At 37.7% G+C, this 576716-nt stretch overlaps 3 protein-coding genes across 4 annotated transcripts; 1 reads left to right on the top strand and 2 right to left on the bottom strand.

Moving 5' to 3' along the window:
• Positions 1-155909: 155909 nt before the first annotated feature.
• On the bottom strand, positions 155910-417627 carry KDM4C (lysine demethylase 4C). The gene is made up of 23 exons (XM_074166872.1): positions 417452-417627; positions 398366-398530; positions 392256-392431; positions 389269-389383; positions 380246-380439; positions 371438-371487; positions 361474-361577; positions 355847-355984; positions 281890-282083; positions 278859-279097; positions 276409-276770; positions 274021-274132; positions 254399-254580; positions 253309-253525; positions 252301-252377; positions 233845-233900; positions 230618-230726; positions 198150-198209; positions 187330-187515; positions 179860-180030; positions 162793-162912; positions 158823-158915; positions 155910-156086 (listed from the first exon to the last, which is right to left on the bottom strand). Exons 2-23 carry the CDS (start codon positions 398507-398509, stop codon positions 155910-155912), a joined length of 3276 nt encoding a protein of 1091 aa, XP_074022973.1. The 5' UTR covers positions 398510-398530; positions 417452-417627.
• Positions 417628-441789: 24162 nt separating this feature from the next.
• Positions 441790-485604, top strand: GLDC (glycine decarboxylase). The gene is made up of 25 exons (XM_074166295.1): positions 441790-442135; positions 442278-442356; positions 451812-451947; positions 459295-459459; positions 460722-460799; positions 461482-461629; positions 461895-462091; positions 463989-464085; positions 465108-465213; positions 466279-466418; positions 467185-467265; positions 467815-467912; positions 468436-468520; positions 468612-468653; positions 469651-469793; positions 470521-470596; positions 476240-476365; positions 477250-477399; positions 477853-477965; positions 478589-478730; positions 480398-480509; positions 481737-481832; positions 483521-483693; positions 484385-484465; positions 485461-485604. The coding sequence occupies exons 1-25, from the start codon at positions 441905-441907 to the stop codon at positions 485602-485604; spliced, it is 3039 nt and encodes a 1012-aa protein (XP_074022396.1). The 5' UTR covers positions 441790-441904.
• Positions 485605-486933: 1329 nt separating this feature from the next.
• UHRF2 (ubiquitin like with PHD and ring finger domains 2) lies at positions 486934-574320 on the bottom strand. Of its 2 annotated transcripts, none has more exons than XM_074166101.1 (16): positions 574168-574320; positions 561303-561545; positions 555774-556036; positions 540385-540603; positions 517717-517826; positions 510024-510210; positions 505944-506067; positions 505450-505557; positions 501965-502069; positions 495849-495955; positions 493628-493790; positions 492950-493087; positions 492022-492145; positions 491452-491612; positions 489409-489507; positions 486934-488049 (listed from the first exon to the last, which is right to left on the bottom strand). In XM_074166101.1, exons 1-16 carry the CDS (start codon positions 574318-574320, stop codon positions 487903-487905), a joined length of 2451 nt encoding a protein of 816 aa, XP_074022202.1. In that variant the 3' UTR covers positions 486934-487902. The 2 variants fall into 2 exon arrangements, with proteins under 2 accessions (XP_074022202.1, XP_074022203.1); XM_074166102.1 differs by having other exon boundaries at positions 491452-491606.
• Between the last annotated feature and the right edge of the window lie 2396 nt (positions 574321-576716).

Genomic DNA, 576716 nt, shown 5'->3' with positions numbered 1-576716 from the left:
CCTCTCAGCCTTCTCTTCTCTAGACTAAAAAGACCCAAGTCCCTCAGCCTCTCCTGGTAAGGGAGATGCTCCAGGCTCCTAATCATCTTTGTAGCCCTCTGCTGTACCCTCTCCAGCAGTTGCCTGTCCTTCTTGAACTGGGGAGCCCAGAACTGGACACAGTACTCCAGATGGGGCCTCACCAGGGCAGAGTAGAGGGGCAGGATAACCTCTCTTGACCTGCTGGTCACACTCTTGATGCACCCCAGGATGCCATTGGCCTTCTTGGCCACAAGGGCACATTGCTGGCTCATGGTCATTCTATTATCCACCAGGACTCCTAGGTCTTTCTCCTCAGAGGTTCTCTCCAGCAAGTCAGTCCCCAACCTGTACTGGTGCATGGGTTTTTTTCTCCCCAGGTGCAGTACCCTACGCTTATCTCTTTTGAAGTTCATCAGGTTCCTCTCTGCCCAGATCTTCAGCTTGTCCTGGTCTCTCTGTATGGCAGCACAGCCCTCCACTGTGTCAATGGCCCTTCCCAGTTTCGGATCGTCAGCAAACTTGCCGAGGGTACACTCCATCCCCTCATCCAGGTCATTGACGAATATATTGAAGAGGACTGGACCCAGAACTGGCCCCTGGGGGACTCCACTTCTTACAGACCTCCAATGAGATTCTATGCCCCTAATAACAACCCTCTGAGCTCTGTTTTTCAGTCAGTTTTCAATCCACCTTACTGTCCATTCCTCTAATTCACACTTCCTAAGCTTACCTATGAGGATACTGTGGGAGACTGTGTCAAAAGCCTTGCTGAAGTCAAGGCAGACAATATCCACTGCCCTCCCCTCATCTATCCATATTAAAGAGGTTTTCTAAATAAGTATTTTTGACATCTCAAAAAAATAATAAACTTGCTCCACATTTTGATCTATTCTCACTCTGTAAAGTATTGTCATAAACTAACTGAATTGTGAGGATGTAGAAGTCTTGTAAAGAAAAATGTAAATATAAAATATAATAATATGGTTTAGTCTTCTACGTAAGTAAAGAAAGGATTGTGTTCACTTCTTTTTCTTCTCTGAAGACTTACTTGTGGGAATTCAAAATCCACTGATGAACTGACAATAAAAATTAGAAATATCTAATAAAATGGTCTTTGTGAGCACAGACCAGCTGCTGGAGCTCTGTAATATAGTCAGAATCAGCAAGGATGTGGAATAAAGCAGCTGTGCCTTTCAGTCGTTTTACTCAGTTATCGCTGTTATCTATAGGAGAGGAAACAAGCACAGGCATCATCTATTTTCTACAATACAACTGTTTACTTGATTCTCTCTTCCTTCTCTCTGAAACTGATCCATGTATCTCAAGGAAAGATGGGGGTAGGGCATGTTCTAGGGGGTAGGGCATGTTCTAGGGGGTAGGGCTGTTGGACCAAGTCCAGTGGAGAGCCAAGAAGATGACCAGAGGGCTGCAGCACCTCTCCTATGAAGGCAGGCTGAGAGAGTTGGGGTTGTTCAGCCTGGAGAAGAGAAGGCTCCAGGGAGACCTTGTAGCAGCCTTCCAGTACCTAAAGGGGGCCTATAGGAGAGATGGGGAGGGACTCTTTATCACGGATTGCAGCAATAGGATGAGGGGTAACAGTTTTAAATGGAAAGAGGGTAGATTTGGAATAGATATTAGGAAGAAATTCTTCACTGTGAAAATGGTGAGGCACTGGAACAGGTTGCCCAGAGACGTTGTGGATGCCCTGTCCCTGGAAGTATGCAAAGTCAGGTTGGACGGGGCTTTGAAAAACCTGGTCTAGAGGAACAGCCTCTGGCAGCGGGGTTAGAATTAGATGGTCTTTAAAGTCCCTTTCAACCCAAACCATTCTACTATTCCATGATTCTATGATTTTATTTTGTTGCTTCTATTCTACACTTAGCTTCCTTTCTCCGTTCCACAGAAATGGAGAAAACATCAATTTTTTTTTTTTTTTTTTTTTTTTTTTGTAATAACTAGGGAAAATGGACTGGTTTTTAACATTCAGTCACTCTGTGTGCATTTCTGAGTTGCACAGGGAGCTGTTTCAGATCCCAGAGACACAGTTCTACCTCAAAGTTAAAATGAGATACCAAAAAAGAAAGAATAATGCTATTTTTTTAAAATCTAAAAATCCTATCTACAGTTAAGCAAACTAGAAATAAATGTTTCATAAACAGGGAGTCTATACTTGATAAAAAATTTTGAAGACCCCCTTTGTAAGGACACTATTCATTCCTAGTGATAAAAAGAGCTATCTGAGATAAAGCACTGGAAAGGCTGTCCATGCAATGGTCCTGAATGCTAATGAGCATTGCTTTATGTAAAGGACAGGGCCGAACTTCAGAAATGAAGCAAATGATTCCTCTCCATTGCTGCTGACAAATATTTCAGCCATAAGACCTGATTAAGTACTAATTGCTGCTAGGCAGTGAGTGCTTTCTGTGGCATCTTGAAATGAAAATGAGGATGTGTAACCAACCAAGAAATTCACTAGCTTGGCAATGACCTGTTCAGAGAATCTGATGGACATTTAGTGATACTTTTAACTGTTTTCATGCTGTGGTGTTTGTTAAATTCTCATCACCTGAAAGGAAAGATTCTGTAACAGAAAAACCTTTCTCAGACTGGTTTGTTTAGAATTTCCATAGAGTAAATGTCATTCCAATTTAGTCTATTGTTTAGAAGAATATTTTGACATATGTAACACAATATTAATCAGTATGGCTTGAAGAGAAAACATTAATAAACCACTTTTTTGAAGTTGTACTTATTAAAAATTCCATCATACAAGTGGACCCAAATAACATTTAAACTCAAAATAGGAGACCTTTAACAAGTAGGTCAAATTACCTAGTGTAGATAATTCTTCTGACAGGTGCGGTTCACTTCTTTGTTCATAAATCATTCATGAATCCACCCCAATTATATATATATAAGTTGGGAAAGATTCATGGGTGATTATAAATAGAAATTAACCATCCACAGGCATATCCTGAACAGATTATGCAAACAAATTTTGGCTGCTGAGGCGATCACATAATGGTAGCTCCATCTGTTCCAGGCATTTCAGTTAGTTACATGGAACATGGGGCTATTGTTTCTGCTTTCCCAGAAGAGGACAGGAAACCAATGCAAGCCAATAAAAGAACAGAGAGAACAGCAAATATATTTGTCCATTGCAAAATAATCTGCTTCCACTGACTTTAATGTAAGAAGCTGTAGTTCTCTGAGCACTTCAGTGTGCATTTCTAAAATTAGCAGAGAAAAAAATTCCTGTATTTAAACATTATGGAAGCATGACAATGCTTATGTAGAGAAATTTAAAACTCTGAATCCATTCTATAACACAAGTAGGTATATAATCTGTCCAAACTAACAAATTACAATGCAGTTAATTTTCATTACATCCTCTTCACCCTTGATAACAGTTCTAAATTTCCCTGTTTGCTCATCCCTTTCCTTATTGTTGTGAAGAACAGTATTTCATGACACTCTGTTATGTGTCCTTTGGTTATCATCCTGCCTTTCAGATTTGGAAAAAAGCAGACATAACAAAAAGTACATGGCTAAAGCAGATACGTCTCTCTGTCTTTAATTTCTCAGGAAAGTGTGTAGAATAGTGTATTTCTTACTTCTCTAAAGCTGATTATTCTCTGGGGTCTAGTAGTTTACCATTAATCAGTTTCAGTTTGCAATTCCTATTTTAAGTGTTTCTGAAGCTAGAAGGTCTTCCCGAGAAAGTCCTGTGTTTGTTGAACTAGTGTAGCATTTTCCTCCCACCCTGACCTTGGCTTCCTATCTAAAATTTGGACTTCCATGGAGAAAGAAATCAGATATTTTTCCTGGAAAGCTAAAAAAATCCTGCACCTATTCTGTCAAAATCACTCTGAAAAGGACATGAAAATTTGGAAAATTTCTATGCTGAAGAAAACTCTGACAATGAGTTGCCTGTCAAATGCTGACATTGCAGGTGGTCACTTTTATCTAACATAAACTAGAGAGACTATATGGAGAGATGACTTTAGTTTTAAAGCAAGTAAGCAACTACAGAATACCTGCTCACAAATTTTTGTGAGCAGGTATTATTACAATTATAATTTCTCAAATTCATGTACTTTCATTGATATGTAATGATAAACAGAAATGTGTCTGAAACTAAACAGACAGCCACATAATGTTGTAAAATCTCTGAATGTTTTCCAGCCTTGGCAAGGTACAGTTGTGGATGACTTGATCTTGGGTGGACTACCATCCCACCTGCAGGGGAGGCTGGAGGAGGTGGTTTCCCTAAATTCCTCCAGTTCTGTGATGTTGTCCGCTACATGCTATCACTACTGTCCAACAATTTGTAACCATCCCTTCAGGTCAGTGATAATAATTAATTGTGGATATGCATTTCAGTATGAAGTAAAACAGACCCACGTAAAGTCCTGTTAAGACTAGTTTAAGCAAACCTGTTTCACTTTTCTCTGAAATGGACTAGCAATTCTCATGTCATCAGTTATCAGTCCCCGTAGCTGAGATTCCAACAATTTTAAACAACTGAAGGGTATTAATGAATAGCCAGAGGGAAATGACATCTTAAATTGTTACATCTATTTCAAAAATGAATGTACAACTGTGCCCTAAGGTTCTCAATTTCAAAAGGATAGATTATGAGAAATTAAAAGTACTGGTTGGTAAAGACAGCTGCACTGACAAAAGTACAAAAACAATCTAAAATTTATACCCCAGCCAAGGGGAAAAACTTCTGTGGAGGGTTTTCAGATCTAATTAGCTAAATAATCACTTCAAAAAGGATATTAAATGCAAGTAGAAAGACTACAAAGATTGACATAAAGAATTGTTCAACAAAGAAACACTACATTTTAGTCATCAGAAAGCAGAGGGAATAGCTAAAAGTCAAGTTGAAACAGTCTAAGAGGGAGATTAAAACAGAAAAAGATTGTTTATTGAGAAGGCATAGAACATTCAAGTAAGAGGTTAAAATTAAGGGTAATTTAGAAAAGCTTCAAAAGCTAAACTAACAGTTTACCTCCGTTTCAGCTAGGATAAACACCTGAGTGTGGTATGAAAGACAGGAGAAATAATAACAATTAAGAATAATAATCGGTAAACTATAAAGTGGAAAGCTATTTTAGATAAAATACAATGCTGCTAGAAGACTTTAACATAAACAGGGCATTTAAGAATCAGTCCTCTACTAGGGACACATCAGAGATTCAATAACCAGTTCCAAAGAACACAAAATCCCTCAAACGTACATTTGTTAGAAAACTTAAGGATTTTAGGATATTAACACAGTTTCTTGTGGTTCATGTGTATTTTTCAATATTTGTGTAGGTAAAACCGCAGCTCTCCACCCATAATACAGACTGATCTTCATTTTCAGTTTCAGGTACTTCTTTTCTTTGTAGAAGACCCTGCTGTGAAAAGAGAAGGGAAGGGAAGGGAAGGGAAGGGAAGGGAAGGGAAGGGAAGGGAAGGGAAGGGAAGGGAAGGGAAGGGAAGGGAAGGGAAGGGAAGGGAAGGGAAGGGAAGGGAAGGGAAGGGAAGGGAAGGGAAGGGAAGGGAAGGGAAGGGAAGGGAAGGGAAGGGAAGGGAAGGGAAGGGAAGGGAAGGGAAGGGAAGGGAAGGGAAGGGAAGGGAAGGGAAGGGAAGGGAAGGGAAGGGAAGGGAAGGGAAGGGAAGGGAAGGGAAGGGAAGGGAAGGGAAGGGAAGGGAAGGGAAGGGAAGGGAAGGGAAGGGAAGGGAAGGGAAGGGAAGGGAATTGGCACCTGTATGTAAACACATGTTCACAGAATATTTGCTTAAGGAACAACTGTTCTGAGCAACATGAACCACGACAAACACATCATACTATTCATAGTTTTATGGAGAAAGAGTGGTTAACCCCAGAAATAATGAGTGTTGTGTTGAAGGTATTCCTGTTAACTATAGTTATCCTAAGATATGGATTTTAGGGCAAAATGCAATATCAAACTTGCCGAAAAATACAATTGAATTAAGAAAAGTAATGGTCAAAGGACTACTAAAGAATTAATATCTTGTTATGTCCATGGACTCATACATGCACACATGGATGGGTAGCTCTGGCAAGTTCTTTTGGGGGATATCAGTATCATAAATTGGCAGGTTTAGTACATAAATGAAGCTTTATTTTATTTTAGTGTATGCAATCACTTTGACAATGTAGTTGACATAAATAATGGCATACCTTAGTTAGAGAGCAGTAATATATAGAGCTCTATGCAAATAAAACTAAGTTCTGGAGAATATTTAATACTGTCTCTAAGATTCCACACTATAAAGTTGTGTATAAAGACTATGTAGCCTAATTAAGAGACAGTATGTGAAGCTCTGGACAAAAGTTTTACATATGGGTAGTTTACATACCAAAGTTTAATGGAAAGACTATAAACAAATAAATTAAAAAACTGAAAGCTATTAGCAGAAACATGTAGAAAGTGTGCATTTCAGCACAAAATCAAATTAATACTGCTAGAACTGTGGATGTTTGTGGACCAGTTAGACAATGAAAATTTTCTCGAACCTTCTTTTCCCACAATCCAGTTTAGAGAAGTTCTATAAATGGAGATCTTTTGGCTAAAGTATTGTATGATTCACATTTAAGAGTTGGACCAGGCTGTTGTGATTTAACTGCACATGCTGTTATTTCTTAAAATAAGGAATGATTTGGAGGTAGTCGATTAGTGACTACACTGTCTTCTTAAAAGCAGTAAGTCTAGTAACAGCAAAAAGCTAAGTTTACCTTTCACAGATGTTCTAGTCAATATGAAGTTTAAGAAGCAGCAAAACATGCACTAGTCTCATTAATGCACTAAATCTGAGAAGTACTTTTGCACTTAACACTGCTGACTGGTTCTAGATTACTTAATTTGTAAGTGTTAATATTACTTTGCAAGTGTACTAAGGAAAAGAAAATAAAACCAGACTGTTATGACTAAGCCAGATCAAAACATTAATGCATACCTGCAATTTTGATATCAGGGACATAAAGCTGATGGAAATAGATAGCTGAAAGGGCTGGAAATGAGTTCATATCCCTTACTGTGAGTATTGGCACTCCAAATGCAACACTAAAGATCAAAATGCATTACCATCTGAATACTATTCAGTAGACTGTATGAAATGAGCCAGTGGCTCTCAGTCTGGTTTTGAACGTTTTGTATCACCACTGCAAAAAATTTCAGAGACATGAAGGATGAACAGCCTTGAAAATAATATTATGCTGTAGGCATAAGAGGCAATGTTTCCACCATATCAGTGACTGAAATGTGTCTGAGTTGTGCACACTGCACGTCCTGCTGTCCAGTCAGTATTTTACTCTATGAGCAAATTTATTTTCATGCGAACCATTCCTGTAGCTGCTTCCCAAATGGAGTATGTTTACACTCTTGGAGATGACACACTGGTTTTGCATAATAAAAATGGCATCATAAGTCTCTCAAGCAGAGGTAATAGATTTCTTATTTCAGAGGTTAGATAAAGCACTAACCAATATTACAGTGTTCTGTTGCATTTTCAACATCTTTAACCAAGTATTCCAGTAGAAGCCATTCCCTCAAGTGAATGAGCCTTGCATGATCACAAAGTGCACTAGAGGTCTTCTATGGCAACACACATAGGAAGAACTTGCTGGAAATGAAATGTGACAATAGGGGGAACAGCAGCTCCAAAAACACTTCCAAACATAGAAGAACAATGGAAATAAATAGATGAGCCAAAGACCAGGAGAAACAAAAGGTTCTTTCTGTCCTTTACATTATTGTGTGATAATTACATAATGATTGTTGTGTGGGAGTATTTGTAATCAGAAGGTTCTGTCAGCCTGGAGGATGAGCTGGGGTTCAAGGCTGTGATTTCTAGAGACCAATTGCTAAATTTCTGACTCAGGTCATATAAGTGGAGATAAGTTTGTTGACCTCCATGCTAATGGCTATTTGTGCACGTCAGAAAGCACATCTAGCTGACAAAAATGACAGTCACCGGCCAAGGGAAAATTAGCAACTATATAGGCCAAATCTGAATGGCACGAAAGAGATGAAAGCTTGTACTTTATTAACTCATATTATAGCAGAATCTCACAAATATGCCTTTCGATGATGTTTAAATTCATTCAGAGCTATTTATAAGGAAATTTCATAGGAGCACATAGGTATGGATTAATTCTTAATATTTTAGAATAAAGGTATATAAAACTGCATTTTTATGAAGGCATACTGAATATTTTAATCACCAAACACATACACATATGACAAGCCCCAAAGAGCTATATAGTAACTTTTTAAAGAATACATGTTCAAAGAAGGGTGTAAATATAACTGTTTCTGTGTGTACATGAATTGTCAACATGTGAACATCCAGACTGAGAAAGTCAACAGGAATGATAGACCACTGTACACACATGGTTATGCAAAGATAACAGGAACACATGCTTAGCAAAATGTGTGTCCTCTAAAGTGTCTGGGACATCCACATTGTTGTGCAAGATATGGCTTGTCATTTATGGCAGATCCGCAACATCCTGAAGCGCCAGCTGTAACCAGTGACACACCCTGATGCATCTGAAATCTCCACAGACACCTACATTTAGGCAACTGAATCATGTTCATTGAAGCAATGGCACTTGATGGATATGTTAAGCTAAAGTTTTGCCAACAGCCTTTCAGCACGGTTTTAGAAAATTCTCCACTTATCAAAAAAAGTTAGTAAAAGACTATACTTCACATGATATTTATAATAACTGATCCCTTCATCTGCATGAGGATTTTCAGACATTTTAATTAAGAACAATTCCAAAAGCCTATGAACAAGTCTATCTGTTTGCAACACTGGAGCCTACAAGACAATAACATAGCAAACTGCTATAATAAATGTTTAAACATAGCAAACTGCTTCTTAATAATGGTTTCACAGTGGTTTAATACTATTCTAAGAGTGAGGATAAGTAGTTGTGTTACACAGTCTAATTATAGTAGAACCGTTCCCACAGGAAGGAAGACTTGAATGGCCTGCAGAATAATTATTAAAATATTTGTGACTAATAGACTAAATTCATTTTATGAGACTTTTTATTTTATGAAAATTTTGATAAATGCTTGATATTCACAATGATATTTGTGAATCCAGCATAAACCCTCTCTAGAATGACAGCTTCATTATCACCACTGTTACAGTCTTTCTGAAGACAAAAAAAATCATGTTAGAATACATTAGAGTTGCAGGCGAGTAGCCCTTCGACTAGGACCCGGCATGAGATTGCACTAACTGAAAACACCAAAAACTACAGGGTGTGACATGAGAAAATACTGAACCTAACAGGTAGCAGTGTGAGAAGCTGACAAAAGTTACAGACAGTGCCATGAAGGATAGCAAGATATCACAGGTGGTTAATGGGAAGTTCACCCACCAAACTCCAGAGATATCTGGAGGGGAGCACTGGTGACTTTTTAGTGGTTACCATCTTGAAAGACCAACAACACCAGTATAACTAAATCAGTAATAACATAAAAAACTAAGATTGCCCGGATGATCGTAAAAATAACAAATTTGGATAAAGATGTATCTTAACTGTGACCAATTGAGAAAAGTAATTCGGGAATGTTTACTTTGAAGGAGACTGGTGTGGGAAAGGAAGGTACAAGGGAGGTCCAAGGAACTCAAAGATAAAGGAAAAGGGAGAATAAAGTATGCAAATCATGAAATCCTGGATTTACTTATCAGGAAGCACTGAGCTTGGTCACTGCAACTGGAGGAAGACAATAAACCAAACCCACTTCTCTGACTATAACCTGACAATCAATCCACTTCCATGTTCAGGAGGACCAGAGTAGTGGTGGTCAGGGTAATTTTCCTGTCCAGCAAGGGAGCACCCAGAAAGACACATCAAGCATCCTGGTATCACCATGTTGATGCCCTTCTCATCAGAAGTTCTCCACCACTCAGAACAACTATTTGCTTGTCACTATTTAAAAGACTTCAGTTCTCTAATAGGAAAGCCCAAACAAATGATGTCAGAGGTAGACTATATAGGCATACAGGGTGTAGAAGAAACAGTAAGAACCAAAGTTCACAAAATGAATCTAAAAAGTTACTCATCATCGAATTACTTCCTAAAACAAACCAGGTTGCCTCCTGTAAACTGTGTTATTCTACATGTGACTAATTTTGGCATCATTGTTACTATTTGAAATGAATATTCAACTCCAGTTGATTAACATTAGTGATCCACATTAGTGTAGGATTCAGAATAGGCAGAACAGTCTACCCAGTTGCATAAAGACTTGACCCAGGATCTACTGGAACAGAGGTTTACTATAATTCTTACACAAATATACCTGCCTTACTCCAGATTTACATGCCTGTAAAACGAAGAATGTCTGAAACATAGTGGTCTAGTTTTTATAAGCATAATGTTGCACTTTTCTACTTTAGCATTAAGAAAGTAGAAATAATACAAAGGAACGGTAAACCCTATATACTGCTAAGGAAGTGTGTCCATACTGGAAAAGGATAAAGTTAATGTTCATCCTGACAAAGAGGCAACTGTATTCTTTCAAACTGTCACCATTCGCGAAGGTTTAACATCCACCCCACTTACAAGAAGCTCTGCTGAAACTGTGTTCCATCCTGATTGCAATGTAATTGTCCCTGTCTGGAAAACAAAGCGGATATGCAACTCCAGTGAGAATATCAGGGTAGAGCATAGGGAGAGGGGAAAGAGTGGGAAATAATTTAGGCTGGCACTGAAACTTCAAAGTTACTTAAAGGCAAGACAAAGAAATGAGCTCTTGGGAGAAGAAAGTGACTAGTATTTCAAGTCTGCATTCAAACATCTGAGGGAGGGTCCCATTTTCCACCACTCCACCTCTCTCTTTTGCATTCTAAGACCATGCTAATGCTTCTTGAGACAGTTGAACATATTTCTATTTTTTTTGTACCCAAACAACACCCTTCAGCTTGGAAAGTTGCAGGTAGTATTATTGGAAAGCATGGGCCATATCTAACCTTAAGGTATCCCTCTGTAGGTCTCAAGGGAAGGGCTGTAGCAAGAGTAACAACAACAAAGAGCTAAATTTGTCTTCCAAAGAGAGAAGCAGTGACAGACTAGATAGAGGAAGGATTGCCATGGCTGGGGCTCTCTGTGCTTGGTAGAATGCATAAAAAACAGAAAAAAAGCAGATGCAACAAAGCCCTACCAGCTGTCCAGAAAGATGATAATCTGCTAGCACAATATTGTGACAAAAGCAGTTGGAAAGTATGGAGAACTGTTTGACTCACACCTATAATAATGGTATTACTTAGCATTTATATAGTACATCTCAGCTGCACAGCTAAAGCTCTTTACAAAAGATAGGGATCATTATCCTAATTTTGTATTTGGGAAATGAGTATGTAGAGTTTAAGCCAAAATTTTAAGAGTTGGCTCATCTGGGGGTTCTGAAAAAAAACAGGGGATCTGATTTTACAGAGGCTCCAGGCATCTGCAACTTCAATTAGAATGGCTGGTAGCTGCAGGTGCGGTGCTCATCAACAAAAAAATCATTTTGCAAATGCATCTGGTTGAAGCCTTCAGACCCCTGTATCCCGAAGTAGTGGGTGCTTTTATGAAAGGTAAACTGGCTAACCTGGCAAAGGTTACTTGTAAAATGGAGTAACAGAAACAGAATCGAGGTTTCTAGACTCGCATCCTATATAGTGTTATATAGATTGAACTACAGCATCTTCACTAAAATAAACTCACTAAAACTTAAAAAAAATAATAATAAATAAAACAAAAAAGACAACTAAAATAGAAGTTGCAGCCAAAACTTACAGAAATATGTTTTGGGGCAGTTTTTTGCATACCTAATAGTACCAAGAGCCAGGGATTAAGCGTGAAGCATAAAGGAGACAGAAGACTTAATTCAGGATGGAGGTTTTTCTCTACAATTTTTAACAGGAAAGATGGTAAACTGTAAGAACATAGTAATAGTATGGTCAGAATATCCAGGCTGAATGACTTAATATAGCTCCCAAGGGCACAACAGCCACAATAGCAAGGGATTAGCAAGACCCAAAACACAGCCTAACTCAGGTAAAGGACCAAATTAGTGTGACTAGTTTGGCTCCAATGCTCAAGTCAGTTTGATAAGAGTTGGATGGAAGTTAGATGAATGTCACACATTGTGGCATATAGGTATCGCTTAATGTTTACAACAATTACATCACTATCACCAGATAAAGAGAGAAAGAAAAGGCAACATTTGCTGAAAATTAATGAAGCTGAGTTCACTAATCCCCTCTTAGATTAGAGACTTCCAAGTATCTAAGGGTTCTGGAAAAAAAGATGCAATTATTATATAGAAGGCTGGGTCCCAACAAAATTTCCAGCCCTCTCCCTATAATAATAACTACTAATGCCCTTGCTACAGTTTGCATCTGTTCCAGTGTGCAGCTCACTACAGAAAAAGCTTCCTCTTGAGAACAATATCATAAGGCAGAAGCAGCTGCTCTTGTTCCTCCTGCTCTCCCTCTTCAATTCTTTGGAGTTGTGTCACTAAATTTCAAACGATAAGTTTGCTTTATTACTTTAGCTTTCAGTGGAGTTTAGGGACAAGTTGGTAGCAAGACTTAGACTTCATACTGTAATGCATGAGAGGACAGCCCTGGAGCCAAGGCCCGGCTCTGCTTCCTTCCCATCTTAGAGTTGTTTAACTAATAAAATCAATTTGCCGTTTTAAAATTTAAAATAAAGACAAGATGTTTTATTTTTTTCAGTAATCTACACTGGCAAAAATGAAGGGATGTTATTTGTATGCTGATTTGTCTGGTGAAAAGCCAAACTGCAGATAGTTTGGCCTGGTGCCAGTCTGAGTTGCTTCATTTCTTCTTTTCCCTGAGCTCAATACCAGCAAGATAGCTACTGTGCACCGGTGGCTGGGCCAGAAATTTAAAGAACTGGAAGTATAAGAAAGAAAGTCAAGAAGGGACAGACAGCAACAGCAAAACAGCCATCTTGCCACAGTTGCCACACCAGGCCTGACCTTAAAGTATATTGTTAATATCCTAACACACCAATAATTACCATCATTTTTGTAGTTTTATGACTTCCTTTTTTTACACCTAGAAAGATTTCACATTTATGTCTGCTACCATTTTTTCCAGCTACTTCTCAGCAAGGAAAGTGCAGACTTAATAAATCTATGTGTCCACAAAATAGCTAACACAAAACAGATTAATCCTGTAGCACACCATCAATTCTCAACTTTACAAATCAATAACTGGACTGCAAAACACAGCATCTATTGCAAAAACCAATGCCATAACTACAAAGTCCTAATATGCATTTCTAGGAGAACATGTTTAGGTGTCCTCACAGCTTCGAGGCAGATGTGCCTGGACATGGTCTTAAGTGAGTCTCTCAAGAGGCTGAAGGGCTTCAAAGCCAAAAAGTTATGATGTATTTGAATAAAAACCTGAAATCTAACCTTATGAGGAAGATTACAAGATACAGAAAAGAAGAATAGTTCTTCTTTCCAGCTCAGCCACTTCAAGTTGAAGCAAGTCCTGCATGATGCATGGGTTGGTGCTACCTCTCCTGCAGCCTAACTAGGCCACTCCTTGCAGCATTTGACTGTTTCTTCAGCTCTGTGTTTGAGTTGCAGGCTTTTATCTCCTGCTGTAACTTTCTTATTTCCTTTTGCCTATTGCATCCAGAGTTCTCCAAAATCTTCTCTTCCTGAACAGGTGAAATAATTTTTTGATGAAAAGACTTCTTCTTTTCCTTTCATGACCCAGTGTTATTAAAGGAACGTAACAAAGAAAACTGAAAAAAATACTCCAAAATAATTAATGCAGGCATTATGTACCCCAAAAAGACAAACCATAGAGGAGAGATACAAGGTTTAACAGTTTTAGACACAGCCTTTGGCCACAGTGTGTAGGGTGTGCCTGCATTATTGTCTGGTCTGCGGCACAAAGAGAGAAGGACTGTGATTTGATTTACTGCAGTCTGCATTATTTCCGTGACTGCATGTTTAAAGAGCTTCTTAACCAGCAATTAAGTTTGCACCAGTATCCAGTCCTCTGTGCATACCATGCAAGCATATAGGTTAACTGCAAACCCTGTGTCCACATTACAAGTGAGGTGCTCTTGGCAGTTCCCTGTTTTCAACTTAGTTCCCACGAGGGTGGCTTCTGTGAGAAGCTTCTAGAAGCTTCCCCCATGTCCAATAGAGTAAATACTAGCCAGCTCCACTGGCCAAGGCCAAGTCCATCAGTGATGGTAGCACCTCTGCGATAAAATATTTAAGGGGAAAAACTGCTGTGTAACAGCAACTGGAGGAGCAGAGCAAGAATATGCAAGAGAAACAGCTCTGCAGACACCAAGGTCAGTGAAGAAGGAGGGGAAGGAGGTATTCTGGGTACTGGGTACAGAGATTCCCCTGCCGCCCATGGTGAAGACCATGGTGAGGCAGACTGTTGTCCTGCAGCCCGTGGAGCTTAACAGTGGAGTAGATTTCCACCTGCAGCTCATGGAGGATCCAACTCCGGAGCAGATGTATGTACCCAAAGGAGGCTGTGAACCAGTGGGAAGCCTGTGCTAGAGCACAATCTTGGCAGGACCTGTGACCTTGTGGAGAGAGGACCCCAGACTAGAGGAGGTTTGCTGGCAGGACTTGTGAACCTGTGGTGGACCCACACTGGAGCAGTCTGTTCCTGAAGCACTGCACCCCGTGGGAAGGATCCACACTGGAGAAGTCTGTGGAGGACTGTCTCCCATGGGAGGGACCCCATGCTGGAGCAGGGAAAGAGTGTGTGGAGGAAGGTGCAGCAAAGACAACGTGATGAACTAACTGCAACCCCCATTTTCTGTCAACTTGTGCCACTCAGCAGGAGCAGATAGAGAAATCGGGAGTGAAGCTGAGCCTGTGAAGAAGGGATGGTGGGCAGAAAGTGTTTTAAGATCTGGTTTTATTTCTCATTATCCTACTCTGATTTGATTGGCAATAAATTAAAATTATTTCCCCTACTCAAGTGTGTTTTGCCCTTGACAGTAATTGCTGAGTGACCTCCCTGCCCTTATCTTGACCCATCATGCTTTGTCTTTCCCGTCCAGCTGAGGAGGGGGAGCTATAGAGCAGCTTGGCAGGCATTTAGCATCCAGCCAAGGTCAACCCACCATAGGCTGACAAAACAGGTCACATTCATGTTCTTATGTAGTAACGAACACAGTCTGATAGGAATTCCACAAAGAAATGTGATCTTTGCAAATCTAAAGCTAGACAATAGGCCTTTTTGTTGTGACAGTCCAACTGGTTCAGCCCCATGTGCCATCTGCTCAAAATTAAAACCCCACACTCGGAAATAAATTTATCAAAACTCTCTGCTGATTCACTCAAGTATTTGGGTAAAGTTCACCCATTGCCTTCCTTCAGAAGAGAAACAGATCTAAGGCACACACAGTATTCACATGAGCTCTTATGACAGTTTCTCGGCAGATTTTCACCCTCAGTATTTCTAGATCAGAATCTGATTTCCCTGTATAAAACAGAAGACTATTTGTTTGCTCTCTGGAAAGTGTTCAAGCAAGATACATTTACCAAACTGCTTTGTTCTAGCAAATCTCAGAAAAGATTTTGAAGAACGGATGGTTCAGCATCCTGTGGAGAGCAACAGCTGCTCCATGGTGCAACCTCACAAGGGAGCAAGGAGATTCCAGCCAGCTACGGATGGAAGTTCAACATGGCCAAAATGAGATATCTCAAACAATAATTAAGACACTTATCCCTCAAACAGTATTAGGATCTTTAATGACTCTAAGTTGCTAAGATACTAAGTCTGGACGTAAACTATCATCCAAAAAACATTATTTGCAAAACCAGATGCCTTGTAAAGCCCTGCTGGGTGGGGTACAATGTTACAGAGACAGAAGTAGTGCAGTTAAATTACAGAGACTAGTTAGCCTTTGGAAGCTTTAATAACTAAGCAGCTATTAATTGTGACCTGGTGCACCGTATATTTGTAATGATGTGTTACTACATAATATAAATCACTTACTTTTTCCTTATGTTTCCTAAGAATTACTTATAATTTATCAAGTAACTGCCACAAGTATTTATTATTTTTAATTACGGGACCAACATATTTCCAGGGAAAGATGTCATCCATAAATATAAAACTAAATATATTGCTGAGTACAGGAAATGAAATAGTATTTAATTACCAGCAATTGCTATATTTAATTGTCAAATGCTAACCACAACTACTACAAATCTCATGTAAAATGGAAAAATTCATGTGTTGCTGCTAATAATTTAATTTACTAAAGCTACATTTTGCACTCTGCTTAGAAGAGAGGATCAAATAAATATAATAATTCCTTCACACAATGGAAGCTGGGTGAATACAGTATCTCCAGGCTGCAAAATTAGAATAACACTGCAGCTGAGAATAATAATTCATATAAACCTTGAATATGTGCAGTTGAAATTAATATAGATCTTCGATCAATTTCACTGATCATTTGAACAGTTAAACTCATCCTACAGAAACCATCGTAAGTTAGTACTTATGACAATAGTAATAACTGTTACTAGTTCAACATCAAAAATAACAACAACAGCAGCCTTTGATTGTTTTAATTTTGTTACGTCATTTCAGCTCAGACACCGAAAGTCTATAAGTCTATATGAACTTACTGATTTCTTACTGATATTTCTGCTGGAGTTTGAAAGAGTACCCCTTAAGTTCTGTGAGCAAATCTTCCATGGGCCATGTCACTAGAAATACTAAATATACCAAGCTGTGCCATTGATGTGAGAGAAAGGAGATGGGTAATAACAATGAGATTTCACTCAATTTTAGAAGTTCAATTATGTATGTTTTCAAAATCCTAGCATTCAATTACTCCGTCAGGTAATGGATTACATTGTTACAGGAAGGCCTGCATTTGTGTCCTCCCAGTCAAACATGTTTTTCACGTATGTCATGATGGACAGGAGAAACTGGATGGAAATGAGGAGGTAAAGGGAAGGTTGTTCACTCTATTATAAATGCTATGACACAAAGGACTTCATCTGGAATTTAGGAGAGTGCAAAAGACAGAAACCAGATGGAAAGCAGTGATGAAATGTAAGGCATTTTTACCTTTATGTCATTGATTCAAAGGCAGCCGCTCAGTACTAGTGACTCATGAAGGTAAAAGCAATGACTCATCTTTATTTACACCATCTCAGGAATGCCTATGAAATTATCTCACATTCTGAATGTCATGACTGGATCCCTCTTAGGAATTTCAAACTGCAAAGGTTTGTAGGAACCGTGGGGATCAAACTACTTTTCTTCTACAGATAATACTTCCAAGCCATCACTGAGGCCACCAATCTTCTGATATATATATACATACACTATAATACATGGTCTTTAAGACAATTTTTCCCTTAATGTCCTTATTTACATGATTTTTTAAAGACATTCATAAAAGAATTTTTCTAGTTATGCTTCTATGGAGGTTTTATGCACTTACAGACATGTAGCATCTGGCTAGATGCTAAGGCAAATTCTTTTTCCACAGAGCCAAGGCAGTTTACAGAACTTAGTCTGAACATTCAACTTCACCAGCCCTGCAGTCCTATCTGCACAATTTTTGAGCTTGGTGACAGAATTTACTAAGCATATTCAATATCCATTTTCCCAAAATACCCAAACAGGTCAAAGAAAAATCAGTTTTCACATACATAAGCACGGGCACAAGCTGGAACATAGGAAGTTCCATTCAAATATGAGGAAAAACTTCTTTGCAATGAGGGTGACAGAGCACTGGAACAGGTTGCCCAGGGAGGCTGTGGAGTCCCCCTCTCTGGAGATCTTCAAGACCTGCCTGGATGCAGTCCTGAATAATGTGCTCTAGGCAATACTTCTTTAGCGATGAGTTGGACTAGATGATCTCTAGAGGTCCTTTCCAACTCTGACAATTCCATGATTCCATGTTTCCGTGAATATCTGCCTGTTCAGGGTACTTTCCAAACCAAATTATTATTTACTAGAATGAATAGCACAGGTGTTTTTTGGAGGGAAAAGTCTTCCATATATTTACATACAAGTATTTTTCTAGCCTTTCCTTGAGTGAAATGGAATACTTATTTATACTCAAGCAAACAAACAAAATTGATCAGCAAGAAGAAGTTAAATAATTTGAAAAAAAATCCTTACACCTACAACACTTAGGAAAGAGTATAAAAATGAATGGTTTAAATGGAAACATTGTATGTTTTTACTTTTCCTGAAATAAAGGAAATTCAGTTTATGAATAAAGCTCAGTGTCTGTTATGCCTCCATCGTGGCTTCAGCTGGGACAGAGTTAATTTTCTTTATAGGGGTTGCTATATTTCAGATTTGTTATGAAAGGAATGTTAATAATGCGTATTGTTTTATTTGTTGCCAAGTGATGCTTATATATTTCAAGGACTTTTTACAGCTTCCCATAGAAGTTGAGAAGGAGCCTAGACAGAACAATGGAATGGCTGATAGAATATTCCATACCATAGACATCATGCTCGGTATACAAATGGGTGTTGGCCAGGGGGCAGATACTCGTGATTGCTGCTCGGGAAGGTACCAATTCACCAAGTGTGAGAGTGACTTATGTCATTAGTATTAGTATTGTTGTTATTTTCCTTTTCTCTTATTGATCTATCAAACTGACTTTATCTCAACCTAAAGCTTTTTTTCTTTTCTCTTTCCCCTACTCTTCTCTCTCTTCTCCCTGCCCTTCTAGGGCAAGGGCGAGTGAGAAGCAGCTGTGTGGTCCTAGCTGTTGGCTGGGATTAAACCACAACAGCCTCTCAAAGAGCAACGTCCAAATGTCAAACATAAGTTTCTTCCACTTCCAAGCAAAAGCCAAGATACTGTGTGAAACAATATGTCATTACTAACAGTATTTGCTGTGATGGTACAAAACATCCAACCAACTTATGCTGTTTAAATCAGTCATAGACCACTCTTCAGATGTGCTTCCCAGGCATACTAGGAAATGCAAACACAAAATACTTTGTCTCTTTTCTTCTGAGGTGCTGTAAAGTTCATACACTGCAGTCATCTTTCCAGACTCTCCCATGTCCCTTGTTCTCCTCTTGAAGAGAAGCAAGAGGGAAGAGTAGCCTGATTTCCTAAACTTAGATAATCATGTTGTATCATTCCTAACTCTCTCTTCCCCATAAATTTCAATCCAGAGGCCAATTTCATTTAAAATTTGCAGAAGTAGGGATCTCAGATATTAAACCTCTGTGAATTTCATGAAAATGGGATAACTAGAAAAGACAGACACATATATTGCCATCATCAAGGGAAAGAACACAGCATGTTTTTTAACCTTTTTCAACATCAAATAAATCTACCCAGGAGACATCACAATCAGTAGTACCTGGGTCTCTGATGTGTTTGTATCTCATGGAGAACTGACACTCTGGTCAATGTTACTGAGGGTTATGACAGGAGCTCAGCTCTTATTAGCCACAGGAGAATCCACAGTGGAGAGCACCACTGAGTATTCTTTGACTGTGGCAAAACCTTCAGTGAGTTTACGCCATTTATCATACACCAGAGAATATGTGTTCAAGATGTGCTCATGCTGGCAGCACTCACTGTTGTGGAGTCTCTAGCATTTAATAAAGTGGCAATGCAGACTGAAGCTTGTTTTCCACAGAGTATTCATAACCTCTCTCTCTCATTCTGACACTCTTTCCCTCCTTTCTTCCTGGTGGAGTATCAGATGTTTAATAAAGCATGAGCTCATCTTGCAATCATACTATACTTGAGGTAAATTTGTCCTTCATCTAGGAGAGAAATCTACAAGAAACTTTATCAATTATGGTTGGTTTTTTAGGGAAGTAGATGTTTTCAGGAGCTGAGCATCAAAAGTACTCAAATTACTATGTATTAAATAATTTATAACATCGTAATGTTTATAAGGGTTGGAATGCTACACTCAGAAATCAGAAAGACCTGTGTACAAAAATCCAGTGATTTCTTCTTTAAAAAAAAAATGTAATTCCTATGTTAAATGAAGACCCAAAAAATTTCGGAGGAACTACACTTTCACCCTAAAAATACAGCCTGCAAAAAAATTCATCCAGTTTATTAAGTCTATTAATATCTTTGTAATTTGAAATACATAGGCGATATATGGCCTGAATTTCTTCTCACCTCTGCACTGTGTTTTTTATCAGCATAAAACCACACACTACAATGAAATCATCCAATTAGAATTAGGGGAGAATAAGGTACATGTGTTCCTATATTGATTTGATAGAACACATTATTCATCCACTAATAATCTGATTAAGAGTTTGAGAATCCTAGTGTTTTACTATGAATTCAGCTATGTTGACTATAGTCATTCTGCTTAAGACATGTATCTTCATTTTTTTCAGTTGCATGTTATGAAATTAATACATTTTCTATTTAGGTATGATGAACACATTCTCTTGCCAAGCTAACTCTAACTTCTGATAGATGTGACAGTTCAAGCAAAACATTCTGAAACTCTGCCAAAACCCTGAATTGCAAAGAATGCAACTTTATGCTTAGAAGAATTCCATTAACTTTTGTCTGGCTTGCTTTTTCCCCATTTGTTTTCAACAGTCGCTAATAGCAAAAATTACAAAACAGAACAGGAAAGACTATTTCTAAATATGTTTGAATTGATTTAGAGCTGGAAAGCACTAAAAACCTTCCAAAAACCCTGAAATTTCCCTAGAAGACTATGTTTTTATATAGATAAGCAACTTACAGAAAATTCTGTATCAGATTTCTGCCTAATTTCAACTGCCATTGGAAAAACACATAAACTTGCAAAACAATTAAGAGCAAAAGAGATATTTCAACAATTTGGTGAACCACTTTACACATCCTGAGGCAATTTACAAACTTACTTATCTAGTACAAGTCACATCTGTCCATCATAAGAGGAAAATACTTGCCAATTACTTCTATTGCACTTTTACAACACACAGAGATAAATTGACAGAGTACTGATGTATAGTTAGCTTCATTTTTTAATTTCTTTCTGGAAGACTGAAATCAAGAGGATAGTTAAGATCCCCTCTGCAAAGTTAGTGGCTGTTGGACAAGTAGTTTGGAATTAGGATTTAAAAAATAAAATAATAAAATAAAATGGAAGGTAAATAGACTAACTGAAATTGCAAATTGTTTTCTTATGTAATGTGTTTCCCAACACATTGTTGTGACATTCTATCACAATACTATGTAGTAAGTTGTAGAGTTTCTGCTGCCTCTAAGCCAAAGGACTCAATACTTTAGCACAAGCCACAGGATTTCACAACTTAAGTCAAGATATTCACAGGATCAGTTCCTAAGGGAAAATTTTGCGCTTCTTCCACTTTTGTGTCAGTAGAAGACATTGATTACTAAATCCCTGTACAAATCCTAGCTAGGCAGTAATGCAGGGGTAGGTCTCACAGTGCATATCTCCTACATTATTGTAAAATTAAAACAGATTTTAAGTCAAAAAGGTTTGTCTTCAATCTTGGTAATCCACTACAGAAAGTAAATCCTAGCACTCTATGTCTTTGCTGTGAAAATGCTTGGGATAAACACATTTTTGAGTGAGAAGTGTTTCTCTTGTGGAATAAATTTAATGGATATATCCTCCACCAAAGTACATTGGTTTAAGCTACAGCACTGGACAGTCAACTTCTGTACTGGATGTAAGAGCACCAAAGGCAGGGGGAAAAGCAATAAATTCCTACAGTGTGTGTATAGTCACATGGTATCATATAAGTCCGCCTTTCCTACCAGCTAATAGCAGTCATCTCACATAAGCAAGGGCCCAAGGAGATCTTTTAAGTCTTCTGGGTCTGAGGAGGTTGCAGCTATGATTTATAAACAGCCCAGGACTGAGAAAATTTTCAGAGAAACTCAGGACACTTTTATGTAGCATAGTGAATCAAGGTGAGCTCTTTGTCTTACCCATACCTGGACCCACTTAAGTAATAGGACTTCAGTGACATCAGGTATAAGTGGCTTAGACTGCTCTGGACGGCAACAATACCCTTCTGTATGGTGATTCCTGTTATATACTCACTCATGAGAGCAGTGGGGCTGTATCAGGGAAAGAAACTGTAAGGATTCCAACACAAACGTGGCCATCTTTTTGGACAGGGCAAGGGGCAGCCTGATCATCTGGCACCCACACTGCCAAATCATGGCGAGGAGCCATCTGTGTCAAACAGCTGACTGTATGGTAATAACAATTCCAAATCTAAGATGTACATTCTCCAGTTTTAAACTAGAATTTTCAGGACCCTATCTCCTTCCATGCACAAAACCACAGGAAACCAGCCTTCAGAGTTTGCTGCCTTACATTACAGAAAAATCAACACACCTCTCATTTAGCCAGCCAACATTTGTACATGACATCAACTTCCTTTGCCCTGGTTAAAAGAGACCTCCTACCATGATACTCACAATTCATACCCAGCAGTATATAAGCACTCCAATTTCTGGATACCTTCACTATTTTTTTTTCCTCTGTTTCCTGCTGTTTTCAGTTGGTATTTTGTGCTGACACAGCTATATCTATACAACAAATTGTATACATCTATATACATGTAAACATGTATACATGTTTATATCTAGAATAGTATTTTGTGTACATATAAACACATATACAAAAGCCCAAGATTAGAAAGGACAGATTTAGCAGTGTTTGCACGCAAACCATCCAAAACTCTCTCTCTACAAAATGAGAATATATACATTCTGATTGACATAAGTTTGATGGATTTCCACCATTACATCTTATGTACTGAAAATGCCCAGGCTTTCAGCTATTGGTAATCAAACTAAATCAGATTGAATGAATCTAATCAAATTGAAACATGCTAAGATCTCCTGATCCATTGATAACAGGATGCATCTGTCTGATAATATGACTGTACAGATGCCACTCAGTAAAAGTTTTTGTTTCTATTGATGCAAGAAAGACAAAGGATCCCCACAGGCATCCTGGATGGTGCAGGACTTTCTTGGAAGAATGTGGCTGAATTATCATATGCTATGATTTTGAAATCAATAAGTAAATAAAGAATGATTAATCGTGCTGGCAAATCACTAGTCTACACTTAATTACAGGCAAGGTTGCAATGTCAGATAAAACTAAGGACATATGAAACCCATGTACCGGAACTGCTGGCATGGCTTTATGAAACCCATATACACTTACACTAGAAAGTTTCTTTCTATATCATTTGACTGTGGATTATAAATAACACAGAAGAAAGAGAAAAGCCATGAATAAATCTCTTAATGTGTTTCCACAGGGTTGATGACTCTTTCCGGTATCAAGAACAGCTGTGAGGCTATCCTGCAAAAATTACGTGCAAAATAAATTTTAATCATTCAAACTCAACATTTTTTTTACAATATAAAAAAAGGAGCTTAACATACCACATATGGGCTTTTCCCACTCTTGTTTAACATACAATTCAAATAGGCAGATTGTCTAGTGGAATAACAACAGAAGATTTTTGTCTAGTCTACTCTGCTTGACACTATAGTCAAATCTTAACTGGAAAAAAGTAGTAATTTCCATATTTTACTAAGCTGATATTTACTGTATTCATTTTTGCTGAAAACATTTGATATGGTTAAAACTTATTTCATCTTGCAGCGTACTCTCTGATGGAAACCTTCAAGTTTTGGTTTCTGCTAATAACAAATCTCAGTGCGTTTTCTTTTGCTGTCCTAGCCTTTCTTTCTTCCCAAGTACTCTGATCCTTGGAATGCATTTTCCAGCAAAGAGTTTATATGAACAGAAACTAAATCAAGCTTTCAAATCCTGTGTGGCTTCAGAAATCTCTATGGATTTTTGTGGTTCCAATATGATAAAAAGGAATTCATTCTATTCTGAAATAAAAAGGTTTTGAGGAGACTTTGAAAGGAACAGCTACAATAACTGATGTAAAAGTTTTACTCAGTCTCAAAGAATAGAATATCAGCTTTGGCTCTTGCATTTTATAGTCTCCAGATAGCTTTTATGTGTTATTATGTTACCTTGTACCCATATTGTAGTAATTGTAGCAGTGCTGTAATTTACTGTCTTACCATGCTTAACATTTTAACAAATTGCAAGTGGTCATTAAAACTCAGTGGTTTTAGAATAGTCTAGGTTTTAGAAGGTGCCCTGTATTAGCCTGAGCAGCAAAAAGTCCCTGACCAAGACCAGGAATGAATTTAATGTCTACTTTTATCCATCTTTATTCCCCATATGTGCTCTGGGTTTGAAGGTGGAGGCATACTGCACTGGAAAATGCACTTCTGCAGGACTGTAAGTAATACCACTCTAAGTAACTGCCCACGCAAAGATGGACAGAAGCACATTTTACAGTGACTGGTAAAGACAAGGCTGGTGTATTTTGCAAAAGCTTTTCATTTTTAATGAGCTATTCACTTTCTGTACTCATTTTATTTAATAGCTTAGCCTCCTAACTCTCTCTTCTCTCTGGTAGTGAATTACTTTACAGAAATAATAGGAAATTTTAAGCATCATCATGTTGCTGGTATTGTCACTTGAAAATGTGGGTCGCCATCACCTCATCACCCCATCCTGGTTTGCTCATTAGTGGCACTCTGTATGGAAAACCTCTGAAGATCATTACCACTGTAGTCTAAAGCCAATGTGCCAGCATAATGAAAAACAATTCAGCAGTTCCCTATGCTCTGTTAGTTGTGTTTGTCATAAATGAGTTGTGGAGATTTGGAGTGAATGATCCATATCATATTGAACTGTCCTTTTTATCGCTGACAATTGAAGGTGACTGAAAAGCTGGGTCAGTGTCAGACTGTATCTAATTGGAAACCTTTCCTCATTAACGTTCAATGTTGACTTGTATTAGTTGATGAAATTAGGACCACAGTGGAATGGATTTTATTACACAGAATGAGCTGGTTGAGCTCTCTTCCATTTCAATGTTTTTTTAACCCCACCCCTGGCTGCTGAGAAAGGAATCCAGAAGCAAGGGAATTGTGAGTGACACAGGATTAAGAGGAAATTGAGTAAAAATGCCAGTGCTGCTCAGGAAATTGAAACCATGTGTATATTTATGCCACATTTACTTCAGCAAATCTTTTGTGAAAATACTTCCTTATAGATCATCTGGGTTTGTTTTGTGGATTTGAATCAGGAGAGAAATATTTCCCAGGTAAAAGGGAAATGGCAAATGGGCGGGGGGGGGCGGGGCACGGGGAGGGAAGAAGCGGGGAAAGGAAGGGGGAAGGGGGAGCAGCAGGAGAGAAGGAAACATTTTTTTTTCTGAAAAGCAGAAATAAGGATTTTTTTTTTCATAGTTCAGATAGTCAGTTTTGCAATAAGAGAAATGTAGCATTCTTCAAAAGTATCTGCAACCCTGAATAACCCATTTTCTTGTTTATTAGTTCCTGCAAAAAGCTATTAATTTAATGAAACCAAGACAAATCTGTAACAAGAAAAATGTTAAATATAACTGCATAAAGAAAATACTCAGTGGGCATGCTATAAAGATAGACAACACACAACCTACTAAATTTTTCACAGATATTTGATGATTTTAAAAAAGCAGTAATATCTACAAATTCATTTTAGGAGCAAATTATTACAGCTAAATTGATCGTGGGACAGTCTGATACAGGATCATGACGCCTATAGACTGTCAGATTGAGGTAAATTCTGTTATTACAGAAGAATAGGGTGGCAAGGGATAATTACCACACAGTGCCTAGCTATCACAAAAACTCTGTTAAACAATCTTGTCCTCAAACTCACAACTCCTCTTAAATATAGGGTTTTTTTTCTTTTTAATTTCAGCAGAAATTCATTAAATTTGAATACATAAGCGATATCCTGCTCTCAGCTCCTTATAGCATATCCTTAAAGCCCATAAGTCACTGCTAATTATGGACAGAACCTCAGAATATACTGGAACTGAGAATTTCAGATCTAAAAAGAGCAAGGGCTTTCTTTCCAAGCCACTTGTATGAATCTCTTAGAGGTTTTTCACTTCCATTAAATTCATGACTCATGACATTTTGCCTCAGAAATCTTTCCAAAAGTCAAAAATGTGTAAGTGGACCCAAAATTTCACATACTTCTGTAGCTCAAAAGCATGCCAAAACCACTATGCAAATAGCTTCAAGTCTGTGATCTCAGAAATTCTGCTTCCAAACAGTACCACAAACAAACCACAAAAACAAAGTTTTCAACTCTCAAAAATTGCTCAGTCAGATTCAGACAGGAGTCTGAGTTGTTTTGTCAATGTCTCCTCTTTTTGCATTTAGTCAGAGATTGATCCATCCTCACTAGATTTTATAGCTATGCTAATTAGTAACCATAAACACCATATTGTAATCATAAATGCCATATTATAAGAAGATACAGAAAACTGACAGTGTAAATTGAGAAAGAGAGAAATAAGTCAATAATAGAGCAATATCAAATGTTCTTTTAATAATATCTCAGTAACAGATTATCTTGGTATGCTGTTGAAATGTTTATCCTGGTCACATTTTCCTTGTGCTTATTTAAAATATAAAAAATAAAAAATGAAGTTAATAAGTTTTGGTACATCTTTTAGCACAGTTATGTGTTTATATTCTATAAATGTATGGTTTGGGATTTTAGACAAAACTTTTATTGGTGTTACTGGAGAAAAAATAATAGGCATTTTTCATCTGTCTCAGCTAAGAAGAAAACCCAGAAACTTGCCCAGTGTTATGAGAAACCCACATAATAAATCAAAAAAATTATCTCACATATTGAAATGACAGTCTCATAGGTTATACCTAGCTACCAGTAGACAGAATCATTTCCACTTCTTTTGAATCAAATACATTTTGATTTACATAATACAATCACTTTGAACTCTCTTTTCCTACTCACACACCATGAGAGTAGACTTAGTTGCTAGTTTGCTTCTAATTCTGGTGCTACTGGGCTTAAATGGCTTGTTAGATTCACATTTTAATGTCACAAATTTTCCTCTGATGTTATAAGAAAGCTTTGTCCGAGCTTATAGAAGACTTCTTTGGCTCAACATAAAAAGACAGAATAAGCAATCACACAACTTTAATCTATCCCCCCACAGCCAACATCTGAAGTGTGATGAATATCTTGAAATACCAAGACAGTGTTTGGAATTAACCTTTTTACAAAAAAATTTTTTTAAATCTCTCAACTTCCACAAGGTATTTAAAACAACTGTGGTGACAGAAACAGGGGGAAAAGGAAGCAAGAGAAAATAAAATCTTAAAAATAAAAACTAATGTAACATGATTGTGTGATAGAAAGATCTGAAATTTCCACAAGTAGGTGAAAATAAACAACTGGCACAAAAGTAGGAAAGAGAATTCTATGCTTACAAAATGGAGTGATGTCCAAAGCTGAAACACTGGCTTTACTAAGAACACCAATGTTTAATTAAATTATTTAAAAACATTGCTTTGGAAATCACAGGTACAGACACATCTGTGTTGATTCTTTCTGCCTTTCAAATTATTCCAGCCTTCATTTGCATATGACTGTATCTGATGTTTACACACACAGGGTCAACATGCTTGGCTTGCTCAAATCCATTAATAATCTCTCCCTGTTTTACCTCTACTGTATTTACAAACTCTAATTACTAAGAAGTCAGAAACCCAGTGAAATCCAGACACGAGCAGTTACTGGTTAAACTCACATGTCTTTCTTTCCAAGCTGTCTGTCAATGACCTTTCTTTTGAGTTTTCAAACACTGTTTAAGAAGAGCTGTATACATTTTGTTGGCATCTGTTGTTTCACCAGATTTGAAATTCATAATGGGCACATTATTTGGCCACATTATAAAACAGCATCATCCATCTAACAAATGAAAGATTTTTAATGGGTGCACTCTTCATTATAATAATTTGGAAAAGAAAGACACCAGCTGAAACCGGATTGAGAAGGTCATTCAATGAGATTTGTTACTTTGGAGTCCCTTTTCAAGTTGTATAGCAAATTGGACTTGATGATCTTAACCGTCCTTTCCAACCTAAATGATTCTAGAACTCTAGTTCCTGTCTACAGTTCCTGTTTTACTGGGAGTTTATGGCAGATTTTCATAGATTCATAGATTCATAGATTGGTCCAGGCCGGAAGGGACCTCCAAATGTCATCTAGTCCAACCTCCCTGCAGTCAGCAGGGACACCCCCAACTAGACGAGGTTGCCCAGGGCCTCATCGAGCTTCTCCTTGAATATCTCAAGGGAAGGGACCTCAACCACCTCCCTGAGCAACCTGTTCCAGTGTTCCACCACCCTCATGGTAAAGAACTTTTTCCTAATATCCAATCTAAATCTCCCCTTCTCCAACTTAAAACCATTGCCCCTCGTCCTGTCACTGCAGGCCTTTGTAAACAAATCCTCCCCAGCCTTCCTGTAGGCCCCCCTCAGGTACTGGAAGGCCGCTATGAGGTCTCCCCGGAGCCTCCTTTTCTCCAAGCTAAACAACCCCAGCTCCCTCAGTTTGTCCTCATAGGAGAGGTGCTCCAGCCCCCTGATCATTTTGGTGGCCCTCCTCTGGACCCGCTCCATCAGGTCCATGTTCTTTCTATATTGAGGGCTCCAGACCTGCACACAGTACTCCAGGTGAGGTCTCACCAGAGCAGAGTAAAGTGGCAGAATCACCTCTCTGGATCTGCTGGCAACACTTCTTTTGATGCAGCCCAGGATGTGATTGACCTTCTGGGCTGCGAGAGAACATTGCCTGCTCATGTCCAGCTTCTCGTCCATCAGCACCCCCAAGTCCCTTTCCTCAGGGCTGCTTTCTAATACCTCATCCCCCAGTCTGTATTTATACTGAGGATTGTTTCTTCCCAGGTGCAGAATCCTGCACTTGCTTTTGTTGAACCTCATGAGGTTCAACTGGGCCCACCTCTCCAGCCTGTCCAGGTCCCTCTGAATGACATCCCGTCCCTCTGGTGTATCGACAACACCACACAGCTTGGTGTCATCTGCAAACTTGCTGATGATGCTCTCAATCCCTCTGTCTATGTCTTTGATAAAAATGTTAAACAGTACTGGTCCCAGCAAGGACCCTTGAGGGACACCACTTGTCACTGCTCTCCATCTGGACTTCAAGCCATTGAGTACCACCCTCTGGGTGCAACCATTCAGCCAATTCCTTATCCACCGAACCGTCCACCCATCAAATCCGTATCCCTCCAATTTGGCAAGCAGGATGTTGTGAGGAACTGTGTCAAAGGCCTTACAGAAGTCCAGATAGATCACATCCATAGGTCGCCCCTTGTCTACTGACCTAGTCACTTCATCATAGAAGGCCACTAGGTTAGTCAGGCAGGACTTGCCCCTAGTAAAGCCATGTTGGCTGTCCTGAATCATCCCCCTATCCTCCATGTGCCCAAGCATGGCATTCAGAAGGATCTGCTCCATGATCTTCCCAGGCACAGAGGTGAGGCTGACAGGTCGGTAGTTCCCAGGGTCCTCCTTTCTACCCTTTTTAAAAATGGGTGTGATGTTTCCTTTCTTCCAGTCTGCAGGGACTTCACCTGACCGCCATGACTTTTCAAATATCATGGAAAGTGGCTTTGCAACTTCATCAGCCAGTTCCTTCAGGACTCTGGGGTGTATTTCATCAGGTCCCATGGACTTGTATATCTTTAGATTCCTTAGGTGATCACGTACCATGCCTTCAGTTATAGTGGGATGGACTTTGTCACCTGGATCCTCAACTTGTGGGCCATCAACACAAGAGCTAGCAGGAGAGGGGTTGCCAGTGAAGACTGAGGCAAAAAAATTATTGAGAACTTCTGCCTTCTCTTCCTCCATTGATACAAGTTCCCCACTGCTGCTCATTAGGGGGGGTACATTTTCTTTAACCTTCCTTTTCTGATTAATGTACCTGTAGAAGCCTTTCTTGTTTTTCTTTATGTCCCTTGCCAAGTCCAATTCTAGCTGTGCCTTGGCCTCCCTGACCTCATCCCTACACAGCCGGGCAACATCCCTATACTCTTCCCAGGTTGCCTGTCCCTTCTTCCATTTCCTGTGTAGCCCCATCTTGCCCCTTAGTTTGACCAGCAGGTCCTGGCTCAACCATGGTGGTTTCTTGCCTTCCTTACCCAATTTCCTACATGTTGGGATTGAGATCTTTTGTGCTCTATGGAGAGCATCCTTAAAGATCTGCCAGCTTTGTTCTGCTCCCTTGTCCCTAAGGGCAGTTTCCCATGGGGTCCTATTTACTAACTCCTTGAAGAGTTGGAAGTTCGCCTTCTTAAAATTTAGCGTCCTATATTTTCTTTTTTTCTGGTATGTAGGCAAAAGCAAGAACATGAGTACTTGATGCTTTAGTTGTGATTAGATTTTTTTAGTGGCACAACAGTTTCTAATATTTTACACTTAGAAGTAAAGCATTTCTGAGTCACTAAAGGTCAGGGGAAAGGAGACACACACATCAAAGCCCTACCAATGGATGTTTGCACCTAATCAAAGTGGAAGGCAGAAAGGACACGGAGAAAGAACAGAAATTGAAATAACTCTTTCCAATCTCAAAATACCTGTGTGTCAGAAAAACACTTCACGTGCATCTCTACCAAGCTGTTACATTCATAACTCTCTCTATTGCACAGATTCCAGTAAAGTTCAGAATAAAATGTGTATTGAACTGACATATTGTTGTTTTCAACACAGGATGCACCATGGATGGTCTTTTATTACTTTCTCCCTGTAGGTACTTTTTTCTCCTTTTCTCATAAGAAAGTTTTGTGCCTTCTTTCCAAAAACCAGTTCTTAAACCAGTTCTTGCCCAGGAACCACTAGCGCCCCAGCTGCTGTGCTTTCCCTCCCCTCTGCAAAACCACGTAAGCGGCAATGCAAGAGACAGAAAAAGTACATATAATAGATATAACACCTGTGTGCCACACATTTGGATGTCATAGATAGAAGACACAACAGCCAGGGTGGTGGAACACTAACCACCTTCTTCACTCATTAAGTTACTTGCACCTCAGGCATGTTTGATAGGTCAGACTTTAGGAAAATGGAAGTAAATGCATCTATTGCCAGAATCTTCTTTATATCAAAGTTATTGCCACTCCCTTTTAATACATATATTTGATTAAGTCTAAACATAAGTCCCATTTTAGGCAGGGAGTCTGACCAGCTCTTTGCTGTATGAGAAACAGGATAAACAAATATTTTGTCTCAGCAAAGACAACCTTGTAAGAAAATAGTCCTTTATTACGAATACATATGTGTGACCCTAAAACAAAACTGTCTGTAGGAAAAAGCAACCCTTTGACACCCAGGAACACCAAAGAACAGGCTGCCCAAAGGTGAATGGTGGACAAAGGATGTGAGATCAAAATGTAAAGGTACCATGATGGTGACTGGGAAACTATTTGCTCAACACAATTAAGTCACTATTTAAGCAGTAGAGAAAGCACTCTGAGTTTCGACTTCAAGGGTAACATTGTTAACAATATTGGTAACACGCTAACAATAACTTAAAATTTTACGAAGTTCTTTATGTAACCTGGTTTTCTGGAGCAACGTACTGACAAGTCTGACCTGGTCGGATGTGGTTACACAGTGTCTGATGGGTAACTTCAGAAAAATGTTATAACAGTAATGTTCCTGTGTTGGAAATTAATTTTTAAAATGTTGCTTTTTTTTTTTTTTTTCCCAACTGAAATCTTTATTGGACAAAGATAAGCTGTTGCAATGTTATTGAAATGGAATGTGGCTTTCTGATATTTCACTCAGAAATACATATTATGCCCTCACCTGATTGTCTTAATTTTGCAGGAAACAGGACTCTCTCTGTACGGCCCTTCTATGGCACACAAGGGTGCAGCTGCTATAAATCAAAGAAATGGTAACATTACTGAAGGGAGAGAGATCCATATGTAGCATTTTCCCTGACCTCTTTGCAAGAGAGTCAAGTCTAGAGTTTAATGAAATGAAATCTCTTTCAAGGGAATCTGAATGAGGCAGCCTCTGGAGCACTGTTCTGGGGAAATTATTTCAGCTGGCCTCTGAGAAGATTTACACCTAGGTCTCCAGTGTCAGAAGCTAAGGCACACTGCATTCACTACCTGGAGACCTTCTTATCACTTCTTATCCTAAAGCCAGGAGCTGCCTCTGAAATTGCTTGAAGTAAAAATGTTTTAAAGACAGAAAAATATATAAACAAATTAGAATCCAAGATCACTATGACTTTCCTATCAATAAAAATGTTAGCCTACCTAGGAATTTCCTGACCATAACAGGGAAAGAGATTAAAGTTGTTACTCACTCAAAAAAGATCAAAGGATGCAGTAAGTTATTTTCTTCTTATTAATACTAATGATTACTGTTTGTATTGTAACATTTCTTATACTAGACATAACCTTTTGTCAGAAAACTGTAGTAAACTTAGATAGCAATTGAAATTTATTTTTCTGATAGTTTTCCTTATGAATTTTGAATTTTTCTTTAAACTACTAACTCCATTGATAAGAGAACAGAATTCAGTAAATAATTTGGTTATTGCTTAACATCATTCAGTACAGAAATTATACTCAAGTGATTTAATTATTCAACCACTAAGCTGTTAAAAATGGGGTTAACAGGAGTTTTATATAAATAAACCACTACCCTTTCAGCAAGATAAAGGCACAGGTTCTTTTGTCAGATCTTAGCAAATGGTAATATTATGCCTAAATTGAATGTTTTGATGTATGTCCCACTCTGCTTAATATTAAAGAATTGCAACATCACACAGCTGTGTAAACATTTATTTCGTTAGTCAATCTTTAAAATCATACATTTTCACAGTTTAATTGGAGCTAAAACAAAAACAAAAACAAAAAAAAAAAAAAAAAAAAAAGGTATATATATATATAGGCTATTCAGACTTCTGAATACAGTGATTTAAAAGGAAACTACCAAAACCTCCTGATCTCTGTTAGACAGAATCACCTATTCTTCTGCAGTGCTGTAAATGGTCTGAATTCCTCACCAGAGAATATAGGCAGAAAGGTCAACAATTATGCAAAATAAATAATGGGTTTAGAATAATCACCATATCCAGCTGCTGCAAAGTAAGCAGACTCTCTAAGTCTGCCTGCCAGGTGCAGGCCTCTTTTCCCTGTGGGGATGACCAGGACCTTTCAGAAAATGATGCAGTAAACAACACTGCTAGAAACCCAAGGAAAATATCTACAAATATGTTTAAAACCTAGGGGCCATAGATTCAAATAACGGAAAAGACAGTTATTTATTTTGGCAGATAAATTTTATTAACAAATAACTTATTTTTATAAAATACAACAAAAACTGTGATCTAAAAATAATTGTCTGAAAAAATTTAAGATTTCTTTTTGTTGGATGAATTACGTTCTGCCCTGATTTACCTCCACTATTCAAATGCTCCAGTTTCTGGTCACTGTTTGAAAGAATTTAGTTGTATAATTAGAAGTACACATATTGAGAGAATTAAACTCAAACTACCACCACAGTAGAAATAGTATTCTCCTCTTTGAAGTGACAAAACCAGCATTTTGTGACTTATGTGTTCAATTTCTTTGTATTTGGAATGATCATTTTCACAGAGAGCTCTTCATACTGCATCTGCTGCTTTTAAAAATTGACAGAAAACTTTATCAAATACTTTTGAAGAGTGGTTCAATTAGGAATTCATATAAACAGAAGATTTTACTGAGGTTATTGGTTAAATCCTATCTCCTATAATCTCTGTATAGCAACAGAGTGCACCCTAGAATCTGGACCTAGTCTCCCTCCTAACAAATAACTCCCTAAACAATCCTGCCCTCCTTTACTTGATTTTTTTACCTTTCTGTACTCAGAAAAATGAGGAACCATGGGCAGAGCCTAACATATGGTACATGGAGCTCTGCCAGTGCTTCTCTTTTCTAATTTGAAATATCCTTCCTGCTGTTTAAATCTTCAGTCGACCTTAACAGTCCTCAGCAATCCTTAAGAATCAGCTATAGTGCATTAGGAAATGAGTCCTTAAGTACAGTATAAAGTAGTGTAGAAACTCACCAGATACATTATTATTTCTATTTACTTATTGATATCAAGAACCTAAAGGCAGGAACTACAAAAGAATAAAGCATGCCAAGGCCCTTCTTGAACCAGGAATACAACTTGAACTGTCTATACAGTTCAAGATGCACAGAATTACAACAAAGCAGGTTTGAAAGGGGTGCTTTTCTCTTTTTGCAGATGCCAAGCATTATTGGAAATGGGAGGTGAAGCTAGAGAAGAGGGGAGAATGATTAGAAAATGCTTTCCTGATGTTTCAAGGCCTCTCATGTCAATGGCTGAACAATGAACAGTGAATGAAAAACCTGTAGAAAACCAGAGCTATATATATCTAGTGTGCCTGAAAATTCAACTTTCTCTGGAATTATGAGACTGAGCTCTTATACGGCAAAAGGAGGAAGCCTTGTTAAAGATTAAATACTGGGCAATACAGATACAGAATAACCGTAGAGAATCATCCTATTATCATCTTAAAAAATTAAATTAAAAAAAAAAAAATTAGAAAGGGGAAGCAGCACAGACTTAGGCATAGATCTGAGGTCTGTGTTGGATTACCACCTAGATGCAAACAGATGTAACAAGTTACCCAAAGTAGAAAGTTACCTAAAATGTTAATACAACTTTTTAACTGAGAAGTCAGTGCTTTTACGTGGTTTGGTTGCAAGCAAAAGCAAGTTTCTGGTATTGCCTGAGCCTGCAGTATAAGCACTAGCAACACACCAGCATGATAATATACCATCAGTCAGACTGTCCTGGGATAGCAAGACCCAGTATGGCAAGGAATCACTGTGGTGGATATAGAGGTGCTGAAGGAATGTAACAAGGACCTCACATGGTTTCTTTGGTTCTTAAGTATTTCTGTATTAATCTGTAGCATTTCTTTGTGGACCAAACTTACTGTGACAGTCACTGAAAGTAGTGGCTTGTAGGATTTCCATGAACCAGGAGGAACAGGCATAGCATTTTCCTGAGGTGAAAGACTAATCAAGGGTAACCCTGGCTTGATTTTAGAGTCAAAGAACTATAAAATAAGCCCTAGAAATACAATGGGAGGGGAAAAAAGAAAGAAAAAAAACCCAAACAAACAAACACCAAAAAAACCCCCACAAAACTCTCAGATGATATTTTGGCTGTGTGACTTTCCCCTGGCTTCAGGATGATGAAAACAAGCTTAAATGTAGCCAGGTCTATTTTTCCCCTAGCCAGAAAATAAAGGTCTCAGAGCTAAAATGTCACAATGCTTCTTATTTTCAATTTTCATGTTGTAGTCAAAAGCTGAGGTTGACATTTTATCTTGAACTCTCATAGTTGCAAGAAAACAAAGGAAAAGCACATAGGTGTGAGGAATTAAGGACAAAATGTCCCTCAGACTTACCTCCACAGTTCCTGGATTTTGGTTGCTCATGACTGTTACTGGGCCTTGTGCCACTAGAGCCTTTGGAGTACGCAAGGCCCATGCTGGCTGCAGCTAGCCTCTTTTGCAGTGCTATCCAGGTAAGGAGCACTGTGGGTTCCTGGCCTTTGACCACATGCACAGATGCTTCTAGCTGCTGTGTCAGCTTCTTCTACCATCAAAGTTAAATATTTTCCCAACAGAAAGCACTAACATTCCCCTCTAAGTGTCCCCAGGTTATATACTGGGTGTTTCATTAAATTAAATTAAATGCATCTTAGACACTGTGATTATAATAATTTTCCCCATCAGTTTTAGAATATTGCATACAGTGAAGATCTTGATTAGACACTAGTTTGTATCACTGAAATAAACAAATACATGTTAAGATTTCTTAAAGGTCTGACTTTCTCTCATAGAGAACAATACCGGGGACCATTTTTTCATAAGCAATTACAATTTTCATCAGTATAGGTATTACTTGCCTTTTTCAGCCCAAATACGTTGAATCTCACTCCAGTCTTTCATATTTCTGTCATTTTCTGATAGTGGGAATGAAGGAGAAAGCTAACTCGTGAATTCAAGACGCCGGAGCAAGCACAGTGGTAAGTGCTACACTCATGCTGATAATCCAGGAAGTAAGCACAAGCAATTTAGAAAGGGTCAAAAGCATTATTCTTTAATGTTAACATCCTTCACTCTGAGACTGAGATGAGACGTCATGACAACTATTACTATTGCTGACTTACATATTTCTGGTGTAAGGATTTTAAACAAGCCAAAATATTACAATACTACAGATTTGTTTATTACTTTTGCATTTATGTAGATTATTTGCACTAATATTACATATGTTATTTACACCACTGTAGTAGACACAAAAAAATCTTTGTGTGATTTTAGCTGGTTAGGCTCTTCATGTACCAGCTTTAGCTCTCCGTTCTTTTGTATAAGACATCCTTCTGTCCATTAGACCCTATTTAGACCCAGCTGATGTTACAGGTTGAATAGAAAATCAGGCCCTTATGTTAACAGTAAAAGTTTTCTGTAAAATCATTTCCAATACCAATTTTCATTTTTTGAAAAGTTTCTCACTTAAAATACAAAGATTTTAGAGTAGATAGCATGAGAAAAAGGGAAGAAAAGGAAAAAAGAAGCTGCTAAAGTTCTGATAGATCAAGATACAAGTGGACATATGAGGATAAACAGAAAGATAGAGATATTTGCTCATCACTAAGCATAGGCTTTTCACAAGGATGATTAACTAGCTGTTAGCCATATCGCGTGTTCCCAACCCCTTTTCCCATTTCCTCCCTACCTCAGTGGAACACACCACATGCAATTTTTCCATTACTCTTCCTTTCTTTTCTTTGTTTTTTCATTTCCCCAAGCCAGGTTTTCCAGGATATTATGTAAATCTGAGTACATAACCTTAGAGCAACGCTCAGAACAGAAATGAATGTAGTAAAAGTGATGCATACCACAAAGCAGTCTTCTATTATTTGTTTGCCATTTTGCTTCGTTATGGAAAAAAAGGAGGATAAAAACAAGGAATGGAAACTGTTGTCAAGGTCACTAACATTTCTCTGGTACAGGATTTCCCCAGGTGAAATTATTTTAATTTACAAATTTGCAGAGATAAAAAAGGCCCTGCTGTGAAAACCACAATATTCACTGTAGCGTGTGGTGCTGATGAGCTCCACCAGATGATAAAGCAAATTGAAATCTCACATTTCTAAGACCTTTTGTTAGTGGGGGGACAAAATAATGTGAAGAGTTATAATGTAGAAAATGGTATTGCAGAGCTGATCTCACTAATTTTACAATTCTGTTATGTGCATAGGTTATCATACTAATTAGCTTCATCTGGAATATTAGTCATCTTAATAGAGGGCTTTCATGTTTCCTTTAACTTCAGTTTTAAAGCTTGCAGTTTGATGGTTTCAGACTGCAATAAAACTCAAATCTCACAAAACAGATCAAAAACAGGTAATTGGATTTTTAAACAAACCACTCTGCTGTAGGCATGCCACCAAAGGGAAAATAGCACAAGAGAACTATACAGTAGTTCTCAAATCCAAGTAAATGGGAGGTACATCCCAAGAGTCAGAAGAAAATCTAACATGTGCCAGATACTCTTTTCTATTTGCTTTTTCTCAGATTCATGCTGCAGGGTGCTGTGATAACCTATATCTTTAAACACATAACTAGAGTTAAACAGAGTTGTTTTCCCAAGCCATGCCACCAGCAGTGAGTGGCTCTGACAGCAGAAGTCAATCATGAGATTTATTTCTTAGTATTATGGCATGAATGTAGCAACTACTCAACAATGAAAACATGTAACGCCTCCACATGTGAAAAACAGATTCCTGAGAAAAACCTCACCCTGCCAACTAAAAAAAAGATCCCTTTCATATTTTTAATGACTTTGCTTCTTTTTGGTGTTGTTCCCAAGAATGTTCTAGCAGATATACCTAGCAGCAAGCAAAAATCTCACCACTTTAAAAAAATACTGCAAAGATCATTCTAAAATTCAGAGTGTTTTTATGGTTTAATGTTAAATCAAAAATATGAAACAAAATCTTATGATATGCTTGTGTTCAGTTAGAAGAAAGCTGTCTTGAATACTTACGTTGACCCATTCGTGGATCATCTGGTTCCAAATTATCGGTGTAAGCAACACATGACAGTTCCAGAGAGAAGTTATTCTTAATTTCTAAACACCCCATCACCATTTGGGAACTCCCTCTTTCTCAAACTTTACATTTGGTCTTAGGCCAACACTTAAAAACCAGAAACAGAAAGGTAACATTAAATGGCAAACACTTCATAAGTGATTTTGTTACAATTATGTAGACTTTACTGACAAGAAGAACAATTAAAAAAACAAACAAACTCAAACCTCTACACAGATAGACAAGATAGGAGCTAGTCGTTTTTATGAAGTCTTTCATTTGATAGAGGATTATCTTTTGTTTTGAAAGGCTCACGTTTCACGGACACCAAAGAGTTTAGAAATGCCTCAGCTTCAAGGCAACTTACTTGCTGAGTTAAATTCTTTATTGAATACAAAAATAGAAAGAAGATAGTTTTGATTTATTGGGCAATCAAAAATATGGTAGAAGCACTTGTCAGAGCAAATAATTTCTAGTTCACCAGAAGTTTGGAGGAGATCTGGAAAATCCTTTTCTATTTCTATTACTTTACAAAGGCCATCATGAGATATGTTTGAGGGCAAAGGATCCCCAAGGTGTTGTAACCTGAATTATTTTTGTTAATGCTGATACTTTCTCCTAATTATTTTTCCAGGGCAGGAAATGGTGATTTTTCAAATCTATTTTTTTATATTGTCTTCAGAAAAAGTGATGACTTTAGGATCAATTTGACTCTTCCAAAAGTAGAGTAATTTATGCAGGTAAGAAGGCAATTCTTCTTTTTGAAGGCAATTTCAAACAATGAAAATGTACACTTAATGCTTTAAAACAGTTTAAGAAAACCTCAGCAACTTTCTGCAGGTTTGCAGCTATTTTTGTAGTCAATGTCCACTTATTTTACAGCTATACAAATACAGCTATACTAGAGAAAACACTGAAACAACCAAAACCTCTCTGGTGAATCCCAGTGATCACTCTTTGAGAACTGAAAGGTGCACATGCCAAATAATGTCTTAAAAACCATTTTTAGCTGTATCACTGTAAAATAAAGGATGAGGCAAGGGAAAAATCACAAGCATTTGTTTTGATCTTTGAGAGTATTAAATCTCTGTAAAGGACAGAAAACAGCCAGCCATTTCAAAACAAAATTTTCCAGTTGGACTTATGGTATTCTTAATTTGTATGATTTTATACACAGGGAAAAGAATAAAAAACAGTGTTTAGTTTGATCTGTCAATGGAGGCTCATAACTGAGCATGCTTATACTGCTTTTGGATCTCTGATGCAGTCAGTAAGACACTCACTATTTCATGTCACTCATAGGAATCATGACATTAAAAGAAAGGTCTGCTGTTGTGTTTTGTATTAAATGGATATAGTCGTTCTTTTCATCACTGGAAGGTCTTCATAAAAAATGTGTCTGAAGGACACAAAGATATTTAGCTATGCTACTATAAGATGATTTAAACTTCTTCCAGACTTCGGAGATCACAAACTTTGTATTCTCTTCAGAGTAAGGTATTTGGTCATGTTTAAGCCACAGGATGAAATATTACTCCAAAAAAAAAGAGATCTAAAATGGTGGTTGTCCGAAGTTAATAGTTTTTTTCTGAACATACTGTATGCCATGTAAAGGGCTGGTATTTGTCAGCTGGATTGTGGAAATAAAACTGTGGACTTTATTATCTACACATCATATGGAAGTAAGTCAATGAAAACAGGAACAAAGGAGTTAGAAGTAAGAACAAGTCAGTGGCAGTTGTCTGCTTAAATGACCTCTGAGTTTTCAGCTGTCTATCAATCCCTACTTCAGGAGGTTTTGCACAGTTTCCTGTGAATACAATAGAGTGAAGAAAAATGTATAGCTCTGACTTGTGGAAGTCCTAGGTATTTCTCAGCTGTGTTTAGAACTGAGAATGCAAAGTTCAGACTTAAAAAGGAAAAAAAAGAAAGAAAAAAAAAAGAGCTTCAGTAAGTTAATAAATCTTTCCTTGTTAAGGTTTGTGAAAGTGGGAAGGGAGGCTGAGGATCCAAATATTTTTACAGAGTGGGAAAATGGGAAATATTTATAAAAGCTGGACAGTTAACCTTCTTTCTCAACCCCATGAAAGAAGATTCTGCTTGAATGACGGGTAAGACACGCTTGGTATAGTCACACTAGTTAAATGTGATGAAGCGTAGGAAGATTATCCTTGTAACTGAAGAGAAGGAAACTGAAAAGTTAGTTTGCTTTTAGTTCAAAAGGCCTAACCTAAAAAGGTACTCAGTGTCCTTCACCCTCAAGGGACTGACTTAGCACTCTGCTGAACCAGCTACTAATTGCTTTGTTAGATTATTTAATTAACTCTGAACAAACTCTCTTAGGGGATGCAGCAAGGGACTATTAACCAATCTCTCCACATGAAGACCTTGACTGGTGAAAACTGAGAAGGGAGAAAAAATGGCCCCACATGAAATTACACTGATGACATTTTGCAGAGTGAGACATACTCAACATAGTATTTAATTAGCACAAATGTCATTTCACCCACCTATTTTTAGATGAATTTTAAAAACTTGGGAGTAAAATCTGTTTTCCTTGGGATCCACTTTGGAAAGTGACATTGCTTTCCTGTCTCTTATTAGGCCATCTATTTCTTACATAAGTTGTTGCCAGCAAGAGGGGTAACAGCTGAAGGAGAGAAGATGCTACAAATGTTAGCAGGATACAAGTCTATTCGTTTCAAGTGACTTATCAGGACAGCAATAGCTGGCATTGCAACTGGCAGAAATCCACTCAACAGTCTCTGAAAATGTGATGCAGAATGAGGTGGTATGACAATTAAAGTGATTCCAGTTCTGACACATAGCAAAGGAAAATAAAGCCCAATTGAAGTCTATCATGCATAAGGTATTTTCAGGCTCTGTTAAACAACTGCTTTAACTGCAAACTTCAGCAAACACAGCATATACTTAAGCACACTTCAGTACTGAGTCTTAATAGAAACTACCACCAAAAAGCTTAGATTCAAGACTTGGAGAAAAAGATAAAAAAAAAATCCAGGCTAAGAAATGTGGTGTGTAATTTACGTCATCTGAGCGGCCTCATATTTTTTTGAGGAAAAATGAAGTGTTCTAAGACTTTCAGTCTAACCTTCGGTGTTTTTGGCAAGGACTTTGGAAACCATTTCTTAATTTAAGAATGAATAAAACAAATATGATATCATACTACCCATGAAAGCTACTGTAGGATATTTTATTGGACATGGTTGGTCCAGCTGAGGTGAATGGTTACCAAAAACTGACATCCATGCAGGAATTAAGCCCTGTGTAATCTGAAAGTTTGCACAGCTGCATCTTTTTGGTAGTTCATGACATATCTGGTAAATTGCAACATCCAGAATATGCGTCTTATGTCCCTGCCCATGGCAGGGGGGTTGGAACTCAATGATCTTTAAGGTCCCTTCCAACTGTAACCATTCTATGATTCTGTGATTCTATGATTTTTATTAAGATATTAAGTATACCCACAAATGGCCAAGGAAACCATGTGGTGTGCACTTTGAAATCTGAGGTCAAACACCCTTTTACTGGTTCCTTCTCTGGATTCTCTTTTCCTTCATGTTTCACTGCAGAAGCCAAAAATGACAGTATCCCACAGACAGGGAATGTACTCACTGTCATGTGATTTTGAAAGGGATGTTTTCATAACTGTATTTTTTAAAGATTTTATAGCACTGTGAATAACACCTTCAAAATCTGTTAACCTGAAAACACTAGGAAGTTTAGGGGTAAATCTCACATTATTGAAAAAACCCTTCCTTCAATTGATTGCCAAGGTATGAAAAAACTTGAAAGAAGTATTTCCACAGGAGATTCAACCCAACCAATGACATAGACGGAAATCAAATATTTTGGGCAATACTGAAATATCAGGTCAAGGGCCCTGATCTTAGCATTGTTTTCTGTTTAAGTGGAAAGGACGTCAACAAGAGTACCTCAGTTAACCTCAGTTCTAATGACATCTCTCAGACAAATCTGCTGCTATTAAAATATAACCACTTTAGGGTTTCAGTGGTCAAAATTACTATCTTAATTGTCTTCCAAAAATCTGTTGGAAACCAATTTTGATAACTAGGTGGAATCCAACAGACTGATCATACCATCCATTGCAAAATATGTTTATCCTTGCATGAAAATCCTCTTACTGTTGGACTCAGAAGTTGGTGCTGCCAACAAGAATGGAAGCAGTTGAATTGTACCTGTGCCAATCAGTAGATGACTGGGCATTGTGATGAATGCCATTCCCTTGTGCATGAAAAAAGGAAAGAAAAACAAACATGCTGTTGGAGTTTTTCTGATGTCCAGCCATGGCTACAGGCTCAAATAGGCCACCATGAGAAGTGTTTGTGAGGAAATCAGATATGCCAATTCAGCATCAAACCCTATCTGTATTTTGCCAAGGCACACAAATTAAAGCAGCCTAAAGGTTGCCTTCAATTCTACTGGCAGACAAGCTATAGACACAAAGGCCTTTAAGGACCTTTTTATTCTCCCTTTCCCAGCATACGTTGTGCTTTCCAGCCAAGCCCTGGTATCCAACTTATTAAATGTGGAAATGGTGGTAGGTAATGGAAATATTTTTTTTTGTAGCTTGGAATGAGATTTGACAACCTATTCCCTCATTGGAAGATTTTTGGCACACTGCAGTTTACAAGAAAGTTTGTATTATAAAATAAAATGCTGCTGTGGTATTTGACTGTAGTGTAAATATAATTTCCTAATGTATTCCATGTTTCTGCCAACCTTATTTTTCTGGCTGGTCTTGTACTTTATTGGCCATTAGAACAGAGTATGGAGAGTGTCCTTTATTACTTCAAGCAGAAGGATATTTCAAATTTTGCAGTATAAATCCTGTACTGCTTCTCAGCCGCAGCTCAGTCATCTGAATAAGAAATAAGCTTATGCCAGTGTTAGGGTTCAACTAGCAATGAATTTCACTTTATTGTGATATTTATGAAAGCTTTTAAAAATGTGGTTAAGCAGAAACCTTCCATGTGGCTTCAGTCAATATTTCTTGAGGAGGAGGACTTTAAAAAGCTGTGGATTTTTATGTTCTTTCCTGATACCTCACCTTCCTCTGTCTTTCTTCTCTTCAGCTATTTCACTGGGTCCTATCTTAGCATCACAATTGCTATGGAAAGTTGTTTCTGTTCATTCAGTTGCTTTTCAGCAAAGATGTCTCCATGTTGCCTATAAGATAAGCAAGAAGCTTGGAAACCAGGAGCAAGAACCCTCAGGCACAACTTCCAGACTGTTGCAAGTATAACAATTATTAGCAGTGGTATAATAGCTGAGAAAGTTGTTATTTGACTTTATCTAGTTGCAGCTAGAGCTCTTAAGAACCAGTTTGTAAACACTTCCTTTGCTGAGGAAAGTTTCTTGTGATTGACATGAAACTGTGGATCTTCAGCAGAGTTTTCCAAGCCACATCCCCCCCTTTTCACAGGGGAAACTGAGCATAAGAAGAAGACAAAAAACATTAGCATGGAAGGTAAATAAGCTGTGGTTGATTCATGACCTATAAAGGCAGTAGAGGCTGCTGGTCTGGGGCATCTTCTGAACTGTCTTGCACAGGCTAAGAACTCCTAAGTAGACAGTACGACTAAAAGATGTCTTCCAGTGCAAGATCATCCAAAGTTCAAATTATTTTTGGAGAGGAAAAGTTCTGATAATCTAATATCTGAGGAAAAAATGAAATTTTAGGCACAGTCTGGATTAAGTAAAGGTTTTCTTCTCTCCCAGTAGCTCTCTTCATTCTAACCCGCCTAGACAGCTCTGAAAAACAAGAACTGTTTTCCTGATCTCTGTCTTCCAAGGGACTTATCCTCATCTCTGAATTTTCCATCCTGCTCACTTTTATCTGTTCTCTCTGTGCCCCACACATATTGTACTTCTGCCTGCAGCTGAAGAGGGCTAGAAAGCACCATCCTTGTCTTCTCAGGACCTGCATGATTAGGAAGCTGTCCTGTGAACTGTGAGCTGTGAATGAGAACCCCTTTGTTCTGACGTGTCTATACAGGATCTCAGTATTTAGCCTGTGGAGGGAATAGCTTAGCCATCTGATTTATATGCAGGTATGAAATCCTTTCCTAGTTTTGTATGAAAACTCAGTGGCTGTTTTGTTTTGTACCTAACTTGGCAGAATCCACTTTATGAAATGTGCAGCCTGTAGATGTCTATCACAGCAGGACTCTCAGAGGAGTTCAATTTAGAGACTCCTAACACACCAAATTCCAAGCAGACTTTGTTGTGACATGTTAATCTAACCTGTGAGCTTGTGCTGTAAGAAAACTTCAGGTGCTACATAGCTTCTAAGAGCTACGCAGACTGCAAGACAGATCACAGGGCAAAGCAGTCACATCAGCAGGTTGGTGTGCGCCACTAAATGCACTGATGCAGTCCTTCTTTCAAGGAACAATGTAGTTCCTTGAAACCATTTCAAGTACTGAGATCTCTTCATTGCATTGCACTGTAACTTGTAGACTGAACATGACAGATCAGATCAGTTTCAGCTCAGCTGTGTCTGCACCACATGTTCCACAGTCTAAGATATACCACAACTTTATAGATAGAGAGTTGCTATATGTTTTGGTCTAGGCTCTTCTAAATACAAGTTCAAGAAATGAAATTTCACTCTTGCTCCTTTATCACTAGAAGGCAACTAAAAGCCTAGGAAATTGTTTTTTTTTTCAGCTAACACACACTTTCATTGTACCAAGAATAAATCATTTAGATTAGAAGGGACCTCCAGAGGTCCTCTGGACCAACCATCTTCTCCTAATGAGATTAGGTTTCTCAAGGACTTGATCAGCCCAGGACCAGTCTGCTGACCATCTTGTCTTGGTTTGAGATAGAGCAAAACCAATTTTCTTTTCAATAATTTCAATTTTTAGTTAAGTCTCTTCTAACTGACTGCACTCTCTGAAATTAATGGTATGTTTTGCAGACAGTGTCAGCTTTTAGCAGTGATAAGGTCTGATGTTTATAGTTAATACCAAAGAATGGTATGTAGAGAGGGTCTTGCTTATACTTACTGCTGTAACAACCAAGGTCAGCTAACTTCAATATGTCCTACATTGGAGAGTCAGAAGGGATCGCACCAGAGGGCAGGAGCATACAGGACAGGTGACCCAAAGCTGACCAACAGCATATTCCATTCCGTCTGCATCATGCTTAGTATGAAAGCTGAGGAATCAAAGGGTCAACCTCTTTCTTCGGTGTCTGGCATCCGAGGAGGACTCTCTCTGTTCATCTGCCTTTGATCCTGATCCATGTGTTCCTGAACCCAGTCCCGAACCCAGTTCCTGTCTGCCGCTGAGTCCAGTCCCAGTGCTTGCCAGGAACGTGATCATCATCTTGAGAGCTCAATATTCGTTTTGTATATATTTGTATATATTTCATTATTTTTTATTAATATTATTATCTTTTCTTTTTATTGTTAATATTTCATTATAGCTGGTTTAGGGTTTTTTTCCAAACCCTAAGTCTCCCTCTCTTCTGGAAAGGGAGAGGGGCTATTAGAGAGCATCTGTCATTCATTTAGTGGCCAGCCCAGCCTAAATCTTGACACATCAATAGAGACAGACTGTGTACCACTACAATATTTAAATGTGGTTGTCTTGATGATGGGGGAAAAAACTAACAGAATTTAGAATTCACTTCAGTTTAGCTTTGTTATATTTGCAATGCTAATAAGGGTTAAAAGCATGTAGCTGAAAGTCATATATAGGTCTAGATGTAACTTTGAACTCATGCTACACACCCAAAATCTTTGGAGTGCTTTAGAAAACCTTATGCATTTCCAAGAGGAAGCATATAAAGTGATATAACCATAAACTGATAACTGCAGAATATGAGACAGGAGACAATAGGTAGAAAGGACCCACAACAACCTGCAACTCTCTTCTTACAGAATGTTCAAAATGACAGTTCAAAATGACAAGTTCAAAATGACAGTGATCAAAACAGCTGTAAAATACGGAAACAACAACTACAATAACTAAAAATTTCAGTCATGTCAGGAAGGTGCAGTGTCAGGGCTAATAATCTTTGAGGAACAACTTGTCTTCTGAGTTGTCTCTTGCAAACTCAGTCTTCTCCATAAGCATAGTATCAAGACCAGTGATAGCTCCACGTCAAAGGATTTCACTGCAGAGAGTTAGTAATGTCAAAGAAATCTTCTGCAATCTTATGTAAAAGGTACCTGAGCATGTGCAGTAAGTAATTTTCTGGACTATAAAACAACACAAAACAAATATCAAGAGAGCAGCTACCACCAGCTGATTATTAGGACAAAGCACTGAAACTGCAATTTTACATACATGCTTTGCTGTCTTCCCCGAATCCTCTGGGATGCATTGCAGCAAGATGGAAAAAATTTGTCTATTACGACAATATGTTCCCCAAAGAGTGATGATCCTATGTATTTTAAAAGCTGTTTTATTCAAAAACACTAAAACACATTCCAGCTTTTCCTGCTTTAAGAACACAGATTAAATACCAGTAACATTTAAAAATAAAAGCATCCAAGGGTTCAGTTTGCTTCCATGGTGTGCATTTGTTTTTCAGTTATTATCAACAGATTTTGGATTGAGCTTTTTCTCATTCTAAATGCTCCTAAATGGGAGAAATACCCTAACTGCAGACGAAGGTGAGGAAACCACCCATAGCTTGTATTTCATTTTGTATGCTTTCTACAATGTTTATAAAACAAACAGAAATAGAAATCTCAACTGGAAGTGCAATTAAATGGAAACGGAACAGATACATGTTAATGAGCATTTAAACTATCCGGAATGCCAGTGATGGTGCAAGTATTACAGATAACAGTAAGGAATGAGATAATTACATAGCTGAGAAGATAGTTGCTATCTCATATAATATTATAAAAGATGCTTCTGTCTCTCTTTCTTTCCCAAAGGAATATGCATAAAAAATGGAACTCATCAGGTTAAGGACCAAATCAAAGGAACTAACTGCTGTTTATAGCATCTCCCCCTTGTGGTAAACATCATGACTTCATTTGCTAATCCAGTGGGCAATTACCATTATACCAGAACAGCACGTACTTTAAAAGAAGTCATTGTTCAAGTGATTTTAGTTTAATGCTACTAACAATTCCTAACCATATCCTTGGATGTAGCCCTTTACTAATGTACTCCTTTCCAAATATGGCTGCAACTTAACTGCAACTGTTATTCTCAAGTTTCCTTGGTGCGTTTTTCTTTTAATGAATTACGCAATTAGTTCATTTTAAAACAGGCAGTAGGTAGGGCAAGGCAGTTAGAGTCAAATAGTTTGTTATTTAAACATTGCTTTCCAAAAATCTGTGCCTGCAGGCACTTGTTGTAACATTACAGTACACTGGAGCCTAATTGAAGAGTACCTGTTGAAGCCACGGGCCTCTTAAAACAATTTATTACTGTATTCCTGACTAAAATACAGTCATAAACACAAGGAGATTCTGCCTCTCATTTAACTAGCCTATAAAGACACATGTAACCTGAAAGACAAAACCACCAATGGATCTCAAGCTGTAACAGCATAAAAACTTCTGAATGGATACACTTCTGTACACAGACCAGAAGTGGTATTACATATGTGTTATGGGTATAGCCAGAAGAAAAAAGACGTTTAAGAAAAAAAATATTGTTGAAATATGATTTTATAAATGGTATTTCAAAAAATACCATTTTTATGATCTAGAATGTTAAGTATTCAACAGATGTGCATTGAACAAATAATAGAGAAGTAGAGCAGTATCTTACAGGAGTAGGTTCTACAATGCAATAGGCTTAAGAAGGTCTGCAAAACATAATTCTGAAGGGTACAGTGTTTCTTTATCTGTTGAAAGTAAGAATATCATATTAAAATGTTAAATAGACAAAGATGACTTCTTAGTGAAAGACTATCATGGTGAGACAGTAAAAACAATATTTTTGTACCTCTTTCTTATACAATGGTGGAGGGAGTCAAGCAATTGTGAAAAATGTAGGAAGCTACATTTAAAACTCATCCTAAAGCTACATCTTGTCCCTAAGTATATATGCTTGCAACAAACACAAAAATAGTAGAGTGAAGATACTGAGAAGAACGTATGATAACACGAATAGAGTGTGAGCAGGGAGCAAAATTCGTGTTTGGTGGGCACAGTTTCCTACGTTTTAAAGTGTGTTGTGTATAAAATCTGTTGCATCTGAGAGGCACTTGTGCACATCCATAAGGTTTTCTTCACAGTATTTTTTGTTTGCAAATTACTTTTATCTAGTAAATTCAATAAAGAAATAAGGGTAAAAATTTCCCCTTGAGAACTAGATTAGCTCTTCCTGCAGCTCAAGGGTTGTCTTTTATATTTTTATTTTCTTTGAGGCCTGGATGAAGAGTGCCAATGGCAAGAACTTTACTGAAAAAATAACTTCTGAAGCAAGAGGTTTCAACAAAACAGAACATTTAATAAATAGTAAGAAATGTGTTCTATGAAAACTCTCCATCTTTTTTTTTTTTCTTTGAGTAAAGGAGAATGAGAATCCTCCTTCCTGTTGGCTAAGGCCCTGATTTTTCACTAAGCACAAGTATGCTTAGGCTCTAACGAAGAAGAGAGACTGCCAGAAAAAGTCTTTGTGGCTTTCCAGATGAGACATACACTGTGAAAGGTAATTTAAGAAGGGACAACTTTACTTTAGAGCTGCAGAGGATAAGGTCTCCAGAGCTTTGTTAAACTTCTCTCTCACTGACTCACTCACGTCCATGCCCCAGACATGTCATTTCTGCTACTGATATTCAGGAATGCTGAAAAGGCAGCGTTACCTTCCTCAGATGTGCATCTTCAGAGCATATCCACAGACAAGGGTACTCTGTTGCCAAATTAAAGAATGAGTTGTACCCTTTAATAGTTTAAAAAAGCAGTCTTAAGCAAAGCAAGGAACTTCTCTGTTATACACTTGTAGTAGAACAGAGCTGTCCATCTTGTGAACGTGGATTAACTACTGGTTTTTATATCTCCCGTTTTATGTTGTGTCCTTCCTTTTTCTTTTTGGATTCAGAAAATTCCTGCGTTCCCCGTAATTTTTCATACTTGAATGAAGTACTTTTGTCATGGATCACAAAATATTTCTAAACAGTAATTTCTAAATAGTACATTCTCAATAGCACATATTTGACTTCTAAATTCTTTTTCAGAGAGAGGAATTGAGGGGATCCTAGTTCTGTCTTTGCTTCCATCTAATTCCTCTTTCCAGTTCCTGCATTTTACCAAAAAGATGGAGATGGCTCTCAATAGTCATGTTCAGTCATGTTCTGCATTTACCAGGAGAGATTTGTTACAGAAAATTACAGAAAAATTTGTTACAGCTACAGAAAATGCACACATGAGCACACAGAGAGGAGAAACTAAGAACATCTCAACAACCTTAATAATGAAAAGGAACTTCTGTACATTTCTGCCTCAGCATTTAGTAGTTGATATTGCATTTTAGGACTCTCAAAATATCTATCAGGGCGTAAATATTTGCCAGGCATGCAGAAACAAGTCTTTTCTTCAGCTGTAAAATTTCTTGTTTGGGCACTGTTTCTTACGTCGTGTAATTCAGTTGTTTTGATATTGTTTTAATTATTAGGCTTGGCAAGGAAATGATCCTGTTAATTATTTAGACAATTATTTAATTTTCTGTTTACTGCTAGTTCTTTTTTTTTTCTGCTAAAATGGAAAAAAATCAAGCTAACATTATAGAGCCATTTAGTCTGCATGATAAAGAATGCCTGAAAAACTGAATGATATAATTGGCTAGAGTAAACCAGCAGAATTCACGAGTCAGAGCTTATTAGCCTGTTCATTTAATTAAGATTATGTAAATTCTTGGACAAAAAGTAACATTTTATAATAAAATTGCATTCTCCTATTCAGACATTCCACTCTTTGAATTGTACTAGAGGATGTTCATTTAGGACAAGCAGCTTTGATCATAAATATGCACTTATTCACGCCCTGCCATGTCTTATTGATTAAACAGGATATTTTCCCTCTTGTTAGAATGAAGTTGCAGTTCAAAGGTTTTAGAAAAACATTCACTATAAGAAATTGGCAAAGCAAGTGTGTAGTGCACTACAACCTCCTGAGAATTGCATAGCGTTCCTTCTTCCCAAGCTTGTGTGGGGGTTATTGTTGAAAAAAGTCTGTGCAGTACGTGCTGTTGTTGAAATTTAATAAATATTTTTTTTAAAAAGTCTGCTAGAAGACAAACATGCACTATGTCAAATGCCATGAAATCAGCAGGCAGGTCTCCATCTGTTTATTTATTTAAACATATCATGATGTATTTCATCCACAATTTGCAACTTACAAGTGAAAGCTTTGGCTCACATCTCCTAACAGGACTATTAAACCTTACACTATATTAAAGAAAAGCAATCCCAAAATGTAGTAAAAAACCCTGAATCCCAGAGACTTGTTATATGAAGTAGTGATCTCTCTCATGGTTTTTGTGTATAAATTTCAGTAAATTTTTCTGTGGGCTTTTTGCAGAAGTAAAGTATACTAAATTTTTTTCTGATGAGATGAAATGTTTAGGTTCGAGGAGGTTCTTCCCCCTTCACCTCCCACCCCCCACCCTCATATTTTTTATTTTTTCCTAGAAGTTCTGTGTGATTTAATAGTTCTCTGGAGCTCTCAGTAATAATTCCTCCTATGGCAAGTTCCAAAATGGAAACCAAATGTCTCCTGAGCTTCAGATAGAATGCACTGAATAATAAAATAAAACAAGGTTTTGCACTCACACAGGAGTCTCCGAGGTTCCCTATGCATTTCAAAAATAAATAAATTCTCATAGCATCTTAGCAAGGTAAGAAAAGGAGATAGTAATAAGATTATTATCCCCATTTTGCTAATATAGATACCAAGATAAGGAAGTCAAATAACTTGCCAAGCTTGTGGTACATAGCCAAGAGAAAGCAGATCTCCTCACTCCTGGCTCTAAATATTAATGTAGTGCATTGCCAATGGTTAGCCAAAGTTTTCTAACTTCCAAACCTTATAAAATCTCTCCTATATCATATAACAACCAGAAAGCTAAGGCATTAACATTAGTGGGAATTTTTCTACTAGAATAAACACACTTCTGGAGATTTTTCTGAGCGTTAATCAATCCTAATGCTGCAAAACTGAAACGGGTTTTGCCACTTCCTGCCACACTGCCAGAAAGTAATCTAATAATTGTCTCTCTTGCAGGGTTTTGGAATTATTTTTCTAAGCACTGGCCAGAACAAAATAACAGAGTTCTCAAGAACATTCATGTGCTTGTGCCTGGCATGGCCAGCTCCACTCTGGGTGCTGTGGGTAGGTAGTTGTTACTCTAGGAGGCTGCAGACCATGAGAGATTTTTTTTCTGTATTGTCTTTGAATACAAAGAGGACCATTATTCATAGTGTTAGTCATAGATGCATTCATATGTTTTATGCTGGCTTCTCACTTATAAAACGGTCACTGAATAACATGTTTCATGAGAGCTAAGAGTGTCACAAATGAAGAGAAAACAGCAGCTAATTTCAGAAATGGATCAACCTTGCTCTACACCATTCACTTTTTAATATCTACCTCTTTTTTGTTTGGGTTTTTTTTGTATTCTCTCTCTCTGTGCATAACAATGTTACATGAGTCCAGCTCAGAGGTAAGAAAGACTGCCACCTATTGAGTCCCTGACAGTATTTGTCATCATCTACGGTGGAAACAAAAGCTTACACACCATTTCTTATCATGCATCTGCATATAACAAAAAGACAAGCAAAGTCTTCCCATCTGAACCCAAGACTGTTATGTATTCAGAGCAAAAAAATCCATGATAAAGATTATAAAAAATAGTGTCTCTGTAACAAATACACCTTCAAATACTTTTATTTCTTTAGAAAATACGGAAAAGGAAAAAAATCAAGATACAGATAAAGGTCAAGTACTTATGGTAAAAAACTGTGCTTCTGATAAAAGAGCAGTTTGCTTAAAACAGTTCAGTTATAGTTCAGGGTAAGTTTGTCTCCTGATTTGACCCAGAGAGAATTTTTTCCCCTCATCATACTGACTAGTCATTATACTAATTAAATACTTTACTAAGCCAGGGTGTGCTATATGTCACCTTGGAAATGTTTCAAACATTATTGAGTAATATAAAAGCTGAATATAACACTGCCACATTACAGGGTTATATTACAGGATGAACTAGTTTTTCTTTTTTGGCAGCAAAATTGCAAAGACAGTGCATATTTTTAAAAATTGCTGGAATCTCTAGAAAGTAAGGAAAACCAAAAAGACTTACAAGAACAGTGATGTTTTTTCCACTTTATTACACTTGCATATGAATCGCATTTTCCTGGCACCCTGAGCAATGATCACATATGAGAAACACATATATTTTTAGAAGAGTTGTATTATTGTTGACTTGGGTGTATATACTGAGTTTAATCAAGAGAAATCCTATCCATATTATACGCTTCACTTAATGGGCACTAGCTAGACAAATGAACCATTTCCTGAAATGTGCAGAAAAAGAATCAGATGAGAAAATTATCAGAAATTCCATCAGTACAAGAATACTTATCTCCCCAGACCAGGGAATAAATGTGTGTAATTCATTTTAACTTTCACTGAAAGAGTCCTTTGTTTTCTTACCTTTTCTGAGCCATGGCGCAATATTAACTTACCGCTGCTCCAAAGCAGAGTTTGTGGACATTCTCTTTGTTGGTCACCTGAGAGAAATCTCCCATGATTAGGAAATGCATGCTTGAGGATTTGCATTCAATTTAACTGTAAACAACACCCTGAAGTAACCAAATCCTGATCACTTTTCAGGATCAGTCTCTCTCTAAGAATGATGTGAGAGAAATGACAAAGGGTGAATTCTGGTAGCGTTATTACAGTGTTGCTGTAAGCATTGCTTCCGTGAAACAAATGCAGAGGAGGAAAAAAAATGCTCTGAGGAAGCCCGGATGGAGAGAAGGGAGTAAATGTGCCTGTAATTATTGCCCCCAAATGACTTCTGTGATGATTTGATAACCCCACAGTAAGCAGGCAAACATGAACAGCTGTCACAAACTCCGGAATCTGAAATATTATGATAGAGGGGTGGTTTCTTCCTCGGTATGCAAATATATGTCTGCACAGGGCAGACAGCTGCATTTCCCCAATCCAGAGGTGTCTTTTTCTCAATGTTACTTAAGCTAGTCTGCTAGCACTCCTAGAAGAGCTGCGAATCTGGCCAGTGAGCTGTGCAGACAGAAAAGACTAATCAATAAACCTTTTCTACATATGCTTACTTTATTCCATACCCATCAGGAGCCAGACTGCCCCAAACTCCCTAGCAGTACAAGGAAATAGCCATTTCTTGTGCTGTTTTAAAATCAGCACAGCAATTCCTTCTGTGGATTGATGAGTGAATAAGAAAGTTTAATTCCCACAGTTTTATTTACTTCTCAAACAGATCTCCTATACATAGGCAAGAAAATCTGACTTCATAGGAATTTCTGAAATCACTGTGAGGAATCTTCATCTAACAGAGGCATGACGACGTCCCACAGCTCCCACTGGAATGATGTACCTAAAGATTTGAACCCATAGTACATTCAGGATGGCCAGATCCTGCCTTTCTACGCATTTCTAGTTTCTCTTCATCTATCGGTGACATACCTCTGAATGTAAAATGTGTTTGTCACTTTGCACACAACAAAGATTATTCCTAGTCATCCTCACTTCCTGAACATCATGCAATTTATAAACTGGATGTTGATATTAACAGGATGGATTGAAGAAAGGTAAGGAATATTTGTTGCACAGGAGTGTAAGCTGCCTGCAATGCTGCTGAATATCTCCCTTTTTGAATTTTAAGGTTGGGTTTTGGCAGCAATCATGGCAAGGTAAAAATCACTCCAAGTAAGGATGTAAGAAATAAAGGAAAGAAAAGGAACATGTCAAACAAAACAGGCTGTTTTAATTTAACATAAAAGTCCTTTTAAGGGCTCAGGGTAAAAATCACTCTAAGTAAGGATATAAGGTTAAAAAAAAAAAAAAAAAAAAAAAAAAAAAAGGAAAAATGTCAAACAAAATAGGCTGGTTTATTTTAAACGAACGCTCTTTTGAGGGCTCAAGGCCTGAGCCTCTGTTACGACTGCTACACAGGCTGGATGACTGCCAATATATCAGGTTGCAATAGGCCATTAGAAAGGGCTGAATATGGATAATCTTCCCTAAGGGCTGAGCAAAGTCATACTGCCTTGATTACTTTTTTTAATTTAGATTAAAAATCCTTATAATAGTTGCAGACTAATTGGAAAAAGACTTTAAAGGAGCTTTTGGAAATTAGGTAAGAATAGTTTTTATTATTGTAGTGCAGAGCAATTGCTGCAAACCTCTTCCTCCTAAAGGATGAGGAGTCAATCACAAAAAACTCTTTATCATAACAGAAAACCAAACCTTGTCTTTTACAGGTTTTCATCTTTTGAAAGCTTGTTTTACTGTGACCATTTTATTTCAAGACAATAAACAAGTGTTGGAAAGGCCAGTCTCTCAGCAGTCCACAAACGTGCACAGACTTGTTAAAGAAACAAATTAACTCACATGTAGGTGACTAACCATTGTAATCATAGGCCCAACGTTATGATTTGCTAAACTTTGACAAAAATATTAGTATAGATATTTAATTTAAAATAGTGAATGTTTCTGATTTAGTTTGAGCATTCTCCCACAGTGTTGTGGTACAAATCCCAGCATTCCTGGCTCTTTATCACTCCTGATTAGTAATCAGTGAACCATAGAAATTGCAATGTTGATCTGAGCTCTGGAACTCAAAGGTGAGGTATAGTATTAAAGACCTGAACCATAATCTAATTTCTAGAAAAAAATCATAAATATAACAATCATGTACAACAGCAGCAGCATGCTAATGCTCAAAAACCAGGGTATAAAACTGAGAAGAAATGAGAGGAAATCTCATCGCCAAAAATCGTTAAAGACCGAAGTGTAACCAAAATTCGCAGATATGAGAAAAAAATCAAACACTGATACGGAAAGAATGGTGGCAGAGGCTTCCACCCACTTCTTTCCAAGTCAATTTACACCTGAGTTTTATGAGAGCAGTGCCTCTGTGATCATTCTCAGTCTCAAGGAGTTACAAGATTTAGGCTCCAACCTATATTGCTTTCATTCACAACCTTAATGAAAAGTTTGCAGAGGTAGCCGCAGCATCCATGTGATTCATTCAGATATGCAATGAGATCACTTTGTTTTCAGGGAAATGTTATTTGGGGAAACAGATTGATATATTGTGATTTGTATATTCTTGACTTCTAGGGTAGATTTGCAAGTCCTCAGCTCCCACAGCTGAGGTTACATTTTCAAAAGTGCTGAGAGTTCATTAGTTCTACTGTCATTTCTTTGATCAGATTTTTATACAAATATGTATGTATGTATCCTGAATACCACTTGGTTTAAGAACCTGGACATACCTCTGTGTGTTCAGTTTGTGAACATCACTCATATCTATCACTTAAAGGTTCTCCAGAACTTCCTCTCAACCCAGTATGCTCATCTTGTCTTTATTTTTATTGTGTGGTACAGAAAAACATAAGCTAACACCCTTGCATTCCCAAAGAAAATCTAAAGCACCTAGAGCCGTATTCTAAGGAGAGAGGCTGAGAAAAAATAGAGAGCTCTGTGTATGTATCAAGATTGATTCTGAAATAATATAAAGGCTGTAAAGGGATTTACTGAGCAAATCAAATGAAGAAGGCAAATTCTTTTGACTTACTAGAATTTCAGAGCAACTTGGTCCCTGACCCAACATAGCTATTTACAATTCTTGGCCCTTGCTGGAGGTGAATGTGTCTCAGCAAATGCTGCTCAGAGTGTCCCCTATAGCTAAGCATCTGGCTCTACTGTAGACTCGTCTACTAAAAAACAAACAAACAAATGTTCACAAATCTGGAACACATATTCAAACAAACTCCAGCTAGCTTTAAAATTAAGAAATCTTCTCATAATATATACTGAGCATATTTGGGACAATGCTGTGTGTCATGACAAATATTGACTATGTCATTTGACTAAATTCAGCAATGTAGTCCCTTTGTATATTTTAGGTCACTTTCACATCACAGTGTCTCATACCTTAAAGCAACAAAAATAAATTCACCTATTTGAATATTAAAATTACAACCAATTTATAGATTTTTTGGCTTCTCTGTTGTGAACTCCTTCATAACAAACCAATTTTTGAATTGCCCTTGCTACTGAATACATAGAATGATAGACAGAAAGGTCATCCTGTTGAAATAGTGGGGCTTAATATTGACTAGAGATGTTTTCTAAATAAACTTTTCCCTTTCTGTTTCTGTCTTACAGTTCAGTCATACTGTAAGGAAAAGACTAAGGCTGGTGGAAAGTATCAGCACATTTTGAGTCTGTAATGCCATTATAGTGATATAATGGGAGAGGTTACTGAGAGTTGTTGTTTTTTAAACCTATACATTCAAGATAGTCTCAGTTAAGTAAAATGGAATTGCTGCATTTCAGGACTCTTGGCAAGCCAGAAACATAATTCTCATTTTTATTCTGCTTTGGAAGCATAACAGACTGTCAAAAAAAAGACATAAATTAGTATGACTTGACACTGGACCTTAGACATTTCTCACCTTTTGGTATTAGATTTCAATTCTGATGCCTAACCCACAGCCAACTGATTTTAGATATGAAAAGAAAGGTGGTATAAGCTTTTAAAAAAATAACAATTGAAATGAGAATATTCTAGAGGTAAAAATGATACAGAAGTATAAATGATACTGAGCTATGTATCATAGAGCTTTGCAGTCCAAAATCATTCTCAGTGGCTAGCCTCCTTGACAAGGAAGGATTAATACATGAAAAATATTCCTCAAAAGCCAGTAACACCATCCTTCCATGTTGCTCTTCTATAGATACCTCCTCTAAGAGATCAAAAGCCACAAGGTCTCCAAAAACAAAGGGAGGGAGGTTTCTACCGCTAGCATCTTTTAAGCCCACTTTAATTCTATCTAGAGAGTTGTGACAAACAGAAGAATCCAGAAATTCCAGCAGGTTATGACTCTCAGTTGCTTTGTCCACAGTGCTGATTAGGGCAAATGTTTCCCAAGGCAGTTGTACTGAGAGGCTTTGACAGTGTCTACAAAGCAGCCTCCAAAGTTGGTTGACTTTATTGCACCATGATCTGATGTCTTTTGGGCACATTTCTGTCTCCTTCTGTATCTGCTAACACACCCTATACCTCACCATTCTCTTCAGTGGTAAAATAGCTCTCCATATTTTACTTCTTCCTTGTTCCTGCACAGAGGAAGAGTTTGGTTACCTGAGTAACAGAAACACAAAATCAGACATAAAATTAGAATTTGTTAGGCTCCCTGATTAGGCTATTGAAAACCAAGAGATGTCTGGCACATAAACAGGTTTCTGCACAAAAGTCAAAAATTGCAGATTAACGTGTACACAGCTAGCTACATATATAAAAACAGAAAGCAGAAGAGAACATACAAGTAGCCATGTAGGATCAAATCACAGGACGTGTTCATAAGTTCGTAGGATAATTCAGTCTTAGCTTGAACCTGAGGAGGTTTCCTAGCCCCAGGTCATCTCACTAGCCAACAAGGCCTGGTTCCATCTCCCCACAGCTGCTCCCCATCCCTGTTGTCCTAGCCTGCATCCCTGCAGGACTCTAGTTTCCTGAGGCAGAGGTTGGCCTCTGGCCATTCTGAATTGTATGGCATCTCTGTCAACCCATTTCTCCCCCTGCTCAGCTCCCTCTGAATAGCAGGCTAACCCTTGAGTGAATCAACTGATTCCCCTTGGTGTCATCTGCAACCTTGATGTGTGTGTCCTCTGTCCCCTCCTCTGGATCACTGATAGAAATGTCAAACAGAACAGCTCCCAGGACAGACCTGGCAGGACTCTAGTTGTTACGCATCTCCAGGTAGGACATGGTCCATTAGCCACGACCCTTTGAACCTTACCATTTCAACTGGATTCTTCATGGTTTTCTGGCCCATACAACACAGTATCCTCTTTCAAAATGGTGCCAGTTTGGAGGTGGTAGTTAAAGCAAATTATTAAGGGGCAAAAACAACACAACACTTCCACTAGCGTGTTTTCTTAGCTTTTAGCATCTAGAAACCAAGTAGTTTCCATACTTGAAATTAAGAGTGCTTGGTGGACTTTTATTTTTTTAACATTTTCGGTTACTTTCTGAACACATCTCTCCTGACAATAAATCCTATAGTGCCATTATGTATTGTGTAGGGAAGAAAAAACCTCATTTGTTGTAAACATACTGCCAAATAATGTCATTGTCTCCATCTTCATTCTATTGCAGGAAAGTGTGACTAATCAGTCCCTGTTCAATTTCTCCTCATCATTCTTGGATTTATCTAGTACCTCCAGTCATTTTTCTTCCCAGACTAAAGAAGCCTAGTCTGTTTAATCTATCCTCATGTGGAAACGAATAGAACATCGTTGTCATCTTTCTCCCCTTCCAGTTTTATTGTGTCCTGTTTGAGATGCTATAACAAGAGCTGTGCTTAGTATTAATGATACAAGCACATCTTGGACTTGGGGCATAATAATGTTTTCTGGTTTGCTCTAATTTTCTTTCATAGTAATTCCCATGAGTTGATTTTCCTTTTTAACTGTCTCTGGGTATTAAGCTGATATTTTCATAGAAATAGCCACAATGCCTCTACAATCTTCCTTCTGAATAGTAATAGTTCATTTAAAGCCTGTCACTGGGTATATATACACAATGTGTACATAAAGATAGTGGTTTTTTCCCAGATGCATTGCTTTCACAGCTCTGAATTTATCTTTCACTTTATTGCCAAGTCACTCAGTATTGTGACATCCTCCTGCAGCACTTTGCAGTCAGCTTTCATTTAGCTGATCTGAATAATTTTATATTATCAGCAAACCTTTTTACCTTTCTATATACCTATCTGTTTTCCCAGGATTTTGCTGAATAGGTGGATGAACACACATCTCAACCTGGACACCTGATGGACTCCACGAGTGACCATTGTGACATCTGACACTTATTTACTCTTTTTGGTTTTTATGGTAGCGAGTAACAGCTGTGCTTCTCCTTTTTCTCCCACATCAGTTTAGGATACTTAGAGTCTTTGGTAAGAGATCATCAAAAGCGCTCTGAAAGCTTAAGCATAAAAGAGTCACAGGGTCTTGTTCATCCATATAATCACTGGCACCTGTAAGGAATTGTAGTAACACTTTCAGGCCATGGTTTCATTCGCAGAAGGCAAACTAAATGTTTCCCACTATGTCATAATTATTCAGATTTATATTACTGTCTCTGTATTACAGCTTCCTCCACTTTGTCCATTACGGAAGTCAAACATACTCACCTGCTGCACCCAGACCTGCTGTGAAACCCTTTCTACAAACAAGTTTCAAATTTTCCAAATTTGACCCTTCTAGTCTCAGGAGCATTTTAACCAGTAAGTTGTACACCACAGTTTATAGGTCAGGAATTTTGTGCTGATTGTATTTACAACGCTTTGTGAAATATAATCTTACATGTCTTGCCCATCATCTGCTCTTCACATAAAAGGCTGAGGAAATGGCCTGCAACCACAACACATTCCTGATGTACCTCACTTGAAAATGTTTGGTATATTGATGGACAGCCATCAATAACCACTCACACCATCACAATCGTGACTGGGTATCTTTATTCACTTGCTTCAGAAACTCAGTCAGTTGTCTTCTCTGGTTTTCAGTCTTTAAGGATTTGACAATAGCAGTAAAACCTACCCAGAAGAATATAGTATAATTTATTCTGGCTTCTCTGTTGTGACTCTTAGACTCTTGTTACTGAAGGGGAAAGAGCTGGAGGAGCAGAGTTGCATGTTTGACTGCACTCAGTGACATTTGCTGCATATACACATTTAAGAGAATATCCAGGCACAGATTCAGTGTTCTAAATATCTGCCTGTCCTTGTTAGCTCTTCTTTCAGCCTCTGTGGTATTTCTGATGCTCAGTAAACGACTGCCTTCAAATGCCTGCCTTGACAACTGAGCTCTATAAACCAACCGCCAGCAAAACTCAAGTTGAATCAAGGGGATGCTTGAATAATTTATACAAGTGTTACTTTTACAACTTCAACACATTTACAACTAAATCCAATACACATGAACTACTGTGTAACAGTCTATTCATGGCAAATTGGGCCAGAGAGAGCCTACGCACTCCTGAGATGAAAAAAAAAAAAAAAAAAAACCCCACAAAAAAAAAAACAACAAAGCATGAAGCATGAAAGGGCAGCAACTGAATTCCACTGAGCTGATTATATGTTTTGCTCTGATATATAGCTTCCAACAAAATATCTAAAAAACACAAATGGTTTATCAAAACAGAAGCAGCATAGGTTTGTCCAGATGCAAGCCTTTAGCCTGCCTCCATTCATATATTTTTCCTGGAATAAGCAGTCTACACAGATTACACAGTGTAAGAATATGCATTGACTAAATAACTGCTAGATTTGGCCTTTTTTTTAAGTGGAAATAAAAAATATTATGCTTACACTGACATCAGCTGGTTCCAGTTAAACCATTCACACATAAAAGGAGTTAAGCACACCATTAGTTTACATATGCAATTTTCCAGTGAGCACATTCTTTTGAGGGCATCCTAACAGTGTAACACTAATAATAAACAAAATATAGTAACATAATTAAATTAAAATGCTATTGTTTAATTGATCTCGTTTCATAGATACAAGGTGGGAATCTGATCTTTTGATTCAACGTACATGATCCAGACAGATCATAATTAAAATAAAAGTGTTAATGCATTCTATTTATGCTCTTACACCATTATTCATATGTAAGAGGATTTTAAAACGAGGAGAAGGGAAGGGACGGGAAGGGAAAGGAATTAGGGAGAAAGGGAGAGAGAGAGGGAAAGAGGGAGGGAGGGAAGGAAGGAAGGAAGGAAGGAAGGAAGGAAGGAAGGAAGGAAGGAAGGAAGGGTGAGAAACACGTTCACAGTATCAGATTTTAGTCAAGGACAAATTCTGTGGAACAAAGAATATTTATTACAGCGCTGGGAGCCACACAGGGGATTTCTCCTCCAGTGGCTCGGCTCTCTTCTTATAAATGCGTGTTTTTATATCTCATTATTCATACATATTCATGGTTTTTCCTGTAAAATGATTTACATAGTCAATGAGTTCTTGGAACGCAACCCACCCCCGAACACGCCCCCTCCCTTCTAGCAGCGCAGGCGCAACGCTTCCTCAGGGTTCTTCCTGGTGGTTGTTGGAGGAAGGCTCGAGGTTTTCATCACCATGTTCTTCTATGGCCTCGCCATCTTTTATATAGCTGCACTCCTTGTGCATCCTCTGCGGTTATTTTAGTTAACCACACCACCCTTAGTTTTGCAACGGTTCGGTACTGTCCACTGTTGCTTCCTTCTGATATTCTCCGTTATCTGACACTATCAACTGTCGACTGCATAGCAAGTATATATATATTTTAGCTGAAGCAAAATTTTCTTTCTAAATTACTTATTACAGAAGGAAGGAAGGAAGGAAAGAACTAGGTAGAATTGATTGGGATGGACTAGGAGAAAGGAACTGGAAGAAAGGAACAGGAAAGAAGGGAAAGCTGCGATTTTGAAAAACAAAGCATTCTGTAGAAAAGAACAAAATGAGAGTGTACACACAAACATGTCCTAGTCTATTTGTCTGTGTCATCTCAACTGTTTTTCTGAATTTGCTTACAGAGGAAAGTGTATCCTGGATATTGAAATGCAATTGAGCAGGACATAATATACCACTTACCTTGAGGGCTGCATTTTCCTTAATGTAGCAAGAGCATAAATATGTGAGTGGGGGTTATCTTTTTAACCATAATTTAAGGTGTTATGAGTTGTGTAAATTGCTAGCTATTTGTATGATAAAGTGTGGTTTAGGCTGAACCATAATGTGTAACTATACAATCAAAAGAAAAATGACCTACTAGTTTTACTGTGTGAACCCCTTACAAAATCACTGAAGACTTGTGTCACTTTAAACCTTCCCTTTTCTGAATGAAATGTTGCCATTTATAACAGTCACATTACCCCTTACTGATTATTTTAATTGCATCAATAATATAGTTAAAAGTACAGTTTGTCTCCCTTATTACAAAATGTACAGTCACAAAGATGAAAGACACACAGTACCTACTGAGTAGTCACTGTCAAATCACCATACCCCCAACAATAAGCAATACACAACCAAATTATTCACTGTATTTCCTTATGACCAGAGTGACATGTAGCTAAGGAGCATGTCTCAAGTTCAGTCTGATACATACAGACCTGGAGAGCCACACAGTCACAGATGCAACCACAGATCCATCCACATATCCAGCTGTGGGGTATTTCCTCCTCACTGTACTCAGTCAGTGTGGTTTTTAAAGGGGCTGCAGCACAGGGTGTCTGAGACAGAAGCTTTTTACTATGGGAGTTTGGGCAACATGTTTTTCTCATCTTTGCAACCTTTAAGCAGCAGAAGCATCGAAAATGTCTCAAATCAAAGAGACTAAGGCTACATAAAAGGCATTGGGGAAGAGTAGTTTTATTAGTGATTTGTTCAGAATCTAGAAAGGAGCGTAACACAATTCACAAATATTTTCCCAAGATACAACTACTATCTTTGAAGATAAACACTATATGTAATAGTGCCACCTGGTGACTGAATGATATTAAGCACTCAAATTAATGAAATAACTTTATTAACTTGATAAACTATTCATAAATGGGGTCCAGCACCCCTGGAGTGAGTGACATAAGCCCAAACAATAAGCAGTCTATTGCCAATGTGCTACAGTTCAAAACTTGCTTTTAAATTTGACAAATGTCAAGATCCAAGCTCTTTCTTAAAGGTGAAAATACATGCAATGCTCAATAACTCAGTGAAGCTGAGGGTACTTATAATGTTCAAGATTTGTCACCTAAGTGAGTCAGCAAGGTTTTAACTTGACAGGATTAGTTTATGGTTGAGATGTAAGTGTAAAGTGCAACTGCTAGTACTTGCTCCAGAGTAAATACGGAGTAATTCATTTTGAGATCAGAAGCATTGATTTGGACCTGTCCATACTTTAAGTGACAATCCATCTTTTCCACAGTGGAAACAACCAGAATTTGCTTAGAAATCTTTAGTAAAAAAAATTAGCTTCATCCAACTCTCTGTTCTATTTTAAGTATTGCATTTTCAGTTAAGGAGCTTGGAAGCAACCATCCACCAAAGTCTTAGTAATAATTGTTCCTGATTAACACAAGAACATCAATAAGAAAGAGAATTGAACACTTTTTTTTTAATTAAAATAATCAAGTCAAGGAAAACAGCCTACGTGACAGATAGCTTGTATAAAAATAATTGACTCATTAATCTTAACCATATGAACATGTTCACATTAGCAGGGTCAGCTGCTAGAAAGGATGCAGCCATAGTTACATATTCACAGAGGTGTAAAGTTGAAGTTAGCCTAATTGCACAAAAACTGTCCTTAGGTACTGAATGGAGGCTTTAGTCAAGATAGCTATTCAGCACCAAAAGCAGAGAAAGTTTCAGTGGGACTCTCAAATCATAACATATGGATTATAAATTATTTAGGCAAAGCAATGTCCTTTCATCATACTAAATAGAACAGCTAGCACAAAGATGTTTGGATCACTGACTGGGGTTTCTAACAGTATGTACAAAAATACCTCCCTAACCTCAGTGCAAAGGTATCTGTTATAAGTTGTTCTTGGTGGTAAGGCAACTAGACCTTTTAAGCTAAATATCTTCAGAGTTGAATGGGGTTAATGCAAAAGGCTTCACACTTGCAGAAAACATTGATGCCAGTACATGGGAATATATACATATTCAGGAATAGATTTCAGCAATGTGGGTATAGCTGTTGGAAAAAAAAAAAATCAGAAATTTATCACTCTGTTGATTACACATTATACAGGGTAAAATAAAACTTTGTAGCCATGTAACCCCATAATGATGTGTTGCCACTGCCTATAACAGTCCATAGGCTTTGCCGTAAAGTGACTATTTAGGGCTCGGTACCTGACAAGGTTTCTCTGAATTTCACTTGGCCTCTCTGGAGATTCATTTCAGTTTATCAGTAACCACAATTGTCTAAAGACCAGGTAATTATTGTTTTATGTTTTGTTCAGCTTTAAAAGTAAACTGTATTAAAATAGTTACCACTCTAGAGATACACATTTAGGAGCTAAAAGCAGCAATAACAAGTAATTAGTCTATGTGGAATGAGGTAGCTGTGACATAGGAAGAAGGGCAGCATGGATAAGCAGAGGAATCAGATGGCGACAGGGGCCTTCCAAGCCCAAGCAGAGAGCAATACCAGAGACTCTGGGCTACACGCAGCTAAACAGTCATTCCTGGTTACTGAAGGAGTACAACCCTGGGAGATGGGTAAAACCAGTCTTAGCGGTAGTAAAGAAAATAAAGAACAAGCATCCAAACAAGAGCAAAACGCACTTTATATAGTTTAACGTGGACTTGCGCTCCAGTGAAGAAAGAACAAGGTGCAGAGCATATTGCCAAGCACAAAAAATTAGCCACTGGTATATTCTGGGTGGAAAAAAAAGAAACCATTAACATAAACTCATCTTTCTCCCTGAAAATGGCTGGGTATGCTGGTGATGGGCCATACTCCACAGTCCTTTGAGTGAAGCTACCATCAATCATAGGCCCAAAGGGGTAGTGCAAGGCCCTGCACATCACCAGAGAAAAGGGTAGACTTTAGGAAGTTTGTGCCTATACCCTTTTAACTGTATGTGATTTGATCTGTAAACATTGATATCATGTTAGTATCAGTGCAACTGAACTACTAAAATTCTTCAATTAAACTGTTAAGATTTTAATTACGCTAACAATGGATTATTAGCTTTGTGTGTGAGGTGTGTGCTTTTTTCCCATAAAAAGATTTTCAGTGTAACAAGCTGTCAGGAGTTAAAGCAATCTGTTTTGTAATGTAGGTACAACAGATTGGGAGTACTTTACATAAGCTATGTTATTCAGCACATAGGCTGGCAGAAGACGGTAGGGTGTTTGTCACAAGATGCTGTTGCATAGAGCATGTACCATTATGAAGCACCTTAATTCTTTCACTCCTGGGATTTCAGAAGAGAGCATAGAAGTTGCAGCTAGGCGGTTCCAAGTTGCTGCTGATTGGACTCATGTGAGGCATATTTGATTGTCTCCTATGTTACTTGACCATGAGATTTCTACACATGAAAGTCATCTTTGTGATTGCATTGTCTATAATAATATAGACTATAATAAAATGGGATGCAAATAAGTGCTTGGAGCCCAGCCAGCTACTGTAAATCTCAGCTAAGCTGTGAGGGCAGCTCCTTGAAACTATCCAGGCTAAAACAATTGATGGCAGTTGAAGATCTGGGTCAGCATGTTACAGAACAAGGAACTGTCTCCACTTTGATTATTTTAAGAATAATTGTTGAGATAAGCTTATTACCTCTGATCTTCTCAAACATCTGCTTTTTCAATGTCTGCGATTGCCATCTCTTAATTCTCTTTTAATTTTTTAGTTCAGAGAGCACGTTAGCTCATTAAAGCCTACATTATTTTCTTAATATACTGCAGGGTTTCTCTTGGAATCAATATTGGCTGTCAGGTAGCATGTCTTTCATTAGGATTTGTAAGTCAAAAGGCGAATCTTAGCTACCCAAGCCTATCTCCTCTAGAGCAAAGTAAACAGTTATTCTTCTCTTTACAGAAGCACAAATAAAATTGGATTGTAGCTTATGTCTTAATCAATGCAAGTTATTAGGTATTTTCATGCCTCCCCGCTAAAAAATTATTCTATAAATTACAGCTGTGACTAGTGTTTGTATATGACTGTAACATTTTTAAATACTATTAAATATACTTCTTATTTGGATGAGGTCTTCATAAAAATCCTTTAAATGTGCCTTCTCAGATGCTTTTAAAATGCTTAGTAGTTATTTTTAATACTCCATGTCCCAGGCCCAATGCAAAAACTGAAAATGTCCAGGCTTTGGAAAACATGGAATTTAATCACACCAATTGACAATTTGGTGTCAAAATAGATTTAAAAATAATTAACTAGGATTTTTCTTTCCTTCTGTTTCTCATACCCTCCTCCAAATTAAGAAAAGCAATTTAGTTCACCATTTTAAACTATCTACAGTCATTAGACAGATTAATCAATCACCTACAACTTTTTATATGGAAATAAAAAAAATTAGCTTTGAGAAATAGACTGAAGGAAAACAAGACCACAAAACTAATTTATGGGGATGATGGGACAGTTACAGTTCAAATACAAACATCAAACACCACAAAAAAAAAAAAAAGAGATTCACTTTTAACTTACATTCAGAAGAAAAAATAAAAATAAAAATAAAAATAAAATAAAATAAAATAAAGTAAAAAAACCTGAGCTCAGACCAAAAAGCAGTACACTTGCCAGTGACTGAGAGACCTATGGGATGAAGACACCTTGTCTGATTTTGAATAGGGCTTGCAAGGGTTTTTTCAGTGTTGGGTAATAACTTAACAAAGCAGACTTTAACCATAATAATTCTGTAAGAAAGAAATACTACAAGTATGGGAGAGACATTTTTTATATTTGTCTTGAAGGAAGGCATTAAGCAAAGCAAAACAAAACAAAACAACAGCAAAAAAAATGCCTTCTAATGTGAATTACTAATAGTTTTGTTTATCCAGAATGAAGTATTTTTGTAACACTTCAATCACATACACATTTTCCTCAGTTTTTTTCACACATTTTAATGAAATTCAATTTTTTCATGTGCTACAGTCGTCTTCAGTTCTTTTTCAAATCCACTGACATCTGAATACAACCAGTGTCCTCTTAACAAGAAAACAGTGGAGAGCTAGCTGACAGAGAAGGAACCGTGAGATTGACAGATGCATTAACCAAACCTGTGAGAAGTTCCCAGAAAATGGAAGTATTACCTTGAAAGCTAAATGGAAGGTTAAAAACAGATATTCAATGTACCATCTTCTGTGAAGATACAGTTGTATCACTAATAAGATTAAGATGAGTCTATCACTAATGAGTGTAAAGTAAAGTCTACAGAGGAAAGTCTGAAAAGTAAAAGATGTGTTTGGTTTTGGGATTTTTTGTGTGTCACGGAAACAGTGTCTAGGCGTCTATTTAAACTTGTCTTTGAGAAGTCCCTCTAGGACTTCATCTCCATTCACTAACATTCCCAAATGTAGAGCTGTTTCCTACAGCTCTGGTAATTTCTTCCAGACTTTTTATAAAAATAAGCATTCTTGAGGCTATTTTTCCCCAAAGCCGTTTTTCATTGTTAAGCAAATCAGATTTGCACTCAGCAGAGAGAACTCTAAAACTACTTTGACTTGCCAAGACACAGGCCTAGTAACCCCTACCTGCCCTCCACGGCCCAGAGCTCACAGTGGGCTGCCTTGTTTCATAGAAAGTCTTGAATTGATATGACATAATTTCTTTTTATTCTTGTATTCTCTGAGTTCTAGATACATCAGGTTGTGGCTGTGGCATAGACTTAAAAAAAAGAAACCTGGAGCTTCAGTCAATATTCTCATTTTTTCCCTGGTAAAAAGAAAGAATAAATTAAAATTATTTTCCTTGAACTCCCTGTGGTGTTTGATTTGATCAAATGCCTTCCAGTTCTTAGGCATTTTTACAACAAACTCAGAAAACATCAATATAAACATAATTCATATTACTATATAAATAAATTCACTCCTTTTTTTTGTGTGTCTTCAGGCCACCCTTTTACTCTTCCTTCCAAAGTCTGTGTAAAACTGATTCTCACTAAATTCAGAAGAGATAGTAATGAAAAGAAAATATGTTTTGACTGAAGTCCTTTTACATTTTGTTTCTGTTACAGTTTTCATGTTGCATCTTTCTCTTAATACTCCAGGTGACTTCTAAAAACTGTTATCCTCCAGAACAGATATATCTGGAGTCAAAAGAGAAGAAGCAAAAAGAAAGGAAGGAGGGAATACTCAGTATCTCATAATAGACCTCTTTCCCCTTCTGACATTTCATGCTACTGTAACATTATGCCGTTACAAAGGAGCACAAGAATTCAATTCTGACCTGTTTTTATAAACTTTTCAGGTTATCAATAGAGTGATAACAGAAATTGTTAACAGGAATTCCCAACCAAACAGCCTCAGTGTTCACCACGTTTAATTTGTTTATGCATGTAATTAAAACTGATGATGAAGAAGCTGCATGGGCCAGGGAAAAACTAGAAGGCAAGTTCCCTACAAATTTCTGGAAAATTTAAAGGAAGTTAATTCCCATATAAGTATGTCTCAGAAGCATTTTCCTTCTATTTTCAGGAAAATTTCTATTTTCTAGCAGTTTCATGTTAGTACTACCTCTTCTTTCAAGTCTCTGAAATCCCTCATAAACTCATTCAGAAATAAAATATGAGAAGCAATTGATAAAACTAATAGAAGAGAAGGTTAGAACTGATGAAAGAATGCACTTTCACAAGCAGTGAACCTCTGGAACTTGTAGCCAAAGAACAAGGCAGAGACAGGTACAACAGCAAGTTCAGAAGGATGGCAAACTCACTCATGGACAACAGCTTTAAGAACAGAGTAAAGGGAGTAAATAAGTAGGTGTCTCACAGAACTTCCGCTGTAGCTTTTGAAGATGCTGAGGTAATATGAGTGACTAATGTATCAAAATAAAGTGATTTTATTTAAAACCTTTGTTAAACCTTTCCAGCCTCCCTTCCTCCTCCTCCAAAGTAAAGAAAATTAAAAATAAATTAAGAAAAAAGAGAGCAGAATTTAGAATGGACAGATAATTCAGGCAACAGCAGATCTGCTAGTTTGACCTCAAGGAGGTCAAATATTTAGATAGTCCTTTGAAAAGGATTTCTACCCATGAGAGCAAAGAAACAACTCTCTAAAATGGTGGAAAGAGGCTAATTAACCACTTTGAAATGATTGTTGACCATTTAATGAAGAGGACTATGTAGCAAGTTTACCTGTAGTGCCAGGAGCCTGGACCTCATGACCCAGGAAGATTTTCAAAATGGAAAGTGACACTTTTGAGAAGTCTTTCCAAACTATCTGATTTCCCTGTCCTCCTCCTCTCATTTTTTCTACCTCACAGATCCTCCTGCTTTTCTAGAGAAGAAAGTCGACATCTGTATTTGGCAACATTTATGCAACACATTCAGTGCTGAGTAAGTGCTTAGTCCCACCGAAGTCAAAATAACATAAAATCTCAGAAGGGCATACATATTTTCAGGCTCAAGGCTACAGTGATTGTTTTTCCTTGTATGCGGCTATGCAAATTTCTATTTATAATGGGAGTCTTAAATTGCTATCTGAATTACTGCATTATTAAAAGCAAACTAACAGTTCAGTCTGAAAGTCAGCACTCCTACATTGTTCTGAGATTACTTTAAACCTCTGACTCGCAACAGATTGCGACAAAGGGGAATGAGAGAACAACTGGTCCTTATTGTCAACACTTCCGGCAAAGAAGAACTCCTCACATAAATGCTCACCCTAGCAGAATCATTTGGGCTATTATGGGTTTAATTGGGGCTAACTTGAAAACATTGTTAATTTGTGGAAAAAACAAAGCAAAAGAGACAACTTACTCATTGCTGATTGTTTAGAACTGAAGCCTATGTAACCTTATTAACTGGGTAAAAAAAATGCAGATATTTCTTTTCCCCCTTTAGGAAAGTAAAAACACAGGCATTTAATGACACATTCTTTATTGTGATTCCCTGTTGTACCTATAGAATTAGATGTGGTGATACCTCTAAGAAAAAAATAAACACTCTCATTAACAACCACAGACAGCTGCTAAATAGTCTGTTTTTTTCCTCAAGTAAAGAGTCATTTCAACAGTGCTGGGCCTGCACTATGGCTGAACTCTGATAGCAGGGGAGAAATTTGGCTGTAAACTGCCAGGCCGTGTCTTCATCGCGAACACTGAGGCAGTGGCAGGCAAACTCAAGAGGAGAGCTTAGGTACTGCCTGCAGCACAGCTGTGACAACACGGACCATTGTGGACACTGCAGAACCCACCTGAGAAGCTGATGAAATGGTGTTTACAAGCCAAACACATCAAACTGCTCAGTACATTTTGCAAAGGGTGGCAAGCTCCAAGGAGCAGTAATCAATGAGATCATTGTCCTCAAAACTGAAGGCAGAGCAGTAGCCTTTTCTGCTGCCTTTTCTGCGCAGTGCTGCAGGGAGTGCCAATGCTGAGCCAGTAAGTATCACTACGCCTGTCAAGAAGGTCTGTACATCTCCTGATGTCCTTTTTAGGGAACAGTCCAAAAGCATCCAGCAAAATGCAACATCTTAACTTTGTCATTAGAAGTAAACAGCTCCTGGCCACCAGCACTGGTGATACTGTTTAATACCTTAAATGAAAACCCCTAATTCAGTTTTTCAAACACAGTACTGACTTTCTGGAGATGGATAAAGCCTTAAAAATCACATTTATGACCCCCTAAAGTACCAAATTCAAGGAATAGTTTTTGCTTCTGGTTTTTTATCATGTAAGGAATAAATTGTACCTAGGAGGTTTGTAACTGTTTTTAATTCCAGCAAGTGCTTAGCAATGGGTGTACAAAGAAACACTAGCATAGAAAACTCTTGACGTTGTCTGAGGGTGGCTCCTTAAATTCCTAGAAAAGCTGGAAGATAAATAACCTTGATTATAATACCTCACATGCACTTAATTTTGTGGTTAGGATGTGCATGATTAAGCCGAAGAAGTTGCATTTGTCATTATAACCTCAAAGGTAAAAAGCAGTCTTCTTTTAAATTACATTAGAATGTTTAAACTCAATCTAATGTTGGGGTTAAAGGGAAATGGGGGGTGGAGGTAGGAATGACTATTACCTAACAGCCAGGCATTTAAGAAGATTTCTTAACTGGTCTCTAACGAGTACTCTCAAAGCGGGAATTACTTGTTTCAGATATTCAACTGGCAATGAACGCACTAGGCATTGATACAAATGGTGAATAACTAATAGTCCCTCTCTGTCAGCATCTTAGTTTAAATCAAGAATCCTTTTGTGAAGTGACCTCAGGTTGTTCCCACTTACCATACTTCACTTGACATCTCAGTACATTCTGCAAGCACATGAACAAGATTTCTTCTGGATGAAACTGAAACTAGAAGAGGGGTTCCGTGATCTAATCTAACATTAATTTGATTATATAAAGTCAAGGGTAATTTGACCCCACTTCATTTTTATCCATAATTTCATTTTACAAATTTAATTTTAAATATGTGTTTTGTATGTTTTGGGGTACAAGACTTCTTAACTAAGGGACTGCAAGCTGTAGGACTTCATAGTTTACAGATCAAAACCCAGAGTCATTCTAGCCACAAATCTCAGGGTGGGCTGCTCGTAAGGTAAATTACAACATAAAAGGTTGTCCTAACTGTCAGCCACTTCCATTGATACCAGAAATAAAGAAAGGTCTTTGCCAGGATTGAGACAGAGTGAAGTCCTACCTACAGCCCAATTTCTCCACTTTTTATACCTTTCTACCCTTTCCCTTTGCCAGCACTTGCACGGCTGCAGAAAATGTTTCTGTGCCCAAAGCCTACCAGTCCACTGTCCTCAGAACGCTCTGTTTCACAGGGGATTCTGGCAACCTTGTGTGCAGCTATTTCAGAAGGGCCCACAGCCATAAGCCTGCTTCTGATGCGCTAAGGATCTGTGCAGCCACCTGAGCTGCCAGCAAGGCTTGAGGTGCAGCTTCAGCAGCAGAGCATGTGAAGGGAGCAGCTGCTTGTTCAGCAGCAGCTGCAGAAGCAATAGATATGGAAGGAGCCAGTCAAGCTGCAAAAGAAGCTTCTGTTGTTTTAGCAGAAATTTGCAAGCTGATCTTTTCCTGTTTAGTGAGATACATGAGTAGTGGTATGGAAAAAGAATATAGAGGGCATGGGAAAGAAGTCACTTGAAAATCTCAAGACATATTCCATATTCTGTATGTCTATATAATCTAAAAACCTTCATCTTTTTAAACCTGACTCCTAAATAAAGAGTACAGACTGTGTTTCCCTTTCTGAGCTGAGAAAACAATGCTTTACAGTAAGAGCTACAGACATTATCCAGAAAGATAAGACAACTTTAAGTGTAGCATCTTCAGACATATTCTTCCATTTCCTAAACTCGAAGACCCCCCAGTAAACCCAGAAATTTAAGTAGTCTGGAAGTTTTAATTATCTCTGTAGAACAACTGAAGTACTGTTATCCTTCGGTTCCTTTTATTTACAAAAAAAAAACCAACAACAATAAAAAAAAAACACAACAACAACAACCAAAAAAAAAACTACAACAAAACCAGCCCAACCAACAACACAAAGGGCAGTTTAGAGTTACAAGAAAAATTCATCATTCCAAAATGTGTTGTAGCTTTGTTTCCAGTTTCAGTCCACTCCTCTCAGGAAACAAAATCAAAGCCAGATGACTACGTTAGCAGAAGATTTTATATCAGTTGACATAGCATTTTTATTTATTTATTTTTAATTAATGTCCTGGTTTGAAGTAAAACCAAACCAATTTTCTGTTCTGTAATTTTACATCTTAGCTAGGCCTCTTCTGACTCTCTGAAATTAACGGTACATTGTGGAGAAAACTGTTTGTTCTCAGAATGATAAGACCAATGTTTGTGCTCCATGCCAAGGAACAGTATGCAGAGAAGCCCTTGCTTATACTTATTGCTATAACAACCAAGGTCAGCCAATTTCATTATTTGCCCCCTTAGAGGGTCGGAAACGGAAAAAAGTAGAGGGGTCACATCTGTAGGGAGGAGCGGACAAGACAGGTGACCCAAACCTGACCAACTGGGGTATTCCATCCCATCTGCCCCATGCTCAGTATAAAAGCTGAGGGATCAAAGGGTCAACTCTCTTCGATGGCTGATGTCCAAAGAGGACTCTGTCTGTTCATCTGCCTTTTATCCTGATCCGTGTGTTCCTGACTCCAGAGCTGGAATCCAGTTCCCATTCATCACTGGGTCCAGTCTGGGACTTCCCCAGTGCCTGCCAGTAAGGTGACTGTCATCCTAGGAGCTTGATACAGTTTTGTATATATTGTATCTATTTCATTATTTTCTTCTTTTTGATTTTAAGATTAATTCTTCGTTAAAGTAGTTTAGTTCATTTTAAACTTCTAAATCTCCTCATCTTTTCCTCTCCTCTCTTTTTTTTTTTTTTTTTTTTGTGGGGGGGGTAGAGTGGTGGGGGGTAAGGAGGACCATCTGTCAGTCTGGTTTTGGTAAATTTGGCCGACACCACTACAATTAAAAAGATAGAACATTTTTCTTCATTATCATCCTTACAAAAAAACTTCTGTCCATTGGGACAGATTAATGTGTAATCTTGGTTTAAAGATATTTCTAGATTACATTGTTGTACAGTTTAACTCTGAATGAATAATTCAAATCACTAATTTACCCAAACATGCAGTCAAATCAAAATCCACAAATAAATTTTCCTCATTCCCTCAGTATCCTGTTTATTTTATTCTTTACTTCTTGTTGAGACACTTTTTCTTCAAAGCCAAAAGATATTTATGTATCAGTCATATTACAATGTGTTCAAGTTAACCAAACAACACAACCAAACCTCACATGTCAGTAATTCAGGGGCAAATGAAATCTGTTGGATTCCCAGTGGCAATTCAGAGTATAACGATCTCATCCAAATTTATCACCCTTACTAGGGAATAAACAGATGACCAAGCACAGCCAGAATACACCAAAGGTGACATTTTTATATGTGGAAGGGCAATTTAATTTGTCTTCCCTTTTTATGAATTGCAAGCATAGATGTATTTGCACAAAAATATGTGGACATTTTAAAACAATTAATTAAGCATGCAATTTATATGAAAAGAATTTATTGGTGGACATTATCTAGGCATCCAAAATGCACATGCAATTTCTGTGCCTTCTAATTTGTGGACATTATTTACTTTGATTGTGCAATTAGGAAAGTAGATTAATTAATTTCTGTCTTACTACAAGAAGCAAGGCAAATTCAGCAGCCAAGATGTCAAAGCTATCAAGAAAGAAGAAAAAGCAGCACACAACACTGGAAAGAAAACCTCCAGGCAAATAAAGCTTCTACATACCAAAATAGAGAAAATAAGAATCCTGCATTTAGGGAGCAAAAGCTAGGCTAAAACGTGTCACTTAAATTCTCACTATGGGAGAAAATACAGCTAATGCCAAATCTCAGAAACATGAATGTAAAAATAAAGAAGGAAAGATTATCTAGCTCAGAGCAACCTAATGGTCTCCCTGGTTCAGAAATGTTTTATGTGGTTCTCATTAGAGCTCATTGGAACATTTACAGCTAAATACATTTTCATTAAAATAGGTATTTCACAGAAGCTGGAACATTTTACAGAGGTATATTGATTTCAACACAGTTTTCAGCTAAAGAAACAAAGAGTAACACACCACCAAAATAAAAACCATAACCTTCTCAGTCAAAAGATAAACTTTTCAGTGCAGCACTATATAGGAAAAAAAAATGTAAAAGTCTTGGTTTAGCCCCAGTCCATAAATTAAAAATAACTGGAAGCTCTAAAAGTTGCTGAAAACAAAAAAGTAATCCTTCAACCTACTCTGATATCCCCCTTGATTCTTTTCCCTGCCATGAAAACCATCTGCATTGCAGCTCAGCTGATGAGGCACACACCTATACCCAGCAGCACTGCTGACAATCTCTGGGATTTATCTTCAATTCCCCTTTTATAGACCTGCTGCAAGGATTGTGTCAGACTTATGAACCATAGGAAAACACATATTTGCATGAATTGCATAGTCAATTTTGAAAGAACTTATCACATTGTTCAAAAAATGTAGCTGAAGAGTGAATGAGTACAAGCTACATATCCTGGAGTCCTAAAATATGCAGATTCTTCAACCAGAAAAGACCTAGGCACATGCTTTGACAAGACTATTCACTTTCCCAAGTTCATGTACATATTTCAGTCAACAGGTCACAGTTACTCACAGCACTGGTAGCTTGTATAGTAAAGATTCAGAAGGGATAAGGTGGTGTTTTGAAACTCTTAAAGATGAAGATCTTTAAGAAAATATTCTCTATACTGATTCAGTGTGAATAGATGACCCCTGCATAGACATGTCCTGTAAGAGTTGCACAGAAAGCTTGCCTCCTTCCATTCTAACCCCTAGTGCCCTTTTGCCAAAGTGATTTTCTTTCATGCTTCACTGTTAACTCTTCTGGCAGTACCTCCTGCATGGTAATCCCTCATAGCCTTTGGAGGCTGAATAACATCCTCTCTTAAACGCAAGGATTGCTACTTGGGAATGATAGTGTCTGCAGCAATCATTAAGGCTACCAAGGAATGCCTCTGAGCCTCATGTCCAATAGTGTATGTTGTTTAAGTTATAATATTATAACATTATAAACTGCTTTTGTTAATGGCATCATTTCTATCTTGAAAGTTCTGTGTTGACATGTAAAAAACACATCCAAACTGGATTTACACTTTTTTTAAAAAGGAAGGTTTTTTCAGGTGCTTGTTCACTCATGACAAGGACTAAATACACTGCAATGTCTTCTTATTAAAACCCTCATTCAAGTCATCTAAAGAAAAGGTTCCAGCTTACTATAGTGTGATAAAAGTGCCCAAGACTACAACTGTAAATAATTGACTTCTTTTTTTAAAAAAAGAGGTGTAACATATAAGCTTGAGCTAGAAGTCCTCTACTTGAGAATCCTGTTCCAAAAAGAAAAAATTCATACAGCAGAAGAAGAAAAGGTTCAGGTGCCTCAGGTGTCACTCGCTAGCTGCTTTCTGGAGCAAAGGGTCATACTTTCTGACTTTGGCCACAGGGGATAGGAGCATAAGCTATTGCATTAGATTCCTAAATAGACTTCTTTTTGGGAACCTCATTTCTGTGTGTTCAGACCGGGAGTCAAACAAGCTATCTGTGTTTTATGGATTATTTGGTTGAACAGTGTTTCATTGCTTTTCTTGGGTTTGTACAACCTGAAATTTTGTGAAAAAAGTAAATTTCTTTAAAGAATTTTAGATGAGTTTGAGGGGGGCATTTCGTATGTTTAAAAGTGGTTAACTTAGAGATATTTTAAAAGTCCTTACCATAAACTTCTGCACACTTACATTTAGATCAAGAGTTCCTACACTTCAATATTGTGGCTTTAGCACATGTAGTGGCACAATATTATAAAAGGTAATAAGAAAAAATGAAATGTCATGTCATAATAAAGGGTGCTGTTGTTATACGTGTTATGCTAAAAAATGTATTTTAAGTGGCTGGTTTTGACATTAAATAACCTGGCAAGGAAAAATATCTCACAACAAGAATAGAATTTTGCTAATTTGTATATCATTATGCTTAAATTGAGATGTGTCCCCTCCCTAGTATCAGTATTGAAAAGAAACAAAACCTGCCTATTCACGACTAGTCAAACAGCTTGTCTTCCTGAGCACTAAGCAGGAGATAAACAGCTAAATAAAGATTTTAGGGTCTTTGGAAATACCTGGGACAGTCTTTGACATAGACAACCTTTTTTAGGGTTTATAGAAGTACAGAGGGACACAAAAATGGCTCAGAGCTGCCCTGCCTGCCCTGCCTGTGATGACCAAACACAAGGCAGCCTGAGTTCAGAAGTTGTATCTCTGCACTAGCTATATACTGTAATCAGACCAATTCATCCTGTTCTGAGCAAGTTTTATTAGCTGCCAAGCACGGAACTTCCCTAATATAATGATAGGACTTCCACATCAGGGATATCTGAGGTGCAGCTTGTTCGTATCATAGGGAACTGGGTAATGCACCTGCCTGCACACCCACACGACCAGAGCTTTCTATACACTATTGCAGCTCAAGTGAGTCATATGCATGTTTTGCAACTCAGAAGGCAAATGTACCTTGAATCTGTTTTAGTATAATCATATCTCTTATTTTCTATGAGAAATATTAATTTCTCAAGTAATTTAATTTCTGCAAGTAATCCTGTCAGTGTGGTCAGCACTTCAGAAAGTCTTAACAGTACCTTAAATAGCATGGCCCTCAGTGCTGGCACTATCTGTTTTCCTTATGTTTAGAACAGCTCCTTTCTCAAAGCCCACTCTGCGTGCTGACTAATGACTAAAACCCACATTGCTTGGAAAAATTGGCCTTTACAGGAAGATTCAACAACTACAACAGGAGATTTAATCTGAAAACCTAGACAGTTGACAATGGACAGACTTTATATGGGTTGCTTTGCCTTCAGCTGTTAGCTGGATCTTGGCAAATGTTTAACAGCATACAGTATGCCCATAAACAAAGATAAACCCAATATCTATATAAAATTAAAGGAGTAACTGACAGGCAGGGTGATTCAAACTGGCATGTGCCCAAGATGGTGGGTTTGTCATCCCTATGCTGAATACTGCCAAGCGATCTTTAGTGGTTTATGGTAGGACAGTTTGGGTTCTGCTGCTAGAGTAGTGCAGTACAGCACTCCCCCATTCCCTATTCCATGACAAGATTTGAGTTCAGTGCTGGATAAAATAGAAAGGTGCCAAATACCAAATCGAACTCTGAAATGCTCTGGTAGTGAGTGGGCCAATGTTAGCCTTTCAGGACCACAACATGAGCGAATTGTCTAATTTGGAGCATCTATGATAGGAGTGACTCATAAAGTCACCCTCTTCTTCCAAAAGTATCTGGTCCTATAAACTGCATGTAGGTCTATCCCAGTGGAAACCATCAACACAGTTGCTCAGTTCTCTTCTGTCCTCTTCCTGTCCTTTTATCAGCACAATGAAGATGTGGCTTTGAAACATAAGCACAGGACATACTCAATGCAAAGAAGAAACCAAAGTTTTCCTTCTGCTCCTTGTGAATCTTGCACAGTCATCTAGGCATTTAGCATACAGATCTTATTTGTTAAGCTAAATATACTGACTATATTTTCAAGTTAATTCCAGCTCCACTGATTTAATCTTAGCACTGCAAATGAACCTTAGTTGAAGACCTGTCTAACTATTTGTACCGTTCTTTTGCATCCTTCAGGCGCTACGAAATAGCTTTGCTTTTCAGATTAGATTTTGTAACTGATCCTGATTTATGCCCAGTAACAGGAATCACAACACTCTTACTTATCATGTGAAATGTGTATCTGGCTCCTTACAGGCCTATAACGTTTTGTGGGACAAACACTGCTTGGTCCAATAAACCTGGAGTTCCCCCACCCACATGCTGAAGAAAACTAACACTCAGAATCCAGTAAGTTAGTAAAATCCAAACTGAATTAGAGAGAGGAAAGGAATACTTGAGAGATAATGTTACCATTTGAACTTCAAAATTGAAATCCAATGTGTGGCCTAAATTAAACATCAGAATTGGCATTCCAGCTTGTATGTGCAAGTGAGCTAAAAAGATGCTATGGAAGTGTTCAACAAAAAGAAAAGCCATGTTCATATTTCACCGGAGACAAGTTTGTCAATAAGGAAAGCAAATTTTAGTGCAGAGAAATAGTGTTCGTGTCTTTCTGCTGAAAAGAGAAAGGAGGAGGAGTGGAGGTGAATAAATATAAGAAGCAGAAAATTTAGCATAGCACAACCATGAAAATTAATACTGGAAGCAAAAAGAGGGACAAAAAGGATCTGAAGAAATACTGATAAGGCTCAAGAGGAAGAGTTATAATAATGTACATGGTGGAGGAGAAAACGAGGGCAGTAACTATAATATAGAGAGAGCAAAGCTGGTAAATCCTACAACCTTTGTTTGCCACACGACCAAGGAATAGATCATTTAGGATTCCCCCCAGCCCTAGCAAAGCAATATCAAATGACAATCATTGTATTTCACCTAGGAGAATACTGACATTAAAAGACACACATAGACAGAAAAGCAATCTGTAGGAAGTTACATGGGTTTTCAACATGAAAGGAATTCTTTGTATGAGATTTTGTGCGTGACACGGGGCAATTTCACAGGGAAAAAAATTAAGTGCAAAAATGGTAACTTAAATTGTTCATTAACTACAAATCTAAAGTTGGTGTGGAAGAAGAATGAATTGTGGGCTTGTACCCCTGCAGTATGTTATCTAAAACCTGAATAATGTCACAATTATCCAGGGCTGACAGAAAGGAAGTCTCTTTTCCAAGACTGCAGAGAAACAAGGGAAAGATACAAAGTGGGTTCTGCAGTTCCAGGAAATGCAAAATAAGGTCTGGTTTCTCTACCAGCATGGGACCAGTTTGGCTGGCTAGGGTAATGTAGTGCCAGCCATCCATGGGGAATTAAAAAGATTTCACTCCAAGACACCCCACATTTCTCACAGTAGAGAGATATCCCTGGTGACCCAAAACTTCTCTGTGTACCATCTGTACCTATGTTGAGAACTTTTATTACCAAATAAATAATTTATTTGGCATCAGGTTGTTATTGCTGGGTGGAGGGAGATTTTCTTCTACAAAGTCTAAAAATTATCAACTCCCAATGAACTTTACTTAAGTATAAGACTGCTGTGTTAATTATGTTTATAAATACTAGTTCTCTGATTATGAATGAATGGGTACCACTATGTTCAAAGTCAAAACTATTCTGCAGTTGTGGAGATGGAATGGGGAAATTTATAAATCATAGGCAGCTGACTGTTGACACTGCTTTTCTGTGGAGAGTAGAAGGAAGGAAGTGCTATCTGGAGTCCATACACTTCAGAGGTAGAAAATTTCAAAAGTCCATTTCTACAGTAATGCAGAAGTACTATCATCTCAACTGTGAAGACATAGAGATGAACACTCAGCACACTATCGTGTTCAATTGTAAGGAAGAGACCAAGATCAGTGAGGCAATTTGCAGTCAGAATTGGAGAACAACTACAAAATAGCAAAAAAATCAAATGCACAATAAGGGCACCTTATATTTTTTGTACACTTTTACAGGAAAGTAAAACATGAATGCAGTAGGGCCAGAGAAGGAAGATGTGGAGAGTGGATGCTGGCCTCAGAAAATGCAGCTTCCTAACGCTATGTATTTGAGTCATTTTCTTTCATGATTTTTACTAGACAGGAACAAAATCCAGTTTCTCAGATGGGCTCAGACACAAATTCATTCAATTCATTAAATCCTGCTGCATTGCAGGAAAAAAAAAAAAAGTTACTTTATTGTATTACATTTTCTCCAACATGGAGTAATGGAAATATTAATAGCATACTCAAAAATACTTAAATTGCTTTTCTACAAGAAAGACTATAGTTCATCCTATGTAATTTTAATATATTTATTTATAATATATTCTTATTAGAGTTTAGACATAGGAATTATGGCTCATGATCAATAACTAGTTAATGGTACATTTCTGTGTTTAAAATGGATAGTGCTAGGCACGTATACTCAGCTCATAATTGGTGCTTCCCACATACAGCTCTCTATACAACCTTTCTTGCCTATTTTTCATCACTCTGCTATTCAGTTTCTTGCTTGCATACATTATCATGTGCACGCATGGAAACAGGTTCAGCTGGTTAGAAGGCTTCTAAACATGAACATTTTCAAACTACTTCAAAATGATAGCATTTTAAAATATTACCAAGATGTCAGGAGAGGCATTTATGTTCTTTATTAAATATGTTTCCTTTCTATTTTATTATACGATATCTTAGCATAGTGATCAAAGGCAGTTGTGATGGGCTCTAGCAAGTCAGAGTATGAGCGACTTGCCAAAATTCTACAGTTCTTAAAAGTGTGGATTAATTGCTCAATTTTTCCATTGTGGTCTCATTTTATAGATGGGAATCTGAAACAGACACAGGGAAATTAACTTGCCCAGAACCACACAAGAAGTGTGTGATGGAACCAAGGACTGAACACATTGACTGTTCCTTCTTCTGCCCCATTGTGTTACTGTCTTCCTCTACTTTGACATGTCCATTAGAAGTAACAAGCTGGAAAGGTCTCTGCTACACAGATTAGGCTTTTCCCTCCTTCCTAAATTGAGGATCTTGTATATACTACTTATTGGATCAGGTCTTTGGTGGAGAAAGTCAGGGATCAGCTCCTCTGTAACAGATATCTAGGGAACTTCTTTGAGTCTCAGAAATTCTTTATTTTTCTTTCACTTTGTCTGTTTATAAGTTGTTTATAAGACGTTTATGACTTAAATCCATAAAAACCTATAAATCCTTTCAAAATGAACAGGGTCAAAGGAATGTAACTAGTATTTGGTTTGTTTTTTTTCTTTTTTTGTCATATCTTTCATTCATACATAAAGTCTCCAGTGTTTTTTCAGTGTCAGATTCTAAGTAAATAAGTAAGCCCAAAAGAAGACATTTTCTTGGTTATTTCCTTGAGAAGTCATGACTCACCACTTCCCTGGCAATGTTCACCAGAGATTTCAAGAGGGCAGATTACTTTACCTTGGTAGATGGCTTAACAGTGAAGCAGACAAGAGACAGGTCTTAACAGGACTAAACTGGAGATTAAATGACATAGTCACACAAAAATGGTTTCCTCCTTTTATGCCCAATTGCAGTAGGCAACCATGACGTGAACTGCAGTAACTGCAATCTTCATCCTCAGACACGACACTTTCAAATAATCAATGGTCTCCTCTCTTCATGAGGCAGTTAGAGTGCCAGGATATGTTTCTCCACACTTATCAATGAAAGAACTAAATCACACTGACCTATTCTTATATACTCCAGTTCTTTCACAGCTACTTACAGAAAGTTTGTTTTTTCTCATCCACACTCAAAATAATTTTAAGTAATCAGCTGAGAAGAAAACAATAAAGGTTTGTCTTCTCCCTTTGCTTCACATGAAGGACAAACCTTTCCTGGGTGAGGAGATGAACTTTTCAGCTGAGTGGACCAATTACATTTTGAGTAAACATTCTGTCATGAAATACAGATGATGTAAACACGTTAAAGGAAGTCTCCTGGATTCAGAGGCCTGATAGGAAGACTTGTGGTATGTTTTCTAGGGGCATATGAATATTCATGTTTGACTTCCAAGGTAATTCACATTGGGAAGAATGTCAGTGGTGGGGGAAGAGCAAAGAAGGTCTTTTCAGCATTTAATTTTTTCCTTATTCTTTTTTTTTAATTACACAATTCACAAGGAATACAGAAATTGAGCCTTGCTTTGGATGAAAATTATATTTGCAAACTTGTTTTTAATTATCTAACTACACACAGAAGTGAAATAGTTTACTGCATTTAACCTGGTGCTACACTGCAAAGGAAATTTTGGCATGGTCTTTGCCCACATGTTAATGTTGCTACAGTGGCAGGTATGGGCAGTGCCATTATACTAAGTCTGTGAGGGTGGGGTTTTTTATTTTATTTAATAAGTGAAGAACAGTATTTTATGCTTTTAATCGCTATGCTTTGCTCTTCGCAGGGAAGAACTTTTGCAACAGGTGAGCTTGTTTTCTGCCTTTTTTTTTCACCAGTCATTTTGAGCACAGCAACACCCTTGAAGGCAGACACAAATGTTGAGATGAATTCTTTGGAAAGGGCATAATGCCTGTTCACCATTTTCAGCCACTGCTATTTGTGAGCAGCTGACCATACTGCTGAACAAACAAGGTATTCTAGGAAAATAATCTGCTCCGACAGTATTTTTCCTTTTCTACTCAATGTTTATTTGAGTCTATTTATGCTTCTGAAAGACAAGAGAATTTGTCAACTTGGCTTGTTAGACAAAAGATTTAATTTCATTCTATAAATAATATCCTTTTCACCAGGAACTCAATCCTAAAAACTGATCCTAAAAAGTATTTGGAACCCCATCCAAGGTAGCAAACAAAAGAGAATGGGGAGGAAGCAACTGTTTTTCAGTCTATGGCTAGCCCACAGCAGTAACGAACTAGCTTAAACCTCTGCCTGGCAGCAGTTCCTGTCTTTGAGGTCCTCCATAAAATATATCTAGAAGATGGTTTCCAATTTCCTTTTATTTGAGTCTGTATATCAAAGGCCACACCTGAATGACTTTTATAATTAAGATCTCTGAAACTCTGATTCATGTTGATCTTTCAGCCTCAGACCTTTCATGCTCCATAATTTCTTTCCTAAAATATGGCTCCTAGAATTGAACATGTAGGTTCCAGCTATGTTACCCCTAATGCTCAGCATTAACCAATTTATAATCTCAACTCCTCTGAGTCTCTTTTTACTCCTGCCAAAGATTATTCAAATAGCTTTGGTGTATTATTTATGATTAACCCTGCTTCCCAAGGTGATTTTTTTTTCTCCCTACAATTCATGCATTTTTTAGGGTCTTTATTCTTAAGTCTACCAGTATAACTTTTGTCTTCAGTCAAGTTTATGACCCAAATCAGTTCAGATTTATCTTTTTTGCTGTTTTATTCCTATCTTTTTTGCAACCAATCTGACTTTCTGGTTAGTATAAAGTATTTTTACTTCTTCACTGAGCTATTAGTAAGATTAATTTTCATACTGTATATGTTGCATGTTTATATCAGCAATGACACTAGTCAGATTCACTTTGCAGAATTTGCAAAAAATATTTTTGTCAAATAAAAGTTTGTGAAGCTAAAAAAAAATACAATCTGATGTAGTCTTGCCCTAAGAGAAGAAACTGTTTACACAAGGCAACACATATACTTGGCCAAAAAGGGATCAGTGGCCAAACATCATGTGAAAATGGATATTCAAAAGTTATAAGAACTTTTAAAAAAAATTGAAGGCAGATAAATAGCAGTGAAGTTAGAGGACACTGCCTCTACAGAACTCCCAAAGAAAGCAAGAGAAGAAGGACGTGTTTTTTCAGCAAGATCATGAACTGAAATAGCAGAAAATCCCCCTTGATATGTCTTTTACGATATAGGAAATGAGACAGAAATCAAACAAACATACACTCATCCAAGCCACTGCTACACATTTCACATTCAGGCACTAATGGTTTAAAATACTGCTCTAAAGCATGTGAAACATTTGTAGCTCTTCATCTTATAAATGGCAAATTGGCTTTGGAAGGGATCACACAAAGTCAGACAAAGTTTGAGGTTGAGGTAGACCTCTGGAGATTATCTGGTTACCCTCCTGCTTGAACTAAGAGTCAGCTGCCCAGGACTGTGTCCAGAGGACTTTTCAGTGTGTCCAGGATGGAAACTCCACAATCGCTCTGGGAAACCTGTGCCAGGGCTCAGTCACCCTCACGGTGAAAACATGTTTCCTGATGTTCAGGAGGAACACCTTGTACTTCAGTTTGTGCCCATTACCTGTTGTCCTGCCACTGGGCACCACTGAAAAGATCCTGGATCCATGCTCTTTGCACCCTCCCTTCAGGTAATTATAGACATTGATAAGATCCTCCTTGAGCCTTCTCTTCTCCAGGCTTATCACTCCCAGTTCTCTCTCAGTCTTTCCTCATATTAGAGATGTTTCAGTTCCTTAATCATCTGTGTGGCCCTTTGCTGGGTTCTCTCCAGTATGTCTATGTCTCTCTTATACCAGGGAGCCCAGAACTGGACAAAATACTCCAAATGTGGCCTGGAGTAGTCAGAACAATTCAGAAACAGACTCTTCTGAGTAGTTAACCCAGATGTGTTCCGCTTTAGACACTCCTATGACCCATCTTTCTTGGGATCTCTAGGTTTCTAATACTTCTTAAAGCTTCACTGGCATTTATTTAAATTATCTTGACAGCAAACTACAGAGCTCACTGTTTCTCTGAAAAGATCAAAAGAGCATATGTTATGCAATCTTTATCTCAAAATGATTCAGAAGAGAAAATATCCTCAATTAATTTAAAATCATTAACATGGTCTCTTTTGCTCTATCACAGCTGTGAGATAAAGACCAGATGAGATACAGATTTCGGATACAAAGCTTGGGAAGAAAGAAAGTTTAAGAATGTTCAGTAAAGGAGTCAGTATAAAATCAGTCTTCAAAGAATGTAGAGCCTGGGAAGAAGTGAGTAGCTATGGTAGCTATGTTTCAAAATTTATTGAAGATCCTTTCCTTTTTTTTTTCCCTTCTTCATTTTAAAAGACTAAATTATTTTAATAACTTAAAATGTGTTTTCATACCAAAAGCACTCAGATCACATAGTTTGAAATTGTTTAATTACAAGTAATACAAGTACAGTTGAGTTACATTATATTAAGGTCAAAGGCTTTGATTATGCCAAAGCATTTCAGACCACTTCAGGTTTTAGCTATGTGCCTCAAGATGTAAAAAAAGAAGTCAACATGCCACTTATGCTTGAGGTGTCTGTAATGTAATGTAATAAAAGAGCAGGTCAAAGATGTCCAAGGTTCCCTGTTGGCATAGTTTAAATCACAACAGAAGAAAAACAGGTTTGTTACTCTGACTGGGGAAAATCTCACATCAACATCTAGTAATCTGTATGATCTTTGGTGCATATGTCAGACCTGCTCACCAAGTATCTGGAGAAGAATTGTTTCTGGCACATGACAGCACAGGAACAGAGTGCGAGAGATCATCCAGGAGATATGACTCCAAGGGTACTCTTGTGTCCTTGCAGACAGCCATTTCATCATAAACACTCCCTGCAGCACTTCACAAAATAGGCTAAAAATGCTCCTGTATGGGAAAGAGAGAGTATCAGACGGCAGCAAACCGAGGCATGACTGCTTCTTTGCCTCTCTAGAGTGTATTGATGAGACCACAATAGTACACTATTAAGCCCAGTTCTCAACTGCAAGAACGATGTGGAAACCCTTGGGAGAGAAACATAAGAGAAGCTGAATACCACAAATAAGCCTTGAAGGAAACTTGTTCTTTGTGCTGTAAGCTGTCATTTTATTAGTGAGCATTTACATGAAAGGAGTGAATGGGTATATAACGACTGCACTAAAATGTCATGAAAACATGACAGTCAGGCAAAAATAGGAACAAAACTGTAGTTTACCTTGACAGTGACTATAATCAGATTGAGTCACTCTGAATCGGATCAAAATTCCTTCTAGTCTAGAATCCTGTCTCTGACAACGTTGTTAGGAAACACTTTGAAAAAGACTACAATAACAGGGGAAGAGTATGGTATACTTCCCCAGAAAACTTTTCCAGGTGCCAGTGACTCTGTGCAACTTCAAAGACATGACCAGCATTTTTTATGTAAGGTAAAGAGGATGAATAGACACTGTTCTACAGTACCATAATGATATGTCCACCAGGACATGGAGAATGCTGATGTATAACGTTAGAGAGAAATCTTTGGTTGGAAGAAGTGTGAAATTTTTGCATGGTTTATTAAAAAAAAAAAATTCCCCCTAATTCTGATCTTATAGCGCCTGGGGAAATAACTAATGTAGATTTTTATATGCATAAAATCAGTTTAAAGTTTAGGTAGAAGTTGCTGCTTGTTTTTCCCAGCAGAACACAGCTAGGAATACCAGTGTGCATCATGTTGTAAATCATATTAACAGTCAAGTTAACACTTTTCTGCATCCCATTTAGAAAATAATACCTGCTTCTTATAAAATGGAGAATTCTTTTTAATTTGTAGAGTGGTCCTATATACACCTCATTGTGCTAAACGTCATCATATATCATCATTTATTATGATGCATACCCAATACTCTGCAATAACGTAAGGCAACGATATTACTATGGTGCGGCATACATCTGGGGAGAGAAAGAGGGAGATGCTGGTTTTGATGTGAATAAAATGTCATATGTTGTTTAGGAGAGCATAGGCTTGGGTGTTACACAAAAATACAGTTACTATATGATCTGAAAAATCTCTTTTGTGCCATGACACCTTCAGACCTTTCAATTCCGATTCAACTAATGCTCATAAATTAGGGAAAGAATATTACAAAATTTGGAAATCTTTCAAGTAAACATTAAATCCAAGTCCATAATCTTCATTATATTAATAAATCGGAATTACCTGCTAGTGTGTCAAAAGTATCTATCAGAAAAAATGTTACTCATTTGAGTTTTACTGTAAATACAGAAAAAAAAAATTCCTGAAAAGATTTTGTAAAAGTACACTTTATATACTGCACATTAGATAGAGATAGCAACATGCAGAAACAGAAACCAGCTTATTTTTCCTCAAAGTTTTCAGTTGTTAAGTTTCCAGTGATTAGAATCAATCTCTGTTGTCAGCAGGAAAATAAAATTCATTAGGCTTGTGCCCTCCATGCTATCAAGAGGAAGCAAACTCTTGAAAGAACAAAATATCTTTTGCTTGATTCTGGCATCTCCTTCACTGGTACCAACAACACTGATTTCAGAGAGCATTAATTTATACTGGTGTACTCCAGAGGGGAATTTGGGCTTCCAGCTTTATCTTTCATTCACGAATAAGAGACGCTGAGGACAAAATCTGAGGTAGTTTAAACATAGGTTCCTAAATATAGCACCCTAACTTGCTGAGAGCACACATACTTCCTGTTGAAGTCAATCAACTCGATTTAGTCTCTCACTTGCACAGATTTTGTGCCATTGTAATACAAATGGCATTACTCTAGAGTGTCTTCTGTGAATAGAGAGGAAAGTTGTGTTCATTTGTTTTCAATACTAATTCACTTAAAAAAAAAATTTCATTTAGACACCCCAGCATAGATTTCAGCTCTTAATTCCAGAACATGAAGCAGATTTTCAGGTATTTATAACCATATATTTGTACACAGCAGGATAGGTAATCCTATCTGCACAGTGCAACCTTGGAAGTTTATGAACAATGTGTATATATAGCTTTTTCAGAAAAGTGTGGGGTTTCGTTTGTATTTTATAAAGACACAAGGAGACAAGGAACACATTAAACTTTGTAGTTAGTCAGCCTGCCTGTTGTGTTCTTCTGTTCACACTAAACTAAATGCCACTGTAAGGATTTTCCACAGTGAGGAATCTCTTGGATTCAGAGTTGGTTTAAGTTTTGTTCACACTACAAATGAATGAGCCCCAACAGAAATACTTTTCTTACCTGGTCACTGATATATATATTATTTTCAAAATGAAGTAAAGCAACATTGCAAAATGAAGCACAGGGAGGTCAGATTTACATTTGATGAACCGCCTATAATGTACCCATATAGAACCGTAAAATTGATCACAGGTTTTATGTTATCTCAGCCGCTGCTCAAAAAAGAAAAAAAAAGAAAGGGACCACATGTTCAACCATTGATGCCTTTGATCATGCATGCAGGCACTCCTTCCATGCAGCCTTTCAGGTAACTAACTTACTCCTACATTAAAATATTGTGGGTACAGGTTCCCTTGGTGATGCTTCAAAAGTATCACCCTAAATTCCATTAAATACTATAGGCTTTTGTACAGACACTGATAACAAAGGCTCACTGCATTTTTAACAAGATACAGGTCTTCAGCATAGAAGGTTTTAATTTGAATAAGTAAGTTTGGAGGTACCAGGTAAAAATCATCACAAATTAATTAAAATGTCTTCCTTTGTTTGGGGTGATTAATAATACATAAGGAAACCAGGTTTTACATAATTCATCAATCTGACGCAAACTGGCACTGTCCAGTTCCACCAAGTGGAAACCCAGCTACTCTGTGGCACTTGAAAAACAGCTCTGAATTGATGCACTTCATCCGTCTGCCACAGGACTTAAAGTCATATGGATCCAGTTTGTCACATACTAATGAACTTTCTAGGACTGAGGTGGTAAGAAATAAAAAAAAAAACAAAAACACCAATATGCTGAGTTTAAAACAGGGCGGGTTTTTTCCTTTTTTAAGCACCAAACTGACAAAACCGAAAAGTAACATACTAGCAATTGAAGATGGAGAAGGACTCAGGTAAGATAATGTAGCTTATGTTCACATAGCTAAAGGATTATTTCCTAAGGATCTTGTAATTTCGAAGTATGTTGTTCACAAGGAAATCTAGCACCAAGCAGATATAACACAAAGTTCAATCTGAAGCAGCAGGGTGCCAACACTGGAATTGAAACAAAGCGGCAGCAGATCCAGAGGTACATGGTCATAGCAGGGAGCCTTTTCCAGTAGGAAACAGGCAGTGAAATACTTCCTTAGCAGCATTCGTCTTCCCTGCATGGACAGACTTTGCTGGAGAGTCCAAAAGGAACAAGGAAAACTGTACTGAGCTCCCTTCAGTTCTTAGCCTTGATCAAGCTGTGTACTTTTACCTTCTTTAATCTTCTTTCATTATCCTCTTAACCCACTGCCTGATTGTGTGGCACTTATAAACCATTTTTACTCAAAATCTTTCTAAGCACTCCGGTTCTTTCAGTTGTTTCCTCTCCGTGATTTGAATTTCTTTGTGGTTTCTAGAGTTCACATTTTTGCTTCTTTTTTCACACCATGACAGAAAATCTGTCTCCTCTGCTTGATGTGTAATGACAACCCTTCATTTGCATCTGTGCACAGTACTGTAACACAATCAAAGACACTTGCACAAGGCAGAGCTCTGGTACCTTAGACTGCCTCTGGGCTGTGCACAGCGACACCAGCACTGCCTGCCAGCACCAGCTTGCTCAGCTGCCTGTGGCAGTTTAAGGAGTACACCTTCCTACTTAGCTTTAGATTTCTGTGTCTGGTATCTCTAGCATAGGTACAAAACACTTTTTTTAGTGTCCAGTGAAACCTGAAGTATGCAGGCCAAACCGAAACCATCTGGCAAGATATCAGCTGATGAGCATTATTTTCAAAAGAAATATTTAAAAATAATCATCAAAGTAATGATCAAATGCTTAAATCATGATCAAATACTTTATTTACAGTGTATATGGAAAATATATTATATTTATCTCGATTAATTCCCTACCTTAAAACTCCCAAGTATTTTCTGGTGAGAGTTGTTCTGTTACTAAGTGTAATTCAGCTATTCTCTCTCTTGTGATATGTTTACTACTTGTACTGCTGCTCATAGAATGGTTTAGGTTGGAAGGGACCTTAAAGATCACCTAGTTCCAACCCCCCTGACATGGGCAGGGACACCTCCCACTAGACCAGGTTGCTCAAAGTCTCACCCAGCCTGGCCTTAAACACTTCCAGGGATGTGGCCTCCACAACTTCCCTGGCCAACCTGTTTCAGTGTCTCACCACCCTCACAGTAAAGAATTTCTTTCTAATATCTAACTTAAACCTACCCTCTTCCTTGTTGAAGGGTTCATCTTGGAACATAAATAATTTGATTGACATCAAGACCTGGCTGGATGGTCTAGTGGGATGTGTCACTGCCTGTGGCAGGGTGGTTGGAACTCGATGATCTTTAAAATCCCTTCCTCCCCTATGATTCTATGACATTTTTGGAGTTAAGTGCATAACATTTACTTTTCTTCCAGTTTTCCAAACACATGGTTTAGTAAAGATATGCCATAGAGTAAAGTCTGGCAATTAATTCTCTTAACATCTTGAATGTTTAGAATTCTTGTGTTGGTCTTTCTTTTAAGGCAGATACATTAATATTATTTCTATTTAAGTATTGCATCAAAAATCAATAGCAGATTCTATTTGAGTGTGATCTAAAGCCCCACCTTTTAAAAAGGAGTTTGCTTACATGAGCACCTCTTCTTCTTCCTTTATTTAATAATAAATACTCCCCACATTGCTGTAGCTGGCTCATTTATTTATGCTTACATACATTATTTTTTCTGTGTGGCATTTTATATGTAATTACAGTTTGACCAGAGCTGTTTTTCTTGCAAAAGGCAAATGTTCAGCACCTCAGTTAATTGAGTCATCAGTTTAGGCCTTCTGTTGCTTAACAGATTGATTTTTTATTGTGTGGTACAACATTTCTGAATTTTTTCTCCAAGTCAATAGCTTTTTTTCTGGGATGTTCATTATAACAAAAGTACTGCTTGGTTACAAAAAAAAAAAAAAAAAAAAAAAAAAAAAAAAAAACAAAGCAAAAAAAAGTAAAATTAGAATAACGTTTTAAAATATTGCTAAACACATGCACTATTCTGCTTCAGGTTTTATCATGGACCAGTGGCCAACTTAACTGCATATAAACCAAACTCTTAGAGTTGCTACAGCAAAATGCAATATTATGACAGGACAACCAAGAGTTACACTGTTACTATGGTAAATACCTGTGCAAAGCACGTGGAAAGATCCTGGTAACTATCAGCGAGATACAGATCTATGCATGAATACTCCCTTTGTCCTTTGGTACATTTGCTTAAAACAGAGAAATACACTTCAAAGTCCTGTAGTTGTTTTCATCTCGCCATATCATTCCCTAGTTTCCTCCCACAGAAAAGATAATGGAGTGATTCTGTAAACTTTAGAGCACCTTATATAAGTTCCCTCTTTTCCAAAGGCCTATTAGTCTGTTGAAAGATTTGAAACACATGGACCACAGCTATTAATTAACAAATATATTGTTTTTTCAATATACATCCATATCTTCAATCCTCAGGTCTAGCACAGAATTATGCATCCACCTGAAACTGTACTGAAAACAGGAAATAATTTCGAAGTAGACAAGAAAATACAATGAGATGTTTTTTCTTCTCTTCTTTTTAAGATAGCAGTGTTTGTAGTTAGAATGTTTTACATTCTGCTACTTATGTTTTCCACATAATGCCTTCAGCCTCACTATTAAATACTGAGTTCTGAAGGCATGTTGTTGGTCTTTATTTAAGACTTTTTGCAATAAATAATCAATATTTGCCTTAAGGATATCCTACAGCAGTTTTGGAAAAACAAAGTCTCCTGTCTCAAAACAGCTGGATGGTGAAACAAGCTTTCTTGACCCTTAAAGAGATAACCACTTCTAGTTTTCTTAGTGAAAAAGGAAAATGCTTTATTGACTTCCATTCATGGTAGAGGGTGGGTTCATACATTAACTTGAAACATTTCTTTTTAATTTCTAAAACAATTAGAAAGTCTCCAATTTATTGCTCCTATTGCCTCTCTTCCAGAAAATACTCCAGTCATGCAATGTATCTGTTATCCTCAAAGTCCTCTAGGCAACAAGAGACTTTTAAGATAAAATGGCAGAATCCAAGTTAAAATTTGCTAACAAATCAGTTTTTTCATTTTCATTGATTTAGCTCCATACTGATGGTGATCAGTCCTTTCTGTGAATACAAAATGGTGATGTGGAAAGAACTCCAGGGTAAAGGCATAACCTGATATATAGAAAGCTTTAGCAACTTCAGTTGACATTTACCAAAGTTGGGCACTTTTTCCCCTTTTCTTTGATTTTGGCTCCAACAGGCAGTGTCAGAATACAGAATATGAAGCTTATTGCATTTCTCTGATTAGAGTGGCAGAAACTGCTTCTAATCTTCCATCATCCTCAAACTGACTGCTGTCTGACGTTGTCAGTGCTGAGCACTGCATGTACCTGCAAACACTGGAGACTGAAAAAATATTTCATTCTAATCCAAAAGAAATATAACTGGAACTGCACAGACATTGCCTGTATCTTCTCAGAGAAGATACAGAGAAAGGGAAATTAGCTAAAAATCTATATTAATTGAAAAATAGGAGATGTTTAGAGAATGTTTTCCTGTGCTATACATTTCTGAGACAATATTTTATGTAGTATTTTATAGTAGTATTTTTTATGTATTACATAAACGTTTTTTATGAATTACATTTTATATGTAGTATTTCATACTATCGTGCAGTAGAGATGCATGTTCATTAGACAGGCAACATCTGCATATTCAAAGTAAAAAAGATGGGTCCAAGCCAGGACTCTGGATCCAAACAGATGGCAGGTAACAAAGGCTAGTTCAGACAAGAGTGTTGATGGCAAAAGACAAAAGCTTTACTGACAGGGTGATACATAAAAAATTTCCAAGCTTATGCTGAGGTTGTATTACAAGCTAAGAGATTCTGCCTATCAGCCTGCTCTTAAGCTGCCAAATCCTGCCCCGAGGAGCTATCCAGTGCAGTACATTATTTTATCAACCCCGAGTGCTCACAATTTGCAAAAGAACAAAGCACCTACACCTCTGAAAATACCACATATTTGGAAAGCCTTTTAAAGCATAGATTCTCCCATCTGTTCTACCAGACAATAACCACTTACATTCCTAGTTTTAAATACATTCATCTTTTAAGGAGTTCCTAGAAAACCCAGGCAGTGTCGATCCAGGACTTCTTGGGTTTAAACTATGCCCTGACTAACAAAACACTGTAAATAATTGGTGGTCCTCTTTTCTGAAAAGTCAAAATATCCATCAGAAAAGCGGCTTTTACATACTTCTTCTAGAGGCCTGTTGTCATGAGGGAATTCAGGAGAGAGGTAACTGCAAGAACAGAATCACATCAACCAGAGACATAGATTTTATTTTCTAAACAGGTAATCAGCAGGTGTATCTTTACATAAGGAATGGCAAGAGGAGGTTAACTTTACCATTGTGTTGGGAAATTGCTCACTGAATAAAAAGAGAAAGCTGTCACATTGACACTTATTACACATGTTTTCTGCTAGTCTTCAAAGCATTACATGTTTCAGTTATGGCAATGAATTAGGCTAGAGATTTGTCTAGTAATGCTGTAATTTGTATTGTTCAACAAGATGACCAGAGAAGGAGAAACATTAATAGTAATAAATACAGAAAAGGAGATGTTCTCATTAGTCCACTCTGAAAAATTCATACCTAGTCAATAATAAACTGACTGTTGGCATTAGTCCTCTAGATAACCAGCCAATATATAGTCATTGCTGTCTGTACACTTTATTTCTAAATTAGAGAAAAGATCCTACAGCACTACAGAGAAAGACTAGCCATAGATTAATTTGCAGAGGCTTCTCCTGCATTTCAGAGTCTTGGGTACATATTTAGCACTAAACCAGAGGCAAGTTATAAGCTAACCCTTCATCAGTCTTTTAATCTCTCATTTCTTTTCAGTCTCACTGTAGACTTTGGAAAAGGTAACAAGGGGATTTATGGGAGGTTTCTGACAGGAAAAAGGTACAGAATGTAAGGTTCTTAAGACCAGGACTCTGTCACCTCTGAGCTCTGCTTCAGATTTACTCATGGCTAATGATGATCCATGAAGTCATCTGAAATGGGCTAACGGGCTGTTTCTCCAATAGTTGCTTGCAGAAATTACACAACAAACGCCACCCCAACATCTACTATCCAGGAAATTGAAGCTCAAAAGACACTAGGTCTGAGTAATGAATCCAAATGACTATTTCATACTACCTTTGCAATTCTACAGTCCTTTTAAGGGAGGAGGTGATGGCTTTTTTCTTAGTTTGGGGTTTTGGAGACAAAAGAATCTTAGTGAACAAATGGTGTGACCAAAACCAAATATGCTGTAGCACATGGCCATGATCTGCATAAGCCAAGTGTGCTTTTTAAAAGGAGGGATCTAGGAATATAGGAGATGGAGATTGTAACTTCACTGAAGTCTCTAGGTGATTTTCACTAGGCAATGACACAACTGCTAACAAAACAAGCAAATAAGCAAACAAAAGTCAAGACTTTCTTTTCAGCAAATCCTAGATTTTGCAAAAATCATATGAATACTGTTCTCCAAAAGGACTCCACTGAAAAATATGCATTAAAAACTCTAGTTTTTAAGGACAAAAGACATTATTGATGCTTTACTGTTTTACCCTTAAATAAGACTTACTTAGACAAAACCTGAAGGGTTAATAGTAGCAAAAATTACAAATAAATAAAAGAACAACTGTGTTCTAAACCCATCTCTTGTGTGACCTCAAAGAGGTAACTGTTTGAATGATTCTTTTACCAAATCTGTTTTCTGCTGAAAACATTTACATTTCTTAGTTTTCAGGATGTACATGTAGTTTTCTTTGGCAATTGCTCCACCTATTTATTGAGATGCATGGAGATCTTCCAGTAACAAAATTTGTAATACAAAAAAGTGCATGGGGAATCAAATTAGTAAAAACAAAACTTGTATCATATATACTGAAAAAAACACATATAATTTATCGGAATCACATTCCATAGGAGAGCAGGAAATCTGCAGACAGTACATGTAAACATAAGATTAAGTTGTCATATTACCATGCCTGAGACTAAGCAGATATGAAAAGAAATCTTAGCTACGCATTTTTTTCTCTATTAAATAGGCATTTTAAAGCTGTGCGAAAAAGATCTCAAGAACACTAAAACACAGTCACACACACAAATGTACTAGACATATAATAAACTAGGCATATAATAAATATAATAACATCTTTAATCCTTTGAAATATCAGCTATGGCATTGGCAAAAAAAGTCATGGCTTTGTACCATGGCACAAAGATATATGCTGACAGAAACAGCTGTCAGAGGAAAAATGAGTGAATATATGTCCAAACAGAATTAGTATCTTGATGTGAGATTCCACTTCTCATCCATATTTAATTGATGTTTAAAGTTTAAATTTTAAAGATAAAACACCTTTTGCCACTACCATCAATGAGCTATTGAAGATGGCATTGTAAAGGATGGGTTCAGGGACTGGCAGGTTCAGCAATTCGCAATTTCAGAGCCTGGGCCTCCATGCTGGAGGTTCTGGGTTACCAGAGCATTTTTCAAGCACAGCTTGCACTTCATTACACATCATTCCTCTACTCTGCTCTGGTGAGACCCCACCTGGAATACTGCATCCAGATCTGGAGTCCTCAGCACAGGAAGGACATGGACCTGTTGGAACCGGTCCAGAGGAGGGCCACAAAGATGATCAGAGGGATGAAGCACCTCTCCTATGAAGACAGGCTGAGAGAGTTGTGGTTGTTCAGCCTGAAGAAGAGTAGGTTCTGGGGAGATCTTGTAACAGCATTCCAGTACCGAAAGGGAGCCTACAGGAGAGATGGGGAGGGACTCTTTATCAGGGAGTGTAGCAATAGGACGAGAGGTAACAGTTTCAAACTCAGAGACAGGAGATTTAGATTAGATGTTAGGAAGAAATTCCTTACTGTGAGGGTAGTGAGACACTGGAACAGGTTACCAAGGGAAGCTGTGAATGCCCCATCTCTGGAAGCGTTCAAGACCAGGCTGGATGGGTCTTTGAGCAACCTGGTCTATTGGAAAGTGTCCCTGTCCATGGGAGGGGGGTTGGAACTCGATGATCTTTAAGGTCCCTCCCAACTCAAACCATTCTATGATTCATTAATCCCATGTGTTTCAACAGCAGGGCACTCCATGTGAAAAATTGAAGGATTTCCCTAGTGTTCTCTGGTGGGGACAGAGAAGAAAATGAACAATATTTTTCTTTTGAAGTGAAAGGAGTTTGTTGAGCTTTTCTGTTTCCTTTTAGATACTTATTTCCTTCTCTGGGAAGAGACTGCACACACAGAAAAATGTGTCTCTACACACTGTGGCAAACAAGATAATCTGACATTATCTATTCATATAAGCATAACAAGAAATACCACTGAGTAGCATTAGAACATAGTCTTTAATCACATAGGGGGAGTAGTGTGTCCCCTAAGAGAGGAGAAATTCATAGACTTCAAAGAATTATGAACATCTGACCTCCTGCATAGTAGAAACCATAAATGTCATCCAGCACTTCCTGCATCAACCTCATAATTTCTGCTTCAGTTGCAACATTTGCTTTATAAAGACATCTGAGTCTTGATTTAGAGATCTCTTGAGCAATGTCAGAATGCCTGGTAACAAGGACTTAATCAGAACTGAACAGTCAGTGAATACTCACTATTGGCTCAGGAAGAGCCAAAATAAAACGTTCATGATCTCAAGCTCTCAAGTATGGCTCACCACAGTCAAAAGGGGAAAGGCTACCCAGTACATCGGCATCTGTTGTCCAACTGCTTTGAAAGAACACTATAACGGAAAAACCTTTCAAATCCAATATTCAATGTCTTTTATCAGCGAGGAATAAAGAGCTAGCTTTCCTAATTATGTTTTTTTTAAATTTCTGCCTCTCTTTAGAACAAACAAAATAGAAAGTCCCCCACAGTTAGCAGTAACTTAAACTTCTTGGTCTTCCACTTTATCTTGGATTTTATTAAACCATTTATTAAAAAAATTAATAGTCATTTCAGCATAGCTTCCATATTTAAATATCTCAGCTATCCTCCTTGCTAACATTTAGCAATGGAAGAAATAACATAATTCACTTGATAAAGAGTGCACATATTTTCAGCAGGCCGCAAGATACTTTCCACTGAAGGTTAATACACTGTTAGGGAAAATACAATTACAATAAGAGAGAGAAAATATCTGCATCAGCTATTCCCCTCTATAACCTTTAATCACTGAAATTTCTTCAAAATATCTTGTAGTTCAAGGGCTAATTCACAACTCCAAAAATTCAGAACTCTAATACACCTAAACATGTCATATACAGATGGCTGCTCCACTATACAGGAAATTTTCCTCTTTGTTTTGAATGTGAGCTATTGGAAAAAAGGGTCATGGGAAAGACAGTTAAACCAGTTCTTCAGCTTCTATAATGCAGATTGAAAACAGGAAAGATAAAATAACTTTAAGGAAGAATTGCCTTGTAAAAATCCGTAATATTACTGAAGTGCCATGTGAGTTACTGCACAATATAGCTGAAGTGGCACTTCCGTTTCGAGATCCTGCTTTCAAATACTTGTAATTTTCATAGAAGGAGGTAGAAAATATGGCTGAAAATTCTATATATGTTTTCAATTTGTGTGCAATTTTTTAAGGCTTTGTTCTACTTTCTGGTCTAAGAACACCTATTACAAATTAATCTGTAGTTTAAAATGCCACAAACACACTAAGACATATTATATTACAGGAATGTGAAACTACTATTCAAATAATAACAGGTGAAAATAATACCTACTTTCTTCCATTCACTTATAAACCACAATCCTGCCAAGTGTCCCTCCTGAGAAGACAGGAGAGAAGAATTTTTCTTCTGAAACCAGTCAAAATTCATGTTGTCACCTTTCCTGAGTTTTCCTGAAATTGTTTGCAAACTGTGACCATAAGCAAAGCTTTTGTAACACAGTGGGGAAAACTTTGCATAGCTCTATGCAAGTGGTCTAGTGCAGTGGGTGGGGAACTGGCTGACAGGCTGCACCCAGAGGGTGGTGATGAATAGCTCTTTTTCGAACAGTCAACTTGTCACAAGGGGGAGTCCCTCAGGGATCGATATGGGCCCAACACTGTCTAATATCCTCATAAATGGTCTGGATGATGGGATCAAGTGTACCTTGACGATGTCTGCCCATGCTACCAAACTGAGTGGGGAACAGTTTGGGAGAGCCACCCTGGAGGAAGACCTGGATAGTCTGGAAGAGTGGGTTAACAAGAACCTTATGAAGTTCAACAAGGACAAGTATAAGGTCTTGCACCTGGGCAAACATATTCCAGGAGTGGAGCACAGAATGGGATCTACCTGTCTGGGGATTAGCTTTGTGGAAAGGGCCTGGGTGTCCTGGTGGACAACAAGCTCAATATGAGTAAACATTGTACTGCTGCGGCAAAGAAAGCCAACAGGATGCTGGGTTGCATCAACAAGGGCATCACCAGCAGAGATAAAGAAGTCATTATCCCATTCTACTTGGCACTCCTCAGGTCACACTGGGAATACTGTGTTCAATTTTGGTCCCTGTTACACAAAAAAGATCAGGACAGGCTGGAGAGGGTCCAGAGAAGAGTCACAAAGATGATCAAAGGCCTGGGAAAGCTGCTATATGAGGGAAGGTTGAGAGAATTGGGTTGTCTAGGCTTGAGAAAAAAAGGCTTAGGTGAGACCTTATCACCTTGTTCCAGTATTTAAAGGGTGGCTACTGAGAAGATGGAGACTGCCTTTTTACAAGGAAAGAGAAGGGGTAACGGGTACAAGTTACTCCTGGGGATATTCCAACTGGACACAGGAGGAAAATTTTTCACAATGAGAACAATCAACACTTGGAATAATCTCCCCAGGGAACTGGTGAATTTCCCATCACTGGACACCCTCAAGTTTCAGCTGGACAGGATGCTGAGCCATCTTTTCTAGACCATGTTTTTGTCAAGAAAGGTTGGACCAGATGATCCTTGAGGTCCCTCCAACCTGGGATTCTATAATTCTATGATCCTGTGATTCTCTGTCTTTAATGTCATGATTCCCCAACCGTCTAAATCCTACTGATCTGAACAAGTGACCATATGACAGAGGGACAAGCAGAATGGTTTTCTTTATGCTTTTAGAAAGATGCAATGGATGTATTGGGTTTGCATGGCAATGTTTTTTAGCAGGGGTCTACAGCCAAAAGCTACCCCCATGTCAGTCAGAGCCAGTTCCAACTGTCTCCACAATGACCATGCTGCTGGCCAAAGCTGAGCCAACCAACAACAGTGGTAGTGCCTCCTTGATAAAATATTTAAGAAGGGGACAAAACTGCTGTGCGACTGCAGCTGAGAAAGGAGTGAGAATGTGAGAGAAATAACACTGCAGACACCGAGGTCAGTGAAGAAGGAGGAGGAGGAGCACTGGGCACTGGAACAGAGATTTCCTTGCAGTCTGTGGTGAAGACCATGGTGAGGCAGGTTGTCCCCCTGCAGTCCATGGAGGTCCACAGTGGAGCAGATGTCCACCTGCAGCCCATATACACATGCAGTACATGAAGGACCCTATCTCAGAGCAGATGGATGCACCCAAAGGAAGTTGTGACACTGTAGAGAGCCTGTGCTGAAGCAGACTCCCCTGGCTGGACCTGGGGTCCGGTGGAAAGAAGCCCACACTGGATAAGGTTTTCTGGCAGGGCCTGTGATCCTGTGTGGCCCCCACACTGGAACAGTCTGTTCCTGAAGGACTGTACCCCATGGAAAGGATTCCTGCTGAAATAGTTCATTAAGATCTTCAGCCCATGGGAAGGACCCACATTAGAAATGTTCATGGAGGACTGTCTGCCATAGGTGGGACCCCATGCTGGAGCAGGTGAAGAGCATGAGGATGAAGGACCAACTGAGATAGCACGTAATGAGCTGACCACAACCCCCATTCTCCATCCCCTATTGTAGTAAAATTGATATAAACTAGAAAAATGAAGTGTAACATGTAATCAAAGCAACAAAAAGAACATGCCATAGTTGCTAAAAGTCCTTCATATAGTCCTAATGTCATTTATAGAGAAATAGTGACTAGACATGATTTATCTAAGATCTAACTATTAGGCAAGGTAGCTTTGTTGATAAGCAGGATACTCCTGTAAAGATAGTGATGAACTGTAGGCCTGGTCAGCAAACTGAAAAAACCACCTGGAACTGCCAAGATTAGAGGAGAAGTAGGTAAAAGGTAATTGTGGCAGGGGGAGATCACAACCACCAACTTACTGACCACCTACCCAAATGATACCACCTACTCAAAGGAGAACAATGGAAGAAGAAAATAGAGTCTGTGCACTACTTTACATCGGAAGAAAAGAAATCTTGACCAATCATTAAAGAGAATAACAATGAATATGTATTATTTGTTAGAACATGTAATAATTAGTGTATAAAAAGGGAAATTTTTGAAACTAAGGTGAGCTCCCTTGGGACAAGCACCCCATTTCTGCTCATTAATGGAATAAACTTGGAATTTGCTCTCTGTGCTATTGGCTTGCACACTAGGTAAAGAGCCCAGATTTGGGACAACACCCCTGTGCCACTCTAGGGGAGAAGGTAGAGAATTTGGGAGTGAAGTTGAGCTGGGAAGAAGGGTGAGGTGGGAGGAAGGTTTTTGAAGATTTGTTTTCATTTCTCATTGTCCTACTATTGGAAGTAAATTAAATTAATTTCCCCAAGTCATGTCTGTTTTGCCTGTGATAGTAATTGTTGAGTGAGCACTCTATCTTTATCTTGACTCCCAAGCCTTTTGACAATTTTTGTCCCCCTGTCCAGTTGAGGAGGGGGAGTAATAGACTAGCTTGGTGGACACCTGGTGTCCAGCCGAGGTCAACACATCACAGCACACTGCAGCACTTGTAAAGTATAAGAACATGTACAGCTTTCATTCAGCAGTCAAGGGCTATAGCTAGCATTTTCAAGTGTATTAACTCAGGGTTGGACACCAAACTTCCTACATGAGACATAAGCTAGTGCTGCAAGATGGAAAGCATCTGCAGCTCGTGATGTATCTCCCTGGCACTGCTGAACCTCTATAGCCCCATCATGGTTAATGGTAATGTTAATCTGGAAGCCTGGGAGCTTAACATGCAAGAGCCTGGACTGTGAAGTCACAAAGTTGCTTTTAACATCCACTTTGAAAATGAGTTTGTACAAACTAAAAGTGTACAGTAGAGAACTGACTATGAGGAAATATTACGCTATCAATCCGTCTTTCACAATTTACTTTACACAAAGTTCTGTAAAGGGGATTTAAATACCTAAATGAACACTTTGGTCTATATTTCCTAGCCAAACATCAACAAGCCTAAGCAACTCTAAGCACCTTAAGCAACACTCCCCAACTATGAGTGACGGAATAGCAGTAGAGACATTTCACCCTTGTGAATTATGTATGCATAGTAAAAGTGAAGCTTATTCATTTAGGCTGCCTAAGAGAAAATAAGTACAAGCCTCCATATTTGTGCTAGCAGAATTCTTTTTTCTACATTCACAGGGTAAAACCATTTGGATTTTCACTTCTCTTCCTTCATAACTCATTCAGTCTATTTTAATTTACGTTTTAAGTGACCTGAGCCCTGAAGTAAAGGATTCAAATAGAAATTCAAAGAGGGAAAGAGCATGCAGGAGGCATGTTGTATTTTTAACAGTACATTCACAAATATCACCAAGTAGGTCACCCACCTTTTTGCGTGGCAATCTAAAAATACACACGTGCTCACAAACCTGATCAAATAAGGACACAACTAATGTTATTGCTTCTTCTTTTACCCAGGCACTTTTCAACACAGCAGTCCCCAAACTCCAGCCATGCCAAAAGCAGTCCCAAATTTCACTGGTATCTCTCTTTAGCAATAAAACAGAGATTTATGTGGTTAAACCCACAGAAGAAAAAGAAATAAAATCACCCCAGATGACTAAATCACAGTTTCTGGTGGGTAGCTTAGTAACTGAACTCTTTATCCCCTGAAGGACTACTCAAACCATTTGTTTTCATTTTCTTGACATCCTGTCAGTGTAACATAACTGGATGTGCTGTTCTGCTTGTTATTTTCTGGGGTGAAAATGACTGGCTTTGCTGAGGAATCTTAAGAGGTAATGAATAATAAGTTAGAGGAATAGACCCAGTTGTGTGATCTCTCAGGAAACAGCATTTGCTCATAAGCCCACTTACAAACCACAGAAGTCAGCGGAGATCTCAGGAGCCAGGCCATTCATGTGGGAGGAACTTTGACATGTTCTCTTTATCCTTCCTGAAAAAAAAGATGCATTTAATGAAATTTGAGCACTTTTTTGAGGCTGGTCCCTTCAGGAAAGGTGCCTTTTTCATACACAGAATAGCAGCTCAACTGTTTAATGCTTTGTTACTTTTATGCTTTCATTCTCCCTGCACTGCCAAGGAGGTGGCAGTCATTGTGATGGTATTACAGACTTAAGGAGAAAGCAATAATAACTGGGATATTGGCAGTGCAGTGGGTGAAAATATTAAGTAACCCAGACCTTTTAATTCAGGCACACTGAGCTAGAATTTTGGCTTAGGGAACAAGTGAACACAGGTTCAATGATCTCACACGAGGCTCTAGTGGACATTAGTCCACATCACAAAACCATCAGGTAATTTGTCGGAGAAGTTATACACTCTTCAAAAGATAATCCAAGACTAGTGAGTTCTGACAGTGGTGCTGGACAGGAATCGCTGTTTCTTTTCACATAGCGTTTGCACTGTGTTTAATGTCAACATCACTTTCTCCAGGTATTGTTACTAGATACTCATTTTCATTCACATATCTGCCTCTAAAAGTGCTAGGAGAATTTCAAAGGGGAATATTGGGAAATTTATGTACATACACAGCAAACCAGGACTGCATGTAACAAGGGCAGAGATGCACCCTGTAGCAGCATAATATTAGAGATACAGTCTCTCAGAGACATTATGCACCTGAGAAACCTGCTGGAAACAAATTTCTCCTCTGCTTCCTCCCTGCTCCCAGGGGGTGGTAAGTTACTGCTAGCCTAAGAGTGCTCAATTCCACACTTACACCTTCAACAGTAGTTCTACTGCAAGGATCAATAGAAAAGTGGCTGTACAGAGAGCATTTCCTCATCCATTTCCTAGCCCCTACTCTGGTAAGGGAGTAACTGAGTGAAATCCCAGCTTCCTCCAAAGTGATAAGACCAAATGACTTCTCAAAAGATGAAAGGTGGCTGTCACATCACATTATGTCTTTGAAAAGACTGAACAGCTCAAACAAGAGTCTAGGATTTAACCTTTTCTTTCTGTGTAGTTCTCGCCTATGAGAAAAGGACTGGGGAAAAATTACCTTCTTATTCTGTTAATTTTAAATAGCACACCCCACACACACACACTTTTTTTTTTTTCAAATGTAATAATGGGAGAAAATGAAACAAAACAAAGCCAAACACAAACTTTATGGCAACCTTATGCATTATTACTTGGCAATTTTATTCCTAAATTCAAATCAGTTCTATCTCTCAGGAATGGTGTAGAAAATCCTTGAAAGAGGAATGAATACCTATATAATCAGATTTCCAATTAGAATTCTATTCATTTACTAGTTTATAATCTGTTACTGTACCACAAATTCAGATTTAGGGAGTCATTTAACCAGACGAATGTCTATACTTAGCTACAGTTATTTTTAAAAGGAACAATACTATTTCTCTAAACTCCAAATCCCCATTTTGTATAGTTCCTTTTAAAAATATACTTTGCACTTTTGTAAGTTTTAAGAGCAAAAACCAAAAGTTCTTAATCAAATCCTTCTATTTCTTTATCATGTTACAAAATATTTTCAACTGATATGACCCTCAGTAACGCCTGCCAGAACACCACAAGAAGTGTAAAATAAACACTGAAATAGCAGTTATGTTAATGCACATTCATCAAGATCAACAGGGCAGACTCAATGTCACATATCTACTCCTGCAATTTGTGCATCACTTTGAATCTGGCTTCTCTTCCAGGCATTTACATCCATGTTGTACCACACCATGTTTTATTATACAGAACACCCAAGACATTGTTTTTTTCTGTCTTCACCATCACAGCCAAAGATCTTCTGTATGTTCTCCATATTTCACATGTTGGCTTTTGTGAACCATCTTAAAAAAGGCTGTGTTGACAGTCTCACAGTAAGTTAAACATGTCCCTTTTTATGTGTCATTGTAACTCTGCACTTGCACACTGTCATCCTTTTTTGCCTTTTTTTCATAGCATCAATCAACAAGCCCTGCCTTCAAATACCATTAACTATCCTCACCTTTCTAAGTTCATAAGATACACAGTGAAATTGTTGGCTTCAATGTCTAATCTGAGACTATCATCACCTTGACCAGCTATCTGTCAGATTTTGCACTACCTCCTCTCTCAGCACAGGAAATATTACTGTATCTGTCCATCTTTAAAATCCTCCACTTCCATGATAACCATAATCTTTTCTACTGCAATTAAATAGAGGTTTGTTTTAAAAGATGCTTTTCACTCTCTCCATACATGTTTCATTACTGTCTATTTCATCCACCTGGTGTCATTCACCCTAGCTGAGAGAAAATCTTCACTTATGTGCTTCAAATATTTCTACCTATCCAGCAGGCATTCCTGGCCCTCTTTGATCACAAATATGAAATAAGTGTTGCTAAGTCTGGGATTTATGCTGAGAACTCTTTATGCAATTTTTCTACGACTACTCCACTTACTCATCCTGGAGTACAACAAATAAAGTTCAGGAATTGCGTAGGGTTGTTAAACACTCAAAGGAGCAAAGCTGTAGCCCATTCCAACACCACAGTTGTGATTGGATTGCTTTTAAGATCAAGAAGTTACAAAATATTACCTGTGCCTGTATAAATTAGCACACCCATAGACATTTTTAAGCCCAAACTTGTGAAGTCCCAGTAACCTGAGACTTAACCTGTCTATAGCAATGACCTGTCAGAGACACAGCAGGGTTCCCTGAGAGCACAGGCTGGCAGAGGTCTGGAAAGGAACAGGATGGTACTAGGAGCCCCAGAGCCAGTCACACAAACGTCCAGGTGCTGACATACAGCTGTATAGCAACCTAGTGAAGTTGCACACAATTAATAACACAGGTGGATCTTCCTTAAAAATGTATAGAATACAACAAAAACAATCAGTTGTGCTGGTGCCACTCCTCAGAAATAAATATACAGAGTTAATCACCCTAGCACCCTGTACTGCATGGCCACTTTTGTAAGTATTATCTTTTCATTGTTCAGGTGAAATTCTATTTTAGTATTTTGTAGAATGCGTTGCTGATTCTACTTAGTAGGCTTGGCTAGCTACTCTTTTGGACTAGTTGTTAAACATAAATACAACAGGGTGCCTCCATTAGGCCATCTGACCTAAAGGAAGCATTGCATTTCCAGAAGTACTGTATGTACAGCATTGCAAACACTTGCTACCACCAACATTTACATCATTATTGTTTGATGGGAGGATGTTTGCAGTTTTCGTTCTAGGCACTGTGAGGTCTGGCAGGAAAGCTCCTAATATCCTACCATTCCTGAGAAAGATGGGGAGCATGGCGGAAACTCTCAGAGAGGCACTTGGATGTCAGGCTTGAAACATGGAGAAGATGGCTGCTGCAGGCAAACCAAAGTGCAGGAAGTGCTGACAAGCAGAGAAAGCATCAGCACATAAAAATCAGTGCAAACTAAACATTTAAATCAAAACTGATATAGACGGGGTAGAATAAGGAGAGCTAGAGGTACCCATGTGATTAGTTACTGGGTGGCATATTCCATGGTTGTGATCTGTAAAGGTCCTAGGAGCATGAATTTTAGACTTTCACTACTTCACCCAAAAAGCTTCCATATTGGTGCATCTGCGGGATGATGGTCTATTAAACAGTGCAAACCAAGGTAGCACAATTAATGACCTGAACAGTGAAATGGCTGCCAGCCTCCAGAAGAAAATGAGAAGCGGCAAACTGACCCCAAATTGAATTAGACTGCTTCAGGAATTTGTAAGTAGTTTTGTTAAAAATAAGAATGTGCCTAGTGTAAAAGAGCAGAAGCTTAGTGATACTGTCCATTAATCTTAAGTAAAAACCTACTGAGGAATACAATGAGACGTTTCAGCTCAAAAGTGCCTTCATTTCCATTATTTGGCTATGGCCAGATAAAAGAATCAACAGAATAAAACACGGGAAATCAGATCTTTTAAAACATTATATAAGGCTAGCCTTGTGCTTTGCACAGTACTTGAGAAATGCTGTTAAGTGGTAATGCATATAATCTATCTAGCCAGCTAACTAGTTTAATCCATCACACTGTGTGTGAAAACATAAAAGCAATCCAGCTGTGACAAGTTAATAGTAGGGTTAGGCAGTAAAATGGTAACAAAAACACACTTTGATTAATGATCCCGAATTGTCCAGCTCTAGTACAGATGGCTTTTGTCTAGGTTTATTTAGTGGCCAATCAATGCAAAATAGATCTGGTAATTTAAAACATTATACCAGATCAGAAGTGTTGCCCCATACTGATAAAAGCTGGAGAAAATACCACATTTTCACAGGCAGTAAAAGTAACAATTTATGTAACTAGACCTGCTTCAGAGAAAGAGGGAGAATTTAGATACACCAAACTCAGGGGTCATTCCAGTACTACCTGCAGTGGAAGACATGCTATAATTTGAATAAAATAAGAACCATGCCAAACTATTACTCAAAGAGTGAAGCAAAACCTTTTTTGCCCTCTAAAACATGAGGTATTTCCCTTTCCATGTATCTTAGTTTCCATTTCCATAACCATACTCAAGCAGTTTCCAAACAGTACCAAAAAAAAAAACCTTGATGAAATGTAAGAAGGAAACTTGCTTTGTTGGCATCTCTCAAATCTGTGGTGGTTTGGATGCTCCAGTTTTAAATAGGCACATGTCCATTGGGATACATTAGTACACTAAACAGTCAGCCTTAGCCTTCTTTCTCCTTTAGTGCATAGAACCTTTTCTGTTAAAAACATCACGACACAGTCCCTGTGATCTCGGAATCTGGAAAGCTTGGGATAAAGCTCCCAACCTCAGAGATTCAGGCATTTGTTACCTCAGAGTGCTGTAAGCATCAAGCTGTACTTACCTCCTCTTGACATTTTTCCTCCCAAATACGTGTCCTTTCACTCTGCTCTACCCAACATGTTATAGATTATTCCTAATTATGTCTCCTGTTGGAACTGTTTGGAGATTAAATTTGTAACAATAAGAAGGGCAATAAAATAAGATAATAAGCTACCTGTAGGACCTTTTATATTTGCTGAGAAGTATGAATGATCCAATAAGAAGTCTTCTACATACCAGATAAGTTAGAATAAAAACTAGAACCAGCCTGGAGGAAGTGAAAAGAAGTCTTTTTTTCTGTACAGCAAATAACTACATGGATTCCACTGCTGTATGACAACATAGTGAATGACTTGGGCAAAACGCTTTCCTAGCCTGGAAGATCAGATTAACAGTGCAGTCTGTCTTTCTTGTTTGTGCACAGTGCCCAAGATAGCAAGTTTTCAATTTAAGATGTTTGATAGTGCTAACCCTTCTGACCTGCATAGCCAGTCAGAGTGTGGGATTCCATGAGCAGGTTGCAGTAGAAAGTGAAAATGATGAATGTGTCTTGCCACTGAGGAACAACCGCAGTTATCTGCAAAGAACACAACATCCTGTTTCCCTGAACACTGAAGGAATCTAGCAATTGGAATTGGTTACTTCAATAAAAACTTCAAAATCCTTCTAGCCATTACATGGCACACTGAGCATTTCCTTTACTGTAACACCATGTGTTGTTTCTGCAGTTGCTTACAGCTTACTTCTGTATTGCCTGTATTGCCACCTTCTCCATTTTCTGTCATATAGAACTCTATCCAAACATAATTAAATAAGTTGCATTTCACTCTCCACTGCTTAAGTTTTTAATAGAGTCCATTCTTATCTTGGTATGAGTTGTGGTAAAGTGTACAATGACTTCCTAAAAGGAACTTTACACTTCATAAGCAATGTGATAGCTAACACTGACTGATGCATGAAACAGTTCAAAACAAGTCTGTAACAAAAGAAAATGCATTGATGAATGTATCAGTGTTCACTTCTGATGTCACAGGGTCTAATTCAAATACATTGTATTGGTCCTACTGCAGTAGCCTGTAACAGGAGTTGCAGGTAAGAAACCAGAATTTGTTTCTTAGCCAGTTGTAGATTTATGGATTTTTGTTGTTGTTGTATTGATGATGCCTTTAAGGCAAACTAATAACAAAAGTCTGTGCATAAAAAGTGAAAAATTGGAATACCTGGCAAATTTTTAGCAGAATAGTACCACAGCTTAATTGTCAATATAGCAACTAGCAACATGGAAAGGCTATCATGTAAAGTGACAATGTGACATGCTCTTAAGTAACACAGTACTCCTAAAGTGAACTAAATCGGCCTGCCTGTTTATAGCTGTCCATGAGAAACTGCCTACTGTAGTACTCTATCAGTGGTGGCTGATAGCACGGTATTTCCATCTATCACTTTTGAATGGAAGCATACCTGTCATCTCATCTAACACAAGTAGACATCTAACTATGTTTAGAAATGAACAAGGAACTTGCCATGTTAGGAACTGACAGTAAGTTGGAGTCAAATGTTTTCAAAAAGGCTATGGTAGAGAAGGTTATAACCAATATGGTGTTGGATCTACAGAGAAGAGAAGGAATAATTCATCAGTGACTATATCTGATAGTTGATAGTTCAAGACTCCTGTTACCTGACAGTGTACACTGGGCAGCGACATTCATATTGAGTTACATACTGAGATACCCATGTCCTATCATGTCTAAAGGATAATGCTAGCCTACACCTGCTGCTAATCCTTCAAGCACATTTTAGAGATAAAAAAGTTCAGTGGGTTAAGCTAACCTAGCCAGCTGTCTATAAACAAACACTTAGAAAGTCCTTTGAGATGTGTCCGATTACAAGCAGTGATTTGGAGCATCGTCTGCGCCAAGTGCCTGTAAGTGTTACTGGCAACGTCCAATTACATGCTGACACAGACTCACAAAACACCACAACCCTGATGTGATAAACCAGCTTGCAAACCCATATCTCCCAGTAGAACACTGTTGAATATTTTCACTAATGAAAACAAGCTTATACTTCACAACTAAGTGGATGCAACTTAGATTGGCTGTTTCTTTATCTTTTTTAGAGTTAGTTTTCTATTTTGGCTGCTATGTGGAGTGGCTAGTCCTCATGGGAAAGGCATGGTTTCAGTGACATTCAACAAGGAATTCAAAGTAGCCTCAAGGACTGTGGAGAGGAGTTGCTAGGAGGACTTCTCCATTTTTTTGGCAGGATATTTTAGTCTGGGCCCAATATCATATATGGCCACTCAGGAGGGAACAAAAAACATAATGATTATTGTAAGGGGAGTATGGTATATGCCTAGCTACCACAGTTCCTCTCAGGCTTTACCTACTAAATCAGAGTACCCTTCCAGTGAAAGCTTCACAGTAAGCACACGGCCAATGTTTAAGATATGAATTCAGTTTCCGAGGAAAAATTACCACACAGAGTGCCATAAAATGCAATTATAATCCCTAAAGAAATTAGTTCAACGGGACACATGTCCAAGGGAATTTCAGTGATGTTGAAAGCAATGAATAGATTTTTTAAAAACATAGATGTATCTTTAGAACAGGAGTGCATTCTAGAAAATATCTGTTCTCGTAACTGCTTTAATTATAATCTTACTTTTAAAATATTATAATTAAAAAGATAAAGGAGAAGACTGCTTTCTTTCCAGACAAAGCTCTAGGTGAAGAAACATGTTGCTTCTAATTTTCCTTTGAGTAAGTGGGAATTATTGGAAATATGCTAGGAAGTGTGCTGCAGCTGCAAAAGTCAGCTCTAAAACTTTAAGGAGAATCCTTGCCTGACTAAAAGAAAGGAAAATTTCCTCAAAAGACAGGAAGAGGACATGAATGAGAGAAAATAAAAACTTTAAGAAAAACAAATTCTTTTGTTTAAGAAAAATTTAAGATTGAGATTTTATGAGGTAACCTCTCCCTAGAAAGCTTTTGTCCTTTCCTTACACTAAACAGGATTCTAACATAATGGTTTGCTGGAGTAATACCCATTCTTTTCAGAGAAAAAGGGGGCTTTAATGCAGAGTAAAAATGTAACTGATTAGTGGAAAAGAACTTGTGATGTCGTTTTCCCGCATTATACCTAGTAACCAGCAATGAGATTTATTAAATATATTGGTTTTATGACAAAGAATACTCTTAACTACAAGCTCTTCTTAAATTCACAGATCACTGAAAACAAACAGACATAAGGCATATGAAAGATGATCAGAGAACATCTCTGTGAGTGATTATTTTCACAAGGAGAATGAGAATCTAAGCACTGAGGTGAAGAAAACTGGCAAGAAATGAACAGAAGCAAGCAAAAAGAACATCCTTGTATTCGATCAAGCAATGTGGAAAGGGAAAGAGAAGGGCAAGGGAAAAATAAAGGAAATATACCTACCTGAGAGAAAGGGCTGGCACTGCTGAGATGTATAATTTTGCATACAGAATTTGCCAAGAAACAACAAATCTCAAGCTTCTATAGATTAAAAGCCTGCTATAAGGGAGGGGGAGGGCAATGGGAGCTGAGGAATTGGCAGCAATATGCTTACTAAAACAGAGTATTTGTATTATGCCTGAGGAATAAGAATTCCATATTACAATATCTTTCAGTACCTGAGATTGCCTGAAGCTTTCAATCAGTATATTTATTGTTTGTGGTTTAGTGGCCAAGGACACCTACCACGCATTCACAGGATTGCAAAGGACTGAAAGGAGCACAGCCTTTCTCTGCTTTCCAGTTACAGAAGCAGCCGATATCCTGCCTGTGTCAATGAGACTTTACTTCTGCTGTCAACACCTTTCATTCATGTTGTCCTGAATGATCCTTAGTTATGATCCTTAGTTAGAATGATCCTTGGGCAGGAATACAGAAGTGAACTAGGTCGGAGATTTAAGACAAACTTGAGATGGTCTAACATGTTCCCATTCTTCTTACTGATGACAAGATAGATTATAAGTCTAAAATACAGATTTTGTCCACTTGCCAGAAAGGAAGTAGATATATTGTTCAGAGGGAAGGAATGAACGGACTGATTCAAACTGGTACCCTGTTTTGGTTCATCTAACAATACAAGAAATCCATGTAGAGCCAAACAGTTCAGTCTAAATGGCACTTTATCCAGAAATGGTTTGAAAAACAGAGAGAAATTTCTAAATTCAAGATCAACGAATGTGGTTAATCTTAGGGCTGTTCAGTACCCCTAAATTACTATAGACTGCTGTTATACACTATAATAGCTTGCTGAGCATTTGTTAACTCCAGCAGAGTATATGTACAATTATTTCTAATGAACTCCCCAGCCCCTTAGGAAAAAATAAAAGTCCTTTTGAATTGGTTCTACCTGTTGGCTGCATTAAATTTGGAAACAAAAGCCATACATTTTCAAATCTCCCCATACAATGGGGCTCGGAGCGAGATTGGTATGTTTATTTTCAGAAAACCTCCCAAAGCATTTTAGGCATGGCCAAACTAATACATCTCTCCTTGACAGTTGCAGAACTTTTATTTCCTTAGCTAGAGTGTAACAGATTGCTTGCAGTTTAAGTCTTGATGTTTGGGTTGCACTGCAAAATCTGACTGCCTGCTGGGGCTGTAAAGAGGTCCCATGCAGAGAGGGGAATTCTGGGAACATCTGCCCACATAAACATTATGCAACCAAGGAGTCAAGGGAAGGAACAGCAATTTGTGGGAAGGTGAGAGAAAATAATTTTCCCCTCACATATCAGCAGACTTTCTACCAATACACTAAGCTTTAAAAATTCTGCCCTTGAAATTCTTGATGGTATTGCTGGCAGAACAATTAAAAGAGAAAAACAGGACCCCATCCTAATGAAGACACTGGTTTTTTTCCGTTTCAGAACTTCCTTTATTCTTGTGTGTTTTCAGGTTTGTTTTTTTTTTTTTTACTTTCCTCAATATTGCAGTGCAATTGGAAAAAATAGCTTCACATGAGAGGATTTTCATTTTCATGGCAGATTTACATGAGATTGCCTTTATCTAGGAGATTCTTGATCACCAGTCAAAGCAACAGCTGGTGCACTCTGCTTCAGCTGTATTTGGACATTGGGGAATGTCATGTTATCAAATTGTTTTAAGTGTACCCATCAAAGCTGACATAAAGTGGAACCTGAGACATTAGCCAAGCAGACTGCAGGTTTATTGCATGGTTTCACATCACTCTGCAGAAAGTAAATTGTGCACAGGAAGTGAAACATAGACATTATTCTAATGCTACACTGACTTCACTTTCAACTTTCCTGGACAATATAACTCAATTTAGGTCCCAGGACTTCCCATGTTGTTTCTGGAGTTTTAAATGTTTACTGTTCAACAGCCTGTGAATATCTTTCCAAGATCAGCTTTTAAAAAATTATGAGGCCTTAAACCACTTGTTCCCCCAATATTTCTTTCACACTCATGAACTTAGGTAAACAAAACACGCTATAGGAGTGCAAGGATTCTGCAAGTGTTAAATGATGCGTTTTACTGAATTTGCTTAAGAATACTTTTTTCTGTGGATAGCATTGATGCCCACATAAAAAACTTTATGTGGTGTTAGATCAAGAACGGTTATTGATACAGAGCTGCAGTCAAGTCATAGCAGTGATCTTTGGTAGATAAAACAAAGTTTTTCCTCATAAGCTCTTAATTGCACACACTGCATGCTAGATGCATGCAGTACCTCAGTAGCTTTAATAATTTCCCATTGCTTTAGCCAATGTTGATTTCAATTGTTTATTTCATAATACCTAGATTGACACTATTATTTTCATGACACATTATTGCATTCTGGAAGAATAAACCACACACTTCACCTAATGGCCTACAATGTATAGGATGCGCACACACTAAGTATTCTTTTCACAGTGGATTTCCAAAATGCTTTACAACTCCCATTTTGGCACAAAATTAGGCCATAAATTGCCTGAGCACAGCTCTCTGAGACTGAGCTAGAGTTCTGCAGCCCAAATTTCTGGTTGCCAATCAGGGAGGCAGAAAGAACTTTAAGTGCAAACAGCTCAGGTGTGCAGGAACAGATTATCAGCACCAGGTAGGAAGCAATGAATTCATACAAATCTGATGTTGCAATGATGAAGACGTTGCTGTGCAGCTGCCAACTGATTCCCAAAGAGGAAAGGACATAACTGAACACTTCAGTAACTCAATGCTCTCAAGCGTATGTCTTTTCATGATTTGCCCCAAGTACATCCCTCTTTATTCTCTATTCTTGGAGGTAAGAATGCATACTTACAAAAGGTCTTGAAACATACAATAGCAACAACTAAAAAGCAGCCTTACATTTAATGTTCCCACTTGTGGCTCATACACAGCTCGGTGAAGGTGAAACAATCACAGCCTTGGGAAAAAACAGAGAAGGCTGAATATACTGTTGTGTGTCTTGTGACCTTTTCAAGTACCCTAGAATAGAAATCATTTAGAACTTATAAATAGAGATCCCAGATGATGTTTGCTCTGAGTAACTCTACTGCATCCTCCGCTACAGCACACAGCAGGTGTCAAAAGCAAATTTTACTGAAACTCACATGGTTATGGCAGAAGTTTGGAATCTCACCCTAGCTGACAGTATGTTCACCCTTGGTAAGGCAAATAGAATAACTTATTGTAATCGTTGGTATGTATGGGGAAGCTCAGTTCTAAAATAAGGTTTGTGATATGCACCCATATAATGTTACTGCTGCTTTTTAAGAGAGTACTAAATTTACTACTTCTTGATAAAATCTGTGCTGTCTATTCAGACATCTTTGATAAACACATACTGGTAGTACTGAAAAGGAAAGGACTTTCATGTTTTTACACCCGAAGGTCTCTAGCAGTGTTTTGTTAATTTTTCAGCTTACTCCAGGTATGTGCACTGCTTTGAAGAAACAATTCACCGTTCCTGAGTTGATGCCTGGTTGGGCATCAGCCTACCCATGGGAGGAGGTAAGTAATTGCCTTTGCATCACTTTTTTTTTTTTCTGTTTTCTTTCTCTCTTCTTCCACATCTTCTTAGCTTATTAAACAATTTTTATCTCAATCCACAAGCTTTCTTGCTTTTACTCTTCCTTTCACTCTTTCTTTCCTCTTCCCCTATCCTACTGGTGGTGGGGAGGGTGGAGGGAGTGAGAAAGTGGTGAGGAGCAGGGAGTTGGGCTCGATGATCTTTATGGGTCCCTTCCAACTTGAGATATTCTATGATCCTATATATTGGCAAATGGTTATATATGAGCATCAGAGCAGTATTCATTGAAGGGACTAATAGTGGCACACCTCATAGCTTTTCCCTCTGTGAGTCACTCTATTTGTCTGTCCTCTCTGAGCACATGTAAAAAACCATGAGAAACAGAGAAACAATTCAGTTGGCAGCATTCAGTGTTAACCTGCACCCGCACTGAAGTGTGGCAAGCTTATCTGTTTCAGCCTGCACTTTCTCTTCATTTAGCCAACTCAATTTACGAAACACTATGGACCAAGGAGCCAGGTAGCTCTGCAACATACATTCCAGGGTTCACCATTCCCTTGCTGCTACAGAACTCAAGTATGTGTTTCTTAGGCGATATTCATGACAAAATAGTTCTCAGTTCATCCCTTTGCCTCATCAAAGGACTGATAATCCTGTACGACATACAGTGTTGCCTGCAGTTTCTCAAACTGGCTAAATTCAAAGATAAAAAGGCAGCTAGTCCTTCACTTCAGGTTCACTTCACTGTTATTTGTTTTCTTACCCTGGGTGCCTGACATGTAGGAACAAAAGAAAAAAAAACCCAAAGGAAGGTCTTTCTGAAGCCACTGAGCTCCCTCACCCAGTACTACCTCTGCCTTTGACAGGTACCCACCTTCTTCACCAAAGTTAATCTGACAGATGGGCTGAAAGCCAAGCCCAGAGGCAGACCTAGGCAATACCAAACATCTGGAACCTTTTGTCAGGTGGCTTCTGCTTTGGCACTTCAGGGCAAATTTGTTTAAAATATTTTAGTATCTGATAAAGAAAAAAAAATACCAAAAAAACCCACCCCAGAAACTTTACAAAAGCCTGACTTCTTAAACTGAGCTTTGGAATGTGAATAAATCTTCACCTCTAATATTATCATGGAAGTAAAAAAGGCAGAATTCATGAGGGGAAATACCTCAGAGAATAGAAAGTCAGACGTAACATGAAATATCAAGGGTGAAACAAAGGCAGTTATTACTCTGGCTTCTTACAGTTAAAACTGCCAGTACATTTATTTTAAATGCAGAGCTCCATTACATTGTAATCCCCCTGTCACCATGGAGCTGTGCTACTAATGATGTTGTTGTTTCTCAAGTCAGACCCAAACGTTTCAGTTTTGGAAAAAGAAAGTCATAATTAAAATCTATGCTCCCTATTAAAGTGTTTGTGCTAAATACAGGCAGTGGTACCTAAAAGGGGAAAAAATGATATCCTCTTCCACTCTTCAGTGTCACTGTCTTTTACATCATTTGCCTCAATAGCATATGTGCTAAGATCAACCTTCCCTAACATTTCATGCCACAGTCTGAGAACTCAGTTTTTTCTTTGCACTCATCAAGCCTAAGCCTGGAAAACAGGAAATTAGTTCTGAAGATATAAAATGCACTGGAACTGCAGACCAGAGTTGCAGCAGGAACCTTATCTCAGACAAATAGTGAGCAGTCAACAATTAACTGATACTATGCTGTCCATGTAAGGCACTTATGTTACACAAATGGAGAAATACTGTGAATGCAAATCAATTGTCCAAGGACACAAAAGCAAAAGTTTTGGGCTACTGTCTGAAAACCTCCTGTTGTGTCCCATGCTTCATTTACTACCTCATCCTGCCATCTGTATATACCTCTTAAATACCAGAGTAACTTATTTCCATAACCTAAACTACAAAAGGTCATGACCAAAAGAACATTATGATTGTGGGTGATTTGACTGCATTCATTTCTATAACCACTTGTCTCAGCAGCATTTTTTGCAACTGTGGAGAGGTCAAAGAACCTCAAGCCAAAAAGTTTTGAAATCCAAGCAGCTACAAAAACAGATTCAACTTCTATTTTGTTCTGCTGCATAAAGCCTGTTTTGTTCCCTCAGTACTGTATTTACAGGCCAGATTATGTTTTCACAATCCAGACTTTTCAGACAGAAATTAACACTGTAAGAGTATGATTGTGATATGAGACACGTAATCTCATATCCATGATGAGCATCTAGGGTGCTTAAACGACCATCACAATTATGCTGTATAGCTGTTTAAAGGTGCACTGGAGAAGCAGTTTGGATTGTTAGAGAACTCGTATGAAATGGAATGAAACTGTAATCCACAATGGAACTGTAAAGTGACACGGACTTAAAAGGAGAAAAATATGTAGATGGCTCCAGCTTTTTTTCTTAGTTCTTTCTTGAATAATTATGTGGCAGGTTTTCTATACCCTAATCTGTTTACAGAAATATTGAGTATTCATTACACATCAAAATAAATAATTCCTCCATATCTTTGTAGTCCAAAATTTGCAGTTAATTAAACTAATTTGTCAGTTTTTGTAACTTGGAAACTCTTCCTGTCATCCTCTCCAATCACTACTTATTTAAATTTCATCCTTGGCCAGTTTCATGATAATGTTTATCTGCTCCAGAGGATTGGAAATGAGAGTAATACACTGCCATACCATTTAATTTCTTTCTTAAAGCTGGAAAAAGCAAAGCATCAACTGGCCAGTTAGATAACACAATTTCCCATGTAAGTTATTTGCTTACGATAGCTGGGGGCTAATTTAATTCCTGAGCTGCTTATTTAATGGTTCTGAGAGGGATTCCCTACAGTTAAGAATGAACTGTGCATAAAGTTTCTATGAAAATTGCATGAAAATTTTCTCACATCAGGGCAGGTTACATATATTGCTGCAGCACATGTTTAACATATTTCATTATCTGAACAGAAAAATAGTTCTCTACTATTTGTATATATTGTTTTTATAGTATTTATCTTGCCGAATGTAGACAGAAAAAAAACGTGATGTTTAATATAAAATGCATATTTTAAAAAGACATGGGAGGTTTTTTTTGGAGATGGCTCACTTTAACCTTAATTCTGATTTCTTTTTTAACTGTTCCTGAAAACTCTAGCAGGCAATGAATATACATTAACCTAAGTCATATGAAGAAATTTTTACATTTACTTTCATGGTCAGTGTGCTTTATAAACATTTAGTTAATTCCAACACCGTTTTTGTTGGATGGTGAGTGTGCATTTCTGATTTTGGCACTCTAGGAAAATTGAGGCTCATATATGAAAGAGCATTTTTTAAAGCTCCTTCTGCCTATAAAACTCTCCAGATCAGCGAAAATACTAAGGACCATTTGTCTGTAGACAGAGTAAGGATGATCGCATGTAATATCTTTGCCTTGGAGAGCATGCTACTCAGCCAAAATACTGTACCAGGTAAAACTTCCAGTGTTTTATCGCACTGCTTCCCTTGTTATAGTGTTCCCTACTGTGTACCAAATATATCTTAAATACAGAGCAGAGCCATTAAGTTGTTCTTCCTTCTTCTTCTTCTTTGAGCTTACACTCAACTTTGCTACCAAAAACAGAGACGTGTTCCAAGCATTTCCATTGCTCCCACTTCCTTCCTACATGTATTTTTACTTACATTGGATCTGTTTGGCAAAGCAAAAAAAGACTAAGAAGACTCAGCTCAAGAGAAAGGGACAGCAAGAAGTATTCCACAGCATATAGCACACATGCAACAAAAACTCATCTGTTCATGATAAGGCAGGAAACAGAAAAGACAGTGGAATATGAAGGACTTTACATACCAAATAGCAGTAGCTTCTGATCAACAGTCATAATTCTATAGTAGAACTGGAAAAGCTGGACTTCCTAGTCTCTGATAGCAGAAGTATGTTTTAATCCTCTTCTGCAGTGACTTTAGGCCATTGTTGTTGTCCCTTTACCTATAAGAACCTTTACTTTGACTCTTTTTGTCTTCCTTAATCTCTTTTTCCACTGAGAATTTAGGCTGGGATATCAAAGGACCCAAAGTAACCACTACAATTTCAGTTCAAGAGGATTTGAGTTACTTCCTCTCTGGGCATTTACCTGAGGATTTCAGTCTTGACATTGTTTTCACTCAGCACTTGTATGATAATAAGCAACACCTGGTACCATTTTAATAAGACGATTGTCACAGAAAGCACTTTTCCTTAGACCTAAACCAAATCTTTATTGCAATGGTGCTGTTCTTTTTAAGATTCTTGTGGACACCCTTGTAATCAGCCTTCTGGAAGTTGTCTTGCTGCTATCCTGATATATATTGTTCCACATTTGTATTTTGTATGCGTCTTCCACTCTTCCAAGTCATCTGACTAGGTGTCATCTCTCCATTTGAATGCTGGAGGTCTCATTAGTGCAGGTCTTCTCATTAGTGACATCATGTCAAATTGTCCTTACAGTATTATGATCCAAAACAAGCAACTAATTTACACTCTTCAAAATTGTTAGCAGCTGACTGGGTCTTGCTGAAATGGAGCTAATTTTCTTCATGGGAATTTGTATGCCACAGTGCTTTGGATTTGGGACTAAAAGAGTGTTTAAAACACACCAGTATTTTGTCTATTGCTGAACAACACTTGCACAACATTGACCTTTTCTCTTTTTTCTACTCTGCCCTGCCCAGTGAGTAGGCTGGGTGTAGGCAAGAGGTTGGGAGGGGAAACAGCCAGGACCGTTGACCTAAACTGACTAAAGGGATATACCATACCATATGACGTCATGGTCAGCAATAAAACTGGGGGAAAGGAGCAGGAACTCTGGACATTCATGGTTGTGGCATTTGTTTTTCCATGTAACCATTTTGGTTTGCTGAGGTCCTGCTCTTCAGGAAGAAGCTAAACGTCTGCCTATCAATGGGAAGAAAAATTTATTTTGCTTTCCTGTGTTTTTCCTACTAAACTCACTGTCTCTCAAACCATACACCTTCTTGCTTTTGCTCTTTCTATTCTCTCCTCTATGCCACCAGAATCGGGGAACTGGTCAAGAGGCTTTATGGTGCTTGGCTACCAGACAGGGTCAACTCATCGCAAGTGTGGAAAGCTTCCAGATGGCTGTAGCAAGGGTCATATTACCTGCTAAACTGTGTCTTATATTACTATTTTGCCAGTGAAAACTGCAGTATTTTATAGCAACATGTTAAATTTTGTCAAACAGCTTTTCATTTTAGTTCTTTGTCACTGACCTGTTTCTTAGCTACAGTTGAGTTCAGAAATGGCAATCAACAGAAAGAAGATATTGCTTACTTTACTGCTAACATTAAACAGTAGTTTCCTGTATAAACACATGACCTTACCACTCAGCAACACTAGGTAACTATCAAATGATAATGGTTATGTTAGTGGTTTCCTTGTGAAAAGCAAAAGCTTCTTAGCTTCATCCTTCGAATCTCAAAATTCCTGTACTTGTTGTTAGACTACTGGCAGGGTGTTCACAAAGTCAAACCTTAATATTTGGCCTACGTCAGGGAAAGAATCTGCTGGCTGTCATGAAGAACAACTAGAAAAATTTGGGGGACATCAACAGTCATGAAATCAACATGTTGGTTTATGAAGTCAGCTTTATGACTATCACATAGTTTCAGATCACCCTAAAGACTGATACCATGAAAGTGGGACAAGTGTGACAGATTTTTTTCTTTTATTTAGATATTTATACATCGTGTCTCAATATTACACTAAACTTTTCCACTGTGCTCACCCTGACCTACAAGGATATGAATTGTGCACAGCTTCATAGCTATGTGTTTTAAAGATCAAATCCCATTGTACCAAGGAGTCATCTAAAAAATAGCACAGGATTTGTTTCTAGTCAGAGTAAATAGAATAAGGACTTAAAAAGTGTGAATTTGAATTAGCAGTTAACAGCAGTACAATACATTTTTTTTCTTCTTAGCATATCACAAGCTCAAAAGCTCTCTATTTTCTTCACTGTTATACAGAAAACTTATGCATCTGTAATTTGAGTAAACTATCATCTAATTAAACAATTTAGATTGAATATGCTAATGTAAAGGATCATAAAAAAAGAATAATTACAAAGGGACTTCAAGAAGATAATTACAAATGGAGAACGTTGGATCCAAATAAAATTCTTATGTTCTTTAATTACTAAAAACCCATCTAAACAAAGGATTGAGAATATCTTATTTAAGCATTGTGAACAATGAATGTCTCTTCAGATCCTTGAAAAATATTAATTTAATCATGTATTTCTTAGATATCACCTAAAAACTTTCAAAGCCTATGGGATTCGGGGTGGGGGAGGAGGGCAGGGAGAAAGATCCAGCAATGCTCCTTTTCTATAGGTCTGTTGGTAGCATGTCAACAGTGTTTCTCATCCCAACAGTATGGCAGCTCACACCTTGGTCGGCATCACATTCCCGAAGCTGTCAGAGAGGGAGTTCAACATACCCAAAGTAATTACACAGCACTATCAAAAAGATTCAAGATGCCTGGGAAGAAGAAACAAAACCAAACAGATGCACACATACATATACAGAGTACTGCACCGCAAACAGGTCTAAGAGTAGGCTCTGTTCCTCTGATACCCCCTTTCTGCAATTAGTGGGTTTGAGTAACTCTCATATGTTTTGCCTCGAACGTTCACTTTCTCATGCAGTGAACTCTTTGCCAAGCCAATACATACAAAGATTGTTGCTTGTTTTCCTTTATACTTCAATATGTAGATTTTGTGGGGTTTCCACAGGTTAGGTGCACATTTTAAAATATTTTCACAATCCCACCTACCACTGTAATTTCATCAATATCAACAGCAGGTTTTAAGAATATTGTCATTCAGCCTTTGGTCAAAAAAGGCTTAATGATTTGCAAGGTCATATGGTTTAACCACACTAGTAAGGAGGGCCGTTTAGCAGGAGAAATTACAGTATCGATATGAGCTGCAACCCTATAGCAGCCTCAGATCCCATTTACATAAACAGCCCCTGAAATTTTTATTTAAAATGCCAGAGAAAGTACCAAACATAGGAGAAGCAACAGCTTATAACCATACTATGTCCTCAATTTGTGATTGGTTTTGTTAAGATGACTCAAGTATTTCACAAATATTCTAGAAGCATTCAGATCCATCTTAAAAAGATGAGAAAGCAGTTGCTTCCTTTCTCCAAAGAGGTTTGCAAGAAATAATTTGCAAGAAAAAGAATATTTGATGCACTATTTTTCCAAAGGAAAATTAGAAAATATTATTTACTTACAAGCTTTGGTTATATCTATTCATTAGGTAGAAAGTATTCACTAGATGGAAAGTAAAAAAGACATAAAACCTTTCCTTTCTTTCCTTTTAATTTTTTTAACCCATTAGGATCACCCTGAAGCACAGCTGAATGAGAAGTGTATTTCTGAGCAATTTCAGTCTAAAAGAAACGCAGCAATTTGAGAAAGAAAACCTGAAAAATGTCTGTTCATCACACCATCAGAATATTCAGCCAACTACAAAGAGGTTACAAAGCACCCAGGTTGATGCCAAGAACAGTCTAGTCATAGATAGTATTAGACTGTAAAAGAAACTGAAAAACATCTTGAAAAGTCAAAAAATTGAACTCTGGAACTTGTTTTGTACTCTGGTATGATTTCAGGATAGTAAGAATTAAGCCTTTCCTGACAGACAGAAACTAAAATAAGTGTATAAGTAAATATGGGAATTTTGCATATTGCATTACAAAGGAAAATATCTTGATTGAGCACAGTTTTGGTTTATATTTCCTTTCAGTGTTTCATTACATACACGTTATTTCCAACCAACATATTTCAAGTTTAAGGTGAAGAGTTGATTGTTCTGAAATAATGCTACTGAAAAGTAATAAGATTTGTGTAGCCATAAGGGAAACCATCAAAGAAATAATGGCTCCGAATACTTTACTTAGTAGCCAACTCATCTTGCTGTACTTGGGTTATATGGGATAAATAGTTTGTCTTGCTGTTGGAATACTTCAGTAGAGGCACACTGAATAGATCACTGTTGTAAAAACATTTTTACACAGAGACAATACAATCCACAAATGCAAAAATATCTGATGTCCTGGTTTTGGACCATAAAGTGAAGTCTATGTTCCACTGCATATTGTACTTGTGAAAAATCAAGAGATGCAAACTTACGTAAACTTCAGTATCTCTGTACACAGCCACAAACACAATGCAGATGGGCTGCAGTCCTGAACAAGAGGAACAAAAGATTAGGCAAAACATTAGAAATCTGCAAACCTACTTATAACCTAAGTACAGACAAGTAAGGTAGAATAGTTAAGAAATTTCTTTGATGGTTATTTCTGAGCTATCATAACTTGTAGGACCTGAGATAAAAGAGAACTTACCACCTAGAATTGAGGAGAAAGTGTGTAAACTTCATTCTTAGGAAGTAAGCTATTTCACTCAGATATCTTAAAATTCTCCAGTTCTATTTTACTTTATTTACCTCAGTTTTGTAGCTGTTAGATAGAACATTTCCCCATAGAGATTCTTTACCCCTTAAGAAATGCAGGATTATTAAAAATTGAGTCAATCTTTAAGGCAATTTTGTTGTGTTATAATCCTAAGTGAGCTGGTGAACAAAGGTTTAGAATGACTCAGATGCACCTTCATTTGATGGCAACATACTGTTTTCACCTGCCCAATTATCCAGCACTCAAGGGACAGGCACTGCAGCTCCCTAATTGGTAGAATTTATGGCAACTTTTTTCCCTTTGAGGAAAGCTGCCCTCTGAGACAGTGACTGAAATAGGCTCTTTAGAAGCAGCAACAGTACAACCCAATGTAGCCATACTGATTTTGCAAACCATAGATACAATATATGTTCTTAATAGATTAGGCAAATCTTCTGTCTAGGAATTTCAATAACTTAGTAAAAAATATTTTAAAAATATTTTCACTAGACAGTTAGTAATATCAGCTACCATTCTATTCTGTATTCCTGGCACACAGCTGCTTCATGAATCTACGTTGCCCTAATTGCCACAGCTGGATCTACAAAGTTTTGTTAACATTTTGTGAACTAAGAATTTCTGCTGCGGTTTTCACAGGAGAAGTCACAGAAACTGCCTTTGAAATATCAAGAGAAGTATGAATATCTTTTCTAGCAAACCCAGGAAATATTCAATGCTGTAATTAGTAAGCTGAGAAGGGGAAAGTCTAATTAAATTGAAAGCTCTTTGAACCCAGTGTCTTCTGCCAAAGTTCATCCTGACCTTTGACACATAGACAAACTATAACATTAAGGAGATGAACAATACCTGAGACATGATCCAACAGACTAGAGCTGGATAAAGGACCAAGAGTCACAAATGTAGAAGTTCATTGACTGAAACAACAAGTGGTTTGGAACTTCATAAAAGCAGATTGTCAAACCGGCCTTTTTTCAGCCCAGCCTGAAGTAAAGAAATTAGAATCTGAAGAAACATGACTCTTTGCAGTCTAGCTGAAATCCATTACAAATAGAGGTTACCTACTTTGAGCTGCAAAGTAGGTCCTGACCTTCAATACCACCAACATGATCTTCATAATGTGCAGTGGCTATGATCCTCAAGAAAGTGCAGGTATCTAATTCCTTTAGAAATGAGAAAACTAGATATCTTTGAGGGTCTGGGCTATATTATTTGTATGGCTAACGATTACTTAATTCACCACAATCAGATATTTTTTTTTACCAAACCAATCCTCATTCAAAACCATATGGGCATTAACCTGAATTCCAAGGGAATAAAAATATAATTAGATGAAGAAGCAAACACAGACACACAATCTTCCACTTCTAGAAATCCAGCTGAGATAAAATTACAGATTCCAAATATTTACTCCAGCATAAACAGTATACCGCCTACCAGCAGCACCCTGTATACCAGTTTCTGGACAGGGACTCCACTTCTACATTCCACCTACGCACTCCCCTCCACTTTCAAAACCTTACCTAAAACAAATAAAACATAATCTAGGCGTCTTGGAATATATTTTGCTGTCTTGTCTTAAAAACCAATGTTTTAATATAATGAAAGATCAAATTTTGATATTAAATCAGACTGATTTGGAGAAAAGTGATGTGGGATATTCGGATAGTTTGCTCTTCAAGAAATGTGGCAAGTTAAAGTTATTAACTTCCGTGCTGTATACCAATTTTTAAAATATTTTCAAAAACCTATGGGAATGTTAAAATTGTTAATTTATCTGCACATTTGTTGCTATTGCTTTTCTTTAGTATCTGTACAGTGGACAATTTGTTATTTTGTGATCTCTGGACTTGCTGAAATTTTGATACAAGACACCAAAGATATCTAAAATAGCATAATAAAGCTGTGAGTTTATGGCATGCCAAAATCACAGGTATTTTGTATTTGAAGGTGTTGTATTCGTAGTATCTGAAGTCAAACAACCACACATTCCACTGAGCATAATTACATTATATCTAACTACAAGTTGTTGCACCAGAATAAAGAATTTTGCTCTTCTGCTTTTGAATGCATTCAGAATGTATTGAACTGAGGAGCTTAAGATGGTAGGGTACAGTTACAGTACTTTGAGAAAACTAGAACTACTTTCCAGACTAACAGCAGAGATGTCACAGGTGAAAGGTCTTCAGAATGGGTTTTGCAAACCAGCCTGTGATCATTGTTATCACCATGCAGCTTTGCCAGGTGCATTAGATAAGATACATCAGTAGATCCTATGATCTTGTTCTGCAGGTATATCCAGAAACTAGGCTCTGCTTGATTCCCAGTTGAGCCTGACAACTTACACCCACTGCCATCCAAATACTCTAATTTTTCACCTCATAGACAAATTTTATATGGATTGACAAACTGGGCCTGCAGTGTCAGGTAATAGAGATTTTACATATAATAGAAAATGGATATGATTGGTTTTCAGTGTGTAAGTGCAGAGTACCCTGTTTGCCCTCTGTTCAGGGAAATACCAATATGTCTTCGATCATTTTTACAGACTGTGTTTGTCAGAAACAAATTTGAATCTAAAGTTCTTTTTGCCATTTCCAGTGTCCAGCTCTCCCCAAACCACATCCAAATTTTCCTTCTTGGTGCTATCCCTTAGTCATGTTCTGTGTTGTACTGCATCTCCTTAGATCTCAAGCTAACCTCAACTTTGACAAAACCGAGTACTTTCATTTCCTCAGGATCATTTCTATTTTGCTGAGCCTGCTATGAAGATGGTGAAACAAATTGCCAACTCTGGCCAAACTGGCCTTTCCAGAGAAAAACAGTCCCTCAAGGTCTGTTCTCACTGACAATCAGCACAAATACGCACCTTCCCTAGGTGGGGCTTTTTCTACTGTTTCATTTAATTGGTTTCTACTCAGGGTTTCCAGCTGCGGTGGGAACAGGTCTCGTACAGGTTCTCTGAAGACAGTCCTGCCAGCATTCAGTACCACACACACTTCTCAACTCTGCACAGCCTCCTCCCCCCTCGCCCCCCACAACTGTCTTTTGGGCAACAAAGGCCATCAAAGCTAATAGCAAGGTGTAAATCACATAATCTACAAAACCAACCCTCAGAACCTTGTCACTCTTTAAGAAAAAAGCACCAAGAAGGAGTTAAAATAAACTCAGTAATGTGTGCTGAGTTAGATCTCAGAAGCCTCCTGCTATTGAGGGGTGGATCGGGTGCTGAGGGGGGAGGCTCCTGACTGAGCAGGCAGTATAATAGAGCCTGTATCTCCGGTTCCATTGCGGGCATCTACAGTCTGCTCCACCTTGGATCAGCTGTTGTTTTGCAATTTCTTTAGGCCACCTGCTGTCTGTACTAATTTTGTAGCCAGCAAAACACTCAGAGGATAGGTGGGGCACAAATACTGTATTTCAGTTGGAGTAGGAAAGGATCAGACTAATGCAATTATTAAAGTTAGATTCCGTGTGTACCACTCATTCCTAGGCATTAAGTACAATAAATGCAGACTTTGCAAACTATTGAGTTCAATGCACTACAAACAACTAGCAAATACGATCTTCCAGAGATGATTCCCTCAGTGTCCTTTCCTTCCAAATATTCCTTAAGTTTAGTAGCACAATTCAGCATCTCTCACATCATGCTATTCTTCTCCTTTCTTAGTAATGCGTGGATGGTTGGTAATGACACTGGAAGAAATCTTGCTCTTAGATTAGCACTGCAGGAGTGCCTATCTGCAATGCAGATCCCTGCTGCTTTCAGTACATGATATCCACAAATGTCAGTAATCTTAGAACAGGGAGGGGGGAGAAAAAAAAGAGGAAAAAAAAAAAGGCTTTGCCAATTAGGTCCTACTTTTTTTATCCACAGATCTCAACTATTTCAAAAACCTTACCCATCTAATCAGATTCTGTAAATATAAACTCACATTAAAAAACAATTTTTGCATCACGTATCACATATAGTGAGAGTGAAGAGTACATAGCACAGAAATATTGTAGCTCAGTTGATGGGTGGTAATTCATTAAATCATGGTAACTCCTACACTCCTAGGCATTTGCCTGTGCCCAGAGCATCTAGAGGCTTAATTCTGCTCCTAGTTCTTCTACAAACTCTGCCATTTAACTTCAGGCAGGTTACTTCATCTTCTTGGCTCGCTTTATCATTATCTGAGTCCCTAGGGCTTTACCTATCAAATCTCTTTAGATTGCAAATACATCAGGGCAGAGGTGGGGTTAAGACTGTAGGCTGTTTTTTTAAAGACAGCACAAAGCACCTATATCTATTTGGAGCTTTTATTACATAAACTATAATTTCATTTTTTTTTCTTTCACTAAGAAAAGGGACATAAAGAAGAGTAAATGAATCTAAGGTAATCCTGGCAGTAAAATCAACTCCTGACTTTCAGTTTTATGTGCTGTCCTGTCATTAGTATGTCCTGAAGCCTTAGCTTCAACCTGTTGTTTTTCATCTCTAGAGGGACTCTGATATTCTTGAGGGTAGACTTGATAACAATGTAAGAAAAATTGTCCAGAGGGTTATTTATAATTGTTTTTAAAATGACTGTTGTCTAGAGTTTAATACTAAGTTCCATGTTAAAGCATGGAAATAGAAGTAATAAATCCATACTGATTTAGACTCTTCTTCTTTGCCCAACATAATTTTCTCCAACATTGCTTTCTCCATTCAGGAATCCAAGCTGGGAAGGACACTGAGGTATTTACACTTCCTACAGTATCACAGTAACATGGCACCAGCAGGAAAAATGTTCTCTCTTGCTGTCTTCTTCTGTGAAGCAAAACAAAAATTGTATTGCATTCACACGTGCCACCAAGATTTTCCTGTGGTTTAATAGAATACGGCCAGAAGGGAACAGTGTGACCTTTTTTTTTATAACACAGAGCACAGAATTAATTACTGTACGAGCTGGAGCATGTCGGTTACAAACACAACCAACTGTGATGAAACAATTGCCACAGTTAGGAAATTCAGCACCACTGTCAGTAAACTGTCTCAATAGCTAATTATCTTTGCTTAATACTTACACCCCTAAATGGTAAAATGGTAAATTTAAAAAGAAACAAAAACTGCTACTTACATGATTAACCTGTTAAAGCAGGCCAGTTCTGAGACCTAAAATGCCGGAAGCTGTTTCTTTTTATTTGCTGAAGTTCTGTTTTAAGGAAAACTGTTAAAGTACTGCAAATACCTATATGTTGTGGGAAAGTGCAATGCAATAACATAAGAAAGATCCTTGATAATGGTAACAATTAAAACTTTAGTACAAACTAATGAAAAAGTTAAATTTATGTTCTATTTCTAGAGGCCGTACTCAAAGATACCTTTCCAGTAGGTGAAGACCACAAAGGGGCCATGATGATACTTCCTGGGATGAGAGGAGTGAGATCTCACAGCCTGAGGGGAGATTCCACGTTGGAGCACGGGAGAAGTCTGAGGAGAAAGGAGCGGCAGAGAGGAGCTATTCTGGGCTGACCACAACCCCTCATTCCCCATCCCCTTGCACTGCTCGGTGTTGGGAGTAGAGGAGTTGGGAGTGAAGAGTGAAGTTGAGCCTTGGAAGATGGGAGTAAGGTGCTGTTTTAATTTTGTCTTTTTTCTCACTACACAAATCTATGCTAATTGGCAACAAATTAAATTCATCTTCCCCAATTCAAGCCTGTTTTGCCAATGATAGTAATGTCTTTATCTCAACCCGTGAGATTTTTAATCCTGTTTCCCGCCTTTTCCTGTTAAGGCAGGGGAGTTCATCAGCAGCTGGGTGCTGCATTTGTCCAGAGTTAGTTAACACACCACAACATGCCATAGCAGTGGAGGACAGCAGAGCTTTAGGGAGATTTTTGTCATGGAAATAAATTGACATTACATAGGTAGGAAATAGCAAGGCATTAATTGCATGTGAACCTGCTTACTTGTGGCAGATTGACTCTGGCCAGCAGCTAAGCAGCACACAGCCACCCTTCACTCCCCTTCCACCTCCAGTGGGACAGCAAAGAGACTAGAAGAGCAAAAGCAGGAAATTCATGGGTTGAGATAGAGATTGTTTAATAAGTGAAGGAAAGAGGAAGAAAATAAAAACAAAAAAAGTGATGTAAAGGCAATCATTCACCATCTCCCACAAGCAGGTCAATGCCCAGCCAGTCTCTGAGCAATGTCTACCCCGCCCCTTCCCCTTCCCCCCCCACAAAAAACCCACCCTCCTCTCTGTTTTTATTGCCAAGCATGACATTACATTGACTGGAGTATCCCTTTGATCAGTTCAAGTCAGGTACCCTGGCTGTGCCCCAACTCAATTTCTTGACCAACCTCTGTCTACCCCTTGGGGGTAGAGTGGGAAAAAGAGAAAGCTTTGATGTTGTGTAAGCACTGCTGAGCCATAACCAAAATACTGGTATGTTATCAACAATGTTTTAGTGACAAATCCAAAACATAGTACCATTTGGACTGCTATGAAGAAAATTAATACCAGCCCAGCCCAGACCCAGCACATTACAGCAGTGTTCACATTGAACGATTCATCAGAGGTGCAGATACAGTGTTTAAGGAAGTAAAAATGAACCCTTTTAGATTTGTATTCGCCAGAGTGGTCACCCATGAGGTCATGAAGAACTGGGAAGATAGTAGTTATCTGTGCTGGGACAGGACAAGAGACAAAGCAGAAAGATTTTGATGCTATCAAGCTAGGTTCCTATGTCCTGCAGAGAAATAGATTCCTCTATTTGAATGGAGAAATGCTGATATAGAGAAAGTGTCATGAAACTGCTATTGTAATCTTTTCCACAGAGGATCAGGCAGACACGGTGGAGCTTTTACCTCTCCCTTCATTAAATCCCTGCTCTGCAGACAATATAATTTCACTAGATAGCCCGAACTGTCTGATTTCTAGACCTCAGCCTTTCACAGTCTTCCACCTCCACACTCTTACTTCCAAATGCACTCTGTGGAACAGGTCACCTGGGAAAATAAAGCATATAACACAAGGCTGTGTTGACACCTTGACAGTAACAACACCTAATTATATTTGTATAATTTGGCCTTATATTCATTCTGATTTTCAGCATTGCGGAAGTGGGATGATTCTCATCATGACTGTAGATACATGTGAAATCAATTATAAAGATTCAAAAATTTTATGGTTTTGGCCTAGGTGAATATGCATGCAAACAGGCAGTAAAATACCCCTGAAGACAATGTAGATATTGTTCTGTTTGCTATTTTATTAAATTTCATGAAATCAAGTTGTTAGGTTGCGATAATGTATGGATTGGATATATAATGCTACGTAATGTAAGCAGGCTGTACAGCAGTGAAACTGGTTGTGGTAGTGGTTAGGTTTCACAGTACACCACAAGCATGTTCACACTGCAAGGTCAGTTATTGTCAAAGGAAGGGAATGAGAAAAAAACCCACAAATTTGTCATCTTGAACATGCAGAAGAACAGAGATACATTGACCAAGAAGAAGCTAGCAAGAAAATTGAAAAAAGAAAAGTGATGGGAACAGGGAAACAAGAGTTGGAGATTCATGACAGGCAGATGGTCACAGAGCTTGTAATCCCTTCAGAAACATTTCCTTCTTCCTTAGTGCAATTGCTGTTTTGAATAAACAGGGTTGGGGAAGAGAACCGCTCAGAAAAACTCCTAGCTGGGTTGTATACTTTGTTGCCCAAACTATCTGAAGAGAGCACGCAGTAGGTATAGTATAATTGTTTTCTATTTCTTGCTTAGAATAAAAGAAGGGGGAGAAAGTAGGGTCAGTGTGGGTGCTTCCATCACCTTCCACTAGGGTCACCTAGTGCCCAACCCAGATCTCTGTGTTGTGAGGCACAGTTTGAGTCAGGCTCTCAAACAAAAGATCCGCTTTATCAGCCCCATGCTGTGTCTTACCCGTGGCAGCTGGTGAACAAAATCCTGCCCAGCTGCTGAAATGGCAAAGGTAGGTGGCACAAGCTCTGCCACAGGAGCCATAGCTCCCCTTGATTACTTCTAAGCTGATTTCAGTTTCTTGCTTTTGACTGTGCTTTGCAGCTGGGGTTTGAACATCTTCCCGGCTTCTTTAGTAGTAGTTTTATGGCTATGCCTTTCCTGATATTTCATTAAGAGCATTAATTCAGCAAAGGATGTCAGCACTGCTCCAGGTAGGTGCAAAAAAGGTGGACATGAGCAGACGTACTATCCTACAACATGATGATTTTGGCTGCAGGAGAATGACTCGAGTTTTGCTGCAACCAAACATTTGAGCAAGGAGATGACGTCCAGCAGCCTGGCAGAAAAACAATTGAGGCACATTGACAAATTGATCAGTTAGTCCTAGCAGGATGCAAAGCACTGTGGGATACCAATTGGAAGTTGGTCAATTTAATGTGAGGTAGAGATGTGTCCAAGTGAATGTTAGGCCCCATTAACTTAATATGCTGTGAAGTTCACACCCTTTGCACTAAAATATAGGAAACACATTATCTGGCCAGTTAATTCACCTAAAGAGCTGCAGCAAGTAGAAGCAGGTATTTTCAACACAAATAAATTGTTTGGTGTGGATTAACCCCTGATCCCCACTGAGATATTTATTTACATGTACCCATTCTCCAAAACAGATAAGCTCATTTTGAAATAGATGGAAAAGTATATTACTAGTCCCTTTTTTTCTGACTACTGCATTTTCAAATTGTGATAAACATAATAATTAGATTGCAAATTGGCATCAATGGAAAAATGTAGTGAGACTGACTTTTTATGATGTTTTTCCCAAATACTTTTTCCTTTCTTCTTCTTTACAATCAGTTTCAAAGATAATTGTGCCTCCCTTCACTGAAAATGATGACTGTACTTACGTATTGCCCTGTAGAAAGCGAAACTGCATGCCTCAGTGAATTCTATCATCATTTCACCCCCTAATGAGAGAGATTGTTTGCAGGCAGATGAAATTAAATTGTAAGCTCTATTGACTTCAAGAACAGGTGCCATTTGTGCAAACCCAAAGGGAACCATTGAATTGTCAAAAAGATTTAACTCTTCCTGACACAGTGGCATCAGATAATGTCTTCTTGGTACCTGCACCTTACATAGTTCCAGCACTCACAATATATGATCTCGTCTATAACATCACTGGCAAAATTACTAAAAAGAGCTGAATTAACTGCAAATGAAACAGCTACACTTCCTGACTGCTGGGTTGTATCAAGTCTGCATAAAGTAAAATGAGGAAGAAAGAAAGAAATTAAGCTGGAAAAAAAAAAATAGAATCTGCAAAGCAGTAAGGATTTCAGAAACTTACCAGTTTTTTAAAAAAATCTGTCTTGGTTAAAACAAACTCAACACTGTACATGGCAAATTTCAGTAGGAAGAATTTCATTTACAAAAGTGCCATGCTTCCCCCATCGCCCCAGGCTGTGAAAGGTTGCCAATTACTTGATCTGCATTTGCAATTAAATCGAGATGATCACTGATAAGCTATGCAAAAGAAATCCATGCAGAAGCAGGGCCTGTGTCTTTTTTGAAGAAGCATAGCACAGTTGTGATCTGACAGATTAAATTAGTATTTGCTCCATGATTGGTTTTTGTGCAAGTGTAAAACATTGGCATTCTTAGTTCCAAACAGAGAGAATGCCCAAATCCCAGTGTTGAACAAAATAAGAGCTGGTGCTCTTTGAGTTACTTCCTTAATGCTGTTTCTTTCCCTGACATATGAATTCTGTTCTTGTCAGATAGAGTCAATCAGTGCTATCTAGCAATAGAATCCTCTCTGTTTCTGGATATAATTTGATATTTCAATGATGTGAAGAACAATTAAATACTTAAGCATTACATAACTTCAAAAGTCTCTTTTGAGATGAAAAATATGCAAATGATAATGTCTAATATGGTTATGGTAAAATTCTTTAATTTTGACTTGAAAGCAAAGAGATTTCAAGACAGCATGATATATTTGATCCAATGAAATAATCAAACCAACTTTGTATCACTTTGGTGGCAATTTATCTTCTCTGCCTGAAGCAGAAAGATATTCCTGCTGCAATAATGGATTTATGTAGTTTCTCCCATATCTGCTTCTTTCAGTTTAAGTATTCAAAAATGTGAAGTCCTTTAGTGGGTAATGGCTTCGGGCATGTAACAGATAGGAGACTTCCAGGAGACGAAGGTTAGAACATTCCCTTGTTGAATATGGTTACAGGGCTACAAGTCAGCACTCTTGCTCTGCTAACAGGCCCTCACATTCACTCCCTTATTATACCAGTGGAAAAAGGGAAAGAAAGGCTCAGGAAACTAATGGCCTGCAATTGTAGAAGCAGCACAGAATGCCAGTTTAAATAGTCAGCCAGCAGGATCCCAGCATTAACAACCGCTGTCCCAGGTTTGCAGCAGCAGCAGCAAAAAATCTGTGCATGAGCCACAGCCGTATCTGTGCGAGTTCCTCACCCAGGTCCTCACCGCTGTGCACATTGCAATCACCGCCTGCTGCCTTCTGGGCACAGTCACCCCAACTAAAGACAGGGAACAGCAAGTAAGTCCTGCAAGCACCTGGTGAGATAATGCCTGTTTTATTCTGGTAAGAAGTAAAATATGCTGATAACTTCTTTGACATTTAATGATGTTGCTTTCATTTTGAACACATCATTGAACAGATATTGAATCCATTCATTTTGGTAATAGACTCAGAGGTGCCGAGTTTCTGTTTTAATAAATAAATAAATACACTAAAAATCCCAGACATTTTTCTGTGTGAGGTGGAGAGTAGGAACAGTCATAACCCCCCATATTATATGTATTAGCATTTCATGAGTTTTGCTTTTCTGTGTGCATCTGCATACATCTCTTTGAAAAACTAATTTCATTTTCCTATTCTTGTTTGCAGCTTTTCCAATTTTGAGATCAAGCTGCATACTATTCCTCGTCAGACTGTCAATTCAAAAAAAAAATGCTAAAATCTAAATATATAACCCATGCTTTCCAATTTGGCTGGAGAAGGCTTGGTTTAGATATTATTTTTCAGACAAAATTGTAGCATTTTTTCTTATCACACCAATTACATTTTGTAATTATATTTCCCCAGCTTGTAAGAAAAAGAGAATGTTAGAAATTAAATCAAATTTTTTGTAAAAACTGCATGGAAATTTTCAGGTTTTGTTATGGCTTCTTTATAATCGGCAGAACACTGTCATTACCATTGCCACATTTATTTCCCCAAATTCAATTATTTGTGCTTTCATGCAAAGTATCTCATTTAACAGCATTTGGGCAAAACTAGGTATGGCACATTAAAAGCTGAGGATCCCTGTGAGGCTAAGCAAGCCAAAACATATACAAAAATCCAAGTCTGGATTTTCCTCTTATGTTAAGTGGATATATTTGGCCAGTGCATCTCCACCTACTTTTGTGACGTGGCACCATATTTATACCACAACAATTGAGATGAAAATCTGCTCTCATACGAAGATTTAGACGTTTGCAAAAAAAGAAGTTTGATCTGTTAATGAAAATTACTATTTAGACATGAAAATAATTACAGATGCCTAACTCATTATATGTTTAGTCAACTTAGAAAAATGTACAACTTATTTAGAAACACGGGTCCCTCTTCATATATAAATGGTAAAAACAATGAAAATAAGATCAAGCCCACATGCTTTTGAAGTATATCCAGAGAGTCACTGTCTCCAGGTCATATAGAATCACATGTAAACTGTGCACCCATGTTACCTAATGAAATCATACTGTACCAGTTACAGACATCATCCTAAACTCTGCTTACAATATTAGCCGATTCAAAACTCCCACCAATATTTTCTCAGTCTTATCCTGCTAACCAACTTCAGAGACCAAAATTAGGTCGGTGTTTCATGGTTTGTTTCACTGTTCCGGGGAGCTCAGACTTCTCAGGGAAACAGAAATGAGAGACGTTGGAATAGGCAGTACATCATATCTGCTCAACAATCTTTAAAAATATGCAACCTGCACAGGGGGACTGACATTTTAGATATTTATTTTTTTAAATTGGACATAACAGGAACTCCATGTGTCTTCCTATAGAAATATGGCTCTGTATGAAAGAAAAAGATTGTTCCTTCTCCTTCTGTGGCTGTGACCACTTGCAATATGTTCTGATATTTATCTGTGTAGCTACTGGTTTCCTTCATATTTCCTGTCAACATCCAACTTCTTTCCTGTCTTATTACATTTTCTTTTGCTGAGCTCTGTGCCCCTTTGGAGAACTACATGGTCTCTCATAAAAACGCTATAATGAAATCACAAAAAAATGTATTGCCTTACTGGGCTTTTTCCAAATTTTGCCCCTGTCTTTCCCTCTTTCCTTTTTTTTTTTTTTTTTTTTTTTTTTTTGAGGAAGAAGTAAGATGTGGAAACAGCACTGTGGATGGTGCAACAGTGTTTTCCTTGGTCATAGCGTAAAACTGTTTCTGCAGGAAGGTAATAAGCCGTTAATGAAGAGGTTTGAAGAAAACATGCTCATAAGATGAATAAAAGGAGCCTATTGAGTGATACAGATGAAAAGGTGGGTAGAGGTCAACCATGTAATGACACCAGGTTGGCTATTTTGTGTCCCATAAGTTGATGTGACTCCATTTAGCTTCACATATTAAGAGGAAAGGGCACACTGCTGTGATTTGCTATTGCAAATCCACAAAAAAAAGACACACTGCAGTCAGTGTTCTGCTTCCATTCTCAGGTTTGAAAAATCTGAGCTGTAGGGCAGTAAGGAATAAAGTCGTACACCCTTTTAAGACAGAGAAGTTGGAGAATACTCCGATTTGTTTTATATGCAGGCAACCAGCCTACTCCCTGCTGCTAATTCTACCAGTGGATCGCACAAGAGAGTATTTCTACAGCCTTCTTTTTCTTCTAAAGAAACCTTAACATACAACAACGCACAAAATAATCTAACTTAAAGTCACTAGGTAAACACCAATGTGGATGTTTATTTATGCAAATATCTCTCATTAAGTCCCACAAGAACTTTCCTGGTGATTTAATAATTGCTTACCCACATTTTTCAGGAAGCTCCAGGGCAAAGCAGCGGCTACTGATTGCACTATGACCTTTCTTGCCTATAGTCTCTCCATTTTTCAGTTTCATGATCTACACAATGGAAGAATGGGTTCCTACATCAGTTTTCTGAGAGAATAGATAGGTTAGAGATTAAAAACTGCTCAGGTAATCCATCAGCACATGAATACCATTGAGATGTCAGAAACAATGGAAATTTCTTGACCAAAGAGATTTTTCATAAATCTGAACTACAAGTCATTTCACATCTTTTCCCAGCGCCTGAAGCCAGCAGTTCAGGAGAGTCTGTGAGCTGTAGGCATAGAATTTTGCTGTAAGTTTCATACGAATTTTGACTTGGGGCTAGTGAGTGATACCTCTAATGGAACCGTTTCTCTTTTTCACTGACTTCCATGACTAGCAATCAAGAATCTAGTAAAATTAACATGGGCAACATGTGAACATCATGTTGATTTGTCTCCACGTTTCCACCCATTCTAGTTGTGGAGTTCCTGTTCTGAATCACAGATAAAGCTCAAAAATAAAAGGACAGCTGACTCCATAAAGAAAGCACAGACCATGCAATAACGCAGTGGTAATAGCATGTTTCATGAAAACCTGGCTTACAAGAAGGAGAAGACCTTTCTAATGGACTGGTAGAAATGAAATGTATTGTCTTAGTATACCAGCTGTATTTCAAGTAGTACAATCCCTTTGGGTGCATAAAAAAGAGTGAAATATCTTGTAAACGTTATTAATTTCAGACAATTCAGGTAGCTTTCTCAGTCAAATTCAGTCTGACAAAGAAAGATAAAACTTGTGGGTTTTTTTTTTCTCACTCATTACATGAAAGGGCTAGCACAATAACAATGAACTTCGTGTCTGAACCGAACCATTTGCTCAGCGTGCTACCCTTCAATATTCCTAGGTGGCTTCTTTAAAGAACTGACATGCTATTCATGGATTTTCTCTGAGATGGGGTGAATAAGCTAGACTTTCTTTAAATAAGCTATGGGATCCTGTAGTTTCTTTCTTAGAGGATTTAACCTACCTAACTCATTATACACAGACAAATATACTCCTTCCCATTCATTGACCTGAATCATACACTGTGGCACTACGTGAACTTTAATGATGTGATTTTATCAAAGCCACAAGACATTCAGCATTCAGACTTTTTGGAATATCTCCTAACTTCATGTCCACGTACAAAAAAAGATAACACCAGACCTTTTTGCCCATGTCTCTGGTGACAAGCTGCCAGCATTATGAAAAGAAAGAATTACTTCTGATTTCGTGAAACCTCCTTTATGATAAATCCTCTTCTGCAAACTAGTGAATCTTTTTCCTGACATGAATAGTAGGCAGAGGTGGATAGGTTAACAAACTCATAGGTGTATTGCTAAATGGCTGAGTTAAATCTTTCAAGCAGGAATTCTACTTACCATGGATGCTATAGCAAGTATGCTATTTTTCCAAACAAACAGATGCAATTGCTCTGTCTTGGGAAAAGAAGTAAAATCCTGTTTAATTCCAGAACAAAATATACTTTATGGTTATGTTTAATTATAATGGGAGAGTTCCAGAGCCCATAGAAATCAATGGAACTATTTCAACGCGCTTTTGATCAGGTCCATAAATAGAATGGCTTTGTGAATCATTGTAGCAAAACAATTCAGTACAAAGTGTTTCAGAGGATTTACTTACATTCCAGAGTGGGAATGCTGGAATTTCACAGGAAATAAATGAAAACTCCCACATGTAATTTACATTCTTGCAGAATGTCCTATTTAGAATGCAAGAGAAAGAAAAAATATGCTTGATACTGTTGTAGGGATTAATTATATGTCATTCCTTTTAAGTAACTCTACTTCCCCACTACCAGGAGCCATTGGCTAGAAAGGTATGGTTTTTTTTTCTTAAGAGCCATACTGGCTCAGGTGAAATCACATCAGTCCTACGTGGGGAGCCTAGCTAAAACCTTCTGTGCTTACAGATTCTTTGCAATTTAGATGGATGGCAACTGGCAATTATTTACTTGGGATTTCAGGACCTGTGTTCTGGGTGCTGAACCAAGTGGCAGTTTACCCTGGCAGTCATGGCAGATCTCAGGTGTAAAGCCCCTCTTCTGCTTTTCATGTCTCACTCTTCCTGTTTGCATCACAGAGCAAAGCCTTCTAGCAATAAATCAAACTTGATGACAGAATAAGCTTAGAAATGAGCAGCCAGAATGGGGCATCTTCTCCTTGCCAATAATTCATAATCTTCCTGAAGACTGAGTATGGAGGACAGAGAGAGTAGAGACATCTAGGTGTCAGTACACTATGAGTTCTTTGCTCTATCAACTTTGACAAAGTGTGTAACTTCTCTGCCTACTCCAACACAAGCCTTACCCTCAGCTCTCTGCCTACAGAATAGGTCTGGCTACGGGAAATTCGAGTCTATAGTATTTCTTTTTCATCTGCATGCATATTCTATTTATGCATACCTATTCCAGGAAACAGATACTCAAAAATCAACATAACCAGTCTTTTTTTCCCATTTTCTTAAGTTTTATCCCCTGTGCATCTGGTTATTCTATTGTATAGTCCCTTTATGCCAGGACCCTTGGTCCTGTGCAACACCTCTGAGCACCAGAAAACAGCTAGGATGGGAGCCTTTCCTCCTTTTCATTGTATTTGCAGCTTAGGTTTGATAGTATCTGGATGGGTCCCATCATATTAGCTGGCCATGCTACAGATCCTAGTCTCCACGCTGTAGCATGTCAGTGACCAGTGACACAGGACAAGGAAATGTGTGTTCCCCTTTTTTTACATTGCTACCCAGACATACTCAGGAATCTCGATTGGTTTTCTTCATCTTCCCCATTCCCATTTCATGTATGAATTATCAGACAAAAAAGTGAGTGACTTCCCTGCCCAAAGTCAATACATGGCAGTCCTTCATCTGGGCTAGGGCAAGAAACAGCAAAGGAAAAGCAAAGGGTAGTCATTAAAATCAGATACACAAAAAGGGAAAAAAATCTCAGTCCATTGGTCAGGTACTAGAAAGGTGTCAGAATTATTCATGAAAACAACTGAAAGAAGGGCAACCTATTATTATTGAATGCTTACTTTTTAACATGTCATATAACAACTATTTCCAAAGTCTAGCCAGCAACACACTACAACAACAATAAAATGGAATAGCAATGAGAGGAAGGTTTCTCTGAAACAACACTGTTCTGCTCCTCATAGCTAACAAGTTGCATGATTGCAAAAAGACTTAGTAACTTCTATCTAAAATAAACAAGCCAGCACAGCTAGAGGTTATGTGTATACCAGGAAATTCAGCGGTGGAAGACAAGAAACTTTAATGGCCTGCCTTTCAGATGTGAATAGAAGTTACTTAACTGCAAAATTTCTTTATTACTTCTCCCAAGTATGTTCATTGATACTGCATAGACAACAAAACAAAGAACATTACTTCATTCTCCTTATCCTGTTCTGACAGTCAGTGTATGTTTAGGAATTCCCTGTTGGGTGTCTCCACTGCATGATATATCCAGCTTTCAGATATCCGACTTCCTCAAGATTGAAATTGGAAAACTTTCTGGCTGCTAACATACAGTCCGAGGTCTAGTGCACCCTTCCAATGAATCAGTAAGGAGGCTTAATGAAGTGATTTCACTGCATGTGCAAGAATAGAGCAAAGCTCTCTGGTAGCCAGCAAATCAAATATCAAACCAGTCTGAGGCAGGGCATGCAGTTGCATAGCACTGGTCTTGTTGGAGGCTGGTTTTAAAAAGGTTCTCATGAATAAGGAAAAAGATACAGAGGCTGTATGATGTGCCAAAGTAGAAATAGAGTGTGAAAGAATAGGAGACTTACAGCAGAGTTCAAAAGTATCTTTCCCTTTATGATTTCCTCTAGATAGCTTTCCCATGCATTTCTCAGATTTGCAGGCTCTGGGTGTGGCAGGGGAGACCTGTTCCTTCCTGAGTTTTTTGTAATTATTAAATAATGAGAAGGTAACATTTGAAAACTTCAGAAATCATATGGCATCAAACATATATTCCCACTCCAAAGACTGATCTTCATTAAACGCAGTGGGGTCATGGCCCTAAATAAGGAAGAAGATTGGAATTCTTACTTTGCTACTACTAAGCTGGAAAATCTAAATCATGTTACAATGAGAGTGATGAAACACTGGAACAGGTTGCCTGGGGAGGAGGTAGATGCCCCACCCCTGGAAACATTTAAGGTCAGGCTGGACGGGGCTTTGAGCAACCTGATCCAGTTGAGGGTGTCCCTGCTCATTGCAGGGGGGTTGGACTGGATGACCTTTAAAGGTCTCTTCCAAACCAAATTATCCAATGATTCTATTTTCGATGTGAAAAATAAATCACAAAGATACTCTCCACAAAGATTACCAGGACTGCTCTCTGGGCTCATACATTTATTTCACAAGCAGTGTTGTGAAGGTTCACAAACGAATCATATTGCCACTGCTTTTATTTATAGTGTTAAGAGGTATTCAGCATTGTACAATTACTAACACTGACTTTTCTCCATCCTCTCTCCATTGACAGGTTAGTTTCTTCAGTCTTTCATTTCACTAACTCTGCAATTTGTCCTGCAGTGAGACTGCTTCGGTAAGCAGCAGTAAAGAGCAGCTCCAGCACCCACTTTCTGGGGTCACTGACCATCTTTCCATGGGGAGAGGGAAAGAGACAGAGGCAGCTGAGAAACTCGAGTTGCAGAAAGATCAAGTCAGCCATAATTACCATTGCATTCATTTACTAAACCATTCAACTGAGATTCTAATTACACTAGGACAACCGATTTTTTTCATTAGAGCTCAATTAAATTAATCTGAAATTCAAGATAGTAGCATTGTTGTAGTACAAACATACTAAAGATGAAATATAATCACTCCTCATTGTTTTCCTCTAACAAAATAAAGTTTTCTTCACATGGAATTAAGTTACAGGCATCTTCTTTAGCAGGACAATGAAACTTTACAAACAAAAGATTGGATATTTTTAATCAGTCTCATCATAAACAGACTTCATTTGAAGACAAAAAGAAAGTCTTTGTGTTTGCAAAAAAAGAATTACCTGGTAAATGTTTCCTTAATGCTATTATAGTGAGTATTATTTCCCTTGATTGACCACAGAAAACTTATTTTAGAGTACCTGTCCTATAATCAAAGCTTGCACTTCACTAGCCTCAGCTTATTCAGTTTAAGGTCTTTGAAGAACTCATACCTTTTACATCACAAAATTGGGGCAGAAAGAATCACATCCAATTACTGCCACAATGACTATTTAAGCTAGAATTCTGCTCAAAAATTAGTTTTTTATTATTGGTTAAAAGCTTTCATATAAGGCTATGTTCCTTGTACTTGAAGAATACATCCAACCTTATTAAATCCCAATGAGATTACGGGATATCTTGTGCATGTCAGCAATCAACAATCAACTCACAAGAACAGAGAGCAGAGTGATGACACAGCACTGGAGGGAAACCACCTTCCAGTTCATCACCAGTACCAGCCACCATGACATAAGCCTTAAAACCTCTGCCAAGGGAACAGGTTTAACTTTCTCTTCTTAGAGTTTTAATGGGATATTTTCATTCCATTTTAACTAAAGATATTGTCAACATTTCATCTGACGCAACTAATCATTTCAATTGTGTGTTTGCATATTGTCTGGAAAACAGAAAACAGGAAAGGGGTTGTATTCAAAATTACGGATTTCTGTGTACATTCAGATCTGTCACAAGACAACTGTTTAAATTATTTTCTTTTTTAAGTAGGTGGTTTAAATACAGTCTTTGGGGCTTAATTGAGATTACTCTCATTTTCTCATTTATAGATTTTTGGACTAAATTTATGTGACTAAAAAGTGATGATCGCATCTGCCAGCTAATCTAAAAGGTGAGAACTATCAAGAATTACTTTGTCTTATGCTTTCTTTTCTAGAATGTGTCTTTTCAGTCATATAAGAAAAAACTACTTTGCATTTATGCACTTGAAATGCCCCGTTCTACCCTATAAAAACATGATTAGAAGAGGTAGGCCTAAGAAGTATACGTATTCCCTTATTTTACTTACCTTCATAAGCAGATAATCAGGATTAATTTTGCTGCAGGAAAGAGAGGGTTTACGAGTCTGTAAATTCTAAGTAAAATCCTGTAAACATTCACTCTGAATACTTTGGTTCCCTTCTTTCCCTTCTCTGATCTATACATTATTTTATTTCTTCAGGAATGTATGCTTGAGTACAGCCTGTGCTATGCTATAAGCTCACCTCCTGGTTTCCTGTTTCAACTGCTCTCAGAGCTTGAGAGCAAACGTAAATACCCTATTTTGCAGAAATCCATCATCACTTTATTTCCAAATAGTTTTCTTAATTTCTGCAGCAGCCTGCTCCTTTCCTATTAAAATAAAACAAAACAAAACACAACCCCCCCAAAAGCAGTACTTAGTTGCCTCACCTTTTTAGAGAAGTATGTAGGTTCCTGTTGGAGCATGTGTTACATTACAGAATATGTCTGATTATAAATTCAACTACATAATACGCTGAGTCAAACATATTAGTCATTTACTGCATATCACATGTGAAGACAAAGGCAAAAATTAGAAATAGTAGTTAAATTGTTGTTTTGTTTCCTGCAAAAGTGACCATTAGTCACTAAGTATACTTTCTTATCTTTAGGGACTGCTAATCACTATCAAGTGGAATACCTTCACGGCTTTTCATTAGCTTTATGTGGAATCTGCTAAAAGACCCCCAGTTCAAAAGATTGCACTACTGATGAGTTACTGAAGTCTAGGGTTGATCTGAAAATACACACTTAGAAGTATATTTTACATTCCAAGGCTGCTGCTCCAAATGTCCAGATACAGCATTTGGGCTTTGTGCTGTCACTCTTTTCTTAACAAAATTGTATTTTAAAATGAGGTCCTTTTATAGTTATGTGGGAATAAATTTGGTAAGATTCAGCTCATGAAGTATGGTGATACAAAGTAACACGGAAAACCTTGCTTTTTTTGGATGTATTTTCATATCAAGCTGGAAAAATCCATGCTGAAAAATGATATTTTAATTATACATGCTATTTACAAAATGTTGCAGAAATATGTTTTTGATATAAAAATCACCAAGCAATTAGTTCTAATGCATTTATGGATATAAAATAATAAAAAGGTAAAAAGTAGATCAAGAAGGATATTCATGTAGTTTATTGATTTAGCAAGAATCCCTGAGATCTTTCCACTCTGGCCTGAACTGCACTGTAAAAAAAAAAAAAAAAGATTCAGAGCAAAGAATAGAGCTTTAACTGCACACTTAACATCTTAACTCATTCTGCAACAAGACAGGAGAAAATCAAGCTCTTGATGGAAACTAAGTGTTAGTATATCACTGACACTACAGGAGTATGTACAGCACTGTATAGAAGATAAGAATATTTTCAGTCCTACATATTACCTGGCCCTTCACACGTTAAAAACTGCTGGTGAAGGGAGCACCAGACAGAAAGGGAGAGATCCTAGTAAGGAAATTATATTGGCTAAGGGCTATATGCAAAGCATAAAAAACAAAATCCAGATAGAAAGAAATGTAGCAAAATGCAAAGCAGTGTTTCTGCCATAGGGAATACCACATAATTCACTAGAGAAAATGGATTACATGGCCTGACAACAGTAAGGGGATGCCAGAGACTGTTCTCATAGCAGAACTAAGCTATAATTTCTGTATTGTTATAATTTTCATTGCGCCAAAACTTGCAGCTTTCACTTGGCCAGCTCTCACCTTAGTGCTATGTGATGTTTAGCAAGGGATTTGGGCTCCCATCCTGCATTTGAAAAACTTGGTGTTGCTCTATGTGGAAAAAATGAAACTCTTCATTTAGAGTACTGTCAGACAAGTCAAAAAAATTTCTGCAATAGTATTCGCTATGAAGTCAGATCCACACTCTCACTATGTCACCATGAGAGGAGTAGAGATGTGCATGTCTCAAACCTGAACTGTCATTTCACCTTTGGCTGCTAAAGTACAAGACCGGCTGAGGCAAGGAAGGGGAGAAGACAAGCCAGAGAAGTTGTGAAACTAGTGAAAACACCTGTAACATGTCCCAGCACATCTGGTAAGGTGTACCAAGCCTTTTTGTCACTGCTTCCCCAGCAATCATAGTGATATAGGACTCTCCTCTGGCCCAGAGATAACATCTCTTTTTCATCTGCAGACTTCTTGACTTGTCATTAAGATCACTTTGCTTTTAATCACTGAGAAATCAATTGTGCTGACGTACCAGTATTGTTTTCCTCCAGGGCCTCCATCAGTGGCTTCTGTGTCCTTTCTTTTAAAACGCAACATGAAATTAATAATTCTGATGGCAAGTGATTACCCTCCTGGGGTTTCTCAACTGGTTTCCTTTGTCTTTTTAAAACATTACTAATTGACATTAATTTTCTCACTACTACCCCAGCAGTTAATTTGATGGACACTTCACAATGCGAGTGTCTACAATAGTGTTTTCTGTTTATTTTTCATAAAGTACTGTTGTGGTTTCGGCTGAATTTACCAAAACCGGAACGGCAGATGGCCCTTCCCCCCTCTTCCCCCCCCCTAAAAGAGGAGAGAGGAGGAGAAAAAGATAAGGAGATTCAGAAGTTTACGATGAACTAAACTACTTTAATGAAGAATTAATCTTAAAATAAAAAAGAAAGAAGAAAATAATGAAATAGATACAATATATACAAAACCGTATCAAGCTCCTAGGATGACAGTCACCTTACTGGCAGGCACTGGGGAAGTCCCAGACTGGACTCAGTGACGAATGGGAACTGGATTCCAGCTCTGGAGTCAGGAACACACGGATCGGGATCAAAGGCAGATGAACAGACAGAGTCCTCTCTGGACGTTGGCCATCGCAGGAAGGGGGTTGACCCTTTGATCCCTCAGCCTTTATACTGAGCATGGGGCAGATGGGATGGAATACCCCAGTTGGTCAGGTTTGGGTCACCTGTCCTGTCCACTCCTCCCCACCGATGTGACCCCTCTACGTTTTTTCCGTTTCCGACCCTCTAAGGGGGCAAATAACGAAATTGGCTGACCTTGGTTGTTATAGCAATAAGTATAAGCAAGGGCCTCCCTGCATACCATTCCTTGGCATGGAGCACAAACATTGGTCTTATCATTCTGAGAACGAGCAGTTTTCTCCACGATATGCCGTTAATTTCAGAGAGTTAGAGGAGGCCTAGCTAGGGTGTAAAGTTACAGAACAGAAAATTGGTTCGGTTTTACTTCAAACCGGGACAAGTACTTATTGTTACATAGCTTTGAGGGACTGCCACAAAACAAAGCATTGAAACTTGAGAGTGATGCATACTGATCACTTTTATGGGTAAGGGTTGTGGTCTATGTGCACCCCTATAGTACTTGTCAGTATCCCCAGCCATGCAAGCCCAGGCAAATAGCAGGTGAGTTTTCCAGAGTCACAGGCTCTTCTTTGATTATTCCAAAGTCTTAAGGTGCTGTAGCCCAACACTGTTACTGTGTCTCAGGCATCCACCTTCTTTTGGGGACAAAGACCTCGGAGAGCTCAACAGTTGCTTTAAATCACCTGTTTTACCCAGTGTTTCAAAAGGTGAGGGAAGAACTTCTTCATGCATGGTCTTGTCTTGGTCCTGCTTGTTCTCTAAGCACATGGTGCTACACCACTGTCTGAGTGGTATCCTACAGCTCAAAGTTCTTTATTTACTTCCACTTATAGCAACTCTTATGTAGGCTCTGATCGAAGGTTCTGCCAAGCCTCTCCCTTGGCAGAAAGGAGCTACTGAAGAGTTTTATTCATGTAGCTCTTTGTGTGATATGAACATACCGTCTATCAGACCTTTCATTTTTAAAATATACTTACTGAACCAGCTTACACAGTATCACATTCACTAACTTGTCCAAGCAGAGAAAAGACAGGTTGTCTGAAGACCTGCCCAAAATCACACAGGAAGGTGGTGTCAAAGTTGTGAGGTCTTAACACAATGTGCTATGCCATGTTGTTCTGTTTCAGCTGTGACTGACAAGGGTAAAAATGAGACAGAATACTGAAACACTCATGGTTTTTGCTTTTATTTTATGGCAGTACTCACTACTGCTTCCTGTAGCTACGTCTTTATCCAGTAGTCAGTCTCCAAACATGCTGTACGGACAACACCCACTTCGTTCACTGGAATAGCACTGCTCCCCATCTACAGACCATACAGGCATTGCACTTGAACAAGTGAAGCTGAACGTACTCAGCCTGTCTCAAGACAAGCCTTATGTTAACAGGTAAATAAAATCCACAGGTGGAGCATGGAGACACAAGAGTGACAAGTTATCTTACAGATAATAGAGAAGTAGAAGCTAGAAGTAGACCTCATCAGATATTTGAGACTATTCCTAGCCAGTCCATCCTGAACTCCAAAATTGGCACAAATTCATAGGGGAAATACTCCAGGGAAAAGCAACGATGCTTCCCCAGGAATTCTGGAAGTCCAGAACTGACTGCTTGGATACCTAGTTCACGTCTCACCTGTGAGAGGTCCTGCCCACCCTGTATAAATATTTAAATTCACTTCTAGCTTTATTTCAGGTATCTTATTATTCTTCAGAAGTCAAATCCTCTTCCATTTATGCAAATGTATTTTCTGTTACAAAGATGCACTATCAAGTAGTTTTAATCACTAGACAAATGGTAGGAAAGAGTCATTACATGTTTCTGTGGAGTACGTGACAGAATAGAAAGAAGAGAGAGGATGTGGATCCTAGGATTCCATAGGATGTGGAACTGTGGCTCTTTACTTGCAGGTCCTGAGATGCCTGGTCTGTGAAAATGAACCTATGCATCTCACACTACTGCCAGAGCTTTGTACATAGCCTAGGTCCTCATAATAATTTCCATGAAAATCTAGTTTGCCTTATTTACCCCCTGCCATTTCCAAGCCAGCTTTGTTGGTCTTCTCTTTATTGAATCAAAGACATTTTATGCATAAATGAGATCTTAAAAATGCTTAATCGTGAATAAACCTACAACTCTATTTCTTCTTATTTCAACAAATCAGTGGAGTAGGTTGCTATCTTATGCATGCTAGTCATTTATTCATTTCTGACAGATACTATTTTCTATTCAGGAATATACTGTTTCATTAAAAGCAAAACATGTTATTCTTCTAGTTTTTGCGATTGTAAATATTGTCCTTAAATTAAGATCAAGGATTGAAAATCCATGATCAAGGAGGAACTTATTGATTTCAGTGGAACTGAGACTTCAGTCCAGATGTTATTGACAAAGATAATTCAGTCATGAAAGATGCTTTCAGCAGAGAATTTCAAATCTGGGGCATGTAAATATCTAACTACTCGGTCAAAGTGCTGAGCAAGAGACTGGCTTTCAGCGCATGGATACTAACTCAGTCAGATACACATACTAAAATAACACCCAAAAAAACGCAAGGTCTTTATTATACATCAAAGTCATATGCAGAACTGGATATATTGAACTGCTTCCCTCACCAGAGACCTCTGTCCTTTCCATCCTAGCTCCAAATAGTCATCAAAGGGAGACAGGAAATTGTCCCTTTTTCTACTTGTGTACTTGGAGTTGGAAGAAAAATTTTAGGTCATTTTCCTCTGCCTTTTAGTGGGAGACTTTGAAGTGGGAGCTGAAAAAGTGGATAGGCAGAGAACAGAATGCCTCCAGCCCTTCCTTTGAGAGGACTTAATACCTGAAATGACAAAAAGGAGAGGTTCAGCACAGAAATCTATCTTACTGCTATTTCAAAATGTCAATAGGAAAAGGAAAAATAATACCTTGGTTTTGGCTCCTCCTTCTTTCCAGCTAAAAAAAGTACATATATCAAATTCTCCTGTTCCTGCTTTCACTCACCTAATGGAACTCTAAGGGAAACAACAAGGTCACGCAAGTCACTCAATCTTTGTTGCCGCGTGAGGACTGGACTGAGGTAACAGCTTAGTTTATTACTCATGTCCACTGCGCATGCTCTCAAAGGGCAAGATGTGGATTGTGGTAGACTACTTTTAGATACGGAAACTTTTCAAAGATAATTTTGTTCCATTACATTGTTCCTTGAGCCTTTTCTCCTCAATAATGCAGCATGACATTGCCATCAACTGTTAGTACTGTGTCAAGAAATGCCCTTTGGGAATGCAGTGCCTCATCTCTATTCTTCCTTGCTTTAACTCCTGTACATCCCAGAGAGACATTATGGTGAGTCCTTCCCACAGTTCCTCTAGTGACTGAATCTCTCATATGCGGAAGCTTCAGACTTTATGTTTCTTCTGGGAAAATTATTGCATTGGCTGTATACCTCATTTTGCAATCTTAACTCTAGCATAAAAATTTAAATGCACACAAACACAAAACTATTTTTTTCTAGTGACCAATCTGAAAAAAAAAAAAAGAAAAAAATTTTTTAAAGTCATCACAACTGACTGAATTTGTACAGCAGGACCCGGTCCCTGGGAGAACAAAAAAGACTGCTCCCTGAGTTCATGCAGTAGCTGGTGTCAGGAATACCTTTTCCTAAAGCCAACTGGTTAGCAATTTGCTAGTACATTTCACAGCCATTTGCTTATACCAGAAGAAATGGGGATGGATAAGGAGTTGACGCAGAGCTTATGGATCAGAATTAAAGGGAGGGTAGGGACAGGTGACGTTACAGTGGGGGTCTGCTACAAGCCACCCCACCAGGAAGATGGAGCGGGGGAGGCTCTATAGACAAATAGGAGCTGCCTCACATTCACAAGCTCTGGTCCTCGTGGTGGACTTCAACCATCCCAACATCTGTTGAAGTGACAGCACAGCAGGCCATAAGCAATCCAGGAGGTTCCTGGAATGCATCGATGATAACTTCCTTCTCCAAGTGACAAAGGAGCCAATGAGGAGAAGTGCTGTGCTGGACCTGGTTCTCACCAACAAAGAGGGGCTGGTAAGCAATGAGAAGCTCAAGGGCTGCCTGGGCTGCAGCAACCATGAGATGACGAAGTTCAAGCCCCTTAGAGCCACAACAAGGTCACACAGCAAGCTCACTTCCCTGGACTTCAGGAGAGCAGACTTTGGCCTCTTCAGGGATCTGCTTGATAGAGTATCACAAGACAAAGCCCTGGAGGGAAGAGGGGCCCAAAAAAAGCTGGTTAATATTCAACGATCACCTGCTCCAAGCTCAGGAGTAATGCATCCCAACAGAGGAAGCCAGGCAAAAATGCTAGGAGCCCTGCAAGGATGAACAAGGAGCTCCTGGACAAACTCAAACACAAAAAGGAAGCCTACAGAAGTTGGCAGCAAGGACAGGTAGCCTGGGAGGAATACAGAAAAATTGTCCAAGCAGCCAAGGATTAGGTTAGGAAATTAAAGCCCAGATAGAGTTAAAGCTGGTCAGGGACATCAAGGGCAACAGGAGAAGCTTCTACCAATATGTCAATGATAAAAGGAAGACTAGGGAAAATGCAGGTCCTCTCCGAAGAAACAGAAGACCTGGTTACCTGAGGTATGGAGAAGACTGAGGTACTCTGTGACTTTTTTGCCTCTGTCTTCACAAGCAAGTGCTCTAGCCACACTGCCCAAGTCACGGAAGGCAAAGGCAAGCACTGGGAGAATGAGGTACTTTCCACTGTAGGAGAAGGTCAGGTTTGACACCATCTGAGGAACCTGAAGGGGCACCAGTCCGTGGGATCTGGTGAGATACATCCACGGGTCCTGAGGGAAATGGCATATGAAGTTGCTAAGCCACTATCCATATCTGAGAAGTTGTGGCAGTCCAGTGAAGTTCCCATTGATTGCAAAAGGGGAACAGAACCCTAGTCTTTAAAAGGAAAAAAAGGAAAACCTAGGGAATTACAGGCAAGTCAGTCTCACCTCTGTGCCTGGCAAGATCATGGAGCAGATCCTCCTGGAAACTATCCTAAGGAACATGGAAAATAAGGAGGCAGTCAGTGACAGCTAACATGGCTTCACTAAAGGCAAATTGTGTCTGAGAAATTTGGTGTCCTTCTACGGTGGGGTTACAGCACCGGCAGATAAGAGAAGAGAAAAGACCAATCATCTGCCTGGACCTGTGCAAAGCATTTGACACTCTACCACACCACATCCTTGTCTCTAAATTGGAGAGACATGGATTTGACAGATGGATCACTCAATGGATAAGGAATTGGCTGGATGGTCACACTCAAAGGGTTGTGGTCAACGGCTTGATGTCCAAATGGATGACAAGTGGCGCTCCTCAGAGTTCGGTACTGGGACAGGTATTGTTTAACATCTTTACCAGCAACATGGACAGTGTTGTGAGCGCAACACTGAGTGTTGCAAGTTTGCCAACAGCAAGCTGTGTGGAGTGGTTGACACGCTGGAGGGAAGGGATGCGATCTGGAGGGACCTGGACAGGCTTGACAGGTGGGCCCATGCGAATCTTGTGAAGTTCATCAAGGCCAAGTGGAAGGTCCTGCACCTGGGGTGGGGCAGCTCCAAGCACAAATGTAGGCTGGGTGGAGAAGGGATTGTAAGCAACCCTGAGGAGAAGGACTTATTTGTTGATGAGAAGCTCAACTTGACCCAGCAATGTGCACTCGCAACCCAGAAGGTCGACTGTATCCTGGGCTGTATTAAAAGAGACATGAGTAGCAGGTCAAGGGAGGTGATTCTGCCCCTCTACTCCGCTCTGGTGAGATCCCACCTGGAGTACTGCATCCAGCTTTGGGGCCCCCAACATAAGAAGGACATGAACCTGTTAGAGTGAGTCCAGAGGAGGGCCACGAAGACGGTCAGGGGGCTGGAGCATCTCTCCTATGAAGACAGGCTGAAGGAGTTGGGATTGTTCAGTGTGGAGAAGAGAAGGCTTTGGAGAGACCTTATAGCAGCTTTTCAGTATCTGAAGGGGCCCTACAAGAAAGCTGGAGAGGAACTTTTTTCAAGGGCTTGTAGGGATAGGATGAGGGGTAATGGCTTCAAACTGGAAGAGGCTAGATTTAGATTAGACATTAGGAAGAAATTTTTCACTCTGAGGGTGGTGATGCACTGGAACAGATTGCCCAGGGAAGTTGTGGAGACCCCATCCCTGGAAGTGTTCAGGGCCAGGCTGGATGGGGCTTTGAGCAACACGATCTCGTGGGAAGTGTCCCCTGCCCAAGGCAGGGGGTTTGTAACTAGATGATTTTTAAGGTCCCTTGCACCCTAAACCATTCTATGATTCACCAGCAAAAAGACTGGTAGAACTGGAGCAGTCCATCTGTTTTGCATATTCCGCATTTACCTGCCTTCAACTCTTTACACTGTTGTACTGAAGTTGCATTTTTTTTTTTTCCTCCTCTTTCTATACTACTGCAGTAACATTAGCAGGGAATTGAAATCAAAAGAGAGCCTGTCTTCTTCCTCCGTTTAAGTAACTAGAGTGAACAACAAAAGGCCCTCCTAGTTTGCAAGCCTGGCAAGGTCAGTGCTCAGCTGACTGTGGTGGCAATACATGCACAGTCCCTTCCATCAACACAGAAAGGTACTGGGGTGCGACAAGCACTGCAAGAGGTACAGGCTCTTCCAAGGTATTATGTCAGAGCCTCATCCACAGACCACTCAGTTTATGATAGCTCAGTCAAATGACAGCACACTTATGGCAATGCTAACAAACCTATTTCTAATACTTAATGGGAATCACCCCTTTCCCCATCTACCTAAGTCCCTGTTCCACTGTATAAAGGAACCACAGAGGTTCTCAAATAAATGGCTGGGAAACTTCAGGGCAGAAAGAATGAAGTTTTTTTTCCTTAATCCTCCTCTTCCAAATGACCAAACTGCTTACAGTGGAGATGCCTGGCTTTTTTTCAGGCACAAACCGACACATAAAAATTTCAGCTGTTAGATATTTAAATTTCCAAAGTTTTTAGTAACTCAAAACAAGCCTTTACAGAAGAAAGTTTTGGCAGCTACCAGCTCTTTCTACAAATCTAGATATAGAGGAAATACATTAAAGTATTGAGAATAACATCTCAGCAGCATGGCTGCAGGACAATTCAGTCTGATAGTAACAGTGAAGCCGTAACGAAGTAGACAGTATATACAACAGGTCAGTTGAACTCCAGTAAAATCTTTATGCCCTACCATATCATCACTCATTTTCTTTTCCTAGATGTGTCACAGAAAAACCCTATCTAAGGCATTGGGAATTGAAGACTAGAAGCCTCAGAGATGGCTTTTGAATTTCAAAATGGCTTTTGAATTTTCAAAGGTGTTTGATAAATTTATCAGATGGTGCTGCAACTTTTAAAAAAGATTGGCAAGCCTCTTATGCATATGTGCAGGAAAGATTCCTCTTTCCCACCATACATAAGCTTTCTCCTGCTAATATGCAGTTTGGACACTGGCATGAAATACTTAAGTTGGTTAACAAGAAACAGAAATACCACTACAAAATTTAGAGACTGAAGAAAAAGCAGCATTTCATAATGGCAAGTGAAACTATCATTTTGCCTTCATCTATTATCAAAGTTATCAGTTGTGATTGTGCCACTAAATAGAGATGGTTAAATCAAGCAGAACAGGTAGCGAATACAACTATTTGTTATTTAGGTAGATGATCATTCAAGCAGTATTTAGCTTATCACAAACTTTTCCTATTATGTCTTTTACGTCGGAGAACATCTCAGAAAATCAGAAAGGATGGAACTGCATAAATAGAGGCAGCTTTTATCCTGCTATATTTATTTCATAAGTATTGGGGTATCATATTAACTTCTCTGTTGCAAAAAAATTGCTGTTACTTTACATCACAGCTGGAAAGTATAAAAAAGCTTCAAAGCAAATATATTTTGCAGGAATTTATCTATTACTCCTTTTAATTGAAAAAATTTAACCACTCTAGCAGAATGCGGCTCCTATTAAGCATCAACAAAATTGCTTTGCTACAGTAATACAAGAGCAAATAGGATTCAAGAGAAGTAATCTAATTTTTATCTAATTCTAGTAATTTGATTTTATCAGAACTTAGCTATAGCTGTGGAAATCATAGTGATAGTGCCAAAGCATTCTACTTCACAAGCCAGCATAAATTCAAGTATTTCAGACTCTTCCTTGATATTTTTCATCTGATGAGTGTGAACATCCTGAAAAAAACCCCAAACTTTAATGTATCCTGGTCAAACCACCACTTTGTGTGTGTACGCTCACAAGCACAGCCACAGCCTGCAAGATTTTTGACTATGTAAAACAATTATTTTGCTCTTGTATGAATAAGATAATAGAAAGAACATGGCTCTTCTTGTCCTGAGGTACGTAGTGCTCTCTTGCTATGGACGTTCAATTTTTGTGTTTTGGGGTTTTGGGGGGTTTTGGTGGTTTTGGTTTTTTGTTGGTGGTTTTTTGGGGGATTTTTTGTTGCTTGTTTGTTTTTAATCCTAGGAAAACAACCACTGATTTAATTAGCCCATCTTTAAAGGTAGCACTTCACTCTTCCTACCTACTTCACTCTTCCTCACACAAAGACTGTACGGAAAATGGTCATGAATGCCTATTCATCAGAAGAGACGTATCCATCCCTAACATCAGGAGAAAAATAACACATAAGCATTTTGCTGAAGCAAGAACCTGGCTACTGAGAACTGCTTACACAGGCAGCAAACAACCCTGTTTTGATGTCCCATCTACCCAGTTCAGACAGTGGCAAGCTCCTGGTTTCCCAGAGCATAGCACACCAAACACTGCATGTGAATCTGCTTCCTCACATACTTGAAAGGTCCATATCACTACCTGATATGGAACCAAAAAATGTGTCTCTTCAGGAGTTGTAAAGGAACAGGAAAGCTCTTTCTAGGCCAGTTGTTTAGCCAGTCCAGCTTGCAAAGGCCATGAGGTCTTGAGACAGGAGGCATGAAGCTGCTATCACGACAATGACAATGCTTTCCATTTACATAGCAGGTATTTTATAGCACCTTACGTGGGTAAGAGATCATTTCAAAGCCTTCCAGAACTTCCAAAGTAAAGATTTTTTTTTGCTGAAGGTAGAAGGGGAAACAAGTCAAATGATGGTTTTAAATTAATGTTTTAAAAATTTTTTGCAGCACTTCAATCAGCAAATTCCAATGAACTTTATGAGGAAGATGCTGGATCCATTTTATAGAGATGAGGCAGTTTATTCAGGCGTCATAACAGGTCATATCAGATCCAGGCAAAAAACACACATCCGATTTCTAGCCTCTGTAGTGCCACCCTAGCATAATTTATTTAATTAGAAAATATATTTATATGCATGTAACCAATTAATGTCATAGCTCTTTTGAATCTTCATGGTGAATTATAAAAGCACTCTTATCCTAGAACAGTATTTTGAAACTAAGCATCAATAACTACATTATCAGCTGCATTTAACTCTAGAAGGCAGCAGCTATCTTGCATTTTGCAAATGTATCACTATTTTTTATTTTTCCTTTACAATAATAGAAAGAACTCTGATATTCAAAAATATGCCAGACAGTACGCACCACAACCCACTACCTCTAGAGAAAGCGTTGTCAATTGGAAATACATTCCAATCGTCACAGCTAAGCAATTTCTTAGAGTAAAGGGATTCTGAGTGATTTCATGGTACAAGGAAAGGTAGTTAATGTAACACAGAAAAATTAGATTGTTAATTGAGGTGTCACATAGTAAATGAAAAATTTCACTATCCACTGGAAAAAATAAAAATAATCATGTAAGGGCTATAGTGAAACAAAGATCTGTGTGCCTCAGCATATAAAGGACTGGGTTTGTCACGAAAATTTTTTCGGGTCCATATATTCAGGATTTTTGCAAGCAGAACCCTAGAAACAGCAGTGCTGAGATTTAAATTGGATTTTGAAAGGGCTCTTTTTCCTGTGGCAGACAGTCAGAAATCCTGCTGACGGTCCAATTTACAAGAAACAGATGATGTCATTTTGATAAAGCTCTCTTCTAGTTTCACATACCCAAGTGTTTCAGAAAAATTCAGACTTTCTGCTTTCTGGGAAACATCCAAAAAGGCCAAGATCCCAAGGACTGAAGGGAAATAGAAAGACAAGAAATGGAAGTACATTATTTATCAAGTTCATTATTTATCAAGTGCGCGTTTTAACACCAAGCCTTGTATGTCTGTGTGTACATTCTGGTGTGTTCAGGAAACTACATGCATACTGCATACAGTGAAGTTTCTTGACTCCTATAGATATAAAATAATATGATTGAAAATAACATGAACAGACAAAATGCTGCAAGTAAAAGGATAGTATTTATTTGTTTGGTTTTTTTTAAAACATTATTACATTGATAGACTATTATTTTAAAAGGAAGACCATAATATATTCATTCAAAACTAGTCTGTTAAGCATATATATTTAAACTCTAATTTTTCATACACATAATGAAAGAACATTATATTTTACAAATAGCTATTTTTAATAGACCTTATCAAAAACATGTTTAAAAATAACTGCCAAAATCTCTCTTTAAATGTACAAAACACCTTTGCTGGCGCTGAAGATACCTTTCTTAAAAGCCAGAAATATCTAAGTCAACAGTTCAGTCCACATCAAACCCTACTGAAAGCAGTAGTGACATAAAAATGTATAAGCACTGTACAGAGTAAGTACAGCCTTTGTCTCAATACTGTACATATCTGTATTTGTTTAAAAATGTTTTATAAAAACTCTCATTATTGAACTTAACACCCTTTCCTGTCTGCAGAAAAATAGAGTCACTGAAATTATCTCTGTTTACTAAAATGTCTCCTCTGTCTCTGAATGTGAATCTTCCCTCGTAATTCGAAGGGAAATTTACCACTTATTTCAACGCGAGCAGGACTGGAAGTTTTCTTCAGCATACCGCTGTGTAATTCCTCTTACTTTCACTTGGTTTCCCCCTTAGTTTCATAACACAAAACATCATAAAATCTCTTATACATTAACTGAAGAAATCAGAACTCAAGTACTTCAGCTTACGAGGCTGGTGTATGGATTAGTTCACTATAAAATCGAGTGTTCAATTAAACAGAAACCAATTGCAAATAACATCGCATGCTTTTTAATCAACACTCCTTTCTCTCCCTTGCTTCCTTTATAGTGCCTTCTGGCATTTCTTCTGGAATGAGCTTTTTAAGAAGGTGCGGTATCCTGGATCATCCACATATTCATTCCTAAAGCGGGAACTCAATACTCTCTGCCTCTTCTTCTCTCCCAAGATGATATCTGCTCCATAAAATGTGTCTTCAAATCTCATGTCAGAGGCTGTAGACTAAAATCAGACAATAATTACACATACAGCTTCACACAGGTCATTATATTCTGACATATTTTAGACAAGTTACATGGAAACTCAGATATATTTCACTAGATCATACGAAGCTAGGCTAAATATCTGATTATGCAGTTACAACTGTTTTCAGGAAAATGTCTAAATATTAAATATACATTTTAAATACACATTTAAAGTACAATTTTTAGCTTTCCATATTTTGCATGTACTACTCATCATTTAATTCTCTATGTCTTAATATTCCTTAGAAATATGTGACTAACACCAGTTATTAGTTTTGATTTTCTCCAGAGGTCACACAATCACTCTAATTCAAGCTGAAAAACAGCAACATGGAAGTGATGCAATTGTTGGTCAGGTTTGATCCTTGCAGCATCAAGCATTATCTACCACTTTGGATTCAGGGAACTTTTAAGTGCAACCTACTATGTCATGGACCTCTGAAAAGAAACCTGCACACTGCCTAATTTGCAAAGAACTGGAGTCACAAGTTCAGTTGTTCATCAGCAAACTTAAAACAGTTGGGAATCAACTGAAACAAAGCAGTGGGACAGCAAATAGCAAGCCATTTGGGAAAAAGCAGTAGCAGAAAATATTGGACCAACTTTCACTACTGGAGTCATGGTGAAGTTCCCACAATTGGGAAAAGCATCTTTTGGAAGGAATTGGTCTCATTTATTTTAAGAGGTGGACACAATACTGTAAGCTGCCTTTAACTTGCACTGTCTTCAACATGAGGAGGGGAAGGAGGTGCTGATCATAACCTGAAGACTAAGCTACATATTTATAGAATTTGAGGCAATAGTAGGAAATCATGCAAAGGTCTGAGCACAGGCCATGATTTGTTTTATTTAGTTGACCAAATGTAGATGTGATGTTTTTACCCTATACTTAACTCCCCAATTAAGTTAATGGTGTCAAACACACAAAAAAAACCCCAAACAAAAAACAACAAACTATAAAAGCTCCATTTTAAAAAGAGTAGAATAAACCCAACTACATTTGTATTGTTATCCTTTGTGAAATGCAATAGTTTACATTCTACAGAACAGGCACTTAATTATAAATACTTTTTACACGTAGTCTCTAAAACAAAAAACAGTAATGGAATGCCTTCTGAGTACAATGCAAAATCCCATTGAACATAACCAGATGGTTCATTAACATTTTTCAAGACATCTATCTTAACCCAAGGTGGTCAGGACACTGAAAGATGTGTGCATTTATCCCAAATACATTGACAAAAAGGCGTCTAGCCAAGAATACCGGATCACTGCACCTCCCATTAGAAAGAGCTGTCCTAATCTTACTCTATTCCTTCAGTAAAACAGGACGTACTGCTGGTGAACACCCCCTCAGCAGGCTGACAGCCTCACGTTTCTATGTCTCTGTTTCATTCCCAGCTTTACTGTTCCTGTCTCACATGATGCCCACCCTTTCCTTCGACACACCTCTAGCTTCTGAAATATACAGCATCCGTGTTGGATTGGCTGCTGAGAACTGGATGAAAGGAAATGATGATAATAATGATGAAGCCAGCTGCGTGTGGCAAGAAGCATAGAAAAGGAAAGCCAGGCTGAAACCTTCTTCAGCTGCCTCTCCATGCAATGCTACATTAGTCCACCAATCTCATCTAATCTGATGTATGCCTGCAGAATCAACTCTACACATCATTCCCCTACAACTCCTCACACACAGCTCTCAAGAATCAGCTAATTAATGCCACATAACAGATGTGTGAACAGGTTACGTGTATGTGCCCACCACCCTGCAGCAATGAAAAATATACTGTACGCTGCTCTCTTCAAAGCTTCACTGAAACTATTATTCAAATAAGAGGGAAAATTTTATTCAGATCAGTGAATTATTGTTTGTGCTCAATTATGGTAAGATTTTTGCATCTTTATGCTTTGGTTTTACATGTTAGGGAACCTAACTTTTAGCTTGCAATGCAGTTTTAAACAAACAGTTTTAGAATAGGACATGGACATGAGAAGTATATGGTGCTCTTAGTTGACACAATATTTAGCATTAATGACTAAGACAGGTAACGGCAGTCACCTTGTCTCCTCTGACAACTGTATAGCATAACTTTCCTTTTTCAAACTTTGTCATGCTCTTTATGAACCTCAACACGTTTCCACACGGCATACATATAAACGACTACCTGGTGGATGTTGTTTGAAACTGCAGGAAACCAAAAAAATACAGTAAAGATTTAAACCAAAGACTAGCGAAATGCTGATGAGTCCTGCCAGTGACATTAGTGAGCTCTGATCAGCTACTTTGTTTCTTAGAAAAAGCTAATTGCATTTTTATTAAATTCAGGGCTTTTAAAATCACAAAGCTCTGAGAACTTGGAAAGTTTTTAATAACATATACATGTTATAAGCATACTGAAAGAACAGATGACTGGCAATTTAAAAATTTTACTAACTTGATAATTAATGATCTGACAGATGATCTACCAAGATGTCCCTTTTAGGAGAAAAGAATTATGGTTGACATCAGCATTTACCTGTACTGGAAGAACTAACCATTCTCACTAGCAAATGGACACTTGTGCTAATTGTGTTGATTTAGCTAGTCATACTAGTACAGGCTTCAGAAAATATTTGTCCAGTTTAAATTGAAAATCCGGAATAAAGGTAAGGATAGTGTTATTGGCATTTTGGGCATATATATACTATAAAGTTATCATCAGCAAATACTCACAAAACGTGCTTTTACTCTCTTAGGAAGCTCTTCATCTAGTGTATAGATCTCTTCTCTCTTCATTACTATTTGGGAACCATCTTCAAATTCAACCTAATTGAAAAAATGGGTATTTAAAAATAAGATAATAATTTAATTCTTGCAGGAAGTTTCGGGGAATGTCTCCAAACAAAAACATATGTGCAAACACAGAAGACTTATATACAAATATTTTACTAGCTATTTTAGGAACATAAAATTAGGATAAAACATAAAAACTGTTATTTCTTAGGAACTGCAACACATAGATAAGTTGAAAATAATATCTAAGCAAAGAGCTTTCAAAATCAACACTGACACATAAAGTAAGATTTATTAGATTAGGAATGCCAAACAGTAACAACACAGAAAACATTATTTTGTAGGACTGACATATTAAAATGTCTTCATGTCATTTTTATTTGCCTCTAATTTTTTTTTTACTTGCTTCTAATAAATAAAAAATTAATTTTAACATACTGTACTTCAAGGTTGAGGAAGACCATGTCAAAAGAAAGTATGAGTGACAACTAAGGAAATACCAGTTAACAGAATTTTATTGAATCTGATGGAATTTCTTTAAAATGCTCTGTTCAGAAGATGAAAAGCTTTATCATGCTTAGGTTTAGATTTAATCCAACATGAACCCCGTTAGCAGAAAATGAGAAAGGAAATGTAACTAGGTGTTGGGAATGTTAAAATGCTGAGGCTTTGAAGCATTTAAGTCTTTTCAGTAGCTGCTGCTATTTTTTTTAATACTTCATCTAACAATTGTGAATTTCAGCTATTATCTACGATTGCAGTTTTAGTTCCACAGAAACTGTACTTTAAAGTTTGGTATAAACTTAAAAGAAGTCCCATTCCACATTCTTAGGTGACTTAATGAGACCTTATAAATGACAACAACCAACTTAGGTTGGAAGAATAAGCCCAAATACATACATAGGAAAACATTAACTGATCAGAAGTATTATCACAGATAAAACTGAAAAAACATGTATTTGAAACAGTAAACCCAGACTGGGTTTTGTATGTTCGAATTGAAACCTTGCCATGACTATGTCAGATTAATTGTGAACAGCTGAAAAATCTGATATAGTATACCCATTCTCAAAAGTCAGGCTACAGATCTATAAACTATTAACTTCTTTAAAAGAATTTTTACAGTGACTTAACAGGGATGCACAGATCTGGGATGCATTTAAAATAAGCAGAGCACAGATGGAAAGTAAAGTCACAAAAATCATCCTTGCTCCTCTCTGTTGCTGTCACTAACCCTATAAGTATAGTCTGCTAGTACTATGTTAGAGGAACTTAAAAGTTAATTTTGCTTAAGCTTGTTTAATAAAATTACATAAATTTATGTATTTTTCCCTAGGATGCAGGAACAGTCTTTCTGCTATTCTTGATCCTTATTGCACAACAAATTTGATAATATGTTTTTGCATAATAGAGTTGGTAATAATGTTTTTTGCACCACTGGTGAAAGAACTGGGCAAGGAATGAGCTCTGCCAGCTCCATGAGATCAGAAAACCACCTCCTGAAAGGGCAATCTTTTTGTTTTTACTGGTAGTGTACAGCAGAAAGCAACTGCATTAAACCACAGAATCTGGCACGTTTGCAGTATGAAATATATTGAACATTTACAATGAAGAGTAACTGGAAGTTCTTCAGCTATAATTCAGCATACCACACTGGAAACAAATTCGCTGTGCTGTACTGTACTGCAAACACAACAACAGCTTCTCTAAGTCTTTCAATGGTATCATGATTCATACAAAATATAACCTCACCATCTCTAATAGCTCCAAGTTAATCCAGACTTCAGATACTACTTTTCAAATCATCAATTTTATCCAGCAAGTTATTTTATTTGGACTTCCACTACTGTATTGTGTCTGTGTAGTATGTTATTCTCTCCATGAAATTTTCTTTTATTGGGACATCACAAATTAAAGGGTCAGCTGAATTTGTTAGAAGGCCATTGATAGGGTGAACACATAATTTAATAATCTCAAATGAAGCTCAAAAATAAATAGTGAACATCAATTTCAAAAATTATTAAGACATTAAACATAGATGACATTAACAATTTAACTTGAACACCTGCTGCATTTGGCATGTATAACTCTGCTTAGGGATTGTGTAGGGTACTGGGTTGCGAATGTCGAACTGGATGACATGAATTCTGGTGTGTTGTGTCATAGCTCCTGCATACATAAGTACTGTGATATTTGGTACAAATGTCTCATGAACCTGAGGAAAATTCAGGTAGAACAGATGCACCTTATTAGATCACAATACGTCTTTTTCAGTCCTTCCTTCTGTCATACCGATCATAGCAGATTTGGTAAGAGAATCTCAAGACTGCAACAGAGACCTCACAACCCAGAAGAATGGAGTATATTTATGCATGGGTCCTAGAAGCTATCAAACAGGTTGTGTAGAAAGACCAGAGGAAGAACTACTAATGTGTTTTGAAGTTAGCCCTGCCCCCTCCATGTAATAGACTTTCTGTAATCTGTGGCCACGTTGTGGCAGCCTCCTCTCCCGTCCTTCAGACTTAAACACTTGTTTGTCTCCAAAGTCCTACGAAGTGCAATCTGGAATACCTCTAATCTTTAATTTTTGCTGCTTGCCCTGTGATAGGGGTTGTTACAAGGCAGTTTACTGTAATCTCTCATGGCTGTTATGCTGAGGAACTCCAAACCTTACTGAACCTCCGCATACCATTTTCCTTAAACTAAACTGGTTTCATCATATTGTCCAAGAGGTCCAAAATAAGACACACAAGTTTGTTTGACTATGTCAGATTCCTTCAAATATGAAAGATAACAACATTCATCTAATCTACCTCACAGTATTCCTCAGAAGACCAGCTGCTTAGAAGATTAAATGATTTGAAGATTAATGTTACTACAGAACAATAATCTTTATATTTTATAAAGAACTTTTCACCTTCACAATAAAATACAGCTGCTAAACATAAGGGAAGAGGTAAGATTTAGAGACTAGCTCAAGGGATCAGGCATTTGAGGACTTGAGTTCGATCGCAAGTCATTGGCAAAGTGAGAAGGTCAATGCAGCAAGTCATTTAGCCTCCCTGTGCCTTAATTTATCTACAGATATAACAGTAAATTTGCCATTTTTGTAGAGTAATGTGAGGCCCTCGGATGAAAAGAGTTACATAAGTGAAAATGATTATATATATATAAATGAAATGTACCTAGATTCTCATTCTTTCAGAAGTGCTATTATTATTGTGATTGTTTTATTGCAGTTTCTACCATTCACTTGGGTACTCAAAGCTGCTGACTGATTTTTCTCAAAGGCAAGCACATAAAAAAACAATTACCTTGTCTCTGAAATCAGAAGTCAGCTTTTTAGCCTTGCCTGCAGTGTTCATGTTCAGTTCCCTTTTGCCTTTGCTAAGTATAAAACACTCCTTAGATTATGTGTTAATTAATTCAGAGGTGCCTCAGACAAGTGAAAGTAGGGCTATTTATGCTCTTCTTTTTACTGTCCCCCCCTTCCATCCTTTTACAAAATGCCTAGGGTTCATTGTAGTCACACACCAATACTTAATTTTATATCATTAATTGTATAATTACCTGACATCAAATAAAAGCAAATAACCTGAGAAAATAACAAATGTTATATTTCGGTCTTAATGTTCCACCTGTTCACCTGAGTTCTTGTGAAATAACCCATTTTCTTGATTTTATAAGAACAGGTGAAACCTCAACTCCTAAAGAGTGCACAGCACTTGTTAACAGTTTAGATAGCTTCATTTATTAGTTTAAATGCATTAGCAGTTACAATAAGAGTCAACCCTCCAGCCTTTTCCAGCTTTGAAGCTGCAGCTGGCCAGTCTGATGCTAGAGTTGAATGAGCCATTTGCAATAAAGACATCTGAAAAACAAGCACATGGTAATAAATACAGACACCCACCTGATACATGTGAGCTGTGTTTGTTCCCAGATACTTTGCACCATACAGTTTTCCATCAGGCCACTTCACTTGGACAACCTCTCCCTCTGCAGGTGGGCCCAGCCTTAGGCAATCTCTGCTCTATTTACAAAGAAGGATGGATTCTCAAATCAGTGAGTGAGCCACCACACTTTGAAATTACCAGTAAGCTGCTTTTTACAACTTGGTAATTGGAGGAGTTTTATTACCTTGTGTGTTTCAAGTTTTATAATCCTGCTAATGGGCTAACAGATGATACTGTTAGCCTTTATGAAAATGAAATACTGACCAAAGAAACATTCTCTTTACAGCTTGACGCTGCATTGGTAAGGCAACATATGCAAAAATCAGACAGCTACCAGCAACTGTGATACATTTCCCCCAAAATGAATTTGCATCACACATTGAAAATAAAGATCACTAAAGTGCAATTGCGTATCTGCAACATTTTCTCTTTTACATATTCAAGTAATTCATGTTTTGTTAACCACAGCATATTTTTGCTAGTTGCTAACTTTGCTGACTGAAACATACTCTGATGGATCAAACTATAAATGGCGAGAATGCCAATGAGTTCTTTACTTAGCTGACGGAGAAACACTGAAAGAATCCAAATGCTTACAAAGAAGAACCAGGTGGGATTTTTCTATTCAGAGGATATGAAGCAGTTTTTTTTCCTGTGTTTTGCCCAAATTTTGTGTGTGACTTTTTGAGCATGTCAGAGCAGCACAGTTTATGCTAGTTGCAACATACCCTTGTTATGGATCCTTTTGCCCCATCCGACTCAGTATGACCTAAATGACTCATTTGCAGAGCACACTGACTACACACCCATAACAACAGCTGTCCACATGAGGAAATACATGAAGGATCGTGTCAGGTCTGTGCTCACCAGTTTTTGGAAATACTCACCCCAACAAAGGCATCTATACTTTGTACTGACTACATCACAAGATTTATCTTGTAAATGAGCACTAATTTGTGCTCATTGGTATTTGTGCTCAAATGGTATGAGTTTCAACAAGGGCAAGTGCCAGGTTCTGCACTTGGGCCACAATAACCCCAAGCAGTGCTACAGGCTTGGGGAAGTGTGGCTGGAAAGCTGCCTGGAAGAAAGAGACCTGGAGGTTCTAATTGACAAGAGGCTGAATATGAGCCAGCAGTGTGCCCAGGTGGCCAAGAAAGCCAACGGCATCCTGGCTTGTATTAGAAATAGCGTGACCAGCAGAAGTAGGGAGGTGATTGTGCCCCTGTACTCAGCACTGGTGAGGCCACACCTCGAGTCTTGTGTCCAGTTTTGGGCACCTCAATACAAGAGAGATATCGAGGTGCTGGAGCGAGTGCAGAGGAGGGCAACGAAGCTGGTGAAGGGCCTGGAAAATAAATCATATGAAGAGCGGTTGAAGGAGCTGGGACTCTTTCGTATGAGGAAGAGGAGGCTGAGGGGAGACCTCATCACTCTCTACAACTACTTGAAAGGACACTGTAGAGAGGTTGGTGCTGGTCTCTTCGCACAGGTAATTAATGACAGAACAAGAGGGAATGGCTTCAAGCTCCAACAGGGTAGGTTTAGACTGAACATTAGGAAAGAATTTTTCACAGAAAGAGTGGTCGGACATTGGAATAGGCTGCCCAGGGAGGTGGTTGGGTCACCATCCCTGGATGTGTTTAGGAGCCATTTAGATGTGGTGTTGGGGGATATGGTATAGGAGAGAACTTTGTAGTGTAGGGTAGATGGTTGGACTCGATGATCCCAAAGGTCTCTTCCAACCTGGACGATTCTATGATTCTATAATTTAGTGGTATATTTCTTAGGTGACCATGCTACCTGAGCTACTGCTAAGAGGTCTAGACTGGGAAGAGAAAAGATAATGCCAAGGACCCAGGTGCAAGGGCTCAGTGACAAGGTCCTGCAGGACTTGGTATTATCTCGGGTTGCTGCAGTACTATTACTGTTTTCAAAGTTTGCATAGAATAATTTACAAAAATATTTTATTTTTTACTTCAACAGTTCACTTCCAACAGAGGCCAAAGATCATCATGACAAAGAACTCAAAATGTGGGAGCTAAAATGCACTACGGTGATCCTTACTGGGACATTATCATGTTATAACATCATGCTAGCCAAATCCAGGCTTTATAAACGGTTTTTAATCACACGTATCTTAATCCATGAATTTGATTTGATGCATGAGAAAAGAAGTGAAAAGCTGGATTTTCACAGAAATACATTTTCCTGCATGACAACACTGTCTCTGTCATCCCTCAGGTGCTGTGCCAAGGGGACAGCTCTAAAATATGCCCTGCGTGTTTGCCTGGCAAAGGTTGTTGTGACAGACACATAAAGATGTATCTTTTCAACTTCACCATATATCTGGGGTAGTAGGTGGCATTAGTGTATTGTCTTTCCTGATATTTCCAGGAGAGGAAGGGAGAGAGGGGAAAGGGCAGAGCATGGCTGCTGCCTGCTTTCCAACAGTGGAATAATTATGACTTCTCAGGGGACAGGGACTGCTAAATACTATCATAGCTCTGAGTATAAATTAAATGAGACCATATTTTTAATGCTCTCTTCTCAGTGAAGACTGTCAAGATGCTTATTGTCATTATCATACTTCTGCTATTTATCTGAAATACAAAAGTGTTTTGAATGAACTTGTAAAATATATCACTGAAGATAGCAAATTTCCTGAAAATAAAAAAATCTATCAACAATGTCAAGCCAAACATTACTTTTCCAAGAACAAAAGCCCATCATGAATTGTTCCCTTTGCACCTTGCACAAGAAAAACATCTCACAGGTTCTCTAGACTAGCTAAAGGAATTGATCATATGGAAAATTAGAGGTCTCATGCAAATATGTAGACAAATAACAATCCCATTCTTCATTTATCCCAACGTCTTAGTCTTCGGAACAATGTTTGGAAAACCTGTACTAAATAGTTTTTGCTGATTTCTGCCAGAGTTCCTCTCTTTTATTTTCATATTACATAACCGTTTTAGAGACTGTCTTTTTACAGCAAAAATAATTCTCACCAATTTCTCCTGCAGAATGATTTCTTAGGCTGATAAAATTACAAAAATGCAACCTCACTTTTTCTCAGTCATATCATAAAAAGTCAGACATCAAGATATGGCAATCCTTCAACATTCCCACACACCAGCAGTAAATAACATATAGTGTGGGCTCAGTCTACATTCAGCGTATAAACCACGTAAATTTCCTGTACAATTACAGAGTATATCTTCTTCTGCATACAAATAGACAAAATCATGCCTATCTGCACTGAAAAACCTATTCACTTAAGTGTCCGGTTTCACATTCCAGCTGTTTCACAGCTCAGAGTCCCAGCTCCAAGCATGGTCAGCTACAGCAGGTTGCTCAGGGATATGCCCAGTTGGGTTTGAGTATCTCCAAGGGTGAACACTTCACCATCTCCCTGGGGAACTAGTCCAGCATTTGATAAGCTTCACAGCAAAAAAGTCTTAAGTGAAGAAAAATTCCATGTTAAGGAATTTCCTGTATTTCAGTTGGTACCCTTTGTCTTTCATCCTGTAACTTTGTACCACTGAGAAGCATGTGGCTCCATCTTCTTTACTTCCCCCATCAGGTATTTATACATTTGCCTAAGATCCCCCTGAGTCTACTATTCTCTAGGCTGAACAGTTCTGGCTTTCTCAGCCTCTCCTCATATGACAGATGCTCCAGTTCCTTCATCACCTTCATATCCTTTCACTGTATTTGCTCCTGTATGTCCATGGCCTTCCTGTAGAGGTGAGCCTGTAACCGGACATAGCACTCCAGATATAGTCACACCAGTGCTAGCTTTACAGCCATTCAAAAAAGTTTCTCTATGAGAAAAAAACTGTAAATAACAATAATTCTAAAGCCTTTTTTGTTTATTACAGGTGGTATTTTCTGGTTTTAGAAACATCTATTTTGGAATTCATTATATGAACTAAAATAGTAAGTAATCCATTTGCAATAGATGTTGGAAAAATATGCTAAAATACTGGGTTTGTTTCCTATACTGCCACTAAGGAATTCTTGTGTACAGCACTACAGATAAAGCAGACATTTTTGCTATTTTTCTCTTCTGATATTCCTCTGTTTTCACCACAGAGGCTGAACAATACTTAGGTTCATTAAGACTGGACAGAGCATTTTCAAGTAACAAATCCTGTTGCGGTGGCAGGGTGGTGATGGTTGACACAGACTAGGAACAAATGTGGAGCCACACTAAGAAAAAAGAGGAAGTCTGCACCTGAAGCATGTAGTTGAATCCAGGAACTGTCAAATGTTGCGAGATTCACATCATTTGAATATAGCCACTGACATCTGAAGAAAATACCTTTATTTTTAAAAAGTTTTAAAAAATATGCTGAAGGGCTTTCTTAAATCAAGGCTGAAACATATAGATATTCTGGTCTAAGACGAACTTATGAACTATTGAGACTATTATCCAGAACTGTCAGAACAGAGACCCATAATTTTATTTTGACAATTTTTTGCATGGCAATTGTGTTACTAATTCAGCTACTACAAATTCAACAATTGTTTTGGAAATGACAAGAATATAAGAGCCTTTGACTTCTTCTAGGTTTGATGCAAAGGAGCCACATTGAAAACAAATATCTTCAGAGGAAAGAGAAAAACTGTGGTGTAATCCTTGAAGTCAACATGGCTAAATTGGCTCATATCTTCAGGCACTGGCTAAAAGAAGTCTGCAAGTTAAATTGGTAATAGAAAGGATACTGTAGTCTTTCATGTCAATATTGTAGTAGGAAAGGATGAAATTATTCTGTGAGTACAAATATGAGCCAATGGTAATGTACAGTGTCTCTGGTCTGACAGAAATCTAGATAGAGAGAAAATCTTACAAAGGAAAATATTGGCAGGGCCAAAGTAGAATATTTGAGAATTTACTGAAAAACAAAAAGTTTTCAGTTTTAGAGATTTTTCCTCAGTGAGGAAGGCAGCAGTTGAACAAAAAAGACCTGGAGACTACAATACATCATTTAATAACACTTAAAAAAAAATCTTTTCAGGTTAAATACATGAAAAGAAAAAAGCTCTCAAAAACATTACTGAATATTCTGAACACACAAAACCCCCACCACTTCTTTCCTCCTGAATCTAGCAGCAGGAAAAGCTTTTCATTAGCTTCTGCCTTTCAACAGTCAGCTTACAGCTCAATGTTTGATCTTTAAGGAGCTTAAATGGAATCATATTCTTACAAATCTGATTCAGCCTTTGGTGAATGTGGAACGTGACTGGTGAAGAAGGGACCAATTAACTCCTTTAACTTAAAGTAATGGTCATAAAGGTTAAAATTGTATTTAATATCATAGCAATAACTTCTGTCATTTTATCTCAAGAATTTGTTTGAAAAGAGGAAAATGTGGCCCATATGGCATCTCTTAGAGGAGGTATAAAACCAACGGTTGCTAGAAAACAATTCAAATGGAAAAATGCCAATACTTGTCTACTTAAATCGGGGATCAACTTCATCAGATCACCTGGCTCTTGATAACTGTTTTAATGAAGTGGTCCTACCCTGACTCTAGAGAAGATATAACAGTTGTGATGATGAAGGTCCCCGATTCCGTCCCACAATTGATAACCTAGTCTAGTATGTTTTGTTTTGAAAGCTGCTTTTGCCTCCCACTCATACTTTTGCAGGAGCATTCTGTGGAACTTCTCTTATTAGGATGAAGAAAATCAATCTCCATCTTGATCAGATCAGAATATTTTCTGTGGGAGATTACTAAACTCAGTTCTCATAGCTGTGCTCCTACAGTGGGCTTAATAAGGAAGAGGAGAATGAAACACTGTGAGGTATAAGACATTTGCAATCCATTAAGTAACAGTCTGAAGACCCTCCTCTACAGCTGATGAATATTACTGGAGACCAGATTTCCCTGAACATAGCCCTAAACCAAAAACATTCGTAAGTATCTCTCTGTGTGTATATATATATAACAATACAATGAGAATGGAGATTTCTTTTTCCATGTATAAAAAAGTAAGGCCAAAAACTTGGAAGGATATTGAAGAAAAATGAGTCTACAGTATACAGTACTAACGGGGAATATTGTCTGCAAGTGGTTCATTTTTGAAGTTTACTCTTATTCACTGCTAATCCATCTGATTAAGCAGAATTTTTTCCCTTATAGCTGTGCTGTTTTACAAACCTGAGGTTTACATTCATAAACTTGCATTGTTTAAAGTAATTTGTTGGACATGCAGAGTAGCCTCTTTCTTTTCTGAACCATTTCATTCTTCTGGAACTTATTAAATAATTTTCAAATCTTGTTTCATACACACAACATTCGTCTACCCATTTCCCATAAGGGTGTCTCTATAAAATCCACAACATGGAGTATCAAACTGTCATAAAGCATTAACCAAGACAGCAAACATAATCAGGCTGGCACCTCTTTCTTCAGGACAGTGTCTAACTGAGCAGTCCCTATCCCATGAACAATCTCAGAAACTCCTATTTTGTTTTTCTCAACACCAATAGAATTGTTTAATCAGCAGACACAGTGCTGAGCTCTGTTATTTTTCAAATCACTATGGTTTAGACTGTATTCAAAATAAAATATTTTTGTTTATTTAAATTGTATTCAAATTACAGTATTTTTCTCATTGTTACTTAGCAAAAATTTCTGCATCTCCTTGACACTCCTGGGTTTTACTTGGTGATTTGCTTTGTTTCCAAAACAAAGTGCAAAATGCCTCATTGTTTATTCAAATTGTTGTCAAATACCATTGATGGTATAATTGACATAAACAATACAGGGCTAAAGTGGTCAAGTGTGGCTCTTGCAACAGGTTTTGTCAAACAGCACAGACTTCTAATCCTATTTTTGCTGGATGGCTCTGTAACACAGCGACAGAATGAAATACACATAAATTATATAAATGATTTTACTTAATAGTAAAGGAATAGTATAAATATACACAGAAGCCAACTGTCATTATTTAGTGATATCAGTTATTAGGTATCAACAGTTATTTAATGATATCATTATAGGGATTATATCAGTTTAAAGACAATTTAAATGTAAGCTCAAAACTAGTATTTGTAACATTTAGTTTAGCTGAAGATATTTTTCATCCTTTGAAGTTACTCATTATTTCTGTACCATATGACAGCAAAACCCTCTAGGAAGACATATTCCAATCAATCAACCAACAGCAGTCTTGCAGGAATACTATGTACGAATCCATTTCGTTGTGCTGCTGCAGCTTTCTCTATCGGAGAATTCTTGTGAATCCCACTATGCTGTTGTCATGCAGCTTGGCATGAAGGAACGGCATAAGGCAGAGGTAAGCAGCAGCCTGGCTTCAGCCCCGCAATATGCTCGTTGATACAGATCCTTTCCATATTGTTCCATCCCTGATACACAGGGGCCATGGCACAATATTGTAATTCTCCTGGCAGACTGAAAACTGATAATCTAGCCCTGAGGTTTCAAAGATCAAAGAGAAACAGATACCGAAAAGAGGAACTAGAGCTAAATCAGACCCTATAATTGCAATAAAACTGGCCTTGCTATCAACATATTTTTTTACTATCACTCATCTTGTGTTTGGTTGTGAATTTAAATATGTTAAAATCGAACAGTGACATAGAATCTGTCTATTTTCTGTCACCCCCTGCATTGTTTAGATCCATAAGAATGCCTCAGACCTTAGTATTAGTGTATCTAACCACAATTTGCATGGAGCAAGCCATAGTATTGACTCATTTGGGCTTTTATGCTAGAAATTCCATGGTTTCTGAAAAATAAGTTAAAATTCATGCATGTTCTCCAAAACTGAATAAGCAACACCTCTAGCCTCCTATTTTGGAGGAACCAAAAATTCATAGAACATAGAACGTTCATTTCAATTTATAGCAAATAAGCATTCTGGTATTAATCACATAATTAACAGTTACTTGTCACAACACAGACAAACACGCTAGCTATATCTGATTTTCATTTATAAGACTTCAAGCGGATTACTAGTCCCCAGAATCACAACACAAAGAAGTCAGAAAAATCCCAGTCTGATTATCGGGCTTTTCCATAGAAATTGTCCTCTTGCCGATTCTAGTTGAACTGCACCAATCATTTCTAAATTTTCCCCTTAAACTAGGACCTAAGTTAAATTTACTATCCTACCTCATTGCTACTAGGGTACCTAGCATGAGAGAGTGCTCTCTGTACTGACAGGGACCAGCTGAAGGTGGCTTGAAAGGGAAGGAGTACAGAACTAAGCTCAGGGTGACCACGCTGTCAGGAAGAGTTGGCTCTTGCTGTACAGACCCAGGAGCGAAAAAGGGTCCTGTGGCAGAGCAGGAGAGGTACCTCTAAACAGTCCTGAGGATGGAGCTTCAATGTCCCCAAGGCCATTCTGTGAAGGCACTTCATGCAAGTCCTCTGTCCGAGTTACTTCAGCTAATGTTAACTTTCAATGTGAGCGCTAGTGATTAAGCTTCCACAGTCACGCTCACCAGTGATTGTTTCATGAGAGGCATGACTAATGTGTTCACAACTAACACCTGATCTAGAAAAGCTTGTCACATCGATAAATAACATACCACAGCTGCAAACAGTGAATATATCTACCAACACCATTAAAGCGGAAGTGGAGAAACAAATTGTGGAAACTCTCTGAAAACAACCGCTGATCTCAACAGACTGTCAAACTGTTTTTCTTTTGGGAGCTGATAGTATACAGTACTTAACGCAAATTTTTAGAAACACAGAATTAGGCTTCATATGTTCCAAGACAATTTGAATGAAAAGGAGAGTGGTAGCTAATTTGCCACAGTCAGAATTTTATCTAAACAGGAACAGCAATTTTCACAGTGCATTAGCATTTGAAAGAGCAGGCCTGATTCCCAGGAGCGCAATTCTGGTTTTGAATTGGTATAAATTCAGTGAAATCACCAGATTAACAGAATAGTTACTGTAATTCAACAAATTTAGCCTTGGATCACAGAATGCATAGTATAAAAATACTTTGAATTTATGTAAAATATGTTGTCCTTAAAAATGTTACTGAATCTTCTCTTACAAAGTGAATATATACTTTCACCAAAGGGAAACTGGAAGACAAATTGGATCATGCATTCCTGAATATATCTAAAAATTTCTTACTTTCCATTCAGCTTCGAAAGTTAATATTTCAACTGTTACATTGCCTTTCAGCAAAGTATTAATAACAAATACATGCATAACATTAATTGACAGAATCTGGGCAGTTCTGTGGGATTCAAACCCACATTGTGGAATGTGGCTTAGGATGTCCAGCCTGGCACTGGAGATCACAATAAGGTGCAGGACAGAGGACACTGAGGAAGCCTTAACTGGGGGTATGATATACTCTTATGGGACAAAACTCGGTGTCAGCATTAGGAAGGTAAAGTCGGCAAAGGTACCGGGACATCTGATTCGCTGTGCCTGACTGAAGTACAAGGCTCCTTTAGTGCAGAGGAGAACCCTTGCTTATGCTTACATTAAAGTTAGATGACACTCTGAATCCTGTGGTACAGCCTTATGGGCCTTCACCAACCTATATCTTGGTAAAAGCCTAAAGGTTTAAAGTTCCCAGTAAATCAATTGCGGTCAGACGAGTGCAAAGAGCAGATCACATTCTGCTCCTGCCCCTGCCTCAGGTTGTAACACACATGAAGGAAAATGCTCCTTCTTCCCCCTTACTTCCCCCCCCGAACATACAAGGCAAGTCTGGAAATAATCTACTTCTGAAACACACAACAAATAAGAGTAAATTGCCAGATCTGAAAATCCTGGGGTTTTTGTCAGAAAAAGGGTGGGAGGGAAAATAATGCTCCTCCCCCACTCCTCATCTCAATGGTTCCTCTGCGATTCCAGGGATTTAACTATGCTCCACACGCTCATCACGGCTGTACTTGTGCTCATAGACATGGACGCACACTCACTTTGCAAGCACAAGAAGCACTGAAATATATTTCTGTCTCCCACCTGCTTCACTGCAAAGTCAGCCATCTTATCGTAAACTGAAAAGTAACGGATTATCTTCCATTTTGTTTTTCCTGCTGAGCTGTGGGGGCATTACCTTCAACTCATCTAAAATCAGTATTGATAAGGATCCATAAAGCATTCCATTATAAAGTGGAAAGGACATTATACACAGGAAACTATGTAAAGATAATACTCATATTTGAAGCTTTAATTTGGCTTAAGCTATCCTATATTGATTTTTATGCTTATCTATTGTTGCCTGTCTTTCTACTGTAACAGGAAACAAAGAAAAAGCAAGACCCACAGAAAAATCACTTCTGTTCTGCATAAGGGAGTAAAGTGAAAGCAACTCACTTCAATCAATATGGTTATAGTACTATACAAATTTCAGATTAGAATCAGACTATTGCATCTTTTGATGTTTTGAAGCTTCAAGAGTTAAACAACGGAATAAAAGCCTCCAGTCTGAAGCCTTAGAACTTAGTCTTTGTTTTCAAAAAGTTTGATTTTAACTCAATAAGACCACAGTTTTAAAAACAGGAATTCATTTGTGTTAGAAGATGCAAACAATGATTTGCATGTGTATCAGCACTTGCAAATCCAGTGCAAAAGTTTACAGTTGCAAAAATGTGTTAAAATAAATTTCTCAGCTCACACAAACTTGAAGAAAATTCTTCAAAACATATATATACATATTTAAATTCTTGGAGTATTTCTTAGAACAAGAATGCAAAATCCTACACAATTTTTACAAATCTATCTAACCAAGAAAAGAAACCCAAGTTTTCTCCTCAGAGACATGTCATGCAGCTCTCAAACTTGCTTTCCAGAATTTTTCACAATTGTCTGTCAATGGTCACACCATACAAAATGCTGAGTAGTAAGTTCAACTACATAGCAAGTAATTTAATAATGCTGCAAAAAAAGTTGTGCCAGCCCAACATGAGTAGTGCATTATTCAGCTCAGAGACTCAATGTTGTCTCAGTTAAGAAATAATTAAAAAAAAAAGGTTGCTAAACCTATTATAATTCATTAGGTCTATTTTCCCACAGCACACAACTAGTTCTGAGGACTTTTTGACTAAGTTTATACCAAATACTATCTATCCTCTTGTTACCTTCAGAAATGCATTGCTTGCTTTTCTATTTCACTTTCTCAGAAATCACTGGTGATGGTGACACTGGAGTGCATCCAAACTATCTATAGATTGCCCAGAAAGCATGAATTCAACAGTTCTAATTTCCTTAGCCATTCTTTATAGATTTACATGCCAGTATAATAAAACTGAACAATAAGCTATTATTGTCTGTCAGAAGCCTAATGGATCTTTCACAGATACAAGAAGGCAGGTAAGCACTACTATTTAAAGTTTTGATTTTAACAGGTAGACAAGCAGAAAACAGTTGTCAGAAGAGGTAAAGGGAGAAAGGCATACAGAAGAGAAACCACTAGAAAAAATGCTGGAAACTAGTCAGGAGTTTAGTCATTTATAATGCCAGACAAGGTTGAAGGAGGAAAAGTTGCATGCATCTCGTTTGTAGGACAGATTTTCAAAAAAAACCCAGCATCCTTTGGAAATTACTAGGTCTGGAATCAAACCTTCTATTTTTTATATCCAGGTGGACATTAGTGGACTGTCAAGACTTACGTGCTAGCCCAGTATTTCCGAATGTCTATTGTTCAAGCAGTATGGTTTTTCAAAAGCATAGCAAAAGTATTAATGTATACAGGAACTGAGAAGCTGATTGAATGTCCACATAGACATATGCAGACACATATTTATTGTACCACTGAAAGTCAGTAGTCCAGAAAAAGTCATTAGGGAGAAGTTCTTGCAAAGAAGTAAGACTTTGTTCTTGAACGTACATCCCAAGCATTGACACTCACAGCCCCCAAAAGTGGTACCTTTTCTAACCTGCACAAGCAAAAAGTCCCACCTACATAATGGCACATTATGGTTTGAAACTCATGTTCCCTTTTGCATATGGAGGAGATAATTTTTGAAGAACCGTTCAGCTAAATCTGATTTGTTCTACATCTCAAAGGAGGATGAAGTAAATCCATTCTGTGTGTCTCTAGTCTAATAATACTATCCTTGGGACAATCTGTATCCAGCCTGACTCCTTTCCCTGTACTTTACCCCAATTAGCTCACCTTGTCTTGAGCAACTTCTAAGATTATAAACGCCTATGCAACTTCAAACCCCTGCGAGTTATCTAGGCCAGGAAGGATCATTCAGAATCTCAGCAAGTCCACAACCATCAAGAATTGGCAAGGCTATGCACACAATATGTGTGGACATTAGAGTGTGGGTCATGAGATGTCGAAGCTTTAATTTCATAATTTTGTAGGGGTGTGAAGTGAGCATTTGCGGGTCAGGACAGAATTAGAGGATTGCAAAGAAGATCCCTGGCAGACAAAAATTGGGTTGTTTGGCTTTTTTTTTTTTTAATAGCTTCTCAAATTACATTGCTATCATTCTGGCAGGTTTTCCTTCAAATACTGGCAACTAAAATGTGCTCCATTTTATTACAAAGAAAGCAGAGGATAATAATTTTGGGCTTTGTGAAATTTAGATGCACACTATAAGAAGTTGTAGCCTTCATGATAATTTCAGTGAAGTACTTTGGCTGTCAGAGTTCTCAATAGCCCTGTTCCTCCCTCCCCTGCCAGTGGTAAATTTAAAGTACTGATAGACACAGAAAGATAGAGCTTAATCTTCTCCATTCTCTTCACACTGAAGGCTCTCTTGGGTCCACTACTGAAAGAAGGTACTTGCATAAGTATCAGCATCAGTCTGTCAAGGATTCCAGGTATCACTGTTGGTATGTTAGAAAATCCACTATTTGGTATGGGTTTTTTCATGCTTGACTTTTTTTCAGGTGATGTGGCATCTACTTCAAAAAACAGTGGTAGATAAAAAAAAAAATCAAGCAAGATGCTGAATGGACAAACTTGACACATGCAAAAATAATTTGTTTCTGCTTTTGACAGCTGCAGTCTGAATGTCTTAACCTGAACTAATATACACCTTTTCAAGAGTATGCTTTTTGGATTTTATTGAGACCTCAGAAAATTACCATAATGTGTTTGTGCAAAAAAACCTCATGAACTCCTGAATACAGCATCCAAGTATCCTTCTAAACATATATCACTTCCTCAGCTCTTAAGATGCTCTTGCTTATAAGGAACACTTACAGCAGCATTCTGTAAGCTATAATAACCCTTAGGATGGTATTCAATTTATATATTTTAATAAGTAAAGTCCATGTTGGGGTTTGGGCATGATAACCCACAGATCAGCTTTACCTTCTCAATGGAGAAACTCTACATTTATACACTTAATAGTAAACTAAAACACAATGTAGGTAAAACATGGCAGTAAGCCACGCTATACGTGCACTCATTTTTTTCAACTTGTTTGCTTGATAACCACGAGGTGAAATCATGACAATAATTATGTGTAAACTGGTCACTGGAGGACAAGGGTACTTACTGGGGCAAGTGGCCTGGAAAGATGTCTACCATTTCAGGAGGGGTGTGTTCAGCCCTCCTGTAATCAGACCCCTCCACAGACTCGAACCATGCTTGACTCCACAATCTAGTTTTTTAATTCCTCTCTTTCTTGCAATCAATATATTTTGGTGGGATCTGTCAGCTCCTGAGCAAGTATGCTACAAGCTCTCCCTGTTTAGCTAAGATTTTAGTAAGGTAATATGGGAACAACTTCATCGTTAGCTCTAATTTCAGAATACATATATACGTATATATTTTTTAATTATACTTGCTGTTAATGCATTATTGGCAGCCACAATATATAGAGAAACAAATAAAACTCCTAGCTAAATATCCAGAATACTAGTTTCTAGCAAACTGCCAAGATATGATAGTGAAGATAGATCCGTCAGGTACTAACAAAAAAAACCCAACAAAAACCAACACCCAAAAAAACCCCAACTGTGGGACACCCTCCCCAACTGAGCAGGCTAAAGAACTGAGACATTTCCTAAAGCCTATCATATGAGAAGCAGCTGAAGGAACTGGGGTTGTTCAGCCTGGAGAAAAGGAGGCTGAGGGGAGACCTTATCGCTCTCTACAGCTACCTGAAAGGAGGTGGTAGACAGGTGGGGGTCGGTCTCTTCTCCCAAGTAACAGGCGATAGGACAAGAGGAGATGGCCTCAAGTTGTGCCAGGGGAGCTTTAGATTGGATATTAGGAAAAATATCTTCACCAAAAGGGTTACAGAACATTGGAACAGGCTGCCCAGGGAGGTGGTTAAGTCTCCATCCCTGGAGGTATTTAAAAGACATGTACGTGTGGTGCTGAGGGACATGGTTTAGTGGTAACTTGATAGCGTTAGGTTAATGGTTGGACTTGATGATCTTAAAGGTCCCTTCCAACCAAAACAATTCTGTGATTCTATGATTCTATAATCTGTAAACTGACATCTAGCCTATTGGGCAGGACAATACTCCTCCTGGTGCTGAGCTAGGCCCTGTGTGACAAGTTACAGAGCATTAATCCTTCGAGAAGTGGCAAGTGGCAGGCATATATGCTGCCTGTTTGTAGCAGATACTCAGAAGTGCAGCATATGCACTCCCCACTTGTGTGCACGCATCATTAAACTAACTGCTAAAACTGTCGTCTCACCTCCTTTAAGATATCACATACTATCACCCTCACTGCAGTCTTTCCATGACTTACAGGGGAAGTTGTCCTGCTGTGTCTTCCAGCAAAAGATTGTACCCTTATACTTCTTTGCCACCTCTTACATCTGCTGGGTTAAGGGAAAGCTGACTGGTTAGCACATCAACAAGCTATCTAATGGGTTTAAACATTGTAATCGAGGAGTAAGTGTTCTAAGAAATTCTGACAAGGTAGAAATCAGGTAGCGTACCCAAGAAATAGCTTGAAATAAAAAAAATCTATATAGCTATGCCTATATCTAACACCTACACTTAAAAAAAGGCCATGCTATATTTAGCAAATACTAATACAAACCAAGAAAAATACATATGAGAAGAGAACAATAAATACCCTGCTTTGGTAGTTACTGAATGCTTACAAGCAAACAGAGTTTCAAAAAGCTTTGAGACTGAAATTTCCCTGCTCCCTATTTTCCTCCTTGAAAATAAATCACTGTGTCTGAACATTGGAATTGTGGTCTATTGTGAGCTGAGCTGAAATTATGTAGTGGATTCAGCACATCCTGGAAACGCAGAAAGCTCCTGCTATCTTTGTGAGCTAGTTGAAAAGTGAAAACAGATTAGAAAAATAAGTTCTTCAATAGGCAGCAACATTGCTTTCACACCAGATTTGATGAATAAGTCCTCCCAGCGGCACTAACACCTGATACGCACATTGCATGGATTAGCAAGTTTTAGTCCAGGCAGAAGAAAAAACATTTTTTTTTCCTTTCCAGTAACTGCTGCAGGTATATTATCTAATGAAAACACAACAAGATTTCTCTAAGGAATGTGAAATTTGTTTGGTGTTTCCATCAAACAATTATATGTTGTTCATCCACTATCTGAGAAGCACTGAGGCATATCCAGACTTGATTACATTTATTCTTAGCTCCAGATCAGACTATCCCACTAGGGTGGCAAGCAGTTTCTCATCTCTGCCTTACCAGATCCTTGATGCAAACAGACACAAAAGCAGAGTTTCTAATAACAATACAGCCACATTTGCTTAATATCTTGATCATCCTAAATCAGAATGTCTTTGATCATTAATGGAGCCTTTCGGAGTGTTTCGAATTAAAGGATAAATTTTCAAAGACATATAACAGGGATTTGCTGGCTGCCTTCTGTTAAGACCAGTGGGAGGTAAACAGCTCAATCCCCATACAGTGCTCTGAAATGTACCCTTTCAAATACAGTATTTTCAAAAAGCATTAGACTTTTCAGTAACTAAGAGGCTTCTAAGAAAAGCAGTATCGTTTCCACTGACGTATCTGTCAGCTAATGCTACTTCCAGGAAAACATTAGGCATGCAGAAAACAGAACAGTTCAAAGACTTTCACAGGAGAAGAACACGGAGTACTCCTACAAGTTGTGCCCCTTGAGCTGCAAAGTGTGTTTTCTTACACGCTGCTGCATATGCCAGATCTCCTCCTCTACATACAGAACAGGACACAGGGCTAAGTGAAGAGTGGTCTTGCAACAAACAGCACTTTTGCATACCAGTGTTCACTGAAGACTCTAACTTTTAGAAATTATTAGCAGGAGGTACACCCAAAAATACTAGTTCAGCACAAAAAAAAGACTCGGACGAGCAGGAAGATTAACAAGGATTAGAGTCATATTGTGAAAAGATGTCAAGCCACACCTGATGAACACAATGAAGGTTAATATCCAATGTATTCATTGCAAATGAGGAGGGAAACAGACTCTTTCCCCAATTATCTGCAAATTTTGTTCATACGTGCTAAGTGCACAATGTGGTCCCTAGCAATTCTGAAAATCATGGCAGTTTATGTAAGTGCACAAGGGAAATCAAAATCTCAATTGCTTTTTGGAAATGCAATGAACTACACATTCTTCTCCCTGACGATTTTTATCATTAATAATGTAATCTCACAAACTAAATATCAGAAGGTGTAAACAAGTGGTTAGAACAGATTCGTGAGAGCTATTCTTCCCATTACAGAAGGATTTTTCTATTCAGCAAGGAATTTTTACAAGTTATCTCTGAGAGACAGATAAGGATATATGGAATTCCCTTTCTCATACCCTTTATTAAATACATCTTTCTTATTTAATTAAAAGACTTTGTAAGATTACTTTTGATTCATTTGGTCAAATGACAAAGACTAATTAGAACAACCAAGTTTTGGAAGCCCATTAGAAAATAATCATTCTCAGCAAGCAAAAGTAACAAACATGAATATTAACACATTACCTCCTCAAGGTCAAAAGAAGTAGTTCAAGAGGTTCTAACTCTCGAATTTAAAAAAAAAATAATCCCAAACCCACAAAACCAAACCAAACAAAACGCACAAAAACAAACCAGAAAGAACAGGTATCTGAGAAAGTACTTACCACGATGTCTTCAGGAAAAGTATCCAGACTGAAAGAGCCATCATCAAACATGACTTCATAGAAAAGTTGAGATGTAACTCGTATGACTCTGCAACTATAGTATCGTGTGTTTCTATGTTTGGCGATGACCGTCTGCCCAACTGTAATGGCCTTCTCACATGCTTTAGCTCTCTTGAGAAAAATGAAGAATTTAAAAGAAAAAGTCTTTTTAAAATACCATCTTACTCATCAGAAATTTATCAGTGTCAAAACAGAACTGATAGCAGTTCACCACTCAATATAAAAACTTCAAATGCAAAATCTTTCCTTCCAATCATGATCACACAAATTTGTTTTATATACAAAGTGCCTGCATTTTAGGAGAAAATAAATGGCATTTGAAGAATAACAGATCACTCAAAAATATTTTTGCAACTGGATGTCTTCTAACTATTCTGCATTAGATCAAAAAACACAAATAGCAATATTTGTAAATTTTATTTGTAAAATAATTTGTAGAATTTGCTTGAAGAGATAGGATGTGATGAACCCAGACTATGGTCTTGCATTGTTTTAAATGATGGGATTTTTAAGTACTGAATCTCAATATGATTCTACATAACTGCTTAATGTTTTGCTGAATGGGATGCAATAACTAGATGCATAGCCAATTCTTGTCAGAGTTGTCTACAGCAGTGTATCTGAGCAACTTCTTAACCCATACTGTGCAAAAAATTTGCATTAAAGCTTCAGAGAGCATTGATCACTCTTCATCAGTTATTTATGTAGTAAATCAGTAACAATATTTTTTTTTCATTTCTCACTTTTAATTCCCCAAAGTTAGTTATGTCAATCAGAAGAGTAGCAGGGTTGTTGAACTATACAAAAATTCTACATGAATCTGCTTGATGGGTTCTATAAATACAAAAAAGAATGGAACCTTGTAAGCGAGCAAATGCTCAGATGCTCAGGTGATGCAGACAGCTGTTACATATCAACTCCCAACTAATTTATCCCCATGAACCTTCCACTTAAGAAGGATCCTTCTTCACCAGGAAAAATAAAATCAAGAGTTTCTCATTCTAATAGCACAAGGAAGGCACTTCTTTCTTATGATCCTGACTGTCTATTTGTTACCCCCAAAGCTTCATTTGATTATGCATAAGTGAGTTATTATGACTTTCGCTATATCTGAACAGTTGAACTTTTCTTATAATGGAAGATGCTACTACATAGGGCAACTACACTGGTATGTACTAAGCATATTTTTTTTTATTATTTTTAGAAATGTTTAGATAAACAGCATGAAAATATTACATAAACTAACGTAATTACTCAGTTTCCTAGTACGGCTTTTCAAACCTTCAAAGGCAGTGAATTCTTCAATCAGCATAATAATCTTAAAAGGTGCCTATGAAAATCTGGAAAATGCTACAGCTGTAGAATTTTTAGCACTAATATCAAAGGGAGAACCAAGGACATCAGCTCTTTTTGTTAGGCTCCAAGCATTAATAGTAACGTCAGTGCTTTTGGGGATGAGGAAAAACTCATCCTAAACTTGAACACTTCTGTTTTTGCGGAGACTGTAGTCAGTATCATGCCTCTTTCTTGGACCAACTTCTGGGATTTAGAATTTTTAAACCTCTCTGCTCCTGCAAAATAAGGGCAAACCAAGTACAAATATTCTGTACCGTTTCTGGAGACAGTGCACTCAGTCTCTGTGTGTCAGAGCTCTGCCTGACATACACATTTGGAGGATTTAGTTGAGGTCACCTCAGATAGTAAAACCCAATGATGTTTTTAAAGCAATTTCAAGTTTACTTAGAAATAATGTTCTGAGCATACTCACAAATTATTTAACCATTTACATGTATAAAAAATTCTTTCTTCCTCATTTTACCTGTATTTACCATAACTTTTTTTATTATCTCATACAAGTAAATCAATTAATACTCTCTAGTTTACTTCTGATTTCTCCCTGCATCCTTCCCCCCAATACCTGAATAGACTAAAGTCAAGAATTAAAAGGTAAATTAACATTTGTTTACACATCTTTCAAGATCAGGTAAAAAGTGCTAATTGACATGTTATCACTCCTGTGAAAATACCAGTAAATTCTTATTTTCTTATTTGTGTAGTTAATTCTGCTACTTAGTCTAGAGAGTATTAATTGATTTACTCGTATGAGATAATAGAAAAAGGTTGATATTATATAATACAGGAGCCCAAGGAGAAATAGCTCTATTAAAAGGTTTAAATGTTTTTAAAGCCTGAAGTTGGAACTCTTCAGAGAAGATGGAAGGCAAAATGTAATATTTTAAGAGAAAATATAGGCTCATTTAATAAATTTTTCAGATAAGAAATGCCACTGCTCATTAGAACAAATAATAAAAAACAGAAAGGCATCCTAGCTCAAGGAGAAGATTATTTTTTAGTATGTTATCTTGGTAGGATTCTTGATTTATTTCTCAGAAAATATATTGACAAGCACACTCTGTAATTGATTGCATGTCCCAGAAAACATTTCCTGCCAGAAAATCTTAAGAATTTATTGATGTTAAGAATGTCATTTTTGATCAGAAAGGACAGTTGTTATGTAAGGGACTCTATCAGATTAAAGAAACAGCTGTGGTAGTTACCAGATTATTGAGAAAGCTATGGTTTAGAAAGCATGACTTTCTTTAACAGTACCTAAGCCAAGGATGAACTAAAATAGTCACAAAAATACAGAAAACAACCAGATAGGAAGAAAAAAGTTAACACCCCCTTCTGTGTGCAAACTTCAAAAAGATGAGAGGAAAAATTACTTTCTCCTTCATTTTCTGTATGGTAGGATGCAAAAATCTTGTTAAATAAAATACATAAACTCTATTTATATGAAATCATACTAACTATCATGTAATAGGCATCTGATGTATATCCAAGTCCAGAAACTTTCTCTGACTACAATTTTTAATGGGGGATTCTCAAAATTCTGAGGCCTATTTGACACAGGAACATAACTCTCATTTCATCATTTTAAGCTTACTCCTCAGAATTGCAATTTAGGCACAGAAATGATGCATGACATTTCAAAAATATGCCGGCTCATGATTTTTGAATAATATGTCCTTCCTAAGGCATGCCTTAGTCCCTCTGAAATGTTAAGGGACTGGCAGTAGTTAGCAGACAGTGGCAAACGATGACACTGCATCACTCAGGTATTCAACAGAAAAAAGATCTACAGCTTCCATTTGACAGCATCCCTTCATTCCCCGTGTGCTACAGAGGTAAGAACTAGCCAACAATAGTAGTAGAAGATAATTTGAAATAGCTCAAAAAGCAGCAATAGTAGGTTTTTGCAACTCCTATCTTTGCTCCTTCTAAATACAGTTAGTCTTCCAAAATGGACACAACTGGGGCTGCCTAGATGGCCTCTTCTAGGCAGGGCTGAGGGACTTGGGTCTTTTTAGTCTGGAGAAGAGAAGGTTCAGGGGCGATATGATCAACATCTATAAATACTTAAAGGGTGGGTGTCAAGAAGATGGGGCCAGTCTTTTTTTCAGTGGTGCCCAGTGACAGGACAAGAGGAAATGGGCACAAACTTGTACCTAGAAAGTTCCATCTAAACATGAGGAGGAACTTCTTTACTTTGAGGGTGGCAGAGCACTGGAACAGGCTGCCCAGAGAGGTGGTAGAGTCTCTGTCTCTGGAGACATTCAAAACCCGCCTGGACAAGTTCCCATGCAACCTGCTCTAGGAAGACCTGCTTTGGCAGGGGGGTTGGACTAGATGATCTCCAGAGGTCCCTTCCAACCCCATATCACTCTGTGATTCTGATCACACTTTCCAAATGAAACATCACCTGTGAGTATGTGTTTGCCTCCAGCTGGCTTTCTCTGACTCTCAGTGCTGGTTTTGCTAATCTTGTATGGATCCCTTATGGATTTTTTTCCCTGTTAATACAGTTGCATACAACTTCTTTTTCTCATCTCCTTGTGTATGAAAGAGTTCTTTTAACCAGAACAAATGTATCTGCAGCACCTATTCTCAACTGCACTTCCAAGTGTTCTTGCAGTTTGATGACAAAAAGGTGTGAGGGATATGTTTCATGCCCACAGACAAATACAGTTGAAGAGGAAAAATGACAAAAACATGATCTACTGTCTGTAACTAGTAAATCACAGAGCCTCCCTTGCATATTGACACTCCAATTCACATTACAAATTAATATAGGCTGCAACAGGAATTTTCTAAAACATTCTGTATACAACTTTTCTGCTATCATATTTTATGTTATTTCTAAAGCTGTACCTTCAGCAAATACAAGTGGCATGCTTAGTTTTGAGTTCATGCACCTCCAAAGAACACGTTTTTGAAAAGTCATATCAACATTTAAAAACTCCAGTTATTAGTATTTATATATTTACTTCATTTGGCAGCACCATAAGGACGCAAGGATTATGCTTTCCCTTTTGATTGTCTTTATGATGAATTTTCACCTGAACACTCACCAGTGTTTTCTATAGTTGACATTCAAATAGAAGAAATCCTGAATACAATACAAAATCTGATACCCAGTGAAAAAGACTTGTGAAAGCATATTGATGAATAATTTGGACAAAATTTGCTTGAGATTACAGCCACAAATAATTTGGATGCATGCTCAACCTCATCATTGCAATAAGCCCTTGCCTGAGGTGAAGAGATATACTAGTAATAATACATAATTATCTGTGGATAGGTAGGTTTTTCATTGAGCACCCTCATTGATTTACATATTACAGTACCACTATAGTCATGATTTTTCCAAGTGCCCAGAAGCCATCCTTTGATTGTTGAGTTTTGGGTTGTTTGGCTTTTATTTTAAAAAAAAACTGAAGAAAGTAACAATCACAGGTATTCACTGAGCATTTAGGCACAATATCTAGAGGCTATATTAGTGAAAAAACAGAAAATTTAAATGTTGTTTCCTTGAAATAGGGAAAAAGAACAGTGTCCTTGCTTTATGTACATTGTTTTCAACTGCTAAATACCAGAAGATTTTTTTCTTGCTGACAAGACAATCTATTTGATTACTGTAAAAATCTGCAAAGTGAATATATTTCAGTCTGCATGATACCCTTGTTCTGCTTTCAAGCAACGAAGTTAAAATAACAGACAAGCAAAAGAAGTTCATTAGAAGTAAGATACATTGCTATGCCTAATGGTGAAGAGCAATGTAATTTCTGCATGAAGGAATAGCTAATAGCTAAGAAAAGCATAACAAGAAAACCAATGGTGAAAAAACTTCCAAAGGCTTAAGATGTGATTAGATTAATTATCCAAAAGACAGATTATAAAACCAAGCATATACAAACATATGGCAATCTCTTTTATCTCAGGAAGAAGTTAAGAATCTCACAGAAAAAGATTCTTTAATAAAATATCTGATGTTTTAAAATTTTGGCCTAATGAAAAATACAAAAGCATAATTTTTTTTTTTTCTCTTCTGCAAATCTGATTTTTATTTGGGCCACAGGAAATAAGTTAATAATATGGATTTTTTTCCAAAAGGTTGGTGCTGTGTTTCAGGAAAAGAGGCAATAATCTCATTCCAAGCCACTTTGAACATCATTTACACATCTCTTAAATAGCAGCCATACAAAACCCTATTTCTCCATAGTTGGTGAGTTTGCGTTTTTTTGACACTACCTAATACAGGTAAAGAAAATCACTAAGAAAAAATGGATTTTATAGGATTCCATGTCACTTTATTACTATTGTGGCTTTTTTCAGATGAGCATGTGGTTTTTTTCTTACCGTTCAAAATAATAGCTATTTAATAACTTCTGTTCCACAGAAAGTGTACACTAAGAAAGTTAAGTGCTAAAGTCTGCACTGGTTTATGTTAGATCAAAAGTATAAATTCTCCTTAAACAACCTACCTGGTCTTTATTAATATTTTTTAAGTATTTCTATTAATAACTAACACGAAATGCCAGAAAAAAGTCTGTTTAGGACAGATTACCACTATATTAAGTGCTATATAAACATAGCAGAAAATCTAAAACTTCTGCACATTTATTTGCTATTATAAAGGGGAGTAAGGTGAAGAAAATCACATACATTATTTAACAGCATAAGGGGACTCCAGCACCAGAGACAGATATATTAGTGGAAGCTGGAAAAGTTAAGGGGCTGAGGAAGTGGCCGCAATATACATAAGAAGTGGAAATAGGAAAAAGTATTATGCAGAAAATACTATTTGATCAGAGAATGATTTCCCAGCTACTGATGTAAATCCTATTGCCTAAAGACTTGTCCCAAAAAAATACTAGAAAATATTTGGGAAGGACAGCCCTACTTTTACCAGCCATGATTTTAACCCAGTAATTTTCAACTAATAATGTCTTCCAAGAAACAAACTAATTTTCAAACCAAACTAATTTTCTTGAAAAATGTTTGACAAAAACTAAAACCACACAAATAGTACTGGTTTCATATGCTAATTCATTTTGGAAAACAAAAATCTTTAAAAGGCTTAACAATTATGTGGAAGTTTTAAATAGGGACACACAACTGGTTTCCCTTTTTAAGAACCACCAGATTGAACATTCAGGACTGACTGATTACTGTAGCTGGAAGGTATTACATTTTACTACACTTGAAAGAAAATCTTACTCTTCAGTAGTCTTGTCATTAAGACCAAAGATTCACTGACAACCTCGCGAAAGAAAGACATATATTATACAGACATTACCTGGGTTTTTTTCTTTCATTTCTAATGTACAAAGGAGATAAAGTTTGCAACTTATGAATTCTCAACCTGACTAACTTACCAAGCTCTTTCCTTAATAAGACTATGTTAAGTCCTTCTAGTTTGCTAGAAAACTAAATACAGATTTAAAAGCCCAAGATAAATGGGAAGAGTTCTTTCTTAAGTGAGATACTAACAATTCATTTGAATAAAAGCCATTAAAACCTACAAGTCAATAATAACAAATTCTTCATGTGTCTCATCTAAAATTAAGGGTTCCTCCTCAGCACAGGCTAGAAATAAAAAGGCACAGTAATAACATGAATTTTCATGACATACCAGCGTTACCTTGCCAGATGACAGAACAATTATAATTGGATATTTGCAAGACACTGTTTGGCTGCAGAACAAAGAACTTACATATATACCATGTCCTTTATCTCACAGTATCTGTGTGTATTTGCAATATACTGTGATCTGGACATTTGTAATGCACTCCAGGTTAACAAAACAGAGAACTCGAAGACTTGTTCTGGCTGTCAAAACAATACATTCAACAATGACACTAATGCAAAAATGTGTTAGGTGTATCAAGTATCATTTCTCCCAGGTAACGGCATAAGAAAAAGCCTTCAATATGTAATAGTTTGCTATGTATGGAAATACGATAGATGGAGCTATACATGGTGTGGATCCTTTCTTCCATTTTCTCTGGAAACATACATTAATTCTGCAATTCCATTTTTTAATAAATAAGGAAACAAACTCCTTACCACATTTTGGTTGACCTTGTGCCTGAAACATGTGATGTAGACAACATATGGCCAGTCATCAGGTTCCATCAGCACTCCTGCAGCATGGGCACAGGTAACATGGAAAGAGGCTGGGCAGCATCCATATGAACACTGAATGCAGGCACCAGAGATTTTCTTAATTCTCTGCCAGCAGAACATACATTTCTGTAGAAGCAAAATAAGCAGAATATTTACCATACTACCCCAACTCCATTGACTTCTGCAAGTATCTCAAGGACCGAAAAGTTATTTTTGCTTCACTAATTACATTTTATACCTTGCAATATGCATGGCAAAAGAACCAGCATTTATGAATTACAAGGCAACTTCATAATATGGTAATTATTATATAGCATTTTTGCCTTTTTTATGTTAATGTGAAGATGATCTATTCTGGTGCTATAGTGAGAAAACTGATATATAGATAGCTATTTAAAAGTTTAATTTCAAATTCCATACACTCCTCTGAAAATTAACCTGCTCCTCCTGAAATGGATAAATTGAAAAACCTATACATAATTCTGCAAAAAGAGCAATATTCAAAAATAAAGAGAATAGGCTCACAGAGATGTAGGGCTAGACAGGACTTCCACATACCATTTAACCTAGCCCCCTACTTTGAAGCTGGACTACATATATACTTAGGCAGTCTTTGGGAGATGGTTAATCTAACATGTTTATGAAGTGGTTTCTACAACATCCTCAGATAAACTGTTACAGTGGATAAATCGCACAGTTAGAAATGTTTTCTTTTTACCAATCCTTTGTGAAATTCAACACCTGAAGACTGTTCCTAAGCCTCTTTTCTTTTTTTCCAGTCTGGTGTTCATTGGTTGTGTACTTTATATAATGGTGATTGAATAGGCTGTATTTCCCCACTTCATATCTTAAAACATCATGTCAACAGCCTTACAAATGTCAAGACATACCACTTTTTTCCTTTTGACAAAATGGAGACCACATCAAAATATTGTCACTATTTTGTAAGTGACTAAGTAACTGGCCCATATGAAACAAATGAAAGGACATGAGCTGGGTTAACTAAGTCCAGGAAATAAGCTCTGCCATACTAAAAAAGAGAAAGCGCAAGATGACTGGTACCTTTGCAGCAAAAGACAAACACGCTAGATAGAATAATTTCTTTAGTAACTTCTATGGACAACTGTGTTACATCACATATGGGAGCTATCCTCTGATAACTTTCATCATGGCTAACAAAACTGCAAATGTTATTGACAATCATAAAATTATCTCAGTTATTTTAAATACAGATATTTTATTTAATGACACAAAACAGTGAATTCAATAATTTCAAAACATACTGCTGAAATAGTAATTACTTCTATTTGTTCTAAATTTGCTAGCCACTGATTTTGTAAAACACCCTCTTATCTGCCTATGCTGAGAACACAAGTAAGAATAATTTTGATTTATTTTTACTTTATGGTTAATAATTCAAAGTATTTCAAATTAACTTACATCAAATTCTTCTTATCAGGTTACCAGATAATTTTGTTCTACTGTTTATTAATTTCCACATTCTGAAGAAAATCTACAGAAATTTTATTGTATAATTCAGCACTTACATAGTTTCAATGGCTTCTCACACTCAGTTTGTGACTGAAACAATGCTTTTTGCACACGCTAGCCCTGTCAAGTTCATCAGTCATGCAGGGTTCTAGTTCACACACCATTCTGAACATGAAAAACTCGTCCAGTTCTGCCTTCATATCCACCCTCTGAAAGCCAACAGCCTTTGCACAAGCAGAAGCAAGAGTAGCACCTGGCGTCTGGAACTTTGTTAAAAATTTTACCTATCATTCACTAAAAGGACCAGAACTCAACTGAGTCACTGTAGCAGCATCAGGTCTGAAAGACTAGTAACAGGTAAAGATGATTTCACCATCCAAAGAGAAGTTCCAGAGACTTCAGTGATATGCTTATATCTCATTGCGTATTTGCATCCACATGCATGAAGCCATTTTCAGATAAGTCTGAACTTTCAGTAACTGTTTCTCGAGGGAGCTTAAGGACTTTTTAATATATACATATTCCAAACCCAGTAAAATGGGAATTCCAGAAAGAAAACACAATTGAAATCTATTACATGTAATGTCTAGGCACTGAGTTCATGCAAACAAACGGCTCCTTTCGAAAGCTTTTTCACACAGCTATACACACAAATTCACCAGCCAATTTAATGAAAAAGACTGAAGTATTAAACACATGTGAGTATTAAAAAGACACACTCTACACACACCCCAAACAAAGGCTGTGTGTTCTGACTAGAACACTCCAAAAAACTCCTCAGTTTTACCATGAGTCCCAAACTTAGGCATGAATTTTGAAAAGTACACATATGCAAAAATAAAAGTCCAGTGTACACGAAAATTCAGATTACATAACTGTATGGCCCCATCCAGAGATATGAGAAAAAGCTCCTTCATCTTTGAAAATATAAGTCAAACAGTTAATCTACCATATTTGATTAATAAATTCAGAATACACAGAATAAAAGCAGAACAAACTATAAAAATCTGCTTTGCATAGACTTCTGGAACCTTAGCTGAGCTACATACCAAGCTGTAGATTAGCTATGAGCAGTAAATTGAACTGTGCCGTCTCTGACCCATACTGGCAATTCTTTCCCTCCCTAGCTTCTAACTAATAATGTATTTCTCGTACTCTCACTTGGGGCTTTAAAGCATATGAATTTAAATTATTTTTTCACCCCTTTTTTTGCCACATTATTATTATTTTTTATAGTAAGGCAATAGATGGGGAAAAAAAAAAAAAAAAGGATGATATAAATGTTTTGTTCTCCTTTAAAAAAAAAAATTAAAAAAAAAAATCACTGAAAGTGACCAAAGGAAAAAAGCATCAAAATTATGAGAAGAGAGTGGATCACCAGTGTGAAGACTGAGGTTTCATTCTCCCTCCCACCCTTGCCAGAAGTCTGATTTTTGTAAGTTTGTAAAATGAAGGAATTGTATAGAATCGAAGCAGTCTTGAACCACTCCTGCCGAGGATAGAATATAAACACCTCTTTGTCTGGGCAAATCTTGTATTTAGGTATGTAAGCTTGCCACGTGTGAAATTAAACAAGCTTGACATAATATGAACACATTTACTGAAATAGAATCAAGCTAATTCAATACCCAACTGACAGCTTTTCAGTAGCCTGAAACTACAGCTGTTCCTAACAGCTAAAGCAAATTCAACATTGGGGATAGCTAGGAAGAATGTCATTTTGACTTAATGCTTGCTAGATACTAGCGCAAAGCAGAGACAATGGGTAAAGTAGCCAAGGATCAATTTTAATCACTGATTCTGATGCAAAATGAATTCGAGAATAAATAAAATTGTTTATATAACTGGAGATTAAAAATATAGGACAGAACAACGTACTGCAATTTTCTTGATGGTGAAATGACCTCTTTTTGCCTCCATAATTGAAAATATTCTGCTGCAGATGGATTTCATAATCATGGAATAGCTCTTTAATATTAATAGATTGCAAATATATAAACAGAATGGATTTTAAAGAATGAGTCTGAGAAAACTGGATGCCAGTACTTTGCAGAAGAAAGCCCACTGATAGCTTTCATAATAACTTTCGTGCATCCTCACATAAAGAATTTCATATTGCTTCTCTCAAAGAGACTACTACTTACAAAAACAAATTCCAGTCCCTAATAGGATCATGAATTAAAAACAGTTTCTGACACAAGGATTTATTAAAATAAGCACAGGTTGAGGTTGTGGCAGAAAGCAGGGGCTAGATTTTAGGAAATGATTTGGAGTACTGATTTCTCTCAAAAGTATTTCTATACCTCAGCAAGAAGAATGACTTATGTGAAGAAGCTCACTATAGTAAGGCATTAAATTCTACAAAAAGAAGGTAGTTCAAGAGAGCCTCTAAAAATGACTAAATTTCCTAATATTACTAAAAATCAACCCTTAAGAGCTTTTCTTTTACTGCTGCAGATGGTTATTAACTACTACTCAGTAACTAAATTGTATATTCTCATCCTCTTCTATATATTTTGCATTTTTGGCCTTCTAAGTATCTTCAGAAGTAAACACTAAGACAGCGATAACACTGTAACATTTAGGAAATTAATGACAAATCATGAGGAGGGTTTTTTTTCCTATCAGATCTGCTTTAGCATCCCCTGCATTTTGTGATGAATCTGCTTTGCTTCAGAATTTATATTACCAGACAAGCAATATTGCTGTTGTGTATGATTACACTCTAGATATGAAATGTTGGTCCTACTGTAACCAATAGTAAAATACCCATTAATTTTAACAGAGCAAAGATTTCACAGAGAATATTGACAGAAGGAGCTTCACCAGCTTATCAACTGTTATAACTTGAGACATACAGTATAAAATGCACAGTGAAACTAATCTTTTCTTTCTCCAGTCCAAAGCCATAACATGGATTAGGAGTCAGAAAAGATTACAGTCTAGTCATACTGCAAGAGTTGGTAGCAAGGTACTGGCACAAAGATTTGTTAACGATGCACAACGCAATCAGAAGATACATACTACAAAGACATTTGACACATTATCTGCAGATCAGTGAGTGCATGTTGTCTGCACAACCTTTCAGAATACAAAGTCAGCACTTAATTTTGTCAGAGAGCATAGTGTGTTTCTATGGAAACAAGCTCATTACTTTTTTTCATTTTATGTTTCGTTTTATTCATGATTAATCTAAACCAAGCTGAATATTTCAGCTATGAAACTGATAGAGCTTAGAATCAGAACATGTCAAGAAGAGTTTCTTAGATCATCTATTCCCCTTCTTTGTTCAGTATGTTCAGACAATTATATAAAATTAACCAATAATGTTGTTAGATAAAGTATCAGGAGACTACTTTGCATCCCTCTGGTATTTCAGACGTAACAACCAGTACCTCAGGGGGAGAAAAAACCCCAATGCTTCTAGAAAATTATTTGCAATTTCCTGCTACTCAGTAAGTCTGCCTACAGCATGGGGCTATGGCAAATTAAAGATGGCAGACGTTATCTAGATGTAAGTGAAATACCGTTAGTCATATATTCCAGTAGAGAAGTAAACATAAAACTTATGCATCAGTAGCAATTTGAAACAGTAATCTTATTTTCTAGTAACTCTGAAATAATGTAGTTTTGGATCTACTCTCAAAGAGTGAACTCACAAGTCATGTTTAATTCTGATTTAAACATGGAAACATCTTGAAACAGCACTAAATATACATATTGGTTTGAGATACAATTTTAAGAGCTGATAAAATATTATGGGAATTACCAAAATTATGTATAAATACAGTATACATCTACTATTTCACTGAAACTGCTAAGGTACCAATCGCTTTTTACTTCACAGGAAAAGAAAGACAAACATACAGTGTAGAGTTAAAAAAAAACACCTTGGCTCTTCTGAAGAACAGATTGTGTGATTGTAATGAAAGAGTCCTTACACTGCAGGTTGAAAGAGAAAGAAAAACAATCAAAGAAAACAAAACACTTGGTGAAGAAGTTTGTATTTTAGAAAGTGCCTGAAAAGGTTTATGTTCCTGTTATACACTATGTAATCTCCTTAACTGGTAAAAGATGAGTGTTGTGAGGCAAAAAGGAAGAAATAAAAGACCTTGTTAGAGCTCCAACTGTTGCCTGCACAGTGGTACTCACCACCACAACGCCTATGACTATGCCATATCTAGGGAAGTAAACTGCTGCGTATTTATTTTCAGTGTTCTTAAGTCCTCAATACTTGTAATGAGATTTCAACACCAAGCACTGCAAGTAAGTCCCTACTCTTTTTTTTTTCAGGCTATGGCAGTACCGTTAGTGTTCGATGCTGTCAGAGATATCCAGGAAGTACCTGAGGGGTCTGTATTCCTACCCTAGAGATCTACTGATAAAAATACCATCCACACATACCTCTCCTACCTCATCAAATCTTATTATCAATAAATACTAAGAGGAAAATACCCAATCATTGACATCTTTAAAAAGAAGAATCAGTACATATATAAGAAATATGCTGCTAAGCACACAGGCATTGAACACAAGAATATCCCCCACTTCCTTCCAGATTCATATACACCATGTGATGCCCTGAGAATTTAGGCATCCTATCTCTTCTTTTGCCCACTCATATCTACCTCCTTTCTGAAATACCAATATGTGGCTGTGAGCCTTCACTTTATGAGGAGGCTCTCATGATTTCAGCTTAACTCTAGCTTTTATGTATTCATATATACTTTTTCCAAACTTTTTGCTAGGCAATGCTTTTTCCTCTGTTGCTTTGAAATGTTACATGTCTTCTTTTGTTTTATTTTCCACTTAATTTTCACCTTTTAGATTCTACATTGCACCATATAAACAATTAAACACACAGCCTTAAAAAGTGTAATTTTATAAAAGCATCATGCCTGTATTCAGTGCATTTCAGGTATCCTGAAATAAATAAGAAGAAATGGTTGATCTGAGTATTGGAAGAGCAAAATATGGGAGGTTGGAAAGAATCTTCTTTTCTTTGTTCTCCAGGAAGAAAGCATATTTATTAAAACTTTGCTTTGGATTTTCATAGACCAGTTTGAATAGATTTGCCATTTACACAAAGGCTAAAATACCTGACAAGCTGTGAAAGGCCATTTAGGCTGAAAAGGTGATGAGGCATCAATTCACTGCCTCGCTGCTCTGGCCTCCACCAGATATGGTGGTTAGGGCTCCCAGTAACTGGAATGAAATTTAACAAGTCAAAATGCTGTACTCTGCACCTGGCACAGATTAATACTGGGCACAAGCATAAATTGGGAGAGGAGCGGCTGGAGAGCAGCCCTGCAGAGAGGGATCTGAGGGTGCTGGCTGACAGCAGGCTCCACAAGGGCCAGCAGTGTGTCCTGGCAGCCAAGAGGGCAAACTGCCTCCTGGGGTGCATCAAACACAGCATCACCTGTGTCAAAAGGTCAAAAGAGGTGTTTGTCCTGATGTACTCAGTGTTGGTGTGGCCTCACCTGCAGTACTCTGTGCCGTTCTGGGCCCCACAGTTTAAGAAGGATGTGAAGGTATTTGAATGCACCCAGAGGAGGGCAACAAAGCTGGTGAAAGGGCTGGAAGGCACGTCCCCTGAGTTTGTCTAGTTCGGAGAAAAGGAGGCAACCTCGTTGCTCTCTGCAGCTTCCTGAGGGGGCGATGTGGAGAGGGAGGTGCTGGTCTCTGCTTCCTGGGATCCAGTGACAGGACAAGTGGGAATGGTTCAAAGCTGCACCAGGGGAGGTTTAGACGGGACATGAGGAAGCATTCCTTTACTGAGAGGGTGGTCAAACACTGGAACAGGCTTTCTTGAGAGGTGGTCAATGCTCCAAGCCTGTCAGCGTTTACAAGATATTTGGACAATGCCCATCTTCCCATTTGTGTTCTTCGCCCCTCAAGCTATCACCATGCACCTCCAGAAAGCATTTGGCTCCCATCTTCCCTTTATCCTGATTACCTAGTTATAAATGGCAGGGATATCTCTGCAAGGAGTCGTCTCTTTCCAAGGCTGAAAACACCTACTTTCTCCAGTCTCTCCACACACATCCTGTGCTCCAGCCCTGAACATCTCAGCAGCCTTTCATTGGACCTGCTCCCGTATGTTAGTATCTTTCTTGTAATGGAGAGACCAGGTGCAGTTTTACAAATGCCAAATAAAAGCAACGGATGGATCAATTCCCTGGGTCTACTGGCTGTGGTCTGACAAATCAAGTCCAGGATGCAGTTGGCCCTCTGCTGCAAGGGCATACTGCTGATTCATGTTTAACTTCTCCATCATAATCCCCAAGTCGTTTTCTGCAAAGCCAATCAAGATAAATTCAAGTGGCAGACTTTGTATTATTCGGATTTCAAAAGAGACAGATCTTCAACTAAAACAAATCATGAAGTCACAAACTAGTTAGCAAATTCTCGATGTATTCTCTAACTCAGAATAGTCTTTAACAGACAATGAATAGAGAACTTTCAGACACTGCATGGCTGTTTCAGGCTCCACTCCTTCATGAGTTGTCATTTAATGCAAAGCATTGCTTTGAAAAGTAATAACATTATTTATACTTAGTATAGAGGGATCATGGGGATCACTGTTTCTGTATAATTTCTTTTATAATAATTGTGTTATAATACTTCATATGAATACATACAAATACATAGAGAGAATTTAATAAGAGAGCAGTTGAAATTAGAACATTGAGATGAAGCGCTGGAAGGATTATATTCTTAGCAATATCCTGCAAGCAATTTAGTGAAATAAAAAAATGCAAAGACATTCTTTATCAAGTAAAGGTACTACCACCTCCTATCTAATAAACTCTCTATTCTTCTGAGAATGCCTAGTTGTTAAGATGATACTAACAAACTAAAACGGTACTTCTACACGCAGAGCCTAAGAAAACAAAATTACTAAAGAGACAATCATATAGCATTTAAGACATGCATGTTCAAATGTTTAGAAACAAGAATCTTGTCAAGCCCAAACAGAAACCTCTGATGACAACACGAGAAACCTCTGATGACAATATGAGCACACATATCAAAATTTCATCTACTTACTAGCATGACAGTAACGTGCTGCTTTGTGTCTTAAAGGATTAGAAAACGGGAATGGACTTCAGTATATGTCCTCTGGGCAAGAAAGGGACATGGCCAATTATGTAGGTGAATGCACTTTGCCTCTGGGAAGGAAAATATTGTGCTTGTGAAGTACACTGAATGAGAACACAGCTGCTTGTCAAGTTGTTCTCTGTTGAAGGGAAGCTATTATGGACAGAATACACTATTAGAAAAGAAGGATAAGTTAAAACCATTTAGTGTGGTTATGCCGCTGGCCAGGAACCACCTGGCACCCCTACAGTAAATTGAGCAAATGTGAGTCATGCTATTTCCAGGTGCTAACAATAGCATATAAACAACTGAGTAAGTCAAAACTGGAAATAAAGGGCTATTCCAGGGTGGATGGGTATGGGGTACTTTTTTGTTTGTTTTGGGGTTGGCTTTTTGGTTGTGGTTTTTTTGGTGGTGGTGGTTTGTTGTTTTTTTTTAATTTTAGGAAAAGGTCAAAGCACACAGAATTTAAACATGCTCTGCATTACAGAAAGCTTTGTGTCAGTTCTGAAAAGCGTGGGGGACTGCATAGCTTACAAAGAAAAGATTATTTCTGAAGCTTTCAGCCAAAAGCCAAAATCTATTTTTCAGCAGAGCTGATGTTAACATTATACCTAACCAGAAAATAGTGTCATTTGAACAGGCAAAGGTGATAAGGCAGTGTAGAAAATTTATTACATTCTTTAAGACATATTAAAATGCATTAAATATAAGAAGTTTAAAAAAATTCTACAATCTAAAACGAATCAGTTTGTAGTATCTCAGAAACAGTAAATTATTTCTAGATGTTTCCCTCATTTCTAAGTCCTGTACTAACTTTGCTAAGTAAATATTTAGAATAATCTGATCCCAATGCAGAAGAGGGTAAGCAGTGTTTTGCACTAGTTAGCTGTTATAAAAATTTGCCAAACCATTGCTTCCTCTAAATTGAAACATATTAGCTATTAATATACTTACTGCTTAAAATGGTTGTTGGCAACAATGCAGAAGCAAAAATTGAAATTATAACATCTTTTATAAGAGTTGGTTTTTTCTCCATCTTTTTTTTTCCCTGTTGCTTTCCCTCAAAAGGTGAAAAAAATAAAAGAACAGTATGACGGCTTTATCTTGGGCAGGTAGGCAAATGACCTCTTGCTTGAAAAAATCTCACAAAGTATCATCTTTCTTGCATAAACCCAAAAGTATGTTGATGTCAGCACAGTTGCAAAGCGTTCCAAGTTTGCCATGGAAACAACATTCTTATTTCAAAATAATACAACTGCTCACTGTGGACTATTGGCATGAAAGCTCCCAATCCAAGCTCATTGACAGCTTGTGGAGTGGACAGATGAGGCATGGAAAATATTTTAAATTAGTTCATTTATCTTGCTGAGACATGGGAAGAGACTGAGAATTTTTCATGTTTATAGAAAAAAGCAGAGGGAGAGAGAGAAAGAGAGAGGAGAAGGGGGAAAAGGGGGGCAGTAAAGGCAGGTAAAAAAGGAGAGGAAAGAAAGAAAAAGGGGAAATGAGGGGTAGAAGTAGGGAAAATGGGGAAGTGTGTAGAGGGGAAAGGAGGAGAGGGAGGGAGAGGGGAGGAAAGTTTTGGAAAGGGAAAAGACAGAGGCTTTTTATATAAAGTATTACCAGTTAAGCTAAATTTCACACACAATGCTTTTTTTTTCCATTAGAAAACATACACCCCAACGCTAGCTAAACTTGCAAATGTTTTTATCTGGTTTTGACTTTATCTTCATAGTTTTCAGAAAATAAACACTGTTTTTATTACTGTATTAAACACATGCAGTTTAAATTTTTTTGTCCTATGGACTAAGATTATAGATATTTTTCAAACATGAGGCATAATTCCCCTCACACACCTCAGAAATTATGCCATACACATCCAAGATGAAGAATATACTAGATTAAGTATTTAGTTAATGCAGATTGTCTTATTTTCATGGATGTCATCGGACCCCAACACACAGCAAGGGAGATGGCTCAAAGGGCAAAGTAATGTACTGCAAGTCATTGTTCCTGAGATTCCAACAGCTCCTAAGAATTAGATTCTGACAAATTTAAACCAGAGATACGTTTCAAATTACAAAGGTCTGTAATTACTGATTGTTTCTGCAGTATCAGTTTTAATTCCATATATAGAGAGGCTTTGAATCCTGTTTACTTACTGGAATGTAAGATATTCTAAAAGCAAATGGAAAAATGAAACAATGCAGTTCAAAGAGAATCTGAATAAAAAGAAATACGTGTCTTAGTTATTTTCAACAGAATTACCACCTATAGATAACATACAACTAAGTTTTGTACAGCTACTTCCTGTATGCAACTAAAATTTTGCATAACATGGAAATATATGCTTAATTTTTATATTTTTAATGTATTCAGTATGTCTTCCTCTACCCAGCTTTTCAGGCACAGTGATTAGACTTGAAGGAGGTTAGACTTTTCCTCACATCTTTATCTTTGACATTTTTCATTTTCTAATTTCCCACTCTGGGAAATGCTTCACATCCTTGATGGACATGTAACTGATTTGTTTAGTGTTAGTATTTAGCAGGGACTGCTACTGAAGGACAAGCTGTACTCTCTCCCACTGTGATGCCCAGTTCAATAAAAACAAAAAGAAAGAAACAAAAAGAAAAATTTTAAAAGTCTATTTTACCTGTCCAGTGTGTGGACTGACCTATCTATTTGGTCTAAGTGGACCCATTTAGCATAAAAACTATTTTTTTTCAATTTTAAAATATCGTTTTCAGCATCTCTGCCATCTGGCTGCATACTTTCCTCTCCCAGAAAGCATCATCTCTCACTGTAACCAGAACTTCATTAAATTATGAAGGCTTGGCCTCTCAGCCTTTGGGCCCAGTTGTACATTATAATTTTATGAGCTTTTTCTCTTCTGTATTTGTATCAAAATACTTTTGCTTAATATGGGACTCATTACAGAGAAATAAACTGCTAATTACAGATTTATTTTTAAAGTCAATTTTTTAAATTTCCCTACCAAACACTGTTATCAGCAAGGAAATGTAGTAAAGTACAAAAGCCCAATATTTAAAAAGTCACAGAAAAGGAAGAACACCTAGCATATAGTTTGACTTTTGATACCAATTTTCAAAACTTCTTTTCGACTAGTTAGACTTCTGGAAGATATTATTTCTCTCCACACAGTGCATCCAACTCTTGTGTTAATGGACCATTAAAAGATGCTTCATTGTGTCTTAATGGCATAATACATTATAAAAGTCAGGTGAAGAAAGGAATTACACCTCTCAATCTAAAGACATGTCATATAAAAGGCCATTGCTGATATTTCCAGAAAGAAATATAACAACAACTTGCTAACATAGCACTGCCAAGTAATCGGTGATTTTTTGAAAGCTTGTCTATCACAGAAAAGATTTTTCAAAACTTGTCCAGAATTCAATTAAACCATTTATTAAACTATAATCTGACTTGAACTTCTGACACTGATTTGAGCATGTCATTCATATGTCTAAGCATCTTGATAAATTATTGGAGCAGACAAGTATAATATTTCAAAGTATAATTTAGTTGCTTTAGCTCCTAAATACCCTTTTAATGACCCAGTAGATCTATGCGTGATCTCTAAAATAATTTCTAAATACTTATGCAGGAACTGAGATAACACACAAAGGATACTCCATACACTGTCCGTTTATTATACGCAACATAGCATCTCAGCATCAGAGAAAGACTGAATACTTGGATCTGCGAAGTGTCACAATACAGTATGGCTAATAGAGAGATATGAAGACACTTGTGATATCCGAGCTTTCTGGCTAACTGTGAATCATTAATATACTTATTTGCACAGGTCTTTGCTACATTAAGACTAATAAACCCCTGTGATTTCTGTCTGTTGTGGGCATACATAGTACAAATCTTCCTATACAGTGTACTTTGCTTGGCACCCCCAGGATAGTACCCTGTGAGCTCACCATAGCCTGAGATCACACAGGAGGTAGCGCTGAGCATCTGTGTCCCACAGAAAAGAAAAAAAAAATATCACTGGAAGCAAAAGAGAAGAGAGCCTCTCTGATTCTTGGGAATTGCTGTAGTTCAGTGAAGTCTGCAGATGACATAATTGTTACTTCCCCACACCACACTGATGGGGTAGACATAGGTCTCCATAAAGATGGTTCACCTTTCATTTATAGCCTCATTACAAATACCAGCCTCAACAGTGAGGAGGTGAGGAGGATTTACATTAGTAAATCACAATTTTAAAAACTTTGGTTTTAACTTTTTACAGAACTATTTCTAGCATAACAAAGGAAAGAATCATAGAATCACAGAATGGTTGGGTTGAAAGGGACCTTAAAGATCATCTAGTTCCACCCCCCCTGCCATGGGCAGGGACACCTCCCACTAGACCTGGTTGCTCAAAGCCCCATCCAGCCTGGCCTTGAACACCTCCAGGGATGGGGCATCCACAACTTCTCTGGGCAACCTGTTCCAGTGCCTCACCACCCTCACAGTAAAGAATTTCTTCCTAATATCTAATCTAAATCTAGAAGTTGAAAAAGGGAAAGGACATAGAATCTTTGTTATATTTAGGATTCAAAGTATAGGTTTTATTGCTTTCACTGCTTTGCTTAGAAATACTCATTTCTTTACTTCATTACTTTACTAATTTTTTTACTTATGGCTAATAACCGTGTTTTAAGCTTTCAGGAAGTTTGCCTGGAGAAACAGATAGTGGAAAATCACATTAAGTTCTCAGAGATATTTATCAGTAAGTCAGAAAAAGGCTAAGACCAAAGACAATTAAAAAGGATAAGGAAATCTATTTTCTCTTAAAGTGAATTTTTTACAAATGTTATTATATTCATATTCATTCATTCTTTAAAATAGTAATCCGTTGTTCTTTGATGCAAATTCTCAGTAAAAGTGGAAACTTTTGTCAATTCCCTCCTCGTCCTTTTGCCCTAGAGATACTGGGTATAAAGCACTGTGTGACCTAGAGCCGAAAATGAATGACAAGTAAGTGGTGATGAGTTTAGCTGTCAGCAATCACACAAACATCTGGTTTGAACAAAATTACTTCACTGAAAATTTTTGTGGAGTCCTAGAAAGTGCATTCTGGGATCACGGTGATATGCTGCACAAAACCACTTGAGATTTCCTGGAAACCTCAACTGCCACGGCTATCGACACATTTCCACTGCCAGAAATCATGACTCTATACGAACTACCTACGAGACTTTCTGAGACTAGTCTGTGTCAGTTTGATTAGCTTTGTTTTATTGCACTGAAAACAGATTAAAGAAATCTAATCCATCCAAATAGCACTTTCCCACGCTATTTACATATATTTACTACAGCACACTTTGCGCAATGAACGGATGGAGTTTACAAAGTAGTTTGCAAATGAGTTCCAGAGACTTCTTTCATTTTGTTTAACATACTTCTGAAAGAAATATGTAAGGTCACAATGCTCACTGTGATAATTTCCAGATGTGTTCCTTGGCTAATTTTTAGCTGTTATCTACCATTTTCATTAACTGAGGTCATCTCAACCTGAATCTGTTTCACTTTATCTATGAGCAGAGACCTAACACCTTTTAACCTTGGGAGGATCTTTCCTTTCATCGAAGATTCCTCTCTTGACCATTAATTTTCCATCAACTATTAGCAGTAATATGAGAAAAACCAGTAATGTTCTTTTGATGTAATGATTTGACTCTGTAATTTGTCAGAGACACAAAAACCTCACAAGTATGGGTTGAAGAAAAAGTGCAAATCTAAGTAAAGCATCTCTAGGAACTTCTAAATTCAAAATAAGTGATACTTTTCTATGTTACATGATCGTATTTTTAAATAACCAATGTGGTCCTCAGCAGTGGTACTATAGATAAGTAAAGTACTATAAATATCACTGCATACATGCAGCAATCTCTTACCTATCATCTATGTAAAAGTTAACAGTTTGAGCAACTTCTTTGTCCTTAGCTGTATTTTTCATAACTGACCTTCTATTGTTTCCTTCAAATATACTCCCCTAAAATCTATCAAAAGACTGTAGGATGCATAATAGAAGGAATGAAAGTATAATTTATTGAAGCTGTGACTCAATGACTACCATCAAGACTAGTAAAGTAGCTGTAAATATCCAATCAGGTATTCTCATTTGAACTGGTATACCACATGGTAACAAAAAGCAAGTAATTAAAGCCTGTTTGGTACAAGAAGCAGGCAGTAGTAAGAAAATACTGGAGGGGAGGGGGGCGGATACGTATGCTCTGTGTTTGTTTATGCAATGTTCAGTATAATTTAATAAAGTCTGTTCGCAGTGTTTAGGTAATTTCTATGCATGGTCAAGTTAGTTCATAAGTCTAATGGTCTTCCCATGCTGTGTGGATTTTGCAGTATTAACTACCAGCAGACCGAGGACAGAGACTCAAAAGGTGTAATAAAGAGATTATTGTGGTTCTTAATAGTGAAAAGAAGACAGCATGTATTTCAGTGCTTTCACTAAAGCCATTTAAATTTAAATACTGTAGAAATTTCGAGTTTAGAATAAATATAGTTCATCATGCATTGGCTGAGCATTATTTCTGTTCCTTGCTGTATGCTGGAGAAAAATGATACTGCTTTTCCATGATTAGGTATAATTTCTCCATATTAATTTTTGCTGATTTTTCGGTTCAGCAAATATGAGGAAAAACTAACATGTAGGAAATACATCCAGTACAACTGTATTTAATTTTTATAGCAGGAATTAAGAAAGAAGGCTTTCTCACTGCAAAAACCAGAAGTGATCAACACTATTGATTTTAAATACATTTCAGGGTGCTTATCCTCTTATTTTTCCAGGCTGCACGAGGAACGTAGTGCACTGAATTACACGCCACTAAGTCTTCACTCAGTATGGAGAAACTTTTCATACTTAGTTTAGCATTCAGGCACATTTACTGCAGTGGAATCAGAGTGGTCACTTGGTGGGAGAAGAGGATTTGTTCAAAAAAAGGAATATGTTTTAGCAAATACTTTCAGAAGGTGTAGTAGGCAGAAGAGAAGCCCCTAAATGCAACTTGGAGAGTTCTTAGTTGCTTACTGGCTCCATCTCAGACAAAGCACATGGCACAGGAACCCTGCCTGGACGTTCCAACAAGAGACAAAACAGCAGCTGCCTTTTAGCAGTCTGGCAAGCGTTAGAGCAGGCATGTGAACTGTGAGTCTTGACACATGACTTTGTGCACCTGCAGTGCCTCCTGCCTTTTCCAATAAGAGTTTTTCAAGAAATTAACCCAACCCATCTAAAACCTGACCCAGGACACTTGAGTTTGGCACAACCCAAAGATCTTCATCAGGGCAGGGTGTCAACCACAATATATATTATTTCACTGCTAAGATCTCAGAGGTTTCTTTTGCTTGTGGTGACACTGCCTTAGCACTAATAATTAATTTGTAAGAAAAATTACTTAGACCATCATGTAATCAGCACATACAATCTGAAATACTTGGTTTTGCCACAACGTTTGCTTTAAATCACATAGCAGAACAAAAGATTTAAAGAACAAAAATAAACCACACAGAAAACCACCTCAAGCTCATTTGAAGTGTGGAGTTTCAAACACGAGCAACCACAATTATTATTTTCAAGTAATTGTCAATATGCAGAAACAACAATATGATAACGGATGATAAATATGACTATGAGTGTGGTAATGAATAACCCTACCTGTGTTTTAAGCTTAGGGCAAAGTGAAAGACAAGATCAAAATTATCAGATAAAAAAAGGATAACAATGTCAAATTCCTTCCTTGCAGATGCTTGATACAAGTGGTACAGATTCCAGAGGTCTTCAGGAAGACTTCTAAGATAAAAATTCAGTTTTTGGGTCCCTACAGAATTGTGCATTGAAACAAAAAGAATCTCTATGTTTTAACCAGTAACTCAAGAGAATGTAAAGAGCCACCTACTCATATCACCAAAAGTTTGTTAATTAGAGAATCAAAAATGCACACTAGCCTACTTTCTACCTATCTGTTTTCATCTGCAATATTTCCGTATTCTCTGCAAGTCTAATGTAGAACCCCAGGTGTCCATCTTTAACGCAGTGAGCCAGTGCATCTGCTCAAATGCATAATGCTGTTTTCTGCCACAGTTAATTTCTAGCAAAACAGCTTTTTGTGAAGACAGAATGCTTTGAACAGAATATTGAAATAAAAGATGATGCTTTTGCTTTAGTAGGACTAGGAATATTTTAAGTAAGTATTATGTGTTTTCATATGTCTCTCTTAATTCGTTGTCTTCATTAGTAAGTGCAAATTTCATAGCCATTTTTTTCCATACTAGAAAAATATTTTCAAACTTCAACTAATGAAATGTTCCTTTAAATCTCCACTGAAAATCAAAAAAGAGAATTAAAAGTTCCTACATTTGGTAAATCAGTAGGTTTTTTAGATATAAATTCTGTAAATTTTCTATTCTACAGAAAGCAACTGACTGATTTCACTGATTGATAGGCATAGCTTACTCAAATAGAATACAATGTCATAGAAATGAATTAATGTAACCATATTTTAAAAGTATGGTACAGCTATACCAGAATAATTTTTATAATATAAAATGAACTCTACAAATTATCTTTTGGTCTTGTCAACAATTTAAAAAGGCAAGTGTGCAGATATCCAGCTGTTCATTAACAGCTGAGTGAATAGGTAAGGCCTGCAGTGGGACAACATACTTCTTGATAAAATTTTCTGAAGCGTGCATTAGTGGGATATTACTTCAGAAAATAGCAATGTCTGCTTCAGGTTCAGCCATGCTTTTTGCATACCCAAGCATATGAAAAAAATTCACAAGACCCAAAAGATGTTTAGTACTTTGCAATATCTTTCCATTCATTAGAACAAAATTAACCCTGTGTTGGGTTTTACTACACTCACACAATCACATTAAGTGCTGTTACTGTTAGTTGGGCTGTAGCTATCTGGGACATATGTAACAGGGACACTTCACATTTTTGTATTTGTGTTCTAGAAGAACTGCTGTCTCTTTAGTGTGTTTAGGAATACATCAAGATTACTAGTTATGAAATATGAATTTGTACTGTTGCTCAGCCCAGAAATCAAGATAATTCCTCCATACTCCTCTTAGGAGGATATACAACAACAGAAGAACACACCTTTTATTTGCAAAGAATGCTCCATGCTATTATTTCCAGTGAAAGCAATTAACACCTAAAGCAATTATGAATAGTAATCTAGAAAACCTTCAGTAGTGATTTGTAAAGATAAAGGAATATCTTTGCATTCAGTGGCAACCAATGAGCCCACCCACATACATAATAGCTACACATTTATTCAGGTACAAACATTAAGATGTGTCAATTCAAGGGTCAATGCGTGGAAGAGTAAGAGGCTTTTTTATTTTCAGTACTGCTCACAGAAAGCATCAGTAAGGGAAAAATATTAAATTACTCCTACATGTTGATCTGGTGTAGCATACACAAAAACAGGGAAGGTGGTCTGGCTTAGGCAGGGAACCATTGTCCTACCTCCCTTGAGAGAGACTTTCTAAGTTGCATTTGAGGTCTTGTACATGCTTCAACTCTGCTAGGGTTAAGGCATTTCCTCCCACTGGTAAGCATACCACCAAGCTGAACAGCAGAACAAGGTAAGTTAACACTTACCTCAGGTTCACTACCTGAAGAGAAAAGGAAAAGGACCGAGAAACTGCACCTCACTGAAAGAATTGAGAAATGTGTCAGCAGATGTTTGTACAGGAAATAGAGAGAAAAGGACAGGGTGGGCTCCTCAAAGGAGCAAGAGTGCTGCAGCCAGCATGCCAGCAAAGAGATGCTAGGCTAAGAACACTCTATCTGCTACAATGGAGGGAGCTTCAAGTGTTTACGCTACAGGGAGTACAGTTATCAGTTTTATGCTGTTTCCTGCAGATTAGGCCCGCGAATTCTGGATGCATCCCTGCAGTAACATCTGCCAAAACTTAACCTCCCTAGCTTTCTCACAAAATTGGTGCTCAGTCCTCTGCTTCTGCTATTATTAGATAACAGCAGTATAAAACCCAACCCAGGGAAGGGAAATTTGCCTTCAAGGACGCAGCTAGATAGCGTTACTGAAAAGTCCACAAAGAACTTGGGGCAGAAAGGTCTGAGAATCAAGCAACTGGACGCTACCAATAAGCATAAATAGATGCCAACACCCAAGTCTTAATTTATAGACTGCTTTGACTGGGTTATTGGCTGGAACCCAAACAAATTTAATATGCATTCTTCTATTTTAGAGGCAGCTACTTCAGCTTCAATTTCAAGATCAGAGCTAGGATACTCTTATTCTAGTCATCCCTGTAAGACTAGATATCTTATTTCCCACCCTATGACAAGCTATTCCAGCACAACTCCTTCCTGCTTCCACAGTGGTTCCTCCCCTTCTCTTTTTCTTCCCTCCAAGAGATGAAAGAGGAGATTTACCTACAGTAAGTTATAATTTGCAAGAGGCATTAAGTATTAGACACAACACAAGGCAGTTGTGATATTGACATAACAGATCTCTGATAAAATGCAAATCACTCCCCTACTTGAATGTGCTCCAATGTGAGAAGCAATGTTATTAAAAATTGGCTCTTCATTGATTTGAAGTTTATGCTACTGACTTATAATTTGAACTTGAGCAAAGCAGACTTTTACGCCATTGTGTCCCCTCATGGGCCACAATAACCCCAAGCAGTGCTAAAGGCTTGGGGAAGTGTGGCTGGAAAGCTGCCTGGAAGAAAGAGACCTGGAGGTTCTAATTGACAAGAGGCTGAATATGAGCCAGCAGTGTGCCCAGGTGGCCAAGAAAGCCAACGGCATCCTGGCTTGTATTAGAAATAGCGTGACCAGCAGAAGTAGGGAGGTGATTGTGCCCCTGTACTCAGCACTGGTGAGGCCACACCTCGAGTCTTGTGTCCAGTTTTGGGCACCTCAATACAAGAGAGATATCGAGGTGCTGGAGCGAGTGCAGAGGAGGGCAACGAAGATGGTGAAGGGCCTGGAAAACAAATCATATGAAGAGCAGTTGAAGGAGCTGGGACTGTTTAGTATGAGGAAGAGGAGGCTGAGGGGAGACCTCATCACTCTCTACAACTACTTGAAAGGACACTGTAGAGAGGTTGGTGCTGGTCTCTTCGCACAGGTAATTAATGACAGAACGAGAGGGAATGGCTTCAGGCTCCAACAGGGTAGGTTTAGACGGAACATTAGGAAAGAATTTTTCACAGAAAGAGTGGTTGGGCATTGGAATGGGCTGCCCAGGGAGGTGGTTGGGTCACCATCCCTGGATGTGTTTAAGAGACATTTAGATGTGGTGTTGGGGGATACAGTATAGGGGAGAACTTTGTAGAGTACGGTAGATGGTTGGACTCGATGATCCCAAGGGCCTCTTCCAACCTAGACGATTTTATGATTCTATGATTCTCATAAGTTTATTTTTCATGTTTGAATGGCCAGATACTAGCAAAGCCGTTCCTAAGAATTTGTGCAATAGGCAAAAACAGAGGATTTTTCTGCTTTATAATTATAAAATCTATAGAATATATTTAACTTAAATGGACATACAATTCTTAAAGAAATTCAATGGTATTTTCTCACAGGCCTATCTTTAAAAACATTGTCTTAATTCCATTCTGAAATCATGCTAATGTACCACCCAATAGGACATGAAATCCATGTGGCTTAAGAGATCTCAGATTTATTAAATGAGGAAGTTTTTATGACTAGTGATTTTGACTTCATGTTCAAGTCCCTAATTAACACACTGCAACAGCACTGAGAGCTGTATTTTCAATAACATCTTGATAATGAACAAAAGCAAAATTTATCCGTCAATATAATCTATTTTTAAAGGATAGCTGTATTTTATGGCTTGAAAAACCAATCTATCTTTTTATTTTCTTACCACAAATATGAAATTCAAAAGCTTCTTAAAATAAAGGAAGCATTTCACTATGGACAGTTTTGAAAAAAAGCTCAAAGGCAACTGTTAGGAACAACAGCATAATAAAAATTCAGTAAGTGTGTGAATGGAATATAAACCACATATAAAGGGGTTCATGATCTCTGAAGTGCTAAATGCTATTGTTTCAAAGACCAGGGCTCCTACAAATTTTCGATAATACATTTCTACTATCTGCATACAGAAATAGAGACTGAACAACTCTGAAAGAGAAAAGAAGATATGAGATTGAGCAAGTAGAATAAATGCAATATAGGGTGGATAGAAGACATCAACAAATAAATAGAACAGAAGGGAAAAAAAGCAAGAAAACTAAAAGATGCTATGGATAAAATGGAACATATCAGTACTGCTGAATGAATGAAGAAGAAATATTGAAACTGAGTAACTGATATTTAATATTGAAAGCATTCATCTTTAAAATGCTATAAAAACATGGACAGACAACATTTAGAAGTGATGATATGCTATATATTCAGGAATTGACTAGCAACTTGTCTGTGTTGTGGGATACAACTCATTGCAAGTTGGTTCTGCAAGACTTTTCAGGCTCTATGGCATCAAGTTTCCTGCTGCCTTTGTGTCATTTTGGCTGGAGTCCTTGTTTGTGCTGTAATACCAAAAGTATAAAAAATTCATCAAAGTTTAAATGAGTAATTGTTCTTTATGCCTTCCGCCACTCCAGACATGGCAACTAAGCCTTTCATAGGGAACACTTAAACTCTCTTCTCCAGTATCTGGAATTCCTAATGATGGGCTAATGCTAGTGCTCATCCAGACTTTTAAACTCTATACAGGAAATATGATTCAGACAAAGGTCTTTTAGCAGTGCTTACTTCACATCCACCCAGTTTTTTGGTATTTTGAGCTTCCAGGGTGTGCCTGTCTGGTATGCTCATCATGAGGAGGTCTGCAAGCTAAGAATATGATCTCCCTTGAGATCAAAATTTAAAAAGGTTATTCCTAACTGAAGCCAGACTAAATTGTTAGTATAAAAAATAATATTTCTTCAAAATAACATTTTCAGAATAATTTTGGTAATGTTCACAGGGCAGAGTGTTACAAAGTGTATTTTGTGAAGCCTTTTGAAGGTGAATGCTCTGTGAGTAGTGTCAGTATTTTCAGTAACACCAATATTGAAATCTGTTCTGTGTTTTATCCATGTTATGTTCTTTCTTTCTTCTATGATACTATTATTTTGCTGATTCTATTCTGTTTGGTTATTTTACAAATATAAACACCCTCAGCAAGTTTGCCAATGACACCAAGCTGTGTGGAGCAGTTCACATGCTGGAGGGAAGGGATGCCATCCAGAGGGACCTGGACAGGCTTGACAGGTGGGCCCGTGCAAACCTCACGATGTTCATCAAGGCCAAGTGTAAGGTCTGCACCTGGGTTGGAGCAGTTCCAAGCACAAAAACAGGCTGGGTGGAGAAGGGATTGCAAGCAGCCCTGAGGAGAAGGATTTGTTCGTTGATGAGAAGCTCAACATGACCCGGCAATGTGCACTTACAGCCCAGAAAGCCAACCATATCCTGGGCTGGATCAAAAGAAGTGTGGCGAGCCAATCAAGGGAGGTGATTCTGCCCCTCTACTCTGCTCTGATGAGACCCCACCTGGAGTACTGTGTCCAGCTTTGGGGCCCCCAACATGAGAAGGACATGGATCTGTTGGAGCAAGTACAGAGGAGGGCCACAACGATGATCAGAGGGCTGGAGTACCTCTCCTATGAAGACAGGCTGAGAGAGCTGGGATTGTTCAATTTGGAGATGAGAAGGTTCTAGGGACAGCTCACAGTGGCCTTCCAGTACTTAAGGGGGGCCTTACAGGAAAGGGAGTGTAGCAATAGGACGTGGGGTAACGGTTTTAAATTGAAAAAGGGGAGATTTAAATGAGATATTAGGAAGAAATTCTTTACTGTGAGGGTGGTGAGACACTGGAACAGGTTACCCAGGGAAGCTGTGGATGCCCCATCCCTGGAAGTGTTCAAGACCAGGTTGGATGGGGCTTTGAGCAACCTGGTCTAGTGGGAGGTGTCCCTGCCTGTGGCAGCGGGGTTAGAGATAGATGATCTTTAAGGTCCCTTTGAACCCAATCCATTCTATGGTATAGTCATGATCATCTATGCATATAAGCAACAGATGTTTTAGAATCCTTTTTTCTCCAATAGAGCAGCATGCCTACTTAATTTTTAATAGTGCACATTAAATATAATATTGTATGAACACTATATCACAGTGTTAGCTGAACTACAAAAATGAATTAGTTTTTCAAGTTTTTTACTGGTAATTTTCAGTCATTTTATTATCATTTGCTAAATGAAAAAATGGTATTGACATAAACGAAATGTAATGCATATATGTCACTTGTTGTATAACTTCCAGTCCTTTTTTTTAATTGTCTTGAGATATTTCATTTGTAATAAAAACCTAACTTCTCTCTTAGAAGACTACAAAGTACTCAGTTTTAATCTCTCAGGCATGCATATTACACCTTTAATTTGCTGAACTGTAAGTACAGATGATACCCCTATAAGTATACTCCTGCTGTAAAGAAGCAATGTGCTCTATATCCTTCAGTCCCAAACAAGAATGAATTAATAGAGTTTCTCAGAAAACAAGCATTTTCAGATACTGCAGAAAAGCTACAAAAAGAATTAATATTTTTAAAAAAACCAAACCTGCTTTTACTAAGTATCAGGTCTCTCCAGAAAAGGTTTCATGAAAAGTAGGGTAAAACTCCTTTGCCCCGACATATCTAACAAACTACCACTGCAGCTTTTGAGATGAGAGACAACTGCAAATATGTTATGTGTTGATATAAGAAAAAATAATAATGGCAGACTCAGTATATTTCAGAACATTTAGAGGTTTTGGCATTAAATATGGGTCAAAAATCACTAAACATATCAATAAGTGACAGTCATTAAAATAAATCACACAAAATGGCACTTGTATGATAACACGTTGTGACAGTACTACTGCTTTCATAAATAAAGAATTAAAATTAAACTTTCATAGTAAAATATTTCACTAGGCTAGATTGCAAAGTTTGACATGGTCAATTCATCATGGCACAGAAATCAGACAAAGCTCAGTCTGCTATAGTCAGGAAGCTCATTATTTCATTAAAATTGCACTGTATCTAGGACTCCAACATTCCTTTTATTAAAAATAATCACCAAGAAGTTGAAAGGTAATTGTCAACCTCCTACACTGCAATTTTGTCTCACATTTAAATGGAGGCTGAAAAGCAAAAAGTAGTCATTGTCAATAAAACTGCATTGGACTTATTTTGTACAGAAAGCAGATGGATAGATTCAAAGAGTAGTTTATAATTTGTTCAGTAATTCAGAGAGATACAAATGCTCTAGAAAAACCTAAACAACATTTTTTAACAGACTTTTTACAATCAAAACTAAAACTACAGTAAGGGTCAATTTTAATTAATGTTCTGAACTAAAAATGGGGTGGAAAGTAACTTCCCAGGTTTTTAAGCCCAGTCCTTCATTCTGAGAAGCAAACAGCATGACAGGATCACTTTCACAAACCGTATAAGCTCTAGCATAACATCACTGGGCTTCTCAGCACATTTTATTCCCATGGGAAGATTGCTTAAGAACTTAATTAAATAGATGGGTAGAAATCTCCTTGTCCTTTAAAGCCTAAATTTCCTTGTAGTATATTTATACTGTCATAGTTGCAGCATTGCTCTTCAGCATCAACAATTTAGAGTTTTTATATAGCTAAATTTTATTTTACTATTTTGTAAACTTTTCTTTGCATTGAAAAGTTACACTGTCTACTGAAACATTACATTGTATTAAAAAAGCTTAAAGAGAAGGCTCAAAATTTAAATAAGTAATTTCCAAATTACTACAATACAGATTTTGATCTTGCTGATAAGAGATAAATTCAAATTATCGGTTTATTCTTTGGGTTTCAACTTGTGTCAATTTCAGACAAGACAGGTTTTTGGAATCTTGAAAATACTTAAGACTCAAAAAAATTGCTTTCCATATTCTTTTAGTGCGAACACCTCTGAAATAATACATTAAATCCCACTACAATAAAAATAGGATCATGGAATAGTAGAAGTATGGGGAAAAAATAGAAGCACGTAGAGATTTTTTTTCCTGATCTAGGTAGTGTGTCCTGCATTCAATCCAGTCTATATTCCACTGCAAATCTGAATCCGAGGTTTTCTCTTGGCTGGCTGAAGGCTTCCACAGAGATCAAATGAAATTGCACAGAGAGACTGAACAGCATATGAAAGTAACACTCAGAGAACCAGCACGAGGCTCAGAGATTCTTATGAACTTTATGCCATTAGAAATTGGCCACAAAGGAGCTGTCATACCAGGTACTTTTGCTTCATCTAAGCCAAAAGCTCCTACCCTGTACTGGGGATTACCCCAACTCAGGTGCAAGACCCTTCACTTGGCCTTGTTGAACCTCATGAGGTTCACATGGGCCCACTTCTTGGGCTTGTCCATGTCCCCCTACTAAATGGCATCCCAGCCATATGCTTTGTTAACTGCACCACTCAGCTTGGTGTCAACTGCAAATCTACTGAGAGCGCACTCGATCCATCTATCTCTGTCATTGATGAAGATATTAAATAGTACTGCTCCCAATACGGACCCCTGAGAGACACCACTTGTCACCTATCTCCATCTGGACATTGAGCCATTGATCACTACCCTCTGGATGTGAACATCCAGCCTATTCCTCATCCACCAAGCAGTCCACCCATCAAATCCATAACTCTGCAATTGAGAGAGAAGGATGTTGGGGGGGACTATGTCAAAAGCCTTTCATAAGTCCTGACAGATGGCATCTGTAGCTCTTCCCTTGTCCACTGATGTAATGATTCCATCATAGAAGGCCACTAGGTTGGTCAGGCAAGACTTGCCCTTGGTGAAGCCATGCTGGCTGTCTCAAGTCACCTCTCTGTCCTCTGTGTGCCTTAGCATAGTTTCTAGGAGGATCCATTCCATGATCTTCGCAGGCAAAGAGGGGAGGCTGACAGACTGGTGGTTCCTGAGGTCCTCCTTTCCACCCTTTTTAAAAATGGGTGCAATGTTTCCCTTTTTCCTGTCACTAGGGACTTCACCGGACTGCCATGACTTTTCAAATACCATGGAGAGTGGCTTGGCAACTACATCAGCCAATTCCCTTAGAACTCCAGGATGCATCTTGTCAGGTTCCTTAGACTTAGGTATGTTCAGGTTCCTCAGGTGGTCTCCAACCTGATCTTCTCTTACAGTGGGAGGGACTTTGCTTCCCCAGTCCTTGCCTTGAGGTCCATCCACTCAAGAAGTGTGGGAAGAGAGGTGGCCAGTGAAGACTGAGACAAAAAAGTTGTTGAATACCTCAGCCTTCTCATTGTTCGTTGTTACTGGTTTGCCAGTCTTGCTCCTCAAGGTGGGGCACACCTTCTTTGACCTTCTTTTTCTGGCTGACATACCTGTAGAAGCCCTTCTTAGTATTCTTTGCATCCCTTACCAAGTTCAGCTCCAGCTGTGCCTTGGCCTTCCTGACCCCATCCCTACACAACCTGGCAACACCCCTATACTTTTCCCAGGATACCTGACCCTGCTTCCACTGCCTGTGCATCTCATTCTTGCCCTTCAGTTTGACCAGCAAGTCTCAACTCAGCCATGCTGGTCTCTTGCCTTCCTCTCCTGATTTCTTACACCTGGGCGTCAAGAGATCTTTTGTTCTATGTAAAGTGTCCTTAAAGATCTGCTAGTTCTGTTCTGCTCCCTTGTCCCTGAGGGTAGTTTCCCAGGGGTTCCTATTGACTAACTCCTTGAACAGCTGGAAGTTTGCTTTCCTAGAATTCAGGCACCTGACTTTACTCTTCGCCTGACCCATATCCCTCAGGACTGTGAACTCCACCAGTGTATGATCACTGCAGTGCCAGCTGCCTCCAATCCTGATGTAACCAATCAGATCACCTGTGACGGTGACCATCAGGTCCAACATCACATCCCCTCTGGTAGGTCTTTCTACTACTTGGCTTAAGAATTTATCCTTGATGCATTCCAGGAGTTTCCTGGATTGCCTACAGCTTGCCATGCTACTTTTCCAGCAAGATGTCAGGGTGGTTGAAGTCCCCCAGCAGGATGAGAGCCTGCGAGCACGATGCCTCCTGTAGCTGGAGTAAGCAGGCTTCATCAATAGGCTCTCGTTGATCACATGGCCTGTAGTAAACACCCACCACAAAGTTCCCTTTGTTGCCTTGGTCTCTTAGTCTTATCCATAAGCTTTCAACCTGCTTGTGGCTATTCTTCAGAGATAGCTCTTCATGCTCTATCCATTTCTTGATGTAGAGGGCAACCATTCCATCCGTCCTTCCTCGCCTGTCCCTCCTGAACAGAGTGTAGCCATTGATAGCAGCACTTCAGTCATGGGATCCATCCAACCGAGTTTCAGTAATAGCAACTAGGTCATAGCTTTCTAGCAGCACTGTGGCATCCAACTACTCCCGTTTTTTGCCCATGCTGCATGCATTGGTGTGGAGGTACTTCAGCTGGGCTGTCAGCCGTGTCACCTTTTTAGAGGAGCACACCTTAATTCCCTTTGAGGTATTTCACCAATGTTTTTCTGTTGGCTCCTATTACCTCAGGAGCCCCTGGCTTATCTCCGTAAGACTTCAAGTGTGCTCCAATGTACACAGCATGTCTCAGAGAAACAGGCTGATGGCCCTCACTAGCACCCTGTCCCTCTAACCTTGATGTGTCATCCCATAGCTTGTCATGGGCAGGCCTGACAGCCCAAAGGCAGCCCTTTCCCCTTCAAGTCTAGTTTAAAACTCTGTGAATCACCTCTGCTAGCTCATGAGCAAAGACCTTCCTCCCTCTTTGAGAAATCCCATCTGATGCCAGCAAGCCTGCTGCCTTGTAGACCATCCCATATCAAAAAACTCCAAAGCTGTGACACCAGCCACAGAGCCATGTATTAATAGACTGGGTCCATCCTGTTTCTTCCAGTATCACTGCCCGCAACTGTGAGGAGAAAGGAAAAAATTACTGGTGCTCCAGATTCCCTTATCATCCGTGTCCCAAGGCTCTGAAGTCTCTTTTTGACTGCTCTTGGACTACATGTTGCAGTTTCATTGCCACCCCCATGAAAGAGCAGTAATGGGTAACAGCCCAATGGCTGTACCAGGCTAGGAATTTTCCCAGTGATGTCCTTAACCTGGACCCCAGTGAGGCAATGGACACCCCTAACAGGAGGGTCTGTCCAGCACATTGGACACACCTACAACTATAACCCATCTTTTCTTCCTTGTGGAGGTGGTTGTGATACAGCGGGTAGGCCTTTCTGACTTTGGCAACACCTCTGGTGTAGACAAACTATCATCTACATCATCAATTGACTGACCTTCCACATCCAGAGTCTCATACCTGTTGTACAGAGGGACCTGGGAAGGCTGGGCGGGCAAGAAGAGGGTTCACCTGCCACCCCAAGTGTAGACTTGCCTCCATTCACTCCTTTCCTTTAAGTTACTGTCTTCTGCCTGGTGGGGGAAGGATACAGGATCCCCTTGATCTTGTGTTTTTCCTGGCGGTTGTTACTCTTTCTATATCAGGGAGGGCAAAGCATGGTTCCACCAGTCTCTCTCTTTCTCGGACACCCTGATGCTCCTTAGCCTTTCTACTTCCTCTTGTAGCTCTACCACCATGCTGAGCAGATCACCAGCCATCACAGCTTTCCTAACTACTGCCTTTCATTACCAGTGAAAGGCTCAGGCACTCCCTGCAGCCTGAGACCTGGACGGCTGCATGTTTTTGTTGGAGCTCTGGCTGGCTGGTCACATCCATTCTGGTGAGTGCACAGGACATAGCTTTCCGCCAGGTGCATACCATAGCTAAGCTTCTTCTGGGACGGTGACGATCACCAGTGGAACTGACCTTTTGAACTGGCAGGGTGATGATGCCCTTCCACACAAACTGCCATGGAAACTGATCCACCAGACCCTGGTTGCTCACACTCCCCAGGCTGCTTTGTATAGGTGTGGAGGTGGCCACGGTTCCTCTGGCAACACCTAGGCCTCATCAGCATCTCCTATGAGAGCTGCTGGCTCCTGGCAGGTCTCTCTGCTGCCCTGGCATTTCCCTGCCTCAGGAAACCCCACTGTGCACCAAGATCTGCTGCTCCCCTGCGGAGCCGGCCAGCTCCAGAGCAGCTCGCTTCAACAACTGACTTACCCAACACTGTAACAAGACTTTTTATCAAACCCCACAAGCTATCACTTTGCTTATATACTGTGTTTCCCTTTTCAAGTTTGCTGCTCAAAATCTGCCATTTAGCAGATATTTGAAAAGTTTGAAGCTTTGTGTTCAGATAAGAAGCAATTTCATTGCAAATTAAGAAACACAGAATTATCTGAAGTCACCAAAAGCTCTGAGTTCTGTAGTCCAAACCTTCCCTAACAAGTTGTAACCTGCTATGGAGATTTATACATTCACATTCCTAATTATTTTAGAATAGAGATATACCAAGGAATTGCAATATAGAAATTCATGTGCTTTATAACCTTTCCATAAAATAAATAAATACTACTGTTTATATCTACAATACAGCACCAGCACCTATACTAAAAGCTGAATTTGAAAAGATTGTTTACTGCTACTCTAATTTTAAAAATATTATTTTTAGTTCACACTGGTGAAGTTAGTCTTGATACACTTTCATTTAAGTATTTTAGAGCCTTATTCAATACCCTCATTCTTAAAATTTCTCTATATTAGACTGTCTTGTTCAGCAGTGTGAACTCCTTCACAGTTAAATATCTGGGTCTATAAACTCTTTACTCGTTCCATTTGAAACATCCTCTTTTTCAGTATTTAAAGGATCTCAGTATTATTCAATGCAACAATCTGACCTTCCAATCAAATGTTAAGTAGAGCAAGGAAATTCTAAATCCATAACAAATTCTATACCTAAGAAATCCGAATGATATAAAAAAAATTCTGTGAAACAGAAATCAGTGACACAGAAATACAATAAAGAGTATTTCTAGGATAACTTTTCCCCAGTGACACTTGCCATTTTGACATTTTCTAAATTAAATATATCAACCTCCTAATGATAAAAAAACCCAAACCAAAGCAAAACCAGAATTAAAACTTTCTAAATTTTCTCATTTTTTAAAAGCTTGAAAAATAAATGAATTCAAGTTTTAATTAAAACTAAATTTTTTGGCTTTCTTTAATGTTCTGTGTAAATTTTAAAAATCATTCCACATTTTCATAAAGCACTACAATTTTTCAAGTTATAATGCACCTATAAAGCTCTAAAGAAATCCCAGATCTCTAATAAATCTTCCTATCCTCAGTCAAAACATTAATCAAAAAACATTAGGTGAGCTGTTGGTAAGCTCTGAAACATGACTAAAAGTGACTGAACATTCATAGTCATTTCATGACTATGAGCATTCCTCCTTCTTTAAACCCTACAGAATAATTACATAAGTTTAAGGTCTTCCTGCTCAAAGTTCTTCACTGACTAGGAATCAGCAGAGGGAAGCGTCATTTCAGCTCAGATGCATAAACCTAAGCATAGTGGAAATTTCCACAACAAATTTGATATCACAGAAGACAGCTTTTAGAGAACCAGCTTAAGACTGGAACAAATTCACTCAAGAACTAAGGGTCACATACTATCTTAACTGCTTTCCACTCCCAGGGCACAGCATGTCCTATCAACATTTCTTCCCCAGAATGATTTGTTATAAACAACCTGGAATGCCTGCACTTAAAAACTAAAAAGAGGGAAGAAAATATCCTGTAAAAAATTGCTACAACAACATACTTAGAATTTTCACCACTTGGCAAAAAGATAAGGTAGTATAAATACTTGTTTCATAACTTCCTGAAAGGGTCTCTGATGCCATGATGAGAGACCTGAAAAAAGATCTACCAAAATAAAATGTAATAAAAGCACTCAGTCAGCACTTGGATAGTACTAATTCATCTTACTGATTTGAAAGGAAAGGATCTTTGAAATACCTGGAACACCATGGTAACTATATTTACACAGAATTTAATTCCAGCCCATTAAAATTTTAAAGCAATGGCTACTTAGGTTATGCATCTTCTCCCTTTTGCTGAGATATAATGCTCACTTTAAAATTTTCTCTGTTTTGTTTCAAACAATAATGATTAAGGTCAAAAATATTTAGCCATTAGCTCCTTTGCTTACAAACGCCTCTACATTTAAGATTCTGTACTGAAAGGTGGCTCAATCCCTGCTTTCTGATCTTCAATTTGATTTACTTTTTTTTTAAAAAAAAAGGGAGAAAAATAAGTTTGCAATATTAACCCTCCTTTCATACAGATGAGATATATTGAAAGCTTACCAAGTCTCATCCATAATCCCATTGACGGCTCACTAACCATTTCATCACACTCGACAAGAATCTTGATCTTAATTTTCCTCTTTTAAAGTAATCTGTTAGCAAGGGAAAAGTATCTAATGTATGTCCCTTATTTAGATGTTGCTTTCCTGCTCCTGTGATCTCTACGCTTTCATTTTGTTTCACATATTTGAAAATCATTATGAAACAGGGCTGAATCACATATATTTGGCAATACTTGAACAAATGTTTGTAATTTAGTAGGAGCGTCTAGGATGACACAAAGCTCTGAATTATACAAATGTTTGGTCAGCAAGTATTCCTCTGACACCTGCTTGCATCCTAGTCAAAATTAATCAACTGCATAAACAGGGAAGGAAAGTCTTGAAAAGTAATAGCTGCAAATCTCACCCAGTGAACAACCATTTGCAGTGTTTATTGCTGCTTCAAAGTAACACATCAGGGATCCTTTCAAACTTACTATATTCTTTGGCATTGTCACACAAACTGGCTAAAAAAATAGCCCCCCAAAAAACTAAACCACAATAACAGAAAAAAAAAAAAATATGTGGTACGGTTGTGCCATTCATTTACAGTAAATCAATACAGTAATGCAGCAGCAAAGACACAAACCTGCTGGCTGTCTTATCTCTGCTGCTGTCATTAACTTTGGAAACAACCATTCAAGTAAAACAAGCGTCCATTTATGATTAGTGTCACAGTCATATGTTCTCTAATTAAAAAAAAATAATAATCCATATTGGTATATCAAAGAGATTAATATGTTCCAATAAAACCTACAATACTTCCGAAGAGCAGGAATCCAAAAGACACATAACATATATAGCATGAATGCTGTGCTGCATATTCATGTTAAAATGTATAAAACCAGCTGAGCTATTGAATAGCTTTTTGTGCATTTTTCCAGACACAGCAAATTTGTGGAATTGATAGCAAGTGAATAAAGCCCTTCTGCCTTTTACAAATGGAGAATCACATTTCTCAGATGAACAAAAAGAGTTTCGAATCCTGAAGGCAGAAGTTTGAAGTACATTATATAAATGACTTTATGATGACAGGTTTTAAAACAGAATGGAAGGTTAGGACAGCTCTGATCCCTAACCTGATCGGAGTGGGTTGGGGGAAATAAAAATCTTGAAATTAAATGGCATGAGTGAAATCTTTCTAGCTTCATATACTTTGTTAAGTTTCCGAAAGAAATACAAAGAATAATGCCAATATATATCAAATAGTTACTTCCCCCTCTGTGTGAGCTGGAGAAATGGAATCAAAGGAATTTGATTTTCTTAAGCTTCCCTTATTCTAAAAGCCAATATTAACTGTATATGTATAGGAATATGTGTGTGCATGTACATTTATATGCATGTAAAAGCAGTGCAACTATGAATCTTTGAGCTTACATGTGGGAAAATGAACACTCAAAGTAAAACTAAGGGATAGCAGATTTTTTCTGTGACACATTCAGTAAACTTTTAGTTCCTATAAGCGTAAGTTTCCCATTAACTTAACAAGGCACATTCAGCAGAGAGCTGTAAATTTTCAATTTCTATTTAAAAGCTATCCGATTTCTACTTGCTATAATGAGATAATTTCTACCGTGACTAGTTAAAGAAGTAGATGGGATTATTGCAAACAGAAAATTCCTAAGGGTAAAAGAAACTCATATGATCGTTATCTCAAAGGCAACTTTCACAGTGACCACAGTATTTTTCAGATAGGTGGGATGTCTTAAAACTATGATGCTGAATCGCAAAATGTACATTATAGGCAGCTCTGACTAGGATAAGTCTACACTGCAAGTTGTGTTATAGGAGCAAAATTAAATAGCCAGGAAAGAGAGTTCAGTTATAAAAAGAAAAGACCTTTCACAAGGATAGATATACTTTTACATGATGGTCTAAAAGCAAAAGACTCCCAACCAAAGGACATCTGCAATCTAAGTCAAGCCTTATTACTTGGAAGAGATCTGGAAGTTCTCCAAAATCATGTAAGTGGTGCCTAGCTGCAAGACTCTAGTTCCTGTGTCATTAAGGAATTGATATTTAATATTGCAGAAGAAAACCAACAAGCTATAGACCAGATGGTTAGCTGAGTATCATACAGAATCAGGAAATAAGAATAATTCTTCTATTTGTTCCACTCCCTCCAGTCATCATTTCTGTGGCTAAGATATTGCCTTAACATTAAAAGATAAGGCAGAGAGCTATAATTCCATTAAAGGGATTACAAACACGAGACACCATGCAAAGGACAAAAGGTTCACGAGTGTCTTCCCCAGGATAACTAGGTCTTCAAAACAAAGATTCTATTTGCAATGGCTTCTTTATTTACAGCCCTGTTCAGTTGAACTCGCACAAGAACACATCTCCTACTATTGCTCAAATGTCCAAAAAGCAGAGGAATATATAATTTTTCAAATTTAGTTTAGGATATTTTCCACAGTCTCTATTTGTGTTCATATACCCATACATCTGCCCAGTTTCACAACATTACATTCTATGCAATATGAAGTTAACATACTAATTACTCATTTTATGAACGTTACACTGATTTATGTGTGATTTTGTTATGGCACTTTTGGAAAACCCACCTTCTCTGCTGAAAAAACAGACAGTAACTGGTTGTCCACCAAGAGAACTTACTGTCATACAGTGTCACTCTGTAACATATAGGTTACTGGAGAAACTGGAAGATGATGTAGGCTGCAGTGCCATCATTACAACGTTGACATCGCTTTATGACTTATATTTGTCAGACTTGGACAGTCTAGTCTTTCAGCTTGCCAAGTGCCCTGCTGTGATAAGGGGCAAGGAATAAGTAAGCTGCTTAAGTTCAGAGCTGACAAGACAGATGTAATGCTTGCTGGTAATGAAAACAACATCCAGCCATTCCCGAAGACCACACAGTTAAACATACTGAACGCGCCTAGCAAACGATCTCACACTACAATGTATATAGCAGAAAATATGCCACTCCTCCAGTGACAAAATGTTGTTCTCTGTCATTTGGGCAATTTAGAACACTCATCTATAGTTCAAGCTGTGGCTATCTAAGAGACCATACCTTTTTTCACTAACAACAGGATGCAAAACAAAACAGCAGGATGAAATAAATGTCTTTTAAAAGAGCACACTGTAAACAAAGGGAGGACAAATCACCAGTCCCTAAAATAATGTGCTGGTTTTCTAACAATAAAACTTATCTAAAGCAGATACCTCATCCTTTTTCATGGAAACTGCATATACAGAAAGCTCACAGAGAGCTACTTCAACTCACAGAAAAAGGTAATCGCTGGCAGTAGATCAGCAATCATTCTTTAGTCTTTAAAATGAACATTAGTTTGAGTTACTTCAAGTCCCCAGAATTTGCTGCTCAAGTCAACTTACTACTTTCTTCAGCAGATCCTTACAAATATTACTTCAAATAGCAGTCAGCTTCCTAAAGGAAAACTAGTATCTGCTCATGTAGACAGGTTCTCAAGCCTATAACCTGCATTGGACCTTTTTCTCTTCAGGGAACAGCTCTGACAATAATGTTCCAAGAATCACCACAGCAATGCCTTGCGACACAGAATTTCAAAACAGAGTGACAGAAAAAAGTGGCTTAAAGTATCAAAAATCCAAACTCAATCTCTGAAAGCTAAACATTCTCATTGAACTGAGTTTCCAACTATTTTCAATTATGTCCAAATAATTAATTTAGCAATTATTTATCATTCTGTCCTTAAAACACACTAAATCCATAAAACAGCATGTAGCATAAGTAGCAAGTAGGAGGAGCTGAAAGCAACACTGCACCTGGAAAGCTATGATCTAATCACTGAAATCTGGTGGGACAACATCCATGACTGGAGCACTGCAAGCAAAGGCGATAAACTGTTCAGAAGGGACAAGCAAGGAAGGAGGGGTGGAGGGGTTGCCCCTATGTATAATAACAGATTAAATGCACAGATCTGTCTTGGAAAAACAGTGATGAACAGGTTAAGAGCTTATGGGTAAAAATTGAAGTCAACAAAGGAAACATCATGGTTGGTGCTTACCACCTGCCACCCAAGCAAGAGGACCCTGTTGATGAAGTGTTCTTACTTCAACTACAGGAAGTATCACACTTGCAGGCTCTGATCCAGCTGGGGAACTTCAGTCACCCTGACATCTGCTGGAAAAGCAGCACAGCAAACTGTAAGCAGTCCAGGAGGCTCTTGGAGAGCACTGAGGATAATTTCTTAATCCAAGTGATATACAGCCTAACCAGAGGAGAAGCATTACTGGACTGGTTGCTTACCAACACAGATGAACTAATTACAGAGGGCAAGATCAGTGGCAGCCTGGGTTGAAGTTATCATGCCCTCGTGGAATTCACAGTCTTGAGGGATATGGGCCAGGTGAAGAGTAAAGTCAAGATCTTGAATTTCAGGAGAGTGAACTTCCACGTGTCTAGGTTATTACAGCATGGGAGCTCCTGGGAAACCGCCCTCTGGGGATAAAGTAGAAGAACAGAGCTGGCAGCTCTTTAAGGACACTTTTCTTAGACCATGAGAGATCTCAGTTCCCATGTGTAAACAATCAGGCAAGGAGGGCGGGACACCAGCATAGCTGAGTAAGGACCTCCTGGTCAAACTGAAGCATAAGCAGGGAAATGCACTGACAGTGGAACCAGGGATACATATCCCAGCAAGAATATAGGGGTGCTACCCAGATATGTAGGGATAGGATCTGGAAAGTAAAGGCAGAGTGGGAGCTGGTTTTGGCAAGTGATGTAAAGAATAGTAAGAAGGGCTTATATGGATATGTTGGTCAGAAAAGGAAGATTAAAGAAAATGTACCCACTCCCCCAATAAATAAGACAGAACTAATGGTAACCAACATGGGGAACTCAACAACTTTTTTTGCCTCAGTTTTCACTCTTCCCACATCTCTCAAGTCCCTGAACTTCAAGGCAGGGACTGGGGGAACAAAGTCCCTTCTACTGCAAGAGAAGATCAGGTTCAATACCATCTGGTATTACTGTACCCAAATACTCAAATCATATTTGCAAGTAGACTCTGATCTTTAAATCATATAAGCACTTCTGAAAGCTTTATCAGGAGAACTAAATAAATGTAAGTCAAAAGAAAAGTAAATAAATTCAGCAGTTTTATAATTTTTTTTTAGATTTAGAATGTTATAAAAAAATCTTTTTTTCCTGATGTCAAGTAAAACCATTTAGATAACTCATGATCCTCATGTTATTCAGATACTACTTTGTGCTGTCATCAAACTATTAGAGCTCAGAGCATTACTGTCCATTTGTGTGCGGACACAAGAAAACCACACACATAATCTCACTTATACACAAACACATATTGCATAGTCTGATACGAACTTCAAAACATAGACCTGACTCTATCAGACCTACGCATCTTATTACGGACTATTAATCATTCAGAACTTGAAATATTTCTAAGGATTTTTATAGGAAAAATCCATTTTCTTGAGCATAAAGTCCTCTCTGCAAGTAAGAATTTCAGAGGACTAGTTAACATTTTTAACACTCGGCTTTGATTCTTACAGACATGTCCACGTCTTCAAACATTATTTACAGTCACACATATCTAACATTTTCCATATTTTTTGTAAGACTTTATAGTATGGTACCACTGCAAGATACAAATTTGACAGTTTGCAATAGGATCTGCTCAACGTAGCAAATTATTCTGACAGTAAGTACTATGCAGGCAGCAGTGTACATTCTTCTAACATACATATTAAAAATCTTATGAACACTGTGACTAAAGCATATACACTAAATTGTATTTTGTACATGATTACAAGTCAGTAATTTTTTTAATGAATCATGTATTGCAGTAATCGACTATTGTATAATTTTTAGTTGAACATTTTTTTAAGTTAAAAAATGTGCTATTTAAAGCTATTTCATTAACAGTTTTAAAACAATTGGAAATGTTTTAAAACCTGTCTCAAGATTTCTGTCTATTTTGCTCTCATTGCCTGTGAATGAGCGCAATGAGCTAGTTAGTGCATGAATTTATGTATGTTATAATGATTCTCCTCAATTGTCCTTCCAGCAATATTTTTGGAAATGTTGAAAAGTAATCAATACCTCTTTGTATTACCAGAAATGCATAGCAACACTGGAATACATCATTACAAGTGTTTCTTTACTCTTTCACAAACACAGCTGCAGTAGTTCTACTGCCCCACTGTAGTTTAACAAATGCATTTCATTACAAATTAGAACACAGAAGATGAGCAGTGTCCTCAAATGTCTTTAATTCTTTTTTAGGTTTCATCCATCATTAAAATAGAATGACAGGCAGGAGAATATTTGCTCGTTCTTTTAAAAGCTCATACACATTTTTGCTTTGATTCCATTCTTCAGTGGCATACCGCAGAGAAACCTCTGTATTTTCAGAATTGATGTACCTTTCAAAACTATAATCTTTGGCTTTCAAGCCCACTATTATTTGCCTTCAGGTGCAAATTTTAAAGTGTATAGGCTTCTAAAAAGAACTTTATGGCTTCAGCTAGATACTGAAAGGCTTGTAGATCAGTCATCATCACAGTGTAAATTTTCTTTCAAAATAATGTTCCTCACTCAGAGTACACTTGTGCTTATACTCGGTTCACTTGTCAAATACAAATTCGAGGTCATCAAAAGCTTCAGGGCAACTTCAGCTATTCCAAAACTCATTTTCTACCTCTATTTTGTTGGAGAAATAGGATTTCAAATGTAAAAATAATAGGAAATGCTACAGATAAAGAAACAAAGGCATATTATGTGCATGTTTCAGTACACCATTGCAGTGACTGTCTGTTAGGACAAAGTCAATCCAATCTTCAAGCATTTTAGAACACCAAAAATATCAGAAGCAGATAATGTATTTTGCAACTGAGTTGATATGTATTCTATTCAAAACATGATTTTAGAGATGACATCTTAAATATATAGGTTTAGGACCAGATGCAAATAATTCTGTTTAAATATTTCTTTTGTAACAGATGAAGCATTTAAACACTCATTTACAATTCCTACTGCTCATTAGAAATCACATGTCTCACTGGGTAAATGACACTAGGGTCAATATTCCCTGTTGGCTTGGATTCCTTGGCCATATAATAGTAAGAGTTTCTATTTAATTCTATTTTTAAGTCCTATGTTTTATTAAAATAGAATGACAGACAAGTGAGTACTTATTTTTTCCTTTAAAGGCCAAGTTTATGTTTGAGAGGTCAGTCTAATTTTTTCATCTCGAGAGACCTTTTCATGCAGCTAGAGGTCATATTTATAATTAGAGCTGAGTAATTAACACTCTTTTGAAAACAAAGACTATCTAGCTACTTGGGGAAAAGCTTTTCCCTTCCCAAACTAAAATAAAATTTTATCATTGAGTTTGACACAAGCAGGAATCCACAGTTTGTTTTCTATGACCCAAAGCCTCATACATGTAAATAGTCAAGGCAAACAGGTTTTCAGAAGCAGGAGTTTACACCTAAGCTTCTCTTGGAGAATTAAGGACAAATGGAACAAGACAAAAATAAAATAAATAAATGAAATAAGTAAAGCCAAACTCAGCTAGAAACCTAAGCCTTATCTGCTTTGGGTAAACTGTTAGATGCTGTAAAACTGTGTTGGGATGGCAGCTGACACACCACACTCATTCATGGCAAAACTTTTCCTCCAAATCATACACTTATTCCAAATTGTCACCAGCTGACACTCTGCATATGTTTTTAGACAAATGTCATGTGGTACCCCTCCATACCATCACTTCTCACCAACTTTGCCTCCCTTTTATCTGCTCCTAACATTTTCACTGTGATTAAGCAGTATTTAAGGTTTTTATTTCCTGTCTCTTTAAGCTTTCTTATATGTCTGTTAAATTTGGAGACCACTGGAACAGAAACCATCTGAACTAAGTGTCTACAAAGCAGCTAGCATACTGTAGTTTATGTAAAACATTGTTTTAAAATATGTGACATGGTAAGGTATATCAATCCAGCCATTTCATTTTAGAACTGTGCATAAACATCTGAATTCCTTGTTTCCTAGCTTAATTACCACAAATTGTCATTCCACATGACTACTGGGACTCCAAGTGTCTGACGGATGTGACTACCCAGGCTGAATCTAAAATAAAGTCTGACTCTCTGACATCAGATACCAGGACAACCTCATTTTCCCATTCACATAAGTTTTAAAAAAAGAGAAAAGGTACAGTCACAGAGAGGTAAAGTGGAGAAACTATAGGCTATAGCATCTTTGTGGGATGCCCTCTACACTAAGGTTGCCTGGGAGGCCTCTTGTTTTCAAAAAGTCAACTAGGGTCTATAAATATCATGGATGTACACCCCTAAAATGTAAGTGATGATATAACCTGTTTTATTTTAACCCAGAACGTACCACATTTTTTTCTTTCACATTCCCCTATGAAAGACAAAGTATGAAATTTTCTATTAGTATTGATTTTGACTGTTTTCATGCACCAGCATTAAGGAATAATTTTCAAAAGAATTAATTTTTAATGAACATTTCACTGTCATGTAAATTTTCAGCAAGGATGGAACATAGCACATAACCTATTGAAAAAAGCTAGGGAAATACGAAAACATTTTGGCATTCCATAAAGACCCACTAAGTTGCAAATATGTCACAGTTGCATAAAACAATTTTAAGGCTATGAGCTATTGTAAGCATAATACAAATATTGATTTTTACTTTGGAAGAAATTAGTATATACCACATATTTAATAATGGAAAGATTGATAGGATACACACTGATTCCAACCCGAAATGTCTAGTGAATTAAAACTATTTAACAGCAATCAGTATACATACTAGCTAAGCAATTAAAAACAGGCTACCAATATGTTCATGTTTGCACAGATGTTATTTAATTTGTCAAAAATAAAACATTGACTTTTTATTTCCTGTGATATTCCTTTATAGTTGCTACAATAAAGAAAGTGCCAGCTCAGCCTCTACAGATCTCTGAAATCGGTAGATGTTCTGCTTATTTGGGTTTCTTACCATTTCAGAGAGAGACGTGAAGGCGGAGAAGGAAGAAAGGAGAAGGGGATGGAGGAAGGGGGAGGAAGGGGACAGAAAGATAAATGTTTAAAACAATTAGAACTATTTGCTCGTACATTGTAAGATCTAGTTCTGGTTTGGCTGCACGCTAGAATGTCATCTATTCTTTTATATTTGTTTTCTATTGTTTTCCGCTCATTTAAAAAAATTCAACAAAACACACCCCAAATTTTATAAAGCAGAGATGGCATAGTAGGACAGCTCACATTTATTAGCTATCCGATGCTTAAACATAAACAGCATTATAAAGATAGGCCCAAAAATGTTTGGTTTGTTTTTGGTTTTTTTTTAATGTATTATTGAGCTTATGAAGGCTCAATATCAACAGAATATGTACAAAACTTGCCTTTGCTTACACAATGAACGTTATCTGGCTTTGAATGATGGAGACTGATGAACAAAATTATCCTTAACCTAACAAGCCAGATAGCTGTGAAGCAGGAACTGGCCACTGAAGATCATTATAGGTGATTCCTACAACTTCAAAGGGGAAGACTGGTCCAAATCAATTGCTCGCAGATTCCCAGAGCTAACATCGAAGTGTGAACCACTCAGTATGCTTTTACAGAAGTTAACAGCAAGACAGGTGGTATCAGCTCTCTACTCCAAAGTATAGAGTATATGACAATGGAGAGGAATGAAAGGCAAGAATGGAACTGGGGCCAAGGTGGGGGAAGAAGTGACAGGAATTCCTGAAGAAAGAAAGAGAATTAATTTGGATATAATTCCTGGGGTTCCCCCAAGGCAAAGATCCCAGTGTTAGCAGGTACAAGAGCATAATTCTTATTCTGCAGCATCAACAGTCAGAAAGGGAAAATTAAAATAAGGACCACATTTGATTTGAGAATGATGTGGCAAAAATACACAAGGTTAATGACAGTAACCTCTTTAGAGAAGTAGGAACCTCATGTTTCAAGAAACAAGAGAAATAATTTACAGAAAGTATATAATACAGAGTGCTTCAGAGAAAATATGATGTATCCATATTTTCTATATAATATCATATCATATCTATTTTTTAATTATTTTTTTTTAAATACAGAATACTATGATGTTATTCAGGAGACACAGTTTAGCTAGGATATTCACTGTGAAAGACAGTGGAGTAAAATGATCAGATACAGAAACTTATTTGCAACAAAAGCCAAAATGTAAAAGCAGAGACTGCTGGTCATTTTAGAGCAGATTTCTCTCTGCTCTTTTACCCAAGCAGCAGCATTTTATTGGTCTATTGACACTAAATCATTACAGAGCCTTTTGAAATGGTCAAACTGCCTGCTTCCCTTAAATTAGTACAAGCCTAGCTATTTCATTATAAATTCAATGTCAGAAACTAAGTCTTGGAAAAGAAAGGTTAAATGAGCCAAACCAGGATTACAGTGATTCCTTCTCTCACAGTAAGGCTGTCCACTACCTGCAGCAATACTGCATTTATGGCTGTTATAAAGTACCCTGCCTCTCATTTTTATTGTATTCAGCTGAGTTCCTTCATCACAACATTCATTCCACTCAAGTATACAAACTCTTTTACTTTAAAAAACAGCATTAAGGAAAGCAAGTACTATATTTCTAAACATTCAGGGACTCACAGGAGACCAAAAGAGTATATACGGTTTAATATAATCTGTAGTGCTTCAGTGTCATTTCACATTGAAGGAGGCTTCAAGAACTGAAAAAGCACTAAGGACTAGCAATCATCTATCAACTGAATAAAAGAATAGAACCAAAAGCTCTCAGTTATAAATAACTGATTAACATAATTGCTTTATATTCAGCAGAAATGACCTAGGAACTGTAAACCATGTAACTTCATGAATTTTGGCTCCATACCTTCATAATCAATAATTTAAAACTAATTCAAGCCTTCTCCAAAAGGCTCCTATTTTTCTTATACAGTTCAAGTCACGGACAGCCCAGAGAATGGTAAATTAAACAATTAACAAATTCCAACAAGACACATGTCACTGACTGTTTAAGATCCTAAAAAACTAGGACTGAACATGTTAAATTAATTCTCAGTCCTTCTACAGGTTTTATTTTTTTATAATAAGTTACATATTCTCTTTAGAAATGTGTTTTATGCTATTTTTAAAAGGACATGTGAAAAACAAAATTTAAAAACTTTGACCAAAAATTTAGAATAGATTACCATTTGAAGGACAGGCTATCTCCATTTAAACTAGTCTAAATTCCATCTCCACATTTAGAAATACAGTTACAAACACAAAAAATAATGAATTAAATGAAATCAAGATGTAATTAAAAGATGAATAATTCAAAATGAGCATGTATAAGGTCAGGTAGATCAAGAACCACTTTGAAAATAGCGTGGGGCTGACCCAGAAAACTGATGGTATCTTTCCTTAAGATTTTGAATGGGCCACTAATCACTTTCTATCAGATGACATCACAGTAATGCACATGCTGACAAATTAACACATGTAACACATCACAGAAAATACTGTTACATTGCACTTATGCGTATCTTTTGTTTGTGTACATCAACCTTCTTGAATGACACTGTTATTCTAGATGTAACACAGGGTGCAACTGGTAGTAGCTGATGCCTTTTTATGTTTTTTATTATGTTATTTATGCTTTTATGTTATTTATGTTTTCCACCAGCGTTTGAAATTCCTCATGAAAAGGGATTTTTTTCATCCAATGTAATGTGTGATCTGTTTTGTGTACATTTTTCAACACCCAGATGGTAGAAATACTACGTAACAAACAGATCATACATCCTTTTACTTTCATAAATAGTTCCTTGAGGCAAAAATACATAATAAAAAGACCTCACAAACATGTACTCTGTGATACTCCCAGTCTGTTTGGGTTTCAACACTTTCATCACCAATACAGTTCCAAAACTGAAACTTTCACAGTTGACACTGGTCAAGTTTGTTATTCTTCTTTTGGGGGAGGGCAGGTTCAAACTTCTTTTAGTAAAAAAACAAAGGCAGTGGTTAATGAATTGAGACAGTGTTAATGAATTGCCATTATATGTAAAAAAGCCCATCTTGATAAAACCCTGTAAATTTATTCCTTACCTTAAGCATAGTTTACTGCTCTGTACCTGGCAATAATCACCACAATTCAGATTTTTAATACATTTCAAATATTGGAAAAACTTAATAGCAAAGAATATATGAAGCATATATGAATATACTACTCACCAATTTTAATCTTTGCAAAGGTATTCTGCCAGTGTCTATCGGGGTACGTTCTGTGACATTACCAAATCTGACTTCTGGGATGGCAATTGCACACATTACGTGTGCCCACCTGTGAAAAGTGGCAAGTCAAGAATACCACCAAAAAAACCCATAGATATACAAGTGTTTAAGGTGTTTTGTTACCTGCTGTGTGTTTTTTCCTAAAAGGCAACCATCTCTAGACACTTCCTTATTGGGATTTCCTGAGCTTCTTGGAAAAATATTTTAAAAACCTTACAACACATAATTTGTGTAAACATAATTTCAGCCTGGGGTTTTATTGCAACATTTTTTTAATCATCTTTGATGTACAATTTATTAAGTGCAAAGGTTTTGTAGTTGTGCTATCAGGGTGCATATGTAAAAGACCACGCTATTTGATTTATGTGCGATTTATCACCTACAGCATTTTGGACTAACATTAGTCAGACCTGAATAACTATTCCTAGGCAACACACATGATCACAATCAGTCATACATCTATTGAACCGTAAAACAAAGTACATTATCAATACCTTCTGTTTACAGAAACGAAGGCAAAGAAGTAGCAAATTGGTCAGGCTATCACTGTAATGCCCAACATGAACTGGATCCCCTTTAGCAGTGAAAGCACCTGTCAAGTGCCTAGGACATGTGCAACTTCAGGAAATACGTCCGACATGTCCAGATGATGCTATGTACCTCCTATACTCATCAGAAAGCACTGCTATATTCTCTAAATGCTGGTTCAATACATAAATCTCAAAATAAGAAAGGCTACATGAAACTAAAGAAGTCTGATACTAATATTAAAATTGCATATTATATGAAGTAAAAGAGAAGCTAATGATATTTTTATTAACCAAGAGTAGACTTTGAGACTACTGCTAAAATCCTTTTTGGGATAGACAACTAGTAAATCTGAAGAAAGGGAAACATTTTCATTCCTTGACTCATATTTGCTGTATTCTCAGTCATTCATTGCACATTTTTTCTCTTTACAATATTTGCTTTTTTGAAGCCCTGAATGCCATCCTCACTCCACTTTCTGTACACCTCCAAAGACACACATTACATGAGCATCTTAGCAGATTAACACAAATGCAGGCTGCAGCTAAAAGAGATAGAAGGTGATGCAGCAGAATGGAAATAATTTCTCTTCCCTGCACTAGTGTGGTGCTATTTCAATAACTCATCTTTGACAAAAATATCTGGAAAAGTATAATATGATATATAGAGACTAAACAAATTGCTGTCATGTGACTTTAAAGTTGTATTGGCGAAAGTGTGAAATAAGAGCTATATGTAAGGATGACATATCAATTAGCAAGTTATACAGTTCAGCCCAAATGAAAGCAGGTAAAGCTTGTAGATCTATCATCTTATTATGGTGACAGTTTTGTTTATGTTCTAACTTCCAGAAAACAGGCTTGCTTTGAGACTTTCTAACTTTTAGTAACACCCTTTTTCTTTTCATTGCTGCCTGCCTGCAAAACTACATTGTCTTACCATCTAAGCTTTATGAGACAGAAATGCTATAAATAAAATGCCTCTTCCATAAATCCTCACTCAAACCTTTATACTCTGACACCTCTCAACCCAACAGGACTCAAAACAATTGCTGTGTTCAGCTGAAAAGAAGGAATCTCAGCTCTCCAATATGGCAATTTGTTACCCACCACCACCCTCCCCGCACCATGTTTGATTCGTTAGCTTTTAAATCTAGGTAATTCTTATCATATACATCTCTAATCAGTATATGAGAGGGAAAGATGGAGGGAAGGGAATGCACATGTTGGATTTTACACTTGTTGGAGAAAAAAAAAAATATATAACCAGAAAACATTCTTCCAAAAACTCAAAAGTTCGGACTGATAACTAATGCTGAAAGATAGATGAATGACTCAACAATGCGTAGCAACAGTAAGGTGTTACAGAAACAGAAAACAAGAGTTGAATTACTTTTATAGAACTCTTATTTCATAAATCCATAACAGTAACCTACAGAGGGATATAATGCAAAACCAAAGACTTCAGGTATAGTTATGCAGAAAAAGTCATTTTCTGCAAACCGCTGTGGATTTCAGTTTCTTATGAAACTTTTCTAAAACACTTTAATTAATCTACAAAAAAGACATACATATTTTCAAAGACACAACATGCAATCTATCAGCAGTAAATATCAAAAGAGCATGACAACTTCTACTGGCATAACACTTTTGTAATTTTTCTATTTTTTTTGGTAAGAAAAGAAAGTAGCAAACTTAACAGAACTAAAAAGCAGCTGCGTATTTTCATGTCTTGGTCAAAATCTCCATTAAACTGGTTACAGTTTTAATGCCTTCTGAAGGTAAGATCTGGCCTGTAAGTTTCACGTAAAACCTTCTCCTAACTGGACAATTTACAAGTGTTATGCGACCAATTGCATAAATTGGTCATATAAAATTGATAAATAAATTCTTGCCTGGTAAGTAGAAGAGAATGTTGTAGTTAGATCATCTCTTACCACTGCATTCCAAAGGATTAAAGAAAGAGATATACATCATATGCTAAGTTACTAAAATAATTTAATCAATTATGAGAAGATTCAAAATGCATAAAGACTGTTCCACTATTGGGCTTGAAAAAATATTAAGCTCAACATTTTCCATTTTATCTGTTAGGGTTACTTGCCATAGTGTTCTGTCATCCAAATACAGAGAAAAATACTCATGCTGTTAATAGCATGATGTCAGCAACAACACTATTTTTGAAAGAGTATGACAGAAGTATATTTTAAAAAAAACACTTCAAAATCAAAAATTATTTTAATGTGATTCAAATTAATTAATTAAAAATACTGTTTCTAGAAGTTCAAATGTAATGTGTAATACCAAATTTTCAGGACCAAAGAAGAAAATACACTTTGCTGTTTGATAAGACTTGCCCATGCAAACAATGACAAATGAGCTCTCATTTACTTTCTTTACATAAAGGCCAGCAGAATAGAATTTGGAACAAGTCAGTGTATGCAAATACTAAAACAAATGCACATTTTAGCATCTAACTATTTCACAAAATGCCAATGGCACATTTCAACAGGAATAATTTCAATTCTGCAATGATTCAGCTTAAAGGAACACTGTCAAGTAATTAGGTTTAAAAATGGGAATGGATTGGGAATAAAGTTTAAAACAAGCACAGACAAACCCGAAGTATATATTACTTACTTATTGTCAGTAGTTTGCTTTAATGCACCACCTCTCAAATTGCAGAGACAACATTCCTAAAAATAAAAATAGTGTAGAAAAAAGTGAGCTTTATTGACTGATTACAAATCAGGTTTATTCAGCTGATCTTAAGGATATGTAAATTACTAATGTAATTAATTACTGGGTTACAACCTGCCACTTATAAGCATTGCATTTCATTACAGGAAAAATACAGGAATACAATAGCAAAAAGAAAAACAACTCAAAAGACCTAAAGAGAAAAAAATTTTAAGTATTACTCTTAAACAAAGTGACAGAATCACTTTGACAGTGATACCAAATACAAAGACATTTAATCAGTACTGCCACAGAAAGGCTAGAATTGCCATGCAGCTTACTAAGGTAAAACAAAGTAAAATGACACATAATTAGTTTAATAGAGGTTACCAAGAAACTGATTTACCAGTCATTGATTCAACTCAAGTACTTCCAAAACCTGCTTGCTCCTGACAGTTCTCAAATTTGTATACCTCCAGAATATGGGGCAGGTTATGCTTTTTGCAAGAGTTCCCTTTGCTGCAGTACACCTTCATTGCCTTGGTCTTCAGTACAACTCCATCTGCTTTCAGGGCACTCAGCAAGGCATATTTCATTGGTTCCCAGATAATATGCCAAACAAATAGGGCTTTTCCTACCTCTGCTTAAAACTGTGCCTTTGAAGAGACAAACAGGCTTTTCTACTTTCCAACCCTGCTCTCTCTTTACAACCCTTCTCTCTCTCTCTTCAGTCTCCTCCTTTCCTGAATCTATCTTTTCCCTTTTTTTTTTCTTTTTTTTTCTTTTTTTTTTCCATGTCCCTTCACAGGAATAGATAAGGAGGTGTTTCCAATGATGGTTATTTTTCTTCCTGCCTCCATTTTTCTGGTCTCTATAAAGAGCCAAACGCACAAAATTAAGTCAAGATATCCTGTGACTGTATACCTATACTCAGAAAGAGAGTTTGCCTCTTGAACCTCTAAATTTAAGTTGCCCTTGCAGGGCAAAAACAAACAAGCCGGAAAACTTCTCTGTCAAAGAGAGATCAAGTTAACACTTCATGCCATTCTGGATTCACATACCAAATTCAGTTTAATGTGCCACCTCATGTTTTAATTTCAAATCATTACCCTTTGTGATGCTGTTCAACCACTACACATAATCACCCCTAATTAATAATCACACAATTATCTTCCAAATATTTGTAGATTCTTATCATACCGTGACCTCTTGGTGTATTTTTTGCCAAGTTATATATATTAAATTCCCTTGACTACTCTCCAAGGTGATTCAAACCATCTTCACATTTTCCTTCTGCCTATTGCCCTTCTTTGGATGCAATTAGGATAATAAGGTGCTGCCATCTAGACAGGTATATTCTCAAGCTAGGCGAAGAACCATTGCTACCTTTCTTATCCTGACTCTATTTTGGTTTCAAAAAAACATCACTTGGAAAATTTACTGAACTACACAGACACGAGATAAAGACTTTCCTAAACTAGATGCTAAGGAATGACATTACTAAGGCTTTATACACCTTAATTCACCATACTGAAATTATTCTGAAATAATACAACAAAAATTCCACTAATCAGTTAATAGGCATTGAAGTTAGTTTCCAGTAAAGTACCACTACAGTCATGGGAAATTTGCTTCTAATTGGCATTCAGTTCTCAAAGACAAGCACTTACATGTGAACACTACAGTGTGAAACAGTCTGCAGATCTTTAAACCTACCTGGGAATCCTGAGGACTACCTTAGCACAACAAGAGTAATCCTCTGCACCACATCCTCTTCAATCTGATTCACCTTAGAATCCTGCTTACAAATCAGGAGCAGAAAGATCTATTTCTTCATCTACTCCTTTGAGTGATCTGGACACCCTGAGGGAATGGGTCATCTTTTCTGCTATCAGTGTTGATATCTTTAGAAAGAGGGCTTGGCCACAACCATAGTGAGGCACAGACCAACAGAATGGGTCCAACCTGTCAGTTTTATATGTGACAGTTGGAGGTGCGAGATAAAACCAGTAAAAATACAAGGGCACACAACTCCATGACCACATGAGAGTAACCAAATAAATGAGACACGCGGCATAGAAAATATATTTAAATTGGAACCGCCATTCAAAAAGAGGCAAATACCATGATCTCCTAAAAAAGGAGCCACGCAGGACTTCTTGAAGATCTGATCCCCAACTCATTCGCAGTTTTGTAAGACTGTGAAGCTTATAATGTAGAATAACATCTGCAGACTGGGGAAGAGAACATGAGTCTGACTCAACAGAAATCTAGGCAGGTGCCGGAGTGGGGGGAGGTGGGGGGTGGGCAGAGATCCCCAGCCTGTGGATCCCTCACATTTTTTTATTTTTTTTTTTAATTGAGGCACTTCCTTCATATTTGCCGTAAATATCCTTTAACTGACTGTTTCTCCGTTTTGTAGTGGGTTTGCCCCTATTTTATAAGCTTTGATATTCTTATGCCAGCTTACTTCGAACTTCATCACTTGTATAATGATGGACTTTTCCTGCTTCTAATAGGTATTTTTTTTACTTTTAAGGAAAACCTGAGATCTAATCATCTACCGTGTAACTTATTGATGCAACTAGAGAGAAAGTCCAAGGCCCTAAAGAAGTTCCACAAATAAATTAAGCTAAAATATATAAGAAGATGTTGCCAACAAATTTCTTCTGAACGTTTACTTTCTCTTAACCACTGTAAAAAAAGGCAGGTTGGGTAGGGAGGGGGGGAAGAGAAAGGGAAAAAAAATGCAGCCCAGAAGAAAAGAGAAGGTGGCAGTAAACATCCTCATTAACAGCTAGAAAAAGGTTTCCCCCATGCAGAACCTATAGGAACCAAATTTAATCCCTTCTCAAAAACCACATATACAAATCGTTGGTGAGTAGACAGTGGTGGTGGGTAGTAACTGTTCACTGTCTCCTGGATAGTGCCTTATTTATGCCTGGACAGTGCATACTTATGCCTGTATGAACTAGAAAATTTCACCAGTGTTCATAGCAGCCCTGGGTGGGAAGGACCACAGTCTTAAAGCCCATTTTGTAAATCATGTCTGCATTGTCTAACTCATTGCCTGTATTGTCCTATATCCATGCAACATGGGTGTTAATTTACCTCCAGTTTCAACATACTGCAAGGAATGAAAACCTGGGGGACCTGATATTTAGAAAGATTAATATTCCTAATACAGGTATACCTGCCACGGATGGCAGCGAAATCATACGTACAGTAGCAAGTATTACCCATGTTCTCAAAGAGAAAGTGTTTGTGCATCCATGCGTGTCTGCTGTTAGCCTGTGTGTAAAAATCAGGATAGGAACAGACTTCATTGCAGAGCATCACCTTAGAATATGTCCGATCTCTGACTTGCTATTACTTTGCAAATCCTTTAAACGAGTAATTTTATCATTTGTATTTGCATTACATAATAATTTCTTAAGCATATTATTTTACAATTATCTAAATTAAATCTTAGACCACTTTAAATTACTCACCTGCTTAAAAAATCTCCATAACATTCTAGAATTACAAAAGAAAACTCTCTTCCGGTGTCTCTATAAAGTAAGACATCTCCATATAATTTGCAAGGTTTAGCACGCTAACTTTCACTTCATCTTTTAGCCTTTTTGTGGAGACAATGCATTTTTTTTCATAACAATACACATCATATCCACAGTTTCTAGACTAAACACTTCTCTTTGCTTACAATGAAACTGCATTTTGCAACCAGCATTCCTAATGTGATTTATTTTTCATTTCTCTGTTTCAGCCACTGCTAGAGACTGCAGCAAAAGCCTGAAGTCAATGTGAATTAACCGTGCTTCCTTTGGTACATATATCCAAAAGATAGATCACCTTTTTTTGGAATGATATGCCGCTACTCAGGCATAGCTGCATATTAATTACTGTTGCATGAATAAATACCACACAAAACCCAAGCCTGTTCACACTCATTTGTATTTTAAAATGAATGCATTTGGTTGTCTTTGAGTATTTTTTACACTGCCAGAATTCAAAGTCATATTGACAGTAATGATACACAAAGCAGTTTTCACACTTCCATATTTGCATACTTACTTCATCAGCAATAGCATTCTGTATGAGACAGGAAGCTGTTTGACACAGCAAGGCAACGGAGTTCAGCCAAGCCATAGCAGAGGGATATATAGTAAGTCATATAATGGTTATTCTTATGGACAACTATGAACACGCCCCACACATTCCCTTTTTTGTTAAACTGCTGTTTCTTCTTTCCTCTAAGACTCTAACTTACAACGGCATCTCCAAAGACTTGTACTTATGCAGTTAAATTAAATATATAACTTATATCAGTGGAAGAAGACAAAGTAAAATAAAATGTATGTTATTCCTAATGAATTTTGTCTGACAAATTTTCAATAGTTTCCTTGTAAAACACAGTCTCCATAACCAACCTAACAATCTCTTTGACATGCCTGCCATTAGGAAATTTTTCATAACAGCTAACCTGAAGATCCTCTGTGGTAGCTTACTCCTTTTTCTTTTTACTCTATGCATCATAAACATGAAAAACAGATTGTTCCTTTCCTTTTTGCCATTTTCCATCTACAGCCCTTAGAAGGTTAAACAACCACAACTCTTTCACCTACTGTCTTGCTCTGCGGCCATGTTTTCCCCTCTGAAATGCAATGAGGGCAAAGCCTCAGTGATGTCAGGCAAAGCACATTTAGTGGATACATCTTGCACCCCACATCTAGATGTGTTCACACAGTGTTCACCTTTGTTCTGTAGTGACTTGTTAAGCTCATACACTGCAACTTTCAGGGCCTCTTCTACAGCACTGGCTGGTATCATCGCTCCCCATTCCTTTATATTCTAGCTTCAGAATCTCGCACTTTTCCCTATTGAATTGCATGCCGTTTTGCAGAATATCTCAATAATTTATCAAGATCTTGTTCGTTTCTGATTTACCTTACTTCACAGGTCATCCTCATAAAAAAAAATTAAAAAGACGAAAAGTTTGTATCCAGGTAACATTAGCTGCAACAGCTTCTGCACAAGGGATAACTACACAGGCTGCAGTTGGTCAGGCCAGGAAGGAGAAGACAGCATGGTGTATGAGAGATACCAGTAGAATCATGAGGGATTGGAAAGGACTTGACTAAGTACTCCGATACAATAGCTAAGTGGTTGCTATCAAAGGAAAACAGAAAGCAGAAGATTCAAAACAAAACAAAAAAACCCACAAAAGTGTTCTTCACAGAGGATATGACTGTTTGCCAGATGTGGATGCTAAAATTTTACATCACTTGAAAAAAGAAGCTGATGAGTTAATAAAAGAGAAATCCAGCAAAGGTTACCTTTTGCTTAGTAAGTACAAAGATACTGTCATTGGCTAAGGCAGTTTCTTATTTGTATATTGTATGAAATTGAGAGAGCATTAGGGAGTGCTTGTCCAAGACTTACGTTCTTCCCCAGATACTCATTTCTGGGCTGTGTTAGAGAGAGGATATCAGGGTAGAACAGAATAGTAAGATCTGCCATAATTAATTAAACCATATTCTATGAACCTGCTGCTTTAAAGCTTTACAAAATATATTTTAAGACGTTTTAGAAAAGACACCTAGATATTAGGAAAATCCCATTACTTGGCACTGGTAAGTATACACTGCAATTTACACTATATACAATATACATTTAATTAAATTTTCATGTGTTTGTAAAGTTTGTGATTCCGAAAAACAAACAATGCATTCACCAAACTTTATTATTATCTTATATTACACTAACGGTATTGTGATTACTTTATTATTACAGCTTTATTTAACAGTGATACCAGAATGAATCAATTCAAGTAAGTATATATTTTGGCTAGTCGTTTGAAGCACTGTGAATGTTGATAATGTCTTCAGCACTAAGTAGGACACTATTTATCCAATTAACAATGTATTTCGAATTTTTTTTTAATCAACTATTTTCCCTGGCTTTTCTATTGATTCTGACTGGTGTCTAAAGGAACTCAAAAATCTAACATAAGTGGTTAGGACTGGTTTTTTTTCCCAAATATTTCTAACAAGAGGTCAGAACAGTTGTTTTCAGGTTTAAGAGTCATCTGCTACAAAGCTGTGTCACAATAATGCCGACTGACTAGTCTCATTTAAAAGTTGCTGTTTCATAGAAAATCATAACTAATCAAAACACCCATCTAGTTTTGAACTTTGCCACAGCAAAGTCAAATATATACAAATTGTATGGCTAAGGCTGATAAACATCTTCTGTTTTCTTCAAGCTACTCTGGTGGAGTTTTTTTAGAGGAACCTTTGAACTGAAAATAGACACCCTTAGTCTCCCACCGTCTCTCTCAATTGCCTGGTAATGCCCAAGGTCACACTTCCTAACAGTATTAAGACAGATGTGTCTTTGGATATGGCATTGCTGCCCTTTCGACCATTTCTGTAGCCTAATCCTGCAAACATTCAGTCTGCCCTTCCCTTGATTCAGGGATGGCCTAAAATTTCCTTGGAATTGCAGCTCCCAGGTCATGCCAGGCTGAGGTAACAATATACAGGCCAAGTAACGTTTTGTTGTGCTGTCTATGACATAGCATTATTGAGAACAGTGATCTCATGATTATGCAAGAATGCATAAAGCAGGAGGGAGCTGGCTGGGATATACAGACCTGGAGAAGGAAAGGGAAGAGAGGTGAGATGGGGAATGGGAGTAGGGAGATAAGTCTGAAGCCAGAGAATTGGGAATTAGTGGGGCTGATTCTGAAATAAGAATCAAAACACTCATTACAGGTAATTGGTCTAAAAATAACTCCCACACTTGGCAGGGGGGCCCATGTGTCCTTTCTCACTAGAATTTGCACATCTGCAGTAAAAAACACATATAAAGTATGAAATGGCTGAACATGAAATATTTCTGCAATAGTGGTTATTGGTCACTAAGTTTTAGAAAACGTTTACAGTAGAAAAAGCAACTGTTCCCAAGCATCTGAAAAAGAAAGATTACAGAAAATTTCCCCTTTGACAAAGGACTGAGATTAGCTGTTTTAAGAAACAAATAAATGAATATCGAAATTAGGTACAAAATGCAAAACTGATCATTCTTCCTGCAAAATATAATGAAACTGTGAAAATCACTGCCAGAAGATAACACTGAGTCTAAATGCTTAGCAAACACACAAACAAAAATGGAATGATGGCATTTCTACTGATAAAAAATATGTAGGAACATTTCCATTATTTTAAGACAATGGTTGGAAGTGACAGTAAATATTAGATTTAAACCTGAACATCTTAAGTTAAAATTTGTAGCTTCAGGAAAACAGCCTAGCACCAGCTGTGCAGGGCAGGATATCCTGTTACTGGCTATTTCCAACTTTTTTTAATCCCTCAATGATTTTGCAGTAGTACTCCTGGAGATCAGATATGGTCTTTGAGGACAAATTTAGATTGGACAAGATTGGTGGAGGTTCTCTGGCACAATTCCAGCTCCAAGCAGGGCCAGAATCAAAGCTACATCTGATTGAAATCCTGCTTAATCCTGCAGGCAATAGACAACCCCTTCCTTGGTAAAATGAGAATACCCACACACCTGGAGATGCCCAAAGCTATCAAGCCTTTTCACATGGATATCAGTAGCCAAGGTTGACTTGGTGAACTGCGATGAAGGCAATCTGAGGTCAAAATGGACTTTGGGTCTGAGCATTATGCCACTTATGTCAAGATGGTATTTCCCACGTTTAAAGGTCTTCAATTTAGTGTCTGCAACAGGATTAGGGAAACCCAGTGTTTACAAATCTGTTAAAAAGTGTTGTGTCACAGATTGGTTTTTACAAGCAATGTATATCCTGTTAGTAGACTAATATCAAAACCAGAAAGAAATATCATGCTCCCAACCTCTGAGTCCACACATGGTTACCATCAGCATTTATAAGTAAGTGTCCCAGTAAATCTCTTTTCTGTAGAGAAGGTTCAGGGAAATCCAGATTAAAAAATAATAATAATTTAAAAAACCTCAGGCCTTACTTTTCTGGAAAGAAAGGAGGAAAAAACAGAAAACTTAAGTTTTTAACCTTTCCTGCTATTGCTAGATTTTTATGCCCAAAAATTTAACTTTATTAACAATATGCAAATGCTTTTAAAGCTTGGTAGCAAAATCAGTTTGAAAATTAAGACACTGTATACCAACTCACATGTAGTGAGTTAATTTTGGCAGTTATCAGGCTCTGAAAACAGGAGTTTATAAAGGAAATGCTGACACTGTATCAGTGAGAAAGGCAACACTATAAAAAGATTGTTCAAAACCATTATTTTCAGTAGGGTGAAACAGGGAAATTTCTGAGCTAGAACGCAGAAAGCTCTCATGTGCCACTCTTCTGACGTCTTGCAAAAAAAGAAAAAAAAAAATAATCATTTAACTGATGTAATGGGCTACTCTAAACACAAAATATAAACAACCCAAAAGTCTGAATATCAATAGTAAAATACAAAGCATTAAAAAGCTCACCCACAGAGAAAATAATTCTGCTAAGATGTTTAACACCTCCTCTTCTACACAAGATCTGTTCTCAAAAGCAGTGCCAACTGACCAGATTAGGTGCTGAACTATTTCTGTAGCACTATGGTGGGTTAGAATAACATGTGGAAGTCATGCAGCTTCCTTAGTAGCCTTATTAACAGCTAGCTTACTAAGAAGTAAGGCACTGAAGTGCATTTACCTGTTTTCTTACTTGTTCTTCTTTCTTTCCTGTCCCAAATCCTTTTGTCCTCTAAATAATAAAAGTACTTATGTTTACGTACTATAGCTACTAGGTGACCACATCCTTGCACATTGTACAGTTCGTTGCATTCTCTATAATGCCAGTCATTATTCTTCCTGACTTCACTAGCTTTCTTTAGATGAAGCATTTAAGATTAATGAGGCATTTGTTCTCAATCAAGGCACTTTGTATGAATACAGTTACACTTTCAGAAGCCATGCAGATGACTTATTTAATATTATTGGATTTTTTTAATTGTTTTGGGGGATTGATTTATGGCTATTTTTTGTCCATTAGCATAGACAAATTTGGTATCACTCTTCTTTTTTGTCAATAATTGTTATCAAACAGGACCTACTGCCTAGTAAAATACAAAGATATGCTATGTTATCATGGATCCAAGTGCACCCTGGAAGGTGAAAATTTGACATAAAATATTGCAAAGCATACTACTTCAGCTACTTAGAGACATTGCAACTACTAGAAAACTGTATGCTTCTGAATTTCAAAAGCAGTTTCTTCTGATAATAAAATAGCATCTCCATCAGAGAAAAGTTTGGTTCTGTAAATCCGAGTCCACTTAGGCATGTTTCCATATTTTAATGATGTTCATAACTAGGATTCACACATAATACAGTTTCATTCAGCTATTAATACAGTTCTCATTTCTATAGTGTTTTCATACTTCGGTGCTTTTTTTGTTTTCATACTGATATGCAAAAACCTACTTGAGACCAAATTTTCTATAGAGTTAACATAACTGCCGGGCGTTTAAGAAAGCATCATTTAACAGAACTAAAACCAATACTTAATTACCTAAAGGGAAGAATGAGAAGGAACCTTCTGTCTTAAGAAATGAATTCTGAACCTCGAACGAATGTTTGTACCAAAGTTTCATAACTTCCAATTTATTCTCCACTGCGCAAACCTTTTCCTTCTTGTTTTCCAATCAACCTTCCCTTCGTGATTTAAAGCCTTACCTGAAGGGAATTCCTCACACAGGCCTTTCTCAGCCAAATCTCCTCCTTCTACGAATCAGTGTGAAGAAGGCAGCAAACAGTTTCAGACATTCAGGAAAGTGGAGTTTCAGGGAATAGGTATTTACTGATAATTAAATCTTTTCATTTTGTGCACTTTTCTGATGCAAGAATTGAATTTTTAAAGGCTTGTGGATATATAATTCCCACAGTGAGTCAAATCACAGCTTCACATCTTCTGTAACAGCTGCAGTTTTTAGGAATGCTTATCCTTAACAAGAATTTAGATTAATACGATTTTTTTCATTTGAAGTCTGAAGCGTGTTAGTTGGAATTTAAAATACATTCACCCTATATTCCCTACAGTAAAAAAAAAATTGTGCATATAAGTAATTTTGTTTAATTACATCTGCCACTCCAGAGAAACTTATGGTACTACACAGCAATTTAAAATACAATTAAAATATTATACGTATAACAACAGATACAGAAAAAATTAAACAAAAAAAGAAAAGATGCTGCAGGTTGGCACAACTGACAAACTGCAGATTTTTTAAAAGGGCAAGTAGTACTCTGGGCAGCAATATATTCAATTGTCTTTTTTTATAGATGTACAGAAGATTGGTCAAAAGAGAAAAACATTTATCTTAAGTATAATGCTAAGATTTGGTAAAAGTATTGTACTATTTTGAAGTGAAAGCTGTTAGGATAATCTAAGGTTATTGTCCAAACTCTGACAAGACAGAAACATGATTGTAAAATGACAAACAGGACCAAAATAAGCACCAGGAATTCTTAATCATGCTGACGTCAGCAATGGGTTCCATACAAGAAAAAATACACTAATAAATTTAAGTTGTATATCAAACATAATTTTTCTCCAAAGAGAACTATTGGCACATTGCTTTACAATGAATAATACTATTCAAACAGGCCAAAGAGAACCAAAGAGAACCACAGAAAAAAGAAACCTCAGTGTCTATTTTACCCTCCTGCCTCAAGGCACCATCAAGCCTTCCTCAACTATTCCTGACAGCATGTTTTTAAAAATCATGAAGGAGTAGCCCCCACAAAATCTCTATATATCCTATTCCAGTAGTTCACTATTTCTAGAAATATAAATTCACACAATTTCCTGGTAGCATATTAACATAAACTTCTGCTGATGAAGTTTAAAGCTCCTACAGGTCATCTTGTCCCTAAAATGACGGAATGGCAATTGATTGCGTTCAACTGTGCCATACACATATAATTTTACAGGAGAGAATGCAACTTATTTCCTTTCTGTCTCCCCTTGGCTATACTAAGAAGGTTAATTCTTTTCAATCCTCCCTTAGGGAATGACTGAGGTCTGTCAGGAAGGATTAAAAGAATTTTGGGGTTTGTTTTTTGCAATTTCAATGGCACCTCTTGTTTACTTCTATCCCATTCAGGTACGTTTTTTTGAACCACTTGTGTTCAACGTTAGACGCAGTTCTTTAGCTCCCATCAAAGCCGAAGAGAGCAGAAAGACTGTTCCATGTGATTTTCAGGCTTTACTTCCAGTATGAGGCTCAAACATCCTGGTGTGACAGTTCAGATTCTGCAGAACTGGTGACTTACACTCAGTTTGTGACCAGAGTGGTCACAACTGCAGCTAGCAGCAGGAGCTGCTGCAGAGGTAGGCACTCCCACCTTACGTATGTATAACTGATAACTCCTCTCTAAATATTGTACCTATCTCTGTTGAATTCTGTATGATTTATTTTACACCATTTCTTCAATATAGTAATATTATTATTGTCCTACAAAATAGTAGGATCCAATCCAAATCAGTAATTGGATCCAATCCAGAACAGTAATCCTAGCCCAAATTAGTAAACCTCAGCCTACTCAATGCCTAAGGCCCTTGGAACTTAGAGAAAATGCATCAGAAATGCCTCTTATTAATCCTTTTACTTCAATGAAATATTGAAATAACAGAAGAAAATATTATTTTGAATAATACCTGAAACAAAAAGTGAAAAGCCTTTCATATATTCTGTAAATTTAACACTTCAGTAGTTTCACGTGAAATATACTCCTCCATCTCCTGTGCAATCATCTTAAACAACTGTTATGGTTTGAGGAACCCACAACCATTTATTGTCATTTAGACAATTATTCTATAACCTGATGACCCCTCCCCACCCAGGAAGGGGAATCAGAAAATGACAAGAAAATCCGAGGGTTGAAATATAAACATTAAATAGAGTAGGATTAAATAATTAATAACACTAAAAAAAATGATAGTGATGCTGATACCAATATAAAATGTACAAGGACTATACCCAGGCAATTCTGTCCACAGGAAGCAGTGCACTCCCAGCAACGGGCAGCAAGTGTTGGACACTGTGAGTGCTACGGCTTCAGAAGGGAGGGAAGGCCCCAGGGGCCCAGCACCGGGGCAAGAAGTTCCAGGACCACCGCCATCAAGGGAGAGCAAGCTACGCAGCAAACTTTCTTATTTATATTGAAAGTGATGATGATGGTATGAAACAATTCTGCTGGCCAGTTTGGGTCAAGTGCCCGGGTCTCGCTCCTCCCCATCCCTGCATCTGGCTAGCTCGAAAATACTGAGACCTTAAAACCCGCATGCCATAGCTAACTACAAAGTAAGTATTTTCAGAAATTCAGACACTAGAGTCTTCTAAAAATGTAGTTTTCCTAGCATTAGAAGAGACCTTACTGAGAAGTAAAAGAGAATGTCATCCCGTGTCGCACAAACCAGGACAACAACTTAAAGTAGACTAGTTTAGATTTCCACCTATGTCCCATAAGGACATGAAAAGTAATGAGCAAATGATGCACTCTTTATCACTCTCTTTGTCATTTTAAAACTCTCATAAGAATGATGGCTGGTGGCCTGAGCTACTGAGGGTTGAAAACAATACATATTCCTGTATGTTTGGCAACTATTGATTTACATCCTATCTCTTCTGTCGCTTGAATATCAGAATTTAAAACACTATCAAAAGCCTGTAAAAGCTAGGATAAATGAAATGTTTTGCTTATTTGTTATTCCCATGAGCTGTCACAGCAAAAAAAAAAAAAAAACAGTTGTTTTGCTCTTAAATACATATTTCTCTGTACTGTTTTTGTCTAGGTGTTTAGAAACTGATAGAGTCATCATTTGTTTAATATTGCTCTTGGAATCCAAGATAAGTTGACTGCCACATAATTCCTTGGGTCACCCAGATCCTGCCTTTTTAAAAAGCACCATTAAATTTTCCAGGCTGCTGGCACCTCACCTAAGCTCTTCAAACTCTAAGGGATAATCCCTAATAGTTCTGAGATTGCTTCACCATCTCCAGAGTTTTGAAAGATCCTACTATTAAAAAAGAGAAAGTGAATTAGGTATCATTCATGTATGAACAGAGCATTATTCACATCTTTGAAACTGTTGGATTTTTGCTATTTAACTTGGGTAGCAGATACCTACTATCTGTCACTCCTACATCTTTCAGCTAACAATGAATAGTTCACATTGACATGTGAACAACATGCAATAACAAAGAATACAAGATAGCAGACTATGGAGGATAAGTTTTAAGTAAATTTAATACTAGTGAGGTCTATTCAGTCTTTAACATTATTAAAACTTCCCAACTGAATGACAACTTAAGACATTAAGAATGTTAATTTTATTCCACAAAAATATCTGAATGAAGAGCTCTCTTGGGGCATAAATTCGTTTCACTCAGGTCACCAAATCAGAGATACAGAAGGATGAAGTTGTCAGCACTAACAATTTAGCTGTACATTGATCAATGCACATACAAAATCACAGCAATTCAGTTAAATACATAACAGACAAAGCTTACATTAAATGAATTGTCCAAGTGGGCAACACATACTGTCTAGCCTTTGCCCAGTGAAAATGGTGCTCCATTTCACTCCTATCATCTTGTCACCTAAAACATAAAATTCCAGAAATCCACCGAGTCTTTTCTCCAGTTCCTAGAGTGGGATTTGCAAAAATCCAAACCTCTTCAGATAAAATTTCCATTCAGCTATTTTCTTTATGTTTTCAGTATCTCTTCCACTGCTTCAACTCATCTCCTCAAATAATTTGGCCCAAAAGTACTTTCCTTAAAAAGGACACCAAGAAGCATGGTCTGCCAGGAGGACCTGCACCAGCAGCACACAGTAGATATCACAAACAACAACAAGTGTTTGTAGTGGGTGACTCTCTCTTAAAGGGCACTGAGACGTCCATTTGCTGTCCTGACAGGGAGCCATGAGGGGTATGTTGCCTTCTGGGAGCTAAGATTTTGATGTTGCTGAGAGGGTGCCACAACTTGTCAACAGCATGGACTACTAGCCACTGTTACTCTTTCATGTGGGCATGAATGACACTGCAAGCTGGAACCTGGGCAGAATTCAGGAAGACTTTAAAGCCCTAGGGGTGCAAGTCAAAAAAATTGGTGCCCAAGTGATCTTCTCCTCCATTTTACCAGTTAGAGGAAGGTGAGCAGCCAGAAATGGATATATAACGCATATCAACTCCTGACTACATGGCTGGTGCCATCATGAGGTTTTTGGCTTCTATGACAATGGGACATCCTTCGATGAACATGGCCTGTTAGAGAAGGATGGGATCTACCTGTATAGAAGAGGCAAGGGAATCTTTGGCAGCAGGCGGGCTAACTTAGTGAGGTGGGCTTTAAACTGAAGGACATAGGGATGGGGTCCAATGTGGCAATGCTCATGCCAACTTCGCCAACTGGGGACTCAGCCAGGCCAATGAGACCAGTGACAAATATTCCTTATCTGACTCCCAAGATGAGATCCAGAAGGCCCACCACCTCAAGGGTGTGAATGGCTGTGATGGATCTTCTTGCTCCCCTCCAGGGAAACCCGCCTGCTCTACTACCTCTCTGAAATGCCTGTACACCAACGCACGCAGCATGGGGTATAAACAGGAAGAACGAGAGATCTATGTGCGGTTTCAGGGCCATGATCTCATTGCAATCACAGAGACACGGTGGGATAGCTCGCATGACTGAAATGGTGTCATGGATGGCTATGTACTTTCTAGGAAAGACAGGCCCAGTGGGGCAAGGTGGTGCAGTTGGTCTGTACGTGAGAGAGCAACTGGAACGTACTGAGTTCTGCCTAGGGATGGATGAAGAATGTGTTGAGAGCTTGTTGGTAAGAATTAAGGGGCAACCTAATATGGGTAACAAAGTTGTGGGTGTTTACGACAGACCACTGGATCAGGAAGAGGAAGTCAGTGAGGCCTTCTACAGAGAGCTGGAAATAGCCTCACTGTCTCAGGCCCTGGTTCTCACAGGGGTCTCAACCACCCTAACATTTGCTGGAAAGACAATGCAGACAGGCACACACAGTTCCAGAAGTTTCTGCAGAGCATTGATTATATAACTTCTTAACACAGGTGGTGGAGGACCCAATGAGGAGAGGTGCTGACAAAGAAAGACGACTTGGGGATGCGAAGGATGGAGGTAGCCTTGGCTGCAGTGACCATGAGACAGATGGTGGAGTTCAGGATCCTGCTTGGAAGAAGCAGGGCAAAAAGTAGAATTACAGCCCTGGACTTCAGGAGAGCTAGCTTTGGCTTCTCCCAAGACCAACTTGGAGGAATCCATTGGGCTACGGCTCTAGAAGGAAGAGGGGTGTCAGAAAGCTGGTTAATATTCAAGCACCACTTCCCCCAAGCTCAAGATCGATGCATCCCTAGGAGCAAGAAATCAGACAAAGGAGGCAGGAATTCTGTATGGGTGAGCAATGAGCTTCTGGAAAAACTCAGAGGGAAGAAGGAAGTTTACAGAATGTGGAAAAAGGCACTGGCCACTTGGGAGAAATATAGGAATGTTGTCAGAGTACGAAGGGATGCAACAAGGAAAGCTGAGGCAAAACCTGGCAAGGGATGTCAAGGACAAAAAGAAGGGTTTCTTCAAGTGCATCAGTAGAAAAGGAAGACTAGAGAAAATGTGGGCCTGCTGCTGAATGAGGTGGGTGCCCTGGTGATGGAGGATGCAGAGAAAGCAGAGCTACTGAATGCCTTCTTTGCTTTAGTCTTTACTGCTAAGGCTGACCCTCAGGAACCCCAGGCCCTGGAGGTAGGACAGAGATCCTGGAACAAGGAAGACCCTCTCTTGATTGAGGAGGATCAGGTTAGAGATCATTTAGGCAAACTTGACACCCACAAATCCATGGGCCCTGATGGGGTGCACCCTTGAGTGCTAAGGGTTCCAGGCAGATGTTACTGTGAAGCTGTTCTCCATCATCTTTGAAAAGGTCATGAAGAACAGGAGAGGTGCCTGAGGACTGCAGGAAAGCCAATGTCACTCGTCTTCAAATAGGGCAAGAAGGAGGACCCAGGAAACTATAGGCCAGTCAGCTTCACCTCCATCTCTGGAAAGGTGGTGGAACAGTTCATCTTGGATGTCATCTCTAAGCATGTAGAGGAAAAGAATGTTATTGGGAGTGATCAACATGGATTCACCATGGGGAAATCATGCTTGACCAATCTGATAGCCTTCTGTGATAGAATGACTGGCTGAGTGGATGAGGGGAGAGCAGTGGATGTTGTCTACCTTGACTTCAGCAAGGCTTTTGACACAGTCTTCCACAACATCCTCACAGATAAGGTCAGGAAGAATGTGTTAGACAAGAGGTGGATTGAAAACTGGCTGAAGGACAGAGCTCAGAGAGTTGTGATCAGTGGTGTAGAGTCCAGTTGGAGGCCTGGAACTAGGGGTGTTCCCCGGAGGTCAATACTGGGTCTGGTCTTGTTCAACATATCCATTAACGACCTGGATAAGGGGACAGAGTGTACCCTCAGCAAGTTTGCTGATGACACAAAACTGGGACGAGTGGCTGATACACCAGAAGGCTGTGCAGCCATACAGAGAGACCTGGACAGGCTGGAAAGTTGGGTGGACAGGAACCTAATGAAGTTCAACACGGGCAAGTGTAGGGTCCTGCATCTAGGGAAGAATAATCCCATACACTGGTACAGGTTAAGGGTTGACCTGCTGGAAAGCAGCTCTGCAGAGAGAGACATGAAAGTCCTGGTGGACAAGTTGACCACAAGGCAGCAATGTGCCCTTATGGCCAAGAAGGCCAATGGTCTCCTGGGGTGCATTAAAAAGAACACGGCCAGCAGGTTGAGGGAGGTCTTCCTCCCCCTCTACTCTACCCTAGTGAGGGCACATCTGGAGTACTGTGTCCAGTTCTGGGCCCCCCAAGTTCAAGGACAAGGAACTACTGGAAAGAGTCAGTGGAGGGCTACAAAGATGATTAAGGGAATGAAGCAGCTCTCTTGTGAGGAAAGGATGAGAGACCCGGGTCTGTTTAGCCTGGAGAAGGGAGACTGAAATGGGATCTCATCAATGCTTATAAACATCTAAAGGGCTGGTGTCAAGAGGATGGGGCCAGACTCTTTTCAGTGGTGCCTGATGACAGGACAAGGGGCAATGGGCACAAACTGGAAGATGGGAAATTCCATCTCAACATGATGAAAAAATTCCTTGAGGATGAAACAGCACTGGAACAAGGTGCCCAGAGAGGTTGTGGAGTCTCCTTCTCTGGTGATATTCATAACCCACCTGGATGTGTTCCTGACCAACCTGTTCTAGGTTAACTTAGTTTTCCCCAGTTTAGGTAATATGTGGATTAAAAATACCAGTTCCTCTCTTGTTTCCTTAAGTATTCTTAGCATTCACAAAAGAATCTTAAAACATTGACAGTGTACAAAAGGAAAATCAAATTGTTTATAATTTTTGTTACTTTCAGTTTGCTAATGCTACGACTGTGAATTTCTTACAGCTGGCTTTTATAATTACAAGTAGTGATGTTTGACAAAGTGATACCGTATTTTCCAGTAGTTTGAATTCTCATTTCTTTTTCAACGTATCTCAAAATTTTATGATGTCATTTAAAGATTTACACTATTAAGGAACCTGAAATACCTGCTTTTAATTCAACAGCTGACTGAAGAAAAACTATATTGCCATCAAAACTGATTATCATATTTCGTCAAGCTGTTTTAAGGAAAACAAATACTAAATGACTTATCAGGGCAACTGATAAGACTGTTGAAATGTAAAATTTTCAAGTGGGGTGGTTTTTTAAAAAGTATATGTCTAGGGATTCTGTAAACTATTAATTGTTCGTCTATTCATCACTTGCTGTAAAAAACTATTTTATAACCTTTTTAAACAAACTAACAGGCATTTAGGAGCGTTACAATTGAAACCTTTTTCTGCTTATACAGCACAGTAAACCTTAAATGTTGTAAAAGAACAATCTCATTCTTGACTGTAATTTATTAATCTCTTTCCCTTTCTCTTTTCTCCAGCTGCCCACACATACATATCAAAAGGCTAAAATATTTAGAGGAAATCTCATTTTTTCTCTCTCTTATGTGCATTTAGATTTTCAGTTGTTTCCTTGAACAATGTTTTACACACAACTGTGTTCTGTTAGCCAAACCTTTTCTTGACAGTACAAACCTACTCCAAGTTTGTCTATCAAAATGCTACTACATTTTACATTGAAATCTAATGGGTTTTTACAAATAATTTTTCCCTAACAAATGTGTGTTTAGAAAAAATACACAGGCTACATTCCACATGCAATCATCCATGTGCTCCTTTTTGCTTTGCCTTAATCTCTAATGTGTTAGATAACTAAGCAACATGTGAAACTTACGGCTGTCCAGGCTTCTTTTCTGCACCGGGAACACAACCATTCATTATGGATTTCATGAGAAGGAACACCATAGCAACCTAGAATAAGAAAGCAGGATTGATTAATGTATTCCACCTTTCTCTATATGATGTCATACAATTCAACTGTGTATAAACACTAGTAAAACACATCTCCTATGACCAAGGAGACTTTTCCAGTCTCAGCTTACTACTAATTCCCTAGCTTATGAAATACATAAATTAGTCACACAGACACTCTTCCCTCCAAAAAAAACCACCAAAACCAAAGAGACCCACACCAAACCAAACTGAAAATCAAAACAAACAACAAACCATCCCAGACACCAAAAAAAAAAAACCCCCAACCCCAGGGAATTTCTTATTTTCTGTCAGTTCAATAGCAAATCATCAATTCTCCCTGCAGTAAAAACGTACAATTGTAATTAAAGTACTGGCATTTATTCTATGCAATTATACTGCACTTCCATGTTAGAATTTCACATGGGCTTCTTAGAGTTGACTATTCAGGCCCTATTGTCTCTAGAAGATTCTGCAGAAAACCCATGCATTCATCAGTCAGTCTTGAAATAAAAACGAATGCAAGGTTAACGAAATGACTGCATACCTAAAGCCAACAGCAATATTCACAAGTCCTCAAATCCAGCAGGATTTCACCCTGACTAGTTAATAAGGACATACTGACATCACACAGTGGGTTAAAATACAAGAAGTAAAAAAGGAACTTAACAGCGCAGAATTGACACAAGAATCAGAAGTCTGTGATTACTTAAAGTTTGTTAATTCTTCACTATTTTCAGAGCAATCACTTACAAGTAACAGGAAATGTAGTGCAGTTTTTAAAAAAATTTAACCAGCGATTGAAGTAGTATATATGGAAAAGTTCTTCAAGTACTTTTGAAAACACACCAGAAGCCTCATTAACTATTATTTATCAATAAAACAAAATTTTAAGTTACATTTCTGCCAACTGAACAATTAGTTTATTTACTTGCATGAACCCGTACAGAACATTTTGCACAAGAAATCAGAAGACTTGTTCCATCTTCTTCAATAAAGGCATTTGATGGATAGTTTTCAGTGTTTTCTTCACTATAAATAAAACACATCTCTGGAATAAGAGGTTTAGTCTTTTCATTTTCAGCCATCAATGTTTCTGCTGAGTTTGCTTCCCCAAAAGTAGGACTCTCTTCATCATGATTGTCTGGCTGGAAAATAGACAAAATTTATATTTAAGTAAAAAGGAAGAGTAAGACTGACTCTCCTTTCTCTGTCAATGATGAAATGACTTTTCCCCTCCCAGCTCTTCCACTAACAATGTAACGGTTTTATGAGAAAATTAACTGCTTTTAGGCATCTATCACAGTCATTCCATAGTTCTTTGACTGTTCAAATAAATGTGAAATCTAGAATAGCACTCAGCCTGCAAACTGGTGTTACTGCAGCTGCGTTCAATGATACTGGACCTCTATAACTCCCTTTGAAGCAGTCCAGTGGGTTCAGTGAAATAAAAGTTTTTTTACTAGTTCCCATGCCGAGGGGATTCCAGTTTAGCAACTTCAAGTGGTACCGTAGTACTACAGCAGCATTTTTAGCTGACATTTGACACAGAAATTCCACAAGCCAGTATCAAACAGTGCTCTGCATTAGACCATTCCTAGAGGAATATTATTCTCTAGAAGGTCTAAGTACTGTGAAAACACTTATTTCTTCAACACTGAGGGAAGGAGACATAGAAGAGGCTCTGATAAAAACCATTTGAAGATGGACATTTAAGGAAATAGCTAAAAGATACAAACCTATGTGGATTCACCACCTCCAAAAGTGTAACTTCGAGGACAACCACACATATACGAACACCAGTCCTACATAGACCCTAGTAGAAGGCCTATACTGTCTGCAGCCAAGGATAAACACAGGTGAACAGAGTACCAGTTCCAATTTTAACAATATTGAGTTTATTTACTTCTCATACAAATCAAATACATAAGCTTATCTTAGTTCTAATTTACTGGAAATTAAGCAGCTGGACAGCTAGTTCACACTTCACCCAGAGATGGAGCTGTTAGGACCTTGCTTACCTTATAGTATGGCATGAGAAGAGTACAAATGGCACAGTGTGGCTCCTTTTTTGCACAAGCTGCATTGTATTCTTTTTCAGCATTGAAATTGGGTATTCTCGTCTGCCAAAGGTAGACCAAAGGCCTGGCCCATGTCTCCGTCTCTTGAACTTCCTCTTCAATTAAGGCAGTCTCAGGCAGTTCTTAAAGAAAAAAAAAATCGGTTACACTGTAAGCCTGGAATGAAGGCAAACAGCAAGATCCCACCACATGTGCTAACAACAAAGATAAAACAGTCCTATAAGAAGCCTGTGTGTGAATACAAGTGCAGAAGTCTAAAAGAATTATGCATCAGGACAAGCAACACAAAAAAGTGCTTTGACACCTGTGTCATGAGCTGACTGCTCCACATAGAGCATAAGACTGTATGTCACCAGCTCTACTGTTTACAACTTGTATTAATATCCACAACATTCCAACTCCTTAATTCCTCCAACCTCTACCCCATATCCCTCTATGCACTCTGCCCTAAATTCCTTCCAAAACAGAACATCCTGCCAAGCAGCACCAGGTAAATCACTCCCTTCACCAGGTAAATTCACTCCCTTCCATTTTCCAAAGGTAAAAAGAGACAAATGTTATAGCCAGGGAGTAATGGGGAACTATGATTCTATGATTCTATGCATGCCAGACCCCACTGTGGGAAAAATTATTTGGTAGCATCAGTGATCTGTTCTGGATGTTGTAATAGTTTGTTTTACCTATTATCAGTGTTTCCATGCAGGACTCCATAAAAGTGACTTTATGAAATTAAATACCTCTAGAGAAGCTGGGAAATAAAATCAGACTGAAACTCAAAGAGAAATAGCTTATTCAATAGGAGTAATCTAAAAATGTATTCATTTGCTGTTGAGAAAGATGTGGAAAAGGGAAAGCTGTGAAGAAGAGCCTGGGTGTAAAACTTTTGCTCCAGTAAAATCAATAGCAGAATTACTAACAATCCAGTTCTTAACACCAGAATTTCAGCTTAGTCACATGTTTGAGATGGCTGGAAACCTCAAGGTATCTTCACAGGCAACCTAGTGACTTTGCCACCTGCAAAATATACAGATTATGAGGAGGGAAATGTCTTTTCATTCTAGAAAGGAAAGCACTGATGACAGAAAATGTTAAGTATATTTTCCTGAATCGGGTCCTTATACAGTGCTCTGATTAATGATGAGGTCTGTGGTTCTGTTCATTCAAGTGGACAATGCTTATTAAATCTTTCATGATCAATGAGAAGGCATGCAGGTGTCAATTAGAATAACTAAAATAATGTGATTGTAGGAAAGAAAATGTGGAAAGCTATTGAACAGAACCTTCAGATAACAAGAAGGTCTATAGTATGCAGTAGTTTTCTAATGATGTATTTAAGAAAAACTGTTTATTTCAGAAGAAGAAAATTCCAAGAGAGAAATGTTTAGTGAGGTACATTAAGCTGAATCATCACATTCCTTCAGACCATGACTGCCTTCCACTTTGTGAAAAAACGGAGGCTTTATGGGTCTCCTCCTATGGTAAACCGTCACACATTGCTAAAAAGCACTATAAAGCTGATAACATCTTTGTTGGTGCTGAATAAAATACGGATTAAAATATTTGTCTACAAGCAAGCCAAATGTAGCAATAAATAAATAAATTAATATATATAATTAAATACATAATACATGTGAATTTTATTCCATTTTTTATATTTTCTGAAAAGAACTAATATCAATTCAATAAAGGTTTGCCAATAATCCAGGTAGAAGGACAAATATGAAACATCTGCAAAAAAGCTGTCACCAAGTCAATATTCAGCAGCAGAGCTTTATGGTGAATAACACAGCGGTAAAAAAATAGTGGTGAAGAAATAGCTGAACACAAGGAAGAAATGAAAATATGAAACACCAGCAAAACTTTTATAGCTTTCTGTATTATTTATTTTTTAAGTTAAAGGCTGTCCTCGTTCCAGTGTGGATAAGGGTACTTTTCCCCAGGCTCTGGCAGGGATACAGGTATTCCATACCATGCGAGCCATGCCCATGGGGTGGCCGGGAGCTGGTCAGGGTAGAGCACAGAGCATGGTTCTTTGTTGCCGTGTGAGGCTAAACCACAACAAAAGCTTAACTAAGCTTTCAGTTAAAAACATTCTGTCCAATCAGTTTTTTTCTATTGCATGCAGTTTTACAGAACCGTAAAACAAATAGCTCTGAAATCTATGCCTCTAGTTCTATTTCTATCTATTTAAGTTTTCCTTTACAGAACAGTCTCACAAGTGGCTTCATCTTTGCTAACTTATGTTCCAAATTCTTTCTTTGACACTATTTTCTTTCAGGAGCTTATACTGCCATTAGTTTAAATATCTTCAATATGGTTGTGACCTCACATAGAATTCAGGGCTTGTGTTGTGATTTGGGCCAGATTGGCCAATGATGGATGACAGATGCCTTCGCTCCAAGGAGAGGAAGGAGAGAGAGAAAGAAATTTATAAGTTTAGACGGAACCAAACTACTTAGTGAAAATATTATTTTATTTTTATTTTATTAGTAATGAAATAGATACAATATATACAAAACTGTATCAAGCTCTCAGGATGATGTGACAGGCAGGAACTTCGGAAGTCCCAGACTGGACTCAGTGATGGGCGGGAACTGGATTCCAGATCTGGAGTCAGGAATGCACGGATTGGGATCACAGGCAGACAGACAGAGTCCTCAGACACTGGCCATGGAAGAGAGAGGCTGACGCCCCTGATCCCTCAGTTTTTATACTGAGCATGATGCAGATGAGATGCAATACCCTGTTGGTCAGGGTTTGGGTCACCTGTCCTGTCCACTCCTCCCCACAGGTGTGACCCCTCTACGCTCTTCCGCTTCCAATCCCCCAGCGGGGGAAATAACAAAGTTAGCTGACCGTGGTTGTTATAGCAATAAGTATAAGCACGAGCCTCTCTGCATACCATTCTTCGGCATTAACTATAAACATAGGCTTTATCACTCCGAGAACAGTTTTCTGCACAGTATGCTGTTAATTTCAGAGTTAGAAGAAGCTTGGATAAGGAGTAAAATTACTGAAAAGAACATTGATTCTGTTCTACCTCAAACCAGGACAGCTTGATTGTGCCTGATGAAAAAAAAACACGGACACAAAATTTATTGTGAAAGTTTGTAACTTACATCCTCCATGTCTATTACTCACTTTGAAACTGACATCCTTTGATTGCACCACTCTTTATCATTGTTGAATAATTCTCCCAGAAGGGTTGAAGTCTCCACCCTGAACCTCAGCCTATTATATTCCTCTTTAGGCAAAAATCTATCTTCGGATTTCCAGTCAATTCTCTCACATAGTGCTCCGGTTTTCCACTGCCTCCAGCATGTTGCTGAGTTCATGACCATATTGGTTCTGCTTTTCACAAGAACAATATTTATATCTTAATTACACATAAACTCCACAATTTCTGCTCCTTCTTGTGTGATCTTTACAAATCCTTTCCAGACCGAGGGAGTGAAAAGAGCGCAAGCCAGGAATAAAGCTGGCAGTACTCTTACAGCATTTTGTTGCTTTCAAAAGCTTTGTATTTATTTTCAAACCTCATTCCACATGAAGCCAGGGACAAAATGTCTTAGGCAGATGTACCAGATTGCATCTTCTATAACCTCCAAAAAATTTAACACTATTTTAATAAATTTATTTTTCCCTTTGCCTTTTTAGAGCAACTGCTTCCAGTTACTTAATCAGTAGAAGCAAGCCCACCTCATTTGCCTCTGATATCTATATCTCTATATATTCTATCTCCTTTGAGGTATGACTGTCTTCTCAACACTCCTTACTGCAGTTTCATAGTATCTTTGCATGAACTTCAGCTACCAAGCTTTCTGATATGAATCTCTTGCATATTACACCCTGCAATCTTGCACTCTTCTCCACCATAACAAGTCCAGAAGGACAGCCAGGAAAGGAAAAATATCCCTCCTCCTTTTAGAGGGAGAGTAGCTAACCCAGCACTTCTTAAAGGAATGTTACACTAACTGTATAAAAAATAAGAACAGACAGAATGGATGTTCTTAAGGAATATAAGCTTTGTGTAATCCTCTGTTACCACTAGTGTATAGCTTGGGAATTTCAGTTCTCTTCAAGAATTTCCTAGGCAACCTTAGGCTTAATCTTTCAAGGGCTTCAGAAATATTAATTCATCTCCTTACAATCAACATTCACCCACCCACACATTGAAATCATAAAATGTCAAAAGTAATTGATAGTATTAAAAAAAAAAAAGTTACAGAGTACATGTTTCCCTTTACAGAATATGACAACAGTGCTGCCTTCAACAACTTTCACACCAGTTAGAATATGCAATCTTCTATGTAAATATTCTAATCAGCAGAACTTGGCCAGTTTCAATTTGTGTGCTTTTTCCAAGGCACACCAATTTCATCGACAGGAAGAATTTCCAGGTCAGCTTCTCAGGTAGTACAGGTGGAGTTACCTTCCTGGTTTCCGTAAGTCAGACAAGTTATGTACCATGAATAAAAATGGAGAATCTGGTTATCCAAAACAGGCAAGGAAGTAAAAATCAGCTCTCAAACTGAGCGAAAGCATAGAATTTATAATCACCTGATGTAACAAACAGTGCCTTTTTGGCAGAGTTTATAGCCTTTCTTCACTTGCCCATTTAAAAATTCCAAAGTACTATTTCCACAAAAAACTTGGAAAACTTGAGGGGGTTTTAGAATTAATTTTTTTTGCTATTTGTCCAGTACTTCTCACTTCCTCTTATTCTTTCTAAGGACTCCTTTAATCACTTACTATGTAACTGAAGAGGAACCAGTGACTTAGCCTAAAATAGATTTACTTTCCTGACTCACATTGGTATGTGTAAGTTCAGGGTAGACATTCACGTGCCTCGTGAGCTCAGTATTTTTTTGACAAGATATGTCTTAGAATTAGGAAGTGTCCAGCACCTTCACCTGCTTCTATGAAATGCTAGAAAGGACACAAGACAATTGCAACTTTCAGTTGCCTCCATTCAAAATCCACCTTAACTGATGATTCTCAGAGTAAGAATGGACAACAAATTGTGGTGTCCATACTGACTGAAAAATCTCAAAAGCTCAATTGTCATAAACAGACATACTTTCTACTTCAGCTGCCTAGTAGTGCCATTTCCCAGTTCTCAAGGCCTGAAAAAAACATGGTGGAAGCATCAATTCCTACAGTGAAAGAGATTCAAACATTGCCTTCCAAAAATCACACATCTACTTTACAAGACCAGTAATATAGTATTTCATGAAGCGCTATGAACATGATGTTTCACTCAAAATCCTATATATTCGCATTTTTCTGAAAGAGTCTGAGAATGTTGCCTCAGTTCTGGTAAAGCAAGTTTTGATAAACAGTCATTTATGCAATGCTGCCAACCAACAACATTCTATGATACGCACCATTATTCAGTCAAACCTTCTTTGCAATAAACTGGCCTGGCTCTAAGAGCAGCACAAGATAGGCAATCTGAAAGACTGAGGTCAGCCAATGCAGTGATATGAAACACAATTTACGTTTATGGAGAGCATTTTCTTTGTACAGCACTTGAAATGGATCTAGGGAATCTATCTTGACTTCTATGTCTGCTATAACCTGGCTCAAATTACTGATGCTTCCTCACAGTTCACTGCAAGTAAGTGCATGAACAGGACTCTGTACAGGTGCACAGCAGAAATCCCTGATGAAAACTCTGATGTGCCACTTGCGTTTTTTCAGCTTTTCAGCATAACTTAGATTGAAAATTAAGAATTAATCAAGACAAAACTGAATAATGTTTTCTTGATACTCTTTAGTACATCAAATCACCTTAACTATAGTAGAGGATACATATTGCTGTCAGAAAGAATAAAAGAAAATATGGGAGTTGAACCTGCTAGCCATGACATGGAAATTCAATATACATTTGCAGCTCAATTGACAGCACTGTTCAAGAGATTGCAAACTGTCTTGCATAACACATAGGCACACTGACAAATAATCAAAGAGCCATCTTTAAAGTCTTCAGCTGACCTGCTCCTTGTTTAATCTCCATCTGAATCATGACACTCTTCTCTAGATATAGTAATTATTCCCATAGCAACAAATATTGCATCAAAAATTGAGGCCATCACTTCAGCTACAAAAATAAACACCTCTTTAGCCGAACACCTTCTCACAAAACACCATTTTCAAGTGTAAATTTTATGCTTAACCTGAAATGTAAGTGCTACTTATAGGAATTCAGAATTGCTTAACAATGCAACAGCACTTTAATTACCTGAATCACTTTCTTACAGTCAAGCTAGCCCTTCTCCTGAGACCATTTGTCTCTGGAGAACTTCAGTAGATAAGACAACATGCTCAGAGGCTAACTATCCAAAGAGGTATGTGCTCACTCCCTACTTTGAAGTGAAACTATGAAAGGAACCATCCAGCACACTTTCTCAGGATGTATTAAAACTCCATAACTATAAAAATACAGTAGAGGGTTTCTTTATTTTAACTGCAAAAATGAAAATCCTCTGGTCATCACATGAAGCCTTTACTATCTGGAATGTGACATGCCTGAGGAATTATATGAAATAAAAATTAAATAACCTACACTAAAATAACCCTTTTTGACATTAAAAAGGACTGTCTACACAACATCTTGCACCACGTAAAAATTCAATTAAACTAAATTTAAAAAAAAAAATGTTTAAAAATAGGACACTGTATAGGAAATAAAAATAAAGGCTTGTACTTGCACCATTGAAAACATCTATGTAAGTACGACCTCAAAAACTCATAGCTAAGGCAGATCAATCACAGTCAGGAAACAGAATTAAATATCATAGAATTTCTTCAACCTATCACCCTTGTAAAGTTAAAAACATGCCCATAAGTGTACATTATAAAATAGACTCTAAAGTCAGCTCCAACCTTTGCAGCTGTAAATTATCTTGTGTAATCAGTAAGAGCCAAAGGGACCTTCTAGGGTTCATTAACAAGGATGTGTTACTCAAAAGAAACAAATGTGAAATTATCATTCAGAGTACCAAGAATTCCCTGATGCCTGAGAAAGAAACAAAAAACCCCAAGATGATCTTATATTTAAGCAACTTAATATGAGCTCCATGCTCAATTAATATTTTATAGAAGAAGAAATCTTGGGCATCCCATATGCGGAAGAGGACCTTTTATTAAGCAGACACTCTTTCATTCTGCCTAAAAAACACTGGCACTCTCCTGAGAAACTTCTTGGTGATGGAGGTATACTTTGTATGTAAATCCTGAAAAACTTCTTGATGATGGAGGTACATTTTGTATGTAAATCAGGGCGCTATTCCTCTAATTTACACTTTAATGTTCCATGCGTCATGTAACTGATCAATAAATACCTGAAACTGAAGAAGGCTCAGAGGACATGCACAAGGGCTCTGTGCTTTTGAATCTCAGGGAAGAATCTAGGGAATGACTATCCATAGCTGTTGCAAAGGAAGCCAAATTTGTCTCAACAAATTTGAACAGAGGGTGGGCTTTGTTTTAGATAAATGGCTGTATCAGCTGCGTGGATTGGCTGGTTGTGTAAATGTTCTTCACCGAATTAATCAGAAGATTGCGAATGCTGTTCTGAGCCAGGAAGACCAGAGTATGAGAAGTGTGTATATGGTTCAGTCCAACACAGAGCATAAAAATTGAACATTGAACAAAAAGAACTGAAGAGACCAACAAGTTAGAGCTGACTTCAAGCCACATATTCCTTCCCAGGAAATGGTGACACCCAGCATCATGACAGTGAGCATATACAGACCAGTAATGAGAACCACATTTATATTGTGATCCAACTGTATATTGCAATATACATGCTCTGTTGTGCTTGTACTGTGATTTCAGTATATTGCTGTATTACTCTGCTAATGCAAAATCCTGTGTAACATCAAATATCTTCCAGTAAATTTGCTATTAAATATTGAATACTTTTTGTGGGGGACATCTAAAAGAACATAGTCAGAGAGTATCAGACACTGGCACAACAAACACAGAATTCAGTCCTTTATTACTGGTACTTAAATTGTATTTACAAGTAAAAAGAGTTTGAGTTCTGCTAAAGTGTTAGACATTAGAGTTTAAGGCAACCTGAAATTTCCTGGATAAGAAATAAACCTTCAAAGTTGGAGCATATAAATCAAATTCAAAGACCCTTTACTGGATACACTTTGACAATATATTGTACTTGGATTCAAACACTTTATCAATACATCATTAAAATATCACTGATTTTGCTATATAACTATATGGAGCAGTCTTCACATAACGAAAAGAACATTTCTGCTCTTATAGCCTCCCAAGGAGAGCTTATCATGCAACTGTGTTAGTAAGCACTTTTTTTAAAAAATACTCTTATATGAATGAAGCCTGTTTCCAGTAACTTCTGTTATGTTTCTGGCTGTAACTTTATTACATATTCATGCTGAAGCCTAAAATGGATCAACACCAGACAAAAAAAAAAAGTATTAATGGGATGATGTAATGCAGGATATTCCTATGCATTTAAAAACATCTTCTTACTGTCACTTCTAACAGTGATCACAGATCTTGATTTCCCATGACGACCAGGGCATCTTTATTTCACTGAAAGTATAATGCTTTATTGTAATATTACTTTACCAGATACAATTCATAATGAGTTTAAATATTTGGTTTCCTAAGGGGATAGAGGAAGTGCTCTTTTTTCCAAAAGAAAAGCAGAAACACTTGATGAGCCAGTTAATTGCTTTAAATAAATGTGTAACAGGTGTTATAAACCTTACTATATCATATAATAATTCCGTCATAGTGGTACTGATACTATAAGGTGGTTAGAAATGCCGAACTCCATACTAGTTCCTGCTATCATATTTGTACCTGAAAATAATATTTATATAGGATTAATTAAGATCTGAAATATAATTTCAGATTACTAGTTCTCATTTATGCGATAATTTATATGCATCTGTATCCCTTTACACATTGAAAAAAAGTGAAACAATTCATTAAAACAAACTGTGTAGACAAAAAGAAAATTAGACCCCAGAATCTATGACAAAGTACTTATAAACAGTTACTGTGTTGCTTTCCATGTGGGTAAGTGAATGAAATAAACGTTTTTACAAATGTTATTGGTGCAATAGTTTGTGGCAAACTTGCTCCAACATTCAATACTATTGCTTTGAACAGCTTTTGCTTACTAAGTTAAACTCAAATTCTCAGACGGAAAACATTTGGGCCATTTGCAGAATAGGCTGTTGCCAGTATTTGCTGATTTAACCCAGCAGATGTGAAAAGCCATAGATGCTAATACAGTACAATTTGCTTTTTGCCAATCTCAACAATGATTTTGCTGCTTGGGGTTACGTTCCACTGATGTTTCCTGGCTTTGTAGAGCAGCATTCTCTGCTATGAAGAGCATAGCAGCATCTGTTATTTTTCAGGTAGTTGAGCATAATCTCAGCCCTGGGAGGCATTATCTATAGTTTCAAATGTCCTGGAGAAAATAATAATAATTATAAAAAAAAGTCAGGGAAAAGGACTTGCAATATCAAAACTTTACTGTTCCTTCAGTATATCAGCAAACTCAGTTTCAGAAAATGTGTTTCTTTTTTCAGATTGTCATAGATTTCATAGCAAAATATGAAAATGTAAACTTTTTATTTAATGTACGGCACAATAAATTTAATTTCTTGTATGCACTGTACAGTAACAGTACTGTAAAGTATGTACACATTTTTGGTTAGAGAGTCTAATCACTGAATTATCAATTAATACTTAAATTCTCATAAAAATTGTATGTAGAGACAGCCATACTGAATCAGAGCTTTAAAGGTGTTCCTGGATTAAATAAGGTTTAGCTCACAAAAGAAACTAATGGGGTACTTTATTAAAAACAGTAAAAAGTCAAAAAAGTATAACATATTAGCCAAAGCAGATCTCAAAATGTTTTGAAAGGTCACAAAAATTCAGAGTTCAAGAAATGTTTAAAAAGACAATTTGATAGAATTGAAAGATGCATTTAGATACTGGCATATTCTGACTTTTCTTGAGCATATCATTAGAGACCCCTAATGAAATTCACATTTGTTTTGTGATTGAACTGCGTATTACAATTGCTACACTTTGCTAAATGTAATTTGTACTTGTACTGTGATTGAACTGTATATTACAACTGCTACACTCTGCTAAATGCAATTTGTACTCGCACTGTGATTTAAGCGCATTGCTGTATCACTCTGCTAAATCTAAATCCCATGTAACTTCAACTAATTTCAGATAAGAAAATTTTGTGTTATTCATGAAACCCTCCACATATCTAAAAGAACCTGCTCAGAGTATATTTCATTCTGATATTAACTGGCACAGCCAGCAGGATGTTTCCAAGGGTGAGCAGTATCCATTAAAGCAGTAATGATTACTTTGGCAAAAAAGTGCTTTCTGATTTGGTGTTAGTCACAAATAAGAACCTAGTGGAGAAAACCTGCACTGTGATTAAGAATGGCTAGTGGTAAGATTGGCTGCAGATAGGACTACTACCATTTAAAAGAGGAAATAAAATTATTATAAATACTAGCAGGGGCTGGAAAAATTTCACCAGTAACTTTGAAAAGAAGGGATGGGAAAACCATCAGGATTTTTCATGGATAGCTGAACAAAGCACTGATCCCATTGATATTAGGATGAATTTGAAAAATTGAAAGGTTCTAACAAGTTGAAGAAAGGAGAGAAAAGCAGAGCTTTTCAGGTTGCTGGGTATTTACTTGTGAGTAGTAGTGCAGAAGTTAGAAGAGAAATGAACACATAACATGCCCAAACAAGAACAGTTACAAAAGATAACGTAATGCATAAGCAATCTACACAGAGAATCCAAGAAAGATCTTAGACTCACAAATTGCAACCTCAAGTCGTATGTGATGCCCACACAAGCAGGGATCATTTACTATGGTCTACTGAAATAGACCTCATTCAAGTGATGGCCACCATCTACACCAAGGACAATGAATGATCAAGAGATACCTGGTTTGATACTGATCCTTTTCAGGGTGACGATTCTGGTGACTCATGAGAAGAAAGTATTATGAAAGCCTTTGCTCCCATGGCAAAAAAACAAATGAACAAAGAAAGCAATGGGCCTGCACCACCTGCAACCCACATACTCCCTCCAGAGACTGCAAACATCCAGCATTGTGACAGTGAGCATACTACTAGACACCAGTAATGAAATTCACATTTGTATTATGACTGAACTATAGATTGCAATTGCTGCACTGTCCTAAACATAGTTTGTACTTGCATCATGATTTGAGTGCACCCTGTACCAGTCTGCTAAACCAAAATCCTATGTAACTTCAACTGACTTCAAATAAGTAAATATTCTATTATGCACTGAATTTTCCATATGTAGAATATCAAAAAGGACCCTGTCAGACCGTACTGGAACCCAACTTCTTCCTCTAACAAATGGCAAAATAACTAAAATCTATTTGATTTACATCACTATGATGTTGATAAACGAAATAACTTTGAGAAAGCTGTGATGACTCATGGTGTAGAGAATCAGTTTACATAACCTGTAAAATTAATCTTACAGGACTATAGCATCGATATTTTTTTTACAACTACCATTTTACTTTGCTTACTAATACTTGCAACAAAATCGTTCTTTACTTCAAACAGTGGACTGTAAAAGTACCTGATAAATATAAGGGTTAAAAATTAATCTTTCATCCACTGAATTCCCTTAATAGCTGCGTAACTTTTTTGTGAATATGGAAAGAAGAATTAAGCCCTAACCATTAAGGCTCAGATTGTCAGAGATGTCTACCTATTCTAAACTGAAGCACAAGCAACAAATTCTTACTAATACTAAAAAACATGAACTACCTAGTGACTCCAGAAACGCAGATACTTACCATGTCCAAAAACCACGCTCAAAGGTGACCCACTAGTCAAACAACTGTATTTAAAAAGTGGACATGAGGCCATAGAAAGGGAGATGTTCTTATAGCTGTAAGAACTGCCAACACAGAATATGTATAGTATATTTTTGTTATAATTTCCATTTTTATATATATGTACATTATAGCAATTCCAGTAATTTTATTTGTCTTTACACTGTGCAAGTTTAAAGAATAGCCACTGTATTCATAATTTAGTTCAAAGAGGCACCTCATCAAAATTGAAATAGAAAAAAGGAAAACCTGGTGGAATTAACTGTGTAGCCTATCAGCAAAAAACGTAGCTGTCAGCGGAAAACCATTACAAGAACAGACTACAAGGTAAAGACTGGCAGATATCTGCTCTCATGAAACGCTTTAATTCACAGCACTGTAAAAGACTTATTACCAGCTGCTTTCTCCATTCCATTCCCCCACATAATTTTTTTACAGTTTTTAAACAGAATTTTTACTTTACATTCCAATTCTATTTGCTTGCAGTCACTGTACTTACCAGCTAGAAGATTTGATCAACAGCTAAAATTAGACTGGAATTTTTAGGAACATTCACATGCTTACTGATTTACTAATGAAACACAATAGTTTGCCATACAGTTTCAAGAGCTTACTAAAACTCATTTAAGCTAACCAACTCCAAATGTAGAATATGTATTTCAACTTATATTTATTTCACATAATTAACCTGAAGGTCTGATCATGTATATCTTTATCCCAGTATTTGGTATGTATTATGTCAACAATACAAAATTAATGTATCATAAAGGATTCAATGAAATACATACACTTCTCTACATAAAAGAAAAAAACATTCTTTTATTTTATTATTCCTCATTATTTATTATATTATTTCTACTACAGATCAGATTCACCAGCATACCCTTGTTTTATGCCACTCTGGAGACAAAAACCAGCACCAAGTAGGGAAAAAATATTTTATGGTTACTTTATATCTCTCAGGCAGCATGAATCTAACCTATGTCAATATAACATACCAGCACAAGTGCCTCTGGGCAAAACAGAAGCGAAATTTTGAGGAACCAGGTTACTTACATTTTTTGTGTTTCTCTTTGGACTGTTATGACAAAAATGAAAGCTCAACTCCAGAAGATAATCTTACAGAAGAGACATCTGTCTCCTTGGCAAATGCCATATCCAGTTTATCTATCAACTCCATAGCTACCCTTGAGAAGGCTACTGAGAGGTTGCATTAATGCAGCAGGAATGCTATTTTCATTTTGATGTACTTGATAATGAGAAGTTATACTTGCCCCTGTATCTAAGACTGAAGTTCTACCCACTCCTTTAAAAGGTAAAATGTTATATTTTAAAACTAAAAAAGCTGCACAATTACAGTTGTAAGATTCATCTAGAGGACAATGAGTTTTAATGATCACTACATATATCACTGTCCAGCAAACAAGGCATAAATGTTACAGGAACTGGTTTGTTTTCCCCTCTTGAATCAAAATAATGGTTACTCTTAGGTCCTGGCATTTGTAAGTGTCCACTCTAAGGCAGATAAGCTCTGCTTGAGAAAGATGTCAAGGGACAAGAGCCGGGAGTGGCAATAATCAGAGTTGTCAGTTCTTGCCATTTCTGGAGATCAGCTACTAGCCCACAAGGCTGACAAGAGTACTGGACATTTAGGGAAAGCTTATATTTGACCTTTCAACACCTCCCTTTACTGAATACCTACTAAAGATTCTAAAACAATTTTGTAAAGTTTTTTTGAGTGTTCAGGATACCACATGCTACATAAATGCTAGAACTTTTTCTTAATTATAATAATCACATCTTGAAAATGGAATTTAAACAAATTAGAAGTAATGTAGCTACCAGAGAAAAGGAGAGAAAGCCCATTTTATTAGCATAGTGATACCATTGCAACTGGTAGATAGTGCTGGTCTCTTCCAATGCTAGATGATGAAGAATGAAAAATGCAAATTCTGTACTTGATTAACTCATACTTACACAAGCGTGAGGTATTTTTCAAGAAGTAAAACTCGAGTCAAAAACGAGATTAATACAGTATGGAAGTGAAAGCAATACTGTAAATTGTAATACTAGCGTGACAAAAATAAACATGCCTCTGTCAATTGGTTAACGAATCCTTCTCTGCCTCCTAAGTCACACCAAGAAAAAAAAGTTAACATTTATTTCTGAAATAAGTAAGAATCTTCAAGCAGAATCTGGCACTTTAAACTCTGAAGCAAAAGAATCCTAATTGCATCTACAACTGTAATTTTCCCCTATTTCAGCATGCTTAACCGATACATGACATTGCTGAACATGCCTTATATGGCTTGACTACTAGTATCAGTTCAAGCACATCTCACAGGATGCTAAAAGGGAACGTAAAAAATGAAGAAGCTTTATTTTATGTCATAGCAGAAGGAAAACTACAGCTGTGAAACTAGCAATTTTCACTAATCAAACTCTTGTCCAAGCCACTCTTTTCGATTCACAGTAGTTTTCTCTCTTCTGTTTCCTTATCTTACAAAGCAACGAAAGCAAAATGACTTTGAACTTCCGAATCGCATTTAAAACACTAAAAACTGTATACAAATAAACCCATACTGGATTCAATCTATACACTATTATTATATCATTTAGTGCAATGGGAAATTTTAGTCTACTTGAATCTAAAACAGTTTCTAATGTTGCATGCCCAAATATTGCTGCAAAGGAATCTGTGGGACCAATCAATGTGCATCCAAAGCCAGTACGCTTTCTCCTTCTGCTGAATTTGCTTTTTTATTGCTTAAGTGAGCAGAACTACAACTGCATTAAATACAAAAGAATAATATTACCACAAGCTAACATACTGCATTGAGCATAAGACCAAGGTTCATTACATAAAAATTATTAGTATTTTGAGTATGACATACAGCTCACACTCTACTGCTGCACTTATTTTTCTAAACTGGCAGCCTGAGCTATAATTTCTGGAATTGATTCACCAGTCCCCAGTATTTCTCATTGCTCAGACTTTTAGGTATTAATTCCACAAAAACTCAGAAGTCAGATATACATAGGGAAAGTCTTCAGGGAATGAGAAAAAGGAAAAAAAAAAACCACCACCCACCAGTAGACCACAGTGAAACAATTAACCCAATCATTTTTCTGTAGAAGAAACACTCAGATAGTAAAGAAATATACCGATAAAGAAGCATATGCAGCGATAAAAAGAAAATAAAAAATTCCATGTCCAAGCAACCCCATGCAAAAACTAAATTTCTGCTGAAGGATTCTCTATTAATAGCGAATCCAGATAGTCTCTGCTAAAATTTAAGCATGCTGTTAAATATGATAGTATTCTACTTGCAAAATTATGATTCTGAAATGGCTGACAGTGTCAAAAAATGCTGCCTTCATATTATTAACAGCCTCTGATCACCTCTATTCACAGAAACTTCCTAATAGAACCCTAGTATCTGAAGGACTTCAAATATATTAATTTGAATATAAATTATCTGTATCAGAAATAGCTACAGACTATCCAACTTGTGGAAAGTGATATGATTTGCATATGAACTATAAAGCCCCAATTTCTTAATTTTTCATAACAGCATTAGCCCATATCTTCTTCTTCCTCCATTTGGTTTACATTTATGATTTTACTAGACCCAGATAAATTAAAACATGAATTAATGTATCAGTACACAAATCCTCCTTGTAAAGGAACAGATGAACTCAAAAGTTACGGTACCAAGAGATTATAGTATCAAAGCCATGACCACATCACTTTTATTTTTAAATAATAATAAAAAAAAAGTATGCATGCTGAATTACATTTCTGGTAACTGCAGAGTATGGGAGAAGCACCTTCATAACCAGGAGCATAGTCATTAGTATATTGATAGTGATTGCTCCTCTGATACCAGACAACGAACATTCTTGAACATGATCAGAAAAATCTCCTTTGACTAGCATTCATCTAACCACAGATCTTTAACTCGCATGCCAGTATGTACCAGGAAAGCCAATGAGGCTTCAGTTTGCCAGTCTCCCTCAACAGTTCTTCAGTCTCTGTCTTGGATGTAAACATTCTGCTTACCTAAAATCTATGGTCTCTCTTCTGGTGTTCTCACAAAAGCATGCTGATAAATTAGATCACAATGAGAAAACAGAAGCATGAAAATAATATCAAATTCCAGTTCCAGCTAGGAAATACCAATAACTGTCATGACCAATAAAACTCTTAATTTTTTCCTACAATCAATAAGCAGACAGGTGCCTAACGGTTACTTGAAATTATTCTAAGTCAACGTTTTCTTTCCTAACAGAATACACCCTTATCTACCAGAAGGACAATCATCATGTAAAGAGGAAAGACTGGAAGGTATATGACTTCTTGTTCGGATACTGCCACTTTCACATAAAATTAAGACATTTACAGTACGGACACTGACAAACTATGGAATAAGACTACAAATAAAGAGCAGAATCCTTGAGATTAACAAACCAGTGTCATCACATTACCATCTAGCCAGATTATATCATACAATCCTTGCTTAAATAAGAATCTTACACTATGTTTCAACTATAACATTGAAAGAGCATCAGCAGGCAAAAGGAATATAATCTCTAATTAAAAAAGAGCAGTTTCACTGCAACCCACCACATATTTAAATCTTTAATTACTTTACTAGAATAATCTTAATATTAATATCATCCTTTTTGTGCAAATTACCATAACAGTTTCTGAAATATGCTCTGTCTAGCCCTCAAGGTATCCAAACATACCCATAATATGATACAGATCACAGGCCTAAGCTGTCTCTAATTTTCAGAAAGATGCTTAACAGCTAATTGAAGTTTCATGCCTGGCAAACTGAGGCTCAGACAAAAAAGACAGAGAGAAAGTATGGCTTCCTCAAACTAGTGAGATGGAAGAAACAAATCAACAACTTTAGGTGTGGAACAAGGAGGGAGACGTATTGATGAGGGAGCAGGAAAATTAGTGCACCCAGCTCCACAACGCCTAAATTGGTGCTAACTGAAAGCATAATATTCCTTAGTTGCAAGGAGAAGAATCAATTAACATGCATGCTGTCTGTCTCTGAAGTCAGAAAAGTTTATCTGTAGCTGCAAGAAACAGCTACTGCTGACTAGAGGTAATAATTGAGGGGAAAAAAAGATCAGGAAACCCAGCAAGACCCTTAGATCACTTAAAGTATAAAATAAGAGCTCAAAAAATGTAGGTACAAAGGACAGGTAAACACTGAAGCATACAGCAATGCTGGAATCAGACCTGTAGCCGCAGAAACAGTATCAGCTCCATTCTGCACTACACAGAGTATCAAAGTGTTTAAGTGAGTGTGGGGACCAATCTCCAGTTCTGCTAAATGAAGAGATTCTGGAGAACAGTACCTGAAAAACCTGTGCATCACAGAAATAAAATGCTAGGAAAAATGAATGTATTTGTTTTTCATTTTGATGTATAGTTCTGATGCACAGTTCGATAAGCCTCACAAGCCAAGTTTGATAGAATAAAGTAGCTTTATTCATCAACTTTGGCTGGCTGTATATGTGATTGCTGGGTAAAGCAGATTTACTTTTTCCACTTACTTCAGAGAAGCAAATCCCTATCTTGGGTAAACTTCTTCGTTTTTGTAGCCTGTCTGCACAAGATGGTGGCTCTCTAAATTAAAGCACACAAGTAAGCTCCCAAAAAGAGCATCTGAGAAGTTCTGAGTATTGTTTTAACTTTTTTTTATCACTGAGCTATTGAGTTAGGGAGCACTAAATTTCACAGCTGCAGATTTACTGATTTATTTTGTACAGAACTCTGTTCTATATATCTCTGTTGTTTATCATCATTATTTACGGATATGCTTCTTCTTCTTAATTTCTACTTCACTCTGTCTCTTGAAGTGCCTGAAGGTACCATAAAGTATACAATAACATGCATATCTGCAATCTATAGTGAAGATCTGGACAAGTGTGTTCAAAACGATTGCCTAACATTATGCTTCTTATTTATGCAATTAAGTTAAACAATGGAATTTTGTAGTCACTACTCAGCATTAAAATAATAATAATAATAAAAAATTACTTAAAGTACCTAAATGTCAAATCAGAAGCCCAGTCTTACACATTCCCAGGAAGGCCATTTACCCTGCTTCCAGTTGCTTTGTGCCACTTAAAAGTAAGCAGAAAACTGCTCTAAGAAAATTTCTCAAGAATTGTTCAGCTAGAGAAACAGAGAGGACAACTTTTGCTGCTTTTTAATACACAAAGGTTGTTTTCATTATGTCTAAAAACAGAACCATGTTTTTTCACCTCTTTTTTTGTTTGTGAAAATACAGTACTTACTTTTAACATCTTGCACGCTATTAACTGCTTGCAAACCTGCACACTACTTAGAATCATAGAATTATAGAATCACAGAATCGTTCAGGTTGGAAAAGACCCTTGGGATCATTGAGTCCAACCATCTACCCTACTCTACAAAGTTCTCCCCTACACCATATCCCCCAGCACCGCATCTAAACGACTCTTGAACGCGTTCAGGGACGGTGACTCAACCATCTCCCTGGGCAGCCCATTCCAGTGTCTGACCACTCTTACTGTGAAGAATTGTTTCCTAATGTCTAGTCTAAACCTACCCTGTTGCAGCTTGACGGCATTCCCTCTTGTTCTATCGCTAATTACTTGTGCGAAGAGACCAGCACCAACCTCTCTACAGTGTCCTTTCAAGTAGTTGTAGAGAGTGATGAGGTCTCCCCTCAGCCTTCTCTTCCTCATACTAAACAGTCCCAGCTCCTTCAACCGCTCTTCATATGATTTGTTCTCCAGGCCCTTCACCAGCTTCGTTGCCCTCCTCTGCACTCGCTCCAGCACCTCGATATCTCTCTTGTATTGAGGTGCCCAAAACTGGAAAAAATACTCAAGGTGTGGCCTCACCAGTGCTGAGTACAGGGGGACAATCGCCTCCCTACTTAGATACAGATAGAAGCATATCTAGAGATATGAGACGTGTAGATGGCATATGCATCAAAAACAGCTTTTAAATTACACTTTTAAATCCATAGAGTAAAACTGATTTACCAGAACTACAGGAGGAGAGATGTAAATCCTTTCCATATGAAACTTAGCAAAAGCCTGGAAATCAAGACATATGTAAGGACTCTTGATGAGTTTTTGATGATACCCAGAAGTATAGTACATGAAGACACTGGTTCCCAAATGTCCAATGTCTATCAAAAACCAGACAATAAAGAAAAAGTAGCTTTAAAGCAGTACAGGGGACTATGGCTTACACCTACGATCTGTATTCAAGGATTCTTATGCCCCTTTTATCTATGTTTACACAATTAAAAACTTGTTCTTAAACACAATTGCTGTGAGTTCTAATAAGGAATATTTGATTGATGAATATACATGTTTTAAGTGACACCATATTGTTCAGAGCTTTTTGCAAAGACAGATCCAATGTTTTTAGAAGAATTTGGGTGAAAATAGGCAAAAAATACACAACCTGTCTGGAATCAGAGGCATCACTGTTTACATTTCCCATGCAGAAAGAAATTATTTCTTGGTTGTTTTTGCAAATGCCTATATATATGGTCTCATAAAGACAGAAAAACATCATTAGAAAAATGTATTAAATAGTACACTCACCTTCATCACTAGTTGCCTGCTGTTTAACTAAAGTCATTGGAGATCTAGCTGGGGGTTTATTTAGCGGATGACGCCAACTCTTAGATATTTTCTTTCTTTCAACTTCCACTGACTGAAAAGGGAAAAACACATATAATTTAGTATGTAATTCTGCAAAGTTAATTTTGATGAACAAAAAAATTCTTCTGTAAATAAGCCACAGATGTCAATTCTGTAAATACTATCAGACTACTTGAATCACCTGCAGCGTACCAACTAAAATATTTTTCTCTAATTCAGAATATATACCTTAATTTAAAAACAGCAATCCTTGTCAAACACAAATGGTTTAAGGTATAAATTACTGCAGCCCTTCTCAAATTACAGAGCATAAATCCTGGTTTTCTCAGGTGATGTTTGAAAAGAATAACAGTGAGTGCAAAATTCCTGAGGAAGTAAAACAATGACCTGGAGTTGAGATAAGAAATGAAGAGTCCCAATAAGTGATCAATATGTTGATTTGGGATATGAAGAAAATCTTTCTTCTCTCAAGCACCCTTACGTACATTCAGCTTGAAGTTATCTAAGCTTCAAGAACTAAAGCCAATGCTACAAACTCTAGAAATGCAGCTTTCTCAACTCCAGATTTGAGTGCTGGTGGGGGAATCACAAAGTAAACCAACTGCTGATGGTACCTGGAGGTTCAGGAGCTGAGGAAGGGCAATCACACTGGCCAAAGGGTGTGAAAGAGAGTCTCACACCATTCCCATGGCCCACAGCACTCTGCTCCTCAATGCCCTGAATTTAAGCTAACACATGTCCCTTGACTAATTCGAAGCTTGAAAATTACTACTATAAAATGGAAGTAAACCACAAAACAACATCATAATTACTGTGATAAGCAGAGGGGGGAAGATGTGGCTAAAGCACAGGAGAGGGTTATAATCTAGAAGTTACCAACTAAGTAAAAAGGGAAAGAAGATCAGACTTTTTAATTGCATCTGTACAACATACTTCTTCGCTTACAATAAAAGAGAGAGTATTCAATTATACTGGAGAATATCTAAAACCTCATATATAAATGGCTGAAAGGCATAAAAAGATATAAATATAATCTCTAATACATTATGATTAAAACACTGAGATGTTTATAATGCTCTTTTTTATTGCAGTGGAAGGGCTGGAGCCATGATTATTAAAATTCACAACATTGCAAAAAAATCATTAGTGCACAGGTCATGTCTTTGAAAGGGTCAGCATGATTTTACTTTGGCTTCTAAGATATATTTCCCACCACGTCTGGCAATCTGGCAGTGGATTTCCCACTCTCTGTCTGCCAAACTGGGATTGCACTCACAACTAGGAAAGCTACTGTGACTACCACCATAGCTTAATTTTTCATTATGCTTCCCAAAGTCAAAGCTGCCCACCCTTCACAGCAGAATAGGAATAACAAAAACAGACTGTAAGTTTGTAGGTGCCCCAATGAGAAAACATTATTAAACCCACTATGTAAAAACTTAAAAATATAATCCTTTTATGACAGGGATCTTCTCCTTCAAGTTTTCCTTGACATGTTTTAGGCCACTTCCAAAATCCAAGAATAGCAAGTTTGAGACCCTGAAATCATACTGTCTGTATTATCTTGCTATAGCCATGTCTTGAAGATTCATTTTCACCAACTTCAATACTACAGACACAGTTTCAACTAAAGTAAGAAAGTCCATAAGATCTCATAAACTATGTGAGATAATGCAATAGAATGAAAGCAAACTTTGCTTCCACCTAACTCAATGCAGAGATACTCCTCAGCTTTGATTCATCCACTTCTTCATTTGAGAAAGGCATCAGTCCAAAAATAAATTACCATGTGTGCTTCCACACTGTTATGTTCTGTCTTTGGACAGTAAGTATCTCAGAATCAACCCACTTTGCTGATATTTTACCAGCATACTGTTAACTCTCCTTTAGGCTCTGTCAAGAGAGGCATTCTTTGAAACACAAATATATGATACCAAATACTGCACTCAACTCTAATAATTTCAATTTCACGTCGACAGCTATAATTAAAGCTGATAGCCTTGTTCATACTGGCAGGCAGCAAACACGGGAAGAGCTTGAGAGTAGTTGCTGACAGTTCAGATTCACCGATATAAAGTGAAATTACTGGATATCTAAAATCAAAGGGAAAATATGTCAACAAGCAAGCTCCAGAAACATGCTGCTTTTGAATCCAAATTCCCACTCTTGCCTGAACACTTCAAAACATGTTCAAATTGGCATCTGATTAGAATCATGCATATTCTTAAGTGCTTTAATATGGATATCGGGTCTCATTAGAAACATGTTCATTCACATTTCATTAAATCAGGAATCTATTACTATAATGATGAAATTTGCTTCACATACACTGGATGTTTCCATGCCATCATCTTCATCGTTTTTTACAACGGGCACTTCTCCATGTTCCAAGCTATCTCCAGAGCTTTCTAGGTCACTGGCATCGTCCTCTACCAAGACATTTTCCTCCTTATTTGGGTTTTCCGCTTCAGAAGCACATGCCCCTGACTTATGGTACGGTACTGATGAAACAGACTGATTCTGAGATTTCAAACCATCTTCTGTTATACAGCTATCAGAAGCGAGCATGTGGGCCACAGAATCTTCACATGTAAACAGAGGATGACTGGAATCTGTCCTGTCCTCATCTTCCGTTTTTGTTTTCTCTAGTACAGGAACAGGGCTTGAAAACAAGTCTGAATGGATGCTTCCTGTAGATGAAGAATATGATTTGTTAATAAAACTAACTTTATATTATTGCATTTCATTTCACAATAATCTGAGTTATTCAAATTCAAAGCATGGTTCATCAATTAGAAATCATACAGAAAAGCATTTGGTAGAAGGACGTACACCAATGTGGAGTATAGGTTTGATCAAAGAATAAACTAAATGTGTTTTGAGTTTGGAGTGTGAAATATAGTTTTTAATCATTTAATTGGTATTTTGTATTTGAATTTGAAGAGGTCTTCATGTTATTCAAAATAATCAATATTCATGTAGCTTGTTTACTCTGACAGCCCACAAGAACTTTGACTAGTTGGAAAAAATGATAGGAAAGGTTGGTACATTGAACTTTATATCCTGCATTTATACCTATTAGGCCTGTTTAAAAAATGAAAATAAACAAAGACTAATGGTTTATAATTAGGAAAACATATTTCAAATAGATAACAATAATATTTTGAAAACAGCAGCACCAATCTAAAAATGAAAAGCAATTAGCATCATTTTCTATTTCAGCAATTAGCATCATTTTATATTTCAGTGATGCTGAAGGGTGAAATTGTGTGGATTTTACTTTACTAAAATCTTTCGTCTGCTGATGCTTTCATGGGATAGACAGAACAATGGGTTAGACATGTCACCCAAAAAACATGTTCCTGAAGAACTCTATGGCACACATCACCATGAATTTTGATTCAGCAGCATATCCAAGGCAATAAGGAAAACAGTCGCTGTAAAGTCCCTTCCCTTTCTTTATTTACAGGGTTTATTTGAACTTCTTTTTCTGAAAAATTCCATTTTCAGGTCAAATGTATACAAAATTTAGTAATAGAAAGCCCATCCAGTACTAAAACATAATCTCTGGGTACGAAGAGTATTGCCTCGACTGGACAGACTAGCCAGACATAATGCAGAACAAAGGACCATCTCCAACATGAGTACTGGAACTTCCACCATCATATTTAAATAAGGTCTTTTTCCCTGCAAAGGTCCAGAAAACACCCTTTAATAGCACAAAGGAAAGAGGATAGCACTCCACTCTTTTCTGCTTTTCCTTCCCATGCCAGTGAACACCGAATGGTTGCAGACTAACTACTAGCTTCTCAGCAGTCATGAACACCCCAAACCACTATTAAAAGTTGGGGGGAGCATAAAGGAATAACACCTTAAAAAAAAAAAATTATTAGAACAGTCTTAGAAAGGCTTTGATAGAGCACCAACTAATTTTTACACAGGAATTTCTAAGTCTCTATAATCAAATACTGACTTTGTTCTCTTTATATGGAACAATCCTGGTGTTTACCACATCCAAATAACCATTAACTTAACCATTAATATTACAATCAGGGAAATACTCTCTATATGCAATTTGCAAGTAATTTTTCAGTATCAGTATAAAACCAATGGACTGCTCACAAACTAAGTTAAAATTGCAGTTTGTCTTTGTGAACAGGAATGTGAAACTACTCCTGAACTACAATGAAATGGGAAACAGATGAAATAATAAAAGCCAGAAAAGACCAACTATATTAGTATAAAATAGTTGTGGAGAAAAAAGGTCTTTGGCTTGACAAGGCCTTTATAACTTGCATTGTCCGACAGCTCAGCAGGAAGCGACAAGAAATCTGCAGTCTCAAGATAGATCATTTTTGTGCAAAAGTACAGACCACTTCTAATATGTAACATTCTTCATGTAAATATATGTAGCATACTACAAGCATATATGTTCTGTACTGTCTGCATAAGTGTTAAGACATTCTGTACCATTTCTGTATATAAAAAAATTTGCTGTAAACCCTATCAGTCTATTGAAGAAATAGAATTTACAAAACGTCATCCTTTTTATCCCTTTAAAAAAACACTTCATTAAAACAGTTTGGGTGATATTACTCTCAGCTCAGAATATTAATTTTGTCATTTTCTCATTCTTAATGAATATCAGTCTTCTCTGCATAACTTTATTTTAATATGCTACTTAGGATAATACTATGCTTTAACACCCACTGATGTGTGGTATTAGAGTATCAACAGCCTACAACTTACATGTGAAACATAACCAGTCCTTATCTCACCTGCAACCTTGACATTATCCAATAAATGTTGATCCAGCTGCATTCTACTACTGTTTTCTTCTTCCCCAGAAGGCACTCCTGTGTTTACCAGTCTCACTTTTTTTCCAGGTTCTTCATTGACCTTGAAGCCATCACTAGCTGCTTCAGTCGTTATGATTTCTGCACCAGCTACCATAGCAGATACTCTCTTGTCCTCTGGAGTTTTAAGCTTTTTAGATCGGGATCTGGTGTGCGGGAAGCTGTTATAAGAGATATTGCTGTCAGAGTAGAATGTCTGTCTTGGATAAGATAAAACGTCTACCAATATATATGTCCCTTTCACCTGCTTAAAGTGGTTAAAAACTGACAATTTTTCATCTTTTTGTGTTGAGATAGTGTTTACTATTTATTAAGTGATAGATTAACAATTGATTGGATTTAACCTTCTAATCTTTTATCACTATTCTATGGCAAAGTTATTAAATTGTAAAAGTAAAATAACCTTAAGTAGCTATTACTTAACCAGCATCCAAACTAGCTTTTTAATTAATCATTCTTTTGAACCTGAAAGCGAATAACCCTTATAAAAGTAACAAAGACCGAACATTCTCAGTTGCACTAAAATCAGGTGGTATTTCCAAACCCCAGTGTTAATATAACACTTGTCTGAATAACCTTGTAAAATCAGATCTGTTTAGATATTTTCTAAGTTTTCATATGAATTTTAATGCAAACTACAAGCATCTGTAAGAAGAAAAAATTCACTAAATATTTTAAATGACTACAGTATCAAGCAATGTAATTCATAATGCTGTGTAAAGAATGACATTGAAATTAAATCTCCAGCATAAATTTTTGCACCCTCAGAAGTAGAAGGGAAAGGTTAAAGCAGGAGAAGTGCGCCCCGCCCCGCCCCCCAACAGCAACTGTTTTGTAATTCATGTGCTTGTGATGAAAGTAGTAGGATATTAGTGCAGTTTCAAATTCAGCTATGTGACACGGAAGGAGATTTTTATGTCTTCACCACACATCAGGTTACAAAACTCATAACACACTAGTGATAAAAGCCCAAGTATGGCAGGTAAACCAGGCGTTTTACAAAGGTCTTGCATCTCAGACTACAGATGACTCCAGAAAAACTTTTTACTACCCCTTAAATTTTATCCTATGTCCACCAATGTATATCTTTCAACACTCTCTCTAGAAAATCGTAATTTCCAGAGTATGTAATTTCAAAGTATGAGACAGCCATCAGTTCATGTTGTAATGTAACAGCAAGTATTATTACTGTTTACACGCAGTCATTATATGTTCTATTGTAGCAAAGTATTTCAGCCATAAATGTCAGAGTTAAGCTCTCCCTGTCACTATATTAATGAAGATTTCCATAAATGGTATCTCTATTTTGACTCTGCTGGAACTTGTATTATTCCCATAATCAAAATGACGACAATTTCAATCGACACATTACACTAGAAATGAAGCTGAATAAACATTTTATCCTCCCTTTGCAATATGTATTGTTACCATGCCTGAACAAAAGCCAACTCAAGAATTAAACAGCATTGGGATTGTGTTTATTAGCTTAGCTAAGTGCGTGAAATCAGCTCATGTGTTCCTATGATAAAACTTTCAACACAGTTATTATGAAGTCTTTGCTTTTAGTTAAAAGTGGCTACCCGTAAGGGTACTACCAAATGAATCATGCTGGTCCAAGTGTGAACTTGCAGTAACACTGTACAACATATACAGTGAAATTTACTACAAGACAAAATGGCATTCAACTAGTTAAACAACAGAATTACTCTCTCTCTGTGTCGGTCAATATTATACATATGCTAACAAACTGGCTGTCCAGCTGGTTGTCTGCAAGAACCGATTGTAGCCCACAAACTATTTTTACCCAGAACAAACCCAATGTTACATTTCTCAACTATGATGTTTCACTACAGTGACAGTTGGTCCTCTTCTTTACAGGTTGCCTTTCCTATTGTTTTCCTCAAGAAATATATTAACTTACAAAGAAAATGAAGAAATTCAGTTTAAGAGCAAGTTTAAGAAGTAATTATATTGTAAAATGATTTGAAGGAGGAAAAAGATCTTGAAAAATTCAGTATTGTCTTTAGCCTGGCAAACTGCTCTCCACATTGGTAGATACCAATAAAACCACCCATCCTGTGACTAGAAATTAAATAGATCTTTATTAGATAATGAAAAAGAAAATCCATAAAGATCCTGTTAAGCAAGACAGGAAAGCATTAGCGTACAAAAAAATTTTGTGCAATGCAAACAAAAAATAGAATCATAAACATGATGTACGCCAAGAAAATAAATCCAGCTATAAAACTGCTTTAATAGGTCACAGCTTTGATAGCTTCAGTGACAAGCTGAGAAATGTTTTTCTCCTAACTTTCTTAGTGGTGTCATCACCAGCAACTGAGGTTTAGGCCTTCCTTATGCTAAATTATGATCTGTGATTGACCTGTGGTAGACACAGGGAGGTTTCATCTACAGCACTGCGAGTATGCTGGACAGGCAGTGACACCTCTTTGGAGCTAGATGGCAGTAAGGGCTAGAACTATTGCTAGAGACTTTGCACAGCTGTTGGGATTCTCCCACAGCTTCATGGTAACTTTTTCCAATTTAAACTTTACCTCAACTCTTAGGAGACCTCTCCCTTGTCTTTTGGTTGCAGATGTCACTAGAAACAATGACAAACATCCATACCTTGGAAATTTTGCTGGAATAATCTCTACTAAAGAAAGATTCTAAATACCACACTGGAATGCATTTTGATGCTCTCTATAGTCATTAAATTCAGCTATACGCATAGCTTGTAAATGGAATTAATTTTTCATAATCACTCTGAAAAAAAGACTTGCTTGTCCCAAAGTTCATCTTAATACAGAAAATGGAAAAACAAGCTTCATCTAAGGTAAACAAATTCAAATAAAACTTCAGAGAAAGTAATAAAAAAAAAAAAAAAAGAAACAGAAAGGAAATTTACATCATATTAAAGATAATTAAATGGAAGATAAAGAAACATAAATACCACTTGGGAAAGTTCTTTATTTTCTTTCTTCTCTGTAGCCAGGTCTTTACTTCAGGTGTTGATTCAGGAGTTGGTTTAGTATGATCAATGGTGTATAAATCCTTGCCTTGTTTCCACAGCTGGTATCTATCTGGTTGAAACTTCCTCACAAAGACGTCCATGGATATTGTCACCATGTCTTTCCTACAAGTGCACTGCAAAAGAAGACAGGAATTTATAAGTGAAAAGTAATGGAATATGCCGCAGTTTGCAGTAAAGAAAGTCCAAAATAAAAATCCCGCATGTGAAAACCAACTCCACTCTAATAAAAATTTTCCTTTTTCCCCTCTTCCTCACTTAACTGGGGGGGGTAAAGATCATCCAAGAGAAGAAATTATCAACACATACGACACACTAGGATTGTATAAAGGTACTCCTTTGTTTGATTAACTCCTACAGATTAAGACTAAAAATAAACTATAGCATCTCTTTTTGCTCTATTAGCTGTTCTCGATAGTTTTAAGCATACTATCATGTCGAATCCAGAGACTGCATGTATCTTCAGTGGCATCACAATTTTCTTGTTTTTAAAAATAACTTAGGTAGTATCCACCTGACCCAAAGGTCTTTACAGGCATCTACAGTCCTAGCTTTTAACTCTTCAAACCAAAATGCATATGAGTACAGTCACAAGTTACAGTTTTCCCAGGTTTTTCTACAAAAAGGAAGAAACATGCAAGACAGGGGAATATTACGTTTCAGGTCTAGAAGAGTGTGTTACAAAAATGCAATTTGATCTTCTGTGCAATGCAGGCTCAACTCTCACGCAGTATTTTCCCTTGCCCTAGTCCCTGATTTTAGTCCCCCAAAGAATGTCTGCATTGTTTGTCTTTACAAATTATTGGATTATTTTGGACATATTTGAATAAACTCTTAATAATCATCATGAAAATGCAGAGGAGTCTTCACTTTGAATACTGTAGATGCTGAGACATTTTCAGACTAAAGCTACTTTACCTAATTCTCTGAAATACTAATATTAGGAGACTGCAATAGGTAAATCAATATGTCTGCAGCATGTAAATTATAGTGGTGGATTAACCTTGGCTGGCTGCCAGCTGCTCACCAACTGGCTTTCCCATTTCCCCTCCTCAGCAGGACAGGGGGAGAAAATAAGATGAAAAAGCTCATGTGTTGAGGTAAGGACAGGAAGATCACTGACCAATTACCATTACAGACTCAACTTGAGGAAATTAAATTATGTAATGCCAATTAATAACAGATTAGGATAGCGAGAAAAAAGAACAAAACTAAAACCCGCTTCCCTCCCCCTCCTTTTTCCCAGGCTTGGCTTCACTCCTGACTCTGATGTCCACAGGGCTGTTTATTTTCCTCACTCTCTCTCTCACAGCTGCTTTTCACCCTTTCTTAAATATGCTGTCACAGAGGCACCACCAGAGTCGCTGACAGGCTCAGGTTTGGGCAGCGGCAGGCTCTTTTTGGAGCCAGCTGGACCTGGCTCCATCCGACATGGCGGCAGCCACTGATCCCTTCTCACAGAAGCCACTGCTGCAGCCCCCCTCCTCCGCTGCCACAGTCTTGCCACGGAAACCCAGTACAACCATTCAGATTAAAAGCAAGTTTACTGGCTAAAATATAAAGTCTTAATCTCAAAACTTTTAAAGAACTTAGTGTTATAGCTAAATTACTCTGTTGAAGAGCAAAACTAAGACAGTATTTTCTTTCACGTGAGCAGAGATATATTTTAAAAAGTGGCAAATGCATGGCCTGGCTTTCTGGTTTGCTACATCTAGTTTTATCACACCTTTTAAGCAAGGTTGGTGTGAAATCATAGAAAGTTGAAACTCAAAAGGGACTGAATGCCAGTTTTCTACTAGTTAGCTGTTTGTGTGCTGGATGCAAATTTCTTTGTCTGCTATCTCTACCTATCATTTCTAGTCCATTCTTTTTTCCCTTGAAAATCATAACATATATAACGAAAAGAAGGAATCCAAGATATATTAATAAAGCTTGTTTTCCTTTCAACGTGTCGACATCAATATGCTGCATATTCACAATAGCGCCCTCTATTGGGAGACGGACTGAAAAGAATAAAAATACTTCTAAATGGAAATTGTAATTTTATGCAGCTGTCTTTAATTGTGGCTTTTACCCAAAATATGATTAGAACTTTCCTTTTTCAAACAACATGTATATACATACGTATATACACAGTTTGTAAAAGACAACTTTATTTGAAATAGCATGTCTCATTCAGAGAGTCCTTCATCAGTCACATTGAACAGTAACAAAAAAGGAATTAAGATACTTCTGTATACTGGGAAGGTACATAGATGGTCCACTGTAATATGTTTATCTTTTAAAAATTAAATTGGTAACATAAAGACAACCAATACTGGATTTTCTATCCATTTACACAGCAAATCTTTTCACATTCAAGCCACACACCAATTAGAAATGGCTGTTAAAGCAAAAAATTTAGACAACTACTGTTTCTGTGGTTAGGCACCCAAGACTTCCAGTAGTTTGGAAGAAAATAATTTAGGTCAGCATTGAAGTATCAAAGAAGAAAATACATTGAGAAATAAAATTATATTCCGTTATACAATGGAATTATAATAATATATGAAAAGAAGTGCAATATGAATATATGAAAAGCAGTGTAATTTATGTCTAAATGAGGCACAGAATTTCTGTCTTTCAGTAATCTTTGATCAGTTTTCACTACATCTTAATAGCACTACTGCAAATGATTCAGGCAAATATTAGAAATATCGCAGAATTTTTAGATGTTTCAAAACTTTTAAAAACATATACTTCTGAGTAAAAAGCAATGGAGAAAAAGTCAAGCTCAACAGTATTACTGCTTACCTGAAAATAAAAAAGACAAGCTTCTAGGCATTAAAAGGTGGAAATATTTGGAAGTATCATATCAGATAATGACAATGGATATGTTCTGAAAACCATTTCTACTGATACACCCTAAAATGAGCACAGGAAAAAAAAAAATCTGTTGCTTTGATAAATAATTTGGAGGAGTTTTGTCGTTCTTGGTGGTGCGGGCAACAGTTTTTAATGTTTCTTTTTCTTCATTTCCCATTTGACTGACTTGTAGCTGACAGTTATATGGCTTCCCGCTCCCATGACAAAAGTGACTTAAGATTCTCTCTAAAGCAAAACTAAATGTCATTCTGTTGAAGAAGCCTCTAGGGACAGACACAAAAGGGACATGCCACAGTCTACTAAAATACTCACAGTGGTAATTCCATAGATCACAATAATTTTGGAAGCATCTTTCAATATTTTTAAAAGTAAATGCAAAATTAAAATTGTTGGATCGCCATGTAAAATACAGCTGATATTGTCATAAATACACTTCGCAACCTTTGCATTGGGAAGAATTCTTTTCTGTATTCAGTAGAATTTGTCTGATACATATTCTACAATCAATGATTAGTATGACAATCAGAATATTTAAGGGAATAGAACTCTGCCACAATACTTTGATATTATCATTAATATCATCACTGTCACCATTACTATTATTTATCCTATCAAAAAGATACATCTGGGAGGTAAGCAATTCCAATAACAGTTATTACAAGCTGCAAACCGTTATAGCAAAGAATTGGAAAAAAATTGTTTCAGCAACTTTAACTAATTGGTATAATTAAATGTAAGGTAAATTTGTAATATGAGAAAACTACTTAGGAGAGACATGCTCAGCCAAAAGAATTTTTTCAAATACTTGCTATTTGTGCATGGAAAAATGAGTAATTACTTTGTACTTAAAAAAATAAATAATTAAATCCTCCCCATTTGGGAGTCTGATTCAGGAAAACTTAAAGGAATACAACAAGCTTCTACCCTTATGCATATTAGAGTTAGACACACACTTAAGCACATTTTAAAATGGGGGCATTTTTCTCCTAATTGCTCTCATTGAGGTAATCGTAGAATTCATGTTGTGATCAGTAGCATCTTGACACACTACCATCTATGGTAGTACCTAAGAACAGCTCTTGAAGAAACTCTACATCATTAAGAATCAAGTACATGTCTTAAAGGCCTTTCTAGTACTCCATCATTAATATTAAATTCTTTCATCAAACGGAATCACTGGGTTTTTTAAATTAACATTAAAATATTCAATCTGTAGAGAGTATCATATTTCACTGCAACAGAAAGCAAACAGATGATTTATCTTATAATTTGACCAGTAGAAGGGAGAAGTATTTCTAAGTATCAGTTTTAAGCACAGAAATGTATATTCAGTCAAGCCTTTGTGAGTCACATTTTCCTCTTTTAGTTCAATGAAGTATATCTGATGATGTATCTTCCAAGATGTGCAATTATGTCTTTATCCACAAAAATACCTTCTCAACCTAAACATCAGTTGTTCTACTACAGTGATAGAATATTTAACACACTAAGCTTAAAATATCTGGAGGATCTTGGACATTTTGCACCTAGTATTGGATTTTGTTAATTAAAATGTGATTTTCACTGTATCTGAAATCTACTTTAGTTAAGATTCTTGTGACATATTAATTTGAAGAAAAACATTAGTACTCTGTTAATTTTTGTCCTTCCTTTACATATTCATTTCAGAAGAAAAGAGGCACCTAATTCACATTGCAACTGCACTGTGTAGGTAAACTCTTTTTCATGGAACAGCATGTGTGAGAATAACAGTCAAGAGAAACCATGAAACATTATCTGTGTAAAGAGAGAATGGGATTTTTACAAAACATATAACAAACCAACAAATTAGGAGAATGAAGCAAGCATTAGGCTGGTGACCTTCTTTACATGCTATGTAAGTCCCAATCAAAAAAGCTTACTCTAAAATGATCTAATCAAGCTATTTTTCACTGATACATCTTCCTAACTGCTTATAATGATTAAAGCTTTCTTCATGGTACCGTGGCAATGATGTATTTATTGGAGAGAGACATTTTAAATAATTTAGATTTTTCTTACTATCTTAACTTCACCTGCACTCTAACTAGAGTATTTCACCCACTACAGTCCACTCTTCTTGCAATACTTTAAATGAATCATGTTCAAACCACATAAAAAAAAATGCTTTTTGATAAACAACATTTTTAAAGGCGCTGCAACTGGAACTGCTTCCTGTGAACTACCTGTAGAAGAAGTGCTTGATAGGTACCGTTTTTTAGGAGGACAGGATTTAATAAATCCTGGTAACAATAACTGTTCTTTGCTATGGAATCAACCAGTGATATATTTTCACATTGACCTTCTGGCAACTTGTAGGCAGTGTTGCAGAAACCTTTGATATCAGTTAGCCATCTGTGCAAGCTTCAATAAAGCAAGCCTTCCTTTAGTAAGTCTCAGGGAATACACTCACTTTTGCCTGACACATCCAGTCACACGCAACAAAAAATACAAAGTCAAAACACCATTCTTTGTTAAGGTTCTTTTTATACATATTACATGATGTTTTGGGCAAATAATAGAACAAAATATTTCTACTAAATTCGTTATTTGTTTTCATATATGCATAAGAAATAGTCTGCCATATTTTAAAAATAATCCAGTATTTAAATAGTGCATTAGAAAATATATGAGTTTTTATTTCCAATTGTTTTAAACTTACATGTAATGCCACCTACACAACCCTACACAAAAAAAGACTCAATTTATGTTACGTAGAACTGAGTCCACCAGCATCACATGCCACAATGTAGCTGTCTTCCTCCAATTCCTTTGAAACCTGGGCAACAGAGACAGTGTGACAGGACACACCTGAAAGAAGCCCATCTTTTCTTAGATGTTCCACCTCTCATCCCTCCTTTCTCTTTATCTTATCTGCCTGTTACACCTTTTTGATTATACTCTTTCCTCATTTATGTGACCCAGAAACCACTGAATTCAGTACAATTTAGGTGTGCATATCAGAAAACCGATTAAATTAAAAATGGAAGCTAGGGATCTGTCGATGATCCAAGGAACTTGCTGGAGACAGGTAAGATGAGGACAGAAAGAAACTTCTATGCACAGCAAGAGGAGAGAACTTGTTTCACGTATGTTTCGTAATTTACAGGTATTCTTGATCTCTAAATCCAAGTTGTAACCCAGACTAACAGATTAATGCACAGGATAGCAGTCTTGCTTACCAAGTTTCAACACCTATCTATGCCGTAATTTTAAGGGGGGGGAGCAAGATACATGCTGCCACATCTAACGCAGTGCCAACTATCATTGCCAACAAAGCTCAAGCCTTTTAAGTTCAAATAAAACAGCTGAAAGGATATCTCTGTGAGATACTTAAGGTTTGATGGTGGTTTGGGGGTTGTTCGGGAGAGTTTTGAGGGGGGTTGTTTGGAGGGAGGGTGGGTTCAACATATCTTAAAAGTAATTCCTTGAGTTTCCACAGCTATACTACCCTTGTTCATCCTATTCCCATAAATCCTTTATTGGTATCTTTCCTGGCACTACTCTAATCCTCAATGACGCCTCTGAAGCATAGCAAATGCAGTAAGTTACCCTTACATTAATATAGTTATAAATTACTTTTTTAAAGTTCAGAAAATAATTTTTTCTAAACATTTTGAAGATGTTCTAAAATGTCATGACGCATTTTTCTCAGGCTTCACCTTTTAGCATCTAGAACATTGTGTTAAGGGATGTTAAAAACAGCAAATTAATGTTATCAATGGTAAATCACAGTACATAATGACTTTTGCCAGGGGGAAGGAGCAGAAAGCAATGAAATTCCAATCAAGGGGAAAAGCTGTGGCCAAGTCTCATGTGAAGCATGTAAAGCACCATCATTTTCATTAAGTTTCTCTAAGGCATATGATAAGTTCTTGCAAAAGCTTGGCTTGGTTTTTCAAAACTTAGATGCCCAAAATTCATCACTCGTGCACCTGGCAGCTTCTGTAAATGCTGAGTCAAACACCAGGCTGTTTATATATCAATAACCTCACTGCTCCAATTGTTAAGTGTTACTCTTAACCAAAAATTCAGAGGACAAGAACTACAAAAATTAACACCTGATAGATTTATTCCAGATTGTCAATCTACTGAATCATTTTTTGGCCAATACAAGTCTTAAATTGAGTTTATGTCTCCCTAAGACACTTCATTTGTACTCTTGCTCAGCAAAGCAGAACAATATTTAGAAAACTTACATACCTTCCGACAGATAATGAAAAAAATTGTAGTTCTATACACCTTCATTCTAGGAATTTCAAAACGCTTTGCAAATATTACTATTTCCTCCTGATAACAGAGAAGAATACCACAGAAAGGCTTGTTTGTTAAGGTCACAAGACAAGCCACAGTCAGAACTGATACTAGAATATATTTTCATTTCAGTTCCCTGCTCCAGATGTTAGACCTTATTTTGAAACTGAACAGAGGAAAAAGAGAATGATTCTCCCAGATCTTAAAATAACTTTTTTTTTTTCAACGTTCTCCTACTATTCCAATTCTATTACAGAGAGGAAAAAAAAAAAAGGCAGAAAGATATTCATGAAAAAAATTATTATATGGTCCTACCATGTATTTTAAAAGGTAATAAAACCCCGAAAAATTCAAATAATCTGCATCTGTTTATGTAGCTTAGCCTTTAACAAAATAGAGAAAGGAAAGAAACTGTAGCTATGCAACATTCTACCACTATTTAAATCCAAACTAAGTAAGCAACGGAGCACTGTAGTATTTTAAAGAAAAAAAGAAAAAAAAAAAGAAAGAAAGAAAAAAAAGGCAATTTTTTCAGATACAATGCAAAGGAAAAGCACCCAATTAGAACTAAGTTCAAAAGTAAGATTTCATGTCATTGTTAAGTAAACCGTGTGGCTGAGAACAATGCTGTGTTGATGCTGTGTTGACAAGTTGAGAACAGAGGCTTTGTGACACAGGTTGCCTAGGTTTGGGAAGATAGGAAAGGATAAGAAAGTAGGAGAAAATGTCAGTAATACAGAAATTGCAGAATCCTCTATGACTTTTTCCTCTAATAAATACAAGCTGTATGGAAAACCCATAAAAAGTTTTCCTGTGTAGACACTGACACACTCTTGCTATAATCCATCTTTCAGGCCTATGAACCAAACCCCTCAAATGTTCCTACCAGAGTGCTGAAGTAGCAAGTTGAGCACAAAAACAGAAACAACACTGAAAGAATAAAATCCACCCACAGCTCAACTCTTATGGTTAGTATGTTGGAACACTAGGCTCAACTATCAAAATTACTCAAATACATAACTTGCAAAAACACATATCAAAACTATGAAATCAGAGCATTACGTATTTCACCAGTCACAAAGAGGAAACGGTAGCTGAACAAAAAGAAAATTCATGGCATGAAGTATGCATTCAGAATAGGGTGAAACTACCCCTAGACATCTTTTGGAAAAAATGGAATATGTTTCTGTTGACTAAAGCTCTCATACAAAAAAATAGACTCACTGATGCGAAGCAAAGCCCCTTCTAGCAAGCACTGGGTCATCAACAAATACATCATTGTCACTGAAGATCCTACAGAAACATCTGCCAATAGTCATGGAAAATTGAACCTATTCCTAGAAAATATGAGTTTCCAGCTAACAAATATTATAGACAAACAGAAAGGCTTAGTAGAAACAGAGACTGTATTCAATTTAAACTCATAATGAAAAAAAAAAAAAAGGACAGACATTCAAAACAATGGAATTTCCTTCCACTCAAATGAAGAAAAAAAAGAAGGAACAATGATGTTGACAATGCAGGCCTTTCTGGCTTATGGTTTCTAAAAGAATTATAATAAAATTAAGGGCTCGACAGAAGATGATGACCAACATTCCTCTTGCCTCAGATAATTTACTATGCCTTAGAGTTGGGAAAAAAACATTATTCACTGAAGTGGTCATATTGCCACAGTGATTACAGTTCCTTAGCTGACAACTATGGAAATAATCATGGAATCATGGAATATAAAATAATAAAAATAAGGCAAGAACTTTACCAAAACAGACCTAACAATTCCGTTCTAGTCATGGTCAAGCTTTTCAGAGAACAGCAAAATCAAAACACACTAACTCTGCAGTTATATCAGATATATCTACTTAATTTGTTTATATGTTCATCAGCCCATAGAAGAGAATAAGAGAGCAAAATAAATATCACCAAGTGTTACAATAGGTAAGAATTAATTTGAAGCTGGTATATGGAGCTCAGTGTGGAGCATGCAGGCTCATTATTAGGTAAGAAATTGAAAACTATTTGCTAAGGTACCAGAATTATTTGCCATGTCTTTGGTTCAATACATATTATTAAACCAGTCTATAACAGGACTGCTCTCAATCCATTAGCTCCTTGTCTTACAAAAGCCTAGGGCAGCTAATATCCCCATGTATCAGTATTACTTGCAATAAAAGCATTGACTTGCCATTAACCTATTCATAAGTAGGCTAGATGGTCAAATTATTGATCCAAGAAATATCGGTAGCATCAAAGACTGCACAGACAATAAAAAATAAATATATTAATTTGAAAAAATAAAATTTCTGATGTTATTCTGAGATTCACTTTGTGAAGCATTAGAGAGGCCTGTGTTTTGCTGCCCAGGAAATACAGAATGAAAAAAGTTTGGTATTGCAGAGCATTATTAGCATATTTAGTACTGGACAGTAAAAGAACTTTAGAACCAAAACCTGTACAGCTATGTAGAAGAACAGTCAGCCAGATACAATCATGGTCTGTCTCCCACACTGATACACCAACACAAGATCCTCCAGCCATCCTCTGAAGCTGGGAAGGTAGTATGACCAGAGAGATCTGTGTGGTTACAAAGCCTCAAAGTATTGTTACTTTCCTGGCTAGGTGACTGCACTATTAACCTGTTTATAGCAACCTATATCATATACCTCCAGAACTCCTTGGCATTAGGAGGCTGTGAACAAGCATATTAAAAACAGTTTTGTCTTCATCAGTAAGTTGTCATGGATGATACTTGACATACCAAGTATGTTTTAACTAAAACTTCCTTACTATGCTTTAATATTTTGAATCGGCATACAATTAATTGTGTGCTAACTGGTAAACTTTTAAAATCACTTTTCTAATATGGGTAGGGCAAAAGGCTGTTTAAGTGCAGACAGAAGACCTATAAACTTCTCTAGTGAGGGTTATGATGCAGTAAGAGGAACTTGCCAAAAATGTTACCAAATGCTGATCATTTACAGCAAGTAGATTCAAAAGGCATCACACTGAGGACTTTGCTCTTATCAAACAATATATTTAGTTTAGCTTTTTTTCCTTTTGCTTTTTTTATTAAACAGAAAGCAATAAAGAATACGTGTCATTTTCTCATTATCCATTTTGGGTGGCTGTAGAAGATAAACGGATCATTTAAGATCTATACGCCTTTCAATAATTACTATCTAAAGTAATCAGAATTGCCATCAGCCAGTTGTTCCTTATGTTTTGACAAAAGATCAGGATTCTGCTTATGAGAGAGTGACAATATGATGTGCTGCTTATTGCATTTTTCTGCCAAATGAATAGGAGATATTTTCCCACAACACTGCCAGGAGATTGTCGTGGTTTAATGCCAGCCAGCAGCTCAGACCACACAGATCTCTTCCTTCCCCCCAAGATGGACAGGGGGAAGGTGGAGAAAAGGAGAGTAAAGGATAGGGAAAAAAAATTGTGGGTTCACACAAAGATAGTTTAATAGAACAATAACAGTAAAAGCAAAATAACAATAATAATGGTAAAAGGATATACGATATTAAGAAATACAACACAAGTCACTTTCACCACCCAGTGAATTGGTTGTCCAGCCCGTCCCAAGCAGTGATCATGGATTCCAACACCCCAGCCAATCCCCATTTATATACTGAGCATGACATCTATGGTACGGAATATTCCTCTGGGCCATTCCATTTTTCTGTCTATGCTCCTTCTCAGCTTCTATGGGAAGCCAGAAAAAATCCTTGAATAGTATAAACATCACCTAGCAACAACTAAAACAGTATGCATTATTGACATTGCTTTCATACCAAAGCTGAAAACACAGCAACCACTAGAAAGAAAACCAATTCTATCCCAGCTGAAACAAGGACACAGATAAAGAATTTCTGTATCATAAAGTCTAATATAAACTAATGAAGCTTCTATAGGTGAAAGAAACATACTTCATATGTTTCCTTTCCACAGGAACATAGCTTCCTGTGGACTGGGCCCAAAATTCAGGATAAATAGTTCATTTACAAGTAGCTGTTTGATGTTTTCAAGACTATCAGGTAATCAGATTTAACTCTTCATAATCAGCTCATCTAGGATGTTAAATATGAATATTTTTAACTAAGAATTTTGGATGAGCATAAAAACCTAAATACTGCATGTCTGATGCTGTCATATCCTCAAGAATATTTGCTTTAATCAGAGACACATGACTTTATGCATGGAGTTCACATTACTGTGGTTCTTATTTACAAACCATAAAATGTATTCTTTACTGATTTTTAGTCCATTTTAAAAAAACGCCTTTATTCCAGCTGAAATAAAAAAAGCTCCTATTGACCTTTAAAGGCTTTAACTTCATAGAAATACCTTGTTTGCATTTCATGCAAAAGAATATTATGTTACATGACTTTTTGCCTGAAAAGCCTTTGCAGGAGGTTTGCACTTGGCAGAGAGAGAATTGATAAGACCAAACAAATGGTTCTGTATGATACCCCAGTTGATTTTTAAGCTGTGAAGAGTCTATTACTCAGACAGAACATGTCCCAAGAGTGAAAAAGATTTCTGCATCAACTCCATATTAACTTCCAACAGTCCTACACATTTCTATGAGATGTTCTATCCACACTTGCAGCTAGCTTGAAATCTGTCATAATGAAAGCTGGTATCACTTCTATAAGCTGGCAAGCAGTAAAGACCAATCTAAGATAATTCAACCTCATTCTGGCCAACTGTATTTCTGGTTTAAAGAAACCCGCACCTGTACGTTTTATACGGTGACACCAAAAAAGGCTGTAAATATAGACATGTATAAGGAAATCACTATATGCAGTTCTTTCATTTATGCCTTGGAAAATGCCGCCTTATTATGATCTATTAAATGTTAAGAAGAAAACCTACAACATAAATATGTTCTACATTCATAAATATGTTCTTCATGAAAAAAGAAAAAAAAATGCAAACACCAGTTTGCATCAAGCAATGCAAAAGCCATTTTTCCTAGCTGACACAGTAAATTGAAGTGGGGAAACTAGGTTTAAAAGAAGAGAAAAAAAGATTAATATGAAATAGTGTTAACTATTCTGATTCTACAGTAAATGCATTTTATATAGATTCAGTACTGCAAAACCAAAATATTGTGATCAACTCAAGCCCTACTGTACCCTTGAACACTTGCACCAAAAAAGTAAGCTTTCTCTCTGTGTAATCAGATAGTTAAACCACTTCTATCAGAGAAATACCTTAATGTAGTACCAACTTAAAGCAGAAGAACTAGAATTTTTTTACCCATTTCCACCATTTTTAATAGACCTTTTCCTTACTTGCTGCATATCTGAAAAGCTACCAATATTTAAATTAAAGAAGAGCTTACATTCTATAACAGTTCTAATTAAGTATCTCAACTTCACAAACAGAATTGAGTTCAATTTCAACACATTGTCCAAATTCCTGAGTATTTCCATTCCATTTTGAAAAACTGATGATGGAGGTGAAATCCTTAGTAGCAAAGCCTAAAAAAGACCTACCATCTTGATGTTCAGTAACGTGCATTCAAAAATAGTGTGATGCTTCCTTACAGACCTTCATGAGTTTAGATAATACAACTCTATGCTCTGATTTGCAGGAGCTTTCTCTCTAAGTTCAGGTCTGGCATTCTACCATGAACGAAATTCATATTGCCCTCAAAGAATAATCACTCCCATTTGAATCAGGTGAAAGTTGTAATTATGTCTTGTGTTAACGTGTTTTTCCCCCAAAAGTAAATGTGTTAAATTAAGTATCTTGACAGCAGGACCAACAGGACAAGAAATTAAACTATGCAGAGAATAGCACAGAATTTACAAACATCTTCAGTAAAGGATGGAAATGACTACAGAATTTTTATTTTTCTCCTAATGTTTTTTTCCTTATTCCCTGTTAAACATATGTAAGTGCTTTAAGTCAAAATTCCAGAAAATAGCACTTAAAAGTTTTTTGTTCAGCATGGGTCTCTGAATGCTTTAAAGGGTTATTTTTTATTTATATTGCATGTGATAAGACTAAATTAGATCATTAAATTTTAACATTCCATGGAAGAATGATAATGGCTTTCTGATGACGTCAGAATAGTTAGTATAAAACTTTTGCATTTACTTTTCCAGTGTGATCAGCATCTTATTTTATTGTGCAGATGTCACTCTACCAAATTATTATCAGATTGTTCCATTTTTAAGTAGATAATTCTATGCCATATGTTTGTGCAGGAATTAAGATTCTTGCACTGGAAAATACCATATTGCCCTCTCTCACTAAAATACAGTTAAAGAATTAATGCTTAATAGACACATGCAGTGAACACTAAACCTGCCACTGGGAAGGACGTGACACAAAAAGGGGAACTTTACTTGATTTTCCTTTCAACTGTAACCAACCCTATTGGAAAAGAACTAGCAATTTAAACTCAAGACTTGTACAATCACAAAATCACAAGAGGGAATAGAGAGGGACTGTGAATTATATTCTTTGATAAGTTGCCTCTAAGATTATCTGTCTTCTGAGAAAATGCAGTTTCTTCAGCTTCTTTTGACTTAAATGGAAGCTGAGGGTGCATCATGCCTTACCACATCAGAAGCTTTGTGAATATCAGTAGTTTAAGGGGAAAGCAAAACTAGCTTCAAGAGGGACACAAGCAGAAGAAAACTGAAGTTAAAGGAAATTATAAATAAAGATTGCAACTGGAGTCAGAAACATTAGGGTTTTTATCCAAATTCATCAGAAGCATATGTGAAATGTTTGTGTTACAAAAAAGAACAGTGGCAAGACAATCTTTCTATAAATGAGATGCACATCTTAAAATCATTTTTCTGTGAAACATTTACTCATCACACATGGCATCATCTACTCTGTATACTCTAAAAAGGTAAAATCACCACTTCCAACTTCTTCACTGTTGCATACAAACAAATATAGAAGGAACTGCAATGGATTTATTGTATGCATTCATATAGTACCAAGTGAAATGAAAAAAATCACCTAAGAAAAGGCCTGCAATTAACACATAATTTTCTACAACTATCCTCTTTTCCTATGTACCTACCAAAAGTGGTCTGGATCATGAGCATTATTTCCTTCCAACGTTTATTTTTTCAGGCTGATTATAGGGGAAAATGGAAAAATGAAGAAAACAAGATACCAAGCAGTATACTGTAAGTACTAAAAGCCATCTATTTAAAGACACACTAGTTACTTTTCCTATTTTTTTCAAGGACAGCTTTTAAGCAGTTTTGAGATTTTATTACTGCTCCATTTCTGGGGATCATATCAAGCAATATTCCAGTTTAAAGGAAGTAAAACCATGTGGTTTTAATGGCAAAATGAAAGCAGAAGCAAGATGGTTATTCCTATTGCAAAAGAAGCTAATTTTTTTGTCCTTTCTTTTCCTCCTGCTCTGGAACTCAGCATTCATCTCTGGGAAAAAATAAGCGTAATTCATTCCTGTCATATGCTTTTGCAGTTTTAGTTAATGTCCATAGAATTACACCTACACCACATGTCTTTTTCCCCCCTTTGAACTACAAGGTTGCCCACTCTAATATTAAGAACAGAAAAGTATTTTGTTATGTCTTTCTAGAGTATTTCTACAGGACCCCAGTCTGGAACTTCATTTCCACCAGACATAAAAATTTCATTGTGATGCTAGCCAAAATATATTCACAGGTTGCCTATGTGATTTATTCATATTTGTACTGGGGTGAACACTTTCATACTTCGAAGAACAATGCTTCTAAATCCACCAGGTCTGCCAAAGAACCAGAGGACTTGGTTACCCACAACTCAAGTACGGTTCGATGTCTTGGACCCATCCAACAGACATAAAAATTATGCCTATAGAGAGAAAACCAGAAAGCTAAAATGCAATTATACATAAAATTGAGCTTGTCTCTCAATCCCACTTCTGTGCTATCTATTCAACTCTGCTCTATTCAATAAACAAAGTTATTTTAATTTGCTTTCAAATGAGAATCCTCCCTTTTCAACAACTTTTTGAATCGACCTTTCTTGAACAGAGGTGATTAGAACTGCATAGTCTTTCAGATGGTAACTATGATCTTCAGAGGGTTACTATGGTCTTCTACAGTGGCAGTGATACTTTCATATCACTGGTACAAAAATAAAGAAGAAGCTGTTACTGATACTATCTACAATTGCTTTTTTTTTTTTATTCAGTAACATCCTGTAGGGTTCTCACACTAATCTGCTAAGTAGACCCAAGGTCTTGGTGGTACTTCATCTTTTCTAAGTGACGAGGTCCCAGCTGCCAGCAGCCGCTCCTGTTGCTCGTACCCAAGAGGGCCATCTTTTTAAACAACTAAAGAAGCAAATGAAATTGAAGTATTTGACACTGTGGTGGCTAGCATATGTCCACCAGAAGCTGTGCCACAGCACTCTCCCATTAATGCAACAACACCACTTAGGACTAAGAGACGTTTTTTCTCTGCATTTAAGATACACACACTTGGGATGTGACAGGATTGCACACTTGCAAGATAACAATTAAGTAAAAAGCATCTCTCTCTCAAGTAAAAGGCTATGGTTTCAGCATTTTAAAGCAGCAGTGATTAACATATTAATCAAACACAATATAATAATCATTTTAAAATATCCACAATATCAAACAGCAAAAAGTTACTGATGAGGAAGTCCCACTACCACCACTCCACACCCTCTTAGGCCCAGATTTAATTCATAGCTTGATGGTTGCATTCAAGCTTCCCTGCTCTTCCAGCTGACTTTGTCTGCAATCCTGTTACTCAAAATATTTTATTTGCTCAAGTAGCATTTCTAGGTTTCTGGGAAACAGAAGTTTCTCCAAACTTGGAAAAGTGGCAACTATTTCACATTTGAATAAAATGAGAAACAGAGAGTAGATTTATAATAATTATGGGCAAAGGAATCTGACTCAAATTTTTCTGCTTGACCTAACAGGACTCTATCTCTGATGCATCCTGAAAGTTCATGATTCTCACAGCCTGCAAGCCAACAGAGGAGACAATGCTTAAATCTGTAACTGGGCTCAAACTATGCACTATAACTAGTCAGCTTGTCTGCAAGTCTATTTCAGAATCTGTGACCAGTAATTAATACAGCCTTTCACAGCTATTTTAAACCAAAGAAGGTTTTAATCTTAAAGGAACAGATAACTCTGAATGAAAAACAATATTTAAACAATGAAAATTGTCCATGGATATTTGTTTTCCACAAGCTTAGCCCAATTGCCTCAGATCACGTGCGCAGTCCCAGTCTCTACATCTGTCTGGTTTTCTGCAAATAATTTTCAACCATTTTCCAGACAACAATACTTTTTTAACCATTTCAATTGTCTGAATTAACCTCTCCAAGCCGTGGCAAGCAAATACATCATTACAGCTAGGCTTGGAAGAAATGCTTTCTCAATTAAACCGTGTGCATTGTTTCTTATCCTGACAACTGGGAGATTTAGTTATTTAACCCTAACAATAGCCTCATAGTAGCTTCTTTAACAGACTTGCTATTGAATTGCAATATTGTGTATGCAAGACAGTCACAAGGCAATCTTCTTCTTGCTGCAAAATCAGGTCTCACACATTGGTACCGAGCTGCTCTGCGCATTTTACGGGCCTCAGCTCAAACACAAACTAAAGCCACCCCTACTCCCAAGCCATGCACTGTATTCAAAACACTTTCTTTCCTCTTCAGGTGCAGGTGCAGGTCCATATAAAGGTGCAGGTGCATCTAAAGCATATACAGCACTACCATTAACTGGGTGATAGACATTATGAAAGTTACGAGTTACAGGTGACAGGAAGATATCAATATTTCCTCGTTTCCAGGTCTGGATTTTTTTTTTTTGTATTTTATAACACATTCTTCAACACCACCAGTTAGTTTTTAATTTTAATATAAAATAGTAACCCCTCCACAGACCAATTAATTGTATCCACAGAATTTTGATGGCAATTTTGAATTCAAATCAAGATTTGATAAAACAGGGAGTAAAGGTGATGTGTCTTCAAATGTATTGCATTCTCAACAATGTCAAGAATACATTTTATCTGTCAAGAATGGTCTTTTCTAGTTTATAGCAATTAACTATTAATTGATTTAAAAGATGACAATGCATTCTAATATACTAGAACCAATATACTTTCTTAAAAAACTCACCTACAATATCACATTATTTTAATCCAGGGTGCTATTTATGGCAGAAAATGACAAACTGTGGTAACCTGCACCAAGGGGTACAAACATGACTGAGAATCGCTGTGAACGGGACAAGTGACTATGGTATAGAAAAATTTGACACTATGTAATTTGTACTGAAACAGAATATAAAATAAAAGGGAAACTAAAAATCAGTATTTTTAAGTCTTATTCAATATGTCATTCTCTACAGTAGCTCAGAAACAACTGCAAAAGAAAATGTTACCAACCCATAGCTAAATTCTCATGATAGAGATTTTTATTTTCTTTAGCTTTCATGTTCCAGTTTTGCAACTATTAAAAGATTCAGAAAACAGTTGAGTGTAACAGCAACTTGGCCATGATTGGCAGCAGAATCTTCTGTTAATCACTGCTATATTCAAAGGTACCCAGCTTGACAGAAAGTATGGCTAGGAACTCATTTAAACTACAACTATAAAAACGCTCTTAGAAAAGGGGAGACAGGCACATGGAAGACAGATTAAAAAGCACAGACCAAAGACATTCATTCGTACTTCCTTCCACTCTTGAATGCTCAGACTTATTTAAAGTCACTTAGAAATTTCCAGGTAATATTTTCTGTTTCAGGAAATCATCAGTGCTTATCGGGCCATCACCCAAAGGAACTTAAACACATACAAATGACAAACTAGCTTCCTCTGCAGTTTGACCGAGGAATGTGTCATCTTACTTATGCAGTGAAAGTGAATGGGACTGCTCAGAGAACACAGTTATTTTTTTTTAATCACTCCTAATGGTATTTGTAACTCTGTCATCTGTAATAAGGTAAAATAAACAAATACTATTGAATATATAATAAAAGTGGATCACCTACTCAGACATGGAAGAATGCCATTTTTTCCTAGTACCAGTTAGTGTGCAATAATGACATAGTTCGTACATATACTATGAAATGTTGGCAATAAATAGAGGTAGCGTTATTAGCACGCATATTTGTCTGATCTGCTACATATTACAAATCTTATATTCCACTCATCTAGTTTTGTAGGGGCATAGCAACACTCTTAATGGATGCTCTTAGAGTTTGATAGTTAACACCCAGATTGGGAAAATACAACATGGTACATGTCATGCTTTACTGCCCCAGCTTTTAGCCACCTGCCAAACAAAACAAAACAACCACCATCACACACACACACACACACACACACACACACACACACCCCCAAGAGAAGCCAAATAACAGGGTTCTTGAGTTCTATCCAGTAGATTAAGGGAAGTGACTATCACCTTCTGCTCAGCACTCTCCAGACCCCACCTAGATACTGCGTCCAGTTCCTTCCCTGTCTGAAAAATGTAGATAAAAAGGAGTTCAAGCAGAGGTTCATTGAGGCAGTCAGGGACAAGAGCATGAGAAGGCTGAGTGAGATGAGCTTATTTAGCCTGGAGAAGGGCTAACGTGGTTTCAGGAGGGAACCAAAAGCAGGTCTGCAGTACCAAGACAACAGAACCAGAGTGGTGGATCACAGGAGGGTGAGAGACAGTGGGCATTAACAGAAATACAGTAGGTGCAGACTGGAGCTAAGGAGGAACGTTTTTTCCCCAAGAGGACAGCCTGGCAGTGGAGCCAGGGCACTGAATTATTCTATGATCCTATGAAACATGAAAAATAGTTGACAACTCCATCTACAAATCTTTGCATGCCAGGCTTATATCAGTGCCTGAAAACAATAACATACACTGAAAAGGACAAGTTCCACTGGTTTAAAAGCCAGTAAATTTTCCTCATCAGTGATTACAGATGATGAATTTGAAACTCTTTACTTATGATATGAATTTAATTTCAAAAATGCCACTAGTTAGCAAGAAAGAACAAATGAAAGAAACTGGTTGTACTTAGAGGTAAAATTGAAGAATGATTGTTTAACAAATCCATAAAGACTTGCATATTCTTTTGGGAGGGAGAAGTAGGAAATACTTTTCCCGTAATACTGATAAAGTGTCAGATCACCAAAAAATCACTAAACAAGATAGCTCAGCAGGCCTAGTTATAACACTTGACCTATGAGCAACAGGACTGCGGATTTCTCCTGATCTAATTTAAAAAACTATCAGTGCTGAACATGAGGAAATTTCAAGTGCTTAAATGTACTGGTTAACATGCATTTGCATGAAGTTACAGTAAACTAGAGTGCAAAAACATGCGATCTTTTGTCCTATATGGAATACTTATTACTCTCATGTCTTCATTGTTTATATGCAATATTACTGCACTTATAATTTGCTCACATTTTTAATGACTGTTTAATCTGATACTTTTATCAAATTAAATCTTTAGTCATACACCATAAGCAGGCTGCTTATTGATACAGTAGTTTTCCCTGATACATTTAAGCTTGCTTATTCCTCGTTAAACTTTCTCACTATTCAGAGCAATGCAGCCTCTTGCTACCTAAAAACTAACATATTTTTTTAAGAAAAAACAGACTGTGTGAAGAAAAGAGATATCATTAATAGTATCCACATTCAGATACAAAATTCCATAAAGGGATGAGAAATTCAGTGATTCATTATGTGCAACTTCCGATAGGGTTATATCCCTGCTCTCACGGACATCTGAATGAATTGGGTTAGCTGGTGACCGGCTGTATGGCACGCTGTATGTTTGACCTACTGTGAGGCCCCAGCAAAGAGGCAGCAACGTGTTGGCAGAGATGGCACAGCAGATGCCCTTTTTGCCTTCACTGTCCAGACAGAATCTACGCAAACAGACTAGTCTGTAAATAGGAAGAAACAATTTAGGGTAAGATGCAACCCTGGCTGAGGGACAGACAGTGGTAACGCAATGGAATTTAGCAAAAAGACACAGTACAAAACTACTGCATACCTCTCTGTGCTACGCTGGGGTAAAGATGCCCCAAGATAGCCCAGCTACCACAGAGAGCTTGCACAGACCTCCAGGCAACTTGCAATCCTCTCCGATAGCCTAAGGAAAGTTATTCATGCATGGGACTTCTATCAGCATGACCGATCTGAAGCAGTACCATTTTAACCACAGCCACAGATATATACCAAAAGCAGTGGGGCTTGTTTTGGCCTGCGATGATGACATGAAGGCCAACGAGCCATTGGTTGCAACTGGCTGAATCAGAAGCTTGTTTTAAGTGAATATAAGAACAAAAACCAGGATGTGTCAAAAAAAAAAAAAAAAAATTTAAAAAAAAACCATACATTTCCTCCAACTGTAATCTTTGTACATAGCATTTACTTTTGCCTGCAGCTTCACATTTGCTGATCAGGTTTATAGAAAATAAACAACTATCATAAACCAAACTTCTTAAACTTAATAATTCACTGTATCTTTCTAAAAAGCACGGGGTCTGAATCTGAGCATCTCTTGCGTACAGTCAGAGACATTTTACAATGAAAACCCAGACTCCCTTAAAAAATGTCTAACAGCAAAATACACAGAAAAATTAGATTTAACACTTTTCCTGTGGCACAGTGACCTCAATAACAGCAATTTTATGCACAGCGCTCATGAGTCTTTTTCAGTGCACAGTGATTTTGAAAGCCAAACCAAACAGACTCGAAGAACAGAGTAATAATTAGAAAGCATACAAGGCAATGGGGAGGAGTATATATAACTATTCCTTCCCTCACCACTGAATCTGAAGAGAGCTCAACTGGAAATAAGTTATAAAAGGTGTTGCCTAAGATCACAATTAGTACGAAAACACTTACTACTTCCATATAAAAGACTTTTTTTATAACATAAACCAGAAACTTTCGTGTGATTATATAGGAAAAAGAAGGTACAATGGCAGCTCGTGCCTGTACTAGCCTTCAGGCACTAGCACAGGCTAAAAAATAAAAAAAAAGGAAGGCAGGCAGGGGGAGGAGAGAGGGAGGGAAGGGGAGATAACATACCTTAAGATTTAACACTGATCAGCAACCAGCACAGCTATCCACAGTTACCAGAGAACAAGTACTATCATTTCTCAGACATTTTAAAATTACAGAAACACGCTATCACTTTAAGAAGTACACATGTGCTAGCACAGGCTATGATTAGCTTTCATTTTGCAGTTTGACATGTGCTACAAGCCAATGTTGCTCAAATTTAATGCATTCCACACCTCAAACCTCGCTACAGAAGTCAGTCCATAGAGCGACACTGTTTTTCCCACAGAATATGTTGTACCTTAATAATCACCTATGGTATCCAGAGAATTGCAGTTATACTGCATTTGTCCCTACGGACAGAAAGGCATATCTTGAATCCACAGTATAATAAGACCCAAAGCCAAAAGCAGCATAGCTGTAATATAACATTTTTCAATGTAAATGTGACTGAGGCATTTAAGAAAAGACAGATTCCAAAATGAAATATAGCAGAGAGATTAGCAAAGCCACTATGATTCAAATAACAGTGAATTCTCCAAGGGTTCAACCTTATCTGAGTCTCAGCAGCAGCATAATCACAGATGCAGGGATTTTGAAGCACAACAGCAACTAGATATATAGCGCTAAATAAATCATCTTCATGAAAATGTAATTTCTTAACAATTCCTATATGATGAACCTTTGTTTTAAGATTAAAAGCAGAATAAAAGGAGAAACTGAACACTGTTTAAACAGTGTAGGTGCTCCTGGCAAGGTGTTATTAGGGAGGGCTGCAGGGTGGCCTCTGTGAGGGGGGAGTGGGGCTGCCCCATGCTGGACATGCTGGCTCCAACCAACCAACCCACCACAGGGCACAGCTGAGCTCCTCAGCCAAAATGGTGGCGCCTTTGTGAAAATATACTTTTAAAAGGGCAAAAACACCAGTCAGAGAAGGAGGGAACAAAAAACAGAGTGAGAGACAGGTAAGGGAACACAAAGGTCAGAGAAGGAGGGGAAGAGGTGTTCCGTGGCAGAGCAGGTATTTCTCTGCTGCCAGAGGAGACCACATGACAGAGCAGCTGGATGTCTCCTGAAGGAACTGTGGCCTGTGGGGATAGCCCATACTGGAGCAGTGGAGGAGTGAGAGAAGGAAGGAGTGGCAGAGAGAAAATCCCTATATACTCACCATACACCCCTACTCCCCCTTGCAACTCAAGGAAGCAGAGGCTAGAAGAGTTAGAACTGAGAAGTGAAGTTGAGGCTCGGAAACAGGGGAGAAAAGGTGGGTTTTTTAATGTTTGTCCGTTTTTCACTACCCAAATCTGTTTTAGTCAGCAATACATTAAATTTATTTTCCACAAGGTGAGTCTGTTTTGCCCCCAGTAGTAGTTGGAGGGAGAGAGCCCTCAGGAGGGAGAGCGAGTGGCTGGGTGGGCATTTGTCCCTTAGCCAAGGCTAACCCTTGACAATGAGGTGGGCTGAGAACAGGGAAATAAATTATACAAGGACAAAGGTCCTGTACTGTTTCCCCTCAGATCTAATAATATTGTGAGGAAGTGATTTTACTTGTGAAAAAAATATTTGCAAGTGTGGCAGGCATAGTGTTAAAATTCTTAGTAAGACCACAATCTTAGAACTCCCAAGAAACTGGAAAAACTTTCCAAGATTGCAGTTGACAGTTGACTATTTTATCCTGTAAAAGGTAAAGTAGGTTTTTTTGGGTGGCTTTTCAAAAACACATTCACTTATTGTTCACGTGATGTCTATTATTACATGACATTACACTTAATGAAGACAGAACATGGCATGCAGAAATCTGTTTCATTGGTAAAATGACTGACTCAAGGCAAAAGGATTTAGCCTGAAAAAATCCCAGTTTTAATCCGCAAGTCAAACATTCTTTGATATGGTCAAATTCATATTGCTATGAAATTTGGTCATTTGGACTATCTGTGGTTTTAACACTGTTACTGTTGCATTATGAAATGCTTTGGCGCTTTATTTACTGTTACCTTGTTTAGTTATTTGGATTCTTTCCTTTAAATTTGTAAAATAGCTACATCTTAAATGAACTTGCCTTTTTTTAATGCTTGAGAGTGAATCTGAGTGGGTTCCAACTGTAGTTTTCTACAACTACAATCACTTTCCCACCCTAAAAAACTACAAAAATCAAGGTTTGTTTGCTTTTCTGTAAAATCAGTAGTTTTCTGGTGCTATTCAATTTGTGATAATTCTACAAGCTCTCCTCTCACAAGAGGTAGCTTTTTATTAGGCAAAGCACAGGGCCTTTACAGCTTCTCACCTTAAAAAATGCTTTTAAAAAATTACTATCTTCTTTTTCTTAAGCATAATAGAAAACTTGTTCAACAGAACTCAGCTCACACCTTTTTTGAGAGGCACTGCCTCACTTGACTCTTCAACTATCTCCTTATCCAATTAAGCACTGTTGACAAGTGCATTGTTGAAAGCTAAGAAAGAAGCCGTATCCAATCCTCCTTGGCAACCATGACATAGGCCACAGAAGGATTATCACTGGGTTCCAACAGCTATGCAGAAAACCCATGCTATTTTTACACCTACGTTTTATTAAAGAATTTTCCTATTCTCATTACTACCAGCCTGCACCCACCAGAAGATGCAGTGATGTAAGCAATGACAGAGGCAAATTTCCATTGTACAAACTTTGCTCAAAGCAGATTTAGAAAGCAAAAAGGCAAAGTTGCCAAAAGCTTTCAGTTCCTTGTGTATGCTGCAGCTCACACTGCTCCTGCCAGCTGTACAGCTGAACCAGTGATAACGCCAGTTGGAAATTTTAGAGTAAGCACACTAGCACAGACAAGACTCCAAAAGGAAAATATGAAATGAGCTTCTGGCAAAATAATAAGATAAATAAAAAAAGAAAACCTAGTAAGCTGCATGTACCATAAAGAGCAGTAATACTTTTGTAGTCATATCTATGAGGAAACTCCTGAATGCATTAGCTAGGGCACCATGCTCCTAAGCAACTACGCGCCAGGCAGCTTTCACATGTGTTTTCAAAGCATTATAAATAAAGAATAAGTGCCAAAGTCATTATCCTCATTCCCCTAAAAAGCCTGAGCTAAAGAGTATCAGGCACACGCAGTTACTGTTTGTGCTAATCTTCACCACTATGAGATGGCACAGCAAAGAAACAGACCCACTTGGTATTGAGAAAAAAAATTTGACTAATAATTTTTGCCTAACTAATTTGCCTAATAAATTGTATGCAACAAGTGAGCAGCCTTTCAGCACCTACCAACCATACCTTGCAATAAGCCTCTTGAAGAGTATTGGGAAATTATACCATTTTATACCTTGTGATTCATAAATGGAATGTTTGATTCATTTTAGTCTGGATGAGCAAGTACCATCAGTCCCAACAGATTTTTGCACATTTGGCCATGACAAACAGAAACAGATGGGAATCCGCTTTCTATCTACTATCTAAAAAAAAAGAACATATGTAGGTTTCTTAAAACATGGTAAAGAAAGTTTTTAATCAATGTTGGCATTTACTGCACACCAGTCTCTCTTTCAAGAATTAAGACTAGAAAGTGTGCTATAACACATTATTTTCACAGACCAATTTGTTTGGTCTTTCTAGAACAATGAAAGTCAAGCTGGATTCTCAGCAAGTGTTCAACAGTCTTAAAGCCCATAAAAGTCTGAGTATGGAAGAACGAACTTGAATACACAGTGAATCTCATTTTGTAAAGCACACACATAAGTGCTGTTAGAAACTAGAACGTAACACTGAGCAACACCTGAAAAAATTGCTTTATCAAGTACACCAGAGGTAAGAGACATAGTAGAGAAAAACAGGACTGTTTATACTAGTACATGAGATGTGGGGGGAAAATAAGCCTTAATATACAGACACTAGACTAAAATCGTTCTGTTCTTTCTCATAAGTGTCCTAAAACATAAAGATAGTCAGATCTGTGGCAATCCTGCCAAAAATGTTTGTTGTTAACTAACAAGTTAATATTACTCGAATCTTTCATAATACCAAAACAAAACAGTTTGAGGTATAGGTATTCCATGGCACTTCACAAAAGAATCATAAAAGTCACAGAATAACAATCTGTAGACTAAATATAAACTCCTATGTTGAATATGGTCACCCTAAACTACATTTGCAGCCAGTGGCAAACTTGTCAATATAGTCAATGGAACTTAGCATATAATTCATGTCTGTCTTAAACTCATGCCTAAGGTCTCTTGCTAAAGAAACTGCAATCTGCAAATGCCTATTTCTCTCTGCTGACATTACAAGAATCTGTGGTGACTTGCTCAGCTGTACACACCAAGGATGGCTAAAGTAAATCCAGCTATATTACAGTATTAACTAGTCAAAATAGTAAGCCCTAAAACAAGAAAAAAAAAAAAGAGAGAGAATATAAAATGAATTTTGAATCAGAAAACGTGAAACGTGAAACACAGATTTAAGGGAAAGAGAAGAACGAGAAATCTAGGGATTTCTCACAAGCAGAATCTTAGATATGACTTTGACATATGAGGGAACAGAATGAACAAAACTAGAATAAAGTAAAGCACGGAAAAAGGAAAGATGGTAAGCTTGCCTTGTACCAACATTAGAAGATACTAGTGTAAGCAAAAAAACAAGTTTTGACCAGATTCAAGTATTCTGGATTTTCTCACTATTCAGAGTTATTTGTTAAATATTGCATGTGTTGATGCATACCATCAAAACCAACACTGTACACATAAAATGCTATTTTCATTGTCAAACTGGGGGAGGAAACAAGAATTTGTAGCAACAAATCCAGTTCCCAATTATCTCTTCAACTCCATGCAGCAATACACTTTATTTTTTTAACAAATAAGATACCAAAGTGATTTTTTAATGGTCTAATAAATACACAAATCTATTTACAGCCAAAGTATGGAATTAAAATTTTAGAACAATAGATGGATTGAATAAGCATTGCAAATACTCCTCTTGGTATTGAATGGAAGCCATTGCATTAATCCATTGATAAGGTAAGAGCAGAGCCTAATCCAGTCTGCAATATTTTAATTACAACATTTTCAGTACAGTAAAGAAATTATTTATATTGCCCATATTCTGTATTAGTCAATAAGCAAAAACTAAGAAATAAACAGAGAAGTGAAGGTCATCAAATTAAGCTGACAAACTCCAATTTTCTTCTTTCAGTGAAAAAAATGTTTTTCATGTACTTCATAACAGATAGGCATTCTCTACTCAAAAATTTCTGTTAACAGAAAGTCCTTTCTGTTAACAGAAAGGACTAAAACCACGACTTGAGCTACTTAACAAAGGAAAGTTGTTAAGGTTTTTTAAAATTACACAGAATTTAAAGATGCCAATTAATCCTATTTAGTAAAAGAACAGAAAGATGTCCTCTGGCACTACAAAAAATGGGGCATATTCAACCTTTTCACAACTATATTTCTTGACTTCGCTGGTACTCCAGTTTAAATCAGGCCTGAGTTTGATTCAGTGTATCTAGCTCCTCTTCACTAATTCACAAAAAGCTATCTCCTGCAACTTGCTCTCCATAACATGGGGGCAGATACAATTAGGGTTAGGATTTTCTTTCTGTACTTAACTGAGAGTTTTAGCTCATTTCTTGTATCATTCAATTTATATCTTTCCATCTTTGTAACTGACATATAAGAGTAGCTGGCAATTTTTTGTGTTATCACATCTGAGATAATTTACCCAAGTTGACTAAGGTGAGGTAACAGAAGAATATTAATCACACTTTGCAATTTTATCAAGTTTTTCTGCCAAAAAGGAAAACCCTCATACACGATCATTGGGAGATGTTGTTGAGTTTTAGTACCTAAAGGAAAACATGAGGTGAATTAAAGCAAAAATAAATGTGAAATTCTTTTAAAAATTGTAGAAAAAACAGAATCTGATAAATCTCCTATGAGTTAAGAGGACTCTAACTGTCTTAGAGACACCTCATATACAAAATCAAACATTTTACAAATTTTGCCACCTACTTAGCCTATAATGTAATTTTCCAAAATTATAACTTCCCACAAATGCTACACAGAAATTTTGCAATTTATACAGATCTCAGAAAAATGCAAGGAGATTATGGTCACAAGATTTAAAAAAAAAAGAAAAAAAAGAAACAAGGGGAAGAGAAAACTTTAAATGAGAATACACGCGTATAAATATATTTATGTATGTGTGTGTGTATATATATACTTATACACATATGCACAGGTTTGCCAAATTCCATGTGTGGGCTTCCAGACTCCTTCAGTTACATCCACCTGCTCTGGTGTAGGGTCCTCCACAGGCTGCAGGCAGGTATCTGCTCCACTGTGGACCTCCATGGGCTACAGGAACATAACCTGCCTCACCACGCGCGTCACCACGGGCTGCAGGGGAATCTCTGCTTTGGCACCTGGGGCACCTCCTCCCCATCCTTCTTCACTGCCCTTGGTGCCTAACCTTCCCATCACAAAGGATCCTTGTGATCACTGCTTTGAGAAGCTCAAAATTTGTGAATGCGCAAAAACAAGAGAACTCTTATTCCTTTGTCCCAGAAAATCCTGTTCGGTCTTCCTTACTTTACCTCAGGAAAATTATGGCAGCTCAAAATAAGAACTTAACACACTTCCCTTGGCAGGCAATGCCAAAGTCTCACCACTGTCTTCACTACTACGCTCGTAACAGCTGCAGCTGTTGTAACAATTACAGTAGGGAGTCTGCTACAGACACTCTCCTTCACTGAGTCTCCAAAACCAGCAGCTTATGTCAATAGATCACTAGCTCCCGCACTACCAGAAACTGGCAAAGTACCTTGAACTCACCTGCTGTCAGAAAAAAAAGAAAAATTTGTTCTTGAAGTAATGCTTAAAACCCACCCTCTTTCCTTATGACACTACTGTTGGGAAGGAGATCAACTAATTCCAGAGCAGAAATCAAAGAGAAGAGCAGAAAAGTCAAGCAAATATTGTTATTTTGGGGAACAACAGTCCAGCTACCACTACAAAAAACACAATGCCTTCAGATACTACGTAACGGCATTACACCTGAAGCTGTTTCACTTGCAATGCAACAATGCAAGGAGCCACACTACTAATTAATGTAAAGGGATACCTGCTATATCCAAATTTTAAATTTTTCTTTTGCAACCAAAAGAATATTCCTCTAGCAGAGTTACTTTGTGTAAATGTATATTTAGGCATCTTCTACTTATAATGAAGCCTACTTTACCTTCTAACCATCTAATTCTTATAAATACCTGTGTCCTCAGAATAAAGCTTATGCAAGATCATTTGGCATTCAGTCCAGCAAGATGCAGAAGGTATATACTTTGTATATTATAACATTAAACAGTTAAACTATAAGAATAATCAGATAACCATGAAAGTTCATGCAGATAAATATAAATCAGTGTTAATGCACTGGCCCAGATTCTACTCTGTGCTTGAAAGAGTCTGAGGAAATCAGGAGATTAAGTGGCTTCCAATTATCACTATTTCCTGTGCATTTCCCTTTCTTTTGTCTCTAGGTGGAGGCAAGCTGCAGAATAATGAAAAATACTGTACCCTTCAGGCTGTTTTTCTGTCTGTTACAACATAGCTTCATACAGCTGTTCACTGACTGGAACCTCCAAAATGGAGAGTCTCTGGTCCCTTGCCACATCTGTCTTACTAAGGGTGAAACACAAGATCACCAATCTACTACAGTGGCTTCACATTGTCCAACGACTCTTTATATAAAAAAATCTTCAATTGGTAAAATCTCCCAGGATTCCACATAACATGGGAAAATGAGATGAAACACAAGAGTTTCGGGATATAATCCACTACCTTAATTTTAATAATGGATATATCTTAACAACGTGTATATAGTAATACATCATCAGCTTTTATCAACTTTTCCATCTAAAAATTGAGATAATTTGGGGAAAAACAGGTTTTAAAAACAGTTTTCAAAACTAAGGAAAACAAAGAAAGCTTGGGAACAGTTACTATGATGGTAGTTTTATCTACAGAAACATTCAGAGAAAGGAAACTCAAAACTTGGTTAGAGAAAACTTCAGAACACATATTTTCTGCAGCTTTCCTTGTTGCAAACTCTTAAAAAGCTCCACTGTCTGTCACCAATATATATTATATCCTCTAAAGCTAAATCAATCTTCAGGATTGACTCCAGCAGTCTTGCAGCTTCAGGATACAACTGACACTGAAACATCATCTACTCCTAGTGCTACGCAAGCCTGTGGGATCTGGCAGAAATTTTGATGCTGTAATGTTCACTCAAGAGACAGGGGAAAAAAATCAGAACCTCTAAGTATGAATGACAACCCTACTCAAAAGTATTCGCATTTAATAATTTTCTTTTTCAATATATACCATTTTAACTACTATTTTCAAGTAAGTGTGTGAACAAGTCCAAGTTATTAACATAAACGCCTTCCAAAATGAAGTTCAGCTTCAATAGCTAGTTTAAATTACTTTCAAAGTAGTTTAGTTTTAGTAGCTTATAAAGCAGCTTGTGTAAGCTTAAAGACGACCGTTTGATTTTCAGATCACACTGCTGGAACATCCAACAGTGATGTATAAGACTGTTAGAGAAAGAACATTAAAATGCAATTAGAGTGTGATCCAGCTAAATTCTCCGCAACTCCAGAAGGTGCTGAACGCCTTCATGCTCCTTTGGAGTTCCTTGGTGCACTGTGATATCAAGAGCTCAGACTGTTCATACAGACACATAAATCTCCAAAGACTGCTTGCCCAAGACCCACATATTTTTACAAGTTCTATGCTAAACCTGACAGAAGGATATTTTGAAAGCACAACATAAGACAGCAAAGTCTTAATATTTCATTAGATTAGCTGATACATAGAGACAAACTAGGTTTTTAGCTTTTTTGGGGGCGCAGAAGCGGGAAGATGTTGCTCACTAGTTTACTTGAAGTAAACCTGTCATTAGAAATGACAATGCCATAAAAAATAACATATAACCACTGGCAGGATCCAATTTAAAAGGTCTTGTTTGATTGTCTTTCCTCAAATATTTAAATGCATCCCTTATGAAATAAAATAAAGGTTACATAGATAAATGCAGTAGGAAAAAACATATCCTTCCCATTTATATAACAGAAAGCAGCACAACAAAAAAATCTCTATTTAATGCATTGTGTGTGAATAGTAACATTTCTGTCATTAATTATAGCTATGTGGCACTGAACTTCCCTTCAGGTAAAAAATGTGAAATTACATTTGCTTTAATAATTTTCTTCCATAATTAGTAATTAAGAGCACATTGTTTAGGAGTACTTGAAGAAATTTAAAAGAAAGTTACAGCTATATTTTAGAATGGAAACATTAAAATAAGGCAAAAGTACGATTGCCTGGCAGCCACTTTAAAGATTGTCTGACAATTAGAAACAAACCAAACTCACAGTCAACAGAAAATACACCATTTTATTACCCACAAACAACACTAGGAATATAACTAGCCCTACTAATAGCATTTTAAACTGCACTACAACATTCAAAAATGGTCAAATAGGTTAAACACTGTTTGGCAGTATGTAGTAACAGATCTTAATTTAAGAAAGCATCCTACACTGTTAATCAGAAAAGCTCAAAAAACCCCTAAAATGCTAGATAAGGCTTTGTTTCATAGGGTTGATGTTATCACTGCTATGATGCCTTATAGTGCTGAACTACAAAAGATGTAAACACACTCCTCAAAGAAAGACAATATAGTCTTTAAGATTAATTTATATGCATCTAATTTCTACACAGGAAAAATGCCATATTGATAGAAGCTGAAGTTCCAGTCACATCGTTGCATCTCAGGTTAATGTGACAACAAAATCCATAAACAGGAGATAAAAATCTGGAGTTAATGAACAGCTTTAAGATTTGATATTCTGAATACAAAAAAAAAATCAGAGAAGAAATTCTCTCCCCACCTATATTATGTCAATATCTTGAAGGAAAGAATCCCCTATAATATTTACTATAAAGAAACTGCCACAAGAGAACAGTTTTCTACAGTTTCAACGCGGTAAGTATTCTGTACTGTGAGTCACTCCTTTCTCTTTTAGGAGAAGGAACCAAATATGAACCCTGGAACTAAGAATTTCCCATGGACCTGTGACATCCAGGAAAGACACTGAAGTTACCTGGAATGCTAAGAAAGGGCTCCTACAACCTCCAAATTCAAGAGAGCAGCTGACAAAGTAAGGGCAAGAAATCCAAGCACCTACATGTGGAAGGTTGTCATCTTCCCAGTGGTCATAGTAGGGGATGCCTTCCCAATGCATTTCTCTATAACCTAATCAATCTCTCTTGCATGCTCTTAGAGCTTAGAATCATGAAGTTCATACCATCCTCTCCTTGACATAACACATGCTCTTGAAGTCAAAGTAGAGATGCATGTTTTAACTTCATCTTGCAGCCTTTCACATGCCATGTTAAAATTAGAATTTTCTAATAGCAAAAAGGAGAACAAAGGAACAACTTCAAGCATTCTTGCATTGGGGTGTGAGGTGGGAAGCAGATAGCACTGTCATGCACAAATTGCGGTCATGTCTCAATAAGGTAGGACAGCTGATGTCTCAAAGTAGAGGTAATCCTGCTGATCCTTTTCTTTCCAGGCCTGCTCTATTCTGAAACAATCTCTGTATTTAAACAGCCTAAATCCTTGAGAGGAAAGAGAACAATACCTGGAGACTTGTAAACAAAAACATACAACATGGAGTTCAAGGTCTACTATGCAAACATGAAAACAAGTTTCTAATCCTCTCCTTTTTGTGAGCATGTTCTTGAGAATGGAAACATTTTACTCCACAATTCTTTAGGAAGTACAGAACTGTAGAAACTGCAAACTGTAAAAAGGTGACCTTGTTGTTAGCAGTGTTGAAACAGCAAAATAATGGAGTTGTAATTTAAACAGATTAAAAAATAGAAAATCTCTCAAGTGGGTTTTTTTTTAAAGTAAATAAAAAGTAAAAAAAAAAGCTTGCTCTTTTCTTAGCTGTAGGAAATGTATCTGTAAACTATCTAAACCTCACTATTTAGAAAGAGATATTTAAAGGCTGCCTGAACTAAGCATCTGACCTAGAAATGATTTTCAGAAGTAAACCCCAGCTGAGCTACTGTGTTTACCATCATGATTACGATTGTCTCATTTTCTAAAAGCAAACATAGCCACAGAGTATAAATTTGTCTCCAGTGGGTTTAAGTCCCAACACAGACTGAAGAAATCCTCTCTTATCCAGCCAGTTCTCATATCTTATAATGAGCTCTATCACACAGCGGAGTAATTAAGAGTTGATCTTATACCGGAGAACAACACTGGGGTTTACTCATGGCACAGGTATGAGGCATCCATAATGAAACACTGCAAGAGAAAAGCTAGGGAAAGAAAGATTACTTATGGACTTTATCTAAGAGTACAGCAGGCTTTGTTTGCTAATACCATTAACTTACTGGGTCAATTCTAAATCTTGGAATCTATTTACCCCATATAAAAAAATTTCTATTTATGCACAGAAATTGCACTTACTGCAAATATGATATACCATTTTATTCACTATATTCACGTTATACTATGCATCTTTTAAATTCAGAGATATAGATTAATCCATATATACATACAAAACTCTAGTGATGAAACACAAGGCAGAAAAAAGGATAATTTTTATAGCATACCTCTAAAATTACTCAGTGTATAAAAACTGATAAGAGTTTTGCTTGTTCTTGGTGAAAGCTCACATAGCAAAAGAACCTTTATATACTGCTGATTCCTAGAACAGAGACATCACTAACAAAACAATATGCAACACAAAGCACCCTGTGTGTAAGAATATAAAAAGGTACAGTTTAATCATAAGCAGGAAAATCACACAATTGGAATATTTTAAAATGTTTTAGTGAAAAGCTGATGCTACTTTTCAACATTAGTATGCAAGTCGTGCCATATTTCCCTGAAACCCTCTAATGAAAAACAACATTGCAACTTTTAGTTTCACACAGCCTATCTGCTGTGATTTCTATATACTTCAAAATCTGCTTTGCTGAATGCCCAAAAAACACCCTCTCCCTACCTGCTCATAGACATGAAAAGGTTTCAGCTTTAGTTTTCTTTTTAAAAGTGTAGACAATAGGACAAGAAGAAACAACTTCAAGTTGCACCAGGGAGATTTACGATAGATACTAGAAAAAAATTCTCTACCTAAGGGGTTGTCAGGCATTGGAACAGGCTGCCCAGGGGAGGGGGTGAGTCACCATCCCTGGAGGTATTTAAAGGACATGGGGTGTTGAGGGACACAGTTTAGTGGTGGTTTTGGCAGTGTTAGGTTAATGGTTGGTTGATCTTAAAGGTCTCTTCCAACCAAAAGGACTCTATGATTCTATAAGATTCTTGACGTCTTTGACGAGACCTAAGAATCACCACTATCACTTGCATTGAGTACCTGATTTACTAACCAAAGATGCTGCAAGAACAGTTTTTGTCTTTATCTTTCTTGTGACTCTCAAAGCCACATTTGGCACGTTATTGATGACAAAGTTCATCCTGATAATACTTGCAGCAGGATGAAAACAATGCTCGTGAGAATATACACTCATGAGCAAAAGGAAAATTTCAGAAGCTCCTTTAACATTTTACTACAAAGGATTATAAACTCACTTTTAAAGCATAGTAGTTTTACAATAGCATAAAATCTGTACAGTGAAAGACATTAGGAACTTCTGCTTACTATACCTTCTTGAAGACATTATCATACCATACATTTGTATGTGCTCTTACGTGCCTCAGTTTAAAATTCACACAATACTCTGAAATTAAAATATTAAACTAATAATTTACTACTAATTTACCTATCTGACTATTTAATAAATTTACTTAATAATTTTTACTGATTTCTAAATATGTGATACTTTATAACAGGACAAAAGACTTACTGATATTTTAAACTACAGTTTTAATTCATGAACCTTTGCCTAACTGATCATCATCTTTTCATTCAGTCACAATATAATATAGTTGTGTTATAACTTCTACTGAAAATGTCAGATACATCCACAAGATGATGTTTTTAATAAAGTTAGGAATTTCACAAAACCCAGCAGTGTATTTTTATAAATATTTAATATTTGCATCTTAATTTTAGAACTGATTATTTAATTCACATCCTTATTTTTGACCAGCCAATATTTTTAAGGACTTCTTAGGTTATGACATTATTTTTTTAATGCTTACTGAAGTTATGAGGTGATTCCATCAATATCTTTTTATCAGTGGAGCTGCTTAGAGAAAAAGGGACTTCTACATATAAAGATATTATATTGATTATTGCCTAAATATATTATCTTGCAATAAAATTTGAAGGCAATTTTTAATTTATGTAGAAAACCATCTGATATTAAATTTAAATAAATATTAAGCACTTTTTGAAATCACAGCTGTAAATTGGCTTTTTATCGGCTGAATACAGGAGCCTCCACTCAAAATAAAATCCTGTCTCTGATACTACCTTAAAGGTATCCTGTGTAGATATTACAACACCCTTTCACGTTTCCAGTGCCTAACAAATGCGATGCTTCTGATGTCAGCATATGGACACCGCAGGAATGTCCTGGATTTTTAATACAATTCAGATAGAGACTTAGTAGAGGCAGAGACAGTGAAATGACTCATACTTCATTAAAATATTGCTGTTTGCAGAGTTGTGTAATGAGAGATAGCAATAAATAAACAAATACTTCAGACATAAACAAAATGCAATTATAAACATAAATACATGCAACCAAATAGAAGTCTTTCCTCCTCAGCTGCCTTACTCAATTCTTAGTAAGATCAATGTCTGTTATTCATATAGTTACTTGACAAACTGAAGGAAATCACTCATTCATATTTTATAAGTACACTAATAGGTGGCTTTATTGAAAGATATCCTTTCTTGAAAAAAGAATTTTGAAGCTTCCTTGACTTGTGTTTTAGGATACTATTTGTCTTACATTATAAACCATAGTGTGTCTCACCTCCAAGGTCTTAATATATATTTATGCAATTGTCACTTCCCTATTTAACATTCAATCTTCTATTCTGGACACAGCATTGAAGCAATACTGGACTGATACCCATGCAGTGCAAATGACAGCATGAGTATATAAAGGCACCAGAAGAAACGACAGATGAGGCTTTAAAAATGGTGTATGGGGAGCAAGTCCTAATAAAAAGAGCAGCTGTAAATCCAAAGAAGAACATCAATGAAGCAAGAAGCAGGCAGGTGCTGGGTGGAGCACTGACAGCATCCAGGCCACAACACATCTAACATGACAGTACAGAAGCAGCAATGGCACCACAAAACTTCACATGGCCTGAGCATTAAGACTGCAGAAATCACAGAGAACCATCACCAATCAAGGAGAAACCAAAATCTGTGATGAGAACTTGAAAATCAGTGTTCCCTTGTCTGTGATACCTCAACTACTAATCCTATCCAGACTGTTGGGACACCTCAGAAAAGATGAGTATGTCAACATGAGCGAATACGTGTAACAAAGTCAGTGAGTGAAATCTGCAAAGAAATGCATGTGAATAAAAACAATTCCATTTAAAAATATATTAAGAATCACCTTCCCCTCCTATCCTTGCACTGAACTTTTCTATCATGAGAAAGAGTATGAAATACAATTATTTAACAGCTACGTTTGCTGTCAGCACTAGAAATGAGCATCTGGGCACTACACATAGACAGAATAGGCCATTTGACATTTGGCATATCCAGTTCATTTCTGGGTTTTCAATTTTGTTGGATACTGTTTTGAACAACACGTCAGCAAAGTCCAGTTTGATTCATCTCTCAAGTGATATTTTAACCCAGGTTTACCAAAGAGTATCACAACAAAGGAAAAGAAAGCAGCAAATTTGTTCTGGGCTTGAAGCACCACCAAACTTTTTTTGTAGACAAAGCAAAAATCAGCTAAAGGACTTGAGTTTCAGATTTAGTCTTTCACTCCTTAAACTACTGGAGGGAAGAAAGTGCCCCAGAAAGTACAATTAGTCACAGCAAGTTGTGCACTGGGGATGCACACAGACTGTTCAAAACCAACTCCTAGAAGGCACACAGCTCCCAACAATACTGTAACTGGCTCCAAAGGGAGAACTATCCTAACTCTGCTTGAAAAGGTCTTAGTACAGTCCCAATAGAAAGGATTTTTAAGGAAAGAAAAAAAAAGTTGTAAAAGTTCAGGCCCTGCCAAGACTGTGGGAACTCCCGCAAAGGAAAATAAAATAGCTCATCACACTCTAACATAACAAGACCTCAAGAGCTCTTTGAAACTAAAGTTTGCAAAAAGTTCAGGTAAAGTGATATAGCTGCAATGTTCTGGTGGAATTCAATATAAGGATCCTGATAAGAATTTGTATTATTTTTAAAAGACTCAGGAGGAAATGTAAGCCTCAAAAAGCTTCAATTTTCATTATTTCTACTGATTGTTTTATATATATATATATATATATATATATATATTCCTCATCTTTTAAATGTAACTATTTTCTACTGCTTCAAGGTTTCTGTTAGCAACTAAGCATACATGGTCTACTTGTTGGCAACTCTACATATGTTGCATAGAACAAGATATACACTAAATGAAACGGCTGCATACTTTTAGACACTGTCAGAAACAAGAGCACAGCACCAGAGGGCAAAGCTACCTGGAGAGAACACAGAAATGGAGGGGACAGAAGAGTGCAGCAGGCAGAGAAGCGTACAGAAGAGAGTTACAAAAAGCCAGAACGAGGGGGAACCAGCTGGAAAAGAGATCTGCGTAAGGACATAGAGGAGGTGGAAAAGTCTGCATAGAGGAACAAACCGGGGGCAGGGAGGGAGGGGGAGGGCAGGGCTGGAAATAAGAAGAAAAGGCCCCTGAAAACCAGGAATTGGGAGTTAGAATGGAGAGAGACACAGGTGAGAAAAGAGACATGGGTGAGGCAGGATGACCACACACACACACAGAGAAGGCCAGTGACAGACAGGTCTGTAACCCTTGGAATATTGCCTCCTCCAGACTTCAGAAAAGAACATCCAGGATCTCGATCCCCTTTTTTTTTTGTCAGAAAAAAAATCTTAATCCAAAACCAGAGTTTATGCCTCCACCCTTCTGCTATTGATTAACATTCAGAGTGAAACCTGCAACAGCTAGCAATCACTGTGTTAGCTTTAACATAAAAGATATGAACTGATGATGAAAAAGTTCTTTTAAAATAATTTTGAATCTTAAATTAAAGGAAGTATTAAGAGAATAAACATTGCAAAAAATAAAGAATTCCCACATAGGAAACACTAGAATCAAAACTGTATGGATGCCTTTAACCCACTAGAATCAAAACTGTATGGATGACTTTAACACACTCCATTTTTGTCCATACATTATTGTATGCTTTTTAATCAAATTACCACACGTTTCTAATCAGATATTTTTCACTAAGTGCTCAGTAAGGTATACAACCTGGGACAGAGTAAGAATTTTGTACTTGCTAGTGTTGCACGTCTTTGCAGACACTTGAAGATGTAAAGAGAGTGCAGCAAAGAACACTCTAAGGGAATGGTAAACCTCACTTTTTAAGGAAAGAGTACACCTACCAGAAGAAATTGATTCTTTCCTTCTCAGTCACAGAGTGCCTGTGTGATGGCAGGCTAACCACAAAATCCAATTTTTCATGAACAGTAACCAATAAAATATTACAAAAGGAAGCTGTAAAAGTGATGAGCTACTATGTCTGCAGTCTAAGTCAGCTAAACTTTGTTTCAAATTGCTACAAGAAAATACTGAAATTTAAAATGCAAGTTATTGGCATCTCATATTGGACACTTTAAACCAACAAAATATTTCAGCCTTTATACCTTTTGAGCTTAAAGTTCCCCAGCTGTAAAATGCAAATAATAATATGAACTAATTCACAGGTGTATTGTGAGGTTAAATTAATTTTTATGAAGTTTACAGATGCAACGATGAAAGTATTACAAAAAGATCTAGAAGGAATTTTCTTTGGTTTTGGTGTCTGGTTTGAATAATGGATACTATGACTACATATTATATGCTCTGATAAAGGAATACTGAATAAGTGAATCTTGTTAATGGAATGAAGTCCTGTGGGAAAATACACATCTGTTCATATAAGTAAAGATTACACATTAACATAACAGGGGTGAATTACAGCTGAACTGACCCCTTAGCTTTTACAGACTAATTTTTCAATACTTCATTTTATAAAGCTGCTGTTCTTTTACACACAGCTTCTTGATCAGTGTAAGAATGACCTAATGACCTACTAAGATGTTAACTGTCCATTATTAGTCTTCTCTGGACAACAAAAAGCACACACCATCTTGCTGCTATGCAGACAAGTCAAAATACATGAACTGTCTGAAAATTTTAGGCTGATATTTTACAAGCACCTGTCTGTGAATCACTATGTAAGACCTATTTCATTTGTTTTTATCAGTATGATAAGTTCTTCATGAAAGAATGTACTTACAGAAACAACTGGAATAAGAATGCATATTAATTGCTAATCTCACAGCAAAGCACTGCAATGAAAATAGAAGCTAACACCTTACAACTGCTAAACTGTGCCACACTTGCAAAAGAAATATTTTGAAATATATTCACAATTTTTGGATGACTTTTTTTAGCAGTGACTTTTGAAGAAATTTAACCATTTTTGTAAACACATTTTTTAAAAACATCTGTTAGAGCTGACTGAAAAGGACTTACTGAAGTGATGCCAAACAGTATTTTACCCTATTGAATGATTTCCAGGCATCTTGATTTTAGTGTGTTGTAAAAACTAACTGCAATTTCTCAAACAGAAATGTGTGTACATGTAGTATACGGACAGCGAACATCTAGCTCACCAGGATCACTGACCGCTGATCAGCCCATGCACAGCATATGTGACACCTTCAGGTCATACCAGATTTCCACAATGCAATTTTGCAGCTCCAGCATAGGAATTTTGACGGTTCCTGGAAGCTTCTAAGTCTACCAGGATAAAACATTTGAATGGAAAAGCAAGACTTAGTAGAGACTATGCTAAAGGTGACATCTACTCCCAGGAAGCCTCCAAAGCTGTAACATCACTAAACACTCAGAACTGAAGCAGCTCAGTCACGTGCAAAAAGATCTTATATCCACAAAAAATACACAAAAGCAACTAGGCATAGCCAATGAAAGAATTTATAAAAAACAAAAGAAAAAAGCAACACCAACCAAACCAACAAACAAAAAGCAATGCCCCACCCCCTAAAAAAATTTAAAATTAAGAAAAAAAACCAAACAAAAATAACCACAAACCAACACATTTCACTGAGCTGTATTTCTCTGGCATGGTAGATAGCATGTGATACATCACACCGGTTTCTGGCTCCCAGATAATCAGCTACAGCAGCAAGTAAGTACTTCTCTATCCCTGAGTAATCTATGACATAAAAAGTAAACTCACTTCAAAAATCTCGGAAATTAGGATACTCTGGGGTCCAGGAGGCTACTGAACCTTAAACTCAACTGCAACTCTCTGTTACTATTCAATTTTTAATGGCAAGACTATCAAAGTAGCTAATCTACCTGGACTTATGCAAAGCGTTTGACACTGTCCCGCACAACATCCTGGTCTCAAAATTGGAAAGTCATGGGTTCGATGGATGGAGCACTCAGTGGATAAGGAACTGGCTGGATGGCCGCACTCAAAGTGTTGTGGTCAATGGTTCAATGTCCAATTGGCAGCCAGTGACAAGTGGTGTTCTTCAGGGGTCAGTACTGGGACCAGTGCTGTTCAACATCTTTGTCGGAGACATGGACAGTGGGACTGAGTGCACCCTCAGCAAGTTTGCTGATGACACCAAGCTCGGTGGCGCGGTCGACACGCTGGAGGGAAGGGATGCCATCCAGAGGGACCTGGACAGGCTTGAGAGATGGGCTCGTGCAAATCACATGAAGTTCAACCAGGCCAAGTGCAGGGTCCTGCACCTGGGACGTGGCAATCCCAGGCACAAATACAGGTTGGGCAGAGAATGGCTGGAGAGCAGCCCTGAGGAGAAGGACTTGGGGGTGTTGGTGGATGAGAAGCTCAACATGAGCCGGCAGCGCACACTAGCAGTCCAAAGCTAACCAGATCCTGGGCTGCATCAAGAGAAGTGTGGCCAGCAGGTCGCGGGAGGTGATTCTACCCCTCTACTCTGCACTCATGAGACCCCACCTGGAATACTGTGTCCAGCTCTGGAGTCCTCAACACAGGAAGGACATGGACCTGTTGGAACAGGTCCAGCGGAGGGCCACGAAGATGATCAGAGGGATGGAGCACCTCTCCTATGAAGACAGGCTGAGAGAGCTGTGGTTGTTCAGCCTGGAGAAGAGAAGGCTCCGGGGAGACCTCATTGCAGCCTTCCAATATCTGAAGGGAGCCTACAGGAGAGCCAGAGAGGGACTCTTTGTCAGGAGATGTAGTGACAGGACAAGGGGTATTGGTTTTAAATTGGAAGAGGGGACATTTTGATTAGATATGAGGAAGAAATTCTTTACTGCAAGGGTGGTGAAGCACTGGAACACGTTGCCCAGGGAAGCTGTGGATGCCCCATCCCTGGAAGTGTTTAAGGCCAGGCTGGATGGGGCTTTGAGCAACCTGCTCTAGTGGGAGGTGTCCCTGCCTGTGGCAGGGGGGTTGGAACTCAATGATCTTTAAGGTCCCTTCCAACTCTAACCATTCTATGATTCTATGATAATAACTCACACATTGAAGTAAAAACTCTGCCAAGCTTGCTTTGTGCTGGAAAATTACACAGAACCAGTGTCAGAAATTTTACGATGTAGAAATAGTTTCAAATACTGTCAACTGAGTGGTCCAAATACCATAAAAAGCCCTTCCCCACCCCTGTTTTTTAACATCCACCCTTAAATGCTAAGCTTACAGGTTTTACATATCTCATTTAAGGGACTGCATGAAAAATTTTTGTACCTAAATAGCCTAAACTCCTCCCCAGAGATTCTACTCTCTCTGTAGAGAACTCAGTATACTAATTCAGGCACTTCCATTACGAGTGTGGAACTACGAAAGCTTAACTAATTAATGCATTTTCAGTTTCGATTTAACTTTAAAGAAAGATTTAATATCTTTGTTTCCAAATAATTTTTTTCCTTATGTTTAAGTATTTTTAGCAACTGGAATGTGTTTAAATACAGGAACACAGTGATTTAAATCTGAATGTACAACCTGAAGTATAAATTTTCCTGGAGATTGATTTCTAATAGACAGGTATGTACTGTAGTTTCTAGAAGTATACAGAGCCTAATTCACCAAATCTCTCCACTGTCATTGCCCAAAAGAAGACCTCACCATCCCATCAATATGTATCTTTTCCCATAATACAAGAGACTGCATTTTCTTTGCACAGCAAAAGCCAGTAGCTATTTGAAAGATGACTGTGGATTACCATATCAGAGCTTTATAAGAAGTAAACACTGGCTTCCCTAAGGCACCTAAGAAAGACACACTGATAATGTTAAAAATACCACCAAGAAATTTATAACAATCACAGGCAGGGTGATTTTTTCCCATTCTACATGCCCTCAAGCACCTTTTTCTTCAGCACTCTGATGATAACAATAAAACTTCTTGAAAAATGCATAGTGAATTTACTCCTGTTATATTTTTATACAAATTATTTCCATAAAAACTGATGTAAGTCCTATGGTCAATACTATTAGCAAGTTACCGCAACAGAAAGCAAAATATTGTAAACAATTATAAACATCAAAAGATCCTTGATTTTAAGGTTTTTTTCCTTTATGCAATATAATATACTCAATAAAGAGAACATATTCTGCCTAGCAGCCTGCTTTTTCTGATTGTGTTTATCTCTAAAACAAAATGACAAAAATAAGACTGAATACTTTAGTCAGATACTGCTATAGTAGTAGTCAGATACTTTTTCATACCTGAAAGTTGTTACACATGAAGCTGAAAAATTTAAAATCACTTTTGCTTACAAATAAAAGTAAAAAGAATTTCCTAGGACCTGGGAAGCCAAACAGAGGATACAGATTTCAATATAAAACTGTTCAAACTGAAGTATGTAACTCTTTTAACACTAAATGTCTCCTGAAGTGTTAGTGAGCCATTTCACACTCATTTTTCACAATTATAATAACAACTAAATGAAACAAAAATGAATCCAAGAAATCTGCTATTCCAAATGAACTCACATTAGACTGCATCTAATCCTTTTGGTCAAGTGTGGCTGAAACCTTAATTTCCTTTCACCATTACATTTAGTAAGCATTAACTTTCTGTCAGACCAAGAATAACGTCATCCTTTCCAGAAAAAAAGAAAAAACAAAGTACATTCACTAAGAAAACACTTTATATTCTTTTAATTATCATTATTTAGATCACTCTCATTGATTTTGTCTGTTGAGTAATTCCTTTCTGTTAAATGTAAGATACAGGCATATTACATCCCAGTGATGTCTAAGAAATGTAATTTAGGAAATACATACTTACTTTCCCCTCTGTCTTATCCTCAGCATCACTTTTAATTTTGTTTGCCTTCTAGTACTTTTCATATTTCCTTTCTTGGATCTTGTAACATAATTCCTCAAAACAGCATTTTCATTACCAGCAGCACCACTAGACCTTGTCAACAGCCTCATCTTTGTGAGTCTTCTTCAAAAACAACCTCTTTCCAGAAATGTCTATCAACAAATCAGCAAACTTGTCCCCTTTTTCCTACCAGCATAGAGTTCTCTGTGTGGAAATGACAACTCTTAAAATTGCTCTGTGCAAATTCAGACAAGAGCATGCAGGCGCTAAATTTTACTAGTTGTTCCATGATGCAGTAAAGACTGTTTTCCACAAAAACTTTTTATACCAATAAGCCTGCACTAGACAAAGCCAACATATATCCTCAGTACAAATGTGATACTAAGGATTAAAACACTGAGCCCAAAACGCTGAGCACAAAAAGTAAGTATGGTTCATTTGGTCTTTTTAGTTGTTACACATGGTTTCCATTACTGAAGACTAATTTATTAAATGTCAATAACAGAAAGGCAGTAAGTGTTTTCTCACTGTTTTCCAGTTAGGATAAATAAATCTTTCCAGTCTTCACTGGATGTTTATCTAAGTTTAAAGAAATCAATTTTTCTCTTTAAGAAATACAAGCAAACAGTTCAAAATAATTATTTGGATCTAAAATTAATATTAAGCTTTAGCAGCTATGATAATAGCCGATTTGGCAAATTTCAATCAGAATCCATTTCTTACTGCTTGGTGAAAAATAATGATTTTTGAAAGGGTCTCCTTCACAAGCTCAGAGAAGACCCTTGACTCACAGACAAAAATAAGAATAAGTAGGGCAAGTCAAGAAAAGAACACAGTGCCAGAATAAAATAAAAATGGTTTCTAATGCTCACTGAGACATAATGTGTTTCCTTACAATCAAAGAGCAGTCATGGAGAAAACAAAAGAGCAAGACTGTCAAACGTGAGTACATAATGAAGTTCAACAAGCTCACGTTCTATGCGGTGCAAAAAGCAAAACAGCCAGAGAGTAGCACGCAGCATTCCAGCCAAAGCCAGTATCACTGCTGCTATTTAAACAGACCATGCAGGTTTTATTAAGCATTTATTAAAACTGAAGTTACCCATGCATATGAGCACTTTGGCCACAAAAAAGTATAGAACAAAATAAAAATCCCAACCTCCTGTTACACAAGTATGTCCTTTAAAGAACAGATTCTTCCTAGACAACTTACCCTCTTGTCGTTTTCCCCGTACTCATTGTATTCCCCACATTTTCTCATTATCTCTTTTCCCCTACCTTTTGCTTCTAAGGGTTTCTAACTCTTACTCTCCTTTTTTGTTTTTTCTTTTCTTCCTACTGCTGCTGAAGGTACATTGTAAAGAAAAGGCACATAATGCCCCAGCAACTTCATGCAACAAACAGGGCTCTGGGTACAGCAGCATACACCAGTTTGAGTATCATCTTTCCAGAGTGTGCTATCTCTCAGCCACAAAACAACTTTATACACAAGCTGTCAAACTGGGTAGGCACTTTAGAAGACAAACTGTGTCTCTCAGCTTGGCTGAAAACAACGTATCCTACAGCCACATTCTGTACTGAGTATCCGCCTGTCACCTATTGCCGAGTATGGTCATTTACCACTACCATAAAAGTGATCAGCTCCTTTCTCCGTGCTGATATTCACCAGGTTACAGTCCCAGACAAGGACACTTTCTTTAAACCAAAGCAGCTCATACTCATAGCCTTACATATCCTTAGCAAAACCCACAATGAAGCTGTCACAGGCTCACATTCCACAAGAAAACGATGGAAGGAATCTTATTTCCATCATCATACAACCAGTGTAAGATCCACCAGAACTTAAAGCAAAAATGATGATGACGTAGAAATCAGACAGGCCATGTAAACCAAGCTGTCACTGCCAATAAGGGCTGGTAGAGCTTGCCTAAGGGACACAAGAGAGGTAAACTTAAAATAATTAATTAAATGGCTATGCCAAAGAAATGAAGAATAATGCTTTTATTCAGTATTTCTGCTCTTCCTATGGTGTCGAAGATTATGAATACACTTGGTATAAGCTGTGCCATGGGCATCACTTGCTGTATTCACAAAAGAGAGAAAGTTCATTCAACTGGTTCAGAGGCAAAGTACCCTGAACCACCTACCCTTCCCCACGCACACACTTTGGAGAACTTGTACTGAAAAAAATACTTGATCTCTAAACATGTCAAATATATTTTCTCACTGAAACAACAGTTTCCATAACTTAAACAGTAAAAAAACCAATCATGTGCTTTCTTCATTTCTAATAAGCAAAGAGTAAAAATAACATGTATACAAACAAGCTAATTCTAATCTACACCGCAAAGCATTACACTGTCGTTTACAGAGTCTTTGGGAGATGAGTAAGATTTGGTAGCAAATTTTAGTTTCATTTATGATATAAAACCGCAAAAAATGTGCTCTCTCTCTCTCTCTCTCAAAAATCATGCCCAAGTACAATATCTAATCATGGCTAGTCAATTTCAGAGAAATTCTAAAATAAAACACATAACAGCCCATGACACAAATCATAAAGAAAAGACCAGACTCTAGCATGTAGATTATGTGCATGTCATTATATTGTAGAGACTTTCCACACAAGCTTTACCTAAACACCAAGAACTTAAAATAAAAACAGTATGCTGGCACACAGCACCAAGCCAAATCTATACTTTGCACATATATTCATACACTGGTTTATCTTAAAATTCATAGAATATGTACCCAAAATATCCAATGTTTTCACTGCCAGAACCATCACACCCCACCACACCTCTCTCCACACACACACCCCCCAAAAAAGTGAAGACAAGAAAAAGGGTAAATATGAGAAGGCAGAAGTGAGACAAACTATGGCAATAAACAATAGCTGATTTTATTGTTTCACTTTGGAAAAGATCGAGAACCTGGTTCATATAGCTATCATCTACTTTAATGAAATACTTCACTATTGGCCATGAGTTGACGTCTCCATTTCACACCAGTTCAATGAGATTTTGTTCCTAAATAATCAGAAATAAATATGTTTATAAAATTAATTTTTAATCCAATTAGAATGAAGTATGGGTCATTTTTACCTTGAAATTAGGTATTTTGTAACACTTACTTATTACCTATTCCTAATTCAGAGATTTTTTTTTCCCCACACCTGCTACTATTGCAGTTACCAGCTAGCATAGCTCAGCAAGTAACAACTTCCAAATCAATTAAATATGCTGACTAGAATACCAATTCCCAAACCATTCCCATTTAGAATTTTATTATACTAATTACAATTATCAAAGTAAAATTAACAGTCATCTATTATTTTGCTTTATATTACAGTTTTGAAACTATTACATGATTATTTTAGAAACTGTGGCATACACTAGACAAGGTTTAAAAATTTTAAGAAATGTCAAACATTTTCATTTACTACCTTTAGTATTCAGAAAAGCTGCTCCATTATAAATCTCAAACTAATTTTTATTCTTATATCATACTCCTAGAATCAGTATTTCAGAAACGTTCCTCTCTTTATATTTATACTCATTATTTCATTTCACTTCACACTGTTGAAAACTGCAGTGCATTTTATGCATATTATTATTATATTTTTGCTGCACACATATATTTCCAATGCTAATCCTGTTAGTTATTTTAAGCTCAGGAGTATGGGATTTAGATTGCTAAAAGAAAAATAATCAAGAGCATTATTTTCCTCTTATAAGACACATGGTCTTATCTGTTCTGTAGCTTTATGCAGTTCCTTAAATGAAGAACAACACGATGTCTTTCATAAGAAAAGTTGTTGATGCAAATCATTATTTCACATGAAATTCAAAGATGAAGAGCAAATCATCAACACCATTCTTTTGCAGCTTGAAACATGCACTGTAAGAATAACCACATTCCCGGAGCAATTTCTGGAAAACGATCAACATTTTGATTTGGAAGATGGGGAAAAAGTTTAAAACTGTTTGGCATACAGTCTTCCTTGACATATGGTATATGTGGAAGGTCGTATGCTTTCATGAGTATCTCCATTTGTTTTAAAGCTATGTTACCTCCAGCAAGACTGTAATCAAATGATACAGGTAGTTTCCACCTAGTGAACTATTTCTACCATGGCTCACTACTTTATTTTGAATTAAAGCAACACTCAAAGGCATATAACACAAAGTTGAAGCTGAGTTTGACTGATACATAATAAGGTTCCTAACTAAAGGAAGAAATACAGGGTACTAGGATATCTCCTTTTGATTGATCTTAAACACAGCAATGGGTTAAAGGTCATTGCAGTGAATTTTTTTTAAGAGTCATATTTGTATTCCCTTGCCATTAAGAATGATGTCTTAAAATAACGTTGAATAAATTACCAAGACTTCCAACAAAGTAGTCTGCTTTCAAGGAATGTGAAACTTTGTTCAGAATTTTTTCCAAAACTTTTTTGTTTGCTCATACCAGGCCTCATCTCTCCTATGTATTATCATAACAAAATAAAAGACCATCCATTTTCTTCAAAGTACCTGCTTGCTCTGTAAGAGCAATGAGTTGATTTAAAAATGCCAAGGAACCCAGCAGTGCTGAGATTACTTCCATTAAGACAGCAAAACTGAAGAAAAAAAAGAAAAGACATCTGACTATAGCCTCAGAGAACATGCACCAAATAGCATTTCCTTAACATGCTCTAATAGATTCAGGCAGAGAAGAGAATTTGATTTGGAAATTAATTATCAGCTGTCACAAAACATAGACATCATTAAAATGAGAAAATATGACAAACATGATAGCACCTAATCCTTTTTAAGCTTAAATCTGAAATAATACTGACTTAATAGTCAGCAAACATTTAAATTATGTCAAGGTAAAAGTTCAAACAGAACATACTTTAAATAGTATCATGCAATTAGAAACATGAAAAAAACCAGAAGTTCACATTCAGTTTTATCCAGCAATTTCCAACATCTATACTTTCAGTAACAGACAAAGTTTGAAACACATTAAACAATTGTGTTTCAGGACAGCACAGAAGAAAAGTCTATGTATAAAACCCATTAAAAAAAAAAAAAAGGAAAAAAACCAAAATCCAAAACAATAAATGCTTGCAATGGAAGTTCCAACTCTGAAATCTAGTACGCCAACAATATTGCATATCAGTCTGAAAATCTGGTAGAAACACAAGCATGAAATCTCACTACAAAAAAGTACTGCCTCTTCATGGCTTTGGGAATACCAAATGCCAAATACATTTAACAGACTTTGCACAGGACTTCGTCTTTGTCCTCATGTGAGGCATAAGATTTCATTTCATTTTTAGGAGGCATTCTGGATTATACTTTCATATTCATATCACAGCACCTTGGTACTGCCAACTGACATGAAACTGGTAATGGTTTGCTATATTCCTCTCATTAATCACCATAATGCCTCTTTCTGGGAACGTGTGAAATACAGATATATAGCTCTGGGTCAGCCTTTCATTCTTATCAAGTACATGTCAAAAATCCATAAGCCAAATTAGTGTCTACATACCAGACCTGAAACCAGCAATAAGGTCAGTATAATGTAATAGGTATCCGACAGCACACCATACAGAAATTACAGCCCTTTGGCAGATGATCCCCTTGTGGTGGTGCACTCTTCCCCCCCACCTTCCCCCTTCCTTCCTGCTCAAGCCATAACGGTCAGTAGGGGTTGTGATGGGTTGCACCTGGACTTTGGGGGATGGACAGCAACATAGCAGAAAATACTGCCTGGAATAGGGACCTAGATGTCTCACTGGTATGCAAATATGACTATAAGTCAACCATCTTACCCTATAAACACTGGACAGCCCAGGGCCTGTTGTGCTCTCCTGCATGGTAACATGCTGCATGCTAGGATTTCCCCTTGAGTAGGGACCCCTCTCAAGGTTAATCCTTGAGGATAAGAGATTCCTTGCCACAACAGATCCTTGCTAAGTGGCTAATAGCATGCTAAAGTTTGAAATCTTAGCTAAATGATACGAAGGATTGATTGTGCATATATTATCCTTTAGACAAAGCGTTGACCAAGCCTGGGACTAGGATTGGATCCAACCACCCCTAGACTCCCCTCTGAGGAGTTCAGAAAGCAAGGGGATCCTTTCTGAATCTCATGACTCAACGGGAGGGTCTCCCTGACAATTTTATCTGACCTGTCCTCTCTGCAGTAAATAACCAAGTGTGCCTTTCCATCAAATCTTGTTAACACTGTCACATTCACTATCAATTTTTGTTAAATCTGTTTTATATCAATAAATATTTCACTTCTTTGCTCTTACTAGTGAAATAAATCACTTTGTCCATAACACCGCTAGACCAAGGTGCTGTAAGAGAAAGGACTTAAGGTCCAAGCAACCCTTCTCTCTACAGAAGTAGGGAAAGGTGCTTCCTTCACCCTGGTTTGTACAGGCATCTTTTCCCAAACTTCCCCTTCCCCCTTCAGCATTGCAAAGGGAATTCTACTCTGTTTCAGCTTCCTTTAAGAATGGATCTTATGCAGAATTGTTAGGACAGTGAAATCTACAAATCTGTCATACATGTCTCCTCCTGCGGGCACTTTCAGTAAAAGTACTACTGATGTGCAAATGAATACACTATTTTAAGTGCAACAAAACACAAAGTAAGCAGTAAGAGGAAGGAAGATTGTCAATTGTATGAGAAGGAAATGTTAATTTTCTTTAATTCCTCCCCCAGGTCCTTTCAAGGGAAGAAGGGAGGTATCATTTGGGATGATAACCAGAGATATTCAAGCACCTCACCATATCTAGGAAAACACATATCTCAAAATGTACACTCTATACCTGAGCAGGTGAAGGTAAAGTGTACTGGAATGTTTATCTTCTCATTTCCATGTCCAAGAGCATAGCTGATCAAGCATTATGTTCAAATTGCAACCAGTTGGTAAGAGGCAGGTGTCCAAGTGTTGTCACCTAAATATGCCATATTCCTAAGGTACAGCCTTTTGTCTTGCGTAATCAAGACAATAAAAATGGATTCAAGAGTTCTGAAATCAGACAACTAATACAGAGTAAGTTAATTTAAATTGCCCACATTACTCCTTTCAAAAAAACCTGATCTCAAGAAAGTCCACCAAAAATAGAGTACAGGGACAGCAGGAAAAAACGTCAACAAAAAAACCCAAAACAAAACATCAACAACACAGAAAAAGCATCCCTGCTATTTTCTTTACTGCATGTTCTACATACAAATATCCTAAGTTTTGGGAGTGAATTTTTTTATCATAATAATCTGTCATCATCACACAGAAATAACTACATTGCATTTATTTCTAACTGCATTTCTAATTATTTCTAATTGCATAACCCAAACACTTGTAGGTGTACTTTTCCTTTCTCTTGCACGAAAATTGCAGAAATACAACTTTAATTATATAAACAGTTAAATGTCATTTGAGACATGAAGTTAAAAAAGGCAAAACAAAAACTTTTTCATAATTAAAATGTGACTATTTTAAATAGAACTACCTAAAATCCTAAAATAAAACATTATGGAAGCACCAGATCAAAATATATTTCTGACAACAAGCTTGTCACTTCATTACTTCAGTTTGAAAGTAGGTTCTAACAGTCAATCAGAGTAAGATGCTACAGATACATCTGTTCACGACTAGTTTACCAACTTCACTCACAAATCACATTCTCCAGTACTAATATGTCTGTTGCAGAGACACAAGGACTCAGGCAACGTCTGTTGAAAGCTTACGTAGTACATTATTACCCAAGAACATCTCCACTAAATTCATTAGTCACCAATCGCAATAAATAAGCTCTCTGGGTATTTTACATTTCAATGGAAACGTGCCTAATAAAATTAGTTATGTCTCAACTTGTCCTACCGTCTTCAAAGTAAAGCTTTTTTGTCATTTGTTCAATATCACAGATATAATTATTATGAAAGTGGTGACAAACATACTTGATTATTAAGTGCATGTTAATAACGAGACTGCTTTAAACATCAAGATTATTAGAAAGAAAACATTCTCCTTTGTCCTAGAACATGGCACAACACCAAGTGTTTAAGGATATGGTAGGATGATTAAAAAAACCTGAAATGTTAGTACATTTTAAGAAGTTACCATGTCTCTACCAAGACACAGTAAATGTTCACATACATGTGCCTGGATATACCACTGAGAATGACAATGGGTTAGCTCTGCAAGTCATCCAGTTTATTATGTTAGTTTCTTCTTTTTCCCCACTTAACCCTGTTATAATGGATAATAAAATCATCAGCTGGAGTGAGATGCCTGTAAAACTGTCTTTCTATTTAGTCCAATCAAGTTTTTTAAAAAATGAAACAACCTTTTTAGAATAAAGGAAATAAAAAGTATAAAGAAGCTAGAAAGGCGATTTTTAAACTAGTTACCCAATGTAACCTAGTTGCTACCTAATTGTTAGTTAAATTTCCTTATGCATACTATGTTCATTTTAACCATGTAACAATGCTATATTTAATGAAGAATTTGTGTATATTGTGATATATAACTATATAGTCAGCACTATATTTATACATGAAAATTCTGAGGTTTTTTCTAAATAAAATTTTTAAAACCTTAACAATTATTACTTGCATTTTTGCTTTCCAGCCTTCTCAGTTGATTTGAAATGGTTCCCATTTCGCAACAGAGTAATAATGTGAAAGACTTAATGATTTAACCAAATGCTACAGTTAGGAGCAGATCTGGAACTAGGACACAATATATGAGCACAAATACCTGGACAAAAAATTAAATGTAAAAGCTACATTATACTAAATACATACATTCTTCATGATCTGTTTTGCCATTCTTATCTGTATGCAGTCCTTAAAGGAGTTCTATTGTTATGGGTGTTTTAAATATTACAGCTTAAACAGTGGGAAATTAATCTTTGAAACAATTTGGGCTAATAGAGGAAGATTGGCATTATCCAATGCATTTGAAACAAAAGTAAAGACATGGATGTAACTGCCTGAGGTCACTCAGCAAGCCAAGGACAGAGCTGGAGCTAGGACTCAATCTTTTAATCCTAACCTCATGTTTTAACACTGGTAAATGCAGCCTGTCCCAGGCTGTTAGCAGGACTTGTATTTATGCTCTGACAGTAAAATAGACTCTTTGAATGTGTGATGCCCAAAGGAGAAGATGAAAAACAAGTAACCATATGTCTGAAGTCTTTCTGAATATGTCTCAAGAGCATCAGAAATAGGAAAGTGTATTTTCAAAAAAAAATTTGCCACACATGAATATCCATCTTAGGATTCCTGATATGTTCTGAAAGAAGAACTAAATGAAAATTTAAATGGCAACATAAAAATCAAAGCACAATCATAACACATTAGTATTAACATGACGTACACTAAAAGGTTATGGTACACACACTTCCTAAGGACTGTAAAGGCTCATTTTACCATCCTTGCCATAAAACAAAGCTCTTCTTGTCACAACATACAAAATAAATGAGTTGTAATAGAGACCTGAATCTACCTTTTTTTAATTATCACAGCACAGCTTCTCACTACACTTAACTTACAACACACATACTCATAGTCTGTAAAGTAATACGAGTTCTTCATAAGGGATTTAATCCCACAGTAAAACCAAAACAGATGTAAAAAAAAAAAAAAGACAGAAAGCCTCCCAAACTTTGCATAAGTCTGTCTTGATGAAAAAAAAAAGGGGGGGAGGAAGAAGGAACCCAAAACAAAACACTGAAAGGGTGCATCAGGTAATTGCTAAGGGTGCATTAGCTAATCCAATAAAAAAGTATGTTTTGCAGTCTCCATAAAGTCTGGACATATCTGCTTATGAACTTAAAGAATACCTCCCATAGGGTATAGCTATTAGAAAGTTTATAAATCCTTTTAGAAGTATATAAGGAATACCAATAGCACAGCTCATTGCTTTTTTATCATGAGTTCACATATTTTCTTAGTATTTACAAGTAGGTGTTCTTTTAGTTAAAACTAGAAATAAAAAGATCAACAAATTAAATCCTTTCAGGGAAATGTATGAAGTTATATTGCCCTCTGCTGATGAACAGCTAAAATTGGACATAAAACCAGAGCTCATGCTCCAATAAAAACTTTGAATAATGTATGTTAAAGAAATTCAGATATTTGGTTTGCTATGATATAATTCCAACAGACCCCAAATGTCAATTCTGTTTTTCAAAGAATTGTTAGCAAACAGAGAACTAGAATAGAGATCTGAAGAAGAGGAAACGTAATTTTAGGGTTTTTTCCAAGAGTTGGAAAATAAACTTTGCTAATTTCTTTTTACTCTAAGATAAATTTACATGCATGATCCCACTTTTTATTACTTATCATATGAAAATGTTTGTCCAATCAAATTGCATACTATTAACATCATTTTAACCCTGAAGTGAGTATCAAATTATACCTTATTTAGCACTAAGCAAAACAATCTACTGCACATTGATGTTCAAAGGCAATTTTTAAAAGGAATTAGATAGCAGAGGTTAGGAAAGAACCTTATATCCAGTCTACACAGACTGGATAATAATGAAAATATACTTACTCAGATTATAAATTAAACAGTATGCTTTTATATAGCCCTCAAATCTAAGCACTGGTGTTATACTTATAAATACTTTAATTATTAGTTTGAAAAAATTCTTGCTGCCTTTTTACTTTTTTTTTCCCAAACACTAAAGCTTGCTGCTGGTAATGCAAATGTGTTACTAAAAACTGATGAAGCCAGAGAAAACTGTGAGCCACCTAATTCAGCACCTTGTATTGGAAGAGTTTTCAAAAGGCATTGCTCATTTTAGCTTTGCTCTTGTCTAGAATAGTATCTTCAATACAACTAGTACAAATAAACAGCAGCCGTCCAGATACAGTTGAACATACTCGAGTACAGTAGATCAAATTATAGCCTAAATTCCTTTCCAGCCTTTAACTTCTTGATCCTGAATGTGCTAAAGCACAAATGCTTTACCTTATGTAAATGTTATGATGTGTTAATTAGATCACACCGGGTCATTTCATCTCATACCACATATTTAAGCTCTAACCTATCTAGGCCTCTGATTTCCTTACACTCTTCTTAAAATATGATTAGCAGTACATAAAGAAATAATAATATTGCCTGGGAAACAAGGTGTTTTGTTGTCCCAGCACATAATTAATGATCTTGCATTTTTTCAACAGGATGTTTTCAAAATGCCTTTTTGGTTTTTATTAAATGACAAAATAGTTCAGGCCTAAGATGAAATGGGCAAATAAAAGGAAATAGTACCTATCATGTATTCTAAATAAAAGGGAGTAATTCTTTCTGTTTGAAGCGCCACTTTCACTCAAACTCAACGATTTTAGGATGACAGAAGAGAGAGCACTCTTTTAAGTTGTTTTTTTCCTTGATTTTTGTCTTGCGCTCACATGGATGGTATACAATGTCTTAGTATAACATATATTTCCTTTACAGTATTCACACATACCTCAAGGTACCAACAAGAGTTATTTGAAAAGTAACAAAAGAATAGGTACCATGACAAAATACCAGTATTTTTTGGACTTTTATAACTAGCAGATGGTTAATCAACTAACATATATCGGTGATGTGATTAAACAGAAATATTCAGCTATCAAAAGAGAGACATGTAAAGATGTAAATAGGAATAGGAGTAAACCGGGATTTGGTATAAGAGAAGAAAGGTATTGCCCCACAAAGTGGAACACTTTCTTTTTATTTCATTTCTATACTGCTCACCGCTATTTCTTTTTTCAAAACAAAAACCAAAACAAACCCAACTGGTCCTAAAATCAGGACTTCTTCATAGTTCATAGAACTACAGGATCACACAGGTTGGAAGGGACCTCAAAAGATCATCTGGTTCAACCCTTCATGGGAAAGGCAGCCTAAATTTATCTTATTCCAGTGCTTATTTCCCACCCAAAAACATCCCAAATTCCAAACACTGGTTAATCTGAATCACTCTCCTGTTGTACTAAGACCTTGTGGATTAGGTCACCATGCCACAGTGTGTTTTAAAAAAATAGGTTCCTCATTGTATCCAAATAAATACAAATAAGGGCCTATAGTCCTAAATTCCACAGCTGAAGCTTCACAGCACACCTTAGTCTTTTTTAGGGTATGATTTCAGTTTCTACAGCATGTATGACTGATTATAAATCCAACCCAGTTTTTTTTCACATCCACCAAGAATTTTTGTTCATTACAGCCAACACAGCTGAGAAAGAAGATGACCATATATTTTCCTACATCATGCTTTCTCATTGACTGTTCTAAATAATAACTAAGCCTCTGGAATTTCAGTGTACAAATGGCTTCTAAAACCATGATTCTGAACGATGTCTTACAATGACTATTGCCTTACAATGACTTTATATTAAAAACAACCTGTTTTGAGAATGACCAAGATTTATATTTGCCTCTCCAGAATATTGGCATAATTGCTCCCCATAACCTACATTCCTCTTGTCCATCTCTTCGTGTAATCTTCATTTACTTGCCAGACTCACTGCTTAGATACTAATTTTTTCAGGACATGTCTCAATGGATTTCTGATACACTTCTGGGGAAAAAAAAACAAAGTAAAATAAAATACTTTCTGTTGAGGGTCCTGAGCATTACCATAAGTACAAAGCACTTAATATCAGAGTATTAAGCAGCTATCCTGATACATACATACAGCAGCAATCTTCAGCTCACCCATACTCTCAGACATTCACTGTTCAACTCTGTCGACAGTTAGTTATAGTGACAAGACCAGAAAAGAGAAGCAAATATCAGCAAACTAAGAAAAAAAAAAAAAACCCACACACAAAAAAAAAAAGAAACCACAAAAAAAAACCAACCCTCCGACACACAAAAGTGCTTTTGTTCTTACAGGTTTCTATGAAAAAAACCTTTTTCACCTTATCCCAACAATTCAAATGTATAAGTTCTCAGATACATGCCTTAAACTCCCAGATACTTGTATTTATGCCAATGGAGTTTCCAGGTTGCCTACAGTTTCACTGCTTATGCAGTACCTCATCGTTTCTGTCTTGGGAAAGGTAAACAGCTCAATATCCAAGCCAAATTAGGATTTCCAAAATACATATTATTATCATGAGGACGAGCGTACTAAGAATATTCTCCATATATACCTAGCAAGATTGAGGTCCAAGTGAAAGATTGCAGCCATTTTCATTCACATATTTCATCAGAAAAAAACATTTGACTATGTACAGGCTGCTAGTGACCATCTGACAACAGAGGTGCTGCCATCCTCTTCCATAAAGGGTTTTAGGATTCATGTCCTAAAAAGGGACACAGAAGCCACACACGTAAACCACATCAAGCTGCACTAAAGCAGCACTACATACACTCATATTGCCTAAATCCAAGTTATTTAAGAGATTTCCTAGAATTATATAGCATTTTCTAGTTTCCAAGGAAAAAATAGTTTCAACAAGCAGACGTAAATCCCAGTCTAGATGCATCCTTAGATAAGACTTTAGGAGGTTCTGAGATATTCATATGAAAAGAAAACAATTGCCCCTAGGCAGAAAAATTAATACTTACCAGGGTGGCTTCTGGTCATTCTGAAGTGACTGCTGTGAATAATTTAGTTTTATGGATCTCATGAAAAGCAGGCCTAACGTTCTCAGTCAGAAGTGCTCAGTGTAAGGACATAAAAGGTCAGGATGAGCTTTGGAAAAAACAACCAAAGGGAAAGGCTATCATGGTGGCTTTAGAAACGGAAGTCTTAAAAACATAGGTTATTCTCTAAAATTGAAATGCTGATCAGATAATCAGAGTGATTGCAGAAGAAGAAGTCATATCCCAAGGGAGGTGCAAAAGAAATACTAATGGAAATAATCTTTATTTTAAAGCCCTTCTGAGAAAATACACAAGAAGTCCAAAAATGGCACACTAAACTAATAATCCTCTAAGATCAAATGAAGCAATTGGTCACTGAACTTCTCCTGTCTTTGAACTTGCATTAAGGCTGTTGGCCAGGTTGTGCTATTTTCACCTATGGTTTATTAGAATTACCATCTCACTCGTCTTCATTACTGCAAACTACCCACTTTGATAATTGATTTTTAGATGGTAACCTTAATGAAATACATGATACTATGAAATTTTAAACTAGGTATTTCCTGAACTTGAAACTAGAATTTTTCTGTACTAGTTTTCCCAGTAAATGAAGTAAGCATTAAGAATGGCCAGGAAGTCATGAATCTTTTCTGGTGTCGAGATCCATTCGTACTGCTAAAACCCTAAGTCTGCCAGAAAAATACTGGAAGAAATTGAATGTTCAGAGAATAAAGTCTGCACAAAAGCTTAAGAGCTCAAGGATGGAGGACAGGAGATCTATGAATGCTCACCTACATAGAAGATAAAAATGTATTTTCAGAATTGAAAAAAGAATGCAAATTATGTTTAGAATTTGCCTAATAAAGAGTCTCTGATTGCTGTCAGTATTATCATTCATTAAAAATTTGGGCCACAATAACCCCAAGCAGCGCTACAGGTTTGGGGAAGTGTGGCTGGAAAGCTGCCTGGAAGAAAGAGACCTGGGGGTTCTAATTGACAAGCGGCTGAATATGAGCCAGCAGTGTGCCCAGGTGGCCAAGAAAGCCAACGGCTTGTATTAGAAATAGCGTGACCAGCAGAAGTAGGGAGGTGATTGTGCCCCTGTAATCAGCACTGGTGAGGCCACACCTCGAGTCTTGTGTCCAGTTTTGGGCACCTCAATACAAGAGAGATATCGAGGTGCTGGAGCGAGTGCAGAGGAGGGCAACGAAGTGGTGAAGGGCCTGGAGAATAAATCTTATGAAGAGCAATTGAGGGAGCTGGGACTGTTTAGTATGAGGAAGAGGAGGCTGAGGGGAGACCTCATCACTCTCTACAACTACTTGAAAGGACACTGTAGAGAGGTTGGTGCTGGTCTCTTCGCACAGGTAACTAATGACAGAACAAGAGGGAATGGCTTCAAGCTCCAACAGGGTAGGTTTAGACTGAACATTAGGAAAGAATTTTTCACAGAAAGAGTGGTTGGGCATTGGAATGGGCTGCCCAGGGAGGTGGGAGTCACCATCCCTGGATGTGTTTAAGAGACATTTAGATGTGGTGTTGGGGGATATGGTATAGGGGAGAACTTTGTAGTGTAGGGTAGTGTCGTGGTTTTGGCTGAATTTACCAAAACCGGACCGGCAGATGGCCCTTCCCCCCTCTTCCCCCCCCTAAAAGAGGAGAGAGGAGGAGAAAGAGATAAGGAGATTCAGAAGTTTAGAATGAACTAAACTACTTTAATGAAAAATTAATATTAAAATAAAAATAAAGAAGAAAATAATGAAATAGATACAATATATACAAAACCGTATCAAGCTCCCAGGATGTCAGTTACATCACCGGCAGGCACTGGGGAAGTCCCAGACTGGACTCAGTGACGAATGGGAACTGGATTCCAGCTCTGGAGTCAGGAACACACGGATCGGGATCAAAGGCAGATGAACAGACAGAGTCCTCTCTGGACGTCGGCCATCGCAGGAAGAGGGCTGACCCTTTGATCCCTCAGCCTTTATACTGAGCATGGGGCAGATGGGATGGAATACCCCAGTTGGTCAGGTTTGGGTCACCTGTCCTGTCCACTCCTCCCCACCGATGTGACCCCTCTACGTTTTTTCCGTTTCCGACCCTCTAAGGGGGCAAATAACGAAATTGGCTGAGCTTGGTTGTTATAGCAATAAGTATAAGCAAGGGCCTCCCTGCATACCATTCCTTGGCATGGAGCACAAACATTGGTCTTATCACTCTGAGAACGAGCAGTTTTCTCCACAATATGCCGTTAATTTCAGAGAGTTAGAGGAGGCCTAGCTAGGATGTAAAGTTACAGAACAGAAAATTGGTTCGGTTTTACTTCAAACCGGGACAGGTAGATGGTTGGACTCGATGATCCCAAGGGTCTCTTCCAACCTAGACAATTCTATGATTCTATGAAAAGGTTTGTGCAAATTTTTTACATTTCAATGAAGTAGTGCTGCTGTGTAGTTATTTCAGTGATTAAACAACAATTAAAATAGATTTCACAATTACAGTAAAGGATACAGATAAAGTAAAACAGTTTCTTTTCTGGGCTACCACGAAAGCAAAAAAAAAAAAGTCACTAATGAATAATGAAGAGCAAACAACAGAATGAAAAATATTTTTTCTCCAAAAGACATGGAGCAACAATTCAGATTGTGACAAAGTTTAACCCCAAAATCAGTCTAAATTAAAGTCATTTAGAAGAGTGAAAGAGTGACAGAGTAACCATAACCATAAATTCACCCAAGATGCCAAGTACTGCTAAAATACTTGTTAAAAAAAACCCCATGTGTTAGACTACGTGTCTTTATTGTATTAGTGACCCCTAAGTGATCAGTGACTATACCGTTAAAAAAAAAAAGTTATTCTGAAAGGCAAACGTCATTGTAAATAAGTGATCTACTATTTCAACTACTGGTTCTTTGGAGGTAGAGGAATCACCCAACAGCCAACCTACACATCTCAGTAGGCACAACACAGTTGCAGTACACTGAAGTTTGAACACCTTCTGGTATTCACCAAACCACATGGGGTCCCTAAAAAATTATGAAGAATCTAAGTGGTTTCTTTGTCCAGGAAGCTCTGGAACTGTTGAGCTATCCACAAAATTGCAATTTACAAAGGCGTACTCCTTCTAAGAGTAAATAAAAGCATACCATTAAAACAATTTTTATTCTTACCTGTTGTAACTATAAATGATGCATTCATGTCCAGCAAACAACTTGTATTCACCTTTTGCCTACAGTATTATCATTGTAACATACCAGTAGTTTCTAAAAGGCAGCAACAACATCCTGAGCAGTTCTACTGTAACAAATAGAAGACTTACTTTAAAAAAGAAAAAGGACCAAAAAAAAGGAAAGGAAAAAAACCCAAGTCTTCTCAAAAAACACAATTTTTTCCTCATTTCACAGTATTTAAAATCTCAGTAAATCCTGTAAGTTTTACATACTAGGGAAGCCCTCAAAAAACAACATTTCAGTGTGTCACCTGACTTTATATTATTTCTTTTGACAAGCAATTTATCAGAGTCTTTCAAGACTCTGCACAGAACAGAGTTTATCACTAGTAATTATATTAGACATAGCCAAACAATGATGGAAATGACAAGAAGAGATTTGCATTTATCTCTCCAGTCACTACAGTTATCAAAGGACTAGGATAACAAAAGTGACATGAATCCCCTTTGCCTGACTCAGGGCCTTCCCTTTTTGGATTTACTGAAGCAAACACACTCCATTTGCCAGGCCTCTGCACACCTGCTTTATTCAGCTATGATATCTATGACCTAATATCAACACAAAAAGCCAACAACTAGTATTCTTAAGGATGAACTTAAAGCAGTGCACAAATTAAACAGTATTAAAAAGAAAAAATCTTAGTTGGCTGTCAGCATTCTCATTTTCAACTAGTTTTGAGAAAACAGATATATGAATTCTAACTTGCTTTCAAAAGTCCCATGGTATCAATAAATTTCTTGTATCTTATTTCTGAAGATTCACAATACCAACATGTCAAGTCTGATAATCTGATTACTCCCTCAATTATTCTACCATATATTCATGTATTTTCAAGTACTTCTAACTGGAGACAAAGCAGAATACAGACAGCAATGCAAAATAGTTTAAACATTATTTTAAGTAACCAACTAATTCATTTATAAATCAGGAAGAAAATAAAACAAAGTAAATCAAGAAATTTGCATTATGAATTATATTTTTAACATGAACATTTGCAGTTCATGAATGCAAAAGATCCAAATTCATTATTGTTCAATAAAAATTATCCTTATTAATACTTGCAAATTATCTATAGCACATCTAGATAACACCTTAAAGACATCATTTTTTACTTTATTTCTTTTTGTACTATGTTGGTCAGTAGGACACTCAAGAAAGAGAAAAACAAGTCAGTACAACCATTAGTTTATGCTAGTAACAGGGAGACTAACTGCTTAGAGAAGCAAGAGATGAATAAACCTGGCAAATAAGCAAGTTTGCTGCTTCACAATGCTTTTACACAACATTATCATTAATTACTTTGAAAATGCTTAATCATACGTGAGCCTGCAAGGAAGCATAACCACATAACCAGAGGCTGGGCAAATACACAAATTTGTACCCACATACAAAGGCACTGAAAAAACAATTTGGAAAGGAAGATTATTTTACCATCAACTATCTTTCCAATCTATGCATCCAGGTAGAAATTGTCAGAACTGCAGAAAGAACCAATAGGACAATTCACAGAGTGTCTTGCTGCTATGATTTTATAATGAAGAACAATAAAAGCTATCAATCATCCAGTCGCAAATGAACTCAAAGGAGATACAATGACTAGAAAGGAGAGACCCCAGAAAGCACATACACCTCAGGACACAAACTGCTACAGATTTCTGTCTAGTTTGTCAACATTCCATATAATTCCAGCTATAACATTAAGGTATGATTAGCTCAGTGTTTTTATGCTGCTGCTCTGATATGACAGAATTAACATAGTACCTCTATGTTACCAGTATCTGAAGTCATTATGACTAAGGCAAAGAGACTTTACTTAGCGAGTCAATAGTTCAATCTTTCTGACTGAATTTAGGTGAACTGTTAACCAAAGTTCAAAACTTGGTGTTGGAAGCTACCAGTTAGAAATGTTTCTGTCTTGCACAAATACTTCCTAAGACCTCTGTGAATTCAACTAGTTTGGTATCTTCAGCTTTCCAGTTCAGTGTTAAGGTGCCAAGCAATTGCCTCTAAGCCCTGCTTTCTGCTCATCTTACCCTGTTCAGCTCCTGTTTCACAAATCTGCTAGGCTATATCAGCTCACTTCTGCCCAGCTTCTCCGCCCTTCAACATTTCCAGTAACCTTCAGCTTTACATGACTCGTTCTTCACATGCACAGACGTAGAAATAAATTGCATGTTTATCACTGCACATTTAAAAATAAATGCACGTATATCACCTGTCTTGGCTCAAAATAATCTTAAACTCTCTTTTCTAACTGCTAATAATATTAACAAAGTGTGTCAGGGAGGAATCAAGTAATAGCAATCAGCCTTAGCACAGCATTCATGGTCTCAGTTAATACAGCAAGTCTTTCATTCCGGATTATTTTCAACATCTGCAGTACTATCAGCTGGTAACTTCCTTGCCAAAAAATTATGAAGAGGTCATCCAAGTTTGAGACTGTTTCAATGTTGCACAGGCACCAGCTAATATAGAGAATCAGAGAATCATATAATGGTTGGGGTTGGAAGGGACCTTAAAGACCCTTGAGTTCCAACCCACCTGCCGTGGGGGGGCGACTCATAAAAAGTCCAGCCCCATGTCTCCTGTAGGCCCCCTTTAGGTACTAAAAGCCCAGTATAAGGTCTCCCCGGAGCCTTCTCTTCTCCAGGCTGAACAACCCCAACTCTCTCAGCCTGTCTTCATCGTAGAGCTGCTCCAGCCCTCTGATTGTTTTTGTGGCCCTCCTCTGGACTCGCTCCAACAGGTCCATGTCCTTCTTTTGTTGGGGACACCAAAGCTGGACACAGTACTCCAGGTGGGGTCTCACCACAGCAGAGTAGAGGAGCAGAATCACCTCCCTTGACCTGCTGGCCACACTTCTTTTGATGCAGCCGACGATGCAATTGGCTTTCTGGGCTGTAAGATCACATTGCTAGGTGGTATTGAGCTTCTCATCCACCAACACCCCCAAGTCCTTCTCCTCAGGGCTGCTTTCCATCCATTCTCTGCCCAACCTGTATTTGTGCCTGGGATTGCTGTGACCCAGGCACAGGACCTTGCACTTGGCCTGGGTGAACTTCAAGAGCTTCACACAGGCCCACTTCTCAAGCCTGTCCGGGTCCCTCTGGATAGCATCTCCTCCCTCCAGTGTGTCAACCATGCCACACGGCTTGGTGTCATCGGCAAACTTGCTGAGGGTGCACTCAATCCCATTGTCCATGTTGCTGACAAAGATGTTAAACAGCACTGGTCTCAGTACTGACCCCTGAGGAACGCTACTCATCACTGGCTTCCACTCGGACATTGAGTTGTTGACCGCAACCCCTTGAGTGCGGACAGAGCAAGAAGAAGCCACAGAGCAAGTTACAGGATGCAAAACGAAATAAAAGGATTATGCTGCACTTTAGTAACCATCCCAGCAGCTTCAGATGGTAGTGCTGGCAGCCTCTGAGGTAGTTAAGAGTGGAAGAAGCACCTACATCATTTTAAGACTATATGAGCACAGATTTTTTTCAGGAAGAAAACGAAAGAATCCAAGTAAAATTGGATTGTTGTCCTTGTAAGAAATATTACTATGTATAACATACCTTCACAGAGGAAAAAAATTAAATTATGCCCTGATTTTGGTTTAATAAATGTATATAGGTATTAATTTAATTAACACGCAATTTCTTCACAGTCATTTTAGAATAGCTCTGGAAGGTAAAACAAGATTACTGAATCTTAATTAAAAATAAAAATCCAAATGAACTGCAGCAGCATAATCAATACAAATTACATTATTTAAATTAAGTAAAATTTAATTAAAGACATTCACGTTAAATTTATTCTCTTTGGATTCAAAGCTTTTCCAATTCAAACTGCTTTGTAACAATTTTATAAGCAGCACAGCAGTCAATAAAATTTCACATTATTTTAAATTAGCCATTATGTACTAGACACATAATTTTTATGAAACAAAATACTGTCATATGTTGGAGCTTAGTGACAAAGCCAGAGGAAGAAAAATCCACTTCACTCTCCAGGCTGATTCTGTACAAATGCACTACACTATCACTGCCCACTTGATTATGGCGACCCATGTTGCACAAAGCAACTGGATGGTTCTATTGAAGTTGCCACCTCTCCTCTCTTGCAAGACAAGTGCTTGGCGAGTATACAGGAGAAGAGCTGTCTCACAGAAAATGTGAATCTGCCTAAAAAAATACATGTAGAATCTCTCATAAAAGTTGCAGACCCAAAAAGTTGCAGGAGAACCACTGGCAGTCATTATTAACACTAAAATCCTGTCTGAAATTAAATTTAAAAATTGCTTGCTTTTTAGAGGTGCTGAATTATGCTAGCGGTCAATAGGACCTGAATGTGCTTAGCATCTTCCAGAAGTCAGAAATAAAAAAGTTTGGTTAGCAGTAGAAGCTTGTCAAAATACATTTATGCCAAAGTAACTTTAAAAAAAATTAAAAATAAAAATAAAATCACTCTTGCATTACAAAGTTAGCATTTAATTTATCCAGGTCAAAAATACTGCAAGAACAGATTTTCTGATATATTTCCATATTCTACCCCACATAAAGACATGAAATTCAAGAGCATAACATTTTTTGAAACTTTTCTTCATCTAAATAAGCCCTCTGAAAAAATTTTAATTGTTCCCCAACTAAAGCAAAGACCTCATAATTTTGAACATCAAATTCAAGAACTGCAATGTTTATAAGATCTAGGGGCAGCTTCTTTTAAGGAGTCTGACAGACTAGGTCTACAAGATCAAGCAACTAATCAACAAGTTTGTCAACACCACAAAAGGAAAGAGGGGAAAACCCTTCTTAAGTCTGCAGGGACGTTCCGGTCACAGCCACAAGAGGACCGTGGAAGATTTTACTCTTTTCCAGGCAGAAATAATAGAGCTATATAACCAGACCCTATAATAAGGAAGAAAAATTGGAAGATTTAAGAAGAGACTGACATAGTCTGAAGAACATATAGAATGTCATTCTAAGATGATAAGCAAAGATAAAATACACATCTTCGAACTCTCCGTTATAATAAACAGGAAATGCTCCCTAGGTTCTAATATGTACCAATAGTTTAAAAAAAAGGAATTATAATGTCTGGAATGTATGCCTCAGGGTGTTTCTGATATGTTTCTAAGCTTAAGAAACAGCAATTGAGATTATTTTATTTTAAAATATATATACATGTACATGCATGTGCCACACTGCCAATGGGCTAACTGCTTAAAAGTTTGCAGATCTGTTTCCCTCCTGCAGCACATGGGCTAGTGCTACCTTCCAGAGGCCAAAGATTTGCAGTACACACTGGTAAAGATTAGAAAATTTTTCTTAGATTATTCCTTTCAGCGATTTGACCACCAGAAACTGATAAATATTATTAATAAGCTTCCATCTTTTTATTCTTACAGACCTGTTTCACATATCTGCTAGGCTATATAAGCTCATTTGTACTAAAAGTAACACCTACACTTTATTTGGCCTGGTGTAGTTACCCCAGGATGTGGGTATATCATTTATTCTTCTTCACTCATACAAGCCTTCTCTACTGCTCAGACTAAGTCAAGGATTTTGAGTTGTGTGGTTACATTTACAGTGTTTTCTTTCAGATGAAAGAAGTAAAGAAGCCATATGTGCTTCACATCTATGATACTGCTAATCAACCCTTCTTCATTTTTGCATAAAATTTCACAGACCCTCAGAAAAATGGAGAGAAAATTGCAACTATGTGCTTATCTCCACAGTAAGTACGGCCTGAGCCAAACAGGGTAAACTAGAGAGTCTAGTACCAACTGCAGAAGTGATTCACCTGCAGTAGAGGTGAATTGTGTAGAAGGCCCCAGTAAAAGATTCATAGGTTAACTGAGTAAAAGTCATCTTCATACAAAGCTTCATCTCTATATACAGAAGACAAGAAAAGAAAAAGAAAGGAAAAAAACCCAAAAAACCAGAAACATTCACCTTCCACATAATGCCAGAGACCAACAGAAACTGCATGGAAGAACACCAGCAGAATGGCTGCTACTATCCTAAGACCATACTTCCTTCTTGTGGCAGCAATTTACTACAAAATCCATGAAACAGAAGTGTATCTCACTTTTCCAGCATGACTAGACCTGGTGGATATTGCCTATTAGGACTACCTAGCATTAGAATTGTCTGCTACAACTGTGGAGATATGAACTCTCTGATGGTTCAAACTCAAAGTCAAATGGTTGGGGGCGGGGGGTGGTGTGAGGGTTAGGGGAGTAGTAATCAGTTGGGGGAGTGGTTGGTTCAGGAGAAGAAAGGTTGGGGTGCAGTGTTTTTAATGGAACTGAACCCTAACACTTAAGTCATCTTTTTGCCTATTGGGATAGGTTGCCTCCCATTGTCAAAATACAAAATTATTCTAGCAAGGCTAGAGAATTTACTTCCTCTTAGAGTAGGAGAGTGCAGTTAATTTTTAGGACAAGTTTTAATTACAGAAATGGTATATAATTTTTAGGACAAGTTTTACTAATGCAAATGGTATAAATAAGAGAATACAATGATGGCTCACTTCCATTGCCTGGGTATACACTGACTCCTGAACCACTATCTGGTACCTCTGACATCTGTCTGAGCTCTAATTAGACTGGATTCATGGAGACTAGTCCTCTTCTGGCTAAACGGAGCAAGGCAAAATATCTTAAGCTATCTCAAATGGTGTTGGACACCTGTGTTTCAGCAGCTGATTCAAGCCTGCAGAGTCTATTTTGTGAACTGAGAGTCTATTTTGTGAACCTCAAACTTATGAAAATTATTTCTTAGTTCAAATTCTTCTTTCTTGAAAAACCTGGAATTAAAGTAATCTCTCTTTACAGGCTGTGACATTAATATATGGACAGAAAGGCACCTAGTAAGAATAATTTTTCCTCACTAAATCAAGGATAATTATAAACTGCATTCTGATTAAAAGTAAGGAAAGAAAAACTGTATTGATTTACTTAAAATTTCATATAAATGATATTCTGAACAGGCAAGTTCATTGTAAATTATTGACTTTTTCTATGAAAAAATTCACCTCATTGTTTGGTGAAAGCTGCTATAAAACAAAAACTCCTAAACATCCTCCAAGTATACCAATGTGGTACATTTATTACTTTGATAAATGGGACTTGCTACAATAACACTTGGGAAAAAAAAAAAACAAAAAACCACAAAAGAAAACTAGATTCCATCATTTCTACTCACTCACAGTTGCCAGAATGTATTCCAACATCTAAAAATCTTATTTTAATGAATTCTCCTCTCATTACTTCCTATTCAAAACTGCGTTTAAAAAAAAAAAAAAGAAAAAAAAGAGAGTAATCTGATAGTAGTGTTGATTTTTATGTAGTAAAGCAGTACAGCTTGCATGAGACCCCTGTGCCAGAAACATGCATACAGAACTTAAGCCACAGATTCTGCAGCATCACATTTAAAGTTATGCTAGGTACAGATGGAAAAGATTCATGAGAAACCTCACTGAACTTTAGAACCACAGAATACACTATACACCACACATAGGTAACAACAGTACTTGCACATAGCGTAGCACAGATTGTGAAAACACAAAAACACAACCATATGAAGTTTCAGATTATGAACTTACTAACAGTTGCTCTACCAAAACAGGAAGATACAATGAACAACAGAACATAATTCTCTGTCGCATTTACAGATAAAAAGATTGCTATTATTACTATCCCTTTCTACTCCTAAAATCATTACAATCCTACATTCAGTATGTCACAGTACTAGAAATAGAGAAATGTGCAAGTTATGCCCACTGGGAGACTGACAAACTTCCCATTACAGTAATAGATTTTAAAGGGGAAAATTTTAATAGCTGCTGTTCTCAGGAAATGCTGAGTTTATGATGTAAGAACCAAACAGGGGCAGTAAATGATGGCAGTGAGATTGGCAAAAATAAAAGATAAGGAACAGCTCAAGATAAAAGAAATAAACATAAAGAAAAAATAAGAGAGAACTTTCCATGACAACTATAAAGCTGAGAGTACGCCATGGCACTATGATTATGAAGTGAAATGTCAAACTGCAGAATACACAGGATTTGCTCTGAAGTGGTGTACTAAGATCAGACAGTGGTGTACTAATCAGAAATGGTAATCATGCGTGCTTCCTGAATCCTTGTAAGATTCCATTAGGAGCCAAGTCAATAAGGTGGTTAATTATGATTTCCAGCAAGTAAAAACATTAATTTGTACACCTTGAATGACGCTGATATCACTGCTGACTGGTATCAAATGTATCAACATGCAGCGTTTAAAAAAAAAAAATGTCCTTGACAGCAGTACCTAATTCAAACTAATAAACTAAGCTGACATAAGAATCACTCATGAGCTCATACACATAGCTATTTCTGACATTCAGTACTAAAACACTGCTGTAGGAGTAGCAAGATACTTTTTAGCCTAAGCCTTTAAATCATTCACCCATATTTAAAAAGAAATAAAAATAACGGGGACAATTGAGTAGAATTTTTATTTTGGTTTTTAAACAGACTGTTAATATTTTATTGTACAAAACCAACCTAAATATAATCCTCACTGAAAAAAATATTACATCAATAAATTATGAGAGGTGCTTTTGTGTGGTAAGCGTAACTTCTTCTCTGATACATTTATTTAAGACATATATATTGTCTCTCAATATATATTTCATAATAAATATATTGTTTGGATAGCATAAACTGGACATGGCTGTCCTCAAGACAATGACTCTCTTTTTACCCAAACAAAATAGGATACTAAATAACTTTTCTTCCCTTTGAAACAGTCATAACTGCTCCAGGCTTCTGCAGCACAAAAACAAAATATCTTCACAAAGGTCTCCAAACAGTCAAGCTGAAAATCTAAGCCAAAGTTTCATTTAACAGCCTGTCAGTTTTTTGATGTGAAGCTAATGAATGCAGTGGCAAACAAATCCATCAAACCTAACATCAAAACAACTGCACTTCATCCCACCAAAGGGAAAAATACAACCTGCAGGCCAGCACTTTGATCTAACCTATCCACAGAAAACATGTTTCTAAGCAGCTACCACTGAAGAATATGCATTAGTAATTACTAACTTAATTTTATGAAAGAAAGCAATAACACTTAAGTAGCCCGACTTTCAAGTAGAAAAGGTTGGTAGACTTCTCTCCTCAGGTTCTACATATCAGCAAAACAACAAAAAGCTTCCAAGCACCAACATCTGAAAACATATCACGTCTTAAAAGGAGCTGCAATACAAAGGAATCATTATAATGACTAGTAAAATCACCTAGTGTGACTCTATCCCTGATAGAAGGCAGTAAAATTTACATACATTTATACTGAGTGAAAGTCACCAAGTGGTGCCACAAAACAGACACAGTGAGCAACAACCGCAGTATTGAGAAATGCCAGTGCTTTCTCTGAAAGCTTTTGGAAGTATGGGTATCAGTTTGGGCGATGTTGAGTTGTGAGAGAGCCTGACATGAGGACTTGGAAAAGCAACAGACAGGGGAATGTAGGGATTTAAACAGTAACCAAAGGCAAATGGAAAGAAAGAAACTAAAATAATCACCCCTGCATAAAGAAGAATAAGAGAGCCCCGACAAACCTGCTCACATCACCAATCTCCTGGACATTTCCTACACAGGACATCCACCTCAGCCCAATTCACTGTTTTGTGAACTACCTTCACCAGTCAAGCTCAGGTGAGACCATGCAGTCCAGAAGCTCTGCACAAAGTCAAAGGATGTGCTTTCTAAGGGCATTCACTGTAATTAGGAACTGATTTACCAATATGTAAGTTTTCAAACATTTACAAAACAGCAGCAAAGGAAAAAAGGAATTCCAAGTAAGAAAAGAAAAACGCCTACCTGTTCACAAAAGCACAGTATCTTATTCAGAATTGAAATCTGTTTCCAGTTCTCTGTATCAAACTAGAGTGCATAAAATTCATTGATGCTATCCACCAGAATTAAAATTTGGACAGGTGAAAAACAGGACTGAGAACCCCAGGTTTGGCACCTGTAAGTGAGAGTCTTGCACTGTAGGTCTTGTATACGGGCAACATTGGCATTCATTAGAAATAACGATTACAACAGACAAAAGTATAAAATTAACAAACACAAATGATCCACAGCTTTGGAGGTGGGGGCAGAGGTTGCCCTACCCTGCAGCTAATAAACTTTAGGAATACAAGATTTTTCTCACCCCTGCAGCTAATAAACTTTAGGAATACAAGATTTTTCTCACACTACTGAAGTGTCTTTTGTCCGATTGATTCAGAAGAATTTTTATTTCATTAGACATAAAAGAATTATGTGTAAATATTTCTATTTAGCAATTCTAATACCTAAGTATCACCCCTTGTTCAGCACACAAGTTATCTACTCAGCACAAATCAAAGTAGATACCTACAGAATATACAAGCTAGTTGCCAGTGGCTAATCAGCTTTACCAACAGTAACAAAATGCACTGGAGTAAGGAAACTTGAAATACATTTCATGAAGCTACACATTTACAGCCTATTCCAATAAATGACAAAATTCACAGAAGCCTGGAGAAATATCCTATCTGCACATATTTTGTACCATTTAAATTTTTTCAAAAATAAATAGCATTCAACAAATCAAAGTTATAGGATGATGATGATGAAGAATATCTAAAGCTTAGAGTGCCTCTCACCCTCACAGAACATAGCAAACACAACTGAAGTATTTGTGAGCTGAGCACTACCCACCTTTGACTCTCTAAGTCCTGCCATTACTGTACATCAGCACTTCACCAACATCCCTCTGCACCACACCCATTTGCCAAGCATCTTCAGGAGAGCATGACTGGTTTGTTCCTTTCACCAGTATCTCATATTTCTCTTGCCGTGTGTTCTTGCCAATGGAAAAGGACAATAAAAATTACACTGTTTCTCCCCTGAATTTGGGGGACTTCTAGTATAGCTGTTATTTCACCACTTCTGCCTTTTTTTGTTTGTTTTTAATCTACTTTTTACTTCTGCTTATTTCTGTCCAAAAGCGAGAACACAGCTCAAAGCAGCAGCCGAATTGTAGCAGAGCACACACAGGAGGTGCCACCTGGTATTATTGTTTGTGTGTCACCCCCGAGTGGAAGTCTTAAACTCTGGAAAACAAGCTGGAGGTTACATCCTTGCCCTCAGGCTTCAACTATTACAGGTAGGCAGGGCACACAAATTTAAACCACGATCACAAGTTTAGCATTTTAAAAGACAAAAAATAATTTTGGGAATTTGCATACATAGTTTCTGCTTTACCAAAGTTTACAATACTGAGCCTCTAAATGATCTCCAATTTAACATTTGCAATGGATTTCTCAGAACCTTTAACATCATCTCATTTCATGCAGGAAAGCAGTATCGTCACACAGACTGAATATTTACTACGACTTTAATGGAAATCTTTCCCTGTTTTTTTTTTCCAAAATTAATGAAGAATGAATATTGACTGTACTTCAGGATGTTTTCTTTTTCTAATAGAGTAATCCAGCTGTAAGCAATTAGAAACTACTCTGTAAAAATAAAAGTGTTCCTGTAGGAAGGCCAATAATCAGCCATCAGTATATAATATTCTCTAAGAAGAATACAGACACAAACTGACCTAGATATTGCTATATTTTGCTGATGCAGGCAATTTCTGCAGTACAATAAAGGGGGACCAATATTTACTTCAATTAGAATTCTTGTACATAGCACATACAGAAAGAAAACACATAAGTTAAGACATCAGTACCCTGAAGAATGATAAATGAGAATGCAAGATTGTGTGGTGGCTTTTTTCTCCTAAATGAAATTACCAGAGCTGCAAATAAAATTTACTAAAATAGCTAAAATATTAGTAATATTCTTTGAGCACACAGACTTCTTACTTTTTTAATTAATACTTTCAGGAAGTTTCCTGAGGTCATGATAAAACTAATCATAGCTATCCTTATGTTTTTCTAGAGAAACGCCATAATCAAAAAAACATAATCAAGAGTACCCAGTTTGCAGTAACTCTATAACTTGTGTGTGCTTTCAAAGTGTCATATAATTACAATTTAAGAACAGATAACCAGTTATAATACTTTCTTCATTTGACTTATTTACCCTGTTTGTAAGGCATAAACAACTATAAGTATTATGAAGAATTATTTTACCATCTTTCCAGTAGTTCCTCTCTTCTTACACACTTTCATTAAAAAATATTTTAAAAAATACTACTATTTGCACTTCCTAGTATGTTCTTTTTCATTTAAAAAGACTAGAGAAATACTTTAATTCTCATTCCTGTGTTAATAAGTCATAAAAAATAAGCAAGTAATATTAAGCATTTTGTCTATTTGCCAAATAAACTGGAATACACATTTGACAATGGCATCTAGGATTTCTCCATAGAGAGGGACTATTCATTATTGCTTCAGCAGCCACTTTGAAACACTTAAATTCAACTGCAGACACCACAGAACTACTTTACTTTCTTACACTCTATGTGCACAACACTGATCCTACGTGCAATAACCACAGAGCACAGAATTCAATGTCCTAAAATGAAAGTTTTATCCATATGCTAGAGAATTTTGACTAAATAAAATGGTACTTAGAATGTATAAACCAAGACTTCCTAGCCAAAAATTCAGAATTTCAGAACCGCTTTTGGAGTGGTGTAAAGGAATAAAATTTCATTAGCTTTAAAAATTATCTTCAAACTCTGCAGAATTTTAAATGTGACATTGAGTTTATAGTCCAATACAATAATTGAGAGGCATGCTGGAGGCATAAAATATTTAATAGATTGTACTGAGGCAGCTGCACACCAAATGGCAGACTATTTTTTTAAAACATAAGAAATATGATGCCCGTACACCGAAAGGGATGTAGCTGCAGGTATCACTACCTCAGCTTTGCTATATTCAGAGATAAAGTTTGCTATTCTTGAAGTTCAGTGGAATCAATTTTAGAGCCGCAGCACATTCATACCTGTTAAAATCCAGGACCTGTCACAATTAACTCATGTGTCTATGCTCACATTCCTCCTAACTTTGTTTCACTTTATTATCTATAGAAATTCCAAGCTGTCAAACATTTGTTTTTTTTTTTTAATTAACTTTACAGTCAACATGTAATCTGTTGGCTATTAAAAATATGACTTTCCCATTAAAGATAAAGACCAGCCTGAACAGGTTAGATGCATACTGATGTCTTCAGTACTTTCACTACTGTTAGTGTATGCATACAGAACACATCGAAAAAAAATAGTTAAAAAATTTTTCCCTTTAAAGCACATTCAGTCTCATTAACTATAACCATCCTAGAACCATAAATTTCCACTATTTGAGAACTGTCTCATGACAGTCTTCCAGTCCCAAGCATTTAATGAGCATTGACTATCATTACTTAATTTTTAAACCTGCACATCTCATTTTGCCCTTTATTCCATGTCAGCTTATCAGCATTAAGCAAAACACTATTGAAAAGGGTTTTTTCAGTAACGAAAAAGTCAATGCGGAGAATGCCTCTGACTTAAACATTCTGTGCAACATACTAACCAAGGCTTCCAAAAGCCATAATTCTGAGAAAAATAACAGAATACTGAAAAACAGTAACAAACTTCCGCTGAACAAATTGCACTTTCTTGATTTGGTGTATTTACTTACATGCTGTATATGAAAATAAGCAAAAACATCTATGCTATGTAACAAAATTTCAGTTTAAAATATCTTCAGAAAAACAGACCTCATTTTAAAACCTGAAAATACCTACTCTGAGTTCACAGTTTCTTTATTATCTTGTATCCCAAGATATTCCATGACATTAAAGATGAGAAAAGTGGAACTTGTTTCTTTAAACTTTGTTTACATTTTAATTACTTATGTTTCTTTCCAGGTATCAAAATTCCTGGTTTAAATGAAGTGCTTTCACAAACAGTAAAATTTAGAGGAGGTTTAAGAGCAGAAGTCAGTTGTCTTCACATATACTGACCTCAGTAAATGTAGCTTCAACTTAAAAATATCCATAAATAGAACTGGTTGTGAAGAACAATATATACAGTAAGCTGCAAATAAAACTCACTACTAAGAGGAATCCAGATTGCTCAAAGTATAATACCCACTAGGAAAAAGCCAACTATAAATAAAATTTCAATAGCAGCATAAGGTACTACCTGATCTAATAGTTCTCCCTTTCTCATTGGATTCCATAGATTGTCACAAAGAAATAACCACAGGAAAGATCTTCTTATGCATCAGTTTTCTGCAGTATGACTCACCAACTTTGCTGCTTTTCCATAATCAATCCACCGGATGGTGGCAAAGTTTGTTGACTCTGCACAGTTAAAACCATGGTTAAATCCTGCATGGTATCCATATGGGAAAGTAATGATAAATTCTCCTGCCTCTTGTGTAACCTGTAGCATAAAAACAAACAAAAAACAAATCCTCAAAGTGACACACAGTACAAAAGTAGTTCTGTTACTAAGCAGTGAAAACTGTATTTGTCTTTGCAACTACCTAGAAAGAGAGAATTTTTTTCTCCTTGCACAAAGTTGTGAGTTAATGCAAGCAGAATGGTATACTTCAGACAATGCTCTTTACTATAAAATACATAGCTACACATATTACTTTACAAATTCAGAAACTACTTTCAAAAAACTAATCTTGGAACACAGGTAGTAAAGCCTGGAAAAGACAGCACAAAGAATACATCAATCTTCCTGACTGAGAGGAAGCAGAGACAGGCTGGACTAAATTCTCACAATTATCATCCCTAAATACTAGTACAAGTCAATTGTTGAAGAAATTATTCTGTCCAGCACCCTGAAGATGTTTCTCTGGAGTGGCACAGAACTTTTCCTGGAAAGACTGCAGAGAGATCTTATTCTCACCCTTCTCTCCCATACTCACCCATTTCAAAAAACTGGGGTTTGAAGACCCATGACTGAGGGTCTGATTTGCCTTTTAAGTCACTTACTGTTGATGATCAAGTATCAAGGAGGAGAAACTCTAGGTTAATGAGCCTTAGCAGTTAAATAAAACAATGTTGTTCATCCCAAAGCAAGACACTGGATACATTTAGGTCCTCTCAGGCAGTATCTTTAAATCATTTTGGACAGGAAAGGAGGAAGAAGAATTAACGACAATTGCCCTGCACCAATTCTTGAGCCTCACAGCTACTAACACCAAGGGGATTTTTACATTGGAAATGCCATGGAGAATGTCTCAATGTAAAGCCATTAAAACATCACTTTAGATATTACATCAAATTTTAATCTGCCCCTGTCCTTCCCCTCTTTCTCTTTAAGTAGAATTTAAGAGAGCAAAATTCTGATACTATTGACAACCAGAATTCCAAATACTTAAAGGACAAGCGGCCTGGAAGGAGATTCTCAGAGAGGAAAAACTTGACGACAGTTAAGCTCTGACATTGCTTTAGAGAATAAGCAAGGGTAATTCCAAAGGACTGATCTGTTCTTTATAAGTACAGTAAAAAGCAAAAAAAAAAAAAAAAAAAAAAGTGTGCTCAGGCCACTGACTCACTGACTCAACAAGAAATTATAGAAAGCAGAAAAAGAAAGAAAAAGAAAAAACAACTACTAAAAAAATTATTGCCATAGTAATATTTTGTATAGCCAAAAAGAAACCAAATTCCTAGCAGTTATCAAAATGGGATATCAGATATAAAAGGATTCTAGAGTAAATTAATAAAAAAAAATAGCCTAAGGTAAACAAATCACTGGTAAGGATATTCTCTTTCAAGAGAGACATCTCATCTTCCTGTACGTGGATGGAATGCTGCTCTGCTCTAGATGTGAAGAAAAGAAGAGACTGTACTTCTTGTCAGTCACTAATATTCTCTCTACTCAGAGACAGTTTTAATCTCTGAAAGTCAGACCACCAAAGGCTGTATCAAGGATAGGCTAGTCAGACTACAAATCTGTTTTCTGAAGTATCTGAAAAGAGTTAATCAATAAACTAGAAGATTCGGAAGTAAAGAGTTAAAAGAGATTCCCCATACTCTGTTTGATAAGCCTTTTCACACGAAACACATCAGACAGCAGGCCCACTAAAAGCAAACAGATAATTTAAATGAAGCAAATCTGAGCAATGACTGATGACCATTCAATAAGATGCATTTGCTGATTACAGGAAAATAAGGGGACTTCATACCGATTAGAAAGGCTGTTTTCATTGTGTGGCAAGGCTTTGCATATGCAATACAGTAAGAAAAACTGTTAGGACAAATATGACTCTTTTTAGGGAAATACACTTATGAATTGAAATCGCAAAAAAGGAGAGTTAAATTTTAATCACTAAAATTAACACTCACAACTCCAAATACTTTTCTTATTAATATGCCATTTTCTTATAAAATCTCAGCCTTTTGCTGGCATAGTTGTCTTATATTCAGTTTCCACTTTTAGAATCCTCCTTTTTCCTCCCTCAAAATTCTCATCTTACACTTTTACAAATACTTTGTGTGCTTCTTTTTTTTCTTAATGCAAGAATAAATACACAGGGATAGCACTTCAAGATGTATGTTTCTGACTGTATTGTAGGATGAAGGAAGAGAGGAAAACAAGAAAAATATATATTTACCTAATAAAGCTAAAAAATAAAATTGGACATTGCATTTTGCATTTGCTCTTTGCAAGGTTAATTTTTTGTGGGTTCACATTTAGTGTATACATGCAAAAGCACATACAGGTGCATATATTATAACTGCTACTGTAGGACTCAAACAATCGCTGTGGGAATGTTTAAGAAAGATTATTCTCAGTGCTAACAATTGTGAAATTTATCTCAATACACCCTCCCACTGCTGACAGTTTAGCAGGTGTTCTATTGCAACAAGCAGCAGTTCAGCTGCCACCTGGTAGGCGTAGGCTGACTTATCAGCATGCAGCACATTTCCACTTCTATCACTTTGAGACATGAGAGATCACAGCCTGGTTCTCTCTATTCACTTTCTCACTGAATCCCATTAATTACAATTACACTTGGGTACAGTCTGCTTCCTCCCATTACTAGGTGACAGAACCAAACTTAAATATTTAACTATTTCTAGCACTTTTTTTTTTCCTTTTTTTCTTTAATTAGAATACAGGAATAATCAAGACACTGAAATAAGAACATCAGCTCCCTTACCCACCTCAAATGTGTGGTACCGAAAACAAATATGCTGGCATTCTGCACTATGCTACTTTAAACTCCAACCACTGAAAATTACACTGTTCACAGAGTAATGTTCTGTAAATCCAAAACGATAAATCTAGTTATAAAACCTTCCAGTTTGGAAGGTTTCATCTGACACTTCATGACAAAGCACAAGGCTATGAAAGAAATCAGTATTTACGTATAAATTACAAAAACAAACTCAGCAACTACATTTCCATATAATAATATATCATTCAGAAAACAAACTACTTCTTATATGAATATAATTTATTCAAAAAAGCTTGCTTTCCACAGCAGGCAGTATAATTCTAAACGCCTACATTTCTTCAATTTTATACATATATTGACTTAAGCATGGAAAGTGAAGTGATATTTCAAAACACATACAACAAATCAGTGGCTTCCTCCCACCTAAATGTCTACCTCACTCAGTTTCCTTAACAGTAAAGCTGTATTTCTGACAAGCTTCTTCTTATCAAGTAACCTTCTAAAATTTGCTTCCACTCAGTCTTACTAAAAGCATGTCATATAATTGGCAGAATCAGTTACTGCTGTTTTACTAGTAGTAGTGCTATTGGTAATTATTGTAGACACCGATTATTGAAGTGTAGGCATTGATTACTGGTATGCAGATACCTGCATAATTTTTATTTTGCTGCAAAATACTATTTTCAGGAGAGATCAAGAACATCTTGAACTGTTGATAAATTTCTGTTGTAAAACCTGTTTAAAGACATTCTCTCCAGTTACATTTCCTTCTTCAATAATTGATTCATGTCAGATGGCAGTTCTTCAGCTACAAAGTACAGTATGTCGTAATACTATCCTATAAATTCTGAGGTTATAAGTTTTTATATTCATTCACTTGAAATATTTTGTTTGTTGCAATATTGTATTTTTCAACACACTTGTGTTGTTTTAGCTGCGATAGAATCAAATTTCTTCATAGCAGCTTTATGGGGCTATGTTTTGGATTTGCGCTGCAAACAATATTGGTAACACTGGGATGTTTTAGTTCTTGCTGAGCAGGACCTAGACAGTGTCAATGCCTTTTCTGCTTCTCACGCTGCCCTGACAGCGAGGAGGCTGGGAGGGAACAAGAAGTTGGGAGGGGACATAACCATGACAGCTGACCCCACTGGACCAAAGGGATATCCCATACTGTATGACATCGTGCTCAGCATATGAAACTAGAGCGGGGTGGGAGAGAAGGAAGGAGGGGAATGTTTGAAGTTCCCAAATAACCATTACGTGTAATACAGCCCTGCTTTCCTGGAGATGACTGAATCCCTGCCTGCCGATGGGAAGGAGTGAATTCCTTGTGATTTGCTTGCATGCACAGATTTTGCTTTACCTATTAAACTGCCTTTTATCTCAAACCATGAGTTTTCTCACTTTTATCCTTCCAATTCTCTCCCGCATCACACAGGGCGGGGAGAGAGCGAGCAGCTGTGTGGGGCTCAGCTGCCTGCCAGGATTAAACCATGATAATACTGTACTTGAAAAGACTCACTTAAATATTATTTCTATGGACTACATTTCATACTGTTACAAAAACGTCAACTAAAACAGAGAGAAAGCACTGCATTATCCTATATACTACACTGGGGAGCATGATAAGCTAAGTTTGCATGCACAAGTCCACACGATATCAATAAATAAACACGGCATACCCTAAAACAGAAACCACAGTGAAAAACAAGGAGTGTGGTGAGGACAATTTACAGGCCTACATTGCAGCAGGAATAGATTGAGAAAAAGTATATATTGCCTGGTTCTTCTGAACACTTTAAAACAGTCTGCACAGTGGGAAATCAAGAATCATAACCCATTAATGATCAAAGGCTTTTAAAAAACTCACTATAACATAAACAGATGTTCACGCAGGGGACCTTCTGAATGAAGCTCTACTCCTCTGAGTAGGCCTACAAAGCTCTTGAATTTAGAAATTTAGAATTTGCAAAAAATTCAGGATATAATATACATATATATAAAGAAAAAGCAATGCAGTAGGAATGCTTTTATTAGCTGGCAGCTATAGGAAGTTTGAAGTGGAAAACAAAAAAAGGTAGAAAGAAACTGAATACGTCAGATGTTTTTGGAAACACCTATGACTGAAATTCATCCACAAAGAAGAAAGCCAGTTATTCTTCCTGCTTTCTGTTTATATAACATTCTTATCAAGTGTCCAGTCTGCCACTACCTAGCAGCACAAAATAATCATTCACTCTTTTTTTAATATGTTACAGGTTTTAAAATACACTTTAAACTAAAAAACAGTTCTTTTGGTTTTATTCCACCTGAAACTTTTAAAATCATAATACTGATAAAGGTACATTTCATTGCGTGAGAAAATACAATATACAGATAATACAGATATGAAACATTTATTTTAAAATATTAGGTATATAACTTACATTAACACAACTAGTTAATAAGTGTTTCAGTCAACAGAAAATCACATGCAAGCTTGCATGGAAATAAAATAGAAACTTTTAGATAAAGATTATGATGGTTAGAAGTGTTTTCTGCTAGAAAATTCCAAGCTAAACCATGTAAAAGTCCTAATAGTACAAGCATTCGTTTTCATTTTTTCATGGAGTCAGTGCCTAAAAAAATAAAAATTCTAATTTTGCCTCAACTTTACTATAAAGAGTCCTTATAGTAAACACAATCTAATTCAATGCATGAATGTGTAGTTTAAAAATAAACACTAATGTACCTTGTCAAAAGGAATTCCATACTTTTTCAATATTGATGGAGAAATCAGAGTCATCTTGTGGCGAAGAAAAGCATCACATCCTTGAGAACTGCTTGGGAAGAACCCTAATAAGGCAAAAAAATCTTTTATTTATCTTTTATTTTAAACAAGCAGGAATTTTTTGTAATATTTTACAATACATAATACTGTTCAAACTTGTTCTAGAATTTTGTCATGTCTTTGCTAGGATCCGAGAGCTTTGTATAAAAATCAAATGCCCCTCCTAAATTTTTCAACTGATTTTCAGGGGCGGGGAGGGAGGGAGATTGCAGGGGGTTGGGACTCTTTAAATATTTATTTAAATTTAAAATAAATTTGGACCTGTAAATTGAGGTGTACTTTTTTTACCCTTTCGAGAAATATTTTATTGTTTGGGGATTTATTTATTTTTTTTCATTAACATTCATTCTGCAACCCCTGCAGACAGGAAAAATCAACTGTAGTATATACATTTAAAAGGATTCCACAAGGACTAGGTTTACCTGGCACTTCCAGACCATCTATACAATAAACAAATACAACTTTCTATCTGTTAAAGACTAGAAAGTATGGCTACTTTCACAGAGGTATCTGGTACAACTGAAAACAGTTGGGGGTTTTTTGCTTCTTTATATCCTGTCTTGATTCCTATAAACAAAGATTGCTTTCCATATTTCAACTTTCATGATTATTTGTGTACCACCCCACAAACTCTGCTTAGTCCATTAAAACATAAAGGAAGAACAGATGATTTTTATGTCTTTAAACTAGTGTAGCATAATTAGCTTGAGTCTACTGTAAAAAAAAAAAAAAAGTTTATGATCACGACACTGGGTAAAAAAAGATTCTCCAAAATCATTTTCATTTGCACTGTAAATATAGGTAAAATTCATTATAAAGAAAATCCAAATATAAAGCCATTTAAAAATGATGTCTTTTGGGGGATCAAGGAAATCATACATAATCCTATTCTTCTATGTAGGAGAGCTACCTAAGAAATAAGGACAGAAATTGAAGTGAAGCAACAGAATTAAAAAGAAGTATATTTTACTAATTATCTTGCACAGCAACTTGATACTGGAGAAGACACAATGCCAGTTCTTCATGATGAAAAAATTCTCCTTAATAATGGCATTAATACTGATTCAGAAAAAATACTTTTGATTCATTTATGAATGATATTTTATGCCTGCAGAACACACACAAAAAATATCTTTTAGAGAGGTCCAGATTGACAGGTTATCTAGGATTATTCAAGGTTTAAATGTTTGTCCTCAGCAAATATATTAACCAAGAACACAACTCAGTTGTTCTGAAAACTGAATTGTAACTGGTTTTCCGAAAAAGCCTGCTAACTGCATGGAAGAAGTAAGAAGAGGTCACCTAAGAAAAGTACAGGAAAAAAAAAAATAACAAAAATGACTATAGACAAATGATAGAAAAACAGGCACAAACTTGAACATAAGAAGTTCCATCTAAACATGAGGAGGAACTTCTTTACTTTGAGGGTGGCAGAGCACCAGAACAAGCTGCCCAGAGAGGTGGTGGAGTTTCCGTCTCTGAGACATTCAAAACCCGCCCAGACATGTTCCTGCGTAACCTGCTCTAGGTGGACCTGCTCTGGCAGGGGGGTTGGACTAGATGATCTCCAGAGTTCCCTTTCAACCCAATATCATTCTGTGATTCTTTATGGACACAGAATTAGCCACAGGACATTCACATAGTAAAAGGGCTTTCTGTCATCCCTTTACTTTGTTTGCGCAAGTTGTTGTACACAAGAGATTTGCAGTCAGCGGCTCAATGTCCAAGTGGCAACCAATGACACGTGGCGTTCCTCAGGTGCCAGTTCTGGGACCAGTGCTGTTCAGTATCTTTGTCAGAGACAGGGACAGTGGGATTGAGTGCACCCTCAGCAAGTTTGCCGATGACACCAAGCTGTGTGGCACAGTTGACACACTGGAGGGAAGGGATGCCATGCCAGGGACCCCAAGGTCCTGCACTCGGGTTACAGCAGTCCCAAGCACAAATACAAACTGGGCAGAGAATGGATGGAAAGCAGCCCTGAGGAGAAGGACTTGGGAGTGTTGGTGGATGAGAAGCTCAACATCTGCCAGCAATGTGAGCTTGCAGCCCAGAAAGCCAATTGCATCGTCGGCTGCATCAAAAGAAGTGTGGCCAGCAGGTCAAGGGAGGTGATTCTGCTCCTCTACTCTGCTGTGGTGAGACCCCACCTGGAGTACTGTGTCCAGCTTTGGTGTCCCCAACAAAAGAAGGACATGGACCTGTTGGAGCGAGTCCAGAGGAGGGCCACAAAAACAATCAGAGAGCTGGAGCAGCTCTACGATGAGGACAGGCTGAGAAAGTTGGGGTTGTTCAGCCTGGAGAAGAGAAGGCTCCGGGGAGAACTTATAGCAGCTTTCCAGTACCTAAAGTGCGCCTACAGGAAAGAAAGGGATTTTTTACAAGGGCATGTAGTGATAGGATGAGGGGTAATGGCTCCAAACTGGAAGAGGGCAGATTTAGATTAGACATTAGGAAGAAATTTTTCACTATGAGCATGGTGATGCGCTGGAACAGGTTGCCCAGAGAAGTTGTGGATGCCCCATCCCCAGTAGTGGTCAAGACCATGCTGGATGGGGCTTTAAGTAACCTGGTCTACATGCAAAGTGCTCCTGGCAGGGGGGTTGGAACTAGATGATCTTTAAGGTCCTCTCTTACCTAAACCATTCTATGATTCTATACATCACATAAATGTTAGTTTGTCATTCACAGAAGCAGTTTTATTCTTGGAGCAACATGCTCATTACTTGATTTAAAAACAAAAAATCCCTTTCAGTCAATTAACCATCTAAATATTTTTAATGACTAGGAAAAAGTCACTTGTGCTGATCAACTCTACTAAGATGCCCTGAGATCAAATTTCACTCAAATTTATTGTTCTCTCTTGTTTCTCCCCACCAACAGGCAAAGAATTCTTTACTCTCTCTTGAAATTGCAAATAATGTTATAATGTACGTTTCAAAAAGTAGTACTTGGTATGTACAGTTTTATCATACACATTTGGCTCCACTGATTAAAAGACAGTTAAAAGAAACTAGCCCACAATTTGAACTGTTCTGGCAAAATTAATGCCTATAACGTTATGATACCAATCACAACTTGGAATACACAATTTCAAGAAATCTCAGTCCTGAGCAGCATAATAATAGAAATATAGTGGAACATACTGTTAAAAAAGTGACTGAAAGTGATATTTGAGACTTAAGAAATAACCGGTATGAAAAGTAGCAAAAACCTTGATTTCTAAAAGCAGGGCGAGTTTGACTAAGTTGTTTTCCCCAAGAAAACAAGTTTTGTACCAGATTCAGCTACTGCAATCTGCTTGATTAGTTCAATACATAATGATAAAAAGCAAATGATGGGCAGATATCCAAAACTTAAGTTGTACCACTACAGCTTCAAGAGATCAGAAACAGTTGTGACAACTCCAACCAGAAGGCAAGCTTGTTGCTGAATTCTAAGAAAGCTGCAAACAAAACAGAACAGCAGAACACAACATGCTCAAAATCCATTATGAGAAATTTACTGGAAAACATTTGCTATGGTTACAGAGCCCTCCCAGTGAAATCAAAGCACAATCTACATGTTCTGTACCACTATAAAATGTCTTTTGACTCTGTCAGATAAAGTCTACACTTACACACACTCAAATTTTCCAGTCACATTCACCTCATTTTCTCAAAAGCACTCCCCTTCAATGAACAAGGCAAGAAAGGAAGGTAGCATTTCCTCATTACGAGACTGTTTATAGAAGGTCTTTTGTTCTGCCCAGGGTAAAGGTGAGGTCACACAGGCTTTTATTTCAGGAAAGAAAATCCCTGTGGGAGAACTGGTTAGCAGATGTAAAAAACCAATGAACAGAGGTCATCGCTTTAGAAACTTCACAAGACTTACAAATCCATTAAACGCAGGCCAACTCAAGACATGCCTGCAACACACCAGAACCATTGTCAAATACCAATGTGATGTTAAAATTAATCCTGGATATTTAGTGAAATCCCACATCCAAAGGAAAAAATGCCGAAATCTATCTAAAATGTAACTACCATTCACATTCTGTAGTACATTCATGCTTTTATGAGACATTTGAAATCTTCATTTAATCCATTAACACTAATCCATTAACTCTAAATCAGTTCTACACAAGCAGGCATTTTGTGGGAATTTGCGTGCAACCCCAGTTTCTCGGATGATCTCTTAAGATGTGGCAGACCTCTTCTACACCTCTTCTCAGTACTTCTATTTAGCCATCTGCACCCTACCTAATCTTGGAAATGGTTCCACAGAACACAAGACGACAATTCATAGCAATTACTTCGCAGGGGCCAATCAGGGTGAATCAGGGTGCAACAGAATCAGGTTGCTCATTGATTTAGATCCATGAGAAAAAGACCATCCAGTTGAAAATTCTCCAACGCATGATTTAAAGAAACACTGACATACTCAACACCTAGAGCAGAATTAGAACCGTCTACAAGGTAAAGACGTGACTCAGCACTTGGTGGCCAAATGTTTGGACATAAGCATTGCTACCTGGAAGGCCCTTTTTTCCTTTTTTCATCCTGACAGTATCATTCCAAGTATCATACACAGCTCATTATTAGATGACCACGTCACATCACAACTATCACTCACACAAACTGAAGTGGGTTGGGTTCCATTCCCTGGTTGATTAGCATTTTCACGGTATTTGGAACGCCCCTTTATGGTACCAAGAACGTATCCATACTGTTTTTAATCGAACTGTTCAGCTACAATATTACACGGACAAACTACAACACTATTCTGCAAGTAACTCCATTTATTTGAATAGGGCAATTGGCTATGTATTACCTTGTATGATCAAAGGTTTCACAATTCAGCTGATAATAAAGTCAGTATTTAAGCACACATACATAAAAATGATATTCGTAGGGAACTTTCAAATCAAATTCTGACCAGTCAGTGAATGAGGCTAGACTTCCTACCTTTTTCTACACTTTCACATACGAGTCTTCACCTGAAATTTTATAGTAAAGGTGCTTTATTTCTAGTTTATTAATATTAAATGAAAATATAAGTATAAAACTTGAGAATATAAATATAAATATTTTAAACTTATAAGAAAGAGAACATCCTGAAATGGAAATACCTTTAATGTAATTAAAAATAATCCCAATTAATGCAATTAAACTCAAAGTTACAGTAATTTTTTACTTATGTATGTCTTCATTTAAAGGACTTAGAACATACAAAATATTCATCATAATTCACTGATCAGCACTCTTGGAACACAAGCAGAGATGAAAGAAGAACTGAGTTTTCTAGTCATTTTTATTTTTAGATTTTACTTTGGTAGGTATAAATACAAACGTCATATAGTGTATTTAAATTAATTTGCAATTATTTGAACTGATTTGATTTAACTTTCTGTATTGCACATAAAAGAAATTAGGAGGATGAGTTTGCATACCAACAGTCCTCACAAAGAAGCAGTGGCAATTTGTATGCTATACAAAGCACATAGTATAAAAGCCACAAAAGAAGCAAGTGATGTGAAATATGAGTGTTATGCCCAGATGAATATGTTACAGCCTTAAGTTTATTCTCTTAGATGCAACTTTCCTAATTTGACTCATATAACTATCAGTTGAGATAAAGTTCAATTCTTCAGCTGCTCAAGTTTTCAGATTCAAGAACCTTAGAAGTTACGCAAATTCTACATCAAGTTTTATTTCACGATTTGCACTTGTTTTTATACATAATAGGTAATGACTTCTGCATAAAATGAATTAATTAATACTATTCACCATAGAAAGCTCTTTGTAACATCCCTACGTACTTACAATATATTAAACTTTACTTGAGTTTCTTCTTTAACATAATTGAGCACCACAGAGAGATGTCATCTCCTCTCTAAAAAGTTTCTGCAATTAAATGATCTATTAAACGATCTTGAAAATCCTTCAAACTGTCATTTCTGATTCGCCACTCTGTTTCTATTCTCTTCATTTTCTAACCCATATTGTGAAAGAAAAAATTCTTAAGAATACCATGGTATTGCAGATTAACATAACAAGTATAAAAATTGCAGTTAACAGCTCACTTGAGATTTTTATTACATTTATGTCTACATAAAATTGAAAAAAATCTACATAAATGAGAAAACAGCTGAAGGGCAAAATCAAACTGTTGTCTTTATTAGATGCAAGTCTAATGGGTTTCAGATAAAATATTTGTAGGTGGAACAGTCAATCAAGATTTCAACGGAAAGCAAAAATGAAGCAAAAATGGAAAACATCCTAGCTTTCCTTTAATTTTATGTATCAACTGCTGCCTTGACTTAAACAACCTGACACATTTAATACATTATTTTATTAATTTAATTATTTAGGAGCATTTGATTAATTCAGTAGGCATCTGGTCATCAGAGCTAACCTTCTTGAATAAAATACTTTTCTTCAGAGATTGCATTCATGCAAAAATTATGATTAAAAATATTTTAATACACATTTAATTAAGCATGATGGTCTCATTTACACTACATTTTATTAATGTTTACTATTATGTGAATTGTAGTGATGCAGCGTACTTTACATTTTCATTTTTTAAGGTATCTTAGTGTAAAACAGACTGTATTTTAGCAGGCAGCAGTTGCAAATTAGACCACAGAGGTTTTATCCCCCACAGCATGGAAATAATCAGAAATTGTAGTTTCCAAAAAAAATAAAATAAAATATCATAAAATAAAAATTTGTAAGTCAAACCAAGCATTAGGTCCATCACCTTTACTCTTAAGGACTACAGCATCATCTTCTATGTTCTATTCTAAGCTATTAGCTGGACCGTAAATATCATGAAAACAACCTACTCACAAAAAAATACTGCAGAAGACATTAAAGTCAAACACTAAAAAACTTTGGAAATGTCAGAGATGGTTGTCTGTGAAACTAACTCAGCTATCTTAGATTGCTGTTCCAATAAAAATGTCTGTATGAGTATGCAGTTTTCCCAAAGAAATCCAGTTTCATTCACTGAATATAATGGAATAAAACAACTATTTGAAATTTGTTGAGTATCTGTTGAGTATCTGATTCTGTGTTTTATTTGCTATTTACTGTTCAAAATATGGGTTGAAATTAAAATTATTAAGTTTGGTCACACGTATGATTCATCAAGGAAAGTAGTTTTCCAGTCGCCACGGAGATCTTTGTCACTTGTACTAACAATTAATAGCAATAATAGACAACTGACTTCCTTGCAGATGTGCACAGACCAAGGCTGAGTGATGTGCCTGGGCAACTTCTTTTAATCTAGTGATCAGTACAGATGAAGGAACTGGGTTCCTGTTCCCAGCTGTAGAAAAGCATGTACACATGTGCCAGCATACCTCAAGACAGATCCCTTTCTGTCCCAGCTTCTTTCAGCAGTTCTGGACCTAAGAACCATTACGCTAGGCGAGACTGAAGTTTTAAGTCCCATTTCACCTATTGTCCAAATATGACTGGCATTCAGACACTAAGACCCTGTTCACCCAGTATAACCTATTGGCTTCTGACAAACAGTGGCTTTGGAGACTTCCATTTCTCCACATGCTTTATGTCCCATTCCTTTTACTGTATTAGGCTACCATTATCAGCAATAAGAGGCCTGAACACCTTCAGGCCACAGTTTTCTAATACAGCACTTTCTTAAAGTATGCAAACTTACATTCATTGACTTCAAAACCTCCCATGTAGCAAAGCATGTATGTCCAAAAGTTGCCTTCCTTCTGAATTGTACAGGTTACATTCAATATCTGGGGAAATTAGGGTATGTCAAATAAAAATCTGAAGGTTTTTTTTTTTTTGCCTGCAGCAAACAATACCATGCCTCAATGCCACTTAATGTTTAGAAACTAGCGAATAAGTTTTGCTGAAACTGCCTATTCTCTTCCTTCACACACAAAAAAAAAAAAAAAAGTTCAATAGACACTCACTACAGAACATTTAAACCCAAATCGTATTAAGATGCTACACAACTATAATCAATCAATATGAAATCTATAATATATGTCAGAGTAGCCATACTGCATGAAATGAAAAGTCTATCTACCCAAAGGTCTTGTTCTCAGCAAATGTCAAAAGTGTTTAAATACAGCATGAAATCTTTGCTTCCTCTGGGTAATCTATTACCAACAAATTGCTGCTTCAAGACTTCCAAAGCCACATGCAGTTCCTATGCTCCTCTAACAGATTTCTTTGCCAGTCTTGTCCAGTCTCTCCCTGAATCCATGCAAAATTTTAGAATTCACAATGGACGGTGAGGCATTCATACTGTGAAAGGAACTACCTCCTTCTGTTTGTTTTGAACCTTCTAAGACTCTTTATTCAGAGTCTCTAGCTGTACTGGAAGATCTAGTGAAGAATCACTCTTTAGTCACCTTTTCCATGCCAGTCATCACTGGTCTTTATAAAGATATAGGATAAAGGTCTTTATCATTGCCCCTTCCCTTTATTTTACACTCTTTCCAATTGAAAAGTTAGAGCTTATTAACAATTTTTAAAACAAAAATGCAAATTTTTCACTAGTCCCAGTGTCCCTCTCTGAAGCCCTTCCAATTCTCTATTGCTTTTACTCCTTGCTCATTTCCTGTAAATCTCAAAAATAATTTTTGAATGATCCTATCATAAGTCAATGTCACTTGCCCAGTCTACAACATGTATCAATTGGTTTACCAGTGAAAATCAAAAGCATCAAGGTATGCATATGAAGAATTCTGTACTTTGCAAGTTGGAAACATAATCTGCAAAGGATAACTTTCTCAAATGAAACTATGGGAAAATTTAGGAATAGTAAAAGTAATTATCCAGGTTGACAGCTGTCTTTCTGAGATGTGTTTTTAAGACTGCAAGTTCACAGGTCTTTACTTTTGCACTTCAGTGATATATTTTAAAATACAGTTTAAAAATAACTCAGAAAGTCATGTAACTGTATGTAGATAAAATTCATATGAAAAGAAAGTGTACAAAAAATTTCAGAATTTGGTCCTGATAGAAGATATCTAATCAAGACTTTCAATGGCATTCCTTATATAATTTGGTCAATAGCAGACTATAAAACATGGGCTGCCAGGCCAAGAAACTTGCACTCAATCCAGAAACAAAAAGAGGGGTGTAGTCTTATTGAAAATAAAACAAATTACTGTATGAGAAGAATTTTCCTATAGATTAATGATTTTTATCCCTTAGATCTCAACCTTACAACGATAATCTCTGCTTCTTCTCAATAGACATTCATCACACCTCAAGAGGGCAAAAGCCCTTACTTGAGGGCAAAGCCATGCTTTGGCCAAAGGGGATTTATAGGTCTGCTCACTGGGCAACAGGCTGCTACCAAGTAAGATTCAGCACTGGTACATTTTATCTGCTTCACCCTTCCCAGAGGTACTAACCAGGGTTCCATCCTATACCCACCCACTAACTTTCATGAAACTTCTGGAGACTCGGCTGTCTTCAATATTTATGTCTTTGGATCAAATTTGGCTAAGTTGTTAAAATTTAAAAGTTACTGACAAAAAGAAGCTATGAGAAGAAAAAGCAATGGCACAGAGGATACAAAGATACTAGCAGTGAATATCTAACGAACAAACGCAACAGAATACTAACCTTCATTTTCATAAGCTTCATCAAGCTAAAAATGCCAATATCAAATAAAGTTCTAATACAAAAAAAAAAAATTATTTTGTTTCTTAAGTATTCCTCAGAGTACTAGAAAGTGTTCCTTGTTTGCAATCACACCATACAGAGATAAAAGTCACACAACATTAAGTAATAAAACACAGTAAGTAAGTCAAGGACAATGTCTTTCACTTTGCTGGAGATTTGTCCTTCAAACATCTTACATATGGAAATATTGAAAATATTACCTTGAGCTAGTCTTTCAAGCCGTTTCCCATGCTCTGGAGGAATAGCATACCTAAAATTCACATAAAAAAAAGGATGAAATGCTTAAAGATATAATTATGACACAAGTCATGATTCACTTATGATAAATATCTGAAAATACAGAAGCCAAAAAGATTAAAGACTGAAAAATTATACAGGAAAAACATACCAATCACTGAGGAAAAAATACAGAGAGGTTTTTTTTTGAGAAAACATTTCGCTTATTTCTAGTTTAAACGTTATAACGTGGTTCAATAATGTTACATTCACAATTTAAAATCATGCATAGTGACGATATTTGATTATGATCACACCATTCCAGTTAAAAAAATACACATATACTTTCATTTCCCAATCAAAACAAAATGAAACAAAACCACATAAAATAAGTCTAAGTTATACAGGTTTAACTTATTTGAATTATGCTGTGCTTCACAAAAGTTCAATAGAAAAACAGGAGTATTAAGCATCTGCATTTTTTTCTATAGCAAATACTGTGGAAGAAGGTTACTTGTCTCTGTAAAATTACAATTAGAGTTAAAAAATTACTTAGGAAAAAGACTTTCTTTAAATTAAAGAATTGTACATATCTTGGAATCTCTCTGTTCTGATAATAAGTTATTTTTTAAAGATTCCATATGCTATCTGCAACAATTCAGTAACACTATAAAAGAACTGGAATTAACTTGATATTATTTTTAATGTTTATTACAGCTAAAAATTGAAGACTACTGAAAAGCTGTCATTTCATTCTGCTTTACTGAACGCTACTACTCACATATTTAGTGCACTTCATAGATACACTGTATAAAAAATTAGGCTTTATTATTGACTTTTAACTGCTTCAGTATGTGATATAATAAGCTTTCATTTCAGTTAAATGTTGCAACAGCATTGGATTGATTCTTCTCTAGAGAAAATGGGGTTCAGAAAAGGAGAAAATGCATATTCAGCTGTACAATAAAGTCCAAAACCCATTTTCAAACTTTTTTGCTGCACTGCAAACACAGATTTCATTCATCTCCCTGGACAACTCAGAAAAAACAAGTGAAGGACCCTAGGCCCCTCATTTCGCAGAAGAAATAAACATCCCCCTACCTCAAGCTCTCATTTGCACACAGACAATTTTACTCTCTTACAACTGAAAGTGCTGCATAGAAGCAAGACGACCCTTCCACCACAGAAGTCAGTGCTCCAAGTCAAACTGTAGCAAAATCCATGCCTACTGACAACCCACTTCAAATGGTACTAAACAAAAAGAGACCTTCTGCTTGACTCCACTCAGTGTTTCCAGTTTTAATCAGAATTTCACTGTCTTGGAAAAATGGATTTTGTTTTTCTCCATTTGTACTTCCAAAGCATTTGTGTCTGTTGTCCACTCCATATTACACATGCATCAGCATATACACAGTAATCTTAACTATATGCTTTCACACTCCAGCGAAGACAAATGTTATGTATAGCATTATATACTGTATATTATATACTATATATATTATTATATACATCATTAAATACACAACTCCATGAAGTAAAACATGAACAGGCAATGTTTACGTCAAAGAAAAAACTCAAACTGAAGACCACCTTTGCTTTACCGGTCTCTAATTGGACTAGTATTCTTCCAAAAGTACATGCTACTTTTTGTGATGGTATGCAGCCACATGCTTCAATTTGTACATGTAAACATGTAAGTACTTATAAATATCACAAAAATGCAAACCTGGACAAGCGAGCTCTCAATAACTCTCTTGGAAAGATAAAACAGGACACGAGTTAAGTGGGCTACAGCTATTTATTCAGGTAATCTAAAATTACCAAGAAATAATTCATTCAGTGCAAGTTGGTGTTATTCACATTGTCTTTATTTGGGGTCTGTGATAACATGTACTCTTCAATCCTTCACTTCTTCCCACTGCTGTCATTGCTCTCTTCTCACAGCTAAGAAAAGAACCAAGGAAAGGAGACCATCTTTGTAGTATCAGACTGTACGAGCCCCAAAGTAACTCTCCAGGCCCTTTATAGTTGGCTTTTAATGTAATTTATTAGAAAACTGAGGTTTTTTTAGCACATAGGCACCTGCCATGGATATAAGTCAAATTACAGTGACAGTGACATGAATCTCACTGGATCCTTCGTCTACTGTACAGAACATTAAACAAAAAAACTCCCAAACTCAGATCAGTGAGTCAAAGAAAAAAGTATTCACTCTCAGTCTCAACAGTTAGCTCATATGAGAACTTCAGCAGTGTCAAAAGCTTTTAGAAAAATATTTGTCATCATCTTGTGTCCAGCCTCCTTTTAGCTACACTACTAAACAGCCATTAACGTTTGTCTGACATCTTGTATCTTAAGCCCAAGTTCGGCCCTCTTTAAAAGTAAATGTAACAGATGTTAAATCACTAAGAGGCAAAGAGAATGTTTCTTGGATAACAAGCAAAGAAACAGATAAAAGGGAAAGAACAGATAAAAAGGGAAATGTTGATGCTAACTACATTTTCATTTAATTAGTTCAGGAAGACATACATGTTAAAAATTTTGAAAAGACAGACAAAAGCTGAAGAGCCACTGTTCATTGCTAGAGTCAGGCTACAAAGATAGAAAAAACTATGTACATATATTCGTTGAGAATTCTTCAAAAAGACCTTTTGAAATACATATTAATTGATCAAATCAAGGGGTTATGGCAACAAGATAACGACAAATAAGTAATAAACATTATATCTAAGCCATTAATTTGTGTTTCTGAAAGTTTTATGTATATGTTTACAAGATTAATTCTTCTACACGATTCTCAGTTTACTTTAAATAAGCTAACAACTTCCCCTTTTTTTTTTTTTTTTTTTTTTTTTTTAAAATAAGAATCTCAGTCTTGGGCAATAACATCCACTGCTAATTCATGAACTAGTGGCAATATACACTCCCTGTTCTACCTATATTCTTCCAATCACCAGCAGAGGCAGTAACAGACAGTAGTCTAAGAGCGGCAATTACTTGGTCCTGTCTTCAGCTCAGAAAACATAATTGGTGACAATTAGGATAGCTGACTTTATCAAATGAAGAAACAATGTTCTGAGAACTTGGCTGAAAATAAAAATTCACAAACTTCTTACTTTTAGTAACTACTTTCATTACTATTTGATTTGATTTTATACTCGGATGCAAAACCTAAATAACCTTTGAGTTACCTTTACAGTTTCTGTTGTATAAGAATGAATTTACTTTTTCATTCCCTGTACAACAACTGCTAGTATATTACAGTAAATTACAAGTTTTACTTTGCATGGTAAAGAAAGAAAATCCAGTACAGGAAAAAAAATATATAGATTTTACTCAAGGACAGTTATATTATGAATGTTTGGATGTTGCACAGAGATGCACCCATATACCAACATGCCTAAAAAAAAGCGCTTATTCTCCTTTAAGTTTTCGTTAAGTCGAAAATGGAATCTTTAGTAAAGCTCACTTGAAGATATTAACAAAAAGCATGTGGACCACAGATGAAACTGCTTCGCTCAAAAGAAAAATGAATAAAATATAGGCTTCAGAAGGAGAAATAACTAATAGACATTTCATAAGACGCAAAGTAAACTAACATTGCATCTTCACAGCAATGTATCCTTTTTCAGATTTCCCTTTGAGGGACTTGCAGAAACATTAGACAACATAAAATAAGTCTACTACATAAAAAGTGCTTATATAAAATTGGAACAAAAACACTTACATGAACTCAAACAAGTATTTTGAAACAATTCTACTGTTGCTTTCTTTGTTGCTGCACCAGTTTTGTGAATGCGGGGAGGGAAGGCTCTCTTTTTCTCTAATCCTCTATTTCCAAGGGCTTTTAATTCTCAGAATGCAGATGACAAAAAAACATTGGCTAAAAACATGTAAATAGAAGAAAGTAGAAAGAACTAGCAACAGAAATGATTGCACATGAAGTGCAAGCAACTTTACCCACGGGTTTAGAATTCTGCAAAGTAAAGTAAAAAGTAAGTAAAGAAAAATAAAGACTTTATTCAGAATTCCTTTTCAAGTCATCCCATACATACGCAAAGTAACTTTGAGCACCATCGTCTTTAAAATACAAGATCACACACGATCTTGAATGATAGAAAAGTTTGGACTGGAAGGGACCTGCATGTCATCCAGTCCAATCTCCCAATCAACATACAGCTAAGTTACCGGTTAGATAACTAACAATTAGATCAGTTTTCACAGGTTTAACATATAGTTAAGCTTTGAAAGTTTCCAAAGATGAAGACTCAGCAGCCTCCCTAAGCAATCTGTTAAAATGACATTCTGAATTGTTTTTTCCTTCTATCAAACTGAAATGCCCCTTGTTGCAAGCTGTGATTATTGCTACCTTTCCTTTGTTATGTCACGGCATCACTGAGAAGAGTTTGTCTCCTTCTCTATAATCTCCCTATACAACAGACTACAACCCCAGAACACATATCAGGTCATATAACATTTACAGAAAAATTTGTAAGTCAGCCACTGTACACAAGTAACAATCAGCTCATGTTTGCTTGCTCAAATAATTAATGTGCTGCCCTGCAAAAAACGTCTCCCCTTACTTTGCCTATAGACTTCTTATATTTCCCATAAGAATACTCCTACACTAATCCATACTGTGAATATAGAGAGTACTGACAATCCAGAAAATCTGAGCAGTTCTCAAGAAAATATCCCATATGGTTGAAAAAATGCCACAGAAAACATTTTCAGAGATACTAGACATTTGGGCTTTAGGAAAAAGATTTAAATAAGCATGAAGCTTCTTCAAAGGAAAGCCTCCAGAGATACTTTGCTACTCAGCATCATTATGCGCATCAATGAGGGAAAAAGAAAATCTATATAGAAACATACCAGAAGAACTGAAATAAACAGTATTGTTAAAATACATGCATTGATATTACCCACGGTTAGCAATGAGAGAGCTGAAAGAAAACTCTTCAAGTCCCAATGTCTATCAATACTCTAAACAAAGAACGTAAGTATACGCTTTTGGTTTCTTGGGTAGACTTTTTTTGAGAATATCAAAAATTAAGTTAATTCTATCTTATAGCCAAAGATCTTGTAGAATCACAATCAAGTTAATCTTCTATTAACTGACAGTTTATATCATCAATAAAATGAATGTAAAGCCCGACACAGATAGCTCCATGTATTTAAAAACATAAGCCAATATTACCTTTCCTCCCTTTCTGGTAATTTCACAGACCCTACTCTCAATGCTGCATTTTACAAATGGCACCTTCCAAATAAAGGAAGTGGGCTGGATGGTTGTGTCACTTGTACTGCTTTTTGTGCAACAGGGTAACTGGTTATTCAGCACTCTAGAATTTCCTAACTGCAGGCAGTAGATAAATTTGAAACTGAATTTCAATGCACTTATTTAACACATGCACAGTATCATGATGACTATAGATGGAAGGAAAACTGGGGATCCTTGTCAGGTGCTCAGTTACGTGGTATGTTTTTCAAGTGGGGCAACTTTTACAAGGGTACTGTTCAAAATATGAACATAAAACCACATCAAAAACAAAGAATCGTTGCTTTACTGTGCCCAGCCAAGGAAGATGGTCATCAGACAAGCAGCCTCTTGCATTCACCTGATTATTCTCAACTCAGTGACAAGAAACAGAATGTGAAACATTGAGTTCTATTCTTCCTAAACCAGGTACATGCACAGATAATGGATAACACCATCCGCTGCAAGCTAATTCAGCGTAATGCTAAATGCTTAACCAAACTACTTCTGTGAAGCCCATGTTACATATTGACAGGGAAACAATAGCTGATGATTTTTCCTGCTAATTAGTATTTTTAAAATTCCAAAGCTACAAACCCGTAAAATGTTGTTACAACTAAACCTACAACAGTAATTTTTTCACAATGAACCTAATTCATTGATTTCACAGTTGACAACAGACAATTTGCAACCTCTGCATTGTACCAAAATAATGCTGTCTATCTAATTCCAGACACTGGACCCAGAATTCCATGCCACTTTCTATAAGCAACACTCATTTGCTCTATTATCTATTTATGTGGCTGAAATTTATTACATAAACGTCATAAATTTTAAAAATATAAACGAATTGAAATCTCATAAACTTAACTCTTCCACTCATGCCGAACTCTGCATCACCTGGCCAGATTTTGACCAGCCCTTGTCAGCTGCTGACAATGCTGAAAGTCTGCTACCCCAGACAACCTTGTCAGGACCTAGCTGTTTAACCTGTTTACTTTATTACCATATCTGTTTTCGAATCGTACAATGTTAGTATAAGTCTGAGTATGTTTTCCTTCCTGTACTTCTTTTGTCTGGAATTTTGTCTAATACTAGCATCAGAACACTCATTTTTATCCCACAATATTCATAAGCCCATTACTATTTCCTCTGTTACTGGGATTCCAAATCGAAAAACCTTTACATGAAATCATGTTTTAAAGAATTCCACAACCCCCACTGTGTAACTATCTATCTATCTTTCCTCATTTTTCCACCTCAAAAAGGAAGATGAGCAGGTATTGGTACATATTCTACACTGGTAAATCCACAAAAACAGATTCTAACTAAGGCAATCAAGAGGTAACAGTAAAGTTGCTGATGGCAAAAATTTTAGACAATCTGCATATCAGACTTCTTGCCATCCTGTATCCACTGAACTCCTGAAAAGAGAATTCCTGAACTTAAATCGCCTGCTTTATTTTCCATTTCACCATAGATTCATTTCACCTTACTCCTCTTACAAGCTAAATAAACTGCCAGGTCCAGCCTCATTCTCCTACTCTGCTTAATTTTGGCTAAGCATTGTCATGAATGAAACATAAGTCACTCTATGCCTAAATACCGAAGAAAGGTTCAAATTCCATAAAGACTACCAGAGCATTCAGATTTAACTGCTGCCTACAAGTTCTCATCGGGGCTTTCAGGTGGAAGTGCTTGTCTTCTCACAATTCAGAGAAAACACATTGCCTATCCTGCTTCTTAATAAAGTATTTTTCAGTTCTCTATAATATCAATATGGCTGTCTTGAAGAACTACATGCATACCGAGTAAAATTAAAAAACCAAACATGTATTGCTACTGTACATGCCAGGGTATTTGGTTTCACTAAGGAAGCACTTGCCAACTCAGTTTAAATTTTTTAAGAGCAGACAACACCTTTACTATCTGTATCCTGAGACTCAAGTCATCCTCCACTTTTTGAGTAAAATATATTAATATCACATTAACACAAGATACATTTCACTGATACAGGAACAGCATCAGCATAAATTATTGCAGCATTCCTCCAGTAAAAGCATCTGTGTAACAACAAATCTTTAACTGTCTTTCAACTTTTTTTAGCACTGCATTTCTTAACAATACGGGCCAATGTGGTACAGAAAATGAAGTTGTATCTGCCACTACCTCTTCAAAAGATGAAGAGGTCAGTGTTTAATGACTTTGTTCATTCCGAAATGTAAACAAGTATCTGTAAACTAAAAGAGTGTTTATCATATTATCAACTCATACCTTCTTCAAAATATTTAAAGAAAAAAAGTTTTCTTAGCTTCTATTAATTGTGTCTACGGACTTCCGGGTTTAAGTAAATGTCTCTTCTACTTGGAATTTTACAATACGCAGTGAGGTTTTCTTTAAATAGCACTTTTAAAATTCCTAAGCAGCTAAAATAATTTTATACAATCATTGTTTTAGTTACATTTGTCATATCATCTTACAACATTTTGGAATTACCTATCTTTACACCCATTTACACCCACTAACCAATTCAAAACATAGATTTGCATTACTGCAATAGGTAGTGTTTACTTTCTTTGTCTAAACTCAAGAGATCCACCACACAAGAAAAGCAAGTAAACATAAAGCAATAACCTAGGAACCAGCAGCTGGCCAATTTACCATCTTCTCAGCTTAAATACATGACATTGCATTGATCTTTGTCTTTTGCATGGATATAAAAATAACCAATAATGTTTCATGGAACTACCAGCTACAAAATTTTCAATTTAGGTTTGGATAACTAGAAACTGCCAGAACAAAACTAAGCACAACGTATCTTTTATGTATCTTTCTAATGATTTATATTCTCTTCACGCATATGTTGAAAAAAAAAAAAAAAAGGTTTTACGATAAAAAGGAAAACATTTTTCTCATCTACTTTAAGATACACATATACCACAATCTATATGTATAACATTAAACTTACTTGTCTCTCTATTAAGATTGTTCAGCCAAAAATCTAAGATTATGGAGAAAGCATAGCAGAAGCTTCTTATTTAGGAAGTACCTTAACACTGAATCTTTTCTCCTACTAGACCTACTGAGTCAACAGCAGAGAACATGACTCCGATTCAAAAAAAGCAATTAAATACATGTTTAATAAAAAAACACGTTAGGCAGTCCCAAAGGACAACCAAAGAAAATTATTTCAAAGAGGTCTTACAGAAGTTCCTTCAAATAATCCTGGGGTTCCGAACTCATTAAACTTCTCATATGGAATCATTACAATCTTTTTCTGTTGAACTCAAACAAGCGTTATGTACTTATTAGTCTTTTCCTTTAAAATGAAAGAATGCACTACTGCGATGTTATTTACATCAGAAATTTTGCATATTTCATAGCATTCTCAGCTTAAAAAAAACCAAACCACTACTATCTTAGCTTTTCAGTAAGGCTTATTATTGTGAAGCAATTGTAACCCATCTATTTGGTTTAGCCAGCTGAAACAAACAGATAAATGAAATAGTCTTTCATAAAAATTTATACTTGCCATGACTTTGGCTCCCCAAAGTGGAGATAATTAATACTGTAGAGATCCATGTCTTCAGTGTGCCATGCAAATGTTGTTTTCCACATGCCGAAATATAGATATGGCGTATTTACACCCTCAATAGAAATTCCACAGTCTTCTCCTACAACATCCAATATTGTATTAAGATGGGCAATATTCCATTCCTCAATACCCTGAAAAAGACACATAATAAATATATTAATAAATTTATAAGTTTATGCAATTTAATATAATAGTCTCAGTCAAAAGATACACTTCTGATCTAGTCCTTCAAAAGATTGTAAGCACTTTAGAATACAGTGGGAAAGAAAAATTCCACTTTAGAAAGAGTTCGATCAGCTTCTGAGATAGTCAGAGCAGAGAACATAAGGAAGTTCATATCTGCTTAACAATTAATACAACAAATCTAACATGGATTGAAACACCACACACAATAGAAATAATAGCTGCAGATAAAATCTTTGATGTATTGATAGCTGGAAGACGCTAAGTTTCCCTGGGCCTGTCTATGCATTTAATTACTTACAAAGTAATACTAAATAGTATGAAAAATGATTTAAAAATTTAATTTACATACATAAAGTTACCATTTCTCTGAAAAGTATAAAAACTAAAACCATTACATCACTTCAGATGTATTTCTAACCATAATGACATACTGCATAAAAAAATGTATCACAGAAGAAATCTATTGATTTCATGAGATTTCAGCTGTTTCCTTATATTACTGCCTATAACATTTGTATATTAAAAGCCATTCAGAAAGCCATGCATTTAGTTTTTGTTGTATTTCAGATTCATCCACAAAGTGCAATTCTAATTTCAGGTAATACAGCATATAAGTCAGTATAAGCAAGATCAAAGCTACAAAGCTGAAAAGAAAGAGATCAGACTTCATTATAACAGCAATTATTATCACCTCCAGGGAAGACATTAGCTGGTGCTCAAGCAGTCAGAAAAACAAGAAATATAATCAAAAGTATTACAAACTCAATTCAGGCAAGTTTCTTTATTGGGAAGAGAGCCTCTAAACATGCTCTTAAGCATGACCTGCTCTGCATCACTCATCATGGAACTCCGCACAGTTTTGGTAATCATACTTAAATTTAGGGAACAAACTGATGGAATACTGCAGTCCTGATGCAGCTGATTAAGACTAAGAAACATGGTGTCTCTCAATAGGTGGGTAGGTGGTGAAGCAAGAATACAGGTTAAAGCAAGTAGCAATGAACATTTAATACTCTCAGTTTTTACTTACTTGTTTTTTGAGATTTTATGTCAAGAATGTTACATATGCAGCAACTAAAATTGATACACAGGATGGTAAATTCTGTATGAAGTTCACACTTCTCATTGAGCAAGCACTATTGACTGCCTGGTATGACTATTTAGTCAGAAAAACTACCTGTAAGTTACCTGGGACTTATGCAGAGGAGTAAAGGACTTTTACAGAATGAGTTCATTCCAGACAGCAATTTATGTTCCTTTTTTAAAAATGGAAGCTTTGGCTTTGATACATTTATGTGACATAAAGGCAATTGAAATTAAAAAAAAAAATAAAAATTAATATGATGACCATTATCAAGGAAAAAACCTAAACACCAATATGAACACAAATAGTAGATGCTGGCAAAATTTGCACCTTTAAAATCTAGAAATCATAATCATCAGCAAAGTAGTAGATCTGTAAAACAGAAAATTTGTTTGGAGAAACAACTTTAATTATTCGTCAAATTAATTTACAGATACATCACATAAAATTTGCACAGTCAAAATTTGTGCACAGTCAAAATATGTGCACAGTCAATTCAGAAAAACTTAATACAGCAAAATAAGAGCAATTACTCAACCATGTAGGCACAGAGATACATACAGGATTAGAAGACAACGGTAAATACACCAGATGAAAATCAGCTGTTAATCTAGGCCATATATGCTTTCAGACAGTGGCCAAAAGCAGACAAGAAAGTTTAAGTAAAGCGGTACTTCCTCAGAATACCCTTCCAGCTTGAGGCAATTTTCAAATTGAAGGTTGCTCAAGACACAGTTGTTAGCCTTCTACTTAACAGTACCTTGTGGGTTTTTACCAATTCATTCATCCATTCACCTTTCTGCAACCATTTGCTTTTAGCAACCATAATATCCTGAAATACTACTTTTCTCTTACCAAGAATTGTGATAGTTAAAAGAATAAATTATCTTTTTTTTTTTAACACCATATCTCATCTTTTCACCCTCTGTTAAATCAAGTCACAACTAGTCACCGAGAAAACTGCTAGTGGTTTGACCCTAAAACCAAAGCAAATCCTCCCATGGAGAACAATCCCAGGAGAAAAAGCTTCCTTCAAAATACCAAACATACAAAATACAGAATCCACAACCTCTACACTCAAGATGCACGAGCTATTTCAATTTCCTAAAGACTATTTTGGAGAAGCATCTTAGTTCCAAAGGAACTGTTCACTGAAACTGTCTGAAACACCGAAATCACACTGATTCATTTCAATTCTTCCTATATTCCTTGAACTTTAAAAAAAACAAACAAACAAAAAAAAAATCAGTTTTATATTTATGCCTAGACTGTTAAAATTATTACATATTATTATTAAAAGTGTTACTTTCCCTCACAAGTATATATTTTTAATATTACAAAATCTTAAGTAAAATGCCTACATGAATTTTTTATGTAAAATATCAATTCTAACTTTTCTAATAGTTATGTAGCTGTTTTAAACTTTGCGATTGCAATGCACACTAAAAATATCACAGGAGCTGTAAAAGAGCAATTAACAGGTCAATACATAATACTACTTCTCAAAATCTAAGTAGATGTTAGCAGGTTATGCTATATTTAATAACCACGATTAGAACAGCAGTACACATATTACTTGACCATGAGGTATAGCTGTTAGTTTCTTACAAGTACAAAAACCCATTTAGTCATTATAACCTATTCAATGTTAGGTAATATCTAATATTTGTTCTGCTCATAATATCACAATAATATCAGAACACTACAATAATTTCAAGGGAACCTGTAAAGAAAGTTCTTCCAATTTATCCACATTTTTGACAGCAAATTCTTTAAACAATACCTGTCATCTCTGACAAGTGTACCATACAATCCAACATCAGGAAAAAAGCTGAAAAATAACATATTTTTTCTTTTTTTACTATAGCAAACAAATGCAGGCTTGAAACATCTTGCTATCTATGGTCATTGCTACGCACATTAGACTTACCTTGTATGTCTTCACAGAAATATTGTAAGGTACATCATACTTTACATAAAAGACCACTATTCCAATCTTCGCTAATTTTGTAGATGATTCAAACTTAGCGTAAATTACTATTGAGAGTTTTTATGACTCTTTTAACAGCCTCTGAAACAGCTTTTAATGAAAGGTTGAGATAAAATGGGGCACTTGAGAAGCAGCTCTCAAATATCTGAACACTTGCACATTTAGAAGGAGCTGACCCATTCTTTTCTCAAAGACACAAATTAAAAGGGAGCTTTCAGTATACTGGTAAAAAGTGAAGCTCAAGGTTGTAAGCAGTGACCTCTTGGCAAAGAATAAAATAGGCTCCATATGCAATTATTTGTTATTCATTTTCTCTTTTTTAAAGTACTTACAATACTGACATGATACTATCCTTTACGCTTTACTTTAAAAAAATCAGTCAACAGTGTGATGTATTCTATTTTTACGAACACAATTTCTGTATGTATACTTTAATACACACAATCCTCTTTCAGTGTTTAATTTTTCCTGTGATTATCTCATGGATTCATTTCAATATTAACCTGGCAAACAAGACATCTGTTCCACAGCTAGGATTAAAAAGCCCCTATGACTGACTGTAACAGCTCAAATAATAAAGAAGACTAAAAAAAAACTAATTAAGTGACAGAGTGAAAAGGAATAGGAAAAACATACAGAAAAATTTGTGCTTGGTCACCCACTCCTCTCTCCACACACCCACTCACTCACACCAATGAATACAATAAAAAACCTGCCAGGTTTTATTGCTTCTTCGAAGTGTATAAAATATAGACAGAAAAAATGCTATGAACAGAATCTCTGCACCATAAACACACAGATTAGGAGATACAAACAGTCTCCCTCATTTGACCTGTTTTTCCTTCTCGGTATCTTTTCAGATATGACCATTGTTTTGCAGCACCCTTTTGAAGCAAGAAGATTCTCTTTGGAGACAAACACTAGAACCAAACACGTAAGTGAAAGAGTGCTCACACTGATCTCAACTATGAAATCACAGAGAAAGGACACCTGTTTATGGTTGACTTTTGTCAGAAGCTCCTTGCCCATCCACACAGGCCCCTGGCATTTCTGCTTGATTTCCTGCTCATTGGGATGGAACACTCTTGAGCTTAGAGGAGTTGAATACCAACCAGCTTTCCTGGGTCTTTCCTCCCTCCAGTGCATTATCCCATGGGACTCTTCCAAGCAGATCACTGAAGAGGCCAAAGTCTGCTATTCTGAAAGCCTGGGTTACAGTCCTGCTTTCTGTCTTGACACCTCCTCTCAAGGTCCTGAACCTCACCATCTCATGATCATTACAGCCAAGGCTGCCTTCAACCTTCACATCCACAAGTCCTTCCTTGTTTGTGAGTACAGGGTCCCGCAGACCACTTTGGCCAGGAAGTTGTCACTGGTACATTCCAGACACTCTTAAATTACTTAAGCCCTGATGTTCTCCTGCACCCTTAGGTTAAGTTACAACTCAGATGCCATGCCCAGCTCATTTCATGGTCCAATCCAAACTCTATATATAATGTCAAGGTGCTGCTTTAAAATTAAGTTAGCTGCTCTGTCAAGGGATACAGCAGGAAACTTTAGTACATCTGTCACTAGAGCTAATACTACATTAAAGATGTACCCACAAGTTAGCAAAAAAAAAACCCGATAGTCTACAAACTTCACTGAATCAATCACTCTTGTATTACTAATTAAATATGTTCCCCACAGCTTAGACATGGGAGAAGAGATGCATTAAGAACTGTCTTATCAGCAGGAATAAAACTAAGAGAAGGAAAAGGGAAGCAAAGTGGTATCTTCAAGACAGGAGCTGAAGAAGAGTGGTGAAAGAGAGAGAAGACGATATTTATACATGCTTCTTCCAAACCTTGGCTTTTCCCTACTGAATAGCTGATTCCATTGACAGCACTGAAGTCAGATGTGTTTTATGACCCATTATAAATGTCAAATCAGTCACTTTTATTTGGAACTTCTTTTGAAACTAGAAATACTTTCTCCCCCTGGGTGCTACATCAGTCCATGTAGGGGTTTCCTATGTCTTCCCCATCTGTCCATACCAATACAATTTCAAATTAATGAAAAAAAAAAAAAAAACAAACAGAAAAAGTTAGCGAGCTCCATGTATCTCATACAACAAGGAAATAGCTTAAATGGTGGCCTCAGTGATTAGTGGTTTGATTTAAACAACAGTTGGGAGCGGCACGGAAATGGAAGGCCTAACGGTAGTTCACCAGAACAGAGACTGTACAGAGGCAGCAGATTATTTGCACTCTTCAATTTACTCACAGGTACAATTTCCAGATACGCTAATGAAATGTCAATAAAGTTATTATATCAGAAACAAAATAACTCTCTTCCCCTTCCTGACATGAACAGTAACTTTTTACAACTCTTTCACAGGCTAGCCACTCATAGTCTAAGCTGGCATTACAATCATGCTAACTCATAAGGAAGACAGTTCTCTTGAAATAACATAATAAAAAAAATAAATAACATCTCAATTAAACTTCCTAAACAGTCATAACTCTTAGGTGTTCATAATTCATTCATGAATCAGTTTAACAACTGCAGCTAGTGAGACCTTAGAAACTCTTTCAGGAATATTAATTTTCACTCAAGTCCAGATGACCTTAAGCAACAAAAAGACAGAAACCTGGACATGTATCTAATAATGTTTATAATCTTAACATAAATAATGATCCTTACAATCTATTCCTTAGTGCAATGTTTTTTCTTGAGTCACCTACGTTGTCCTTCTCCTACAAAGCACTGTAATTAAATGTAACAGCAATTAAAATGCATGCAGCACAGAAAAATATTTCAAGAAAACATTCAACTATCTTAAATTTATTTTCTATAAAGCTCTATACAGTGTACAGAACACTTGTTCTCCTAGGTTATTTCCTTATTCATAAACATTTGATCTGTGTTCAAACGTATCAAATAACCATAAATACACTACAAATACACAACAAAAATTCTGGAATACCCCAAATACCACAAGCGTAAACTTTGAATCACCAATGGTAGTTGTCAAATTTCAAAGCATGTATTTATAGCTTTGTTCCTGGTGGGGGGTTTTGGGTGCTTTTTTTTTTTTCTGTTCCATATAACACAGGCTTTATAACTTTGCCCCATCTTCCAAGCACCTCAGAACCTGTCATCCTGTGATCTAAAAAAAGCAAACAATACTACAAGATCTATGATCTCTCTGGCACAATGGAAGGCCAGCAAGGTGCTGGATTCCACAAATAACAATATCGTTTCTTAAATAATCTAAATAGTAAAAATTAAGGCTTCATTATGCTTCAGATACAGATGTCTCAATGTAAAATTGAACATCTCCATGTGGAAAAGAAAATGTAATTAGCAAACTTTTAAAGTAAAGAAAAAATACTTGCAGAAGAGCAGCATTTGTCCCTAATTTTGGTGGCCCGATTACACGTATACATCACACTTTCATTAAGTTCTTGGTTGTTTTCTACCAGGAATTCTGCCAGATATTCACCTTTCTGTATCAAATTCAACACCTGATTTCTATAAAATGCATTTTGTAAAAAGCAAGCATTTGGTTTTTTTTTCAAATAGGCTGTTATGACAAATTAATCCCACCATCCCCTTTCTGCTGTATGTTGCCCAACATGTCAGCTATAGTTGTATTCATCTTTCCCCGAATAAAAGTGAATGAAGATGTAAGAACAACCTCTAACGCCAGAGTCAAAAAAAAAAAAAAAATCAATTCTTTCTTAGCACTGCTTTCAAGCATAAGACATGAAAAACATTAGTTGTGCAAGTACTCCACCTGCTGGCCAAAAATTAACTTCGGCAAAAATAGTCTCAGAGAAAACATTTTGATCCGTTGCATCCATAACTTTCTCAGCAACAGTTTGGTATGAGGAGTTTTTCCCTCTTTTCCTTTAAACCCCACTGGGCTGTCCACATGATATGTGACATGACTGTCACGATAACTGCTCATTCTGTTTACTCCTTCCCCGGTGTCTATTGCTTTCACTAATATTTCTCCTTTGTTATTTGTTTATTTTTTTAACACCACCTCTTAATCATAGCCATTAAGTTTTTTTATTCTATTATTGTTATCTCTCCCACTACCTTATTCCCCTCTTCCTGCAATTTTCAGTGCTTTGTTTCCTTTTATTATGCATATCTCACTTAAGATTGCTGAATGCTCTTCTCACTTCATCCTCTGCTTTTTTGACCTCCCTTCCTCAGCCTCCCAACCTAATGAGAGTGCAATTTCATGAGCAGGAATGAAATCAAGGAATAAAACTTGAAATCTTTGACCTTCTCTTTGACCAGTCAGCACTGCAAAATGGGATATTACTTCTTTCTTACTTCTTTGGAAATGTCGCTCATGCAACAGTAACCTTAAGATAATAAAGACTAAAGAAAACACAATCAAGACGAAGCCTGCATTTGTAAAAAGCTACGCCTGAGGCATTATCTGCCAATATTAAAGACAAAAAAAAATCAGAGGAGAAAAAGGCAAGTCTCTAATTCTTGAAAGAAACACTGCTTTCCTGTCCTCCAATTCTGGTCTCCACAAAGCAACAGCCATCTAGAACGTCTTTTCACCAAAGCACCCCAAATCAGAATCTCCAATTATTTTCTAAATAATTTTTATACAGCTACTTGGATACCCAATAGAATTTAGACTTGCTGCTTTCTCTAAACAATAGACCATCAGATATTTATAGCTATCTTTCAAAGATCACATAACCTAGTGCAAAAACTGAACTGCCTTAAGACATCTTGGCTGACCGCATTTATCTTTGGACAGAGTCTTCAAGTAATTTGTCTTCTGTAAAGAAATATGAAGTATTAGAAGAGCCTCAGACCATCTGCCACACGGAAATTCTATTTTTTTTTCCTTTTTTTTTTTGAATGATTGGAGAAGGCAGCTACACCATATGTGAAATAACTCAAGAACTCCACACATGGTAGATTCTTTTGCAGAAAAGTTTACCCTATATTTTTTAAATCCTCAAATATTTTTTGAAATGCTAACATTTCTTCTGTTAGTCTCATTATGTAAATAATCCTTCCAAAATCTAGTTCCTATAGCTACTCACATAGCCTAATTGATATCAATGGATATTCTGTAATCGTGTGGATAATGAGATCTGTGTTAAGCCCCGTTTTATCTCTGAAGATCTTGGCAAGTGACCAGCAAAACTCATTTCCTTAGGAAGTTTCCATTTTGTCTATTTTAATGAAGAGGTACACAGTAATTGTAAGCACATTTCCAGGAAACTGCAGGCATTCCAATCATGCATAAATTCCAAGCTACCAATTTTGCTCAGTGAAAGAGAGAGAAAGTAAGTATTTCATCTTTTAATTTTAAAGTAAAACTTATTTAAAATACCACTAAATGCCCACAGTGGTACACAGATAACACGCATACTGAAATGTTAAACAAATAAATAAACAGGAAGGAATCTCAAAGTCCTGGAAAGTTCAAAGTGAAGAAAGGGAAGAGTCTTATGATCAGGAAGAGTAGCAGTATCCTACTGTCTAAGGACAGATTGTCTGACTCTTGTAGATGTAGAGTCAATTTCAACCTTGCTTGGAGTCTTTTAAGCAAGTAACACAAAGATTTCAAAAGGACAGATTCTCAGTCACAAAGCAAGAATGTATCCTCTAAGTATAGTACCCTTTAAAAGAGGGCTGGAAGAGATAAACTTCATAAAAAGCTATGCATACTTCATCATAAATGCTCCCATTGATATCTGCTCCATAAATTGGTGCCACAAAAGTCAAGTTCTTCCAGTATTTACGCTCCAGATCTTCATAATCTACGTATCTTGGGGTGCAGTATCTGCAGAGGAAGAGGTAGGCAAAGGTTCAGCATAGTCTTTCAACAACCACCTTCACAATGGACTATGCTTCTGATCCTGCAAACTGAATTTTAAGAGATCATTTCAAATTCACTGAAATAGAGGAATTATTAGTTGTCTTGAATTCTTAGTTTCATGATTTGCCATAGCATGTAACCTTCTACCTGACAGCTACAGTAACTGAAGTCATACACCTACCCATACAACGTTTTCTTCAGTCTGTAGCAGCTAAACAGAACTTCTACTCACTGTCCTCAGGCTGAGGCACTCCCCTTTGTTTCTCCTCCATGAAACAGACACACATGGAAAAGCCACTTAATTGATAAGTATTTGTTATTTCCCTGCCTCACTACAAGCTCTGCAAAACAGAGGTAGTTCTGAGACAGGCTTATGTAGGACCAACTTAAATGTACTAATTCTGCCAAGTAGCAGACCTGCCAGGCAAAAACAGTACTTTCCTCTCCCTTCCCCAGAAAAACCTTTTGAGAAAAGGCATAAAATGTTTCAAACAGTTGATACAAAGAATTAAGTAGACCAGGTTTATTTACATCAGCATAGAGACAAGCAAGTTAGCAAAACACACCTTAACCAAAGACTTCTCAGCAATGGAGTTGTTTCAATTACTTGTCATAATCAGAAATCAGATTTTACTTCTGCTTGGCACTAAGTAATGTGGATACATAAACTCAGTTACCATAATACAAGTATCTTCATATACTTGTGGTGGGAGAATACAGGTATGCCCGTATTTCACAGAGGTCAAGGTGGAGAAGCACCTTGGTTCACTGGTGAATGGCGAATGCTTAGACAAATAAAAGATGTGATGCATTAGACTGAGCACACACAATGCTTTTAAAGGCAAGTATGATTTAAACTTGATGTTCATGGCCCTTCTCTCTTTCCCAAAGGAAATGGGTAACATCACAATACTAAAGAAAAGACTTTAACAGAGAAGTCTTCTTCGTTAAGGAAAAAAATTATGCTTACAGGAGAATTGGAGCTCTCATCTACTTAATAGTTTAAGAAATATGGACTGCATTAAGAGTGTTATTGGAGTTTATATGACATGTTTTCTCAAGAGCACTGATGAATATTTAGAAAGACCCACAGCTTGTACAAGGTAAGAAGCCCTCCCAACTGTTCTTCCCTTTACCTATGAAGTTGTAAACTGATTTCAGTAAAATACATGAAAACTGAAATCAAAAACACTTCCAAAATATCTTCCATGATAAAGAATATAATAAACTTAACTAACATCATTATATATACTAAAGTCTTCACAGTATTTCTGCATTATCAAACTATTTTAAAAAATGAGTGTTTCTCATTTTATCATGGGTTAATCAAATATGAACTTTAGACACAGATGAACAGGTATCATAGAAAACAGCATCAGATACCATACATGTTTTATATTTTATTCCCCCCTCTAACAGTTACTGAACAAATAATTTTAAGAACTACAAAATCAGTTCCCATTCCCAGTTACCAGAGGAAAAAAAAACTGTGTGGTAACATCAATTTTTCACAAGTAAAGTATGGGCAGAAACATACTGATCCTTTTTAATTGAAAAAAGGAGATCAGTTTTGCACTTTTACAAAGGTGTGGATATTATGGAACGTTTGCTGAGGAGCCTCTTAAGCAACTTTTCATGGCCTACTTTTTCCTGATCTTGATAACAGCTTTTCTTCTTACCTCTTAATTTCTTAATTTAACTTAAAAGAAAAACTTTCGTTCAAACTAGGACAGCATTACCTTCCTTCATTATATTCAAATATCTTTTCTCTCTAGGATCCTTTGACTCACCTTCCAGAAACTATTTCCAGTCAGTTTTGAGGAAATACTGAAATATAATTTATTCTTTTTATGTGGCCAAAAAGGAATAGGTAAGAATTCGTTCTATCACTTCCCTCTTCTTGGAATTCCTACTAATTTGAAACTTTTTATAATAGCACCTAGCCATTCATAGACTTTTTCCCCCCCCCTTAATATCCATCTTGACATAACCAGAACACAGACATTCGCTAGGAGCGGTTGAGTTCTCTGAGATTAATGCAAAAACTTCTGGGTAAGTTAAAAAATATGTTGGTTTTTTTCAGCATTACATGATGATAGGACATGCCAGTATCTAGGCCAAAAAAAAAAAAGAATTAAATATTAAACATTAATAAGTGTACTCAAAATAAAACTCAGGTATAAGTCTGTCTCATCTTCATTATTTTCAATATAAGCTTTTGTTACAACCATAGAATAGAATCATAGAATCATTTTGTTTGGAAGAGACCTTTAAGATCATCAAATTCAAGCATTAACCTAACAATGTCAAGTTACCACTAAACTTGTCTCTCAGTACCACATCTACACATCTTATAAATACCTCCAGGGATGGTGATTCCACCACTTCCCTGGGCAGCCTGTTCCAATGTGTGGCAACCCTTTCAGTGAAGAAATTTTTCCTAATATCCAATCTAAACCTCCCTGGAGAAACTTGAGGCCACTTCCTCTCATCCTATTACCTGTTACTTAAGAGAAGAGACTGACCCCCACCTCGCTACAACCTCCTTTTGGGTAGTTGTAGAGAGCGATAAAAAATAGAAAGAAAAAAAGGTAGACGGAAAGCATCATGTCTCAGGCTTTTCAGATGCCTTCTCACTGCCATGGTACTAGAAGCTTTCAATAACAGAAACATAAACAAGATTCATATTGTGGTATCCTTCCACAACTTAGGAGACAGGAAAACCTCTACTGAGTAAGTGAAAAAATCACTAGCTGCCTAGCACAATTCAAAGAAACCACAATGTGTGAACAAATAAATATTTGTCTTCCTAAGCAAGTTCTCTCCATATACATACTTGTCACTGTTGGCCAGCTGCTTGAACTCCTTTACCGTCATTGGCTTTTTCTGAATGTTGTACTGTGTGAAGAGCCCCGACTGGCCAGTGACCATCTGCTGAATTGGAGCAGGAATCACCAAATCTTCAATATCATTATAATGCTTTCTTGGCTTCCACTCCTTTGGTGGGATAACCTTTAAATTCAGAAATAAAAAACAGGACATCAACAGTCGCAATACCAATTCAAAACTTTCTGAAAAAATTGACAGAACCAGTCAAATATGCCCACATGGTCAAATTAGGATTTGCTTACCAGCTGTTTCCCAATAACTAACTGGGCACGTAAGTGCTCCTAGATAATGCAGAAACCAATTCAAAACAGCCATAGTATCACCTCAATTCACATGCACCAACTCACTCATCTACAGCAATTCAATCATGTGCAACTGTGCAAACATACACACGTATAATAACAGACAAATATTTTATAATCAGAGCCTTATGATTCACAATCACTTCATATTCCATGATATAAAAATGTTATCCTCAATTTAAAAAAAAAAAAAAAAGATTCATACAAAAGAGTGACAGTCTCCTGTCTAAATGTTATTTGGTGTAAACAGCATGAATAACTTAATTTCTTACTGAAAAATGAAAAAAAAAAAAATACAGCTATTTTGGAGAGCTTTAGATTTTAGAGTCTGTTTAACTTACTCCCCATAAAACTGCAGGGTACAATTCTACTAGGGTAAAAGTTAGCACTAATATAGCTATACTAGTTTTTAGATTAACATGATTTAAACATCTTAATTAAACTATGTACAAATTAACCAATTGTAAAGTTAACACTTTTATTTCAAATACCACAGAAATGCCCAAAGTCTACAAAAACTCCTCAGCAGATTCTAAAGTGTTAGCAATAAGTCATTAGGAATTTCAAAGAAGCCTGTAGTCATACCAGTATTCTTTAACAGGCTGTGTAATTTTGAACATTCCTTGCATATATTATTTTATCTGAAAACAGAAAACACTCTAGATTTGAAATTGCAACCATTTTAAAACGCAGGTTTTGTTCCAGTTTTGAACTTTTACTTGTCCAAAGGCACAGTAATATGTTCTTTGATCCTTGATTATATTCATTGTTTCCCTTAGTGCTCAAATCAAATTTTCACAAGTATTGGCTTGGAAACTTTTAAAGCAACACAGAATAAAGTAGGATGGCTTTCATAAATATGCATCTACCACATACAAATTACGTTACTTTAATAATTAATTCACATCTGAAAGATAGCCTTTACACTAGGCTAGCAAGGCTGTTCCTCTAATAAGCATTTTAGAATTCCACACAATGTTGTCTGTTAGAGATTCTGCTAATATATCACTCCAAGAAAGTAAGAAATTCTAAACAATAATACAGCTAGATCCTGAGATCATTTGCTGCCTCTTCAAAACAATTACAAATGGGCAAACACAAATGGGCTAATGTACTCCAACAGCCCATCCCTCAAAGAAATCTGATCAAGACCATTCACTCTAGCAAGCACACACCAAAACAGAAACACCAAACTGAAGAAAAGTTATCAGATAGTAACATACTTCCACACGTAATGTTTTTATTTTAAACATAAACAGGCATTTTTATCCAGTTTTTACACAGATGCAACTCCCTCATTTCATTTTTTCCTTCTCAGCTTCCATAGGACTTCAGTTGTACAGGAGCTACTTAGCAAGTTTCAGTGTTGTTTGCTTTTAGAGAAAAAAAATAATCGAATCATCTTGTGATTCCTACTTACTTCTTTCACACAAGTCTTAAATTATATGCACATAAAGAAAATACAAAATGTTGGTTTGGAAGCAGAGAAGTCATGCATTCAGAATATATGCATAGAAATCAAATATGTGCACAGAGATTTCCATTTTCATGATTATTAAGCATGAACTTGTAGGTTTGGCTCAAACATATGAATACTAAAAAGCAAAATTTGCATTATCTTATTTAGTTCAAGGTCAGTGTGTTTTAAGCAACAGAAATACTTTTACAAATACAGGTTCAAAATATCCCCTTCTAGGTAACTGGAGCATGTTTATTACTGTTGTAATTAGACTACTGGTTAGATAAGTAAATTCTGTGAGGACTGATACGCTAAACATCATTTTAAAAGAAAAAAAAAAAAATAGTCCCTGCCCCAATTTGCATTTCATAACAAAGGTCATGGAAAGGACTGGAGATGTTAAAATACCACGTCCAAAGTGACACACAGGTACTCAGTATCAGAGCTGGAAATAACGACTAGGTCTCTTGAGTTTTTACCACTGACATGTCCCACTGAAGTCTCTTCACATTTCCTTTAGTAAAAATAACCTCTTCAGAGTTAAGCAAGTTAGGTTTATTCCATGGAAGCAACCTAGATCGAATTCATCAACGAAGCTGTCCAAAGCTCAAATATAAAAAAAAAAAAAAAAAAGAAAAACCTAAGGCAAGACTTTCTCATTTATATATCTTTATATGTATCTCAAACATCCTAAGCACATTAACACTGTGTAGTATTTAACATGATATATATTCAGTTTTAGATAGGGATTTCTTAGTTATAAACTACCACTCAGTCTCCTCTGAGAAGGCTGCACATTAGTATAACTGAGGTTATTTCAGAGTGCTATCAATGCATAAATTACTGTTAAATCCTCTTTCATATACTGGTAATCTCTTGTTCTACATTTGATCCTAAATGGCACTGGCTACTATTTCTATGTAGCTACTTCTGCCCTAACTCTTCTGAAAATTGTTTTTCTTGTACTTGCCAACATCTATTTTCAGTATCATGTTCCAAAATTACTTTTCTACTTGCCAATGCGACTGCAAATGAATTTAACTATTTCACTCTATATAAATGCAGTTTGAGTCTCCCAAACACTTCTTATTCAAGTAAAGAACAACTACTCTATCTGTGTGCCTCTTTTTTCATTTGCTCAATTGCATTCGTTCCTTGTTTCCCTTTTTAGTAACAAGGAGACAAAAATACATTATCTATTCCTAAAACTCATTCCAGACTTCCAAAAGCCTAATGAAAATTTTTTAGCAAAAAATGTTTAGCTAGGAATAAGGATGTAAAGATGACAATAATATTACAGAAATTTAAAATTATGCAATAAAGGCAAAACTGTTTCACATTCTCTTCTTCCACATTCTTAACTGATGTTACTATGCCCATTGCTCTCCTCTGGACATCCTCAATGGTTCTGGCTCTTTTCTCCTACACTGGCTGCACATGTAGGCTTAATTACAGAATCACAGAATGGTAGGGGTTGGAAGGAACCTCCGGAGACATCTAGTCCAATCCCCCTGCCCCCAGGTTCACCTAGAGCAGGCTGGACAGGAACATATCCAGGCAGGTTTTGAATACCTCCAGAGAAGGAGGCTCCACAGCCTCTGTGGGCAGCCTGTCCCAGTGCTCTGGCACCCTCAAAATAAAGAGCTTTTTCTGCATGTCCAGACAGAACTTCCTGTGTTCCAGTTTGCGCCCACTGCCCCTTGTCCTGCTGCTGGGCACCACTGAGTATTGTCTGACCCCATCTTCTTGACACCCACCCTTTAGACATTTATAAGCATTGATAAGATCCCCTCTCTGTCTTCTCCAGGCTAAAGACCCAGGTCTCTCAGCCTTTCCTCGGAAGAGAGGTGCTCCAGTCCCTTGATCATCTTTGTAGCCCTCTGCTGGACTCTCTCCAGTGCTTCTCTGTTCTTCTTGCACTGGGGAGTCCAGAACTGGACACGGTACTCCAGATGTAGCCCCACTAGGGCAGAGCAGAGGGGAAGAATGGCCTCCCTCAAACTGCTGGCCACGCTCTTTTTAATGCAGCCCGGGATACCATTGGGCTGCTTGGCAAAAACAGCACATTGCTGCCTCATGTTCAACTTGTTGTCCATCAGGACATTGCTGGATGGCAGGAAAGGAACCAGAACCAGAATCAAGATAAGGAACCAAAACAGAATGATGACTGAAGCCATATTCATGTCTCAAAAAATCCGAAGAATATTTCCAATAAGACAAATTCATTATCTTTTTACACTTCCTACTGGCTGAAATTTTGCAACCAGGAATGCCAAGACATGGAAGAGTCTCCTTTTTCAGATATCCTAAAATTCACACACAGAAATGACTAGTACACTGGGCTCAAACCATGACGTACTTCAGTCCCACAGTTAATCTTAAATATACCCGCAGCCTCAGAGAAGCACTGAGCACCATGTTATCAGGAAGCCACTGACCAGTGTTCCCAGCTGCTTCAATCCCTGACAGAAAAGAGAAGCAGCACATAAAAAACTGATGGAGAGTAACAGAAGCTCTGAATTATTATGAATACCTCAGAATAAGTACAGAAGCTTGCACAGGCTTTTTAAGGATTATAGTATCATATTTGATTATATACCTCCCAAGAATTGTCAAAGAGGTAAACAGAGACAAGTTTTTAAAGGAAAATGAAATATAAGGGGGTTGGGGTTTTTTCCACATTATGAAGCTTCTAGTTTTGAATACTATCGAATGAAAAGTTGTAGTCTAGGACAGACATAGCCATCATAAATAGCATATCACAAATATTCTTTTTCTTAAACAAAACTAGTTCATTTTCTGTTTTTTTTCAACCAAATTACACACTAACCCTGGCTCATATAATAGCTTCCTTATACAGCCAGAGAAAACACAGAGTACAATTTATGCACACCTGTCTGCTTTATACACAACATACCAAAGAAAGCAAGCACGTTATATATGAATAAACAAATTTAAATGGAAGAAAATCAGTATCATCTCAGTGGCTGGTCATAAGGTTTTCTATTTCTATTTTTTTTTCTATTTCTTTGGCTAGATCCAAAAAATGAAAATACGAAAATAAGAAATGTTTTGTGTTGAGTCCATATATGTAATCCACAGAGTAATGCATAGCTAGAATCTCCTGCTCACATACATTTTAATGGCGTAAATCTGTTGAGCAACAGATGTCACTATGATGAATTTGCTGTTAAGTTTACCGTTTAAGATGAGAGGACTGCAATAGTTCATCCACACACAAACAAACAGGTTCCATAATATAGCTGAATATGTGAAAAATTCAGCTAAGGATTTCCTCTGTAGTCTATTTATCACATTTCTACTCCTGTTTGCAGCAAAGAGTTTGAAAATATGACCTATGTGTATTCTACCATCAGAAATCAGAAATCAAATAAACTACAGGGTTTTCAAAGTGTGAGGGTTTCAGTTTTGCTTTGTTTTACAGGACACAGGCAGGAGGAGTGGCAGGGAGAAATCAAGAATTGCAAGTTTTGTTTCTCTTCCCTCAACTTTTAAATGTCCTGACTTTGCAATATTAACTTAAAAACCCAGTGATGCAGATGACTATTCCCACTGACTACTTACAGTAACTAAGGATTTCTGGACCCGCACTGTGTTCTGCTTGTTTGAACAGTGGCAAAACAGATATGGCACAAATACTTATATGTAACACTAAATTACATCAAACTTAATCTCCGACAATCACCCTCCATTAGGGGAGGAACGCCTGCTGTAAGATCCTGGATATACCATTGTCCAAAGGGCAATGCAATGGCCGTTAGTGTACCTCCAATTATCACTAACAAAAGATAACACAATCACCATTAAAAGGAAAAGTATTTCCATTCGAACAGTGCCTCGCTATCTTCATGCATACACCTAGTGACTACAATGGGATTATTTGCTCCAGTAAAGTTATACACAACCTTAAAAGATCAAGTTCAACATCTGGTAGATCAGGACTTTCCAATTTATGCTCCGAACTCTCTGCTTTGTGCTCATTTGCCAAAAACTAGTTTAAATCTGTCTTAAGAAGAGATCTTCTTTCACTATTGTAAACATGGAAGTAATTGACAGTTAGAGAGAAAACAGTATACATCATCTTCATTAGTTTGCATGAAACATCAGAGATACCAAAAATCTTTCTTAAAACAGTAACAGATCAGTACCTATTCACTGAAAATCATTTGGAAAACATGTTAAATACTAAAACGGTCAGTTTTGTAATCAGTAAAATACAAATATTGTAAAAACAAGTATTAGGAACAATTTTCCTGCTACATTACAGATGTTTACCTTTGCAACTCCAGCCCTATGAGCACCTTGTGATTCCATGTACGCTAAGTATTTGTTGAACTCCCTGAATTCATCCATCGAAGGCCTAAAAGTCATGATTTTGCAGCTCGGGTTTGGAGGACTATCTGAGATGACAGCAGCCATTGTGGTTCACTTTCAATCCAGCTATAAAAAAAAAAGAAAAAAAAAGTAACATACACTGAAGAGAATAATCTGTAAAACAATTTCTGAGATTCACCTTACAAATTTCAAACGTGAAAAAAGCTTCCAAAATACTCTGCCCATGCTAGTATAAAAGGCACAAAACAAATGTTTACTTTTTCTCCTTACCCCTTTAGGAATACCCAGCCCTTACCCAGCACAAGCACTAACATGAGTGACATTTATACAGTCCAGTCCATACCTCTGTTTCTATGGCACGTTTTCCCAAGCTAACCTTTAAAACCACACTTGTATCTTACTGTGTTGATCCATCTGCAGGTTGCTGCATTTCTCTGTCTAGAGATTTACATTATACATGCACAATCTAAAGTAAAAAGCTACACATTTGATAAAATATCACTAGTCCCATTTTGTATACAGAAAAAATTGATTACTCGCTTCCCATTCACACTGCAAACAAAGAGAAAGAACACCTGGATTTCCTAACTCTCACATCAGCAGTTTTACAACAGGACCATACCACTCCTCATTTCTCTGAAACATCCTCAACAGAAACAAAGCATCCAAGTGATATGCACAAAGACAATCAGCGTTTCCTCTTATTTCCATTTCTACACTGAGAATGACTAATAACAAAGTCATATTTCTGTTTCATACCAAGATATAGTAATCATGAAAAGACTGATCTTCAAGCAACTGACAGATATATTTTAGATTCAGCACTTGTTGAAATTTCCAACCATACATCACCATGTGCCATCTCAGCACTGGTAAGACTGCATCTCAAACACTGTGTTCAGTTTTGGGCCCCTCACTATAAGAAAGAAATTGAGCTGCTGGAGCATGTCCAGAAGAGGGCAATGAAGCTGGGGAGGGGTCTGGAGCTCAAGTCTTATGAGGAGCAGCTGAGGGAGCGGGGGTTGTTTAGTCTGGAGAACAGGAGGCTGAGGGGAGACCTCATCACTCTCTACAACTACCTGAAAGGAGGTGGTAGGCAGGTGGGGGTCAGTCTCTTCTCCCAAGTAACAGGTGATAGGACAAGAGCAAACAGCCTCAAGTTGCGCCACGGCCAGGGTGGGGAAGGGGGGGTTAGACTGCATATTAGGAAAAGTTTCTTCACTGAAAAGGTTATCAAATATTGGAACAGGCTCCCCAGGGAAGTGGTGGAATCACCCTCCCTGAAGGTATTTAAAAGACAGGTAGATGTGGTGCTTAGGGACATGGTTTAGGTGTAGTTTTGGCAGTGTTAGCTTAATAGTTGGACTCAATGATCTTAAAGATCCCTTCCAACCAAAATGATTTTGTAATTCTATCTATTGTTCACAATATTCTTCCTTAATCTTACAAAAAAAGCTCATCCCAGAATACAAGTAAATCAACTGTGACTAGCTTTTTAGTGATTTTGATTTCCTGCGCATAGAATTTCACTCATTCCTCATTTTCTCCATCTGCAAAACTCATGCAACCGTATTTTTCATGCCACATACTGTCACCATAAAGTTTTGCTTGTGTGTCAGTGTATTAGCCACAAATTCATTAGCATTATGTCCCTTCTAGCTTGGTATGAATCACTGCACAAGAAAGCTGTATGTAGATGATGCTTTTATGTCTTTCCATGTTTCACTCCCCTATTTAGCCGGCTTTTTATGTCCTTATTTTTCCTCTCATTTTTCTCCACACTTCACCCAGCACACCACTCTCTATTCTTAACACTTAATTCAATTTCGTCTTCCAACCTCCAGCCTTCAACATCCCATTCTTCTCTCTACAGTACTTTCCATCCTGTTTGAACTGAAATTAACTCAATTTCTGCAACTCTCCCATTCTGAAAATCAGTGGTGCTTTAATTTGGGGGTATTTATATTATCAAGTCCACATAGGCAAACATACCTTAACATGTGCAAGTGGGATAACTTCACTCAGCAGTAAACAGCTAGCTTGTATATAATACACCCTTCACTTATTCCTACACATTAAAGTTGCACATATAATCTTGCTTCTATGACCAGCCCCAGGAAAATGAAACTTGGATTTATGACCAAAGGTAAAGCTATGCTTTCCTTCATTGCAAAGTGCAATAGACAGTATTTCCTATTTATAATGCTTCACTGACAGTAAAGCGAGACCTGAAATATAATCAAACAGGATATTTGATTTCTCTGTACAAAATCAGCTTTTAGGCTGTAGTGGTTTGCGCTGGACCAGGCACTGAATGAACAACAAATGCTCTCTTTGTCCTATTTCCCCTTCAGAGAGGAGAGAAAATGACAGACAGCTTGACTAAGGAGTTGAAAAGAAACTAAACTACTTTAATGAAATACTAATAATAAAATAATAAAAAGAAAATATTATAATAATAAAATAATGAAATATATACAATATATACAAAACTGTATAGAGCTTCCTGGATGATGATCATGTCACCAGCAGGCACTGGGAAAGAAACAGACTGGACACAGTGACAGATGGCAGCTGAACTCAGGAACTGGATTCAGGAAAGTACAGATTGGGATCAAAGACAGACAAACAGAGAGAGAGTCCTCCTCTGACACCTGCCACTGAAGAAAGAGGCTGACCCCTCCGATCCCTCAGCTTTTATACTGAGCATGGGGCAGATGGGATGGAATACCTCATGGGTCAGTTTTGGGTCACCTGTCCTGTCTGCTCCTTCCCACAGGTGTGACCCCTCTATGCTTTTCCTCTTCTGACGCTCCAATGGGGCACATAACAAAGTTAGCTGGCTTTCATTGTTATAGTACTAAGTATAAGCAAGAGCCTCTCTGCATCCCATTCCTTGGCATCTATAAACATCAGACCTTATCACTGCTAGAAGTGGACAGTGTCTGAAAAATATGCTGTTAGTTTCAGAGAGTTAGAAGAGGCTTAACTGAAAAGCAGAATTACCAAAAAGAAAACTGGTTCTGTTTTATGTCAAGCCAGGACATAGGCTTTCACATTTAGATGTATTGAATAAGTACATACATCAGTGAAATAGACATACACGCATGCACACTACCTCTAAAAGACAAACTCTCTGCTATTTCTTCACTGGGAAAAAAAATTAATAATCCTTCATTATTCATCATTTTATACCTTTCAATCCATTCCACTGACTTTACACAAGATACCCAGCAGGCAGTAGTTATTTCATCATAGCATACAGATGAACATCCTTCCCTCAACTCTTGCAATATTCTCCATCCAACATTGTCAGTGCAGTTTTCAGGGGCTTTGTAGTGGAGGAAGAGCAGAGAGAGAGAGAGAGAGAGAGGAGTTGTTTGATTCTTTGGTTGGTTGTTGGGGTTTTTTTGGAAAAAAAAAATTCTTCAGCATCCACTTATGAATTTGTCCTTTACATCACTAATACCCTTTCCTTTAGCGGATAGAGAGGAACTTTTCAAAAAGGTGCTTTATCCACTTACCTGCCTAGTACCACATCAAGCATTCCCAAACCAAGACAAGCATTCCTAAAGCACTAACTTTAACATGGGAGGGGAAGACATACTGCAACAACAGATAGTTGGAATTATGTTCAGTTAACCAATACTACTTCAACATCTTTCAGACATGTAATTTTATCTAAGCCAAATCAGAGCAACTATTTCTGCTTAATTCATTATGATATTTGTAGACAATGCAAAACTGGGAGGATCAGCTGATACATCAGAGGGCTGCGCTGCCATCCAGAGGCACCTTGACAGACTGAAGAAACAGGCTGACAGGAACCTCATGTAGCTCAACAAGGGCAAGTGCAAAGTCCTGTACCTGGCACGAAACAACCCCAGGCATACAAGGTACACTCTGGGGGCTGGCACACTGGAAAGCAGGTTTGTAGAAAAGGCCTTTGGGGATTTGGGGCAACACCAAGTTGAACTCAAGCCAGCAATGTTCCTGCACAACAAAGGTGGCTAACGGTGTCCTGGGCTGCATTAGGAGGAATGCTGCCAGCAGGTCAAGGGAGGTCATCCTCCCCTTTTATTTAGCACGGTTGAGGCTAAACCAGGAGTGCTGTGCCCAGTTCTGGTCTCCCCAGTACAAGAGAGATATGGAGCTACTGGAAGAGAGTTCAGCAAAAGGCCACTAAGATGATGAAGGAACTGGAGCATCTCTCTCATGAAGGAAAGCTGAGAGAGCTGGAACAGTTCAGCCTAGAGAAGAGAAGGCTCTTATTCATGACTCTGAACATCTAATGGGATGGAATGAAGAAGAGGGAAACAGGCTTTTATCAGTGGTGTCCAGTGACAAGACCAATGGCAATGGGCAGAAATTGACACACGGAGGTTCCTCCTGAGCATCAGGAAGCATTTTTTCCACTGTGAATGTGGTCAAATGCTGGAAGAGGTAGCTCGGATTGATTAAGGAGTCTCTGTCCTTAGAGAGCCCAATCAGACACAGTGCTGATCAACCTGCTCTAGCTGACCCTCCTTGAGCAGTGGGGCTGGGCTATGTATTCTCAAAAGATCCCTTCCAAGCTCAGCGAGTCTGTGACTCTGTGATATTATCCTTGTACAGATATAAAGAAAAAAGAGCCAGACTCTTCCCAGTGGTGCCCAGTGACAGTATAAATGGCAGCAGTCACAAACCAAAATATATTACATTCTGCTTTAACACATTAAAAAAAAAAAAAAATTAGCACGAAGGTGATCAAGTACTGGCCTGGGTTGCTGAGAGGAGGCTTTGGAGTGTCCATCCTTGGAACTACTCAAAAGCCAGCTCAACACTGTCTGAGCAATCCATTGCAGCTGAGTCTGCTTTGTGCGGGGAGATTGGACCGGACCATCTTCATAGGTCCCTTCCAACTTCCACAGCTCTGATTCTGAGCTATTGCTACCTACTGCTTTAAGTTAAACACCACAGCTGCACAGCTAAATACACAAAGCCAAAGTTACAGTTACAAATTAATTGTAATTCTGCCAACTCATACATATGCACAGTGCCAGATATCACCTACATCACCTTCCACTACATCACAGATGAAGCCAGCCCATTTCCAAAAACATTTATATAAATTGATTTACCAACTAGCTTAATCAGTTTCTATGTAAATGTATTAAATGAAATCATTCATATAGAAAGCCACTTTCAAAAGGAAATCCAATATCAACCTTTTTATCCGAGTTTTATCCTAGTTTTGGGCACAAAACATACGCAAGCACAGCGCCTGTATGTGTTCCTACAAACCTGAGGGTCTGTCTTCCATAAATTTTGGAATTAAGTTTGTCAAAGGTTGTCGTGGTTTCGGCTGAATTTTCACCTGGAGTATGTAAATCACTCAGTTATAATTTATCTCTATATACAAAAGCTTAAGTCCATTTCACAGCAGATCAGGTTCTCAGGGTAGGAAAGACAGTGTGAAATTCATTGTGGTTCGTGCCCCACGTTGGGCGCCAATAAATCTGTCGTGGTTTCGGCTGAATTTACCAAAACCGGACCGGCAGATGGCCCTTCCCCCCTCTTCCCCCCCCCTAAAAGAGGAGAGAGGAGGAGAAAGAGATAAGGAGATTCAGAAGTTTAGAATGAACTAAACTACTTTAATGAAGAATTAATATTAAAATAAAAATAAAGAAGAAAATAATGAAATAGATACAATATATACAAAACCATATCAAGCTCCCAGGATGACAGTCACATCACCGGCAGGCACTGGGGAAGTCCCAGACTGGACTCAGTGACGAATGGGAACTGGATTCCAGCTCTGGAGTCAGGAACACATGGATCGGGATCAAAGGCAGATGAACAGACAGAATCCTCTCTGGACGTCGGCCATCGCAGGAAGAGGGCTGACCCTTTGATCCCTCAGCCTTTATACTGAGCATGGGGCAGATGGGATGGAATACCCCAGTTGGTCAGGTTTGGGTCACCTGTCCTGTCCACTCCTCCCCACCGATGTGACCCCTCTACGTTTTTTCCGTTTCCGACCCTCTAAGGGGGCAAATAACGAAATTGGCTGACCTTGGTTGTTATAGCAATAAGTATAAGCAAGGGCCTCCCTGCATACCATTCCTTGGCATGGAGCACAAACATTGGTCTTATCATTCTGAGAACGAGCAGTTTTCTCCACAATATGCCGTTAATTTCAGAGAGTTAGAGGAGGCCTAGCTAGGATGTAAAGTTACAGAACAGAAAATTGGTTCGGTTTTACTTCAAACCGGGACAAAGGTGAAGGGGTATAAGTCTGAAAGATAACCGGTTTCCTATGTTCCTTACCGAACGGGGTAAGGAGACATGAAAAAGACACAGCCAAGTGGTTCAACTATGAGACAAGCTGCAGGATGATTTTGGCTAGTGTCTGTTTTCAAGCCGCAGGCACAGCAAACTAATTATTGCATAAATTAGTATCATAAAAATTCCTCTCATCTAAACATACCAGTTTTGATCCCTGAGCTGCTTTAAAACAGCAATGTACTAAACAAACATGTAATTACCCAATGAACCGAATATACCTTAGCACTTAGCCACAATGAAGAAATTAGTTTATTTAAGGACTGCTAATCAAACTAATAAATGGCGATTAACTCGTGCTAACTTCCACTTCAACACAGGCCAGCATGCTTGTCTGGCTGCTAGATTCCTAAAATACTGTTTGCAAAACATATCAAGGTAAACATACTAACTAGATTATTTTTTTTTAAGTCTCTGGAACTAAGACAAGGCTCAACCATATAACTGAGTTGTACTGTGATGAACCTGAATCTGTATCACTAGCAGAATTAATAACTTTCAACTAATCATGAAGACATGTGTATAGCATTGGAAAGGCAGAATTTTTGCCCAGTTTCACTGGAGTGTGAAAAATACAAAGCCTTTCTTTCACAGCATCTTTTTTCTACCTGCTTCCATGCATCTTAGGGTCCATGCCCTTAGCCAATGACCACACAGACCTGCCAGCTCTGTTACTTTTGGTGGAAATAAATTGTTCAATCCATGCTCCTGCATTATCCTTCTTCTCAGTAAGAGTGTTGTGGTTTTGGACGAATTAGTCTATGACAGCGACAGGTGCTCTCCCCCCACTTTCTCACTCCAGGAGAAAAGGGGGAAGAGATAGATTTATTTACGAGTTTAGAATGAACTAAACTACTTTAATGAATTAGTAATATTAAAATCAAAAAGGAAGTAATGAGAGAGATACAACATATACAAAACCGTATCAAACTCCCAGGATGACATCACTGGCAGGCACTGGGGAAGTCCCAAACTGGACTCAGTGACGGATGGGAACCGGATTCCAGCTCTGGAGTCAGGAACGCACAGATCGGGATCAAAAGCAGATGAACAGACAGGATCCTCTTCAGACGTCGGCCACTGAAGAAAGAGGCTGACCCTTTGATCCCTCAGCTTTTATACTGAGCGTGATGCAGATGGGATGGAATACCCTGTTGGTCAGGTTTTGGGTCACCTGTCCTGTCTGCTCCTACCCACAGGTGTGACCCCTCTACACTTTTCTGTTTCCGACCCTTCAACGGGGCAAATAACAAAATTAGCTGACCTTGGTTGTTATAGCAGTAAGTATAAGCACGAGCCTCTCTGCATACCATTCCTTGGCATGAAGTAGAAACATTGGTCTTATCGCTCTGAGAATGAACAGTTTTCCCCACAATATGCTGTAAATTTCAGAGTTAGAAGGGGCCTAGCTAAGAAGTAAAATTACTGAACAGAAAGCCGTTTCTGTTTTACTTCAAACCGGGACAAAAAGACATCTTCTCGTGAACTTACTGGGTAAACCAGCTCTTTGACAAACACAATGTTTGTAAGAACACTCCTTGAGCAGATTCTAACCACATAACCTCCATAGTTTAGGAGGCAGAAAGATCATAAAGGCTATGCAGTACTTGCTACACCAGAAGTCCACATACTTCCTATCAGATAATGATATCCATTTTATGATTTCTTAGTAATTTAACACCTTAATAGCTATGTTGAGATAGCATAAGTTGAGACTTCTTAAATTCATTTAACAATTTTATTATTGTGGTAATGTTCATTATAAATGCCAATCTAAAACAGTAAGCACCACTACTGAGTTACATGGTTTAAATTCACCACAAAATACAAAGCTACGCTACAAGCCAACTGGAAAATGTTGGCCTTCCAATTCAACTCTAGTAAGTTCTAACATACTATGTAATTGTCTCAAGGATTTTGAGGAATCAAGAGTCCAAAATACTTTCTCCCACCAATTCTCTCTTCTCCCCTTTCTCTCACATGCAAAAAATCAGTTATACCCTACCAAATCACTAAAACAAAAGAGCATAAAATATAATCCTATATAAGAGTTAAGAGGCCTTCAGAGGTTCTTTTGCAGACAAGAACATAACTTCTAAGATGCCATTCTCAAGCAAAATCCACACTGTAATCACACTATCACCGTCTTAACTATTCCACTTAGGAGTATACATAGCTACCTATTTTGTGATATTACAGAGCTGTACAAGCTAAGAAATAGAACTTCCAGAGTTTTTATTTACTACTACACAATGAAGATCTGCAAGACGTTAGTAAATACAAGGTTACAGAAACAAGGGCAGTATGTCCATTTAGGCTGCACATTATAAAATAGAAAGACGAGTAATATACATATATACGGGGATTTTTTTAGTTATTTTAAATCGCTAATATTAACATTGTAATCAGCCATTTTCTGTCCCTCTTGCAAGACAGTACTGCACATTGTCAAGGTTGTCCATGACTATCTAGAAAAGTAGATGATAATGGGAAAAAATGAGAAGACATACTCCACCCAAATTAGCATGCATTAGTACTTTGAGTAACACTGCAAGAAAGAAGCTTTTTAGCTAATCATGGGAAAGCTTTAGTCAAACAAGCTCAAACACCTGATCCAATAAACTGCAAAGCCTGCCCATAAAGCTTTAATTTCTTATCGACCAACTAGTTTGTCTATGTCTTGAAATATGTCTGATTAAACAGTGCAAATTTTAGATTCAATTCAAGCATGTAACTTGTCCACAGTTGCCAGCTAAAGAGCCAACAACTGGGTTAAAGAATCTGATCCTACTTTTTAAAAGGTTATAGCCATTTTCAGGCCTTGTTAAAAGACCTCCAAATCATCAGCCAGTAGTATATTAATGCTATGTTTGTCTTAACACCTTACAAGTGGAAATGTGAGGTCAGCAAAGTTTAATTATCCCCATCTATATGAGTATGCGGCCTGAGAATCCTAAGGAACCTAATTCAAAATGTCAAAGTACAGCACTAGAAAAGCTCATATACTCACAGCAACAGGAAATCTCATTTACATATCACATTTACATACAAATACATGAGTATTTACATAATCAAAGCTGCAAATGCATTTCAGCAGTTATGATGACAGGGGGAAGTGCTTTCCAAACAAATCCTGTAGTATTTAAACTGCATAGCTTGCACAAACACCAAAACTTTGATATGTACATTAACCACCAGAACAAAAAAGTGATAAAAGACTACAAACTTCTCAGGGGCTGCCAAAGCAAAAGAAAAAAAAAAAAAAAAAAAAAACACCCATATATAAACAACAAAACCAGAAAGGAGACGAAGAAAGAAAGAAAAGAATAACTTTCCGCATGCTTTGACATTAGTAACTTAGGCCAGCTATGGGAAGAGTTAATTACCGACATCTATAGAACAGAAGTGTACCATATTACATACTTATCACACACTTCATTCTGCATGATAGTTTGTTAATTGTAGAATCCACAGGATTGTTTCTCCTATATCCTAAGAAAAGGAAAGGACCTCTGTATCCCACCGCAGCCAACTGAATCTCAACTATCCAAATTAATACAAGGCTGCTACAATTTCCAATCTCCCCTGTCTAAACAGTCGACGGCTTTTTGTAATGCCTACACCTTACCATATTGTTAATGTTATCAGGATACTAAGAAATATAATTTATGTGGAAGAGTTGTATGTTAAATACCGTTCTTCCATGCAGAATCCTCCATACTCTCACAAGAACACAGAATATATTCTCCCCAGAATCGGAAAACATCTTCCAAGATTGATTTCTTTGATACCTAATTAGAAATCCAAACTAGCAGTTGTGTTTAATCAAATTCAAGCAAGACACTGATTCACACAAATAGAAAATATTCTCTTAAAACAGAATGAAACACACCAGAAAAACAGCATGTTTTAATTTGCAATTGGTTAAAACGCAAAAAAAACTGCAGTCTTCACTACATGAAACCAGCTCTCAGTATTCTCTCTCCACCTTAATACTAAGCTGTCAGATCCCCCCTGAAGGCTATCCGCTTCCTGCTTCTAGTGTAAAATCAACTAACCAGTACTTTGAGTTCCACCCCTCACCAGCAGCGAACCAAAACTTTCTGGCTTTAATCTACACAAGACTTGATACTTTTTCTGAAAATGCTTTGTGGGAGTCATCTCTTGACTGCCAAACAGTGCCCACTTTGGCCCCTGTACTGAAAGCACTGCTGAACAAGAAAGGAGAAAAAACACTGCCTGCTACGTGTGCTCTGCTATACACAAAAAGATTAGCTAACAAAAGGTGTCAAGTAAATATAGGGTATTTGTGTCACACCTGTGTGAAAAATAAGTGCATTCATATTTTGGAAGAGCAGATTATTTTATTATTTTTGTGTCTTCAATATGTAAAGTATCAATGTCCACAAGCCTTACATAGCAACTCAAATTAAACAAATTACATAAAGCAAGCTCCAGCAAATGAGAAAAAGAAGGAAGACAGAAAGTAAAAGAAAAAAATCTCTGAAGGTCATCACTTCTCACAGGTAAATTAGTTAAAACAGACATTTTTCCCTTTTACTTTTCACCCTCACTAACTATGGGACAACAAACATGTAAGGAAGAATTCATCCTGAGAAAATTTCTTCAAGTAACTAGCAAGAAGAAAATAGACTTATCCAGAGAAAGACATGCACAAAAAGCCACAGCATTTTGTTGAGGCTTATCTGAAAGAAAACACAAAATAATCTATTTGAAAACAGTTGTCAGGTATAAACGTTTTCAATTTAAAAATCAAGACAGACCATTCCCATTATAACGTACTAGGCACTGTTTCTTAGGAATCATTCAATAAAAACATTTTATTGATAAAACTTGAAGAAAACTATGATTTTTTTCCACTAACCTTCTGTTTCCAGAGTCTGTTTTGCAAAAAGAGGTAAGAAGTTTGTACAACCAGCTTTGCAAGAGCTGGAAAGGAAACAAGCAGTAGAAAACCAGGTCTTATACTGTAATAGTCTAAGCAGCAATACAAAATAAGTTAAAAATCCATACGTTCACCCGGTAATTTATTTTTATCACAGATGCAGGCAGATTCATTTCCGCATTTTCCTACATCATTTTGAAAGAGCTTTTTAGCCTCATCTGTAAATAGGTACCATCCAACTCCCTATACTGATTTGTAAAGCAAATTCAAAGATGTAAGATACTGCCATAATGCACAGTCCATAACTAGCTACAGGAATTAATTTCAGGTAATTGGAAACATAAAAGCATAGTTTGCATGTCCAGCTATTACTAAGCATGCAAATAGTTAATTCGCCATGTAGTTTCATTTTGCATACTTATGGTTGAATTGTTCCTTCAATATCAGTTAGTGTGCATGCAAATTATGTCTGCTGAGTTTATGTACCTGGCTCAGAAAAAGAAAAAAGATCCTATTTATCAGGAAATCCAAATCTGTTATCTGATTGCATTAACTGTTAAAATAAATGTATAGGCCATAATGTTTTTATTTGTGATACAAGGCATTTATAAGCCAAATCTCACGGTCAGGCATGCATTCATCAGTCATCCAGCTGTCATCAGGAAGAATCAATTAAGTTTAAAAATGTTAGGAGTATTGACCTACTTAATCAATTATTTAATCTATTATAAAAACTTAAGAAAACAGGAATCTGGATAGGTAATCATATTCTGAAGCTCCTAAACCCATCTGAAATTTACTATAAAGCACTAAGTAGTTTGACAAACTTCATTTCAAGTTTGCATTTCTGTGCCTTGGTACTACCCTTACAGCAATTATTTAAAAAAATATAAAAGTGAAACATTTTGAATCCATAAATACTGAACTCAAAAATGACCTGAATTCATTCCACAGGCATTCCTCTCCCACACCAGACTCACAGCATGCAAAAACGTCTTGAAATAACTGAAGAAGGAAATTAAAAAAAAAAAAATTTACAAAAAGTATTTTTCTAATTTTCACTTGCAACCCATGTTTCCAGAGCTTTTACTTTCTTTTAATGATAACAAAGGTATGAAATCCACAGTCCTAGCTGGAAGCAGCATATAACAGCCTTCAGCAACAGCAAGTCAGATGTCAGACCTATCTGGTTTCCACAGTTGCTAACAGTAGAGATCCACAAAAAAGTAAGTGTAGGGGTAGCTTATAATTGTATCTTTCCAAAATTCCACCTCAGTCTTCAGCAATGCACAGATCAAGGAATCCTTAGACAAAGAGGATATGCATTCAGGACAATCAGGCGATCAGGCCAGTCAGCATGGTTTTACAAAAGGCAGGTCCTGCTTGACTAACCTCATCTCCTCCTACAGTAACATGACCCACTTAGTGGACAAGACAAAGGCTGTGGATGTCGTCTACCTGGACTTCAGTAAAGCCTATGTGACATTTCCCACAGTGTTCTCCAGGAGAAACTGGCTGATCATGGCTTGGAAGGGTATATACTTCGCGGGGTAAAAAACTGGCTGTGTGGCCAGGCCCAAAGAGTTGTGGTGAACGGAAAATCGAGTTGGCAGCTGGTTACAAATGGTGTTCCCAAAGGCTTGGTACTGGAGCCAGTTCTTTTTAGTATCTTTATCAATGATCTGGACAAGGGGATCGAGTGCACCCTCAGTAAGTTTGCAGACAACACCAAGTTGGGTGGGAGCGTCAACCTGCTTGAGGGTAGAAAGGCTTTGCAGAGGGACCTGGGCAGGTTGGATCAACGGGCCGAGGCCAACGGGATGAGGTTCAACAAGGGCAAGTGCCGGGTCCTGCACTTGGCTCACAACAACCCCATGCAGCGCTAGAGGCTTGGGGCAGAGTGGCTGGAGAGCTGCCTGGCAGAAAAGGACCTGGGGGTGTTGGTCGACAGCCCGCTGAACGTGAGCCAGTGGTGTGCCCAGGTGGCCAAGGCAGCCAGTAGCATCCTGGCCTGTATCAGGAATAGTGTGGCTAGCAGGACTAGGGAAGTGATTGTCCCACTGCACTCGGCACTGGCAAGGCCCCACCTCAAATACTATGTTCAGTTTTGGGCCCCTCACTACAAGAAAGTTGAGGTGCTGGAGCACGTCCAAAGAAGAGCAATGGAACTGGTGAAGGGTCTGGAGCACAAGTCTTATGAGGAGCGGCTGAGGGAGCTGGGGTTGTTTAGTCTGGAGAACAGGAGGCTGAGGGGAGACCTTATCGCTTTCTACAACTACCTGAAAGGAGGTGGTAGACAGGTGGGGGTCAGTCTCTTCTCCCAAGTAAAAAGTGATAGGACAAGAGGAAACAGCCTCAAGTTGTGCCAGGGAAGGTTTACAGTGCATATTAGGAAAAGTTTCTTCACTGAAAAGGTTATCAAATATTGGAACAGGCTCCCCAGGGAAGTGGTGGAATCATCATCCCTGGAAGTATTTAAAAGATGGGTAGACGTGGTGCTAAGGGACATGGTTTAGTGGTGAACTCTGCAGTGTTAGGTTAATGGTTGGACTCAATGATCTTAACGGTCCCTTCCAACCCAGACAATTCTATGATTCTGTATTATTCCATTTTGTGGACTTTGATGGATTTTTTTCCCCATGATTTTGAACCTTTGTAGGCCTTTATTATCTAAAACATTCCATGACAAAGCATTCCACAACCAACAACATGCTGAGTGATATACCTCCTTCTGTATGTTTTGAGTATTTCACATTTTAGTTTCATCTGACATCTCATATGCACACTGGGAATAGTAACCTATCCATTCATATTTACTTTCAGAACACACATGACTTACAGATCTCTATCATGGTCTCCCACAGTCACCTCTTTTCTAAGCTGAAGACTCCTGCTCTCCTCACAGAAGATCCATTCCATACTTCTGATCATCATTGCATTCTATTTCTGGATCTTTACCAGTTTCAGTAAATTACTTTTAGTCAGGGAAAAGTGGTATCAAAGCTGTAAGCACTACTGAAAATGCAAGTAAACCATGAATTCACACAACAGTGCAATAACATTCTCAAATCTGGGTGTAGAGCATGGCCACCAGAAAGCAGTTTGGCATAGATCTCAGTTTTTAAAAAGCTAATTTACAAGCACCTAAAAGTTCAGAAAAATACCCGTTGCTAATGCAGCCTATAATATTGCTGGAGATACAAACAGCAGGTGGTAGATGTGAACTGCTTCCTGATTAAGCACTTTCAAGCAGTTTTGCCAGGTCTGTCATTTCTGCCAATATATATTTCTCAAAAAAACTCCCTAACTATACAGCACATTATTAACTGCCTTTACAAATCTCCTCCCAAAAGATGCTCTTACACTATCAATTTCACAACTCCATAAATCAAAACACACATACTAAGTGATATGCTATAATAAACACAATAACATTTTTCACAAGACACCATTACATGACAATCCTTTACCAGATGCAGAAAAAGGATAAAAGAAACTGTAAATGAGTCTCTATAACCTGAGAAACAGAAAGATGTACCTTTCCCGCTTAACACTCCTTATGGCACACCTGAAGCTGTATTTCTGCACCTGTGATAAGGGCTAGCAACTATTGCCCTGCACAGTAAGCACCTCCTCTCTCATAAAAGATACTGTAATTCAAAGGTGTAATGCAATTCCCCTGCCCTTACACCTTGTTCTAAATGACCACAGACCCAATACCTAGTGGCCAGGGAAGAGTCATCTTGCACATCTTGTCCTGCTGTTATGACTGAAAGTATGCACACTGAAGTGAACTACATGACCAAAAGCCCATGCAGTCATACTGCGCTTCTGTGGTCTGCTACAATGCCCACAGCAGTGGAGAAAGCAGCGTTTTCTAAGCTCACATAACCGAGAGCCTCCTCGCTCCAAACTGATCACAGGCTACTGAAACAGCGTACCATGTAATACCAGAGGCAGAACACTTAAAATGAACTCACAGACTGGTATCTGGGAACCACACGGCTTTAAACCATAATATTATTATAGACAAAAGAAGCAAGAAGAAAGAAACAACATTGTGCTTCTGTTGAAGCATGTCATATCACTTTGTGATACAAAAAGTTCAATTAAAAGTAAACTATATAGCTCACATTTGTATCTCAATAAATCCAAAAGATATTTCCACAGGGACAACAAAAGAACATTGTGAGCTTAGAAGTTTCACCAACCCAAACATAAGCCATATCTACAACCCTGAAGGTGATAAAATAGTTAAGAAAAAGTTTCTTCTCTACTATTGCCTAATATTATTCCCAATTTTAGATATTTTTACTGATCTCAGTTTTGAAATATTTGTCATCATATATTCAAATCTAATATTCCAAATACTTCCATCTGAAATCAAACACAGAGTTTGATTCCTAAAACTTTGGGAGTTTCTTAAACTGTCTTATTTCTATACCTACATTCACAGCTCATTTCCCCACTTTTAATTTTAGTTTTAAAGCAAAACTTCCCTTTTTTTTCAAAACAGTTTATGATTATAAACAATTTATCCACCTCCAAAGCCACAGGTTCATTTACAACTTTAGTAACTTATAAAGTGTGTTTTAAGCAAAGAAATAAACTGTGAAAATGAAACAAAACCTGGCCCAGCACAGTAATTTTTGTCAAACAGCAACTATTATGAATAGCAGTAGTTATCCAGGTCTTCTTAGAGAAAGGCTACCTGCTAATAACTAGCATTTTAATTTTATTAGACAAAACCCATCAGGAAATCATAGGTCTACTGAGATAAATCACGACAGCCTCAGTCGAGTGATTCTACATTTTACAGGCAGAAATGTCACAAAGGAACTGGAACATATTTTGATCGTGAAACTCCCCTATAGTATCTGCAACAGTCAATGAAGTATCTTGTCATGTCTGAGAAATAGAAACTGAACTAGACACTGAAATTTTTTTAATATTCATCTTCACAAGAAGATGTTTTGAATATTAAATCTTGTAATTTTAACATCTTAAATTAAAAAGGCTGACAATTTTACTAATCTGTTGTTTACATATTGTCCTCTGTTTTTAGGGTATACTGGCCTAAATATACTGTACAGCAAATGTTAGATCTAAACAGAATTAAGGATAAAAATGACTGCTTGCATTAAGTCAGTAGGAGGACTACTCACGCAGACAAAGTTAACAACTTAACCGCTATGCTTAAAACCACAATTTTAAACAGATGAAATAAAGTTGGAGCAAAATGCAAGCCTGCAACAGAATGAATTATGATATACAATGCCACTTAAGAAACTTGAAGTACACCCTAACGCTTTATACACAAAAACTACAATAAGAGTTTAAAACATGCTCTGGACTTCCGATCAGCAATTATGAACATCTTCATCACATCGTTTGATTACACACTAATTACTATCTTTCAAGTATAAAATACTGCATTTCTTGAAAATATGTTAATTATGAATCAGTCTATGAATCTAAATGAAAATCAAGAAAAGAACTCAACACATCACTTGTTCATTTTGAGATACAAAATATTAAGCCATCAAGTGACCATACAGATTTTTCACACAATAAGTATTAAAATCTTAACATTCCAGAACATCATTTTTTGAACTATTCATGTGATCACTCAGAGAACTTGAAAGTACCTTGTATTAGCAGAATTAAAGTAAAACATGCTCTCTTTGAAGCCCCACATATACCAAAAACATGTTTCAAAATGTATTAGGTTGTTTTTTTTTTAATTTATGTTGGGAGGTAGCAGGATAAAAATACCATCTTCATAAAACAAATTTGACCAGAACTGACATCACCATATACCCCATCCACATTCTGTTCAGCATTGTGCTGATGAAACATACGCCAGCAAAAGACATCTATAGAAAAAACTGAAAATTTCAAAGTGAATTAACTGCAGAACTAAGAAGTAGACCAACCAAGAGATGTTTAAACTGAGGAAGTCCTAAATCTACTCAAATATTTTTTAATAAAGTTAGGTGTCAAAATATTTTTTTTTCATAATTACTGTGTTTGATCATAATAGCTTAGGAAGATTTTTATCTTGACAATGTAATTTTCTGATTTGAATACATTACTGTCATAATGGTGCATTTAGATGCAGAACTGTTTACCTGATTTGTTTAGAAATCAGGCCGATACAAAATTCTGTACTTAATACTCATCCATAAGGACTAAAAATTACAGGACTTGATTTTTTTTTCCATTTTGTCATATTTACCGTTAAAAAAAAAAAAAAGACCAAATCAGATTTATTTTTTTCTTAAACACTGACTAAAGGTTTTTCTCTCATATACACTGGCTCTGATTCTGATCCAATGGCTATTTAATAATGCCTGCTTATTTAGATAAGGCATACTGTTTCCTAGGTCAGTCCCTACAAAGAGAATTTCTCTTACATGCATTTGTATCTGCACTTAGCTAAAAGCAAACCACTGGTACCCAACAATCAATAACATCAGCACCACTCCGAAGTTGAGAGTAAGATAAGCATGACTGGCAGTGGGTGAATTTACCCTCATTTAAAGTACTGAAGAGCAAATTATGCTAGTGTTTTCCATTGCCTTGTGTCTGGAAGGCACTTTTGTGAAGTAATACCACAAGCTAGTTATCACAGTTCAAGGAAAAATAAGGGTAAAGTCCAAGACAAATTTTAAACCACTGCCATTTTCACATTCTTCATTCATTAAGAATGTGAACAAAAAAAGAACATTGTAGGGTGACAAAAAATAGCCTGCCTTAGGCTGGTACTGAATTTCTTTCTTGTGGAAAGTGATTCAGTTTGAAAAACTATTGGTTTAGTAGCCACCAGGTAACTTCGGTTGCTGCTGTTGCTAATGTCCCAGAGAAGAGTGCAAAGGATCATGAAACTGCAGTGTAATAACACAAAAAATAAGCGATGTTTACACTCCGAGCTAATATAAATCTTTAAAAAAACAACTATTTTTTTTTCTAACACAGTTAACCTAACAGAAAAAACACTTTCTATAGCTTCTCATTTCAGACTGCCAGTTAAAATCAACTGCAGACGCCTCATTAACAGAAGGCTATTAGCATGGCATCAAGCCCTGACCCCGGAACTGGCTCTGGAAGCGCGGAGCGCTGTAACCACCGGCAGGCAGATGTGGAATCGGCGCCTAACGGAGTACTTTCATCTTAAGACGGCTTTAAACTCTTTTTCTAACACTTTACAACTGTTAACTCCTAGGAACGCCTTAACGACACGCGGAGAGGAACGAGCTGTATCGCCCCGGCTGTACTTCCTAAGAAAAAGAGGCTGTTTGGGAGAGTCCATCGAGTCTGATCAAAGCCCCAAACGACGCGGAGAGAGGTAAGGCTGTGCCTCCCTCTGTCCACCCGCTCCGACCACACGGGGAAACCGCCCGACCTCTCGGAGAGCCCCCCTACACCCTGACCCACAACCGCCGGCCACAAATGGGAACACGAGCCACGTTTTTCCGACACCTGCCGGTTTCGTTTTCCCACCTCGCTCCGCAAGGCCGAGTCCCGGCACCGATCCCCTTCCCGCCGCCCGGGGCGGGGGGCCTGACCCCCTCCCGCATGCCGGCGGGGAGAGGGGGGCTGCCGCGCGGCACGGCGGCCGCTCCGCCCCTCGCACCCGACCCCAACAGCCCGTCCTGCTGTGGGCAGCCCGGCTCGACACAGTTCCTCCTGCCTCATTGCCGCCGCCCCCGGCCCGGCCTTCCCCTATCCGCCGTTCCACGCCTCCACCCCGCCGCCACCGCCCGGCCCGGCCCGGCTCGGAGCTCGGCCCGCACCTGTCCGGGAGAGGTTTAAGCGTGCGGCCGCAGCCAGAGGAAGGCGAAGAAGGGGAACAGCAGCAACTCCTCTCCCCACCCCCACCCCCTCCTCTCCCTCCCTTCGGAGCTTTTCCTGCCGGTGCCCGCGGGACGCCTCGCTCCCTGCGCGGATGACAGCTGCCGCCTGCGCATGCGCGCAGCCCTCGCACGCACGGGGAAGAGTGGAGGCCCGGGCGAGTGCTGGAAGGGGGGGCCGGGGGAGCGTAGAACACGTGACGGGGGAGGGGCTCTCGCGTCACGTGCCACGAGAGGGCGGTGCCGCTGGTGTTTCCCGGCGGGGCGGTGGGGGGGTGGGCTGTGTCACGTGGCAGTCACGTGGGAGCGCCCGTGCCCTGGGGTGGTCACCTGGCGCGGCGGCGGGTGGGAGGCGTGCGGTGGTTGGCGCCGTTAACGGCTGCCGAGGGCGAGGCGGGGTTGCTGGGGCGCGGGTGATGTCGGCCGGTGGGCCAGGGTTGGGCCGGCGCCCCTCTAGCCGGAGGGTGAGTGGTATCTTCGGGGGAAGTGGTAGTTTTGGGGGAGCTGGTCACGGGGGCGGGGGGAGAAGGGTAGGTGCCGTCTCCGCGGCTCGGCATCCTGCCTCTGTTGACCCAGCCGCCCCTCAGCGAGGAACAGAGAAGCTGGCGTCGCCTTCCACCGGCCACGGCACCGGCCGGGGAACACCTGAGGAAAACACAAGCCCAAAACTTACGGACAGAGTCGGTCCGTTAACCTCAGCCATACGTAACAGGCAAGACCGTCCTGGAATGGTGGATCTGCCAGAGCAAGCCACTGGGTCGACTTGGTTACCCTAGTCTCGTTAACGCCATCATTTCACTTACTGATCAGTACTACTGTATGAAAGTGATTTTATTTCCGAAACTTCAATGTTACTAAGCCTCTCAATGCCCTTACTTTCTACAGTGCTGCAGTAGAGTGTAATTTTGACTGTTCAGGTTGCTGCTAAAATAAATCAGTCTGGTTTTTAACTGTCTGATAGATACGCTTTGATTTTTATTAGTTTCTGTGTATCTGTCATTTCGGCTTCTTGTTGGAATGTTCAAGAAAGTGAAAAACGACCAAAAAATAACTAAAGGACAAGTACTTTTTAGATGTGCTTCTTCAACCATACCTATTATGTTAAAGGAAGTTTTACTTGACACTTGAATTTATCTTTAAGGGCCAAAGACATTTTTCAGTACTAATGGAACCTGAAAATACAGGAATTTTTTTTTAAGGAACATATCTGATGCTATAATTTTGCTGTGCTTGGAGAGTTTAATGTTTTGTTATTTGGACACAGTACTATACATTAAATGATAATAGTACTGTGTATACTGTATCTTCAGTCCCAAAAAACCTCATGCAACTTTAAATTGTGGCACCATAATTTCCAGCAATGTCTAAAATGCGTCATCCTCATCTGCCTAACGAAAGGAATTTTATTTCCCTGAATATAAGTAGTAGAAACAGAGGAAGTTGTTTTCTTTCTTCCTCAAGCCTTAGGGGGTATGAACAAAATGTTTATTTAATGCTTACAGGAAAACAGTGCAGTTGAATGCAGTTTCTCATTTGGTTTGTTCTCTGTTCATTGATTCAATTATAAAGTGCAAAAGATTGATGACTTAGGATTGTTTTCGAATATGGTCTGTAAGATTCATTCTGAGGACTCGTTGGAGAGAAAGTACGGCAATGGCTCTTGAAAGTGAGTCAGCACCTCTCCTCATCTGGTCTTCTTTCAGGTCACAGGTCTCCCTGAGGTCATTAAGTGCCTGGAGCGTGTTACAATATTGCCAGAGCATACACCTCTTGGCACTGCTGGATCTGCTCTCCCGAGGGATGGACTGAGGGTGCTGGTGGTTACTCTGAGGACACTAACCCTCATCATGCTACAGCTATGGAAAACTATGCCTTAACATCATTTTTCAAAAACAGTAGCTTAGCACCTCTGGCTTGCTAAATGGAAGTAACAACACTGCCCTTCTTCAGAATAATTATGCGGCTATGCATGGTCAATAGATGAATATTTAGCTTTATTAAACTGCTCTGGCATGGTGCTTTCAGTACTCACTGATCACCTTCTTTACTTTCATGAGTCCATCTCGAAGCACCTGTGAATTTGCTGACATGTTCTAGCTGGCATGAAGAAATGTTTTTTACTGAGCGAAGCTTTTCTTTGCTTTCTTCCTGCCTTTCATAGCCTAAAGGCTATGCCTTTAGGTCAGTGTTGGCTAGTTACAAAAACCTTGGTCACGTGGCTGCAGCCACTAAGAAAAAATATGTAACCCATAAGTTCCCTCACCTGTGTTTTTAAGTTGCTGATGCAATATCTAGGCAGCACAAGCTTCTGACCAAAAAATGTCCTTGTGGCTGTATGGTAATGTAAGTACCTTCTCTCTTTCACGCCCCTTGGCAGAGGTTAGAAGCCACTCCTGTTTGAGGAGATCATGTCTGTTTAAGTTATGTCTTCTGTGACACCTTGGGGTCCTTCTTTCAGTGTTGTACCACTCATGGTGAAAAGTTACTTAATAACATCTGAATTTCCTGTATTGCAGTTTATATGTTTGTCTTGTCCCATCACTGTGTGTTTCCAAGGAGGCTCCATCTTTCTATGCCCTCACATTAGGTAGTGGTGGACAGCAGTAAGATCACCCTGAAACCTTGTTCTCTTAAGGCTGAACAAACCCAGTTCCCTCTGTTGCTCCTCACACGTCATATCCTCCAGCGCCAGACAATCTTGTGGCCTTTCACTGGACTTAAGAATGTCAATGTCTTTCATACACTGGAAAGCCAAAAACTGTACACAGCATGCTATTTCACACAAGTTGGTGCAGAATATATCATTTTTCATTTTGAATGTTAGTTACTTCCATATTTTGTAGCAACAATACTAAGAAATCTTGGAATTTTAAGCTACATGTTTGCCTAACATGAGAGTAGCATAGCTAGCTAAAGTAAGGTCACTTTTGAGGCAGAAAAAGTTCTCTTGTAGAATTCCAGTGCAATACTTCTTAAAACACATGAGATGGCAGCAAATACCAGAAGCAAAATGTTGCTAGCCCAAGGCAGAGAAGCTGTTGGCAATGAGACAGATTTTACCATACTCCTGATGTTATTGTCTAGATTCTGTGGGTTACTGCAATTTCTGTTATACTGCATTAAGTTAGAAATCAGGACATGAGTGTTGACTGTTCAAATGTAATCCTGGCTGAAACTTTCAGTAGCCTATATGTTTAATTAATAGCGTGCAATTTAGTGGTATTACATAAAATATGTTGTGCGGGCTACAGAGGATAAATAACTTTTTTTGAACTATATCTTTTGTCAATTTTACTTCTTTTGTCATCACATCTTCATCTTAAAAATGTTGATAGCAATATGTAAGCTTATATCTCTTAGTGTTCTGGAAATTCCTTCACCTATGGAACTTTACATTTGTTAAACATTTCAGTGACATGAAATTAGGCAAATTAGGCACATTAAACTGTGAATGATGTACAGTAAAAACAGTAACAGTAAAAACAGGGAGTTAGTTTACCCAGGGATGTAGTCATTCTGTAGCTTCCTTCCATTAATGTTGTTATATACAGTTAAAAAGTGCTTTGAGTGCTCCAACTCAGACAGAGCTTGATGTAAAGATTTCCAGAATATCTCTGCACCACTCACAAAGGTGTCCTGGTTTGGGACAGAACAAAACCAATTTTCTTTTCAGTCATTTTACTTTCCAGTAAAGTCTCTTCTAACTGACTGCACTGTCTGAAATTAAGGGTGTGTTTTTCAGATGCTGTCTGCTTCTAGCAGTGATAAAGTCTGAAGTTTATAGTTAATGCCCAGGAATGGTATGCAGAGAGGCTCTTGCTTATACTTACTGCTACAACAACCAAGGTCAGCTAACTTCGTTATGTCCCACATTGGAGGGTCAGAAACAGCAGGGTGTAGAGGGGTCACAGCTGTGGGGAGAAGCAGACAGGACAGGTGCCCAAAACTGACCCACGCGGTATTCCATTCCCTCTGCACCATGCTCAGTATAAAAGCTAAGGGATCAGAGGGCTAAGCCTCTTTCTTCCATGACCAGCATTTGAGGAGCACTCTGTTTGATCCTAATCTGTGCGTTCCTGACTCCAGACCCGGAATCCAGTTCCTGTGTGCTGCTGAGTCTAGTCCTGGTGCTTGCTGATCATCTGATTGTCATCCTGAGAGCTCAATACTGGTTTTGTATATATTTGTATATATTTTATTATTTTCTTATTATTATCTTTTGTTTTATTATTAATATTTCATTATAGCTGTTTTAGGGTTTTTTTCAACCCCATAAGTCTTTCTCCCTTATTCTCTGTCCCTTCCCCTTCTGGGGAGACAATACCTGTCATTCATTTAATGGCTAGCCCAGCCTAAACTTTGACACAAAGGCCAGACTAGATAATCATAAATACAACTTCTGAGTTGAGAATTCACATTAAGTGTTTATTTTTATTACATTTATTCTTGACATTTTATACTAAACATAGAGGAAAGCATATTTTATTTAATATTGATCACTTCCATTAAAAACTTACCTATCCAGACAGTGTTCCTTTCACAGAATCACAGAATCACATGGGGTTGGAAGGGACCTCCGGAGATCATCTAGTCCAACCACCCTGCCAAAGCAGGTCCACCTAGAGCAGGTTGCACGGGAACTTGTCCAGGTGGGTTTTGAATGTCTCCAGAGAAGGAGACTTCACCACCCCCCTGGGCAGCCTGTCCCAGTGCTCTGCCACCCTCAAAGTAAAGTTCCTCCTCATGTTTAGGTGGAACTTCTTATATTCAAGTTTGTGCCCATTTCCTCTTGTCCTATTCCTGGGCACCACTGAAAAAAGACTGGCCCCATCCTCTTGACACCCTCCCTTTAAGTATTTATAAGCATTGATCAGATCCCCCCATAGTCTCTTCTTTAGACTAAAAAGACTTAAGTCCCTCAGCCTCTCCTCATAAGGGAGATGCTCCAGGCTCCTGGATGCACCCCAGGATGCCGTTGGCCTTCTTGACAGGGCACACTGTCAGCCAATAGCTTTTTTTTCCTCAAAAATTGCCAGCATAAAATAGAGACACTGTTCGATATTGCTTAAAGGATGCCTATGGGCTCTGCTGGGAAATAGGTTTGGAACAGTACATTGCAAGTCTATGAGAGCATCAAGACTGAGAAGGCCAGGTTCTGGTCTCCCAGCCAGTTCAGCTCAGTTACAGAACAGCCAAAAGGTTTCATTAGCATTTAAGAGCAAATGTTAAATAACATTGCATAATTTGGCATTACTAGATTTTTCATTGGTTGTGTTCTTGCTGTCAGTTTTATGAAAAATGTAAAGCTTATTTCCACTGGTACTGTACAGATGGTCAAGAATCTTGATCGTAATGTCGTGTGAAAGGGATGAAAAATTAACAATACTTAATCAGGCTACCTTGTCTCCCTTCTGTGTCAGTGAAGTTGTGTTTCTTTCAGTACAGCAAGTTGTCTGACCTATTATTAATAGTGTTCTCGGTCAAATTTTTCACAATATCTGTTCATTTTCTCTGCAGCATCCACGTGACTTCACTGAGCTTTAAGAGTTTTATATGCTTAAAAGACAATCCCAGGATAATGACAAAGTGAAGGTGAAAAGAATCCTCTTTTAGTGCGTTGAACATCCTCTCTTCTGGGAGTTGTTTACTTATGCCTTGTTTACTACTGCCCGGTTTGCTTATTTTTTTCCATCATTGGGTGTTCTTTTGCTCTATGCATGTTCTTTTGCTCTATGCAGAAACTGTATTTTATTTCAAGATGAGGTAGGTGGCAGTCTTTATCTTCTGTTTGTTTTGTCCACAAGCAGTTAACATGTCTTTTCTCCCAGACAAAGAAGGACTAATCTGCTTAGGCTGCAACAGCAGAAAGACAGTAAGGCTTAGCTCTGTCAATAATCTAACAGTTTCCACTTAAACCATAAATTTAACCTCTGTAAACTGTCCATTGGATCCACCGAGACTCTGACAAAACAAGTGGCATTTAACCATCACTGTCTGTTTTTGCAGTTGTCTGATTTGAGGGCTGAACTGAGAGAAATTAATTAGGTTCCTTTATAGAGCCCTCATCCAGAAATGCATTCTATCCGTTTTAACTGAGCGGGTGAATGAGAGAGGTTTTTTCATTGTTGCCTTGAAGAGTGTTTCTCTGCCCAAGAAAGGTAACAGAGGAGCTGAGAGGAAATGGTGGAAACTAACTGGGCAAGTACTGACTGCAGGACACCATGAAAGAGCTGAAAGTCTATTTTAGTATGTGTGATTGCTGTAAATAATTTGAAACCACAAAGATAAATTGATTTGGATGAACTATGGTACTTTTTCCAAAAGGAGTGCTGAAACGTACATTTTGGCAAATTTTTCCTATCAAAAAAAGGCACCTGTTGGCCTGATTCAGGGAACAGTCATCAAAGTTAGCTTTTTTGAGTTGAGAAAGCCCAAAATGTGATATACCTGGACTCTGTCACAAGTTCACTAACAAGAAAAAGCAGCCTGAAGGAAAGTGTAGTGCTCTCATGATTATAGATGGAAATTTAGAAAGCTTCCTTAAAAAAAAAAAAAAAAAAAGAGCATTGCCCCCATCAGCTACATTGTTTATTCTAGCATCTTTTTTTTTTAAATCCTTTTATGTGGTAATAATGGAGGTAGCTGAAATACCTTTACCTTCAGTTCACTGCACAGAACAAGTATAATGGAAAAAAATTAACCAAGTGAATACAGCCAAAAGCGTTGCCTTAGAATACTATTTTCTAATATTTGCTCTGGATTTAAAATTCTTGACGAACTGGAAATTAAATGCAATTTGTACTAACCAGGAGTTGCCACACTTCTAATTGTTCACTTCAATTCTAAATTATAGTATCCTATAGGGAGACATAAAAGGCTAGCATTTGTAGAAGAAAGGAATACAAAGCCAGAAATCTCATTTTTGCTTTTGAGATCTTGTTTCAAACATCAAATAATTCGGTTTCAATAGTAGAACTTTTAGGTAATTTCAGTTTATGTATACAGAATCCTTTAGTAAATAATTTGTGATTTGTAAGTAGTCAGAATTAACATTAAATGGTTAAATCTTCTTAAATTTGAAGTTTTAAAGATTGGTCACTTTCAGAGTTAATGTAATTAAATACTGAAATAAATTTTTACTTGATTTTAATGTGATACTCTATACTTTTATTGCTTTATTTTCAGTTTAGAAGGCTACACAATTCTTTACAAGGATTTTTTTTTTAATTTTTCATTTTATTTTAATGAAATTCACAGCTCTGGGAAGCAGAATACTGTGAATTCAGAACCCTTGAAGATCTTGGAAAGTATCAAAGAAGCAGCTCTTGAAAATTAATATCGTGTTGGCCTCAGATGTGATTTTATGTAGCATTTGTTGTCCTTAGACTCAGCTATCCATCTCATTAATAGTGCTATAATAGTACCTACAACTTCACAGTACCTGAGGAAATCCAAAAATATTCTTACTGACTTCACCTGACACTTAACTGAATTTTTATATTGTTTTTTCTATCCATAAAACAATGAAGAGTAGCATTTGCTGTACTGGAATTAAACAAGGATTAAATTAGTAAAGTTTCTGATGTGCAGAGTATTAGTCTCATCATGGTACATTTTGACTTCATTAAAAATGGACAAAGTGACTTTGTTAAATGGAAAAGACTAAAATCAGTCATGGAATAAATGCTAGTTGCAGGCTGATACATATGATATACAAGTTATGAAGGGAAATGCATACAGCAAGAGGGTACATTGTGAATACTGTTTTTTAAAAAGTATATGAACAATCCTGGAAATCTGTTTCTGGTCTTTCTGTTCTCAGAGCATTTTAAAAATTTAGCTTCTTATGTCAATTGCTTTTTTTTATTCTATTTCTGTATACCCTTTCCATATCTTCTTTTCAATCACATTACTCTTCCTTCCCATGTGAACTCCCAATTCTGGTAAGAGATTTTGAACCCTCATGTGCCAATTTAGTACTGGAATAGAACAGGTTTCTGTAATGACACTAAGTTGGGATGGAGGGTGATGCTTGGGTTGGTTTTTTTTGTTGTTTTCCTGGCCACCGCGCAGTGGTGGAAAATATATACTAATTTGCTGGATGTTGACACATGTACCAACATATAACATTTCTGAAGAGCAAGTTATTTTTATTCTGCCTGTTTTTCCAGACATAAAGGGACTTTCAAACATCTGTCCAGGGTAATGAGGACATTTTAAGAGACAGTAGTCCAAGGTTTTTAACTCGAATGACATCAGTAACATCGAATGACATCCAGGGGTCATCCAAGAAAAGATAATAAAGTGTCAGAAGTTCCACAAAACTGAAAGTCTTTCATCAGCTTATTTCTCTTGCGCTTCTACGTTTTCACTCAAATGTGCAAAATGTGACAGGGTACCAGTTGAGCTCTAAATTTCCATTTGCTCCTCAGTGAGATGTATTCAAAGCAGAAGACAGTCCTTCTGTCATGGATATAAATAAAAATCCTAGCAAAATGTTGTATAACTTCTGGAATTGCCCTCTGAGAAGAGATTTTGAAAAGAGGAAGTTCTAAGCCCAGTATCTGGCCATTTTCTCTGCAGCACCCATGTGACTTCACTAAGCTCTGAGAGTTTTATATGCATAAAAGACTATCCCAGGATAAGGACAATGTGAAAATGAATGTTCAAGCAAGAAGTAATAATGTGCTTTTTTTTTTTTTTTTTTTAGGTTTGGGACAAACCCATTTTATTGGGGCTTGCATAGCTGACATAGCTTCTAATTTTTTTAACTGGATCAAAATCTGAGGATATCATAGAATTAATTATAGGACCAGAATCTCAAATTAGAACTTCAGTTAAAATGAGTAAGCCAGCTGGCTGTGCTGGTTTTTGAGAATGCACACTGCTAAATTAGTGTTACAGTGCTCATACCTTTTATTTGATTTTTAAAAGAAGCAAATTCATCATTTCATCTCAGAGCCTATTGCTACAAGCAATGTTCTTTTCCAGCTGAGGCCCAGCTAACATGTCTTTTGTTCTTTTTTCTTTGTGTCTCTTTTATCACTTCAGTGTGCTCTTCCATGTGTTGCAAAGTACAGATGGCGAAATGCTTTGGGTCACGCAATGTTGTCTGTTAATTCTTTTGTGAGCTGCGGAGCCAGCTAATCCCCATTTTTAAATTTCTGATGTGTCCTGTACAATCACTTTCTTTTGGTTTAATCATTATGCCTGAATATAAAGAGTGGCTCTTAACAGCTAAAAGTCAAAGGCATTGAGCCAAATTGTTCTTCCACAGACATGCATGCAATTAATTGTCTTCACTTATACTAAAAAGAATAGGAAGAAAGGAAAAATTTACCCATCGTTTTACACAGTGATAAAGTCTTCACAAATATGAGAAACAAAGCTACATCAGATGCCTACAGCATGTACAGAAGAGTGAATGCTCCAAATAGATGCTCAAATGCACTTGACAGGATATTTTAGCATAATGAAAAAGGGGAAGGGAACAGTGAGTGATGGAGCAGCAAACAATGTTAGTAGGGATGGCAGATGTAGGAAATAGTATGTGGTATTGCAGTAAACATCCTAAAGTACTCTCAGCCCAAGACTATCGGTATGAAGAGTATTAACCTGTGGGAAGAAGATGAGGAGGGAACTGTGCAGCTAAATTAATTGTGGCACTGGTGAAGTCATCGGATTAAAATATAATGGTAAGATTGCTAAGACACACATGCAGGTCCTGATGTTGGGCTGCACCCAAATACTGTGCTTTCCAAAATCTAGCTTGATAATGACATGTGACATTCTATGCATTTCAAAGGCATGACCAAACAGAAGCTGAGCCTTTTCACAGTGTACAGTGTCATCTTTTGCTATCTGCTCCTAAATGTGGTGGGCAGTGAGTGGCATTTGTGTTGAATACAGGATATTTCTCCTAACACAGTTTAGGTCAATCCAACAGCGTGCTTCTACCAAGATGAGATCACATTTCTTTTTACGCTTATATCACTTGTCTTGCATCAGCTCTGGAGCTTACTAGACCCTCCATTTGAGCAGACTCAACTTATTAATCAAGTGATTAAAAAAAAAAAAAGATAATTTTCTGATAGAGTAGGAGACTGAATCAGTACATAGAAAGGGCCTTTCAGTGCAGAGATGTCACAAAAGCACTAGGCACCTGGTATGAACAGAAAAGTATGTGAGATCTCTCATTTTCAATAGTGATCAGTCCAAGCCATCGCTAATTATGTGATTCTCATTGTCCAGTGGTTCTCATCGCACATCCTTTTATTAATACAACTTTTCATTTTTTTGTCTCTTAAACTCTTTTTACAAAGTTTAAAAATAAATTTTAAAATAGCACTTCTCTGAATCATTTCTCTTCAAATTAGAGGAGTAAAACTGCCTGAACAATATGGGAGATACTGCTAAGAAATCTGATTAATGAAGAGTCTCAGACCCTACAACCACAGCTGGATAAAAGGAAGTTAAGTCCTTTCATACTTCTGGGCTGTGCTTCTCTGCTTTCCAGTTTAAAAGGCATTCTGGGAATTCCTACATTCTTCAGAAGAAGTACTGCTAACAGTATCCAGCTGTAGATGGAAATACCTTTTTTCTCTTCCTTTTTTGGTGTTCTTGCTAAAAGAGATGTCACATGAATACACATTGAATTTATACAAAAATTAAATGAGCTGCTGTGAGCTTCCCGTCTTCCCTTCAACTCCAGTGTTCTTAGCCTCTCTGTCAAATTGCTGTAAACAGTCCTACGCAGTAACAGGTTACTGTACGCTGCAACATTGCTGCTTATTTGCAGTTGCATCCACACAAAGAACTTGGTAAGCCAGAAAAAAAAAAAGAAATAAAAGGAAGACAACCTTACAAACAGATGGGACAGAGACAAGGCACTTCTAACATTGAGTATACTTTGTAAAACCACATGAGACTTAATGAAATTATTACAGGACTTTGCCCCAGCATTGCCAGAAGGGACTGCATTCCCCTACTCCAAGGTAAAATGAAATACAGGTTAGGTCTGCAAGCTATGGCAACCAGCTCTCATGAGTGTCACTATTGGACACTCATCAGATTTATAGTAATCATCAGACTACACTAATTGGTAGTGTAAGAGCAAACAGCAAGACGTGGTTTATGGTTTATGAAGCTTTGAAACAGTCTGCTCCAATGTGTTGGCATGAACGTGCCTTAAATATTTATCTTCCTTTCGGAGTAGGAGGAACGCTGCAAAAAAAAAAAAATCTTGAATGACTGTTACTGTTTTCATATATCTTGTAAGTAAGTGTTTTCAGGTTAATAATTTACAGATGGTTTTACAAAGAATGAAATCCAAGTGATTGGGGACCTGACTCTGGCAAAATAAAGACTCCTATACAATAAAGTCCACTTTCCCTACTCCAGCCAAAACTATTGAAAGATGCTTCAGGCATTTTATGTTACTACTCTATAGAAGTTTTTTAGTAAACGGAAATCCTAAGAGATGAGGATTCTTTACCTAAGAGGTGAAGAGATGGAAAAAAGAAACGGAAAGGTAACGTTTCCTCTTTTTTAACAACAGTAAGGTATGCAGTGCTAGAAATAAGACTATTCATGTCTTATCAACAAATAACTTACAGTTAACTTCATAAAAATTTGTAATGTTGAATTATTCATCAGTACAATATTATGGTACAGCAAGAACACTAACACTAGTTTTCCAAAATAATAGAGTGCTAATGAAATCTAACACCACAAGTAGCAGAAGATAGTAAGAAGAAGATAATAGTAATCATAACTAGACTTGCTAGGTGTTGCTTATTACATGAGGGGTTTTTTTAAAGCAAAGATTATAGTTATTTCTATAGAGACCCATTCATGCCTGTGGTTTTGAAGAAAAGAAAGTGGCTTAATCAGTGCCATTACTTTGATACACAGAATTAGAATATAAAAATGGGAGCTACTAAGTAGTTTGCATATAAAGATCTATAAAAACAGAAAATAAAATGTAAATAAAGAGTGCACTGTGGTGCTTAGTGAGGTCTCAGACTGGTGTTTCTACCTATAAGAAGAAAGAAAGAATATAAAAGTGAGTAAGCAAAGGAAATAACAGAGCAAGGGGAATGCTGCTTTAAAAGAAAACTGAAGAAAACAAAAGGGAAATGGGGGCAGCAGAGCAGAACCAAGAAACCAAAAGAAGCTGAAAAAGGAAAGATATAAAGGAAAAAAATTAAAGAACTAAGACAAGGATAATTATAATTTGTAGAAGATAGAATCTCTGAAATGCACTAGTACATTAATTTTTCTCCTCAAAGGCAAGTTTTGGAAATAATCTGATTTCTAGGATTCTGCCTGCTGCCTGCCATGGGGTGTAGCTGCTGGTTGCAAGCCCGAACAGAGTTTGGAGGATGGAGCACTAATCTCCTATTCCTGCACAAAAGCATTAATTATAGGAAAAGGTTGCCAATACAGCAAGTAAATTTCTTCCATTTGGCAGAGTTTATGCCAGAAGGAAGAGGGATTTGAAATTTTTTTTTGGTGTCTTCCTGTTGTCCTGGGCAGAAATCTACATATATTAAATCCCTTTCTTGCCTAGTTGATTTTTTCACCTCTTCCCAGTATCTGTTTATAGCCCATGGCAATTTTTGTTTTCTCTGGCTGTTTATTTTTTGTCACCTGAAGCTCAACAAACTGCAAAGTATGATCAAGTCCATTTCATAGGTACATATGTCTTACCAAAAGTTATGATCACTGGTAGAACAAAATGCCAGCCTTAAGAAAAAATTGAAGATTTGATCTCACATACTTAGACAACTATCTAGTCTGGTAGCAATCTCTCTTCAGCTGTGAGATGCTGGAAGTACTTTTGTTTCATTGGGCTCTAGCACCAACCCTTGGGCTGCTTAACTGATCTAGAGGGCTAAAGAGAGGCAGGACAACATAGCTATGTCCATTACAGAAGAATATAAAGGTATAAAAGCACGGGAAACAAGTTGCACTTGGCACATGAGACCATCATGTGAAGGGAGATACTCAGCTGCTCATTTTTTATTTGTGGGGAAAAAGAAATATGCTGGTAATATCTATGAAAAGAAAAATATTCTATTCCTTATGAAGTAAAAAGCAGTGGTAGTGTGTACTGTACTTTAATTAATAAGGGAGTGAAATGACTGTTAAAGTAGAACATGAGTTATTGGAAAAAATGTATGAGCTATGGAAGATAGGATGGTAATGATTTCATTTTCAGATATTTTTGTGGAGTAGAGAGGTAAAAGAAAGGCACTTCACTAATAAATAGAAATATTTGTATCCCCTACTAACTACCAATTCTGTATCTAGTTAACTGAAAATTAGGGTCATTCAACAGTCCTGGATACACCAAAAGTACAAAATATTGGTCACATTTCAGAACAAAATTGACCAAGTTTGAAAGACAGACAGCATCAAAATAGTGCTTTTCATTGTTTTTAGTTCTAAAAACAGCTATGAAACAATTGTTTCTCACACTGTTTATTGTTATTTTTAAAACTGGCATGGTATCCATTACAGCTCTGTGAACTATTTGTATATATTTCTAAATCAATGCGAAGTGACGTTCACATTTAATGTTCTGTTCTTTCACAAGACCAAGCACACTCTGGTAGTATTTACTTACCAGGGAAGCTGGCAGATTCTCTCCCACCACAAGCCCTCCCTTGCTCCATCCCAATGGCCTTTCTATGGCCCTTTAGCTCCCTGCAGCCCTCTAAAACTGGCAAAGAGGAACACCGAGATATATCGGAAGGCAAGGATCATGAAGAGGGTGAGGATTTATTCAACCCGTAACAAGTGTACAGGAAGTAGTTTACAAACCAACAGCGTTCTGCTTCTAAATCCGCTATCAAAACAAGTTCAACAGGAACTGCAGGGCAGAGGAGCGTGTCGTGAAATACGACTGGATCATTGCAGGGCAAAGGGATAGGGGTCAAGACACGGACTCAGGGGGATGTAGATGGGGGTGGACACAAGGGACGTTAGATTTTACATTAACTTTTTAATTCTCGCTAGAATTTTGCATTAAGTTCTCTGTTAAGTACAATCATACGATTGACAGTATGTTGGACTCTGTTGGGTCTTTCTTAGGTAAGCCGATTATGAAGAATCCCATTCATGAGAACTGGAAAAAGAAATACCAGTTTTACATTATTAACTAGTGAATAACTTATTTCATATTTTATAGGGCAGCAAATAAATTTATGCAATGGGCCTAAGGTACCCACAGGGAGAGTTGTAAGATGTTTTGTTATCAAGGGTATATCTGCACTGACTTCTGAACAGGACTAAAACCTCAGAAAAGTAAAATAATTTTAGAAGGAAACAGAATCCTTAAAACTGTAATTCTCAGAATTTTTTACTTAAACACCCTGTTGCGAATTCTTCATTTTTCACTGGACAACAATCTATTTTCTTGAACATTTAATTGTTGTGTTCATACATTTTACTATTTGTACATGTCTTCATAGATCAATTACTCTTGCTTTGCAGATCACTATACTACTTTAAAGAGTCTTAGCTCCATGCAATTATTTTGGGTCTCTTCAGCTATTGCCCACTTCATTTCTTCTATTATTTCCTGCTTAGTAATTACTGAAATTTTCAGGCTAGTTTATAAACAAAAGTTCTTAGAGAAATATGGCACTTGGTATTGGTCAGAAATTTAAAATGGCAGGTAATAATTTTTCGGGTGCTGCTATCTGCCTCTTAATAATGGGTGACCTCAGCTTAATTCCTTGGTTATTTCATGTATGACTAAAGGAGTTATTACAATGAGATATGACCACGGAGGCAGAGAGAATCTATTCTTTGTGTTTCATTGCTGCTATTGCACTTTATTACTTTAAGAGCTTCTGAGTACTAAGTCCTATTTAACAGTGCATATTGCTTACCTTGATTAAAAATTGCTTAGGCAAGAAGGTACAGACTGTATTAGCCAATGCTCCTTGCCCAGTGTTTTCCCTATAAATGAGCCTAGACTGTTTCTTTGAAAAGATATATTTCTGTCTTTTAATCCTAGAGTTGATGTTGATCACAAGAGTGAAAACGTTCTGTTGAAGCACTAAGGAGGATCATGGGGCTTTTTTGTTTCTGGAAGATCCTTGTGCTTAGGAGGTTACCGTGGTGGCACATTGTTTTAAAAAGTAATTGTCATTCAGATGAGGAAGTGCAATTGTGCTCTTTCCCTCTGCAAAATTTTCAGAGACCCTGTTTCTGGTTTATGTTAACCTTAATCAAGTGAAAAATTGAGGTGAGTTGATCCTTTTATATCAGCTTTTTAAAAAGATTGCCAAAGACAGAGTTGCATAATGCCATTTTGCAATTGGTAAACGTAAGCACAGAGAAGATACATTTTAAATATTTGCACTTAGGCAGGCTAATGTATTAGCACTGTTAGAAGATGGTGATCTCTAATGTTCTCATCACTACAGTAATAAATTAACAAACTGCTCCTAATTAACTCGGTGTCCACTGGAAAATCAAGATACACATTTCAGATTAGTCGCTGGATAACAGGTATAGTGTTCTATAAGAGCAGGTGTAATATGAAACTATATAATTTTCAGATGCTAGTTCTATGGAAATTCTAACTTCCTCTTGTTTCTGTTCATTGCTACTAGTTAACATTTTGCCATGTCATTCTTTGAGGGAATGGCTGTAATGAGAAAATTTATGAGATAATGGGTTCTTTCCATGTCATTATGTTAAAATACAGCAAATGAATTCTTGGTGGCATCCGAGATTTCTCATCTTCCCCCGTCATTGTGTGTTGCCATGCTATTCCATGTGATTTTAAATACAGATTATGACCTATCTGCTGTATTTTACATCCAAACAAAGTGAAACACTGAAAATCACGAAACAAAGATTTAGGTTTTCCTTTGCAGGTTTAATCTAGTCTCTAGATATTTCCATTAGAATATATTTTTAGGTTATTTAAAGTCACTGTTTTCTCCCTAGGGCACATGGTTTATTTAGCAAATAGGTAGTTATTTGATTTTTTTTTTATTATTTTTTTCCTCAGCACTACTGTTACTATTATTCCTAACTCCCTTCAGCTTTTTTCTCTTATTCTTCACCACTGCTTGGTCCTGTTTCCATCTCTACTCTCACCAGTTGCTTTTTCCATCACTCTCCTTCCACTTAAGTCACACTGACAGTGACCGGCATTTCCTGTCAACTGTGGTCTGTAAAGAAGATACCCCAAGCTGCATTTTTCAGCTTGTAGCTGCAGTCTGCCTTTCCTGTTGCTCCCCAAAGTCTGAGCATTGTTCCTTCCCCGCCTGAGTCAGGAATTTTCCTCACCATACTGCACAAAATAATGAATTTCTGAATTAGTTGAGGGTCATTATCGTGTTAAAGAGTCTCCTGTTAGGAGGTGAAGTATGTTAATGCAGCACTGAACCAACATTACTGCATGGCTCTTTGGCCAGAGCTGCAGAACCATGGCTGTACAAATCATGTGTAATCCCTAAGGGATTCAGAGAGCATAAGTGAATGGTAAGTCATGGTCAGATCATGTCATCCCAAGGTAAAACATGCTTGCTGTAACTGCAATGTTTACAGCAGGTATGGCTGGGTCCTGAGAAGCCTCTGGGAAGTGTATGGGAACTCATCCATTCAAAGTCTTATATTTTAACCATGCTTGCTAGTTTTACTTTCCTTTTTTTTTTTTTTTTTTAACAGAAGCAGCAAAAAGATATCTAATATCAGAACTAGGCCATTGCAACATTTCAAGCTTCTTCTAAGTTATATGTTAACTAAGTCATTATGTAACATTAAAGTATTTATTCAGTTTTGATTTTGGAGCCAGATTCTTCAGTGCTGATTCAATCTTGGTCTATGTTTCAGAGCTCACATAGCTATATTCATTAGGACTTTGTAAAATATCAGATACTCTAATCGATCCCAAATGTACTTCAAGAAGATAGCTGAACCAAACTTAGCAGCTGCTGGTTAGTTACCAGAAGACCCAGTTCCATTTCTTTCACTCCATTATCCTGGTTGTGCAGTCCTGCTTCCTACTTAGTACTGACTGTGATATTAATCTTCTGTGATCCTTTAGCAGGCCAGCTAAATTTATTTAGGCAACAAAAGCATTCCCCCTTTTAGGCTGGACTTGGTATAATGAAATCTTAGATTGATTCAATCAGAAAATTAAACTTCATCTGCAGTTATGTGGGCTAATCTGTGTATATGTAGGTATAGTCAGACTATGATCAAACCAAATGCCATAACTGATTACAGGCCACCTACAACCTGATAGAAAGTCCGTTTTGATGGAATTGCTTATTTCATTTGCAGAACTGGTTTAAGCAATCTCTTAAAATCATAAATCATTACAGCACCACACTTTAAGCAGATGAGGACTCAGAAACTCCCCTAGAAGCTTTGCAGTGTAAGGAACTGCAGGATTCCTTCTTCACAAATCTTTTGCTTTGAGCTGCAAAGGGGAAACAGGTATGCCCTTATTCAAGTTTCAGTGATTTATAAAGAGGACTTCATAAACCTTTACCTCAAACAGAGCAGAGGAAAATGGCTTTGTAATTGATTTGCTTTTGCTAAGGGATCTTGTTCAAACTCTGCAAAAGACAAAAACACTGAAAGATGAGGAGGAGGGGGGAGAACTGAAAATCCAGACAGACAGCTGGGATCTGAGATCTTTTTTTCAAAGGAAAAGTTACATTTTTGCTGAAGCTGTCATCTCAGCAGTTTGTACTGGTGTGCCATCTGAAGAATGATCAAAGGTTATAATTCCTTTTCTAATGTAAAAATAACAAAATAAACTCCCATGCATATGCAAAAGTGAGTCTTCTGAAAAATAACCTTTTAGGTTTCCCGAATTTTCAAAATCTGCGTACCCTGTTGCATAATGCCTGTAACTCCTAGATAAGAATAAGAGAGGACAGATGTTTATTTCCCAAAGAATATCTCAGTAGCTTGTCGTCATGATACACCTGTTAGGGTCAGCAGTATACAGTTCTCTCTGTGCCAGAGAGAACTTTTTTATTGCCTAATAAAACTAGATTGGGTAAGAGAAATTCTTGCAATGCAATGTCTATTACATAGGTTTCCCCAATAGATAACATCTACTGATATAAAGTATTTGAATAGGCAATGCTCTAATCATATAGTCATATTGAGTATTTAAAAGCCAATGGACACAAGTAACATGATAAGAGGTTTAACGTATCCAGTATTAAGTAACTGAATTTGCATTCAAGGTCTATCAAGCTTACCTTTGAACCAAGTTAAAAAAGAGCAAGAGAGAAAAAGAATGGCTAGAAGATCACCCACTCAGCAGTAAATAATTCTGACTTTGTAAGAAATACAGTGTAGATCTTCCTGGTCTTCTCCTTTGGAAGGTTTACAGAGGACAGTGGTAGGCGTTTTTAAGGATTGACAGTAGATTTTAACAAATACTTCTGCTAGAAATGGCAGTGATAACAAGGAAAACAAAGACCCCACATATTTAATTGCAATGCTACAGTTTTCAGGAAGGAGGGGTGTTTACCATGGAGATGTGGCAGCAACTGCCCTGCTTGGCCATGTGTCACAGCGATGTCCGGCAGTTCAGTTAGTCACAGCATGAGGGAGCAAGGTGGCAGATGGAAAACAAACCAGTGATGTCTGGAGTTAACTCACTTTCTCTCCTCTGTGGATATCCCCGACTCCAGATATAAAAGTAGGTGGCGTAGGGAAAAGGTTTAACTTGTGTTGAAGGGTTAAGAGACCTTTTTTTTTTCCAGATGACTGGAATCATTCAGGAGTTTTTAAAATATTTTAAAAGCCAGTGGGCAAAGGCAGTCTAGAGTCTCTACCTAGGGGACTAGTTGTTTCAGCTATTACAGGAGAAAGTCAGGGCCCCAAGTGCACCTGTAGGACCTACTGGCCCTGACCAGCCTCACAGAGGGCACCCACTGTAGTAAGACCCACGGTCATGTGGGTTTTCATTTCATCTCAGTCCCAGTCCCTCTGCTATCTTGCTGGAGTGCTGGTCTCCAGACTAGTCTGGCTCTGCTGTCTGGATGGACCTCAAACCTAAGACAGTAGCTAGCTTGTCTCCTTGGATGTCCATTGTTCCCTACCCCTGTCTGCTGAATGACCTTCCGATTCAAGTGGAAACCTTGTCTCTAGTCCTATCTCTGGTCTCATCTCCTTTTGCTCCTGCCTGGAGTCCCTGGATGGACCCTGGACCTGGCTCATCACTGTCCTGGGACTGTCAATGGATCCTACTACCAACACCTAGTTCACCCTGCTACAACCAGATGCTGTGGAACCATGCCCTGCCAGGGACAACCCTGCCTGCTTTGAAGTCACCCCTTACTCTTGGAACACTTGGTCTGAGGCCGTTGTTGCTCCCTGAACAGAGGAAATAGAGAAACCACAAAACAATACCTTGTACCTTAAAAACCTTCAGACACTTGCCTTCTTCAGCCATTTGCCCACACAAGAAATGGGATTGGAAGGACTTTGCTCCAAGGTTAATATTCAAGGATACTTAGGTGTTCCTATCCTCCACATGTCTTTTCTTCTAAAGTCTTGGGCATTTTTTTAACTTCTTTTTCTCCTTTCTTTCCTTTCTTCACAGCCCTGTACTTCTTTCTCAGACCTCTCCAGGTCATTCTCCCTTGTTAATAAGATTATATTAGGAATTTATTTGGTAAGAAAAAGGAACCTATATGCAAATATTTAAAAAACAACAGATAAGGTAGTAGATTATATATCCATCTGCGTCTGTAATGTATATCCAAGAAATATACAGAGCCTAAATAGTTTTGCTTGCTACATTCATTTTGAAGAGGAGAAAAACATTTAATTCTCCACAAATTGTTGTACCAATATTTAATTACTATTCCTTTGGTTTATGAAACTACTTTGAAATATATGATACAGAGTTGTAGAATACTCTGTCTGCTGTAATGACTTAGCAGACGTGGAACACAGAAGATTTGTTAAGGATTATATTTCCAACACCACAACTAAAATGAAAGGTACACCCTGAAGATGTTGAAGGTGTGAATGTGCATGTGAATAAAAACACTTCCTTGGGAGGAGGCACAGTTCAGTTTCGCTGTAGTTCCAGTTTATTAAATAACTGAAAACAAACAAGATTTGAAATTACATGAAGTGTCAGCTCTAATCAAAGTGAAGGGATACTTCTGAGTTCAGAACAAATAAAAGACTGTATCACTCAGGGACTGTCAGTCAAAGAAGATCTTCTTAAAAGCTTGTATATATTTTAATCTAACATTTAAGATGTTTACATAACAAACATCTCACCGAGGAAGCCTGACTATGGTCCTAAAGAAGCAACATAACATTGTGTTACTTGGTGTGGTAATGTTACCTAGGCTTTTGTGGAGGATGGCAGCTCAAAACCCAAACCATTACAATCCATGAGAAATCCATCATCAGCTGTGTTATCATATGTACTAGTGTATATTTTACTTTATGATCCATCTGTGGTCAATGAAAAAATAGTAATGGGTAAAGACTGCAAAAATGTCTCCTAGCCCTTTGGCAACCACTAGTCGTTGCATTTAGCTCCTGAGGGCTATTATGGATTCAGGAATAGGTAGTTGACTGGCTGTCTAGCCTTACATTGCCTTACATTGCCTGTCCTACTGCATAGTCTGACGTTTGGGTATCAAAAGAACATGTCATGAAAATACTCTATTAATTTTAGGGACATGAAAACTGTTTCCTGGGTACTTACTGCATGCAGTTCATGGACCTCTTAAATTTTACTGTATCAAAAAACCAAACAGGTGGCAATTCAGCCCTCACTCAGTAAATACTGGCATATACAGGTGCACTGGTGAGAATTAGTTTTCTCCCCACTAGTAGCAATTGTTAATTGCTTGTGAAAGAAGTATGGAGTATTTCTACTTCGGTTAAATAGTAAGTTTAGGAATAAAATTAAGTAATTCCTGGCCTGATATATTAGGTAAACATCTGTATTGTTCTTTATGTGTAATGACGGCTATAGTGCTTTTCAAATCCTAAGCAAAGAATCGTGTTACAGATTAAAATTTCATAAAGAGAAAAAACTGTCATAAAGACTTCTCAAATTAAAAGGTAGCAATGTTTACAGTACAAACCCAAACGCAGGAACAACTGCATATTTTACCTTTTATTCTCTAAGGACTAAAATAGTCTATTTGATAACAAGCATATGTATAAAATATACATTAAAAGGTGTTTGCAATCTGTTTTCATTTACATATGTGAGGATCGGTGGTGGGAAATTATATACATATAAACGTTCCAAGCCATTATCAGTAGAAACTGAAATGATCTTCAGTACTGAATGAGATACAGCTAAACTCTTGCAACTCCTGTGCCCTTGCATTTTAAGATTATTTCATTATAAGAAAGGTAAAATGTTAATGATGTTGTCCTCTATCTGGATTCACACTTAAAATAAGCCTGGCCATTAAGAGACCATTTGGTAGGCATTCCTCACTTGATATGTTAGACACTTCTGAAAATACTGATGATGGCCAGTAATTTTCTTAGACAAGGCAGCGGAGGTGGTAATTTATACTGCTAAGACCTTTCTTCCTGTTGAGGAATCATACGTCAGAGTAAGTCTGTGCTGATACCCGCACAATTTGATTTTTTTCACTTGTTGCAATGTCCTTAACATTATGAATGCTTTTCATGACTTTAAGGAGTAATAGATTGAGAAAGAAAGGATTATAAAGTGACTGCTCTTGAATAGTGAGCTGTTGTATTTATTCCACTAACAGTTTACGTGGGTTCAGTTGGCAGCTGAACAAATTTGGGAAAAAAAGCACATTGAGAACTCCTAAATGCAGAAATCCCACGATGCTAACTGACTGTAGAAATACTGCAGAGTGGTATCAGTACATCTTTTAGTCCTTTCTTCCTCAGGTAGCTGTAATTGGCCAGTGTCAGAAATAAGCTATTGTTATAGGTAACACTGTAGTCTGATCCAGTCTTTATGTTCTGTGATACAGTGGTACAGAAGCATATCAGCTGGAATAGACTTCCAGCTTTCATAGAATCATAGAATTGTCTAGGTTGGAAGGGACCTTTAAGATCATCTAGTCCAACCATCAACCTAACTCTGATACAAACAAACAAGCAAACAAACAACAACAAAAAACCACAACCCATCACTAAACCACGTCACTAAGCACTATGTCAATCTGTCTTTTGAATACCTCCAGGGTATTTTTTTTGGTGATAAAATGATAGGTGATAGGAGGTGAACTTTGGGTGATAGGAGGGAACTGAAGTGAATGTTAAAAGAATACAACACAATTTTCTTATTGTGATAACTTGTGACCTAAAGGAGAAAAGAACTGTTGTTCCAACACCACCCATAAACTTTGTAGTATTAGAACTGCAACAGAGTTTTTAACTAAATCACAACTAGAATCAAGGCAGATTGCAGGATTTTTATCCTTCTTATTGTGGCATTCAAATAAAGCTAAAAAATATCAGAGTTAAGAAGTGTCCCTTTAATTCAACTTATATAGGCCATCCCTCTTCAGAGTTTTGTGCTTTAATATAACTGACATCTGTAGCAGCTACATATCAAGTCCCGTGATGTCAGCTCATTAGGCCAAGTCATATGCATCTCTGAGCTTTGCGCAAATAGCTGTAATAGAAAGACACTGGTTTGCAATCCTGTCCTCTCTTCCAGGAAACTTTCTTCCTTTTGCTCATGTACGTGCAGAAAACAGCTGGTTTTGTTGGCTATGTACTTTGAAGTGATAGATTTATTCGAAGCTGCAAGATTAGCTAGGTTTTGTTGATTTCACATCAAAGCGTTATTCACATTTGACATGAAGGCTTCGTTTTCTGTTGCATCTCTTGTTCAAGATTCCTATTTTGCTTGTTAAGTTTTCAGGAGGCAGCTCTAGAGCTGGCTAACTGATCAAGCACATAAGCCAGGCTTGTATCCCTGCCGCAGTAATCGCACGTAGCCCCATGCTAAGTCTGTGATGAGTTTCCGAAGGAGAAAGCTTTAGCCATAGGGTGACTTAACAAACCACTCCAGATGTGGTGCTTTCTAGATGTAGTGGGCATGCCTTGACACTAGGGCCTTGTTCACTGGCACAGCTCTCTAGTCTTCCTCCTCCCAAGCATAGTTTTCAAATTGAACTAAAACTAGGTTCAGTTCTAGAATAGCCAGAAACGTGGATAGAAAATACATGGTTTGGGATGGCTGGGATGCTTCTATCTTCCCTCTAGACCTCAGTCCCTATAGTACTACAGGTAACAATAGAACTCTAATTATGTTTGAACAGCAATCTGTTAAAGTCAGTACTGGATTTGTATCACAAAACCTTGCAACAAACACCTTTGCTGTTTGAAGTGAGCTTCATCTCATCTAAGTGTGTAATTTGGGGCACTTTCGCTGTGAAACCAGGCACTTAAGTCATTACTGCAAATACACACTAGTATAAATTACCAGCACAACAGGGTGGTTTAGATAATTCAGATTATATCAGAGGAGTGCTGCCATGTTTGCTACAGAATTAGAGAGCTTGCATGAGTCAATGATCTTTGGTGCAAAGTACATTTATTTTTAGGTTGAGAAGTAGTGATTAGTTATCTCATTAAATTCGGAAGGCAGGCAGTAAATCTGGTATATGATTAAGATGAAATCAATGTATATCTTGGGAATATATCTTTATGTTTCATTGTCCCTCTGTTTAAATGTTGATGCAAATACATGCCCTCAATGTTGCTACACTTTGTTCTGTTAATAAAGATACGTGTTTGTAACTATGCCGTTATTATCGTTAGAGATGCAGAACTGAAACAGAGGGAAAAATGGGTTCCAGTTAGCCCCTCCGCTCCCCAAGACTGACACCACCAGAAGTTAAAGCAGTAATAAAGTTGACCACCTCACCCCTCCGGTAACAGCTATAGAAGTGGCACGTATTATCCCTCCAAAAGCTAGCAACTTGAAAGCAAGACGATGCTTTGCCGCGGAAACACAGAAAACTACTTTTTTCCACACCCGAGACAGGCTTTTGTGAAGGAAAAACCCGTTTCCTAGGAAAACCACCACCAGGGTCTGCCCAGCTGAGCTGGTGGGCAGCGCCGGCGCCCCGACCCTCCCGGTCCCATCCCATCCCGTCCCATCCCATCCCGTCCCGTCCCGTCCCGCCCCGCCGCAGGGATGCTCGGCAGCCAGGCCGGGCGGAGCGGGGTCAGGGTCGCCCGGGGCGGCTTGGGAAGGGGGAGGACGACACTAACGGGCGGGCAGGTGGCGGCGAGGCGGGGCGATGGCGGCACCGCCCCCGGGCCCCATTGGCGCCGGCAGTGGGGGGCCGCGCCGCGCCGCCCCCCTCGCTCAAAGTGTGGCTGCCCGGCGGCGGCGGCGGGGACAACGGCGGGGACATGCAGAGCTGCGGGCGCTGGTGGGGGCGGCTGGCGGCCCGCGGGGCGCCGCGGCACCTGCGGCCGGTGGCCGGGGGAGGTCAGCGGCGGTGGGGCGGCGGCGGCGGCGGCGGCGGCGAGAAGGCGCGGTGCATCGAGCAGCTGCTGCCGCGGCACGATGACTTCTCCCGGCGGCACATCGGGCCGCGGGAGCGGGAGAAGCGGGAGATGCTGCGAGCCGTCGGGGTGCAGGTAGGTGCCGGCGCCCTGCTGGGAGCAGGACGGGGGTTGGGGGTTGGGGCGGGGGGGAGCGGCGCGGCTGGTCCCCTCCCCGGGCGGGCTGTGCCGGCCCCGGGGAAAGAGCTAATAACGGCGTCCGGTCACCTCTTTGCAGAGCGTCGAGGAACTGATGGATAAAACCATCCCGGCCAGCATCCGTCTCCGGAGGCCGCTGAGGATGGAGGACCACGTCTGTAAGTGACCGCATGGCCAGGGGTGCCCCCGGCCCCCCTCCTACACTCTCCCCGGGGCTCAGTCTTGCCCGCCCCCCAACCCCCGCGGCTCCTCCCCGCCGCCAGCGACCCGGGAGCAGGACTTGGGGTGCTGCCCCCCGTCCCCCGAATCCCCCCGCTGTGAGGAACAGATCTCCGTGCTGAAGTAAAGTACAGGATAATTCTTCAATACGCGTAGCAATACCATCAGAGGCACTTCAGTCATCACAGACTCGCTCGGTAGAGTAGTTCAGCTGCTGCGTTTCTTGATCTCATGTTGGAAATCGGTACAAAGACACATGTGGCAGACCAGGGCTGCCCAAAAACCCGTTTTTGGCCTGAAGTGCTACAGTGCCTTCACTTTGTCCCAAGAGTCCAATACAGAGGGAAAAACGTGGCTAAAAATCACCCTCATAGTCTGGACTGTGGCTTCAAATGGGCTGCTGTCTTTTGTTGTCTCTCCTGTTTCTGCAGGATTTCTTTGTTGTTGTCCCACCACCCCAATAATAACCTGCATATTCTAGTAACATGCAAAAGCTGTGTCTCCATATAATGGATATAGAGTATACACTAATGGCTAGCATTTTGAATCTGTCTGATTGAGGGAGATGGGTAAACTGCAGGAATACAAAACATCTGAGCCAGCAATTGTGGCACGACAATAATTCAGCCAAATGGCTGTAGAAAACTTGATGTGATTTGATGAGCTTTTAGATATTAAGATTTTTAAAAGTTAACAATCTCAGCACAAAATTTCTATCCGCGTAACTGCCATCTTGATAGGTACCTGCGAGCATCATGGTGAAAATCCCAAGAGAAAGAAACACTTAAAAATGCACCTAGCTAAGCAATTTCGCTGAAACTAACAAAGCTCAGTGGCCATTCAGATGGTGGAGTCAATTACATCAGTAATAACTTTACATTTTTGTCACGATCCTTTGCCTGATTTCTAGAAAATTTGATCCCTCTCTCACTGGCTTTTTTTCATTGCTCATCTGTGGGCTGTAATTTGAGTGTAAACTTCAGGCTGCAGCTCCGGTGAGGTTCCCGGCCAGTTCAATCTGGTTGCTCTGAGATGACATCACGCCAAAGAGGCAGCACCACAATGAACAGCCAGGAAAACTAAAGCCTGAAAAGACAGATTATAGCTGGGAGGGATACAGTGTTGACTGAAAGTTTCTAGTTCGAAAACGTTTTATTAGTACAGTGGTATTTTGGGTTTTGGTAACTTCGCATCCTATTAAAGTGTGGGGGGAGGGGTAGAGAAGTGGAATTTAATCACCATCTTCTGTCTGTATAACTGCTGAAAGTATTGCTTGGCATATTTTCCTAGGATTAATATATTTTAATCAAGTTAATCCCTGACTGATGACTGATTTTTCCCTTACCCTCAGAGAAAAGAACCTTTTAGATTATTATATATTTGAGGTCTGTAAGAGGGGTTAAATTCAGATTGTCAATAATAACTACTTCTTAAAAACCTTTCTTCTATTGTTTTTTTTTTTTGTTTATTTAGTATATGATACTCTTATGAATTTTTTACATTGCTAAAACACACATAAAAGTGATACAGTACAGAGCAGGCGTTAAAATAATTGTACATTATTGAAAATTTAACCGGTTATGCCAACCTAAGTCAAAATCTTGATGAAGTTTTATGTGTTCTTATGCTGATTTTCATAGCAGTTTTGAAGTGGCTGTCTCCTACATTGCTGTGCATTAGTTGATGTTCTGTTGTATGCAAGTTTTCACTGCAGCAGAACCTCATTAGCTAACAGTGTATTTAGTTCACTGGCATTTTGCTCCACTTGCTATGCTGTTCTTGTTCCCTTAGAGTAAACTTTGAAAGAATGTGACTGTGATGCAGAGTCTCACATTGCACAGCATGCAACAGTGAGTTTTCAAAAGAGATGCTTGCAGGAGGTACAGAAAACATTTTTCTGCACACTGTTGCTTTTTCTTCTGCAGCCATTGTGATGAACTGTCTTCTGTAATTTAATGATTTTTGTCACTAGTTTTCCACTGAATTGGTAGCAGAAAACTCCACAGCTTGTAAAAGAAAAGTTAAAAGCCTCAGCTTGAAGTTGTGCAACTTCACATTGAACATCTTGTACCTAGGACATGTAGTCTGAGTAAAACTTGCTTCCTCGTTATTGTACTACTAGAGAGAACTCTGTCTTTCCAATCACCAGTCTGGATTTCTTATGTGAATATGGTATTTTGCTTCTCTATCATATCCCTTGTATTAAAGGGAAATAACAAAATTGGGAAAGTGTCGTGAGAACTGTATTCTATTTTAAACATGTTCTTTTTATTTGTATGAAGACAGTTCTGCTCCCGCCATCCCCCAAACTCATTAGTGCAGTGAGGGAACAGGGCAAAGCTATTCAAAATGTATTATTCAACTTCAGTATTTATAAAATTTCTAATACAGCAATTCCTAGTGGTTTAAATACACATTTCTACTTTTCTGTATAACTCCAAAAAAAAAAAAAAAATCACAGTGACTCTACAAGTTAGAATGCAGCTGAACAAATCAGCTGTGCTCGAACTATTCCTTTGTATTGGGAAATGCAGTTGAGCTTGCACTGAAATCTCACGGAAGTCAGTGCTTACAGCTAGAATTAGATATGCAGTCCAAGAAAACCATGCACACATCATAAACTACTTCTAGGTGAGTATCAAAGGTCTCTATGTGTGGTTTTTTTAAAACTTTTATAGTTTTAGGCCTTGTCTCAGGTGTGTACATTTGATGTATATGCTTATCTTCAAATTTTTATTAGGTGTGGCAGCAGGAAAGATGGTTTTGCATTACAGATACCTTGCTAATGTAACAAGTAGTCTAAAAGACAGAAAATCAATTGGCTGTGTGTGTGCAATAGCAGTGAAAAAAAAATCCTCCTGTGGATGCAGCTAATATTAAAGAGCTGTTTTAAATGGTATCACATATTCCACTGCTCTGAGTATAGTGGAAGGACAATCTTCTTGTTGTCCATGTGTTGTCTTTCCTAAACATTTTAGCAAAGCCTTACTCTTCAGTGGAAGAATCAAGCTTTATTACTTCCCTGAAGGACATAATATATTGACAGGGAAAGCCTCTAGTTTGGACTAAAACTGGACATTTGTTTTGCCTATGTGTGAATGAAAAAGCCATTCTGGTAAATGCTAAGCTTTGGTGGTACAAGTGCATCTATGCTAGAAACACTTTTTCAATATTTATTAGTGTTCCTGTGTTGGTAGATTTCTTCTCATACATACATGGTCAGTGACAGAGGAGAGAAAGAACACTAACTTGTGCTAACAGGTTTCTGAAATGAGTTGCTTCCTTTGGTATGTAATATGATAGAAGTGTCTGTGTCCCTGTTCTGACCCCAAAAAAAAAAAAAAAGAGCCATTTTAAAAGTGCCTGCTGCCAGGAGCCCACTGACAGTGTTGTAAAAACATCTGAATATGCCACTGAAAGCCAGTAGGGGTGAAACAGCAAAATGCCTGATTTCCTGTAACAGTAAGTTGCAGTCCTGTACCTCAACCAATTCTGGAAGAGGCGCTTTTTTACAGTCAGCTTTTTCTGCAAATACAGTTCAGGGAAAATGTTATTTTGGCAGGTGACTTGTGTTCAGTCGATATTTACAACAAGGCTAGACATCTGTTTGACACTTTACTATGATCAGCTGGTATAACAGAGCTTTTTTCCCGCTGTCACAGTAAGTAAACTTTAACAGCTCTTCTTTAGGTATTGAAGGTGCACGTGTAGCGATTGACCTATTTGAAGTAAAAGAACAGATCATCTTATATATGAGTAATCCTCTTTCCTTTTATCCCTGCAAACCTACTGTCTATATCAGTCGTATTTATCCCTGCAAGGCTGCTATTGTATGTCCATCTTTATTTAATGGGTAGGCTTTGTGCATGCTACATATTTCTGGTTTTTTTTGTTCAGGCTTTGAATTTACAAAAAATGAGCCTACAAATTCTGCCATGATTTTTTTCCAAAATACGTTATCAAATTTCAGAATTTATAAATTTTTCTAAAATCTGTGTAAGAAATTAATTGGGTCTTCAGTCTAAACATTTTTGGAAGTGATATGGCTCAGAAGCACTCCTATTGTAAGAAAGACTATTTCTATCTTCAAATTTAACTGCTCCTCATGCAGTTAAGTCTACTTTAACTGTGATTTTGTATTTAAAATGCCACTTAAACAATGAATTCTGGATGAGTTTATAATCAGTTCCTACTGTCAGTCAGATTTTTTAGAGCTGATGTAGTCATTTCAGATTCCCTGCTGCTGGAGTCACAGAATCACAGAACGGTATGGGGTTGGAAGGGACCTCTGGAGATCATCTAGTCCAACCCCCCTGCCAAAGCAGGTCCACCTAGAGCAGGGAATGTGTCCAGGGGGGTTTTGAGTGTCTCCAGAGATGGAGACTCCACCACCTCTCTGGGCAGCCTGTTCCAGTGCTCTGCCACCCTCAAAGTTGAGAAGCTTTTCCTCATGTTTACCTGGAACTTCCTATGTTCAAGTTTGTGCCCGTTACCTCTTGTCCTGTCACTGGGCACCGCTGAAAAAAGACTGGCCCCATCCTCTTGACATCCACCCTTTAAGTATTTATAAGCATCGATCAGATCCCCCCGTTGTCTCTTCTCCAGACTAAAAAGACCTGAGTCCCTCAGCCTTTCCTCCTAAGAGAGATGTTCTAGTCTCCTAATCACAGTCCACACTGTATCCTTTAGATGTCTATAGCAGGGGCAGTTGTCATCCTCCAGAGCATTGCCACAAGTGGTGCAGGAATCTGTAAAACCACCGCTGGCAGTTTGCTCCTCATACATTGCTCCTCACAGCGCTTTTGGGCTGCTCCTCCTCTTCTCGAAGGCAACAGGCCATGGGGGTAGGACAGAGAAAGGCAGGCGCATTGCTGGCTCTCAGCCCCTGCGTGCTTTCTGCTCCTTGCAGCATCCTTGGGTTGCCTCAGCCACCCAGGCGGGCTGGGGGAGTGCAGGTGGCCTGAGTGAAAGGAGAAGGTGGAAGGGCAACAAACAGCTTTCTGTCCATCTTGTGGGGAGTTGCTGGTCAGACTCAGCACCTGGAGCAGGTGCTTTTTTTGTGCTGTCCTGCAGCATCATTACGTCTGGCAGGGCTTTGGAACTGTTTCACTTTGATATAATCTGATTTTACTTTTTTTTTTTTTTTTTTTTTTGAAACAGAAATAAAATTGCTAAAGCAAAAGAAATAAATTCGTCCACTTTTTCTTACATCAGCTCTTCTGAAGATCTTGCTTCCTTGTTCTCAGAAGCTAGACTTTTTTTAAGACCTGACATAACGTGAGCAAAATTATATCATGCAAATAGTCTCCTCCCTTTTGTGTTGTAAGTTTGAAGTTGCATAACTCAAACTGTTCCTGCTGTCTTGATTTCTCTCTGTCTCTCTCTTTTTTTGGCTACCATATTATTTTACAGGTATCTCACAAGTTCAAGGCAAGCCTACTGTGCGAACTGCTAAAACACTTGCAGAAAGAACATTATTATAATTTTATAATCACTCTGTCTTACTATTTTTGTGATATATTTTGCCTTTTCTGCCCATGGGTGTAGCAATCATGAAGTGTCCTCACAGAACTACTGCTGGGAACCTCAGTGAATTTTCTCCACGGTTCTAAGATAGCAGTGCTGCAAGGTCAATGAACTTTATTCTAGGTACTGTCTTTGTTCATATTATCTAAAATGTTGATGAGAGGAATAAAGATCACCTGCAGTGGCTTAGCTGGCAATTTTATTTTTTGCTGAACAAGGTTCTTAAAGAATTTATAGTCTACAGACAATAAAATTAATTCAAGATAAAGACATTTCAACCACATTGTCTTAGAAAACTGTAAACAAACAGCTGATTGTGATGGCCAATTTCCAACCATTTCTTAACAGTAGTCAGCTTTGTTTATTCTGTTTTATTTCCCTGTTTTGGATATTGCTTCTTTATTTCAGCTGTTATGGGGGAGAATTAAAAAAAAAAAAAGTCAGTAACTCAACACAACATCTTGCAAGCTGTGTTTTTTCAACATCATCATCAACATATATATTGAAATTTGCCAAAATCCTAGTCTTCATATGTTTTAGCTTTAAATAAATGAATAAGTATTTGCCACAATACACAGTTTCCACTGCATATGCTCCAAAGTATATACCTTATACAGCAGAAAAAGTCTGTGTAACTTTCCAGGTTTTGTGATACTTCTGTTGACCAAACTGGAAAACTAGCAATTTCATTTTGAATTTGAAAATTATTTTTAAGCATACATAAGCTCACTCTTGTGGTTAGCATTCTTTTGCCTTTATACTACCATTTGGTATTTACAGAGTGACCAATACAGTGTTAGACCTCTTTCACAAAAAATATTATGGGAATACACTGTTAAATGCTAGGCTTCACAGGGTGGGAAATACAGAGGCACAAGATCCTATTCAGGCTGGTGGGGACCTGGGGAGGTCTCCAGCCCCTGCCCAGAGCAGGCTCAGCTATGTGCTCAGACCAGGCTGCTCAGGGCTGCACCCAGTCAGAACACGAAACCCTCAAGGATGGAGACCTAGCTTCATTGCTGGGTTGTCCTCATGGCATGTAGGCTTCTCCTTATCTCCAGGCTGAGCCTCTCACATTTCAGCTTGTGCCACTGCCTCTCGCCCTCCTGCCACACACTGCTCTGAAGAGCCTGGCTGAGCATCCTCCATCCCCTCCTGTCAGCGCTGGGGATGCTGTTAAGAATAGTTCCATCCCCTTGCTCTCCAGTCTTTGGACCCCAGCATATGTGTTAATTTCCCTCACCCTTGTCTACATTAGTCTACATGAATTCAGAACCATACTGGTGTAAAGCAAACACTGAATTTGTGAAAATTAAATCATTATAAATCTACATGGACTTACGTTTTGTCTTAGGTAAGCCAGGCTGTGCAGACAAATCAGGGGCTATTGACTTCTGTTACTCAGGAGTGCAGTTCCTTATGGGCTGCCTTCCTAAAGACAGGCTGTAATGAGCTACTTCAGGGCAGTGTAGAGCATAGGGAAAACAGTGTTCATCCCAGGTCTCTTCAAAGAGAGGCATGCCAAATATGGGAGATGAGTGTTTGAGCTGCACTGCTGCTATTGCCATCATAGCAACCAGAGGAGCAGGGTAAGTGGAGTGAAGATGGAGTGGAGGGAGTGTGCCCTCCAGTATTTCAGCACCCTGATTAAAACTGGTAGTGTAACTGGCTTCACAGCTCATGAAAATGTAATAATTAAAAATATATTCAGTGTTGGGATCTTTCAGTGCAGCTCTTCTCGGTGGGATGTGGATCTACTCGTAAGCTTAATTGCTACCTAAGCTGCTTACAGTCTCACTAGGCTTTTTGCTTTGTGCCTTGAATCAGTTTGGAAACTGCCATTATTTCAGAGAACTCTAGCATAAGTTCAGGGTCTTCATGTGGTAGTTGTTTGCTATATTTGCTGAGAAATGACTCTCTAGAAGAAATGTCCAGTCAGGCAAACAAAGGAAACGCTATCTGGCACATAGTACAGTATTAGTGGTATGTGCTTGCTGCAGAAATCACGCTCTCAATGCATTTTTGTCTGTGACATTGGGCTAGTGAGCAAGTTAAATGATAGCCAACTTCTGCCTTCAACTGCATTTGGAGTTAAATGAGAAAATTCATTACCTTTTTCAAAAATCGCTGATGTTTAAATTCTGCAAGAATGCAACTGCACCCGAAGCTGTCTTTCATCAAACTTGTGGTTGGCAAGTGATAGAGGAAGATCTCTGCAGTGTTAAAACTCTCACTTAAAATAAACAAACAAGTGCACCTGGCTGGAATAAACTTTGTGGGAGGCGTATGGGGGAGTGGAGCTGCTCTCTGTGCTTTAGAAACTTTGCCCTGGACGTTGCTGAGTTCAAGTATAATAAACACATAACTCTTGAGTCTCCATAAAAAATTTCAGTTCACTGAAAAAAAGAAATTATCTAGTAGTAACACTGAGTAAAAGGCAGAGAGGAAATGAACTTTGAAGTGAGAACCAAAGATCAGTAAAAAAATAACTTTGTGACAGTGGAAGAAATTAATTGAAAACCAGATTTTTAAAAAAAATTAATCTTTAGATATGGAATGCACTAGTAGCACTTTGAATAAAAGGAAGAGGAGAGATCAGTTTTGAAATCAGAGCTAAAGTTACAATATCATTGTTTATGGCTGCAGAAGAAATGAATTCAAAACGTAGAAAATTATTTGCCACCAGATTCCAGAGCATTAACTGTTTTGACTTGGTCTCTCTTGCTTGAGTAACTTATGGAGAGAAAAAAGTTTTGAGGCATCCAGGAGCCAAGCTCTTCTGCTTTGGTGATTTGTAGCCTTATCTTCTGAAGTCTGCTTTTCTAGTTGTGATGCAGAGTGAGCAGAACTCGGTGCAACTGCCCCAGTATAGCAGTTTCCAAGGCCACATTTTGGGGAAAAAGGAAAAAAAAAAAAAAGATCTGCTCCCCTCACCTAGGAGGACTGGGGTCCAATTCCACTCAGGTCTGTTAGGCTGGGCAGGCCTGTCTCTCTGTGTAATCTTAGGCAGCCTGCTGACCATCTTTCTGCATCCTCAGGTACTAAAATCTTTTGTGAACCTTTCCCTTTGGCAGATGTTGGGTAGCACTATTCATTGACTGCTAGGAACAGCTTGACTGAATGTGGTTTTTGCGCAGCCTTCAGGACGCGGAGAAGTATGTAGAAGCAGGACCAAAGACTAAACTATAGTTGGGGGAAGGAGGGAGTGCGAATGCTTTCCATGTGAACACTTCAGAAACATTCTGTTTTAATCTCTCCAAATTTATTTAAAAGTTAAACTGAAATGGAATTTCTTAAGCAAGAAATACTATGTTCACGCTTTTTTTTTTTTTAAATAAACTGATGATGCATACTAAAATTGATTGAAAATAGCTGTTCCATTTTATGACCTATTTAGGGTAAATGCAAGAAAACGAAGTTATTTAATACTAAGAAATTACTCCTGGGTGCTTGGTGTGAGCCCAGTTTGTGCAAATATGGCTTTGTGAGAAACACTAAATCAAGTTGTAGATGGCTATGGCTTCCTCCAGTACTGATTCTACAAAGTTTAGCGAATAAAGGTGCCTTCTGAGATACATTTTAATGCGTGTGCAAGATACCCAGAATGTATATTGCATTACCACAAAAACGGCTCCATAAGCCGTTTTCCTACAGCTGTTTCTCTCGTTATTGTTTCCATGTTGATTGAGTATTTGACCAGGTTATTATTTTAGTTTTACTGTTCTTGGTTTGTACTTTAGTCTGCTACTGTTTATACTGGCATCACCAGTGTTGCATTTTTTTTACACAGGGCTACAAGGCATTTCAGTTAAAAACTGTTAGCATTATATGTAACTGTAGTTTTCTGACATAATTTCTTTTCAATTAGGTGAAAGTGAAATCCTTGAAACTCTATACAATATTGCAAGCAAGAACAAGATATGGAGGTCCTATATAGGCATGGGTTATTACAACTGCTCAGTGCCTCAGCCCATTGCACGGAATTTGTTGGAGAATGCAGGATGGTAATGTACAACATTTTTCTTTTACATGCATATGTATAAATTTAAGTTTGAAGTTCATTTCAGCATAGGTTAATATACCCCAAGGCTATTTTTTTCACTAAGGCTTTCATATATTTCATATATAAGGCTTTCATATTATATTTCATATAAAAATATACATATATTTACTGATATGTAAGTGTAGGAACTGTGCTGTTCATGCTGAAGCTGGAGAGGAAAAAATACTTTTGACTTTAGGACATGCTTTTTCTGCAAAATTATTCATTGATTTTTGTGACTTCTATTCACAGCTCCTACTTATTATGAACTAGAAGAAGAATATTTGTTTTAAGGAAGTATACAGACTTAACTCCTAAACTAAAGTAATTCTTTCCTAATTTCTGGCTAAAATTCAAGTGTCCCCCTCCTCCACTGGTGTATGCAATTTTGGGTGGAGGTAGTTAAATACTGTGCAATACTCTGATTATGGTTTTCTTATGAGGAAGTAAGACGCCTTGAAAATTGTAAAGGCTTTTCTTCTGGTATTTCTTTTTTGATTTTTTTTTTTAAACCAGAGGCCTTCAAGAGTTTGAATGTATATCATAAAGTATGTTCTTCTCTGAAGAAATAATTCACGGGTGCCTGAAAACAGCTACACAGCAATACTTGTTAATTAATTTCTGAAGAGGCTAAGAATATTGTACTTTGTTCTCATCTCCCAGCTGCTGTTTCAGTTTTGGGACAAGTGAAAGAACAGCCTATCTGACAGATTTGAATTTGAATGTTATTGGTTTGGTTGTTGGGTTTTTTCACTTAAAGGTAAAAAAGAAGCTATTTCAACACACTGATTGATATCTTATGAACAGCATTAATCTCAATAATAATGGGGTTTTGTCTCTTGATGGACTTTACGTGACAAAGGCTCTAAAGCTTGATTATAAATACTCATTTAGCATTGACATCTCTCTAAAGAACTGTAACTCAGAAATAATGCAATAGAAAAACTAAACTTAATGTGGAGCCTCACTTTCCAACAGACTGAATGCCACTTGTACCCTGCATTGTACCCTGCATCTCATTTAGAAGTTCCCTTATCTCTAGTCAGTAACATCCTTTTTTTTGTGTGTGTTGTATTAAAATAGTAACTGTCATCTTTATCACTGAGTAATTTTTATTTTAATAAAAACAGTGTTTAAAGATTAGATATATATTAAAGAAAAATCCAAACACACAAAAGGAGTCAATTTAGTCAGTGTAAAAAGACATTATTACTTAGATGCTATATTTTTTGTCCTTTGGGATGCCGTAAATGGGTCTATGTATCTGTAGACATCCAGGTCTATGTATTATTAGACTTGTCTACTCTATTTGCATCTCAAACTTTTGAACTGGCAAAAATGTTGTACAGTTTGGACTCAAGGAATCTATACAGTAAATCTACATAAAGTTTTATTTGGCCTTATCCCTGTGCACTTTTTGCAAAATATGCAATCTAAGTATTACAGTGCAGTGCCACAAAGCAAATAATCAGTTGCTAGGGGCAGAAATAAAAACAGTTGAAAAGTGGACCAAAATGAACTGCATGTTTTTAAATCCTAAAAGAGTTTATAGTGTTAATGAAACAACTGTGAGAGTCTATCCAGAAATCTGTTCTGGAGTGTCCAGTAAGGTCAGACTAGATGGCTAACAGCTAGAATTTTAGATGGCTGAAGTGAAGGCTAAAATGTTTGTTGGGGAGAAGGCTGTATGTGTATGCATGCAAAAGCGACTATGCAGGCTTTATGGAAGCTGATCAAGAAATCAAACTCTCCTTACATTTGCTGAGCGTGTAATACTTTCTGTGCTAACACACTTCACGTTGCAGCTGTGAAACGGGAAACGCTGCAACGCTTGCAGGGAAGTGCTGCAAGCGCAGGCTTATTGTTTCTCCTCAATCCTGCCTTTCTCACAGGAATCGTAGTTTCTCATTGCTTGGCATTTGTTACAAATACTTCTGTATTTGTGAAAGAAGCAATTTCAAAACACTTTGGGTAGATATTTTTCAGATAACTTTTTATCCAAAGAACACTTTGAAAGATAGAGAAGAAGCAGAGTAATTTCTGTTGCGGACCTGATATGCTACAGTTAAAATTCCCGTCTCTGATGTAAGGGATATGACTTAGTTGCAGAAGGTAGAGAATAAGTGCCCCTTATTTTTGATACTTGATTGCCTTGGTCTTGGTTACTGGCTGCTGCTAACACTTCCTTGTTCTTAGCAATCTGTGACTAACAATTTCATGCTAACATAGGGGGGGAGTCTGCGAAGTATTTTCCATACACTACTTAGTTGATATTACCAAAAATATTAGCCTGTTTTTTCCAAACAAATAAATAGTCCAATGATTTTTAGAACATCTCAACTCTAAAATGCAGGCAGAAGGATTTGTTTTGCGGTACGCCACCAATTATGTGACTTTCAGCATAGACCCCTCAAATGTACAAATACCTGTCATCTGTCTGCGGGTATGGATGCATAGTCTTTATTCTGCTATACCCCCTATTAACATATTCATAAATTTTTTCACGCCCAATGTGCTGATCTCTTTCCCTGGTAGCATACCAAATTAATTCTGTTCCCTGGCATGAATATAAATGAATAACTGAAGGTGTGAAGAATGTTTCATTTCAGAAGTCAGCTTACATACAGGCTTCTTGTTAACATATATGTCAAAAGAGTGTAGTATTTATTTTGGGGGCTTAAATTGATAAAAATACCTAGAAGTCTTGGAAGAAGGCCCCTAAAGTCACACTAATACTGTACAATGGAGCATGGTTCAGAGGTCTGCAAAGTACAGCTCACTTGATCACTTTGCCCCCAGACATTTAATATGTGAGAGTAAAGTACCGGTACCAAGGACACCTGCAGTCTTTAATATTGGTAGTGGAACTTATTAAACTTATTAGCTAGTAGCACTCAGCACTTATGCATTGCATTCTGAAAATTACTGCATACCGTTCAAAAATCCGATATAAACATTACGCAGCTGGTTTCTACTGTGGACCGGATACAGAAAGCTGCACAAGCAGCTACAAAGCATGCCAAGTTGTCGGTGTTTATGCTTCGAGTGGAAACTGGCACGTCTCCATGCTCTATCGTAAGACTGTCAAGCTTTCTCATGCTCATGGGTAAGATACTGTTTTAGGAACACCCTTATAACTGCTCTTCCAAGATGCATAAAGTGGCAAGTGATGCATTGGGAACTCTATACCCAGTATGGCATTTGGGGATTTTACAGGCTGGATGTAACTGCTTGCAGTTGGATGGCTCCCAGTTGTAAAGCTTTACTCTAGTGTCTTTCTACACTGTAATGTTTATATATGTTCATATTTCAATTAAATACAGCTATTTTGTTTTGTTTCAGTTTTGGCCTTAACAGTGATGTCCAGTCCATAAAAGTCAGATGATTTAAAAATTTCTTGTATTCATGACTGAACTTCAGTCTCAGTTTTACAGTGTTGTCAGATGTATGAATTATCTTTTTTCTGTGGCTCATGTATGTTAGCTGTATATTCTACTAGTGGTCTGTCCTTACTTTAAGTTCATTTCGTCTTATTAAATTGTCAGATCTCAAAAAGAATACTCTGGATAACTAGAAATCCAAATCGATTCTAGGTCTGCCATTACGTGACATTAGTCCTGCAGGTATCTAAAACTGCAAGAACATAATTTATAACACGATAAAGATACTATGTTGACTATGGACACATTAACTATCCAGACATTCAGTCAATGTCTAGAAAAAATCACTAAGGAAGATATAAGGTAAACTGTTTTGCTAAAACTTACTGTGTATTAAGAAATAAATTAAGCTTAGTCTTAGATCTTCTTAATCGAGAACTTGTTCATTGCATATTGCTCGATAGTGGAGTTTTCTGAATCTTTGCGTGGAAGCAAGAGCAAACCTTACTATAAAGAAACCGTAATTGTTAGTCTTGCAGTTAATGTATAGTCTGTTTTGTTGCTAAACCTAGAATAAACCCAAGTATGAAAGCATCTGCTCTTTCATAAGCCAGGTCTTTTGATGAGTGGCCCAGCTTTTGGCTCAAAGCATGCTTCCTAAATACTTCTTGCTTTGATGCCAGGTTTTCTTTTAAAACCTTCATGGATATCTTAAAGTTGGCATTCGTACAAATATTTTTGAGAGTAAGATGAGGGAAACTAAAGCAAAGAGTTATAAAAGCTGCAAAAACTGAAGCCACTTACTACTGAACTCCTGAAGGTCAGACACTGGCTCAAGAAAGAAGCCACAAACATCTTACGGAAGGTTTCTTTTGTGTCATGACCCATCTGCCTTAATTAGCTTGGGAGCATTTGTCTGCAGAAATACTTTTGGCCAGAACAGATGCTGACTGCAGATCCTATTTTCCTCCAGTCTGATTGAACAAGAGGCAGTCTGTAGTTGTGTTCCTTGCCACAATGGTAATTCTTCCTTTTCATTTCATTGGTATTGGACTCGAATTACGTGCAGAATAGCCACTTGAATAAACCTAAGCAGAAGAGATGGGGTTTTTGAATGAGAGACAGTTTAGTGTGCTTTCTAGAGATTGGATTTATGTGAAAGTTTATTTTTGAAAATACTTTTACTTTTAAAGAGTTTGCTTTTAAATTACTTTAAAAAGTCACTTAACATGTAGTATGGATTCAGGCAGAAGTCAGAGTGCAGACTAAAGCCAGCTATTTTATTTGAAGAAATGGTGGAGAAGTAGAATTATTATATGAAAAGATTTAGATTCTTAGACAGTGCCAGGTAACTTGCCCCCGCCCCCCCAAAAGGAAAAAGTATTTAAATAAATGATTTTATGTTATAAAAGGTGTCTTTGTCTGTACAACTCTTAAACTTCATGCACTGCAATTTGTGGTAATACTGGAATTCAGAATTTCTTGTTTGAAATTTTTCCACCCTTTCCAAAATTGGTTGGTTTTGCTTCAACGTTTTTTGCTATTCAAAAGCATAACATCAAAATCATAGCTTCATTAATTCTGTTTTGTAGTATAGTGTACTATCCCACGTCTGTGGGTAGGATTGATGTTATTCAAGGGAACGACCAAATTAGTAGCTACTTAGCAGCAGTTTAAGAATAGGTTGATTTACTTATTTTAAACAATATAAAAATTTCATTTAAAAATCATTTGAGCATAAACTATGAGTGGAAATTCTTGAGGCTTTTTAACAGGTTTCTGGGTAGCTGATTTGAGTGGTTGGCTTTGAAGCATTCACTACAAAGTCTATCTCTAATTAGATAAGATAAAATCTTAGGAAAGGGGGTTCTCATCAAGTAAGGAGTTTTGAATATTGCTCACATCTTAAGAAAGATGCTTTGTCTTTGAAAGCAAAGTAGAGAATTTTGGACCATACGAGCAGCTACAACTTAATGTCCTTTAGCAAAACTTGCAGCCAAGTTTAATGTGAAGTATTGCTTCTCCACTATTTATTTTTCTTTTTTTCTCCCTACCTTTCTCATTTTGCATCAGACCCTAATTAGTAATGGTTTAATGAAACAGTGTTTTTGTTGAAATGGACAATAAAGCCAATATATTCAACTTTAACAAATCTCACTTCTGTTAACTGATTATTCTGGCAAGTACTAACCAATGATTCTTGATATTAGTTTTCTTCTCTTGCACTGAGTAGTATTTCTCTAATGCATTTCAATTAATCTCAATGTTTTAATTACTATTAGCCTGCTTGTAGTTCCTCCTGCAAGTTATAATGCAAAAAAAAAAGGCCTGAAATAAAATATGAAAGTAAGATTGTTAACTTCAAGAACAGAGGAGTTTCTTTTATTAAGCAAGAAAACTCATTCTTCATGCCAAGGAGTTGGGAATAACTCTTTTTATTGGTGAGAACTGTGTGGGCAGCGGGACCACTGAGAAAACAAATCTTTATATGCCCAGATTGAAAGTTTACCTGATAAATTGAGAGTGTGTTTAGCAGCTGTGGAGGAAAAAAATAATATTACTATCGAGATGAGTAACATTGCATGCAGCCCAGGACGTGGTCTCACTTGTGAACTATGCAGTCAAGTAAATGATGATATGTAGTTTAGGAATTAAGTAGATTTGTTTGGTAAAATCATCAGTATTTATCTAATTTGATATATAGCTATTGTCTTCTGTCACTGTACTGAATAGTATATATGAGAAATTTGAGCAGATGTACCATTTAAATAGACAGTAAATACATTAGCACTATATATTGCACTTTGAGTTCACTTATCGACTATGTCCTTCTTTCTAGCTCTTCCATTCTCCAGGAGTTTTTTTCCTACTCTCTTGCATTACTATTTCGTTGCTCCTCTCATCTTGCTCTGTACCACAGCTTCTGCAGCTTGATCTTTAAATACCTTCGTTGCTCACCTTCTATTGATTTTACTTGACTTGAGCTTCAGTCTCTTTAAAAATTATAACTTGACCCATTAGCATTTTTCAAAAGTCTAGGGCTTACTGCCACCCTTTCAGGAAACAAACTTTTGTTTTCTTCCATTGCTAGAAAACAGAGGCCACAAGTGTTCCCACTTATCACTTGTTTCAGGCCACTACTCCGAATTCAAACTGGTGTAAAGTCTGTCCTGAACCACCATGGAATCCAGTACCCAAATTTCCAGCAGTGAGAGGAGAGTCTGATCTCTGTTCTTGCCTTTCATGCCTGGGCCCATGCTGCTTTGTTTTTCTGGACTGTTATAATGGAGTGTTTCCCCTTAGATTGTTGCCTTTCCTAAGGAATTGCTTACGTTGCCTCTACCCTTTTGTTCTCTGAATGACAACAGATAAAACTTACATCAGTCTCACTTCCCTTCACTGACATATATGGGAACTGTCATTTCACAAGAATATTTTTTGAGCTTGATTCTGGGAAATGCTGAGTGCCTTCCCTCCTGTAAAGAGGTGAGAAGACTTGCCAAGTAAAGGTCTTCAGAAACATTATTGAAAGATAATGGCAATACCTAGATACGATTGAAGCAAGCATTCCTGTTTGCATATTGTGACTTGACTCAATTCCCTCACACTCAGCACCTACTTTCCCCTCTCCTTTCCCCAAGGTGGACTCACGCCTCTCTTTTAAAACTGATTTCTCTTTTTAAAATGGAGAAATAGAATCCTTCTCCTGTAAAAAGCCAAGTCAATACTAGAAGAGAAAATATTCTCAGGCTTCCAGGACAGTAATAAATTACAGCAATCTAAAAATAACTGTTTTCTAACAAACTTTCATGCTAGTGAATTATGCTTTACAATTTATTTTTCCTATGACATAGTTCAGTTACATATTGGCATAATTCTGTTACATGTTTTGTTTTCCTAGACCCAAACTCAGAATTCTTTTCTTACAGGGTAACCCAGTATACTCCATACCAACCTGAGGTCTCCCAGGGCAGGCTGGAGAGCCTGCTAAACTACCAGACTATGGTGTGCGATATCACAGGAATGGATGTGGCTAACGCATCTTTGCTGGATGAAGGGACAGCTGCTGCAGAAGCCATGCAATTATGTCACAGGTACTATGTTTAAATGTACGGTTAAATCACAGCAGGAAGGAATTTTGAAGTGTGAAAGGAATTTAACAAGAGGAGAGGACAGACTGCACTACATGGGTGCAAGTGCATCAACTGGCAATTATTTATATATGCCTGGCACCTTGTTTACCCCCTGACTCCTCTATTTTCTTGCACTTGTTCCTCCCAGAATCACTTAGCTGTATACGTTTTCTCCTAAACTTCTCATAATAAACCCTTGCAATCCCGAAAGGCTCTTCTCCTGCATCCCATAATGTCTTCCCCTGGCTCCTCCCCCTCCTCGCCTCCCCAGGGAGGGGGAGTGCCTGTCTGGGTTAATTAATTAATTTGAGTTCCTATCTGCCTTGGGGCTTCTGTGTTCCTCTGTGCTTGTGGAGATGGGCCTCTGATGGGCTGGTACCTCCTGTGAGAGGCCTGGGAGCAGCAGGGGCTGGGTGTTGTTTGGGCTCCCGTGCCTCTCCGTGGGGTGTGGAGGAACTTTTATGGCATAAGCTAGCAGTCTGTGGCATGAATCTATTGTGTCTGTGAAGACTGAAGATGTGAATTGTTTTTTAGCACTCATGATTAAAAGGAGCTTTAAAAACCAGTGAAGTGTGTCAGTCCGAAATTGCTAAAAGTGAAAGTGTTACCGGTATATCCAAATTTACTTTCAGTGATCTGTATTGTAGGGGCATTCGAAGGGGATCTGCAAATGAAATGAAATCTGAGAGATGATTGAAGGTCACTGTAGGACTGTGTATCAGGGAGGAAGGAGGTTACTTACACAGCAGAGACTGTGCTATAACTATTTGGTTGTTCAAAGCATCAATCTGACATAAAGCTACAGAGAAAACTAGGCAACTGTGTTAGTCTCCATTTTACTGCTTTGATGGCTTGTGTTTGGTTATCCTGGGCAACACTGAAAATCTCTATTGAAGAACACAGTTGTATTCCTTTAAAAGAGTATGTGTGTGTGTGGAGGCATTCCTGCAGCTTCTTCAGTTGGTTCCTTGTTCTGTTTCTCAGTCTGTTTTAATTTTTGTCACGTATGAATCTCATTTGAGTGTCTGAAATGCACTTTTTTATTCTAAGTGGCCCAGAACCTCCATTCAATCTTACACTTAATTTGGTTATGATAAGCAAAAATTACAACTGCCTTTTAACTTTGGAAAACTCACATTTAGAAAACCAATTAATTTTATTTTCATGGAAAGCAATGTATTATTGTTATGTAACCTTTCTTTTTTTCCTTCTCTTTTTAACAGGCACAACAAAAGAAGGAAGTTCTATGTAGATGCCCGATGCCACCCTCAAACCATAGCAGTCGTCCAAACTAGAGCAAAGTAACATTTTTCTTCACTACTTATATTGAATCATTTTTCCTCTGTATCTCTTCACCCTATACCTAGCATTTTTAGAATATAAGATTATGCTTTCTTTGCAAAATAGAAGCAGAAATCTGTTAAAATTTGGCATTGCTTCTCCTTTGAGATACAACTGCAAAGTAATTAAAGATGTTTAAAAGGAGGCTAAACATCTGATTAAAAGAAAATATTTAATTTTCCCTGTAAGTTGTTTGCGGAAATATATTCATTTGGTTATTGAATTCAGTCTGTCTTTTTTTTTTTAAACTAGGAAATTAATTACCCTAATAGAAAAACTGCTCTTTTAATGAAAGCTAAATCCATTTTGAGTTTACAGTTTAAAGTAACCATCTTCTAAAAATATGACTCTGTTCTCAAAGTTAAACATGATAAAGCAGCAAAATGTTGATATCAAGTAGCTTATGTCTCCTGTGCTCTGCTTTGCTCCATATTTCTGATGATGATATCAAGTGCAATTATTCTTCAGTACTATATACCATGACATGACACTTTCTCAATGCTTAGCACTGCAAAGCAGGTTCAACTCTCTGTATGTTAAAAAAAAAGTCCTATACAAGTCCATGAAAACATCCTATTAAGCATCACTCCAAGGCAAAAAGTGGTTTGAATATGCTGTCTTCTGCATGTTTTCATTTTGCAGTTATACGGGTGTTATTACTGAGCTCAAATTACCCCATGAGATGGATTTCAGTGGAAAGGATGTCAGTGGAGTATTATTTCAGTATCCGGACACTGAAGGGAAGGTGGAAGACTTCTCTGAACTCGTTGAAAGAGCTCATCAGAATGGGGTAAATTTTATTGGTCTCATCAGATTTCAGTCTGATACATCAAACGGCCATAGTCACAGAAACTGTTACATGAGATACCATCTAAAGTATTACCCTTCGGCTCCAATGCAATGGATAGCCATTACAACCATTGCAACCATTGCACCTCAGCTCTGTGCAAGTGATACGGAAGTGTTTGAAGCTATACCTTGTTCAAACTTAGTTCCCATGCAAACACCATTCCTTCAGGAAAGAGACTAACTGCTCCGTGCACTTCTGTTCTCAGGCTCTCGCCTGCTGCGCTACTGATCTTCTGGCTCTCTGTATTCTGAAGCCTCCAGGAGAGTTTGGGGTAGATGTTGTCCTGGGTAACTCCCAGAGGTTTGGTGTGCCGCTCTGCTATGGGGGACCCCACGCGGCGTTCTTTGCTGTCAAGGAAAATCTAGTGAGAATGATGCCGGGCAGAATGGTGGGTGTTACAAGGTAAGTACTCCCTTTGCCACTAGAGGGAAAATTGAAATAAAACCATTCATGACCATCTTGTGCAGCCTTTATGAATAACAGCTGACCGTAGCGTTGTACCAAACACCTTTTTTCTTGAAAACTATGACAATAAAAGTTACCTTCTATTTTTAAGAAGCAAGCTTAAAGAATTGCATTTTTGTGGAATGAAGCTGTGGACTGCGTATAGTGGATACCGCAATGTGGCACAGAGAGATAACCGAAACAGCAGACAGGATTAATTGTGATGGCATAAGGCTTTGCAAGCTAACTTATTGCTCTTATGCTGTATTGTTACACCTTTGTCTCTGACACCCAGTCATTAAAAGCAGAAGTAGGAAGAAGTAGAATATTCAGTGAACCTCCCAAATAATCAAGAAGGAACTGAATCTAGTTCAAATTCTAGTTGAGTTTAAACACAGCAGAGAAATAGTGTGCAGAAACTTACCTCTAATTCTTGTTATTGGTGACATTTTGAATTTTGACAAGATGTCTAACTGGGAATAGTAGAAATGCAAAGTAATTGTCAGTGAAAAGAGTGTGTATCTTTGGCACAGAAGCTATTCAGAAGTACTTCGGTAACCAAAATAACTAATGACATTAACAGTTATCAATAAGCTTAGAAATATTTCATTTGCATAGTAATATTTCTTCAAATTTTTAATCATCTTGCTTATTCTAAGGGTATCCTTAGGCTTTACTCATAGTTCTGAAATCTGATGCTCAGTTCAGATTTTGATCACAAGTCAGGTACAATTTTTTACAAAAGAACAGTGATTCTATTTATCAAGGTCACGCCACTGCTACTCCTCCATTGACTTATTGCAAAGCTTTGCCTAACGCAGCCCAGGATACCATTTGCCACCTTTGCCATCAGAGCATGTTGCTGGATCATGTTCAACTTGGTGTCCTCCAGGAGCCCCAGGGTCTTTTCTGCCAAGATGTTTTCCAGCTGCGTGGCCCCCAGCATGTACTGGTGCATTGAGTTCTTCACCAGTGCAGGACTTTGCAATCCCCTTGTTGAACTTCATGAGGCTTCTGTCAGCGCATTTCTCCAGCCTGTCAAGGTCCCTCTGCATAGACTGATGATAAACTAAGCTGTGTAGTCAAAATCCCGAAACACCTGCTAGAGTAAAAATGATTTAAATATCATATAACTGGTGCACAAGCACTTGAGACAAGTAGCCTAGCTATTAAAACCTCCACATATGTACACATATATATATTTATATATTTGTATATTTATATATTGCGTATTATATAATATATATTTATAATATATCTATATATTTATATATATGTGTGCACATAGTTTGTCCTTTTCTTTTTGTGGCTGTTCTGAAAGTTTTCATAGTTTTAAAGTGTCTTAGACTGACTCTTACCTCTCCACTTTTAACATGTTAGGAACCCTGCAAAAGGACCTCTTAAGGGATGGCTTAGCTACAGTCCTTCATTTACAACCTTGTTGGATGGGTTATTTTTAAATACAAACTCAACATGCTCTTACGTGACATCATTAGAAAAGACGCTGCCTTCTCATTCAAATTAGGTTCTGGGTTATTATTCAGTTAAAACAGTTGCAATGATCTATGGCATTTTAAGGCAAATGCCAAGTTTTGGTGTAGTATCCTTAGAAAACTCACTGTGTGCTCTACCTGACCAGACATGTTTTCGAGCCATGATGTAAACGGAAACCTAGAGACTTTCATCTCACTCTCTGTTTGATAACAAAGCTGTCCTGCCCTATGCTTTACTCTCTCTAGCACCTTTCTGTCTCTGAGGATAGGTAAGTAGTTTCAGGATAGCATGCACAGAGCCCAATATCTTAAATTGCTATAATTTTAAAGTAACAGAAACAACATCTTTGCTTGTGATTTAGAGATGCAAATGGAAAGGAGGTGTACCGACTTGCTTTGCAAACACGAGAGCAGCACATCAGGAGGGATAAAGCTACCAGCAACATCTGCACAGCACAGGTAACTTGTCATGCTTTATTTTTGGCGGTAGAAGGGAACAAGTTAAACTGTAAGTTTGTAGTCCTAACATCACAGTCATTTGAGTTAGCTTTACTTTTGAGAGCTTTTACTAGAAAAATGAAGAACATGGGAAAATCCTGGTGTTTGTGCATTTGTTTTGAGTCCCTTGAAAAATGGAACCCTGCTTGAAAAGAGGGTACTACTGTTTCCTTTAACAAAGACCTTAGCCCTGAATTCCTGCAGTGTCGGGAGTCCATCTGACTCACAGGGTGAATGCCACTGAGTAGCGCGGCGTTTGTTATGATTGAGACAGATTTCTTAATATAACAGAATTCTACTGATCTGAAATTGCCCACTCAAGGCAAAAAAAAAAAAAAATATTCCATTTTTAAATTCTAAAACTACTTGTTCAAATGGTAACAACTTACATTTTTGTTTATGCAATTTGATGCAAACATACTACATTGCCAAAGAGCTATCTCTTTACAGGAAAATACCATGATTAAGTAATTCATTATACAAAATAGTTGTCTTCTGCATGCCTCCATAGACCTTCAGCCAGACAAGTTCCAAATTTTTTCTGCCCCTATCAATGCTTTGCTTATGTTTTTAATGTTGTATCAGATTTTGAGGAGGGATTATTAATGAGCTTAATTACTTAGTAATTACTTAAAATGAGCTTAATTACTTAGTATTCGCTTTTTGTACCATTCCTAAACAATGAGTTTCCTATGAGGCTAGCTTTACTTGAGAGTCTTCAAATGTCTTTGTTGTAGTAGTTGAATTTAAGTTCATGTTAATTGCTGACACGTTTCAAAGAGCATTGAATTTATAATCAGTACTTACAGTTTCATAAGGGTATTTTGCTTTTCCCACCTTTTATTCTGTAGGCAACACATAATCAAGTATAACATCAGCTGAGGATAGGTGGTTGCCCCTGGGTGCTAAAGAAACTCCACTAAACTAACATGCAGTAATCATTGATAAATATAATTATGTCCTAAACTGCATTTGAATCCTAGGCTCTCCTGGCTAACATGGCAGCCATGTTTGGTGTATACCATGGATCTGAAGGATTAAGGCATATTGCAAGACGGGTACACAATGCTACTCTAATCTTGGCTGAAGGTGAGTATTTAATGTTTGCAGAAACTGTTCTTTCCTTACACTTTCTTAAATAAACTTATGGTGTTTTTTTACCAGCTGGTATGTGTTCTCCAAACTCTACAGAGAACATTTTAATGCAAAATTCATAGCTGATGTTTTTATGTACTTCTGATAACAACACCCAAGAACTAGATATCTGTGTGATCTGAGCTTGCAAACTCAAAACAAGGAAACTTCTGTTTCCTTGGGAAACTAACAGAAGTCCCGACAGCAAGTCCCTTAGATGATAAGATTCAAATGCTGTTTTCCACCTGCAAGCTCTGTATTTCACTTACTGGACCATCCTAGTTTACACACAGAAATCTGCACAGAGGATTAATAACGTAGCAAAAATGAGTAATAAATGAGATTAAAGAAATAGGAACATTTCAGTTAAGTTGGGTGGAGTATCATACCTGCTGTCAACACTGAAATCCCAAAGCTCAACAGCTGACCGAAAGCACAGAATCTGTACCAGGAAATAATGGTTGCTGCTGGACTATGTGGTCTGGTAGGGTTTTTTCACTGGCATGACTATCATTGCTGTCAGAAGGAGCTATGCAGAACTGGAATGCTGGGAAATGAGGAATGATTGCCACAATTATCCATGCTTTATTTTCCAGCTTAGCTGGAAGACCTTTTGCTGCTATGAAAAGCACCAAGACTCTAAACTTTGTTATGGCAAGCTCCATAATGGTTAATATCCATTCATATAGTACGATTTTGCTTTCCAGTCCTGTGATTTTGTCCTTATTGCATTCACATAGCAATTTTGCTACTGTATGTATTACAAATTTGATGTGTCAGAAGGATCTTCCCTAGACTCAACCTGCATTATTCATTAGGTCTGAATCTGGTTTAGATGCATTTTATGCACAGTGACATTTCACTAAAAAGTTGATGATTTTGCTGCTCTGTGCACAAGGGGAATATTTTGCTTTGTTATGTAAAAGCATTTACTTATGAGATTGATAATGTTGTTATGCAAGTGCTGTGCAAGCAAGCAACACAGTATGCAGGCTAATAGAATCAACTTGTTTTTTATAGGTCTGAGGCGAGCTGGTCATAAACTACATCATGATCTGTTCTTTGATACCTTGACGATCACATGTGGATGCTCAGTCAAAGAAGTTTTGGACAGGGCAGCTCTTAGAATGATAAATTTTCGGATTTATAGTGATGGCAGAGTAAGCAACTCCCTAAACCTTTCAAAAAATTTTTAGTATGACTTCTTCTGCATTAAGTTTCTAAGCATTATATGTGCTGAACAGAACAACATTATTTAAGACTTCTTGTAATTTGCTCAGATATATCAGTTGATTGTCAAGATAATATAAAGAATGAAGTTGTAAAGTGATGTACTGAACTTCCAGACATATTCTTTGTATTTTCATTTTATGCCTATTTAAAAAGATTATGTAATTGTTTGATGTTAAATATGCCACTAAGGGCTAGAGTGGAGAGACTCTAAAACTTAATGATGAAATGCAAGGTGACCTAGAGAATTCAGGTCTTGTGGCAGTGTTTATAAGATGATTGAAATCTAAACCACATTTTGTTAGGAACTAAGGACTTTTGGCAAAGTCTAATATGTTCTGTAAAATGGGTTGGGGGGGTGGTCTAGCAAAATGGGCAATTTTCCTATTAAATGGAAAACACTTAGAAACGTTAGAAGTGAGGTCACAAGACTTGAAGCTTGTGAGCGTCTGGCTTGGATGGTTTAGCAGGGGAAAGGTAGAAGTTGGAAAATGTTATGTAAGTAAAATAAATCTATGTATCTGTTACGTAAAATGAAGTGACATTTACATATTGATGGGTAGGTTGATGTTTTTCTTTTCTTTTTTTTTTTTTTTTCCCTCTTGTGTTTCTGGAATGTTTTTTCTTGACCAGAACAAATATACTGTGCCTCTGAAATTGAGAGATTTGACTAATTACTTTTACTTTTATCCATAGCTTGGAGTATCACTTGATGAAACTGTAAATGAGAAAGACCTAGATGACATATTATGGATTTTTGGTTGCGAGTCTTCAGCTGTAAGTAGACAATAGACTGTATGGATTAAGTTACCTGAATGTTTCAGAAGTATAGTGAAAAGCAAAACTTCTCTTGGGACAGTGGATGTCTATATGATGAACATCTGTTAAATACTGAGCATTTCAGATTCTCTCTTAAAGAAAGAGGCAGTATGATACAACAATGATTTATGTGACCGAATAATGCCATTTTCTTATTGTTACAGTCCTTTTGATCAGCTTGGACACCTTGTGTTACTTGTTTTGTGAGGGTTAGGACATGGTGATCAATTACTTCCCTCCCACTGGAATTTTTGTTGCATGTCATTAATAATTAGCAAAAATATTTGCAAGGTGAGGAGTGCTGAGACATCTGTACCCAGTTTTAATATAATGTTGTTGTCATGCTGGATAAATACAAGTATGTATGCTAATAAAGGGGTCTTTTTAACTAAAAAGCTGATTAAATCTTAGGGTAAACTGGTAGTATACACTAGTTCTGATGGAAGTTGACTGTGAAAAGAGAAATTTCTGTGGAAGTATTTGACTCCATGTTTCTTTGTGTTAAAGGAGCTAATTGCTGAGGGCATGGGCGAGGAAACCAAAGGCATCCATAGCACCCCATTTAAAAGAACTTCCAAGTTCTTGACACATCAGGTCTTCAACAGGTTGGTGAAATTGCTGTGTATCTGATATTCTATTGTAGTTTGAAATTAGCTCCTTTCAAAAGTGGTAGTAGAGTTAGTTGAGGACAGTTTTGTAGCTGTACTCACACAGTCACTCATTACTCTGAAATAATCTATTTAGTAGCATTTTTAGATAACTTTTCACATGTTAAATGAGCAAAGCAATACTTATGGTCACATGGGGGATGTGTTTTTCCATTAATCTGCTACATTGTACAAACTATTATTTGAGGACAGCAGACTAATATCAGACTGATATCAGCAGACTAATAAGACCCCTTATATTCCGTATTTACTGATAGCATTTCTGATAATAATAGGCTTTTTTCATCCACATTGCTAGTAGCAAGCATAAAGTATCAATTTGGAAAGAAGTACCTAGTATATATTAAAAATTATCCTCAGTCTTAATTTTTTTTTAATGGCTTTTCCTATGTTAGAGACCAGATCAAACAGCCGGTATAGTTAATCTACTTGCTTTAACACCGTATTTTATGTTCTCCAGCTATCACTCTGAGACAAATATCGTGCGGTATATGAAAAGATTAGAAAACAAAGATATTTCCCTTGTTCACAGCATGATTCCTTTGGTAGGTATTTATCAAGAAGAGAAAAAATTAAATACTTACATACGTGTTTATATATTTTAATAGATATTGACAAATGTGTTTGTATTTTTAGGGGTCCTGCACAATGAAGCTCAATAGTTCAGCTGAACTTACAGTAAGTTGCAATAATACTGTCTTACTTGAGACCAACATGAATAAACTAATAGCTAGTGGAATTATAGAGATGTAAAGACCTCTTTTGGGTCTAGTACTCCAGCTGAGGAGGCAGTTTCAGAAGTAGCTGAAGTCACCAGCTCCCTTTTCCACTAAGAAAAAAGCTAGGATGAGCATAGTAGGAGTGCAATGACAGCAGGAGAGTGAGCGGCTTTGAAGACTACATTCTGAAAAAATTGAAAATAATTTTTGGAATTAGGTATCACAGTCCTGTTCCCTCATGCAGTGTTGCGGTACCTAGCTTCTATCTGCTTTACAAATCTTACAGTCAAATCCTCAGATACATGGAAGGAGTCAGGTGGGACTGGCAATTCTTGGTTCTTTGTCAGTTTTCTGTTTCTTAGGGTAACACTCCTTTTCTGCAGGTGAGGAGATGGAGTCCCCAGATAGCTTCATTTCTGTAGCTGACAGCAAATGAAGCAGAGCCTTAGCCAGGCTGTTTGGGTACCAAAAATGCCTTTTTGACTCTGAATGAGCTTTGTCTTCTTTCTCTCTGTTTGCTTCTTGCTTTCATCTTCCACTAGGTTCCCTTTGTTCCCTGTCTCTCACTGCCTTCTGTATGTCTTCTCCCTTCACTGGTTTCTGTCTTGTGTATTCCCTTCTAATTCAAATGGATATCAACAAAACTGTGTGAAACATGTTATGTACCATTCTACATGACTCCTCTCTGTTTGCCATGGGACCCCACAGCTCTACATAAAGGTAGGTGACCTGGAAGGAGAAACTAAGGATTTTTAAGTATCTTCTGAATGTTAAAAAAATGATAGTGGAAATCATCCTACAGTGAGTTGGGAAATTGTCTTGCTGCACAAGAAATATTTGGGTTTTATTTGAGCACAGAGACGCTTCTTCACAGATTTTAACAACAAAACAGAGTTGTCTGCAGAGTTTTTTGTTACAGCACATGCTTTTCTTTTTTATTTTTATTTTTTTAATAGCCTATTTCGTGGAAAGAATTTGCCAACATCCACCCTTTCGTGCCCCTGGATCAAGCTCAAGGGTATCAGCAGCTTTTCAAGGATTTAGAGAAGGACCTCTGTGAGATTACTGGCTATGACAAAATCTCCTTCCAACCAAACAGGTAGGAAATTTTTTTCTGAACATTTGCTCCTTAACATGAGTCCAAACCTTATGTCTAACGCAAATGTGCAAGCCAAAAATGGAAGAAGTTTCTAAAATCAAAGTTGACAAAGAGAAACCTTCAATGTGAGGTTATGAAAACAAGATTTGGTTTTGATGCAAGATTTGATGCACTAGGTAATACTAGGTTTGATTAAAGAATGCTTAGATTCTGCACGCTCACTGAAATAATACTGCTCACTCAATAAATGCTCACTGAAATAATAAAGCAGAGCTGAATGAGTACTGCTGCAGGCTGTTTATGTCTGTTAGTAGTTTTGATACAAAATCAGCAGCAAGGTCTTACTCTTGACACTTTGCATGTCGCTGAAAGAGTTCTTATGTTTCACTGTGTACACTTTACTATGCATTTCAGTATTAGTTTGCCTCTCCGTAGGCAGGCATGTAGTCCCCTGCTATGTGCAGAAACAGGGATCAACTCAGTCACTAAAAGGAATTAACATCATAGTCCAAGTACCTAAAATGGCATAACTTTTTTCATCTACTATTTGCAAAAGAGGCAACATTCGTTAATGCTTCTCCATTTGTAATTTAATCCATGGGATGTGCTTCTTTTAATTTGCTGACATATGCCTAAAGCTATTGAGAAGGGACAATTTTGAAGTTTCAGTAGAGAGCTGGCACTTTAGTTTGTGTGCTTGTGTAACAGGGTTTGTTTCCTCTTGCAGTGGAGCCCAAGGAGAGTATGCAGGTTTGGCTGCAATCAAAGCTTATTTAAATGCAAAAGGAGAACGTCATAGAACTGTAAGTGTCAACACTCAAGTGGGGAAGAAATTTGGGTGGGGGGTGGAGAAAAGACAGTTGATTCAGCAGCTAGGACTCACCTAGAGAGAAACTAGGTTGTGTATCCTCATCTGTGACAAGCTTCCAGTAGTCCCCACTTCCCTCGTCGATCATGGGTACTATCTTAAAAGTCTTTCTTTACTTTACAGACAGTGGGAATGGGGGAAAGGGACTCCCTCAAAGAGTGATGGTACTGGGTCTGGCTGGGATGGAGTTAACTTTCTCCATAGCAGCCCATATGGTGCTGTGCTTTGGAACTGTGGCGAAAACAGTGTTGATAACACAGGGATGTTTTGGCTGTTGCTGACAAATGCTTGTGCAGTGTCAAGGCTTTCTCTCTTTCCCACTCTGCCCTGCCCTCCCCACACCAAGGGAGTAGGCTGGGGGTGGGAAAGAGAGGTTGGGAGAGACACAACCAGGACGGCTGACCCAAACTGACCAAAGGAATGTTTTATGCCATATAATGGCATAGTCAGCAATAAAAGCTCAGGGAAAGGAGAACAAAGAGGGGAAGGTCATGGTTATGGCATTTTTCTTCTCAAGCAACCATTACACGTGCTGAGGCCCTGCTTTCCAGGAAATGTCTGGCCATCTGCCTGGCCATGGGAAGTAATCAATGAATTCCTTTTCTTGCTCTGCTTCTGCATGTGGCCTTTATTTTCCCTATTAAACTGTCATTCTCTCAATCCATGAGTCTTCTCACCTTACTTCTATTTTATTCTTGTCTCATGGAGACAGGAGTGAGTGAGCAGCTGTGTGTTTGGCCATTGGCCAGGTCAACCCATCATAGTTCTTTTTAGCACCTGGCATGGGACTTGAGGTAATGACAGTTTTGATTTGAGCATCTTAATTCCTTAATTGGCAGGCTTTTGTGTGGTTCAAGAACTTGCTTGCTTTACTGTGTATTTGAGCCTAGGGCTTTATAATGGCTGCTTTCGGCTCTTGCTGTTTGCTGTGTTGCTTATCAATGTATTTTGCTGTACTGGGAAACATTTTGATAAAAGCGATGGCCGTGTGCCTGGACTGGCATATGGCCTTGGCTGTCATGCCATTCCTGTGCTGCATGAGCTACCTTGCAGAGAGAACAAGGGATTGCACCTCCCTCTTCTCCTCTGGGGTTGATGTGTCCAGCTCTTTTGGATGGGCTCCTGAGTTTTTCGTACATCCTTACATAAGATGTTTGATCCTATTATCTAACATTGTTGGCTTGTTGTTGGGTGTGTGGAACCTGGTTTGGTCCTGGCATAAGAGTAAACAACTTTTTGAGCTGACAGAGAAAAGTGGCAGTTGATCCCTGGGTGACAGGGTGTGTAAGAGGGTTTGGGAAGGTGCATAGGCTGTTACCACCTCCTATAACCTAGGTTTTTACACCTGAACAGGCATACGATCCCATTGAATTGGCACACCACTTGATGGAAGGGTGCCTTGCCTACCCCAGTGAGACCCAGCAACTCCTAACACTGTTTTGGGGCTTGGCCTGTGGCTTTTGGGCCTCTGTCTAGCACCATCACAACAGCAGGGGAAAGTGGGCCTCTACCTCTAAGGACACAATGGTAGAGACAGGGACCCAAACCTCAGCCACAGCGATTGCCCCATTAAAAAGGAAACACTGGCAGTGGAAGTCAACAGGACTATACCATCAGTTAGTAAAGGAGGAGGAGGAGGAAGGGTCTGATCAGGAAGGCAGTCCTTTGGCAAGGAAACATAAGGAGGAAGTGATAGAAGTCATCCAAGAGGCAGAAACCACTCCATCCCTAACCCTGAGCAAGCTCCAAGATATGCAGAAAAATTATGGCTGCCAGCCAAGCAAGCATATTGCTGCCTGGTTGCTCAAATGCTGGGGTGCTTGAGAGGATAGTCAAAAATTGAGGGTAGGGAAGCCCAGCGCTGGGATCCCTCGCTAGGGGCCAGGGAATCAACAGAGAAATCAGAAGAGAGTTGACAATCTGCAGCCTCTGGAGGTGGTTCCTGTTGAGTGTGAGGTATCCTCTCAAGGGTGATCTTGTCAATTATGGAGGCAATTGGACCCCTGCTGAGGAATGTTTTCAGTATCTAAGAGAATTAGCAGTGGTGGAGGTGGCCTACAGTGACCTGGACAACAAAGAGATCTCCACAGATTGGGGTCACATCTAGTAGACATGGGCCATGTGGAGGAGTTCAGTGGAAAATGCATGTGTCATGCACCAACTCACTGGTGATGATGGACTGGCCACATCTTGAGACAGCAACTTTGGAGAGACTGTCTTGCCAGTTCCAGGGTATTTCAAAGAGAATCCCTCCACTTCTTATCCCCACAGCCTGTGTCTTGGCTGTCAGGGGTACCCTACTGGGTCAGCCTCCCCCTGCCAGAGGGAAAGGGTGCCCCAGGTGCATACCACATGGCACCCTTTGGTTCTTCCCACATGGCTGGGCTAGGACATGAGGAAGAGAGACAGTGCACTCACCTCGAAGCTAGAAGCACGTGTAGTTCCACTGAACTACAGGGGAAAACAGCTGCTAAGAAGAGACCAACCAAGAAGACTGCTACACCAGTTGCTGCTAAGACAGTGGAAAGCAACCAGCAGTCCCCCCAGACACAGAATAAGGGCTGAAAATGCCTCTCATTCTGAGTTTGGTGAAGGGAGTTCTGGTCCGACACTACAGAAGTCAGAGAGTGAATACAACAATCAGGAGTAAAGTGTCCCTGCCTCTGGCCGGGCAGAGGAAGGGGATAACAAAGTTTAATGGATTGTATGGATTCGACAGCCTGGAAAATCAGATCCATGGGTGTATCAGGCTTTGGTGGATACTGGTCCACAGTGTACCAGAATACCATCATGGTAGGAGAGGGTGGGGACCCATCTGGATTTGTGGAGTGATGGGGATGCCAACAGCTCTCTGTGTTGGAGGCTGAGGTGAGCCTATCGGGACAAATGGCAGAAGCATTCTATTGCGGTGGATTGGAGTCTCCATGTATCCTTGGCAGAGACTACCTCGGGAGAGGGTATTTCATGGACTGTAGAAAGTACTTGTGGGACTTTGGCATAGCCACAGTGGACACAAGGAAGATCAAACAGCTGTCTACCTTGCCTGGCCTCTCCATTGTAGGGTTGCTGCATGACAAAGAGGAGCTGGTGCTGGTTGCTACTATGATGGTGCACCAGTGGCAGTATCATACCACCTGAGACTCCCTGATTACCATCTGTAATCTGGAGAGCCAAGGAGTGATAAGCAAGACTCAGTAACCCTTAAATAGTCCCATAAGGCCAATGCAGAAGTCTGACAGAGGATGGAGGTTAACGGTGTGCTACCATGGCCTGAACAAAGCAATGACACCTTGCGTGCTGCCATGTGGGACAAACTAGAACTCCAATATGAACGGGAGTCAAAGGCAGCTAAGCAGTATGTTGCAACTGATATTGTGAAGAGTATGAAGAGTATTTTTCTTGACCCATTTGGCAGCAGAGTGTAGGTTACAGTTTGCTTTCATGTGGTAGACTGTCCAATACACTCGGAACCAACAGCCCCAGGGCTGGAAGCACAACCCTACCTACCTATCAGTCTTTGACTGATACAGACTGCACTGGAAGAGAGTGAAGTCCCTGAAAGGGGACTGCAAACTGACAATTTATCTCTTCATTTCTCACTGTGTTTTCATGAAATATTTATCTATGTGAACCTTCCTATTTATCCCACTGGAATTTAGTTTAGGGACAGTTTTTGGGACCACACCAAAAACTTCTTGGAAATCTGAGGTTAGTTAGAGCTTCCTCTTTCATACACTCAAAGAGCTGGCTTTAAACAGTAGGAAAAGTATTGCACCTTAGTGCAATAATACCCATATTTTCTGAACCTGATTTTATACTTGGCTTTGGAACTCATTTGCCTTCTAAAAATGGAAGGATCATTGTCCTGACGTCCTGGGAACTATAACCTCTGTGTGAGGAAACTACCTAAAATTGAGTAGTGAGTGTTGTCTTGTTCTGTCTGTGTTTCTTTGTTGCATCCAGATCACCTCAAGTTTGTTGGAAATCAGCCACTCTTTACAATTACAAGCTTTGTATTGTGAGTAGGGAAGTGAAATCAGGCTGAAAGTTAACTCTTGGACAGTTATCTTCTGATTGTCCACATATACTTTGCTGTTTCTCTTATTTTGTACAAGATCCTTGGGCTTCTGTGAGTGCCTGTGGTCCTTCTACTCTCAAAAGTTAACTGCACAGAAGAGAGAGCCTGTGGGCTGCTTGCAGTTACTCACACTTAACAGATTTCAGGTGTTATAGTAAGAGCAAGATAATCTTGGGAAAAAAGGGGCAAGAGGAAATCAAAGAAGAAAGCTCACAAAATGTTGACCTTTCAACTGAAGTGACCTTTTCTCCTGGACTGGAGAAAGTAAGTGAAAAAGGACATTTGGATTTGGTGCCCTCTCGTGGAAAAAAAGTGTCGACATCAACTGACCACCCACAGCTGTGCTCTTTTGTTGCCTGATCAATAACTTCTGTACCCAGCAGCTGCAGATGCAACCCAGAAAGACTGGGTGGCAATCTAGACACACTTTACATTCCTGCTCTGCAGCTAAAATGACTGCAGATGTGCCACGCTGCTTCCCAGCACTGGGGCTGGGAGCCCGGTGCTTCCTGGTCAGCGCAGCTGCACAGCGAAACATTGACAGTTCACTGCAAGAAGAGCAAATATCCAGGTGCTGAGACAGGTGGGTCACTTCCTTGAAGAGCTTCTTAAGTAATTAACATTTGTCTCAGCATCTCTATGGCACACAAGCATCAAGAAGCTTCTCATGAAAACAAAGTGCCTTACTGTCAGTTATTTAATGCAGCTGAGTTTGAGTATCTTACTTAATAAACTTAGTTAAATTAATCCTTCCGAGAGAATCACAATAGACAAATGCTTCAATATCCTCACTGAATAGAAGCAAAGGATTTTTTTTTTTTTTTAGAGAAGGTGTATTTATTGTCTTTAGAAAGGATGGAGTTTGTAGCAAATGTCTGGAAATATCCTGAGCTCCACTTTCCTAACTATCACTAACAAGAACTTACATTTATTTAAGTAAAAGTACTTCTCTTTTTTTCTTTTTAAATGAACTGTAGAGAGCATGTAAGTAGCTGTCTGAAACTTCTTGGATATAATGAAAATATTTCTATCTAAATTTTTGTTTTGAATAGAATATAGAAGAAGATGCTTTGTAAGTCAGCTGAAGATGTGGTGGAAAGTTGGAATTAGATAGTTTTTCCTTCCAAGTAATTGTATTTATTGAGGATGATTACTGTAAAAAAATAGTATTTTTTTTTTAAAAAAGCGAGGTGAGAAGAAAGGATTTTTAAATGGGAGTATTTGAGATAATATCCTGGAACTGCAGCCCTAAATATGATTTATGCAGCAAATTAAATTTTATTTCCCTAATGAGTATTTAGGTGCTGATGCTTGAATAGATTTTCTTCAAAGAAAACTGAATTGCATCCTTCAGTACAAGTGGCAACTTCCCAGTACACATTCCCTGAGGATCTCTTTTGAAAACTTAGATTATGAGTTGTAGCTGACCATAGACCATAATGCTTTAAGATTTTTTAACTAGTTATATTTTAGCCCCTGCTTCTTTTTCCCTTCCCTAAGGTTTGCCTTATTCCTAAATCTGCTCATGGTACAAATCCAGCAAGTGCACAAATGGCAGGGATGAAGATTCAACCAATTGAAGTGGATAAAAATGGGAGCATTGATCTTTCCCATCTAAAAGCAATGGTGAGTATTTAATTATCTTTCATTTTCAAGGCAGGAACACTCCTTCTCTTCTACAGGTAATAGTGTTGGCAGCTGAATCAGATTTTTCTTTGAGAGAAAATAGGGTAATAATGCTGAATACATCCTTGAAAAGGATAAGTAATTTGCCTTTTTTTGCTCACTCAGACACTAGCCATGTGACACTCGTGAGATTTCCTTTAATTTGAGGATCTTTGGTGCAGGAGTGGCTCAGAGAATCTTTCTACACAGTAGGCTCTTTCATAGCAGACCTTTTTGGTCTACATCTAGTATTTGAAATGAGGGAAGCATGTTCATGAGTGTGAAGCATTTGAAACTGCACCTTACCTTTCACTTAGTGAAGTTCAAGCCCGCCTCTGCTGGGGAATGGGTTGCTAGGCAACTTTTTGCACTTTTTAAAGTAGACTGGCTGCAGGTAAATCTTGAGAATCCAAGGGATTAGCAGGACACATTTCCAAAAATACATATTTGAGGAGGCTTTTATGGTAGTCATGGGACTGTATTGCTGAAAGTAGGGGGATGGTCATTAGATCATTTTACCTTGAAGGCCAGACGATTCACTTGGTTTGTCGTAAGGTCCTGGAAGGGACTATTGTACATATGTCTTTTAATACCATGCCTTATTCCCTGATTTAAAGTTCTGATTTTTTGAGAAAACACTTATTTTTTCCATAGATATTGCGAAGGAAAGAGCCCAGTATCTTTTGCTGACTATAAATGCCCTAGACTACCTGCTGATAGACTTGCTTCTCACCTGTAAAACACCCAATAACCTTATTTCATGGCTTTGTAAAAACCTTCTCAGAAGAAGCTTTAGCAGCCTCAATGACCTTTTTTTTTATTTCCCTCTCCCTCCCTGCCACCAGGTGGACAAGCACAAAGAGAACTTGGCAGCCATCATGATCACATACCCTTCCACCAATGGTGTGTTTGAAGAGGAAATTGGAGACGTGTGTGACCTGATTCACAAACATGGAGGCCAGGTTTACTTAGATGGAGCAAATATGAATGCCCAGGTACAAATTCTCCTAGGTAGATTTGTTATAACTGTACCCTTCCCTGGAATGAAAATAGCACAGCAGTACGCAGACCATAACGCAGCTTCCTCACAAGATGGCACAGTGTTTTCGGGGAGGAGGTGACGTTTTCAAGAACAGTAATAAAAATCAGATGGTGGTATTTCTCTTTTATGTGATTTTGCCCTGAAATGTGTTATAAGATGTGCAAGTTGTTCACTGAAATTGGCTTAGCCTGCCTAATCTTTGTCAAAGACATTCTTTAAGGACATGAATAAGAATTCCGAAAGCAAAAAAAATGTTTGTATTGATTCTTGTTTATGATGCACCACCTTAAAGAAAACCAGAAAAATATGTAACATCTTTTTCAACCTGTTTTTCTTGAATGAAGTAATAGGCCTTAAAATGGCATGTAAAGACTATTTTGAGACAAGAGTATTATTCGCTTCACAGGTGGGTCTGTGTCGTCCTGGAGATTACGGCTCTGATGTCTCTCACTTAAACCTTCACAAAACCTTTTGCATTCCCCATGGAGGAGGAGGACCCGGGATGGGACCAATTGGAGTGTGGGTATCTTTTTATTAGCCATTTATTAAAAAAAAAAATAAAAATCCCATAGTGAATTTTGGTTAACAGTTCACTTAAGTAAAGAGCCATGAATGGGAGAGGTGTACTGTTGTTTGTAAACGTTTGTCCTTCTCCAGGGCAGTCACGTGCTGATCTCGTGAGTGGTGAGGTTCACATGTAGTGCCAAACCCTGACTTTCAGGCTGGACCTTTAGTGTGTATGGCAGACCTCGCTCAGCGGTCTGATTTCTGAATAAATGCAGAGGTGATCTGTGGACTTTCAGGGCTGATATTGTACGTAGTCCAGAATGCTGCATTGGTACATGAACTATGTGGATCTATCCTATAGAGCAATCATATTATTTTAAAAGACAATAATCTTAATCTTTTTAAAAAATCATTTTGATTTGGATAGCTGCTTGAATATCTTGTGGTAGGTTGAAAACTGAGTGCCATCCTCTGCTGTCACCAGTTACGCTAATAAAACTTTCTGTTGAAGAAGACCAGACGTCCTGGAGGACTGTGTTTGGAAGGAGGGTGAAGAGAAGCTGCTGCTGAAACTGTCCAGAAATGGTAACACAGGAACACACGCTTAAGTTCTAAAATCAATGTTTTTGTTTTAGGAAGAAACATTTGGCTCCCTACTTGCCTACCCACCCTGTCATCAAAATACAGCCGGATAAGGACGCATGTTCTTTGGGTACTGTCAGTGCTGCACCATGGGGTTCCAGTGCTATATTGCCAATTTCCTGGGTGTATATCAAGGTGTGTAGACTTTTGTAAGGAGTATCAGCTGAGGGTCTATTTCTGTTTCACAAGTCTGAGGACAACTGGAACCACATGAAGAGGTTTAAGAGCAATTAATCATAAGATATTCGCGCAGACCTAAATGCATATGACTACGGCATGGTCATAGGATATTTATGTCCTTTGAACCTCCTTGTTTTCCAGAAGGACGATGGAATAGCCTGTTACCATCTGTTGTTATAGGAAAGAATGGCAGGACAACTGCTGTGTCTACTCAGCCTGCTTAATTCTCCTGTCTCTTGCCTGTAATAATTCTTGAAACAAGTGGACACAAGGCAGAAAGCAGCAATCAACCTTGGCCCTCCACTGTCCAAGTTTTCGTGTTTAAAAGCTGCTTGATAATTACTGTTCTTCCAAGAATATTTTTGGTTGTACGCTGCAGCATTGTTATAGCTGACCTGTATATAACATTTAACTTTTCAAAATCTGTTTAATAAGAACTTGAATTCCAAGAGATTTTACTGAATTTGAAAACTGAACTTAGTTTTGGCTTTGGATATGCAACAATTTGATCATGATCTGTGTAATTTTTTTAATGCCTTGCACTTTAGTGATAAGCCTGCAAATATTTGGTTACATATATGAAATTAACCAGCCAACAGAGATGACCGTAGGTTCAAATTCTGTTTGAGAAGGGAGTGTGCTGGCACACTGAGCAACATTTAGAGCTTTCAGTGAGAGAAAGGCTTGTAATGGTGAGTGCAAGGGCAACGTCATGCAGAGTACCCTGTTGCCAGTTTGATACTCTAACCACGGAAATTTCCGCTCCCTGGGAAGCCAGCTCTTCTGAATTGGAATGAACAAACATGTGCCGGTACAACTTCCATAGTGGCTTTTCAGCCACTATGGGCAGAAATCCCATGTGATTTTTAAGCTGTTTCCTATAACAGAATATTTAAACTGTAATAAATTTTTAAGGGAAGCTCTTTCTTCACGATAGAAAGGGCCATCTGTTTACGCTGTCCTATCTAAAGGGGCTACCTTGAAGGCTGTTTTGGCTTTCTCCTTTGCCAACCTACCTTTTAAGTGCAGTGTTAAGAAACTCAACCACAGCTCAATTCCAGAACTGTCCTTTTGCAGTGCCTTAACAGACAAGTAAGTGCAACCGTGTTCATTTGGCTCTGGTCTTTGCTACTGCGCAGTACCACCTATGACAGGACACCAGCGAGCAGAGTCTGAGTTGCTGGGATAATCTGCACAGACAGCACACAGCTTTTTGGGCAGCTCTCTGGACACTCTCTCCCTGGGGGTGAGGATGGTGACAGGCAGCGTGTGCAGTCCTTACAAGCGTGCTGATGACAGCCTCAAGGTCTGCTCACTCCTTTCTATTCGCTTCAGACCTTCTCAGTTTGTGGAAAGGCTTGGGTTGTTCACTTGTTGACTTTAAGCAAAAACTCTCATATAGTAAGCAGTCTCATAAGCTATGTATACCAGAGTTGCTCCCAAGTAATACCCGGTGCTTTTCTGTGAGTGTACTGTGGAAAAGTGTAATAGCAGTGTGACGGCCTTGCAACTAGCCAGATGCATTAAGGTGCTGTTGTCTACTGTGCTTGCCGGTACAAGAACACACTTTGCTTGCTTGGGAGTGGTTTTAGATCTGTTTCTTCATTTTATTCCTCTTTCAGACAATGGGAGCAAAGGGTCTGAAACACGCTTCTGAGATTGCTATACTAAATGCAAACTACATGGCAAAGAGGCTAGAGAAGCACTACAAAATCCTTTTCAGAGGAGCAAGAGGCAAGTATTGGACAATTTGTTCTCTTCTATAAAGCTACCTTTTTTTTTTTCCTAGTGTAGAAGTTGGTTTGCAGTATGGTTCCTTTTTTAATGGTATGTGACAGCTACATCTCAAACTTCTCTTGATACTGTTCACAATAACCTGCCACACTGCTTCTGTGGAGGTATTGCAATGAAACTGAGATACTTGGCAGTAGAAGTAAAAAATGCCTGTTTGTAATTAGATGAAATAATGACAAAAGATGCAGTAGCAGATTAATGAACAGCAGAAAAAGGAGAAGCAACAAAGTCAAGACCTCCAAGTCTCCCATAAGCAACGGCACAAAAATTTAAGAAGCGATTTTTGGACCTGTACTTTCCCTTGCACATTTTTTCTGAAACTCCACCCCCAAGATTTCTCTCATTTCCACTCCTTATTCTCATTTGTGAGACAGGGAAGAATCCCCTTGGCAATGCAAAATACTTTAGGTACAATCTAGTTCTACAGCTCTGCAGTCTTGCATCCAGATAGACATAATGAATAAGAGGTGAAAGAATTACCTGTTACAGTAGCATAACTATCAGAGAATGCTATTTTGCTTGTTTAAGCTGAATGGCGCCAAAGAACATTTGAGTACAATATGTATGCTCTTCAAAATGTATCTTAAATTTAATGGAGTACACCTTGGCTAAACCTGCAGGTTGGATTTTAAGAAAATGTATTATTTCCTCACAGAAGTGAATGGATGTTCAAATTTTGAAGGATTCAGTAATGAAATGGAACAAGGTTCTCCAGGATCATGGATATAAATTTAGATAAGATATCTTTAGCCTCTGTAACACCAGATTTGAGCTTTTCTGTCCTATAACATGAAACTGATTATCTTGTACGTGGATAATTGAAGATAGCCTAAGACCAAAATGGTGTGGGGCCACTGACAAATCCAATTATTTTTCAGAGTATTTGTAAATTATAGGAGCTACTTTGACTACGCTTTCCTAGTTCTGATGTTAGAAATGAGGCCTCTTCTTAACGTGACATGGGACTCAGAGGGCCAGTCTTCAAATACTGACTTGTATCTCTCTTACCTGATAATTTCTCAGTTATTTCTCTCACTTTTGCCCAAGTGGATTTCTTTAATTTGTCTTTTTGCTATATTCTCCACAAAACCAATCAGAATAGAATGCTTGGTAGATTGCATTATTCTCCTAGTAAGTAAACCACTATGTACACTTTTCTGTTTACAGGTTATGTAGCTCATGAATTTATTTTGGATACAAGACCTTTCAAAAAAACTGCAAACATTGAAGCTGTAGATCTTGCTAAGAGACTTCAGGATTATGGTAAGTCAAATGTCTTTTTTTCAAAAATAGCAGCTTAAGTGAAAATGACCTAAATTGATCCTTAAGGGAGTCAGAAACATTCTAGTCCTGTGCCTATTGATGATGAATCTTTGCAATCAAAGGTCTCCTCATGTTCATTAAGGGCTTAGAGAGAGGTATTTGCATCAATTGAGTTGTAGTAGCTACTTACAAGTCTGCTGCTGCCTCCCCAGGTTTGTATACCGCCCCTTCCAATTTGCGATTATATCACTCCTAACCATTGGAGCAAAGTGGCTTGGAGCCAAGAGCTTAGTAAGATTCCAACAAAACAAAACAAACAAAAAAAAAGAAATACTTTTGAAGCAGGGTAATAGGATTTAAATGCTTCCATCCTGATACAGTTTAGGCACTTTTGTACACGTGCTCTGAAGAATCTGATCATGGCTACTCTTTGGGACCAGACAAGATGACCCACTGAACTGCCTGATCCTGTGCAACTGTGCTTCTAACAAATGTGCATAAAAGCCGTTAAAACCCTAACCAGTAACACCTCATCAGTGAAATAATCCAAAGCCCAGTTGTGATATCAAAAACCCGCACTCTTCCTGCTCTTTGTGAGTGGGTTGCTATGGTCTTGAATAGCACGCACCACTTAAAATAGCTTTTTGAGTATGTATGGAGGTGAGTTATGTGGGTAAGTTTAATATAAAGTTCTCTGCTGCCGAAAGAGAAGTGTCAAGAGGCTGTAATTAGCGGTAGTGCAGGAAGGGAATCACAAGAGACCACCTTTTCTTCTTACCTTGTTCACTGGTGCAGAAATCTATACCCATCTCACTTTGCCATTCTGCCTGTCATCAGAAGGTAAAGTGACAAAACACTTCTATTGAAGTGAGAAGCAGGAACAGAAATAACCTGCGAAAGAAGCAATATACTTCAGGCCAAAGAGTAACAATGCAAAAAGAGGAGGTTTTAGGACTGTTTCATTAAATCAGCATGTAACTCTATTGTAAATACCATACAATACATATGGTATTACAAAACATATACAAAACATATTGTAAATGCCATTACCCTTCAGTGCCAAAGACTAATATACTGTCTTACCTCTACAGTAAACTGCCAATGCTACTAATGAGTTCAGTCCTGTAGAGACTCTAAGACAGGGATGAATTTGTGAATCAATTGCTAGCTAATGCATATAGAAACATAGAATTGCCTAGGTTGGAAGGGACCTTTCAGATCATCTAGTCCAACCATCAACCTAACACTGACAAAAACCATCACTAAACCATCTCCCTCAGCACCACATCTACACATCTTTTAAATACCTCCAAGGATGGTGACTCAACCAATTCCCTGGGCAGCTTGTCCCAATGCTTGAAAACCCTTTTGGTGTAGAAATCTTTCCTAATATTTAATCTAAACCTCCCATGGTGCAACTTGAGACTGGTTCCTCTTGTCCTATCACCTGTTACTTGGGAGAAGAGACCAACCCCCACCGCTCCATGACCTCCTTTCAGGTAGTTGTAGAGACCGATAAGGTCTCTCCTTGAGCCTCCTTTTCTCTAGACTTCACAACCCCAATTCCTTCAGCTGCTCCTCATAAGACTTGTGCTCCAGACCCCTGAGTTAAATATTAATATACGTGAGTTAAATATATTAACTCATAAACTATTGTCATTGACTGATTTCTTCTTCTTCTTCATTAGGTTTTCATGCTCCAACCATGTCCTGGCCAGTGGCAGGGACACTAATGATCGAACCAACAGAGTCTGAAGACAAGGCAGAGCTGGACAGATTTTGTGATGCAATGATCAGTATTCGTCAGGAAATTGCTGAAATAGAGGAGGGCAGGATGGACCCTCAGATTAACCCACTAAAGGTAAGATGGCATCTAGAGCAGGTTACCAGCATCAGCTTAACCACTGAGACTTACTTGAGACTACATGAGCCTGCTTCCTGGTCTTTCAGTACTCTCAAAATAATTGTGTGCAACAGTGAACTTCTTGAAATTTGACTTTTGAGGAACCTTAAACTTTTTCAAAATTTTAATTTTGATTTTTTCAAGTCAGAAGTCTGGTCTCCCCTGAAAGAGCAGAGAGTTATTTACGCAAGCGCATGATCTATATTTTCAAGGTCATCTCAAAGTAATGAAGGAGAGATGCTTATTTATCTGGCTTAAGAAGGGAAGTGGAATGACCTTAAAACTAACAGTAAAATAAAGATTGAATGAATTATTTTAGCAACTGCAGCACAAAAATGCTATAGGTTCAAGTTCTGTTAAAGTCCTGTGATGCTGGACTGACTTTTTAAACATCAAGAGAATTTAGTGAAAAGCTGGAAGCATATTGAAACTTTAGGTAGTATCTTCAGGCAAACTGAAAATTCCAGATACTGACTTGCTTCTTGTCTTATATCTGCCTTTTTTCCCCCCAGATAAATAATATTCTCAAGAGAACTCTCCAGACAGTACTTATCTATATGTAGCTATGTGAACTTGAAGGAGGGTTCACACTGATAAATTCAACTGAATTCTGTAATTTCATGTCCTAAATATGTCTTTTTGCTTGTAGATGTCACCACATACTCTGAACTGTGTCACTTCTTCCAAGTGGGATCGTCCTTATTCCAGAGAAGTGGCAGCATTCCCACTGGTGAGTAAATAGGATCGTAGTGGTGTGGTAATACATAAATGTGCTTTCTGCTCTGTGGTTTTCTGGACAGTTGGCGATGAAGTAATCGGGCAAGAACGAAAACTTCAGAGCCATTTCTACTGTTGCTCAATTTTTATGTGTGTGAGCTCTACAGTAGTTCCATTACTTTTGTTTCTCAAGACAAGAGATCTTTAAAAAAAAAAGTGTCTACACATGAAGTGCAAACTTGGATTTCTAAATCTCAGCACTTCAATATTAGATATTCCTGTTGGAAACAGACTGTTCAGTTCTGACATACTGCACCAGGGGCTCCCAAAACAAGAGTGCCGTGTCCTGACATTCAAACCTCTGCTCCAAAGAACTTGGATGAGGGTTTGACAAAATGCGTGGTCAGAACAGGGCAAGCCACACCAGTGAGCCTGCTATGAATAAAGGGTCAGATTTGAGCTGGATATATCATACTTCTTCAGAGGACTAAATAAAATTGCTTCCACAATCTTAACAGCCAAATGTATGCATAACTAACATTTCTCACTTAAAACTGAATTGCATCTATTTAATTGCTATGTACTGTTCCAAAGAGAAGGAATTTACCTGCACCTGTAAAGTTTGCCACTTTCTTTTATATATTGTCTTATAAATACATTGAACAGCACAGGTCGCGGTAGCCTCCTCCACTTTTCCTTGGTTCCTTGTCTGTAGGCCAGTTTTTCAAAGGATCACAGTTTTCTTTTATCCCATGACAACTGCTTCTTTGCAAGCATTTTAGAGGACCTGGTTGCACTTTTTTGAAAGTCTAAATGTTCTTTTGACTGCTATCTCTATCATACATGCTTGTTAACTTTCAGGGACTGCAAACAGAGTTGAAGTATGACTTCACTTAAAAAAATACACTTTTCCAGCAACTGTCATCCTTAAAAACCTAGAGTCTGTTACAACTATGTAGATTTGCTTGGTAGAAAAATTAAAATAGTTGTTTCTTCTTCTGTACTTAGCCATTTGTGAAGCCTGAAAGCAAGTTTTGGCCCACAATTGCTCGCATCGATGACATATATGGAGATCAACATCTGGTTTGTACCTGCCCACCAATGGAAGCCTACGAGTCTCCCTTTTCTGAACAGAAGAGAGCATCTTCATAAGACTGCTTCCAGTTGCCCAGAGTTCATCAGGATGGCCTTTTCCTCCCAGACCTGATAGGGGATTTATATACTGTGTATATTTTGGATAATTGATGTTTGTTAATTGAATCACTGCTCAGTTAAAATGTAAATACAATCAGTATTTTAGATGTAAACAAAATGTGATTGTTCCGCAGCAGTTGATGTTAAAGTTGCCTTGATTAAGCATTTTTTCTGTTTTGTGCTAAAGTTTTAACAATTAACAGTTGATTTGAAAAGTGGCATGGAAGATACAGTTAAAAAAAAGTAGAAGTGATGCATATGCATAAGGCAATAGTAATGAATATTAACTGCAGGAGTAATTGTTTATATTTTCTAAAAAAAGATTAAGTAGATTGTTTAATTTACTTCACATATTACCACTAGCATTGCTAGTGTTAATATTTCATACTGGGTTTTTTTACCTACCAATGTTAGTACTCTAATAAAATTGGTCAGAATTTCAAATGTTGTCATGTTCTGGATTTTAACTTTTCAGCTGGATTTGTCCAACAGAGCATTATGAAGTTCAAGTTCTGATTTGTCAGAATTGCCAAAGCAGTAAAAACTTCTACACAAAGCAAAATACTGGCAGAGATTAATATAACCCTCTTCTAGAAGGTCTATATCCACGCTCATGCTGGGGAGATTTCTCTGAAGGGGCACAAATGAGGCTAGCGATCATAGTATGATTTTAAGTACTGTATTTTTGTGTCCTTTATACTGAAAGTTTTGGGACTGCAACTTTTTCACTACCTACCTTATGACTTCAGTGGGGGTTTTAATTACACAAAGAGACTGCAGATGACAGGACACAGGAATGAATTTCATTAAAGGAAGGTTAGGCCAGAGACCAGTTTTGATGTGAAAAGCTGCACCTAGGTCCTAAAAAGTCTAAATACATAGTGAAGAAAACTGGAATTTTACACTCTAGAAGTTACTGTTGCAAAGGGTGTCTTTCAGCAGCTACTGACATAGCACTAAGGGTGTAAAAAATTGTGAAAAAACACTGCAAACTTCCCACTCTGGTACTAAAAATTTCCCTTCAAATGCTCAGTAGAGACCAGAGCAGCTGCATGACAGCCGCTGCTATAGAGTATATAAGAGCCTGTGGGTATCAGCATCAGGCTAGAGTTGGGTTTTTTTCCTTATTTAACAAGTTTTTTTCATTGAGAAATTAGTTAAGGAATATAAAGCCTCATGCCTGACTAAAAAGCTCCCTCCTAAAGAAAGCATTTAGTAATTTGAAAAAAAAAATCTATAAAAGTGTTGTGATTAAAATAAGTGGGTAATAGTAAAAACAAAATTAGCAACTTTTCTGAATCATAAAATATTTAATAAGGTATATTTTTTGGGGGGGATATATTGTATATAAAATTTCAGATCACAATATGAAGCGATTTGAACCCTCTCCAAGCTAGCACTGCCTTCAATGCCATGTAGATGTATTGCCACTGATACAAGACCTACTAAAAGCATACAGTTTAACTAATACAGAAGTGGCTTTTTATATGAAATATTTTTTACACAACTAGAGTGTCTTGAATACCCTCTTTAAGTGCAAAAAACACAGATCACTTTACACTAATGCAGCAACAATGCATTCATATTGTTCTCATTAGTCATTAGTAGTCAACTTGCATAAGATACAAGAAAAGCACAATGAAGCTCACAAAAATAGACTAAAAATCAGCCTGTTCTTGCAAAGAAAAAAAATACAGCATAATGGAAGAAAAAGACAAAAAAGGATTATGCACACCACAGAATTTGCTGTTCTTTAATCCAACTGGCTTAAGTGCTGTTTCTGGTTTTTGCTATTTTTTTGTGGGTTTTTGTTTTGGTTTGGGTTTTTTTTTTTTTCGTAAATCAAACCACATGGACCAGGCACAACTAATATTCAGGAGGCAGTGTGTAGCTAAAACTTAACTAACTTTTTGTCATCCCCACAATTTGTTTTCCTCTGTCCTGAGGTAGTTACAAAAAAACAAATCATAAATCAAGCATCAGCTAGGCCAGTAAGAGCTGAAGCTTTTCTTTTTTTTTTTCTTTAAAAATATTTGTCAACTGGCCAAAACTACCCTTGATGTTAAAAGACAGCTGAGAATTAGAGTTCTCGCTACACCAAAAAGATGGCTATGAGGGGAAGAGGGTTAGCTGCTTCAAAATGTGACAATATATCGAGTCCCATCAAGCTGGCTGGTCCACTGTTGAATTTCCCATGTTTATTCTCCTTTACTGTCTATAAAGTCACTGGGAGAAGTACGGAAGGATCTGAGCGCATCATCGTCCTTTACTGTAACCAGGGAAGAACTGGTCCAGTAGTGTCTGCAGTATCTTGTTAGGAACCATGGTGTAGCCCTTTCCCAGGTCATAGCGGCAGGCAGGGCAGGTGAAGACTTCAGCTCTGAAGGAGCGCTGTAAACAACTCTAGGACATACAAAGACAGAGAAGTAAATTGTAAGAATTTTGTTTTAGACTGACAGCTTACCCAGCAAAAGCTAACGAAACACTACAAACTGAAGACACAATCTGCTGTACTACCAGAAAAAAAGGAAGTCATTACCAAGCCCTCTGGCACCTACTTCTGTTTCTATGACTAAAATGTCCTTATCACAAAGGGACTCTGCTCTGGGCTGGGATGTGAAACATTGAGCTCAGGAGGAATTAAAACAAATCACTGCTGAGATTTCCCCTTCATTTCCACTAGTGCCTTCCTATGAATTGCAGCCGTGCCTGAAGCTTCCTTCTAGATTCCCAGTTAGATTTGCTACAGTTTTCCAGACCTTCATTTCAAGTGGAAGGTGAGCATACCAGGTATGTTGCTTATGTAACTATCTCCACCCACCTCATCAGATGGGATTCAGTTTAGCCTTAAAGACATACGTGGAATAATACAATCTCTAACATGTTAGCATCAGTGCTGCCTTCCTTGCTATGTTACCACAGGCTGCAGATAGCCCAAGCATGTGAGATGAGTATCAGAAAGTTTTCAGGGCTAATCTGTGCCCAAACAGCAATGGCAGCTTACTGTCAAACTACGCCTTACCACTTCAGCTGGATGTTATTTTCTATTTACAAATATTTACTGACATCTTCAAATTCTGTGCTTTCTGAGTTTGTTGCCATTCAGCTTTCTCTTTTCCATGGTCTTCTAATTTCCGTAATTCTACGTATTAACCCCTTCATAAGACTTCTTAAGTTTTTTAAGGAGCTATAACCATTCTAAGTGTACAGGCCATCCATAACAACACAGTGATTTTTACTGGATACGTATCTTCTTGAACAGCAAACTTGCATTATCAGATATTGTATTAGGATGATAATAGTCTGAGTCCTTTTAGGCTCTTAGGGAGAAATATTAGGTATGGCAGGAACAATTCAAATATGCACAGTCCCTTCAAACACTCTTAATAAGAGTGTTATACAATTATAAACTCTGGTTTTGTTCTTTAATTATGTAGAATTATATTATTGTTACTGTACCAACATCTAGCTCCTGGACCAAACCAATTCCTATCCTAGTGTAAATCCACTGATCACAAAGGATGACAGCACAGCAATGGTAAACTTCACTCATTATGTCTGTCAGGAACTACACTAAACGTACTTCCATTCTTTATTACATAAAAACAAGGTTACACAGCAATCACCAAATCCAAACTTGATGCATGTTTTTGCTCAGATTGTTAGGCAATAATTATTGTCTTTCTAAAACACATATGGCTTTGGTGACTGGTGTCTCAGAGCCAAGAAAACAGCCCAGAGCAAGACCAAGTTTATTCTTACTTTACAGACGTTGTGGAGGCACTCTGTTGTCACTGGCTGGTAAACCAGCTCCTGGCAGCAGACACACATAAAGGATTGTTCCAGTTTCTTCAGAAAATTCTAGTGTAAGGCAAAGGAATAAAAAAGACAAAAATCTATTACAGTTCTCGTAAATGCCACTTATTACATAAAGATGATGAGCTTCCAGAAGTTCTTAAGTCCTCCATATCCATTACTGCAGCTTTCTAAAGAAATCAGGAAGCAAGTCCAAAACTGCCTCATTTCCCTGCTCTTCCACAAATCAGAGAACTAATGTTTTAAAGATTATTTACTTGTTTGTATGAGTATTGTTATACACAAAATGAAACAGACTGGAGGGCCCCCTCATGTCTGATTCTTAACATAGGTGAGTAAAGTTAGCAATTGTGTTTAGCAACTGCTTCTAGACATTTGCATGTCTCTGAAGTGTCTCTGCTTCTATGCCAAGGCAACTTCTTCTGCTAAGAAAGCCACCTCTGCTCATGGATTCTGGCTAGCTTCATGGCTACTCTCCTCAGGCCAAATTCTCTGCAGTGTGTAAATTGACCTCCCTGGCTTTTAAATCTTCTCAGGACATCTCTGAGGAATCTCAAGATATACTTGTATCAGGTGTTTTACACACACAAGCACACTTATCTCTGGTATGTCAGTGATCTCCAAATATCTCAAGAATACAAGTTTGGTATAGAAAAAAAAAAAGGCAAATCTATAGGTAATCAAATTGCAGGTCTTTGTAATAATTTTCAAAATACCAGATTTATCTTAAACCACATTTTATTTAGTTAAAAGGGAAGGTGGTTGTTTCAAGCAGAAAGATTTACATTTTCAGAGTAGCAACCCAAAGCTACCAGTGATTTCCATTGCCTTTAGTGGGAACCAAACAGAAATTTTACCAAAATTATGAGTAGGAATCTGTAGAAAAATTACTTCTCAGTAACTCAACCACTTTTAAATTACTGTTTTCTCCTTTTTACAAGCACATATCTCTATTGCCTGTCATCATGCAGAATTTTAAGAGCTGAAACTCCTTCTAGTCACTACAGACACTGGATAGAAGACAAATAACAGCAAGTAACTTTACACTATCAGTTCCTACACAAAGACAACTGCAGCAGCATTACAGCATAAACTAGTACTGTAAGTGGAAGAACACAGAGCTATAGATGATTTTTCTGTTACAGAAGCACTACAAATAGCCACTGGCAATTCTCAAACAAAATAATTATGTATGTCCATTTTTAGATATCCAATTTCCAACTGGTGGTTTGGTTTCCACCAAGTCGAGTTTTATTAAGTTATTTTAACTTCTTAGTGCTTTGATTTCTTCTACAAAACAGTTAACAGAACTATGAATTCGACGTTGGTAATACTAGTTATCATTGAAAGACACAATATTTCAGGAGATATTCCTTTTGTGGACTTTTTTTATACTAGTGTCTATAGTCTCTTCGATCTTGAGCTATTCTTTCTATTTGCTTGACATTTAGGGGGGCAGAAAGTATTTTCTCTCTTACTTAAGGTTCCCCCTCTACAGAGTGGGCTAATCTAGATTTGGGTGAAAATACTTTCATTTCATTTCTAAATTTGAAGATAACAGTACTTCTGTCTTCTTAAACAAAGCAAGCTATATTTTCTGTCATAAAATTTTCTGCCTAAATAAAAAGGAGTGACTAGAACCACCTTTCCTCATGTCTGATTTCTCATATCAGCACAGCACAAAAATACACATAGTTTCAGAGAAAACATGCTCCCTTCAAAAATGAAAAGCCACTTCTAACTTCAAAATTATTTTTGAGCAAGAAAAGATCTCTATTACACAGGTGTAAACCAAGCTATCAATAACAAATTGTACAAGCAAGGATTATATTCTTGAAATCAAAGTCTTACAAATAAAAATAATGCTAGACACAGTCTGCATTCTGCAGAAGACCAACATGCAAATTAGGTTTTAAGAGAGACTCAAGATTTCTCCCAACAGTCTAAAGAAAAGGTAAACATTAAAAATGATGCATGCAGCAAACATACTGGTCCTTCCTTAAGAGAAGCAAGTACTTCATCCCACAGTTTCTGGTTCATACAGTCTTCTCTAATCAGCCATTGCTGCTCTTGGGTCAGCTGGAAAGCCTCTCCTTTCCCTCCATCTCCCATCCTCATGGCTTTGGGTGTATTCGTAGGTTCCTCTATACCTGTTTACGATTATGACCATCAGATGCAGTAACAACAGTGTTAGTCTGAACTAATAAAAGGGGAAGACAAAACTTTCTAGAAGGCTAAAACATGTATTACACTCAGGAAATGCAGCAATCAAACCCCTACTCCAACTCATACTGTTCAGCATTGCTTTGGACTGCAGCAGACAAACTTGCACAGAAGACTGTTCATTTTTTCTACAGAGCTTAAGAGAAACAAAAACCCATAAGAGTAATAAACAGGATAAGATCCCTACACTACTACTACATTCCAGAGCATATGCTTATCAATTCACATTAGTATTCCAAATAACTTCACACTCTCGCAAAGTTTTCATGCTACTGGTTTAATAAATGTAACATAACAAACTTCACTGATGAATGCTAAAAAAGTAAAAAGAAATACCATCATCAATTGTCCTTTTCTGATTTCCATTACTCTGGCTGGTTGGCTCCTGCTTCACAGTTTGCTTTTTAACCTTATCTTTCTTCTCCTTACTAGCCATGGCTTCCAAATAACCTTCTGGATACTAAAATAAAAAAGCATAGATTTAAAACAAAATCCACTGACAATACAGGAATTCCCAAATACCAACAAGACTAATTTCTAAAAGACTTTAAAACCCTGTGACTACATATTGAAATAACTACACAATAATTTTTAAAACCCTACGCGATAGAGAAAACATTTAAATTAGTATCTATTATTTAAAGAGAGTGCAGTCAAGTCAAAGACTCTAATCCAGACTCAATTTTATTAAAAAGAACCCAATATCTGTATCTGTGCCCTTACAACAATATACATCAGTTGGGCAAAGCTGAAGATGATGGTACGCTGTTAGATACAACATTGCCTTGCTAAGAAACAGTATGTTAATTCTTTCCTTTCATGAATTCTGATATGCCCAGGTCCTCATGGGTCAGTTTATTTCTGTGCCTGAAATACGTGATCTATATGAACTCCTGAGTCACATGGAGAGAAAAAAAATAGGTTTTTCAATTTCTCAGACAGACTCAGTTATAACAACAGCCACTTGTAGAAACCATTTCCAACCTAAGGATCAAAAAATTAGATTCAAACTCTTAATTTTACAATGCATATATGCAAAGCAATTCACTGCTAAGGCAAAAAGCTTCATTGAATGTTCCTCCTGCTATCTCAGTATTACAGGGTTTTTTCAGTTTGCAGATAATCTGTAGTGTGTTTTGGCATTAAATCCTGCCACACTGAAGTACAAGAAAAAAACTGGGGCTTTAATTTAACTTATTTCTATTTCTGGAATTTGTTTACTAGAACTGAGAAAAAAAATAACTCTGCGAGTCCTGATTCGAACCTGTACACTCAGGCCCAGCTTCTTTGACCGCTCCATTCCTTCTGAAGTCCAAGGTGCAGGCTCAACATCATCTCTCCTCAGAAGATAGCGCCAAACTAAAAAACCACATTTTCCAATTTCTGGCCAATACTTCACCACCTAATGAACAATTTTAAAATTACTGTGATTATTTTATCACAAGCCAAACACATGCATATAGTTATACTTTAACTGTTCAAGAAGAAATGAGAAAGCTAAGTTATACATTACTATTATATAACAGGTCTTGCCTCAGGTGCGAACTTTTTGTATTTTTGATAAATACAGTGCTTTTAAAAGGCACACACCTTAATTTCAGATGCTTAAAAGTCATTAAATGCACAAAAAGCTAAAATATAGTTGGAAGGAGAGAGGAAATAATTTTATTTTCAGGGATGAATATTACTCAGTCAGCACATACAAAGTAGCTTACCATATTCAACTTTATATATCCTATTATGGATTATGTTCTGTTATCATTGCTCTGAATAATTTCAGCTCAGTTCTTTGCAGAATAAGCTAAGACTAAAAAGCTATCATGGAGAAAAAAAGAATTATTTCTTTTAGGTAATAATGAAGAATTTGCCATGTAACACACATGAGACTTTTAAAAACAGATGAAGAAAAATGTTACATTGTGCTCAGTAGAACTCAGAATACCTTGTAAATGCCATCATATCTGTTGCCTTCCTCTGGGGCGTATTTGCTGATCCGCCGTCCTTTTGAACTGCGCACTACTCTGACTGGCTTACCAGCTCTCCAATTCTTAGACTCTGCTCCATTTTTGTCATCCAGTGGGGCATCACAGTTAAGGGCCAGTGCCCTAGAAAGAGATTTAAAATATTCATAAACTAGATTGCTTCACACAACACATTTTTGAAAATTAATGTAGTTAAGTAATATCTATTTCCATTGTCTAATTATGCTTTATCAAACAGCACAGAACTTTTCAGTATTTTCTTTTACAACTGCAGAACTGATGGAAGCAACAAGATCCATGCTACCGTGTATGCTAAGGAAAAAAATGGGAACACAAAATATTTTGTTGTCAAGGTTACAGAAGAAAACTCAGTTGACACTACTAAATAAACCAAATCAATCCTTTTAGATTTAATATTCTTCATTTTTCTAAATAATCCTTTCCTAAATAGCATTGAGGGAATTAAAAGAAAATTATAACAAAAGGCAAACTTTCCCTATCGCTATTCCCCATTAGCTGCAGATTTTAGGGCTTTTTAAGTGTGTACCCAAAAGTAATGAATATAATGAAAAACACTATAGAGAAAAAAGTAGACAGTAACCATAAAAAAAAATTGTATGTAAACTGAAATATCTCACGTAATACATACATTGTCTTGGAATAGTCATTAAGTAATAGTAGCTAACTCAAGGACAAGCAAACTCCTTTATCCACTAACTACATGAAGACCCTCTTCTAGAAACCTGAAGTAAGACAATATGAATACCTAACAAGACCAAGCTGCCATAATGCACAGTATTTCTACTACCACAGCCTAATTTGAACCAGGGATTGAAAACCCTCCAGAATCAAACCAAACCATGCATCTCAGAATGGAAGAAATGATATGGTTTATGAACAGCCATGGTATGAGTATAAAATCCACACTATACAGGACAGTAAGAGACAGGCTGTTTAATGCTGACCTTAAAAATGTTTCTTATATAAAAAGAAAACTTAAAAAAGGAAGGGTATCTGGACAAGCAAAACTAATACTACAACTACATGGGATCACCATAATTTTCAGTATCAAAATGCTTGAAAACTTGTACCAAAATCAGTAACTGACAGTAACTCACAGCAATACCTTGTTATACTCCATGTGCACTAATGCCTGTAAAGCTACAAGGCAAGCTTTGCCAGTGGATTTCTCATTTGCTAAGAGTAGAGAAACGCTGAGACTAAGGAGTCCTGCTTTTAATTCTGTTTCCAAAAGCAAGTTTGCTCTATTCACTAAATATGCTCGTAGACCTATTGCTTACACCTACTTCCATCTTCCTTCCCTCCTTGTTCTTGTTCACATCATGACCACTCCCTCACTCCCTACCTCCCTTTCTCAGCAGCCAAGTTCGGCTTTTCCTTTCTCTCCTCTGACTACCACCAAAAAGCTTGAAGAAACCCTCTTCCCTCTGCTTGACAGCAGCACATCATACCTAAAAGCAAACCTGGCAAAGAAAAGGTCTCAGTGAATCTCAGCACTCCCCAGGTGCTAAGTGGTCAGTTGCATTTAGGTTATGCTCCTAAAAACACAAAAGGGTGGAGAACTCTTTGTTCTAGCAGGCTTTTAGAAGACATAAAACCACTTTAACAGACTTCTAATTCATGGTTTGCACACAGATTTTCTTTTTCAAACACCTCTTTTTGATAAAGCAGCAACCAAACTCCTTGCTTTTCATAGAAAACTATAATGGAAGAAAGGGCTAATAAAATAGGAAAAATGTCTTTTAACATGGGAAAACAAACATGCTTTCTTTCTACTTAAATCTTGCAATTGATTAAACCATTGAAGAAGAAATTTTAAAATAAGCACCCAAAATTGAAAAATTCCACACAGGAGTTTTGTCAAACTTCTCATTAAATTCAGAGTCCTCTGAAAGAAATTGTAGGACAATTTCAACCAGAGACATGACTACTAGCTACACCAGCAATACAGAACGTATTTCCATTGAGTTGCAAGTGTTTCTTTAAATCAACAAAACATATTCCTTGATGAAATGCCTCATAGCAGCAAGAGGCGCCATCCTTTACAAAAGTAGCATGTACAAGAGTGAATGAATAGGGCAAAATATCAGTTTTAAATTAAAGCACTACAATCCAGCTCTTTGTTTTGGAATACTTTTTAATTTTGTCTTCAAAACTTACCTATTCATGTGTGTTAATGTCTGATCAAATGAATGTTCTCCAATCCTTTTATTCCCAGAAAGATCTCTACCTCCACTCCCAGTGTATGTGAATTCATCTCCTCGATCCTGTGCAAGAAGATTATCCTTTGTTTTAACATTCCAAAGTAAAGCAACTCAATTTTTAAAAAAAAAAAAAAAAAAGCAACTTCATTTGTTCTATTTATTCAGAGAAGAACTATACTCCAAGGCATGGAAAGATGTGTTTTCAATTTCAGCATCACCGTCCTTCTACGGTAGTTGTGCCAGCACAAAGCTACTGGTCTGAATGTAACGTGATCACCAGAAAATTCTTATTAAGAAAGTGCCTCCCTTAAAAAAATTGGACTTTCACACCTTTTAAAAAGCTGTTTTAAAAAAAAAAAACAAACCACTACAAACCTGAGGAAGGGAATACATTCTAGCAAGTGGTTACTTGCTGTAAAGCTTTAATTTGGTTTACAAGAATATTGTGTTTGTAAAATACACATTAAATACCTTGGAGCAATCACTTCAGCTTGTGCAAGGGGCTAAGTGCTAATACGTACAAACAGCTCTGCCTTGCATACAAGGCAGGTGCTTTAATTCAATAATAATCCCAGCTCTTCTAAATAGTAAGATCTTAAACTCACTTAGATTTGCATTTTGTAAGGTGATGTAATTCTGTAGTACATTTCCGACACAGAATCTTCTTTAAATTGAAAGAAGGCTGATAAAATCTTTTACCATGAACCATAAAGACAGTCAAAACCTACATAACCTAAGTAAACCCAGTATTATTACTTTCTTCAGAAAATATGTCACAGAAATTCATGTTAGTCCTGGCAAATCGAAGTATTTCTAGAAAGATGAAAATATATTTAATAGGGTATCTCTTTGGATATGCAAATTTTTGTATAAAGCACGAAGCAACAGAAGATAAATACTTTATAAGAAAATGTTTATATAAATTTTTGTAGCAAAAATCCGAACAGTTGTACACAGTAGTAAAATTTAGTCAATTTCTTACCACTATTTAAAGTCTGACATTATTAAGGATCCAGTGCAAGATTGTTACACATATTTCATGACTGACAGCAGCAGAAAAAAAAAAGTTAGAAAGAGAAATGCTGGTTGAACAAGGCCATAGATTAATTATAGAAAAGATGTTTATTTTATTCTGTGTACAGAAAATCTAACAGAAATTCAGCTGCAGTATTAGAGTATTTCTTATCCAAAATTTATCTAGACATAATAACAAGCAAGTGCTATGAAGTTAAAAAAAAATACTCAAAGCCTAACAACGACATGTATACTCTGGTATATCCTTTCTTAAAACAGTCCACTTATTTTACTCAATGAATCTCTAAAAAAATAACAGAAATTGAATGATGATGTACAAGGACAATATAGGAAACAAATTCGTAAGAATGAAAGACCAACAAGACAAGAACTGTTTATTATGAAAAAACAAAATAAATTGTATAAAATAAGGTAAGGTATCACAGAATTGAGCTATGTTTATTTTTTCAGTGATTGTGAAGGCAAACAAAACGCATAGATCACACAAAGATGATTGTGATAATAACAATATGAATAAGGATGCACTTGCTTCATGAACCTGGCCCATTCAAACAATTCATTTTAACACTGAGTAAGAAGCTTGTGCCAATTTCAAAAACCAGAAAGATGTATCTTGGAAAGTCATGAATCCAGAATGATTTGAGTTTCGCAACAAAAAAGAAACTGAACACATGTTCAGGTGTGGCAGAGGAGAAAATTGCGACAGTTGATTTTTTTGACGTACAAATGGAAATAAACTGAAACTGGAAGGTGATTTTCCCCTCTTTTTAGAATATAATATTGAGACAAATATTGAAATAACATACATAGAAGAATTTTTAAAAATAGAGGAAAAACAGAAACACTACATATGGAGAAAATTATTACAAGACAAGACAGAGAAATGGAGAAAAATTATTTACAAGACAAGACAGGCCCTTGACAAACTGTTTTGTCTATCAACAACTAGGTAGAACAATCTTCATAAGAAGGAAGTACTGAATAGACTTTGGTGTAACAAACAAACAAAAATCAAGGACAAATCACTATAGACTTAAGCCCCAAAAAATTAAGCTAGAGGGCATAAATGCAACAGTATTCATAACTAACTACTGTAACACACTTCTACGGAAAGTGGGTTAAATATAAAAGGGCTAAAAACATCAAACTTCCAATGTCTTCAGAGAAAGGGTTCTCTGGGTGGTACTCTTTAACCATGGGCAACCAGAAGACATTGTGCTTGAAGAGGTAGCATGGATCTAAGGCCTATGCAGACATGCTGACCTCTTGAACAGGTTCCACACTTGATAGGTTATATTTGCATCTCTTCGATTATCCCAAATTTTCTATGCATAAATAGGCAAAAACATATGGATTTGGGGGAAACTGGAAATCCAGGGAAGGAAAATGAAGGAGAAATGAAACAACAGTGGAGCATAATTGTTAAAGGTCAAATAACAAGACGATGGCATCTTTTAACATCTCCCAGCATAAGGAAGGCTCATTTCTGCTCTGCTTCCCAAGAAGAACTACACTCACTTATTTCATGTCAAATATATTAAAGAAAAAAAAAAAAAAGGATTGCAGGGAACAAAGACACACAGTTTCTAGAACAGGAGGAAAACGACAGCGATCTTGCCATAAAGGGCACTGATCTGGACTGCAGGAAGACAAATGGCCAGGACATTTGAACCTCTAATATGAGAGCAACTCTTTAACAAGGAGAGGAAGAAAGCTCAGGAGAATACGTAACTGCTTGCAGAGAGAGAAAAATCTAGAGTGGCAAGAGTAAGTGATGCACTGACACAGAGTCCTTAGAGTGGAATAAATCTGGATATGAATACAGCCCATATTAAGTAGAAGTAAAATGGGGATAGTGGTAGTCTGGAGACCTAATGGGAGACGTACAGAAATAACTTCCATTGTGGTTATGGTGTTTTACTTTGAAAGTGGCATCTGCAAGGAATATTCACACAGCTTATTATATGGGTTCTTTTGATGAATAATAACTCATTAAAACAATTTCTCAATAGCTTTGAATTCTGAGTCTATCTATAGACAATGAAGGACCCTCCCACCACCCATAACAATGCTCAACCTGTATGTGACAGGTAAAGGTGGAAAGTTATTTTTTTCTCAGGAGGATCAGAAAGCAGAACTTAAGGTACTGATAGTGCTAGAAACTCTGCATTCAACAGTTAAAGAAAACATTTGGCAAAAGGAATTATTGATGTCTGTCTGTATGTTCTCCTTTAAGAAACAAAATAACTGTCAAAAAGGCTATTAAAACAGTGATATCTTTTCCCTTCTCTTCTATTCCTTCTTCCTACCTTTTCCCATTTTCTTACCTTAAAATATGTAATTCTGCAATTTCTCCTCTGCTTTCAAGAGGTTAATTCAACTTCCTTGCACCAAAACTTTCAACAGCTATTAAGACCTTTGTTACTGTCTGCTCTTAATGCCTTCTCTGTATTTCTTTTTCTTATGTTGTCTCCATAAAGTTATTTCTTAACTGTCCTTTTTGTAAAGTTTGATCACATTATAGAGCAAATGAACTTCACCCACAGTAGGATTGACCCAGTATCGCATATTGACACATTTGAGTGGAAGGTGAGCCTAGCTCTAGTACTGTAAGCCAGTCAGCCTTACTGACAGCCTTACATGCAACAGAACGGTCAGTTGTATTAAATCATGCTCCACTATTTCAGTGTTGTTACATAATCAGTCATAAATCTAACAAAGAGATAATGGAGAATGAAAGAAGATTCTGAAGTCCACCTAAGCGTTCAACCACGTTATTTCTATGGCTTGCTTTTATGCTGCAGCTGACAAGGGCATTAGCTACTTCAAGTTACTGGAATATCATATCTCAAGATAAGTCTCAATTATTTTCTCTTTCATTAGCACCTCTGGTATTATGCTCAGATTTCAGTCTAGTCCCAACATATACACAAAAATTGCATTTATGAAATACTAAAATACACTATTATGAACATAAACACATTTTCTAGATGAACTTCAGCCTTCAGTCTGAACAACAAAAAAAGTCTTACTGGCTTTTTTGATACAAGAAACCCCACAATTTCATCATTTCATCAACCTCTTGATTCACCAGTTTCTTCAGGTACTTGGTTTGATGAACAGACAAGTCAAAATACTTTTATCATGAACACTGTAATTGCACAATCACTGTTCACGTCCAATATCTAGTTTTGAAATGTTAGTCTATTCTGAAATAATTCTTAGATTTTAAATTCCTGAAAGACTTCTCAATTTCTTCAGCTAATGTTCCTATTCTGTTTACTATCAAGAACAAGACCCGGAGATCAGCAATTAAGGTATTCAAGACTCTAAAGCTAGCTATTGTAATACTGTATCTTAAATAGGTAAGCCATGTAACTTGTCACTGAAATTCAGTATTAAACATTTACAAGACAGAAATTAATGTGCAAACATTTTATATGCATGTAATTAAAAATGAGGTTGTTTCACGTGCAAAACAATTTCATCCAATGCTCATTTTGTAAACTATGAATGTACCCCTTATCAATCTTCAAGGCAGATCCTGTAATGACAGAACTTCCTGTTACTGAGCATTCCAATACATCCAGAACATCCCAACCTGAGCAAAGTTCTAGACAATTCTGGGTCAGCAGGATTGTAAGCTTCCAAAGGCATAGCCTAAAAATGGCATGATCTGAAAGACCGACAGTGAATTCTATTTCCTGCAATATATTTTTGCAATTATTTATTTTACTCCAATACTGAACTGTTAATTTAAAGCTACAAGCAGAGCACTAAGACGGCACATGTCAGCAGTGTGCATAAATAGTGCATAAAGTTTATAAACATACAGTAAAAGTCTTCCAAAATGTATTTATTTCTCAAGTTTTAAAAAACTTACACACAAGCACTTACGTCATACCATTGAAATTGGTATCTGAAAAATGCAATCTGCAGCATCCCAACATAGTAGATACAACTACTGAGCAACAGTACTCTTAGAATCCACTAGCTAAGAGTCCTAGAGCTTGGGTTAGGGTTGACTTGGTGTAGTAGTGCATCCAACACCAAGTACCTCCTCATATGACTTGTTCAAGAAAGACACAGACTCCTGCAGAGGCACTACTCTGCAGCAGCAGCAGCAGCCAGTAGGTGCTGTTGGCAAAGAATCTATCACATTCCGATGCTATTTCCAATGCTTCTTTCTCTCCCTAGTGCTTTTTTCCTTGTGATTAACAGCTATGCATGTTTTAAGGAACTGCATTGCTTACTGCTTTATCCTTCACCTGATGCATGACTCAAAATTCCACCTGATGGAGCAGAACTGCAGGAAAGGATGTACCCTGTGTAAACATTCAATTGCAGAGAACAGTAATGTATTCATAAATAAATGCTGGTCAACATGAGATGACAGTCAGACACAGTTACTGTTTAGTTTAGCTGCATAATTGCCTTCATTGCGCTACCTAGATGTTAACATCAAAACAGAATTTTTTTCCAGCACCTTTGAGGATCATAACACAAGATACTGAGACTTTCTTAAGAAACTCAGAAAGTGCTCATCAGTAGGAGCCAAGAACCTTCAGAACTTTATAAAACCAAGTAACATGTGCCTTTTTTTCTTGGTTCATTAAAGTAAAGGTATCACGTATTTAGAAATACAACAAACCCAAAGGAAGAAGCATCTGTCTTGAAAGTAATAAAAATCATGACCAAAGCAGAACATTTAATGTACAATTTGCATATAATTACACTATCAGATTTTAAATAATACTAAATTCAGACTCCAAAAGTATACTGAAATTTAACTACCCTAAACAATGTAAAATTCAGCTGTAATTGAGGTATTTTGCTGAAGTATGAGCATAAGCATTCTTTAAGAAAGATTTGCTTACATGTCTCCTCAAAATACACAGAACCATTCAGTTTGTTATTGGTAGTAGTTACTTTTTTAACAGTCATATTTGCATAAGCATTAGTTTCAGGACATAACCCTATCTTTACAAACATTGATACATTAGAACAGCAAAAACATTGCTTGCATAAATGACATACCACTTCATCTTCAAATCCTCCAGCTAATACAAGTGAATAAGCTCCATCATTACTGCGTCCGTGGATTCCACCCACATGTGGTCTGTGAACACCTGCTTCGCTCACCTGGCAATAGAAAAAAGCCAGTTTCTAGCACTTTTTTCAAATGACGAGACACCTACAATCACTTTTAACCATCAACTTTCTGCTTAAAATATTGTACAGGGGTGTCTGTGTAAATAGTTAATGTAAGACTGCCATTAAAGGTGAGAATTCCACTTGTTTTTAAGGAAGAAAAGCCAAAAGTAAGGACACCCAAAAAATGGAAGGACAATGTAGGACAGTGGTGACACTGGAAGATGTAAAGGTACTGTCTTCTTTGGGAAAAATCTCCATGACTCTTTCCATAAGCAGTATTCTTCCTACCTTTGTATCTTCCTTCAGACTTTGCCTTTGCCTGTTTTTCTCATTCTGCCTCTCCCAGTCCTGAACTCCTTTTCCCAACCTACACTTTTAAGCAACTTGCAGGGAATTTTACATTCTTCGCTACAGTTTTGTACTTTCATAATAAAATACATCAGATCAAAGGTCCAGCTAGCCAAAAATGCTGTCTCTAACAACAGACAAAAGCTGTGCACAGTACAGAAACTATACAAGAACACAATGATACTTCCCTGCATAGTTCTCAGCATCCAGCTGTCTATGACTCAGACTTCCTAAACTACTTAAAACTTTTGGATCTATAGGATCAAAGAGAGAAAAGGAGTTCACAGTAGTACCACTTGTCATATGAACTAATACTACTTTTTTTCATTTTGAAGTGAGCAGCTGACCTTTTCTTTTTGATGACCCCTTTTTGCATTGCAAATTATGTATATTGGTCCCTAATCACTTTTTCGATACTGCACATCATTTTGCAACCATCTACACTGCACCACATTTTCAATCTTCTTCCAGAATGAAGTCTTTCCAGTTGAATTAAAACCATTCCTTTCCTTTAATCATCCTGATTGTTGTTCATAATAATAGATTTTATTTTCCTGGCTCTTCCATTCACAATAACTTAACACATGATTTTATTTTTTTTTTTAATCACCATTGGGTACTAAGATGACATATTTTCAAAATTAGCTACTAGAACGTCTCTTTCCTAAATAATAAGTATCTGAAAGCCCATTATAGATTATATAGTTAGAACTGTTCCCCACCCCACATTTACTATCCACAACAACTTAGCACTCTCACCTAACTTTATCAGCTATTTGCCAATTTTTCCAGACCATTTATGAGTATGCTGAATAAAAAGGCCCCACTATTGCGCTTCTCTTTCCTGCTGTATGAAACATCCTTTCATTCATTCCTCCCTCCCTTCTTTCATTTCCAGGTTTTATCAATTAAATTTAGGTTTCTGGTAGGTGATTCACCCCAAAGATGAACTCTGGTAAGTAATTCATGCCAAAGATGCTCTTCAGATGCTCTCTCCAGAAGCAATACTTAGTCAATTTCCTTCTAGGGAAAAGAGAGTTTGTGTCATAAAAAACTAGGCAAATCAGAAATAAAGAAACTACAGTCTCTAAATTCTCATAGATTTGCTGAGACAAACTCATTTCTCATACAGAAGACTAGTCATATGAGAAAAGAAAGTGTAATTTAACTTTCTATGTAGTAAACATTTCAGTCTTTAAAAAAAATAAAAAAGGACAAAGTATTTCATTTGTATGTAAAATTAAATAATTATGTAGAAATGGTAACTGACTTTTGATGTCTAGTCCACACTTAAACATATAAGAATTGGCATTCTCTGCTTAATTTTCTGATAAAAGCAGCACTCTAATTTGGTTCCTTTGTCCTACCAGCACTAGAAAGATCTGAAAACTATTAGCTTTGGTGTCATCAATGCAGTTCCTAAAAAAACGATGAACTAATAATTTCAATTATTGTTGAAGCACTGAAAATAAAACTTGATTTTGCATTTGCGTAAGGGATTTTAGAAACTCCTCTTACTTATGAGACTTTGCTTAATCTGGAAACCAACAAAACCGTAACTATTTATTTTAATTCTGTTCACAAAAATAAGTTCTCCAAAGACAGGAGAGGTCAGTGAAATATCCCAAAGAATCAAAATTGAATTTTTCCCTGTTAAGCAAGCCAGTTTTTATAAAATACCTGGTGTGATGAACAGCATAATTTTACATTACAAATTTAATTTTCTTCATCTTAGGCTCATATTGATAGTAGTGTTGACAATGGACATCAAGGGGAGAAAGGATCAAAAGAACAAGTTTAGATTTCGACTGCTTCACTGTTATTTCTACCAAGGAGACAAACTGAAAACTATTGCTAAGGGGAAAATGTCTGCTGCTATCCTTATCACCCTTAAAACTTCCAAATCCAGAATTCTTCACTGGAAGATGCAACCATCAGAGAGGAAGTGTTCTTTCTACTAATGGAAGAATAAAACATCTGTCTTCTCATGAGAAAGCATCGTCACGATGAAACGTTCAGAAAACAAATCAGAAAAGGCTTTTGATTCTTGGCTTGCCCTTCCTTAAGCAGTTTAAAAAATCCTGTTTCTAGTCTTCCAAACACGATGGAAAACATTCAAATACAATCCTTTACGCGTGTAAGAGAAAAAAGAACCAACTGATTTTAAAAATAAAGAAGTATTTCCCCGACTAAAAACAATAATAGAAAAGCTCAAAGATGAAACAAAAAAACCAGTGCTATCGGATAAGCCTGGAGAAAAAGGAAGTAACTAGGCTGTTTGCTGGACACTTCAAAACCACAAAAAATCAGTACTTGAACGAAATGAGGTTGTGCCATCCTCCCTGCTTTGTTTTTTTCCTGCCCCTCTCAGTATTGGCACTGTGCTTATTTAACCAAAATGTGAAACGGATTAACTCCCTTCCTACCTGAGATGGGATTATTTTCCTGCCAGTTTTTTTACCAATCTAGTTTACCATAGAGCCCAAGAAATAGTTCCAATAAAAAAATGAGACAGTGCGAGAAAGCACACAAACAGCAAAGGCTGAATAGCTAATTTTAGCAGCAGTACAAGCTTACACTGGTTTAAGTTGTTCATCAGCCTAAAAGAAGATATGGACATCCGTTATGTATAGCCAAAAACACCATCAGGGAGTGAATTTACAGTGATATCATCTAACATTTTAAAAATCTGCATTCTCCATCTCTTAATTGGGATAATCAGTTCATGTGAAGTACCCTTTAGAAAATACTTGACTCTTTTCACTAACTCTTCCACTTGGAATTTTAACATGTACAATTTGTTTATGCTAATGACAACAGACTTCTTATTACGTTGTATTGCAAAATTAGTATACTTCAACCTTTGCTACTATCAGCATCACTTCCAATATTAGAATCATAGTATATTTGCTTTGTTTAGTCCTGGTGAAAATGGCAATTATCAATGCAAATTTATTTTAGTGCCCAACCCATTCATTATTATTCTTACTTCAACTACAACTAACACTGAAAGAACATACCTGAACTCTGAATTTCCAGGTTGTCCCAACAGGAACACCAGGTATAGGTCCATAATGATTTGAAGGAACAATAGTGCATTCCTTAGTGCGACCAACACAGGCCATACCCTAGAAATACATTAGACAAAATTAATTAGTAGTATAATATTGAAGACGACTTGCAAATTCATTGCAGATATAAGGAAATCTGATCATTATAACAAACATACTTTAAAATATGTTAACAATTGTTAAAAGGAATGTTAATTAAGTAATAATGTATTTAAGGATTTGGGGGAGGGATCAGGGGTTGTTTTTCTTTGTTTTTACGTCTAGTCGCGTTAATAATTCTTCCACTGCTTTAGCTGCTAGTAGACAGTGGGCAGGATTAAGCATTGTCTTATTGTCTGTGCAACCCAGTACTGAATTTTGTGTTGTGCGTATATAAGTAGAATTATAGATTTAGCACGTACATGAACAATTAGAGTAATAGCTATTTCTTAAATACACTATACCTTGCCCCAGTCTCTCTGGCTTTCAGTACTGGCAGATGGCATCTTTGCTTTCTTTTTACTCTGTTTGAGCTTTTCTCCAGCCTTTACAACTTCATTAGAATCGTTTTTGCAGGAAGGACAATACCTAAAAAAAGGTTTTAGTAAATTCTCAATTACTTCATCATAATGGCAATACATTTCTTGTAGCCAAAATAGTGTCAATTTGTTTGTCTTAACTGAATACTTCAAGCTAGCAAACATATACCAGTCTTAAGCAGCTGAAGCCCATGGCTTAAAATATGAACACAACATGAACAAATACTGTCAACTTATAAAAAAGGGCACTTCAATCTGTTTGCAGGTAGAGTGCGAGAGGCAAAACGTTTAACTATTCTTCCTCACATGGTATGTGAGAGGTCCCCATGTCTTCTGTATTCTCTCTTCATTCTGTCCTCTTTCATTTAGATCATGTAAAGGAGAAGATAGCCGAGACTGGAGTACACTGCTAAGCAGTACTCATGGTCTATTTCTATGTCCTGCCCACTCTACCCTTATTTTCTACTTCTAGTGCAATAAATTTCACTGCAGACAGCTGAATGTCAAACAGAGCCAAGCTACCATATAATGTGTGTAGACACAGACACACATACACACACACGCATGCATGCACACACTCACTCACTCCACAACACTGAAGCCACTTGGAACATTGCACTGAGACTCATTCCAGCTAACAAAAAGCCATCCTGGTAGGAAAGTAGGAGATAGTAGTATGCAGTGACTACAGCAGAGAGCGAAAGGGAGTACACTGGTACTTTTGCTGCTTCTAACAACATTTTTATCCCACTCCAGGAATGCCAATGCAAAGGCAATTGTCCATGTTTCTGGCTCACATGGGCTGGGTTTGGCCCATATGCCACTAGCAGAGGAAGCCTGATCTACGCTAACATTGATAACCTAGTTTAGATAACTACCACTACTACTACTACTACTGTTTTGCACTTATTAACTTTTGTATGTGGATATGAATAGAAGAATTAATGATTAATGTCCATAAGAACAGATTTCACTATGTCAATAAAGGTGTTGAACCATTATGACAATGAAGCTATGTAGATCAAAAGAAATTAAAAATAATACAAGATGCTGAAACTGTCTAAAAGTAAGATTTTGAATAATACTATGGTTGTTTAAGAAAAAAAAAAGTACGCAATGACCAGTTAAAAGAAGGAACACGACATAGTGCAAATTCACAAGGTGAATTAACTAAAGCATTCCCTGCTTCTTGACAGGGAATAACAGAGTAACCATATCACCTTAGTATCTTTTAAACTGAGTTTTGTATGGAATATTAAATACTGTTTGCATATAGACTGGCTTAATCTCCGCAAGAGAAACTTACAACCCTTTCTCAAACTGCAGGCTTAACCTCTGCAGAGAGTTTGCCAAATTTTATACTATAGAAATAATAAATGGAAATTTTTCCACTTCTAACGCAAATAAAATCTCTCAGGAAGTTAAGAATCAGACAGCCATGACCCTTTGCTAGTATGCAAGAAGATGAAAGAACACAGGCCTCCTCTTTGGTGGGAGACACTGCTTTGCCCAGCACAACTGCCCGCCTACATACAACCAAGCATTAAGACTGCACAGGGCTGGCACCACTAAGTATCTCAAAATTAACTGTCACAAGCCATGAATAAATCTTAATGCTCCTATGACTACACAGCAAGCAGAAACAAACTAAAAAGCTTGACAGCCATTTTCCAAGACATTTTAATTATATGAATTAAACTTCTTCTACATGTGGAAATACACAATTTTTTGGTCTGAAATGTAAGCAGAAGGGTCTAAGAGTGCACTTAACATATGACCTGGAGGACTCTAAAGACCACGTTTTCAGCCAATTTAATTCTTTTGTGGTTGTCTACAGAGCACTGAATCTTCTGTATGGAGGAAAACAGCCCTGGGGACCTATGCAGTGCAGTTATAGTGATATTAATGGAAGAGGGTAGGGAGTCTGGGCAGTAAGGGCAACTTTTGAAAAAATATCTGTTCTTTTCTCTTTCTCTGTATCCCTCTGAAATAGAAGTAGGACAACTCACATTTCATAAGAAGCTTTTGAAACAGAATGAGCACCAGTGAAGACTAGAACACTAACACCTAATCTGAAAAACATCTGAAGCAGCCAGCAAGCTAAGATAATCTTAGCACACTAGCTAAACCAAAGAGACACTGATGGCTGATGAGACCTAAGTATCAGTATCCTGACATGCCTATCAAACCTTCTGTGCATTTGAGGGTGTAGAAGAAACCAGAGAGAATAAATTATTTTCAGGGTGTAAGAAGGATTTGAAGGTCTTGTGGGACAGGGTCACTGAATTGAAGCATATATATTTTATTTATCAGAAACCTTTCTGTGACTAGTAGTGGAAAACAGTTGGGACTTCTCCGTTGCTGGAATGCTGAGTTAGAGCTGGTTCTGAGAGTAACAGGCAACTGAAGAATGGACAGACAGAATAGATGTGTACTTCCAAACAGATGGTCTCACTGAATATTCTGCATGAAGGAAGTCAAAAAACTTCTCATCTGCTATACCAAAGGTCAGGTGCAATCAGGTAAAAATATTGCTTATGGATTGCAGTCAGTAATAAACCACTTGTGTGCTGGGAATGGTTTCAGCATGTAACATCAACTCACTTATGTTGACAAGTAGTAGGAAGCAAGATGTCATGCACAGAAGACCAGTCTGCCTTGACTGTAGAAGACTTGGGGATAGTTCAGGCTAACACACTGTGTAATAAACACTGATGAATAAGCACTGTAATAATTTTGCACATGTAAGAAGTGGAAAGCACATAGACAATATTAAAATAAATGCTGGTTTTAGTTCCAATTACCCATATGTGTTTCTAGCAGGTAATGAAAATATTTTTTAGATAGTGTTTCAAACCAGCAATTCCTCCAAAAACAGTGAATGCAACTCTTCCCAGTGCAGAAATTTCATTGGAAAAGATCAACTTTCAACAACAGTATCCCTGTGGCCCTGTGGCCAAATGTACACACTGAGAAACAGCTATCAATGTCAATGGGCTCAATCACTAATCACACATTGGCATAAACACAGAAGGAGTTCAGAAAAAACACAATGCTCCAGAAAACAGGCAGACCATTAAGCATTGACCAATAAACAAACCTACTATGGCATCCACTATGGTATAGGAGACTATTTATTTCCAGAGAATGTTAAAACTTCCAAAGCATTCGCACAGATTTTTACGTAAAATTTAATCACAAGGTCCAAAGAGATTCCATAAAATGTATCCATAGACATCTTAGACATTTATTGATGTCCATGTAATGTAAAACTTTATTAGAATAAAGTCCTATTTATTACTCATTTATAAAGAGGATTAGCTTCCCATGTAAGTCACAGGCAGGTGATAAATATGAACAGTGTAAATTGTAGATCACTAAAAAGACAAAAAATGGTACAGAACCCAAGGTAATTTAATGGGCTTCTAATGGGTCCACACAGATTCACTTCAAAATACAATTATCTTGATTTAACAATGCCGGTTAGCTTGGTTTTCCTACTGGCAGAATCAGGGACAGTAGAAATGACAGGTAACAAGGTGGTGGTCCTCCCACAGTAGGAGAAATGAATGGAGTAGAGGCAACAATAGATACATGAAGGGCACAGGGGCAGCAACAGGGACACAGGATGAAGGGAAAGAGAAGGGTGAGTGTAAGAGAACAGTTCAAGCAGTGAAGCTTGAACAAAAATAAAAGGCTGGGGAACAACCACTGTTCATAAATGCAAACAGATCAGATAGTGTCGCAGAAGATCATAATGAATAAAATGAACATACCAGTTTGGAAACTCCACAATGGTCATTAAAGCTTACTACTAATCCTTTGTGAATGGATTTAAAAGAATTACCTTGACAAAAAACATAAGGTTTATATTAAGTAGATGGATGAAAAACACAGCAGAAGTAAAAAAGTTCTTCAGCATTGTCTCTCATGAGGTGCAAGTAACAAAACAGTATGATGTATAGAATCGCAATATAGATAAGTAAATCATCCTTGTATATTTACCAGTCCTCATCTTCTGGTATCTTGCTTAAGGGAGGGTTCAGGCAGTATATATGATAAGCCATATTACATTCATCACACAGGAGTTGCATGTGAGCATCCTGTTTTCCACCACACAAATAACATGAACAAAACCGGCACTCCTTATCTGGATCAGCCCTACAGTGCTTGCATTCAGGGCCACTTTTTCCTGTCAAAAACAAAGAAAAAGTCAAATGCCATGTATCTTAGAAAAGTGCATTACTATATCTACAGAAAAAAAATTATTTCTGCACATGAACACTGCCCTCTTGAAAATGCTTTTCTCCTACAATGAAATATTTGACTATCTAGGATAAAGGGATTTTTTTCTGCTATATAAACAAGCAGCAAAGAAAATGACTATCAGCATCGTCTCTTATTTTCTCCCCTCCTGTTCCCAACATGCCACCTGCACACTCTCCCTACAGATGGGGCCTTTCACAATCTCTAGCTGGAGTCTTCTTAGAAGCCATGCAGCAATTCCCATCAGGTAACTAGTAACAGTCAAATGAAAATGAAACTACAATCTGGAACAGCTCTCTTCCCTTGAAATTAAATTTACGGTTGGATAAAAGAATTAGGAGTCTGACACCACAGACAACCCCAAAACACCAGTTGTTTCACAGCAGCAGTTTAGTTTACACACAAAGAAACATTAACTTTCTGTTTCAGCTCACTTGGAAATTCAGGCCCATGAAACAAAATCATTGGCATTGGCTCCTCAATTGGAGAAAAAAATGCTTTTATACAAGCAAGAAGTAAAACAAAAACAAAACATTTAGTAGCCTAAACTAGATATGAAAGAAGAAAGGGAAGAAACACTGAATACTTGTGTCAACATAAACATTTACAGGAGAAATCTGTGAAACAAGTAGAAGGTCCAGAGAAATAAGAGAAGACTTCAGAAGAGAACTTGATAACAGCCCAAAGAATTCCAACATTAAAATTAAAAAAAACCCTCATGTATATGTTCTGTGCAAAAGTCATCCAGAAATGCCACGGAAATGAATTTGAGCTTAAACTAGTCTAATACAATAATTAATAAAGTACTTCCAAATGTCTCTGGAAATAGTATTTTATCTGAAGGAAGTAATTGGCTTTGAATCAGAAGACAAGGAAGACTATTTGAGAGTGTGGTGTTGGAAGTAGGAAGCCGAAGAATCTAGAAACCTGAGATAAAACATTTTTCTTAAAGTTTAGAATGGGCCAGAAAATGTTCTTTCGAGTACCATTCTGGAAGAAAAAAAATAAGCACAGCTTATAAAAGTTCAGAAACCAAAACAGCTGGAATATCAACACTTGGAAGAAATGTTCTTATAAGTCCGCAGGGCAAACTACCAGAACCGTTTGATAATGCCTATTCAAAAGGGCAATTGGCCTAGAAGGACAGTGTGATAAGGACAGATAAACTTATCCTTATCATAATCCTTGCCAAAAGTACCCAAAAGGCATTAGTCGTACAAAAAATAACACTTTCATTGTCTGGGACAAAACCTTACTGAGTACGTCCATGATGTCACAAGCAAGTTCATTAATAATGAACTTGAAGAGCAGTCCCACTACAAAAATGAAACCAAACTACTCCCCCAAATCCCCCTACAGCCCTTCAGAGATAGCATAAACATCATATCCTTCCACAACTGCTAAGCAGACAGAACATTACACAACAAGAGAAGGGCACAAGCAACAGATCATAATATTTAAGAAAGCACTGCCTGATCCAATGAAAGATTTAACCCTTAGGAAAACACAGATTATTTTTTTTTCATACTGCTGCCTGATACCTTTTTAGGGGAGACTAGAATTTGTCAAACCCCAAACACAACTACCCCAGGTTTCTGCACCTAGCATGAGAGAACAATATTCAAGGACCAGCTTACATACTCTCTTGACTTTATTTTTCAACTTTTCTTCACCATGAGTCATTATGTAAGTCGCTGCCTTCAGTGGCTATATAGCCTGGTAAGTTAGTTTGCTTGGATAACATAAGCAATCAAAGTAAGTATTTCTCTCAGCAGTTAATTCTTCAACAGAAAGATGAGGTGGATCCCTGATGCATCCAGAGGAGTTAAGGATACCTTTACACTTTCCCTAAGCATACTGAGAAGTAAAGGAAAGGCTAAAGGTTTGTAGAAATCCAGCCCCTTCCTGCTGAGGAAAAAATTGCCCTCCCAACTGAACAGACTTTACAGAAAATTTGAAAGTGTATAGCAGTGTATAATCTCTGTGAGAGAAACTTCAGACTCAAAGTCTTGTAAGAAAGGGGGACTGGAATGCCAAGTGCTGTGTATATCTGCAGTCTTTCTGGAGGACCTTGAAGAATACTTTTATCTTCAAAGGTGGAAGCAACTAGACTTAGAGAGGGAAGGGGAAGGAGTTTTGCGTAACAAGAGTCAGGGGCTGCTGATGTATTAGGAACCAGCAGGGAAACACCTGTGAAATGTCTCAAAGGAATTACAGCTTTTTCCTCTAAAAAGGTGACATGGTCAATACCCCAACTGAAATGTCACTACACCAATGCATGTAGCATGCATAACAAACAGGAGGAATTAGAAGCGATTCCGCAGATGGAAAGCCATGATCTAATCACTATCACTGAGACAGGTGGAATGAATCCCACGACTGGAGTGCTGCAACTCAAGGAGGGGTGGGAAAGTTGCACACATCTGATGGACTGATTGCACAGAGCTGTCTTTGAAAAACAGTGATGAACAGGTTAAGAGCTTATGGGTAAAAATTAGAGGCCAAGCCGACAAAGGAAACATCATGGTTGGTGCTTACCACCTGCCACCCAAGCAAGAGGACCCTGTTGATGAAGTGTTCTTACTTCAACTACAGGAAGTATCACACTTGCAGGCTCTGATCCAGCTGGGGAACTTCAGTCACCCTGACATCTGCTGGAAAAGCAGCACAGCAAGCTGTAAGCAGTCCAGGAGGCTCTTGGAGAGCATTGAGGATAATTTCTTAATCCAAGTGATATACAGCCTAACCAGAGGAGAAGCATTACTGGACTGGTTGCTTACCAACACAGATGAACTAATTACAGAGGGCAAGATCAGTGGCAGCCTGGGTTGAAGTTATCATGCCCTCATGGAATTCACAGTCTTGAGGGATATGGGCCAGGTGAAGAGTAAAGTCAAGATCTTGAATTTCAGGAGAGTGAACTTCCATTTGTTTAGGTTATTACAGCATGGGACCTCCTGGAAAACCGCCCTCTGGGGATAAAGTAGAAGAACAGAGCTGGCAGCTCTTTAAGGACATTTTTCTTAGAACATGAGAGATCTCAGTTCCCATGTGTAAGCAATCAGGCAAGGAGGGCGGGACACCAGCATAGCTGAGTAAGGACCTCCTGGTCAAACTGAAGCATAAGTAGGGAAATACACAGGCAGGAAGCAGGGACACACATCTTGGGAAGAATAAAGGGATGCTGCCTGGATGCGTAGGGATGGGAGTGGGAAAGCTAAGGCACAGCTGAAGCTGGATTTGGCATGGGATGCAAAGAATAGTAATGGCTTCTACAGGTACCTTGCTCAGAAAAGGAAGACTAAAGAAAATGTACCCATCCCCTATCCACCTCACTGCCCCCATAAATGAGACAGAACTATTGAGAATCGACATGGGGAAGACTGAGGAAGGCAGGAATTTTTTTGCCTCAGTTTTCACTCTTCCCACATCTCTCAAGTCCCTGAATTTCAATGCAGTGACTAGGGGAGCAAAGCCCCTCCCACTGTAAGAGAAGATCAGGTTCGTGACCACCTGAGGAACCCGAACATACTTAAGTCTATGGGACCTGACAAGATGCATCCCAGAGTCCTGAGGGAATTGTCTGATGTAGCTGCTAAGCCACTCTCCATCATATCTGAAAAGTCATGGCAGTCAGGGAAAGGCCCCAGTGACTAGAGGAAAAGGAATATTGAACCCTTCTTTAAAAAAGGCAAAAGGAAAACCCTGGGAATTACTGACCAGTCAGCTTCACCTCAGTGCTCAGTAAGACCACAGAACAGAGACTCCTGGAAGACACACTGAAGTATATAGAAGACAGGGAGGTAATTAAAGACAGCCAACATGGCTTCACCAAGGGCAAATCACGCCTGTAGAATGGCCCTCTACAATGGACCGAATGCATCAGTGGACAAGGGAAGAACTACAGAGGTCATCTACCTGGACTCCCATAAAGCCTTTGATACAGTCCCCCACAATATTCTTGCTGCTAAATTGGAGAGATATGGGTCTGATGGATGAACTATTAGGTGGATAAGGACTCGGCTGGATGACCACATCCAACAAGCGGATGGTCTGCATTCAATGGCTCAATATCCAAGTGGAAACCAGTAACAAGCAGTGTCCCTCAAAAGTCCATACTGGGAACCATACTATTTAATACCTTCATCAATGACACAGATAGTCATTGCTTGGTTATCAATGGTTAAAAAAAATTAGTTATGAGCTGGCAATGTGCACTGGCAGCTCAGAAAGCCAATCATACCCTGGGCTGCATAAAAAGAAGTATGGCCAGCAAATTGAGGGAGGGGATTCAGTTAAACAATACCTGGAGTTTTCAACTTTCTTCAGTACACAAACAAACTACAAACTGTCATTTTCATGACATAACTTTAATTTTTCACATTTCTGCTTTAACTATACTGTAAGTCAAATGCACTGATTATATCTGCGCTATTGGTCACGCAAAGACAAGCCTGTCTGTTCACCCCTACCAACACTATAGTTTAGTTGCATGTATCATTTCATATTCTCTCTTCTTAGGTGGGAAGAGTTACCTCATGTTTATAGCACAAATTTGTATTCTGATGGAAGTAATATATGTAAAAGTAATATATGCAAAATTCCATTTTGCATATAAATATTTGCAATACATTTGCAAGTGTGTCACTTCTGAGTTTTCTACTTTTTCTGGTAGAATTAGTTCTACTTTTTTCCTGGGCTGCAGAATTTAGATTTTCATTAAATAATCTGAAAATAGCTACCTTATTTGTAACTGTAAATGCTAAATGTTTATTGATGTCATACACATTTTTATATAATTTATACACATAAAACCTAACTAACATATGGCCATATATTGTTGTTTATAGTGTGAACATGTTATGTTTGACTATTTTCAAAGCAGGCTTTCTATCTTTTGGAAAGGACATGGACAGTAGCTTAATATAGACAAAAATACAGCCAGGGTATTTTCTGATTGTGCTTACAACAATCCCATAGAGTATTTAAGGCCAATTAATTCTTTCAATTTCATCCACCGTTGTTCTAACAAAAGTCTGCAGCTTTTCATAGCATATAAGCTAAGGTAGCTGCGTGTATTTATAGGTATATGTATATATGTTTTAAAATTTTAAATACAAAGTATAAATAGGGATGTAAGTTCAGTCCAGCTGTAAAGGGTATACTGCTTACGGCATACAGCTCAACTGATGTGCACTGTGCGTAAGTGAACAAAGGCAAGACAGCTTACCAAAAGATCAGAATCACATGAACAGAAGAAATGAAAAGGGCAATGTGGTGAGAAAGTTGGCATCAGGAAAGAGAGCAGTTCAAAACAAGAAATAAGGCTAAATTGCCAGATAATTAAGTTTTAAGGGTTACAATTTTAAAGATTATATGTCTGTGTTACATTTATTTATGAAGGTTTGTAAATGATATCCTGAAATGAATAAAAATGGGACCAGGAACAGAATGAAACAAAACAGACATCTCTACACAGATGGCAATATGTGAGTAGTTTAAGCAAAGAGGTTACAAATAAGGAAATAGCTGTCAAAACAGGAGGGAAAAAGCTGTAATTTAAAGAGCTTGACTTTGAAACAATAGAGGTGCCAATCAGTGTAGAAAATACAGAGTAGAGGCTGCAGCTCAAACACTTTGTTCAGCTTTGGGCCCCTCAGTACAAGAAAGACATTGAGGTGTTGGAGCGGGTTCAGAGAAGGGCAACAAAGCTGGTGAAGGGTCTAGAGCACAAGTCTTATGAGGAGCAGCTGAGGGAACTGGGGTTGTTCAGCCTGGAGAAAAGGAGGCTGAGGGGAGACCTTATCGCTCTCTACAACTGCCTGAAAGGAGGGTGTAGAGAGGTGGGGGTCCGTCTCTTTTCCCAAGTAACAAGTAATAGGACAAGAGGAAATTACTTCAACTTGTGCCAGGGGAGGTTTAGATTGGATATTAGGAAAAACTTCTTCACCAGAAGAGTTGTCAAGCATTGGAATAGGCTGCCCAAGGAATTGGTTGAATCACCACCCCTGGAGATATTTAAAAGATCTGTAGATGTGGCACTTAGGGACACAGTTTAATAGTCAACCTGGCAGCGATAGGTTTACCATTAGACTCGATCTTAGGATCTTTTCCAACCTAAATGCTTCCATAATTCTATGATAAATCAAGTCATGTCACATCAAATGTTGCCACTGTAGATAATTTTGTATAGTCAGCAATACAGTAAACATTCATTTCCTTAACACACATAATTTTTAAAATTAATTCACAACACAATAGGTGCAGGGAAGAACTAAATGAACTTTAATAAATTTATATGCCCTTTTAAAAGTTCATGAACAATTAAACTTGCAAAATAAGTAGGTATGCAAATACAAAGCAGTATCTGTAGATTTTTTAATTTCTCATACTACAGTTTTTAAAACTAAAAATGTGTTAAGATATTGCAAAAATCCTTTAATGTGACCCAGAAAAAACAAAGAGAATGGATGGTTCATTTTTTTTGAGTAATCTGAGGAAAGTAAATCACAAGTAATGAAAAATGAATTGTGAGAACTTAATTGACGAAATTCACATTTTACTTTTAAGAATACCACAGCAAATGGTATTTGCTCCTCTGAAAAGCTGTGATTTTTTAGATGACAGTAAATAAACAGGAAGCTAACTATTCTTGTGCACTGAAAGCTACATAAGAAGGTTCTGAAAAATTGCTTTGGAGTCAGGAGTTTAATATATAACACCTAATACCCATTAGCAGTCCAATCTCTCAGTGTTGCTATCACAAACACTTATTGCTCCTAACTTAAACATATTTTTACATGGAGAATAAAATGTCACACTACTTTTTAGACAAGCTGCCACTAACTTTTTCTTGTGGTTGTGGGGAGGATAAGGAGGTATGACAGAGTTACTTTTTTAGAAGGACACGCAGGGACAAATAATAATCCATACATTAATTATCCTTTTTTTTTTTTTTTTTTGCATGGTACAAGCAGCTTTGACACAAAGTTCCCTATCTTTCTCTTTTTTTAATTCCACATAATGACAGGGTTAAAATGCATCATTACAGATTGATTCTATCTTTGGCATTTATTAATTTATTAAAAGTTTAAATGGCATGTCAGTTGCAATAGCAGTTTTGCTGACCTGGATACCTGTCTAGGAACTTAACTGAGACTGTGAAGTTATTCAGCACAGTTCATTTAGAATGTTACCAGCTGTTCCCCTTTTTACTTGCTTATGACTAATAGCACTAAGATGTTACCAGTTTCCGATTGTAATAGAGCCACCTTACTGTAAATATACTTTTAGAACAGAAATCTAAAAAGGATTCTACATTATTACTTTCCTGAACACACAAAACAATTATTATTACTTCTGCATGCTGATCCTTCTACTTTTTTAAAGAAACATCATTCAATTTGTACTTCAAATAATAAAAAAAGCATACTTTTGAAATCTCCATCCCCAAATGTCAATGGATATGCTCCTGGCTTTTCAATCTTGTACATTTCCTCTATAAAAAGGATTTTACAATCATTTATTGTGTCTTCTGGGCCTCTGAAAAACAAGAATAAAAAGTACATTCAACTTAGTTCCTCAGACCTAGATTCTGTACTTTATGAATCCAAAGCAATGAGATAAAGCTAACTAGCACCTTTTTTCCATCACTGATAGGATACTTTATTTCAATTCACACACAAAATTCAGTCTAGTACTGTAACTTCTAAGAAAACCAAAACACATACTTAACACTTGCATAATGGAAAGACTACTCCATTACTCTCAGACTACCTGGCAGCTGAGTATATCCTTATTGACAGCCAACCATAACTTTATAATTCTATTTCTAAAGCATCAAAATGTTTTTTTTTTTTTTTGGCTGAACACGGCAGACCAGACAAAATCATATCCTCTCAAATACAGCATATAAAACAGTATTATAAAAGTATAGAGTCAGAAATGAATCAGAAACATGACATGTAAGACACAGTTAACAGACACTACTTGGAACCCACAGAGTAAGAAAAGCAACAGAAAGCTTCAAAAGCTCTTCTATGACTTCCAAATGTTTTGGAAACCTAAAATCTGTCCCTGCGAAGACACACACAATACTGAATTATGTACTGTGAGTAGTCCTACTCATGTCAGGTTTCAGTGCAAAATTGGTTCACCATATCTCATGGATAAGTAACAAATACTCCACAACTCCACAACACTAATAGGGAAAGACTTCTAGAGAAGGATTAGGAAACGTTAAATGTAAAGGCTTTCACCTCCTCTTATTACAATCTCTTTGTATTTGCTAAAATTCTAATTCAAATGTACACATATATAGCAAGAAAAGGCCATAAAGAATATCAACAGTTTTAAAACACTGCCTTTTCTTCCCTCATCAGCATGATATTGTGCCTTCCTCAACTGCCTGTCCTAACATTTTCAATTTACTACCTAATCTAGAAATAAGCAGGAATTTTCAGTACAAACTGTATTGGAAGTATTAATTACTGAACATAAATCTCATTGATTTCATTGAATCACATGTCTCGTTACCGATTTCAGAATTGAGCAGTTTGACACGACAGAAAGGAATTGACTAGCTGGAGAACTTTATTTCTTGCAGGGTAAGACCCAGCCATTAAAAAGAAAAAAAAAAAATCTGAAGAAGATTAGGGTTTGTTGAACTTCTTTCTTCTTCAAAAATTAATCTAATTCTGTTACACTGCTGCAGTCCCTGTTTCGGTTCTCGAAAAACACTTCAAAATCTGAAACTACACAAGCAACTAAATGAATACAGATCACAAATTGCCATAGCTTGAATTATTAAGATTATAAAGTTTAACATTTACCAAGACTGTGATGTTTGTAGTTAAAATGTCCAGTGAGCATCCTGCAACACAAGAAATAAAATAGATATTTTTTTCTTTCCTGTATAGACATCGGATGTGCTGGACATAATAGAGAAGTAGTAGCACACAGTCAGCCTAATTTCAAGTTAGGAAAGAGTGAAGATTATACAGTTTTCTGAAGGCTTTATTATGAATGAAAAACCAAACTACAGTATTGGTTACTGTTCAGTATTTGAAGGAGACTGGGAAAGATTCTGCTAAGCACAGCTGAAGTGCACTGCAACCCTACAAATGTCTCTTCAGAAGCAGGGAAATAATGAAAATGAATAACTGTAAGGATAATGATTAAATATTGCCACACTGGAGACTATATTCCAGGCAAAGACCACCAGGAAGTTAAAATGCTATGTTTCTTTCTAATATTTACAGTGCAGAAAGGCCCGAGAAGATGTCCGAATCAGGTAACAAGTCTTCTAAGCCCTATTTGTAGGATATCTGTAAGAAACAATTGCAGGGGTGACTTGAAAATCCTTTTGAAGAAAGTCAGCCAGCTGGCATATCCCTATAAAAAGATCTAGGCTGCAATACTAAATCAAACAATAGACAGGTAGGGAAACAAGATATTAGGCCCCTATTAAATAAGGATAACTGCAATAACGAAACACCACCACAAACACCAGGTTTCCATCTGGGATCTGTTCTTCCATGCTCTACGTCTTTAGCTGCTCCCACCACTTCCCTTGTGCTGTCTCCAGTTCTTGGACTCTGCCACATGCTGACTTAACCAAGGCAGAAAAAAAACTAAGCCAGGAAAAAACCCACAGGCAACAAAATACTTTCTTGGTGGCTCTGAGCACTGCAGTGTTTAGGTCGCCATGGAAATGCAGTTGAGAGGACACGAACTTTAACATAGGAAGTTCCATCTAAACATGAGGAGGAACTTCTTCACTTTGAGGGTGGCAGAGCACTGGAATAGGCTGCCCAGGGAGGTGGTGGAGTCTCTGTGTCTGGAGACATTCAAAACCCACCTGGACACATACCTGTGCAACCTGCTCTAGGTGGACCTGCTCTGGCACAGGGGTTGGACTAGATGATCTCCAGAGGTCCCTTCCAACCCCATATCATTCTGCGATTCTGTGATAGTGTCTTGATTGGCTATAATTTTCTTTTAAGTGTACCAACAGCTGTTTACTTTGGCATCTGTATTTATTTTGACCCTTTTTCTTCCTTGCAGTTTTTGAAGGGAAAACATTCCTAATTGTTGGTCATATGCATAAACAGCAAATGCTAGCACATTTCTAAGATTTGGGTTGTTTCAACAGAACATACAAACGCTACATCAATTAACTACATCCATCAACAGAGAACTGTTTGTTTTCCTGACAAGTGAAATAATGTATTTAAGATAATCTTCATTTGCACACTAGGGGGCATTACTTAAAAGCAGTTCCAGCCATTGTTGGTAACATCTCTCGGATTTATCTAGGTTTCCTTACAATGCAGTGAATACAGGAAGTCTGTTTTTCTGCACCTCAGTCTGGATGAGGCTGCATGGTCCAATGACCCACACTAGAACTTTGGACACCGGCTTCTGTTATGACAAAGTATGCCTCTGACAACGGAAGATTATGGAGATACTTCAAATCTGTGAATGGCTACAGCACTTAAATTCCTCCAGCTGTTACCACAACTGCAGCTCTACTTAAGCCACAATTTCCAGGTTTGATTTAAAGTGAACTATCTAACTAGAAAACTGAAAAGTGATAGAAGAGCACTCCCAAGAACGACTACCTCTCTAAAAGGACCGTGGGTGCCAGTACACCTCTGCGGAAAAGGTGAGACAGAAGCTTCTCTCTTCTGCAGTAGCATGCAAAGACACTTTGAATTATCTACAACACATACCCATTAATTCACAGTCATAAAAGCACTGTACATTCAAACAGAGAGGACAAACTGCAAACAATCTCTGGCAGGAAAACTGAATGAACAAATACAGGCTGAGCTTCTCAAAGCATCAAGGTCTCCTTCCTTATTTTCTGTACCTTGGAGAGTCGTTTCTTAACTCCCCTACTCTTTCTGTTAGTCCAAGATTTTTTAAAGTTTTTTTTAAAAAAACAAACAAACAAACAACAAAAAAAAATCTCACTACACTCATTAATATTATAAAGCTAGTTATGCAAGGACCTTCCTTAGGTATAATACTGCTTGCCTGTGTTATACCTCTATTCCTAGATAAACCGCTATACCTAGATTCCTCTAGGACTTATTTCTAACATAACTCAAAAGCAGTGAATCTATTTAAAAATCAAAATATAGAATTATGTCTTCTTTTACCTAAGTAACATGAAGTTTTATATTCATATAGAAATACATGTATTGGTTTGTATATCAGTATGACTACAAAGCAAAAAATGAAAAATCAACAAGCACACGTTAAGCAGATCTGTATGGAAAAGTCAAAATAGTCATAGCAGTTGAATAATTTGCTGAATATTAGTAAGCATACAACTCCAATGTGCGTCTACAGAAAATCTGAAGCATAACTTAACTAAGCTAAAATCTTATCAAGAATCAATAGTGACAGCCTGAAGGTAGCAGCTTTGACACGACTTTACCCATGTCATGGGATACAAAGATATTCTCAAATTCCAGTACACTTCAGACAAATTTCAGCATATTTGCAGAGTATATTTTTCCCCATTTTTTGCACCTTGCAAGTCTTCAGTGTGTATTAGTCTAAATACACTACGAGCAAAACTGAACCTAGGAAAAACTTGCAACATTTCCTCCCCTCTCCCTACACTGCCTTATTGTTTAGAGCTGTTTTACTTCAATTTACTCTCTTTTTTTTACTGCATTTTCTCCAGAAATTTATAAAAGAGTTATTTAAAAAAAAAAAAAAAAAAAAAAAAAAGCCCTTTTCATTACATGTAATTCTCTGCATACAGCCTTTAGACAAGATGGAAGGTGGCAAAATACCATAAAGATGTACTCACACACCTAGAGACACTTGTGTTGCTACTATCCATACCTTTCAGAAACAAGCCAAACCTGAGCTCAGTAGAATATTTATTAGGAGTAAATTCCCCTGCTGCCATTTCAACTATTAAAATTACTTTTAACTACACTGATTATCACATTGTTTTCTTGAAAGACACCCCTAAAAAGATATCTAAATTGGTTCACTGGCGCTACCACCACAGCAAAAAGTTTTTGCAAAGTATGCAGAAGCATGGATTTTTATCAATCTTATTACAAAAAAATCACATGTATATTATCTCAACCTCAAAGTGCTGAAGCACAACATACTTTTTTTTTTTTATATAGCTGGTTAAATAAAACAACTCCTGTAATTAATGCTAGAAAACACAGAACTCTCAAAATAAAAATTAATTCAGTTGCATGGAGGTAACAATTGGTAAAAACATGCTTTTCTGTCATAGCACTGCAATCCTACTGACATAAGCAATATTACTCCCGTATCTAGATGAAACTTATAAAATAGATGGAATTCATCATTTCTGTACCACATACTAGGTCATGGTAGACATTCATTCTCTTTTGGTTGCCTCCAGCATTTTTCCTTTTGGGATACGGGCATTTAGAAAGTAACTTTCAGACTAAGTTTTTCCTAAAAGATATCCAGTATTTGAGCCAGAGTAAACATTTTATTTTCCGCTATGAGTTACAGCAGGAGCAAGCAAATACTATAAAATAACTTTACAAAGCTGGTATGTTCCAACAAATGCCACAGCTGTATATATGGAACTACAGAGGAAGATCAACTACCATTGTGACAAATGATGGCTAGTAATAAATGGTTATGCTTTACCAAAGCTAAAAATCTCTGCTCAGCTAGTTGCTCTTAAAAGACTAATTCCTCTGCCACATTAGACATACAATAGCTTTAATAATGATCAGGCTATACATCATTTGTCTAAAAAATTATGGTTATCTAATAAAATTGTGGTTATATTACTCTGTCAAATATATACAAGAAATATCACCCTTCTTCATTTCTTCACCTTATCATACAAAAAGTGAGATTAAAAAAAAAAAATAAAAAATCTTGAGTTATACATTACCCATGATAAGCAGGACTACATTTCTATTTCATGTAAGTACACTAAATCCTTTAAAGAAATTAAATCCCAAAACAGAGCCAGACCCTTCAATACAACAGAATTCCTAATATAAGCTTTCCTTTTACTTAGGTTAGCCATAAACAGATAGAAATCTTCAATTGAACCTTCTTATAGCTGTACTTTTATTTCACCCACCCACCTCCGTCGTCTTTTTTTTTTAAACCTTCAGGTTGCAAAACAATCTAGACATACATAATCACAGCTGAGTAGAATTATGACAATTGGGCATTATCCTGGATATTTCAAAGGTCAACTTTCAAGAAAATAAAAGCTTCTAGATGACAATTAGCGCACTGTGAAAACTTTATCAGCTTTTATAGTCTGAGAGATTCAGCTGCAATTGCCAGATCTCGCCCTGGAATTTTCTGGTTCTATCATTTTATCATACTGAAATTAGAAGAAAAATATTTCAGCACTAAGAGTCGAAATATAATGCTGAATAAAAGCAGGGGAACATTTACCAGTGAAAAAATACACACAAAAAATCATAAAGAAAAGTGTCTAATGACAATTTATCTTTAGGCATCCTAAGAGCAAAACCTTACACTAAGTCACATTTACCACAAGCAATTAATTAATTTGTCAGCTTCTATGGTTACTGTCAAAGGGTGTTGTCCAGGTCAGCAGAGAAACAGCCACAATCAGAATAAAACCTAACAGAACATAATGTTGGCTACGTCTCCAAATGCATTAATTCAGTTAACAAACAACATAAAAATCAAAACAGGACCAAATTTACTATCACTTTCACTATTTATCTTCTCATATGCACTACTTTGTTTACATCCCATTTATGATCAATCAGCCTCTATTCTGCTATTGCAAAGCTTTCAGCAGCAACTCTATTTTCTCCCACATCATAAAACAGTTGGATAACTTTTTCAGAAATATGCAAACAATCTTTTCAATATTACCATTCAAAATGCTTGTTAGAACTTTCACAATCATGCCCTTAGAAGCAGCTGAGCTGTTAGAATTCATGTCTAGCGTATGTATCAAGAGCATTTCATTGCATCTTCACACTTGGTGCTTTCACATTTAACAGCTGCATGAACTTGTATCCTGACTTACTCAATACACCCTTTTAAAGTGAGGACTGTTTTTCAAACACATTTCTTTGCCTTTGAAACAAGAGCTCCTGAAATAAGCTGATGAACAACTGTTTATCAACTTTTATTATAAAAATATCAAATTATAAATATGTTAAAATCATTAGGCTAGAGAATTAAATGTGATATTGTAAAAAATCATTTCTACAGAAGTCTACTCCCAAAAACCAGAACTATGTTGTGATGTACACTTCAATATATTCACTCTAAGTCACTATCAGCCAAAAGAATGTTTTGAAATTAAAGCAGATGCATGTAACAGTGTGCATATTTCAAAAGATATTAAGTGGAAAATACCTCAATCTGATTTAAAATATTGCAATATGAAAATTATTACTGGTCCCTTCCATTTAAACATTAATTATAACTTAGGCTGAACTGTAGTTGCAACAAACTGCAAACACACATTATCTAGACAGAATGAAACAAAGGCTAAAACATACCCAATAAGACAATTATGATCCTCAGCAAACATGACTAGAGATTTGATTTTAAACAGGCTTGTCTTAAAGGTAACTTACAAAATCTTCCCACATGAAGACAGCACATTATATTGATAATTTGACCAAATTCTCCTAGGTTGCATTGAACAACATAGTGGTTCTTTTATTTTGCATTGCATGTAAGCAGAAAAAAAGACAATATTTTCAAGATTTTTTCAGAATATTCCACACCCATCTGATTTATCGTAAAAATACAAATCCACGGGTACAAAATGGGACAGTATGAGCTGTGCTTGTTATTCAACTTTATGTGGTTCTATTACACAAGCCACTATAATGACAAAGACACAAGACAACTTTTCAAGTATGCAAAGATTTTATTACTATATATAGCACTAAAAAACCACCCAAAACCAATAAAACCTATTTCCCAGGATATGTTGAAGACCTTACTATCAAAACCATCATAATCAAATATGAATTGTTAAGGCCTTTAAAAACAAAACAAACAAACCAAAACATACACACTTCCAACTCCCAAGCCTACAAATCCACATTGTGGATACACACCCAAGCCAGCCAGGATATTACTGTGTTTTTTTTTTTTAACGTCAGTAGTAGGCATAATGCTTGATGCATTTACAAAACAATGTATTATAGTTCATGGTACCAGACTCTGGAAGCAGAGATTTGGACACAGGGACTATCTTTCCATCCTTAGAGTGGGATCTGTAAAGGAGATGAACATTAGAAAAGCAAACATAAACTTAGTACCCAAGATAAGGGGACAGCACTGGCCTGAGAGAATAGCAAGTCACATTGTCAGATCCTGATAATCTATTTACCATAGTAGGTCAGCTGCAAGACTTTACCCTACGGCATGAAATCCACCGAGGAGATGGAGTAAAAGGCGGCCAAGGAAGATGGCTTCCACACACCCAGCAGCGACAGCACCGAGATGCAGCAGTGGCACTGCCACACGCGGATCTGTCCATGGTCCTGCAGGAGAGCCACTGGTTCCAACAGGGGAGGGGCACCACCTCCAATTACTACAACTACTCCCTTCTTGAACTCCATTAAGTTTGTGGCTGCCACTATCACAATGCTAAATGGGCATCCAGTTTCCAAATCCAGGTTCAAACTTGCAAATGTCAACCCACTTGACCAAATGCCCATAAAGAACCAGGTAAGAAGAGCTAGTTGAAGATCCACAAAGATGGAACCCCAAAGGCTTCATAGATGAAAAAGAAAGCTAAGCTCAGTCCACCTCTCCATGTGTTTGTAGACTAATTGCAAGACGCAGAACAATGAAAAGAGTCTGCTCAAGACATTATTCCAGGGGCCTGGACGAGTCAATAAGATCTGTTATGCTATGAAGAGGCAGGGCTACAAACAAGTGATTCTTACTAGAAGAGAGTAAAAGCATCTTTCCAGATTTTACATTATATTACAATTCTGAGCATAGATGCAGCACACATACTCATCATGACACAGTTATAGAAGACCAATCTGTGTACCCAGTTGAATTAAGTGAGAACCTCAATTCAAAAAAAAAAAGACATGAGAAGAGGCCCCCTTCATAACAAAAACTCCCAGGGATACTCTCAGGATGGAAAGGCCTTCCAGAAAACAAAGAACAGCGAAGAAAGAGTCTTGAAAACACAGAAACATGGTAAGTACTCTGTACAATAATAAAAATAATACTAAGTGAATCAATAAATAAACTTTTAAGGTGCTTTAAAACCAACCAAAACAAACAAACAAAAATAATAATAAAAAAAAAACTAACAACAAAACAAAGCCAAGAAAGGGAAAGATCTGAAGGTAGCCACCATAAAATAGTAAATGCAAAGATACAAAGACAATTCCCATAGAATGCTTCATATCGAACCAAACGCAAATGAGAATTGCCTGCAAACAAGGCCAAAACCTCATTTCTAGCCTAGAAAGTTAATAATGAATGGATTGTCACAGTTTGAATGTACATGATAGTACTACTTTAATGAAAGAGCTTAGCATCCAGAGAAGCTCCTGCTCAGAACAGGATTAATCTCATCTCACCATGAATGCCTGAATATAAGAAAGTACATGGTGACTTACAGAGAGAAAAAGTCTAAATTAACTTGGCGTTTAGATGGCAGTTGCTCATTTTGGAATGTCTTCATTCCTTGTATTGACCAATTCTCTTCAGACAAATTTTATCTGCCACGGTTTAACCCCATCTGACTGCCAGAACCACACAGCCGCTTGCTCACTCCCCACAATTCAGATGGGGGAGAGAATCAGAACAGTAAAAATAAGGAAAAACTCATGGGTTGGAAGAGACAGTTTTATAGGTAGAGCAAAAACCATGCACACAAGCAAAGCAAAACATGGAATTCATTCACTGCTTCCCATCAGCACCCAGGTGTTCAGCCGTCTCCAGGAAATCAGGGCCCCATTACATGTAATGGTTACTTGGGAAGATAAACACTGTAACTCCGAATGTCCTCCCCTTCTTTCTTCTTCCCCCAGCTTTACATAAAAAGCATGACATCATCTGGTATGAAAAGCCCTTTGGCCAGCTGGAGTCAGCTGTCCTGGCTAACTGGGGAGGTCCCAATGGACTGGAGGGTGGCAAATGTAACACCCATCTACAAGAAAGGCAAAAAGGGGGATCCAGGAAACTATAGACCCGTCAGTCTAACCTTGATACCAGGGAAGGTCATGGAGCAGGTCATCTTGAGTGCCATCAAAACCCACATAACGGGCAACCAGGGGATCAGGCCTAGTCAGCATGGGTCTATAGAAGGCAGGTCCTGCCAGACGAACCTGATCTCCTTCTATGACAAGATAACCAGATTATTGGACGAGGGAAAGGCTGTTGATATTGTATATCTGGACTTTCGAAAAGCATTCGATACTGTCCCCCATACAATTCTCATGGAAAAACTGGCTTCACATGGCCTGGATGAGCATACGATCTGCTAGATCAAGCAATGGCTGACTGGAAGGTCTCAAAGAGTGGCGCTCAATGGATTTAATTCCAGCTGGCAGCTGGTCACAAGTGGTGTGCCTCAGGGCTCAGTGTTAGGACCATTTCTGTTTAACGTCTTTATTGATGATCTCGACAAGGACATAGGGTGTATCATCAGCAAGTTTGCAGATGACACCAAGTTAAGCAGGAGTGTTGATTCCCAGGAGGATAGGGAAGCTCTACAGAGCGACCTAGATAGATTGGATCATTGGGCCAAAATCAATGGTATAAGTTTCAACAAGGGCAAGTGCCAGGTTCTGCACTTGGGCCACAATAACCCCAAGCAGCGCTACAGGCTTGGGGAAGTGTGGCTGGAAAGCGGCCCGGAAGAAAGAGACCTGGGGGTTCTAATTGACAAGCGGCTGAATATGAGCCGGCAGTGTGCCCAGGTAGCCAAGAAAGCCAACAGCATCCTGGCTTATATTAGAAATAGCGTGACCAGCAGGAGTAGGGAGGTGATTGTCCCCCTGTACTCAGCACTGGTGAGGCCACACCTCGAGTATTGTGTCCAGTTTTGGGCACCTCAATACAAGAGAGATATCGAGGTGCTGGAGCGAGTGCAGAGGAGGGCAACGAAGCTCGTGAAGGGCCTGGAAAACAAATCATAGGAAGAGCGGTCGAAGGAGCTGGGACTGTTTAGTATGAGGAAGAGGAGGCTGAGGGGAGACCTCATCACTCTCTACAACTACTTGAAAGGACACTGTAGAGAGGTTGGTGCTGGTCTCTTCGCACAGGTAACTAATGACAGAACAAGAGGGAATGGCTTCAAGCTCCAACAGGGTAGGTTTAGACTGAACATTAGGAAAGAATCTTTCACAGAAAGAGTGGTCGGGCATTGGAATAGGCTGCCCAGGGAGGTGGTTGAGTCACCATCCCTGGATGTGTTTAAGAGACATTTAGATGTGGTGTTGGGGGACATGATATAGGGGAGAACTTTGTAGAGTACGGTAGATGGTTGGACTCGATGATCCCGAGGGTCTCTTCCAACCTGGACAATTCTATGATTCTATCCCTTCCCAACTTCTTGTGCCCTCCCAGCCTGCTTGCTGGTGAGGCGGTATGAAGAGCAGAAGAGGCCTTTACTGTCTTAGCAACAACCAAAAACATGAGTATGCTATCATCAGTGTTTCTCATCCCAAAACATAGCACTACACCAGCTGCTAGCAAAAAAACTGAACTCCATCCCTGCTGAAACCATGGCACATAAGTACCTGTGCCACGATGTCCAGTTCCACTACTCATGATATTAAATGCTCCATTTAAGTTCCCAATGGTTATTGCATAATGGCAATACAGCTTTTCTAGGCCTTATGTGTATGTTTGGAATCTGTGATTGTTCCATTACTATTCATTTTTGTGTAGAGATATATATATAAATGTTCATAGACTTTTAGGTAAAATTGTTGGACAGATTCCTCAACAAACAAATAAGGAACTGTGGATGGGGTAGGTGTGCAAAGGGCCTGGGATTATCAGAAGATCCACGCTAAATATAGTGGGCCCCCTGATGACAACAAACATAGAAAAGGTCAAGGTATACTCAGCACCTTCTTTACCTCAGTGTTTGCTAGTAAGACCTGTGTTTAGGAATCCCAGGTCCCCAAGACAACAGGGAATCTCTGGAACACTTAAACTGGACATACATGTCTATGGGGCCTAACAGGTTGTACCCATGAGTGCTAAAGGAGCTGCCTGACCTCTGGACAGGGCATTTTTGGTCATCTTGAAAGGTCCTGACAACTGGGACACCTTCCTGAGAACTGAAAGAGAGAAAGTGTCACTAATCTTCAAGAAAGAAAATCTACTGACAGACTGGTCAGCCTCACCTAAATCCCTGGGAAGGTGTTGAAGCAAATAATCCCAGAAACGATTACCAGATATGAGGAAAGAAGGTGACTGCGAATTGTGAGCACGGACTTCCAAACAGGAAATCATGCTTAACCAACCTGAGAGTCTTCTATAATCAGGGGATTTGCTTGGAAGATGACAGAAGAGCAGATGTTCCTGTCCACTTTAGCAAGGCTTTTGATACTGTCTCCCATAACATCCTTACATATAGACCTGATCCTGACACGTAAGTATGGGTTAAGTAAGTGTAAAGAGGACTGAAAACTAGCTGAATCCACAGGATTGTGACGAATGGCACAAAGTTGGAGGCAAGTTAGTAGCACCCCAGGGGTTGACCCTGGGGCCAGTACTGTTTAACATCTTCATTATTGACCAGAATGATGGAAACAGTGGACTCTCAGCAAGTTCACAGATGATACAGAACCAGGAGTAGCTGCGAATGTAACAGATGATATGCCACACTTCAAAGTGACCTGCAAAGCTGGACAGAGAGGAACTTCATTATATTCAACAAAGAGAAATGCAAAGGCATGCACATAGGGAGTACTCCATGCACCAGTACATGCTGAGAGCCAACTGGCTGGAGAGCAGCTTGGTAGAGAAAGGACTTGAACTCAAGAACAAGCAGCTGACCATAAACCAGCAATGTGCCCTCGTAACCAAAGAAGCTGAACAGCCTCCTGGATTGCATTAAGAATAATATTGCCAGCATGTGAAGGGAAGATGAACATTCCCCACTGCTCAGCACTGGTGAGGCCAAGTCTGGAATCCCTGGGATAAGACAGACATGGACTTACAGGAGTGATTCTAGAAAAGGTCCACAAAAATGATTAAGGGACTGGAATATCTTTGTATGGCCGTGTTTAGCCTGGAGAAGAGAAGGCTTGTGTGTATACGGCTCTTATTCATATATATAAACAGGGAGCCAGACCCTTCTCGCCAGTGCCTTCCACCAGGACAAAAGGTAAAAGGCACAAACAGAAACACTTGAAATTCCCTGACCACACAAAATACATTTTTACAGTGATCGTCCAGAGAGGTTGTTGAGTCTCCATCCAATAGAGATATTTAAAATCCAACTAGACATGCTCCCAGGCAGTCTACTCTAACTGACCCTGCAACCTCAAGAGCTCCTTCCATCCTCAATGATTCTCTTAAATGTATACATATATTTCAACACCACTCCTTTTTTATTTCTTTCATTTTCATAATGCTTTTCTTAATACTGTGCTCACCACCATTTTTTTCCCCACGCACATTGTTTGCCTTTTTGCACTTGTTTGTTTTACTTCTGTTCTTCCTCTACTGTTTGGAAATACTTTCCTCAGTGGGAACAAACTAAACTTCAACACACTTCTAAAAATCACCCCCTAGAAAGCAAGTCAAAAGACTTGTGGTTCCAAGTCTGCATGTTTATTAGAGAAAGGATAGTGTTACAAATACTGAAGATACAGTTTATGTTCTGGGAAAACAAAGACCTCAAGATGCAAGTCAACCCATTTTTCACCTTCAAAAGACACTTTTATCTTATGGTAATTCTGAAATGGTTATGAAACCCAAAATATTCCAACTTTTAACACTGGTACTTATGCTTCTTTTTTTTGGTTAAAGCAATTAATGCTTTAACATATAACAATTAAGTAATTGAAAAGGTAAGCTATGGAACCAATTTTCTTCCCTTCTCTTTACACAATTTATGTCCATCATCTCTGGTCTGCCTGCCACATACCACTGTGCTTCCCAAACAACCTCAGCAGCCTTCTGCTGAATTTAGTCTATTTTACGTGTCTCTCTTTTGCGCACTGTGTGTGTGTTTGAGGGTGGGTGGAATCTAGTATTCTTAATGCAGTCTAATTACTGCTTTGTAAAGGGGAATAAATCACTTCCCCCAGTCTTCTGATTATACTCCTTATCGTACAGTCTGAATACTGTTAAACCTTCATTACATGCTGCTGGCTCATGTTCAGCTTGCGGTCTACCAAGACACAAAGGTCTTTCTCATCAAAACTACTTCCCAGCCAGCCAAAGTTGCTGCAAGGGGCTCTGCCTTCCCAGGTGCAAGAAAACTCTGTGTTTATCCTTGTTGAATTTCATGAGGTTCTTGTCAGCCCATTCCTCCTGCCTGTTTAGGTCCCTCTGACTGGCCCTACTATCCTTGAGTTTCCATCAATTTGGTGTCTCAACTTGGTAAGAGTGCACTGCATCGCCACTGCCACACTCTTGCTTAAGATATTGAACAGTACAGGTCCCAGGACACACCACTGCAGTTCCCTGCTTGTTATCACTGTCCAGGTAGCGTACAACTCATTAAGCACTGTCTTCCAAGCCCGATCATTAAATCTCATGTTTTTTTAAACCCATCTGGTTGCCCATCCACCCACATCACAACATCCTAATTGGGATAGGATATTACAGGATACAGACAAAAGACCTGCTACAAGTTGAAGTAAATGACATCTGTTGCTCTCCTCTGGGCCATAGAGCTAATAATTTTATCATAGAAGGCAGTCAGGCTCGTAAAGCATGATTTGCTCTTGAAAAAAATCCACCCTAGCTATTCCAAATCATCTTTAAATGACCAGAACTTCCAAGAGGACTGTCCCATTGTTTTCCTCACACTGAAATAAGGCAAATAGACTACTCTGAAGATGGAGGCAACATTTGCCCTTGTCAGTGAACTCCCTGACCTCCACAACTTTTCAAATATAGTACAGAGGAGCATCACTACAACATCAGGCCGTTCCTTTGGCATATTTGGATGCAACTCCTCTGGTCCCATGGACTTGCATTGGTCAAGCTCTTGCAAGCACTCCTTGACTCATGCCTCATTCACTGCTGCTGACTCTCCTTGAATGGTTTCACGAGGCACAGCTACAAGAGAGAGCTTGTCAGTGAAGACTAAAGCAGTGAAGACAACATCTGCTGACACTGAATCATCTGGTTTTTTCATCAATAGATCTTTATTTTCCTTGTTAAGCCTTCTACTACCAAAGCAGTGGGTAAAAGCTCTCTGCATTGCCGCTGATGTCTCTTACAAGTGTCAACTCTAGATGAGCTTTGATTCTCATAACACCCTTGTATGTTCAAATTTCCTCCTTTTTACATTGTCCCTGTTTCCAACTCCTATATACCAACTTTTTGCACTGAAGCCAAGTCATGAGTTTCCTGTTCAGCCTTGCCAGTCTCCCAATACTTCTATCAGTTTCTTGAGCGTCAGGATGAACTGTCTTTGCATTTAGAGGAGGTTGTCCTTAGCACCTGTCAGGTCTGCTGCGCTCCTTTACCCTTCACAGTTGCCTCCTATGGGATCCCATCAACCAGTTCCTTGAATGAAACTGAAGTCTGCTCTACTAAATTCCAGAGTCTGTGCTCTGCTACTCTCCTTCCTTAGTTCCAACAGGGCTTTGGTATCTACTGATTCACATTTAGTATAGCCAAGGCTACCACTGATCATCTGATCCCCAAACCGTTGTTGACAATAAACATCATATCCAGTTGTGTATCACCCTGTTGACCTACTGTATTAAGAAGTCATTCCCAGAATCCTTCAGACAGCTTCTTGACTGCTTGCATTCCAGTGTTATCTTACCAGCAAATGTCAAGGAATTTGAGTCCTCCATGAAAATCAGTGCCTGCGATTCAGACTTTTAAAGAAGGCTTTGTCCTCTTCCTCACACTGATTGGGTGACCTACCACCACTTTCCTGCCTCTCCCATCTTCATCCACCAGCTCTCATGCAGACCACTACCACCCCACTGAAGAACTCTCTATATCCAAACTTCTTCATGTCCTGGTAGCCCTGCTCTCTTTATCTTTGCCTTTCCTGAGTAGTTTGTTGCCATCCATCTCTCACTCCAGTTATGTGAGCTGTCCCATTGTGTCTCCACTATACCAACTGTGTCATAGTTCTGTAACTACATGCAGAACTAATTCCTCCTGCTTGTTTCCCAGGCTGTATATATTTGCATACATGCACTTGAGATGGGTATCCTTCTTTCACCAATCCCAAGATCCCTCTTGTTCCCACCACCTCATACCCTTTGCTTCCCATGCACATGCCAATACCTCCCTTAACCATGGATCATAATGTCCCTTCATCAACTCAAATCTCTACTCACCAGGCTGGCCAGCCTGTTGGCATAGATGCTGTTGTCCCACTTGAGGATCAAGGACTTTCAGGGACGGATGGGAAGAAAACTATGGGTCCCATGATATTAAAAGCCAAATGCCTGTTGACACAAGCTGTGCAATTAACCAGGTTTTGCTCCACAGGATTTGCCTGCTTCTTTCTTCTGGGAGGATTTGTCCTCCAAGGTCTTACCCTTTCACCAGCAGGACTGAGACACTGTTACAGAACACTTACTTAGCTTGAGAGATAATATTATCTCTAGCAATGCAGACTCAGTTTGCAATTCAAATTTTAAAATTTCAAGACAAAAGAACAGTACATTCACAGCCCAAAATACTCAACATAAGTTACAAGCACCAAGCTACTTTACCTCCATTTTGGGAAAGCAAACTGAAACACTCAATCAAATATCAGAACAGGCAATGTGCAGGGAAATGGCATAAAGAACAAATATATTACTTCTATGCTCTCTCTTTAGGAATCTGGAAGAGGGAAGTATCAAGAAATAAAATATTTCTTCCATGTAAGAGAAATAATTACAGGTAAGCAATCTTAAAACTGTAATCCTTCCACTCCTGTCTGCACAATGGAATCTCCTGAAGATTTGTCCTCTTTAAACCAGGAAAACAAAGCATGTAGGAAAACAAAGCACATGGAGGAAATAGCTACGATCTGTGTAGAACCTGACCATGATAACTATTCAGGGAGTGTTTGTAAAATGGAATTTTTTGTCATAGATAAAGAAAGGAAATGAGAAAGATAAAACAGGAAAAGGGTATCTGTAATAACAAGTCAGCTAAATACTCTTCAAATGTACTCTTTCAGTTCTTTCTAAACTTCCAGGTTTTGATTTCATAGGTGCTGAACCAAGGTACTATATCTCATTTATGACCTTGTTGGAGAGGTCACAACACAGCAAATTATTAAACTATTCACTCTGTTCATGCTCTCTTCAAGAGCTGTTCTCAGTCAGATATTGTTCTTCTGTCTCTCACATTTGACCAAAACACAGCCTGGACACCAACCTTTTTCCAATCCAAGTGGACCAACTTTCTTCAGTCCCAGTAACTGACAGTGTGCTCCAATACCTTCTGGGCAGTTTGTCCTGCACCCCAGATTCCTTTTTTTGCATAAGAGGAGGCACTATATGCTAATCAAAAGTCTCTTTAATAATATTATGTCCTCATGTTCATTCTATCTTAATTCTTGAGTTTTTCCTCGAGAATTAAATCACAACTGAAGCAAGATCAAAAATCTAATCTAGAATGTAAAAATAAACAGTTTGATTTCCAGTAAACTTGACTACTTATGTTCAAACAAATCATTCGTTCCACACACACCCTCCCCAAACATGAGTTCTTTTGTCCAACAGGATAATTAAGTGGGACCCAAAACACTCTTCCTGTGGTTAGTCATTCCTGTTAAGAATTGCAAGATTATTACCTAAGGCTGTGTATCTCAAAAAGTGCCATCTCTAGCTGTAGAGACTAGGGAAAAGCAGTTCACAAAAGTGCTTAAGAAGTTCTAGGCATCACCTCTACAGAATCGTCATGAAAAATCCCAGAAGTCTTCTTGGACAATCAGAATCTATCTTGATTTGAAACAGTTGCGTTGATTCAAAAGGAGGTCTCTTCTTCAAAGGAGATGACCAGCTCCACTGAAGTCATAAGGAGAAGAGGAAAGAGGGAGACACAAATTCACCCTTTCAGAAGTTTTGTTGCCTAGAAAAAATATGCCATTTTTATGTCTGTGCAAGAAAGCTGCAGGCAAGTTCTTCAGCAACTAGAATTCTTATTACTAGGATACCTGTTGTTACAACATGGGGCCATTTTTTAAAATAGCTTTCAAGTAAATCTTCAAGTTAATATTCCACATATCAGCAAAACAATGTCTTCCCAAATCAACCAACAACAGTCCAAGTTGCTACTTAAAACAAGTAAACTGGTAAGTTATTTTGCGTAGAAAATTACACCACAACAGTATATAAGCATCAGTAAGGGATAAGCCACACAGACAGAAATACCAGGCCTAAAGAAGAAACACAGTATGAGAACTACACTATTGGGCACCTACAAAGTATGAAAACAGCAACTGAGACACGTTGAATATCACAATGTATACTGAGAGGGATGGGAAGTATGGTTTTTTTTTAAGTGTCAAAACAATGTACAATTGCCAATAATATTTTTTCCAACCAGCTAGATAGAAATGCACAGAAGCACAAGAACTCTTGAAATCAACCAGAATAATGTGCAAGACTTGTTTCACTGTTAGTTTGCTATTCTGTGATATGCTTAAATTCTATACCTTTGCAAAGCTTTAAAAAAAAGTATTATGAATTACTTCAAAAATCAGAAGTTAAATATAAATAGGAAAACTTGTTCAAAGGTAGTAAAAGGAGCAGCTAAAATTAAAATCTGTACAGGCACAGATACATAAAGACCATGGTCTTTACATAAAGACCATATAAAAACACTATATTGCCTTCTCTGAGAACAAAAAAATGCCAGACAAATAAAAGGAATCCAGAAGAAGATAAACAGGAACGTATCCTAAAAAACAAACAAACAAAAAAAAAAAAGCAGAAATTGTTTTCAAAAGAGGAAGATAAGCCCCAGATCTGGCAGGTTACACAGAAAAAAACATAATGAGCCTATTTAAAAATTAGAGACTTTGGTCTGAAAACAAAACAATCCTTCCTTTTTTGGGAGCAGAAAGCCTAACACAAAAAGGCTGCAGAACTAAAAGATAATAAATATAAAACCGAAAATTTAGGACCTTTTCTGTTACTTTCTGTTACCACCGCTTGGGTAAAAAACCTCAAATTCATTAAATATTTACATAGTCAAAGAGGTATAAAATCTGCAAAGTGAAGAGATTTTTCTGATATACTTGTACAAAGGCTTAAACAAAATACAACTCCTGTAGTGGCAGAGTCCGTGCTAAACTCAAACTTTCAAAGGCTGACTGAAGAAAAGTAAGAGCTGATTTTGTCTATTTATCTTGAAGTCTAGCAAGGATAGAACACAAAGCATCATTTGAACTACTTTGGTTTGTTCCAGTGTGGTGACTTTTATCATGTCAGCCAGCTCCAACATTAAAATAAATTGTGAACAGTTTGCTTCACAACTACCCACCAGTAACAGGCATTCGATACATGCCCTTTAAAGTGCAAAGACAAGTCCTATTACTCTGGACTACAAATAACTGCTTTCACCATGAAACAGAAGATACTCCCAAAAAAGAAAAATAGAGGATTTTCAAGAATAGAGGCACACCCTGCAAATTTAGTTAAAATCAGTTCAGAAGTACCACACACAAAGAGACCATTCTGAAATGTAAGCATGCCCACACAGTCATGAAAGGCCTACGGTCCTAAGCTCATGTATATTCATGGCTGAAGCACTACTCTTTCCCTAGTATTTTTATCTGAGACACAGTCCAGTTTGGACAGGTTTTAGACATCCTGCAATTACAAATTTCAGTTGCAATGCAAATACAGTACAAATGAGAGTTATTATTATATGGTCAATTCTTCCGTACAATGTCTTTTTCTCCCCTGTTCAGTCTCACTCCTCTATTTGATAATATTCTCTAAACCATACTTGTTTCCCAAAAGATAAACTAATGATGACAGACTATACAGAACATTTGCTTTAGGTTATGACTGAGACATGAGTAAAACTAACACCTAACAAACATGCATGTCAACAGATACAGTAAAAAAGAAGTACTCATCAGGTGTTCTACCACCTCCAAAGCATTACTATATGGTACCTGTTCTTACTATATGGTACCTGTTCTTACTATTTCCTACCATTGTACCAACAGCTTCACAAAATCTTTGTCAAAAGCAACCAAGATCAATAAATCAAACATTAAACTATTGCGTACCACAGTTTTATACAAAGCCTCTTTGATGTAATACCAGAAAGGGAAGAAATTCCAAGCCTTGAATATATCCGAAGCAATCCTAAGAACTCTCCCTCCCTTTACTGCCTGCTAAGGTTGTACTTCAGTAGTAAGCAAAGAATTAGTTATTAACACACAATCAATTAATCATTAACATATACTCATAAAGCGTTCGAAATAGATTTCACCTTTATTTAAAACAATTAACTAAAGCTAACATTATGGTAAGAATTTATGATATCAATAATAAATTATAGAATATTCATATATTAATCGTATTATTCTAGACTAAAATAATACTATAACAATTACATTATAATTCTAAACTAATTTATATTACTATATTTTCTATTATGTATTACATACCTATATTATATTAGTATATTAATATATATTAATAAACATTGCTACACTAAGAGGTTGGTTTTTATTTTGGAAATCAACATACCTGAAATGTGAAGTGATTCTTGTTGCAGCATGCTCCTTGCACAGCTTTATGAACGCTAACAGATTTATTTTGTACTTTCACTGCTAACTGAGAGGAATGACTTCGGTAGCACAGGTGATACAGAATTATTCCTTGATAAATTTCAGAAATGGTAGGGCTCAGATAACCTTACTTCCTGCAAACTAGTTGATTACTGCATATACTATCTATCAATGTGTAAATGAAGCCTGAAGGCTTTTCTTCCTGTCAGGAAGAAAATTCACTGAAATACGATTCCATTTGAAAAATGGACTTAAATTCACCACCTTAGAATAAGATATTTCTCAACTGTGCCTTTTCTCCCCGCAACTCCTTTCAGAGAATTTTAAGTGTCAATACTATGGGGAATCTCATGGTACCTGCCACAGTATTTGAAGTTACCATCTTCAAATTTCAAGCGTATCTATCAGCTTATTTATGTTAAAAAAACACTATCCTATTGAGTTCCAACAAGCATGAACAGAGTTTTTTATCTGCCACCATGTGCTTACTTTTGCCAATATAAAATATGTTGAGTACCATACTTTAATGAATGAGAAAAAATCTGAAAGAATCCATGCAGACAGTAGTTTTAAATAACGTTATCAATTGACATTTGAACTTCATGTAAACCAGTATCTGGACAGTTCTGATTGTAGAAGGTTATAAAATCCATCTCTGATTCACCAAATACCATACAAATACTCAATGCATTACAATGAAAATCTTCATCTCTCTAGACTAGCCTCCATTTCTTCATGTTTTCTCCCTTCCAAGTTAATACTTCAAACTACCTACTCAATTCCTCCTTGCTTTACATTTGAAGTTTTTTTTGCTTTGCCTAAAAACAATTCCATATGCCTGCTCTACTTAACACAAGACAACCATAATGCACTGAGATTGTTTATTAAAACTGCTGTTATTCTAAAATTAAAAGCCATCAATTAAAAGCCATCCACAAAACAGATTTTGATTTACTTGCATGATTTACCAAGTCAATGTCTTTCCTATTTCCTGCTACTAGGTATGATTGCTTTTTTTTTTTTTAAAACACAAAATATTGAATTGCACCTGAATGTGTCTTCTGTGTGTCTCTTCCAATTAACCACATCCTACACTGTAAGTCTTCCTACAGATAGAACAATTCTCCTTTCTCATAAAGAAAACTACAGTAATACACGAATAGTCCAATTTATTTTAAGCAATACACTCCCAGAACAATGATACTACTTATTGAGTAAATGGGGGACACGCCACCACTAAATCATTTCTTAAGTAAAAAGAAATTTCACTTTAGTCCCAGTTTAATTTTATAATCAGTTTACTCCTAACATATAAGTACCCATACATCCCCCTCCTCTCCAAGGATGGAGGTGGGAGACTGGACCCACTTGCTTTTAGTTCTTTTCTGTCAGAAAAGGATAATATTAAAGGAATGAGGAAAGCTAACGAGGAGGAGAAGGAAGGTTACAGTGAATTCTTTAAGGAGACTACCAATAAGAACTGGTCGTTTGTTCTTCCCTAAAGCAGCAATCACACCACTGACAGTAGTATCATACAGATTTTTGCAGAAGACACACTGCCTAAAGAACTATACACAACTTTTTAAATAGGAAAACAAGACACTCAGGTGAGTTCAGCCACGTGAAAACTCGTAATTTCCACATCCCACAGTTCCACATTTTACTCATCAGAAGCTATAATGCCCACATAAATATTTTATTCTTTAAAAATTCAATTAGCCAGTTCAGAGACTTACTCAAATTGTCAGATATGTCTAATACTCAGTGAGACCTAGTGGTTCCTCAAACTATCCCAATTATCTCAAAAGTTACCGAAAACAAATTTTTCAGTTTTCAATAGAATTGAACATATAATATATATAAATTAATATAAATGTATAATCATATAAATATAAAAAACTATAAACACACTCTGATCAACTTGAATCACAGATAATACACAAAACCTTATGCTTGCCTCCAGCAATCCCGGGAAATGTAACAGTTCTGACTCATAGCTAAGTCTGCACACCGTGAAAGCCATGTAGTGTAATTCCATGATTCAGACAGTTTTGGAATTGAAGTATGACAGAAATTTTAATCTGGAAATGACTAGTACACAAAAAATACCCCAAACAACATACAAAAACACTTTATATGATAAGTAGAGATTTTATGAGTTGGTCAAACAAATCTTACCCCAGCAGAATTTTAGCATGAACCTCTTTGTTAGTCCTTGAGATTTCTCTCAAAGAGGTAATTTCTGCATCGAACCAAAATCCTCTTTCTTCTGGAGTCTCAACATTGTAGTTAACCATCACCACATCACCCACTTTTAGTTCACTCCACTTCAGAATGGTTCTTGCTCGGGGTCGAAGATTACTGGTGTCCATTTCTACTATGCCATTCTCTGGGTACCTTGAAAAGTAAAGCCAACAACAGTAATGATTACAACTCTTGCAACAGTAAGAATTAAGTCATAGACACCGTTTTCAAAAGTATAAATTTTTAAATGTGCTTTGGGCATGTAAGAAACAGAGCATAAAAATCTGACCTAATATCTTTTTGAAAGTTTAGTTTTCACCTAAACGCAAACCAGGAATTTGACTAATCTCAGATGGAAAAAACCAACCACAACCTCCATGAGTTCTCTCTCAAAAAAAAAAAAATTAAAAAAAATGTAAATCTATAAGCACTAGATGACCTTTTGATTGGAATTCAACCAAGTTCAAGATTTTGGCACACATATGGCCCCAGTTTGCTCGCAATAAAGTCAGTGTTCCCATTAAAATGACAACGAAAAGTAATGAAGATTAAACCTATGATTTTCAACTCAGCACATTTCTAATTTAGATTTGCTATCATGCATTTGTTACACTGCCACTAACTTCAGTATCAACACAGTTAGGGAAGTTTTTCAAAAACTCGACCCTACATACACAGCACATCAAACTCATGTGGTGAATACAGCCCAAGTCCACATTCCATGCACCATGTTTAAAAAAAAGGTTAACTACAAAATGCAACAAGAAACAGAACTAAGACTCTCAATGAGATACATGAACTAACAAATTGAAAATACTTCTCCCTTTAAATTACACACCAAAAAACTCTAGAAGGATAAATGTAATAATCATTCCTTCTCTTGACAACATAGTAAGGAATGGAATATAAAAAGAAATTAATTGTTCACTGAATCATAAAGTTTTGGTTTATTTATTTTTCACTGAAAACTTGGTGAAAACTTTTACACAGTATCTTACATAATATTATCCAAAAAAAGCTACAGTTTATAAGAGATTGTTTTTTTTTCTCCTGTGCTGGTGTATGCTACCACAGCACATACTAAAAGAAAAAAAAAAAAAATTAAAAATCAGAGTAATGAACAATTTCTGAAAAGCTCCAATTCCTTTCCAAGTTGAGAAAGTCTCATATAGAAAAATTATATCAGTGATATTTGACAGTACTAGAACTAAAATTCCAGTGCAAGAAAGCAAGCTTTTTAAGATTTGAGATGTTAACTTTTCAGTTTAACATCATAGCTTTCCTAAATCCTCTGTATAAGGCAATTATTCAATGATAGTAGAGCCTGTGTACTTTGCACGTGCTGGAAAAACAGCACAGTATGAACATGATGGAAACACTGCTGCAGAAAAAGTCTGGCCTGCTACAAAAAGTAAAAAGTAAGATGCTAGACTAAGACAGTGAAGTTCCTTTCTGATACTGCGTGTACGCAAATTAAGAATCTTCCATCATTAACTAGTTCCGGATGAGGTCACAGTACAATTTAACAGAGAAAATGAAAATAAGTCTACTGCCTGTAAACGTGTATTAAAAGTATTAATTTTTCCTTCTTAACAAACATTGCTGAGGATGATATGATTGTGGGAGGTGTCCCTGCCAATGGCAGGGGAGTTGGAGTTTGATGATCTTTAAGATGCCTTCCAAGCTAAACCATTTTATGACATATCTTAAATTACATTTCCATCATGCATTTATTGTTATTCACATGCAACTGTGCAATTGTAATAGCAAAATTCTATTCTGACTAATAAAAGTATGGCTCTGTCACTTTCCAGCATGCCTCCCAGTAGCGAACAAGATCATTTCAAGGTCTTGGGGAAACCACACATTGTGACTTACTTCATTACTACACGGAAAAATACTAAAACTACTATCATTAACAGCATGAGACCCTGAGAGAGACTATAGACTGAAATCAGGATGTCTGCTCCTAAACAGTTGAAAGCCCACTGATGTAATTCAAGACATTTTAAACAAGTTCATTTTGCCTTGTTTTATGCCTTCTATTAAATCTAACACACCAGTTAGCTACTACAGATAAGGTGGGGGGCAGGGCTAGACCTGGCATTCTATCTCCAGGCATTTCTTTGTCCTGTACCACACAGATACCTGGAGTGTGTCTTAAATTTGTGGGAAGATTTATCAATGGTTTTTCCTTTAAAGAAACATGAACCAATACAGTTCAAAAGTGCCTATACCTTTACATAAACTAATAGCTAAGTAAAAAACCCATGCCCTTAACTACTTACAAAAGTTAAATCCAAAGAGTGTTGAGTGTTTTTTCCCCAACGTTTTCAGTGCCTAACCACAAAAATCTGCATGACAGGAATTACATCAAAGACAGGTGCTTGGGATTAAGCCATTATCCAAACGACAGTCTCATACGATGTAACACTCTCCACAGTTCCTACATTTTCTTGGTTTTGTTTCCAATTTGAGTGTATACTGCAAAGCTAACATTTGTGGCTTTACCTTTATGTTGTGTAGCTTTCCCTTAAAAGAATTATTATACAATCCTACTATAATAATTATGGACATTGTAACTGTAGTATCCACAAAAACCATAAGACAGATTCATCTACAGGCAATAAGACAAAACAAAAAAGCAACTACAGAGATAATGTCTATTTTATTGAATGCCTGAATAATGACATCACATTATAGTACAACAGGCTACTGAAATCTTAAGACAGCTATGTTTTAGGTACTAGTCAGTTCCAATCATCTTACAATAAACCCTTCCTAAAATCTGGAGATGACAGCAAGTAGCACACAGTAAATGAAGACTCAGTTTACTTGAACTCCAAAACAAAAATAGGGCTTAAACATCAGGAAACTAAAGAAGATAGATTAAAAAAAAGAGACATCACATGTTATATGCAGTGAAATAATTATGTAAGAAGTACATTGGGATCAGCAGGACTGTAAAAATAACCAGTATACATTAAAAAAAAGTTCCAGTGTTGCTATCAAAAAAAAAAAAAGTGTGACTTACAACAGTTTACACTGATAGAAACTTAATTTTGATTTGAAAAATCCATTCTCTCCTAAAAATAAGATCTCTTTGGGTTCTCCTTTTCCTGGGAGAGGTTTGGAAAAATATATTTTTTTACTTAATGATTAAGAAATGTTTTTTTCCCAAATTCAGATTTGTGTTATCTTTCTCATCCCTATACAACTCAGAACAGAATCTTTCCTACTGTGCTGCTGAGGAACTTTGAAGGTTGTCATCATTAGAACGACTCCACCTCTGTTCTTGGAAGTGTCTGAAGAAAGAATCCACCTAGAGAAGATTGCTTATCAGCAAAGTCCCCTTTTACAGGCAGAAAGAAACTAACTGCTTTCCAAAGAAAGAAAAGGAAGGCAGACTCTTCACTGAGTGAATTTTTCCTCTTATTGACTGCTCAGAAACTTTGAACGAAAAAAGAGGCGAGATTTCCCATGTTGGAATCCACCTCTCTTCCATCAGGTTCCAGACATCGAATGTTTTGCTGCTGTGCCTTCGCACACAGAAATACACTTTTATGGATATCAGTGAATGCTGGCAGATATTTAACCATTCATTTTCATCCACAACTGACACCCTCCGCAGAACAGTAGAAACAGCATTTTGTCATAAGCTTTGAGTTAGGCTCAGAATTGCAGAGTCACACATATGTTAAGCACATTACTACTAAGTAATAGGTTAACAGTACTTCCACAGTAAACTTGTGCCCTCAAATCTATCTAATGCCACAGTTTACATAAATATGGAAAAAACCCACTCACATTAGAAAATGCTACTACCTCCACGTTTGCTTACCCGAAGTTTAACATGCTATTTGTAAAAATCCCACAATAACTTACAGCCTAATCTCTTAAATATGCAAGAATAATATTTAAATATGTCACAAAATGGGAATACGTGAACTTATGTAGATAAGCCAAAACATAAACAGAACAAATATGATGTTTTAACAAGCCTCAAGAATGAAGTGAAAAACTCATTCCGGCAAGCTATAACAAAGAATACTGTTAGACATGAATGTTTACTAAAATTTTTTTCTTATTTATTGAGTTACTTCCAAAATCCTAAGATGACCCTCAAGAGAAAACAGGAACATTTTCACAGCAGTGTTCTAATTAGACTATTGTAAGCTTGGTACAGTTGAAATGGTTATATGACACAATTCAACTTTTACACTTAAAACAATTGTAGACATTTTCTTCAATTTCCACGCCTTTCATGACAATTGGCACCTAATATTGAAAAAAGCAGACATCGTAACAGTAAGCATAACCACAACAGTTTAATGAATACTGCACATTACAAGTCTCATGTTCACCATTAAACTGTATCCCTCTGTAATGTAGTTTTTCCCTGTAACACTTCTAACTGTAAATACTAACACTAGTATAACAAGGATTTCTTAGTATTTCCTATCTGTGTAAACAGTTTCCATAGCAAAGAATCATCCATGAAGTAAAAATTCCAGTGTTTCTTGGCTCTGGTCAGTATCTGCTCCTTCCTAAAAGGCTCAAGTACTATAAAAACATTAGCTCTATGTCAGAATATATACCAGTCTGCTCAATTTACTGAGAACTTGCAACATATCCTTTAACACTTTTCCAAGCTGCTACCAGAACAACTGGAACTGGAAAGATTAAACTCTTGAAACGAAAGTCTAGACTTCCCCATCTCCTCTCCACACTAGTACGGTAATAAATGTTAGGGCAGATGTGGAATTTCTGAAATTGTTATTTCCCCAATAACAAACTCAGGGAGTTGTCCAATATACACCCAGAAATGAAGGAATAGAAGAGTACAAATAAAAGAAAAGGGAATGGACTCACAGAAAAGGTAAGCATGATTAAGAAGGTAAACCAGAATAAAAACTACATTCACACATAATTTGCTACTTGAGCAAATAATAACCATAATTTAGCTGCAGTGCTCTGAGAAAGTAAATGACACTATACTGGCAGAGCACCTAAGCCACAACTACGACTGAAAACAAACAAACAAAAAAAAATCACTGGGATAACCAGGTTGTGTATTTGCACTGCCAAAAGAAGACCAGTAGGTTTCATAATTTGTTACTGCAAGAAAAAAGTAACATATTTCAAAAGACAGACTGGAAGGAATAATAAGTATTAGTAAAGATAAAAATCAGTCACACAAAACATAAAACAAGATCTTGAAAACCTTACCTAACAACTAATAATTACAGAATTAAGCAGCTTAAACACTGAGAAACCATACTAATAGCCTCAAGAGGAACATCTTACTTAATGATTTTAGTTCTAAGAAAAATTAACTTCTAGAGGTACACCATTGCACTGTGTGGACAACATGGATGCTCCAAAAGAGAACAAACTGGAAACAAGAGTATCAAGACAGAAGTCCACAAGCTGTAAGGAATACATATAAAGTTGAATTTTTAATACAAAACTGCTGTACTGTGAGTCTAAATACTGTGAATGTAACAAAAAAAACCAGATTTACTTCTCTAGCTATCACACAGGATGACAAGTCACGTAATTACTTTTTGAAAAACCCTTCCTCGGGTGTTCAAGCCTGTGACTGCAAGAAGAACAATTAAAGCTAATAAAAGACAAATAAATAAGAAGCAGGAAGAGTTCACTCACGTTCTCACTGACCACAAGACCTTTTTCAGCCAAGTTTGCATTTTAAAGGAAAAAAAAAAAAACCAAACGTAAAACTATAAGGCATTTTGTTTGAAAGACTGTGATAACCTAGCACTGTAAAATGCTCTGTCCTGCTCTAGCCATTATCCTTACCAAAAGAGTCTTAACCTATTTCAGGCCAGTTTCATTTGTAGTGTGCAAGAACACTTTACTGCTCAGCCACACAACCACCAAATTCAATGCAACTCAACTATAAGATGTAGTTACATAGTTGGAAAGTAAGGTAAAAGAAAGAAGCTGTGTGTGGTCACCTCATCTGACAATGGCCAATAATGTCTTCTGGTCTCCAAAATTAATTTATTAACAGTGCCACCTGTGTGAATTCTCAGATACGTTCTACTAAATCCCAGCCTACCACCTTTATTTGAACATTTCACATAAAAAATATTCTAAAAAATATACCTGTTAAGCAAGTCTAATCTTCAAGCCATTCCTTGAGAAAGGAATAGCAAGTTTAAGACAATTATCCTCTTGACAATCTCTCTCTTCAGCTAAGGAGACACTTTCAAGGAGAAAGTGATTATTTTTCTTGACCAGGTACTACTTAGAACTTTCTTCTTATTTCCTAAAAATATTCTGCAGACTCCAACTATCAACCTGTGTCTTGCATGTTACTTACACAGGATGACTAAAGTTCGCTTCAACACAGTGAAATCCTTATTTTCCACGTATATGCTCATGTGTGTTGTGTATATATATATGTGTATATATATATACACACACACACACTTTTTAAGAAAAGGCAGAATTGTGCATAAATGCATTATTTTTCAAAGGTTAATCACAGTCTGAACTACAAATGAAACTCGCCTGGAATAGGTAAGACTATTTTGGTAAGGATAATGGCTGGAGCAGGACAGCATTTTAGAGTGCTAGGCTATCACAGCCTTTAAAACAAAATGCCTTTAGTTCTAGTTTAATTTTTGTCTCCTCCCTTTATAAAAAGGATGATCAGTAATACCTTTAGCCTTCATTGGGAAATGTTTCTCCTCACACCACTTTCAAGGTTAACTTCTCTTACTGTCTGCAACCCTGATTAGCCCTGAATAAACAGAATAGACGTATAAGAGAAAAGGTTTAAGTAAAGTAATCTTCTTGACAATGATAACTCCCTTTTTACATAAAGACCTTCTCCTCCTGCAGTTAAGGATTTTTCAGAGCTCCCACAACATGAAATAATACAAGAATAAATGTTTCCCATTTGAGCAGGATAAGCCATGGGGAATGAACAAACATTTAAAGAAAAGAAAAAAAAAAAAGTATTTTGAGTCGGATCCCTCTCAAATTTTTTCTTCCTAAACTGCTTTTTCGTCTAGAATCTGTCCAAACAAAGTTTATTGCCCAAGTTCCTATTTTTGTGTCTCTTTCAGCTAGCATGAGGCATCTATACCCTTATCATGACTCAAACACTTCAGAAGCAGAAGCAAATAAAATGGTAAAAAAAAAAAAGACAGCCAGTCTTACAAATGCTTCTCAGGCAGAAGCAGAAACAAAAATGAAAACACAGGAGTATTACTGAGCTGATGGGTCAATGCATGTCAGCAGTGTTTAACAGCAAACCTTCCACCTTGAAATGACAGCTACCACTGACAGACTGATACAACTGAATTAGTTCAGTTTACATGTAGGAACACAGGAATGCAATACGTGTCCCAGATCACTGAGATGAGTCTCTTTATTACAAACACTACATACACTAAGCTTTTCCTGGACTCCATTTATGATCTGATCTGAGGGTTGAAGATTACTGTGGTATTTTACATTATAATTTTTTTCATGACATTTTACACAGCTTATGGAAGACTAACAGGCTAATAAGAGAGACATACAGACTGAGGCTTACAGGTGTAGTAATGGCATATTCTTATGTGCCTTCACCTTCAAAGCAGGCTGTAATCTCTCCAGGTTAAGGACTGACTTTTTGTTAAATGGTTCTATGAAGATAAGCACAATAGTAAGTGAATTTATTATTGAGGAATACAGGTCCAAATTAGCATTAATATTTGATAAAAGCATATAAAGTACATCAACACTAGCTCTTTATTTAGATGCAACAGCATCAGCAACTTAAGGAAAAAACCAGTAAAACCAGACTTCTTACTAGATACTAAGGAAAATTAACACTGTTCTTACTTCTGCATGCTGAAGAACGAAATGGACTACCATTCAGAAATTTTATTTCAGAGAAATGCACTACTCATGTTTATTCTGTAAATAAAACTGCCTCTGTAACAGGCATATATCTGCACACATTCTCTCTCCTCTTCCCTTTCCTCCTATCCTATATGTTTTGGTATAGGGAATGCACACCAATGTATCACTAGCAGTAACTACATAACTGAGTTCCCTACAAGAAAAAAGAGTCAGCATACCCAGAGTGCAAATTAGAGTGCCACCCTAGGAAAGTCACATTCATGATCATGCCTGCTTTGCCAGGCTGTGGGCAGCAAAGTTCATCGCTTCAAAGCTGACTGGTTTGGCTGCACAAAACAGCTGTTGGTTCTACTCAACTTCAAAATCCCAACAGCATACAGGCTCCAGGACGGATAAATGCCAACGCACATAGAAATGATAACACAGAGGAACTAGCTGCTCCTAAGTGCCCCTCCTAACTACCTACACATCAGTCTAGAGGCACAGTCAGTAGCTACACACACACAGAGTTAGGACAGAGTGGGTTTCCAATTTCTTCCTTACACAGTAGTTACTTTAGGATTGTGCCAAAGGACAGCATAGTTTCTAAACACATGTAATAGCCAGTACTAGTGTTTTACAGACACCCCAAATGGTGGCATTTTTTAATAATGTCAGAATTAGAAGTATATTGCAACTTAAGCTCTGCCTTAGCAGTTTTGCAATGGATTTTCAAATTACCAGCATCCACTGAGACCATCTCTAAGATCCCGGTATCCCTTGATCTTCCAGCTAGCAGCATGAAGACACACAGGGACCACCTGAAGTAACTGGTCCCAAGCCAAGTCAGACAATGGCTATTCTATGCAACTTATGAAAACTTACACAATTTAGGGAGAATATAGGAAAACTAGTTTTCTAACCAAAATCAGAAGCAGTTTGAATCTTGGTTTAAGCCAAATCCCAGTCTAGGTCCCAAAAGAAACCTTGTAGTATTGAAAACAAAACCCCCCAAAACCTGAAGCCCACATGCAGGCTGTTGTTCTCCCTGTAGAAGTGAGAGAAATCATGGCAGTCATCTTGCTGAAGAGTAGAAGTAGCAAGCTGGCTGCCACTGGCTATGAACATTAACATCCTCTATCAGTTTTCTACTCCGTTAATGACGGGGATCCCTCAGAGACTGTAGTGTTCTCACCAAACCCAGAAGAAACATTAACTTTAGGAAAGTGCAAGGAAAGAAGCCTGGGAAACCCACTGAAAGTTACTGCACTATTACAGAAGCAAGGACTAACGTAATAATCCTCAAGATCCATTAGACTCACAAAAATATCAACCAAAGAGATGCTCTTTGAAAAGGGACACTAATGGACAACAAGAACCCTAATGTATTTGGAAACTTAAGCCCATCAGGTTAAAATCTTCCTGTTCAACAACAAAGTCTGCTTTCATAAAATGAAACATTACAAACTGGGGGAAAAAAATAATCTACTCTTAATAAATCTACTATTAGAAATACTCTAACTTCTGTGTGTACAGACAGAAGGAAGTTGGTAAAGCTTGTAAGAATCCTCACTAACAGTAATGGCCATTTAGCTACCTAAATTACCAGACTCAGGCTGAGCACGTGACTCACTTATAGTGCAACCTACCTCACATTGCTTTGCAGACAGGCTCTTTACAGCATCAAAGAATTTTGTGTAAATTCTTACAGATCATAAAAACATCCAACACATACTACACAGAACAGACACAGACTTGACTATAATCTCTTGGGCTGTGAAACAGAGACCTCAAGTCTACTTCCAAATTTGAAAGAGTTCAGAGGGCATCACTCTACAGCTCATATTAAGCATGAAGTAAATAGATGATCCCTCTTGCTAAATTACCTGGTTCCCTAGAATAAATAAAAACAAACAGTGTACTTTACAACACATCATGTAGATATTACCTCGAGGTTTAATTTAAACTTCTCTGTTGATTGATATGAAACCTGACAGGGATACCATCAGCCAAACACGATTACCCTGAGAAGTTACCTACACTTGAGCCACACTAAATCTATATTTGCACAAAGGTAGGCATACTGACATTTCTCAGACTGCAGAAACATCCAGCCTTCCTGGGACTACCATTGAGAGTCTTCTTAATGGAAGGCCCTCATTACAAATGACTTAAACAGGAAAAGGAAGGAAAAGACAGCATTTGTTTGTAAATCAGTAAGTCATTCCACTCCTTCATGGAAGAGCTAACCATCAGAAAGCTAACACTTGAGAGCGAGAGAACTGTCTCCCTGAAACTACCTAGTGCTGCACAAGCAACAACTATGAAATAGAATAAGTTAGGGGGAAAGGACAAACTTTTGTATGACACAGCACTGTAAAACATGTCCTTATGGTGCCACATTAAGGTACCAAAGTGTCCTGCTCCTGATGTAGAAGTGACTCTTAAGTAAGCTGGAGTGGAGACTATCTCAGTTAACTTTAGGATCTAAGCATGTGTTGGATTCCTCATGAGTCCTTTCAAATATGGATTCAGCTTTCTTTTATTCAAGACAGGTTCATATCATCTTCTTCTGTATTAAAAGACAGTTGCTCGGAGCAGAAAAAACAAACGTGTGAGAGCAGTGTATGAAACTTGATAGCACACATTTAATTTCAAAGTCTTCAATGGCTCTCTGTGATACCAAGAAACACAAAGGTGAAATGGAAGTACAGTGAATAAACTGGCAGAAGAAGAGGAAGACAACACTGACAGAAATAGGAACACCTCTGTAAACAATGCTCCCTCCAGGGAAAAGATTTCATGGTGCGCTATCAGGCAATGGACTATCAGGCAAAGGCCATATAGCCACAACTGAACGCCAAGGGAATTCGTACTGACTGAAGGTGAGCATTGACAACACTGATACTTTGATCTACCTCACTGATGAAGACGGGGCTCTTAAACAAGCACCACAAGCCTTTTAAATCTTTGAGCTGTGACACCAGTTTAACCCGGGACAGAGAAGTTCTCTTCCTCCAAATGGCATGAGGTTTTCCATAAACAGAACCATCTCTCTGCAGAAAAATGTGGGTCTTCCAAGTACTGCAGCAATTTGGTTAAATGCTAGGTTATAGCCTCAGTGGAAGGGGTGGGGAAGGGAGAAGGAAACCACAACAGAAACAACTTAGCTAACCTGTTCCCTACAAAATCAAGGGGAGATTTGTAGTACCTTCTATCTGTAGCGGTCACAGCTGTTTAGCCATAAGGTAGTTACCCCTTTGAATTTGCTGTAACTAAGCTCTTGCCCAGAAAGTTTGATTTCTCGTAATTTTACTCTTTGCTAGAAGAGCTCTGCCATATTTTCCCCTTCACAATCACTGTAACTACACCATTTAAACAAGTGGAAAGAAGAGAAGAACAAATGAAAACTGAGCCCCTCAGAGGAGGTACACTCATATGAAAAGGAGTAGAAGAAAGCGGGCTTTACCAAACTTAAAAAACTGCAAAACAACATGTTTAAGTTTTGTGCAGGACTCGTGATATGTAAACCTAGCAGCACTACTGCTAAAACCAGGTTTCTCACCTGGTTTCTCTTAAGTCAAGGACAAGTCCCATTTCATCCTTTAAGAACAGCTGTTCTTGGGAGAATATGGTTACCTAAAAGTCACCTTGTTGAGAAAAAATTAATGATTGGATTCTTCACTTGATGCGTCTGTCAAGTATTTCCAGCTAGAAAACCAAAGCCAGACGAACATCAGATCTGTTGATGCTGTTCTAACTACTTTCAAAAAATCAGGTGTGGAACATGCAAGCAAGCCAGTACAGACCCAGCTTTCTCCACGCACAGTCACAGGACTACATAAAACCCCTGGCTGGGGCAGCATTATCCCTCATTGAAACTGGTGGCGGGAGGGTAAATACCACAATTTCTGGACACATTTTGGATGAAAATTCTTAATTTGTTCTTCATGCTCTTTGATACATTTTTCTTACCAACCCCAAAAAACTTCAAAGCAAAGAGAAGTGTGCTCCAGTATAAATGAGTAAGGCAATTAAGGTCAAAAGGTGAGCTTTCCTGCCAAGCACCATCTCAGAAAAAATTACTGAGGTGAAGCTTCACTTTCAGACAAAGCCCCCAGCTACACAGTTCTGAGAGAGATGGCGTCAAACAACACAATGCAGTCCTGAATCTATGAGTACAGTGCGAATGCTCATGAGACAGCTAAGAAAGGAAAGGAAAGAACAGTTTCAGGCCTTTATCTGAGTCAAGACACAGATCTGTGTATTTTGGAGACAGCTAGGCAAGAAAGGCCTGCCCTGAAGGACTTTCTTGCAAGAACTGGGCCTATGATGATGGAAGACCTGGATGGAGTAGACCAATTCAGTGCACTACAGGTGACCTATCCTTCAACTGTAACCTCCTTTTTGGTCATTTTTTTTCCCCAAACTGGAAGAATGTAACAGGCAGAGAGGGAAAACCAGTCTGGAAACTGAACATCAGTGATATCTGAGAAGTTGTGGACCTGTGTCCCACCACTGACACACAGTGCTTCCTATCTACTCAACTAATTTTGATGTCTTCACAAGCACCAGGCTTATGTCATCCATTTGTAAACCATTTTTATTCTGTTTCAAATAACATCAAGTGTCTTCATGTCTTTTAAGACTAAACCTGTTGTAGGCAAGGCAGAGCTGAAACTATGTCACCAAGAGCATCAACTTCTTTAGGACAGAAAATGGAAAAAGGCTTCTCCAAAACAACACGGGAAGGACAGACTAGAGAATGCCAAGTACATCTGGCAGCACAGTCCAAACATAAAGAGCAAAACACCCAGGAACAGGTAACTGTGCAGAAGATAGTACTAGCAGTAAAATATGAACCTTGAAGAACAGAAGTGAAGAGATAAATTAGATGAAAATTTCTGCAGGAGAGAATGACTGCGTGGCAAAGCACACCATGACCTCCTTATTTATCCACATCCAGTATAGGTGTGTGTCCTGGTTTGAGTGAAACAGGACTAATTTCTCTTGTAATGCAAGGAAAGCTGCACTTTTAGAAGACTCTAGTGTCTGAATTTGTGAAAATATTTACTTAATAGCCAGCTAGGCTATGCAGGATTCAAGGTCTTGGTGTTTTCAAGCCTTGCCAGGTGCAGGGATGAGGAGAAGCGAGACCTGGACACTTGACCCAAGCTGGCCAACAGGATTACTTTGTACCATGAACATCACATTCAATATAAAAAGGAAGTTTGCTGTGTAGCTCTCTCTCTCCCCTGATGGCAGCTGTCCAGAGAACTTCTTGCCCGGTGCCAAACACCTGAGCAGCGCTCACAGTGTCTGACATTTGCTGTCGACTGCTGAGAATGCACAGCTTCCTACATATTTAAGTGGCCAAATATAATCCTTGTGCATTTTATATTAATATCAGGATCAATATGGTTCTTTAATATTACTGTTAATTATTTAGTGTTATCCTGTTAAATCTATTTATATTTCAAGCCTCGTGTTTCTTGGTTTTTCCTTGAATCCCCTTCCTAGGTGGGGAAGGCTCACTGGGTGATAGAATACTTGTCTAAGTGACAATAAATTGTTATGGGTTTCTCAAACCATAACAAGGTGGCAGGATACACGTGGTCTACAGACACCAAAAAGGTAAACCCTAATGTAGGAAAACAAAGTGGTATGAATGCACACATAGCTACCATATGAACACTCATGTTAGGTAACACTAAAAGAAAAAAATGAGGCCTTGAAAGATATGTAACAAAGGTCAGTAACATTCATCAAAAACCCAATCACTGATAAAGGTACAAGTCTCACTTTCCAGAAAGCCTTCCAACAGTTTTTCTTCCAAAAGCTCAAACTTCCAATATGTTAGACTAATCAGCTAAATAATCATGACTTCAATGACTACCTTGCATCATTGTTTTTCTGTGCCTTACCTAATGTTGTTGGCTAAGAATATACAACTGCTGTACATAATCTTCTAGTAACAGTAAAAAAAGACTGTCTCCACCTGCTGAAAGGGAACAGCTAGATCCTGAAGTACACATAAAACCAAGTCAATCCTCTTTTTTCGTTAGTATGGATGTGACAAAGAAAGAACAGACCTGTAGTGAAATATTTTATACTTATGTACTTTTAAGTCATGAAAAACAGCAATATGTACAAAAAGGAACATAATTTCACTGCAACAGTTAAAAACACTGTTTCTCAGAAACGTTTGCCCATGGCTAACTTACATACACCCACAGCATTACTGTAGGTATTCTGAAAGCCAGGTCTTTGAAATCACACCACAATAGACACGTAGTTTCAAGAGAGGCTATTTTCACTTTGATCATACTGGTTGACTAAGTTATACTCATGTATTTCTTGCAACAGTCAATGAAAGACATTTCCACTTCCACCTTCGTAATTCTCTAACATTTTAAGTAGAAAATTTACACAGTCACAGATACAAAGTCCGAACACAACACAGAGTTTAAAAAGTGCATTAAGTTGTATCTGCTACTAGTAAGAGAAATAAAAAAGTGCTCTACGTAAGTCAGATTCACAGTTATATATCAAAATAATTAAAGTTAAAATAGCTGCTTTAAAAATGTATTTTGGATATCTACATTTAGCTAATACTGAACATACTTTGCATCCTTCTACCTTAATCATACAGTGCACAAACTACAGTACTTTTACTAATCTCCACACCAAAAATTAAAAATCCTCAATCCTTGCTTGTTTAGAAGCTAAGCTTAATGCTTTAACAGATGTTATTTAAAATAAATAAAAAAACATCCAGACCAATTTCTCAAGTGAATGAAGTGGTGCAAAACCTGTTCATAAATTAGAAATCCCTCCAACAGATTTTCTCACCCACAGGTTTCAGGCTCCGGAATTTGTTTTCACTACAGAAATAAACAAACAGGAAAAAAAAAAAAACCACAACATGCCCTTAATGGCCTCTCTCCACTTCAGAATCCATTTCATGCCCCCAGTCACAAAGTTCTCTTTAACAAACCTTTAAGTGCAGACCTGCAATTTAGTGCACAATTGTTCTATTTGAAATAAAATTGATCCAAATCAAGTAAGAAAATTTGTTCTCATGACAGTTCTCCTTCAGCTCCAATAAGAAGAACTGAATATACACACGGAATAGTTAAAAAAAATTAAAACAATACTTGGAAAAATCCACAGTAAAAAATCAGTTATATAGTTTCTTTTTCTTATGTAAGAAGGACGGATTTTAAGTTTCATAAAGACAAAGAAATCAAAACTTGACAAGTATTTAGGCATGAAAAGTATCATTACTCCCAATTGATTCATTATATCCAACTGAAAAGTGTTATAAATTTTTTAATAATTTTTTTCTTGGTTGCAATATTGAACTTGCTTTCTTTGATTCCAAGCTTCTTCAAGAAATTCTTGGTTTATACAAACCAAGTAACAATATGTGATGTCCTCAAAATAGTATCAGGAGCACTTACTCATCGTACTTGATATGATAAATAGCTTCTTCATCAGTGTCCATACAGTCCGAATAAGACGTGGATGGCGTACTGTCCAAATTATTTGCATTTTCCCTAGAATGATCTTGACTTAAGTTTCCATTAGTCCTTTTGTAAGTGTTACCACTCTTTCCTTGAGCTTTACCATTCTTATGTCCCTTTGTTGCTCGGGTAACATTTTCTATATGAGCTTCAAACCAGGCTCCAATGCTGACGTCACGGGCATCCACCAATTCATTTATCTAAAAGGAAAATTCAATAATTACTTCTTGCTTATTTTATATGATTCCAACTAAGAAAATAATTAAGACAACTTACTATACTTCTGCTTAACTTTGTTATCAGTAAAACAATCAACTCCAGTAACTAGTTGAGCTTGAGCAAGTTCTAGTAACATGCAGTCATGAATATGTTGCACTTTAAGTGTTTTATTGCTCTTCCTTAAAATCTAGTATGAATATAAACTGTATGTACTTTTTAAAAGCAAGGCTAGATTACTTCCCCCCTGCCCTCCAAACCTGGAAGTTAGCTTATCTCTCTCATTATACTTTCCTCTTGCTTCATCAATTGTTCTTTATGGCTAAAATAAGCATACACAGCATTAAAATACTAGCTCACAACCAAGGGTTTTAAAGATTTTCCTGAGCATCCAATTTGGAACTATTATTTAATATTCTATCTTTCTGGCCTGCAAGATTTTTTTAACCCTTCAGGACTCAAGGAGAGAGAGGGAGGAAACAAGGTTGCCACCAACGTCAGCCAAAAATCTTATGAAAGATCTCCTTATGTAAGAAATGGCACTATCTCACAGAATTTCTCCCTTCTGTATTGAGAATAATACTGGTATTAAGCAACCAAACCACTTAAATATTCTAAATCATATTTCATTTTCTCAGGTATTCAGCTAACTAAGCAGATGTTCCTTTAATAATATTAAGAACACAAAAAGATTTTAAGAACACTTCATCAACAGCACATTAAGTTTAAAAAATTTATTAGAACAGAACTACCACACAGCCTTACCATAGAAAACATCTGTAATAAACTATGAGATACATACATACATTTATATATATATACACACACATATATCTATCTGCTTTAAGCTACAAGGCATTGCTAAGTACCAACATAGCGGCAGACAGATAATTACTCATACTAAGCCCAAAGGCTAGTTTATATAAACTGGACAATCTTACTGTCTTTTCACAGGAGAAGGCAAAAAATCACGCTCAATAACTTTTCATATTTAGAGTGAAGCAGTCCTTAGGTATCTGAAAGTGCAACTGACAGCATTTGGAGCTAACATGTTTACCCCAAGAAAGCAATACCTCACATTTTACTCTTTTCATTCACCTTCTTAAAATTGCTTCCAAAACTCACTGAATTTCACTGAATTTTTTAGAGTTGGAAGGGACCATAAAGATCATCTAGTCCAACTCCCCTGCCGAAGCAGGATTGTCCAGAGCATGTCAGAGCATGTTACTCAGGACTGCATCCAGGCGGGTCTTGAAAATCTCCAGAGAAGGGGACTCCACAACCTCCCTGGGCAGCCTGTTCCAGGGCTCTGTCACCCTCACTGTGAAGAAGTTTTTTCTCATATTTGAGTGGAACCTCCTATGTTCCAACTTGTGCCCGTTGCCCCTCGTCCTCTCACTGGCAACCACTGAAAAGAGTCTGGCTCCCTCCTCCTTCAACCCACCCTTCAGATACTTATAAGCATTGATAAGGTCTCCCCTCAGCCTTCTCTTCTCCAGGCTAAAGAGTCCCAGCTCTCTCAGCCTTTCTTCATAAGGGAGATGCTCCAATCCTTGAATCATTCTTGTTGCCCTTCGCTGGACTCTTTCCAGTAGTTCCCTATCCCTCTTGAATTGGGGAGCCCAGAACTGTATGCAGTATTCCAGTTGTGGCCTCACCAGTGCAGAGTAGAGGGGGAGAATGACTTCCCTCGACCTACTTGCCACACTCTTCCCTATGCAGCCCAGGATTCCGTTGGCCTTCCTGGCCACAAGAGCACACTGCTTGCTCATTGTCATTTTGTTGTCTACCAGGACCCCCAGATCCTTCTCTTCAGAACTTGACTCCAGCAGGTCCACGCCTAACCTGTATTGGTGCCTAACATTCTTCTTCCCCAGGTGCAGGACCCTATACTTTTCCCTGTTGAACCTCATGAGGTTCTTCCTTGCCCAGCTCTCCAGCCTGTCCAGGTCTCTCTGGATGGCAGCACAGCCCTCCAGGGTGTCAGCCACCCCTCCCAGTTTGGTATCATCAGCAAACTTGCTGAGGATACACTCTGTCCCCTCGTCCAGGTCGACATTCTAGGACAACTCGAAGTTGTATTTCTCCTCCCATGTAAAAAACATGTATTCTTTTGACTTTTGTTCTTGCAACCTACAGTATTCAGAGTACAGCTTTCAGCAGGATGAAAATTGCAGCCAAATAAGCAAATCAGAGAAGGAAAGCCCTGTTTTAAATCTATCAATGTATCTTAAATATAAACAGTGGATTCTGGCACTTCAAGGAACGCTCACAAAGGCATCCCTACACAACCTTATGTGTTTGAACTATTTGTAGCTCAAAGTGCCACTTTACTTTCTCCTTTCAAAACCACAGTTGAGGGAGCCACACACTAACTAAGGATTCCCCCCATCTCCTGCGACTTCTTGCAACCACTTATAAAAGTGCCAGAGAAGCCATGTTAGCCAAGTCAAAAATCATCAGATCCAGAACAAAAAAAAGTTACAAAAAGTAAAAGTAAAAAAAAGTAATAATCAGTGCAAACTCCCTTAATCATTCTTCTCCAATGCATCCTTCCATAATTTGATCTGCGTACTTAAGACAACAGACTTGCCACCCTTGCACAGAGTAAGGGCAAATAATAATTACCACAGACCACTAAGGAACATCAGACAACTATTTTACGTTAGTGGTGTCTGGTTTAATTACTGGGCTATTAATAGCTCTTTCTGAACAGTATTAAACAAATACTGATTTTAAATACAGACTCGGTTTGCCTGGTTTTTATTCCAAACTAGTTACAGTTCTCAGCTAAGATGTTTTTACTACAGCCAGAGATTTTTGGGGGAAAATTTATGAAGACACTGTGAGAATCAGCAGGGGAAACGTGCACATGCTTCTGAATGAGCTCTGTTTTTTTTAATATCATTCCTGTATGCCCAACCAGTGTTACTGTAAATCCTTTCTTGTAACCTGCCTTGTATTCCTCCTTTTGGCACTGGAGATCAGCCACAGGTACTCAGCTTAGCCAAGGTGGTGTCCTTCACAGGTGCTCAGTCCACCTTGGGATGGACCCCCAATGCTTGAACATTGTCGCACCACTTACAATTGCTACACCAGTAACAATTCTCAGTCATAATAACAAGGAACAGGAGTTGCACACAACTTCACCCACTACTAGTCCTTCAGAGCCCATGTGAAATACCACGTCAGGTACAACTAGAATATAAAACAAGCTAAAGCATTCTGATTTACATAGTATACAATGACCACACAGAGGAACTCTGTTGAAATCATATTTTAACCATCTGAGCATAATTTCATTATTATTAACTATTATTTCCAATATCAACTCTACAGGTTTTTTGGGGTTTTTATTAATTACAGACTTCATACCCGCTACCTTTCCTTTTGCTAGTTGAAATCTGAAAGAGAAAGGAGGGCACAGAGGCTAAGACTACTCATAACGTAGAGTAAGTAACAGGTATCTTGTTGAGTCTAGCTTTGGATACAGATCCAGTCAGGCACAGGACTTCCTTCAGACAGAAAAAAAAACATAACAAACTCTTCTTTCCTATAACCAGATAATTCCTTGTTTGACAAACAAGTAAATGCAAAATAATTAACTATATCCACCTCTTTAGCCATCTATCGTAGCTTAGTTTATGGCCTTTTTTATTGGCTTTTACTGAACAAGTTTACTACCTTTGAATTACATTATTGTCTAAAAATACAGTCTTAAAAACTTCCTGATTCTGTAAGTAGAAATCCTCTACGCGTTCCTACTGGTATCTACAAATAGCAAAAAACTTTATGACTGTACCCTTATTTTCCTCTATATATATTAAAAACATATGGTTGGCCGAAAAAGTACTCAATTCATAGGTAATGAAGGAGAAAGTGTTAGGTCCCTAGTATTAAAGATCACAAAAATTCCAGCTGAATAGTTTTCCTTGAGTATGTCTGCCAATATCACCATTCCCTGCTCTATTTTCTGTTTTAATCCTTAACGAAACAGCTAAGAGACTACCTGATATAATTTTTATCATTCTTGAAATTATAACTTTTAACACTCCTTTCCTTTAACCAACTGATCTTCTGCAGCCTCCCATCTCCCCTGCATTCTCCCCATACTTTCTTTATTAACTTTTACATTCATTGATTAGTTGTAAAATATCAGAACTGAAGAACTGGGAGTTTTCCCACTGTAACAAAGGGAGATAAAAGGGGAAAAAAAAAGCAGCATGCAATCTTGTGTCTCCATATTCAAGCTACTGATTTTTTGGCTCCCTGACTCCTCAGAGAATAAAATTCACTGCACAGAATGCTACAGAAGCATAGAGTAAGTAAACTGGCACTTGTCCTTTAAAACCAGAAACATTAAGTAACAGCCTACATGAAACTAAGATTGCTTCCCATGGATGAGAAGTCTAAATATCAGTGTTCCTCTAACTGAAATAAATTTGTACGTGTATGGCAGTTTCTACCTCCTTTTCCTTCTCCGTAATTTTGGAGATTTTCCAGCAAAAGAGTTACTGTTATGAATATTTCTTATCTAAGAGAAACACCCAAACAGGAGGTAAAATGCTACCATTCCCTATATATACACACATCCTACTAAATATCCAATGAGGTAGCAATCTGGAAACTGCACACTTTCTGTTTAAATTAAACTTCTGGCACTCTGATGTAATCCTACATGAAAATATAGAAAAATTCAATGAGGTACAAAACTAACAATGAGTACGATATATGTGATTCCTAAAAAACCTATAATAAACCAGCAATAATTACATCACATACAATTTTAATAAATTGTGTGTTTCCACAGCTTATCTAGTTCTAATGCAACACTGAAACATTAGTATTAAAACAAATATTTGGCAAGCTTGAAAAAAAATAAGTCGGGAAAAAGCTACACTTTTCCATAGATTTTTTAATTTGTTTCTGCTGTTCACATTAAATATTTCTGTTTCACAGGTACTCTAAACTTTTCAGGCAACAATTTTTGGAGAATACAATGTGTCAGTTTATGATCTCTCCTGAAACCTGCAAAACTAGTGAGTCTGGTACAGAGACACTTTCATGACTCTGCAAGAGTCCGCTTAAATGAAGTCAATTTATATATGTCAAAATAGGGAGTTATGTCAAATCATGAAAGAAAGCAATGAGGATACATACTTTTATACAATAAAGGAATAAACTTTTTTAACAATAAAATTAAACCCAAAAGTGTGAGACAAGTTTCCAGCTTTTAAAGTTTGTACATACCTTGTACAATCCAATGCCAGGATCAATGAGAAATGAGCGAGATGATGTAGATGGCTGACTGGGTGATCCACTATTTGTTTTTTTGACTTTGTTCTTGCAGTTGGAAACAGCACAGGAATTGACTTCTCCATCCTGATCTGTCACAGAAGCAGTGGTAGGAGCTTCAGATTCAGAACGTATCAAAAGCTGAACTATGTCATTTAGTCCGACATTGTAGTCAAATAAGGTGTGTCCATCTTCTAGCTGTCAAAAGAAAGATATACTTATAAAATTCTACCTTGAGGTACGTAAGTAGTTTCCAAATATCCCTTTTACAGACAACATCTGTACAGACCAGAAGAGGCAAGCCATCTATTTCAGGTAAATAAAAACCTATGTCTCCAGCAGACGCAAAAACAAACTCTCATCAAGTTACCTGCAGCTATGATTTCATCCAATTACTCAAAGGTTTAAAATCAGAAACAGTCATCTTCACAGACTTTAGACCTTCTAATTATGCATTAACATTCAAGATAGTGCAGTGATTTACCAATCAAAAAAGGTAGGATCTATGTTGCCATATACATGACATACATAACAACTATAAATACGTGTAAGAATTTTCAAACAATCATAGGTTTGTGTACATTTCAGCTACATAATTTCACAATTCACTCTCAATCTCTTCTAGAAAGCAAGTCAAGACCTAATATTTCCCTAATATTTTGCGAAATGCTTCCTAAATAAAACATCTAGATACAAAAAGCCTCATACATATGCAACTCCGTTTACTTTTCAAAACTGTAGGATCTGCAAGTATTCTCCAAGAGTAACTACGCTTACAGAGAAGCAACACCAAAAATACATACTGGACCTTCAGGTTTAGGAAAGGAAATCTCCTAAATTGAGAACATTCAAGAACATTTTTAGTCTGGATTAAGCAAGGTTCCCTGTCTCCCAGCCCCCCTACCCAAGATCAAAACAAGATTATTCACTGAAAGTAAGTCTTTCAACTAGCCAGTTTAAAAGCTTTTATAAAGCTGAAGTAACATGCAATGTGTAGCATTCCCTCAAATAACTTCGTACATCACTATATTCCAGATGCAATCAGATCCTGCAGAACACCAGACTATAAATAGAAGTAGACTCTTTAATCACATATAGCACACAGTTACTAAATATTATTTTGGGTCCCACTCTTCACAGCTTTAAGATACCTTTTACTATCTTTATTTTACCTGATGACCTCACCTACCTACAACTAAGCTAGGAAACTCACACAAAAAACCACCAAGCTGTACACTAGGAGAAAAGAAAAACAGGGAATAGCGACCACTGCTGCTTTCCTCAGATAAAAAATCTTAATGATCAACAGCATCTTTGAAGTAGAGATTTAATTTACCTAAAAGTGTAACACATTGCTTTGGGACAACTAGAATTTGGTTAGTTACATTTTACTTCACATTGCACTGGGAGAAAAATATGCATGACTAAAAAACTCCCACATGTTTCCAAACTATTTTTGCCGAAAAAAATTACCTGACCTTTACCCAGAATAGGTGCTATTTTCAACATCACTGTTTAAGGAAAATTTTTAAACAGATCTGTTTTCATTAACTTATAGGCGGTATCAATACAACAAGTATGAGAAGGAAGGAACAGAAAAAATGAATAAGTGGGAGGGAATTCTCCAGCTTCTTATTAATACAGTTTTTTGTAAAATTAAAATGATCTCAGGATAGACAAAGGTGGAATGCACATTTCTTCCTTCATCCCTTCTGCTTTTTCAAAACAAAGCTCACAGGCAGAGGACAGTTATGGACATAAGCTGATACCCAAGAAGTTAATCAGTTATTATTCAATGAATTTAAGATCTGTGTTAAAAAAAATAAATGTTACTCTCCTTACTGCTGGTAACTACTGTATCCACTGCTAGGGTGTGTAAACAGGAGTGATCACAGTTTGTTTCAATGTAATTAAAGCTGACCCAGCTGTCTGGTGAACATCTATAGGAACGATCCCTGTTCAGCTGACTCTTTCCAAACCAGTCCAAGACACAGCAGATGAAGCTGCACTGAAGATTTTGATTCTGTAACTATTAAATGAACACAAGTCGTAAAATGGAAATCTGCAGCAACTGTTATTCTACAGCTGACTACCAACACTGCCTCCTATGTCTGGAGCTTCAGGCTAGAGCTTCATACTGAGTAGCAAGTTACTTAAGCAAGTTTAAGTAACCCTTCCCATTCCACGAAGTTGTACATTCCTATGCTTTTGACAACTCTTTAACAAAGGGGACAGAAATGTTCTTGCAGCCCGATGACAATCCAGATTTGGGGGCTTTTCACACCACAAGTAGTTCGTATTTTCACTGTTAAGATTATTAAAGAAGTTTAAAAACAGCTATTCTTAGATTCAAAGTACAAATAAACCCAAAACAAAAGACAAATAATCAACTTGCAATAACATATTTGAAAAGGGGCGCAGGGGAGGGGGAAAGAAGTTCCGCATTTTTCAAGCTGCCACTGCTCAGCACTACTTGAGGTCTACTGTGAAGATCCACTCCCCCACCAACTCATTTTTTTTGTTCCAAAATGTTTAAAAAAAAAATCAGCAGTACATCTGCAAAATATATCGCTTCTGAAATAACAAAGACATTGGACATTATCGGAGACAACATAACTTCTGCTCCATTTCTCTGTTCCAATTAGACTGGACAAGCTGTGCCAGAGGTTCTAGTGCACAATTTCTAGAATCCTACGGTATGAGGAAATCTTCTGAAAGCTAATGCATTGGGAAGAAAAGGATAACCTTGCTCCTGGTAGACTGAGGGTATATAGGCAACACAGGTGAAAGTAAAGAAATTCTTTCATTGTTTCCTTTCTCTCAGGACACACCACATGCAGACTGACAGAAAAATGTTTTGAGGTTCTGCAGTTTAAAGTCAATTCAGTGACAATCTGAATCTGAACAGTCTGAATTACCTACCATAACTAGGTAACCAGTGTTAACACTCAACTGAAAAATGTCCTGTGTCTAGTCTTTGCGATCTATTCATCGGTTATGATAGCAGAATAAGTCATATCTTAAATCCACAACTGAATCCTCCCTATTAGCATGAGAAAGAGGAAGAAGAAAAAAAAAAAAAACAACACACCAAAAAAAAGAGACTTAAAAAAAGTAATCTGTACAGGAATAGTTATATTAACATGTTCAAAAAGTAAGACATACCTAGGCTAGGCCTTGAGGAAGAAGCAGCCTTCTCTAATGACGCATGCATGCACTACCTATTCCTGTGTAGGAATCAAAGTCTGCTTTGATGAACATGAACTAAAACGCCACAAGAATAAACTGGTGACTGCAAACCTGTCTACTTTACAGTATTAATTTATAATGAATTAGCATTCTATTCTGTGCCCAAGTGGGCCAGGGTTTTTCATTTTGTTTTTATAATCGGTATTCTTTGCAGAAATATTTTATGACTGCCGACTATTCTATGACTACCAACGTCACGCTTCAGTCTGAAAGCACAGTAACAGAGATAAGATTACTATAAGCACATTTCAAATGAGGCAGGATGTAGTGTTGGGCAATGTGATAGGGAAAGAGCATCTGTTTTATTACATGACCAAAAAAATACATTCCCAGAATATTAGCAACCGTATAAATTTAGACCAAGTCAACGACTCTGCCACACTGCCTGCTTCTGGGAACAAAGTAGAGAAATACAGAAACTCAACTGGTAAAATCAAGTTCATGTGCTATTTGGCTTACAAGAACTGATGTGCATATCTGCAAGTATACCTATACCCAGCATTATTGCATCACTGACAATTTAAATCCCTGGAGTAACAAAGCTGGAAAACAATCAGTGTTTAAAGAATTCCATTCCTCCATAAATAGAGAGAAGAACTACAAGATGTTGTTTCTTGAATTACTGATATTATACTGGTGTTAATCTAACAACGGGATCTTAGCCAGTAAGGCTAAACCAGACTACTAGAGTGAAAAAAAAGCAATGAAGCACATCACTTGTCCCTGCAGATAGAGTAGTATCTCCTACTCTGTTCCAAGTTGGCCAGGGACTGTAAGATCACTTTTCAAATTATATTATTAAAGCAGTATCAGATGCAAAAAATTAAGGACCTATCACTATGTGTGGATATTAACAAACAGTAGGATAAAAAGCGTGATACCTTCCTTTCTGCAGACAACTATCATTTTAAATGCATCCTGGAATACAGTATTTCTTACCAAGAACTCCACAAAAAACAACAAACCAACCCCACAAAAAAAAAAAAAAAAAAAACCAACAACAGCAGAAAGCACACAAACAACGCCCCCACATACTTGCCCACCCTTCTTATTTCCCAACCAACACTGCCTTACTATGTCATCAAAATTCATGAAAGCATTACTGAATTGAGTCCAAAATTACCTCACAAACAAGTTAAAGATTCAACCAAGAAGAGTAGAAAATTTCATCAAAAACCAGTCTGGCAATTTGTGGGAATAGGTGTCCGCCGGTCAGCTTCATGGTATGCTCACTTCCAACAATAGTCATTTATATAGATATATAAACAATTTCATCCCATTCTGCTGCATAAAAATACTAAGAAGATTCCCCAAGAATATGTTTGCTTGGACAGTGCATTAAAAGAAGAGATAGAAACATTACATGTTTACTTAATCATTCACTAAGCATTTAAGACACTTGTCATTCACAAGTTTATACATGCAAACCAGAAACAAAATTAATCACGCAAGTACCAGACAATCAAGTTGTATCTCATTCAAGTCAGTTAATGGGCAATTAGAATATGTACTAAAGCAAAGATAACTGAATAGGCAATTTCGTTTATGAAATCTTGCTAGCTCTCCTGATCCTAGAGTCATTAAAAAAAAAAAGAGATGTATTTGTCTCCTTAGCAGTAGATTTCACTTTCAGTTTTCCTTCCTCTTAATGACTGGCATGTTTCAAAAGCCTTTGAGGCTTCATTAACATATTCTGAATGAAGTAACACTAAAGAGCAGCTATATTTACTGCATCTAGCACTTTTTCCACTATATATACCCATAAGTAGAGAAACAGATTACAACCTTCAAGTGTATTTTCACAGATCACATGTTAAAGACGCTGTCGATTTCAAAATACTTCTAGAGAACGTCATTATAAATACTTAAAGGTAAGACAACACTGTGCTTACACTACTACACAAGAGTAGCTGTAGCAATGCAATGCTGGAATTGATACCTACCTACTATCACCGTTAGAACTGTCTAGTAACATCAAGCCACAAATGACACTAAAAACTTGTAGAAGCTGCACTTACATGAACATGAGTGATCATGCAGAATGTAGCATGATACTGCATTACTTGGGAAAAAAAAAAAACAAACCAAACCCAAACGTGAGAAATTATTCAGCAATTACTATCATATTAACTTGTCTACAAGTCCTAGCAGAAGCACAGCTTGTTATGGGTTATATAGCCTGTACAGAGACCTCCCAAGAAATCAGTCATTCTTGTAGAAACACATTGGCTACTGCTTTTATCTTTAAGTGTGACCCAAGAGGATAAGTTCCTAGGTCACCCTAATCCAATCATTACACTTGACAGTCAAGATCTTTAATCACTTATGGAAGTATGCCTTTGAGCATCTTCTGATGTTTTCTTTTCCAAGAACTAGAGCAGTGCCTACATTTAGCATTGAAGATGAAAGAAACTACAATGAATGCAGAAGAGCTCTTTAATTAAAGCAGTATGATGAAAAGTTAAGTGACATCAATCTTTTAACCTACACAGGTATTTACATACACCCTACAAACTTCTTTAACAGCCAGTGCATAAGGCTAAAGAGCTTTAAGCTTACGTTTAGTAGAAAAATTTGGTTAAGAGTTGTTTACAGGAGTTACCCAAAGGGTAAGTTAGTCTGAAGAAATCAAGAACCTGTAACTTCCAGCTGGGTACTCACTGAAAGCAAGCGAAGTGCGCTTCCAGAGTTTCTAATATTCTCCATCTCAAGGCTGATGTACAAACCTAACTTTTCCTGCCTGCAAGAAGACTGAATGCTATCAGATGTCTTAGTGTCAATAAATCATCATCTACATAGGTATCACAGTCTTATAGAGACACCTACAGTACTCAGCAGAAAGCATACAGCAAGAGGAAATCTTAAAGAAGGAAGAACATGGAAGCTTCTCGTATCCAAGAAAGGCTTTTCTAAAATTATAGTGACAACCGGTAAGTTCATTCATAGCACAGTGTGAAGATGTCATGCTTCTTCAACTCTCCACACAAAGAGGAAGTTTGGCATGCTGCACAAAGCCACACAACCTAGGAAGAAGTTACAGAATCTTGCTGCTGACACATCAATCTCAGTACAAACACTATGATAAACGTACATTAGTCATCTTCATACTCAATCAAGACTACTAGCCTTCTCTAAGAAAAAATTCAGACTTTTTATGTTCTCTAACTAAAATTAAACACAGAAGCCTACATTTTAAGGCCATGTTCTCCAACAAAACAAGTGTTTTTTACAACATTACTACAAAATTATTTGCAGAGTGTACAGGTAGTACCAACACATTTTACCTTTTGATCTGGACTAACTAATCCAAAAAAGATTCCAGTGTACAAGATTAGTGGTAACACAAGAACAGCTCAAAGTCAAGAGCTGTAAGAAAAGACTTCTTGACTTAGAAGTTCAAGGTGAAGGCAGACATTCTCACTCTCAACCAATGACTTGTACAGGGTTCAAGTCTGTACCTACTTAAAGTTAAATTTTTTAATAATAAACTCAGGTTTTGAAGATTATTTCTTCATTTATCACTGGGTGAGATACAGGAAAAAACCCCAACTGTTAATTCAGATATGTCATTTTCTTCTTGGATGCAACTCTCAATCCCATTAAAGGAACATCTGCTCATTAACTTCTAGCTGGAAGATGGAGTTAGAGCAGCAAGGTTTCTCCTCTCTTGCAGTTCTCAGGAGCCTTCTAATCAGATAAATAAAAGTTCATGGCATCTTCTGGCAGATATTTAGGGTTACCTGACACTTTTGTTTAAAAAAAAAAAAAATGCCACAAAACAAAAGCATGTCAAAATATAAAGCTGCATTGACATCCTCAGAAGCACGGAAAGACTCATCCATCTCTATGCTGATTAGATGAGAGTGGTGCCTCCTGTATGGTTGTACGGACTTCGATAGCACAGGCAACTCTAGTTCGGCAACACTGGTGCCAGGGAAAGCCAATGACTATCTGCAGCTTGTAAGGATACCTGTAATGAAGAACTGGTTATTATCTGAACCTTCTGTAATCAACAAACAAAGTCTAGAAAAATAAATGCAAAAGTGTATCATTATTTTAACGCAATTTAACCGTTAAATGATTAGGAACAGAGATCCATTTAACAGCTTTTAAAGAAGAGAATCATCTCAAAACTTCCATCAATATAAATTGTATTAACATTTGATCACATTTCATCACAGGAAGTCCTCGTCACCTAGTTGTCAGTCTAGGCCATACATCAAATGTGTTCTGCACCTAAGAGCTTGTGGTGTGGGGTTTTTTTCTTTTAATATAAAGAGAAATATTCCATTTCCAAGATCTTTCAAATTAGAAAAGTACAAGTACTAAACTATCCTAACTAGGTTACACGAGTAAATATATATGCCACAAAATACAGCCTTAAAGCTGGCTGCAATTTCTGACAGATTATATTATGTTTTTCCAGCTAATACTGAAGTCGTACATACAAAATTGTATAAAGTATTCTGTTTTCACATATGCCTTGGCTTTTCCTTCAGTTTGCTTAGATGCTTTGAATAACAAAGATAATGGTACCAAGGAATGGTAAGCTGCATTAATAGCTTTACAGTAAAAAATTAATAAGAGGCTGATTTCAGTAAACAACTTCCACAATCATATAAAAAAAAACCTTGTTAATAGGGCTACCGAATCTACTTCCAGCTAAATTCAAATTATAGTCCACACATGTTTCAGGAATTTTGGAATGCTGTCTAATCATATCTGTCCTGGAGACCCCAGATTGACTCCCTCTCATCAAGTGACAGAGCTACTTGCTACCAGCTTCATCAAAGAATGGCAATCACTTCCTTTCTAAGGCTTCTTCAAATTATTTGTCCAAAGAGTAAAATGAACTGCTCCAGTTGGAAGATTTCTCACACCCAGATTCTGCCTGAAGCAGATGAGGTTTGGACAGCTGCAGCTGAAAAAGTTTACAGTTTTCCAAACAAAATAAAGCTGGGAAGAGATTGTGTTAAGAAACTCGATTGTTTTATGAATAGGTTTAGCACTCCCATTCTTCGGGGAAAGACTCCAGAAATAATGCTTTTCTATCTTTCTGGAAATTCAGCCAAGCTGTAAGTAATTAAGAAGCCCTTAAAACACACAGTTCACAAACCTGAAGCTTAGCAGCTTGAAGTCACGCAAGATTTTATCGACTGCTGAAGTGCCAGTCCAGGTCAGCAGAAGTTACAGAGGTCTTGTATAAGAAAGTCTGTAGGTAAACCGAAGTATGTCCTATTGCCAGATTTATAACTATATGTTTCACTGAGGCTGCTTTATCACAAGGATGCTCTCATGAAAAACTAAAGTTCCTCCAGTCCTCCTGCCCCTTTACCATTTCAGTTAAATTTACAGAAACAAAACCCTAAGTACTTGGGCATCACAGCATGGGCCAGACAAACTATACATAAGAGTGAACTTACACGGCTAAGAGACACGATACATACTACCACACTTTTTTCTGTGCGTAAAAGCAGAGCTGAATTTCTTCTAATGAAGTAAGCCTGATTTGCAACAGCTTTCACATCAAGTAAATAAATGTCTTCAACACTCTCATTTCCACCTGCTGACTTTGGTCTCCATGAAAAAAGGTTTAGGGTGTCTTCCTCACCAACAAAATTAACACCTTCAAAAGCTATTTCAGTCATTGCCTCTTACATATACTGGGAAGAAGTGTTTAGGATCTCATGTCCTTCTTCCCTGACTCTGGCAAGCACTATAGAAAAGCAAAGTGAGATGATGGCTTCTTTAACAACACTAGCCACTTACAAGTTTTGACTGAATTCAAATTCCAACAGGGTGGGAGAGGTTGATGGAAGAAATCCATTAGACAAGTGGATTTCACGCAAGATTACATTATATTTTATATTCTATAAACAACACATATTGCTGAAATACAACAGTGTGCACATTTAGTTCTATGTGAAACAAACTGGTATTAATACCCCTACAGTCTTCCAGACAACCTTAAGTTCTCTGGCAAGTTTTCACATTTAAATAAACTTCAACATATTTTTACTGCTCAATTTTTCCAGCGCTGTAACTGAAAGCTAGAAATCCCACAACAATGATAGCTTCGTCCTATAGAAAATCTGCTCTGTATTTTTTAATTTTGCTCTATATTAGCATCTTTTCTATAGAAAATCTATATAGAAAATCTATAGAAAAGACACCAATAGAGTATACACTCAATATAGTAGAATTTGTCAACTATAATATCTCCTTCAATTTCATTAATAAAACTGAGAATTTTTATTCGCGTCAAGAAGTGCTATATAGCACTATATAGTGCTATAAATAATTTTCCCATTAGGACAGTATGCTGCCAGAAGACAGACTGTCTTGTTCTGCGTTTCTGAATTTTAGACCAACTCCACACAATGCACTGTAATTTACAAGTTTACTCAGAGTTAAAATATAACAACACAGATAAAGCGTTAGATGAGAATAGTCTATGGTGGAGCAAGGTTAACATATGATTTAGTACACCACAGGGAAATATTTAGGCCTCTCCAAGAAACTCCTTCCAGCCAACGATCCAACCTCTTCAACAATGAACGCAAGAGACATCACTGCAGGTTTCTATGTTCAGTGGTGTTCTCTGGCTAGCTGCAGACTAGGTTATTGCACCACAGTAAAGAACTATGCATATATTACTACTCCCTTTTCTCAGAAATACCGACCTCAATCTACAGAATGACTTGACTTCTCTAGCCAATAGACAGTTACTCAGCTCTGCAGAAACACGGATCCCCAGAGAGTCCAGGATGTCCCCACAGACCAGACCGAGTCATAGAGTAATACTATCTTGCTCCCTCTTCAGTGCCACACGTAGGTCCTCCTGGCAGTAGGAGTTAAAAACCAGAAACTAGTCTGTTCAACCACATATTGCTCTTCCTAGTTTTACAAGGAAAAAAAAAAGACAAACCAGTAATATAAAGTACAACATTGATCAAAACACTAGATTTTCATCAGTAGTTCTATGGCATTTCAACCCTTAAGAAGAGAAGCATGAAGTACTGCCCGTTTAAGGTCCTGCATTTGTGTTTGAGTATCAGACAACAGCAAATTACAGTATACCACATCAACTATGTTTACTGGACACGGACACTCCTAAAGAACTGCAAAATAACAGATCTAGCTGAAAGTGTCAGTTGAAGCTGTTCTTTACTTCAAGCTAAGAACATGAAGTTGTTGAATTTCAGCCCATAAACGGTGACTCACTCAGGTTTCTGTATCCTTATAATCTCACACACCACCCATTTTTTAATAAGAAAGGAGGTTGTTTAGCCAGTTTTCGGCACCCACCACTTGCAGAGTCCAAGTATTTCTAGAAAAAGTTCCCAGAGAGAGTACAGTAAGCAGTTCTGTTGCGAGATCAGAGTTCTACTAGCAGACTGCACAGATTTAATCATACTGAGTACTGAAGAGATAAAAAAGGAAGAGAGTTTGGTCTAGATAATGGTTTTTCCAACACATACAGGAATCTTCAGTTTTTCCATGGTGTTCACCTCAATATACTGCTTTCCATTCACCTCACACTTAATTGAAATTGCCTTTTTTATTCTATTTTTGTTTTATCACAACTGTGAGAGAGATTAAGTTGCTTACAGTTTCCTTTTCTCATGTCTCTCAACGTCCAGTTTTACTTGTGCAAGAGCAATCCTCTTGACCTTTTTTCTACTTACTAGCACCATGGGATCAGAAAAGCAATCCATAACCATCAAGGAAACTTCACGATTAATTATGGTAATTTTAAGAAAATGGACGTAAATGGTGCGTGAAGCAATGAAATAGAACTCTTTAACTCTTCACCGAACATGATCCCAACTGTGTCCTAAACCAGACAAACTGAGTACTAAACTCACAAATGCTGCTTGTGTAGGCAACTTCAGCCATAGTATTTCACTATTCTGCTTTCATAAGCACGACATCTGTTAACTAAAATGTTCAAGCTAATTGGTCTGGCCACTGACAGACTACATAGAAAAGCACAAGTCACTACAAGCTCATCTTCCCTGTTTCTCGGGTAAACCTTGTGTCGCACATCAGGCTCCGCACTGAAAGAAGAGGTGTGCTGGCACAGCACAGAGCTAAGCAAGTTACACAACTTCAAGGCTGATGCTCCTGGATTTATTCCCTTCAGAGAAACATGAGATCGTCCGTAATTGTCTTGATAGACACGTCCTCACAAATGCTCACTCTCACCAATGCACAAAACACAAAAATCTACTGACTTGCTACTGGGTTCACAATCGAGGTTTAGCATCTAGCCATAATGCCTACTGCCTATTCATAATTAGATATGTTTCTTACTTTCCCCCTGCCTTGTTTGTAAAGATACACATTTCACCTGTTTTGAGGCAGAAATTGCACTGCCTTGCATTACTCAGTGTAGCTGAACACTGCAACACTTATCTGTTGTGAGAAGGTGCATCTTAAGAGCCACTCTCACAGAAATACATCACACATCCGATACCTTCCTTGCCAGGTCACAGCTGCGCCTCACCGAACACCAGTGCTGAGTACACCTCATAGTTTATGCAATGCAGCTGGAAACGTTAACACCCATCAGCAACAAAGATGCAGCCTGAGGCAACGCATTCGGATCAAAACATATCTGGCACCGGAGGGCTGGGGAAAGTATCAGCCCACACAGCTTCCTGCCAGTCACCGCGGTGATACCGCACCCCGGCCTGGATGGAATCCCGCCGGCCCCTCCGGACTGCCAGCAGCCACCCGGAGCCCACTCGTGACACGCTGTTCCCCGCGCAGAGGAGCGGGACACACAGCCTGTGCCCGCCCGAAGGGACCCCGCCCACGGGGAAGTACCAGGAGGCCGAGGCCCCCCCGTACCCCCCTGCAACGAGTGGAGGCGGGATGGGTTCATACCCGGCGGGCCCCGAAAACCGTTACTCGGGCGCCGGGGGAGGGGCACGCCGTACTGATCCGAGCGGCTACTGACGGGACACGGGGACTTCGCACCGCCTTCCCGCCCGTGTCCCCCGTGTGCGTCCCCCGCCACGTGCGGACCCCGGGGGCGACGTTCTGCCGTGGAAACGGCCCGCAGTACACACACACACACACACACACACACCCGGCCCGGCCCGGCCCAGGCAGGGGCGAAGCACGATGCCGGTGTCGCGTCGGAGAGCGGAGAGGCTCCTTCCTCCCCCTCCGGCCGCCCTGTCACTTCGGCACCGTAACGGCAGGGGCTGGGGGAGGAGCCTCCCGCCGTTCAGGTGGGAAAACAAACACACAAAGGGGCCTCCCCGGCCCCCGATCGCCCCCCGGGGAAAAGGCGGGCAGCAGGGCGCGGGGAACGGCACCGCCGGCTGTGCCGGAGCCTCTTGTCAGGCCTGAGGCCGCGGCTGCCTCCCGCCCCCCCTTCTCGCCTCCCTCTAGGCCCGACGGGACGGGAGTAAACAAAAGCCGGAGCCAGAGGACGACAGGCGGGCAGGGATAGGGACCCCAGCGCCGGGCCGCACAAAGAGCCGAGCCAGAGAGGGGAGGGAAAAGCCCCCATCCCTCCCCACCCCGGCCATCCAGGTAGGGGCGTCTCCCGCCTCACCTGCTTGCCCCGGTAGAAGAGGCGCTGGCGGTCCGGGCTGACGCGGAAGGTCTCCTGGATCTTCTCCCGCAGGCACTCTATCTTGGTAAGGCGGCTCAGGTCGTCGATGGTCTGGGTCTCGGTGCCGTCGATGGTGCGGACTTGGATCCACATGGTGGGCGCCCTCCCACTCACTCGGCCAGCCGCGGGGAAGGGAGGGAGGGAGCGAGGTCCCGGGGCGGGGGATGGAGAAGGGGTCCGCTCCCGGGTGCGCGTCTGCGGCGTGCGAGGGAGAAGGGGAGGGGGCCGGGCGCTTCCCCCGCTCTTTGTTCGGCTCGGTGGGGCAGGATTTTCAAATCCCGCGGAACGGGCGCCAGCCTCCCCGCCCGCCGGGCCGCCGTCCTCCCTCAGAGGGGCGCGGAGAGGGAAGGAGACCCCCGAACCGAGACGATCCCCCGCCGCTTCCCGATGGCCCGCCCCACGAGCCCCCCCCCCTCCCCGTCCCCCGCGGGGAGCAGCACCGCACGGCGAGGCGGAGCCAGGCGGGGAGCCGCGGCGGACCGGGTCTAACGGGCACCCGCGGGAGCCATCTCCCAGCCCCGGGGAGTGTTTACCAGGCGCCGCCGCTCTCACATGGAGGTCACGGCGCCAACGCTGATCTCGCGAGAGCTTTCCCCCCTCCCCTTCCACGGCCGTACAGAGACAACAACACCGGGGCGGGGGCGCTGGGGGGCACGGCCCCGCCCCCGCCGGCCCCGCCCCCTGCGCCCTCCCAGGCCGGCGGCTGGCGCGAGGCTTTGCGGGGCGGGGGTGGGGAGGAGGAGGATTGGCGCGCGTTGGAAGAGCGACCGTTAACGTCCCCGTAGCGGCCCAGCGGGACGGTCTCTTCGGCTACCTCTCGGGGCGGGCTTCCATGGCCTCTGGGGCCCGCGGCCTAGCCTGGCCTGGACCGGCCCGGAGGGTGGCAGGCGTTGTAGAATGGCAGAGTATCCGTAGGCCGCGAGGAGAGTAGTGTCTGCTGGTGAAACCTGGGCCCCAGAGTTTCCAAAGATGTAAAATCTCGACCCAGCCAGATTTAGCTCTACCTGAAAAATACAGATTACGTCTGGCTGTGCCTGGTACCATTAGATAGACAAAAACATGGCGCAAGGCAAGAAAAAGCCTCATTTACAAATCAAACCTGATGTGGGTTTGACTTTCTGTGTTTCTCTAAATTGCATAATCCTGCAAGCTGACATCAGAAAAATCTGGATTTGCCATGCTGTTGTGGGCTGACCCTGGCTGGCAGCCGAGCCCCACACAGCCACTGGGTCACCCCCTTGCAGTAGGATAGGGGAGAGAAAGGGCAAAAGTGAGAAAACATAGGTCAAGGTAAAGATGGTTTAATAGGTAAAACAAAAGCTGTGTGCACAAGCAAAGCAAAATAAGGAACTAATCCAGTACTTCGCATCGGCAGATAGATGTTTAGCCATTTCCAGGAAGCCAGAGCTTCATCACGTGTAAAGGTTACTTAGGGTGATGAGTGCTGTAACTCCTAACAGTCCACCCTCCCTCCTTCTTCTCCCAGGTTTTGTTGCTGAGCACAACATCACATGGACAGGGATATTGTTACCTGAAATAAAAGCTCTCGAAACCAGAAGCAGTTTAGCAAGGAGATACTGCTTTATTTGATGTCGGGTGCTAGGTGGAAATCCACAAATCTAGCACACCTTACCGGGAATATTCACCTATTATTTACACACAAAAGATTCCCATTACTTTGCCTACCTAATATATAACTCTGCCTAGGCTTACATGTTCATTGGGATGACCGAATAGTCCTTTTGCACATGCATATTAAATTTTGCACCATCAGCAAAATACTTCTGCTCAGGCGTGAGTTCCTCGGTGGTCGTTTGGGTAAGGATACCCTTCCTCACATTATCCTTTTAAGGTATGGAGTCATCTCAGGACAGTAAAAGTTTATGTAAGTTTGTCAGCTTCTTGAGGATGATAAGGATGTATGATGTAGCCACAGCTCTGTCCTAATTGGTATAGGAGTACATGCCTCAACATATGAGAGAACCTTGAAGTGATTAAGTATTTCTTGTTATCCCATCCTTATCACTATCAGCTCAGTGACTATTTTCTCACACAGTAAGAAGGTTGGTAGGAAGCAAACAACATTTTAGTTAGCATATGGTTATAAACAAAGCAGAGGCCTGTCTTTGGTAACAATATCACTGGGGTCAGCTGTCCCAGCTGGGTCCCTTCCCACCTGCTTGCACACCCCCAGCCTACTTGCTGGCGGGACGGTGTGAAAAACTGGTATGTCCTTGATCCTGTGAAAGCCCTGTTCAGCAACAGCCAAAGCATCCCTGTGTTACCAACACCACTTTGGTCACAAATCCAAAACACAGCACCGTGCCAGCTACTATAAAGAAAATTCACTCCATCCCAGCCAAACCCACCACGCCTGAATACTGGTAAAATACGGTAAAAATGTATCTGATACAGGGCTCTCTAGAAACCATGAGATGCAATAATGGCTGTCTTTGGGAGGAAATCTGAGCAGCTTTATTTGGCAGCTG

Source organism: Numenius arquata, chromosome Z (assembly GCF_964106895.1).
Source record: "Numenius arquata chromosome Z, bNumArq3.hap1.1, whole genome shotgun sequence".
In the NCBI taxonomy this organism is placed as follows: domain Eukaryota; kingdom Metazoa; phylum Chordata; class Aves; order Charadriiformes; family Scolopacidae; genus Numenius; species Numenius arquata.
Note: the sequence above shows the minus strand (reverse complement) of the source record. Positions and strands in the feature narration are given on the sequence as shown.

Bases quoted from the DNA above. Each gene is read 5' to 3' on its own strand.
- KDM4C (XM_074166872.1), bottom strand. From the start codon at position 398,509: ATGGCTGCTGTCATCTCAGATAGTCCTCCAAACCCGAGCTGCAAAATC. The intron at 253,526-254,398 runs GTAAGCAAGGTC...TCTATTTTCCAG, and splicing joins TTCTCATGCCATACTATAAG to CCAGACAATCATGATGAAGA. The intron at 187,516-198,149 runs GTAAGTAAACAG...TTGCTTCTACAG, and splicing joins TTAGAATATCTTACATTCCA to AAATGTATGTTCTGCTGGCA.
- GLDC (XM_074166295.1), top strand. From the start codon at position 441,905: ATGCAGAGCTGCGGGCGCTGGTGGGGGCGGCTGGCGGCCCGCGGGGCG. The intron at 467,266-467,814 runs GTAAGTAGACAA...TTTGTGTTAAAG, and splicing joins TTGGTTGCGAGTCTTCAGCT to GAGCTAATTGCTGAGGGCAT. The intron at 476,366-477,249 runs GTGAGTATTTAA...CCCTGCCACCAG, and splicing joins TTTCCCATCTAAAAGCAATG to GTGGACAAGCACAAAGAGAA.
- UHRF2 (XM_074166101.1), bottom strand. From the start codon at position 574,320: ATGTGGATCCAAGTCCGCACCATCGACGGCACCGAGACCCAGACCATC. The intron at 502,070-505,449 runs GTATGTTCTTTC...TTCTATTGCCAG, and splicing joins CCTGGAAATTCAGAGTTCAG to GTGAGCGAAGCAGGTGTTCA. The intron at 489,508-491,451 runs GTATGTTTGCTG...GCCTTACACTAG, and splicing joins CTTCTCTTAAGGAAGGACCA to AATTTTCTGAAGAAACTGGA.